Here is a 563,029-nt window from a genome sequence, read left to right on the forward strand (position 1 = left end):
AACAGCTGATATAATCAGGTTGATTGATCTGTATTTCAGTCCTTCCCTGAAGAGATCTGACAAGAAGTCTAGAAAGGGTTGGATTCCACATGAAAGGGGATCCATTTCCCATTCACTGCACCAGCTGGTCCACCTTGACCAACCAGATTGGTGAGCCGTGTTAGTCCCTTTGCTCCATTCAGTCAGCAGCAGTTCAGTAGCCCTTTTTCCAGAAACTCCTGCCATTTCATATTGTCCCCGGATACTCTGCAGCTGGCTAGTTGTAGGAACCCTTGGTGTACTAAGGGGTGAGTTTGGCCCATCAGCAGGTCTCTGCGATTGGGGAGTAGTAGTGGAAGGTCTACTAGGCTCCCTAGCAGAACTGGAAACCATGCTTGGGAGCACCACCATGGTACTACTATTGTTATGGTGCTTCTTTCCAGGTGAATTTTCTGCAGGCATCCTCCTATGAAGCAGAATGGGGGAAAGGCATAGCCTTCCAGCATCTTCCAGTCTAGGTGGAGCGTATCTGTTCCTTGAGCAAACAGGTCTGGTCTCCAACTGATGTAGCTTGACAGTTGGTGTTTCAGTCTGGTTGCTAACAGGTCTGTCTTGCATGGGTCCAGTATTTGTTGCATCTGGTAGAAGACTTCCTTGTGGAGCATCCACTCTGCTGAAGACTCTAGTTGTCTGGACTCCTGATCTGCAGTTGAGTTTTCCTTTCCAGGAAGGTGCTCTGCTGACAGGTAGATGTTCCTCTGCAGGCACCACTGCCACAGTTTGCAAGCTTGGAGGGATAGAGTCAGTGAGTGAGTTCCCCCCATCTTGTTGACATAGGCTACTGCAGATCGGTTGCCATCTGGAGGAGGATCTGAATGTTTCTTTTTCCCTTAGTAAATATCTTGACTGCAAATGTGCCCACTTGAAGCTCCAGACTGTTAATGTGCCAGTGTCTCTCCTCCACTGACCAGTGGCCTCCGGTCCTGGTCCCATTGCACACTGCCCTCCCCCACCCCCAGCCTTGCAGTAGGGTTGGGTGATATTGAATTTTATGACATGCGATTATTGCATGAGTCATTTAATGCAATTTTGCATGTGAAAATTGAAACACAACCACATAGTTTAAAAAGTCCATATTACGACTGCTTGTTTTGACTGAGTACAAACATGACTTCTTTGCTAACAAGTTAACCAATTGACATAGTTTGCAATAGTATGCACAAACTGTATAAAATGTGAGGTCTAGAAGAGATAAAAATTAGATGATAAATGCGATAATTATTGTGAAATGCGATAAATATTGCCTATGCGATAATATTGCAAGGCAAAACGCATGCGATAATGCTATTGCAAGCACTTGCTTATGCAATAGTGGCGATTTATTGAAATATTGCCCAACCCTACCTTGCAGGGATGCATCAGACTGTATTATTAAGTCTGGTGGAGGCGATATCATGTCTCTTCCGGAGATGGTGGATCCACCATTGAAGTTTCCTCTGTGACTCCTTGCTCAACATTATCAGAGTCTGAAATGAGTGTGATGCTCTGAGACTTTGAATTAACTGGTGTTGGAGTTGGGAACATATACAGGAGCTGGAAGGATTGCTGACCATGCTGCTGACAGCTTGCCAATAATTGAGGACAAGGAAACTCTCTTTTCCCTTAGAACCTGGCTGCAGACTTCGCTTATCTTCTCCTCTGTCAGGTGGAAATTCATGGTGGCTGAGTTCTCCATCACTCCCAAATATGTTATTAGGCGGTTAGGCTGCAAAGATGATTTGGGAACATTTATAGTAAACCCAAGGCGCTCTAGCAGGGTGGTCAATTGCAGCACTTTGAGTGATAGTTTTCTCTGGTCCTCTGCCATTAACAGTATGTCGTCTAGGTAGATGACTGTTCTCATGCCCTGAGATCTCAGATGGGCCATCACTGGGTGGAGGGGCACTGCATGGAGAGGCTGAATGTAGGGGGTAGAGGCTGAATGTAGCCATGAATAAAATGGTTAAGTAAGCATTCAGTTGACTAACATACAGTAATGAGTGTACAGTTGACCTTCTAGTTAAAACCTTTGGATTAACCCCTACCTTTATACTAGTAGTGCTAGTACTATGTTAACCCCCTACCTTTATATTAGTAGCGTTAGTACCATGTCAACCCCTACCTTTATATTAGTAGCGTTAGTACCATGTCAACCCCTACTTTTATACTAGTAGTGTTAGTACCATGTTAACCCCCCTACCGTTATACTAGTAATGTTAGTACCATGTTAACCCCCCTACCGTTATACTAGTAGTGTTAGTACCATGTTAACCCCCCTACCGTTATACTAGCAATGTTAGTACCATGTTAACCCCCCTACTGTTATACTAGTAGTGTTAGTACCATGTTAACCCCCCTACCTTTATACTAGTAGTGTTAGTACCATGTTAACCCCCTACCATTATACTAGTAGTGTTAGTACCATGTTAACCCCCCTACCCTTATACTAGTAGTGTTATGTTAGTACCATGTTAACCCCATACCCTTATACTAGTAGTGTTAGTACCATGTTAACCCCCTACCTTTATACTAATAGCAAGAGTTAATAATTGAGAGGTATGCAACACAGAGCCTCTACAAATGATTCACTGTGATTCCTTTGTAAAATTCTGTGATTTTTATATTCCATACGTGAAGATTGTTTTAATCATCACATTTCTTTGTTCTTTCCATGTGCAATTATCACATTTCCTCTGTGCACTTGTTAACACGTCTGAGAGAATCCCTTTGAATCACACTGAATCATTTGTAGAGGCTCTGTATTGGGGGGTTTAGAAAACCCGGACCGGACCGGACCGGGCCGGACCAGGTCAACTTCTTCAAGTAAGCCAATTCACACAATAGCTATAACACACAATAGCTAGTTATAACATACACTCTTCACCTTGTAGCCACTCTGTCAAGAAAACAATTAGCTAGCTACAATGGCTCAGACTGCAGTGCACGAAACTTCATCCACGATAAAACAACCTAACTAAGCTATTAAAATACTTTCTACTACACGTGACAATCGCTACAAAGCTACAAGTTCTTTCTGCTGTACTCAACTGTTACACACACTAGTGACCGCCCGAATTTATTAGAATCGTGATATACAAAGTGAAAGGAACTAAGATAACAGCAAATCTTCGAACTTATGTAAAGGAATGGTCATGGATGACTTGCTAAACTAAGAAAGGTAAGCTAGTGCCCATGCAAGGTAGCTTTATAGAGATTTCTGGAGTAGTAAGGTTTTGTTCTATTTAAAGCTTACCTTGACATGTAGCTGGAACTTCTCAACCAGAGAAGCGGCGTAGACCTAAAGACGATGATAACAATTGTCCCTCCTGTGTGGAGGATGTTTTGGATAACGGAGTGCAGTGTCAGTGGTGTGGTTCCTGGGAGCACTTTAAGTGTGCTAGAATGAGTAAAGGTGAATATGATATGTTGTCCTTAAACTCCCCTCGTATCATGTTTTTTTGTTGTCAATGTCAGCCTAAGGTTAATAGTGCTTTTGAATTTTTTGACAAAATGTTTGCCAGGCAGGACTTGTTTGATAAGAGGCTCCAAAGAATAGAACACAAACTCGATGGATTGTCTGAAGGAGTCTGTGAAGTTCAAGAGGGTAATGAGATGTCCACTGATGCCAATGAGGATAATAGTGTGTTGCCAAAACCTGGCCTTCTACCTAGAGTTGAATCGTTGTCTGTTGGTGGTATTTCATCTGCTGTGGCATCTGTTCTGAATGAAGAAAAAGATAAAGAAAAGAGGAAGTTGAATGTTATTCTTCACAATGTTACCGAACCCACTGCTGATGACGGTCAGTCTAGGAAGAAGGAAGATATTGATCATGTTTCTAGTATTTTTCACAAATCATTGGGTGTGCCTGCTCAAATCACTAATGCTGTAAGGTTGAGTAAAAGAGGCGACAAGCCTCGTTTGCTGAAGATCTCAGTTGACTCATTAAAGTCTAAGGCTTCGATTCTTCGAAATTGTACCAAGTTGAGAGGTAAGGACGTCCCTAAACATCTGTCCAAAGTTTTTATCACTCCTGATATGACCCCCAAAGAGAAGGAATGCAATAAGTCTTTGAGAAACCAGCTTGCTGATCTTAACAAGAATGGAAAGAACTATAGGATAAAAAACGGCAAGATAGTGCGGAAGAACAACTGAGTTGTTCTATCCGCACTGATAATCATGAGAAGATTCAGAATGTGTCTAGCTATACCATGTCTGCTATTACTTGTCTTTTTACCAACACTCAAAGTATTATGAATAAGTTTCCTGAACTACAAGCAGTTGTGTATGATCATTCTCCACTGATTATTGGAATAGCAGAGTCTTGGTGTACCAATTCCATTGGCGATGCTGAACTCTGCTTAAATGGTTACAACCTTTTCCGTGACGATCGACCATCTGGAGTTGGCGGTGGAGTTGTGCTTTATGTACATTCTTCACTGTCAGCTATTCCATGTAAAGTTTTATCTGATGTAGGTTTTGAGAATTCCTTGTGGTGTTTAGTCACACTTTCCTCCGCTGAAGTTCTCCTTGTTGGTGTCGTTTATAGAGCTCCATCTTCATCTAACATAAATAATCAAAAACTATTATCTATCATTGGTAGACTTTACGAGCTAGTCAACTTTACCCACCTTTTAATTATGGGTGACTTTAATTTTCCAACTATCAATTGGGCTGAAAGCTATTGTGCTGGTAGTGATAGTTCTGCAGCATCCACATTTTTTGACACTGTTCAAGACAGTTTTTTAGTCCAGCATGTTGCCAGTAGTACACGTCACAGACAGGGCCAACAGCCTTCACTTTTGGATTTAATATTTACCCTTGACCCAAACTCTATTGATGAAGTCACACATCTATCCCCTCTAGGTAGTAGTGACCATGTTTGTTTACTGTGGAAATTTAAGTGTTTTGATGATTTGCCTTCCAAAAAGAGTGTCCCTATGTACAATTACAGAAAAGGTAATTACGAGGCTATGAATGATTACTTTGGGAGTATCAACTGGTCTGAAGTTCTGTCTGGCAATGTTCATGATGATTGGTATGTGTTTAAGGTGACAGTTCAAGATGCCATAGCTAAATACATCCCGACTTCCATTCCTAAAAATAATAAACCTACTCCTTGGTGGTCCAAAAACCTCTCTAAAGCCATTAAAGCTAAGCAACTTTCCTTTACCAAATATAAACATTCCAAATCAAGATCTGATTATGCCACCTATGCAGCAAAACGCAATGATGTCAAATGTAAGATACGATCTGCTAGAAATTCTTATGAACGGTCCCTGTTAGACAAGCTTCGTTCTAATCCAAAAGCACTGTACAGTTACATTAAGTCTAAACAGAAGATTAGACCTAGTATTGGCCCATTGATAAAGAGTGATGGTTCTCTCACTGCTGATGACCAGGAGGTGACTGAAACCCTAAACCAATTCTTTGAGTCAACATTTACCAAAGAAAATTTATCTAGTATGCCTGTTCCCTCCTTTGTGTCTGAAGATAGTATTTGTGATATTGACATAACAGAGTCAACAGTTCTTCAGAAGCTACTTGAGCTCAAGGTTAACAAAGCTCCTGGCCCAGATGGTATACATTCTTACGTCTTAAAAGCTTGTGCTAACACACTTTATGTACCTTCAACCATTCTGTATTCTCAATCCTTATCTAATGGTGTCCTCCCTGATGAGTGGAAACAGGCACACGTTGTTCCTGTTTTTAAAAAGGGTCAAAGAAACCAAGCTTCCAACTACAGGCCAATTAGTTTGACATCTTTAGTTGTTAAGATCCTGGAATCTATTATACATTCTGAATTGGTAACCTTTCTTGATGGGCAAGGCATACTTAATGGCGAGCAACACGGTTTTGTTAACAGGAAGTCCTGTTTTACTAACTTGTTATCAACTTTTGAAGAGTGGACTTCTGCTTTGGATCAAGGATTTGGCATTGATGTCATATTTCTTGACTACAGTAAGGCATTTGATTCTGTACCTCATCATAGATTGATCTCCAAGTTGGAAGCATTTGGTGTTCGTGGTAATTTGTCTTTGTGGCTATCAAACTTTCTTTCCAACCGCTTCCAGAGAGTTGTGTTGAATGGTCACTTGTCATCTTGGGCTCAGGTGGTGAGTGGAGTCCCCCAGGGGTCTGTTTTAGGGCCCTTGTTGTTTATATTATATGTTAATGACATCCCAGACCTTATTGAAAGTAATGTAAGAATGTTTGCTGATGATACAAAAATTTATTCTGTTATTCAGAGCTTTGATGATCACCTTAGGCTGCAAAGTGATGTTGACCGATTGTTGCAGTGGTCTCACACATGGTTGCTTCGGTTCAATATAGCTAAATGTAAGCTGATGCGGATTGGTAACTCTGCTCCGTTCACCCACTCTATGCTGGACAGTTCCACCAACTTACCCTTTGAAATCACAGAAGTGCAAGAAGAAAAAGATCTTGGTATTTGGTGCACTGAAGACTTGAAACCATCTCTACAGTGTCGTAAGGCTGCAGCAAAAGCTATGCAAGTTCTTGGTTTGCTAAGAAGGTCCTTCAAACTTTTTTCTGTTGACTTGTTGACTTTTTTGTACAAAATGTATGTCAGACCTCACTTGGAGTATTGCATCCAGGTCTGGAGCCCTTACTTGGCGAAAGATATTGATCTCTTAGAGAAAGTACAGAGACGTGCCACCAAGTTATTACCTAGTTTATTTGATTTACCATACGAAACTCGTCTAGAGAGACTTGGTTTATATTCACTGTATTGTAGACGTCAAAGGGGAGATCTAATTGAGACCTACAAGATATTGAATGGTTACTATGACATCAACCCTACCTCATTTTTCACTTTGAGTAATACGGATACCACCAGAGGTCACCACCGTAAACTCTTTAAATTTCGATCTCGGCTGCTAGTGAGGCATAATTTTTTCACCAACAGAGTAGTTAATTTGTGGAATTCTCTTCCAGCAGATGTTATTTCTGCACCAACCGTGGCATTGTTTAAGAAGAATTCTTGATGATTTATGGAGAACAACAAGATATGCGCACTCTCAAAGGCCTGCGGCCTAGCTTGACAGTCTTGTACTGCCAAGCAATTTTTGTCCATTAATAATAATTATACAACCAAGTAGTAAGAATAATACGAAACGCGGTTAAAATTACGTCATAAATAAATAAATAAATAATTAATTAATAATTAATGTTTGAGAAAACTACGAGGCCTAGAGACATGAACTAACCGGGGATAGATTCGCCTGTGAATGAAGGCACAAATGTATAATCGTCGCTCCTGTTCGTGCTGATGACTTGACCATACGTGTAATTCTATATAACGCCCAGTACCACACCCTTGCTTAATTATTTACAGATTGCGCGAAGGAGAAGATTAGTGATGCCCGTGCAGGAGAGCCAGAAGCCACTTGTGTAAACAATAAGATTACAAGTAAGTTTTTATGTTTGCAACATCTCAAGTCTCCATGCCAGCTGCCAGTGGATTCATTCACGTAAATAAACAATACAAGAAAACATTAAAACATATGCCACGCTCTTTACAATACAAGTACATATAAAATACAAGTAAACAATCTTGTCTTGTGCAGCTGGCATGGCGAACTTCCTTTGTGTTGGTGTCAGGCAATTCAATACGTGCTTAATCTTTTTTGCCTTCACCTGGCGTAGCTACTAGGCTCTGGCTGGCTTGGCTGTCTTCCTTTATCTGGTTCATCTGGCTTGCATACTCCTACAGCATTGTGTAGCTATCTCCTGAAAGTTGTGTATGCATAACTATAGTGTGTCACCCATCACTGTGCCATTGCTACATCACTGATGAACCTTACTTAGCTCTAGTTGATGTTGATATACAGTGCTGTATATTGGCTAATAATTTTTATCTGGTGATGTTGCCTATAATGTATTGCTGCATACAATACTGCAATAATGTATAGTTCTCTCCTGTATGTTTTGTATACATATACTTTGTACACATCACTGTGCCATTACCACACCAATAATGTACTGGCACTTAGCTACTGGTGGCCTTTAGTTACGATGCCACTATTGTGTTATATCTGTCACTACTGTGACATATTAAGATGATTTGGGGATCATGCCTTCACCACCTAATAGCCTCACTGGGGGGCTGTCATGTTGGTGTATGTACTTGGTTGTATGTGACGCGGTCCTAGTAATAATAATAATAATAATAATAAGCAAATACTCCATTACTCATTCATCATTACTGAAATAAATTCAGAGGTTTGCTGTTATCTTAGTTCCTTTCACTTTGTATATCACGATTCTAATAAATTCAGGCGGTTACTAGTGTGTGTAACAGTTGAGTACAACAGAAAGAGCTTGTAGCTTTGTAGCGATTGTGTAGTGAAATGTAGTAGAAAGTATTTTAATAGCTTAGTGAGGTTGTTTTATCGTGGATGAAGTTTCGTGTGCGATCGCTGTTGCAGTCTGAGCCATCGTAGCTTGCTAATTATGCGGGCAGAGTGGCTACAAGGTGAAGAGTGTATGTTATAGCTAGCTATTGCGTGAATTGTATGTTACAGCTATTGTGTGAATTGGCTTACTTGAAGAAGTTGACCTGGTACCGTCCGGTCCGGCCCGGTCCGGTCCGGTCCGGGTTTTCTAAACCCCCTCTGTATTGTGTTAGACACTCTCCTCTCCACTATTATTAACTCTTGCTAGTAGTGTTAGTACCATGTTAACCCCCCTACCATTATATTGCAGGTGTGAAAGTGGTTCATGTTGCAGCTCAGATGAATCAGGTTGTTGTAAGATTGGAGCAAGTTTATGGTACACTTGGTGAGTTGATTATGAACTGCTTAGTCAGCTTGTAATATTGCTCCATAAGCAAACCAATAACTGTCAGTGATATTGTATACCATGTATCATACAGTACAGTAGTACTGTATAGTAGGGATCGTGAAGGTTGGGGTTTTCTGGCCACAAGTATTGCCCTAAAACCAGCCAACTTAAACCTGGTATACAGGCAGTGCCTTTACCGGTAATTAATACAAGTTTAACTGCAGGTTATAACTAGAAGGTTATTTTTACATTCATATAGCTAGCACTGTTGATCAGGAAATATGAACAACAGTACAGTCATGTGTATCAACATAGTGTGGGTGGGAATTTTGAATAAGATTGAGGCACCCGCCAACTGGTTACTTAGCAACGTTCAACAGACAAGCCGTAGTGAGCTGAGAAGCTACTTTTCCCACCCACCCTCCCTTTAATTCATCTAAATTTGTCTCCATTGATCATGCCTAGCCTGGTATGGTTAATGTGACATGGGTTCAGGGTGTCAAAATATGGACAGCTGTAAAAGCCACAACGACTGACCAAATTGAAAATACTTAGACATTATACCTGTCAAAACAAAGTGTCTAAAAGGCATTGTGTATGATACTGCTAACTATTATGGACCAATGACCGACCACATTGCATGTTGATCTGTCATTATGACAGATTATTTAAGAGACATTATATTGAACACTATGCTCAGTCAGTGTCACATTAACAACTATTAGTCAGTCAGCAGAAAATGCAGCTAAAAGTATCTAAAATTCCACAGAAACTTGTTGGAGTGTTTAGGATCACTTTGGAGGCATATTAGTATTAGTATTATTAACTAGTTGTGGTTTCCATGACCAACCAATACTATTATATGAATACATATGAGGCTCGTGTGGAGGAATGGGTGTGCCAGGGTGGAATGGATGAATTGTCTTGTATCGTTATTGTGTAGCTAACCATATTCCTGGTTTAGGGCACACGTGAGATACTCACATGATCCAGGAGACAATTCAGCCACTACAAATCTTCATTACAAACTCATATGGTAAACAACCCAACTTAAACAAAACTTCACTATACACTACATTGCGTGTCTTGTGGTCCTCCCTAACCAATAGTGTCAGGCAATCTGGGGAGCCTACTCTAGATAAAGCATTCCATGTGTAAAGCTCTCATCAGTCGTATCTACTCCTACAGCTTTAAAAGTTTGGCCCTGACTTTTGTTGATAGTCATTGCAAAGCACAGAGAAACAGGAAACTGCACACATCTAAATTCAAAAGGTAAAGTGGAGTTGCTTGGAATAAGTGGAATCCAAGGAATGATGATGTCATGACCTGCATGCCTACCATGGGAAATTTGTGACCGGATCTTGGAAAACCTACCTTTTGGGCACAAGCAAACTTTTTGGGAAAACTCAAATGAAAATTTCAACAATATTTTTTAAATTAACTTTTTTTTGCACATTTGGATAAAGCAACTATTAAACCTTCTTGCTGTGAAGTTTCACACCCATAGCTTCTTTTTCCTAGGAGGTATGGATGATTATATCAGACCATGTAGTAATTTTACATGCATGGGACAACAAGTAACTTACAAATTGGGTGATTTGTTCAGGTGCTGGAATGGTTAAAACTTAGTTTTAGACAATGATACATGGCATTTAATTGCAGAAATGTACCAAGAATACTTCATTAAACTATCAGAAATGACTTTTAAAGTATTTTAGATGGTAAGAGTGGAATTATTAGTAAACAAAGTGATTTGTCACCATTTGTCACCCTTAATCACCCACAGAACTCAATACATTGCCATAAAAGTTAGTTTGTAATGTACAGGACAGAAAATCGGCCATATCTCAGGAATGCTTAAAGGTATTAAGCTGAAATTTTAACACAAGATAGATGAGCACCTAGTACCTCATTTAAGCTATAAAACAGAAAATTGACCCATGTGCCAAAAAAGTAGGTTTTCCAAGATCGGGTCACATTTTGGCTTCTATTGTGTTGTCAGAAAGTTTAGTGATAACACACCTAGTACCATTGGTGACTCGTGGGGTGTCCAAGGAACGTAAAATTATAATTGGTGCACCAACCTTCAATGAAATAAGCAAATGTGGGGGCAACCCTGACACTTCTAAAGACTTTAAAAACTATGTTGGAAATTCAACTGCTTGAGATTCATCAGGTACAGAGTCCCAACGACTTGTACTGTACACACTCACCAGATAACTGCTCTACCAAGGTTGTGTTGATGGTGCGAGTGGTTTTGTTAAGAGGAACCAATATGCAATGCTCTGATAACTATGTGATGTTTGTATAGTTTGAGAGCAAGTCTGGGTAAACTCTAGATACCAATTCATCAATGTTACACACAAAGGTACCCATAGTCTCAGGTAGCTGGATAACATCAGGAGAGTCATCGTCAGTGGGAAACTTGCCATCTCATATTGCTAACAACTGGTCAGCAAAGGTGCTTGGTCCCTACAGAGGTACACTCTCATATTAGTGTGTAGATATTTAACAACTTCATTGTCCCACAGATGTGACTTCTTCAAACAGGTGTCCACTATGTTTCCTCTGGTGCCACTTGGAACTACTGGGAGTATTTGTCTAAAGTCACCACACAACAGCATACAAATTCCTCCCATTGGCTGACTGTTACCTGTCAAATCCTTTAGAGTGCGGTTTATAGCTTCAAATGCACGTCTATCAGTCATTGGAGTCTCATCTACAACAATGGCTTTAGCTTCCTGGATGACTTTGCTAAGTGCAGTTCCTCTTTTAATGCTACAGACTGGAATGTCCATAGCATTCAAATCTAGGGGGATTTTGAAGGTGCTATGTAAGGTACGACCTCCAGTTAAAAGTGTGGCAGCTATTCCACTAGATGCAGTGGCCAATGCTATCTTACCTTCAGATCTCATTTTAGCAAGAATAAGGTTGATTAAGAAAGTCTTACCTGTTCCACCTGGAGCATCCAAAAATAGTGCACCTCCCTGATTCCTATCAACCATGGAACAAAAAGAGTCATACATATAATGCTGGTCTACTGTTAATAAAGCAGCATTGTGTTCTACATAGGCTTGCTGTTCACCTCGGTCATAGTTTATTTCCCTGCAGTACTCCATTGCAAACCTATCATCTGTGGCTAAGGTAGGCAATACTCAGACAGCTGTCTACCTCCCATGGAGATGACCTTTTCTTGCAAGTCATCAAGTGCCAAGTTGAAGATGTTATCATTCACCCCCAATTGCTTGTCCCTGTGTAAGGTACGTTGTTGGTATAAGAAATCTTCAGCCATGGCTTCCTTGTGGTTGTCATATATTTCCAATGGGTTGATGGTTCACACGAGGCCAATATAACTGCAAAAAGTGTACAAATACTTGCTGATGAGTTGCTGACTATTGCCTCCTCCATAGCTAAGTGGTACTGATTGTCATCTTCAAGCAGTCCCAACTTGAGGCATGCATCACAGAAGGAACTGCACAGATCACCATTAACAGTCCTCAGAGCAGTAAATGACTGAGGACCTTTAACATTATGTAAAAGTAAGCGGAAATAAAACTACTCTCTTTGACGTGGGCTGATGGTGTAGACCCTACCCAAGGCTTGAGCTTGCTTAACACCAGGGTACCCAACAACCTCTGTTCCTTGTTTCCTCCTCTGCCAAGACTTGTTGCTCCTGGAATATCAGCATACAATAGTGTCTTGGCAAAGTTGTCCACCCGACACAAAGCAAAGAATTCTATCAAGGTAGTCTTTGGAGGGGACCCTGAAGCTTGATCCCTTGCAGTGTCCTCAGTGAAATAAACTCGCTGGCCATTCTCCAAGTGCACAGCTAGTTGTTGAACAGGAGGAAATCTCTCATGGATCGGGAACTCCAGTATCCTCCAGGCTGCTTCATTGCTGCTGATGTATTGGGCATTCTGATACTCAGAGATCTTGTCCACCTGGTCTGAACGTAGTGCAAAGGTTGTCTGATCACAGCCCTTGTGTACGTACTTCAGTACATACTTGATGAAACTGATGGACATGCATAGTTCAACATTGCAGTGGCAGTTTAAAGCTCGCCACAAAAACTTGTTGTAAGGTACTATCCACCTGTTGTCAATTTCCTCAGTTACCTGAGAGCTTCTCACATTAATGGTGATGGTACTCACCTGTCCACCATCTTCAGGGCTTCTCCTCCTGTACAATGGGTAGCTATCAATACCTAGTTGGGTCTCAGATATCAATAGTTTGGGGTACTTCTTACTGCACTGGCCATGTTCCATGCAAGGAGATAATGGATTGATGTTCCCACAGGGTCCATTTACCATGTTGGACATCACAATCTGGTGCAGTTCAGGGTCAAGTGCTGGATCAGGTATTTCAGCACAAACATCATCTATTTTATCTGGTGTGATCTTGTGTTCTAGAATCAACCACACCAAGATGTGAGCATGTGGTAAACCATGCTTTTGTCATTCTACTGAGTAAAGCGAAGCCTGTAGTTTTCCAAAAATCATTTCTGCTTTTAACATCTCTAGCACTTTCTTAAGTTTGAGCCTAAAGACTCGAGCCACTAATTCTGGACTATCCTGGCAATAGATTGTTTTTAATTTCTGGCCAGTTGGGATTGCATGTCATTGTAATAAACAAATCAGGGTGGCCATATTTCCTAACATAAGTCATGGCATCCTGTTGACGTTCATGTATATAACGTGGCCCACCTGTGAATGTTGACGGAAGGATAATCTTATGACCAGGGTTCCCGTTCCCGTCCCCATCAACAATTGCATCTCGGAGATCCTGATAGCAGTCAGCATGAAGTGCTTTTTGCTCGTGTATAAGAAATTGCAACCGTTCTGTTTCAATTTTGCAGTGTGCATCTACCAAGAACTGTTGGAACAGCACTTGGCCCTAAGCAACACAGACACATTTTGCCTTACCATGATGTGGTAGTGGTAATATACCTTAGCTGTCAATTTTTTATCGTTAGCTAGTTTAAGATTGATGTGCCACCCATCAGTACCATGAGAGAAAATCAGTGGGTACTGCAATGGATCATAGCCTCTATGCAATTCTGAAATATGACTCAAGCCACCATCCCTATAATGCAACACTATGTCCCTGTTGTATGCATTTTTATTAGGCATCAACACACCTACCTCATCACACATGGGACTATTGTACCTCCTGGGTGCTCACCTGTGGGCCTCTTTGTTTCATTGATAACAACTCTGATGTTTGTTGGGACATCATGTTGGTAAAATAAGTCCTTAGCCACCGTAAACATAGTGATTGTTAATATGCAATAGCTGGTTGATATTGCTGACAATGTCTGGCCTTAAACCACCAACTATTTGACACCTAGTGGCCACCTGTGACTCCTGATTGTCAATGAAATAAATTTTGGAGACTCACCCATTGATGGAACAATGCTACCAATCCAATAATTACCTGACCCTGTATTTTAAAGGAGGGATTAAATTGTCACCTCATTACAACCAAAGCTGGTCATTTGAAATGCGGAATTATATTTATGTATGTTTGTCAGGAAATGTTTGCTATCACTGTCTGTACCTTCATACAGGTGTTGCAAGAAAGGCTGTGGTTGAGGGAATGGCTCCAGTTGGACGTTACCTTTAGAACAGCAAAATGACTCAGTCTCCCCAGAAAATTTCAATGCCCCACAATGTGAACACTCTACAATAAGTGTGCCTATATCACAGGGGCGGCTATATCAGTTGTGTTGTAGAAGGTGTCTGGCTGATAATTTATGGCCATTATGCTAGGTAGTCTACTGGCACTTACCTGTTGTCGACATGTGTTGTTCATCTGCTGCTCCTGAGCTCTGTACTGTAGATCAGCTCTGGTGAGTTGACGGATAACTGTGTTCTGTTGCTGTTCTTATTCCCTTACGGCTGGATCAGAACACGCCTGCCATCTTGCAACAGTATTCTGCTGCTGTTCTATATGTCTTGTTACTGGGTCTTGTCGAGCCAGACTATGGGTAGTTGTGTCCCTTTGTTGTTCTTTTGATCTTCGTTCAGAATTAAGATGGGCAAGGTGATGGGCTTCAGCATCACGTTGTTGCCTTCTCTCTGCTTCATCTTCTCATGTTTCTGCTGTTACTTTGTGGGAAACACTGGCACTCAGCTTATATAATTCGCACTTTCTATCCCTTTCCTGTTGTTGTTTATCTGGAACTTGTCTTTGAATCTGTTTATGTCGCTTTGCTTGAGAAGCGTGATAAGAAGAAGACCGTCTCTTTAGCATCTTGACACTTTAGCACTGAAAAGATTTGAATTCACGTGCAGGCGTCACATGTAAAATGCTGTAGTAAAAAGGTTCGTGCACTGGACGAAAAAAAGTGCAACACATGCGAGGCTCGATCCCACTACCTCACGATTATGAGGCACACAGCCTACCCGCTAAACTATGGAGTCCTTGCGTGGTAGTTATAAAGGCACGCGTAAGTTGAATAGCTTAGGTGTTTACTTGCGGTTCACCATGCGGTTTGTACAAAAATTCCATTGAGTTTTGCTCTACAGCCCTACATTCAACACGCTGTAGACGGCAAACGGCAGCAGGTATAAACGTCTTTAAACAAACTTGGTGAAGCTAGATGATGAGCGCTTCATGAAGCAAACAAACCGCTTCGATACATGCAGTGGTTGGCGAGATAGCTGACTGACCCGAATGGAATGTAGACAGATCGACGGATGGCTTTTCAGCTTTAAAAAATAGATATTACTTAGTTACCACAAAAGTGTTACCACAAAAGTAATAATATTACATAACTGTTACGTAAGTAATGCATTACCCCCAACACTGAGCTTCGATTACAAACTAATGTGTCAAGTGCAACTCTCATAGTGAAAATGGGTAGTTAGTTTCTTGAAGACAGTTTAGTTAATTATGACAAATTCTTGTGTCAGCACAGCAAATTAATCTGCCAAAGTGACAAATTCAATTGCTAAAACATTACAATGCACAAATAGAGAAAAACCTGAGTTAGCTGTGTCTCACTTTCACAACTATCAATTGCAAAGTGGCCAATTAAGTTCCTGTTTTGTTCCATCTGTAATACAGCATTACAGTACAAGAAATTCCTCTGGGATCAATCCAGTTACACTACAAAAAGGCCTAATCTATTTTGTGGACTTACGGGCTTGACCAAGCTGAAGGATGCTTTTCAAGTGGTTTTTAGGTGTGCGTCCTACTAGGATTTTGATCCCTTTTATGAACCTGCTATCGTGGTTCATGATATAAACCATGGCTACTTCAGTGTATTGCACTTATATACAACCCTCCTCCTCAGTCATCAGAAGTTTACTGTTGATGAATTCGAACTACTACAATGAGAAGTTGCTGTAGTTAGTATGTTATCCATTAAAGTAGCTGACTGTACCCTCATGTCCTTTGAACACTACAGCTAGGCTAAGTAGTTAATCAACAAGTGAACCATTGTTCCCAGATAGCAAAGAATAGATTGATTTTACTATCAGATGCCAAAGCACTGGTACAAATGTTAACAGCACAGTTGATGTAGCCTAATTACTAACCAGTTGTTGATAGGTTTAAAGTACATTCTACACCTTAACTCTCAGCTGCTTCCACCTATCTTCACTCAATTAATACAGGTACAAAAGAAAATTTTTAAATTTCTTTTATTGCAGCATTTGTGAGAGTAATTGTCAATTAAAATAACACAAATCTCTATCGGCTTGAGAATCCCGTAAACTACCGGAATGTTGTTGCTTTAAGTGCTCACTTAATGGCTTCACAGGTGGTGTTCATAATGTTCATACTGAGATGTTGATCAAACATCTAATGGGGCCTCATTTTATGAGACATGTAATATGTGCTTAGCGAATGTTTGATTGTTTGTAGGTTGCTGATCATCGTATTTGCTGTGTTCATGTGTGTGTGCATCGGTTGTTGTCGAAGATGTTACTGTAGACAGCAGAGTTATTCCACCAGAGAAGTGACTGCTGTTAGGTTACCTGACTCTGCTGGTAGCAGTAGTCCTGAGCCAGTGTCACATGCTGAGGAACAGACGACAACTTGTAAAGATCATTTTGACGCTCCTCCATCATACTTCGATATCAACCCTACACCAGAGGAACAAGAAGACCTTCCCCCTCCATACCCTGGACTAAACAACACATAAATTATAATATTTATAGTTTTGTTAATTTTGTTGTTTATTGTTGTTATAAATGTTTTTATTGTCGGACTGTGAAGTAGCTGGGGGCTGCAGTAACACACAATGTCATCATCATGACTAAATTTGTCATGCTTACCTGTGTTGTGTGTAACAAGGGGAGTTGCCCAGCAGCAATCTGTAATGACCATATAAGTAATGTGTTATAAATAGGACAACTCACTAAGGGTAAACTAGGATGTGATGGGAACAATGGGGACTGAGGCGGTGACTTTGATGCCACAAATGGTACTATTCTAGATCCACTAGTTGACTTGCTCAATGGTGGCATGTCATTCCAAGCTGCTGAAGTGGGCAATGACTTTTCCAGGGGAGATTGTCTGATTGCAGGGAGGTATCCACCCTGGCCATCAGGTACTCCAGATAATCTTGACCATCCTGTAATGGCAACTAACACTAATCCTTACAGTTAACCCTTTTACCTCTGGTGAGTTCATTACGAGACGGACTAGCACTAAGTTGTAGTTTGTGCTGGGATAACTCATGGCGGAGTCGCTGGTTCTCTTGCTGCAATGAGAGTACTTCACCCTGGTTGGCATGGTAACAACAACAGAAATATTTCATGAACAATCCATTGTATTTCTTGTAGATGCCAAATAGTAAAATGATCACTGTGGCTACAAACACCAGTAATATTATTATTACTATGACTATGATAATGAGTGTTGATGATGAAGTATTATCAGAGGAAACACTTGGTTGTTCTGATGGTATACACACTAAACCATCAATAGATTCACACACTGTAACACAACATGTCATCATATGACATCATAGCAACATACAAATACTTACTAGAGGCCTCGCACAGGTAATTGTACAATCGAGTGACGCAGTTAGCTAGCAGCCAGCCACTGCCATTGTACACTACACAATTACTCTGTGCACTGTTCACTCCTCCACTAACAGTACTAGGTTGTCCTCGGGCCCAGTTACTATATGAAAAGGCTCTGCCATCCTCCCACAGAAATATTCCTTCCTGGACATCGTCAGACAATCCGATCCAGAATAATTGTCTTGTTACGTTGTAGAACTGTCTCCTAAGTCACAGTGACGACAAGTAAAGATACTCATTGGTCTCACCAGATATACTGATCGTCCGCGGAGTCATCGATGACAGCTAATGTTCCTCCATCGCCCAGGCACATGTTGTTGGCGTCGTGATAAAGTAACCCACTCTGGACCAGTTGATAACAGCTGGATCCCCTAATCTCGTAATGCTCTGGACAAATCACTGGGAAACATTAACAATGTATAATGTGCCGTTAGATCGAGCTAGCTCACAAGTGGGCGTTGCTGCGTCCTGTGCAGCTATTCGCTCCACGAGTAGTAGAATCAGTGACGTCACGAGCCTAATCATTATTATCATTCATCACCTGTAATATTTCTTCTTTCACTCGACCGTCATAGATTTCTATGCATCTGCGCCACGGTCATCTTTGGTTGACATGTTGCCATGGTACCCATACTACCCATTATGAGTAGTCTCGCGAAAAAACCCACCCAATACCAGATTAATACCCGGGATTGAATCTTTCGGTTTTTCGTGCCGGATCATTGTTACCGGAAGTAGCACTATATTGAAAACCAATCTCGTTATGTACAGACTTGCTCAACCATAAAATTGCGTAATACCGGAAACAAAATAATATCACGTGAGGATGGTTGTAACACCGGTAATGCGAGAGACCTTTTATCGATAAGGCGATTCTAATGGATCCGGAGTTCACCCTCAGGCTCAAGCTTACCGTTTCTTCGTATTCCAGCATATGTGTTGTACTGTGGCCGCTACTGAAGGTTGCCACCCGTGGTGCTGATGACCGGTGAGCTCTTGAAGGTACAACTAGTGTTCTGTCAGTTCTGTGTTCAAATAGTCTTTATACCCTTTTCACCTGTTCAACCTATCATGTTAAAATTGCACCCAGAAATAGTGCTATGTTATGGGTGTAACATGACCAAATTTCAGCTTATTCACAAGTCAAGTTAGGCCAGGCAAAAACTTAATTGTTTTGCATCCCCTCCTGCATCCCTTTTACCCACTGCCTCTAATTTCATTATTGCTGTTATCAATCACAAGCAACACTGTTTCCTCTTCTATAACCAGTTGCAATTACACCAGGTGTGTGTACATACTTCAAGTAAGCTGGGCTAATAATGAGCAAAGACAAGTGTGAATTCAACAAGTCAGAAATTAATTTCTAGGCCAACCAGTTAATCATGTACATCCTGATCCTGACAAAATACACGTTATCAGAGACACAAAAGCAAGCACCAACTAATATTCGTCAGTTTTTAGGTATGATCAATCAATTGATCAATCAATTGATCAAATTTTCATACGTACGTCTGTGTATATAATGTGTTTAGGTCTGTACTGCCTGTATAATATTGCACATTTATGAATTACCATTCAGAGTTTGGCTGGAGATGCTACAGAAGAACCTCAAAGGTTGCAAGAAGGAGATTAAGAGTCTCTCATTGATTGAGAATGCTGTTAGTAACTGTGATGTTACTTGTTACTTAGTTACCTGATCACCTAGGTGACACATGTAGCCTTCCTCAAGGCCAACTACAAGTACTCTATTGTAAAATTGTCAAGCTGTTAACCTCAGCTCCAAAGCCACCATCACTAGCTGACGCTGGTCGCTTCAACAGTCTTGGTTGTCTACACAATCGCATGGGCAAGTACAGTTTGGCATCTTACTACTTCAGCTCAATGATGCCCTCAATGACTTCCCACCATATCATTGGAGAAAGGTAGGTGAGTGGGTGGGTGTGTCCTGTGTTGTCATGTGATCTGTGGTTGTAGCAGCACTGTCAGGTCGTCCATTGCCAGTACTGGGGGTAAATGGTCGTCGAGTGTTGTTATATAATCTTGGACTGCAACAACTATATGCTGGTCAACCAACTGTTGCATTCACTTCTTTGTTGGAAGCTGTACAAGTGTTTCAATCCACACTTGTGGCTTCAGCTGGCTGAGACTTCAATAGTGGATTACAATAAGGTTGTTATGGTGACCGTTACCATGGTACGTAATTGTTATAATACTCGCAGGCACAGATGGTCTATGCAAAGCAGCAGTATTACCATAGTCAAACTGTAGTTGGAGCTGGTTTCCATCAAGTTTTGTTGTCATGCCGATGGAGGTAGGTCACTTATCACATGACGGATCATCATCAGCCATATATGCCAACCCCATCATTTTGCTTTGCTAACATCTGTCTGTGTAATGCTCTCTACTTGCTACCTCCACTGCCACAGCAACCAATGAGACTACGTTATATCTGAGTTGCCATGTCCACCACTCCATGGTGATGCTATGATGCCATAAGGGCGTCCATTCTGGCAAACAGTTTTTATATTTTGTTATGTCAAGGTGACCCGGTGTCTTCACTACACTACAGTAAACAACTTCTGACCATTCCTTCACCATCATTTCCACTGATGTAGGTGTCATATTGACAAGAAAGCTATGGGCTATGTAGTTAGTGTTGTTACATGGACGTAACTTTTAACCTCACAGTTGTGAATGTAGCTTAGACAACCACTTCAGTCAACTCACCAATGGTAATGAATATAGATATGAATGTTTCATAAATTTGTTGTACCATGTTGTCTTGAGTTATGGCCCAGGTGTGTTTAACTTTAAGCGGCTTTTCACCCCGGCCAGTAAACAAGTCCGGTGACTATACAAGATTATCATTTCTATACAAGTTCAACATTCTCATATTTCTTTTAATAACTTCAGTGTTTTACTCTAGTCTCCTTGATGTGTTCCTCCATGTAAGGTAGTTTACTGTATGAAATATTCTTTTACTTTATCCTTCAAGATGCTACACAGAATTGTTAGAAATTATAACTACACTAAATGTTCAGTTGAGACCTGATATTTATTCAAACTTCTTTTTATACCCTACTTACTAAGAAGGCTGGCTATCATTTTACAGCACAGCAAATGGCACTTGGACGGTGGCAAAACATAAGTACTAGTTCTTAAAAGGCTTTTATTTGGCTAACCTTTATAGTAATAGATAGCTTGATTTGGAGTATTTCATGACCTCCTGCTCACATGGAAATCCAAATTTTTGTAGATGAGAAACAAGTAATCAAGTTTGCCTTATCTGTACAGTTCTTGTTAAATTGCTACCATGATTTTCATACATTAGCGTTTTACCCTTAATGGGTTTTGCTAATCAATCAATTAATAAGAGTGGGTACCAGGTACATGTAATTGAAAACGTTGTAAGACACCCTTTTGCAGATCCAGTCACATATAACGTCAGGGTTGAATATTTAGTAGCATATCCATCACTTAAGGCAAAGAAATAATTCTTACCCTATGACTTATAAATCCCGGATTTAGAGGGCAGTGAAAACTCACTGGAAATATTCTTTGTAAGACTTCACCACTATTTAGAATATTAACTTACATTGTTTTAAGCTGTTACATACATTGCATCATTTACTACAACATTTTTAAAAAACCTTCTGTTAATATCTTGGGTGATGTATTACATGCTTGGCCCTGTCCATCATCAGGTGTCCCCTATTCAAAGTTTCCATTAGTGCATCACTTGTGGCATCCTAATGCAGGTTTAGACTAGCAATTGATGTTATTATGAAGTATGTTCCTCTCCAAATTAGGTGTTTACAGCAAGCAGGTACTCTTCCACTGGAGTCTACACTACTGAGGTAATAATCCTGTTTAGTATAATGGCATCATCTGTTTGGAACGAGAAGGTACACATACTGGACTGGGCTACTGGAATGGACTATTGGACTGGGATTTTTTGCTTCATGATTCATTTTTCAACACTTTTTGTTAAGCACATTGGCTATTACACCTTCTTCAATACAACTGCCCACTTGTTTTCATTGGCATGTCCCAAAACTGTGGTGTATGGTATGGGCAATATATTTCTTAGAAATGCCAAATGTGCAAACATATAATGATGCTAAGCCAATTAATGCGTACATAAACACAGTAGTTGACTAGTGGCTGTAGTAGTGATACATTACACAGTACACATTATTACAACTTGCTAGTATACTGAACAATGCAGCAGCTACCATGTACGGATGTAATTAGATTATAATACATAGCTAGATCATTTCATCCCAAGCTCCTGAAAATATTTATCTTTGTGCAAATGCAGTTAATCTAGATTATCTAATTTTTGTATGGTTTACACTAGGGAAAGGCATTAAAATGTTTGCTATCAATGTACACATTCAACTTTATAAGCAAGTCATGCTATGCTATGTAAGTGGTCTATAGGGTGCATTGTTGGAGTACATAGGCATTTCTGAGGAATATGTTTTCATTAACACAACAACTAACAGCACATTCCTGTACCCTGACAATTAAGGACAAAAAGTGAATCACCAGTCCAATGAAATTGAAAACCAAAAATCAGTAGTCCATTCCAGTGATCCAGTCCACTGTTTGTACCTTCTCAAGTGGCATGCTAACAGCTGGCCTGTGTGTGGGTGTGCAGTTGGCCGTAGGTTTACGTGAAGTTGGCATGGGAAAATTGTTTACGTATGTGTATTTGTCCACACTCACTTGAGCAAAATATTTTGAAACTGAAAGAATGACGAAAGGCACTGGATAGTTACAGTAGCAATATATTTAAATATGGCCAATCAATTTTATTGATTATGAACACCAGGAGCTTTAAAAAGTTTATGGTGATGTATAAGACTACCAAGAGTGTTTTAGCCTGTATAATAAATGATTATGTGAAGTACGTAACACAGATATTCAAGTAATTTTTATTTTGGGTTGCCTTTACTAGTTGGTGTATTTAGCCTTTTCAGCCAGTATACCAATGAAAATATTTTCATATTACTATTTTCAAAATCAATGAAATATCCATGCTATTTCATACAATCATTCATTAAGGGCCAACGCATCAATCAATAACTCCGCAATACTATTATTTACTCTTGGGTGATATATTCCGGTATAATCACCCACCCATTTGATTATTTCTTACCATTTATTCTGTGTACAGATGTGTGAACACAATGTCAACCATCAAACACATTCCATCCACTTATTCATAATAATGATCACCCACAGGGTAACAGAGTTACTATCTCAAATTGATTACACTAGTACAGTATGGTGAGGCTCCTGCACACGAAACACCAGATGTCATATACTAGCTATGGAGGTTGAGGACAGATGTTATGGAGCAGTGAAGACTGATGAGAACATGTCAGCTACTGACACTTGGATTGGCTGGCTAGCTTTTACTCTAATGTGATTAAATACATGTATGTAAACATTGTTCATGTTTGTATGGTGATGTCTCATCCATAGTTGCATGGTGTACACAGCATAAGAGGACACATCTGTTTCTATTCTGTTTAGTGTTGCACAGATAATCGGATCAGTTATCAGAAAAACCATATATTGGCTATGTTTTTGTACGTATAACGGTATCGGATCGGTGCCAAGATGAAAAAAAGCAGCATACACAGATATGTGTATTTATTTAAAATACATGCTAATAATATGCATCAAATGATGTTTACAAATGCATTAAGTTGCATTTTCAATATTGTTTTTACCGCTTCCATGTACTGTCAGCTGTTTTTGTAGCAATGCTACCACTGTAAATAAATCGGTCCTTCACAATCAAACTTCTAATAAAAATTGCTACAAAATAGACATGTTGTGCAATATCAGATTGGCTACATTCATCAGCTTGAAAATATCCATTATCGGTTATCGGCAAATCTTATATCAGTGCAACACTACTTCTGTTTCTACCGGTCAAGGGATGACATGTTAATGATTGTAACACGCAGGTACAATGTATCTGACCTGTCACAGCACCCATCAGACTCGTACATTTCTGACAAGTACAGTGTAAGCTATTTTTCTCTTCCTCATCCTAAACTGTCTCAAAATACTTGTGTTGTAGCTTTATTATCAAGACAATGACCAGTACAAGCACATTGTTAATATAGTGCTGCCTGACATGAGGTACACCTTAGACTCAAGAAATTTCGTTAGTTATCCTCTGAGTAATGCCTAGCTACAATGAAGTAACGAAGCCTACTGAATGAAGCTTATTCACCAGCTTCTTACTTATAACCAAGATTTGCACATTGTCCAACAACGCAATCATGTCACGTTATAAAGTGGTAGTTTCACATGTGACAGCTTAAGGCTGTGGACACAAAGTAATATAATATGTAATATTATAGTTACTTTATTTTATGAGTAATATGTAACTGTAACTAAATAGTTCAGTTGCATGTAATATGTAACTAGTTACTTTTACTAAGTAACTTGCCCAACACTGGTCATGAAGTATACCTTAACTATGTTAGGGAAACCTACCATATAAGCCTAAATATTTCAAGGACATTTTTCGTGGTTTTGGAGGTTATCAGCGAAATTTTCAACCTTGAAATATTTAGACCTCCATATAGTCCAATACATTTGGGAAGTGTTTGCAAATCTGCAAAATTTTTATTTTTAGCAACATTGTTCAACCTCGAAATATTTGTCCCTCAAAATATTTAGGCTATATATGTACAGTACTTGACATAGTCACTATAATGCGGTGTTCTTATTACTGAGCTCATAAAATACATCTACGCTATGTGTGATATGTATTTAACATGGCTGGAGTCCTAAATGGCCACGTATAGTTAAGGGTTCAACTTTCCAAGGTTTTACCTTCTAATCATCTAATTCTTGCTCATTCTTTCCATTCAACGTATCATCCATGAGCTCCACATCTTAGCACCCACCCTGGCAAACCTTTACTATAATCCTCACCACAACAAAGGAACAAGCAACTGATCCTAACGTTTTGACTAACCAACATTAACAATAATCAGTTCTACTCTATGTAATAATGAATACCACATTGGATGATTTACTGTCTGTCCTAGACTTCATGTTCCACATATTGGTCAGTCTAATAGTTAAGTACATACCCACACACTGTATATACAATCTACTTTAAGATCTGCAAACATTAACCAAACTGGTGCCAGCAATTAAAATGCTCTGTTGACAGTCAGCTTGGATACTACGAGCAGTCCTTGATGAGTTGTGGTACAGTTATCTACCATTGACATCACTGCGGAGATTGAGGCAAACGGCACAAGACTATGACACAGCACACAAGTGCTCCACCTTACAATCAACTGCTAGCATCTCCCACCAGGCCTACACATGCCAGTAATAATCTCAACAATGTCACCATTGGCCTTCACAAGAGCCCCTGGTACACAACACCACTGTAATGTGACTGGTACACCTCACAAGGCCACTGATATACAATCAAAATAGAAAGTCCTTCTTATGAAGAAATAAATTATTTCTAAATGAAAAGTGGCTTATAAGGCCACAAACTTTCTCATCCTCCTGTACTCAAAATAGCAGTGCAGGAGGGTAGATTTTTATTGTATTTTTTACTAACTAGATAGTTTACTTAGCTAGCTAAAATGACTCAAAATGTAAATTTCTTAGACTTCTCTAGCAAGGTACAAACTATAAAAGGTGCTAATTGGCATCCCTTAGCCACCAGTGGTACAAAAAATCCTTGATAAGGTAAGTAAAACGGCAATGCAGGTGGGGATGATAATCTAATATGTGGCCTAATGAATCAATATTTGAACATCCGGCCACTACACTGATCACACAATCCATTTGTGTGAGTGTGGCAGATGGGTGACATCAGTTTATGCCTATCACTGGTTACAGAGCTATACTAGAAGCTTGAAATTATAATCCTATTGGTATACATACCTGTCATTAGGAATAATTCCCACCATATGACTCTGCACTTAGAATATTTTTTAAATTACATACTGAACACCCGGATAAGTGCATAAAAGATTAGCTGGTTAAACTGTTCCAGTGATCATGCCTAAGTGTAATGATAAAGGTGTGCATATACAATGTTAATGTTATTATCTGCTTTACCAGTTAAGCATTGAACACACTGATAGAATACTGAGTCTCCTACTTCCTCAGTTGTTGTAGAATAGCTTACCGGTCATCAGCACCAACCTTCCACAGTACAACACATATGCTGGAACACGAAGAAACGGTAAGCTTGAGCCTGAGGTGAAGCAAACTCCTTTATGACTCAGTCCTGAATCCATTAGAATCGCCTTATCGATAAAGTCAGCTCTCGCATTACCGGTGTTACAATCGTCACGTGATATTATTGTTTCCGGTATTACGTAATTTTGTGGTTGAGCAAGTCTGTACATAACGAGATTGTATCACAACTCACGGTAGAGTCGCGCGGCCAGTAAAGCAGAAACGCGCCGCAGGCAATATAGCGTAGCGACCACTACCGTGAGGATTTTACAGGAACGAACGTTGTCAAATTTGGCTTGTCTATAACTCACTCGTCTTTTACGCTATCGCTCTGAAACTCTAGAGTTAAACTCATCGTGTCACTAGTAACTACCACACAAGCAGTGAAGCAAATCCATGCCGACTGTTTCGTGATCGAGATTGCCGACATGAAAGGGGATGTTTCGTTTTTTTTTCGCATGCGGTTAGACTCAACCGCAGGTGCATGCATTGCGTTCCTTTGTGCATTCCGAACATTGATTGCCCTGCTATCGCTTCAGTACTATCTCGATCGCCTCAAGATTCACATCATTGATTTCACCAGACATCATTACCCTACAGTCGTAATTTCAGCACCAAACGAAGTTTCAGTCGTCTTCAGTCGACCTAGAGGCCCCATATTGTTGTTTTCCGCAATACTCGCTTGGCATGTAGGGCAATGTGTCTTTAAACTGTTCTAAAAATTTCGTTGAGATTGAAACATGTCTTCGAGAATGGCTAGTTTGAAATTTGAATTTAGTCGCCCCCACGTAATCTGCTCTCTGTAAGAATTTAACTCGGAATTTAAAGAATGACGTAGAGCACAACTGCGGTCACTGGTTATTGATGAACTGGCGCTGTGTGTAGTTAATTAATCAGTGCATGTAGCCACAAAGAGAAGTGTGCTGCCATAGATTATAGTCAGAACTAGCTAATCTTAACAAGGAAGGAAAACGTTATAGAATCAAGCATGGTAAGATAATTCTGAGGGAAGCAGCTACTTTCCAAAGCAACAAGTGAAGTCAGCCAACTCCAAACAACATGTACCTGTAAAACCATGTGATGAACAATATTAACGAAATCAAGCTTGATGTTGTGTTTCAACATCCACCACTCTGTAATTATAGAACTCATTTGTACCATTATCTGTGTGATATACTCTCTGTGAGGTTTACACAGTAATAATAATAATAATAATAATAATAATAGTCTATAATCTATGGTGCTGCATACCATCATTCGATTTTGAAATTAGTGACCCCCACGTAATTTGCTCTCTAAGGGCGCGGCTTAAAGAATGGCACAAAGCACAACTGCGGTTACCAGTTGTTGACACAAGCTGTAAGTAATTAGCACATGTAGCTGAAGGAAGTATGCAAAACCACCTGAAAAATTTACAATTGTCACCATGCATTTATAGCACCCCCACACAAAATTACACATGAAATTACAACATACAGAGGACACATGAATACCAAATAGTTTTCACAACAATAATGTAAGAATTGTACAACAATGACTGTGATATAACTGCTATGAAACTCTTCTCCAGTGGCCCGCCATGGTAGCAAGTCTCACACGACGGCATGTATATTCATCCAAACACAGTGGGAGTAACGAGTAATAAGTGCAGTCACAAGTTGGTATGACTCCATTTGTAGAATCCAGATGAGTGGGTGTGGCTCCAGTATGTCTAAACAGTTAACAAACAGTCCTGTTATAAATAAGTGCTAGAGTTGCAATATAATAGTATAGTTTACAACAATACATAGTCTCCATTGTATCACTATCAAATGACACTAAGTGGAGGATATTGTTGCATCTCTAGTATGTCGCATCAGTACAACCTGTCTTAATGGGCCACCAGTATAGAAATACAACCTCTCTTGAAAAGCCAATTCCAAATTGAGAATTTATACACTGCTACCTGCTTATTGAGTGAAGGTGGTAATAAACAAGTTCCACCGTAATTTATGCAGTGATCTGATCTTGTATATTCTGTCAGTGGATGAGATCCACTTGGCCAGGACAAAATGTGACCCAAATGTCCTGGATGATCCATACTCAACCCACTTATGACCCAGTGGCACAATGGAACTGAGTATTTATAGAGAATACAGTTATAATTATTTCTAAGATGTGTGGACACATTACAACACATTACAACATGTGCATACAAGACATGCTACGTACCATTTTAGCATTTCAAGTCACCACATTATGTACAGACCAGTCAACAATGCTTCATAGTGCCCATCAGTAAACCTGAAGAAAAGTTACAAAAAATAAAAATGCACATATATACAGTGAAACCTCATTTATAGGGCCAGCTCTGGGACCAAAAAAATTTGGCCTCAATAACAAGGTGGCCTTATTAATGAGGTCATAAACTACTGTTTATCTATATTTTGAACCTTCCATAGGTGGCCAATATAATGAGGTGGTCTTATTGAAGAGGTGGACACTAAGTGAGGTTTCACTATACATAATATGGTTAACAATGGTGAACAATATTAATGGTTAACAATAATACGCTGAAACCTTACTCAGGTCACTTCTTGTGGCAGATTGCTCTGTACACAAAATGACACATTCAGGGATAGTATTTAGATGGATGATAAAGTAACGTATTATGACTTAAATACTCATGATGTGTCACTGCTAGGCAGTATCTGATATGGCTACCATATACACGGCACTGCCAAAGCACAACATCGCACTCGCTTGCACGCACAATTTTGCTCAAAATTTTAAAAATTTATAATTAAGGGTATGGAAACTGTTTCGCTCGCAAGACTGTGTGGCAGCTGTTCCTCTTCTGTACAGGTGGCCACCAAGACAGGTCCACTGTGGATGAAAGCCAGGCATTAGATAGTTGGTATTTCATGTGTTCAAGGCATTCCAGGGCTTCTGGTAGTCTCAAATCTCACCAGTTTAACTCAGGCAGTGTTGTGGTCACCACTAAACCACTGGAATGCTGTGTTACGTTCATCTTATGCTTGGCTAATATATAGTAGAACTGAAGGGATACTCTGAAAAATATAATATAATATCCTATGGATAATGACTTCATCACTTTCACTTATAAGGACCAAAAGTGAAAATTTTTACACGTTGGGCTGACAGCCAACTGCCTATGTCTGAAGCAGTGCCTTTGGTGCTCTAACAGATTGGCTGCCCCCTTGCTGCCAGTACTCACTGTCTCATACACTGTTCACACTAAATCCATCTCTATAACCAGTTAGAACAGCATGCTTAAGGCTTCTTACCATTTTAAGGCCACAAAATGCAGCCACCTCCTTAATAAGCTAGGTCGGAAAATTTTGTCTGTACCTGAATAATGACCAGTTTTCACTGTACTATTAGTGATTAGTGATCATGGAGGATTATTTATTAAGATACTAAGATATACAATAATACAAATGCTACAACCTCTAAATATAGCAGTAAAATTTTTACCCTGGTCCAATAGGGTGATAACTTTTACATCACAAAATTACGTTAAAATGTGTAACCGCAACTTCCGCAGGGCAGATTCAATGGCGGAGCACCTTCAAGAGGCTGCAATTGGCTTCTGGTGCTCCATTCGGCATGAAACTTACTCAGGACATAGATGAGAAACATGATGAAAAACATCACTTGGGCATCAGGTTGGTTTAAAAGGTAGCTAGTAGCTTTGATAGTAATGTGAATCAATAATAAATGCTCACAGTGGGCACAGAGACAAACTCTGCCGAATCTTGTTGTCAGGTTGGTTTTACCCAGGTTAAAAGGATAAAACGGCTTCCCACACAATTATCAGCCATAACTCGCCCAGCACGGATCAAACTAACCTGCACTACTTAAATATTTGTTATACTACTCTCTTCTTTGTTCCTGACAACGTGGTTTCATTTAGAAAGACAGTCTCAACAAACCTCAGGAAAAGTAAACTCGTGCCCCAATGATATACGTACATTTTCTGCCCCGGGGAAGTGATTATGTAACGACTGTGACGTCAGGTATTACTACTCTATCTCTAATAATTGTGAGAGACTCTAAATACAAACACATGTTTTATCATGCCGGTATGTGCTAATCGCCTTTTTACAATTAAGTTTTACAACACAAATACATGTATAGGTAGACTCACCAATTGTGTCTCAGTAGCACTAAATTCCTTCAACACGAAAAGGCAAGCAATGAGACAACAGTTTCTCAAAGATCACAGCCTATTCTGGTGCGCTTATTTAGTAGTAATATAAATTTCAACAGCGTTTATTTACAACAGGACATAATTACGTGCCCCTCTATTGTCTCTGTACATACTTGCCATTTCTCTACTATTCTTATTTCATTTCACAAGAGTTCCTATTGCAAAGGCGTGGTTTCTCCGCTTGAATTAGTCAATGCGTGAAGTAGATCGAGATACTCTAATAGAGCAGTCAATGACTCCAACAGAACAGTCACGTTTCTACAAGTGCTGTATTTTTATATTGTAAAGTCTGTAAGTAGCTAGTGATTTAAACTATACAATCCAGTGTTAGGCAGAAGTTGTAAGTATGCTGTAATATTGATTGCTGTGTTACAGCTGTTTTGTGACTGCTCTATTAGAGTATCTTGATGCAGTACAAGATGAAAGGCAAAGTGTTACTAAGGGTTTACTAGTGTTAGTTGACTGCAGTTGCATGCCACTAAAATTACAGTTGTATTTTAATATTCTATCACTGTAATCTGGAGTTTCTGTCAAAACCATGGAAACTCACCTATTGTTTTCAACAGTATATGCTTACTCTAACAAAAAGTATTGAAATCCCATCCAAAAACAGCTTGTAGCTGTAAAAACGTGCGCATCCAAGTAAAGCAGAGTTAATTGCGACAAAAAGTAATGATATCATAATGCGGCCATGTGTGAGGTGTGCAAGTTGTAAAATTAATATTAGCTAATCAGATAATACAATATTATTGTTAAAGTGTTAATGAGAACTATGTGATGCTGCTAGTTTTTAAGTGTGTGAGCATCTTCATAAATGCCACATAAATTTGATTCTCAATAAAGCAATGTGTATAGATTCTCTGATAGCAATAAATAGTTTGAGTTTGGCCGCCTTTCCTTTGTTCATATAGCATTGCCGTACACAGGAAAGGCGGCCAAACTCAAACTATTTATTGCTATCAGAGAATCTATACACATTGCTTTATTGAGAATCAAATTTATGTGGCATTTATGAAGATGCTCACACACTTAAAAACTAGCAGCATCACATAGTTCTCATTAACACTTTAACAATAATATTGTATTATCTGATTAGCTAATATTAATTTTACAACTTTCACACCTCACACATGGCCACATTATGATATTATTACTTTTTGTCGCAGTTAACTCTGCTTTACTTGGACGCGCACTTTTTTACAGCTAAAAGCTGTTTTTGGATGGGTTATTATTATACAACCAAGTACTAAGAATAATACGAAATGCGGTTAAAATTACGTCATTAATGAATGAAATAATAAATAATGTTTGAGAAAACTACGATGCCTAGAGACATGAAGTAAGCGGGGATAGATTCGCCTGTGAATGAAGGCACAACCGTATAATAAGTACGCTTGTTCGTACTGATGATTTTGCCGTACGTGTAATTCTATATAACGCCCAGCACCACGCCCTTGTTTAATTACAGATTGCTCGAAGGAGAAGATTAGTAAACGTCCGCGGATGTGCTACAGCAGAGCCAGAGGCCACCTTACACGTAAACAAACATTACAAGTATGTTTAAATGTTTGTAACTTTATTTTGTATGCAGGATATGCACTCCAGGCGTCATGCACAGGGGCGTATCTAGACCAATTGTGACGCCCGGGCAAACCACTAACCTTGCAAGCAACTAAGTGAGCAACCTGTAGGATGTTCATATGTACACTCATTAAAAATTGTTTTTAGTGCAAAGCATGGCTAGCTATTCTGTATGGCTGCTAACTCCATCTGTATGGTGCATTAACATAAGCATTTATACAGCCTATCTAGCTAATCGCTACTGCATGATTGCCACCTAATCAACTGTGGGATGTATATGTAGTAGTAGTAGTAATCACGTGCAGCGCCACAACACACTTAAGCGATCTTGTGTGATAAGTCCTCCTCCAGTCCTCCATTGAAGATGTGACTCACTAAACATGACAATTCATCCAATGAATGGCTCTGCTTCAGTGAACTCAGGTCTACAAAAAATGGCAGAAAAACTGGCAAAAATCCTGGTGATCTCCCACCACTGCAACTAATACAATTGTGTTTTAATAATAGCTCACATCACATATCACACTCCACTCCTAAATCGTACAACACTGACTCCACACCTCGCTCTACACTGTTCCCCTTGTGTCACGTTGCATCTAAATAAATTCGGGCACTATTAGAGGACTCTGTTTAGAGCATTATTACAGACCTCGCACCATCAAACAATAATCAGACAATATCCAACTAACAGCCAACTGTGAACACTCACACATCACGTGGAGAACACATGGCACCATTTTATGATTTTAACTAAACGCACAGCGCTAATTTGTTTCATATCGCGGGGCACCCCTTTTTAGAGAGGGTGCAAGTGTCGATGGCAGGCAGAACCCGAGGCAGAAGCTGTTGGAAAATGGCGTAGAGTTAATGGTAACGGTGATGGGGAGGATTTATTTGCTAAATGCAATATTTTGAGTGGCTGCGTGACCCAACTATTTTAATATAGATTTAATGTACATACCTCCATAAGTGGAGTATAATCGTACATATCTGAATCACAATTATGATTGTGTGTGAATGTATATTAATATTATTTGTTGTCAGTTAATTACAAGTGTGTGCATGTGTGTGTGTGCAAGTTGACTTGAAAATTTTCCACTGAGTTTTGATTGATAACATCTCCTGGCAAAGTATTCCAAAGTTTAATCGATGATGGCATATATGAATATTATATGAATATTTGTATGTGTCCACTCTTGTGTACGGCTGCATGAGGTGACCACGTGTATAGTGACATGTTACTGGTACTTCTGATGCCTGGGAAAAGTGAAGTGATGCCCGGGTATGCCCAGGTGTAGCTACGCCACTGGTCATGCAGCTGATGACTAGTTGGGATACCAGCTGATGCGCTCGTAAACAACCAGCTGGAACAACAAGGTAATGAGTAATGTAATACTTGTACTAGTAGTTGTATTATACATCTTCATCCTTCTTCTGGCTTGCTAGCGGCTGGAATTATTTTCTACTTGGTTAAACTACTACTACTCTACTGTGAGTCTGTAATAGCTAAACAAGAAGCCGATGCAGTGCTGCATATACAACAATGTGTAACTATCTCCTGTATGTTGTGCATGGCTGTATGCATAATATTATAGACTGTGATCACTGTGCCAATGCCACACCGCTGATATACTGGCACATCACCAGTGGCCTTTAGTTACAACAGAGTCTGTTGTGCCATATTGGCTTGATTGGGATCAATTGCTAATTGTGCCTTCACCGTGTCCCTTGTTCTGCATAGCCTCACTTCACTGCTGAGTCATCTTCAGAGACACGTCACACCTACAATATATAGTTACTTTCAATATAGCTAACTTAACTTGGTTTTTGTGTGGGTTGTGTTTTAGTATTGTGGTTTTCTGATGCCAGTTAAACCCCCTTGCCTGTGTACGTATGTATATGTATCATTTCCACCGGTACACACACACTGCTCTGAGTGCTGCCTATGGCACTGTTTATACTTGCCCAATGGGTAGGTTGCAACGTTGGTGTATGTACTTGGTTGTATGTGACGCGGTCCTAGTTATAATTATTATTATAATAAAAATAGTGTGCAAAAACCTCTAAAGAGTGTGAGGCACAACACAAAATTGATGCAGTGCATGGTGAGTGCATATCTTCGGCAGTACGCCCTCTCTTCTGAGGATGACTTGCTTGGATTTTGGTTATTATACAACCAAGTACTAAGAAATGAATAAATCGAGGGGTCACTAACTCAAGAAAAAGGGGTACGGATTTCAAAATCTTGAACAAATTTCTCAAGATTTCACAGATTTCAAAGGATTTCACAAAATCGAATGAGAGCTGCAAAATCTGCTTTTAAATTGTGACCGGATTTCATATAACAAGGCTTCCAATCAAACTTACGATTTTACCAGAAATGGATTGCTGGTCTAATACACTATCATATTTCACACTGTTCTTCCTTCAGCACTGGCAAGTCTGGCCTCTGTAGCAGCTTTCTTCCGACCCTGTCAAAGCCACTAGTGTGAGATTGGCACCATTAAATGGCCATGGCTTTGTGATAATTATGTGTAGTGAGCTGGGACTTCACAGAGAGCTCGCCAATAGTGTTCTCAGTCAATTTGGAGTAATTTGAGGGCCATGGAGGGCCATGGAGAGCCCAAACTTGGCCTCTGGATTCCAATCGTCTTCTTACTTCATTTTATACCCGTATATTAAGACCACCGTCCACCCCCACCCTCACACCCTATTACTACCACCTGTGATATTATTACCCGCTCGAAAAAAGCTGCTCAAAACAGGGCAAATTTTGGGCATCAGAAATGTATACACCCACTCAGTGATAGCTAGTGAACAGATGAACAATTGGTGAAAATTTTGTTTGCACAGCTGTAGGCACTGGGAAGTTATTACACAATGATTCCTTAAAACCGCCATATCTCCTAACAAAGCTTTGTGCGTCGAAGCCTTGTTTTGTCAAATTCAGTCACAATTAAAGGTTGGCGTAGAGTGACAAGTTCTGAAACACCAAAAAATAGTGGGAGAAAGCCATGCAGGAGCAAAGCCTCACAAAATTGAGAAGAATTGCAAAGCCATATAAAACCAGGAGCAAAGCGAAGACATAACTATTAAAGGAAACCATACAAAACCAGGAGTGACTTGCAGCTGAAGCCCTCGGGAAACAAGGCCAATCATTCAGAGGAAATCCCGTGATTAATCCCTCAAACCAGGAGCAACTGTCGAAGCCCTATCTGGTGTGAAACCCCACAAAACCAGGAGCACCTGTATGTTTAAGTTGCTTTTGTAGTTTGTGTATTGCTAAGTTTATGAAGTTTTACTAAGTTTGTGTTACTAAGTTTTTGTAGTTTGCTAAGTAAATCCAAAGCGGAACGGAACATCGGATTCCATTCTTACTCAGCATGGATTATCTCCTGGTTTTATATGGCTTCCTTCCCACAGCTCCTGGTTTTGTTTGGCTTCCACAACTCGCTTACTACAAACCCGAAGTAGGAGTGGAACATCGGATTTCAACGTTTGAGCAATTAGCATGGATTCTCTCCTGGTTTTGTGCGGCTTCTTTCCTACAGCTCCTGCTTCCACAACTCGCTTAACACAAATCCGAAGCAGAACGGAGCATCGGATTCCATTCTTACTCAGCAACGATCATCTCCTGGTTTTGTATGGCTTCTTTCCCACATCTCCTGGTTTTGTTTGGCTTCCACAACTAGCTTAATACAAATCCGAAGGCGAGCGGAACATCGGATTCCATTCTTATTTTTGAGCAGTTTGCAATTATATTCAGTTTTGTATGGCTTCTTTCCCACAGCTCCTGGTTTTGTGCGGCTTCCACAACACGTTTAATACAAATCTGAAGCGGAGTGGAACATTGGATTCCATTCTTAGTTTTGAATTATATCCTGGTTTTGTATGGCTTCTTTCCCACAGCTCCTGGTTTTGTGCAGCTTCCACAACATGCTTAATACAAATCCGAAGCGGAGCAGAACATAGCCGGATTCCATTCTTACTTTTGAGCAGTTTGCAATTATATCTTGGTTTTGCATGGCTTCTTTCCCACAGCTCCTGGTTTTGTGCGGTTTCCACAACACGCTTAATACAAATCCGAAGCGGAGCGGAACATCGGATTTCATTCTTACTTTTGTGCAGGAGCAGTTGAGTGTAAGCTACGGTACCAGAACGAGTATATAATCAGAATCACGATAAGAACATAAGGTTTCATATTGCAGGCAGGATTTCATTGAAGGTGTACGAGATTTCGAGTCAGTTGGTGACCCCTCGGAATAAATAATTAATAAATAATGTTTGAGAAAACTACAAGGCCTAAGGCTTTGCACTCACCGGGAATAGAATATATGTTGTATGAAGAGACAATCGTGTAATGGACGGATGGTTTCGTGGAGGTGATAGAAACGTATGACTATTCTATTTAACACTTATCAAAACAGTTGGCACGTGACGCCCACTAGACAAGTGAATTCACTACTGTTCATTTTGTGTTTGAAAGTGGGCGACAGCGACTATTTGATTGGAAGAGAGTGGTTGCTACGCCTACTTAATAAACAACATGATTGGAAGTTTCTACTAATCGCTGGAGGTTAATTTGTGTTGGTTAAAACACTTTGATTTTTTTGTTTTCATTATTAATGAACACGTTTTAACAACACATAAAAGCAATTGTTCTAATCAGTAAGAATACGGCTCTCCACTAAGCGCAGCTCAGTGGAGACAGCGGGGAGCTCGGTTGACTGCAGCTTTCTGCTCCCACGAATGGCCAGTATAGCGGAATGTAATAGGGAAAATGATAAAGCACAGCGCATCCAGGAGAGTGTCTGGTTGTAAGACGTATGGTGCTTCTGTGATAAAAGATCTGCCAAACGGTTGTAGAAAATAGTAGCCTCCTTGCCCAAACCACCAAAAATTGAAAAAACTAGCGGGGTGAAAGATTCACAGTCAACACTGCGTATACGATCCCCATATTCTCGCTTCTTCTCGAGCTCATGTCGACGAAAAAGGGAAGCAACCCGGGTCTGACGATAACTTGGTGCGTTGGGATGGAAAACCCTGACGTCAAACAATGCACCTTGTCGTCTGCCCCAGAAGCCCCTTGCATGGATGTCAGCTCTTGCGGTATTACTGCAGTTAGCTGAAGATGGTGTAATTAGTTCCCCATTAAGTGGCAGTAAAGGAGGTTCAACAGTAACATCATGACACACTTCTTGTAACCATTCTGCTGTTAAGTCTCGAAGTTCATTATGGCGGATGAAAGTCAAGCCACCATGTCGACAAATCATGGCATGATCAACACTAAATGAAGTTCCACAAACACAGTGACTTGGAATATTTGCTAGTTGCCAGCCATACCTCAGACACAGTGCATCTCTAAATTCTTGTTTGTTCAAATGAAACCTCTGCTCTTGAAGTGGAAAAACACTTTGATAGTCTTGTTTCTTTAGTCTCGCGTAACTAGGCTACCTTCACTCGTGTATGGGATGGGAGAAAGCCTCACCGGCAGGCCATTGTACGAAGAAGGTGCAGTTTCCAGCTGGTAAGTTTGTGTGATGCATAGCTCTCCACTTGAAGCCTTTTAGTGCCAGGAGTGCCCAGACTGATCACTGGTGATAGGCCCTGAGAAAACTACATAAAATTCACTGCCAAATTGCATCCCACGTACTGAACACTGATGGAGAGAACAAACAACAATCCATCCCTCCTGGAGGAGACTGAGTGTGGCCCCGACTAGACATTGGGTGACCTGCAGTTCGAATCCTGGGGTTGGAGGGATTATTTTCCTTACTTTGGCCCCTTTTCCGTTACACCTTTTCAGCTATAAGTCACTAAGTCTAAAGTCCTTCAAATTAGGCTAGGTAATCCTAAGGCTGCAGCACATGTTGTTGTCAGACCTTCAGTGCTGGTCACTGTAAAGCGCTAATAACAATAACAACATAGCCCTTAGGCTGATAATTGCTGTGTGCATGGTTGTGCTTGCTATTAACTGCTATTATTATATGTAGCTACAGTCTGAACTCAGATATCAGTTGTAGGTGATAGACAGTTCAAATACTCTGCTTTTATCCCAATCTTACTGTGGTCTGCTCTTGGCAACTCCAGCCATGTCTTAATCCAGCACTCTAATCCACCCTCATTTACACATAAGGTTATCATGTAACACAAATTGTGTATAATTGCATAAAATTAATGTAATAAGTATTCGTTGGATGTTTAAGCTTTACTGCTTGTAGGCGTCAGATTCAATACCATAATTCTCAAAATTCAAAGTGCAATCTCACATCTCCATGGTCAGATAACCACTGATTGTAATTGCATACTAATACACCCCTTATGTTTATGTGCCAGTCAATTCCTCTAGAATTGTATTACTGTGCATCTTTTCTACCTGCACACACTGTGTTGACCATGCACTGTTTGTACATGCCCCATTAGTAGGTTGTCCCGTTGGTGATTGTACTTGGTTGTGTTTGTCCCGGGCCTAGAGTAATCGTAATAATAATATATTGCTTTACAGAATTGTGGTACAGCTACACATACAGAAAACTTTGTCTTGCAAGGGACATATACAATTCTGAGGGTCTACCAGATACCAGCTCTGCATGGTAGCCTATATATGTAGTTAACTACCTATAGCTATCTAATTACAATTATCTAAAATAACTTACAAATAACTATAATTGCTTGGTGCAGGAGTCTTGGAGCATCGAGAACAAAGGCACAGGTAAAGAAATCTACAGGGAGTATTGTCAAAATTGGTTAGAAAATGATTCCATAGAAATTTCTTCAGCTTTACTTTGATTACTTCTAAAGATTGAGACAAGTCATATTATTGATAGGGAATTCCACAGTCTGGGTATAGCTAGGCAATACAAATATGAATTCATAATAGGGTTATTTATGTATTTATTTATAATGTACAAAACTCAGAATTGAGTATAATGTACATGTAAAGATTAAAACTAAATAAACAAGTGAATTTCTTATTTTAAAGTCTACAATTTCTTCAGGGAGGGAGTTCCAAAAAAGGGTTAGGGTTAGGGTTGGTGTAGACAGCCCACACTAACCCTAAGGGGTAGAGCTTGGAGCCAGCAGATCTTGTAGTACCAGTAGCACTGTCGTATCTGCCCGGTAATAATTGCACGCTTAAGGATAATACTTTTATCTTAGACTACACAACAATAAATACATGGTACAAGACACTATATTTATACTATAAAAAGAAACCTTACATAGCATGTTTATCAAGTACAAGGTGCAATACAAGTCCATAAATAGTGTGTTTACTCTATTACATACAATTAACATAACCATAAGAAAAGCTGCTAATACATGTGTTAATTACTTAGCTAAGTACAAAAACAAATCAAAGTACACAGTACAACTTAGCTAAGGATTCTGATTACTACATTCCTCCCTTCTTAATTCTGAAAACGCTCTGGAGGTCTACGATACCTTTGTGAGCGGCGAAGTTCAGTTGGTGCACTTCCACTAGTAGGTGGCTGCTGAGAAACTGGAACAGGAATGTCATCAGTATCATTGTCTTGATCAGGATACAGTCACCTCGTCTATTGCGAATGTGATCTGCATGTCTTCGGACAATTTTACCATCTGATAATTTGATATTGTAAGAGTGCTCACCACTGGTACTAACAACAGTTCCTGGTAACCAATTGCCTTTTGGTCCCTTATTAAAACCACGAACCATCACCGAGTCATTTTGTTGAAAAGTACGTTGTTGGGTGGTTCTGTCATGTTGTGACTTCTGTCTATGTTGCTGTTGTGAAACTCTGTCTTTTAAGCTAGGTACAATCAGGTCCAGGTGTGAGCAAGGTCTCTGTTTCAAGATTAACTCTGCTGGAGCAACTCCTGTTGTTGCGTGAGTTGAAAGTCTGTAATGAAAAAGAAAGCATAAGAGTTTAGTCTGTATTGTACCAGTCAACTGCTTCTTCATTCCAATTTTGAAGGTCTGAACAACTCTCTCAGCTAAACCATTAGAAGAAGGGTGATAAGGTGCGGTCTTAAAATGGCGGATGTGATTTTTCCTTAGAAATTCAGTAAATTCACTGCTAGTGAAACAAGAGCCATTGTCTGTCACCGACAATCACCTTAGGTAACCCAAATCTGGCAAACATTGTTCTTAAATGTTCAACCGTTGCTTGAGTAGTACCAGAACTGACAACCTCTATTTCCATCTATTTAGAATGGGCATCAACAACAACTAAAAACATTTTTCCCAGAAAGGGTCCAGCATAGTCTAAATGAATTCTCTCCCATGGGTTTTCTGGCCATTCCCATGGATGCATTGGTACAGCTGGGGGAGAAGGCTGATTGACTTGACACTGGTTACACTGTTTTACTTGTGCTTCCAAGTCTGAATCAATGTTAGGCCACCACACATAACTACGAGCCAAACCTTTCATTTTAGAAATTCCTGGATGACCTTCATGAAGCAAAGCCAGCAACTTCTCTCTTCCCTGCCTAGGCACCACGACTCGATTCCCCCAGAGTAAGCAATTGTTTTGAATGCTGAGCTCCAACTGTCTTGATTGATATGGTTTAAGTACTGAATCAACTGCTCGTGGCCAGCCATGTTGTACAAATCTGCGTACTTTGGACAACAAAGGATCTCGATCAGTCCATGATCTAATTTGGTCCACTGTTACTGGAGAAATCTCCAAGCCTTCTAACAAGTACACTAACTCTTGAGGCATTGGTACTTCTTTTGGTTGCACTGATAGTGGCAATCGGCTGAAACCATCAGCATTTGCATTATCCTTACCAGGCACATACTGCACTGTGTAGTTATACGCACTCAGTGTTAAGGCCCATCGTTGTATTCTTCCTGATGCCATCACCGGAATACCTTTTCTCTCTCCTAAGAGGTGCTGTAGGGGTTTGTGATCTGATTTAATTGTAAAATGTCTTCCAAACAAGTACTGGTGAAAATGTCTGACTCCAAAAACAATAGCAAGTGCTTCCTTGTCTATTTGTGCATAATTTTTCTCCGCAGATGCCAGAGAACGTGAAGCAAAAGCAACTGGCAGTTCATTATCTCCAACTTGGTGAGACAAAACTGCACCAATTCCATAAGGGGATGCATCCCAAGACAAAACCAGTGGTTTGGATGAGTCATAGTGTGTCAAGACACTTGAAGATGTCAACAAAGCCTTAGCCTTCTCAAAAGCTTTACGTTGCTTTTCTCCCCATGACCAATGATGCTTCTTCTGTAGCAAGCTGTACAAAGGAGCAAGACATGTAGAAAGGTTAGGTAAGAACTTGCCATAATAGTTCAGCATGCCCAAAAATGACTTCAACTGTGACACATTTCTCGGGGCAGGTGCTTCCACAATAGCTCTAACCTTCTCTGGAATTGGTTCCAGTCCCTTAGCCGATATTTTGTGGCAAGCAAGGAAATGAGGCATGTGCATGGGCACTGAGCTGAATCGCTCGAGCTGATGCCTGAGCTATTAGTCTAAACCCATACTGTATTCAATGGGATACTTGTGGAAGACTAACCACTCACTGCTGTAACAATATTCACTAACTGATGAACAGCATTAGAAAAATGGCGAGTAAAATTTTGGCGAACCATGCATATTCGCCAAAATTTTCCACTATATGGTACCAACAACTAAACAAACACTCACATGTTGACATTTTACAGAAACGTGTTGGGTATTGGTAAAACCGGGAGGGGAGCAGGAGCGGGAGATTTCTTGGTAAAACCGGGAGCTGGGAGATCTCGTGCACGATACTGCAATCAACTGTTATTTTTGCACTAAAGGTGGTTTATTGATGCAGAAGAAGACTCATGTAAGTAGCTAGTCTCCCCTCCTTCCAAACATGTCACTACCTTCTGAATGGCAAATTCACTGTATTACTCCTATCTTTAAATCTGGTGACAAAAACAGTGCCACCAACTACAGACCTATATCTTTGCTTTGTGTTGCATCAAAAGTACTTGAAAGAATAATATACAACAAAGTTATAGCTAGAGGTGTACCGATATGGGTTTTTGGCATGTACCGATATCCAATATTGATGCAACCAAAAGAAGCCGATTACCAATAGTCGATCCGATATTTGCATTAATATTTTAAGCAAACGAAAATGTACATTTACCTAACCTACAACAACATGTGCATGTATTCATTGCCTGTGGTGGTATACAGCTTGGGTTTCTATTGTGCAATCCAGACAATTAGGCACCTACAAACATTTTTATGTATACTCCCATGAAGCCTTAAACGGATATTTCTGCATTACTCCGCATTCTAATGGCTTGTGAGAAAGCTGGTACAGCAAGTTTCCTTGGTTAACCTGTGATCCTTCTTTTATTACAAAGGTACTCTATAACTGCTTCATTTGTAAAGACTGTGATAAGCTTTCCAGCAACAAACACTAGAATCGCGTGTAATTATATGGCTTCTCGTAGCGTAACACTTGTTGCAGAGTGAACAATAAGCTAGAGCCACAAGAAAACCAGTGCATAATCCAAACTTTTGCTACTGTATAAATATCGGTAGCGATATCGGCCCTCCTGCTGTTCTATACCGCTACCGATATTGGTGAAAAAATACCATATCGGTGGCCGATATTGTAGCCGATCCGATTATCGGTACACCTCTAGTTAGGGATAGCCTCCATTTCCAATGCCATCTCTATGTGTCAATTCGGATTTATGAAAGGCTGTTCAACTTTACAACAGCTTCTTATATTTTTAAACAGTATTCATGAACACTGTAAAATTCAAACAGATGTAATATACTTAGACTTTGCAAAAGCATTTGACAGAGTTCCCCACAATGAATTATTTTAAAACTCTGGAAAATCGGTATCACTGGCAACCTTTGGTCGTGGTTTAGATCTTACCTCAACAACAGACAGCAATGCGTTCGCCTTAATGGTTCATATTCCACTTTCTTACCGGTCCTATCAGGTGTGCCTCAAGGGAGTATTCTAGGACCACTTTTATTTCTTATCTACATCAATGACTTATTTTTATCTGTCCGTTCCTCTAATGCTCTCTCCTTTGCAGATGACACAAAATGCTATAAACAAATTCTTGAACATCTAGACTCCATACAACTTCAACAAGACCTTGATTCAATGGCAAACTGGTCTAGAGATTGGAACCAATTTTTTAACACCAGCAAGTTTATACATCTATCATTTAATACAAAATTCCCCACATCCTATTTCATAGACGACACTATAATCAAAACTAGTAGTACTCACGATGACCTCGGTGTCATTTTATCAACTGATTTATCTTGGAAAAATCACTATAACCATATATCAGCTAAAGCCTATAGAACCCTTGGACTACTGAGACGTACCTTCAGCCACTCAGTTGACATTCCAACCAAGAAAACTTTGTATTTAGCATTAGTTCGATCACAACTACTTTACTGTTCTCCTTTATGGCACCCTTACCTTATTTGCGACATCTCTACTTTAGAAAGAATCCAATGCCGGGCAACCAAATTTATTCTAAATGACTATGTAACCGAGTACAAAACACGTCTTATCAAACTTAACATGCTACCACTGATGTACACCCATGATCTTTATGACATACTCTTCTTCGTAAAATCAATCCAGCATCCATCTAATCATTTCAATATCAGTAACTATGTCAACTTTTTCCACAATCCTACCAGATCCTCCACCAGCAACAAGCTTCAACACAATTTTACATCATCCAACAAACAAAGTAACTTCTACTTTAACAGATTACCAAGAACCTACAACAGTCTACCAGTACTTGACTTAAATCAACCTTTTTCCACCATTAAATCACAGTTACTCAAGATCTTCTGGCAGCATTTTACAAACAATTTTGACTCTGACAATCCTCACAGTCTGCACTTTGTTTGCCCTTGTAGTACCTGCTCCAAGTCTCCTCGCCAACCAAACTTCAGCAGTAATTAATAATTTTTTTCTTGCTCTCTCTTAAAATAAGTACTTATGTAAGTAAGTTTATTATTAAATACACATGTAAGTTTTAAAATTATAGGATAGTTCAACTATATATCAAATGTAAATGTGTGTAATAACTTTAGCCAGCTAACTTAATTTTTATACATTCAATTGTAAATGTAAGTTGTACGTATACTTTTTCTGGCTGTGGGCACCAGTTGCCCACAGACCTTTAATGCAGGCCTTGCCTGCATTAAAAAGCAGTTAAAATAAAATAAAATGAGATATTATACAAACTATAAGCTTGGGAATTGCAATACTTTTTACAAAAAATCGAGATACTCTAATAGAGCAGTCAGCCACTCTAATAAAACAGTCTCATATTCTGTCTCTTAACTGCCAGTAGCTTGTTAATTTATTTGTAATAACAAAGTGAAAAGTCTAAAAGTATAGCCTTAGAGCTTTCAAATTAAAGAAATCATGCTGGGTGGGAACCATGCAGAATCGAATGTCACCTATTATTAAATATCATTGTCTCCCTTTTGTAGTTGTATGCTTCATTCCATGTAGCTATGACTTTCATTGCTATAAGTTTACCCAGACACTTTGATCAGCTCTACTTCCACTGGTTTTATTCTACCAAGTTATTGTTGCTCTGGTTGTGTAGACAGTTGTTAAATCCAGAGTACATGCATTTTTTCACAGTTAGCCATTGTCAGTTTATAAATTCAATAAATGTTTGGAGTTTGTACAGCAAGAAATTGCTTTGTCCATTAGCAATAAAAGTTTCTTAAATTATAGACTGATTTGATTGATTGATTTATAAATTACCCTCTGACAATTGGCAACTACCATTCTTCCTTGCCAGAGCAACATACAATACAGACAAAACTAATGAACATAGCTAGCTAACTAGGGACCCGCCGATTATGCTGGCATAATTTTGAGCATAATAGGTACCTAAAAGCATTGAGCATAATGCCAGCATAATAGGTTAAATATTTGTATGATTAGTGGAAATTCTTGCTGGAAAAATGACAATTGCAAAATAAGATCGATATACTCTAATAGAGCAGTCAGTAACTCTAATAGAACAATCATCAAACTGACTGTTCTATTAGAGTATATCGATCTTTTCTCTTACATGCAGGCATGCAGCAAGAATTTATTATTTGTGTTCCAGCCACTCATTTTTTTTCTTTCTATACAGTGTTAAACTAGTAGCAAAGCGTATGAACTAAGGCATGAATATTGAGCATAATCGAGCATAATAGGTAAATATTGAGCATTAATTTAAGCATAATAGGTGAATTTTTGAGCAGTGCAGCATAACATAATAGGTAAAATTATGAGCATAATCGGCGGGTCCCTATAGCTAACAAGTACAAAACTTAACACATGGATACAAAACAAATATACACAAATGCAACAATTAACTTAAGGCAAATTATAAACATAGAGATGGTTGAACAAGTACACGAAAACAAACAGCAAGAACAGACACAACAGAGATTGGTCTGAAGTTTCCAGGATTGTCCAAAGCACCATGCACTTTTATCAGCTGGAGTATATAATAATTATGTGAACATTTCCTGTCTGAATGCAGAATGTATTAACTCCACTCTGCAATGAATGTTAACAGTATAAGGTGCAATGGAGCAGCCTATCTCTTTCAGGAACCTAGCAGACAAGCCATCTGGACGTGTGGACTTCCTAGGATCCAGAGAGTTCAGATGAGACAGGACCAAAGATTCAAAAATCTAATGGATTAGTGTCACATGAAGTAGCAGGTATTCAGCAGATTGATATGAGGAAGTGACTGCTACAGTTTGAAAATGTTTATTAAGAGAGTCTGAAGTAAGTGGATCATTCAATGCTGCTTTTATGGTATTAATTCTACCAATTATGTTATTAACACATGACTACATATAAGAAGCTTTTTGTGGACAATTCTTGCTCTGTAATACCGATGACTGAAAATGATCTATCTTAGCTTGTGTAGCTACCATGACTTTGAGTTCCATTCCTATACTTTTGTAAAGCATTCAATACAGTTCCCCATTGCCGTTTACTACTCAAACTGTCATCTTATGGCATTCAAAATAAGATATATTCTTGGATCAAATCTTGGTTAACACAGAGAATACAAAGAGTTGTTATAAATGGATCATGTTCTACATGGTTATCAGTAAAATCAGGAGTACCTCGAGGGACAGTCTTCAATGGAACCACTTTCATTTCTTGTATATATCAACGATATTGTAAAAGGTTTATCTTCAAGTTTAAGACTGTTTGCTGATGATTGTCTATTGTATCATGTGATCTCATGTGAAGAGGACATTGCTGAACTCCAACGTGATCTTAATACCATGTTCAAATGGTCACAATTGTGGCAAATGAAATTTAATGTTTCAAAATGTGTTACCTTGAAGTGTTACAGGATACAGAATCCAATACTAACAGACTATTTTCATCAACACCTAAAAACTACAAAGTGTCAAGCAGCATCCATATCTGAGTATAGTATTTGACCAAACAATGTCTTTTATTCCACATATTAACATCATCACATCCAAAGCAACCAGAACTTTGAATTTTTTTAAACGGAACTTGTGTAATTGCTCCCAGCAAACTAAATCTAGAGCCTACACTAGCCTCATCAGACCAACACTTGAATATGCTAGTTCTGTGTGGGATCCCCACCATAACAATCACATTGCCTCTATAGAAAAATTCAAAGGAGAGCTCTTAGATGGATATTTAATGACTACAATTTCAGTCACATGCAGTGGTACCACCATGCTACAAAGTCTCAATTGGCCTACATTACAACACCATCGTAAAAGGATGCGTCTTACCTTGCTGTACAAATCTATTAATGGCCTTTTAGCTCTAAAAATTCCCAATTATTTCACTGCGATTTCCACAAATACAAGAATTCATCATCATCAATCCTACCATTTTACACATATCAGAACAGATGCCTACATGAACAGTTTCTTCCCTAGAACAATAAGAGAATGGAATGATCTCCCTCAACATGTTATTGATTCTAACTCGCTAGATTTATTTCAGGAACAATTAGATATTTATCTTAACACTGCTCTTTGTAATTATTGATTTTTTTTGTAATTGTTTGGGACAGTCCTTGTCCCCTGGGCACAATCAGCTGGTGCTGTCTGCCCAGTATAATAAATAATAAAATAAAAATGTACCATCTAGTAATTATAGAAAGAGATTTCTGATATAGTGCTGCTTGCAATAAACGGAGTCAATTTAGTTACAACATACACATGTGAGCTAAAACAATAATTATACTGTCAAGTTGGAAGGGAGACGCCGCACATAGTGGGGAAGGATGAATACAGGGTAAAGGGGAAAAAGTGGGAACTGGTAGGTACTAGTGGATTAAATGAAGAGATGAATGGATGGTAATCATTGGAATAGTGTGTAGCATTAAAGGCATGTACACGTTGTACTTCACTGAAGGCATTATACATATCAATTTTAACTGCGCACATATCAGGGTTGTCTTTGTGGCAGTCCAAATAATAGCAAAAGGAATGAATGGCCCTCCCTTGATTCCAACTCCAACTTGACCCCATGGCAGAAATAAATCTGGCAAATCTTTCCTAACAACACTGAAGGCAACAAACCCTGCTTACCAGACGCCGTATAGTTTCACATACAGCTACAGGGCGGACCCCTCCATTCTTCTTATGTAGAGCTGTTGTAGGGGCACCACACAACCAAGGAGCCACATACTGGTGAGCCGCTCTGGATAATAAAAAGTTAACTAGAACGGTAAGTTGGTGCAAACAATCTTGGGCTATTGGAGCAGTGAAGCCTGATACAGCATCTAGAATATGCTGAGCCCGGAGTTGAAACATGCATCATTTCAGGGACTGTGCATGGGGACAGAACTCAAAATGAAATCTTTCCCAAGAAAAATTTTGATTTAGTAGAATAATTAAGTAGCAAAGCATATGAGGTGGAGCCGGTCAAAGAACCTGGGCAAACTTATAGCAAGAGTTCGTAATATAGAAATAGCATAGATAATATATACCTTACCCGGGATTGGAAAGAGGCAATTAACACCAATCAACAGATTCACTCAGCATTGCAAAGAGCTAACTTAGTGGTATAACGTAACTCCGTGTTATTTAAGATGGAACGAAAAGAACTCACGCTAGAAATGAAGAAAACAACGCGTGGGAATGACAGTGACGGTCCGTTGTCGTTGTTAAATAAATGATAGGGATAAGTACTACAGTACAGGTAGCTTAAAACTCGTTTGTAAACCATCATTAAGTGTTTTGTGTGATATCAGTGGTGATAGATGACTGCCGCAATGAAATACTGTCTCTGGTTCTTTTCATTACAGGTGCCAAGGCAGAAGACACTTTTGAGGATGATGCTTTTATTAAGTCCACAGAGGCAATAGAAACAAAAGGAAGTGACACAGAGCCTGTTTGCTAGACGGCTGGTGTTTTGCTGTTGAAAACAGCTCCAGTTTCAGTTTTGATTTAAAATTTCCAAGCCAGTTATACCACATTGTGAGGGCAATGCTCTTTGTTATGCTGCTGGCTATGTTTATAGACATCTATGTAAGAAAATTAGAATGTGAGAGAGAACGTACATGAAATAGTCTAACCATGCATATCAATTCATGGACTCGGATTTTCATTGCAAGCTTCTGGGTTGAAATCAACCAAAACAGCACTAAAAAGCTTGCATAAGAGACTTTACGATAGCATGTATAATGTAAGAAAATACGAAACATCCATATGTAGTTGTTCACAATGCTATATTACTTTGTGATTACAGCAATACATTGACATAAATACTGGTGCAAATAAAAATTGAAGTCTAGTAACTATATTCACACAAAAGGAATGTTTCTGCAGGAGCAACTCCAGTACAGTTTGCAATTGTCTTCTAATGCTAGCTGAATGTTTCAGAATTTCTGTTTTGCTTATAATGTACATCCACAAAAGTGTTCCTTAATGGTCCATCATCTCAGTTAACTTCAAAAATATAGAAAATTAGTTTTTGGATCATACCAATCCACCCTGTAGGAAACAAAGTATATGCATACACATTATATAATACCTTAAGGGATGACAGTACATCGCTTCACTCTCCACTGCACGCATGCAACCTTTCTAAAGACTCAATATCAGGTGCAGTGTCAGTGAAGGAAGACATAGGTATAGACAACAGCAGCAGAGACACCGTCCTTCAGCATATTGACACACCTCTCAGTGGGATGGACACTGGCAAACCCTTGTGTTTAGGCTGAAAGTGCTTTTACTGCTAAGCCTAAGCTTCTATGAGCTCTCCTAGCTGTCATTTGTAGAGTGGGAATAGTAATCATTGTAAAATGTGTAGTTGTAGCTAAATTGAAATACTTGCATGTGCTTCAAAGAATCGAATATTTCACTACAACAGTACAGAAAAAAATAGCTTTCAAAGGCATTTGTATATGTATGGAAATACGTCAGAAAGTTAGCTAAAAACGTCTATAAAAAGGCCTGTGAACCCCGAACTGTAGTACTGCAAAAATTCTTACTGTCATTTCACCACAGAACGGCGGAACTAAAGGTTTTGGATTACATGAATGGATATGCTAACGTCTTAGCTTTCAATCAGTACCATTTACATGGAAAAAGAACGTTTCTATCGTGCTCTCAGAACCCCGAACCACGAGGGTGCGATCTAATAATCATTTTTGCACAAAACGCGTTCTACGAGATTCGCTCTCGAAATTTAGACGATCATACACCAGTAAAACAACAGTATAACTCTTACCATAATAAGAAATCCTTTTCATCTCCGCTCCTAGAAGGCTTATCTGCCCTTTCTCTTCGTTCTTCTTGTGCCAGATGAATCCATACCAATCAAAGGTAAGGTGTTGATTATTGCAATGCTGACGGCTCGCGCATTTTGTATTGAATTTACTCCGGTTTCCAATCCCGGGTAGCTAAGGTATATATTATCTATGCTTATAGCAATGAAAGTAACACATGGGGTTTGAAGCATACCGCTACAATAGGCAGACAGTGATGGGTGACATTCTGGGAGCATGATTCCTTCCCAGGTTTTTTTTTTTAAATTTGAAAGCTCTATAAGGCTATACTTTAAATACAAAATTCTAACTAGCTTAACTACCAAACTAAGTACTTTAACTACAAAACTAGCTACCTTAACTACAAAACAACCTTAATTAATAACTTAGTTCAACAAGTCTATGCCATCTTCTGGGCATAAGCCATAATGCCTCAGGATCATTTTGGCATTATATCGCCAGAGAGTAACTGACAAGCGCTGAAGCAATTGTTTCCTTGCAAACTGTCTGGGAATACCACTTTTAACAGTGGTACGGTCGGCAATCGTGGATAAGGTTGATAAAGCAAAGGGTGTCCAAACACCAAACGACTCGCAAACCAGGGGAAAAAAATCACCACCATGGTTATTAACAGTTTCCAAATAATGGTCATCCTTAGCCCCCTCACCGGCAGCAGCAGCTACCCCAGCCTTAGATGCAGCAGCGGAAATAAAGGAAGGCTGAGTTGTGCACCTGACAGAGAGGTCAAAGTAAGCAGGACGGCCTAGAGTAAAATCAGGATGGTAAATGTCCCCAGGACGAGATTGATCAGAGGCAATGCTTTGCTCACGGAGAACACCAGGGTGATCTTGCAGTAGAGCATGATGTACTATAGAAACAAGAGCATCATGGCATTGGATACGTAGTGGGCCATGAGAGCAACCAAGAAGATGGTCACCAAACTGATCTATGACAGACAAACATGTACAAAGTGGTAACAATGGGAAAAGAGGAACACCCAGCCATAAACGGACAGCGATAACAAACTCATGTGGAGAAAAGGCCAAACCCAATGTTGGTTGAGGGATGGCCTTCAGCCAGCCACTGCTGACACCAGAGGAGTGAGCAACAGCACGTAAACGAGCCTGGTCACGGATTGTGGAGGTGTTGAAAATGCTTGCAAATAATTGATCATCAAGGGAAGCCTGTAAGTCATTTTGGGAAGATAAGTTAGAAGGCAAGATGGATAGACTTTGGAAATAGGAGATAGCACAATTTTCATCTGGAAAAAAGGAAGTCACATCAAAATTTGGTGCTAAACGGGACACCAAAAACCGGGCTGAGTTACAGGAACCCAAAAAGGCTGGATGTGAAGAGCGTTGGGACTCACGCAAACCCAAGCCTCCTAAATGGAATGGCAACTGAAGTAGCTTGAGACCAAGCATTATCAGAGATGCTACAGCACAAAATTCTACTAAGACAGTTGCGTAGGTTAGAGCCGAACACAGATGGAAAGCAGCCTAATGATGAAGAAGGGACACAGCGCAATATGTGAGTGATCTTACAAACACTGAGACAGCTCCTAAGCAAATTCAATTCAATTTGAGGATCTCCAAGTTCTGCAAGCTTATCCTGAATAGATGCAGTTTTTTCAAGTTTACTAGCCAAAAAAGAATCAAAAAAAGTAGGTGGTCCCCACACAGGAGACCCTAAAAGCTCTAAACCACTGCTTTCAGGATTAATAAGTTTTATTACATGATGAAATTCAGGGAAAGAGCTATCTCCAGAAGGCCAATACAACTCACATTTGGATAGATTGATATGCAAGCCAAAACTTGGCCCAGACTGAGTAAAGCATGATAGTAAAGCAAGGAGAGAAGACCTAGACCCAATAAAAGTGCCATCATCTAAATACCACAAACTTAGGAGACAATTTTCACTAAGAGGATTGGAACCAAGAAACTGAAGCAAAACTGATGAGAATAACAGAGGACCAAGTGGATCACCCTGCTGTACACCAGTGGAAGCAAGAATACAACGGTGGCCAAAACGTAATTCTGCAGGCTGGTTATAACACCAGTACACCCAACGAGATATTTCAGGAAAATCCTTATAAACACGGCTGAGAAAAGCAGTGCGGCTGCATTCATTAAAAGCATTTTTCATATCTATCTTCAGAAGAGCTAGTGATTCATCATCACCCAACTGAGATAGAGCATGACGGACAGCATGAATAGCCCCTTCCAAGCCACCTGGAATGCCAACTCCAACTTGGCCATGAGGAAGGAAGACATCTGGAAGAAACGGACAAACAAAGTGACAGCACAACCGACTGGCAAGGCGACGAAGGACTGAATAGGGCTGGGCGGTGTTGGAGTTTCGCTTCACGATATATCGTGCAGAAATATATCACGATATTACTATTTATCGCGGTTATTAAAGATGACTGCTATATTAGAGTAGCTGACTGCTTTATTAGGGTATCTCGATCCTAGCTGACTGTTCTATTAGAGTATCTCGATCTTTGCACCTTTAGTGCAAAAATAACAGTTTATTGCAGTGTGGTGTGTATTGTGCACGTCATCTCCCGGTTCCCGGTTTTACCGATACCCAACATGTTGTGAATGGCGTATTTCCTTTTTCCAAGGGGGTAACAATGATCCGGCGAGTGTATTGTAGTCAATGGGCTCACATGAGATGATTCCAATCCCGGGTACTTGTCTGTATATGCCAATACACGGAAAAAAGCGGTCTGGCCACGCGAGACTACATTATGAGCGCATGTTTTGTGGGTACTTTAACAGGGAATTACCCTTAGGAAGTCCCTATTTGGTTCAAGGGGGCTTCTCTCACAACTCGGCGAAATCCCCTGAGGCAATGGGCGTAAGAGTGGTTCTGGTAGATGAAGACAAGCGCGAGCGATTTAAGTGTCCATACTGCAATGAAGTATTTGACAAGCCTCACCAAGCCGCGTGTGGTGACCGCTATTGCGAAAAGTGTCTCGCCGAATTGACTAGCAAAGAGTAAGTGTTCTCTTGAGACCAGTTTGTTGACATTACTGTTATAGTGGTGTCATCAAATGTCTATGCTGTCATGAGACACTGAACAACTCGCAGGTATGACTCGCCATATCATTATAGTAGTGGCAATCTGTGTGGTTTAGTCGTTCAAGGACTCTGCTTGTCAACGTGAGTTAAACGCCTTAACAGTTACGTGCGACTGGAGCGGGTGTGAATGGAAGGGAAAGTTCCACGAGTTTAAGGTGGTGATCTGGCACATTACATCATTATAAACACTATTTTTGTAGGTGCACGAGACAACTTGTGGATTTGTGTTGCTGAAATGTGACGACTGTCATGAACCAGTCGCTCGTAATACGATGGAACAGCACAAGAGCAGACATGTTTGGGTAGGCAGTGACCTTTTAGTGTATAATGTTGGGATCTCTTCTACAGTCATCTTCAGTGGAACGTGATGGCCCAGCACCTGGTTCAATGAGGGACCCAGTGACCTTGTTAACATCTTTAAATGATGTGAGTGCTTGTCTGTTACATACAGTCTTATTATTAACCATCAATAGTTGGTATACCATATTAGCATAGCTTTATGACTCATAGTTAGGGATTGGACCACAGTATACTACCTGACAAGATACAAGGCATGGTTCACATGGCACTTTGAAGAGCTTGAAAGGACAATATAATATTGCTTACTGTAGACTATCAAGTTGTAAGTAAGGGAGGGTATCTTCCTTACTATGAACTCTGCTATTATTGTAGGTTTTATATAATAAACTCTCTAAGCTTGAATGATACAAGCTGCTTTGGTGGAGCCCATTGATTGACCTTTCCCACAGAAGAAACATGCCATATCACAAGGGGTACATTTCTGTTAGGGTTCGGAACACATTTCTGTTCTTAAGAGTCTCTGTACTCACCTTCTGGTATCAATGGCTTTTAGAACCCCTTTGGTCATTAGAATTTAACAGAACGGTTTGTAAGTCACACCCTTAGTTTAAACACTATGTTACAACTTTGCTCAGTATTGTTATATCGTCATGTTTGTAACTCAGCATGATTGTTGTCTAGTGAAACTATTGACTAGTGAAACTAGCTATTGCCAGTGTTATTAAGATGATGGCACACTTCACTCACAGGCTCTAATTCCTCTTGCAAAACCCCCCATCAATGGCCAACCTAGTATGCAGTGCAAATTATGGAAACCATATTTGCATTCGAAACACGGTGCATGACGTTATTTCCAATCCTTATTAAGAGTCGTACATCTATAACGTGGGAGGTGTTAACGTGACTCACTCTATAATCTATCTAGTTAGTAACTTTAAAAGTTTCATAATAGCTACATTCAACATGCCTCAAAATCCAATTATTATTATTATTGTTGTGATGGCCAAATTCTCTGTATGGTCCACTATTTGTTTAACTGTCCAAATTTAGTCATTTTAAAATGCAGATCATTTGTTAATTAAAATTGCTCTATAATATGAGGTGTTTGTCAACTTCGTAACTAAATAGTTAGCTTTTTCCTGTTTTTTAAAGTTGCTTCAGATCTCAATGCTATTTTCACAGTTTTTTAGCTTAAAATTGACTTTAATGATGGGGGAACTCCCTTCTCAATGAGCCCGTCCCTATCATTGACACTATGTACTGTCTTCAATCTCTTAATTTACATGAAGCTATTATATTGGAGTCCAGTTGGAATCAAGGAACTTATCAAACAGTACAGTAGTACTATTTAAGTAGGGATTGCCCCTAAAATTTGTGTGCCGCCCAAAATTCTGCCTTTAAAAATCATTCTAGAGACATTTTACGTGATGAAAATCATCTTTGCAAAATAGCACAAGGCCATATAATATAGTACAGCATTAAATATAACAAAACACAAGTGATATAGAATTTTTTTTAATCGCCAAAACTCAAATTTTAGCCTCACTGATCAGTCACAAGGCTAGAGGCCAAACGAAACAGTACACAGCCACAATAACAAACTCACCAGTGGGATGTGCCTTTTGGGGTTCCGATGAGTGTAGGCCCTATGCGCCTTGTCTATTCTTTTATCTTCAATCAGGCTGCTTGTCTTTTTCATCCAAAAACAATATCGAGGCACTAATTTTCCATATCAACACTTTCTTTCAGTAGCATATTTAGACGCCACAGAATTACTTCAGAGCTGGATTTCAGAAGTGCTTCAGTCTGGTGCTACTACAATAGCTAGATATCTGCAACTTTGCGATTGGGATCCCATTTGTGATAGGTTTGCGACCACGCCCGTCAAATAAAGATCTAGTTATAGCAATAGAATACAGAGGCCACATCTCTTAAACAATCTAGCTTTACTTAACAGTAAACAAAATTACCTGGTCTAGCTAGTTGCACACCTCTTTTTTGACTCAAGATACTCTAATACAACAGTCATGTATGATATTCTAATAGAACAGTCACAAGTTACACTGTAGCTAGCTGCATGCTACAACCAAAACTAGTTTTAATTCTATGCAATAAAAGGTAGTGAAACAAGAGATGAATGATGGTATTACAGCATAGCTCGGTGGGAAAATCCCCATTAGCTATAACAATTATTTTTTTCAATGCCAAACAAGGGACTTTCCCACCAAGCTATGCTGTAACACCATCATTCATCTCTTGTTTCACTACTTCTTATTGCACAGATCCCTACTAGTGTAAAGATGACAAAACACAAAATTAATGTCAACCATTTGGCGGTATCTTCTCTGTCTCCCATCCCATTCTTTGAGATGATAAGACTACTTTTTAAAACCTATGACTATTTGAGGTGTGAGTATATGATGCAGAACTTATTTACTAACCACTACATAGTTAGGGAGTCCCTTCAGCAGTGAACTTGTTGAAACCTCAAGACAACCACTATCAACCATGTGAATCATACCGCTTTAATCTGCCAACCTTTTAAGAAAAGAGTGGAACATCCCCACCCCCAGCAGTTCATGTACAATGAGAGTCGTGAAACTGGATAGAATGTCAAAACTGGTTACTGAGCAGACAACAACTTTCAGTTAACAGCAGTGCTCACTCTGTAGTCCATGTGCATCACTACTGTACCACCTCCCTTAGTTATATCATACATGACAGTATAGTCTCAACATTAAGTGCAGTATTAAACTTATTACAGGCAGCAGGATGTAGCATTTTTAAATTGTCAAAACCTGTATTTTGGTCTGCCTTCCTTACTGACCAGTCACAAGGCTAGCTAGAAGCCAAACAAAGCAGCATACAGCCACCATTTTATGCCACGACAACAAACTCATGGGTGGGATGTGCCTTTTATGGTTCTAGCAAAAGTAATGTGCATGTCAAGAAACCATACCAAGGTGTTAATTTTCCATATCAACACTTCCTCTAAAGGGCATATTTAGACTGTAATATATCCTTGGTAGTATCAGGTAGCAGTTAAACTTGGCTTATAAAATGATTGCAATCCCTTAAACAATCAGAACAATCAGTACTGAGGCCATACCACTAGGTAATCTAGCTCCATAGAAAACAAGGTATTGAACCACAACTCCCTATAGCTTAATCTACTGCATAGGGAGACTCTAATACAGCAGTCACGTGTGTATTTATAGCTATGCTCTAACAAAACAGTTAAAACCATAGTTAGCTTTTTTTTTCATCGTAAAACAATTTTTGTAAGCAAAATTTGTACAAAACTTTTTACATAAGATTGAACTACTCTAATAGAGCAATCATTCATGTAAATCTTACAAAAATACTTTTACATGAGAATAAAGCAAATTATGGTAGCTAGTGTAATAAAATAATGAAGTAGGGTTCCATCAATAAAAAGTAGTGAAAGTGTAGGTATGAGGGAAAATTCCTATTTGGCATTGTAGTAGTGTGATAAAATTCCTGCTTTGGCACATTGAAAAAATGGTGAAAAACATGCCAGTTTAGGGATCATCCAACATCACTATTATACTAAGTAGGATTTTCCCTCATAGCTACCATAATTCATCTCTTGTTTCACTACTTTTATTATCACTGGAACCCTCGTACAGACAGTGAAAGATATTATTATGGTTAATAGGCAAACCTCAGTTTAGGGCCATGGCCAGGATCAGCTTTGGTATCTTCATGTGTAAAAAAGAAGTAGGGTAGTGAGTTTGAGGTGAGCTGGCTTCACCGGACAAGTTTTGTGCCTCCAACCTTAGTTTGCCCTGCACCATACACTTACCTTCATACAACTAGTGTGGATGGAGTGCCAGTCAAAATAACTTGTAAAATGGTACCAACACCCAACATGGTACCAATACCCAACATGTAAACTATGTACCGTAAAATTTGTAGTACAATTTGTCATCTTTATAGTGGCCAAAGTAATATATAGGCACCAAGCTAAAGCTGAATTTCTGTAATATCAATGTTAGAGCACAAGTAGAGTACTAAATTATACATTTTGAGTGAATGTCTTAGAAAATGGTTAACTGGTTATGCAAAAAATAACTGATAACTGGTCTGGTGTAGTTCTGTAAATAATGCATGAGAGTATTTGTCTGTAGTTTGTGGGGTATTCCCCTAATATTAAGGTTATTTGGTGTGATTGTTACTATAGGTGCCAATGTGGACAAGTACTGAAACCGTTCGATTGGCAAATTGTGAAGAGGAGGTACAGAAGTTACGACAAACTGTTGAAGAGTTACAAGCAAGCTACTCAGAGTTAATGTTGATTGTACAAAGCCTTCAGGCTACTAGTTACAACGGTCGTTACATCTGGAAGATCCCTGAAGTAGCTCGTCGATCAAGGGAAGCTAGAGAGGGAAAAACCCTGTCACTATACTCTGCACCGTTCTACACATCTCGCCATGGTTACCGGATGTGCCTAAGGCTATATCTTAATGGAGATGGCACAGGTAAAGGCACACATCTCAGTTACTTTCTGACTATCATGAGGGGTGAATTTGATGCTCTGCTACAATGGCCATTTCAGCAAGTAGTTCGTCTTGCCTTGAGGAGCCAAAACCCATCAAAGAGTGACATTCGTCACTGCTTTAAGCCGGATGGTTATTCATCATCTTTTACACTACCCAAGTCAGACATGAATATTGCCTCGGGGTGTCCGAAGTTTGCTCCAGTGACTACACTAAATGACGATGACTTTGTGAGAGACGACACAATGTTTCTACAGTGTGATATTGACCAAACTGGAATTGAAGAAATTAACTGACACACACCATAAACTAATTTTCCTTGTTGATATGTTTTTGATACTTTTCATTTTGTTGATGCCATAACTTCTTTAATTTCTTTAGCTGAGAGGCAGTTAGAGGGTTGCCATCAGCATCATGTGTTGGTATCCCATCGTCATCAAACTGGCTATACTTGTCTGTTTCTTGACGAAATATTTCGTTTGGTGGAATTTTAGCTTTTCTTTCCTTCTCTCTCTGTACAACATATATTATAAACTTATGGCAACAGCTAAGTAACCACCTTGCTCTCTTCGAGCTGTTGTCTGTGTAACTCCTTGCGATATCGTTCCTCTTCCTTCATCTGTAAGCAACACCACATAGTGACCTCATAACAGATGTATGAGAGGTCTAGCCTGACTAATACCACTACTGGTATATTGATAACTTACAGGATGTTTACTACATGTGTGCTACCTTTTGCTCTCGTTCCAATTCCAACTTCAGTTCCTCAGGGCTAACTAGTTTCACTACTGTACGACCTACAAACACACTAAATAATGTCCTAACTTACAATCCTCTAACCTTCCTTGTCTTCTAGCCTCACTCCCAGCTCAGGGAGAGTGTTGTCCCTTAGTTTATCACAAGCTTCAAGTATTGCAGTAGCTACAAAGTACACGAGTAACAATACATACAACACACATCTACTAACATTTCTGTTGAAGAGCTATGGTCCTGACTTCATTTCTGAACTCTGCTAGTGTTTCAATGTATGCCAAACTCTAACCAAGTCACCATGGCAACAAATATTGGTATGACAACATTTACCTGGTCCCCTTGTTTGCTGACATCAGCAGAAACAGGGAAGCCAATCAAATCATCTTCTTTACACACACCAAACACCTGCAACAATCTACCATTATCAGTGGATAACACAATCCTGACAACATTTATCACATGATCCGAGCACTACCGGATCACATGATTCCAGCACCAGTGATAACATGATCCAAATACCACTTGATCACATGATCCACTCACCTTAAACAAATAGGTAAGGTACTTGGTAATCTGACCCAACAACGAAGCATTAGGTGATTTACACTCTGATATGTAGCTGTTACTAAGGGTAACTAAGCCTCTCATGTGATGCAGCACCATGGGTGTGTCCACAGAGTCTAAATAACCATATGGTTACCATGGCAACATAACACTACAGAACCCACCACACATTGCCACATGTATGGCTTCTTTCTTCTCATCAAATCTGCCAAGTGTTAGATTATGTAATACAACAGTGACCACACCCACTTGGCATGCAGCTGAAGTTCAAGATGAGTCCATTTAGTGTAGCCTTCAGGAGAGGCCATATTGTACCTACGAATTATGTCCTGTACGGTTAGGAAGAACTCCTACAGTAATCATTCTAATTAATACACACTCTGAACATCACAAATCACAGTACATTAAACGTCTTCTCCACTTGAATGGCTTCAGCCATAGTATTCTTCCCATAGTCAAGAGTAGCGTACCATGAGTGCATGAGAAATGCTAGTCGTAGTTGTCGAGCAGTGTGCTGCTGTAAGGCTTCCTATGTACAATACATACCCACAACATAATAACATATTGTGAATCAGAAATTAGACGTGAGTGATCATCTATTAATGTGTTGTTCTGTCCATGGGCATTGCTACCTTCCCTACGTGCAGGTCAGTTAGCTGCTCTTTGACCTGCTCTAGTAGAAGTAGGTATAGATACTGTGAAGATACTATGTGAGCAAAAGAGTCAAGCAAAAAAGTAAGCACCAAAAAGGTGTGCTACAACAAACAAACAACAAAAAGTAAGCACTGAAAGGATTTGGACTTGACCACTTCATCAGCTCAACTGTTCAGGCTGCAGCTGAAGTTATTCTATACGTCATTTTGATTAGACTTTTTATCCTCATAGTACTCGGTAGAGTAATTCTTCCCTACATACAAATATAAGCAACCTTAAAGCACTTGAGATCAAACAAATAAGAGTGCTATTATTTCCATACAGCTACATGCGTAATATATTTTAAATCGCCAGAAGTAGCCAAAACGATGTTATCTGTTTGTTTTATGACCAAGCTTGTACTATATAGACACTTACTGATTGTCTGGGGGCTGAAAACTGATGTGGTTCAAAAACACTCCAACAAAGATGACCAGAAAGTACTTTATAAACCATTCAAAGTACCGCTGCAAGTGTAATATGAAAAAAATACTCCGGCATGCTCTCGAGCCGAATACAGTACTCGGCTTCACTTCAAGCTACATTAGTCTCTCGCCCACGTCCTCATGCTATTTTTTCCATATTGCACTCACGGCAATGCTTTAACTAGTAGTATATACAGTACAAAAACACAACACAATTGAAAGGGAATTATAAATGACTTAAGTTACATTGAGGCTTTGACACCTTACAGAGGATTAAAAAACTTGCTAATTAAGGGGCATGGCACCCATTTTGCTCATGAGTATTCATCCATCCCATCCCAAACGAAACAAGATGAATACTCACAAGCAAAACGAGTGCCACACCCTTTAATTAGTTTTATAATCACTTGCACTCTCGCGAGACAATGTTGTGTTATGAGTGGTACCACCAAGAGTACATAATAATGTTATATATTATGTACTCTTGGTACCACCAAGAGTACATAATATATAACATCATTATGTACTCTTGGTGGTACCATACCTGGTATAGAACTGTGGGTCTATCAAAGTGTTCTATAACTGTAGAGAAGTACCAATAAGGTATTGAGGTTCTATTCTATCTGTACTTTACAATGATGTGAATTTCACAACTGTAAATGGTTTTGTTAAGGAGAAACTAGACTTAAAGTAATGACAACGAATGGCAGTCACAGACCATGAAGGATTACAACAATCTTTCAATGACCATATACAATCGTTCATGCCTGATATAACGCTATGAACACATACCAGAAGTGCATTTTTATAAAATACTTTTTGCTAGCTCTCTGGTAGTTTATGTAATTTGATGAGCATTCGCACACTTTTGTCGTACCCCCCCCCCCCCCCCCCCCCCCCCGATTACTCCATATTTTGACTAGTTATCAAAATGGCTAACTGGCTATACAATGGATTGTTTAGTTCGTCTTGTGGTACAGTTCTTTATTCTTAGTGTAACAACTATAGTGCTATAACTGTAGATCTGAATATCAACAATAACAACCACGCTTACACGCATACTTGTATGGCTTCTTGTAGCTTAGTGCTATATAGCATAGGGTTTCTATTTGTTTGTATACTGAGCAAGAAGGGTTTTAAATTAATACTGCAATGCAAATATACAAATTATCAGTAGTAATATGGCTCTTAGAGCGTTTGTGCCAATTACTGATATAGTAAAAATTGCCAAATCAGCAACTGATCAGTGAGCTGATTATGCTACATGTATAACAAAATTAGTACATGTGACCAACATGTGATAATCTCAGCAAAAACCTGACTTGTTTGCACAAACATGCATTTTGAGAAAAACAAAATTATAAAATTCGTAAACATTATGCATGCTACAAAGACAAGACATCGAGTATGAAAAGCCTGAGGAAGCCTGGAATGAAGGATTGTCAGAAAACTCTGGAAACGAGGAAGAATCGTAGGACAAAATGCTGTGTGAGATTGAAGGCAAAATTATGACAGTTCTACATTACTGAAACACAAGCTCACACAAACACACACACACAGACCTTAATGGTGATAAAATTCTTCAGTGATTTAGACATCTTACAACCTTCGATTGTCAGGTGTCCGGAGTGTAGGAAATAGTTCACCCATTGGTCATCTTTGTTACAAGCCTACACAAATGTGTTACCATAGTTACCAAAATATACTATGACTCCATACTTCAGCCTGAGCTATCTCGTTGTCATGGTGAGGAAACTTGAGATCCACACCCCCAGTGTGTATATCCATGTGAGGACCAAGAATAGCACTGTGTGTGACACAGAGTGTGACATGGAGCATTGCACAGAGGGTTACAAACACAGCATCATTACATACATACCTTGCCATTACAGAGCACTCTATATGCCATCCAGGTCTGCCCTGATGTGATGACATGACTCACATGATCCACTAATTACACACTAACCTTTCCCCAAGGGGATTCCCAAAATGGCTCCCCAGGTTTAGAAGCCTTCCACAAAGCAAAGTCATTACGAGACTTCTTCTCTTGAGTATGTGTTGTTGCCACAGTGAGTTCCCCTTCACCTTCATTAATCTTGTCAATGTCTCCGACAGCCTCAGGCACTAGTTTAGCATAGGTATGATCAGGATGTTGTGAGAAGGTGGTTGTGTCAAAATACACAGAACCATTTGACTCATAGCTACACCAAATATGACATCATACCTTAGAAGATGTGTTAGAGGAAAACATTTTGCATTAAATATTGATAAGTATAAAGATACTTACAAATATAAAGAAATATTTGATGGCCATTAAAAACTAGACACTGTTACCCTTACAAGAAAGACTAGGGATCAAAGAAATAAAAATGTAAGGAGGTCACCTACACCTGAAGATACAATAGTGAACATTTAATCCCTAATTCAGTCTATACCCATGACTGAATTAGGGCACTAGTATATCTACAAATGTAGGAGACCTCCCTTGTTCCACTACCCTTTATGATCCCTTAACTTTTCCTTGTTTACACTATTTCTTTGTAACATTATTATGACTGCTGAACCTGCGTATACCACATCAAAAGAAAGAATGGCACCTGAATTGCTTATGTCTGAACATGCTCTGCAACTATTAATAACTGAGTGGCCATCATTCCTCATTTTCAAGCCTGTTACACAGCGCTACAAACAAAGAACAGTACTGGACAGATGTTAACAACATCATGGGGTGAGCCTGAGCGAGTCAACTTGCATACAATTGTATTTGTGCATGGTTGAAGATTAACTGTACACATGCTATGTTGTGAGTTGGTATTTTGTAGGTGGAAAAGTATGAGCAAGATTGTACAAAATTGAAAAAGATAATTTGCTAGCAATGGGCAAGCTATGGGAACACTTCACATTTAATAGCTGAATAAAATAAATTACTTGTTTATCATCCCTTCCCGCCTCAATAAATTGAACTGCCTCGACATATTTTTTTTAAATTATAATTGCTCACGTGCAATATATTAAGCGCATGTGTAAATGTATTTCGTAGTGACAATGCTCTTTGTTTTGATATTGATTCGTTGTGGAGCGAAGATATTGAAAGGATGGTATGGTTGTACTGTACCAGATGAAAGTTCGTTTGTTGACATTTATGTTGAGTACAGCTCCGGGTCAATAGACCATAGTTTCGCTATTCCTGACGAGTATCGCAGCACAGGATATACTACAAGAGTCGGCAAAAGCCAGAAGGAATCGATTGTTGTAGATTCCAGTTGTCCTGTTGCAGAGGTTGTAAGCATTCTTGGACACTACATTCAGTTTGTTTTGAATGATAATGCACTAGTTTCCGTGTCGATGGAACAATTGCCGCACCCAGTCAATGCTTTTTCCGTATGATGGAATCGTCCCGATTGCAAAATAGGCTGCCACAAAAGTATCCAGTTGTGAGACCAAACAGATTTTTGGATTTGAAGTATGGTCTCGTTGATTTCTTGCAAAGCAATTCACTGGGATGGACAGCTGCTTATGTCCAGAGTTGTGGGGTTACATTTGTTAATTCTCTTGCTGTAGTCTTGTGGGATATTGATGGAAACCATCGCACACTTGCTGATCGTGAACACAGAATTCCACAACTCTTGAAAGCTTTTCACGGGTACAACAGGCCTGAACAGTCCAAAAAGAAGAAAATCACTTCAAATAGGCTGAACGAGGCTAGTTTACTAGTTTATTCATCTTCTTTATTTTCTCTATCTGAGAAAGCCAGAAATGGAGTGAATTACGTACAGCTATTTTGCAACTGGGTGAAAATTTACGGAAACATGCCGTATATCTGAGAATGAAGCTGTACAGGCTAGCCAAGCTAAACAGTTCTGCAGTCAGACAGATATTGATGATTTTCAGGTTCTTAACCCTGAATCTTCTATTACTCCCACATTAACTGCCCGCTATCAAAGTCTTCACTTAGCCATGGAACAAGCTGATGAGTACGAACCGATTCTTGTTGAAGATTTCTCTCCTGCAGATAATAGACATCGATACAACTACAACAAAGGTCTAGTTGTTACCAAAAAAATTTTACGATTCAACCAATTTTATTATTGTATACAGATGGAGGCCCAGATCATCAGAGTACATTTCCAAGTGTGCAAATAGCCTTGATTTGCACATTCATTCGACTTGACTTGGACTTTATGTGTGTGATTAGAACACCCCCTTACAACAGCTGGAAGAACCCAGCCAAGCAGTGTATGTTGCTTCTCAACATTGCACTTCAAGGGACTGGTATAGCTCGCTGTGCAACTGTGTATGAAGACAACTTGAGATCTTGCAATAGCATGAAGCAAATTCAAATGTTAGCTGAGGAAATTCCTGGAGTAAAGAGTGCGATTACAGATAGTGTTCAAGCTCCAAAGAGTCTTCTGTACTCTTAATTTTCTCGTCTTAAGCTCAAACAAGAGCCACTTAAATCGTATCATGCAGCAAGTGCAGATGACACAAACAACCTCTGGGATGAAATCAAAAAATTGATGATTCGGTGACACAAGATCACTGCCAAGTCCCTTGCCTCCAAGAAAATACAAGATTTTTTCCAAAGCCATTGCATTCGACGACATTACATGTTCAGCATTAAGAAATGTGTGAATGACGACTGCTTGATATGCAAGTCACCCCACCTTCCTTTGGATGTGTTTGAATTAATACACCACATACCAGACCCAATCCCACAAGGAGATAGGTATCAAGATTTCTCCAGTTTACAGTGGAACCTCAGTTATCCGAACCCCTTGGGAACAGAGATGGTCCATAAGTCTGAAAAGTCCATATCTCTGAAACTCTGTATAAATAACATTAAAATAGCATACCGTAGATTCCCTAAAAATTCGGCAGAAATAAATTAATTCCGTTCGTGTCTGGCCGAACAATTAGGAAAAAAATGTACCAGCCCGTTGTTATTGTCGAATTTTTAGGGATCTATCCCTAATACAGTCTACACGCTTCATGGCTATGTTATTTGCAATCTGCTTACTGGTTACTTCTGGATTTATTTCTACAGGGACCAACAGGAACGCCTTGTGGCGGAACTGACGATACTGGCCGCAACACTCACTTCGCTGCAGCACTATATACCGTGATTGCCTACATTATCCAGGAGAGATCAATGTCATTACTGTATCGCTTTTGTATACAGTCACTCGACACTAATAATAATAGAAACCACAATCAATACTATTAAACTAACTATCTCGTAATAATTAATTAAATCTCGCTAGCTCCCAGTTGCTGCATGAAGTGTTCCATGACTAAACAGAGCATTATATCTGAGGATGTATCATGTTTGTGGGCTCCAGGAAAGATGTTATTCTGTGAACAGAAACGAAGATCGTTTTGTGGTAGCCGTGATGTCACACGATGATATCGTTGGGCACGTTCGTTCCGTGAACAATTTCACACTTTGTGCTCAAGCAGTTCATCCAGCATTGAGGTAGCATAATATGTGAGGTCACTGGGAATCCTCAGTACTAAAGAAACCTTCGTCAATTAGTATTCCAAGTGCCGAAAAATTAGCGCACTTGTAATAGAAACTTTCTTTCCGCTTGCCGAAATTTAGAGCACATTGCGTTCAAAGCACGGGAAGTGCCGAATATTTAGAGATGCCAAAATTTTAGGGAATCTACGGTAATCAAAATTTTTTTAAACATCAGTATTTTTAACTACCCTAATAGAACAGTCACTACTCTAATAGAGCAGTCATTTCCGTAATTCGGTTAACCGAGAATCCAGATAAGTGGGGTCCGGATAACTGAGGTTCCACTGTATTTTGCACAGACACTTCAGAAAAGCACAGGCCTTCACTGAGTAAGGATGATGCTCCGAAATCCCATGGAATGCCTTTCTCTCCTTCTGCCCAATATGCAAAAAATGTCGGCACTGTTTTGCAGTGTGAAGAGTGTTCAAAATGGAGACTATTCTACTCCAAAGCTTCCTTGAAAAAGGATCAAAAGTTGGAACTAGAACGTCTGCTGGACAATTTTTCATACGTGTGTGGAAACTTGCTTCTTGACATTGAGTGTGACGAGGAATCTGTACTGAATTCTGTTTTTGTGAAAGCAAACTTGGCTTGCAGCAATCCCATAGAGATACCATATTATTCTTCTGGAAAGGATCCGATATGCTACTTCTGTGGAACTGAAGATGATATAGTTCAAAAGACTGATTTTCTTCCTGGTTGTACTGCGTGCTGCACATCTGGAAATGTAAACATTATAAACCTAAGTCTTGACTGACATATCTATAGCCATGCAGTACATTGTTATATGATATTTGAAGTTTAATAAATTTAACAGAGTTAACATGGAAGCTACGAGTTTCTCCGGGTACGGAAAAGGCGCGCGCTCTGCACCTCTTAAACCGGTTGAACAGGTCTAACCACTCCAACACGTAATCCCGTAGCAACGGTTTAGTTAAACTACTAACTGCTGGTGAGAACTCGGTCTTTACGCTCAACTGAATTCAGCTCAATGGAGATTTCGTTGCGAGACGAAGATGTTCAGGCAATTATTCTGGGCTTGGCTACGCACAGGGAGTGCATTGAAGGTGTGGCACAACGAGTGGCTCTAGCTACATGACCAAACACTGCTCCAACCCTGGAGGCTACTACCGGTTCTTCTCAGAACCTCTCTCAGCCACCTCTTCCAGCTCAGGACGCTTCTTCACAGTCCGGTTCCTCTCAGCACCAGCCTCAACCATCTCTCGAGGCCAACCAAGGTACGTGTTTCTGGTAACTCAACATGTGTGGCTGGTTACACGACGTTAGCCTCGAGGCGGCTAGCTCACTCGCTCGTAGCTCCTCCCATTCTTTACGGGAGTGACCTCATTTGTAGTAACTCTTCTCTACTTCTTAGTGGATTTTTTTTTGTTATAGCTTCTCCGCATGGTATTGACCCTTTGTGGCTAGGTCCCCTATTCTGTGGTGGCCATCTGTTCTGTAGGTTAATGGACGAATCACGTCCATTCGAAGTGCACCCCGCGGGTGTCGACAAACAACGCAGCTATTCAGTGGAGCCGTGCTCTTATCGTTCGGCCTATCAGCTTGCAGACAAGCGGGGCAATACACGTCGATTCACAATGTGTGCTGGCGTCGCAGACATGCCAATCCGGGCAAGCAGGGCATGCTTGGCTTGCTGACGCGGCTGCTTACCTGTCATTTCTCGACAGGCCGAGCCCCCCCCCCCCCCTTAAGTGGCGCCCAATCTTTGCAAGCGGACCGCATGCGGGGCCAGGGTCGAACTGCTGTGTGAGGCACGTAGGGTTTACCTACGCACACTATAACCGTTCAACTCGAGGTAGCTCGTTGGACCGGGCAAACAACGGCCACAGGTGGCAGGTCGGGCTATGCTAGGTCGTACCCAAGTCACACATGTTATCTTTGTACATGTATGCATGGTGTCGAGTCTGTATGTTAATTGTGCAGGCTTATATCTAGCAATCAATTATCGTCTCCTGTCTACCTCACAGGTAACTGGCTGGGTAACGTCCCTTCAGCACAGGAGCTGGCAGCCAACCAAGTAGGGAAGCTTGGTTCTAGTATGCTTAGAACAGCCCAACACTTGGCTACTGAACCAAGAGCAGTGCTAGAAGCTTGGCAACTGCAGCAACTATCCAACCCTTCAGTACGTGTTGGAGGAACCCTCCCCTCTATCCCAAGGAAGGTGATAGAAAAAATCCAAACAGGCCAGTACGTAGATTTTGCAGATTTCTCCCCAGCTAAAGGGCGGATCCGGACGCCCCTGTGCTCGGATGGGCAGTTACTTCTCGTACAAGTGGACGACGTGGCAGGGGCTAAGAAGCTCATACCTGATTTTCCGACCTGGGCTCAATGCTTTGCCATTTTTACAGCCGTGTTGGGAACATACAACCCTGCTCTACTACCCGATCTGATGGCGTACTTGTCAGACACAGCCACCCATGCCAAACGGTTCAAGTGGCCGAGCTGGGTCATTTATGACCAGAATTTTTGGCAAGATTTGGCCAGCAAACCTGGTTTATCCTGGGCAAGGGTTGACGCTACCATTTATGCTCAATGTTTCATGAACATGGCATCGAACCCTTCTGAGGCATGGTGCCGTTACTGCTATGGCATTGATCATGTGTCGCAATCATGCCCGATTGCCCCCAGGAAGCATCCAGTACAGCGGACTGCCGAGGTCAGAGCAGCTGATGCCCTGCAGGCCGATCAGAGTCAACAAGAAATCTGCCGCAAGTACAATTCACCGAAGGGCTGCAGGTTCCCTTATTGCAGATTCGCCCACAGGTGTATCATTTGTGGCACCCCAGGTCACTCAAGGCTGCATTGCCACACCTCAAACAAGGTGCAAGATGGCGCAATTTCCACCAGAAGTAGCTGACTGAGTCCTGACCTCAGTGGGTGCAGACTTGTGTTATTGTATATGTGTATATTAGGCTATACAGATACTGTATTGATTCATCTAGGCTGCACGTGCGGACACATGCTCAAAACTCATAATATATAGTTGTTTTATTCAGTGTTATATCCTTGTACATGTTGATGCAGTGATATGTTACAGTTCGTCGCCCAGAGCGAACGGAATGTGTGTACACGTTTGGGTGGTCAGTGCAGCTAGACCAATTTGTCACTCGGGTGCGGTAGCTATAATGGTCATTCATGATAGTTACTTGTCACCTCGTGGTATCAGCGGGCACACCATCCGGCCTTTCAGATGTGAAGGCATGATATGCGTGGTTAATGGATCTCTCCTTCCGGTTCTGCAACCACTCTAGCCTTAACGTTAAGTGTGTCCGACGTTGATGAGTACTTAGCTATATCATTGCTATCTCTGTTTGTCTAGAACTGGATCAACCGACGTTACCAGCAGACTCAGAGAGCTGTACCAATGCTGCAACTTACTACCGGATGGCTCACCCAGACTTCCGGAGCACTGCTATGCAGTGGTATCACTCGTCCAAGTATTATTTTGGAGAAAGCAGCTGGAGACACTTCCAGACCAGCAGTTTGCCGAACTGATTCTTAACGGACTTGAGAAAGGCTTTCGCATTGGCTTTAGGCCCAAGGGCTCGCCCCTAGAGTCTGCAAGGTGTAACTTACTCTCTACGATGGATCACCCGAGAGAAGTATCAGCTTACATCAAGAAAGAGGTAGCAGCCCGTTGTGTCGTCAGGCTAGACTCGCCTCGCCAAGCGCGAGAGTGGGGCGTTCACTTCAGCCCACTAGGAGTGATCCCCAAGAAAGGTAGACCAAACCAGTGGCGCCTCATCATGGACCTCTCAGCCCCATCTGGTGCGAGTGTCAATGATGGAATCTCACAGGAACTCTGCTTCTGCAAATACTCCACTGTAGCTGACGCAGCCAGACAAGTACTTGCGCCAGGAAAGGGAGCTCTGTTGGCCAAGATGGACATTAAGCATGCATATCGCAACATCCCAGTAGCACCGGAAGATCGCCATTTACTTGGCTTTCAGTGGAATGGATGTGCGTATATTGAAATGGTGCTTCCATTTGGACTCAGATCAGTAGTGTTGCACCGATATCCAAATTAGCCGATTATTCCGATAACCGATATTAAGCAACAGAATTAGCCGATACCGATAACCGATCCGATATACACTAATAACACTAACACTCATCCTCTTCATTATTAAATGGCTCATATTAGTGACATAACCATTGATATACAGCTCATTCTAGGCTAAAATGTAAAGTTAGATGTATACCACAAGTAAAAGTTACTCATGGTAAACAGGTTTTAAGTACATTTTACTACTGCTATACAGTTGAGACAAGTGGCTGGTACTACATAGAAACCTAAAAACCTCAGTTTATTGTTGGGCATGGCCTAAACCCTGACAGTTTATTATGGGCATGGCTTGTAGTCACTGCTAAACCATTAACACATAACTTAATTAAAATGCCAAATAACTTATGTCTAGCCTCCCCCACATCATTATACTACACAGCGTAGTGGAGATTAACATCGGCCTTGATTTAATCAAAATCGATTAATCGGCTAGTAGCCAATATCGGCCCGATACCGATTATTGAACCGATTATCGTGCAACTCTACAGATCAGCTCCATTCCTATTTACGGAGATAGCAGACGCTCTCCTGTGGATTGAGGCAGAATGGCGTCACATGGGGGCATTCACTATATTGATGATTTCCTCACGATCGGGGCCCTAAACTCGTTACAATGCTTTCATAATGTAGCCATCATGGAGGCAGTGTGTGAGCAGGCAGGGCTCCCAACCGAACCGACCAAGTCCGTAGGCCCTGCGTCCACCATTGTTTTTCTCGGGATTGAGATTGATACAATCCAAGGTGGCTTGAGACTTCCAGTAGTCAAACTTACGGTGCTCAAGGACACTTTGAGGTCTTGGCGCGGAGCAACATCATGTCGAAAAGAGGAACTACAGTCTTTAAATGGGCTTCTGGCTTATGCTAGTAAAGTGGTGAAGGAAAGCCGGATCTTTTTGCGGAGACTCATCGACCTCGCGTCCAAGTTTGATCATCCAGACCACAAGATTCGACTCAACGTAGAGGCACGCTCGGATATAGAATGGTGGTTTCAATTTGCGGAACCCTGGAATGGAGTCTCGATTCTGGACTCTCTAGTTCCTAAGCCCCCAGAGCATACGCTCACCTCGGACGCGTCAGGATCGTGGGGTTGTGGAGCGTTCTGGGAATCCCATTGGTTTCAATTGGAGTGGGCAGGCATACTTACTGACGTTCACATATCTATCAAAGAGCTCATTCCAATTACTGGCCGTGGTACTTTGGGGTCACTTATGGGCAGGAAAATCGATACGTGTGCTCTCGGATAACATGGCAGCTGTAGCGGCAATTAATAACCATTCATCCAAAGACCCAGGCATGGGGCATCTTCTCCGCTCATTAGCATTTATACTGGCTCATTTTCAATGCCAACTCTCTGCTCGTCACATTTCGGGGTCCCACAACACAGTGGCCGACGCCTTGTCACGCAATGAGCTATCGTTATTTCACTGTCTCCACCCGCAGGCAGATCAGGTTCCAATAGCCATCCCATCAGAACTACTGCACCTATTACTATTGGAGGCACCAGACTGGACCTCCTTTCGCTGGACAGTGCTGTGGAACGAGATTTTTCACAGGGGATAGCGTCAGCCACCAGAAGAGTGTACAATACAGGAATTAGGAAGTTTACTCAACTATGTAATCACTTACATATTTCTCCCTTACCCTCCCCGGAACCATTACTCCGTAAGTTTGTATCGTACTTAGCCTTAAATGGCATCTCCTATAATACTATCAAAGTATATTTATCGGCGGTTCGCCAGTTTCATGTTCAGCAAGCTCACTCGCCACCCGACATCAGTCAAATTCCACGACTTCAGCAAGTTCTGCAAGGAATTAAGATTTCTGGTGCATCATCTCCGGCAGTCAACAACCGGCCAGAGCGTCTTTCAATTACACCATCCATCCTTCATGCCATCAAAACTCTCTGGGAGCTACAGCCCCTCACTACGGATAGAATTATGCTGTGGGCTGCTTTCACTACATGCTTCTTTGGGTTTATGCGGTCTGGAGAACTATGCTCAGACTCGCACAACGACGATTCGGCTAGGGCTACGGCCGACCTGGGGTTTGACGACGTAGCAGTGGACAGCTACCAGACACCATCCCTCATTCACATCCATCTAAAGACATCAAAAACCGACCCCTTCTATTCGGGAACAGACATCCTTATTGCAGCCACAAAGGATGATCTTTGTCCGGTTGGTGCACTACTGTCATGGTTGGTAAGACGTGGACAGGGACCAGGCCCCCTATTCCACTTTTCATCAGGGGCACTTCTGACTCGCCCCCAGTTTGTCTCGAAACTCCGACAAGCCCTATCTGAGGCTGGTATCTCACCGGAAGGCTTCTCAGGTCACAGTTTTCGCTCAGGAGCAGACACCACTGCAGCTCAGAAGGGTATCTCTGACACGCACATAAAACAACTGGGTCGCTGGAAGAGTCAAGCATATCAGCGCTACATCAAAACCCCTTGCTCATACTTGGCAACTCTAGCAAGTACCATGTCTACAGATGCTCCCACATCAGGCAACCAGAAACAGTCGTAGGGATGACACTACTCATCGATGTTGATTACGGAACACAGTACTCCCATACATAGTTACAGTCTCATGTGTTTATATATATATCATGTACTGTATGGAGGGAAACTTTGGCGCCGTTAAAATTTTGGCGAATTTGGCGATTGACCATGAATTCGCCAAATTTTCCCCATCCAAATATTTTGGTGGCGAAGAAAATAGCAAACCAAGCCTCGAACTAATCAATTTTCTACTCAACCAAGGGATAGTGGGACAGGCATTACGCTAGAGCCAAGCCTGCCTCGACTACCTCACTAGGTAGCTAGTTACTGTACACGTGGTATCCTCAAACTTCAACTCGAAACGGGCATGACAAGTATAGCGAGTCCTACCATGTTAAGTACAATATTCACTATTCCAGAGGGTGTAGATCTACTGTCTATATAGTATTACCTTTTAGTTGGTAGCTGACTCCAGGCGCCGAATCGCTGAGAGGCATGGCACTCCAGTTCTCACTTCAGGTACAGCAATTAGTGATCTAATTAATTCAATACGTCGTGCGCTTTGCTAACAATTCGCCAAATTTTATTTTGCCAACAGTGATATTTTGCTTGATTCGCCAAATTTTCCCCCCTCCAAAGTTTCCCTCCGTACGGTATGCTAACTATTATTATAATCATGCCTGGTGCTCATTATGAATAGGTATATGAGGGCCAGCCTCGGTGTATGCTTCACTACACGCTCCTGTACGTATGTATTCTCGATATAGGGCCATCAGCTGCCTAGGTATGTGGTCTCGGTGGAGTGGCGACATACTATAGTGCTCCTCATCAAGAGATTACATATCCCTATCTGTAAAGACATGGATTAAGGTTGAGTCAGGTTAGAGTCTTTGGGTAGAAGCTTTGGGGTGGTACAAAAGTTGGTGAACCAGCTCTAGCTGGCCCATATAGTGCTCTGAAGACGCGGCAGGCCATAAACATTACGGCAGAGATGCACTACAGCTATAATCTTGATGCATCCCTGCAACAGGCAGAGACTCAACGATCACGTCTTCAAGCAGCTATATCCAGATTCAGCTATAGCTGGAGAGTACAGCCAAAGCTAAGGGGGAAACGTAGCTATGTGGGCAGAATAGCATTCCCCCTTAGCTATAGCCTACCGTCACCAGAACTGCCCATGCGTGCACTTGACCTTCCTTCCATATGTCCTCTAGTCTTCTCTATAGTACCAGTGGTCTAAGACCGTGCCCCTGTGGGTTTCGATTATGTCGAAAGTAGCGCAACTATGTTAAATATTAGTATAGGTAATCACACACATTTGAGTGCAATTTTGACTGTTACGAGTACAATTATTCCATAATTGCACGAAAATGTGTGTGATGTGTGATTGCCTATTAATCACATAGTGACCACCCTTCATGGTTTGTAGTACACATCTATCCAGTTCTATGTGGCCATTAACTTCTACCAGGTGATTGCATCATTCTTCTTTGTATTACATCATTTGTTGTTGCACTTAAAATGCTTCATATGTCAGTAATTCTGATTGGCTACTCAAAATGTCTACATATGTTGCACTTAAAAGGCTTCTATTGTCAGCTTATTTCATTGGCTATTCATTATATCACTTTCTTGTTACACTTAAAAGGCTTCTGTTATTCTGCTATTTTATTGGCTACTTTACAGTGCAATTACAGAAACAAGGCCATGAGATTTGGGATTAATTGCACTCCTACTATTGAGACTAATGTATGGGAAACTAAATCACATAGAAATTTAGTTTGCCATACATTAGTCTCAATAGTAGGAGTGCAATTAATCCCAAATCACATGGCCTTGTTTCTGTAATTGCACTGTAAAGTAGCCAATAAAATAGCAGAATAACAGTAGCCTTTTAAGTGTAACAAGAAAGTGATATAATGAATAGCCAATGAAATAAGCTGACAATGCTATTCCCAGTTAATACCATACTCCTGCATATAGGCATGCTGCTCTGTGCATTAGCGTATGTACGCAATTTGTCACTATGTACTAAAGACGCGTCATAAATTCTAGCCAATGAAATTGCAATTACAACTTTTTCACTGCTACCAGTGAAATACGGGATAAATTTCACTGCTACTATTGAGACTTTTGTATGGGCAGTGAAACAGGTATGGTATTAGGAAATAAATAATTACAACTGTATTTTCAACCTGAATTATTATAAAAATAAATAGAAATACAGAATTTTTGAATTAAAAAAATAATAAAATCCTCCCTCCCTCCCCAGTTTTTTGATTTGACTTGGATGATAAACAAGTAATTTATTTTATTCAGCCTTAATAGCTGAATCCGCCATAATGATGTGCATGACATTGTAGTAATGGCACTTGGATGATTAATCCATGGAAACTGTGCAGTGATGGTGTCATGATTTACTTTTTAGCACTACTAGTTACTTTGAGCGCAGCGTCACTACAACCTTCAGTGTATAGTTGAGGATTAGCATTGTAAACTGTTTTTCACTATTACAAGAGGATTTGATATTGTCCTGTAGATAAGTGATCTCTCTTGTGCCTGTCATGCTGTTGTCTCGTGACTCTTCTTAATTATGCTTGTTCTGGTATTTCCGAGGGCGTTTCTTTTGTAATTCCATAGATAATATACTTGGAAACTAGTAAGCGCCACTGGTTACAGGCTTGTTTCATGCCTCCCATGCCCTTTCAATAACAAGAAAAAGTTTCTCTGGGCAAAAACAAGACTCACCACTGGTAAAGGATTCTTTCTCAAATGTTTTGGAAGCCAACAGCAAGTTTTGAGGCAAATAACTATAGACTCTTTATTGTGCGAATGGTAGAAACAAAAATGAAGGCGATGTGATGTGATGGTTTGGACACATTCAAGGAAACCACTGAAACCCTGTATGCTACGCCATTCACACCCAGACCAGTCTACTGAGCATTACTTGATGACTTTGTGGTATAAATTGCGTAGCGATACTGTTTAGAATCACTGAGTAAATGTGCTTCCCGTTTTGCCAAAAAATATCATCTGCCAAAGAAGTTATGTGGGAAGGCATATTATTTAGCCAAGGCTATTCTTTATAGCTAAATATCAAGCTAGAAGGCATAAGTAGCTCAAATATCTATGGCAAAAAAAACCCTGACTAAATATATCAGTAAACAAATTAGTAAGATTGGTAATATAAATTTATATGCTTGGCACGCAAGTGCTCCGTATTTGTTTGTACTTGTTTGTGCATGGTTGACTACACAAAATTTGCATTGGTGACCTGCTTATGTGGGGATTGCTCAGGCTTACCCCAACAAGAAGTGCTTCTGATTGTTCCATGGTTCAACATTTATCGGATCCTTCTCGAGCACTGCTACTCTCAGTGATCATGTTATAACTTCTTCACATGTTGCAGTCTCTTCTGTTCGACAAACAGTTGGTGTGAGTGATCACATGATTCAAGTGGTGGACATCGATATGTTGACTGTTCGTCCCTTGACTTTTAGAGTGTCGGTTTGATCATTTCGAAACTGTGATTGGGAGTTTTGTTCCTTGGCCGGTAATGGATACATTTGACGATATCAATGACAAGTGGGAATTCTTTCTGTCTTCTTTGCTCTCTATTCTAGACAGTTTTGCTCCTCAGAAGTCAGTACCCTCCTCTTCATCTAAAAGATCTACACCCTGGATTACCCCTGATATACTTGCAACCATAAAGAATAAACATTGTGCTAAACAGAGGGCTGCAAAATCTCACAATCCACAGGATATTGCTTTACTATAAGTCACTTAAAAATAACCTGAGGGTAACTATTCATGAAGCCATCATACCTGACCATAAATTACCTGCAAGTGAAGGATTGGATTGAGATAGCTTTAGTAGAGAGTTTAAATATGATAATTTGGCTTCAAATGATGTTTTAGTATCAATATGGTTATTGGTAGACAGGAGAAAAGGTAAGGAGGCATCAATTCCGAGCTCTCACTGGATTCTGTAAATAAATTTTTCACGATGTTGCACTGACTTCTGATCATCAATCCTCTTCCAAGTTTGTCCCTGGTGCTACCTGTGAATCGACATCATTTCATTTTAGATCAATACAGGCTGAAACAGTTGAAGTTGCTCTTAAGCACCTTGATATTCGGAAGTATACAGGCTCCAATGGCTTATCCGCTCACTTCTTGAGGGAAATAGCTGCTGACATTGCAGTTCCTCTAACCTTGTCTCTACGTACTGCTACAGTTCCAGATGAGTGGAAGAGAACAAATATTTCTCTTTGTCACTGAGCTTACTGTACATGCTTTAGACCATCATAAAGTTGTGCGTTCAGCTTGCCTTGATCTTAGGAAAGCATTTGACTCGCTTGATCATGCACTACTGTTGCAACGTTTAAATAATATGGCGGTCCATGGAACTAGTTTTCTGATTACTTGACCAACCGTTTGCAGAGAGTAAAGTCCAAGGGTTCTTTTTCATCATGGATACCTGTTCGTGGAGGTATACCACAGGGAAGTGCCTTTGGGCCACTTTTATTCCTAGTATATGTCAACAACACGCCCACGCTGGTACATCATGGTAACCTTTTGCAGTTTGCTGATGACACAACTCTAATTTGTTCTGGAGATACTTGTGAAGAAGTTGAGAAGTTATCTCACGACCTTGAGCTCATTTCTAAGTAGATTTCTCAGAGTAAGATGTTAACAAATCAAGTGTGATGTGGTTCTCTTCCAAGCACAGCAAAAGCAAGTCAGAATATCCATGATTGACGACCAGCCTCTTACAGCCGTCACTCAACAACGCTATCTAGGTACAATTTTTGATTGTTGTCTCCAGTGAAATGCTCAGGTGTCTGATGTGTATCGCAAGTGCTCTTACTATTTATATCTCATTGGGTGCAGTTACAAACAACTATCTGTTTCCCTTCTTAAGGTGCTAATGGAGTCCCTCATTTCATTGCACATCATGTACCCTCTACCAGTGTGGGGACCCCCTCTTCTCAATCACCAAGTTGGTCGTTGACAGCATATACAGTGAGGGCAGTATTCTCCCTTTAGAAGTTTGATCATGTGTCTGTACCACGTGAACAGCTAGGTTGGCCTAACATATCAGAAGAGATTGAGATCTGTAGCTTGGCAGCATTTCACCGTCACTATTTTAGTTGCCAGTGCCTGCAACTGCAGCCTCCAATAACATTTGGCTGCTCTCATACCTATAACACTTGGTGTAAGGCCTATTTGCTAACAGCAATCATCATCTGGCTAGAACACAGCAATATTTTCGACATAGTGCCACTTGCTGGTGGAATAAGTTACCATTTGAAGTGCCCCGCAAGCATGGAGAATTTGTTACTTTAATGAAGACTTACTATATGACTAATAATAGTTAATTTGTGTATTATTTAATTGTGTTGCTTTGTATTTTGTCATGTCTTTTATGTTCTTCAGTTTTGTACTTGTATATCTGTATGTGTCTCAGTGTACTCTGACGTGGAAGAACGAAAAATCCGTTTAAGCAAAGTTTAAACAAAAAATCAATCTGCAATCAATCCAGTCACTACAGAAAATACAAACGATATCCATTACAAGACTATCAGCATGTGGACCACAAATTTACACCTTGCACTGTCAGCAAATAAATGGGACACAGGTAAGCCCATGACACACATACTGTAGTATGCCAAAAAGCACCTGTCGGGCTGAAGTAATGTCTAGCAGTGAAAAAATCCAGTTAGTCAATCAGCAGAAAATTAATTCACTAAATAATATTTTACTACCAACTTAGGCCACATTTTCTCAACCCCGCCCACATCTTCATTCTTCTTACTACTGGTGGCTGGGTGCAACCATCCAACAACATATAAAGTTGGTAAAGTAGTCTAAGAAAACTGTCATTTTAGCAATACTGTATACGTACAAATTTTCGAGGTACGTAATTTTCACGGATGGATAAATTTCAGGATTTTCATGGTTTTATTTTTGAGGATCACTCATGAGGTTATCTATTACAAGACATAGAGCTAACTTGCTCATAGAGCTGACCTGCTCATAGAGCTAACCTGCTCATAGAGCTGACCTGCTCATAGAGCTAACCTGCTCATAGAGCCGACCTGCTCATAAAGCTATAGAGCTAACCTGCTCATAGAGCTGACCTGCTCATAGAGCTGACCTGCTCATAAAGCTAACCTGCTCATAGAGCTGACCTGCTCATAGAGCCGACCTGCTCATAAAGCTATAGAGCTAACCTGCTCATAGAGCTAACCTGCTCATAAAGCTAACCTGCTCATAGAGCTGACCTGCTCATAGAGCCGACCTGCTCATAAAGCTATAGAGCTAACCTGCTCATAGAGCTGACCTGCTCATAGAGCCGACCTGCTCATAAAGCTATAGAGCTAACCTGCTCATAGAGCTGACCTGCTCATAGAGCCGACCTGCTCATAAAGCTATAGAGCTAACTTGCTCATAGAGCTAACCTGCTCATAGAGCTAACCTGCTCATAGAGCCGACCTGCTCATAAAGCTATAGAGCTAACCTGCTCATAGAGCTGACCTGCTCATAGAGCTGACCTGCTCATAGAGCTAACCTGCTCATAGACCTGCTCATAGAGCCGACCTGCTCATAGAGCTAACCTGATAATTGTTAATTTTCAAGGATGAAAATTTCATGAAAAGCCAAGCAACCACAAAATCCATGAAAATTATGTCCCTCAAAAATTTGTACGTATATGGTAATTCAGCTGCTATCTAGTTGATAAAAATAAAAATACACCCTCCCATACTGCTATTTAGGAGGATGAGAAACCAAAAATTAAATCATCTGGCCTTTTTGGAAGCATTTTGGGTCATGTTGAAGGCACTTTTGGGCTAGACTATACCTAACCAATACTGCCATGGAAGTATTGAGGCTGGTTTCTGGTCAATATTTTTTGTGGGAAGTTGGAAACCTTCTAATATACAGTATGGTATATATGAAGGCACATCACATTGTACAATAATTCATCACACTATGCAATATTTCATCATATTGTGCAATAATTCATCACATTGTGCAATAATTCATCACATTGTATAATAATTCATCACATTGTGCAATAATTCATCACATTGTGCAATAATTCATCACATTGTGCAATAATTCATCACATTGTGCAATAATTCATCACATTGTGCAATAATTCATCACACTGTACCACACAACAATATTGCCTAATATTGCATACAAGAAGCCTACTAACAGTACTTATTGACTACTAGTATTGCCCAGTGGGATCATAGGAACACTGTGTGTTTGTTGTTGCACGACATTGTGTACAGAGAACAGAAGACACGTGAATTAAATGTGTACATAAGGCATACAATTTCTCACTAACCCAAATCCATTATCAATGATCTTCTCAACATAACTGATCACTTCTGGGACATACTCACTAACCCTTGTTAGCACATCTGGCACCATCACCTAGCAACAACTCAGTTAACAGTAACTATGGTAACACCACTAACATTTAAGGCAGCCATATCTTGATGAAACTCAGTCTCAAAACGTGAGCTAAGAGCTGCAAAGATGCTATGATCCGTCAGCTCTGCACCATGCTGTAGAACTATTGTGATGATGTCATCATAAAATACCTGTCTTCTCACCTTAGCATCTAACCATTGAGATAACGGCATAGCTGCAGCTGATAATACCCTGTTAACATCACCAGCACTCCTGCACCTCTCTACACCATCCTACAACAGTGTATATCATAAACCATCACTACACACTATACACATACTACACACACACACAAACACACACACACACACACACACACACACACACTATACACATACTACACACACACAAACACACACACACACACTATACACATACTACACACACACACACACACACACACACACTACACTACACACTACACATACTACGCTACACACACACACACACACACACTATACACATACTACACACACACACTATACACATACTACACACACACACACACACACACACACACACACACACACACACACACACACACACACACACACACACACACACACACACACACACACACACACACACACACACACACACACTACACACATACTACACTACACACATACTACACTACACACTACACATACTACGCTACACACTACACATACTACGCTACACACACACACTACACACACACACACACACACACACACACACACACACACACACACACAAGTAATTTAAAAAGGTCTTTATGATTGTTAGTGGGGCAATCACTCTCTGAGACACTTTGTCAGAGTAATAAGTAACCTCATGTACACAAAATTGCATGGTGTAAACGTATGTTGTCATGACAACATACAGCTAGCCTCACAAACACAACTCATCTCGCCAGACCTCATTTCACTGACCAACAATGTCATAAAAGGATTGATCTGGATCATCAGAGCTACTGGACTACAAGTTTGTCTGTAGACCAGCATCCACCGAGAAGCCTCCAAGGACCCAATACGTACATGTACAAATGTTTCTATACTATCTACGTGTCTGTTACAAGGCTCAGCCATGCCTCAGTTAGCAAAACTGCTCATTAACGTATACTAGCAGAATAAAAAGTTACACAAATACTCACAATTATTCCTTGCAACATCGTCTTCTTAGCTGGATCTTTCTCTGTACTACACTTTATTCTAAAAGGCTACCCCCACATATTACATTTAAGACAAAATATCTTATGATAATAATGACATAGCACATTATTATAGCTGAATGCGGACTGGATGGTCAGCATGCAGCTACATGTCATCAGAAATCACTTTCATGGCTTCATCCACATCAGACAACACATTATCCACATGACCCTGGTCAACTTGTTTATGATACCATAACAACAGGTGGTGTCTACGAGCTCCAGCAATAATCTACAAAATGTTGTCATAGCAACTACACAACAACTATGGTAACTACCTTGTCGTCAACATCTGTAATGTTCATAACATAGTACACATCATAGTTAAAGTAGCCAATCAAAACTCTTCGTAGAATATCACAGGTAATATATGACCTACAACATATTGATGGGCACTTATTGGAACATGCACACACCTACCTGGCATGGCCCATGTGAGCAGTATCGTAGACTGTTGGACCACAACTATACCATGTCACTTTTCGTCCATCCAATGGAATGAACTCATCCTATTACCATAGCAACAGTTAGATAACACACGAGATATGCAATCATCACACACGAGATATGCAATCATCACACACAGACACACTCAAACACAGACACACTCAAACACAGACACACTCAAACACAGACACACACACATGGGTACCTTCTGCCTTGTCAGACTATTGACAAATTTCAACTTGCAAGTATCCTTGACAACTGGCTTATGCCATATAGGCCTGCATTCTGCCATATTTACTAAACACAAGTAATAAATCATATTGTTTCACTACTACATCATATTAAGTCACAATAAAATATTGTATACAGAAAAGCAGTAGCAGGGGAAAACATTGGCAAATTTAGTGAGTCTCTAGCAATTCACTAAGTTTTCCACCTCCAAATTCTTTAACTAAGTTGTTCAAAAACTCGATTAGTTGTGATGCATGTTTTTGTTTTGTTTTTGTTTTTTGTAAAAAAGGCAACAGGTAAAAACATGGCCCTCTAAATTGTGAAGTGCCAACTATGTCTATTCTTAAGTTTGCTCGTCCTTTGAAACAAAAGGGTCGGATTTGCCAGAGCCAACTGGGCCTTTGAGTGAAAAGGTTCCTTCTACTGTAATAGCTGCCACTAATGTGAAGGTTGAAAGGACCCTCAAGGAGGACAAAGTGAAAGCCGGCGAGGTCCAAGAGGAGAGCCTTATGTGTTTTGAACAGAAATTCAAGTTTGAATTGGGCAAGCAAGCAGCTGAGCATGATCGTTACTACAACAATTCACCACTATGAGAAAAAAACAGCTGGACCTACCGCAGTTGACAGAAACCAGCATTTGCAGGTTTAAGAACTCCTACAAAGGTGACATGAACCTATACATAGATTGCTTGGATTGCACAGATATAGAATATCTCCGAAGGAATTGCCGAGCAAGAAGACTGGCCATCCTTTGGCTACAGGAGACAAAGTTGATACTATTTATTGGATATGAGGAAGAGGGGCTAGTGTTGCCATTCCTGTCGGAGAGGGCACACTGCTAAGCAAGAATGCAAGTGTTTACAAAAACATGTTGTCTAAAAGAATGGGACTAGTAAAAAGAAGAGGATGTTCCTCCAAGATATCAGAAGTGGTGTCACCATGGATGAGGTACCAGTGGAGTTGGTGATCAATTGAGATCAGACTGGTCTCAGTTATGTTTCAGTCTCAGAGTAGACCATGGAACAAGAAGGTGCTAAGCGGGTCCTGGACATTCTGTCTTGAAATACCAGGCTGTTGATTTTGCAAGTACCCCCAATTGTGGACAGCTTCCTCTGCCACTGATACGAGCAACAACGACAAACAAAGCTACAATAGCAGTCTCACCAGGCCAACCCGTATTTTGGTCCTGACCAAATACAGGCTTAGTCTAGCAGCGCCCGCCCCTTCCCTTTTAGAGTAAGGGTCTGGTAACCATAGCATATGGTACTTGTGCTACGAAAAGGAAAGCATACTCCCCTTGCAGCTGCAAGGATGCAATGTTGGGAACTTGTGCTCAGTGGATACCAATACAATGTTGAGCACACTCCAGGCACCCAGAACCACTGTGCAGATGTTTATCCAGATTATTATGTGATGGGGCTGAGAAAGTACATGTGATTGTTGACACAGAAAGTTACCAGTGTGTGCCCAACAAATTGCCAAGGCGTCACAACAAGACATAGTACTATCTGTTGTGATTAAAGCTGTGCAGCATGGCAGATGGCCAGGTAAAAGGGATGACCTACTACAATAGGTACAACAGTTTCATAGTGATAGATTGCTGTCTTCAGAGCGGTGATTCCAGATGTGTTCCGTGCACAGCTGCTTGAGGAACTCTACAGCAATCATTTGGGAGTGTGTTGCATGAAAGCTTTGGCCAGAAGCTATGTTCGGTGGCCCCAGCTTAACTCAGCTATTGAAGACCTGGCAAGGAAATGTTACCAGTGCTCTCTAACTGCTTCAGTAGCAACGGCACACCCCTGGTCAGTGCCACAAGGCCCTTGGGAGCATGTACACAGAACGTGCTCAATAGAAGAACTGGCTATTATTAGTTGCTGTAGATGCTTACTCAAAATGGCCAGAGGTGTTTGTAGTGGGTTCAACTTCAGCAGCACAAACCACTGTTAATTTAAGACATATATTAACACATGGGCACTGATGTCTGACATTGGTCCACCATTCAGAGTTTCGCCATTTAATGACCAACAATGGTATCACCCATTGTAGAATGCCACCATACCACCCCTCATCCAATGAGTTGACAGAAAACATGGTTAGGTTGGTAAAGCAAGCTTTGAACAAGGCAAACAAGCAAGACACTATTGAAACAAAGCTTGCAAAGGTTTAGCAGGTTATCGCAATACCCCTCACTCAGTAACTGGTTGAACTCCAACAGAGATCTTGCTTGGCCGTACACCTAGGACAAGGATGTCTCTTGTCCATCCATGTCTGTCACAAAGAATGGTTGTTGCCACAGGGCAGCATGTAGGAAGTCATTTACTGCGTACCTGTGAGATAGGAGAAGCAGTCATGGCCCTCAGCATCTAACAAGTGTGTTCCTGATGACATAGTATGGAAGTTCGGTCCGCTAGCATACGAAATTAATGTTGAAGGGTATACCAGACAAGCTCATGTAAATTATTTAAAATCTCGGTCAGTTACTTAGTTATCACAAGAAAGCCTGACACTTAACAGAATATCTAATTCTAATGACCTTATACCCTTGGTGGTGGTTGATGAGGAAGAGCCTGACGAAGTCATCAATACTGCAACAGGCACAAATATTTCTGTACATCCACAAAGAGATCATCAACCATGTCGGCTAATTGAGGAAATGCCGTGACTTTTCCATGCATGCACACACAAAGTATTGTAGCAATTAATATGTGGATCCTCCATTTTTTCCTTAGATTTGTGTTTTTTTCTTAGAGGGGAGGAGTGTTGTATATGTACACATTTTAATGTACGCATATGCGTGTGTACTGTGTATTAATTAGAGTGTGCCACATTGTAGTGAACAGATACAGCTGCTTTAAAGCTTCTCTGTCAAGGACTTTTACTCAAATAAGCTTGTGTAGTATGGTTTATATATATACCACTTTAGCGTGGGAGTTCAAGGGTGCCGCTCGGTGTTTAACTCGCATATTGCCCGGGAAATATCATGGGAAAGTGGTTTGCAAATGACTTTGATACCCAGCCAGTTCAAAGAATCGATGCACTTTGACTCGTTATATTGAGCGACATAGAGTTTTGTATTGTAGGACTCATTTTTGTAGTGGTTGCTAAGCTTAGTACATTTGCTAAGATAGACTAGTTGGTTGTTACTAAAGGATAATGAAGGCACAAAATAATTGTTTGGGCGATCGTGGATACGTATTTCTACCCACCGCGTATCAGCCTTTGAACAGACCACGGAACAGCTACTACTGCTACGCTGAAATAGGTTAGTAACTTACAGTCCTAAGTACTTAACTTAATATACTAACTTACTGTCCCAATAACGAAGTTAGTTGGCTTAACTTAGTACAAAAATGATAACAATATAAATTCCATCCCACAATCACAAGTTTTCTAACATTGCGTGTTGAAGCAAAGTAACGTATTAATGACATTTTAACGTATGGACAAAGTTTTGATGGCTATTAGCCCACGCTACATATTAAAACCACGATTGATCTTCAGATGCTACTGCATAAAACGAATGGGATGAGTTCTCGTTAGTTATTTCACCTATTAGGTGAGTGCGCCCCAAGTGATATATATATCACTTATACCACGGCTGCTTGGGATTTTGCTGACATATACACCCGCAGCCCTCGGGCTTTGGGTGTATATATCAGCAAAATCCCTCGCAGCCATGGTATAACTATTACATATTATTGTATGCGTAACAGTAAATTGTTTAGTGGTTGCGTTTTGTACTGTGTTTAATGTTGTGTGTGTGCTCTGGTAGCTTTTGCCGACTACTATACCGTGAGGTTAAAAGAAAACAACCAATCAATCAAAATCTTGGTACCCCTGCGTCTAGGCCCCTCATTTCATTTGTCGTAAACCATAAGACGTATCATCATCATCTAAACAGAGGTATAGAATCAGGGGTACCAACCACAGTGTAAGGCACGTGATCCACCACGTTGTAGCTTTGACACTTTTATGCTGAACTTAGTAATTGTATTAGGCTATGTTTTTGAAGTCAATATTGTTTGAATTTGATTGCTAAGTAATTAAAACTAGCTGTTAAGAGTGTTTGTGACAGAGATGGGCTTAAGGTGTACCCTAGCACGTAGACTGTTCCAGTCAGAGGTTACACTCAAGAGCGCTCAATCTCAACTAAGTTCATGTGAGAGGCTGCTGCAAGAGAGACAGCAACACCTCGATCGAATGTGTGCTGACCGAGGTGCACTCCAGTTAGAGAATAAAGAACTGCGCTTGTAGTGAGAGGGATGCACTCCAATTAGAGAATAAGTGGTTGGCATCTCAGCTGGAGGAGTCACGTATCGAGGCTGAAAAGTTACGGTCGGATTTGCGGAAGGAGTGGAACGTGGTCACATCTTTAACAACAACCAGCACAGCTGATTCTGTGTTACTGACGCCAAGCATTGTAGGGCCCACAGTAAGCTCGGAGCTATGGTCAGCTGAGCATCCTGTGACATCCAGCAGGCACAAGCTTCCCTCAGTGCCACAACCACTGCATCCCAGCATGTTAGCTTCTGCTTTCACTGCAGACACACAGTCAATTTCACAGAGTGGCTCAAGTGTGGAACTGTACCCCTTCCAGTGATTAGTTCCAGCGTGGCAACTGTACCCCCACCTATAAGGACTGGCAGAAGTGACCTAGTAATTTCAGGAACCAGCACGACCCCTCCTGCTGTTGAGAGCAGAATTACTTTGGACACTGTGGAACCAGTAAGCACGGGAAATGTACAACTGTCAGAGCCACTGACCTTTAAGCAACCTCCTGAGTTCAAGGACTGAGAGAGACACTAAGTTTTCTGATGATGGTAAGGAGGATTTTGAGGTGCAGTTGGCAGCCTACTGTAAGGCAATAGGGTGGGTGGACAGACCAGCTTAGAGCTCATTGGTTTTCCTGGTTCTTGGTTGGGGCAGTGAAACTGACATGGCAGCAAACATTGAGTGGAGAAGATACATAGGCATCTGGCATTGATTGTCATTTGTCCTTCAGATCACCTTTCCAATCATACTGTCTTATTATTGTACCTACCATCCTTGTAATTTTGCTGTGTATCTGTAAAGCAATGAAATATAAATATAAATAAAATATAAAGCTACATGGACCAATATTGTACAGAGCTACAAGGGTCACTATGGTGTACACATGGACCTCTGAACCACGTACTTGCATTGTCATGAGTTGCAGTATAGTGATTTTACTTCAGTGCAAGGGTTACTTGAAGCCATGAAGGATTATCAACGGAAGGCCCCTGACCATCTCTCTAATGACAATTTAATATCAATTCTGTGGAACAAGGTTCCATACAAGTTGCAGAAAGAGGTCGGTGAGATCAAAGATTGATCCTTACAGGAACTGTTACAGAGGCTGTTAAGGGCAGAATCTCGAGTGCACGACAGAGACCGACGTAACCCACCAGTGCAGAAGAGACGATGGCCAGCTGCAGATACCAAGGGCAGAGACTCAGAGGCCTGGCAAACCAGTGGGAAGTCCTCAGGAGATGACAATAAGGACAGGACAGTAGTGGCTAAGGGCAGTTCAGAGATGGAGCTAAAGAACATTAAGTGTTTCGGTTGCCATCAGAAGGGTCATGTTATAAGTGATTGCCCTGAGAAGAAGGCTAAGAAGTCACGCCGAGTGATCCAGACCGAGCAGACAATTGTAAACAGTGCAGAAACCAAGGATGTCGATCCATGGGACCAGTCTGTAGCAACTTCACAGCCAGAGTCAAGTGATAACCAATTGACCAATGGACCAAGGGAATCATGGATGCGTGTACTGACAGCTGCCACAGAAGAAGAGTCTGGAGATAGTCAGTCTGCCAAGCTTGTTGGACCAGCATTCAAGGTCAATGTGGACATTGAAGGGGTGAAGACAAGGGCACTCCTAGACAATGGATCACAAGTAACACTAGTACGAGGTGAACATATGGCAAGGGTCAGGGCACAGAACAATTGGACACTTGAACAGTGTCATGAGAAGAATCGTCCCATGGACACACAACCAATTGGTGCTTCTGGACAAGAGTTAGGGGCAACATCAGATGTTGCTATTGACAAGACTGGATCACACAAAGCAGAGTGTAATAATTCCATGTTTTGTGGTTACATCTGACAAGCCAATATGGTAGGGAGCATTACAAGACTGTGCAGTAGTTCTGAGCACAAATGTGATGGTGAAGTTTGGCATTCAGACAGTCCTTTCAGATGGCAGTGTAGTGACACCTACAGGCGATACACCCACCGGTCGTGTTGCCAATCCACCTGCAAGAGGAGTATTTCTTGTCAGAGCAGGTTACGTGGCTCCCAGACAATCCAGAATGGTTGAGGTGAGTATTCCACAAGTGGATCAGGACAACCTGGATGCTGGTGTGTTGACACCCAGTGAGAATATGGCGAACATGATGTGTGACGTTCCTGAGGTTCTGTGGGCCGGCGCAACCAAAGCCGTGATAGCTATTAACAACTGGGGGCCAGAACCAGTCACGTTAGCCAAGGGACAACAGGTTGGTAGAGTTGAGCCAGCAATGATTGTGCCAGAAGATGACCCATTGTGGGAAGACTCCAGTGTACAGGTACTATTGTGTCAGAATAACAGTGATCCTGCCAGGTTACTAAAGCTCCAAGAACAGTTGCAGTTTGGTGAACAGTTAGCAGCTGCAGAGCAGACACAGTTGGGCCAGATGTTATTAAGCCAGTCAGATGTATTTGCACTATCAGATGAGAAGTTAGGAGAGACTGAGCTGGTGACACATGACATTGACACAGGTGATGCTAGACTAGTAAGGGCCATGCCTTGGAGGCTGTCGTATGCAGTGAGGAAGGAACTGGAGGATGAATTGAAACAACTGCTAGACATTGGTTGTATTGAACCTAGTAACAGCTTGTATGCTTCTCCCCTAGTGTTGGTCCGGAAGAATGGGAACCTGAGGGTATGTGTGGATTACCGGAATGTGAACAAGGATACAGTGCCAGATAGGTATCCAGGATTGATGAGCTGGTAGACATGGTGGGATGGAACCGACCCAAGATCTTCTCCTCGCTTGATCTGATGAGAGGATATCACCAAGTGAGAATGGCTGAAGATGCCAAGCATAAGACTGGAACAACTATGGATAAGGTACAGGCATCCCAGAGAGATAACCCTGAGTTACTAATGTTAATTGAGTACCTGGAGTGACAAGTGTTGCGAAAAGATCAAGTAGCAGCCAAGAAGGTGGTTGCACAGGCAGTGAAAGTATTCTATCTCCTTGATGGAATACTATACTTTGAAGATTCTGTAGTACCAGGTAGACGACGTCTGGTAGTGCCATCCCAGTTACGAAGGAAACTTTTACTGGAGAATCACAGTGCTGTGTTTGCTGGACATTGAAGAAGCTAATGCAGCGAGTCAACCAATATTCCTACTGGCCAGGAATGAAGGCTGAGGCACACCAGGTATGTCAGTCCTGTGTAACTTGTTTGTCCACTCACGGATATGGGCAGAGATTCAAGCCACCACTACAATGCATTGAGGTTGGTGAACCATTTGAGTGCATAGGTATGGACATCAAAGAGTTTGACATGAGTACAAAGGGGAACAGATATGCACAACTAAGTGGCCTGAAGTGTACCCAATACCAAACCATCAAGCAAGTACTGTTGCTGACTGTTTAGCCGACCTAATATGGAGACATGGAGTGCCTTAACGAATCATCCATGATCTGGCTCCGGAGTTCCTATCTGATATCTTGCAAGATACTGCTGCTGTTTTTGGACTAGAGCAATTGCCAACTTCTGGTGGTCATCCACAGACCGATGGCCTGGTGGAGAGACTGAATCGGACTTTGAAACCTGTAGTAGACACATTAGGTTTTTATGGTAATTATGTAATTGGTGTGATGTAACCTCATAATGTATGATGCATCCTTAGAGTAGTTGTTGTGTAGTTTGTGCTCTCTAGTTATTTTATGAGAAACTAGTTATAGTGATAGAGCAAATACTATTACATGGTGTCAGAAATTGAAAACCTTGTTACCAGTTATGGCATCCTACCAGATTAAGCCAAATGAACCATTCAACTTCAAGAGACCTGAAGAATGGCCTCAGTGGATTCGCAGATTTGAGAGATTCCGAGTAGCTTCTGGCCTATCCTCAAAGTCAGCAGTAAACCAAGTAAATACTCTTGTGTACTCTATGGGTGCAAAGGCTGATGATATTTTCCAGTCATTTAACCTCAGTGAAGAGTAGGCAAAAGTCTATAATACAGTAAAAGACAAGTTTGACTCTAACTTTGTTAAGCGTCGCAATGTTATCTTTGAGCGTGCCAAATTTAACAGAAGAGTGCAGCAAGAAGGCGAGTCTGTTTATAACTTCATAATTGATCTCTATTCCTTGGCAGAACATTGTGATTATGGACAGTTAGATGATCAAATGGTCAGAGACAGAATAGTTGTTGGTATCAGAGACAGCCAGCTGTCAGAAAAACTGCAGATGGATAGTAAGCTTACCTATTCATGAAAACAAAAGCAACCCATGGGTGATAGACAGTGTTGGGCAAGTTACTTTGTAAAAGTAACTAGTTACATATTACATATTACTTGCAACTGAACTATTTAGTTACAGTTACATATTACTCATAAAATAAAAGTAACTATAATAATATTACATATTATATTACTTAGTGTCCACAGCCTTAAGCTGTCACATGTGAAACTACCACTTCATCACGTGACATGATTGCGTTGTTGGACAATGTGCAAATCTTGGTTTTAAGTAATAAGCTGGTGAATAAGCTTCATTCAGTAGGCTTCGTTACTTCGTTGTGGCTAGGCGTTACTCAGAGGATAACTAACGAGATTAGTAACTTCGTTACTTGTAGTAATAATATTACGTAATATTAGACTCGTTACAGTAACTATATTATTTAGGTAACGCATTACATTTGTAAGTAAAGTAACTTGAGTTATATTACCTGTTTTTATAGCGTATTTCGTTATATTACTTGGTTACCTCAAAAGTAATAATATTACGTAACGCGTTACTCCCAACACTGGTGATAGAGCTGACATTGAATGGTCAAGCAGTTCAGTTTAAAATTGACACAGGAGCAGATGTGACAGTTATTCCCAACACAAAATACTCTAGAAGCAGAGATGGTCCATTGTCACCAGCAGACAGAACACTCAGTGGTCCAGGCCAACATGTACTGAAAGTCAAAGGGAAGTTTGTGGGCTACCTTGAAAGAAACCACAGATCAATCCAGCAAACAATCTATGTGATAGAAGACTTACACAAAGCTTTGTTAGGGTGTCCTGCCATTAAAGCCCTACAGATTTTGTCATTTGTTGAGCCAGTACAAGCCAGTGACATATTCATGCAGTTCCCACAATTATTTACAGGACTAGGCAAGCTTCAAGACAGTTACAAGATCAAACTCAGAAATGATGCTAAGCCATTTGCTCTAAATGCCCCACGTCGAATAGCAATACCACTGCTACCTAAAGTTAAAGAAGAGCTCCAAAGAATGGAAGCACTTGGGGTGATTTCAAAGATTGAAGAGCCCACAGAATGGTGTTCTCCGATTGTTGTTGTTCCAAAACCCAATGGCAAAGTTCGAATCTGTGTTGACCTGACAAAACTTAACACAAGTGTTTGCCGTGAGCGTCACATCTTGCCATCTGTAGAACAGACATTAGCACAAGTTGGGGATGCAAAGTATTTTTCAAAACTTGACGCTAATTCTGTTTTCTGGCAAATTGAATTAGCACCTGAATCCTCAAAATTGACAACATTTATTACTCCATTTGGGAGATATGCCTTAATCGTCTTCCATTTGGAATAATCTCTGCACCTGAACATTTCCAAAGAAAGATGAGTGGTATTTTGTCAGACCTTGATGGAGTTGTCTGTATAATTGATGATGTTCTAGTTTATGGCAAAACAGAACAGGAACATGATCAGCGTCTCAAAGCAACTCTCAGGAGAATAAGTGAAGCAGGCCTTACACTTAGCAAAGAGAAGTGTGCTTTTGGTGCTACCAGCATCAGTTTCCTAGGCCAAACTGTAAACAGTGAAGGAATTCAGCCTGATCATAACAAGATCCGTGCAATTTGTGACATGAAACCACCAAGTAACCTCACTGAACTTCGTCGATTTCTTGGTATGCTTAATCAACTAAGTAAATTTTCTCCACATTTAACTGACAAGACTCAGCCTTTGAGAGAACTCCTTAGTACTAAGGTATGGGGAGAAGCACAAGACAGAACTTTTGCAAGTCTCAAAGATGCTATCACATCCAGTGAAGTTCTCGCAATGTATGATCCAACTCTAGAAACCATTGTTCCTGCCGATGCTTCAGCATATGGACTGGGAGCCGTTTTACGACAGAAGCAGAAAGATTGCAGCCTTCGTCCAGTTGCATATATTTCTCAAGCATTAAGTGCAGCTGAACAGAACTATGCCCAAACTGAAAAAGAAGCCCTGCTGCAACCTGGGTTTGTGAAAGATTTCAACAGTATTTGTTGGGTATGCACTTCAAATTGGAAACAGACCACAAACCTCTTGTTCCACTGCTATCTACAAAGAGCCTTGACGAAATGCCAATAAGAGTACAACATTTTAGACTACGCCTGATGAGATTCAGTTACTCAATTTATCATGTTCCTGGAAAAGATATTTGCACAGCAGACACTCTTTCCAGAGCACCAGTTCTGACTGAAGACCACACTGCAGAAGCCTTTCATAAAGAGGTAAATGCTTATGTTAATCTCGTTATTGATCATCTTCCAGCTACTACAAAGCGGCTACAGGAGATCAAATGTCTCCAAGAACAGGATGAAATCTGTCAGAAACTTAAACTATACTGTCAAAATGGGTGGCCAGCCAGAAAACACCTGAATGGTATGCTGAAGTACTACATTCCTGTTAAAAATGAGCTGAGTGTTAACAATGGCATTCTCCTAAGAGGCAATCGACTGATTATTCCTTCCTCTCTCCGTCCTGAGATTATTGAAATATTACATTCTGGCCATCAAGGCTTTACAAAATGCCAGCAGCGAGCTAAAGATTCCGTGTGGTGGCCAGGCATAAAGAAGGACATTGAAGAAAAAGTTTCAAAATGTATTGCTTGCTCTAAGCACAGATTGAACCATGTGGAGCCATTGTTGCCATCACCATTTCCAAATAGACCATGGGAGAAAGTAGGGACTGACATTTTTGAATGGAGAAATTCTAGCTATTTACTAGTCATAGATTACTACTCTCGCTACATTGAGGTTGCCAAGTTATCTTCCACGACATCACAAAACATAGTACAACATCTCAAGTCAATATTTGCTCGTCATGGCATTCCTGAAACTGTCATTTCAGATAATGATCCACAATATTCAGCAGCATTGTTCAAGTCATTTTCTGAGCAATACGGTTTTACACATGTTACGAGCAGCCCAAAATACCCTCAAGCCAATGGTGCAGCAGAAAGAGCTGTCAGAACAGTAAAAGGTCTGTTAGACAAAAGTGATGACCCATATTTAGCAATGCTTGCTTACCGCTCTACTCCTTTAGAGAATGGTTATAGCCCAGCTGAACTACTGATGGGGAGACGGCTACGTACTACTATTCCAGCACTCCCAAAGCAGTTAAAGCCAAAGTTACCAGATGCCAACAAACTGAAGAAAAAGGAGAAGTCTATGAGAAAAAGACAAAAAATCAACTTTGATCAGCGACATCGTGCAAAGGATTTAATTCCCTTGCAAAAAGGAGAGTCAGTTTGGATAATTGATATTGAAGCAGAAGGTGTAATCACAGAAGAACTATCCAACAGATCCTATATGGTCCAAACACCTTACCACTATTACAGACGAAACAGAAGAGATTTGATACCTCTAGCCAATCAAGAAACAGCTTCAAGTGTTGACAACCCAATACCAACACCAATAGAAATTCCAGACGAAACTTTTACTACTGTTGCAGATGAAAACCCTTCTGTAGTTCAGACTAGAAGTGGAAGAATTTCTAGACCTCCTATACGGTTTGTTGAGAGTGAACAATGACAAACATTTTGTAGCATGCATCATACTTAAGGAGGGAGATGTAGTAGACACATTAGGTTTCTATGGTAATTATGTAATTGGTGTGATGTAACCACATACCATACGGAGGGAAACTTTGGAGGAGGAAAAATTTGGCGAATTAAGCAAAATGTCACTGTTGGCGAAATAAAATTTGGCGAATTGTTAGTAGAGTGCACGCCCTATTTAATTAATTAGATTACTAATCATTGTCTAAAGCGAGAACTGCATGGGAGTGCCACGCCTCTTCAGCAGGAGTCATCTATAACTAAAAGGTAATACTATATAGACAGATCTACACCCTCTGGAAGAGTGAATATCGTATGGTAGGACTCACTACTTGTCACACCCGTTTCGAGGTGAGGTTTGAGGATACCACGTGTACAGTAGCTAGCTACCTAGTAAGGTAGTCGAGGCAGGCTTGGCTCTTGCGTGATTCCTGGCTCAGTAGCCCTTGGTCGAGTAGAAAATTGATTAGTTCGAGGCTTGGTTTACTATTTTCTTGACCAGCAAAATATTCGGATGGGGAAAATTTGGCGAATCCATGGTCATTCGCCAAATTTTAATGGCGCCAAAGTTTCCCTCCATACAGTAATGTATGATGCATCCTTAGAGTTGTTGTAGTAGGCTTTATGAGTTGTTGTGTAGTTATTTTATGAGAAACTAGTTATAGTGATAGAGCAAATACTATTACAAAAGCCATGTTGACTAAGGTAGTGAACAAGAAGGGGAGTGACTGGGACACAAAATTAGGTCCAGTGTTAATGGCATACAGAACAACTCCAGTCCTCTACAGGAGTTTCACCATTTTACTTATTGAATGGGTGTGATGCCAAGTTATCTTCTGCACTGGACTTTTATGCTAAACCACCAGCAGTGGCAGAAATAGCTCAAGAAGGCAAGAGAGCTGGCAAGACAAAGCATTAAGAATTCACAAGGTTCACAGAGAAGCAGTATGACAAGCATGCCAAGGAGCCAGGAATCAAGGTGTGTGATCTGGTGATGTTGAAGGTTGACCCCAAGTTTAAGCTAGATCAGGCTTTCCGTGGTCCATACAGAGTTCATCAAGTCACTTCAACATGTGCCCAGTCAACCAACCAGAAGATTTTTGTGTCCCTGCAGAGACTGTCGTGTTGTGAAGGAGGAGCCTCACTGGACGAAGTGCAGCCGTGGCTTGGTCATGGGTTGACTAGTTCTAATGATGGAACAGTAAATACAAGTGATGATCGTGAGATTACGACAAGAGGACGACGTGTGGTGAAGCCAGCTCGATACCGGGACCCTAGCAGCTTCCCAGAAGGTTCAGCTTTTCAACAAGGGGGGGGGGGGGGGGGGGGGGGGGGGGGCTGTAAGGCACGTGATCTGAAGAGCAGTGACACGTGATCCACCACGTTGTAGCTTTGACACTTTTATGCTGAACTTAGTAATTGTATTAGGCTATGTTTTTGAAGTCAATATTGTTTGAATTTGATTGTTAAGTAATTAAAACTAACTGTTAAGAGCGTTTGTGACAACAGAGACGGGCTAGAGGCGCGACTGGGAGCAGATATCAGACTTGACACAGGGTGGTCAGCACACATGGTACAGGAGACCTAACACTTTACAGTAATGTATTCTACCACACTACACACACAAATCAACTTACTAGCAAAGCGAGTCGTAACTGAATTTACTGCGTTGCGTGCTGCCCTGATTGACAAAAGACCACCGTTCAGGAAATAAGCGCCCCTAAGCCGCATTAGTTCTAGCTAACGCCTCCTTGGTAGTTCTAACTAGCGCACATTATAGGGAAAGGCGCGTGTGATGGCCACCAACACGGTAAGGTTGTTTGCTGTTTTCTTAGCTCGCTAATGTGTCATATTTGCGTGCACAGCCTATTGTACAGACTGAAGTACGGGACATAACCCGCATTGAGCGAATTGGTGAGTGTTTTGTACTGTTTCTGTGTTGCCATTAGCTACCACCAAACATTAGGTGCCCACTCGCACATCAGAGGATTAGGGCTGGATGATGCACTGGAGCCAAGACCGGTTAGTAATTCATTGGCCATGTTGTTTCATGGCCACCTTTTTCATAGATTGAAAAATTGACATAAAAAATTGCCACTAAAAACTTTGGGCACTAGCTTCATGTTTCTTCTAATGCATTTAACTACTGTTCACCTGTAAATATCTTCTCCAGACCTAGTTCAGAAACACACTTGGCTGCCAACATGTTGCCGTTTTGTCAACCCTACTTGTATTTTGTTATTATGTACTTTTGTTTATATGCCAACCTTCCAATCCTATACTCTGGAGATTTCTCATGTTCTAATTCCTGGACATGATCATTTTAATGTTCAGATTGAAAAGCATGATTACAGCAGATCCTGATGCTGCAAATTAGTTATCAATTTGTTGTTGTAACAAAACAGAATGTGATTTGTGTTTGTACAATTAATCTTTTGATGAAGTAATCAAACAATGTCTCTTATTGTATATGTCACTATCTCAACAAAAACCCGACTTGTTCGCACAACTTCCAAAAAAAAATTAATTCTCAACATTATCTGCAGTATTTAAGGAATGGATTACCAAAGTTTCAGCCTTCTGTGGTGAGTAGTAGTTTTGGAATTATAGTGCTAGACAGTAGGAAAAGCAAAATAATCAATTTGTACAGCAATTATACTGAAAATAAACTTACATAACTTCCTTTTGCATTAGTCTACAATGTTGCAATTTGACTTAAAATGTTCACCATGGATTAGCAAATCAGCCAAGTTATAGTATTAGCCCTAAAAACTTGCATATATTTTTTGCAGCATGTATAAATTTATGATTTTTTTTCAGTTTTCTCAATACGCACGCTTGTGCGAACAAGTCGGATGTTTGCTGAGATGGTCACATAGTTTAAATGGCCTTAATAAACCTATGACTAAAACTTGAGATGGTCACATACTAAACAATATGTGTGGCCCACTATCAGCTCCTGATTTAATGCCTCGTGTTTCTATGGTGACAGGTATCACAAGGTATGGTGGGGCAGACATCAGCCAGACGAGCTGCTGGTATAATATTGGAGATGATTAAGGTGATTAGGGGATTACCCTAGATGTGAGATCACTTGGATGTCATTCTTAGGAAGGTAAAATAGCTGGAAGAGCAGTTCTTATTGCCGGGCAACCTGGAACTGGAAAAACTGCCATTGCCATGGGTAACCATCCCATTATCTTTATGGTAACAGCAACATTTGTATGGTAGGCATGGCACAAGCCCTGGGGGCAGATACACCTTTTACTTCAATATCTGGTAGTGAAGTATTCTCCTCAGAAATGAGCAAGACCGAAGCATTGACACAAGTGTTTCGTCAGTCCATTGGTGTACGGATAAAGTGAGTGCCAGTCAGTGTCGTAATGGTGACTAGGGTAAACACACTGTTACACCTCAGTCTGTGCTCAAAATATAGACTTGATGCAGTGTCATCATATAGAACTTCACTTATGATGAAAAGGTCAACACACAAGTGTAAGGAAATTATTGTCATACAGTAGTACTGTATAGTAGGGATCATGGAGGTTTGGGCTTTCTTGTCCAAATATATCACCCAAAACCAGCCTCAATTTTGGTTTCTTCACTGTTTGATGTTGCTCATACATTTATAGCAGCTACAGTATATGCATCATGGACTTACCTTTGTGACTACCACATAAGTGTTAATCATGGTAGTGCTTGATGGCATCAGTCCAACTGGTTGTCATGAGAGTCGTCTCTAATTTCCATATTGACTGGACTGATTGCAGAGGCACTTCTTGTACAGGCCTTCATCTAGGAAATGACTCGAGGGGGGGGGGGGGTAAATAAAATTTTACAAGAGTAGGGGGGAGCAATAGGGGGGTCTCTGGTTTATTATCAGCTACCTGAGAATAACATGCCGCTCCAAGCGTTATTGGGTTTTAGACTTTCATAGCAAGTACTTAAGCGTAACATGTCACTCCAGAAATATTTGAATTTCAGATTGCTTCTGGTACATTCTCAGTTACAACATTCCCACCTTGTATTTTAGACTCTCTCGGGTTGCTTTTGATGCATTTTGAGTCACTTTCATTTAAACTACAGTACAGTGGCGGAGGAAGTAGTTGATATGAGGGGGGGGCTGGGCTGACCCAGACTTATTTCTATAGTTTGGTAAGGTGAGACCAAAAAAAAAAAAAAAGGTCACAACCAACTAACAAAAGCTTTCCACCTCACCAGCTACCATTTCTAGCTGATAAACTACATAAAAATCCTTACATAGCTCGCTACACACTGACTACTTTATTAAAGTGACTGCTCTATTAGAGTATCTCAATCTTTATCACGGTTTTCAGCCCCACTCCAAGAAAGATAATTTCGGTGTGATATCATCTAAGCCCCCTAGCCCCCCCCTTCCGCCACCTATGCTACAGTATGCATACAAATTTTTGAGGACATAATTTTCGCGGATTTCGGGGTTGCTTGGTATTCTGTGAATTTTTTATCCTTGAAAATTAACAATTGTGACCCAGTCTGGGAAAACCGGTCTTATCGCCCAAGTCAGCAGTTTTGATTTTTCACCCAGAACACAAAGCTACATGAATAAACTATCTAATTTCATAATCAAAATCAGCTAGACTTGAGTGGTCTGGTTTGCTGGCTGCTTTTCCCAAGCCCAGTGGCGATCCGTATGTGCGGTGTGGGGCCTTAATGGGGCTCTAGTCAGCCTGGGAATGAGTGTATGTGGCTGTACAGCTCCGTGGTATTGAATAAGTACCTCTGCTGTGAATTTCCTTTTATTTTAGCCAGTTTTGATACCTGAATGGCCCATAACTTGGCCTAATTCATCCCAAATGTTCCTCTTCAATTTTTAGACAGCATCTTTCCCGCCTTCCAGGTCCCCGCCTTCCACCCCTTTTGGAGCTCGCCTGATACAGCCAACCTCAGTTTAAAAACTATCTAAAATGGCGAGAAACTTAGCTTTTGACTACTTCTTCAGTGGATGATCTGGAAGGTAATAAATTGTTGTGAAACATGTGAAAATTTGGTACGCGTAGCTACCACCATTGGTAAGCTACAACACTCTGAATATTTAAAACCGGCGTTTCTCGATACTTTCAGATGGGCGATAAGACCGGTTTTCCCAGACTGGGTCACAATTGCTCTATGCTTTCTGATAGATAACCTCAGTGAAAAAACAACTGATCATCGAAAATGAAACCGCAAAAATCCTGAAATTTGTCAATCCACGAAAATTACGTACATTGAAAATTTGTATACGGTATTGCTAAAATTTGGGGGTAGGGCCTAATGAAATTTGTAATTTTAGAACATATATGTATGTACGTGCCCCTTGTAGGAATTTTGCAAGCTAGTAGGGTTAGTTGCAATAAATATCACCTGAAGTATAAATTTACTTTCTAACTTATTTATTGCATTACTGCACGGTGTTCTTGTGTTGACACTTGCCTCCCTCCTCTCTCCCCTCCCTTAAATTTTAAGTAATAGTGCATCAGAAGTCTTGAAATTTTTCTATGAAAATTTCTGGAACAGCATGTCTTTCTCAGGATGCACCAGAAACATTCTTCTGAGAGATACAAGCATGCCTCCAGACCCCCTAGATGCCATGTGCATAAAAGTAAGTGGAGTGTGCTTAAACCCCACACTTAAAAGTTATTTTGATAAAACACAAGTGAGAGCAAAGTTGTCATTATAAGTCCATACAATGAGCAACATAACACATGCACAAATTTTATTTGTAGTGGCCACCCTTGCCAGACAACATGGCATGGCATTGCCCATCCATTACATAGGAGCAGGCACAAAATAGTTGCAGCAATTTTGTGCAAATCCAAGTAAAAGCTTTGAAATTGTATCTAATGTGAGTAGTGCACTTGTAAATGGGCAGTTGATTTCAAGACTATTTTCTACATTATGCAGAGCTTAAATATCAGCTCAAGTGTTCTTTCAAGGTGTTCAGAGGTTTGTCATTGTTGTATTTGACATTGTTTTAGACATTTTAATTCTCCCCAGTCCATTTGCAAGTCCGTTTTCCAGTTCCTTACAACACATTTTAGTCATATCTAGACTAGAGTCAAACTGGTGTATAAGAAGTTAAAATTTAATTAGGGGTCATATTATATAGCCTGTCAATGGCTGAAGTAACATATCACAATTATGTTGCTAGGGAGGAGACGGAGATCATAGAAGGGGAGGTCGTCGAGCTACAAATTGACCGACCTGTTACTGGAGCTGTGAGTAGTGCTAGTATTGTCATGGTTACTGTAGTCATGGTTATCACCAGGGTAACAAGGTGGGAAAGTTGACTCTTAAGACAACAGAAATGGAAACAGTGTATGACCTGGGCACCAAAATGATAGAATCATTAACTAAAGAGAAAGTGCAGACTGGGTGAGGGATAAGTGCCCTGTGTTACCATAGTTACTAGTTGTTAATTGTTATAGTGACGTGATCACAATAGATAAGGCTACAGGTAAGATCACTAGACTTGGAAGGTCCTTTACTAGAGCAAGAGATTATGATGCCATGGGACCACAGGTAAACTTTTCTTTTAATTACACCTCAATTACATTGATTATTGCTGCACCATACTTTCGCAGACAAACAAGCCAAAACAGTTACAACAAATAAATGTTTTACCACTGACTGCTGTGTTCAGCACTTTCTTTACTGTCACACGTTTCTTACTGGTAACAAATAAACCATTTGATCACTTTCCATGAACACACTGGAATGCAATTAGATTACATCACAAAATTGTTTTGTGCATAGTAGTGGTGTGCGATATCAGGATTTTCATTTCGATACGATAATAGGGTAAATATCAAAATTTCGATAATTTTTAATTGCGTGGGTGGCTGATATTTATAAATATACAATTTACACTGCAAAACTATTGCATAGAACCAATATTAAGCCTAGAAAACTGGTAGACAAGCTTTTAAAGTGGCTAGATTGTACAGAACCAACCTTCATTTCTAGCGTGATTGCGCGATCACACTAAATACTGTTGATTTATCGAAACATTCTTCGATATTTCGATAATTATCGAAACTTTTAGATAATATCAAAATCTACAAGTGGTATAGAAATCAATACAATACCGATATTGACAAATTATCTCGATATCGATATTTTTTCGATATATCGCACACCACTACATAATAGTGCCAGTCACCTGTGAGCAGGCTGAGGCAAAAATTGTACTATTAACGTTATTTGAAACATTGCTGAAAGCCTATCTTGACAATCCTACCATTTCACAAATCTGTAATGAACCATATTTCTTCCTTTACCAACACTTAAGAGCTCTGTACTAGGGGAACAAGGATCCTCAGCTCATGGAATTGTTAAACTTTTGTAAAACAGTTTGTAATTTAGATTCAGTCCTCTATTACACTAAGAATTTGACTAAATTGGTGTTTGTTTCATCGTTGAGTCCACGAAGCGATCTGAGAACCAATATTCCAGCAGTGGGCATGGAATGTGGGCAAAAGTTTATTTGCCTCCCCCACACAAACCATCTGCACCTCCCTTGTTTCCCTACTTCTAAATATGTGACCTAGCCTGGGAAAACTGTCTATAAGTATAAGGAAAATTAAAGATCATAGAAAAAAAAAGTAGGGAAACAAGGGAGGTGCAGATGGTTTCATTGCTTGAATCATTCAAGCAATGAAACAATGATGGGGTTACAACATAGCTAGGTGGGAGCATCCCTACATTGGTATATTAACACAATTATTTTATTCATAGGGATTTTCCCACCAAGTACATCATCATTCATATCACTGCTGTGAACCATTATGCCAAATACCAGTTATTAACTGGTGTTGTCTAGGTCAGCCAATTACTTTAAACTGGTTTTGCCCACCCACTTGGTAAACAATGGTGTACAGGGTGCGTAGGTGAGAACCACAGCCTACACCCAACCTTCCCTGACTTGACCATTAGGCAGCAATCTTCCTAACTGGTCAGTAAATGGCCAATCACCGACTGTTATAATCACCACCTGAGGTCTAAAGTTATATCTTGCAATGAGATACACCAAATAATCAATCCAGAGGAGGGTGTACACTTTTCCGATATTTCAACACAAAATCATGTCGTGCTGTCCTTCTTCCCAACTAACACATGACATGGTTGTCCAGCATCTCCTGCACGTGACACACCTCTTTGAATTCAGGAAGTGTGGTACTCTCCTTGGTGACTGCTTGATGGGCTGGTGTTCACCTGTGCTAATATGGTGTTCTACCAGCCTAATTCTGCACTACTGAGAGCAAACAAACCACAAAATTCCTTTACCAGCTCCTCCAACTACAACAATTCGTTAACACTCTCCAACTAAGGAGCTCCTCAACTCATGAGGTACCCTATATATATATATGCTAGCAACCATCTGCTTTTCCGTCTCAGCTGTATGGGTTGGTCTTATGATCACAAGGGGCGGTATCAGCATCAGAAGTAGTTTAGCAACTTAAGGTTACGGTATAGTCACGGACAATCATTCAAAATTTTGAATGTCTATTGATACTTTTTGAGAAGGCCATAAAACCAGCCTACTGAGTCTAGCAGCGTGAAAGGTTTAAAGTGAACACAAAGCCCTTCATATTTAATGTTTTTATGTCTCTACAGTGTAGTTTGAGGCAGGTGGAACACTGCAATAGGGTTGGCAATGAAAAAAATCGACCCCCTTTGGATTAACTTGTTACTTAGGAGATGGAGTCTACCAATGGTCTAGTTTTAAACGGTGGGTTCGGTAGAGACCAAATACCTTTTGTATGGGATATAGCCGTGTCGTAAATTTTGACGGATTTCGGCTCATATTCACAAAAATGGGCAGGAACATCTAGAATGTTGTCCAGTACTTGTCTGGGTTATTGAGTGACATGCTCTACAAAATACACTTGGTAATTCGCTGTACTTCAATTTTCACTAAAACGGCGCTTGATGGGTCTGCAATGAAAAATCAACCCACTGAAACTCACATAACAAAGTCCAAGGTTGTTTTACTAACTCCCAGACACCTTTTTGGACCTTATTAAGTGGAGCTTTACAGTGTTTACGTGCCAACACAAGCTGATGCTTTCGCTCATGCTATGATTAGAAACTCGCAGCATCTGTATATGTATCCATTTTCGATAGTATGATGACCACCACGTAATATACCATTCATGGAAACACTGAAGTGTGCTAAACAGCATCATTGATGCTGCTGCCCATTTTTATTTAAAAACCTGAAAAATCTCGAAAATTTAAAATGCGCTACAGAAACAGCAAGGGGAATCACCGTATTATTACCCTACGATATTGATGTAGACTTGGGTAGGATTGATCACCCAGAGTTGGAGAAGAAACTATAGAGGTTGATTTTTTCATTGCCAACCCTAACTACAAGTTGTTGTAGCAAGACAGGTAAGCCAGCCCCGTACATCACTCAGCTCCAGCTGCCACTACCATGTTTTCCATCGCCAAATGCAGCAAAAGTTGTAGGCTCTATGGGCAGTCCTGGGGCATGATGATACTGTACATTAGGTCCTGTGGAAATGTTTTTGGCGTATTTCTTCCCAGTGACAGAGATACAAGCCTTCAAAGAACTTGTTTCACTCGAAGAAACTACTAAAAGTTTAATAAAACATCTTCACAAACAGTAACTTAAAATATCGCTTCCACAGTACCTAGATATTTTAGTTGCTTAGTTAATCGTGTTAAAATTATGGCTGTTGATATTTAGCCAGTCATTGCTTCTTCTTTTTAAAAAAAAACTTAGAAAAATTTGTGACACAAAAAGGTATAAGAAACGAAGAAAAATAGTGTGATGTGACCTAGGCTCGAACCCACACATCCAGGTTTGGAGTACCCACGCTCTACCACTGTACTACCGGTGCTTGCTGGCTACTCATCTTGTTTTTGTACTAGTTAAATGTTACAAATATATAGTCTAACCCATACCAGTGAAAAAGAAACCAAGGTCAAACCCAACCCTAATGCTAACTGGACGTTTGCCTGTTAAACTTTCACTGTCTGTATGAAAATAAGTTATTGGGTGAGTTTGAGGCAAGCTAGGGTTGGCCCAGCTTTGTCGGGACGCTCGCTTTGCTCGCTCCAACCCTAGCTTGCCTCAAACTCACCAAAAAACTTACCTTCATACAATTAGTATGTTTTGATACTAGAGTTATAGGTGACACTTCCTAATGTTTATACAACAAACAACCTGCTAAATAAATATTTGCGCCATGACCGGTGACTGGCTAAATACCCACTTCGTAAAATTATAGGGATTCAGTAATCCATTAGTCTGGTTTTTGGCGGCGCGTTTTTGAAAATCACCGCTCTATCATGGACTTCACACCCAAAAACAGTTGTTGTTCTGCAGTATAAACAAACAAGTACAAATAGTTGTATTACTTCCATAACACAGTTGGTGAAAGTATGTATCCCTTGCTTGGTTTAGAGCACGTTCTGTAATTTGTTCACCCATGCATTAAAAAATATACTTAAGGTGCCCAATTACATATTCTTCTTCTAATTGTACAGGCTTGACCCCCTGGTTATTGTGACCCCCTGGTTATTGTGACCCCCTGGTTATTCATAACTAAAGTAACAGTTCCTTTCATATGCACCAATCCACTGAGGTGTCAAAGTGGTACACAGCATGATTTGACACTGGTTGGTGACTAGTAAGGATGTTGGATTACTGTATATTACATAGAGAAGTCTTGTTTAGCGCAGCAATAGTACTGAAGTGTTATCATCATACAGCACGGTAGTACTGTATATTAGGGATCATGGAGATTTGTGACTGGATCTGCGAAAACCGGTCTTATCACCCAAGACAGGAAGTTTGATTTTTTCACACAAACACAAAGCTTAATGAATGCACTATCAAATTTCACTGTCACAGTCGACCAGAGTAAAGTGGTCTGCTTTTGCTGGCTGCTTTTTTAAAGCACAGTGGCAAGCCATGCAGGTGGTCTGGGGTCTTGATGGAGCCCTGGCCAACCAGGAGATGGCTGTGTGTGGCTGTACAACTCCGTGGTGTTGGACAATGACCTGTGCTGTAAATTTCCTTTCATTTTAGCCAGTTCTGAGCCCTGAATGGCCCATAACTTGGCCTAATTCATCCCAACATGTTCCTTTTCAATTTTTCAACACCATCTTGCCCGCCTTCCAGGGCCCCACCTCCCACCCTGTTGGAAATGACTAAAACACGGAACGGACTGGGAAAACGGACTCACAAATGGACCGGAAAGAACTTCCCTGAAAACGTTTTTTTTTTTTTGCCATAGAAACTCACTAAATCACATAACAACAGCCTTAAACCATAGATATTATATACTACGTACCCAGGATTGCGTACCGACTTCATTAACACTTATCAACACTGCTATCCGCGTTGTACAATATACAGTCTTCTGTTAGTAATCGTAAACGTTTCCCGTAAAACTGGCCACCTCCTGGCGATTTTACTAATACAGAAGATTTAACCTCTTCAATGTTATGTAAACAGTGAAAGGATACACTCGAGCACTTCTCAATAGACTGAATTACCAGGAAAATGCTTGAAATACAGCATAAGCATCGTGCAAGTGATTTTACAAGCCTCAAACTCGCCACCATATTTCATCGAATAACGACTCAAAAAACAACCAAGCTACAATCGTCATGCCTATCTTAAACAATTCGTCTGTGTCCACTCAACCAACAGCATCATAGTAAGTGACATATTTAGCTATTTAACAAGAGCTGAGATCCCCAAACACCTTCCAACAACACGAAGTGGATACCACTATTTTACCACTCAGCTCATGCCGATTTTCTGGCTTTGACACTTAGCCGATCAGGATCTGTTCTCTGGCCATTGGAACTGTAGAGGGTAGCAGATATGATGCTGTTGAGCTCCAGTACTATGCCGCCTAGTACAACACTCACTTGTATTCTTTTGTGTTTTTATGATATGAAAAACACTTGCGCGGTACACTACAAAGGAAAAGTTTTAACGAGTACAACGGTGATCGTTCCTTTGATAACCAGCGGTACGCAATCCCGAGTACATAGTATATACTATCTATGCTTAAACAAACCTCTAAACGTGTGACCATAGATAATAGATACCCCTACCTGGATTGGAAGCACACGTATAGTGTCCATACAAAAGTACGTGACTATCCGCGTTTCGCGCCTGAAGTTTTGAAACACTCTTTCTCACTCGAAGATTCTGTTTTACTGTCTGGATACAGCTCGGTTGTTTTAACCAGTAAGTTTAGTAGATTGTTTCTTGGATGGCGATTAGCCTACTACTGGTATAGGCGCTTTCCGTATAAAAGTATTTGCACATGTTTGTGAAAATGGCAGGTTGAACAAGTCTAGTTTAAGGCTGATGCTTATTAGCTACTAGTGCTACGTGTACTGGTATGGATTTCATGGTTTTTTTCACTGAAATACGGTATATATATATATATAAATACAATAACTATTACAATTACAAACAACTATTACAACTACTTATAGAACTTTACGTGGGCGAGGTCAAAGGAAAAAGTGTACTTTAAATTTCATAAAGTACACTCTCAGCCAGCCAACTGCTTCATCGACCGCAGAGAGTGCTTATTGTGTAGTTACCCCTAAGCTGTAATCCCAGCTTGTCTGTAGAAAACAAGTGACACATTGTGTTACAGTTATTGAGTCTCATCATGTTTCTTCAGTTATAGACCAACCACAAGAATCTTCGTCATTTTAAAACCTCAAGGATCTTTTATCTTTTGAAATTTTGTACTAACAGCAGAATGCGAAATTTTTTACATCTTTTAATATTATGGTAGCATTGTTTCTAAATAATGACACGCATTTAGGATCAATACAGAAGGAAAACAAGATTGTTGGTATGACACCAATGGATGGTCTGTTGTTCTTAATCTAATAAATCATCTTAGCAACTCTAATCTGCGTGGTTAGTTTCACACACACTAGTGGAATAGGCAAAACGATACCACTGCAAAATTACTAAGTCATGAATTTGTTAAAGTGAAGACACAGTGCATTATCACTGATAATATCCCCATCACTGCCAAATTTGTAGAGGCTCCAATCTACTGCTTATAAACTGTTATAACTTATAAACCGTACAATAAAACTATATCAAGACACGCGGTAGTGTGTTGTGCGGCCAAGAAAGCCAGTGTACCACACCATGAGTATATTGACAGGAAAAAGGAAAATAGCATTTTCATGTGTGCATAGCTCCATGGTGTCTTCTCCAAAGCATATCATTTTTGCATTATAGCTGTCCGCCAGGTAGAGTATGCCACACAGCAAATTTGATTAATTCACACCAGCCATTTGTGAGATATGGACATTCAAAGTTTTGATTTTAATTTCTTTGTTTCTCTTCTTAAGCTGCAGGGGGGGCTACGGGGGCTTCGATTTATTTTCACAAAAATTGTTAAATGTGTAACTCAATTGGCTTGATCTTTGGCACAACTGAAGAGCATATAAGGTGAATTCACATACCAATTTTGCTGTGAATCTGATGAATATCCAAGGAGTTATGAGCATTTATTCATGTAAAAATAGATCAAACTTCTGTCATAGCTACAGGATAAAGCGAGTATGAAAATTGTTGTGTACACAGGCTGATCATCATAGCAGTGCCTTTTGATGGTTTGAATAGCAATAAAGCAACAAATATAAAATTGTGGGATCATGATACTCTAATAGAGCAGTCACCACGAGTTAAAAAATGCACAAAATATCGGGAAAAAAACTTATCAGAGTTTGACCTCCATACCTAACACCTGCACCCTTAAACTGCTATCTTGGCTGATCACCTCACTTAATTTCTGCTTTATAAATGAAAATTCTAGTTTATAAATAAGCGTTTGTAATTTCATAGACCTACCAATAGAAGTACTAGATTGTTTTTAAAAATGTGCATTCTATTAGGGTCATTCCATGCACAATCACCAAAGAATTGTAATGACCCCCCTCGGATTTTGATGAAATTTGGTGTGTATGTAGTACTTATGGTACTTATTCACCATACCAATTTTTAGCCCCCTGCACCACATGGTTTCTGATTTATGACCACAAAAATTTTGAATATTTTATGAAAAGTTGGTACGACTTGCATTACAAAATCAACTGTAGCTCACCACTGTATTAATATTTTGAAATAAAATTTTCGGTGAATAAAGATAATTAATTGATCAATTTAAAAATCCATAAATTATGGGATAGCAGCTTAATTAAACTTTTCAAAAGTTGCATAAGAAACTTTGATCCTACATATTTCAAAAAGTGCTGCTTCAAATTCTTTGAATTTTTTACTGAATGATTATTGTGTCATGGTCTATTGTTGATAAAATTTTTGTGGTGGGGTCACAATGGGTTCAGGAGATATAATTAAAAATGTTGTAGCTTATAGTGAAGTATTGTAGTCTATTATTGCTTTAAGGGAGTGTACACCAGTATTAACCATTCCTAATAAGGTCATTTCAGATCTGTCTTACATAATGAAGATTTTGAAATGCAGTGTAACCTGTATTAGTGACCACCTGTATTGAAAAACCATCCTTAGTTTACGAAAGTTTAATGCATATTAATAGTCTTCGGTTAACAACCAGACACATCCTCTAATTATGAAATCAAGACCATTTGAACTCTCTATGGAATTACAAGATAGGTGCTATTATTTAGCAGCATGCACAGAATTATAGCAGATAACATTGGACAACTTATAATGCTGATTTGTACATACACAGAGGACACTTTAATTCACTTCAAGTTAAATGTGTGCATAAGCAACTTGTGAAACAGGCATGTAGCTAGTACTATTTTATAACTGTGATGATATAGTGTGAAGCAATTTTGTAGCAAGAGTCATTTCTTTCTTTGTCAAAGAGTACACACGACCACTTCTCGTCCTTGGGTCTACAAGAGTTAGAATATGATCCATTGGTATAGTGTGGATATTCTGTGGCTCTGAGTACTTGAATGAGTTTGATGGACCATGTGGATGCAGAAACGTCAGTTGTACTTTGTTTGTATCACAGCAAACTTTAAGCACACAAGCGAACCACCAATTCCCTTCATGTAAACATGTGACAAATCCAGCAATTGATTCAGGTGGAATTTCATTCTTTCCTAGAGCCACTCTCTCTTTCCTGGAAGTATGAGATGAAGAGTAAAACTTTACTTCCACTGTACTGTCTGAAACTGGCACAAAACAGTGTAGTTTTCTTGTACCAGGAATTGTCCGTGACAATTGAAAGCGACCTTCCAAACTACTCAATTCTTTCCTGTAATCTTCATTGCTACAATAACCAAAGTGAGCAGCAGAAATGTTGCTACATGCCCAATCAAACAACTGACGTGCTGTCATGAGCTGATCATTGTATGGCCTTTGTAAGCTGGCACGAGCAGCAAGTCGTTTGACTGTTCCACCTAGACCATCACATGCTCCTTTTCCATGTGAAGTGGCTGAAAAATGCCATTCAGCTTCAACTCCAAAATCATCTTTGTGGTGACATAAGTTTAGGAAATTCTTCCTATTTTTGTACTGTGGTGCAGCACCATCAGAGAAATAGATAATTTTACAAGGGTGCAATCTTGCCGGCAGGAACTGTTTCAGAAAGGTGATGAAAGATCTTTGGAATAGGTGGACAGCAACAGTATCATGGTGGAGACAGTCAGAAATCACCACATAACTCAAGTGGCGTAGTTCTTCAGAATCCAGGTAGTAGGCGACAAAGGGATGTAGGGTTGCTGAGGAATTGTTCCAATGAAACCCTTGGGCAGCATCTTGTAAAATAAAAGAATAATTCTCTGAAAAATCTACAGTGACTAGGAACTCTCCCATCTTCAAAGTTGTCTTACAGTTTGCATAGAATGATGCCTGTTCTGAGGCAATAAATGAATGGGGACGCAAGAGCTCTATCTTCTTACAAAAGGTATCAGCAAATTCCTCAATAGGGGAACAAAACGTCTCTAGTGTAGATCGATCGGTGGACACCCACTGCTTATAAACAATCTGTTCAACATCGATCTCATCAAAGTGATTAAGTAGGTCTTCCTTCAAAATTTCAATCTTGGGACAGGCATCACATTCTCCTAAATAGCACCTAGGATGTGGGGGGTTACACATTGTCTTCCCCAAACAGTGGTGATACGTTGGTAGCTCAGGTATCTGCATCTCCTGGACCAATGACATCAACTTCACATTCTGATGTATTGTACACACACAAACTGAGTGAGTACCACTTGCTCCTGCTAATACACAATGTTTTGGTCTCAGCTCAGCAAACTTTGAAAACCCAATTTTGTAATTTGGGAATTTCTCTTTGAACTCACGGTACACCTGTTTTAAATCACTCAGGACCAGTCGCTTTTGAAAATGCTCACATTTTCCCTCCTTCTTCACTGACACGAAATCCTTCTTTCCAGGCATAACACGACTAATCTCATCAGATTCATAGAAATTGCAAACAGTGGTAAATGTTTCTGGTGAAAGTGAAGGTCTGCGTGATGGACCAGGAAGAGAAAGAATGCCTCGTTCCTCTACCAGCTTCTTTGATTGTCGTGCTAAATACTCCGAGACACCAAACTCTTGCTGTATTTTTTTCACTGTCCAACTCTTTGGTAAAACTGTTAGTACTTGAACTTGCTCACTTCTTCTATTTGTTTCCCATAACTTCTCCTTTAGTTGTTGGATCATCTCAGTTCCATCATCCATAGGTGCCATTGGGATAACTGTTCGCTGCAAGGCTTCAGTAGTCTTCTTAACCTTCTGTCCACAGTAAACCTTTGAACGGCTTTTACACTGAGAAAATGGCGTCTCACCAATCTCTGCTAGACATACATTAAGTGAAGATACTGCTTCTGAACTATAAAAGAACAGAGAATCAGATTGTGTTGCTTGTGAGCTAGAAGGATTAAGCTCAGAAGCAGCAGACTCAGTGACATCTAGCCAAGGTGACTCCTTACTTAGTTTCTTTCTGCATGTGTCACAAATCTTCATATCAATAGTAATATTTGGAGCTCTTTCACACATCCAGGCTGAAACAGGTCTGAGATTCTTCTTACGGCTACTCCAAGTATGGCCTGGTATATCAAATGGATTGCAACAGGACTGAGCCATGGAGACAATAGGAGTAGTCACTGCACACTTCCAATATCTAGTTAGCAACTGAATATGTTATACCTGGTAGAAAGTTGTTTGCTCACTGAAGAATCTTTGCAATGCATGTCATTGCAATTTGAACAATGTCTTGTATGACTGGAATTTTATTAGCCAGCTACAAGTATGCAATTAAGGTCTGAGTATGTCCATCTATACAAACTGGGTCCATGAGAACACTGTAGAGTTAAACTTTATTAACTAAGGTGGTTTTCAATACAGGTGGTCACTAATACAGGTTACACTGCATTTCAAAATCTTCATTATGTAAGTCAGATCTGAAATGACCTTATTAGGAATGGTTAATACTGGTGTACACTCCCTTACAGCAATAATAGATTACAATACTTCACTATAAGCTACAACATTTTTAATTATATCTCCTGAACCCATTGTGACCCCACCACAAAAATTTTATCAACAATAGACCATGACACAATAATCATTCAGTAAAAAATTCAAAGAATTTGAAGCAGCACTTTTTGAAATATGTAGGATCAAAGTTTCTTATGCAACTTTTGAAAAGTTTAATTAAGCTGCTATCCCATAATTTATGGATTTTTAAATTGATCAATTAATTATCTTTATTCACCGAAAATTTTATTTCAAAATATTAATACAGTGGTGAGCTACAGTTGATTTTGTAATGCAAGTCGTACCAACTTTTCATAAAATATTCAAAATTTTTGTGGTCATAAATCAGAAACCATGTGGTGCAGGGGGCTAAAAATTGGTATGGTGAATAAGTACCATAAGTACTACATACACACCAAATTTCATCAAAATCCGAGGGGGGTCATTACAATTCTTTGGTGATTGTGCATGGAATGACCCATTAGCAAGAGTTCATTCATAATATTTGTGTGGGGGAGAGTGTCTAACTGCCAGTATGGCCTGTATAACCTTTGATTTCACAACTTTTTCACCCAGGGATTTTAAGGCCACACCATTTTTTCAGAGCTTGGATGTTTTTGTGTGGTATCAAATTACTTGCTATAGAACAAGGAATTCAATTATTGAGTTGTTATTTACACAACGGCAACCAAAAAGCCATTATATCTATATAAAGCTGAAAAGCAGTCTGTCCGTCACGCCGCTTGCTCACCAAACTTGGTGCAAATCGACACAATCTGCGCTGACAATGAAGCACTCATCATCCAACTACTCTTAAGATTGTCATCATGAGTTCACGTGTGCTTCCGTTCATACTCTACAGCAAGTAGAAGGCCAAGGTGTAGAAAAAACTTGAGCAACATTCATCTGAAAACCACACCACATACTGTTCAAGTGGTAGAATACCTGACTAGCGTGTAAGAGATCTTGGGTTCGAATCCATGTGTTGGCAGATTTTTTTTCTTTCTACTCAGTACCTTTTTTGTGTACACCTTTTTAAAACACAACTTTTAGCTCATCGTATCTTGGCATGCAAAGCACATATCGGCGCGGGACTTTAGCGAAATTAAACGCCCATCATCTGGCAATTCAAGTATCAAATCAATGCTTGCTTTTGTTTGTTCTTTATAGGGCGATGAAGGCACTGGTGTAGGGAAGGATTACTGAAAAGTTGAGCTACATTCCTATCAAAACCTTTCAGGGAATTTAACACTTTTGCAATTTCGTAAGTGTGAATCTGTACACTGCATGTTTTTATAAGCGATTTATGTGGTGCCACAATGGTGGTGGATACCCATATCGTGCCTCAGACTGCTGTACACGTGACAAATTTTATTGAACAGGGTGGTAGCATAGGTAATTTCACTTCGAGAATAGCGAAATACTGCAGACACACATGCACAATCACACTACGCATTTTACACCAAATTGCAAGAAGTGCTACTGCTGATTGTATGAATCTTTAAAAATTACGTGGCGCATGCGTGTGTGCACACACAAGATTTAAAAACATTTTTTCACGGAACAGGTTGCTGATGTCAGGGACTAAGATTCCCAACGTAAGCAACTTGTTCCATGAAACAAAACATTTCAATTCTTGTGTGCGCATACACGCATGTGTCATGCGATTCTTGCAATCAGCAGTAAATTCCCTGTACAAAACCACAGATAAAGAACTGTGGTGATTTGCGCACCCCAAGTTATTATAACCAACCTGGCCTCCTAAGTCATAACTTTTTTTTCACTTTTGGGACCTTTTTGATTCACCTTTTTGTTAAGTCTTCATCTACAAACTCTTGTGCTTAGTTTTTCAACACTGGCACTTAACTGCCTCATGTCATAGGGAGGGACTCTTATAACACTTTTGGGGTAGGGCAGGTGAATTGCCAACATATTTGTTCATCTGTGTGTTGGTCCAGTGTGTTGTATTAGAGTAGGTAAAATCATCTTTCACCAGTATCCAGAATATCTACATCTTTGTTTTAAGCACATGGGTGTGCACTGACATGCAAAACTGTTTTTTCAGATTTACCTCATTACTGCTGTAGTAAATAGGAAGTTTGCATGATTGAACAGATACTACTGTGCATCTGAAAAATGATATTACTGGAACCATGCAGATACTGTAGTTTACACTGAGGAACTGCTGGCACAACTGTTTCACTAATCCTGCTTACATCAGGATCATACATTACCTTAATGGTCAATTACACTGTATGTGTTTTAAAACTGGTTTTTTGTATGGCAAGAGGTATATGTGTCACTATATAACACCAGAACTGAAAGTGCATAGCATGGGACAAGTTCTGAACCTTTGTTTGCCATGCAGTAACTATTAATTGCAAATTGTGTTGCTTTAAATTATGCCCAAGCTCAGTTTTCTTTGTTGACAGTAAGGTAAACATCATGTAGAAACTGAAACTGCATGTGTGAAATGGCATAAGGATCATGTACTTTAAAGCACTATCGACATGCAATGCTATACATCTTAGAGTACAACCCTGATAGCGTACGAGAGAGCATAGGTTTAACCTGGTCAACCTTTGCCGTAGAATGCACAGGAAGTAGCTCTACTTCTTGGGTATTGTTTTACTGTTATATATAGAAAGCAACACTATCAAGGTTACAAAACAGGTTGTACTCTCTAATATGGCAGATGTTGCTATGGCAGCAGCTCACCTGCAAAGGGTCTATAAATCATGATACGCAATATAGTTTGATTTCGTATCAATACATCAATAAAATCTCAACACGATATGATACATGATCCATATTCCAGCACTGAAGTTCTCCAATATAGCTAACAGCCAGAAATTATATGTATACTATACAGCTTTGTGCACAGATGGCAGTCACCTGCAAGAATAATTATATCCTGACTGTTTTTCACATATCAGTATTGTCAAGAGTTCATAATATTTTTTCTATATTATGAACTCTTGCTATTGTCACTGTACATGTATGTGGTAATAATGATAATGATAATAGCTACAGACACATTCTTTCGTGCACTACATTCAGATTGCCAGACCTGTCTGCATGCATAAAATGTTTCAGTATTTTGTGATACTATTGCTAATCTTTTACATTTCATTTCCAGTGTAATAATTATAATTGTTGTACAAATGTTGCTTATTGTTGAAAAGGTGAAACTGTGTAACATTGACCTGCACGTGGGAAAGGTATCAATGCTAGTTACTTTATAAACTACAAAATTGACCTGGGCAAAACCACACATAAAATTTCACAACTTAGTACTGTGTATATAATAACACAATAAACATTGCCAACCTGTTGATAGTTGCACATTATCTTCAAGTCTGGTTTTCAGGCGTTTCAGTGAGTGTGCACGAGGCCACTGATTTGAGGTATACATCAAGTTAGTAGTCCCAATATCACTTTGAAGAATCATCTACGATGCTTATTATCGACCATCAAAAAGTTGTGATAACGCCATCTTACCAGCAATCTTGCATGAGGGACTGGTTATCCCTGTTCCCATTCACTTAAGAGCATGACTGTTACAGGTAAACACAGGCATTACTAAGAGCATGACTGTTACAGGTAAGCACAGGCGCTACTAAGAGCATGACTGTTACAGGTAAGCACAGGCGTTACTAAGAGCATGACTGTTACAGGTAAGCACAGGCATTACTAAGAGCATGACTGTTACAGGTAAGCACAGGCGTTTCTAAGAGCGTGACTGTTACAGGTAAGCACAGGCGTTTCTAAGAGCATGACTGTTACAGGTAAGCACAGGCGTTACTAAGAGCATGACTGTTACAGGTAAACACAGGCATTACTAAGAGCATGACTGTTATAGGTAAGCACAGGCGTTACTAAGAGCATGACTGTTACAGGTAAGCACAGGCGCTACTAAGAGCATGACTGTTACAGGTAAGCACAGGCGTTACTAAGAGCATGACTGTTACAGGTAAGCACAGGCGTTACTAAGAGCATGACTGTTACAGGTAAGCACAGGCGTTACTAAGAGCATGGCTGTTACAGGTAAGCACAGGCGTTACTAAGAGCATGACTGTTACAGGTAAGCACAGGCGTTACTAAGAGCATGACTGTTACAGGTAAGCACAGGCGCTACTAAGAGTATGACTGTTACAGGTAAGCACAGGCGCTACTAAGAGTATGACTGTTACAGGTAAGCACAGGCGCTACTAAAACATTTGACAGAAGCTACAGAGTGCTCAGAAAGTGATGCTACATGCATTTATGATTGATTCTTCCATATGGCTGTTGTGGCATTGAGTGGGTTTTAAATAACTTGACAAGTAAACGCCGCACCTCAATAGTGGCCACGCTTGATTGGTGTCACATTTGATTTTGAACATAAGGGCTTCAACATCATTTTTGAGCATCAAGTGGTAGTCAAATTCTAATAATTGCCGAATGATTTTTACAACTAAGGTATTATCTGCCTCAGTGGTATCTGTGGTATGCTCCAGTCAAAAGAGTCAATTAAATGCCTTTATAGCAGAATCCATATAATAGTACAGGGTATTTCCTATAGGCTGGAGTATTCAATGCTGCAACAAAATTCACCAACACTTCAGCACAAGCGAGCTACAAAGGTATGGCACAGGCCAAGTGATTACCATGTATCAATACCACTTCTGCAAACAGGAGTTTAGAATCACTCTGTCGATGATGATTTTAAACAGCAGTTCCACAAAGATTTTATTTATGAGTGCTTATAATCAGTGCTTTAAATTTTAAAGGTGCTTATTTGAGGTATATTTAGTCTATATAACTTCAATTACCATTTTCTCTAGGTATATTAAAAGCGCTATATTGCTCTTTTTTTGACAAGAGCCCTTCATTTTATTTTACTGGCTTCACTGAAAAAGAACAGAAAGAAAAATGCATACTTTTTCAGAACGTGAAAAAGTAAAACTTTCATACAAAAACTACAGGTGTAGGCTAGTATGTACAACAGGTGTAGGCTAGTATGTACAACAGGTGTAGGCTAGTATGTACAACAGGTGTAGGCTAGTATGTACAACAGGTGTAGGCTAGTATGTACAACAGGTTTAGGCTAGTATGTACAACAGGTGTAGGCTAGTATGTACAACAGGTGTAGGCTAGTATGTACAACAGATGTAGGCTAGTATGTACAACAGGTGTAGGCTAGTATGTACAACAGGTGTAGGCTAGTATGTACAACAGGTGTAGGCTAGTATGTACAACAGGTGTAGGCTAGTATGTACAACAGGTGTAGGCTAGTATGTACAACAGGTGTAGGCTAGTATGTACAGCAGGTGTAGGCTAGTATGTACAACAGATATAGGCTAGTATGTACAACAGATGTAGGCTAGTATGTACAACAGATGTAGGCTAGTATGTACAACAGGTTATAATATAACTAAGTTGATAACTCATCAATTTTCGGGTCCTCAGATGGCTTGAAAAGTAATTATTTTCCTTGTACAAATACTGCAAACTGTTTCAAGAGTGCCTACATCATAAGTGCAATGTACATTGGGTCCACAAAAACTGTTTCCAATAAGTTAGTGTTGTACTAATATCAAGAGTACATAATAACCTCTTTATTATGTACTCTTGCTAATATCTATCACTGTATGTACAGTATAATAGTAGGAGTGTTATTGCACTTATTTGAAAGATATAAATTTCAAAAATTGTTTAGCTTAAATTTTAAATTTGAAGTGATTAACAGAAACCATACAAGTGATCATGACTAGTGAAATGTGTCAATCTGTTATGATTTTACCAGACCAAATTTGTTCAATGTCCTGAGGGTGAACTTCAGAAGAGAAAGGAAGTTGTTCACACAGTTAGCCTTCATGAGATTGATGTCATCAACAGTCGAACACAAGGCTTCCTAGCTCTATTTTCTGGTGAGTTGTCATGGTGACTGTTGTATGATGTAATGTTGTATCAGGTGATACTGGAGAGATCAAAGGTGAAGTGAGGGATCAGATTAATGCTAAAGTAGCTGAGTGGAGGGAAGAGGGGAAAGCTGAGATAGTTCCAGGGGTAAGAGTGTCATTACAGGCACTTGACACCTACATAATCCAGACACTTAGTTAAGATCCCTAAACAAAACCCTAACCCTTTGTAGTGGTGTGCGATATCAGGATTTTTATTTCGATATGTGATATTGGGGTAAATATCGAAATTTCGATACGATTTTTGATAATTTTTAATTGTGTGGGTGGTGTAATGCGTGGGCGGCCGATATTTTTAATATGCTTGAAATACAATTTACACACAAACTATTGCATAAAACTAATAATAAGCCTAGAAAACTGGTAGACAGGTTTTTAAAGTGGCTAGATAGTACAGAACCAACCTTCATTTCTAGCATGATTGTGCAATCACACACTAATGCTGTAGATTTATCGAAATATTCTTTGATATTTCGATAATTATCGCAAAATATTATAAATATCGAAATCTGCTAAAGCAGTATCGAAAATTGATACGATAACGATATCAACAAAATTATCGTGAAATCGATATTTTTTCGATATATCACACATCACTAACCCTTTGGCAACACCTTACACATAGAGTAAACCTTTAAATGGTCTTATGACAAAAGTGTTCAGCTGTTGTCTACGATTTGTGTTTCTACAGAGATGTTCATAATAGAACACACAATGAGGACAAATACTCTAATAGAACACACACTGAGTATAGCAAAACATTCTCTAATTGACAGGACGGATAACTGGTACAGATCACCAGGGAGCTCCCATTGGTAAACTAGACCATACACCTAATTTGTGGGTCTGTTAGCAACAGGACTTTTTCTAGGGAGAGGCAAAGTAGGCATTTTACCCTCTAGTAATTGACCTTACATTTTACTGCGTATGAAGTATATCACCAAACTCAATCTCATGAAATACTCTCAGACTCTCCAACTAAACCCTGTTGATAATGGAAAACTATTTTATGGAGAAATCACTGAGTCTGTAGGTTATCACAGCTTTAATGTATTACTATCATTAATCAGGAGGCGTATGTATTGACTACTCACTTATTGTCCACATACAGATACTCATTGTGGCACATTATATTACTACAGGTACTGTTCATTGATGAGGTACACATGTTGGATATTGAGTGTTTCTCATTCATTAACCGAGCCTTGGAGGGTGACACTGCCCCTGTACTAATCATGGCTACCAACCGTGGCATCACTAAGTGAGAGAGCAGCCTCTATGGTTGCCGTGGTGATGTTGTTGCTATAGGATACGAGGCACCAACTACAACAGTCCCCATGGTATCCCCCTAGACCTGTTGGACAGGCTTGTGATCATATCAACCAAACCTTATAGTGACAAGGAGATGAGACAGATACTAGCTATTAGGTACTACTTGGGTGGGCACTATTTGCAGTAAACCTGTTTAACTGGTCTATCAGGTGTGAGGAGGAAGATGTTGAAATGACAGAGGATGCTCAGGCCATTTTGACACATATTGGCATGGAAACATCACTTAGATACGCCATGCAACTAATTACAACTGCTAATTTGGTGTGCAGGAAACGCAAGGTGAGTCAGCTGGTGGTGGGTGTGGCTCAGCTAGTAGTGGGAGTAACTAGACTAGTAGTGGTTGTGACTTGACTAGTGTAGCTCAGCTAATGGTGGGTGTGGCTCAGCTAGTGATAGGTTTAGCTTGGCTAATGGTGGGTTTAGCTGCTGGTGATGTTGCAGGGAACTGAAGTTGAAGTGGATGATATCAAGAAGGTGTACTCTTCATTTTACGATGAATCACGCTCCACACAGTATTTGAGGGAATACCAACAAGAGTTTATGTTCAGTGACAATAGTGAACAAGTTGTCATGGATGCCTCTTAATATGTTGTATATATGCTGTGAACATGATAGTAGTCATGATGTCATCACAACGAGGATCATGTCATCACGAGAGTCATGTCATCACAACAAGGATCATGTCATCACGAGGGTCATGTCATCACAACGAGGCTCATGTCATCACAATGAGGGTTGTCATGTCCTCTAATTTAATTGCTTGACACAAGTACAAGGAAAAATTAGGAATTTTAAGAGATCAATAATATCAAGAGTAAATAATAGAAGATTATTTACTCTTGATAATATAAAGTAGTGATACCAGGGAGGTCAGCTACACCTGAAGATATAATAGAGGGCAATTAATCCCAGAGAGAAAACCATCGTTAGGATGACCAAAACACAATTACCATACCTTGACATATGACTATGTGCACACTACAAACTTGACAACACATTAACAACAACAGCACTAATTATAATTCAAGTATTCTTATCACATACTAAAAATATGCTGGTAGTTTTCTGAGCAGCTTTGCTCAAGGTGAACTTATACCAGTCACTACAGATTGTTCAATTATAGCTTAATTGTAAGACTGTTGGAGGGAGTTTGAAAATGGCCCAAGCAGCGAATTTCAATTGTTGAGTATATTATACCCTAAACAATCCAGTTCTAATTGATGCTCAGGTGACTAGATTTGTGCTCACAAGTAGCTTGTAGATGTTCAGTGTAGTTGAAGACATGTTAGCTCTTACAATTACAATGTTGCTCATCACTCTGGTTGCTCATTGTGAGGACAACAAGATGTGGTGGCATATGCATGGGATAGTAGTCAAAGGGGTGTCACTAGTTCTGTAACATCATAAACTACAGCACCTCCACAGTGTATAATATCTGATAATAAACACATCAGAACTTCATGTCAATATGTATCTGCCTTACAGGACAGCCATTCAGTGCAAAGTTGTGGGAGGATTTATGAATTAGCTATGACTATCAGACAAGTATGTAGCAAATGTTGGCCCATTACTGCAATGTTCTATTGATTGATGGTTTATTACCTCTAAACAGTCGGACAAAGCGTTCTTCCTTGCCAGAGGGGCACACATACATACAACAACATAAAACACAACAAAGATACGTAGAGATACTACAAAGACAATAAACACAGCAACAGTTAGTTACTACAAACCAAACTATAAATTAAAATTTAATAAATCAGTCATTTTCCTTAAGATGCTGTAACGTTCACTTCTTAAAGCCATAATAACTATTTTGCTGCATAAAGACGGTAAATTGTTCCACCAGTAGGTCCCTTTGAACAAAAAAATTTCTGTGTAAATAAAAGTCTAAATCAACATGGGACAGCTAAATGAGGGGCAGTTCTGGTGTCATAGTGTGATAGTTAGCCAAATTGAATTGGTAATATAGTATTTTTCATGTTACTATGATAATGGCAGCATAACATAAGCGAACAATGGTGTTGGATCAGTGATTGGATAGAAAGCCACCCAAGGCTCCTCCGCAAAGGACTAACATAGTCAAACTTCCTCAGTCCATAAACAACCCTAACAGCACGATTAACCATCCTCTCCAATCTGGACTGCAGATCATGACTCAAAGATGGCTCCCAAACAGACACCGCATAGTGTAAGTGAGATAGTACAAGAACTGAGTTTCAGAATAGCCACAGGTAGATTCCTCTGATGGCAAACAATGAAGTATAAATAATCTGACATTTTCTTGCAAAGAGTTGAAACATGAGAAGTCCACTGAAGGTCATTGTCAATTACAAACATCCAAGTACTTCTGAGTAACAGCCTTTGTTATAGTATGTACAAGTTGAGCTGTATCCTGAAAAACAGCTAAAATTTAAAGGTGAGTTTTTTCTCAAGAGAGTTAGCATTTCAGCCAACCAGATGATAAGTGGTGACAAACAAAGGTGTCAACAACAGACACGCCCATTTTGGTTCCATTACAAGTTCAGGAAAGGGCATTGCACTTTTGTGGCTTTCCCATAGCTCAACTTGTACACACTGTAACAAAGGTTGTTACTCAGAAGTACTTGGGTGTTTGTAATTGACAATGACCTTTGGACTTCTCATATTTCAACTCTTTGTAAGATTATTAATTTATACTTCATTGTTTAAATTATCCCTGCCCTCACAACTTCTGCTGCAACTGTACAGTAGGCCTAGGGGTGGAGTGATGCCTTCGTCGGAAATATTGGTTTTCAACACTCACTGTGAGAACTTTAGACAATTGCATACAAAACTGTTTCAAAAATTTTTGCATGGTACGAAGTTATTAGAGTAAAATTTTCCCTAATTGTATATGCACTGCATACGTTACAAACCAAGTCATAACCTGAATGTTGTACAATCTGTACGTCTGTACGTCGGTATTGTAATTGTATAAGTGTGTTTTCACAGTACTCATCCACTTTCCTGAAACATGTTTCACCATCACCGGAATCAATATAATTATGCATGCATGATCACAATGCAACAAAAGACTTGGTACTGAAGCACGTCTGTAGCTGGATCAAGTTTTCCCACTAAATATGTTACAAATTGTTTATAAAGCAGTTTATAAATGATCATTGCCAAATTAATTCCCAGTACAAACCATAAATTCTGACCATGCACAAAATTAATAAAGACACGACCACATCACTCAGTAATCACTTTAAGTGTGTATGTAGTGATAGCTATATAGGGGACAATGGCTGCTAAACCAAATTAAGTGCACCTGGCCAAACTATGGAGTTCACTCACGCATACATGCATTAGCTAGATACATAATTAGATGTATAGTGGACTAAGTGTGTGTAACCCACAACCAACTAGTACATGTCTTTGTCCCCATTCGTACATAGCTAAGTTGGCAATGATACTTTTAATACAAACACAAGTTTTTCATTGTTTAAAGGCTTACACCACAATAACGATAACAAAATTAATGTCAGCATGCAATTTCACTAGCACTGAGTGACTAGTACACCAAAGCAGTAGCTGTGGTTATTGAAATGATGATTATGAAAGCCCTACTCCATCTACATGTTTCAAACAGGATATTTAGCAATGCATAGTAATATGATGCACACACTGATATGCATACACATGTACAGTGTTGGCATATTGGAGTTGGTCAAGAGCCACTTGGCCTGTATAATTGCTCATTTAATAAAGAACCTGAGATGTTAGAGACCGGTATGGGTGAACTCACACCTTTATAATATATCACCATGAACTTCACAAAAATTTCCTGAGGAGTGTTACCATGCAAGAGGAGGTTCAATCATGCTGTATCCTGTAATAATTAAAATTCAAATGCAGTTTTGGTATTTCACAGATTGCCACTTGATGATGCTGTATAACTATACTATTGGTATGCCATTTTAAACCTCCATTACCTGCAAATATAACATAAAAGTAAGCATTCTTACTTAAGACAGAATTATTGGCAAGCTGACTGCAGTTTGTACACCAATCCATATCTTTTTATATGCACATTTTTCATATAAATAGTGAAGCATTAAAAACTGTGTTTCCTTTAAATCCATGGTATTGCAGTGTTAAAAAAATAGATGGCAGTTTAACTAAATAGTTGGTATATTGCTAAGCATTACTTTGCCGTTAGATTTGGTCCTTGATTCTCAATAATAGTCAATTAGGTAAGTGTCACGTGACTGTCAGTCCAATACCCTTTACATGATTTCACCAAATTTCAGTTCATTGTTTACTGCCTTTAATTTGTGATAATACACGTACAGAATATGACCAACTGGTCTGAGCAAAACCAAACTAGTTTGCATTTATCTTGAATTTCTTATAAAAACTTTGTTGTCAATAGGGAAAAGGCAAAGAGTTGCTAAATTTCAGCTTTCCATGTTGAATACTCTTGGGGGGTAGAGATCAGGAACTACGAAAGTTGTACATTTATATGCATACAGTGACTATACCAGGCACTTATTTAAACAATAATTTACGAGTGCAACAGTCAATAAAATGGAGTTGTAACTTGACTTATTTTGTTCACCATGAATTGGCAAATCAGTTGTTATAACTTGTTAACCCAAGCTTACAAGCAAGAAGGCTGTTAAGCTCAGAAATGGCAATGATAAAGTTAAATTTTATCATAAACACACGTAACTCACGTGTACATGATGGTAGCTAATTCTACTTTATATAGAAACTTCCCTGAACAGGCAAGTACAACGACATCATGTGTATTAGTTATATCAGTCTGTTTACTGCTTTGCTGTCTACTGCTAAAACATGCGTTAATTATTATCATTGTACCAGCTCAATGTATTTTGTAAAATAGTGTATGTTAACTAGTCACATTTTCATGGAATGGGTAACATAATACATATATTTGAAATGCAATGTCAAGTACCTCAACTGCACATACAAACATGTTGTGACACCACGTGTATACACTAGTGATGGGCGATACCAGGATTTTCAGAACGATACGATATCGATACGATATTGACTAAAATTGACCGATATTGATACTTTTCGATACGATATTGTAACATTAATTTGCACGTGTAAATTGCTAGTTTTCACATAATTTAGCTATGGCTATACACAATGGGGATTTCCTGTCCACATACACAAGAGTAACAGTAATTAGAAAATTGCTGAAGGTAATGGAAAGCTACAATTAACTATTAAATAAGCTAAAATAGACATTTTAAAATTAAATCAGATCACGTGATGTATCGTATCGAAATATCGAGTTTTGAAAAATATATTGATACTTTTCGATATCAGCAAAAAATCAAACGATACGATATAATATCGATATATCGCCCAACACTAGTATACACCAACCCAAGTACAATGCATGCCATATTCCTGTACAGTACAACTTTCACCCACTGTAAAGCTGGCAATATAATCCACTAAGTGTTCTCACTGTAGTATATGTACTAGTAATAGCATGGGTAGCAGTGAAATTTGGGATAAATACCACGAGTGTTGTATTGGAAATGGGGATAAATTTCACGAGGCGAAGCCGAGTGAAATTTACCATTTTCAATACAACACTCGTGGTATTTATCCCAAAATTTCACTGCTATACCCATGCTATTCCCAGTTAATACCATACTCGCTGCATATACGCATGCTGTGCATTAGCGTTGCTATGTACGCAATTTGTCACTATGTACTAAACACGCGTAAACACTAATTGGCGCTACCAAGAGTTCATAATATATATACTAAGGAGAGTATCCTACTCTCATATACCCCTGTAGAAAGGCGTATCGTGAAGTTATGACGTAACGACAAGATGTTGTGGTTTGTGACGTGCAGGAAGCCGTAAAAGTGCAAGAATCGTTAGCACCGTTTCACACTTGCGACGCTCAGGATAGCCGTATTCGCGAATGGCCTAGTAAGAAACGCCTACGAAGCGGTCTTAACCCATGAAGGAACGATTGTAGTTAGGTGAGAAACGCTTAGAGCTGGAGTTAATTTGGTTGCTAGCTCGGTTGCTAGCGACGTTGGTAGGCACGCGTTCAATCGATACCATGTTCAACTAATGACATCATTAATTATACAAAGAAAAACGGGCGAACTCAGAAGTGTTACGTCATAACTTCACGATACGCCTTTCTACAGGGGTATATGAGAGTAGGATACTCTCCTTAGTATATATATTATGAACTCTTGGCGCTACATTGTTAACATAAATTCTAGCCAATGAAATTGCAATTACAACTTTTTCACTGCTACCAGTGAAATACGGGATAAATTTCACTGCTACTATTGAGACTTTTGTATGGGCAGTGAAACAGGTATGGTATTAGTATATGTAATAGGATGGATGGCTGTGGTATTCGGGATTAATAGTGCGAGCATTGTAAACAGGAAGGAGTAAAATAGTGCGAGGCGAAGCCAAGCACTATTTCCTTCCTGTTTACAATGCAAGAACTATTAATCCCGAATACCACAGCCATTCATCCTATTGCAAATTAATCCGACAACCATAGAAACTGTTGCTAGGCAGCAGAAATTCAAAAATAACCATTGCAAAAGACCAATCACACTTAGCAACCGTTACCATGGTCTCAAAATGATATTTACCTTAGCAATGGTTACCTAGCAACCGTTGCTAAGCAACCATATTGTTGTTATACCTTTGGACATCTAGTAACAACAGTTGTCAAGTCAGACATTTACTTCTAATATAAACACACCACACTATTTTAACCAATCAAATTAGTATTATAAATTTTTGTCAAGGGACCTTGACAAACAAGTGTAATACTAATTCTATTGGCTAATCGCTTGACGTATTTCAATATAATACGTCAAGCTGCTATTGAGAGTATTATACAGTAACATATTCAGTTGTTGGATTACACTTTACATTTTGGTAGTGTTATGATAACTAGTGAAAAAACTGACCAAGAACACAGGAATACTTTACTAGTGTGCATTTCTGTTCTTAAATTTAGCCTTTTCCAAAACTCTTGGTGTTGTCTAGCTACACAGCATAAAGTCCTGGAGTCTCTGAGTAGCTACATGGTCAGACTTCTTCACTAGCAAAGTCCCAACTTTCACTAGTTGCCAACTTTGTAATTCGTTACCATCCGTACGTGGTTCCACCATTGTAGACGGGTTTTTTCCTGAAGAGTATCTGCACGAGTGAAGGAGCCTCAAATCATGTTGTATCCCACAATTAACTACCCGGTAATCGAGTCACTGAGTTGTAAAGTACATAGCTCACGTGATTGATAAAGCAGACTAGATTCATATAGTTGACCATTCCTACTGTTTAATTTGCTGTTTGGCACTACTTGGCCCTTCTCATCGAGCATCTCATAGCCTATTTCGTAAATGTCACGTGACTGTCGGTTCAATAGTCAGTACGGCCCGCAACGCGAAAACTAAATCGATATCCTCTAATCAACTACCTAACTATTGTCATGTGTTAGGCCATAGAAAATATACCTACTATGGTTAGGCTAAGTGTAACTTGAATAACACCAGCGTGGCAGCCAAGTTTGTCACTTTCTTCTGGTAGAAAACGATACAAATGTCTTATCCAGTCAGTTATTGATATTTGCAGATCATCAATGATATAAAGCTCTATCGTACCATCCGTTCTTCTGAAGACTGCCTTGCAATGCAAAATGACATAAATATCTTGCTTGACTGGTCAAAACGTTGGTTATTATCTTTTAATATTTTAACCTGAATGCAAGGTCTTATATATTGGCAATACTCCATACACCGGAAATTATACTGTAGCAGGAATCCAGCTGGAGCTATTGGATAACATTCGAGATCTTGGCATACAAATTGACTCAAAATTAAAATTTCACATTCACACAGATATGGTAGTTAAAAAGGCCTACTGGATTCTAGGTCTCATCTGTAAATCATTTGAGTGTAAGGACTCTGATGTCATGGTAAAACTATATAAAACACTTGTTCGTCCAATTGTTGAATATAACAATGTCATATGGGGACCTTCTTACACACTTGACAATCAAAAAACTTGAAAGAATGCAGCGTAAAGTAACCAGAATGATTCCATCTATCAACCATTTATCATACTACAACAGATTAAGACATCTAAACATACCATCTTTACAACACCGTAGACGAAGGGGTGATTTGATATATTTGTACCAAATTCTCAAAGGCATGCGCAGTTATGATATAGAAAATCATTTATTTACCCCATCCACTTCTACTGTAACAAGAGGTCACACAAGGAAATTATTCAAACATCACATTAATTCGTATACAAGATCTAATTTTTATAGTAACAGAGTAATCAATGACTGGAATTCATTACCCTAATCTATTGTTGATTCTCCCTCTGTCAATGATTTTAAAACACTGCTGGACAGACACTACAGTAATTGCTTATTTGATTTTGTATAGTAATTAGAATAGCTAAGTACATAATAATTATTAATTTTGTTTATGGATGTACAGGCATAAGCCTTTATCCTTAAAATACAAATACAAATGTACTGTAATGTCTTTGTAATGTATTCTTAGTTGTTTGGTTTTGTATTGTATTGTTTTTGTAGGTGGTACTCATATAGGCATATTTGCCTTTTGTATTCACCTTACCTTTTGGTTAAACTAATAAAAATAAATAAATAAAATCACGTGATTTTTCGCTGCAGCGGTTCGTAGGGTATTTCGTATGCCACGATATTCACTCTCAACATTGTTTAAGTAGTCTATCATCAACTCAAAGTATTGGTGGTTTGATTTTATTGGTCAGTTCCTGGTGGCAGCACGATCTGTACAGCTTTTTGACAACAGACAAAATGTTTCTTCCTCTGGAGCACAGGACAAGCAGAGCAACAACTGCGCCGTGGATCAGCAATGACCAGTACTAGGTAAAGTACCTGCATGCGGAGTATGGTTATGATTGAAGCTTGTTAGCCATCTATATGCTGAAATTCGGCCAAGATGACGCGATTTTTGCAAACAAGTACCAAGATAGTTGATACATCAGTGAGACAGTCTCCAACAGCAAGGATACGAAGCTTATAAACACCTAACAATACGGCTATCTCGCCCAGTAAACGCATAGAGCAATCCAATGCATGAAATAGGCACTCACGTGATCGAAATTCAAATCGCGGAAATACCCAGAAAATCGCTTTCATTTCTGAATAGGAACCATGCAGTGTGCTCCTTTTGTAAATATTATTATTATTATTATTATTATTATTGGGGGTACAGGTAAGGAGGCAAAGCCTGTAAAAACCTGATCTAAACAATCAAACTACTACAAAAATAACTATACAATATCATACTGGTAATCATAATAAAATCTATCTAGGTGTGTCTTAAACAAATTGGTTGAATGAACATTAACTGAGTCATATGGGAGTCCATTGCAATCATTTATAATTCTTACTGAATAAAAGTGACGGCGTGGCAAGCAGGTAGCGTGTGGTTTGCAGATCTTTAAATCATGACCTCTTGTTATAGAAGATGATCGAAGGGTAAATAAAGATGAGCTATCCATGTCCAGCATGTTATGAAATAGCCTGTATGTGTAAATTAAGTCCCCTCTACGACGTCGATATCTAAGAGATGGTAAGTTTAGGTTGTTTAATCTGTCAACATATTGCAAGTCTTTAATTTCGCTCGCTAACTTGGTAGCTCTTCTTTGAATTTTTTCAACTGACTGCTGATCAAGTATGAACTGTGGACCCCATATAATATTTCCATATTCTAATATGGGACGAACAAAAGATTTGTACAGTTGGAGTAACACGTTGGTGTTCAAGTACTCAAACGATTTATTAATCACAGCTAGTATACGATTAGCTCTTGCAGTTACTATAGCAGTATGGTTATACGTATGAAACTTCAGAGAAGAGTCAACGATGATTCCCAAATCTTTGACTGACTCAGTAGATGTTATAACATTACCGTCAATACAATAATTTCCATAGGAGTGGGTGAGACCTAAATGCAAAACATAACACTTGCTAATATTAAAATTAAGCAACCAGGTTCTCAACCATTCAAACAATATATCAATATCCCGTTGAAGTTGTAAGTAATCGGCTTCACATCTAATTGATCGAAAGATCTTGGCATCATCAGCAAATAGTAAGATTGGGCTGTCCACAGATAACGGAATATCATTAACATATAACAGAAAGAGCAGGGGGCCAAGGACTGAACCTTGGGGAACCCCGGCCCGCTAGAGACTGTGGACCAACTAGAGTGATCACCATTAAGCACAACTCGTTGCCTTCTACCAGAAAGAAAATTCTGTACCCATCTTAGTAGAGACCCGCCCATGCCATATGCCTTCAATTTCATCAGTAGTCGATTATGAGGGACAGAATCAAACGCCTTTCGGAAATCTAAATATATAATGTCAACAGGATAGCCATCATTAAGTGACTGGGTCCAGTAGTCCATTGCTGTAAGAAGCTGTGTTGTGCACGACCTGCCAGCAATGAAACCATGTTGGCTTGGAGAAAATAAACTGTTAGTGAGCATGTGGTGTGTGATATGACCTTTAATGATTGACTCCAAAATTCGGACAATAGGTGACGTTAAACTTATTGGACAGTAGTTATCAGCAGCAGAACAATTTCCCTTCTTGTGCATGAATTGGTGTGACATGGGCGGCCAACTACTAGGGAGACATGCAGCTACTACTAAGTGACTTTTTAAACAGTATACACAATGGAACACTAAGTTGTAAAGCAGTTTCCTTTAATGAGAGTAGAGGCCAACCGTCAGGTCCTGATGATTTGTTTACATTGATTTTCTCTAACCTGTCAAGTACAATGGATGGTGTTATATCGACATCATTAAGTGTTGGTACTGTGTGATCAAGATGAAATGAAGGTACTGAGGATGTATCCTCTCTAGTATATACACTGGCAAAATGATTGTTGAAAACATTAGCCATCTCAGTGTTGGAGTGTGTCAGGGAGCCATCAGCATGTTGTAGACAATTGATACTAGACTTTGATTTTAATCTGGAGTTTACATATTTCCAAAATACTTTCTGGTTAGTTTAATATTGGAGGCGATTTTCTCTTCATATGACTTGCGAAAAGACCTTGTCAAACTACGCAGCTCATTTCTGGCTTTGCCATATAGTGAATAGTCTGTCTTTGTGCCAGATAGCTTATACTGTTTCCAAAGCTTACATTTTTTCTTCTTCATACGAAATGCTTCACGTGTCATATAAATGTTTTTCTTCTTCATTTTAAGTGCATGGCAGGGTATACATTCCTTAAGAATTGACTCATAATGAGAGGCAAATACATCCCATGCTTGATGAATGTCTAAGGAACTTAATGTATCATCCCAGTCAATAGCCTCCAGCAAAGTCCGCATCCTGTCAAAATCAGCTTGATGAAGGTTGTACCTTGGCTTGTTATCATGGATGTACTTACCATAACATGTTAAAACAAATTTGAGACAAACATGATCACTCAAATCGAGACCAGGGAGATGTTGTATATCAGATATCATTCCTTCTTCATTTGTGAAAACAAGATCAAGTAAACTGGAAGAGGAGCTACGATGTCGTGTTGGTTCCAGTACATGTTGAAAGAGATATATATCTTGAACAGTATCAAGAAATGGCTGTTCACAATGAGCTGGTGCTGATGGTAATGACCAATCTATGTTAGGGTAATTAAGGTGGCGCTGAAGTAATCAAATGAAGCCTTACAAGGCCAATGGGACATCACGTTTGTGGTCATGCACGAAAAAACACGGAAAACTAATAGAACAAAGCGAAGCGCTTCGAAATATTGAAAGAACCAGCTTTATCAGACTGTCAGGCTACTATTGCTGATACAAGTAACGATATTCACGTACTGACTTCATCGCCTTGTCAAAACTCTGGTAACCTCACAGCGAACAACACCAGCTGTCATCGCGTGATTACTGCTTTACGGAGCGCGCCCTGGCCAGTTACACTGTCCCACAATTCGTGAAATAACTCCATATTTACTTACCATAGACTCTCAAAATTTGGCAGAGGCACTGGTGAAGCGTTTCTTTACAGGGCTATGGAAAGATTTTTCGCGATTCGCTGTTGACGGGCGTGATATCACTTGTTGAAAAATGCGGGTTTGCATTTTAACCAGTTTCCACGTTGTTATCGTTAAAAAGGATTCCATAGAGTTGTTCTATAAGGTGAGAAACCATAAGAGCCAAAGCGGCTTAGCGCTAGGTTGTTTCTGGGGTGAGTTATTTTTAAAATCGGCTCGTAAGTTCAGAGTTTAATAGCCACGAAATTAAAGCGGGTGATTTCACGGAACTTGGCATGCTAAGCTACAACATTAAAGACTATCATAAGAACCCTTTAAATGTAGACTACATGGTTCACAAGCAGAGTTCTCCACCACCCTAAAATAGCTAATTAAGCACGTGGGCTAATTTTAATAGTGACAAATGGGCATTGTACGGCTTCACATAATTACTTCAGCGCCACCTTAAAGTCTCCACATATTAGGACATGAGAAAACTTGAGACTAGGAATTGACTTCAGAAGCTCACAGAGGGAATTAGTACTACTTAATAACTCAGAAGATGGGCTTCGATAGATACACCCAATATCTGTGTTAATTGTTCACTCAGGTGTGGTCTGGGCCAGTGTAGGTGTGTTTTGTGCTGTGATGGCATCGTAGGAAGAGTCTTAGACTGCTGGGCTAATCGAGATGCTGAATCTAATGCACACAAAGTGATTGTCACTTGAGTGCTGGTCACTGTAAAGTGCTAATAATAAATAAAAAATTGATTTTAAGGTCATTGGAATAGATTATAGTTGTATTTTCCAAGATTGAATATCGATCACGTGAGTGCTTATTTGATGCATTGGATTGCTCTATGCGTTTACTGGGCGAGATAGCCTCGGAGATAGCTGTATTGTTAGGTGTTTATAAGCTTCGTATCCTTGCTGTTGGAGACTGTCTCACTAATGTATCAACTATCTTGGTACTTGTTTGCAAAAATCGCGTCATCTTGGCCGAATTTCAGCATATAGATGGCTAACAAGCTTCAATCATAACCATACTCCGCATGCAGGTACTTTACCTAGTACTGGTCATGGCTGATCCACGGCGCAGTTGCTGCTCTGCTTGTCCTGTGCTCCAGAGGAAGAAACATTTTGTCTGTTGTCAAAAAGCTGTACAGATCGTGCTGCCACCAGGAACTGACCAATAAAATCAAACCACCAATACTTTGAGTTGATGATAGACTACTTGAACAATGTTGAGAGTGAATATCGTGGCATACGAAGAACCCTACGAACCGCTGCAGCGAAAAATCACGTGATTTTAAGACATTTGTATCGTTTTCTACCAGAAGAAACTAACAAACTTGGCTGCCACGCTGGTGTTATTCAAGTTACACTTAACCTAACACGACAATAGTTAGGTAGTTGATTGGAGGATATCGATTTTTCGCGTTGCGGACCCTACAATAGTGCACCGACTTTCGGTTCAGTAACCACTGCCTAATTGGCAATGTATAACCCTGTGTAATAGTCTTCGCTTGCTGCACGGACGTTAAGATTCGCGAAAATGTTCCCACGCGTAATTTCATTATTTTATTAAAGACCACAATCGAAATATATAAGATGCTGAAGAAGGAGAGTGGCATAAGCGGCTTCTCGCTGGGAAAACGGAAGGCGGACACATCGTTACCTCTACCGACTGGTATGCCGGCCGCTAAGGTGACACCTCTGGACCATCCGCAGTAAGTTGAAACACGTGCTCTTATATAGTGGGCGTTTTAGTTTTATAAAATATGGATTGCCTTATAAATAAGTATGTTAGCATAATAAATAGAATGCTGAAATACAAATTGTAACTGTAATATTTAACCAGGGACTCCCTGGTTAAATATTACTAAATCAGTAAATGTTACAATTTGTTGTATATTATTTTCGGGGTAAACCAGCTTACTCCCTGCAAGGGGGTGACACACAGGCACTCACAGTAGGTAGATCTGTAACTGCGGTCTAAGTCAAAGGTCAAGGCCACGTGCCAATTCAACGGTCAAGGGTAAAAGCTTCCAACTCACAATCGAAAAGTGCTGAAATATTGTCGTTAAGTCACCAGTCAAAGGCACAGGTCAAAGCGAAATTTCAAGACTTTGACCGTGGTCGCAGATCTACCTACAGCGCGTACCTACGTGACACCCCCTTGTCCCTGGCAGGGAGTAAGCTGATTTACCCTGAAAACAATATACAACACATACACAATACATCAGCAAGAAATAATTAAAATATGACAAAGTGGTAGCCTCCATGACAATATTGGGGTTAAGTATCAAAATTTATATGTAATGACCAGCTGTGTGTCATAGCTTTCAACCTGACCCTTGCCAGGAGTGAGACCAACGTGATGGCATAATCCACTGCCATGCATATGCATCCCATGCGCAAAATTTGCAGGTTCCTAGTGGGATATAGTGGCTAATAATAAAAATCTGTTTTTAGGCTGACAATTGTGTACCTATGTTTGCTATTTGTTCATGCTGCTCTTACGTTGTACATTCTACCACTACTAGCTATGCTGGTGTGCAAACTGACATATCCATTAAACTCAGATATCATACAGTGTATAGTAGGGACCACAAAGGTTTGGGTGTGGCCCATGAAAAACATCACCCAAAAACCAGTCTCACTTTTCCCTGACGACAATGAGGCAGTATTGGTTAGGGTAAAACTAAGCCCAAACAAGCTTTCAGATTGACCCGAAACGCTTTCAACAAGTTGCTACAGAATTTTTTTTATAATTATTAACAGAATTTTCTACTGACTGAGTAACTGACCGACTAATTCCTTAGACAAGCGTAACTCGATAACGGCTAAAGCTACAAGCTTGATTTTTTCACTGTTTGACGTTGCTTCAGCTGGACATGTGTCTTTTGGCATACTGCAGTATGTACAACGCATTCTTCATGGACTTACCAGTGTCCTCCTTTGTGTCCCATTCATCTTTGCTGACAGCGAAAGGTGTTGATTTGGCGGTAGTGCGTGTTGGCTTCCCTTCATAACGAAAATCATCATAGTGGCTACTTTGATTTCAGAAGTGCTTTTCGAACAATTCTTGATTCGTACTACTGTGTAACGGGTTGAACATAGCTGACAAGTGACAACGAAGCGTAATGGCAGGAATTCATAAGCGCCACAATGCACCTTTGGCACTTATAAGCTCCTGGTAATGGATACTTCACTTTGGGGCACACAGTGTCATTTCTTTCTTGTGATGCAGTATTATGTGTGGGTTCACCAGTCACAATAATTTTATTTTACAAAAAAAAGTTAACAAGCAAGTACACAAAAAATTTAATTTTCAAAGAGAGTAGGGACCACAGCACATTGAAAAAATACTGGAGTAGTGCTTGATATAAAGTCACAGCAAAACAATATACTGTGATTTAATATCATGGACTACTCCAACTTGTTTTAGTACTTTTTATCAATGAGCTATAGTCCCTACTCTAGTTGAAAATTCCCAAAATTTTGTGTGTACTTGTTGCATTTTATCCTTTGCTAATATCATTCACAGCTGCTTTACCCTCCAAACTTGTGTATCTGGCATCACATGATCATTTTAGGACACAAGGTCCAACTCATATTAAAAATATTTCTAGGTGACAATATTCTGTCCCAAATCTCATTGTGATCAGCTCTTGGCATGTCTTAATCCAATGCTCATTATGACTTTATTGACCATTTGTTGAAAGTGCTTCATTGCTTGCAGGCATGAAGTACTCAATACCTTGGACATGTGATTGCACCTAAAATCATGAGAATTACACCTCCAACATTTGTGAGGTATGGTATGTGGAGTGCAGAAGTCACTACGCAGTATGCAAAACTTTACAAAACTCTACTCTAGGGACATACCTAGACTCATGAACCAAACCCTATTCCTGGTGTGTGTTTATCGATTAGAGATTTAAGCACCCCTCAGAAGGGGTTTGGTTAGTTGTCTTATTTGTCTATATTATTTTGGTCTGTAAAATTAACAACTTTTCTTGTCCTTTGTCACATACTAATTGATGCCAAAGGGCCTTCTCGTTGATATTATCAAGTTGATAGATGCATGGGAAGGGCCTTCTCGTTGATATTATCAAGTTGATAGATGCTCATGGGTTTGGTGCCTTATACCACAGAAGGTTTCTTCTCATGTCTTAGTACTTAGAAAATTATAACATTTTTTCTACAGAATAGAAATGGTATGGGCAGCCAACCAGACTCTCTGAGGAAGGGGACTTATCATCTCTAAACAGCAAGTTTTAAATATAGTAGGCCACGAAAATGCTGTATCACCGGGGGGGGGGGGGGGGAGTAGAAGGCAAGCAAACTTAATCACAGTTAAACTTGTATATATGGCAGCTGCTCAAATCTGTTCTTCTCCACCAAAACACAACATAGCATACCTATAGCTGATTGTAATTTTCAACCATGCACAAATGCAATTCTCAAGTCACTCAGGCTTGCCCCGCAATGTTGTTAACACCTGTCTAGTTTATTACCCATGAATTAGGATAATTTATCTCCCCACAGGTAATTTATACCCCAAGGACAGGTAAACTTCCTTTGCAAGGTGTCAATTCGAGATAACGTGTGATGGTTTCCCTATGTTTGTAAATGAGAATCGTCCGTATTTTCCATGGTGATTGCAGAGGTGCTTCTCCTGCTGTTCTTCATTTGTAACACTGTGTGATAGGCTGAACATAGCTGAAAGCAAAAAGAATGGCCACTTCACTTTCAAGTCAGCAACTTATAGGTGGTTTAGGCAATAAATGTTAACTCTGGCAATATTCTTTCTTCTGATGTGGTATGTGCAGGTTCACCTAGCCATAATAAAGCTACAAAAAAGTTAACACTTGAGTATAAGCCAGATTATACTAGTGGACATTTAATCCCTACTCTTGTCTATACCTTCTTTCCCTACTTTTTTCTGTGATCCCTTAAAAGTCCTTATGTTTGTAAAAGTGATCATAACTTCAAAGTGGAATTACCTATTCACTGAAAACCAAGCTGTTTCATTCTTAGGTACCATGTTTTAAAATGCCTCAGGGAATAAAGGCATAATTATATGATCAAATTTCTGTTCAAAAATGACCATAAAGATCACCACAGGTCAAATCTGTGATGATACTATATCAGAAAATACACGACTGGTCATGAGGTGTGACCGGATCTGCGAAAACCCAGCATAATGGCACATTTTTAAAATTCCTTTATTATTGAAATTTATAATCTACTTAGCCAAGTGTATACTTTAGCCAACCTAACAACTTTTTGAGTTTCAGCCTACGAAGTAGCAAGAGCAGAAAGATCAATTTGTACAAGTATTAGGAAAATAAATTAGTGTTTACAAAATTGTCTATCAAGTACAGAGTTGCAACTTGCACCATTGTGTTTACCATGAATAGGGGAGTCCATTACTGGGTAAATTTTCCTTCTATCACCTTTCTTCACTACATACAGAGACGAAATCAGTGAAGGAAGATCGATTGCTTACAAATGCTTTGATGTGACGTACACAAATGCCACGTATCCTTTAGTTTACTGCAACTAAACAAAGATTTCCAAACTCCCCTTGAGTAGGCAAATAAGATGATATCCAGGGTTATATTATATTATAGTATAGCGGCGTCGCCCCCAAAATTAGCTTTTCATAAAACCATGAAACTTTCCTCATAAATAGTATTCCTCATGACATGTATTTTTGATATAGTGCCATTGCAGATTTGACCTTTGGTGACCTTTATGGCCATTTTTGCCCAGAAATTTGATCATTTCTGTCTTTATTTCCCTGAAGCAGTAATTGGCGTGCTAAAACATGGTACCAAAGTAAAGGTCTAATTGAACGAAACAACTCGGTTTTTATTTAAGTTAATAGGTAATTCTGTTTTGAAGTTATGATTGTTTTTATCATCTCCAAAGTTCTTGGAGTTTACCTGCCCTTGGGGTGTAAACTACTCATATATGGGGAGGTAAATTATCTCAAAATTCATGGGTAATATAAATGATCATAACTTTGGAATAAATCACCCATTAACTTCAAATGAAAACTTAAGTTGCTTCGTTCAAAAACATCTTTATATTGACACCATGTTTTAGCGAGTTAATTACTGCCTCAGGGAGTAAAGACAAAAAATGATCAAATTTCTGGGCAAAAATGGCCATAAAAGTCACCAAAGGTCAAATCTGCAATGGCACTATATCAAAAAAAATTATGTCATGGGGAATACTACTTATGTGGAAAGTTTCATGCTTTTATGAAAAAGTGCACAATTTTTGCATTGTACCGCTATACTATAATAGGAGTGTTTACAAGACAGTCCCTTATAATAGTCCCTTTCTTTACAAAGAACAAAGCGTTTAAAATTTTTATGAATTTTTTTCAATTATGCAAATATTTTACCCATTGCACTCAATGGATTATACTGAAAATTTAGGCTTGCATCATTATGCCGGGTTTTCACAGATCCGGTCACACACCTGTATGTGGAAAGTGTCGTGGAAAATAGTTCACAGTTTGGCTAATGTTTATAGCTATGCCACTATACTACTTAACTTCAAAACATGAACAAACTACTTTCCATTGATATTACCCAGGTAATATGCTACCAAGCAGTACCTTTGAACACCCACGATAAAGTGACTTATTATTTGCTTCAGATAACATAACCAACATGGGCGGGTGGCTCATTACTTTCTTACACACACTAAGTAAGCTGAATGTATTATTAATTACTAACTCAGGCCATGAAAAGTTAATCATATGTTTCTGGTTCCCTTCCTGATCATTTTTTTGCAGAATGAATTGTGCAATCACCATACAATAATTTATTTTATATCTGTTGAAAAGTTCATGTCTTGTAAACACTCTTTTTCTTATATAACTTTATAAGTTGACCTTGTTTTCCCCTATAATTCCATGTACTGCTACGTCAAATGTAGTATATCACATCAAAAAGTTGCAAAAAAAATACAACAAGCCTAGTCACCTGGTAAATTTTGGGGGATTGGTAGGGCCAGAAACATTTGCACGGCCTCATCTAACAACCCCCCTCCCCTGACATTATTGAGGTGTTCATGTAGCCTGCCTTCCTCTATGCCTATATGTGTAAGCGAGTTAGTTCATTTCCAAACAATCATTAAACATTGAGATGAGATAATGGAATGATGTAGATGGTGAGATGCGGGTGGAGGATTTGAACCCAACAATAAGTGAGTATGGAATGGATCATAGGGACGTCATCCAAACCTGTAGTTACACCAGTGGACCTACTTCAGTCATGGCTATACTATTAACAGGCTGTATGATAGTATAGCCATGGCCACTTCAGTCATGGCTAGCCATGGCCACTTCAGTCATGGCTATACTATTAACAGGACCTACTTCAGTCATGACTATACTATTAACAGGCTGTTTGTGACTGGACTAGGAATAAAACGTCAACTAGTATAGCCACAGGTGTAGATGGCCTCCTTTGTGTCATTGCTTTTAACATCTACGATCACTACTCTAATGTAAAATTTCTAATTTTCCCTTATGCTTGTTTGCTTTCAATAACACAATTCATTACTGATGAACCATCGAATACGACATCAAAGGAAAAAATGGCTTTGCGATCATTGTATGATCTATGCGTATAGTAGGTCAGATGTAAAATTTCTCACATTTATTGTCAAGACACATAGTAGTATGTCGTGCAGCCCAAGAAGCCGGCATGCAACATTGACAGGAAGAAAGAAAACATGATTTTCATGCATATGTAGCTCCATGATCCCTTATCCAATTGAATTGCTACAGAAATGCCCACACATTAAGGAAGTCTACATACAAAATTTGAAAAAAAACCCTCCTGCCATTTCCGAGATACGAGTGGCCAAAGTTTCAGGTTTTTTCTTCATTTTTTTTTTCTTTCTTTCTTCCTTTTCACACACTTTGCAAAATCGTCTGTAAAAAATACAAACACGTACTCCGATCAAGCTGATATTTGGCACACTAAAAGGGCTCATTAAAGCGAATCTCAGTGCAAAGTTTGGTGGAAATCCAACAAGAATCACAGAGTTGTAGACAGGGTGACTTAGTATCTCAATCATGCACTTGCTACACGTAGTTGTATTTTGTATTTTAACTCAGTGGCTTTTACTCCAATTCTTCTATACTACTCCATGGACTTTCTATGATGATTATTCCATCTACATACTGGTTTTCAGCTCACTCTTCTTAGCAGTTTGCCTAGTATGTGTGAAAACTAATTTTTTTTTTATCCACGAAACTCAATTGTGTAATTGTGACACAGGTTAGGTTTTGTGTCACATCTCCATGGTATTCCTTTCAAACTACAAAAAGGCACTCCTACGATGGTTATTCCATCTACATAGCAATTTTCAGCTCATTTCTTTAAGGGGTTTACCCTGTGGGCGTGACAGAAGTTCAATCAAATAGTTGGTCATATCTTTATGGCAGATCTCTCTACAGGGTGACTTGTTTGTAGCTGAACTCTCTACTGGGTGACTTTTTTAGCTGAATTGTCTACTGGGTGACTCGTTTGTGACTGAACTCACCACAGAGTGACTTCTTTCTAGCTGATCTCTCAATATGGTGGGGTTTTTTTTGTAGCTGAGCTTTCCGCAGGGTGATTTATTTGTAGCTGTACAGGGTGGCTTTTTGTAGCTGAATACTCCACAGGGTGATTTGTTAGTCACCTGTAGAGTTCAGGTCACCTGTAAAGAATTCAGCTAAAAACAAGTCACCCAGTAGACAGTAGTGAGTTCAGCTGCAAACAAGTCACCCTGTAGAGAGTTCAGCTACAAACAAGCCACCAGATCAGCCAGAAATAAGTCACCTGAAGAGTTCACCTACAAACAGGTCACCCTGTAAGAGAATTCAGCTACAAACAAGTCACCCTGTAGAGAGTTTAGATTTACCTTGTAGGCAGTTCAGCTACATACAGATCACCCTGTAGAGAGTTCAGCTACAAACAAGTCACCCTGTAGAGAGTTCAGCTACTTACAAATCACCCTGTAGAGAATTCAGCTACAAACAAATCACCCGTATAGAGAGTTCAGTCACCCTGTAGAGAGTCAAGTTATAAACAAGCCATCTTGTAACTAGAGTTCAACTCCAACAAATCACCCTATAGAGAGTCTAATTACATTGGAAGTCACTCTGTAAGAGAGTTCAGCTACAAACAAGTTACCTTATAGTTGTAGGGATTGCTGCCACAAGCCAGCCAACCTGTAGATGTAATAATAAAGTTTTTAAAATGCTTCATTATATATAAACAAAATTCTGTTCTTGATCTCTTCCTCCTTTCTGCAGTAAAGAGTAAGCTCCAAAGCTGGCCACAGGCTGGCTTTGAAGTATACAAATACAAGAAGTGATGTGATGTCTATACCAAAACAGCCAAGCTGTGAAAAAAGGGTGCGGCCCCCAAAAAGCCAGGGTGAAGTTGTGAATTCCAAGGTGGCAGCCAAGAAATGGCTGTGATGGTTGGTTAATGGCAAAAATTTTAATAACAACAATTCAGGTGAATTTGGTGCTAAATCCTTGGTGAAGGCAACACAAATTCACCTGAATTGTCATTATTAATCCACCTGAATTAAATTTTTTGCCATTAACCTACCATCACAGCCATTTCTTGGCCACCACCTTGGAATTCACATCTTTTTTCACCTTGGCTTTTTGGGGGCCACACCCTTTTGTCACAGCTTGGTTGTTTTTATATAGGTAATATTTAATGGATCATCCGTCCCTAAATACTCACACATGCACACACTATAATGGCTACGAGGTGTGTTGCACTTATAATCACTTCGGCTCCAATGTCAGGGGAAGTTTACTGTTGATAAACCCCTCACTTCACCTCGGGATTTGTCAACAGTAAACTTCCTCTGACTTTGGAGTTGGGAAAAGTGCAATACACCTCATAGCCATGGTTAATATATTACATGTATTGTGATGTCACACACAATGACATCAATGCACAGGTTGGAAGATGACGGTAACAGTGATAGTGATGATGAGATGAGAAGGAAGAAGATTTCTGAAATGTTTAACTCCTCATACACTGAAGTGCCCTCTCCTGATAATGATAGTGAGGAAGATCCTCTGGATTCCTTTATGGCTCAAATTGAAGTGAGCATTATATTATTGTACTACTTCTACCAGTAAAACTTTCCATTGTTTATTGTACTTAAGGTCCAATATTATTGAATCTTTCAACAAGACCATTACATTTTGGGTGATAGTGTTTTCTTGCCCACAACACGTCTAACATCAGGTTTGGTAGTAAGTGCCTCCAGGACACCCATAAATGGTACTATGTGACACCCATCTCTTCCCAATACCTTCGCTTAGAGAGTATCATGAATAGTCTTATTGCTGAAAAATGTCCAACCATAATACTAGTGCGATGATCTGTCATGATCTGTAGCTGGTGGGGTACTACTACACATCTTCTACTTACAGTCAATGTAGTAAAGAATTTATCTATTGTCATCAAACACCTCTTACAATAATTAACAGTGTAGGATGAGGTCATGTCCGCATGGCAATCTTGTCCCTAATCCGTTGACTTCAGTGAGGTGTGTTCATATACATGTTCAATTTCTGTTGCATCATCTTCCTCAGCTCTTCTTCTATTATCTCAAAACCATCAAGTTCATAAGTATTCTGACCCGACAGAAATCAAAACAAACTATACATGTCCCTAGTCACATCTATACATGTCCCTAGTCACATCTATACATGTCCCTAGTCACATCTATACATGTCCCTAGTCACATCTATACATGTCCCTAGTCACATCTATACATGTCCCTAGTCACATCTATACATGTCCCTAGTCACGTCTATACATGTCCCTAGTCACGTCTATACATGTCCCTAGTCACATCTATACATGTCCCTAGTCACATCTATACATGTCCCTAGTCACCTCTATTTAACATACTGGCAGCCACATTTCATTGTTGACATCAACAATCTTGAATAAGTCCAACGTCATGCTACCAAATATATACTAAACAATTGACAGAGCTCAACTGAGCTCAATCTCTTATGCATGTATCAGTGTGAAATTGTGGACATATAGTTCTTCATTAAGACACACTTTCACCAAATAACTTCATTAGACACTCCTACGTCAACAGGATCCCTCGTTTATGGAATGCGCTTCCAATTATTAACCTAAATCACTCAATGGACCCAATCAACATGTTCAACCATTTCCTATCCAGATTTCTAAATGTACACAAGTCTACCCTTCCTGTGGATTCAGCATATTAATGGTAACGTTGAATCTCTACCGTAACGCAAGTAAAATGGTGTCTCTCCAGTTGACTTCTGTGAGGTTGCTCTTTGTGCTAACAAAACATATGGGAGTTGCATATCCCAATCCTTGCCGGGTATTGGTGTCAGGAGCAAGAATTTGATGGCCTGTTTGTTGTGACACCACAGACCAGACCACATCTTGGCACTACCAAGGTATCCTCCAAACATTCCAGCCCTTCTGTCTTTCAGAGGTAAAGCAATCCACAGTGTTCCACATGGTACAATGTCCCATCAACCATCCCAAATTCTGCTTTCCTCAAGATAACCTCATGAGCTTCTTGTCATCCACAGGGAGTTCCCTGTTCAAGAGATAATGCTTAACTTCCTTCCATTCAGTTTGTTGTTGGTTAAGAAATGAGCCAATGGTCATCTGTTCCTCCTCCCCCATCCACTAACCTGGCTGACTTGACAGTTTTTGTGCATGACGGACAGCTGTGTTAAAGCTGTGATCACACTCTCTACTGATATATCTGTGGGCACTAGGTGACAAGGTAGAGCATCCACTGCTTGATTAACTTGACCTGTGGGTGCAAAGGTCCAGCATCATATAAGTTTACCAGATAGATTGAGCAGAGACTTTAGGGCCTCAGACATCACAGGTAAGTAGTGTTTGATTCCCATACAACACCCAGGGATGCTAGTTCCATAACCCCATACAACACCCAGGGATGTTAGTTCATAACCCCATACAACACCCAGAGATGCTAGTTCATAACCCCATACAACACCCAGGGATGTTAGTTCATAACCCCATACAACACCCAGGGATGTTAGTTCATAACCCCATACAATACCCAGGGATGTTAGTTCATAACCCCATACAACACCCAGGGATGTTAGCTCATAACCCCATACAACACCCAGGGATGTTAGTTCATAACCCCATACAACACCCAGGGATACTAGTTCATAACCCCATACAACACCCAGGGATGTTAGTTCATAACCCCATACAACACCCAGGGATGTTAGTTCATAACCCCATACAACACCCAGAGATGCTAGTTCATAACCCCATACAACACCCAGGGATGTTAGTTCATAACCCCATACAACACCCAGGGATGTTAGTTCATAACCCCATACAATACCCAGGGATGTTAGTTCATAACCCCATACAACACCCAGGGATGTTAGCTCATAACCCCATACAACACCCAGGGATGTTAGTTCATAACCCCATACAACACCCAGGGATGTTAGTTCATAACCCCATACAACACCCAGGGATACTAGTTCATAACCCCATACAACACCCAGGGATGTTAGCTCATAACCCCATACAACACCCAGGGATGTTAGTTCATAACCCCATACAATACCCAGGGATGTTAGTTCATAACCCCATACAACACCCAGGGATGTTAGCTCATAACCCCATACAACACCCAGGGATGTTAGTTCATAACCCCATACAACACCCAGGGATGTTAGTTCATAACCCCATACAACACCCAGGGATACTAGTTCATAACCCCATACAACACCCAGGGATGTTAGTTCATAACCCCATACAACACCCAGAGATGCTAGTTCATAACCCCATACAACACCCAGGGATGTTAGTTCATAACCCCATACAACACCCAGGGATGTTAGTTCATAACCCCATACAACACCCAGGGATGTTAGTTCATAACCCCATACAACACCCAGGGATACTAGTTCATAACCCCATAGCTTTTGTCATGTATTCTAAGTACAGCTATCCCCATAAGGAACAGTCACCAATGATGTTAGCTTCTCTACCTCCATAGTTCCACACTGGTAATTCCATAGTCTGTATAAGCACCTGCTTCAATTCTCTGTTCTTTGTCCTTCACTGCCAGCATCACCTTCAAGAGAAGGTCAATGGACACAATATGAAACAGGATGTCTAACAATGTTGGCATTGTATTTCCATCCTCCACACTAATAGTCATACCAGTCGTTGCCTTTTTGCCTTACCATGCGGGTACTCCTCCCCAGTTATGTGCAATGTGTCTACTTCCCTCACAAACAAAACAATCTGTTAACAGGTCTGGACAGTTTGGTCTTCCCAATGGCATACTCTTTCAACCACCTACAGTGGAACTCTTATTCCCCACCTTTTCAGGGTGTGGTGCTACTTTCTCGTGTGGTGTTGTCTCAGGCTGGGGCCAAATCTCTTAGTTTTGCCTCTTTAAAGCAAGCTTTTTGCCAATAGCTTTTGTTAATAGTTGGTCAAACCTTCCCTCAATGTCAACCACCTTCAGCCATAAGGCTGGGATCAGGCCAGCCACAAACTGATATGCCAGTACTGATTTTCCACACTCCTCTATAGGGGCAGTTTCCTTTAGATAGGCCTTGCAAAACAGCAATTGGCAACTCGTTGCTATAGTGAAAAGTTTTGATAGAAGGAGTAGAGTAATCGTGTTGTAGTCATGCCTGTGGGTCTGTCCGCAAACATCTCAAACTGTTCCACCCATTCCTTAAAATTTGCTTTCATCATCTGGCAGTGGATCTACTTTAGAACTAGTTGATTATGATCACACCAGATCCCCTGAAAACACTGAACGGTAAAAGGGTTAGCAGTCAAGGAAATCATGCTGAACTCAGGCTAGCGCAAGCTCCACTTCAAGGGTCTCATTGGCCAAGTTTGCATTTTCAAGTAGTAATTTCAATACATTAATTGTGGCTTGTACGTAACTTATTGATTTATTTATGTGCCTGAAGGAGCTACTCACTAGCGTTCACCTCATTTCCCCATGTCTTGTGTAATTGCTCCAACATAATTAATATCATTCTCTTGCCTCAATTCCACCACTCCCCTTGCTTACTTCAGTTCACAATCATTAGTTCTCCACCTGGAGTTTGTGGTGAACATTATCCTGCTGTGTATGTAGAGCTCATCCTTCTTGTCTTCTCAGTTTTTCCATCACTCCCCAAGTCCTCACACATTAACACACTAGTAAAGGTTAACATGTGTTACTACAAGTCCTCACACATTAACACACTAGTTAAGGTTAACATGTGTTACTACAAGTCCTCACACATTAACACACTAGTTAAGGTTAACACGTGTTACTACAAGTCCTCACACATTAACACACTAGTAAAGGTTAACACGTGTTACTACAAGTCCTCACACATTAACACACTAGTTAAGGTTAACATGTGTTACTACAAGTCCTCACACATTAACACACTAGTTAAGGTTAACATGTGTTACTACAAGTCCTCACACATTAACACACTAGTTAAGGTTAACACGTGTTACTACAAGTCCTCACACATTAACACACTAGTTAAGGTTAACACGTGTTACTACAAGTCCTCACACATTAACACACTAGTTAAGGTTAACATGTGTTACTACAAGTCCTCACACATTAACACACTAGTTAAGGTTAACATGTGTTACTACAAGTCCTCACACATTAACACACTAGTTAAGGTTAACACGTGTTACTACAAGTCCTCACACATTAACACACTAGTTAAGGTTAACATGTGTTACTACAAGTCCTCACACATTAACACACTAGTTAAGGTTAACACGTGTTACTACAAGTTCTCACACATTAACACACTAGTTAAGGTTAACATGTGTTACTACAAGTCCTCACACATTAACACACTAGTTAAGGTTAACACGTGTTACTACAAGTCCTCACACATTAACACACTAGTAAAGGTTAACACGTGTTACTACAAGTCCTCACACATTAACACACTAGTTAAGGTTAACATGTGTTACTACAAGTCCTTACACATTAACACACTAGTTAAGGTTAACACGTGTTACTACAAGTCCTCACTCATCACATACTGCTTCACAGAATGAGGTGCAACAACAGAAGCAAAGTGGCACTTCAGCCTCTTCATCAAGTGCAAAGCAGAAGGCAATTAGGGATGATATTGAGGAGGAGGATGATCAGGTGATGTCATATGATCTGCAGCTAGTGGTATTGTCATGGTAACAGTTAAACAGGAGACATTCTTTAAGGCTGTGCAACAATCAATCATCATAGAACAAGGAGATGAAGAAGAACTGGAATATGACTCTGATGGTTATCCCATCATTCCTGATAGGGCTAAGGTGTGTTGATCATGTGATCTTTCATAATATTATGTAATATGATGTCATCAGGTGATAAATCCTCTCCCACCAATAGACCACTCTGAGGTAATGTTATACTATCTCTCTCTGCTCTGTTCTGCTTTGCACCAGTAACTACAGTATCATTGTGGATTTATTTATTAGCTTCAATACAAGTCCCAGCTACACTGAACCTATTAATTTGGACACTTGAGGACACCTATATAATCCAGACACTTAGTTTAGGTCCCAAAATATCTTCTCTTAGTACATAAACCGACCTGGAAAATCAGGACAATATTGGTTGGTCCCCAGGTGTCCATTTTACACTGGTCCCAAGGCGACCATATTACAATGGAACCTCAATTATCCAAACTAATTGGGGGGGGGGGGTGTTCGGATAATCAAAAGTACGTAAGATCGAACATCCATACATTTATATACAGAGCTTTGCTCAACTACTCTAATAAAGCATACACTTTTTGACAAAATACCCTAATTGAGCAGTTGATTTGGTGTTTGGATAATCAAGAGTTCGGTTAATCGGTGTTTGGATAATCGAGAGTTCGGTTAATCGGTGTTCGGATAATCGAGGTTCCACTGTACACTGGTCCCCAGGTGTCCATATTACACTGGTTCCCAGGTGTCCATACTACATGGTCCGAGGTACCCATGTATCACTGATTTAGACCCTCTCATACCAGCTGGGGTTTGTAGTAACAATTGCTGAGGCCTGGCAATACTATTACATGTCCCGTGATCACAGATAGACTATCCAAAGTTTCATCGTAACTTTTACCATGAGCATTCAGAAATTGCTGCCATGGCAACAGAGCAGGTGAAGGAGCTCAAGAGGAAACTGGGACTAACGGTAACTAGTTGGCATCATGTGACACCATGAGATCCAGTGATGTAGGTGTCTGGATATCAACCCCCAAGGCCATGTGTGTCATTTGCTCATTTTGGATTTGACAAGTTGTTGATGGGTGCTATTAGAAAATCAGAGTTCACCACACCCACTGGAATACAGAGTCAAGTTGGTGTTGTGTTTGTTGCTATAGTGATGTGATATTAATAATCATGATAGGCAATTCCTGCAGCACTCAGTGGTCGAGATGTAATTGGTATAGCCAAGACTGGATCGGGTAAAACTGTTGCTTATCTGTGGCCCTTATTAGTGCACATCATGGACCAGGTGATGTGTGTATGTTGTGAACATTTAATAGTATCCACTGACAGAAATATTTGCAAGACATAGTGAATTGTATACTTCATAACTAATAGTGAACTGTTAACTCTGTTGGTCTCAGCAGAGGCAGAGGAAACACTTTGGGGAAGTGGGGTACAGCAGCACCTTAGGGGAGTGGGGTGCAGGCAGGACCCTAGGAGAGTGGGGTGCAGCAGAAGGGGAGTGGGGTGCAACATGACCCTAGGGGAATGGGGTGCAGCAGGACCCTAGAGGAGTGGGATGCAGCATGACCCTAGGGGAGTGGGCTACAGCAGGACCCTAGAGGAGTGGGGTGCAGGATGACCCTAGAGGAGTGGGGTGCAGCTGGACCCTAGGGGAGTGGGGTGCAGCATGACCCTAGGGGAGTGGGGTGCAGCATGATCCTAGGGGAGTGGGGTGCAGCATGATCCTAGAGGAGTGGGATGCAGCATGACCCTAGGGGAGTGGGGTGCAGCATGACCCTAGGGGAGTGGGGTGCAGCATGATCCTAGAGGAGTGGGATGCAGCATGACCCTAGGGGAGTGGGGTGCAGCATGATCCTAGAGGAGTGGGGTGCAGGATGACCCTAGAGGAGTAGGATGCAGCATGACCCTAGGGGAGTGGGGTGCAGCATGATCCTAGAGGAGTGGGGTGGGATGCAGCATGACCCTAGGGGAGTGGGGTGCAGCATGACCCTAGGGGAGTGGGGTGCAGCATGATCCTAGAGGAGTGGGATGCAGCATGACCCTAGGGGAGTGGGGTGCAGCATGATCCTAGAGGAGTGGGATGCAGCATGACCCTAGGGGAGTGGGGTGCAGCATGATCCTAGAGGAGTGGGGTGCAGGATGACCCTAGAGGAGTAGGATGCAGGATGACCCTAGAGGAGTGGGGTGGGGTGCAGCAGGACCCTAGGGGAGTGGGGTGGGGTGCAGCAGGACCCTAGGGGAGTGGGGTGCAGCATGATCCTAGGGGAGTGGGATGCAGGATGACCCTAGAGGAGTGGGGTGCAGGATGACCCTAGAGGAGTGGGGTGGGGTGCAGCAGGACCCTAGGGGAGTGGGGTGCAGCATGATCCTAGGGGAGTGGGGTGCAGCATGATCCTAGGGGAGTGGGATGCAGGATGACCCTAGGGGAGTGGGGTGCAGCATGATCCTAGAGGAGTGGGATGCAGCATGACCCTAGGGGAGTGGGGTGCAGCATGATCCTAGAGGAGTGGGATGCAGCATGACCCTAGGGGAGTGGGGTGCAGCATGATCCTAGGGGAGTGGGATGCAGGATGACCCTAGAGGAGTGGGGTGCAGGATGACCCTAGAGGAGTGGGGTGCAGGATGACCCTAGAGGAGTGGGGTGGGGTGCAGCAGGACCCTAGGGGAGTGGGGTGGGGTGCAGCAGGACCCTAGGGGAGTGGGGTGCAGCATGATCCTAGAGGAGTGGGATGCAGGATGACCCTAGAGGAGTGGGGTGCAGGATGACCCTAGAGGAGTGGGGTGGGGTGCAGCAGGACCCTAGGGGAGTGGGGTGCAGCATGATCCTAGGGGAGTGGGATGCAGCATGACCCTAGAGGAGTGGGGTGGGGTGCAGCAGGACCCTAGGGGAGTGGGGTGCAACATGATCCTAGGGGAGTGGGATGCAGGATGACCCTAGAGGAGTGGGGTGCAGGATGACCCTAGAGGAGTGGGGTGCAGGATGACCCTAGAGGAGTGGGGTGGGGTGCAGCAGGACCCTAGGGGAGTGGGGTGCAGCATGACCCTAGAGGAGTGGGGTGCAGCATGACCCTAGAGGAGTGGGGTGGGGTGCAGCAGGACCCTAAGGGAGTGGGGTGCAGCAGGACCCTAGGGGAGTGGGGTGCAGCATGACCCTAGGGGAGTGGGGTGCAGCATGACCCTAGGGGAGTGGGGTGCAGCATGACCCTAGGGGAGTGGGGTGCAGCATGACCCTAGGGGATTGGGGTGCAGCAGGACCCTAGGGGAGTGGGGTGCAGCATGACCCTAGGGGAGTGGGGTGCAGCATGACCCTAGGGGAGTGGGGTGCAGCATGACCCTAGGGGAGTGGGGTGCAGCATGACCCTAGGGGAGTGGGGTGCAGCATGACCCTAGGGGAGTGGGGTGCAGCATGATCCTAGGGGAGTGGGATGCAGGATGACCCTAGAGGAGTGGGGTGCAGGATGACCCTAGAGGAGTGGGGTGGGGTGCAGCAGGACCCTAGGGGAGTGGGGTGCAGCATGATCCTAGGGGAGTGGGGTGCAGCATGATCCTAGGGGAGTGGGATGCAGGATGACCCTAGGGGAGTGGGGTGCAGCATGATCCTAGAGGAGTGGGATGCAGCATGACCCTAGGGGAGTGGGGTGCAGCATGATCCTAGGGGAGTGGGATGCAGGATGACCCTAGAGGAGTGGGGTGCAGGATGACCCTAGAGGAGTGGGGTGCAGGATGACCCTAGAGGAGTGGGGTGGGGTGCAGCAGGACCCTAGGGGAGTGGGGTGGGGTGCAGCAGGACCCTAGGGGAGTGGGGTGCAGCATGATCCTAGAGGAGTGGGATGCAGGATGACCCTAGAGGAGTGGGGTGCAGGATGACCCTAGAGGAGTGGGGTGGGGTGCAGCAGGACCCTAGGGGAGTGGGGTGCAGCATGATCCTAGAGGAGTGGGATGCAGCATGACCCTAGGGGAGTGGGGTGCAGCATGATCCTAGAGGAGTGGGATGCAGCATGACCCTAGGGGAGTGGGGTGCAGCATGATCCTAGGGGAGTGGGATGCAGGATGACCCTAGAGGAGTGGGGTGCAGGATGACCCTAGAGGAGTGGGGTGCAGGATGACCCTAGAGGAGTGGGGTGGGGTGCAGCAGGACCCTAGGGGAGTGGGGTGGGGTGCAGCAGGACCCTAGGGGAGTGGGGTGCAGCATGATCCTAGAGGAGTGGGATGCAGGATGACCCTAGAGGAGTGGGGTGCAGGATGACCCTAGAGGAGTGGGGTGGGGTGCAGCAGGACCCTAGGGGAGTGGGGTGCAGCATGATCCTAGGGGAGTGGGATGCAGCATGACCCTAGAGGAGTGGGGTGGGGTGCAGCAGGACCCTAGGGGAGTGGGGTGCAACATGATCCTAGGGGAGTGGGATGCAGGATGACCCTAGAGGAGTGGGGTGCAGGATGACCCTAGAGGAGTGGGGTGCAGGATGACCCTAGAGGAGTGGGGTGGGGTGCAGCAGGACCCTAGGGGAGTGGGGTGCAGCATGACCCTAGAGGAGTGGGGTGCAGCATGACCCTAGAGGAGTGGGGTGGGGTGCAGCAGGACCCTAAGGGAGTGGGGTGCAGCAGGACCCTAGGGGAGTGGGGTGCAGCATGACCCTAGGGGAGTGGGGTGCAGCATGACCCTAGGGGAGTGGGGTGCAGCATGACCCTAGGGGAGTGGGGTGCAGCATGACCCTAGGGGATTGGGGTGCAGCAGGACCCTAGGGGAGTGGGGTGCAGCATGACCCTAGGGGAGTGGGGTGCAGCATGACCCTAGGGGAGTGGGGTGCAGCATGACCCTAGGGGAGTGGGGTGCAGCATGACCCTAGGGGAGTGGGGTGCAGCATGACCCTAGGGGAGTGGGGTGCAGCATGATCCTAGGGGAGTGGGATGCAGGATGACCCTAGAGGAGTGGGGTGCAGGATGACCCTAGAGGAGTGGGGTGGGGTGCAGCAGGACCCTAGGGGAGTGGGGTGCAGCATGATCCTAGGGGAGTGGGGTGCAGCATGATCCTAGGGGAGTGGGATGCAGGATGACCCTAGGGGAGTGGGGTGCAGCATGATCCTAGAGGAGTGGGATGCAGCATGACCCTAGGGGAGTGGGGTGCAGCATGATCCTAGGGGAGTGGGATGCAGGATGACCCTAGAGGAGTGGGGTGCAGGATGACCCTAGAGGAGTGGGGTGCAGGATGACCCTAGAGGAGTGGGGTGGGGTGCAGCAGGACCCTAGGGGAGTGGGGTGGGGTGCAGCAGGACCCTAGGGGAGTGGGGTGCAGCATGATCCTAGAGGAGTGGGATGCAGGATGACCCTAGAGGAGTGGGGTGCAGGATGACCCTAGAGGAGTGGGGTGGGGTGCAGCAGGACCCTAGGGGAGTGGGGTGCAGCATGATCCTAGGGGAGTGGGATGCAGCATGACCCTAGAGGAGTGGGGTGGGGTGCAGCAGGACCCTAGGGGAGTGGGGTGCAACATGATCCTAGGGGAGTGGGATGCAGGATGACCCTAGAGGAGTGGGGTGCAGGATGACCCTAGAGGAGTGGGGTGGGGTGCAGCAGGACCCTAGGGGAGTGGGGTGCAGCATGACCCTAGAGGAGTGGGGTGCAGCATGACCCTAGAGGAGTGGGGTGGGGTGCAGCAGGACCCTAGGGGAGTGGGGTGCAGCAGGACCCTAGGGGAGTGGGGTGCAGCATGACCCTAGGGGAGTGGGGTGCAGCAGGACCCTAGGGGAGTGGGGTGCAGCATGATCCTAGGGGAGTGGGATGCAGCATGACCCTAGGGGAGTGGGATGCAGCAGGACCCTAGAGGAGTGGGGTGCAGCATGACCGTAGGGGAGTGGGGTGCAGCATGACCCTAGGGGAGTGGGGTGCAGCATGACCCTAGGGGAGTGGGGTGCAGCATGACCCTAGGGGAGTGGGGTGCAGCATGACCCTAGGGGAGTGGGATGCAGCAGGACCCTAGAGGAGTGGGGTGCAGGATGACCCTAGGAGAGTGGGGTGCAGCATGACCCTAGGGGAGTGGGGTGCAGCATGACCCTAGGGGAGTGGGGTGCAGCATGACCCTAGGGGAGTGGGGTGCAGCATGACCCTAGGGGAGTGGGGTGCAGCATGACCCTAGGGGAGTGGGGTGCAGCATGACCCTAGGGGAGTGGGGTGCAGCATGACCCTAGGGGAGTGGGGTGCAGCATGACCCTAGGGGAGTGGGGTGCAGCATGACCCTAGGGGAGTGGGGTGCAGCATGACCCTAGGGGAGTGGGGTGCAGCATGACCCTAGGGGAGTGGGGTGCAGCATGACCCTAGGGGAGTGGGGTGCAGCATGACCCTAGGGGAGTGGGGTGCAGCATGACCCTAGGGGAGTGGGGTGCAGCAGGACCCTAGGGGAGTGGGGTGCAGCATGACCCTAGGGGAGTGGGGTGCAGCATGACCCTAGGGGAGTGGGGTGCAGCAGGACCCTAGGGGAGTGGGGTGCAGCATGACCCTAGGGGAGTGGGGTGCAGCATGACCCTAGGGGAGTGGGGTGCAGCATGACCCTAGGGGAGTGGGGTGCAGCATGACCCTAGGGGAGTGGGGTGCAGCATGACCCTAGGGGAGTGGGGTGCAGCATGACCCTAGGGGAGTGGGGTGCAGCAGGACCCTAGGGGAGTGGGGTGCAGCATGACCCTAGGGGAGTGGGATGCAGCAGGACCCTAGAGGAGTGGGGTGCAGGATGACCCTAGGAGAGTGGGGTGCAGCATGACCCTAGGGGAGTGGGGTGCAGCATGATCCTAGGGGAGTGGGGTGCAGCATGACCCTAGGGGAGTGGGGTGCAGCAGGACCCTAGGGGAGTGGGGTGCAGCATGACCCTAGGGGAGTGGGATGCAGCAGGACCCTAGAGGAGTGGGGTGCAGGATGACCCTAGAGGAGTGGGGTGCAGCATGACCCTAGGGGAGTGGGGTGCAGCATGACCCTAGGCGCCCAACCCTTCGCATATAGTATGGGGCTGGTGAACAGCATAAATGTGACTTGTGTTTTAGAGCCAATCAATATTACTTTAATATGTTTTTAAAGAAAGCCTTTCAATATAACGGTTAGCCTTTGAAGAAGCCACTTCATCTCAGTATGAATACATTTATACTGACCTAATGACATAAACAAATTGAAGAGTTAAAAAGATTCTTCATTCTGATTGGACAGTCGTTTTTCTGACTGGCTGCACAACTTGAGTATGCTATGTTTACCAGACCCTTGAGTCGGGCGCCGCCAAACTAGCAGGGCCCATCCAGGGGATGACATACCTTAGCGCATATCAATTTAGGGGGTCTGGGGGCATGCTCCCCCATGCAGGAAATCAGATCTTGAATCTGAGAGTGAATTTTAACAGTTTATCAGAATACTATTACATTAGCTTGACTGTTGTATTAGGGGGTCTCAATCTTAAACACTAGAATTGCAAGTAACTAAGCATAATAATCAGCAATATTCTTCAGTGGCAAGGGGTTTAGATCACAGGGTTACACCCTTCTTCTCTACTACCCTTGAGTCTCATGCAATGATAAGTGTTTTAATTGTTTGGATGTTCTTTTAAACACTATTGACCCGATACTAATTGATCAGTCAAGGGTGATATTTCATCATATTTCATCATATTTCATCATACAGACGGAGCTCAAAGAAGGTGACGGTCCTGTGGGGCTAGTGTGTGCCCCTACAAGAGAGCTGTGTCAACAAATTTATCATGAGGCCCGCAAGTTTAGTAAAGTATATGGCCTAAGGGTATGTAAGCGTATTCATTTGATAGTTGTGGTCACATGTGTATTTGGTGGCAGGTATGTGCAGCTTATGGAGGGTCAAGCAAGTGGGAACAAACACAAGACCTTAAACAAGGGGCTGAGATTGTCGTGGCTACTCCGGTACATTACTATAGCAACATGTTACTATATCATCAAGCCAATAGGGACGGCTGATAGACTTGGTGAAGAGTAAAGCATTGTCTCTAACCAGGGTCACCTTTCTGGTAATGGATGAAGCTGACCGGATGTTTGATATGGGCTTCGGTAGGTGCACTGGAGCCTGTCTTCAAGGATTATCCTAATTTTAAGTTCAATACAGTCACTTCCAACATGTCTATTATAGAGAGGTGTCCACAGTGTTACCATGATACATGTGGTCAGGATGCCCAGGGGTGTTGCTAAGAGACAGCTTTAGCCTTGAAGTGGTTTCCTATTGGTACATTAATTGTGTGGGGGATGTGCAACCTTGCACCACTTCAAGACAAGCCAGCTTCTTGAAGAATCATTTTAGTAGGAATCCGATGATACTTGGATTCCTTCCTGTAAGCATTCGAGCATTCATTGGATGGCTGCAGGTTCGAGGCTGCCCAGGTCCAGTCATGGATTTTTTCTCCTTTCTCCACCCTATCAAACATACTTTATGTAACAACTTTAAACAGGTTATAGGACCAGGTGTCACCTTCAGCACTTTCAAGCCTTAATAAATTAAAGGGTCAGTTTCAATAACTTGTGGTAGCACTTATTGACACTGATGGTTGGTGTCAATAACCACCATGTTTTTTTAATTTCATTTATATATTATTTTTTCACAACGCCAATAAATTGGAGCACTAGAGACCTGAGAGGGTACAAGGAAGGGGAAGAATGACACACCAGCTCTTTTTTTCTCTTAATCATACAGGGTTGGTGTTTGAATCTGTGGATGAAATATAGATAGCAGAAGGGAGGGGGGGCTAGAGGGCTAAAGCCCTCCTCCAAATAAGATAGTCACAATTACTCTTGTGGCTGAAAATACTCTAATAGAACAGTCACATACCCTAATAGAGCAGTCAAGTATTTCATAAACACATGTTCCTAATAGTAGGCAACAGTTAGTACAGTGGTAAGTAACAGGTGTTATATGAGGTGTGAGGGTTCAATGCCTACAAAAAGCAAAATCCTATTTTTCTCATGTTTAGACTCCAGCATGTGAGAGCTGTTTGTACAATTTTATAATGCCTTAAGAGTTTTTAACCTTACACAGATAACACCGATGACTTTTCCAAAGCAACTTTTCAATGACTAAATTGTTTGTTTCAAACACTTACAGCTAAATGAGTTAGAAATTCTTCAAATTACACCTAAAATTTGATTCAGGTGAACTTTTAGACGTCATAAATTCCAAGTTGAATCTGATTGGTTCAGTAATAATTCTAAATGTTTCCTAATCAGTTTTAAGAGCAGTGACTGCACCATTATCAAACTATCTCTCTATCTTTACACAAAATTCAAACTCTTTTACCCAATTGCTTTGTAGTTGCGTGTGTGTGTGTGTGAGAGAGAGTGAGTGAGTGAGTCCGTACTAGAGGAGAGTATCCTACTCTCATATGCCTCTGTAGAAGAGGTTATGATGTAGCATTTCTCTTTTATAATTATTGATGTCATTAATTGAACATAATAATATCGATTGAAAGTGCTTAACAATGTTGTTAGCAACCAAACTAACTCAAGCTCTCAGCATTTCTCACTAAACTACAATCATACCATCATGGGTTTAGACAACTGCATAGGCATTTCTTGCCAGGCCTTTTCTGAGTGTTGTGAGTGCGGCAAAATGTTACTTTTATAGCTGCTTGTACGTCACAAACCACAACACATTGTCATTACATCTTAAATAATAATAACTTGGTAGGATACTCTCCTCAGTATATTATGTGTTACTGAAGTCTTAATATGATCTCTTAGTAGTATTTGGGTATGGTAAATTAGTAATCAGTGCAATAATGGACAAATTTCATAATAATAAAAATCTACCGTTGCCCCTAGCAACCTAAATTTTACATTATTTGTTGGTGTCAGTGTCTTAAGTTACCTCTCCAAGTTTTAAAAGGATAACATATATAAGTCATGAGATATGACATTTTTGAAGTTGCAATTTTCCCATACATTGTCAATGAGGGGCAACAGTTGCCCCTTCTCAGTAATCACACAAATCGTGGGATTCAAAGAATGTTGTATCTTATAACCTATATACACTATCCATTTATAACTTGGAGAGATTATTGTTGACATTCACACCTACGAATTATGTAAAATTGAGATATATGTACTTTAGAATTTTTGGTTTTTGCATATGTTGAAATACTTCATTTTTGTGATTGCCCAGAAGGGGCAACTGTAGCCCTATTGCATAGATATGTATGGGAAAACCACAAATTTCAAAATGTCATATATATCTTATGACATATATATGTGCTAACCGTTCAAAATTTGAATAAGTTACTTTAAGACGTTATCACCTAAAAATAATGGGAAATTCAGGTTACTAGGGGCAACTATATGCTATAAAGCCTTATTATGGAATTTGTCTATTAGGGTATGTAGTTTGTGGTGAACAATCACTGTCAGACCAGTGGCCAATAATAGTGTTATGGTTGCCACGGTGATGATTTTGTGATTCAAGAAAGTTGTCATTTTTAATTATTGCAATACATGTCTACAGAACCGCAAGTTCATTCAATTGCTAATCATGTGAGACCAGATCGACAGAGTGAGTGTGTTTTCATAGTAACATATTATCATATTGTTATATTTAGCACTACTATTCAGTGCCACTTTTCGTAAGAAGGTGGAGCGTCTTTGCCGTGATATTCAAACTGATCCTATTCGTATTGTAGTTGGATCTCTAGGAGAGGTATATAAATTTATTGTTGCCATGACTACTACCCCACCCTATTCCCACAGGCCAACACTGACATAATGCAAGTTGCCATGGTAATGCCAGATCAGAGTGCAAAATGGGTGTGGCTACTCAACAATTTGGTCCAATTAATTTCTAGTAGGTGACCACATTACATTACTAGTGTTGCTATGACGATGTGCTGACAGCTGGAGGAGTGCTGATGTTTGTAACTCGTAAAGTAGACTCTGAACAAATTGCAGCTAATCTACAAATACAGGGACACTCGGGTTAGTTGACTAATATTGGTAGAGCAATTAATTGAGTGGATGGTAATAGTTGGTCTTCTCCATGGTGACATGACTCAAGGTAGTCGTGACGATATCATTGTTGGATTCAAGCAAAAAAAGTTTCCAATTTTAGTAGCAACAGATGTAGCAGGTGAGTTACTAGTATTGGAGAGGTGTGGCTGGTGTACTACTCCAGGCTATAGCTCGAGGATTGGATATTCCCCTAATAAAGACTGTTATTAATTACGATGTTGCCAAGACAATAGATACCCACACACATCGGATTGGCCGTACTGGTCGTGCAGGTAGTCAATCAAATTTGGGACAAGCACTTCCACAAAACAGGGGTGGGCTCTTTCCTCGGGAGGTGCACCCCCATACCTCAAGAGCACAGGAAGTTATACCTATGTTCTTTGTACAAAAAAGGCGTGGTCTTCAAGATAAGGCAACTTGCACACAAAGAGTCCTTGTTTTATTACCCCTCAAGCTACTAATCTACTTACTAAAGTGCTTGTCCTATGTCTGGTCTTCCTGTCATTGTCATGGTAACCACATGTACACAGGAGAGAAGGGTACTGCTTACACGCTGTTAACTGCTAAAGATGTACAATTTGCTGCTAGCCTTGTCAGAAACCTGGTATATATGTATATGAGTATTCCACCAATCAGATTATATCCATTAGGAACAAGCCAATCAAATTGTTCCAGAGGATTTAATGCAACTAGCAATGCAGGTGAGCCCAAAATAGTCATTGATAATCATAATAATTTAATTGAACTCCACAGAATTCATCATTCAAAAAATCTCGGTCAAAGCAAAGAGGGGAAGCCAGACAACCACAGAAACTGCGGCCAGGACTTGGGGCTGACTTGGTGAGACCATAATTTGGTGGTTATCATTTAGAAAGTCACACAATAGAGTAGAATGGGTGCCCCAAAGGCTAACAAACCATCAGTGTCAGCTGGTGGTAAGGTCAGTGGTCCCAGTGGTGAACGATTGTCATCTCTCAAGGAAGCTTATCAGGTGTAGTACCTAGTGTAGTATAGTAAGGGTGTAGTGTTAACAATTGAATACTCACAAATACTTAGCCATATCTATGTGATGTGTTTTATAACGTACCATACCATAATCAGTGTATAACACAATGTACCCATGTAAATGTTCCTGACATTCAAATTTCACAAATCAAACTCCACAGCCTTCATGACATCACTGATGACAACTGCATCATGTGAGCCAATAAATGGATCATGTTATCTTAATGAGTACTAAGTACCTTAGAGTTAGAGTTTTTACTATAAAATGGTACAGTAGTACCGTTTAAGTAGGGATCACCCTGAAAATTTTGTGAGCCGCCCAAAATTCCGCCTTTAAGAATCATCCTAGAGACATTTTACGTGACCAAAATCATCTTTACGGAATAGTACTAGTCCATATAATATATAAAACAACATTACATGTAACAAAACACTTACTTGTCTTTTCTTTTATCTTCAATCAGGCTGCTTATCCTCTTCATCCAATGAAACCATATCGAGGCATTAAATTTCTGTACCAGCACTTTCTTTCAGCAATATATATATAGATGCCACAGAATTATTTCAGAGCTGGATTTCAGAAGTGCTTCATCCTGGTGCTACTATAAAATTAGATATGTGCAAGTTCGCGACTGGGATCCCGTTTGTGATAGGTTCGTGACCACACCCATCAATTAAATATCTAGGTGGACTAATAGTGATAGAGTACGGAGACCACACCTCTTATCAATCTAGCTGTTTACTTAACAGCAATGACCTCACCCCTTATTGGTCTAGTTAGCTGCATGCCTCTTGGCTGACTCGAGATATACTCTAATACAACAGTCATGTATGATATTCTAATAGAACAGTCACAACTTACATTGTAACTAGCTGTGCTACAACAAAAAACTAAACAAACTAGTATTTTTTTAAATTATATTGTACTTTGCGTGGGAGGATCAAAGCGATTCCACGTATCGTATTGTCCATACAGTACTAATCAACTGCATAACTGTACTGTATGAGTCATACAGAACAGTTATGTAGCTAATTGGGCAAATACAGTACAGTTATGTGGAGAATTTAGTTAAGGAATGTTACTTAAACAACACACTGTAGATCGCTAAAACCAGCCAAACTAATCCTACGGGTTCATTCTACGGCTAAGAATAGACTGTACAAACACTTACTGATCGTCTGATCACGAAGTTTTATAAACACGACTCCACTAAGACAGCACAATCAATAAATGGCTAAGGCCGCCTATGCGGCTGAAAGCTATTTAGGATTGTACGAAGGGAAGTCAACATGTTTCTTTGCATTGCCCTTTCAATGCTCTCCACTAGCTGTTGAATTCTGCGCATGCGTATGAACCCACAATCGAATACCTAGACAGTCCTTGAGACAGCTATATAGATCCAGGAATTACTCACCACTATGATGGTACAAGTGTGTATTAGTTATGCTTACATATTTCCCTCTCAAAGATACATGAAATTCCATTTGTGACTCTAAAATTGATAGACTCAAATACACAGAGCAACATGAATCATACATACTGATAGTATAGTGGCAATCAAATAGTTCAGTTCATGGGTGGGAGTAGGTGGGATAAACATGTTGACTTCCCCTTCGTACAATCCTAAATAAGTTTTCAGCCGCCAAGGCGGCCTTAGCCATTTATTGATTGTACTTCAGGGGTTCCGGTTCAGTCAACATGTTTCTTTGCATGTTTGTAGAATTGTGCCACCATAATCAGCCACCGCCTTTGGTTTATAGTAGAATTTGGTGAAGGTGTGTTCACTTGACCATCCAGCTCTACTCATGATCTCCTTTGTGGAGACACCTGACATAGCTGCTGCTGTGGCTGAAGCAGCCCTTGTAGAGTGAGCTGTAAAACGCTCATCAATGCCTGCCTCACTGAGGGATTTCTTAATCCAACGAGCAATAGAAGATGATGTAAGTGGCTTGTGTGGGGGAAGAACTGCTAGGAGTAACTTCTGCACTCCATCAGTTCTCAGTTTGCTTGTGATGGACTTGTATGCTCTTAAGCAGGCTACTTGGCACAGTTGTTTGTCCTTAAAAGACTTGATCTCCACTGGCTGTAGGCATTGCTCATTATTAGGCTTTGCCTGCTTAGCCATTCCTAGACATGGCAAGACTACACCATCACTTGTGTACGAGTGGCCTGATAAGGAGAGTCTGACCAAGTCAGAACATCTCTGCCCTAATACTAGTGCTAGTAACATGATCAGCTTTTCCTCAGAGTGAGGCTCTCATTGGGACCCATCTCTTTCAGGAGTGTTAGCACCCTGGATACATTCCAGGTATGTGTGTATCTAGGAATTGGTGGTCGTAAGTTAAAAACTCCTTTGAGCAGTCATATGACCAGCGGGTGCTGCCCCACTGGGATTCCCTCAACCAGGAGTAGTGTTGAGGACAATGCTGATCGATAGCAGTTCAGAGATCGGTACTGCCTGCCAGCTTCAAATTCATCTGCCAGAAAGCTCAGTATAGCTGATACATCTGCCGTAAAGGAAGGCAAGTTTCTCTTTGCACACCAGGCATCCCATTTTCACCAGGCAGAGTTATAGTTAATGTTGGTCTTGTCCCTCCAAGAGGAAATGATAAGTCTGGAAGCATTCTCTGGAACTCTCTTTTCCCTGATACCTTCCAGGCGACCAGGCGTGGTTGGCATTCTCGCACTGGGCAGTCTCAATTCGGTGATGGGGAGAGCAGGTCTGGAGTCTGTGGGAGGAGAATTGGCACATCCACTATCATGGTGAGTGGCATCGGAAACCACGGCTGAGACTGCCAGAGGGGAGTAATTAAGACCGTTGTTGAAATGATTGTATCTGATCCACCTGTTTAGTGGTTTCAGATTTATCACTGGTCTGTACTGTCCTCCTTTCTTGGGTACCAGAAACAATCTCGAATAGAAACCGGGGCTGTCCTTGTCCTTGACCAGCTGAATGGCCCCCTTTGCCAGCAACTCCTGTATCTCCAAACGTATTTGCTGTGCCTCTATGGCAAACCGTCATCCGCCATCTTGAGACCTGTTGAAAGGACTGTCTAGGTATTCAATTGTGGGTTCATTGCACAGAATTCAACAGTTGGTGGAGAGCATTGAAAGAGCAATGCAAAGAAACATGTTGACTGAACCGGAACCCCTGAAGTACAATTGATCACGTGCATGACATTGTAAATCACTAAAACTAATCCTATTAGTTTGTTCTATGACTGGAAATAGATTAGTTAAACACTTACTGATATCCTGATCACCAAAAATCGCAGCGGTTTGAGTACTAGAGAAAATTGCTCTGAGCCAGACAACCAGGAAGTACAATATAACAGTTAAAGCACCGTCTATGCTTGTGTGTATGAAAAATACAGCACTTGGAGGTGTCTCGAGGCAAATACAGCACTCGGCTTCACCTCGTGCTGTATTAGCCTCTCGACACGTCCCCTCGTGCTGTATTTTCCATACACACGCGCGGCAGTGCTTTAACTATAATAAATGAAGTAGAGATCTATGCAGTAAAAAGTAGTGAAACAAGAGATGAATGATGGTATTACAGCATAACTTTCCCACTGAGCTATGCTGTAAATTGCCTGTAATATCATCATTCATTACTTGTTTCACTACTTTTTGCTGCATAGATCCCTACTTCATTTTTAAATTTACAATGTTTTAAAATACTATATGGACAAATATCTTGACTATTTACAGTATCCTGGGAAACTTTCACCAAAGAAGAATGACTTTGCCTGTTATTACTAACATTACTCTTGATGCTTTCAAGCATCTATTGTGCCTGTAAAATAGGCTAGGATCTCATCTGCAGCAATACATTGGCCGATTCCAATACCTCATGAAATCGGCAGTATCATCTCAATACCAATATGGATACTAGAATTGGTGCAACCTATTCATGTACTGACGTTCCTTGTTGGTTTTTATGTCATAGAGTTAGTTGTGTTGTTATCTCAGTTACTATGCTGTGTTATCACAAAATGGGTAATTGTCACATATTCCTGGAGTTGTAAGGTCATCCTCATGACACCTTACAAGATCGTAATTTGAGCCACTCTATAATGAGTATCCTGAGTATTTATAGGTAGTGGCATAGTATACAGTGTGGGAGGTTAATATGATCTCTTTTACCCTCAGGCCCGCTACAAGATGTGTTTCCAGTCAGCATCTAACCAATCAATGAAGAGTAACATTGTGTTACCAACACAACCAAGTCAACCTGCTGCCATGGAGAGCACTAAAAAGAAACGCAAAAGCAGATGGGACTAATCAATGATGTAGTAGTATAATAAGAGCATAATTGATGTGATATGTATTGAATATCTCGTTATCAGTCAGTCCGTTAGTCAGTCTGTGATAACTTTGTGACTAGGCCTGTAGCATGAGCATGTTGATAAAACAGTCGAGCCACTACTGTGGCCTAACAATTGTATGCTGAGACATAGCCTGTTTAGCCCACTGCCTAAGCCACAAAACTGTGTATATGCCAATAATTTTTTTTTCTATGAAAGTTTGGAGCGATAAAGTTTGGTGAATTTAGTGAATCAAGAAAATTTGCTAAACTTTATTCACCAATCAGCTATTCATTATATACGTAGTTCCATTCATGGTAAATTTGCCAAACTTGTCTGCCAACCTACTTTGCATGCTGATTTGCCAAACTTTCGTAGCTTACAGTATACTGCACCTTCCATAATATGATCAGATGATCTTTGTATATATGAGTTGTGTGCCTTGAAAATGTGATTTTGTTTACTGACAACTAGGTTAGCAATTTGTTTTATTGATGAGTCATTAAGTTGCAACTGCCAACATAACTACTAGATCCAGCTGTCAAACTTGATTAAGATAATATGTTAGCTGGTTAAGTATATAACCTTTCTGTGGGGAAAAAAAACCAGTTTAATAATTAGCACTTCGCAGTATCCACCAACATAGCGTATGCCAGAAATGAAACCTGAAATTACTTTATGGTTACTTCTGAGCAGTACTCTATAGCTAGCTGAAAAGGTATAAATTACAAGTAGCTATGTTGCATCATTATGCTTAACAGGCGAACCTCATATTACAGGTTTTTGCAATTGAATTCGTCCCGTTTGCAATTGAGTTCGTCGCTTTTGCAATTGAATTCGTCCCGTTTGCAATTGAATTCGTCGGTTTTGCAGTTAAATTCGTCCGTAACAAGAATGGCAGCTGGAGCAAACACGAAAACATGATGTAGCAGCTGCTACAAGAACTTGTTCAAGTACAACAGTAGTAAACAACTCTTTATAAGGCAATAATTCTTCCTCTACAGCCTCTCCAGCAACATTCCAAACTCTACTACGCCATTCGCGATGGGTGTGGTCACTCGCGAGCAAGCTAATTAACTTGTCAGACAGCTATCAACTTCGCGTACTACCAGCTTCAATTACCTTCTAGTGTCTCAAGTGTAACTCTTCAAGGCATAAATAATTCATCTCTTAATGAACGGGTTGGTTTCTTGGAGCCGTTTTGTTTATGACGAATTGTAATGCAAACGCGACGAATTCTATTGCAAAACCGACTAATTCAACTGCAAAACCGACGAATTCAATTGCAATACCGACTAATTCAATTGCAATACCGACTAATTCAATTGCAAAACAGGATGAATTCAATTGCAAAAACCTGTAGTGTTAGAGTCAGGTTCATGCAGCCTTTCAATATAGAGGTCACTTCAGTTACACATTTTATAAGGTAGAAACTAAGGGCTGTCAGCACCATGGTATACAGTGGTTAGGATAATAGGCTGTTGCTTGGGAGCCCTGGGTTTGAGCCTTGCTTTTTTTGTTTGTTTTCTAAGTTTCTTGTCTAAGTTCTTATTCACATGACTGCTGCAATCTATCTACATGCAAATTTTTCATATTCAAATCCACTACCAATTAGATGAGCAAAAAAATAATTTAAATAGGGAAACAGCGATCACTAAAAAAGCCATGAAACAAAAATGCATTTCAGAGGTGCATGGTAATGTAAACCACAAATCTCTATTTGACTCATCTCAAAGTAATGTGTATAGCTAGCAAAAAATCACGAGTGTCAAAATAGAGATTTGTGTTATCTCATGGTTTTTGTTTTTCCAGCAATCCCCTTTATAATTTTCAATTTTTTAAACCAGGCGCACGCCCACAGCCGGCCGAAGGCCGGCTGTGGGCGTGCGCCTGGTTTACTGTAATTGTTTCCGTAAAAGTGTGTGTGTGTACCTATCTACCTATCTACCTATGTTTGTCCGTACGCACCCACGTGAGCAAAATCGTTTAATAACGGTGAAAGCAGCTTTTACGTAAGAAGTAAAAGTGAGATGAAGTCTGTATTAAACTTCTGCACAGGTGAACTTGCTCTGAGGTGGTTTCTTTTCGGCGGACTGAAATACGGGTGTGGTGACTTTCCTCAGACTACCTTCCCCTTGAGGTTTTCAGGCATTTAGCAACTGAAAAACAACGGTGCAGGCCTCGTACACTGCCAGGAATAGCCTATCGCTTCGAGTTGAAAGGGGGCGTATCCCTTACGTACGCGAACGAAAATGAAGAGCAGCTTTGAGGCTTTGTCGAGAGAATTTGTGGGAAAAAACACGTTAGTCACACTATAAAACAGTTTAGAAGATAGTTTTGTGCGTAATATGTTGGTAAAAGCGGTTTATTTAACAAACGCTTCCTTAGCAGTGCATAGCAACGTAATTGAATGAATTACGAATATTTCATGAACTACGAGAAATAGCTAATTATATTATTGCACAACCCAAACTACCCTATTGTAAAGTAGTAATACATAGTTGGTTAATTCATAGTAGTATATACTGTCTATAGTTATTCCAGATGAGTTAGCTAGCTGCATGGCGCCTGGTTTTTAGAAGTAGCACAACATCAACTTGTTATCATATAATGCAATACCAGAAGCTGACCAGTATGGCATCCAGTGTATAGGCAGCAAATGATAGCCATTTTTAGATGCTTAATTCAAATTTCACCATTATTATAGTTGTTGTAGCTGAGCATGAAAACAAGTCTTCAGTATTATTTTAGCAAAATTGCTGTGAAACTTAGCAGGCAAAAATTATACCCAGAAATGTTTACTACATTTTCATTAATTTTGATATAATGATATTGGATGTTTGGCACAATATGGGCAGCCCCAGAAGTCAATTGCTGGTCACTTCACCATATATAGTCACTTCACCATGTATAGTCACTTCACCAGCAGTCAAAGCTACTAATTCAAATGTTGTGACATTATATTGTCACTTCACCATGTATAGCTAGCAGTCAAAGCTACTAATTCAAATGTTGACATTATATTGTCCATGTATTCCAGATGTGATCACTACCCAATGATTCTTGCACTTTAATTGGTTTTCTTTTATATATAGCTTGTTTTTTTTAATAACTTTATATTAGACCTCAGTTGTCTAGTCTCCTCATGAGGTGCAACTCTGAGCAAGCAAGCTAATTAAAATAGAATCTCAGACTTACATGTTTATTAAGGGAAATGTATGAATTTCTAGATCTGTGTGGAGCACAATTACAACATTGAAATTAGTGACCAGCTGCTAACTACTGTAAACCGACCTGCGACTGACAGTTATTCCTACCAATTGGACTATTATATTCCCAAATACCTATCACCTGTGCATAATTATTTCAACCCAAATCTTTCTGAGTGGCTGCAGAAGAATTCACGTTGCTGCTCAATCATGCAGGTACAGTGGAACCTCAGTTATCCGGACTTCACTTATCCGGATTCTTGGTTAACCGAACTACAGAAATGATTGCTCTATTAGAGTAGTGACTAGCTGTTCTATTAGGGTAGTTGATAATACTGATGTTTTTAAAAATTTTCTTGGTGCTATTTTAAGATGATTTATACAGTTTCAGAGATATGGACTTTTCAGACTTATGGGATCACCCCTGGTCCCAAGAGGTTCGGATAACTGAGGTTCCACTGTATATCTTTTCCAAATACATTTAATGAACAGCTATACATGGATCAGTATTTCAATAACAATGATCATTGTTTATTGGTAATCTATCTGTGGACAAGCCTTCATGAGCTCTGTGAGCTAATAACTCACGTAAATAGTACCAACCCTCCAACCCTTCTAAATAATTATAAAGGACAAAAATCTGATCCATCAAATTAACTAACTAATGCATGTCTGATAACCTCAATATACTATATAAGGTTTTTGAATAAATTATTAGGGGTTAAATTAGCAACCTTCTCTCAAATACTCTTTATTATACCGTGTGTCTCACACTTTTAACAGCAGTGGAATTCTGGACAGATGAGATTCACATGCAAAGGTATAATATAATACCAAGAAAGCTTTTGATAAAATACCTCATGTGAGACTTACATTATGAGATAACAGGTAACTACTAATAACATGATACAATGGTTTCTCATGATCAAAGAAAGGAAACAGAAAGTGTCAGTAAAATGGATTGGACTGATGTATTGTCTGGAGTTCCAAGAATTGTTTTTAACAAGTGTGCATAATTAGGTATAAATAGTAATAATATTATGAATTAACTATTTGGTTTTAGGTCATATTATCTTTCTTTACCATAATAATTGCAGTGTTCTGTTAAATCCTAGCTTGTTTACTTTTTGCTGATGACACCATTTTACAGCTATTAATATTACTAGGTGAATGCATAGCTAGCATTGAAGGGACAAGCTGTGTTCAATAAAATAATAGTCTATAGAAGTTGTTGATGTAATACACAAAGTTGTACAGCTACAAGTTCTAGTGAGACAACAATTTTATTCTCAAAGAATTATTAAAGACTGGAATGGACTTCCTTACAGAGTAGTGGAGGCAAGATTGATCACTTAGTGACCTGAACACATTTTGTTGGTCTTTAATACACAGCTAAAAGGTTGTGACTACATGGAGATGCAAAATTCTTTGTGTTATAAAGTAGATCATGATAATATTGTGAAACACAAAGGACAATACATTTGATGACTTATCACTTCATGATCAGGACAGTGGGGAAGTAGCACCCATCAAAAATTTAACCTTATATAGTAACGAACAAAATGTGTATTGTTATGTGCTCAAAACAAAATGACATGGTATCTAAACTATGATCCAACATGTTGGAAATTATGTGTTTAGCAGTTTGCTTATCGGTCATGTTGCTTATCGGTCATGTCAAAAGTTGTTTGTGTAGGAATTGGTCAAATCCAGAGAAGCCCAAAACCATGATTATGTAAACAATTATCACATCATAATTAATTATGACATAATATGATGTAATAATATGATGCAATATGTGAGACTATTTACACATCAGCTATAGTTGCTGTAATGTCATCATCTTCAAATTCCATATTGTCTAATACCGACATGCTGTAACGTTGGTACATCTTGCTACTGTTACCATGGAGATGGGGGCGTAGTTCTACCCTAGCTGGAGGTGTTGGGTCAAATTCCATTTGATTAGTGTCACTAGGCAGCATGATGTCTCCATGGTGATCCAGAGATGATAATCTTTTGTTCTTGCCCTTTCTATTATACACATTACAACATGTTACCATGCCAACCACCACACCTACCTAAACAAGCTTTTGAGAAATCCTTTTCGTTTCACTTTATTTTTAGGGTTCTTGGTGTAACTCATTAATGAGCGATCAAAGGGTCCAATTTCTGTTTTGGTGTGCAGTAAATAAAGTGATCAACAATTAAGTCTTATCCCAAATGATGTCATGGATTGCAATCTATTTGGGGGACTCGTAACATATCCAAGTGTAAATTCAATAATGGCAAGCAGATGGGCGTGGCATCACTAAAGACTCTGATCCATGATTTCTATTGATTTTGATCTCATGCAGGTAGTGTTTCTATCTATAGTCTTTTCATGGTTTAGAATATACCAGTTATAACACTACTCGGGATATGACCTCAAGCACTAGTGTGCTTTCAGGAGTCATGCACATAATTATTTTTGTCACATTTCTCATAACTGCTACAATATACACCTGACAGCATATTTGACATTGCACATGATTATATGTGTATTTTGGCATATAGCCCAAACCACAGGTAAGTATATATCTAGGAACAGGATACACTCACCGGTGGTTTGAGGCATGTGACACTATCTATTAGCAGGCTAATAGCCCATAGTGGGTGCCAGTACGATCAATCGCCAAAGTCAGCTCAGGTTAACAGCCTTTGCCGTAGTGGGTGATCACTCGCCCTAACCAGTAAAAATTCAATCACTGGATTCATTTATAGACATACCTCACAACTTCAGTGATGGGTGGAAGCGGGTAACATTGCTCCTGTTGATATGAACGGACAGGTTCTGGTAATATATGGAGATTACTAAATCTCACAATCGATAGTCACTACCATTTTGAACAAGCTAACTTGTGAGAGGAAGACTACCAGTGTGCCAAACTATGGTGAATTAAGTGTAAATTGTTTAATTATGTTAGTTTGTGAAAGTATTGGTTGCTAGTACAAAGTATTGGTTGCTAGTACAAAGTATTGGTTGCTAGTATAAAGTATTGGTTGCTAGTACAAAGTATTGGTTGCTAGTACAAAGTATTGGTTGCTAGTACAAAGTATTGGTTGCTAGTACATTGTATAGCGTAGACACATGGTATGAACCCCATGGCTCACTTTGGTGTATTGCACTTATATAGACCTCAGTCATTAGAAGTTTACTGTTGATAAATCCCTCAGCTTCACCTCGGGGTTTATTAACAGAAAACTTCCTCTGACTTTGGGATGTATATAAGTGCAATACACCTCATAGCCATGGTTAATATATTACATATGCCTCTAATGCTGGGTTAGAATTTTTTCAAGCACGGTTGTTTCACCTTAATATCTTGTTTGCTAGCCACCATAGCGATGTATGATTGAATCTCAACATGATCACCATTGGTAACAATGTAAGAGTCTCCCCAAATATAAAATCAGTGTGACATCATTTTGAATAAAGCTTATTTATACTACCATGATCAGTTTCATCAGATATCAAATCATCTCGTTTGCTATCATATGTCTTGTCCACTGCCTTACGGAAACTGGATCTTGTTTCTCTACCCCTGAGGGAATAAGATCATGTGATGCTCAATGATGCAATGATTACCTCATCACCAATTCATCCTCGCTCATTCTCTGAGCAGCTAAGATAGTCTGCAGACTCTCCAAACTGCTCGACTTTGCTAGACCAAGTTTTGGTCCCACTTTGACATTGTCTGCAGAGAGAAGGGGAGTGGCTGGGTGATCACATAATCACAACTCACATTGTATAGGACTACGACTGGTTAGTATACTTTCAGCTGATCCTGTACGAATTAGCTCTGTTGCTATAGTAATGATGATGTCACACTACGTAACGTAATCAGCAGTCACACCCACCAATACTGCTGCTATCATCTCCTTCAACTTTTGGCTCCGAATTACGGAAACTGAATTGTGAGAAATCTCTCTGGGGTGCTTGCTTGCCTGTAATGATATTGCCATATTCACAACAACTATGTGGCTATTAACAGGGTAGCACTCCAATATACCTTGTACTAATCTGGTCAAAGTGGTTAAACCCAAACAATAACCCTTGACTTGACTTGCTTGACTCTTGACCAAATACCGGATAACGGGTTATTTTTGAATGAATTTAATCTTTGAATTATTCGAAGAACACGGCTTCTACAAAATTTAACTCTTCGAATATAAAGCTGCCTTGTGCCAGGTCCACTGTGAATTCTGTCTACTGTTAAACAGAACTCCACACCTTGTCATCCCAGGCAGAAGAAATACAGAACGAATACATGATATCTCTTTCCGTACCTAGCAGGCCAACACCTTTGCTTTTGTTGATGCTGCAACAGCCATGCCGACAGCAAATTGACGGTGAAGATTACTCGTTTCCCATTGGCAAAACCACCTTTCCTATAGTGGACCAGTCCCAATACAATAATACTTAATGAATGTCTCAATTTTGATTGTACCAATATGCGTGGTCACCGTCTTCACTTAATTTAACGTGCACTTACAAAAATAATTTTAGTGGCGCTAAGCATGACGATAGAGCATTCGAAAGTTATACTTTCAAAATTTATTTTAGCAGCTGCTCTTCAAAAATTTCCCCTTTGAAATTAACCTGTTATACGGTATATTATTGTGAAGTTATGGTATGTTTTAAATATGCAAGTATTAATTGTGGTATACACTTTACAAATAAAGTTCGTCTTTGACTGACTGCAAATGTCTTGCTTGACTTTTGTCTTTTATTTTTATCAAGGATGAAGATCAGAGTACAGGATATATTGGAGTGCTACCTTCTTACAAGTGTCTAATAGGAATAACACACTACTAACAGCTTGACTTTACCAACACTTCTCTATAACGTACTGATATCACTATTGGTATTGTGCTGATATCACTATTGATATTGTGGTGATACCACCATTGATATTGTGGTGATACCACCACTGATATTGTCAACTTATCAAAAAGCGAGTGGCATAAAAGGGTAGCACCGCTAGACTAGGTCTTGTGTAGGACGTTCAGACTGATCTCCTGTACCCTTCACCCAAACCAGATTCCACTAACTTTACTTCTGCAAGGACAAAATGTGAAATACTGAATTGTGCCTCAAGCATCTTTGACCCATTGGATCTTATCTCTCCAGTGACCATCTCTGTCAAGTTACTTGTACAACAACTTTGGCAACAACGTTACGAATGGGAAGTGTGGAGCTTTGCAAGAATTGGAACACTATTGCTCACAACATACTTCATGCCACAGAAATTTCATTCCCTCGTCAATGTGTGAATGCAACACTCCATGTCTTTGCAGATGCCAGCCCAAGAGTATATGTGACTGGATTTTGGAAAAACGATCCAAATCGCACATTAGAAGTTTCGAGATAGACGGTTTTAAAGAATTGAATCCAGCATAACTCTCTAAGGATAACAAGCACGCGTGTGAAATTTACACAAAAGATGCATCAATCTGTTACCTTTCAGGCCACTTCCAGTACTTGTAGAGTTTTCCGTCAAATAAGATAGAAAATCTGAGCAGTTGGACGAGTGAAGTAGTATCACGAGTGCTCACAAAGGGGTGGAGGGTGGCGGGGAGGGCAAGAGATAGACTTCAAAATGGAGGCAGACCACGATTGGAGTTCAGACACGAGATTACAGGGCTGTGCTGGCTCCTTAGTGGCTGATATGTAGCAAAATCAACATAGAAAACGTCTGGCCAACATTATAAGGCTGTCCACCAGTAAACCACTGATTCCTGCCAAGCCAGGTCCTTCACAAGGTCTGAAACCGCCATTTGAGCACTCCACACCACCCAGAAAAGACGTCTGTTAAAACCAGCCTCGAGTAGTTTGAGTAGTACTGAGGGTCAAAACTAGTAGTACGGTAGTGTAGCTATCCACTGGTGGTGTTAGTTTGATTTTGCCTGATGTGCGATTTGGATCGGTTTTGTAAAATCTGGTCACATATGGTGTGGCCACATACTTCCAGTTTGGGTTGAACTCATTCCTTGTAATGTCGAGGGCCAGAGCAGCACCCATAAAGTAACATTCGCTACCAAAGCTTGAACTAATAACTGCTCATATATCTTGACATCACTTAATGCCACCTTCTCTGTTTGTCTGCGGTCCGACACCCAAATTGTTTTTTTCGTGGATTTACAGTAAGAAGACTTTGAAACTCTTTGTCAGCCACTGCGTAAGGAGATACTTTCTATTTCAAGATACTGCCCATGAGCTGACAATCCTGCTGACCTATTCACAAGAGGTGTAACATTTGATGTTCTGAACTGTTCAACAACAGTGGAAACATGGCCCTACATGGCTTCCCTCACCATCACAATCCGTGCTACAGACGAGGAACTTGCAGTGGTACAAGAAATCATCATTTCCGAGATCAAACCACATGGTATTCTGCAGCTAATCTAAAATGGCTACATAATGTCCAACACACTATGTTTCCCAAATGAAATAACTAACTTACAATCAGGTGGTAATTGTTAACAACTTGTGAGGCAGTTAAGTTTACCTTTGCCTATTCACTTGTACTGTCTCACGTGCAATTCATCTAGAGATAGTGACTGACCTCAGTGTAGAATGTTTCTTACTAGCATTTCGAAGGTTTGCTGGCTGACGATCTGTGTCTAAGTTCCTACTGTCTGACAATGGATCGGGCGGCAGCGGACATCTATTCTCATCTCCTGAACTGACAGAAGCCCTTGCTCACAGAGGTATTCAGTGGCAATTTATACTGAAGCGTGCTCCCTGGTTCGGTGGCTTCTGGGAGCAATTAATAGGCCTCATCTTAAAGAAGACCCTGAGTAGAACCCACGCCACCATGGAGAGTCTACAAACTATAGTCATCGAGCACTTCTGAATGATTGTCGTCTCACTTACTCATCATCAAACATTAATGACCCAGAACCGATCACACCATCTTATCTACTTCATGGTGGGAGGATCACCATTCTGCCACACACTGCAGTGGAGGATGAAGTTAGGTAGCGTAGAGCAAGAGCACATGCCATCGTCATCAAACACTTCTGGAGTAGATGGAGACATGAGTGCTTGAGGGAAGGCCACAGAATAACTGGTAACAGGAAGTGGGCATAGGTGATGCTGTGCTAGTCCATGATAACTCAGCGAGAGTAAACTGTAAACTCGCGGTTATTAAATCAGTGAACAGAGGGGCAGATGGTTTGATTTGTCCTGCGAATATTCCTACAGCCACAGTGAGAACAAATCGTGTTATTGCACACCTATACCCCTAGAGGCAAGAGTATATAATAGTAACCATGAGTACCGAATGGGTGTATTACCCCATGATTAACGATTGCATGAAATAACAAGGATATTTCAGTAATTGTTCACTTATATTGCCATTAAGGGTTGCTGTATTTAGCCCAATTCAGCCACTAAACCAAGTGAAAACATGATAGCGTTAAGGGGAAATGGAGTTCTGGCACTGCCAAGCAAATCCCTGAAGGCATGGCAACACGCTCATTTGTGAAACCATTGTTTTAGTGAGCTGGAGTTATCTTGGGTCCTTACTACACTTTCCTTGTACAATAACTGTTGAATACTTGGTTGAATAACACGGAAAACTGGCAAACAAAGACCCATTGCCACATACACATTTCAAATTACCATTTCACGTAAACGAACAATTACTGAAATATCAGTGTCATTTTATGCAGTCATTAATTAAGGGCTAATACACCATTTAATACCCTTGGTTTCTATTATATACTCTTGCTAGAGGTGAGAACAGCAGCTGAAGTGACAGCTGAACCACCCACCATGCAGAAGCCAGAGAAACAGAGCAAGGATCATCATGTACCCATGAGGGACCACATGTACCCATGAGGAGACCAGTTCATGAAGCGGCCAGGAGAGGACAGGAGTAGGTGAAACCCCTCCCTCGGAGAATGCCATAGACAGTGATTAACTAACTCTATTGTAGACTGACTCAAGTATCACGACATTGTTATATTGTACTGTGGGTTTTTGTATTTTGGCTCACGTTAGTTGAGTAGTTAGTAGTGTGAATGTGTTAGTGTCTTACCCTTTTGGCCTCAATCTTGGTCGACATTACGGTACCTTCCACGCACTAAACCTCACTGTCATTTGATGCTGTAACCAGGATTACCCTAACATCACAATACCATCAATTATAAGGACAGGTCTCTTAAAAGACCTCATTATCTTCCAAAGATCAAAGCATATTATGCATACCATTAATTGACATTATGATGTCTGTACTTACAACCAACTATTAGAATTGTTAATTCTGTAGTCAACATATGAATATCCCATATTGTCACCAATACAGGTATTAATACGATCAAAGGTGAACTTAGCATAGTGCAAGCTATACTGGGGACAATTAGATACTGAAATACACTACAAACTGTTGATTATAATGTTTGTACAGGGTGTACTAGGGATAGCTGCTGACCTTTCTTAATTGAGATTCTGCCCGGAGCATCTCTCCTAAAATATGGCCCAGCTAATTCTGTGTCAGATCCTGCAGAGTCCAGCTGAGATGAAGTGGGGCTCATCACCTGCAAAAGGGGTGTGGCTAGAACACAATATCACCAAGTTGGCTTGTGGACAACCATTAGGTCACCTTCACCAACTGTCAGAAGTGACATTTTCTCCAAACAAAAACGACAAATGTCATATAATATATAAGCCAATTGCTTTGATTGGATAGAACTACAACCACTGCTAACACATTGGCGAAGGTCATCAAATGGATTGTAACACACAAACACTCATGTAGGGCTACACACTTTCTTGCTGGATGACTTTCCCGGACGAGGTAATGAGTAGGATGGGTAATCCACCTGCAATGGGATCACATGACATCAGCAGGATCACATGAGCTAGCTCACATGAGACTTGCCAGACATATGGATTGGTGTACTACTGGTAAACACATCATGGTTACCATGACGATTGACTGATCTATGACCTGTAGCAAACACTAATTAAAGGAGGAAGCCATATAACACACTTCACCTGCTGATTGTGACGACTCATGGTGACCACTTAATGACAAGGTTACCCCAGTAGGACTAACAAGACCAGATCCACCACTGCTGGATGAATTGTGACTAGTGAAGTCAGGTCTGTTGTCATAGTAACACAAATATATCATCATTACCATGGCAACTCACTGGTTATGATGGTAGGACTCATATCGGCTACAAAAGATCGCATGATCACAAATAAACAATCACAAGTGATCATATTACCTTTCTGATGATGACCTTTGTACAGGAGGTTTGTGTCTCTCTAATAAGTTACTGTGAGGAAGTCTGTGGTGTTGATAAGGGGATCCCCCAGGGGGGAGATAAGTCTCTCCATACTTGGTAGGAGGTTCACTTTCATTACGTTTACGTGACGACAAGTGTTCAGAGGTTTCTATGACAATCCCAGCACTGCTTTGGGATCCTTGAGAGTTAGGTGTTGTTATGGCAGCATTGCCAACATCAATGCCAACTTCATGTGATTGACTATTTTCATCACTAACAGTGGGTGTGGCTGAGAATTTGGTTGGAGGGGCAGTTGCTGTCTTACGACTGATTACCTGAAGTCAGATCACATGATGATAATCATAGTAGACTATTTGATAACTTACCAACTGTATGGTACTTGTGCCGGGCACTAATTGGGATAGAGCATTCTTTAGAACTTCCATGGCTTCTGAGTTAGACTTCCCCAGCAAGTTATGACCATTAATACACAGTACCTGATCACCTTGCTGAACTCTTCCATCCTATAACAAGTCATGATTTCACAACTACACTCAACACCACGAGTTACCATGGCAGCAAGGCCTCCAGGTACAATGGATTTAATATAAATGCCAACATCAGCATTCTTTGAACTGTGTGACGGAGAATTGAGCCTTGTTCGTCCCTATGGAGATATAAAAACAACTTATCAGAACAGGACATATCCCTTCGCCCACTATTATATTAGACAATATGGTACGGCTCATTTACAAGTTTACTAAATCACTTAGTCACCTGACATGCTCACTTAGTCAACCGTCCTCAAAAAATTTTGTACATGATAAATAATTATAACACGAAAGGCACACATACTGTAATACTCTTCTTCTCTGTGTTCTGCAAATAATTCTGGACAAATGGTAGACTAAGCGGCGTATCTACTGTAGCTCTAGCTGTTACTCTGGTTACTGGTCGAATAATTAAAATTTGTGGGCACTGTAAGGACTTCCGTTCTGCTGTTCTGCATTGCTCTTTCACCCCACACTCATGCTCTGACTATAAAGGTACGTGCTTTAAACCATAGTCTAAATTTATAAGTTAGACAGTGCAACCAACGGGAACTAAGTAATTTAGTAACCTCTCAGTAGCACCCTCGCTGTGATCGGGACGCTACAGCCTAGGACCATCAGGGTTACTAAATCACTTAGTTCCTTTGGTCTTGGTGTCTAACAATTATCTAGCACAATATGTGACCAGATATGTGAAAACCCAACATAATGGTGCATTAAAAAAATATTTATTATTGAATATTTATAATCTACTTAGCCAAGTGTATGCTCTGGCCACGTTTCAGCCTTGTATGCCAACAACTTCTGGAGTTACAGCCCTACAAAGTAGCAGCAACAGAAAGATCGATTTGTACAGCAAGTATTAGGAAATAAATTACATGTGCTTACAAAAACGACAAACACAATGCAATACAGAGTTGTAACTTGCACCATTGTGTTTGCCATGAATAGGGGAGTCCATTACTGGGTAAGTTGTTTCTTCTATTACCATTCTTCACTACATACAGAGACGAAATCAGTGAAGAAAAATTGATCACGTACAATCGTTTTGATGTGTCGTAAACAAATGCCCATAACTTACATATGCTTTAGTCTACTGCAACGAAACAAAGATTTGTGAACACCTCTTGAGTAGGCAAATAAGATGATATCCAGGCTTTTATCATTGGACCCTTTCTTCACAAAGAACAAAGCGTTTAAAAAGTTTACGATTTTATTTTTTGATTACATGCAAATATTTTACCCATTGCAATCAATGGCTTATACTGAAAATCCATTATGTCAGGTTTTCGCAGATCTGCGCAGATCTGGTCACATATATTGACCAACACACTATGACACATTTATGGGCATTCGTAGCAGTATGTAGCATTACCCTTATAAGCATGATGGAAACATTTAACAGCAGAAACATTTAACAGCGGAACAATGTACAGAGAATATTACTCCAAATCAACAAATACAAGATCTGCTGCTATCAGAACAGTCATTATAATAAATTAATATTGTATGGAGTGACAAACAGCACATGAAGATAGGTCACATGAGGATAGGTCATGTAACATTGTCTAGCTGACAAGATAGTGTTGTATCAGGTGACCAAGGACTGAAATAGTTTGTAATGACAACCTTTGTGCTACTTTATCACATAAAGCAAATCATAAACTTATACAAGTCCTGCAACAATCTAGTAATGATGAGAGATTTTTTTATTATTTTTATTAAGGCTTTCTGCTTGTTTAAAGTTGTTACAGAAAGTGCGTTTGAAAAGGCGGAGAAAGGAGAAAAAATCCATGACTGGACCTAAGCAGCCTTGAACCTGCAGCCATCCGATTAACGCTCGAACGCTTACAGGAATCTGTCAGGCAGTCAGGATGTTTTCTCTTTGTCAATTTCATGTATATGTATCCAAGGAACTCTAGAGAGTGACTTATTATCTCAAAGTACCCCATGTGGAACCAAATGGATATTAGTTAGTAATGTGAAGTTTAGTAACCCTCAGGACGTCGAGGCCTCAGGACGTCGAGGCCTCAGGACGTCGAGGGTTATTGTAGTTGTCTTGTGCGAATTCTGCTACCACTTTATCTGCTGGGTATTCCATTCATAGGATAAACACAAAGTGTCATTAAGTTTCTCTTGATGAGTTTAACAAATGAAATGTGTGGATTGTTTCGCAAGCACTTTATTCAAAAGTTATGGTGATATTTAGTTAGTCTTGGCCTTCCTCACTTCTTGATGAACTCTCAATGTGCAAAAGTGATAGCAATAAATTCTTTTTAACCATAGTAGTGTATTACATCTAGTGATACTCCACTGATTCAGACAAGGGATTGACAAACTTGACAAAACCATGGACGAGATTTTGAAGTCTTAAGATTTCCATGATATCTTAATTATCGTTAGCTTGTCCAGCAATCTTGAGCATTCCACAACATTTCAGGCTTATAGTGGATTCCTTGGATAAATCCAAGGAATCCACTATAAGCGTGGCTATTTAAATTAACAAGCCTTCATGGATCACATGATTGGTAACCCTATATTATGGCAAAAAATAGAGTGCATAATAAGAGGCCAGGACTAAGGTCCACATGTTGTAGCACAATAGACTAAGTGACTATGGTCCACGTGTTGCTATGGTATTTGCTGCTGCTGCTATTGTTTTATGTAAATTGGAGCCAAAGCTACCGTAAGTTGTTCATTAGATACAAATTACATATTTATACAGTACCTGGTTTGTGTGCTAATTGAGGTGATAATCGTGGCCCTGCTATAGACCAGAACAGGACAAAGCAGCAAAGCCGATCCGCATGTTGTCACTTGGCACTACGGATATGGAGATAGTACATCCATATGAATTTCCCGAGGGTTTTGCACAATAGTGCTTCATTGTTAACTGTTCTTTCTCTTGGTATAACGATGACTGCAGACTCTTCAATGTTGGAAACTGCACCTTTAGTAGTTGCTGAGCCAGCAATGTCAATTAGTTCCTGTCCATTTATTATTCTATTTCCAATGGTGAGTCATTCCAAGTCAACTCTAATAGCTTAGCCTCTAAGCTGACAATGCAGCAGTTCTGCAATTGTGTCCGCAGGGGAATCTATTCTATTGTCTGGGGATAAAGTAGTGTCCTTGTTATTTGACTCAACTCAGTGACCAGAAGATGGGATAGTTCCCTTAGTAGTCAGCTACCAGTGATACTGTCAAATGATATTTCATGTGGCATGTATAACAGCCAGCTAGTAACCACTGCCTACCTACCTCACAAATAAGTTCACCTCCCATATATGGGTTTGGCCAAATAGTTTGGTACACATGATAAGATAAAATGCGAGTGTCGCCATATCCATTGCTCCAGAAGGACATGGCCATGATAATGTAGACGTCCACTTGTGTTCATACTGTGCATACAGTTAAACAGGCACGTACGTATGCCTTGCTAACTTTCACCAAATTTTATTTTGCCAACAGTGATTTTACATGATTCGCCAAATTTTCAGTGTAGATTAAGTTACTCTAATAGAGCAGTCAGCCATTGTGTTGGACACTTGAGCAGTGTGTAAAATAACGTCCAGACACTGGAGCATTGGGCTAGGAGGGAGGCCAGACACGATGGAATCAAGTTTGTGACCACAAAGGCATGTGATATTCCTGTACAACCAGTTTAAGCTACAGTAAATTGAACAAGATATCTCTTATGTTCATACACTGTACTAGGGATAGAGCCACTATAAATTCTAAACTATGGCAACAAAAGTGAAGTTTACCCGCATCATACAGTATGATAGTATCATACAGTACAACAGTATCATTCAGTACAATAGTGCTGTATAGTAGGAACCACAAAGGAGTAGGTGTGGCCAACGAAATAATATCATCCAAAAAACAGCCTCAATTCCCCTGATGATGATAGCAGTATTGGTTAGGTAAAACTAAGCCCAAACAAGCTTTCAGATCGACCTGAAACGCTTTCAACAAGTTGCTACGGAATTTTAAAAAAACTACTTAACAGAATTTTCTAGTGACTGACTGACTGATTAAATAACTGATGCCTTCAGACAAGCGTAACTCGATAATGCTAAAGCTATGGGCTTGATTTCTTCACTGTTCCGACGTTGCTTTGGCCCGACATGTGCCTTTTGGCATACCGCAGTACGTACAATGCATTCTCCATGGACTTACCAGTGTCCTCCTTTGTGTCCCATTCACCTTTGCTGACAGCAAAAAGTGTCAATTTGGTGATAGCACGTGATGGCTTCCCTTCGTAACAGAAATCGTCCGTATCTGTCATAGTGACTATTTTGATAGCAGAGGTGCTTTTCGAACAGTTCTTGATTCGAAATGCTGCGTAACGGGTTGAACATAGCTGACAACGAAGCGGAATGGATACTTCACTTTTCAGAAGATAATTGGGGCGCGCTGCGCCATTTCAGATGCGGTATGTGTGCGTTCACCAGTCATAATTATTTACAAAAAAAAGTTAACAAACAAGTACACAGAAAAATTTGGAATTTTCAACTAGAGTAGGGACCATAGGACATCAATAAAAAGTACTGAAACAAGCTGGAGTAGTGCATGATATTAAATCACAGTAAAACAATAAGAAGTGTTATATCCCTACTGTACTCAAGATACCATAATGGAAATGCACAGTAGGGATATAACACTTCTTATTGTTTTACTGTGATTTAATATCATGCACTACTCTCGCTTGTTTTTATATCAATGTGCTATGGTCCCTACTCTAGTTGAAAACTCCAATTTTTTCTGTGTACTTGTAGCTATATAAAAGCCAGTAGAAGGCTTTGACAGAAATCCTTATGACTCCTTTCCTACAAAACCCTTTGTAACAGAATCAATCTATAGAAGCCCTTTGTGTGACCAGTAGCTACCTTTTAAAATGCTGTAGTATTGATCTAGAGGAGGTTGGTCACATGTCATCATTGATCTTGTGATCTCAAAGAAAGTGTTGAACTAATTCAACGTTCACACCTCTTAATATTCTAAAGGACGGATTGTATATTTATACCAGAGTGTCCCAGGGCATTTACACGTCTTCTCAGTACAACGCGCTAGCTGCTAGGCTAGTCTTAACACCTGAACAATGCTTGATTGCATATTTTATGTCATATGGTTAGGACGCGTGACCAACCTCCTCTGGCATTGATCAGTGTCTGTGAGTGGTTGATCAGCTCTATAGTACATAGGTGGCTCCAATGTTTGGCAGAAACAAACAGGAAAGAAGAACAACAAAAGTTAAAATGCCCTGTCAAAATAGTTTGATGTCCACTCAACTTTCACACTGTTCTAACAGTGTGTCAGTACATGTCTGAAAAGTTATTTCGCACACTGCTCGAGATGGATGGCTCCTGTTAGAAAACAACGCAATACAAATCAACTAATTTCTTGTTGCAGTTACTCTATAGCAGTTGAGTGCCTACAATAAACATGGTGTGTAGTTACAATAAGTAATTCAGCTTCACGTAATCATGATAAGCTTGTGATAAGGAAATCTCCATCTGTACACCATACAGTATTGCATGACATGTACCAAGTTGCACTAATAGACTCTACTCTAGGCCATTCCACATGTAATATCTCACACAGATGCGGGTCAGTTTTTTTGCTTTTTTTTTTGCAACTACATGATCCAAAATGGCTGTACACTACTGTATATTGTGCAAGTAGTTATAGTAACAAAGGGATTGGGGGAATTGGAGAACTGTATTTCAGAGGAGCTTAGCCCATACATTTGTATAATAGAAGTCATAGAACAGCGTCAGGTAGAGCTGAAATTACTCCCCTATCAGCTAGCTAGACATTAGTTGCTAATGGCAACACAATCAACATGATCTTGTACTCTTACTGAAGGGGGTGTGATGACTAGATCACATGATACTCACATGTGATGACTAGATCACACGATACTCACATGAGGTGATCACATGATACTCACATGTACAGTCACTCCAAGACTGGCTGGATCACTTTGATGCATAGTGATGTCAAATGTCATCACAGTACGACCACTTGCCACACCCACATTACTGCCAGCTGTTTCATTGGTTGATTCAGTTGGTGGTGCCTGTCAACATTAATGAACATTAATACACAGCAGTAAGGCTATATAGATTAGTTTCTCGTCCTCACTTTCATGTTATCTTTTTGATTTAGTTCCATTATTGATAGCCAATATTTAGGCTTGTGTACACTAACATGTAGTACAAGCCAAGTGCTACCTTTGTACGATGAGTTATTATTGTACATGAAATGAATAGCTTGTTTAATGTACTACAATAATATGTACACACTGTACGGTCTGCCATATAGTAGGTGAGCTGCTGCCATAGCAACATCCGCCATCTTGGAGTACAACCTGTTTTGCAATGATAGCGTCAGTTTCTATAAGAGTAAAACAGTATCAGTAAGTAGAGCCGCTGCTTCTGCATTCTACAGCAAGGTTGACCTACGCTGTTTCTTACGCTATCAAACGGGCTGTACTCCAAGATGGCGGATGTTGCAAAGGGTCTATATAGTGATGATGAGCTAGCTATACTGGAGGAGGCTGGGGGTGTAGCCCCCAGACAGTAACAAATTTTGAACATTAAAAAGGTAACTCATAGTTTCACAGACCCAAAAAAAACTATTTTCATTATATGTGCCCTAAATGCATTATGGATGGGTAATCACTACTTTATTAGAACACAACCGACTGCTCTATTAGAGTATCTTGATATTCATAAAGGTTTTTTCAACACATGTACTTCTCCCTTCATCTTTGAGGAATCAACTAAGGAGAGATATACTCATTCTGTGGTGCCAAAATATGATAGTTCACTGGTATTCTTGCATGCTACAATGCTACGAGTTCACAAGTTAAAATTTCAGAGGGGGTTACAGGAACCCCAGAAAACCCCTAGTACATACTTAGCTGGAGTAGACTAAGAACTTGCATTCTGAATCATGTCAGCCATCTAAACACTATCACATGAAGTCTTTTAGTATTGGAGGATGAGAAACTAACACATAACATGCTATGGTACAGACTGTGTGTCGGACATGTGATCTAACATTTTATGGGTGTACCATGGTACAGTATCAAGAAATATATACCATATTAACCCTCTAACCATCCGTCTATCATGTGACCACTAATCAATGACATCTTTACTTACATCACTTTCACCAGAGGGGTGTGTCTCTTGTCTAGACACTTGTAAAGTTACAGATCCGAGGGGTAGTGACCTCATTAGTTGGACCACTTGTGGTTGGTTCATTCCTTCTGTTGACATGTTATTGACCTTATAAGGTAATATCAGAACAATGTGCTAATAATAGAATACTTTATTACCTTTAATAGTCGGTCTCCTAATTTTAGTTTGCCATCTTTAAATGCAGGTCCGTCTCTAGAAATGCTCTTAATATAGATTGGCTGTGATAAGCTACCACTAGTGGCGCTCACGTCACGAGTTGTTATGCCAAACCCTAAACCTTGAGCTCCTGTGATCACTATAGTAACATGCACTATTTCACCAATAAATGCCCACCTTTTACAACTTTAATCTCATGTATCACTCCGATCTCACGTGTGTTTGTAACGTTATAGCCGGGATCTGAGCCTATGGCATATATAAAGTTGTCATGGTAACTGTCATGTATTATTACCATCAACAGTGCTATCCCCATCGCCATGGTGATGATCTGATACGTCACTACCTTCACCTGATAACAGCTGATTACCACGAGAGATAGCCATCCTTAGCAACGGCTCATCCATCATCTCTTTGAACATGGCTTCTGCCCTAACAACCACATCATAACAAGGTTAGTAAATTGTGAAAGGTGTTAATTAGGAGGACACATCACATGATCTCATAGTTCAACCCCAACACCTCAGTGTCAATACCAAGAATTATATTTCAGAAAGCTCAGTCTCACATATCAATGGTGCTTAATTAGCTTAGTGCTCTGGTTGCTCTAAAGCTTTAGAAGAATGTGTAACATGTACGGCTATACAGATGTGTACTATAAAGAGTGCACAAAAGTACTCTAATGTGTGAATTGGTAGTGTATCCATGTGTGTACAAACCTTCTATCAGCCACCCCAACACAATACATGACTAAGAAGCAAGTACTAAATTATCCATACTTCTTGTGAATGGGACAAAAAGTGTTTACAATATCAACACATCACATCAGACAGTATTGTTGTATATATCATTAAAATTCAATTTTGTATAATTCCAATTGCTGCACACTGTTGAATCACAGTATCACAGTATCTAAGAATTATTGCCTGTGCTACACTTTATGTTGATTAAGTATTGATCATTTACATTGGTGCCAAAACCTGGCAGAAAAGAAAAAAGTAGCATGGCACGACTAACTAGCATAAGACCAGCTCCAGAGAAGCTATATATACACTCTGCAACTTATGAGCCACACCCTTGCAGATCTGCAGGCCTTCCAGATCACCAAGTCTTGTACTACACCCTATGGGAGATGGTTTGTATACTACACCCTATGGGAGACAGCTTGTACTACACCCTATGGGAGATGGTTTGTACTACACCCTATGGGAGACGGCTTGTACTACAACCTATGGGAGATGGCTTGTACTACACCTATGGGAGACGGTTTGTACTACACCCTATGGGAGACGGCTTGTACTACACCCTATGGGAGATGGCTTGTACTACACCTATGGGAGACGGCTTGTACTACACCCTATGGGAGACGGCTTGTACTACACCCTATGGGAGATGGCTTGTACTACACCTATGGGAGACAGCTTGTATACTACACCTATGGGAGACGGCTTGTATACTACACCCTATGGGGGACGGCTTGTACTACACCCTATGGGGGACGGCTTGTACTACACCCTATGGGAGACGGCTTGTACTACACCCTATGGGAGACGGCTTGTACTACACCCTATGGGAGATGGCTTGGTAGATTGAACTTACTTCTCTCCTACACACAAACTGAGGGGGATTGGAAGAACTGCTACTGTTTGCATATTGCACAACAAAACACATCTTAGTGGGAGTTTCAGCTGTAATGTAACTGTTTCTAGAAGAGAGTTCATTAGGCTCTGAGTCTCTCACAGTCCTGGTCAAGCAATCTCTTGAGAACCTTTTCATCTATGCTCTTGCCACCCTTTATAAATCTTCTCTGAGATAGCTGCTTACTGGCAATAAACAGTCTAGCTCTGCATATAATTAATATCTGGGCTTGAGCATTTGAAAAGCACAGCTTGTAGAAGTCTGTATCCATGTTGACCAGGGAATCAATTATCACCCAGGCACATCCATTGAGAAGGATGGGATGTCCCAAACGTTGGCACTTCAAACCTCTCAAACAAGGAGTGAAAGTCTTCATCGAGGCTTGTCACTACATGAGTTGCTCTTTGGATACTAACCCCTCCCTCCATCATTCCAAACCAGGATGTGCTGGAGGCAGCAGAACCTGCTAGTTAGCACTCGGAGAACTGGTGGAAGCCAACACAACAATAGAATGGGTAACACAGTAGTGGAGAAGTCGACAGTGGGATAGATGGTACTTGACCATGTGTATTGATTAGAGCAGCTAGTGTCAGAATGAGAGGTCATTCACATCAACTGGATCTATCCCTTTCTCCAAGAGGATATAACAGCTGTGGAACCATACCCCATGATTCTAACTTGGATGATGACAATGAGAGAATTGTTGAAAATGATCCCATTCTAGCAGATAATTCCCCAGGTGTAAGGACTACCAGAAATAATTAACAGTAGGTTACTATGGTTATTGATTGCTGGGCGTTATTATATATTATATGAAGCTGAAAAGCTGTCTGTCTGTGATCTGCCCGTTACACAGCTGGAGAACAATAGCTGGCCTACAACCAATCTGCTAACTTGAAGGAGAACTGTGGGTCTATAAGGTGTTCTGGTGTAGTGCAAAAGTTACGAATCATTTGCAATGTGATATACAACACAAAGTCATCATGTGTTACTGCTAATCAACACCTTGCACCATTTCCAAAAAGAAACGAGACACAAAGGAGGACAAAGGTAAGCTCATGATGTATGCATAGCAAACATTGGAATTAGTAAAAGGTGGAATACGGAATAACAGAATTGCAGAATAACAGAATAAGCAAAACTCATCTTTTGCAGATTGTACAAATACTTATATACTCTATAGTAATTGTACTTTATTTACCTTGTAACAGCTCTGCATGGCACGCCACAGCGATGAATAAACAGCAGCTGGGCAAGCATTAAATAGGACAAGCACACAACCAATCATCCTAGAACAATCTACATTCGCTAAACTTACTATATATACTTCTTAATTGATATTAATTGCTACAAAGCACTAAAACTTATCTATTCTTAGGTCAAACTAGCTGGCCTTCACATGCATCCGACCGAATTTATTAGAGTCACGCTATCGAGTTAATGGAGTGCAGTGGTTGTGTGTTGTCTTTAAATGGATTTCAAAACTCTTCAGGTTTGAATTAACAGTATATATAAGCAAGTTTAGCGAAGGTAGGATGATTGGTTGTGTGATCGTCCTATTTAATGCATGCCCAGCTGCTGTTTATCCATCGCCGTGGCGTGCCATGCAGAGCTGTTACAAGGTAAATAAAGTACGATTACTATAGAATATATAACTAGTAGAGATATAACTAGTTGTACATTCTGCAAAAGATAAGTTTTGTTTAATTATTCTGTTATTTCACAATTCCGTATTCCGCGTTTTACTAACTCCCCAAGCATTGTGGCATGCCATAAGGCACCTGTCGGGAATTTAACAGTGAAAAAAAACCTAGCCCATAGCCTTAGCTATTATGCTTGTCTGTTTGTTAGCCAGATAAATGATGATATTAAAATTTTGCATTCAAGTTGCAATGAAGACACTTTCAAGTTGCAATGAAGACACTTTTGGGCTTGCCAATACCACCAAGGTGCCATGATGGTATTGTGAGGTTTCTGGTCAATATTTTGTGTAAACCTCCATGATCCAAGACAGAACTGTCCACAGTACACACAACATTGATTAAGACACACTAACTAAACAGTTCACATGAGCATCACCATGACATAAAAACAATACTCACTTCTGATTGGATAGTTTAGTAAAGTCACACCCATTACAAGCTAGGATACGATCGTTGATCTGTAAACATGTCAACAACAAGTGACTATGACAACAACATGTTACTATAGTACCTGTAGTTTCTGTGAGACAGCTGCAAACCCTTCAGCTTCCATGCCATCAACAAAGATGCCTTGATCTCTAGTGATGCAAAATAGTCAATCACAGCAAAATAATGAGCCACACCCACTTGTTATCTGCTGTACATTTCTTTATTTTAATACCAAGATCATGTGATCCTTTGTGTAGCTCTATAATATGAATGTTACCCAGGCTGTAACCATAGCGACAATGGTAAATAATTCTAACCAATCAAAACACTTACTCATCCTCTGATTCACTCTCCGTAGTACTGGCCCGTCCGCGCTCATTATCTTGGTTAGCAGGGGAACTGGTCACCCTGACATGGCGGCCACTTCGCATGCTACTACTGTTGCCACGATAAGATGATAACTCTTCATGGCTACTACTAGGTGACTGATAGGTGGCAATGTGTCGTACACTCTCTGTGTCTCTATCCTCGTCACTCTCCTGGGGGGGGGGGGGGGTGGTTAACAATTACTATGACAACACCATTCAGATAGCTTACCGGTATGCCAACATTCTCACAATACTCAGCCCATCTGGAGAATACCAGTCCATCACGTTGAATACTGAGACGTCTGTTACGCTGGAACGGGTTATACCTGTATGTACCACATAAGATTATTACATCACATGATATTACACCTTGGACAAATAAGGGTGAAGTATAATATGGTAGCAAGGGAAAGCCCCCAGACATTTTTAGCAATGGAACATGTCTTAGTGACCATCTGTATAGAAAGGCCACCTTTTCATAAAAGGCCAAATTTAAATCCCAAGAAGTGAAAACTGTTGACCAACATTATAATTTGTTGAGAACCGCAACAGCTCATGAGGTCACCTCTACTACACACACCAAACAATTCTGTGAATCATATTGCTAACTGATAGCGAGTACTACACTGTGTGGAGCTTATAATATAGTACCACCAACCAGTTGGAATATGACAAGCAAGACAGGAATTGTATCACCCTAAATACTCTACAGATAGACAATAGCAACTACAACCCACCAACAACTAAAGAAACCCCCACAGCAACTCTGATCAGCTACAATAATCACCATGGTAACTAGTGTGATAACAGTGCTCAGTGTTCTTTTAGCTGACTCTTAGCCAAGGATCTTGGTATTCCTAACCGTAAGGCAAGTAAATTTGATGGGGTATCCATTTACACAGATTGCATGGGCAGGCCAAAATTAAATTTTTCTACAGCACGAAGTGGCACTTATGAGCTAGCTCCTGGTTATAGAATTGGGACCACGAAACCCCACACTAAGTTCCCTCTGGCAGACAAACCAACACACAGACTGATACACTGGAACCTGTAGTCACCAGGCCTTCATTTAGGAAATGATAAGCATCTTTCTGCATGACATCTAGGAGCCATGTCCACTAGACTGTCAGATTGCTTCTGGTGCATTATTTTCAGGTACGGTATTAGAGAATAACATGTCACTCCAGAAAAGATTTTAGACTCTCGTAGATTGTTTCTGAGGCTCTTTCATTGCTTAAACTTTAAGGAGGGAGGAGAATTAGTCAAGGAGGTAAGTACCAGTGCCCCTCCAAATGAAACCCTATATTATACTGGTCCCCAGGTGACCATACTACACTGGTTCCAAGGTGTCCATATTACACTGGTCCCCAGGTGTCCATATTACACTGGTCCCAAGGTGTCCATATTACACTGGTCCTCAGGTAACCTGACCATATTACACTAGTCCCCAGGTGTCCATATTACACTGGTCCCCAGGTGTCCATATTACACTGGTCCCCAGGTGTCCATATTACACTGGTCCCCAGGTGTCCATATTACACTGGTCCCCAGGTAACCATATTACACTGGTCCCCAGGTGTCCATATTACACTGGTCCCCAGGTGTCCAAATTAACTAGTCTCAAGGTGTCCATATTACATGTCTTATTACACTGGTCCCCAGGTGCCCATATTACACTGGTCCCAGGTGTCCATATTACACTGGTCCCAGGTGCCCATATTACACTGGTCCCCAGGTGTCCATATTACACTGGTCCCCAGGTGTCCAAATTAACTAGTCTCAAGGTGTCCATATTACACTGGTCCCAGGTGTCCATATTACACTGGTCCCCAGGTGACCATATTACACTGGTCCCCAGGTGTCCAAATTACACTGGTCCCCAGGTAACCATATTACACTGGTCCCCAGGTGTCCAAATTACACTGGTCCCCAGGTAACCATATTACACTGGTCCCCAGGTGTCCATATTACACCGGTCCCCAGGTAACCATATTACACTGGTCCCCAGGTGTCCATATTACACTGGTCCCCAGGTGTCCAAATTAACTAGTCTCAAGGTGTCCATATTACATGTCTTATTACACTGGTCCCCAGGTGTCCATATTACACTGGTCCCCAGGTGTCCATATTACACTAGTCCCCAGGTGTCCATATTACACTGGTCCCCAGGTGACCATATTACACTGGTCCCCAGGTGTCCAAATTACACTGGTCCCCAGGTAACCATATTACACTGGTCCCCAGGTGTCCAAATTAACTAGTCTCAAGGTGTCCATATTACATGTCTTATTACACTGGTCCCCAGGTGTCCATATTACACTGGTCCCCAGGTGTCCATATTACACTAGTCCCCAGGTGTCCATATTACACTGGTCCCCAGGTGTCCATATTACACTGGTCCCCAGGTGTCCATATTACACTGGTCCCCAGGTGTCCATATTACACTGGTCCCCAGGTGTCCATATTACACTGGTCCCCAGGTGACCATATTACACTGGCCCCCAGGTGACCGTATTACACTGGTCCCCAGGTGTCCATATTACACTGGTCCCCAGGTAACCATATTACACTGGTCCCCAGGTGTCCATATTACACTGGTCCCCAGGTGTCCAAATTAACTAGTCTCAAGGTGTCCATATTACATGTCTTATTACACTGGTCCCCAGGTGCCCATATTACACTGGTCCCAGGTGTCCATATTACACTGGTCCCCAGGTATCCATATTACACTGGTCCCAGGTGTCCATATTACACTGGTCCCCAGGTGACCATATTACACTGGTCCCCAGGTGTCCAAATTACACTGGTCCCCAGGTAACCATATTACACTGGTCCCCAGGTGTCCATATTACACTGGTCCCCAGGTGTCCATATTACACTGGTCCCCAGGTGTCCATATTACACTGGTCCCCAGGTGTCCATATTACACTGGTCCCCAGGTGTCCAAATTAACTAGTCTCAAGGTGTCCATATTACATGTCTTATTACACTGGTCCCCAGGTGCCCATATTACACTGGTCCCAGGTGTCTATATTACACTGGTCCCAGGTGTCCATATTACACTGGTCCCCAGGTGCCCATATTACACTGGTCCCAAGGTGTCCATATTACACTGGTCCCCAGGTGTCCAAATTACATTAGAAAGCAGCATGAATAATTCTCTTTGATGTTGACACAGTTAATGAGGTTATTAATACCACTTAGAGACCTGAGGTGAGGGCTCTAAGTTTCATTTAGAGACCTCTTGTCACATGAGACTGTTATGGTAAATTCAGCAACACTTCAAAGAGTTTTCTATGTCACTGATTTAATTAGTGGTTGTATGGTTAGTGAGAGTTGGGTTTTTACCTTCATCAGCCATACCAGCACTTGACCAATCTAGCCATCAACCGAAAAAGCCAGCTGCTCGATGCATATCACAGTTGCCCCAACAATGTTCACATTCACAACTAGCTAGCCATCAAACTACAAGTGTTGCAAGTTTACAGCAAGCACATTTGCGTTCGTCTGCTTGTCAGCACTGTCGCCATTATACCATCAACACATTTCAGCTATGCTATTGCACCTGTTTGTAACATTTGTCACTCTGTGGTCAGTTATAAAGCATGTAGCTTCGTGGCCAGCTGTTATAAAGCTTGTCGCTTCGTGGCCAGCTGCTATAAAGCTTGTCGCTTCGTGGCCAGCTGTTTTAAAGCTTGTCGCTTCGTGGCCAGCTGCTATAAAGCTTGTCCTGTTATAAAGCTTGTCGCTTCGTGGCCAGCTGTTTTAAAGCTTGTCGCTTCGTGGCCAGCTGTTATAAAGCATGTCGCTTCGATCCGTGGCCAGTTGTTATAAAGCTTGTCGCTTCGTGGCCAGTTGTAATAAAGCTTGTCGCTTCATGGCCAGTTGTAATACAGCTTGTCACGTTGTAATAAAGCCTGTCGCTCGATCGCTGTCGCTTAATAAAGCTTGGCGCTTCGTGTCCAGTTGTTATAAAGCTTGTCGCTTCGTGGCCAGCTTGTATCAGCTATTAAACAAGCCTTGGACCTAAATAACAGCTACTAAAACAACACTAACCTGGCCACTAAGCTGGCGGCACAAGCAAACACGCTGTAAAGGACCTTACCTAGCATGACTCTGTGCTTCTTTTGTCAGTGCTGGTAACGAGCTGCTTTCTAAATAGGTTAGATACCCACTGTCGTTTTTTAGTAGGGTTGAAGCCCTCGTACTTGGTTTGGCACCTCGGCGGGCATTAATTAGTAACCTCGGCTGCGCCTCGGTCACTAATTAATGCCACGCCTCGGTGACCAAACCGCGCCCTCGGGTTGTCAACCCTACTAAAAAACCTCCAGTGGGTATCTAACATACACCTAGTCTCAAGGTGTCCATATTACATGTCTATATTACACTGGTCCCCAGGTGTCCATATTACACTGGTCCCCAGGTGTCCATATTACACTGGTCCCCAGGTGCCCATATTACACTGGTCCCCAGGTGTCCATAATACACTGGTCCCAAGGTGTCCATATTACACTGGTCCCAAGGTGTCCATATTACACTGGTCCCGAGGTGTCCATGTTACACTGGTCCCAAGGTGTCCATATTACACTGGTCCCCAGGTGTGTCCATATTACACTGGTCCTATTACACTGGTCTCCAGGTGACCATATTACACTGGTCCCAAGGTGTCCATATTACACTGGTCCCCAGGTGTCCAAATTACACTGGTCTCAAGGTGTTCATATTACATGTCCATATTACACTGGTCCCCAGGTGTCCATATTACACTGGTCCTCAGGTGACCATATTACACTGATCCCCAGGTGCCCATATTACACTGGTCCCCAGGTGTCCAAATTACACTGGTCTTAAGTTACACTGGTCCCCAGGTGTCCATATTACACTGGTCCCCAGGTGCCCATATTACACTGGTCCCCAGGTGTCCAAATTACACTGGTCTTAAGGTGTCCATATTACACTGGTCTCCAGGTGACCATATTACACTGGTCCCCAGGTGTCCAAATTACACTTACACTGGTCCCCAGGTGTCCATATTACACTGGTCCTCAGGTGACCATATTACACTGGTCCCCAGGTGACCATATTACACTGGTCCCCAGGTGCCCATATTACACTGGTCCCCAGGTGCCCATATTACACTGGTCCCCAGGTGTCCAAATTACACTGGTCTTAAGGTGTCCATATTACACTGGTCCCCAGGTAACCATATTACCAAGAGTTAATAATATAGAGAGGAGAGTGTCTAACGCCGTATAGTCCTGTAACAGATGATTGCGCAGAAGTTAAACGGCTTCTTTTCCGTGTAACGACAGACTGGCTAGTATATTTTCGTATTTAACCACAAAGGCTATCCCAGATACAAGGGCGTGCGTTCAACTCGATGTTCAAGTTCACCACGAAGAGCATCGCTCTGTTGCGTAAAGAAGTGTTGCTGTTAACCTCGAAGATAACTCTGGAGGAAAGCGTCTGAGAAACCAATAAACACTGAACCAAAGGCGGAGTATCGCTTCGAATTTTCACTGCGTCGCCATGTTACCCTACCTTTGAGCATTCTTCAATTGAAGGAGCACTGTTCCCTGTACATACAGCTCAGTCTTTAGTTCAGTCTTCGAATATTCTCAAGGATTCATCACGGTGCGGCTAAACTAATTGCGGTAAGGAAACGAACAAGTACTAGAAGCCTGTACGTTACACGGAAAGGAAGCCGTTTAACTTCTGCGCAATCATCTATTACAGGCCTATACAGCGTTAGACACTCTCCTCTCTTATTATTAACTCTTGATATTACCCAGGTGTCCAAATTACACTGGTCTTAAGGTGTCCATATTACACTGGTCCCCAGGTGCCCATATTACACTGGTCCCCAGGTAACCATATTACCCAGGTGTCCAAATTACACTGGTCTTAAGGTGTCCATATTACACTGGTCCCCAGGTGTCCAAATTACACTGGTCTTAAGGTGTCCATATTACACTGGTCCCCAGGTGCCCATATTTACACTGGTCCCCAGGTGTGTCCATATTACACTGGTCCCCAGGTGTCCAAATTACACTGGTCTTAAGGTGTCCATATTACACTGGTCCCCAGGTGCCCATATTACACTGGTCCCCAGTTGCCCATATTACAATGGTCCCCCCAGGTGTCCAAATTACACTGGTCTTAAGGTGTCCATATTACACTGGTACCCAGGTGCCCATATTACACTGGTCCCCAGGTGTCCATATTACACTGGTCCCCAGGTAACCATATTACACTGGTCCCCAGGTGTCCATATTACACTGGTCCCCAGGTGTCCATATTACACTGGTCCCCAGGTAACCATATTACACTGGTCCCCAGGTGCCCATATTACACTGGTCCCCAGGTGTCCATATTACACTGGTCCCCAGGTGCCCATATTACACTGTTCCCCAGGTGTGTCCATATTACTCAAGATCCTACAACAGCTTAGGGTTAGGGCTCATCAGGGAGATCAAGATCGTATACAAAGGTGTCACAGCCAACAAAAAAATAACAAAAATAATAAATTTATAAAAATGAAGTAAAGTTCCAGTGATAAAACAAGAGATGAATAACATGTTATTACAACACGCTTTACAGCCGTGGGAAAATCTCTTACACTGCAGCTAGGGATTTTCCACAAAGCTATATTATAGTAGCTACCATCATTCATATCTGTTGTTTCACTTCATCCATAATTTTAATAGTATCCATACAAATTTTCAAGGGACATAATTTTTGCAGATCAACAAATTTCAGGTTTTATTTTCAAGGATCACTCGTTTTAACTGAGGTACCTATTAGAAAGTATAGAGCTAACCTAATTTTCGAAGATGAAACTTTCGTGGACAGACAAGCAACCGTGAAATCCACAAAAAATTACGTCCATTGAAAATTTGTATGTATATGGTAGTGTAATATAGGTGTCCTCAAGCGTCCACATTAACACAAACAATGGCAAAGTCATGTGAGCCGCAGACATGTGTTGTTGACCAGATCCCGACATAATAGCACTCCTTACAATATTCCATGAACATACCTTTGCTTAGGTCATGATTGTAAGAGCAGAGAAAATGTTTTGCTGACAAGTCAATGAAAGCAGTCACAGCTCAGAATGATGTGAAGTGAATCTAATCCAAAACAGCCAAACTGTAAAAAACGGTGCAGCCCCCAAAAAAGCCATGGTGAAAAAAGATGTGAAATCCAAGTTGGCAGCCAAGAAATGGCTGTGATGGTAGGTTACAGGTAAAAATTTTAACAACAACAATTCAGGTGATTTTGTAGTGCCTCCTCCAAGTTTCACTAGGACTCGGCAACAAATTCACCTGAATTTTGTTATTAAAATTTTTGCCATTTACCTACCATCACAGCCATCTCTTGGCCACCAACTTGGATTTCACATCTTTTTTCACCATGGCTTTTTGTGGGCCACACCGTTTTTTTTACAGTTTGGCTGTTTCGGATTAGATTTGTTTTGTATTTGTATACTCCAAAATTGGCCTATGGCCAGCTTTGGAGCTTGTCTTTCTTCTTTACTACAAGAAGGAGAAACAAGATGCAAAGCAGTTGTAGAGTTGAACATAGTCACATTTTTTTATAATTTTACAATTTTTTATATACTGAACTTTTCTCAACAGGCCATAAACCTCAGTTATACAAACCCCTTGGGACCAGGGATGGTCCATAAGTCTGAAAAGTTCATACCTCTGAAACTCTGTATTAGGGCTGGGAGATAATTTAGATACCTAAATCACCTATCATAAATTAGATAATGATTTTCATTATCATACAGTACGATAGTAATTGTATAGTAGGGACCACAAAAGGAGTAGGCATGGCCCACGGAATAATATCACCCAAAAAAACAGCCTCAATTTTCCCTGATGACAATGAGGTAGTATTGGTTAGGTAATGCTAAGCCCAAAAAAGCTTTCAGATCAACCCGAAATGCTTTCAACAAGTTTCTACAGAATTTTAAAAATCATTTATTTAATGGAATTTTCTACTGACTAAGTAAGTAACTGACTGACTGATGCCTTCAGACAAGCGTAACTCGATAACGGTTAAGACTACGGGCTTGAGTTTTTCACTGTTCGATGTCGCTTCGGCCCAACAGGTGCCTTTTGGCATACTGCAGTATGTGCAATGCATTCTTCATGGACTTACCAGTGTCCTCCTTTGTGTCCCATTCATCTTTGCTGACAGTGAAAAGTGTCGATTTGGTGGTAGCACGTGATGGCTTCCCTTCGTAACGGAAATCATCCGTATTTTTCGTAGTGGCTATTTTGATTGCAGAGGTGCTTTTCGAACAGTTCTTGATTCGTACTACTGTGTAACGGGTTGAACATAGCTGACAACAAAGCGTAATGGATACTTCACTTTTCAGACGATAATTAATATAGCTGGGGCACGCGGCGCCATTCAGATGCGGTATACGTGGGTTCACCAGTCATAATAATTATTTACAAAAAAAAGTTAACAAACAAGTACACACAAAAATTTGGAATTTTCAACTAGAGTAGGGACCATAGCACATCGATAAAAAGTACTGAAACAAGTTGGCATGATATTAAATCCCAGTAAAACAATAAGAAGTGTTATATCCCTACTGTGCATTTCCATTATGGTATCTTGAGCACAGTAGGGATATAACACTTCTTACTGTTTAATATTGTGCACCATATACTCAAACTTGTTTCCCTACTCTAGTTGAAAATTCCAAATTTTTCTGTGTACTTGTCAAGATAATAGTAAATCTCCGTAATCTAGTGTATATCAACCACAGTCAGATGAAAAACCTTTGGAAAGGTATCGGATGTAATGAGGAACAGGTAAAATTTCTGACTTTACAAGTACTTTATGTCAAAAAAAACTGTGCTTACAATATTACATTATTATCAAGAAAATATCAATTATCGAGATAAAATGGTTGTCACTTATCGAGATATAGGTTTTAGTATTATCGCACAGCCCTACTGATAAATAACCTTAAAGAATTATGAGTATTATCAACTACCCTAATAGAACAGTCATTTCCGTAATTCGGTTAACTGAGAATCCGGATAAGTGGGGTCCGGATAACTGAGGTTCCACTGTAACTAGTGATACTACTGTAGTCACTTTAATCTACTCCATAACTTAGTTACAGAAGTAGCTGAACTCTCTCTACTATATCTTTTTACTATATCACTTGTCTGTAACTGAATTCTCTGCCAGATGACTAGCTTATAGCTGAACTTTCTACAGGGTGATTTGTTTGTAGCTGAACTCTTCACAAGGTGATTTGTTCGTAGCCGATCTCTCTACATGATGGTTTGGTTTTTTTTTAGCTGAATTCTCCATATATAGGGTGATTTGTTTGTAGGTGAACTCTCTACAGGGTGATTTGTTGGTAGCTGAACTTTCTACAGGGTGACCTGTTTGTATAGCTGGACTCTCTACAGGTGACTTGTTTTGTAGCTAAATTCTTTACCGGGTGACTAACTTGTAACTGAACTCTCTACAGGGTGACTTGTTAGAAGCTGAACTCTCTACAGATAACATTTTTGTAGCTGAACTCTCTAGAGGGGGATTTGCTTGTAGCTGAATTCCATACAGGGTGACTTATTGGGATAGCTGAACTCTCTACAGTGTGACTTTCTGTAGCCGAGCTCTCTACTGTATGACTTGTTTGTAGCTGAACTCTCTACAGGTAACATATTTCTAGCTAAATTCTCTATATGCAAGATGCATGTGCTGAATTCTCTACTGGTTATATGTAGTTGAATTCTTTACAGGGTGACGGACTGTTTGTAGTTAAACTCTTCACAGGGTGATTTGTTTGTATCTCAACTCTCTACTGGGTGACTTGTTTGTCTAACCAGATAACTGGTATGTAACTGAACTCTCATGGGTTAGATGAACTCCTGACAGTGTGACTTGTTTGTAGCTGAACTCTCCACATCCGGTTTATCTACAGTGTATACAGTTGCTGGTAGCTATGAAGCCTTGTGCTTTTTTCTTCAACAAGAAAAACAGCACCAAATGAATAAAAACTATCATTATTGTAATAATAGATTACAATGTAGTAACTATATAATTTATATAAGTAAGTTGAACTGCATACAAACTGAATGTTCTAATAGGGTGATTGTACTATTAGAGTATCTCGATTGCTTACATGCTGCACATAGGTGGATCTCGCATTATATCTCAGTGGCTTTTACTCTGATTCTTCTATACTACTCCATGGACTTTCTATGATGATTATTCCACTGGTTTTCAGCTCACTCTTCTAAGCGGTTTATCTGGTAGGCATGAAAATTAATAGTTTTTTTTTATACACGAAACTCGATCACATAATTGTGACACAGGTTAGGTTTTGTGTCATATCTCCATGGTCTTTATCTCAATTCCTTTCAAACCACAAAAAGGCACTCCTACAATGGTTACTCCATCTACACAGCGATTTTCGGCTCATTCCTTCAAGGGGTTTATCCTGTGGGCGTGACAGAAATTTGATCTTATTTTATACAAATATTCGGTCATAACTCCATGAATGTTCATTGGATTCCTACCAAACTTGGTACTGAGATCAGCTTTAATGAGCCGTTTCTTTACATGTGCCAAATTTCAGCCAAATTGGAGCATGCGTTGGTGTTTTATGGCAGATTTTGCAAAGTGTGCGAAAAGAAGTAAAAGAAAAAAACAAAGAAATTAAAACAAAACTTCGGCCGCTTGTATCTCAGAAATGGCTGGGGTGATCTTCTTCAAATTTGGTAGGTAGGCTCCCTTTCCTGGCAGGCACTTCTGTAGCAAATTTGGTTCCAATCGGATAAGGAATCACAGAGCTACATATGTGTGAAAATCACATTTTCTTTCTTCCTGTCAATATACTCACGGTGTGGCACGCCAGCTTCTTGGGCCGCACAACACACTACCATGTGTCTTGATTCTATCAGTCACAATGGTAGAGATCACCTCGTAAAACAGAACTCACTAAAGTATAATTCCATTACTATAGTCAAATGATCTGTCTTCTTTGGAACTACAAGTGTATTTATTCATTTCAGATATTTTTTTAAGTAGGGGCCAGGTGGCAGATCTTCTTGTGGTTACTTATTAGAAAACTTTACCGTCCCCCCATCTCAAGAGTTCACAGTATGACTAGAATATTATATGTTAGTAGTAGTGATGTGTGATACACCTGAAAGAATGTATCTGTATCTAACAGTTGTGCAGTCACCAATATGATATGATACATGATATAGTACATCTTTCCAAAAGTGCAATTAGATGCATGGGAAGTTTCATAGCTGAAGTACCAGTTGTACTACATCTGTTATATAACAAGCTTTAAAAAGAATTCAGGAAAGTAGCAACCCAGCCATGTTAATTAAATGGGTGAGTGATTAAAAAATTTTCGTGGTTCAGCAAGCTTAATGAGTCTAGGAAACTGGTAAACTACTAAGCTACACTGTTAAATTGCATTAACTTCTCTGCAGTGTCTCCAAATCACAGGATAGGGAGTAATATACTAGAAGTTGGGAGAATGGGATGACGTGCTGTTGACTTTGGAATGTTAACAATAGGCTATTGGTAATCTGGCTATCACGTGAGATCACGTGACTTCAAGCTAACCAAGGTCATGCATGTCTTAATCCCAAAGTAATGATCACTATTTATAGTGGGGATCTGAACTACACCCCTTTAACTCCCTCTCTCCCACTACGGCACCACCCATTTCACACCAACATGTCACTGATTTGTGACAATTGTCAGTAGAGGAAATGTTGAGGGAGGGATTGGAGGAGGAGGAGGAGGAGGAGGAGCAGCAGCAGCAGCAGCAGCAGCAGCAGTAGCAGCAGCAGCAGCAGCAGCCGCAGCAGCAGCAGCAGCAGCAGCAGCAGCAGCAGCAGCAGCAGCAGCAGCAGCAGCAGCAGCCGCCGCAGCAGCAGCAGCAGCAGCAGCAGCAGCAGCAGCAGCAGCAGCAGCAGCAGCAGCAGCAGCAGCAGCAGCAGCAGCAGCAGCAGCAGCAGCAGCAGCAGCAGCAGCAGCAGCAGCAGCAGCAGCAGCAGCAGCAGCAGCAGCAGCAGCAGCAGCAGCAGCAGCAGCAGCAGCAGCAGCAGCAGCAGCAGCAGCAGCAGCAGCAGCAGCAGCAGCAGCAGCAGCAGCAGCAGCAGCAGCAGCAGCAGCAGCAGCAGCAGCAGCAGCAGCAGCAGCAGCAGCAGCAGCAGCAGCAGCAGCAGCAGCAGCAGCAGCAGCAGCAGCAGCAGCAGCAGCAGCAGCAGCAGCAGCAGCAGCAGCAGCAGCAGCAGCAGCAGCAGCAGCAGTGAAAGTAGCTCTGCTGTGTTTAGCTCCTGTGGTAATATAATGTTGATCAGAAACCAGGGAAAGCAACTAGTAGCAGCAACCCTCAGTCAGGATGACTACAATGGTAGCTATAGTCACGGGGTCCACAGCCCCATCTGGCTATACAGCAACATGCTACTGGTAACCAAGCCGAGGAGGTGAACTGAACAGAACCCTTTATCAGCAGCAACGTGACAAGCCTCTAACTCGTGAGCAGTCACCATAATCTCAAGTAAGGAATTACAGCTAGCTAGTAAGACTAGTTTCACAGTCTACAGTATTATAGGCTGTATATAGGCTGCACTGACGTACAGGTAGTTGTGAGAGCAGCTGCATATTCACACTGAGCCGCCATATATCCAACGCTTGATTGTGGTTTTCAGAGACCGAGCGTGCAAGTTGGCATTGGCTTAGTTAGGCACCCACCATAGAGCCCGTGGGGACAAAAAGGTTTGCTCTTAGAATGGGCAATATTCTGGCACGAAGCCAAATCACTTGCCAGCAACATTTTCTATTGAAAAAATCACCTGTTATTTTCCTTTACACAGTGCACCGATTGCAGTCTCTGGAGTGGTATACAATCCTTTCGAGGTGAGCTTTGCAATAGTTGTGGCTACCCTCTGCTAACTACAAGTACCCTGTCTAAAAGAGTACCCTGTCTAAAAGAAAGAGAAAAGAAAACTATTTCAAGGGGTAGATAACAACCTGAAAGTTGTGCAGGTTAACCCCTGAAATTGCCGTTTTGGAAAGATGAATAGTCTATGGCCCAAAATTTTGTGTATGTTGAAATACAAAAGTTGACTGAAAGATGCAACAGAAGTACATGGAACTTTTATGGATTGACATGTTTTGAAATTGCAGAGTTTTATGGAGATATAGCTGTACAATCCTGAAGGTTGAAATACATGCAGTCAATTTTCTATGTGATATTTCATAGAAGAGTTACCTACCCCATTGGGATTAACTAGTGGTTGCTGTTGGTTGCTAATTGTACTTTTATCTACTATTGTATTGGAGAGAAGGTATTGCATTGGAGAGAAGGTATTGAAAATTGCCGTACTTGTGCTTTACTTGAATGCAACTCCTGGTGCTGGTAAATCAATCTTAGCACACCACGAAGAGACCTCCCTGTGGTATTGCAGGGGCATCCTTCACATTGTATGGGAAGAGAGAGCTGGCCCTCACAGGAGGAATTGTTGATGTGAAAGTAGGCTACATAGTGGTACAGCTCTCGTAAAGACAGATTTGATCTGTTGTCAATCCCTAGTGGTGCAGGGAGTTGCTTTCTTCGTCAAGTATGGAGTGTATCTGCAGCACAGGAGGTTATTCTCTTGGCACAGGCACCTTATGGGCATTGTAGGTGTGTTTCCTACCTGGCACAATGGTAAATGTGTAGTGATGTGTGATACATATCGATCTATCAGAACATCATTGCAATACTCTGGCTGTTTTGCAACATCAATAGCATGCTTGTGTATTGATATTTTATTGCACAATCACAAAAATGTGAAGGTCTGGTTTAGTGCAAGTTAACAGTGTAGCTTGGTTGTTTACCGGTTCCTAGCTAGTTATATAACAGTGCAGAGGGCTAATAGCTGGTATCAAACCATGACAAATCATCGGCCACCCACAAATTTAAATATGAACTGGTTGCTTACCACTTTCCTGAACTCTTTTAAAGCTTGTTATATAACAGTGCAATGAGGTATAGCTGGTACTTAGCTATGAGAACATATTAGCAGCCCACGTATTTTTAGGAAAATGTACCATATCACGTATCATATTGTATCATTGATACACATCTATTAGGTACAGATACGCTCTGTCAGATATATCGCACATCACTATAAATGTGTCCCATAAAAATAGAGCTAGCCCACTAATTAAGGAGTGAAGTATTGTAGGGTACATAGTGGTGGTGCAGCTCTCATATAGTTTATCTGCTGTCAATCCCTAGTGGAGCAGGGAGTGCTTTCTTCGTCAAATACAATAAAGTGTATCATCCTCCTGCCCAGGCAGAGGGATTATCATCCTCCTGCCCAGGCATGGTATGGTATGGCAGGAGTATTTCCTACATGGCACAAAGCGTGCCTGATTTGGAGTCACAGGGTTGATAGTATTTGAAAACATAGTGTAAGGTCAGAGTTATGCAATTCAATGGATATGATCAAAGTCTGAGCAGATCATAATCCAGCTAAACCTAAACATCGAGTTACAAGATAGTTCTGTTATAAATAAGCTGTTGTACAAGACAACTTGTGTGTGAGATAATGTTGCAGAGGGCCGCACTTGAAGCTGGAGTGCCTTAGAAAATTGTCACAACAGAAACTATATTGAAAATGTGATTCATCCACATGGTTGGTGTATGTCTAACCATATTGGACCATAATCAGTGCCCTAAACACATAGAGTACAGTATAGCCAACGTTTTCTCTTATCAACAGCATACTATTAAAAATTCAATCTGAGACAAGTCATTGGTCTCATGTTCCCCTTTGATCTGTGTATTCTTGACAAGCATCTCCTGGGATGGACAAGGAATAAGGACACTAATAGCTGAAGGCCCTTATGTGATCCATATATCTATACCTCCATGCCATTGCAGCCCTGAGATTGATAATAGGGGAAAAGGATCAAAAGTTACACACCACAAAGGTGGAGAGGTAGTCCTTCCCCTTGTAGACCAAACCCCATTGATCTCATGTTCCTTCTAAAGAGAGGATTGAAAGAAAATAATAATTTTGGAAAGAACATGAGAACAATGAGGGATGGCCTTATCTCAAAACACAAGGCCATTAGACAACGACAATAACATTGTGAATTTCACAACAAACTGACATTCTTCCTGAAAAGAAAAACATCAGTTAGACTACTTTATGCGCTTAAAACACTACATTGGTAATTATAACATGTTCAGCTCAGTCTGCTCTAGACTATTTGCGTCAACAATGCTGATGAAACACCTGGTCTAGCTCTCTAGTTTTGCAGGACAAGAGGATGTGCACTTCCCAGAAGACTGTTGGGGGAGGACAAAGGCCAAGGATGCTAACTGTCAAAAGACCTTTGTGTGATCCACACATTCACACCTTCATGCCAACTTGCAGCTCTGAGATTAACAATAGGGTAAAGGACCAAAATTTACACACCATAAAGGTGGAGAGGTAGTCCTTTCCCTTGTAGACCAAACCCCATTGATCCCATGTTCTTTCTAAAGGGGATTATCTAGGGATTAAAATGGTAAACTAAAGAGCTAGCAGGACATCCAGACCAGGGTTTGCTCATTATATACTTTAGAGAATACACAAGGTTCAGCTTTGTTAGGTCCTGTGTTGGACTCATGCCCTAACTGTTACAATCCTCATATCATAATGAGTATTAAGACAGATGTCACTAAAAGAATGGGGAAACTACACCACCAAAGAGAGCAAGACCTATGATACATGTGTGGCTGCTACCAAGTGGGTCTCATTCCTTAGAAAAATAAGCCAGGAAAGCAGTACTTGATAGCCAACATTTTCTCTCCAAGTGAGGATAGTGTAAAATGAAGTACAGAACTGGCTTGCTTGTCCTGGAGTACTTGACTCCCCAGATACATAATAGCAAAGGCAAAGGCTCACTGCTTGTAAGAAGGTCTACAGGGTAGTCCCAGTGTAATCAAATGGACCTCTTTACCTGAGTAATATTCCAGTGAAGGAACTAAGTCAGCATATTGGCGACAGAGATGTTAAGACCACTAAGCTACACACTATTTACAGTGGACAACCACTAGTTTTATCTTTGGCTTTTTGAGCAGTTCATTACAGATCAAGGACATACAAGTTAATCTGGAAAATACTCCTCTGTCTTGTTATTCCTTGCAAGAAGAGGAAACCTTCAAGACGTTTAATTTCAGGGGGAGAATACAACTAACTCTACTGAAACTCTAACAAGCCTTTAATGTAGTGGTGTGCGATATCAGGATTTTTATTTCGATATGATATCGATACGATATTGGGGTAAATATCGAAATTTCGATACAATTTTCGATAATTTTTAATTCTGTGGGTGGTGTAATTGCGTGGGCGGCCGATATTTATAAATATGTTTGAAATACAATTTACATATAAAACTAATAATAAGCCTAGAAAACTGGCAGACGAGTTTTTAAAGTGGCTAGATAGTACAGAACCAACCTTCATTTCTAGCATGATTAGTGCAATCACACACTAAATGCTGTAGATTTATCGAAATATTCTTCGATATTTCGATAATTATCGCAAAATATTACCTTTTCGATAAATATCGAAATCTGCTAAAGCAGTATCAAAAATCGATACGATATCGACAAAATTATCGCGAAATCGATATTTTTTTGATATATCACACATCACTACTTTAATGCAGTTTAATTTTTATTTTATTTATTCATTTTTTATACAGGATATAGCAGTAGAAGAGGGCAGTTAATTAACACAGCTACAACTGGTTAAGGTGAAAACCCTACTACCGTATGGAGGGAAACTTTGGCACCATTAAAATTTGGCGAATTTGGTGAATGACCATGAATTCGCCAAATTTTCCCCATCCAAATATTTTGGTGGCAAAGAAAATAGCAAACCAAGCCTCAAACTAATCAATTTTCTACTCGACCAAGGGATAGTGGGCCAGTCATTACGCTAGAGCCAAGCCTAGCTAGTTACTGTACACGTGGTATCCTCAAACTTCATTCAAGGTGCACCTCAAAACGGGTGTGACAAGTAGCGAGTCCTACCATATTAAGTACGATATTCACTATTCCAGAGGGTGTAGATCTACTGTCTATATAGTATCACCTTTTAGTTGGTAGCTGACTCCAGGTGCCGAACCGCTGAGAGGCGTGGCACTCCGGTTCTCACTTCAGGCACAGCGAATAGTGATCTAATTAATTCAATAGGGCATGCGCTTTGCTAACAATTCGCCAAATTTTGGTTCGCCAACAGTGATTTTTTTGCTTGATTCGCCAAATTTTCCCCCCTCCAAACGGTATTCAGACCTTAAATACTGAGCTGTACACCTGGACTAGGCCTCATCAGCTTGTAGCAGAGTCTCGGACTTTATCAAGGTGCGCTTGGTATAGTAAGTAGATCAGAAAGAAGTATTCATATAGTGTCTAAATGGATCAGAAACGTAAGCAGAACTTAAGCTGTTATGCATGGCGGCACGTATGTTGTAACACCTCAGTCTCTGCAATCAGTTGTTTGAGGTTATCATGTTTAACTACAGGATTGGCTCCTCATGGTTTTATAAACCGAGGCGAATGTTGGTTGTGGCAATGAATGAATATATTGGTAATTGTATTTGGAGGGACATCTAAGTACAATCACCTACAGTGACTGCTTGTGTGGGTGAATGGATGAGTGCCCTTTCTAGTGGGGACAAATGCTAGACCTGTCTAGCTTGTATGGGTGCTTGTATGGGTATGTAGGTCCCTACTAAATACCCTGATCATTACTTTGGGATTAAGACATGCATGACCTTGGTTAGCTCAAAGTCACGTGATCTCATGTGACAGCCAGATTACCAATGGTCTATTGTTAACATTCTAAAGTCAACGGCACGTCATCCCATTCTCCCAACTTCTAGTATATTACTCCCTATTCCTGTGATTTGGAGACACTGCGGAGAGGTTAATGCAAGTTTAACTGAATAGTTTAACTTGTACAAAACCTGAACTTCACATTTCCGTGATTGTGCAATCAAAATATCGATACACGAGCATGATATCGGTATCACAGTACAGTCAGAGTATCGTCATATTCCGATATGTATCACACATCACTACTTAGTAGAAATTGTCAAGTCACTGTCTGACACCCCCCCAGGGACAGTAAACAGTTAATGTGTGTGTGGTGGCAAGTTGTTACAGTGGACATCCACCCATTACACATATACATGAAGGATCCCCTCCACATGATGAGGATATTAGCCTGTTCACAGTAATAAAGTACATGACAACCCCCCCCCCCCCCCCCCCCCGACTCATTAACATACCTCAGCCCCACACACATATACACCTCCATACCATACCATACCCTATTATGTGCACATGGGTTCTCCCAGGGAGTGATTCACCCTGCCCAGTTAGTGATCACCAAGGAGGAGATGGCTACAACCACATCACACCACACACCCAACAAAGCAAACAAACACACACTACATTAATTATACACTGACTGGGTTTCATTTGGGGGGGGGTGGGCTCCCTCTCTTAAAGTTTAAGCATCAGAAGCAACCTGAGAGAGTCCAAAATACAAAAGTTTCTTGAGAACACACTAGTACAGTATGTGAGGCTAAAATTCCCTAGAGTGGCATGTTATTCTCAAGTACCCAAAGCATTCCGAGTGTCTAAGATACAAGATACAGGCATGCCCACAAATGCCGTGTGCACAGTAAGCACACGGATCTTTAAACTATTGCACCCCCCCCTTGTAAAACTTTATTTCATCCCCCTTGAGTCATTTCCTAGATGAAGGCCTCACACACAAACACACACAAAACACACACTACATACACACATGCACGTACGTAGTATGCACGCACGCACGCACACACACACAAAACACACACACACTACATACACATATACACACGACACAGACACGCACACATACTACATACCCACACACACTACACACAAGCACGCACACACACACCCACTTGTTTGGAGATGAAGATGGCAGTTTATTAGAGTCATCTGCAGCAATATCTGATGTTGTTGAACAATTGTCCTCCTCATTATCACTAAATCGCAGCATTCTGTTTCCATGGTAAGTGGCAGCATCCAGTCTCATGCCATGTGGTACAGGACTGGTACGGTAAGTGGGCGTGTCAGAACGACTGGAGTGATCATCCTGAGACAAGTGCCGAAGGTGTGGTGCCTCAGAGTTTGGATCCAGGTCAGCTGCATGCACTACTGAAGGGCGTCCACTACGGAATGTGTGTGCAGGTTGTGATAAAGCATAACCAGATGGCTCATTGGCATGACGTTCATTAAAATACGGAGGTTGAGACAAGAAATTATCCACTCCAGGTTCCTCATAACGTGGCTGGTATGCTGCACTGTCCTCAGCTAGTCTAGATTGTAGCACTGTGCTACTATTATGCCGTGGCATCATGCTCATACGTTGCTGAAAGTTCTCAGTAGACCTACTATTAGCATGGTAACCGCCACTTCGCATACGATACCTTATATAATCTACTGGTGGCATCTGATCCATTGGGTGATATGGCTTTCTCACATGTTGTCGAGAGTATGGCTCCTCATAGCGACGTTCTCTCTCATAAATACCAGGCCCAGCATAACTGTTCCTTGATCGAGCATCATTTAATGGCAGACGGAGTCTCCCTTCACTTAATGCCTCAGTATATGATGAACGGCTGGTACGTAAAGGACCGTCCACTGCCATTTCTCTAGCAGTACTACTACTACTGTTATGTGCTGACTCTGAAGGTACAAATCTCTCAGATTGTGAACTAGAAAATGAAGCAGTTCTACTACTGCGGTCAGCACTATTGGGTACGGCACGTTGATCATGTCTCCACAACATATCATGTATGTCATTCTCAGTTAACATGGCAGCACTAGATGAGGATGGGGTCCATGAAGACAGATCACTTGACAACATGGTTTCATCATGATCCACTAATGATGGGTTACTTGTTGATGACACACTTAACAAGTTACTGTTTCCATCTGATTGGCCAGAATGTGCTGCCGCCATCTGTTGTTGATGCTGTGGCTTCACACGACCTCCAACAGGAGCCATTGATGGTAGCAGAGTGCCTGACTCTTGTGATGATGTGCTCAGCGAGTCACCAATCAGGTCAAAATCAGCCAAAACCTGTTTACAGTCACCATAACAACAAAGTACACTTATGCTAATCATACATACTGCTTCCTTGTCATCTAGAACATCAGCCACTTCATCATCTAGGTCAACAAAACTGCCCCCATCCACCAGCCTCAGACTCCGCACAGTTATTGTGTACTCTTGCAGCTGTAAAATCATCAAATACATTATTAGAATTCCTTCGCGCTATTCCCACCCATCCACCCCCGCAAGGGTCCCAGCTTTTTTGTTTGTCATTAGGCGCCACCCAACCGCTGTTAGGCGCCATTCATGCTAGCTAACTGCACAACAAACACATTACCCTTGAATCCGTCCTCTTATATCGTGTGATCGCCATCTCGATCAACTCCGAGATCTTCATCCTGCCGTCACCCACCGGGACTAGCACGGGTGTATTACGGAACACCACGGACACACGCATCTTGTACGAGTAGTACGCTCAGCAAACCTCTAGCTGCTAACTGTATTTCATGTCTATCTGCCCCATTAGTGGGAGGGGATCACGATCACGTGACTAATATAGTGCAACTTCCGTGTCATCTCCGGACACTTATTAATTACCTACTGTCTAAGATGCGGTTACGGGTGTCTCAGTGTGGCGTAACGAATTAAAACTTTTGTTGTGGAGAGAGTGTGTGAATTGTCGAGTTTGTCTTCTGTTGATAATTAATCACGGGCGATTGATTGAAGGGCTGTAAAGCGTATCATAGGTAAGTGTTCTTGTATACGTCACAACACGTGCGTAAATAGTTAATCTTTTATGATGAATTATGTCTAGTTTAGTGTTGATGATGGCTCGGATGGTACAGATAGTCGATCTGTATTATTTATGATTTTGGCCCTTTATATCTCTGTATTAATTAACTTATAGATGAAGGTGTGGTGATAAAATTGTATGTGGATGTTGCTCACAGGAAATGGTGCGCCAGTGCAGCAGGGAGTCGCGGACTTACCTAGTATTTGCAATAGGGATGGCAGCAGGGTTCATGTTGTCCATATTACTGAGAACGTTTAGTAATGATGTCAGCCATTATATTCCGGAGGCCAATCAGGCACGTGGCAACATCTATCATTACGCAGAGCTAGGAACACGTAACGTTAAGGAGGAGGAACGGCAAACTGATGATGACACGGAGCAGCTATACCAAGTACAATTACTTAATGATGATGATACAAGTGATGCTCCAGCAGCAGTAGTAGTAGATCCTGTAGTTGACAGTGATGGATTAGTGTTAGAACAACTTATATTACCAAAGGTTGAACACCCTCGATTATTGAATGAAGTATTACCAAGTCGTAGGGCATTGTTTGTTGCCATTTTAACCACAGATAAGAACTTACTGTCACAGACTTATGCAGTCCAGTCAACTTGGGCTGGTGAATATGATAACGTGACCTTTTTCGTAGGCAAGAATTCAGACGTATCACGTGCCCCTCATTTTATGAACATCATTAAACTGCATGATGGTGGAGATGACATGAGTGAACGACATAGAAGAAACCTGTTGTTATTTCACGTGATAAAGTATATCGATGATCATTTGCTGCAGAACTTCCGATGGTTTATGATAGTAGGGGACAGCACTTATGTGAGGACAGAACAGGTGGAAGTGTTGGTCAATAACTATGACGATAGTTACAATATTTACCTTGGTAGACCAAACAGACATTTTGACAAGAAGGAGGAAGACATGTTGTATAATGCCAACTCTCACTACTGCTTGCTTGACAGTGGTATACTGATGAGCAGGGGACTGGTACGAAGACTATCCCCTCATCTCAAGGGTTGTATAGAAATAGAAGGAACTGTTTTATCATATGGAGGAGACTGGGAGTTGGGGAATTGTATACAAACACACTTAGATGTGAAGTGTACACAAGCTGCAGAGGTGAGCCCAACCCATTTTTGTGCACTGGTGCTGCTATCTGTTATCATTGCAGACAGCTGACTTGTTCTATGTTGATGCTAGTGGTCAAGTATTTGAGAGCTCCACATTGTTCTCTAATCCTGTGATGCAGCGAGCACTGACATTGACACCGATTAGGTTTCCTAAGTTGATGTATCGACTTCATCTATTCTATCAAGAGTTGTCCTATAATCAAACTATGTCCAAACAGAACTATCATGAGACAGAAATTAGAAAGAGCTTCCCTTTTGTACCCACTAGACTTCGATCTAGTTTTAAAATTTCTCATGACAAAAAGTCAGATCCATCCATCAATGACATAACCAAACACATGCTATTCCAGCCGAGATTTATGCCACATAACAAGTGGGAAATACACACTTGGGATTATTTTAATCAGACCCAATTACTGCAAGCATACCACAACTTGCCCGCCACTGGACTTGTTGGAGTTGACAGACAAGAAGCGAGAAATGTGCTCACTAAAGGTATGTATCTAATCAATAAGAATCGAGCACCGTCAGAGAGATACGGCTTTGAACGATTGGAGAATGGGTATAGAAGAATTGACCCTAGCAGAGGAGCAGATTATGTATTAGACTTTGTGCTCAACCGCCAATATGGTCATGGTGGAAAGATTCACAAACGTATTAACTTGTACCATCCATTTCAAGAAGACTTTTTGATTGTACCAAATGATGCCTCTCCAGACACAACGGTACACTTCATTGTTCCATTGTCTGGTCTGAGCTACCGACTAGTACAGTTCATGAAGACATACGAGACCAATGTGTTAGAGCCTAAAGAAGATGTCACTCTCACTATTGTGTTATCAAATGGCTCAGACACTGAGGCTGTACACAATTTCTTGAAGCAATATCAAGATAACTACCCTGAGGCTAAAATAAACATCTTTGACATATATGGAGAGTTTGCCCGAGGGGTGGCGATACATAAGGGAATACAGCTGTTCAGTAAATATGATTTGTTGTTTCTGTGTGATGTTGATATTGATGTTAGATGGGACTTCTTACGTCGCTGTCGTCTCAATACTGTACGTGGTCGACAGGTGTATTTCCCAATCTTCTTCAAGTTGTACAAGATGGACTTTGTGAAGCAGTATGGTAGGGCCAATGCTAGTTCGACCATAATACGACAAAATGGTCACTGGGCACATTATTCTTATGGCATGGTGTGTCTCTATGCAGAAGATTATCAAGACACTGGAGGGTTTGACCTCACTCTACAAGGCTGGGGGGAGGAAGACGTTAGTTTTCTTCACAGGGTTATCAAGTCTGGTAAAGAAGTTATGAGGAGCCCGGACCCCGGACTGATCCACAGGTGGCATCCCAAACACTGCAGCAGGTCGAGTATAGCTTCAGAAACTGTTTATGAACATTGCCTCAGATCTAAGGCTGAGAATTTGGCAGACCGAATTGAATTGGCAAATTATTATTTTGAAAAAGAAGAACAGCTGTTGTAATGAGATCATGTGTATATATATATATATATATACGTATACAAACCAAACCACATGTGAGGTTTATAACTGAACGTGGCGCTAGACCGAGAGCCCGGTACACTGGTACAATGCAGTTAGGAGAGCTGAAGTCGCCAGTGCCTGCACTGTTACTAGGAGCCATTCTTGGTTGTGTAGTTACTAGTGTAATACACTCACTGACTATCAGTTGTGTTCAGTGCGGGAGTGCAGCCAGTAGGAATCTAGTAGGATTTGACAAGTTCTCGTCACTAACAAGTAATAATCACTTTCGAGTCAGACAGTTAGGACTGGTAGCTAGTGACTCTAGCTGCGCTACTCTCCGCCTGCAACTGGAAACAGTCAAATCCGCTACCTCATCTTCAGCGAGCACCAGTTCTTACAAGAGAAGAAGACGGAGCGATGGTTAGTACATTAATTATAATGACCAGTTGTAAATTGTTGTACTATGCAGAAAACGAGACAATTGGCACATTCAATGCTTCTATACACGCGCTCCTCAACCCGGTATCTCCTGGTGTAGAGCCGCCACAGTTAGGGAAGGTTCGTTATATTCAAGAAGAGTACCGAACACGTAAGGGACTATTAGTTGGTGTGGTAACTGCAGAGAAATATCTTGCAACGCGGGCAAAGACGTTGTATGAGACATGGGGAAAAGAGATGACAAAATTAGTATTCTTCGTGGCCTCTGACTGTAGAGTGCCAGCTGACTTGCAGGCGGAACTCCCAATTATAAAGCTGGAGGGTGTGTCAGACCAAACCTACCCTCCTCAACGCAAAGTCTTCTTGATGGTGAAGTACATGCATGATCACTTCATAGATGATTATGATTGGTTCATGAGAGCTGATGATGACATCTATATACGATCGGCAGTGTTTGAAGAGTTACTGGCAAAACTGGACCCTCAGCAGAAGATCTACCTCGGTCGGGCTGGCATGGGTAAACCAGAAGATCTCAAGCGTCTCCAACTGTTACCACATGAAAAATATTGTATGGGAGGTCCTGGAGTGGTATTCAGTCAGGCTGCTCTGAGGGTACTAGCTCCTCAACTTGTAATGTGCCTCGATGCAATTGTGCTCCACAACAAGCAGTCTGAGTCACCATGGTACAATGAGGACGTTGAGCTAGGAAGATGTGTCAGTAGAGTAGTGGATATACAATGCTCTGTATCCCAAGAGGTATGTGACTTCATATGACATCAAAGTATACAGCATATGTGTGTGTGTGTGTGTGTGTGTGTGTGTGTGTGTGTGTGTGTGTGTGTGTGTGTGTGTGTGTGTGTGTGTGTGTGTGTGTGTGTGTGTGTGTGTGTGTGTGTGTGATCATTCTATGAATGTCTTGCATACATGCTTTAGTAACACTTCCCCAATTTTGTGGTCACTTTAGTGCTTAACTATCCTGACAGCCTGTGTAACATCCTTAGCAACCACCATGCCCATTAGTAACCACAGCTGTGAATATTGTTAACACCTTTGATGTATCTTGTTTTCACCCTTTGATGTGACTTGTTAACATTGTTGATGTCATATCACTCTTTGAATTTGATGATGTCATTAATTAACACTAATATTTCCCCAGCTCAGAGATTACCTACAATTTGACTACAAGGGAGTTGCTCTTGATCCCAATGCATTGTGGAGCAGTAAGCCACTATCTCATGCTATTACTGTTCATCCCATAAAGAACCCTGACAACATGAGGAGCATCCATCATTATTATAAGACCATCCAATTAATGGAAGCTAAGGAGAAACTTCTTCAAGCTGAGAAAGAGGTAAAAGATGCTTGTATAAAGGTGATCCCCAAGCTAAGCCCTCCTGGGATGCTAATTTCCAATGCTTCTTGCCAAGTGCACTCTCACTCATGTCGTCCAATGGCACCAGCCTCATTATGTGAGGGGGCGGTGAGCAGCAATCACCTGCCGATGCTATACAAGCCAAGTGGCAAGTTTGATCTTCCGGTGTGGAAACATTTTGACTACAGATTTGTGCATCAAGAGGACCCCAGCAGTCCAAGGGTGCAAGTAGGCGGAGAATTCCAACAAGAATTGTCAGAAGTGACAGCATTTGCTACTAAAGTAATTTTAGATAAGAGAAAGAATTCAAAGTTAAAATTTGACAAGATTGTAAATGGATTTGTACGTCATGATGGCCCTCAGGGTCGTAACTACATATTAGACTTATTGTTTACTGACACTTCTACTGATCCTTATAAGGCTGTGCATGAACGTCTCACCATGGTGCGACCAATGGCAGCCACTTTTCTAGTGTTACCTGAGAAGAGCAACTCCTATGCTACAATCAACTTCATTGTTCCATTATTCCATGTCAGCGACAGGCTGGGAGAATTTTTAGTACAATATGAACGCACAGTCCTTCAGCGTAAGGAGAATGCTCGACTACTGCTATCAGTTTATGGTAGTGAAGAAGACATTAAAAGTGTACAAGCTGAAGTAAACAAATATACTGACAAGTGGCCAAACGCTCGTATTGTTGTGCTCAAAGGGGACAATAACTTCACAAGAGCTAGAGCTATCCATAAAGGAATGGACTATTTGAAGGATTCAGATCTTGTGTTTATTTGTGATGTTGACTTGACAATTAGAAGTGACTTCTTTACAAGGTGTCGTAAGAACGCTATACAGGGCTCAAGAGTATATTATCCGGAGTTCTTTAAGCTGTACAACTTGGATTATGTCTATCGATACTCTAAGAAGCCTGAATATATTAGAGTTGCTAGAGAGAATGGCCACTGGGCAACCTACTCATTTGGAATGGTGTGCCTGTACAAGTCAGACTACGTAGCATCTGGTGGGTTTAATTTACAGATAGAAGGTTGGGGAGGAGAAGATGTTGATTTGTTCCTTAAAGTGCTCAAGTCCAGCAGAGAAGTATTAAGGGTGCCTGATGTGGGACTAACTCATCGATGGCACCCTAAGATCTGTAATAAATCACTGCCACCTGTACAACTAGAACAATGCCTCAGTTCTCAGGCTGAGAACCTTGCTGATCGAGTTGAACTAGCAAGATATCTGCTGGAACTAGAAGACCAACTTGGAGCATTATCAAAGACAATTTCTGCTAACATTGAAAGTCGGAGTAGAACGCATAATTCAATAAAATAATTTTTGTGTAATAATATTTTATTTATTGTAAATTTTATACAAACCTAATGAAAATTAAAATCCTACACAGTAACTCAAAGCTCATCTTTGTGTTTCTTAGGTAACAAAGAATCTATGAACTTAGTGAGGTCTTCTTCAGTAGAGAAATTCTCTTCCATCTTAATAGCATCACGACTTCCAGCTGGGGACAAGTAAATGGTAGGGAAAGAAGTGATATTAATTGACAATGGAGGATCATTCCGTGACACATCCAGTTCAGTAAACATAAGTTTCTTCTTGTATTTCTTGGCGACTGCTTCATATGGAGCTTGTGTCTTCTCACACTCTGGAGCCTGAGGATAACACAGCTTTACTAAAACACTCTTCTTGGGGTTGAACACCACATGCTCGAAGTTTTTACCAACAAGAGTCTTGATGAGGACACCCTTAGAATTGACGTTGCTACGAGACTCAGCTTCACTTTTAATGTATACTGGTAGGTTGTTGTCAATGAAGTCTTGTACAAACTCTTGTAGTGTTTCTATGGTAACTTCTTCCACCATCCGATACTTGTGTGGGCCACCAGCGTATATCCCCACAGCGACATCCTCTCCCCAATCCTGAAAGCCAAACTCCACCAAGTCATTACGGAATATCTCTTCATCTGCAACAACAAAATGAAGCGATCCCTCTTGAAACTCACTAGCAACTTTAGCAATCATGTGATGCCAGTAACGTGTTGCTATATATGGATGAAAAAAATCACCAAAACATGCAACCAGCTGCACTTACTTGCAAGCCCCTCCCCCCAGTCAATCTGGTAAAATGCAACAAGCATTGGTCGTAGCTGGTAAACTTTACGAGAATTCTCCACAGACAGTTCCCCTACCAGAGGTCGAGAAGCCTTCAACAATTCATCAGCTAACTCCTTGCTGTCATAACCAAACAGGTCAGTTACAATAGTAAAGCCTTGTTCATAAGGAGTCACCAAGTAGTCAGAATGGAATACTATGATGCTGTTAGGCTGTGCTGACTTGTGATAAGACAGATCATAACAATGAGATAATTTGAGGGATTCCCTTGTCAAGTCTCCAGCCTCAATGTACCTTTCTAGTAAGTCAGGGTGCTTCTTGGAGAGAAATAAAACTGCATGTGGCTCTTTGGCTGGTCGTACAAATGACATGTATTCATTTTGATTGGCTAGTTCTTGTGAGCTTGGCCCACTCTGAGCTACCATGTATTGTAACATACCTAACAACAAAACTAACCAATCATATTACAGTGCAATACCACACTCACCTGTATCAGACCGTGGTCCTTGATAATCGTACTCCTTACCCTTTCTATACATCTTCAGTGTGGGGTAGGCTGTAATCCCATGTTCATCTGCCAGATCTGTTTCCACGGTAACATCAACACGTGCCATTATAATGTCTGGAGCTAATGTCCTCAGTTGCCAGGCAACCGATGAGTAGATTGGCTCTAACTTCTTACAGTGACCACACCTACCAACAAGATCACATGAGCTCTATATATGACATCTCACCATGGAGCAAAAAACTCCACTAACACCAACGACGACTCTGTGGTGATCGAGTTGAAGTTGTGTTTTGTTAACTCCATTACTGGGTTCTTCACTTCAATTGGCTTCTTGTACTCCTTTGTGAAATAGTCAACCAAACCTACGAGAACACTAGTTCATATAGCTCTAGTGTCCAGATGAGCTAACTGTTAAGAAATTACCTGACACACCCGCCTTCTCCGCCGGTCCCTCGTAAGGGAACAATTGTCCATTTCTGAATATAGCCACAAACGGGAATTGGCTAATGGCGTATTTCTCCTGCACTTCTGGCTCTGCCTCCACGTCAATTCGCGCCAATTTAATACCCTTAGGGACTAGCTGTTCAGCTACTGCTTCATAAAGTGGCTTTAAACTAGCGCAGTGGCTACACCTGCAGCGAGTAACATGGTTAATCGTAAGCCACGCCTACAATATTTACCATTTCGTGTAGAACTCCACAACGATAAAATCGCTTCTCATGACGACAGTGTCGAAGTTGTCATCCGTTAACTCTATCACATGTCCGGCCAGCAAGCCACACGGCCCCGCCAACACTAACAACAGCCACAACAAGATAGCCATGCTGGAACCCTTAATAATGTATTGTGGTATTGAGTATTTCATAATAATTATGAGTAGTAGTATTTACAAGCAAGGTGAAATACACATTAAAGGTCGGACTCCAAGTGAGTACTATAAGATGAATTCACACTGTGAGCTCTGGGTTCACTGTCCACTTGGTCCAACATTTTCTGTTGTCTTAGTTGGTCCCAACTGTTATCAAAATAGTTTCTGAAGACGTGTTCATCTGAGCTGTTTGTTCCTACAGAATTACTGCTGCTACTGTCAATAGCAACACCGAGGGCATGGTCTAGTAGGACTGTGTCCCCCATTAGTCTGTGATTACGATGACTGTTGCCATGACGATCCTGTTTACTATTACGATTCACTGGAATATCAGCCAAATAATCCGATTGGCTACCACGATCATCAGTGAGAATTGAATGTCTTATTGCTATGGCTTCATCAATGTTTACAACACGCCCTTCAACACTGCTGTCCGACTCTTGTGTTGCCTGGGAACCCTGTGTTGCTATGGAGCTCAGTGTTGTTATGGAGTTCTGTGTTGCTAGGCCACTGGTGTCATCACTTCTGCTAGTTTTGTGTTTCTTCCAAATACTGCCCACTGAAGAGTTGGTATCCGTAGTAACAACCCTAACATCAGTTTGTGATCTTGGAGACAGCACTCGCTGCAAACTACGGTCCACGTTTAACTGTTTATCAGCATTTAACTGTTTAGGTAATAGTCGATCACTGGTTGCTATGGGAACACTAACATATTAACAGCTTGTGATCCCAACATTGTCTCACCTGATTCTATTGGCTCCCTTGTCAAGTGGACATCTTCAAAAAATGAGTCCATCTACAAACAGCATACACACTGTTACCCAATTGTGGGAGGACACATTTCATAAAATTGAGATATTCTAATAGAGCAGTCAAGAAATAGTTTAGGTTCTACAGTTAGTTCACAGCAGTTACTAAAATTCAAAATTCAATATTTCTTTATCCCCAGGCACATCCTGTGACATCCCTCACACTTAACGTGCATGTCCTAGGTTGGCTGAATGAAGTCATTAAAGGTTAGTGACTAGCTAAGAAAGTTAAACCAAATATCGTATAATGGGTATTTTTCGAATGGCTAAATTTTTGAAAAATATCAACTTGCAAACATTTTGAATAAATATTTTCGAAAATGTCACAATGTGTGGCGCACCGCCTTCCTAAATTGAGATGGACCACACCACGTCACTCCAAGCCGGTGTTGTTTGCTATTGCTACTAAGTCTGTAAGTGGAGCTCTCCCTTCACGATGCTTTCTGTGCGATGGATTTGGGCACATCATGTGTAGGTGAGATGATCTGGACCCATGGAGAGAAGCTTTTCATGTCGAAATTAATGATCTCGTCCACTCGCCGCCACAGCCATAATCTGCTGCGCCTACTAGCTAGAAACATACTGTGGGCAGAGAAACATAAAAAGGGCTACTGTTGATTGCAGAATTCTTGAAAAAAGTATGCCGTACCGTGAATGTTTCCATAAAGCTCCTTGTGAGTAAATTTATTGGCCTTGCCACGGATTCAGCAGCAGTTGAACCACACTATTCTTTTTCCTCAGTCCGGCTGATCCAGCGTCACTACAAATAGTTTTCCAGCCCATGGAATGTTTACGGCAAGGGAAGAAAAATTTCAACAATTCTGCAATCGATTGTACTGATTGCAGTGTATACCCGCGTATCCATCCAAAGTGGTGGTACTGGTAGCCTTGCGTGGCCAGACTGCTTTTTCTCAAGCATGGTAGCTACTCGTATTAGTCACATACTACTCAGCTTTAATTTTGTAACTAGCTAGCTATTTTCAAAAGTTTTATTTTCAAAAACAGTTGGCAGTTTTCGAAATTTTCGTAAATAAAGCCATTCAAAAATTACCCATTATATGGTAACACAGAAAAAATCACAGAAAGTTATCTATGCAGGCAAGGATGATATGTGTTCTTACATTCTTCAACAGTAGCTCCATGATGACATAAGATGGTCCCACCTCGTGAACTGGACACCTCATCAGAGTCGGACCAAACACAATGCATAAATTCTTCATTGTCATCTAATTGGTTAAAATAATAACATCAGCCACACCCCCAGTCAGCCACACCCACCTTATTAACACCAACATGTTGGTGTACCGTCCGCAAGTGAGCTAACAGGAACTTCAAAGTGTTTTTATTGCAAGGGGGTAATCGATATATCTGTACAACAGAAAAGTACATGGCTACACAGCAGCTACTAATATGAAAACATTTGCACAAGTTGTACTTTCATCAACCTCATTATGTGATGAGTGATAAAGTTTATTATACTAACTGCAATTATTCATGATATAAAGGACTTGCAGCGTGACGTAAATCATCGTAATTGCTAAGCAACCGTAGCTGTCGGCCATGTTTCGGGACAGTGTTTTGGCTGAAAAGCGCTTTCTCAGTATTTGGTACAGGCTGTAATGAAGTGAATCAGTGTTGAGTTGTGTTGTAAATACCAGCCAGCTCGTTAAAAAAGGCGACGAAGTTAGAATTGGTGAGTAATGTATCGAAATTTAATTAGCCACCTATTTCACGAAGCCAATGATAAGATCTTCTATTTCGAAACCAGCCCCGCTTCCCAGTGCCATTATACCCACCGCTTTGTGAATAAATCTTGTTACCTTCGTTCTGACCCAATATGCGCCATATAAAGTTGTCCCGAAACATGTCTACCTAGCAACCGTTGTTTTACGTGTGCAAGTCCTCTATAGTTCTCTCCTACACATGATCTAGTTCTCTCATACACATGATATAGTTCTCTCATACACATGATCTAGTTCTCTCATACACATGTTTCCAGGCTGATGTTACTCACCAAACCCTTCATGGTATAAAGCCTGTTAAAGTCGTGTTCTTTAGCAGCTGCCACAAACTGGCTGTACATGTTTGACGGGATTATTGGGTCTGGCAGATCATTAAAGAATGCTTTCAGCAATGAAGTAAAGTTGTGTACATCTCCCCATTGTTCTGAGCCAAAGTCATGATGATAATTTCCCCTGTTGATCTCTGCTATTAGTTTGTTAACAGTACTGTGAGTCCCTGACACCCTGAGAGAGAGGGGGCATTATTAAGAGTGCCACAGTAATAACAGAATGGACACTAATATTTGGTCCATTTTGTGCTGCAATAAACAGTTTTGCCTCTTTATAAAGTTGGGACCACCAGACCAGCATACTTTAACTTGTTTGTCACTATACTCAGTGGACTAAACTGCAGGACTGACACATCTCATTATTTAAGGGAACTTACTATACACTGAATACAATCACTGGAATATGTGAAAACTGTCTGTGCTATATATATAATACCAGCTGTGAAGGATTTTGCTGATATACACACCCAAAGTGTGACGGCTGCAGGTGTAAATATCATCTAGCCGTGATATATATATCACTCACTCACTAAGAACTACAGAGCACTCACCCCATTAGTCTTATACACTGGTACCTGATGATCAATCATGATGTGGGCTACAGCCCTTAGAACATTTTCCATGCGTTACTCATTATGTGCAATACATAATGTTAGAACTTACAATTGTGGGTTTGAGTTTGTATTTTTACTCAATAACACTACTAACTTCACTATTGAGCAGCAAGTAAGAGTAAAGTATTTAGGACTACAAGTTACTAACCTATTTTCAATAGTGATCTTGTTCCGTGGTCTACTCAATAGTACCCATTCACGCATCACCTCAAACAATTATTTAGTGATCATTCACCATAGCAATCAACTGGTGACCATACTTGGGGTCAAATACAGTGCATAGTATTTAATTACAAATACAAATACTAGAAAATTTTCCAAATATAAATGTATTGTATTGTACGCTATTGATTGCATCCAATCTTATATCCATTAGCCTGCATCTCTCAGATTACCATATTATCTGTGCTATACTGAAACATGGGTGCATACAAAGCCTGCACACACAAAAATTGGGTTGCTAGTTTAGCCAACAGGGAACATTTAAAACTTAAGTGGATCCTCTTGCGGTAAGTAAATATTCTTCAACCATTGAAGTGATGTCATTGTGAGCAATGATAGTATTAGAAGATACTGTCTCTATATCAAAGCATTGACAATGTCATTTTCTTGGTTGGGGGCTCTGACTCCTGATCATCACTTGTGATCAAAGAATAAGCCTTCTCCATAATGATGTCAGAACAAAAAATGGTGACCTCTATTTGGGGGACTCTAATGTTTTCAAGTACAGGTGATATTGGGTGACAAAATTAATGAAGATTGATCGTTTGTGTAATTCAGGAAGAAGATATCGAGCTAAAACTAACAGGTATGGGTATAATGCAGCGGAATTAAATCATTTACGTGGGTTTTGAAAATTTCAGCTGGTTTTGAAGGTTGAGTAGAAATAACATTCCTTTATACACGTTGTAACCATACCTGGTAACTTGGCTTCAATATCATCCTTTATTAACAACTAAATGGTTCATGAAAAACTTATCATAGGACGCAATACTTCAAAATATAAGAGTACCCCTAATAGAAAACCGATGTGACGTCATTATGGAAAAGGCTTATTTTATGATCTTGTTTTGGTAAAAATATTTGAAGTACTTGTAAGTATTAGGAAAGTATTTAAATACATTAGGAAAGTATTTAAATACATTAGGAAAGTATTTAAATACATTAGGAAAGTATTTAATTACAAATACATCCAGTTTCTAAACTACAAATACAATTACCAATACAATTACTCACAATTTGTATTTAATTGCAATTAAATGCAAATACTCAGGTATTTGACCCCAAGTCTGCTGGTGACTACGCCACACTCAACCTAGCTAAGAGATTAATATTAATACCAAATTCCATAACGAAATGCTCTGTGTTGCTCAATATGACAAGTCAAAGGGTATCATCGTACCTTTGAACTTGTTGGGCATCAAAGCCATGAGCAAATCACATTCCCATAATATTGCCCAAGCAATATGCGAATTAAACTCCAGGTGGCACTATTGAATGTTGATGCTAAAGTGGTATATTGTTTATTGTCACTACACAACACATACTCCTTACTGATCAGCAATAGTTAGGCTAGCAATCAACTTACAAGTCGATGATATCCATTAGTCGGGAAGCGAGATAGGTCAGACCTGTGGTTATTTCAGTGCAGGAGCATAATTATAAGTGCTCTTGCTGAAAAATCTCTAATTGATAAGCCCCCATGCTGAAATAGAAGTCAGATGCCTTGTGAGACTACAGTAGCTAGTTACCAGGGGGGTAGGGACATGATACCATTACATGTATTATATTGTGTTATTTAATTGCATTCCTATGATAATTATATGATGAACAACTTAATGTAGCAGCTACTTGCATTATTGTGGATGTTGAAGTTGGTTGTATTTACTACTAACAGCTAAGATGGTGACACAGGTACCTGAAACTAAGATCAGAATTTATTCTAAATAATGCTCGTTTGCAAAGTTCACTATAACGTCACTGAGGCTTAGCGGGGCTTAGTATTTGAAACGATTTCTTCATTACTGTATTACAATAAAATAAACACTAAACGTCATGGTTTATTAGAACCAAAGCATATGGCAAAATATACAGTACGCATACATCACGTAATTATTGTGACATCATGTCCTACCTCCTCTGGCCAGCTACTACAGTTGGGAAATATTTAAATTTGAGACGTGCAATTATTGCAATATTGCATATGAAAATTGAAACAATATAAGTGCTTGTTTTCACTGAGAATTAGTTTACTAACACAAAATCATTGCTAAGAAATGTTAACTAATTGACACGGTTAGTGATGGTGACATGGTTAGTGATGGTGACACGGTTAGTGATGGTGACACGGCTAGTGATGGTGACCAAGTTAGTGATGGTGACACGGTTAGTGATGGTGACAAGGTTAGTGATGGTGACACGGTTAGTGATGGTGAACGGTTAGTGATGGTGACACGGTTAGTGATGGTGACAGGGTTAGTGATGGTGACAGGGTTAGTGATGGTGACACGGTTAGTGATGGTGACAGGGTTAGTGATGGTGACACGGTTAGTGATGGTGACACGGTTAGTGATGGTGACACGGTTAGTGATGGTGACAAGGTTAGTGATGGTGACACGGTTAGTGATGGTGACAGGGTTAGTGATGGTGATAGGGTTAGTGATGGTGACACGGTTAGTGATGGTGACACGGTTAGTGATGGTGACACGGTTAGTGATGGTGACACGGTTAGTGATGGTGACACGGTTAGTGATGGTGACACGGTTAGTGATGGTGACACGGTTAGTGATGGTGACACGGTTAGTGATGGTGACAGGGTTAGTGATGGTGACATGGTTAGTGATGGTGACAGGGTTAGTGATGGTGACAGGGTTAGTGATGGTGACACGGTTAGTGATGGTGACATGGTTAGTGATGGTGACACGGTTAGTGATGGTGACAGGGTTAGTGATGGTGACACGGTTAGTGATGGTGACACGGTTAGTGATGGTGACATGGTTAGTGATGGTGACAGGGTTAGTGATGGTGACAGGGTTAGTGATGGTGACATGGTTAGTGATGGTGACCAGGTTAGTGATGGTGACATGGTTAATACAAGGCCCAGAATAGACACCAATTAGAGCGATATTGCAAATATTGCCCCTATGAGGTAATATTGAGAAGCCTAAATACACACGATAATTGTATTGCAGACACTTAATTAGTTAATATTGGAGATATATTGAATGAAATATTGCCCAACCCTACTAGCTACTGAGTTCATAGGATGTCATTGCTGGCTGTCACATTCCCTGCAGCATTACTATACATCACAGTAGCTGATTTAGATGAGTTTCTGTAGTTTCAATATAAATCCCCTTTAATTTAGCTTCATTATTGTTGTATTGATAATCTAATCAAAAACAGCCAAGCTGTAAAAAAAGGTGCGGCCCCCATAAAGGCCATGGTGAAAAAAGATATGAAATCCAAGGTGGCGGCCAAGAAATGGCTGTGATGGTAGGTTAATGGTTACATTTTAATAACAACAATTCAGGTGAATTTGGTGCCAAGACCAAGCGGCACAAAATTCACCTGAATTGCCGTTATTAAAATGTAACCATTAACCTACCATCACAGCCATTTCTTGGCCGCCACCTTGGATTTCACATCTTTTTTCACCATGGCCTTTATGGGGGCCGCACCTTTTTTTACAGCTTGGCTGTTTTTGATTAGATATCACTTCTTTTTGTATTTGTATACTGCAAAGCCGGCCTATGGCTGGCTTTGGGGCTTTTTTAACCCATGTGTTTTTTTCTTTACCACAGGAAGAAGAAAAGAACTTAAAGAAGAATTTTAGTACTTCAATTATTTTTGATTTTATTAGTAATTATACAAATTATATACATATATTTATTACATGCTCATTATTCCCCACAGGATTTTTTTTGCAGCTGATCTCTCTACTGGGTGACTTGAAATGTAGCTGAACTATGTACAGGATGGTTTCTTTGTAGCTGAACTCTCTGTAACAGGTGATTTGTTTGCAGCTAAACTCTCTACATGGTGGTGTCTTTATAGCCGAACTCTCTACGTGATGGTTTCTTTGTAGCTGAACTCTCTATAAGGTGACTTCGTCTAGCTGAACTCTCTACAGGGTGATTTTTTTGTAGCTGAACTCTCTGCAGGGTGATTTGTTTGCAGCTGAACTCTCTACATGATGGTTTCTTTGTAGCTGAACTCTCTACAAGGTGACTTCGTCCAGTTGATCTCTCTACAGGGTGATTTTTTTCTAGCTGAACTCTCTACAGGTGAATTGTTTGCAGCTAAACTCTCTACATGGTGGTTTCTTTGTAGCTGAACTCTCTACAAGGTAACTTCTTCTCTACAGGGTGATTTGTTGTAGTTGAATTCTCTACTAGGTGGTTTGTATGAGGCTGAACTCTCTACATGGCGGTTTCTTTGTAGCTGAACTCTCTACAGAGTGATTTGTTTGCAGCTGAACTCTCTACATGATGGTTTCTTTGTAACTGAACACTCTACAAGGTGACTTCTTCTAGCATGATCTTTCTACAGGGTGAATTGTTGTAGCTGAACTATCTACAAGGTAACTTCTTCTAGCTGATCTCTATACAGGGTGATTTGTTTGTAGTTGAATTCTGTACAGGTGGTTTCTTTGTAGCTGAACTCTGTTCATGATGGTTTCTTTGTAGCTAAACTCTTTACAAGGTGACTTCTTCTAGCTGAACTCTCTCCGGGGTAATTTCTTTGTAGCTGAACTCTCTATATGATGGTTTCTTTGTAAATGAACTCTCTACAAGGTGAATTCTTCTACCTGATCTCTCTACAGGGTGATTTGTTTGTAACTGAACTCTGTACAAGTGCGTTTTTGTGGGTGATCTCACTGCAGGTTGATTTGTTTGTAGCTGAACTCACTAAAGGGTGATTTTGCTTGTAGCTGAACTCCTTGCACTGTATCTAGTTTCTAGCTGATCTCTCTACAGGGTGATTTGTTTGTAGCTGATCTCTCTACAAGTTGATTTGTGTGTAGCTGATCTCTCTGCAGGTTGATTAATTTGCAGCCGATCTCTCTACAAGGTAATTTGTTTGTAGCTGAACTGTCTATAAAGTGATTTATTTGTAGCTGATCTCTCTACAGGTTGATTTGTGTGTAGCTGATCTTTCTACTGGTTGATTTGTTTGTAGCCGATCTCTCTACAGGGTAATTTGTTTGTAGCTGAACTCTGTACAAGGTGCTTTTTTGTAGGTGATCTCACTGCAGGTTGATTTGTTTGTAGCTGAACTCACTAAAGGGTGATTTATTTGTAGCTGAACTCCTTACATTGTGTGTAGTTTCTAGCTGATCTCTCTACAGGGTGATTTGTTTGTAATTGATCTCTCTATAACGTGATTTGTTTGTAGTTGATCTCTCTGCAGGTTGATTTGTGTGTAGCTGATCTCTCTGCAGGTTGATTTGTTTGTAGCCGATCTCTCTACAGGGCAATTTGTTTGTAGCTGATCTCTCTACAGGGTGATTTTTTTTGTAGTTGACCTCTCTTCAGGGTGATTTGTTTCTAGCTGATCTCTCTACAGGGTGATTTTTTTTGTAGCTGACCTCTCTTCAGGGTGATTTGTTTCTAGCTGATTGCTCTACAGGTTGATTTGTTTGTAGATGAACTCTCTACAGGGTAATTTGCTTGTAGCTGAACTCCTTACTTTGTGTCTAGTTTGTAGCTGATCTCTCTACACGGTGATTTGTTTGTAGCTGAACTCCTTACATTGTGTGTAGTTTCTAGCTGATCTCTCTACAGGGTGATTTGTTTGTAGCTGATCTCTCTACAAGTTGATTTGTGTGTATATAGCTGATCTCTCTGCAGGTTGATTTGTTTGTAGCCGATCTCTCTACAGGTAATCTGTTTGTAGCTGAACTCTCTATAAGGTGATTTGTTTGTAGCTGATCTCTCTGCAGGTTGATTTGTTTTAGCTGAACTCTCTACAGGGTGATTGCTTGTAGCTGAACTCCTTACATTGTGTCTAGTTTCTAGCTGATGTCTCTACAGGGTGATTTTTTGTAGCTGAACTCTCTTCAGGGTGGTTTGTTTCTAGCTGATCTCTCTACAGGTAGATTTGTGTTGATTTGTTCATTGCTGATTGCTCTAAAGGTAACTGATTTGTTGCAGTTGAACACCCTGCAAAGTGTTTTGTTTGTAGCTGATCACTCTAAAGGGTAATTTGTTTGTAGCTGAACTCTCTCCACAGTGACTTGTGTGTAGAAGAATTCTGTGTAACTGAATTCTCTAGAGAGTGACTTAATTGTAGCTGAATTCTCTACACAGTGCATGACTTGTTTATAGCTGAACTTTCTTCAGTGTGACTTGTAATGTTCTGAATCTCTATAGTGGTATATTTGCTTAACTCTCCACATGGTGACTGTCTTCTTGCTGAACTGTCTATAAGATTAACTGTTTGCAGCTGAACTCCCTACAGAATAACTTGTGATGTAATAAAATTCTATAATGGAGTAAATAAATTAGCCGAATGCTCTATTAGGGTGACTGTTCTATTAGAGTATCTCGATCTCGCATTTGCTACACGGAGTTGGCTTTCGAATCATAACTCAGTGGTTTGTAATCCGATTCTTCTGTACTACTGCAAGGACTTTCTATGAAGATTATTCCAGCTATACACCGATTTTCAGCTCATTGCTCTAAGCGGTTTGCCTAGTAGGCGTGAAAACTAATACTTTTTTATTCATAAAAATCGATCGCGTAATTGTGACACAGGTTGGGTTTTGTGTCATATCTCCGTGGTCTTTATCTCGATTCCTTTCAAACCACCAAAAGGCACTCCTACGATGGTTACTCCATCTACATAACAATTTTCAACTCATTCCATGAAGCGGTTTACCCTATAGGCGTGACAACAAATCGATCTTGTTTTACGCGAATAATCGGTCATAACTCCTGAACCATTCATCGGATTTGTACCAAATCTGATGCTAGGATTCACCTTTGGACTCCCTTTCTGTGTGCCAAATTTCAAGGCGATCGGAGTACGCGTTTGCTTGTTATAGCAATTTTTGCAAGTGTGCGAAAAGACGAAGAAGAAAAAAAAAAAACGAAGAAAAAAAAACGAAACTTTGGCAGCTCATATCTCGGAAATGGCTTGAGCGATTTCCTTCAAATTTGGAACGTAGACTCCCTTGGCTGGCGGGCAACTGTGTAGCAAATTTGGTTCCAATCAGATAAGTGATCACCGAGATACAAAGGTGTGAAAATGACGTTTTCGTTCTTCCTGTCAATATACTCACGGTGTGGCGCGCCGGCTTCTTGGGCCGCACGACACACTACCGTGTGTCTTGATATGTCATAGCAAACAGCTATACCACTATATTACTGTATTTAAGTATCATGCATGCAAATTGTACTAAACTAACACCATTTATAGCTATTACGCCCTCACTACAACACTTTACTTTTACAATAAAACGATTGAGATACTCTAATAGAATAGTCAAGTAACTACTCTAATAGAGTAGTCAAGTAACTACTCTAATAGAGCAATCAAAGCTACAGCGTAGTCACAACTTTTCATTGGTAATTGTTGACTAAAAGTAAACTAAAATCCAATCTCAGAGCTTCTAAAATCTCAAACACTTCTGGAGAAATGTCCTCAGATGTCTTATTTTTCAGCTATACCAACTTTCAGAAACCCCTTTTAAAAATCATTAGATTCTCCACTGTACCAGGTAAGGAGTAAGTGATGTGTAGCGGCAAAGCAAAAGGTAGTGAAATTAGAGACAGTTCCTCGTGTTTAGTAGTGGCTGCAGTTTCCCTAAAGACCCTAAACTAGGTAAATCCAATCATAGAAAGTGCAAAAACTAAAAATATGTTACTCCAGTAGTCCAGTACACAGAATAGTGACAGCCCTTTAACTTGGCAGTTAGCTTTGGTACTCAACTATTGATGAAATTGACAACACTTGCTAAGCATTGACATGGTTCTTTATAGACTTACAAATCCCTGCTAATAGCAGTTACAATACACTATACAATGCTCACCTGTACAACCCCTCAGAGTCCAGCCCATGGTCCTCAATGTGATGTATGATAAACTCAACTACTAGTGGCACTAACTATAATCAACAATGTAGTGACCACACCCACAACACACCTAGTACACACCCACCTTATTCTCAATTGAAGCAGGACACTGCTCAAGGTCTACACCAAATGTGATGTAACTACTGGAGTCTGGCTCATCTGGGTGATAACGATCCTTTTAATTTACTGCAGCTACAATGGACACATTACCACTATTCCTTGAGCGATGAAGACGTAACGAGTTCTTGATTAGATCCAGGAATGCCAGTCGACCTCCCCCCTCCCCCGGAGATTTTGAGCTGGAGACCTTCTTCCTACCGGTAGTGGGGGATGCCAATGTCGCCTTACGGGTAGGTGGTGGGGAAGATGGGCTGAATGACACAGCATAAACATTGTGACACACACACACGCACGCACGCACACGCACTACACACACACACACAATGTGCTTACCTTTTCATTTGTTTCTTTTTCTTAATAATTAGTGCTGTACGGGCATCTCTACCTCCCTGGTGATTTGCAGCAGGTTAGCCACACTTATTTTAGGTAGCCACACCCACCTTTTGGACCAATCCCTCTTCACTGCAGGTCTGTATGGCTTTAACCCAACTAAGAAGTGATGCCTGGTCTTCAGCCTATCATGGGTAACTATAGTAACAGTGACCTAATTGACTGGGCTGTTGTTACCTGTAGCAACATTTCTGCTCCGGATTGTGTGGTAAGTCTGAAAACAAATTTCCTCTTTGTATAGTTGTGTGCGATATCAGCAAGTGCTGATGCCACATCAATGGGCGTGTCATCAGGTAGTTTATTCTGTAGGAGGTGGGGCTTGTTGCCTGCAGGATGCACAATAGCTCACCTGATCTATATCAGACCTGTCCTTGTAAAAGAATAGATGGTTATCCTTCACCACGCAGTAGAAACATTTCCACGACCGATCATGTGCTCGCTACAAACATGACAAGAGCTTATCTTCCTTGTTAGACATTATCAGTACAGCAAGAAATGGTGATGGAATTCAAACATTGATAAACCCTACATCTAAACAATCTACTTTTGATCACAATAATTGATGTCATCCCTTAACACTCCACGCCATACACACAGAATAACTAAAAAAGAACAATAAAGGCTACTCAACAAATCTTTGTGATAATTTTAGGCTTTCCCACAGTGACCATATGTGGCCTCCTTGTCAAGTAACATGTCTCAGGAATTGGTAAAAGTGTTTAGACCATATAGTATATTTATACATCTAGAAGGAAAATTAAATACACTAGTTTTACAAAATGCTGTTTGCTTGAAAATCCTTAATTCACACAAAGCCACCAAATATTGGAAGGTGACAACCTATGAAGCCAGCAGCAGATATAGGGGGTGCTTTGATGTTTTACTACACCCTAGCTACAAGAGGAGTTGTATTATTGTGCCTTTAGCATATGATAGAAGCAACAAGGAGAAGGTTTAAACATCAGTCAAATTTATGGAGTAGTAACCAGTTAAATCAAAGCTGAAATACTCTAATAGATACTTCACTGGGAACTGTTACGACATTAACAACTTCAGTGGAGCTCTATAGTAGATGGCAGAGTGACCAAACATTTAATGATGACCATTGTGAATGATACTACATAATTTATTAGTACTTCTGAAAAGCTGCTGCAAAAATTACTCAATAATTCAGAACTGCGGCTAAGCTCAGTTCAGGTAAAGAAGTAGAACACAAATAGACTACACCTCACCATAACATACTTACTGAACAATATACAAATAACGACCACTTATGTTTACAACACTACAGGAGGCACTTCTACTTTGCACCTTAGTAACAACATGGCAGACATTTCACATGATCAATACCTTTCCTGACTCCTCCTTCTCCAACTTCCTGTACAGTAACCCATGACAACAGGCCTGGATCATGTAAGCAGTAATACATTATTAGACAGACACACATACACAGACACACACAGACACAGACACACAGACACACACTAACCTGTTTTAGCATAAGGCTATCTGATGACTTAGTCTGTAGGAAAATGGGATAATGAGTGACATACACTGAGGAACACAATGACACACACTAGGGACACAGTAACACACACTGAGGGACATGGTGACACACTGAGGAACACACAAAAGGACATAGTGATACACACACTCACACACAGAGTGACACACCTCATGTAGTGACAACAATTGATCATCAACAGATGATTGTTTACTAGCATGTCTCTACAAGCACACAGTAAACAAGTAAGCAACTCATCAACATACACACCTTATTGGCAAATAGGGAGCCACTAGATTTGTGTCTACGCTCTAGTCCATCGCTGAACACTCGGTCCAGTTCAATAGTATGACTCTTTGTTCTTTCCATCGGTCTCTGTAATGAGCTATCACTGTCATAGTTATATGCTACAATACGATGTGGCTTCATAGGGGAAGTCCCTGGGGAATGCCCTGCTGCCTTTGACAACTGGTTGACAACATGGTCATGTCCTGGGGGAAACTTGGGGTACCCCCCTCGATCATCTTGCTGTACAGTCTTCACCTCCAGAGAGGTTGGTTCTTCATCATCATCATCCAGTGAAGGGAATGCTTCATGTAAAGAATTTTCCAAATATTTCTTGAACGAGTTAGCTCTTTGTCTGGTGAACTCTTGGGATGATCCCATGCTATAATCTGTCTGACTGGTATCCATGGCAGCAGTAGGGGATTTCCCAGCAATGTGGTCAGATGACAAGGAACAGTCAAGAGAGTAGCTACCTTGTGAGCTTGTGCTCTGACTGGCACCTGTTAGTGGCTTAGACAAAGATCGATGGAGTCTTTCTCGCTGCGAAGAATACGACTTTGTTTTGTTCGTACGACGATAATTAAACTCGCCACTGATTGAGGTGTCTTGACTATGAGCAAGAGAAGAGAGACTATCTTCAATTGGTGATAATGTTTGTTGTCTTTCAACATGTTCGTCTGCCATGTCACCATTGGATAACATTGACTGCTCTTCTCGTGAACGCCTCTTAGCTGTTACCTCACGACTTGGCTCAATTCTTGTCAGGTCTTCTAAGGACAGTTTAATACCACGACGATTAGCAGCTGTGGTGCGGCCTACAGCATCGTGACTACTCCCACAACTACTGGAACTTGTTTTCTGTGTTGGCAACGTCACTTGTGAAGACACCATGTCCCTGGTATAGTCATTACTATGATCCAAGCTAGGAGAGGATGCTGCTCTATACTGTAATGAAGTCTTCATATAGTAACTAGCTTGCTGGTCCAGTATTGTATAGGAGGAGGATTTATTGCAGTCCAAGGGGAAGGGCTCATGGGAGGGGACGTGGTCTGTGACATCACTGCTGTCACCATGTGATGAATAGGGATCAGGTGATCTTCTATATACTGTAGCAATCTCTGGTGGGTGGGGAGAAATAGTTTTTGTTGCTCCAGTAGAAAGTGTTGTCCCCACCCCACTAGGATGGGGATCATTTGTCACTCCAGACAATTGGCGTAACAATGGCGATGCTGTTCTCACATGAGCAGATACTGGGGACTGAGAGTCTTCCCTATCTAATGCCCACTCACTAAGTGAAGTGGTTGGACTGACAGGTATTTGTGACAACGAACCCGTGATGTAGACATCATCTAATAACCGACTACCACTGCTGCCATGGCTACCACCAATCACAGGAGAGTTGGCCATCGGTGAAGCATACCTACAAGTACAGTTGACATTGTAACAACATGTGTGTCCTAGGAGAAGTGATATACTGAACCAATTATACACATGTTAAGTATTACTACATGCACGCACCCACACTGGAATATACAAGTACTCCACAATAATTTCATAATACTGTTTAGCAAATTTGCACCAAACTTTTGTCATTTATAACTACAGAAACTAAAATGTGCACAAATCTTCAACATGTTCACACTGTATATTATGTATCATGAACCACGATGGTGGGCTCATAATAGGAATCAAATTCTAATAGAATGCACACCTAAAAAATCAGCCTCTTTCAACCCTCTAGTGGTTCTTTGTAATGAGTATTGGTCCACTAGTAAGTATCAAGTGAAAAGGAAACAGCAAGTGTATTTCAGACAAAACTGACATTTTGCTCATCATACAGTACGATAGTAAGTACTATCGTACTGTATAGTAGGGACCACAAAGGTATAGGTATGGCCCACGAAAAAACACCACCCAAAAACCATTCTCTGACGATGATGAAGCAGTATTGGTTGGGTAAAACTAAGCCCAAACAAGCTTTCAGATCAACTTGAAACACTTTCAACAAGTTGCTACGGAATTAAATATATATACATACATATTAAATGGAATTTTCTACTGACTGACTGACTGACTGATGCCTTCAGACAAGCGTAACTTGATAACGGCTAAGTCTGCGGGCTTGATTTTTTCACTGTTTGACGTCGCTTCGGTCCGAGAGATGCTTTTTGGCATACCGCAGTACGTACAATGCATTCTTCATGGACTTACTAGTATCCTCCTTTGTGTCCCATTCATCTTTGCTGACAGCGAAAGGTGTTGATTTGGCGGAAGCATGTGATGGCTTCCCGAAATCGTCCGTATTTTTCATAGTGGCTACTTTGATCGCAGAGGTGCTTTTCAAACAGTTCTTGATTCATAATGCTGTGTAATGGGTTGAACACATAGCTGACAATAAAGCGTAATGGATATCACTTTTTCAGACGATAATTGGTAGATGGGGTGTGCAGTGCCATTTCTTTTGATGCGGTATGTGTGGGTTCAAGTCATAATAATTTTATTTTACAAAAAAAAGTTAACAAACAAGTACACACAAAAAAAATTGAATTTTCAACTAGAGTAGGAACCATAGCACATCAATAAAAAGTACTGAAACAAGTTGGAGTAGTCCATGATATTAAATCACAGTAAAACAATAAGAAGTGTTATATCCCTACTGTGCATTTCCGTTATGGTATCTTGAGCACAGTAGGGATATAACACTTCTTATTGTTTTACTGTTTAATATCATGGACTACTCCAACTTGTTTCGGTACTTATTTTATCGATGTGTGGTCCCTACTCTAGTTGAAAAAAATTTGTTTTGTGCACTTGTTATTCTTAGTACTTGGTTGTATAATCATTACTAGGACCATGTCACATACAAGCAAGTACCGTATATGACCGTATTAAAGCCGGGCTCAAATACACGCAGGGGCTCAAATATACGCCGGGTACAGCTAGGGGACTGTCATAATAAACGCCGGGGCTCATTTAAACGCCGGGGCTCATTTAAACGCCGGGGTGCTAATGATATGCACTGAAAGAGGTTCTAAACTCGTGTCAGCTGCTAACTGTCTCGTCACCAGTCTTACGATGTCTTGTCTTGTTTGACTATGCCTTCTCTTCTGGTGATGGCCATAGCGTATTTATCGTGGTCATTGTCATCTTTCCACCCGACTTCCAAAGTTTCACCCAGCAGAGGAGTCCAAATACGTGATGGGCTATGGATTTCGTATTTCGTAGGTACTTGTACTGGCACCTGTCATTCTCATCGAGTGGCTAGTAAGAAATAAACGCCCGGGTCCAAATTAACGCCGGTCTCGTTTAAACGCCGGGTCAAAAATGATTTATAGGAAATAAACGCCCGGGCTTCTATACGGTTATTTACGGTACATGTGTACAGGTTGTGACACACACAAACACACACACACACACACACTACAAACACAAGCATGCACGCAGACACGCGCTACACACACACACAGAGGCACACACACTAGTCTCATACCCAGACTCTACCCACTGCATAAGGTAGGCTTGTACTACATTTTGGGCCCTCTTCCGTATTGTTTATGTGTATGTGTATCCATAGTTTTAGCCAACCAATGTTGTTGTTTGTAGCTGAATTGGAGCATCTGATTGGTCAGAAATGTAAGGCCTAAACTTTCAGCATTGTAACCAGACCTAATGCAGTGGGTGGGGTCTAGGAAGTAGGCACAAGACTACACACACACTCCAATTGTAGCACACTCAAGAACAGTATCACTTGTACAATTCATGTTACAGCTGCTTGGTATCTTCCATAAATTACCCACTGTAGTTGGTTAAACTAACCGACTAGAGTTCTCAGAGGAGCTAAGGTGTGTTGCTGGGGGTGTGACCATGTCATGTGAGCTAGTAGAGCCTGAGGGTGTGACCATGTGATCATGTGCACTACTCCAGCTGCCATGATTTGATACGTCATCATCTTTTAGCCAATCACTGCATTGGAATGCATTGACATCATATACCCATGCTCTTCCTAGTTTAGTCATGTGCTCTCCTGAAGGTCCGTATGCCAATGGAGCATAACGCTGGACACAACATACATTAACAATAACACAATGATTACAGTAGAACCTCTCTTAACAAACTCTCCAAATTAAGGACACGGTAGGAAAAAACTTCTATAATTTTTGGTCCTAGCTCTGTATAGACCTTTGAAAATAGGAAAACCTTTCCATTGCTATTATAGAAAGGTTCCATGAGTTACTATAGCAACTCACAAACAGCTGCAGAACATCATCAGCTTTTGGTGACACTTGTAGTACAACTCCTTGGTGACTATGGGGATCATGTGATCCAGTGTGAACACATGATACTAACTTACTTGACACGTAACAACTGCTCCACCTGATCCAACGAGCAACGAGTAACTAAGTGTCCATTAATAGAGTAGACCTTGTCTCCTACAACAGGTCGTCATGGTGATTATGATCACATTAACATATGTCATGGTTGTAAACAGATACAGAATTTTTATGGTTTCAATTTCATGGATAAACAGTGTCAGATCATTTACTACAAACTATCACAATTTACTATCACAATTTACTATCACAAACTAATTTCATGCAATAAATTTTCCCAGTAAACAATGGGGAGCCCGAAATTTAAATTTTACATGCAGTCACTACAGGCAACCATACAAGTAACATATTAGATATGATTGTGGGTTTTTACTTATTTGGGAAGGTCAAAGGTCATACTAGTACATGAGTTGTACAGTATTGCCACGAGTACTATACAAAAAATAATTACATAAAAGAGTCGGCAAGAGAGAAAAATACACAAAGCCAAGTGCTAACAAGACCACTCCCTTAATTGCTATATAACATCAGCAAGCCAATGCTTTAACTGATTAAAGAACTTACAGTTCAAGCTCAAGCTGCCTGAGTTGAACCACTATTTTGAAACAGTCGGCTATTGTCATAACGATTGGATAAGACATGGAGATTCTCTAAAGTGATTTCTTCTCTGGCTTTTGAGAGCTTTCAGGCAATCAGCGTTTCACCCATGCAGAGTTCTATACTTGCCTCCATATAGCAACATAAGTAAGTTTTTATGTTTGTAACATCTCAAGTCTCCATGCCAGCTGCCAGTGGATTCATTCACGTAAATAAACAATACAAGAAAACATTAAGGCTGTGCCTAGAGTCACAGCAATCATGTGAATAAAAAAAAACTTAGACAAAAAACCTAAGAAAACGAAAAAAAAAAATTTGGCTAAAGCGAGGATTGAACCCAGGACGTCCCATGCTCTAGCCCAGCGCTCTACCAATGTATCACTGTGGTTCCAGCTACCCTACTCCCTTAGTTTGTACCTTATATATGTCATTCATGAAGAAGCCTATATAAATAACACCAATAAAGAAGAAACTAAACCTGAACCCTTACCCTAACCCTAAAGTACAAGACGCATCCCCTAAAGTCGAATGCTCGGGGCATACTACCAGGCGCATCCCCTAAAGTCGAATGCTCGGGGAATACTACTAGGCGCGTGCCCTAAAGTCGAATGCTCGGCGAATACTAGACTCTGCCAACCCTAGCTCGCCTCAAACTCAACAAAAACTTACCTTCATACAACTACTGTGTGAATTCTGGTTGACTGCGCCGTGACTTTAGCACCAGTCACGGTGCCGTGACTCTAGGCACAGCGAAACATTAAACTGACATAGCTATGCCACGCTCTTTACAATAAGCTTACAGTTACATATAAAATACAAGTAAACAATTTTGTCTTGTGCAGCTGGCATGGCGAACTTTCTTTGTGTTGGTGTCAGGCAATTCAATACGTGCTTAATCTTTTTTGCCTTCACCTGGCGTAGCTATACTAGGCTCTAGTGGCTTGGCTGTCTTCCTTTATCTGGTTCATCTGGCTTGCATACGCCTACAGCGTGTAGCTATCTCCTGAAAGTTGTGTATGCATAACTATAGTGTGTCACCCATCACTGTGCCATTGCTACATCACTGATGAACCTTACTTAGCTCTAGTTGATGTTGATATGCATTGCTGTATATTGGCTAATAATTTTTATCTGCATGGTGATGTTGCCTATAATGTATTGCTGCATACAATACTGCAATAATGTATAGTTCTCTCCTGTATGTTTTGTATACATATACTTTGTACACATCACTGTGCCATTACCACACCAATGATGTACTGGCACTTAGCTACTGGTGGCCTTTAGTTACGATGCCACTATTGTGTTATATCTGTCACTACTGTGACATATTGAGTTGATTTGGGGATAATGCATTCACCACCTAATAGCCTCACCGGGGGGCTGTCACGTTGGTGTATGTACTTGGTTGTATGTGACACGGTCCTAGTAATAATAATAATAATAATTATCGAATTAAAGTAAGCGGCACACATGCATGTCCTACCTTCTCTAATTTATTGGGGGAATACCCACACTTTTTTGAATAACAGCTACACCCACACCATACATTGTGCAACCAAACAAGATGCCGTCCCCATGATCGTATTCCATCATAACCTTGTCAGGCTCTTAATAACCTCACCAAGCAAATGCTCTGAATCAGTTAAAGATCATGACAACATGTGATCATCCTTAATTTTGAGTTTCAACATTTGACACCTCAATCATTGAAATTGTGTATTCATGTCATAGTGTCCCAGAGCCCCTCAACACGGTGCAGTACTTTCCTAACTAATACACAAGACTTAACAGATGGTGACATATTAGGAGGGTGATGGTTGGACAACAGTTTAGGTACAGCTAGTAATATCCAAGAGTTAGACCCTCAAAAGAAAACTAAAAACAAACAAGTTAGCTCTATGTTACGATGAACTCCATCATTACCTGATGCTCACATGATCTCAATGATGAGGTCATATTAACACCGAGACAATGAAATACTATGATCATAAAACAAACAGCCTTTTTTATTATTATTTGAATAGTTGTGAACAAAGTAACCATTTGAGGATTGAGGAGCCCTGAAATCTTTGTAAGGAGTAAGGCAAAGCTTGGGTATTATTTTTAACTCTTCTAGACTAGAATTATTACGTTATGAGTGTTCTACTTCTAAAGCTCCAATGTTGCATCATAGCACAGCTTAAAAAATTGCTTCAAATAGTGGGTTAATGACGGAATAGTCAAATACTTGTTCAGCACTAATAGTAACACTCTTCACTTGTGTTGATAACTGTTTACAAGTAGCAACAGATAATTTGATCATGTGACCAGCACCCAAACACCAATGGCAGGTTTGGGGTCAAGTACATTGGTACTTGTACTTATGTACACTTCAGTACACATTCTTGAGTACTTGTACTTCAGTACTTTTGTTTCTTAGCCATTGTACTTGTACTTGTACTTAAGTTCAAAGTGATGTACTTGTTAGTACTCGAAGTACTTAATTATATGTTAAAGCATAGCCTTGCTCGTGCTATACCACACGCCTCGTACTTTATTTTTCATATAGCACGAGCAAGGCTATGCTTTAAATGATTTATGGAACTTTCTACTCGTGCAGCTTCACCATACACTAGAACTCGTAATTAACATGCATTGCACGAACTATTAGCAGCCTGAACACACACAAACCAGTTTAACAAAGTAATCACGCGTAGTTCACCATAATTTGGCATGGAAGACGTTCATCGCGTATTTTGGCAGGTTTTGCTCGCAACCCACAATCGATTCTATTGTGAGCCACATGGCGACATATTTCCATGATATCTCCAGGACTTGTCCGTTTACATTAACAAACGTAACAGCAACGTTACCTTCTCCCACCCATCATTGAAGAATTTAGGTGTGTCTATAAACGTAATCCGGTGGTAGAAATCGTATTGGCTGGGGTGATTGATCACTCAGCGCGGTGAGGCTATCAGCCTTCACCGGCTTGGGCGATTAGTCGTACTGGCGCGAGCCCCGTAGGCTATTAGCCTACACTAAGGCACGTGGGCAACCGTGCTTTATTGCCCACAAAGAGTGCTTTATTGAACAAATAAAGCACTCTTTGCGGTGCAATAAAGCACTCTTTGTGGTCGATGAAACAGTTGGCCGGCTGAGAGTGTACTTTATGAGATTTATAGTACACTTTTCCCTTTGATCTCGCCCACGTAAAGTTCTATAAAGTACTTGTACATTAAAGTACTTTGAAGTACACACATGACTTGACACATGCAGGCTTTCAACAGGTCACCATATAAAATGTAGCAGCAAGAGTTCATAATATTATAATATTATGAACTCTTAGCAGTCAGAGTGGTTTGGTTTTTAATGAGCTATGGCAGGAATTGTACAATTCAAGAAAGTAAAGAAACAGAAGACTCCTGCTGTACTTAAGCATTATGAAGTTCCAGAAGTATTACCAGATGGCGATTTCAAGCCAAAATGCAAGTACTGTGGTAAAGAAATAACAGGGTCTACTGGGGTCACAACAAATTGGTGGTAAGTAATTTCTTAAGTATGTATTAAAAGTTCAAAACATCATTTTCTTTTCAACCAAGCAATGAACCTGAACCTTGCTAGCTGGGCTCTAACCACACTTTACTTCACTTCACTACACACACACACACCTTCATTCAATCCTGCTTGCTGGGCTGGTCCATTTGGTTGTAGTTTATACACAAATACAGTTGACATTCTTTCCGAGTCTGGTGAAGTAGCCCTCAGCTCAGTCTCTTGAGATGGCTACAGAGCAGTAATAATAATAATATGAGTCACATTAGACAATCACATTCTAGAGATCCACTCCTTACACAGAAGCCCCTCATTGTATGGAACAAAATGGCTTCACCAGTGTGTGCACACACACTACAATACACTAGTGTAGTATATGTGTGTGTGTGTGTGTGTGTGTGTGTGTGTGTGTGTGTGTGTGTGTGTGTGTGTGTGTGTGTGTGTGTGTGTGTGTGTGTGTGTGTGTGTGTGTGTGTGTGTGTGTGTGTGTGTGTGTGTGTGTGTGTAGTATGTGTGGTGTGTGTGTGTAATGTTGGATTATCAAGATGGTATAGTCTTAGTATAGTAAACAGCTCTGGATTATATGAGGTGGTCTGGGTCAATTAGGTGTTGAATCAGATAGGTTTTATTGTATACTTCAACCTTCATTATCAAAATCAACAGTAAACAAAACTTGTTTACACTATTTGAGAATATAATGAAACCTCATCAAAAGGACACCTCGCTAATAAGGATACCTCGATAATCATGACACTTGTCCATAGTCTCGCTGGTCTCCATAAAGTTTCAAACTGCCTGCATTGTTGACCGAAAGCCTACAGTAGCCTTTGTGTTGAGATACAATTTGCTACACATCTTTATTTTACTAAGTTTTACAATTTGAGTTTAGTGAACCTTGGAAATGAACGTGAAGGTCTTCATTATACAGGTGTTTTAGTGACACAGGACGAAGCATGCTCTTGGTAAGGGTATTCCCCATAGTTATGAATTACCTCATGACTCTCTCTGATCGAGAAGTGACGCAGTAGGAAGCCATATGACCCATTCTCGCTAATGATGTAAACATTTTTACCCATGTCAACTGGGAACGTCATTTGATTGCCACCAAACGGGTCCGACCGGGTTGAACTGAGTATCTCATGTGACATCATGTGATGCCTAGCAGGATGATAACTTGTCCGAGTGGGAAGTACTTCAGAAGAATGTCCGTGAAGGGGTGGGTATAACTATGAACAGACACGATGACATACAACACAGAGAAACCATAACACAATAGTGGCATAACACACAGGGGCACCTTAACACAGTAGTGACATAACACACAGGGGCACCTTAACACAGTAATGACATAACACACAGGGACACCTTAACACAGTAGTGACATAACACACAGGGACACCTTAACACAGTAGTGACATAATACACAGGGACACCTTAACACAGTAGTGGCATAACACACAGGGACACCTTAACACAGTAGTGACATAACACACAGGGGCACCTTAACACAGTAGTGACATAATACACAGGGGCACCATAACACAATAGTGACATAATACACAGGGGCACCTTAACACAGTAGTGACACAACACACAGGGGCACCTTAACACAGTAGTGACACAACACACAGGGGCACCTTAACACAGTAGTGACACAACACACAGGGACACCTTAACACAGTAGTGACACAACACACAGGGACACTTTCACACAGTAGTGACACAACACACAGGGACATCTTAACACAGTAGTGACGTAACACAATAGTGACACAACACACTGGGACACTTAACACAGTAGTGACAAAACACACAAGGACACCTTAACACAGTAGTAACATAACACACAGGGATACCTTAACACAGTAGTGACACAACACACAGCAACACCTTAACACAGTAGTGACATAACACACAGGGGCACCTTAACACAGTAATGACATAACACACAGGGACACCTTAACACAGTAGTGACATAACACACAGGGACACCTTAACACAGTAGTGACATGACACACAGGGACACCTTAACACAGTAGTGACATAACACACAGGGATACCTTAACACAGTAGTGACATAACACACAGGGGCACCTTAACACAGTAGTGACATAACACACAGGGATACCTTAACACAGTAATGACATAACACACAGGGACACCTTAACACAGTAGTGACATAACACACAGGGACACCTTAACACAGTAGTGACATAACACACAGGGACACCTTAACACAGTAGTGACATAACACACAGGGACACCTTAACACAGTAGTGACATAACACACAGGGACACCTTAACACAGTAGTGACATAACACACAGGGATACCTTAACATATGGAATGAACTAATTGATGTACAACACAAATAGCCTCAATTGGGTAGGAAGCCAACTCTGGTTTGAAATACAGAAGCTTGTTAGCTGTTTGGCATGCCTTCCCTACTAACCCTGACAATGCGTGTCCCCTTACCACTCCTCCGTGTTTAATCATGGCGTCGTTTGCTTCGCACTTGTCATAAACAACGTTCCACTTCAAAGGAAAATGTTCTTGCCGAAATGAGTTCTTATTTAACTTGCTATAAGAATGCGAGTCGCGTAGAGTAAACCCCCGGCTATCAGTTATCTTGAATATTTGTTGAACTAATCTAGTCAGACTGTCGAAGGCTAACTCAAGCTGCACGTCGCTGAGCTGAGGTGACGGCTGTACGACTAACGGGATCTTCTTCTCTTTACCATTAAAACAAATTGTGACCTTCACCACATCCACATCCTGCGCGCCCCGTCTGTCTCCCATTTAGTAAGCACCAGTATTTATAACACTACACAAATGTGTATTTGATTAACCATTCATGACCGAACCCCACCACTCGATGGCTTCCACTACAAGTAGTTACAAGGTAGACGAGATTGGTCCTTAATTATTCGTACACCATTTTGTGACGTAATCTGTTGACATCACGTGGTAAGGGGATGGAGCGGTCACTGAACTCTTTGCCTACCTACTCGCCAGCTTATCAGCCACTACCCGGTAGTATTAATGATGTTCAAACGAAACCTTCTCGTAAACAAATCGATTTCAGAACGGAGGGAGACGTGTGTCCCACATGCGGCGGTGCTGGCAGGATCCCAAAAGGTACCTTATCAAAAAGTAGAGGTAGTTACATATACGGGTGATTAATAGGTCAACAGGAGGAATTAGTGGCGCTAATCCCTTATGGCGACAAGAGGCTTAAGCCGAGAAGAACGTATGCTTTATGTTGTTTATGTGTTGTGTCACGTGACCGTTCTGTGTCATTAGATGTTTAATCATTGCAACATTTCTGATCATCATAATTGTTATGGTGATAACAGCCACATTATTGGCAGTATTTTTATCACCAAGAGATGTCACACTAATCTGTAGTAATGTTTTTGTCACTAATTGGAGCAATATTATACCCCCTGAACAAGGCGACCTCTCAGCACTCCAGAAACACCACATGACACTACAAGTAACTAATCAGTTTTAAGACTTCTATAATATATCTTGGTCTAGGTACATGGATTAGTAAAGAATGACAATTATGCGTCCATTGAAATGAAACAGGTTAATATTACATTGACCAGAGATGAAGCCAGTATTGGACATTCCACATACTCTCAATTTAGTGTTAGACCTCGGAATACTAAAGAGGTTAGTTAATTGGGAGATAATGACATTATATCACTCTCCTTCAGATTGTTATTGAAGTAAATGCTACTTATACTGGCATAGAAGCAAAGAGAGTAACGTGAGTGAAAGTATTAGGGTGTACACACATACTGACACTACCACATTTAGCCTAACTTGTCAGACATGGGGTAAAGTGTCAATGGAGATCACGTAAGTTTATTGTTTCTCATGTGACCATGTTACATAGTGTTGTAGGTTAATGTCACAGTACAAGTATTTGACACAAAACAGTGGAACTAATGAACTGTCACACCATTATATTCCCTGTAACAACCTTAATGGTACCATCACATGACACACACACACACACACACACACAAACTATGCACAATTATTATAATTATTGTCATTTTTTTATTCAACATGGACTTTGTCACTGCTGTCAGTAAGGTATCTCTTTGATCGTTGACTGGGGGGCTATGTGACAAGGGGAGACACGTACAGTGGTATACACGCACACAACTTACCATAGCTAATATCCTTCCTATACTACCAAATGTGATTGAAGCTGAGTAGCCAATACACCAATCACTGACATAACCAAATAAGTTGGCCTCATTTCTGCACATGAGAATACAACTGGTGAATTTTCAGACCACACAACTTAATGGCACATATTTATTGCATCACATGACCCCACACTACACCTGGCCCTCCAGGTCAGGTACAAGTTCCCATCCCTTGGGACCTCAATTATAACAACAGTGTCACATGTATTGTTGGGTGGTCTGCCTAAACAAACAGCTAGATATGCTGTGAACAGCTAGCTACATTCAGGGATTTTGTATTGACAGTGGGCTCTGAACCTAGCAAGGTTGTGAGGGCTATACGGTAAATTTGAAATCGCACTAAGGATTCACCTCAAGACCTCTGAAATGGCAGGCTGTGGGCATAGGGACATTTGTAATATGAGCATATAAAGTTTTCATTAAGTCTATGCTAAAAACAAAATTAATGAAAAACTTCCCATAAAAAAATATGCTCATATTACAAATGTCCCTACGCCCACAGCCTGACCTGGACAGCATATTATAGCCTCATGCTATTTCCTCAGGGGTGGCACCCCCTCAGAAAGAGTCTGGTCATTTGCCAAAATGTGAACCCACAATCATTTTCCACATTGTTACCTATAAAAGACAGCTCACTGATCTGCTGTGCCTCTGAGGGAGGCATTGATCACTAGTAAGATCTACAATGCACATCAGTCATTATTGTGAGGTGTGCTAACTCCCTGTAGAGGTTTCACCCTCAGTGATAATGTGCCATTCCGAAGGTCTCTAAAATAGCGAAGATATGGTGGATTTGTGCAATAACTTACACTATATACGGCTCGTGAGGCTCTGGTCACTGCCAGTAATGGCGGCTTCCTGACTAAAATAACTCACTGGTAGGTTTCCTAAATGAATACAATCATCTTTATGATCCAGCGATGCTTTCTTTACACTCTAGCAATGATTTCTGGTGGCTGTTGTGAGTGGAATCCAGCAAAGCACGTGACAAAAAAAATTGTCATGGGTATCTAACCAGTTTAAATAACTACCCACGGTATCTATTGGATTTTAAATACCTCATTAACGACTAAATTTCAAAGCATACTATGCACGCCATAGTCTAAATGCAGATATCTGATACATATGAGGTCTCTAATCATTTTAGAGAACCTCTCCATGGCCAGAGATCTCTAAATACCATATTTACTAGGTTAAACACCATACTGTCAATAGTAGCTGCACTTAAGTGGTGTCACGATTAATGTTGAAAAGGCTTCAACATCACTAAGTCACCACATGGATTTCAAGAACTAAAGGTAATAAATTTAAATACGGTACTTCATTATCTCCCAAAAATTGAAGGATTTTATGCATTCCATTTTCTAAGCAGTCAGGAAAGCCTTCTACAAGTTTTTATATTACAAAATCGAAAAATGCATTAGTTCAGTACCCCATGCCATAAAGGGCTTTTTTTTTCTTACCTGGAACACCCTTGCCACCACCCCCAGCACTGGCTGTCAAGTGCTGGACAACTGGATAACACCAGCGACTTCTAGGGACAAAGCTATTTGAGGGCATCGGAATTAAGCCTGCCCTCAGAATAGGCCAGATCAATACTGAGGACGACATGCAGAAGAACAATGACCCCTCAAACACATAATGGCTGATCTTAATAGAGAGAAGCAAAGTCTACATCTCATCCGGTACAAACACCAACTATAATTCATTTCTCGCTTGTCAGTCAACACGGAAGCTAGTTTCATATACTGTGGTTGCAATCGGTCCCATACCTCCACTAGCAGAAAAAACTGGAGGAGAGGCAAGCTCTCTCAACCTCTCTTATCCTCCCATCATAAGCACATCTCTTCTCTTGCCCATTAGTTACACAGAACCAGGACAGTGGAGAATGTGAAGAGCTTTTTCGTACCTCTCAGAGGTCGGTTAATAATAATAATGACCATGCAACAAAAGTTGTTGAGATTTCAGAGCAAAAATGGTATGGGCAGACAACCAGACCCTTTCAGAGGGGGGAGCTTACAATCTCTAATCAATAAGAGTCATCCCTGAGGCAATTGGGACAGGGCATGAAACTAATGCACCTATCAATGTAATCCCCGACTACCACTAATACGGGCTGAGGTGGGGGAAGGTGGGGATTTGCATTTCTGAAAATTACAATTCCCCACCTACTGGGGGAGTACTGGCGATACAAACCCTGACCAAGTCTCGGCCTGCAGACCCCAGGAATACTGGGGCTAGGAGGGTATTTGTACGGTCGTGTGGTGTTGGTCTATAGTGATGAGTTAGTTCGAGTGGATAGTATGAAGTAATAGCTAGCACCCGAGACACTCTTTCCTAAACTGAAAGCACACATCTTCGCTGTCTGGGTGAATTTCTTTAGCGAAGACAAATCCCCACTATGTCGGGGAAATTTAGCGATCAATTCCCCCACCATCCCTGACCTTTCCCCACCCTCAGCCCGTATCAGTGGTAGTCGGGCATTACATTGATAGGTGCATAATACAGGCACACACACCATAAACTAGTCATACTACTGTTCACTTACTGAACTGAAGCATAGCCGACGTATTTAGCACCAGCACCGATCACTGCTCCAAACACTGAGAACAGCAGTGCAAGGATGAAGCCACACTTTGACCTGTCAGACATCCACCACAGCCCTAGTGCTAGGAATATTAGTGTTCCAACTAACTCATACACATTGGAGAAGGGGATTTTCTGCAATAAACAACAACAATAATAATTAGGTTGATAATTGCTGCTGTACCGTGCTGGCCTGGTGGATGCCCACCAAAATGGCTACACTGCGAATAGCATTAGACCAGTCTTGTTTGAAGTCGTGTATCTTCCCATCATAAAACCACTTGTCAGCTAAGGGATATATACTACCTATTAGCGCAGCGGCTAACATCCAGGCTATGAACACGAGCGCTACGGTGGTGTAATCTTGCTCCAGTCCACTTCGTTGTGTCTGCAGTAGAGTCAATATCGCAGCCACCACGAGCCCGAACACGCACAAAACTGCAGTTCGTCTCAACGAGTTGGGTGGGACATCTATTGGAGCGATGACAATAACATCATGCCACATTGTTCACCTGAACTAGTACCATCACCAGTTGATGCCAGGTCTCCCTCCATGCAGCGATTGTACCCCCAATACTATAATAACATCTAATAGGAAAGAGCATAAAACACACAATTGCCTAAAACCAATTCCCACAATCAAAATATTTTCAAGTTACAATTCCTCTTTTGGTTGATTTCCTAAAGAGTATATAGCACGCTCATTCAAAAATTTCTCCATCCCTTCAATATCACGCGATCCCTCAAACAGTATTGGCTTGTCTCCTTCAGCAGGCGACAGATAGATCGTGGGGAATCCCGTGTAGTCAAAGCCAACTCCAACATCATTAGCTGTGGCATCCATTTTAGCTATTACTAACTTGTCATTTCCCTTGAACTTCTTAGCTAGCTGTTTATAAACCGGTTCCAACTTCTTACAGTGGCCACACCATGGTGCATATAGCTCTATCAACACATCTTTATTGGGATCATTGACGACTTGATCAAATGTTGATCCTACGACAACTTTGACTGGTCCTTTATCCTTCTTAGGCACTGATTGTGACTTGATCACAGGCTTTAGCTTGCCAGCAAAATAATCCTCAACAAAGTCTTGTAAGGTTTCTGTAGTGACCTCATCCCTCATGGCATATCGTCGATTCTTTGTCTCCCAAATGGCAACCGCTACCTCTTCTCCCCAATCATCAAGTGACAGCTCCTCTAGCTCGTTAGAATATTGTTCCTCATTACTCATAGCAACAGTGATCCTTCCCTCATACTCCTTGGCAATCATTAACAACTTATCCCTCCAATAAGAGAACTCTGTAATACACAACACACTATAAAGTGGTTTCATAGGGTTACACCCATTACCTAATTTACATCTTGTAGCTTCAGGAACACATAAGTGCTACAAGGTTCGTGGCACTTATGGGCTCCTTTTAATATTGATACACCTTCACATGCGTTAACTGTTAACTACCTAATTTAAGTGCACAAACACATCTCTGCATGATAACACAGTGAAATGGTAGCGATGAGCCAACTAGATAAATAGAAATCAACTGCCCAACAATTACCTTTTTTGCCATCCTCAAACAAGTCAAATTCAAGGTATGCCACTAATAGTGGATACTGAGAGTACATCTTCTCAGTGTTCATATGACTCCTTACACCAACCAATGGCCTCAGGCTACTCCTGATCACCTCCAGCAGAACATCTGGTGATTCCTCCAGGAAACCCTTCATCTGCACTGACGGCTTGTCATATTGGGACACTTGTATTGGCGGTAGGAACACTGCTAAGGTATCCCTACCATACTTGTTGAGCAGGGCCTCATCCATTGTGTAGTAGAAACTGAACAGCTCATCCCTCCCAATATTAGCCACATTATTTAATTTGTTATAAGCATCACCGCTATCTGACTGTAGGAACCCAACCACCATACCATCTGGATTAGACTTGATCATCTTATCAAGTTCTTTACCACTAGCCACTAACATAGCTGGAGGTGATGATTGCTCCATCATGTAGTTAACAATACCTGAGGGAGTGCATATTATATGAATTATTAGAGCACGTAACTGGTTACCATGGTGATCTCGAGGTCCCTTGTATCCATAGCGGTCTCCATGACGATACATGATGAGGGTAGGGTACCCAGTGACACCATATTGTTGTGCTAATTCAGTCTCTACAGTAGCATCAACTTTAGCTAACTTCACCTCCAAGCCTTGTTCCTTAAGTGTTGCTGCGGCCTTTGAATATTGTGGGGCAAGTTTCTTACAGTGACCACACCTGGTATACATGACCAAGTATGACACCATCACTGTCGTTGGATAGCATTCATCAAACGAAGCTACTCACATTAAGGCACCTCACAACACACATGTAAGCTAATATGTGTACACTTCGGATAGAGCTAAACAGTGTTGGGGCAATTATTTTTAAAAAGTAACTCGTTACATATTATTTGCAACTGAACTATTTAGTTACAGTTACATATTACCCATATAATATAATTATTGATTGGGTGCAGTTACAAACATCTATCTGTTTTCTTCTTAAAGTGCTAATGGAGTCCTTCATTTCATTGCGCATCATGTATGCTCTACCAGTGTGGGGAACCCCCTCTTCTCGATCACCAAGTTGGCCGTTGACAACATATACAGTGAGGGTAGTATTCTCCCTTAAGAAGTTTGATCATGTGTCTGTACCACGTGAACAGCTAGGTTGGCCTAACATATCAGAAGAGATTGAGATCCGTAGCTTGGTAGCATTTCACTGTCACTATTTTAGTTGCCAGTGCCTGCAACTGCAGCCTCCAATAACATTTGGCCGCTCTCATACCTATAACACTTGGTGTAAGGCCTATTTGCTAACAGCAATCACCATCATCTGGCTAGAACACAGCAATATTTTCGACATAGTGCCACTTGCTGGTGGAATAAGTTACCATTTGCAGTGCCCCGTAAGCATGGAGAATATATTACTTTTACAAAGACTCACTATATGACTAATAATAGTTAATTTGTGTATTATTTAATTGTGTTGCTTTGTATTTGTCATGTCTTGTAAGTTCTTCAGTTTTGTACTTGTATATCTGTATGCGTCTCAGTGTACTCTGACATGGAAGAACGACTATGCCGAATGTTGAGTTTAAACAACAAAAAACAAATCAATCAAATCAAATATATTACTTTGTGTCCACAGCCTTAAGCTGTCACATGTGAAACTACCACCTTATCATGTGACATGATTACGTTGGTGGACAACGTGTAAATCTTGGTTATAAGTAAGAAGCTGGTGAATAAGCTTCATTCAGTAGGCTTCGTTACTTCATTGTGGCTAGGTGGTACTCAGTGGATTACTAACGAGATTAGTAACTTCGTTACTTGTAGTAATAATATTACGTAATATTAGAGTAGTTACAGTAACTTCATTACTTAGGTAACCCGTTATATTTGTAAGTAAAGTAACTTGAGTTATATTACCAGTTTTTATAGCGTATTTCGTTACATTACTTTGTTACCACAAAAGTAATAATTATTACGTAACGGGTTACATTACCCCCAACACTGGAGCTCAATATCATATGATGCAAAAGTATAACATGGGAAATTTTTTTGGACAATTTGCATTGCAATTCATCAAAATTTTGCCTCAAATTTTTGCACCTAGTATGTTCTCTTATACAATCTATATTTCATTTGCCATTTCTACCACACACACACACACACACACACACACACACACACACACACACACACACACACACACACACACACACACACACACACACACACACACACACACACACACACACACACACACACACACACACACACACACACACACACACACACACACACACACTACACATGTTATACACTACTCTACACACATACCATGGAGCATAAAACTCAACCAATAATAATTCAGTTGATGCAGCAAAATCTGTGAAATTATCTTGTGATAATACAATCACCTCGTCCGGGGGTGGCTCCCAATTGGGATCAGCTCTTTGTCTAGCAAAGTTCACCAGTCCTATACTCTTACTGATGAACTATATTCCCAGCTACATCACTGGCCTACCATCTGCTGTCCTCTCTCCTTCATAATCATAAGCTATTCCCTTCCTAAACCACTTGATAGTAGGGTATCCTGACACGTCATATCTTCTACCCAGTTCTGTCTCTACTGTAGCATCCACCTGTGCACGGGCACGTGATTTACAATGCATACGGATTAAGCGGAACCTTGGCTAAAGGAATCCCGTCCTCTTTAAGCGTTGTGGCTGCCTTTTCGTATTCTGGCTCTAACGCTTTACAGTGACCGCACCTAACCTGTAAATATAGATAGCCACACCACTATAACACAGCTCACCATGGCGCGTAGAATTCTACCATCACACCCGTATCATGGGTATTGACCGTCTCGTCGAAGTTTTCGCTGGTTAATACTAACACAGACGAATCGTCATCAGCTGAACAAGCCGCTATTAGCAGTAACAAGTACAGTAATGGCAACATTGTATACCTCCTTATATTCGATTGTGGATTTGATATTACACGTGAGTATAATGAAGCTCATCTAAACTGTATTCCAACTAGCGCCCACATGCCGATAATAGGAGTGAAGCGGTCTAGTAATAGCCAGGAACATCAGGTAACTTTGTATATATTAATGTTATGCACGTGATAGCATTTATAGACGCTAAACAAGCGGCCCACGCCTACGCCTGGACTGTGGGGCAGATTTGTGAACCTATTGTCATCGGTGATGTCACGTGACGAGACAGTAAGTGTGTTATTATGATCACCTGTTGAAAGTGACCACACAGGCCACTGGTAGCCATGGTGATGGTACAAAGGGTACCATAGCAACAAGACGTGACATACTCATTAGTGTACCACAAGCACGAGTACTTCATACCCCGGTGTTGTCAGAGGTAATTAAAAAGGTTGTCATGGTAAGGTTAGTATAAATTTAAATAGTTGGAGAGAGGCAGCAACAGGAAGTTTGACATTCTCAGTGTGACCACACCCACTTTACGTCCATCTCGGACTCCACTATTCACCCCAGTGTTACTAAACAACAAGTCGAGGTAACAACCCATACAAGTAGCCCCACGAGTCACCTAGTAATCACAGGCAACATGTAGCAAAGACTCCTAGAAGCCATAAGATTGCTGTCATGTCCAGCAACAGTTCATCATTACGTAGTGACATACTGAGTGGATCTCCTCCATCAATAATGCCAACTAGCTTGCAAAGATCAAAAGATCATCAAGGTGTTATATCAAAGCCATCAGGACCTGTATCAAGAGTGATTTCTTCAAGATCCATATCAACAGAATCAAGGATGGAAGCAAAACCCATGTTAACCAAAAGGGTATCATCAAGTACAGCTTCAAAGGATCAAGTGATCCTAACATCAATGAGTGAAGTATCACTGCCAGTCAGACAATTATGGAATTCATCAACAAGTCAAAGATCAGACAGTAAACACTTGATCTCATCAGTACCTTTATCAATAACCAATGTGCAATCAACATTGCCAACTACTGATCACGAATCTAATGTAGACCAAGTTAGTAAAAAGAGAAGCCATACTAATCATAATGGTATGACACATCACCTCGGTAACAAGTCAAGTGACAAGTTGGAAGAGTGGCAAAAATGGTTCACTGAATTGTGAGTGTTGTTGGGTCACGTTATCTCATGTGATCCCTTGTGTTTACAGCAAGTACAGTTACCATAGTAACAGACGAGACATCACAGCTCAGATTGAGGCAGCAGAGAAATATGCTAAGCTACAAAACAATCAGGTAACCTCCATCAAGAGTTCATAATGTATAGTGCCTCTACAAATGCTGTACACACACATGATGTTTATACAGAGACAACAGTTGTGTAATCAAAGAGTAGATCAGTTACGACGACGATTTGATAGTGGCCTTAGCCTTGATGAACTGTTAGCATCCCCTGACCAGGAAGAGCAGACAGTAGAGGTGTGTTGTATACCATATAAGGTGTATTGTATAGTACATTATCAGATAAGGCTACAACATGATGATGCTGAGGAGCTGCAGGTGATGGCATCATATGATGTCATTGAGCTTATATGATGATGATTATTAATAGATACGACAAGCGTTGGGTTCTGGAGCTCCAGATGAGGAATTATCTCATGCCTTCCGTATCAGGCTGAAAAGACGAGATATATCTACATTAAATCATTTACAATGGTTAAATGATGAGGTAATCACTTTTAACTATACTCACCTCTCTAATAATTGTAATAGGTGGTCAACTTCTATATGAGTATGATAGCTGAGTGTTGTCCTGATGTGCACACTTATAGCTCCTTCTTCTACTCCAAGCTGATGAGTGCGGGTTACAGTGGCGTCCGTCGGTGGACTAAAAAGGTAACGTTAACATGGTATAATAACCTTGCTACACCAATGAATGTTGCTGCTGTAGGTGGACGTGTTTAGTAAACGATTGTTATTAGTTCCCGTGCATCTTGGAATGCATTGGTGTCTAGCTGTGAGTTGTTGATCATATTAGATAGTGTGATTGGGGGCTCTAATTTAGGCCATTGACTTCACGAGTAAACAAATATCTTATTATGACTCCATGATGGGGCGTAATCCAACTTGTTTGGATGGCTTAAGGTGCGTTGTTATCACCCACACAGCAGTGTCATGTCATTTTGACAGGCAATACTTGACACAAGAAGCGCAAGATAAGAAAAGTGTCAGTTTTGACCTCACTGGGTGGAAGTACACATGCCATCAGGTGAGGACTGTCTCCACACACACTACACTATACTCTCCTGTAGGATATTCCAGAGCAGCTAAACTCTTCTGATTGTGGAGTGTTCATGTGCATGGTAAGGCATATGTTATGATGGTTAATAGAATAAGTTTGTTTTGTGGAATGCTAATTTACAATACCATCATAATTATAGTGGCATCATTGTTACACTATAGTATGCTAGACACTTGGCTAAAATGAAACCATTCAGTTTTAGTCAGGTGAGTTGCTGCAAATGATAAGTGGGTGTGGCTGTTAAGTGTGATATTGCAGAGTGACATGCCAGCAATCAGGAGGCATATGGTGCTAGAATTACTAGAGAAGAAATTGATTTAATATAATATCATTTTATAACATCTCGTCTGCTACATTGTATTACACATACACTAAATATACAAATAGTTAGCACCACTACTATCCAATGGAATGGCTGCAGTTTATCCCAGTGTTTAGCTGTGGTGGGTGTGGCTGCTACTCCTGCAGACATCTTACAGATGTAGGGTAGTTGAGCACTTGCACAGCCAGATATCACCATGTGCCATCCCATTTTATCAGAGGCTACACAGTCCAAATGATTCTTATTGTTTGGTTCTCCTTCCTTCCAACTCTGGTATTCCACAGGATCAGGAGAATTACCCCATTTGAACACACCCTCCACATGCCACTGTTCCGGTCCCTCTGCATCATTTAATCCAGTCCAGAAGGGGACACCCCCAGATAGGTTAACTACAAATTGCTGTTCCATGGAGTTATAAATGGTGACCAGGTGAGCTGAATAGCTCCTGCAGTGAAGTTCTGCCGGGTGGAAGGCCTTATTGGCGGCGAAGAAGTGATAACAATTGTTATTTAGTCTAGTAAAGTTGTATGTGCAGCCTGTAGTCACGGTAATGTTAATTAGCACAAAGATTACGAAACCTTACTAGTCATCTGTTGAAGGCCGGGAACAGCAGATAATAGAGATGCCGATAATAGTAATACGCTAATCATCACTTGAAAATGTCGCCACATCTTGCCAGGGACCTGCAAGCCACTAGTTGTTGTTGTTTATATACATCACCATGGTGATTGTTGTAGTGCGCATGTCCAATTTTGTCCACTGTGGCGCGCCGCCGCAAATGCCATCAACAAAGACGAAGAAGCTATATCGTGTAGTAGCCGCCCTGTACTCGTGTGTGTGTGTAGTCCCGTAATAGTTATTTAGTTGATAGATAGTTTATAGTTGAAACTTATTAACCAGTAAATTATAACTAATCATCTTCAACTAATCGTCGGTACGAGCAGCTGTGGCTGAAGAAGATTATATAGACAATCGATCGGTATTTTATTGTCGCGCCGTAGATCATACAATAACGGCGTCTTATCGTATCCTTATGTTGGTGTAATGCAACAAGAAGAGAACATACAACCGACAAGTATAGCTCCCGTGAAGGAGGATAGTAATGGATCAAGGAATGGCGTAGCGGTTGAGAATGAACTACGTGGTGAACTAGATAGTGAAACTAGCGCACTGGCAGTTGGTGGGAGTCAGCCAATGATGAATGGGAACTCTGAGACGCCACTCGAGTGCGCTGCTAACGAGGATGAATATTTGGGAAAAGAATTGGACCCTTTAGAAGAGAATAAAACTGGCTCGGACATATCTAAACAGTCTTCAAAGGTGACCAGTACTGTTAAAAAGCCGATATCTTCGTCAGTAAAGGTAACGCAGTGGTGTGATGTGGTTTGCGCATATTATGTAAAATGATGTGGTTTTTATTAGGCGCCCTCGACTACTCGTCCCGCGCTGTTTAACAGTGTCAGGACGGCTCCCCGTGCCCCACTACCCATGACCTGGCCCGCACAATACCCATATTACCAAGGATACCCTCCCCAACGACTCTACACTGCACCAGCTTCAACTAACAAACCTTATGTATGTCAATATGGTCCCATGAGAATCCAGGTGCTGTGATATGTTAATGATTTGTTTACAGCAACAACAACAACAATTTACCCCTGCTGTTGCTGCTGGTGGCGGGACAACCTCTAACAACACAAGGTCAAATTCATCTTCAGGTTCAGAAAACCTGAGCTCAACCAACTTGTATATTAGAGGCTTACCATCAAATTTTACTGATGATGACTTGATCAATATATGTCAACAGTGAGTCGAGATCAAGATAGGATCATTATGATCATATCCCTTATTAGATATGGCAACATCACTTCTACTAAAGCTATCCTGGATAAGCAAACTAACTTGTGTAAAGGTACAGTGAAGAAGGTGTGTGACACACAAGCACCTATCATATGAGATAGGTTATGGATTTGTTGATTTTGAAGATCCGTCTGATGCAGCCCGAGCTGTAGCCAAACTACAAGCTAATGGCATCCTAGCTCAGTTTGCTAAGGTAAAGGTCACATCTGTGGTTTACTGAGTAAACAAGTTGGCCTAATAGCTATATGTGGTATCTCCCATAGCAACAAGAACAGGACCCTACAAATCTGTATATTTCCAATCTTCCCAGGAGTTATGATGAATCTGTAAGTGTATAGGATAACAACAGTTGCTAACCACCCATATTATACCTCTGTATAGAGCATAGAACAGTTATTAGCACCATTTGGGGACATCATATCCACCAGGGTGTTAAGGGATTGTAATGGAATGAGCAAAACTGTTGGGTTTGCCAGGTGTGTAGTCTTGTACTGCAGTTAATGGCTTCATTATGGGATACCTTACAGGCTGGAGCATAAAGAAGATTGTGAGAAAGCTATTAGAACTTTGAATGGAAAAATGTTGCCAGGTGAGTGACCTGGCCATCTCCTGATGATCATGTGACCACCAAGACACACCCCCAGGTTCTTCAGACCCATTATTAGTGAAATTTGCTGATGGAGGGAATAAGAAAAGGAGTCAAAACAAATGGAGAGATGTGAGTACTGGCTCTGATATTTTGTTATTACCATTCTTGTTCATTACAGTTCATGTACGACCCCATGCAAAATGGGTAAGTCATTTGTTGTAACTAGGCAATGGTAACTAACCACCATTTTATAGGTTGTTGACGCCCAGTAGAGGACTATTACAGCCTGGCCTATTTACAGGACATGTGAGTTGTACTCTAACAGTTTGGGTCAATTGATATATTATGACACCCTCAGCAGTACATTGCTGCTCATCCAATGTCACCATACCAGGTCGCTGTGACATCAGCAACTGGGACCACACCTCCTTGGGGATCATACATTATGACACCTACTGTAAGTATCATATGTGGTCTGTGTCACATACCACAAGGCGTGTGATGTAACAAAGCTTTAGTTCTGTCCAGTATGAGAAAGTTAACTAACTACACAACGTAACTGTGTTTACTCATGAGTGATTATGAGGTCGATCATCTCTGATTCGACGTTGACACTGATGTGTAATAATATTGACAGTGTGATAATCGTAATGCAGTAATCCATTATCTCTGCATATCCTGGTGTTTGAATGGAAAATTGTATATCCATATGTCTCAGATCCCTCTCATTACTTTCCTAGCTAATAAACAACCCTCAACACCTGATGCCATATTTGGTAGTGTAATTGCAGTTTGTGTGGTTATGACACAACCACCTCCACTGCCTTACACGAGTGTCCATGTTTCTTCTGACGGGTCAGAAGGTGCCTGTTGCCACACCACCCAACATTAAGTGATAGCAGTTGACAAGTATGGTCCGGGATAGGATTACTGTATACCAGTATTGATACTGAGCTCTTTTGTGTCATCAATATCCATATAGCCATGTTGAAGAAATTGATAGCATTATGTATGTAGTTCATGTGATGAGTCAACAGTCAGCTGAAGGGAACCTCAATTGGTAGACTTCTTGTGACACCAGTAATATACCTCCTCACTGAAGTATCGCACTTTAGCTAATGTGTTGAGACGTGCATAGGACAGCTGTCCTACATGTATAATAGAGAAGTCCTACAAGGCACAAACACCTCACTACTCCCCTCATATATGCTGGCAAAGTCTTTATTTAGTCAATCCTATGTGCAATAGTAAAGCTATACTACTACACAATCCCCTCCCAATTTTCCATTCTGTTGTGAATTGCTGTTTCCTCTTTGCCAGTCATTAGCATGCTAAAGTTCCAGTGGATGAGTTGTGCATCATCACGATAGTATCTTTAAACCTTGATAATAGTATATTTCATTACCAACAACAAGTACACAGAAAAATTTGGAATTTCAACTAGAGTAGGGACCATAGCACATCGATAAAAAGTACTGAAACAAGTTGAAGTAATCCATGATATTAAATCACAGTAAAACAATAAATCATAGTTATACGGGCACAATGTGGAGTCTATGAAATTTATAAACCTGAAGGGCCAGGCTGTAGCGCACGAGCAAAGTGAGGCGCTACAGCCCGGACCTTCAGGTTTATAAATTTCATAAACTCCACATTATGCCCATGTAACTGCTTTAGACTCTATTTCACATTACACTCAGATTACTTACCTCATCCACGGCTGTTTCTGCTGTAGGCTTGGCAAAACCGGCTGGTTTTCTTGCTATAATACTAGTGCCATGGCAACTACACGTCTCACGTGACAAAATAATCACGCTCGTTAAATCACTACACGTGAACAATGCATAGCGATTGGATGAACCTAGATTTTGAGCATATGTTGTATTGTGCCTGAAGGTGTGGAGTATATTAGAAAACAAGGTGGAGTATATGAGATTTATTACCCACCCAAAACAGCCTAAGGGGTCATCCATAATTTTCAGCATTTTCGCAAGCGTACAGAGCGTACGCTGGGGGGGAGGGGGTAAATCCAATGCGTACGCTTTTTAATAATGTTGATATTAGTAGCGCTATATAAAAATAATTCTAAATAATTTAGCATGCGCATACAATTTCAGTATCAAGATGGCGAAATGTGAGTTACAGCTCGAGGCAAGGCAGTTTCTTCTTGAACTCGCTAGGCATCCAGATAGTGTACACAAGTCACCAACTAATCATTACCAGCATTTCGTGAACGCCTTTGTTGTGACGAACGATACGAAATAAAGAGGGCAGATGCTGTGAAGCGTGCAAGTAGAGTGGAAGGAGGGAGTTGTTTACAGCAAAGAGCACTATATGGCAGCACTGAAAAAAGCTGCGCAACACTTGAAGTGGAGCAGGACAAGGCGTATTGATTCATTTTTCAAGGTACAATATATAAACAGGCTATAAAACCACGTAGCTAGCTGTACATTAGGTATGCAGGTAGCTATGACTAGGCCATGTTAGGTAATAGCCAGGATCACTTTCAGTAAAAAACTGTTTTCACTGTACTAAAAGCACGTAGCTGTACAGTACTAAATGGCTAGATTGATAGGTTTAGCACTATTTCATACATGCAGGATTGTAGCTTGCCAGATAGCCGGTTTAATTTATAGTAGTAGTGTTTACAAATAGGTGACTTGCACAATGTATTGAACGACAGCTACCTATAACTTGTTTTCTTTGCAGACAAGCACAGTGAATGAAGAAACTGTAGCAGTAGAAGACAACGTCAGTAGTGGTGCTGAAGCTCATGATAATGTACAAAGTGTTGTAACTCAGCAAGTTAGTACAGGTGTTTCAAGCTGTAGTACTGATGATAATTTGATGCATTATATTGAAGACAGCCAATAGATAGCCATTTCTGTGATGTGCACATTTCCGTTATGTTTTTACCAGTGAAGCTGACAAGGAGCGCCACACATGCCTGATACACAGTGGAACTAGGTCACGAGAGGAATCAGAATCTACTTCACAGTCAAAGAAGTCCAAAGTTGAGATAAAATGTCTTGTTTATGGTGAAATTTATCCCACCAAATACCAGCTTCAGAAACACCAGACTGAGCAAAATTACAAAATGGGAAGGGGAAGACCTAAAAAGAATTAAGTATAATGACTGTCACACAAATTCACACATGTAAATAACTTCTTGTGTGATTGATCTGTCTGCATTTCCTACAGTGTAAAAACAGCAACATTAACTCTTAAAAACAATTTCATGTGACATACACACATACATACATACAACAATTCATGATCGATATCAACATTTTTAATAGTACGCTTTTAGGTGGGGGGGAGGGGGTTATGGAAAAGAGTACTCTCTGTACTCTTGTGAAAATGCTGAAAATTATGGATGACCCCTAAATAGAGTCTAAGAAGTGTTATATCCCTACTGTGCATTTTTATTATGGTATCTTGAGCACAGTAGGGATCACACTTCTTATTGTTTTACTGTGATTTAATATCATGCACTACTCCAGCTTGTTTCAGTAATTTTTATCGATGTGCTATGGTCCCTACTCTAGTTGATTTTTCTGTGTACTTGTTTGTTGACTTTTTTTGTAAATAATTATTATGACTGATGAACCCACGCATACCGCATCTGAAATGGCGCCATGCGCCCTAGCTATATCAATTATTGTCTGAAAAATGAAGTATCCATTAAGCTTCGTTGTTGGCTATGTTCAACCCATTGCACAGCAGTACGAATCAAGAATTCTTCAAAAAGCACCTCTGTAATCAGAATAGCTACTATGGAAAATACGGACGATTTCCGTTACGAAGGGTAGCCATCACGTGCTACCGCCAAATCAACACTTTTCACTGTCAGCAAAGATGAATGGGACACAAAGGAGGACACTAGTAAGTCCATGAAAAATGCATTGTATGTACTGTGGTATGCCAAAAGGCACCAGTCGGGCCGAAGAGACGTCGAACAGTGAAAAAATCAAGCCCGTAGCCTTAGCCGTTATCGAGTTACGCTTGTCTGAAAGCATCAGTCAGTCAGTGGAAAATTCCATTAAATAAGTTTTTTTTTTAATTCTGTAGGAACTTGTTGAAAGCGTTTCGGGTCGATCTGAAGGCTTGTTTGGGCTTAGTTTTACCCAACCAATACTTCCTCATCATTGTTACGGAAAATTGAGGCTGGTTTTTGGGTGATGTTATTTTGTGGACCACGCCTACTCCTTTGTGGTCCCTAGTATACAGTACTATTGTATTGTATGATATCGGGTATCAGTAAATGCCAAAAATCGGTACACCTCTAACTGCAATGGCTGGTATGGTGAAGTGTGAGACTCTATCCCATCATTCCTTTGTTTAACTTTCCTGGCAGCCAGCTCTTTGTAGCCACCATGATTGTATATTAAAACATTTGAAATATGCAGGTAAATGGTTTAAAAAAGAAATTAGACATTTTGATGGCTTTAGCAATGTATACCATATTAAGTAATGTGACCAATCATTTACTGATTCAAAAGTGAAGTGGTCATTACACTTCACTTTCAGCTATGTTCAGCCTGTTGTTACACAGCTATGTTCAGCCTGTTGTTACACAGCTATGTTCAGCCTGTTGTTACACAGCGTTACAAACGAAGAACAGCCTCTGCAATCAATCCAGTCACCATGGATAATACAAACTTAGTAAAGCCATCAAGTTGCTGCAAATTGACATCTTGGGCTGTCAGCAAAAAGAAATTCGACACAAAGGAGGACAAAGGTAAGTCCATGATGTGTGCATTGCAGTATGTCAAAAGACAGCTGTCAGGCTGAAGCGACATTGGAGGTTATTACCATCATACAGTACTGTAGGGGGATCATGGGAGGTTTAGGTTTCTCTGGCCAAAATATCACCCGCTTTATTGTGCCTTGTTAGGTATATCCAAGCCTCCCCCCCCTAATTGCTGGTTTCTCACACATCTAACTTGCACCATCATGTTCCCATAATGAACAAATCCACTACTGGGTAAGTTGTGTCTTGCAGCTCCTTCAAGGTAAAGTGTGAGAACAGACTAGAGTGAACTCCATGTCTTGCAGCTCCTTCAGGGTGAAGTGTGAGAACAGACTAGAGTGAACTCCATGTCTTACAGCTCCTTCAAGGTGAAGTGTGAGAACAGACTAGAGTGAACTCCATGTCTTACAGCTCCTTCAAGGTGAAGTGTGAGAACAGACTAGAGTGAACTCCATGTCTTGCAGCTCCTTCAGGGTGAAGTGTGACTAGATTGAACTCCATGTCAAACACAAAGTAAACTAATTATTGAATCTCTTTGAAAGCGCTAGCTGACATGAAACAGATTTTTGAATTCCTCAAGGAACACTATTGATACCAAATTAGCACTTTCATTGTGCTAAAAAACTTTACAGAAAGTTTTTAAAGATTTGTTTATTATATTCTACTGTTAGGCCTGTAGAAACACGTGGTTAGGCTTATACAAACATGTGGGGTTCTTGCATATCCCCAAAACAATTCTCCAAACAATTTCTACCAGTAGTAATCATTACAATGATTATGATTGATTATATTCATTGATATAATTGATTTTTACCGCTCTCTGTGTGTAGTGTCCATCTCCCGCACCATACTAATACCCTTACCACCCACAACGCACATACAATGGGTTGTGCACCACCAAGTGTGGGCTATTGTTATTGATTTCCACCATACACACAACAACCATACAAGAAATTTTGCACATAATCAGCCACTCAAGTGAATACAATTTGGGGTGAGTGGGGGCTTAGTAATAATGAGGGAAAACATAACCCCTGGAATAAAACCTGATAGGCTTTTTTTTCTTTTTTGCCTACCATAAGGTAGCTCCACTCATGTTGTGCTTATCTTAATGCCTAAAATTACAACAATTATAATTGTCCATGTCCTGTCATTCTCTTGATCCGGCAACACTGCCTACAGAGAATTAAGGAAAATCAAAAAAAAGTGGGAGGATGGGTGGGTAGCCCTTGTACAAAACATGTGACGTAGAATGAATTACCACACCTCACTTAACCTTATATAAACCCTCTGTCATGTGAGAAAGGCTCACGTGACCTCAATAGTATTCAGGTGGGAGCTTATTTCATTACATTCAAATGACAGAAAATACACATGTCGTGCCATTCAATCACCACAAATCATATGATGTACAGGTGCCATGTGAACATGCTTGTCATATAAATATGATCACATATGTGAAAACCCGACATAATCACACAAGCATAATTTTACAGTACTAGTACAATTAAAAATGAAATAGGGTTCTAGTAATAAAAAGTTCAACATAACTATGTGGGAAAACCCCTACCTTGGCATATTACCACTATCTACTCAATGCCAAAGTAGGGATTTTCCCATAATGACTATCCTCATTCATATCTCATTTCACTACTTTTTGTTGCTGGACCTTCATTTTTAAATGAATGGTTTTAATTGTACTTATTGTAATACGATGACCTATAAACAATAAAGGTACCCCTTCACTGTAGCTGCTGTGTCTATTGTTGACAGCTATAATGCCACATGTTTATGTGTTTTGAATGTAAACATCAATGGTAGCTCTCTCTCTCTCTTGATCATAAAGCTTGATATATTGACCACATTTATTTCCAGTTTGACCCTTGCCTTCCGGCTGAGTGGAGCTCAAGATTGTTTTCAGCTCAGTCTCTAGTAGTTGACTGCAGTACACTGCTTGGCAACCTGTTTAATTGGCTTGGCTGTCTTAAAGTAAAGAGTTGTATCTCATAGTCAATTTTTGTGCAACACAAGCTCGAACACTCAAGACAGCTCTTCAACTATAGAAACCGTAAAAACCTTGTATATAATTATGTGATCTGTGAAAATTAAATAACCGTGAAAAAATGTTTTGGCATGAACCATGAAAATTAATCTTAGTTTAGTGTGCAACCGTGAAAATTTTCTCGCGTACAGTTACAGTACACAATTTATTTTTCAGTGCACGTAAACATGTGGAGTAGATACTATTTATCCTATATGATGTGGTGTAGGCCTGTTGGGGGATAATGTTAATCATTACCAACTGCTTATACACCAGTATACCGCAGGTTGATTAGGTGGTTGTTACAATATACCAGTTATCATAGCTGTATCAACAAGTTGTGAACTCAATTAGCTGTGTACTTTGACCCTACTATTGGGAAGATATGAGGGATGAAATTTTTGTTTGGATTCACATAAATTAGGTAGTTGTTACAATATACCGAGAAGTTATTGTAATTGTAATAACTGCAGCTAATATTTTATCTGCAAACAATTCAGTACACAAGTTGTCCACAAAACAGCAAAGCTTTTCTCCCCTAATAATTATCCATACATTGTTCCCTTACAGAGTCCAGGAGCAGCAGCAGCTGGTCAGACTGTAGACAGCCTACCACATCTCACAGCTCAGATGCAACAAATGCAGTTAGCAGCTACAGCATACCCCAACTCACACCCAGCAGCACAGCAGCAGTTTCAGCTACCAGCACATACTCAGTACCATGGTAATCTTGCCACAGCTGCAGGGAACCAAGTGACACACCCCCAGTGGGCGTTAGCTCAGGTGATCCATACTGATGGTGTACTAAAGCATTAGCATATATGTTAGGATGGAGATCAACGTTTAGACAAGAAATCAGCAGTGTCATCCCAGCAGCAGCAAACACAGGTTCAAATTATTTATGATAACAGTGTTAGTCTTGAAGAGCAACATTCCTTACCGATAGCATACTATCATAACAAGTGAGCATTAATTAGAGTTTTCTAAAATGACATCACTCTTTAAAATGGTCACCCAAAGGAGGAAGGACATTTAATTTCATTTTGCTATTTGGAATTTCATACAAATTAGCAAACAATGACATTAACTAGGGCTCACTTGTAAGCTTCAAGAAAAATGCACTTAAGTGAATTCTACCATTTCATAAAGAAATCCAGGGGCTCTTGCAAAACTAAAGTATACAGCCTTGAAGTTTATATGTAATCCACGGATTTTGCTGATGTGTACACCCAAAGCACGAGGGCTAAGGGTATATATATCAGCCAAACCGACACAGTTGTGATATAAGTGATATATATCACTCTAGGCCTGATAGGTGAAAGAACTACAGAGCATTCACCCTGTTTCTTTTATACATCAGTATTTGTGACCGAATTTGACAAATCAAGGCTTCCACACACATCCACTTTTATGACTTTGAAGTACCATAACTCAGTGTAGGAGTATGCCATTAGTTTCAAATTTTGACCTGTTATTGTACTATGCTATGGAGGGACTCTGTGAAAATTTTAGACCAATATCTTGCTGAGTAGTCAAGGGTGGTTAAAGTCAGAAAATTGGATGTGTGTGGAAGCCTTGTTTTGTCAAATTCGGTCACATTTCATGATCGATAGCAGTTTTAATAGCGTGGGCTAATGGCCGTTACAACGTTGTTCATACATGCTTTACACACAGTGCCAGAAAAATGTGGGATCCAGTTTTAGTATTTTGTACTACAATAAGCCTAATAACTTTGGGACAGTAAGTTATTAGTTAAGTAGTTAGGACTATAAGTTACTCACCTGTTTAAATCTAGTTGTCGTCTTGTGTTGTTCCATGGTCCGCTCAATGGCTGACACATGGTGGGTAGAAATACGCATCCACGCTATGCCCAAACAATTATTTAACTGATCATTCGTCATTTAATAACTATCAACTAGTCAAGTTCTGTTGGTGTTGCGAGTACGTTAGAATAGTACTCCTCGACTTGCTGGTTGCTTATACAATACACAACAATGATTTGTTAACTTGTTATAGGAAAATTACTAGTTTTGTCCAAATAGAGGTCATTGTGATGTGATGTCATTTTTGAAAAATGGTTTATAGCCAGTAAACAGCATTACCTGCACCTCTTGATTACAGCATTGCTACAGACATGAACACAGCATCTGGTTGGACCAGTAAATAGCAGGATTCAGCTCACTTGCAGGCATACCACATTTCTACTCTTTTCTACATTCTGTCGATCACTTTTAGCTAACATCAACAGTCAGAGTATAAACCACAAGACAGTCAGTGAACTAGTATAACATACACTACACTGTTACACGCACACACACACACTTGGTGTATACACCATAAAATATTGTTACTGTTCATGTGATGAGTATTGAGTCTCTTGTAAAACATTGTCCAACAATCTCTGCAGGGAGGGTGGGGCTTTCACGTCACGTTATCATTAGGGTGGGGCTACTAACCTGTAACTGTTGGTAGGTGATGACATCATTATTGTCATGGTGACCACATTCAATGAGGGCCTTCTTTACTAATAACACTTCAGTTGGTTGTGCTAGCATTTCAATGACTTGTTGTGAACCTGTGGATAACTACAGCCACACCTCCTGTACAGCAGCCACACCCACTATACCTTGTGTAGCTCATACTTCAACATGACATGGTCACATTTTTGTGAAAACAATTTCTTCACATACAATTTCACAAGTGTTCTTCGACTACTCGGTACTGTGGATGGTGTTAACTATTAGGAGGAGTGGTCTTATTAGCCATAAATCTCACCAGCCACACCCACCTGAGTTATGAAGATTAGTTTGTGTACTTGACCTAACAAGCTTGTCACCGGGTCTATAATCTGTCGTAGCCTGTCTGGTGATATGCTCACCCCTGTGGTGATGGCTCATGTGAGATCATGTGATGTAATGTGGTCACCTCGAGATGACTTCCTCTTCTCACCAGATGATAACCTGTTGGGGATCATAGCAACACTGGACCAGTTATGCTATACAATTATGATCAGTAGAGGTGTCTCGTTAATGATCGAGTGAGGTGTCCTGATTTCAGGGGTCTAAATGTGTGTACACTAATACAAATGGGACCATGGACAAGTGTCCTGTGTCCTTATTGGTGAGGTGTCCTGATTATCATGGTCAAGGGGACCACTCAAGGCTTGAGATATGATAGCTACAAGTTTTTTTTATGAAAAGTTGCCAGACTAGTCGGTTGTGTCATGAGTGTTGATATCGTGATCCTATGGTTACCAGTGTTAGTAATAATAGCAATCAATATGTAATATCTAGGACAACCACGTACACACTGAGTTATTGTATTAGTAGTACAACCATGTACACACTGAGTTATTGTATTAGTAGTACAACCACGTACACACTGAGTTATTGTATTAGTAGTACAACCACGTACACACTGAGTTATTGTATTAGTAGTACAACCACGTACACACTGAGTTATTGTATTAGTAGTACAACCATGTACACACTGAGTTATTGTATTAGTAGTACAACCACGTACACACTGAGTTATTGTATTAGTAGTACAACCACGTACACACTGAGTTATTGTATTAGTAGTACAACCACGTACACACTGAGTTATTGTATTAGTAGTACAACCACGTACACACTGAGTTATTGTATTAGTAGTACAACCATGTACACACTGAGTTATTGTATTAGTAGTACAACCACGTACACACTGAGTTATTGTATTAGTAGTACAACCACGTACACACTGAGTTATTGTATTAGTAGTACACCATGTATGTTGAATTTGTTGATTTGTGTAAGACATTGCATTGGCCAAAATTATAGGCACTAGCAAACTAAATGATCTCAGTGAATGTCTTCCAAGAAATGGTTTAGCTATTAGGAAATCATTTGAATCTGAGGGTATTTTTGCTGCTATTTTGAAAGTAAACTGCTTAGAAACTTTTAAAAACTAAACTTTCTGGAGATTGTATTTAAGGACAATTTAGAGAGTTAAGTAAAACAACTGCATGGGTAAACTTTGGGTCTCAGATATTGTATGTACTGTGGGAAAATTTTAAAAATTAAACCATTGGATACTAATTACTCAATCTGAGAGCATTTAAGGTTGTGTTTTGCAAATTTTTACCCAGACATATTAAACACTTTGAGATTGAAATCTCAAGACAGTTTTGTGTGTCATTTTAACAAGAAGCTTAAGTGTAGTAGTCACTAGTCACTCACAATTTTATGGGATAACCTGTCCTAGGATAAGTAATGCTAAAACTGTTGTCAACAAGCAAAATGATCTATGGAATTTTACAAATATATTAGTAGGGTCAAAAACTGTGGTTTTGTGACCAACCTCTGGCTAACAAAGTTTGATGGTTTAATATTGTACTTTAGGGTATTTTAAACAAAATGAGCTCCCACGCCGCTTTTTAAAGTCCGGGGAAAGTTCAGTAGAACCAAAAGTCTAAAATGGCTACTAGCTGACATGTGCAAAAATAAAATTATGATAAAAATTCAAATAAAGGTTCTTTTAAGGCTAATTTGGGGTCAAGGAATCCATTTTTGATGTTATTTTTGTGATTGGATGTTCTTATAACCAAGAAATTTAAGTTTGGTAGCTACCAGAATGAACAACTAGCTAGCTGTTTAGCACGTATGCACAGAGATGGGCAAGCTGTACAAGATCTAACATCATGCTTTCCATTTGATCTAGCACCACCTGCTCTAAGACCCTTACAATTAGCTATTCCAGCTACACTTGAGCTCATTTTAGACTTCAAGAAGGCCAAGCAAGATGGGGAGACCCAGCCAATAAAAATTTTATGGATGAGTGCATCTATTCTAAAGAAAAATCCATCCATGATCGCATAAAACATAATTTGCATCTCACCTTTGCAGGGATTCCATCAAGAAAAGTCTCTGAAAAGACACTAAAAATAAAACGAGGAAAAATGGATGGCAGGACACTAGCATCCGTGTTGATTTCAGTGGTCTACTGTCTCTACCTGAGCTCATGAAACATCATATATCTGAAGAATACCTAACACCGTTTAAACCCAATGGTACTTTCAAAAGAGCAAACTTCTGCAGAAGTTAGCATTACAGCCATTTGATGTCAACTCCTACACAGAATTAGTGGACGTGATGTAGTGCCTAGCATCACCTATGGGTCAAGAGTGATCTCCATACACTTGGGGTGACTACACCAACAAAATAGTGTCTGTGATCCTGGCACAGCATGTCAGTGTTACCACCATCATCTGCATCAATGATCCCCATGGTTATGCTGAGTACACCAGAGATGATGAGCGTGAAATGCGCATTCAGGGTCAAGGTTCCATACCCAATGTGTATACGAAGCCAGCTGATCTGTTTCCCATGGCCTACAAATTCAAGACAATTCTCTGCACTGCTGGCAATAAGAAACGCCTCCAGGCTCTAATCAAAACTCATCAGCTCTCAGAACTGTCTAAGTCTATCAGTCAGGAACTAGTCTACTCGGTGGGTGAGGACTGTGTGAGTCTGTCAACTGGTGACACCAAAGAAAGCCTGGGCTTTAGTCAGGATGAGGCTGACACAATTATGCTATCTGTTTATGCAGCTCTAAAATCGATATCACCTGGCTATAACAATCTCATAGTAATTGATGCAGAAGACACAGATGTGTACATTCAGGCTGCAGCCATTTCACATGACATTCCAGGTATTATAATACCTCTAAAAAGCAGGGTTTTTTTTTTTTTTGCAGAAGCATGTGTATGTACTGATGATTTTGCCAAATCTTTTATACCTTTTCATGTCTTGACTGGCTGTGATGCCAACAGCTGTTTTTCTGGGCACAGCAAGATATCCCTCTATGAAAAATTGTCAAAACGTACCGAGGCCCATAGCCTCATCTCAAAGTGTATAGAGAAGACCTTCTGCTGAGTGACAATGTCTTGAATGACCTAAAGTCCTTTGTTATCTGCTACATGTACGGAGACACACTAAATTCCTCTCTGAATCTAGCCCATGCAACCAAGTGGAAAAGACTAGAGAAAAAAATCTTCAATGCGTTTGCCTCCTGATGATGACAATCTTGAGCAGCATATCAAATGTTCCAACTTTTTAGCCTATGTTCAGTGCCACCATGACTTGAGAAGACATCCCTCTCCTATAGGTCATGGTTAGGAATTGGTGAATGGTTGTTGCAGACCAGTGTGCCACACAAACCTGCCCTTCCAATTTCACTTTCAGTCCCATCAGTGCAACAGGATGGCTGTGACTCTGCCAATTCAGAGCTGAATCTGAAGCTGCATCTAAATCTGATTTTGATACTGAACCTGAATCATCAAATGAGTTGGAGTCATTGGATGAACCTTGAATTAGACTTAACAAGCTATTTATATGCATTACATCTTATTGAGCAAAATTGTTAACATTTTACATTAACAGAACATCCAATCACAAAACTAACATCAGAAATGGATTCCTTGACCCCAAATTAGTCTAAAAAGAACCTTTATTTGACTTTTTATCATTGTTGTATTTTTGCACATGTCAGCTAGTAGCCATTTTGGACTTTTGGCTGTACCGAACTTTCCCCGGATTTTAAAAAGCGGCGTGAGAGCTCATTTTGTTTAAAATACCCTAAAGTACAATATTAAACCATCAAACTTTGTTAGCCAGAGGTTGGTCACGAAACCACTATTTTTGACCCTACTATATTGTCAATACTTGAGAAATTTATGGATAGTTGCTGTCCCAAGATGGTATAATTGTGTACCATCTATGCCACAGAGGGGTACTAGTCATATGCCATTTACACCATGGAGGGGTATATTATATTGGTGTAAACACTTACACCATAGAAGGGTTTCCATCACTTGTGAAGGAGCTGTTGTGTGGGGTAACAAATACACTATCACTGCTAGCATTGAGATCACATAATCTCAGCTGAGGTGGCTGATCAGCAGTCCAACAGTTAGTTGGTGGATCATGTGAGCTCACATGTCGGTCATGTGAGCTCACATGTCGGTCATGTGAGCTGGTGTGTCTACTATAATAACATGTGGTCACATGTGACACACACCGAGACACACCAACCTGGTGAGACGTTCTTTTTCTCGTTCCAGTTTCTTACTGAGTGTCATTTGTAGTTGCATCACATGATCCATTTGTTTCATAATGACATCAGTGATGTCACTGGCTACCTACAGCAGGAGAGGTGGGCGTAGCTGGTGCTGTAGCAGCAAGCTAGTACACACCTGTACAATATCCGGCCTCTGGTTAGCATCCACAGTGAGACACCTACAGACTCCATCAAATGATAACACATCAGTTATGTGTTGAGCTGATAACACAAGTCATCTATACGACCCACTAAATACCACCTGAACAATTCAGTTTTGGCTCAATAAAGCTGTCATCACATGGTGATATACCAGTGTGAAATACACACTCCTTCACCAAACTTTAGTTGGGACCAATCCACACATCACCTTTATCAGCTTAACAACACTTACCTGGCTATGAGAGAGGATAACCTGTCTGTGTACTTGTTAGATGGTAATGGCTGATAGTCACACTCTACTATCTGAGAGAGGAGCAAGATTAACCTGTCTGCAGCATACTTGTCTAACCTGTTTAGCCAGTACTAGCAGATTAGGGGAATGGAATGGATAACACAAGGTAGCCATTTGGTACAGTAGACAACCTGCAGCCCACACATCTGCCTTCTCAGTGTATGGCTGGTTCTGCACCAGCTCAGGACTACACATAACACATGACAAGCTATTGAGATGATAACACTCACCACCAGTACACCATAGTACCCACTACAGACTCCATCATACTCAATTCTCTCTGCTTCTGTTTAGCTAACCCAAAATCCACTATCCAATAATAAGAGCAGTGTGACTAATACTCAAGATGCAGCTAATATTTGGGGTATGACTAATATCATACAGTACAATAGTACTGTATAGTAGGGACATCGAAGGTGTGGGGGTGATCCGTGATATAATATAACCCAAAAACCTGCCGTGGTTTTTCCTCACAACGACATGACAGTGTTGGTTAGGTAAAACCAAGCCCAAAAGTGTCTTCAGATCGACCCGAAACGTTTCCATCAAGTTGCTACAGAATTTTTTTTTTAATTATTCAACAGAATTTTCTACTGCCTGCCTGCCTGACGCCTTCAGTCAAGCGTAGCAGAAAACTGGCTACAGCTACAGCCCTAATTCTTTCGCAGAAACGCTTCTAGTTCGCTTAAGAAAAAACCTTTGGTATATTGATAAACATATAATGCTTGTGCTATTGTTTTACCTTTTATCCTTCTTTACCATGGCCATCAGTCAAGGTTCTACCGCTGAGTGTTAATAGACTACAGTACAGCTTCCATCTACTGTATCAAACTATTCGAATACACGTGGTCGCTGGTTGCACCAAACTATTTGAACACATGCGTACGTGACTCGCTGTTGATATCGATCAGAGAGAGTAACTCACGGCAAACTATATAGCAATGTTTAAGTCAATAAATATACTTTATTTAGTAACAATGTTAAACCGAGTCAGGTCTGCTTTACAGATTATTCGGGTCTGACCCCACGTGCTAAATTAAAAGTGGACGTGTTACTACATGTCATAACATAGCCCTGCTTCTTCGTGAGCCATGTAATTTACACTTATGTAAATTACTGTCTGTAGACATATGATAGCCATACCCATTCATCACTCCGTAGGTATGCACGGATCCACGTCCATTATTGTCTGCAGGCTTATGTAGAGCCACGCCCACTGATCAGTTGTTATTGTATGAGTCATAATCTAGTATATAGTGCTGTGATTGACTCTATATAATATTGTGACTGGTTTTGTGAAAAGCAGGCTATTTAGTGGTCATGAGCTTGCAAAAAAACTTCACAAACAAGTATAAGAAAAAATTAGGAATTTTAAATTAGAGTAGGGACAATGTATATGCTGCAATAAAAAGTACTGAAACAAGCTGGATCGGATTAATACGTATATAATGTCCAAATACTGTAAAACAATAAGAAGTGAATATCCCTCCTGTGCATTGAGTTTTATACTTGTTTAACTGAGTACAATACATGGTCAACACTCACTCAACATAAGATGATCATTGTTAGTTAACATGACATTAGAGGCAGTCAGGTCACGATGAATGATATGACGATCCTTGTGTATATACCGTAATGCCAACACCAACTGTAACAGCACATAACATAACATAGCGAGTGTTGTATGTGTGTGTTGTGTATGCGTGTGTTGTTGTGTGTGTGTGTGTTGTATGTGTGTGTGTTGTATGTGTGTGTGTTGTGTGTGTGTGTGTGTGCACGCGCACGCACACGCACGTATGTGTGTGTGAGTGTCTGGTGTCAACTGGGGAAGCAAATGCCCAACTATCCTTGTCTTACTTAACGGTGTTGGAGTCGTTGTAGAATTTCGGGTTCTGTGACCTCTCTCTATCTCCTACAGGTTACTAGTCCAAGGATTCACCTACACAAGACTCAAGTGCATGAGTGGCATATGCACAGCTGCCGGAGGCTTTACTTTTGCTTTGTGTGTGCATTATCCTAGTTGCCAGTTTTGACTTACTGTTCAATGGCAAACAGAGCAAGCAAGCGTGTGTATGTAGTTTGTATGTGTACCTGTTAACATGGACACTGACAGCACATATCCCCTAGTATGGCAATATTATTAGACCTCAAGTGTCCATATTACACTGGTCTCCAGGTGTCCTGGTCCCCAGGCGTCCACATTACACTGGTCCCAAGGCATCCATATTACACTGGTCCCCAGGCATCCATATTACACTGGTCCCCAGGTGTCCAAATTACACTGGTCCCCAGGCATCCATATTACACTGGTCCCCAGGTGTCCATATTACACTGGTCCCAAGGCATCCATATTACACTGGTCCCAAGGTGTCCATATTACACTGGTCCCAAGGCGTCCATATTACACTGGTCCCAAGGTGTCCATGTTACACTGGTCTCCAGGCATCCATATTACACTGGTCCCAAGGTGTCCATATTACACTGATCCCAAGGCGTCCATATTACACTGGTCCCAAGGCGTCCATATTACACTGGTCCCAAGGCGTCCATATTACACTGGTCCCAAGGCGTCCATATTACACTGGTCCCAAGGCGTCCATATTACACTGGTCCCAAGGTGTCCATATTACACTGGTTATTACTGTGGTACAAACTCCCTAATTACCTGTGTGAAGATCTTCCATATTCTATCTTCACTAAATGATTTGTTCTTCTCCTTCAGAGAGTTACAATATTGTAACAAGGATGCTCCATCAATCAACTCCATTATGATGTATAGGTTACTGGCTGCAGTGTATTACCATAGCTACCAGCTTACAGAAGTAGCAGCCACACCCACCTTCTCGGAACACTTTATAATAGTTGATGATGTTGGGATGATATAACTATAGCAACAATGAGATCACACGACTATCGAGTGTAGCCAGCCATAATTTATGGACAAACTTTCTGCATTGATCAATTTTAGTAAATTCTGATTAATATCAATATGATGTGATCCTGATCATCAATATTAATATGGTGTGATCAATATCAATATGATGTGATACTGATCATCAATATTAATATGGTGTGATCAATATCAATATGATGTGATACTGATCATCAATATTAATATGGTGTGATCAATATGATGTGATAATGATCAAATATGATCCTGATCATGAATATTGATCAATATCAATATGGTGCGATACTGATCATCAATATGAAGTGATCAATATCATTATGATGTGATATTGATAAAAGGTGACTTGTTAGCTGATGCGTACCCAATAGACAAATCACTTTGATTATAATTTGAATGGTAATACTGAGATTTTATTTACTAAGTGCCTGGATTCAAATTCTCAGTTGTTCATAATAATATAAGTCTGCTTCTTCAATTCTGTTACTATATATAGGTAATAACAAGAGTTCATAATATATATACTAAGGAGAGTATCCTACTCTCATATACCCCTGTAGAAGGGCGTATTGTGAAGTTATGACGTAGCACTTCTGAGTTCGCCCGTTTTTCTTTGTATAATTAATGATGTCATTAGTTGAACACGGTATCGATTGAGCGCGTGCCTAACAACGTCGCTAGCAACGAAATCATCTCCAGCTCTAAGCGTTTCTCACCGAACTACAATCGTTCCTTCATGGGTTAAGACCGCTTAGTAGGTGTTTCTTGCTAGGCCATTCGCGAATACGGCTATTCTGAGCGTCACGAGTGTGAAACGGTGCTAACGATACTTGCACTTTTACAGCTGCCCGTACGTCAGAAACCACAACATCTTGTCGTTACGTTATAACTTCACGATATTCCCTTCTACAGGGGTATATGAGAGTAGGATACTCTCCTTAGTATATATATTATGGACTCTTGGTAATGGGTAATTTCCATATTGGTACACTATAAAAACTAGCAGACTTATATTGTTGCAGCCCTTTAATAATATTATGGACTCAATCCTTGCCCCTAAAAATTGAATAGCAATATAATGTTACTGATGGAATTCCCTCAACCATTCAAAACACTCTACTACTACAGTGACAGGTCACCTATCTAATTGAAATGTATCATTTGTATACAAAGTGACCTGTCTAATGTGGCCACCTGTCTAATGTGGTCACAGCTGAGCACAAGGTCTGTACCATTACCAGTAATTACTAACCTGTTCCTTAATAATATTAACTTCATTCAATAACCTCCCAAGGCTTCTCTCTCGTTCCTCTACTGTCTGGCCAAGTATCGAGTGTGTCGACTTGATCTGTGGATCATGTGATGTGAGAGGACACTCCTTTACTGATTACCTCTTTCATGGCATAACAATAGTCCGAGTCTGTTCTCCTTACCTATGTGTGTAATATGAAGACATGTCAAACCCGGGGGCTGTAATGACCACCCTCAGGCTATGTGTAACAAGGTGTATAATGATCTCTCCTGTGTTACTAAGAACAGCACAAATCCTCACTTGATACTAAGACCACCTCATTACAGTAAGTAGTTACAATGTATTTCAGTCTCATCTCCAGCTACCCATGAACTTGATCACATGAAGATCAAATGTATGGATGGCTTGAGATGAGACTACAATAAGATCACTAACACAGTGGAAATGCCAGGCCAGGGCATCAATAATTGTATACTATAATAAACATCAAGATCGAGATACTCTAATAGAACAGTCACCCTAATATTGCAGTCAAGCAAACACGAGCAGTAGTAATATTACTCTAACAAACAGTTAAAACTATTCAACTTCAGAGGGTTACGTATAATGTTTAAATTTTTCTAGGAGGTATGTAGTTAGCAAGACAAATTGAGATACCCTAATAGCTAATACAGCATATTAATTATTATTATTATTATTATACTGCTGAAATCAATCTCAGATTCATCGAAATTTCAAAAATTTCCTGGAGAGCATGCCCCCATACCCCCCCCCCCCCGGTTGTTAAGGTATGTCTTTCCTGCTACAAATATACAGCTAGGCCCTGGCATCACCAAAGGTTTGGGTACACCCCTGCATAGTGACCAACTACAGTCTTGTATGCTTCATTGTATCCCTCCCACCACCACCAGTCACACAAACCTTGTAGACAGTACCAAAGGCGCCTTGTCCAAGATGCTCCACCACAAGGTACCCTCCTATACTGGCTAGTGGTTCACTGCTCCTGTCTACTGATTGGATGTTCTGAGCCATTTCCTCCAATTCTACACTCTGATTGGACAATCACTATAACCCCTCCCCCACTAGCCACACCTACTCACTGATAATGAGTTGATCAGTTGCACAAGTGTAGTATACGCTGATAACTCTTTGACGTAGTGACCGACATCAATAAAAGATTCTAATACTTTAGCTGGAAACATCCTGTATATAAGAATCATGATTTTATCCCATTAATCATTATGCTATTAGTAATCACAAACTAGAGCATGACTAAGTAAAAGAGATCTTCCTGGCTGCATTGTTATGTAATAACTCTACTGTATACCACATGACCCTATACCACATGACCCTATACCACATGACCCTATACTGTACTCACTACACACACACACACACACACACACACACACACACACACACACACACACACACACTACACCAGGGACAGGTCTGGGCTATGGGGGCTCTTCACTATTAGACTCTGCTTGATCAATATGCTGAAGATTATAATGAACTTGTGTCTTAAGGTTACAGGATAGTGAGCAACTGTCAAACAAAAATTTTATTACGTAATTAAAGCGGGCTTGGTGTTGTTATGTTGTGTATCAGCTGGTAACAGGCTTAAACAATATTATAGTTGGGAGAATAATAGCGTGCTGACTGGACAGTTACAAGGTACAAGAAAACACAACAGTACAAGATAACATAGAAACAACACACTTAGCAACTGGCACACTTGTAATTTTGCTGACTCATGGAAATATTTTCCTGAACCAAAACTCAGGACTGTCAAACTAGTTATTAACATTTTGTATAAACAGACTACTAGCTTGGCTTCTTGTCTAGGGCTTGACGGAACCATTTGTTAGAAATAATGTTTCTAGTGCTTGTGATATTAATTTAAAAATTAATTTTGTGACCACAGTGTCTTGCTTTAGGCCATATTGTAGTCATATTTCAGCAACTATACACAATATTCACAAATCCTCTTTTCAGTCCCCCACAAGTGATGTTCTTCAAACCTTAGAATTATTAGTAAGTTCTCATGGTTCTTCATTGGTCTGATTTTTGGTTCAGTTTTCACTAAATGACATGGGGACAACTCATGTTTCCTAACAACATTTGAATTCCATGTCGATTAATGAGAAGTTAAGAATGCATAAATATTCGATAACAATGCATTAAAAAAAATCAAACCCCTAATCATGAAAAATGATTGATAGTGTACATGTGGGGTTTACAGTATCCTGTAACCTTAATGTAGTTTTATTATGATCACTAAAATACACCTTTCCAAGGTATATTGTCAAAGGTTATGCAACATTGGACCTGGATCAGAATTGGAGGCAAAATACTCTAATAGAGCAGTCACCCAACTACTCTAATAGAACATTCAGTGTAAACACACACTACACTGTACACAAGTGCACGCACACACACGCACACTTAACTTATACAGTGCTCCCTCGATTCAAATCTCTATTATCCAAACACTTGGTTATCTGAACAGTAGAAATGACTGCTCTATTAGAGTATTTTGTCTAAGATGTACAGCACTTGAACAGGGCTCTGTATATAAATGAATGGGCTTTGATTATCTTTTTTGATTGTCTGAACATATCTTAGTCCCAAGGGGGTCATATAGTCAAGGGAGCACTGTACACTCAATCACCTTTTAAACTGTTTCCTGTTACGTTCCATACTGTACAGATAACGTAAAGCCCTACAAACATGTTTCTGCAGCACAACATGGTGGGTGGAGCTGACTGGCATCACATGACAAGCAATAACGTAAACACCATTCGACTGCACCAAACTATTAGCATTGATATCATTAAGTGATGACTGTGCAAGCAGAGAGCAACAGCCTAGTGGGTGGGGCTCATGTGATCCTTGCACATAATACAGGTACATACCACATAACAAAGCCAGTTTCTTATCCTTGTGTTGTCCATCAGAGATGTTGACCTAGTGACATGATTATTAATGACACATCAACTGAATATGTGTAGGATATTATGGGTCATTATTAGTAGAGACAGTTACTCTTTAGTGGCCAAACCATTTTTTTGTAATAAAATCACCCAAGGTGTATTTAGAGTGGTTTTCTGTGGTTCCCTCCCTGTATTGATTCCTCAGCTTAAATTAACTGCAATGACTACTGTAATAGAGCAGTCAGATGTATTCTAATAGAGCAGTCAAAACTACACACTAGTAGAACATTCATAGTAGTGCTGAAATGATTCTTCAATTATTTGACTGTTTGGTCAGCATGACACTATTTGATTCATTAACACACAATTCAAATAATCGTTAGCACTTTGTACACTGTATTCAGATGGAAAAGCCAGTCTTGAAATTTAAGATTGTGAATGAAGTGATGTATCTATGACAATGTCATAACTTGAATGCCTGCTGCATCAATAATATGATTATTGTTAAAGTCAGTGAGATAAATGGATCACAGACATGCACACTATAATGTATTTTGATTCTACAGCAGTACATGTGTGGTTAAGTATAACAATACAATATTCAAAGGGCTAGCACAATATTATATCAATCATCCAGTTCAACCTGCACGAAGGGCAGGTACTGCAGAAAATAGAAGTATAAGCTTAAAGAATAATTGAATATTCGGTCGTTTTGTTAACAACTATTCAAATAGTAAATATTGCTATTCGTTTCAGCACTAATTTATAGCACAAAAAATGGGTAATAACAAAAGTTTACAGATTTAGTAGTTAAATTTTGAATTTTCAGTTCAATTGCAGAATTTGGACATGTAATTGAATCACTTCCCAGTCCTACATAACTGATATTAAAGAGTTGGTGATCCAGCAGATGTGGTCTGCACTCCCAGATCCCTCAACTTGACTCACTAGCAAATCTGCAAAACCACCCTGAAATATGCCAATCCAGTACTTCCAAACATGCCAAGGGCCTCTATAAGTAATTTACCATTTTGGTAGTGGCAGTACTGTGATTTAACACAGTGGCCTGGAATGGTAAGATTGAGAGATGTTGTGGGGTTAATAGTGTGTGTACCATGCTTATGACCTTCCTTTGGAGTTTTACTTTGGAGTTGGACAGTGAGCAAATCAACCCCAACACCTCACTAACAATACCAAGTATTCTAATGAGTGAATTGGTAGTGTATCCTTGTGTGTCCCAGAACCCTCACAAACCTTCTTTCAGCCAATACTACAGTAGCCCATACTTTCTTAAAGTGTGGCACTGATAAATAAGAGCCTTCATGGTATACAAACCTTCCATTGTGTACACACACATACTAACCTTGTCATTAGTGACATCACTGAGCCCCTCCTTCCTGCAACAGCAAATTGTGGGTGCGGCTAATATACTGATCACTGACCTCAACAAGTTAAGCACAATGGGGATTCCCCCTAGTTGTCTAAATTGGTCCCCTTCCTCCACCAGCCACTCCAATATCCCTACCTATGTGTTATAATGTCATATGATGTGACATCAAGCTATACTCCATACCACTCTGAATAACAAGTGGAGATCTTTGCACTGTAGAACACTAGATCAAGGTGGATCAACATATCACAGCAATCAAGAGACTGACTCACCTCAAGAATACAGAAAGACAGTTTATGGTGATTAATTGATCTCTACAATGACTTTCCTTCACTAGTAGTGAGATCAGATCAACTGCTAACCTGCAACAGCTAGGTGGGTGGGGCTGTTATACAATGCTACCCCACCTCTGACATGACACATCATATTCTGCTAGTATGTGTAACAACTTCTCCAAACAATTAGCTGAGATCACAGCCCCTCTACACCTCTCACTATATACCCACCAATATAATTAGTGTGTGTGTGTGTGTGTGTGTGTGTGTGTGTGTGTGTGTGTGTGTGTGTGTGTGTGTGTGTGTGTGTGTGTGTGTGTGTGTGTGTGTGTGTGTGTGTGTAGTGAGTGTACCTCTTAGCTAGGTTGATCAATACACACAGACATGGTTGTAGTAACGCTAGACTACTGGCTGATAGTAATCGACATGTCTCCTATGAATGAGGGATCTAACAATTAACATTGTGGTTATATCCTTACAATATGTACACCTTGTTGTACTAGAGTATCTTTCAACCTGTCAGTACCTGATAACTTCTGAACTATGTCTAATAGTATACTAGTGAACATATACACACAAAGACGGACACTTACTGGCCAGTTCAATAACATTATCACTTGATTCATCTTCAGTCATGTGTTGGAACAACTATTACATTATAACTAGATTACATGAACTGACCCACCACACCCACCTCCACTATCACAGATATAACACGTTGGTTACCAAGGAGACCCTATGTTGTAAACAATAAATAGTCATACAAACACAATCATTGCTCACCCTCAGTGTACCATCACGAGATAATATCCTCACACATCTTACTACGGCTAGCACATGAACTTCACTGGCTTCACTTAACCAACCTGTTACACACAGTCGCTGATCCAGCAGAGCTGCCAGTAACTATAGCAACAGTGACAACACTACTACACTGGATTACATGATCTACTTTGGAGTAGTTGTCACTAGGGAAGTCTCTGTCATTGTAATGTTGATCACTACAGAGTGTAACTTGCCACATTACACACACAGGGGTAACAGTGACATACCAGAATGTCTTCAGTAGTGCTGCCTCGGACTCATCTTCAGATGGTGTCTGTTACCATAACAATCATGTCAACACCAACCCATTGGGCTATTGTACTGTTATATGGTTAAGTCTGTGTAATAACTATAGCAAGTCACTGGACAGTGTCACAGTAGTACAGTGTTGGGGTAATGACACACACTTACTGGAGCAGAGTTGACCCCACCCAACTATAAATTTTGCTCTTGGCTAAATATCTAGACTGTTGGAACCTTTGGTTTCTCCAGTTTGAATGACCTACCATATACATATAATCTTCTGCTTTTCATTTTACTATGAGGTGGTGGTCTTTTTAGATCTAGTTTGTACAAACTGCACGGTGAATAATAATTGGCAACTAATTTTATCACTTGGCAAACCTAATATCAGTTGGACAAACTAGCTGTACACTATCAACAGCAACTTATCACTGCATTCAAAATAGCAACCAATTTCTATCCAACATAGTGAGCACACAGTCAGACTTGTTCACTGACCACACAGTGTACAGATCAAGTCACCACTTGGTCTGACTTCACTTAATGTTTCTGATTTCCTAATGTGACCATGTAGTAGTGTAACTAACTTGTACTGGCTACTTCCTTACCATAACTACTTGTCCCCCTCCCCAAGTTCATACAGGTCAGCAAGACTAACTATATCTCTAAAGCAACTGTGTCAAGGAAGACTATTAACATACTCATGGTGTGGCATTGGCCTGTTAATTAAGTAAAAGTTTCACAGCTCAACACCCTTGGGGGGTGAATGCCATTGTTGTTTCCTTGAGCAAGTAACCTTATTTCCAAATGCAGCCAGCCTATGTACCCAGTTTTAAACTAGCAAATAATTGCGGTAGAGCCAAGAACAGCCGACTGATGCTCAATAGATCAGTGATCATTAGTGAGGTGTGGTGACTCCCTCAACTGGAGATAAGCAGGGGGTCTCTAATCATTTTAGAGAACCTCTCCAGAGGTCCCTTAAACTCCCATCATTTTCTAAATGATGTTCTAACGCTACAGCACTAGCCAGTGTCATAGATAATATACCTACTGTCAATAGGTATATTATCTATGCCGGTGTAAGGCTACTCCAAGAAAATTCATTGTTTCCCATTTCATTGATCTCAAAACTGCATGCGGGCGGGCAGTTCATTAGCTATGTTACTAATTTTTAAATCCTGACCCACACAACAGCTATTAGAGCTAAACTAAGGGCATGAAATAGCTCCATGAGTTATGACTCTGAATAAGGTTATTGCTAGAAATAGTGCCTGTGTACAACTGCTACACATTCACGTGATAAATAATGAATAAATGTTCAGTTTACAGCATAGCATGCGGGCGGGAAATGGGAAACAATGAATTTTCTTGGAGTGGCCTATTAAATACCGGCGAGGGAGGGACCAAATATGCCAAACAAGGGACTAAATGTTCTCGTACCACCTGCAACATGTCATGTACTATATCTATCATATTTATTCCAATACCTTTAGTAGCTTCCGAACAATGAGGTTTATATTCTTATTATCGCCCATCAGTTGTTATAACAACAGTTGTGTCACGTGATGCTTTAGCTGTGACGTACCATGACTGATTATATAAAGCCTACTTCCTACTTAAGGCGAAGTAGTTGTAAAATAATTCCTAAACTAATTTGTATCATACCGCGTTATCTCTAGTTGAGCAGAGAAGATGTATAGCTATACATTGTTGTTTGGGCTGCTTAATACGTTCCTTGTATCTCGTCTCGTGTCAGCAGGTACTAAAGTAGCACTAGTCAATAAGTTGTTACTTGTCTGTACTGTATTGTTAATGGTGCACTGTATGTTAATGTACTGAATATGTCTATAAGCACTGGGGGCCAGAATCTTAAAAAACACCTTACAGCTCTTGTTCTCAATTTGCAAGAACGACTAGCTAGACGTGTTATAGTAATTTGACTGTAGCTGGGATGCCACTCTATTCACTAACAACTTCACATATGAAGAATATAATCAATGACAGCTAGTTTAGAGACGTGGTAATCATCAACTCTGGTACGTACATGAATAACCTTGTAACCTGATACTGTGTGTGTGTGGCTTCTCCTGAGATCCTCATTTGTAACTGCCATATCATGTGTATTGCATCATATCAATGATGACTAGATCAGCACCCACATGTACAAAACAATTTTTGCTGAAAGAATGATAGTCAACCTTCAAACAATAGATTGCTTGAAACAAGAGCTCATATTATATAATAGAAAACTTGAAACGATTAGCTCTAAATATCCTCATGCCTGTTGTCCTATTATTATGACTTTAATTTCTATGATCTTTAAGTGTTAATTGCTCTATAGCTAGTATAAGATGATTATAAAGTGACTATATACTCACAAGAATGTACTTGCCAGCTGTCATCAGCCAGACTTGACTGTGGTTAAATATTATATCCTTTTAGTGTTTGATTTCTTATGATGGGCAATTAAATTGTAATTCCTCTGATATTCTGGTCAGTATGGCACCATAGTATTACCATATATGGCATAGAGTCATGTTGAGTATGAAATAATCACATATAGTATAAACAAACAGAATTTATTAGACCACAATTGCCATCCTATGTAGACTTGTTGCTTGCCAACCAGACAGTGAAACTGGACCTGACTGGACGTCTTTCTGGTGCAAATTGCAGTGACAATGATGTGATAGATTCGTTAGAGGATCGGTTAATCAGCTACCTTAACCTCTATGCTACTAGTGTTGTTGATATGCATTGTACATTCATAGCAACCAGTGACAGGCAATGTAACAGGGCTTCTGTTGAAATGTGTGTATTGTTAACATGTGTTGCAAATATGCTGAGCGATGATCTGGTCACCAGTGTTAGACAGCAACAGGCAGCTATCAAAAAGATTATGGACAGGAAAACTAGTGAACGCTTTACAGCTGATGGTGTTACCATGACCGTGAGACTGTTCAGTAATTCTGAACAGCGTAAAACAGCATCACCGACTTGTGCTGAGGACTGCAGCCAAGTGGAGCAGGGTCCAGTCTACCTGTGCAATTGTACATGTAAGTTGATCAATATTAACAGTTAAGTGGCCCATTAAATGCTGTTCAATGTATCTATTCAATATTTAACCCAAACAATCCATATACATGATATTCTTGCAGCCAAACAGATGTCAAGATCATCCTGTCTTCCTAATGTCTTATTGGACATCACAAACATTTATACAGTCAACAATACCAGCTGTGCTCAACAGAGCTGGGCTGACATACCTTCTCTCCACCAGTATCCAGTTAGTCCTATCTTATTTGAAGGATTGAGGTTCTCAGTAACTACTGGCTCTGCAGACACTTCATCTGTTTGTAATGACACCATCACAGGATTGCAGTTACATGTTACGACATCTTTACTTGTTGAGGTTGAGAGGCCACAGTGTGGAGCAGATAACTCTTGTGTTATGAAGTTCAACACTAAACAACTGGCAACTGTCAAGCGCTTCTTTCAGTGTATTCTATCAAGTGTGCCTCAAGCAACCATTTCTGGACAGGTAGCTACATCACTCAAGGTTGACACTAGTCTGATGTGTGAGAATGGATCAGTTCTGGCTGCTAATGGAAAGTGTTGCTCTGAAGGTGAGTACTATTATAGGGAAATATCCTATTGTAAATTTTCCATATTAGGTTGTGATTGTGGCAGCCGACCTCCAGTGGATATTACTATAGTACTACACTTTACTGTTGAACAATTATCATCTACTCAATGTTCTCAACTCAACTATACTAAACTCATCAGTACTATAGTGTCATGGATGAGTATCGGCGGTGAACTGGTACGACAATTTGGTGGACACTTGGAACTGTGTGCTAACCCAACCGCTGACTGTGATGAAATGGTAAGATTATTACTTGCATCACATGATCCCATGGTTACCATACCCTAGGATGGAGCAGTAACCAGTCTGATAGCTGATGTGCCACTAAAACTAATTCTAGCACCATACGTGTCTGTATCCTCTCAAGATGAGCTAAGGGTCTTCATCGCTAGCAGCATCAGAGGATTTATTGAAGGATCTGGTGATGTCTTGTTAGGTGATGGGAAGTATGTGTCTGCTAAAAACTTTACTGTTGAGTTTGGAAATGGTTAGTGATGTAATGATCATGGTATGGTGATCACATACAACATGTTTTATATGTCTTATAGAAAGTAACGTGTTTTAAACCAGGCGCACACCCACAGCCAGCCGAAAGCCAGCTGTGGGCACACACCTGGTTTACTGAAATTGTTTTCGTAAAAGTGTATGTGTGTGTGTTCATTTCGCTTTTACCTAGCTATGTTTGTCTGTACGCACCCATGTGAGCAAAATTGTTAAATAATGGTAAAAGTAGCTTTTACATAAGAGTAAGAGCGAAAAGAAGTCTGTATTAAGCTTCTGCACAGGTAAACTTTGCTCTGAGGTGATTTCTTTTCGGCGGTCTGAAATATGGGTATGGCAACTCTCCTCAGACTTTGTGAATTACCTTCCCTTCAGGCATTTAACAACTGAAAAACAACAGTGCAGGCCTCGTAGAATAGCCTATCAAGTTGAAAGGGGGCATATCCCTTACGTATGCGATGAGGCTTTGTCAAGAGAATTTGTTGGAAAAAACATGATAGTCAAACTATAAAACAGTTTAGAAGATACTTCTGTGCATAATATGTTGGTAAAAGCGGTTTGTTTAACAAGCGCTTCCTTAGCAGTGCATAGCAACGTAATTAAAAGAATTACGAAAATTTCATAAATTATGAAATACGAGAATTACACACTAGTAATAAATGTATTATTGAACAAATAACCCTATTTGTTATAATACATAGTTGGTTAATTCCAGATGAGTTAGCTAGCTGCATGGCGCCTGGTTTTTAGAAGTAGCACACACAACATCAACTTGTTATATATGTTGCAATAAGACGGTTTGGTTATTTTACTATCTGTGAAGGTACCAACCGTTAACTGGTTAACACATAGTCTGCACATGTTGTTGTGCTGTTCATGTCATAACAGGATGTACAGCAACTACTTTGACTACAACAACTACTATTACTCCGGAATCACCAACTCGTAAGAATTGTTGTAATTCTCATATAGTTATATCAGTTCCTAACAGCTACCTGTCTTCCTGGGTCATATGTTAAGGGTAGAAATTGTAGACTATGTCCCACTGGCCACTACACAGATCAACCTAACCAAGATGCTTGTGTCCAGTGTCCACAGGGTAGGACAACTGTAGGGAAGGGATCGACCAGTGTGGACCAGTGTGTAGGTATGTGTTTTGTGTAATGTGTGATGTCATGCGATGTAATATGATGTCACATGCAATATAATTTATGATGTTATGTGAGGTAATATGATGTCATGTAATGTAATACAGTGAAAACTCTATAATCCAACAAGTATATTCACTATATGATGTAATATGACCACAGCACCTTGCCAACCTGGTCACTTCTCTGGCGATGGTCATCTCCCATGTGATCCTTGTCCTATTGGATCTTATCAACCGTACATTGGCCAGACTTCTTGTAGGAAATGTCTCTCAGGATATACCACTATCATTAGTGGTGCTACAGAACCGCTGGAATGTAGTTCTGTAACAGTAGCTCCACCCACTACTACAGCTCCACCCACTACCACAGCTCCACCCACTACCACAGCTCCACCATGCAATATCATAACTTGTAGGTGTATACCATACTAGTGTGTTACAAGTGACATATATACTAATGTATAGATCCCATGGTGAATGTGGCTGACAACTTCTTCACTTCCCCGAACTATCCTAACAATTATCCTGTTTTGCAGCGGAGGAGCTACAATTTGCAGTGTGCTAGTAACCAGCAAATACTAGTATTTATTATCGACCAATCTATGGGCTCTGGTGACTCCTTATCAGTTGGTACCAATCAATACACTGGTAGTATTAGTGTTCCCTTATCAGTAACCCCTCTTACCAGCAGTACCACCATCACATTTGTATCTGACTGTCAAGGAACCAGCAAAGGTTTTAAGATAGCATATGGATGTTATGGTAAGTTGTGTTAATACTCAGAGGGAGCTATATGTCATGAACTCCACAGCTTTTGTCCTATACAACTTATTTTGCTGAAAATAGTTTCACTGAATATTTTTAGGATCACAATGTTGTTACAAAGTTTCCTCCTGTAAAACTTATTTACTATGCAGTAGTTTGTGCCATCTGTGTTACAGGTAGTGATCTTGCTGAAAGTGTGAATAGGATAGCATTTGACTGTGAAGTTCGGAAATATCTCGAGGTAAATAGACAAGTAATTATACATGATCCATATAGTTACCCAACAATAGACTAGAGATGATGTGATTAGGAAGTTACTGAAAGTGTTAGATGGAACAATCGACATTTTATCAGTTGCTGCTGACCCTGATTTTGCTCCATTGACAAAGGCCTTTATCAGTGGAGGAAGTCTTTGCTGACTTGTATAATAGACATCCGCACAAACTGTATAGTATTAATCATATGTGTCAATACTACGTCTAATTCAGTATATTCATGATACATTGTACACTCAACATGCATATAATAGACAAATTCCATAATAAGACTTTATAACATAGAAATAACTGTTGCCCCTAGCAACCTGAATTTCCCATTATTTTTAGGTGATAACATCTAAAGTGACTTCTCCAAATTTTGAGGATAGCATATATATGTCATAAGATATGACATTTTGAAATTTGTGGTTTTCCCATACATATCTATGTGAGAGGGCTACAGTGGCCCCTTCTGGGAAATCACAAAAATGAGGTATTTCAACATATGCAAAAACTAAAAATTCAAAAGTACATGTACTCAATTTTACATAATTTGTAGGTGTGATTGTCAACAATAATCTCTCCAAGTTATAAATGGATAGTGTATATAGGTCATAAGATATGACCATAGATAACTACACCTTGAATCCCATGATTTGTGTGATTACTGAGAAGGGGCAACTGTTGTCCCTCTCATTAACAATGTATGGGAAAATTGCAACTTCAAAATGTCATATCTCATGACTTATTTATGCTGTCCTTTTAAAACTTGGAGAGGTGACTTTAGACATTGACACCTACAAATAATGTAAAATTTAGGTTGCTAGGGGCAACAGTTGAATTTTTCATTATGAAATTTGTCTATTGCAAGAAGGGATTTGTAGCCTTTATTGACTAAAGCAACCACCAATGAGCTGTTCCAGCTGCATGGTGTACAATATAGTTATTCCAAGGTGATGGGTGTGTGACTCATTACTGTTGTTATACTCACCAGAGGAATAGAAGTACCAATTTATAAAAAAGTTGTACAATGAATATGATCTGTCAAACCTTCTTCTGTGCAGTGTAGCTGATTATAGTGAATTCTACCATAACCTTAACAGCATACGTAACTACATGACAAACTCAACTTGACAGCTACCATTGTTTGTATACAGTAAATTCACAAGTTTACTGTTACAAGAGTCAGTAATTGTTTCATCAATTAGCTGATGCAGTAACTATAGACGAATGCCTATAACTATTTATGAAAAGTTTACAATCATATAGACATGGTAACTCCATATATAGACATGGTAACTCTATATATAGACATGGTAACTCCAGTTTAAATTGCATGGCTGTTTTCCATGGGCTATGAATAACTGTTTTACATTAGTTTTATAAATTTATTCATTTTTAAAAAAATTTGCAGACAGCATTATAATTTATTTATTCATTTTAAACACTTTGAATGCGATGCAGTTTGACAAGTCTGCATTAACTGCAGGTCTGTGGGAAACTGAGCTGTTTATATATATAGTATACGTGTAACAGTGCATAGCTACTGACATGGCATACAATCTGTATCAAAGTTGTGGGGAGTAGATCGGGATTGGTATCTTGAACATTAGCATAGTATAAAACATCTACTTTACAGCACATGCGAGGGAATATATAGATATCATGAATTATTAAATGATTCAGCTGTCTTTTGATGATGCATGTACATTGATTGATTGAGATTGATAATTGGTAGGGTGTTCATATAGGTAAGAAATTCTACTGAAATAAGAACATCTTGTGGCAATGTTCGAATGAAGATAGTACGTGTTTCAATTTCTGAGCTTTAACGAGTTGAGTAGTTCCTGAGAAAAAGATAATGTAACCAAAATAATGAAGCGCAGTGGCCACTTCACTTTCAGGTCAACAACTGATAGCTGAGGCGTGCGTTCAGATGACTCTGGCGCCATCCTTTCATTTGATGCGGTATGTGTGGGTTCACCATTCATAATATCCCTTGTGGGTTCACCATTCATAATATCCCTCCATTATCCCTCCATTACTTGTTTCCCTATACATTTTCCCATGATCCCTAATCAAACTTAAAATTTCTAATTAATTTGTTTACTTTTTATAACATGGAGGTCACCTACACCTAACATTTAATCCCTGTAATTCATTCATGGGTATAAACTACATGATAAATGTACACTAGTATATCTGCAGGTGTATACTGAGGCGACCTCCCTTGTTTCCCTACTTTTTTCTATGATCCCTATAGCTAATCGAACTTAAAATTCCTAATTTTTCCTTATACTTGTACAATTATATATATGTGCATGTCACATGCATGAACGCATGGTCATTAATTTGTTAGTGAATTTTGAACCATTTAAATGTTCAAGGTCCATAGCTCTTAATCCTTAATTGATTATTATAGCTCCTTAATTGTTGTACCCCATCATATACAATTACAACAATTATTATTATTACTGCATGGACATATAGTGTTTACTGATTATGCCCAGGGGGAAGAAAATTACAAGGGTGGGGGGATTTATAAGAGGGGGGGGGGGGGGGGGGGAACATAATGTACAATTAGCAATTAGCTATTTACAAATGATTAGTTATAGCTACAGATGTTATCTAGAAATAATTTCTTATCAGTCATTTCAATTAATGAGGTTAATATTGGGTTCCACTGAATCAATGATAGTTCTTGGGAAGTATAGCTGTTTCAATATGCTGTGGTGTTTGCACTTGGGTGGATAAAATGAAGTGGATGGTGGTGGCAAGTGTGTATAGTTGTCCTCAAAAAATGTTGTGCACACTACACATGCAGCATAGCTAATTCATATACTGACTGTATTTATTCCAGGCATCTATGTTTTGGTGTTGGAACCAACAGTCCAAAAATTCTACCTTGGCTCAAACAAAAATAGACCACAGCCCTCAATAGCGAATAACATTAGAGTCATTTATAGATTTGAGGTTCATTTTGTCTCATTATAGGGAGAGTTTTTTAAAGGCAGTGGTTACTGAACCGAAAGTCGGTTCCGAATAAGCCGGACTCACTATTGAACCGACAGTAAAACTTAGATAAAAAGGGTAACTAAATGAAAAAAAACCCACAAAACTCAACCTGGGCTCAAACCCTGGACTACTGCAACTGTAGGCAGTGTGCTAACCACTATGCTACCGCTGCTAGCTACCCACTACCCCTACTTTTCTACCTTATAAATGCTACTCACGTAGTAGTCTCACTATATAGTAAGAAGAACGAACCTAAAGGTGAAGAAGAAACCAAAGCTGAACCTGAACCTATCCCTAAACTAAATAATGCTACTTTTCACGTCCCCTAAAGTTGAATGCTCGGCAAAACTACTAGATGCGAAAATAAAAAACCTTTCGGTTCAGTAACCACTTCCTTATATAAAATAGTTGTTCCAATACTGAAGACGGGGTTAGAATATAGGTACTTGAACACTTTAGTAGAATCATAGACACAGTATACCATAGGGATTGGAAACGGAGACTCGCGCACAAACATATCCGTGTCTCGCATGACGTAAAGAACGCACCGTCACTAGGGCTTTCATCCGTAGCTAGTAATCATAGATAATAGAGGGCGTAAACGGGATTGGAAACGCGCTCGTATTTACCTAGCAACCGCTTTCTATCCGTGTTATCAGTGCGTAGTGACTAAATTCAGCGAAGTTTTGGTTCTTCTAGTTATCGGTTTAACAGCTAAAGAAAGTGTATGGCAGGTGCAGGTACTTAACTCGGTTCTTGTTGTCTGCTAACTAATTATTTGACGTTGTAAAGGGTGTGGCTTACAGCGTGCGGTTTACCGCATTAGCAGTGACAAACTATAGGACTAATTGCCAGCTTCGCCTACATTTTGGTTACAAATTGAACCATATTTCCATAGCTGATAACTTTATACCAAAAGCTAATGTTCAAATAGTCCATTCTCCTGAGAATTATATCCATGCCATATATTATTGTTTTTTACTCTCTATCTACAGCTAATGGATCCGGATATGTGAAAAGTGGAATTGAGTCCATTTTGAAAGAAGAATCTTTTACAGTGCCATCACATACAGCAAGAAATGTAATTAATATAGCAAAAGAAATGAAGAAATGGATTGAACAGCCTGAGAACAATGCGGAAACGAAAAGATTTGAAGAAAACCTAATGAAATCCATCGAATCATGCTTCACATACAAGGGAAAAATTCCAAAGAAACAGAGGGAGAAAATGTGGAGCGCATACCACACACTGCGTACATCAGCTAACTATCTGAGCTTATGGAAGAACTTTTGTAAAACAGTGGGCACTGAAGGGTCACCAATTTTTTACCAGTACATTGGAGATCATGTGCTGAAGGAACTAGCTAAACTAAAATACCCAATTTCCACTAATATTACCATCGAAACTGAAGAGGCTGCACTTACATATGAAGAAAGGAATGGACTTCACTATGCTACAGGGTACGTGCCAAGGTCATTAAAGAAGAAGCTATATCGGTCAAGCCATCAGCATAAAGAGGTATTAATTTCTCTTTTGAGAAATCTGCTCGATGAAAGAAATGATGATTTTGATGACTCAACAGATTGGATCAGTTTGATAGACAGAGGTGGACTGAAAAGAGTCAACAATGATACATACCAGTTGTTTGTGGCCTTTGAAACACAATTACGAAAGCAGATCAATTCACAACATATTCCACTACTAGGGGCAGAGAGCAAACAAATTCTGCTGAACAATGACAATGTCTAGTTCTTTTGGAGCATAGTTTGTACAGAATGGGAAGAAGAGATTGGCAATGTCCTACTTGAGATGATTGTAAATGAATGGGTCACAATACGTGGATTTTCATATGCTAATAATTGGATAGAGAAGTATAAGCAGGATACCCAGACAACAACTGGGAAGTCTAAAGGATTACGAAAACAACTATTGGCAACTAAAAGTGAATAAAAAGCAGCATGTACAATACTCACTTCACACACATGTACACATGCACGCACGCACACAAACCCACACACTACTAATCTGCTACCAATACTGCTATACATATGCACATTTCATGTAGCTAATGAAATAAAGATATAAATCTAGTCAACATTTCTTTGATATGCGTGCTCGCTTTGGTAGTGGCTCATTAATATCTTCATTACTTAGTGAAGTGTCTTGTTTTCCTTTGCGACAGTTTCCTCCCCTTGGAGCCCTGGCTACTGAGTTCACAACTCTCAGTGCTTGAGTGTTGTTGCGAAATTCTTTAGCATTTGGATTATCATGTACACCACCACGTTGTCTCTGTATTCCAAAAAAATCGTTCTAAAGGATCCTGACACAGCCGCTGACTTAAGAAAGATTTTACCCCAGGAATAGTGAAAATGTATTGAACCAGCTCTTTGAATGACATACCTATTAACAAAATAATTTATTTTAATATAACTTATGTACCCTTACAATCCATTCTAAGTCCAAGACGTGTTTCTCTGCTTAGTAGCATAAATGCTTTCTCTTCTTTACAGTAGCCAGATCGTTGGTCAACTGCTTCTTCCCAGTCTGTGAGGTACTGTTGGAATTCATCCATGAACTGCATGTATGTCATAGAAACAATAGCTTATTATGTTATGTTCACATTTCAATTAACATACCACTAATCGGTCATCCTTTGCTGATTCATAAGGCTTTTGAAAATCTTTGCGAGTGTGTATACCTTCATAGTAGTTGTGTACATTCATTGCATCAAACCACTTATCGCACATCTCCACAAATCTAGCTGTTTCATCTGCCTCTTCTCCAATACTTAATTTCATACCACTGGCAACACTTTGGCTCAATACCTAAATATAACATTGACTAGAAGAATAAAACATTGGCTGTACAATTTTGTACTTGTGCAGCCAAGTCAACACGCATCTTAGAGAAAGATGTAAGCTTGATATGTTCCATCTTGATTTTGGGAATCAGTCTGACTCCCATACCTGGATCAGTATCTCTGCTATATAGCGTTGTTAGGTGTGACCATAAAATGCTTTTCCCATTATTCTACAGGAAGATTAGTCAACTTGTAAATGGCCTTGCAGAGTAATACTTACCCAAAGGTGGCGAGATTTTGACTCCCAGCAGTTCCGAATGGTTTTCATCAAATGAGGAGGATCGGAAAAAAAGTAAATGTAACGGTCTTCTTCAGTAAACGGATTTTTTGTCTTGTGCACAATCTCTTGGAATGGATTATGCATTTTCATAAACTTTCGGTTGATGGAGTTGCCATCCAGTGTTGCAGCAAGAACCTACATGCATAATGCATTACATGCTAATCAACAATACTTTAAATATCACCTTAAACCCACAAGTTTCTACCCTCCTCACTGCTTCCCAAAAAGGATCATAAAGTTGGTCTCCAGACAAGTTTGCACAAGGAAATTGTGCATATGGAAACTGCAGCTTGGTAAACAATCCTCGTACCATGATTACCAGCATTGACTTGGCAAGTTGGGGCTTAGGTGGACTATCTGCCTTCAGTCTCCCTTCATATTGTAGCAAATGTGTATTGATATCCCCCAAATCTACAAAGCCAATCAGTTCTCCTGAGTGTTTGTCAAAGACCAAGTCTTCCTTGATGTGCATCTCATCCAACAGGAGTAAGACATGCTTATCTCTTGTTGGACAAGATTCTATGTTGGCAGCTTTCATCAGCATTCTGTCTACATCACTGGAAAATCCATTGCTGGCTTTTACATAATAAGTGTAATCCCTGAGTGTTCGTTGGGATGGAAGATGTATACATCCTGTGTTCCTCATTGATTCATATGCACCCCCAGACCTATTAGAACAAGTACTCTTGTAGCAAAGATAACTTGTAGATTTACCTGTGCCTAATGTAAAGACACCAGCGTATTATCAAGGGATGCCAACGCATGGTACGAGCATCTGTTTTGCTGGCTGCTTCAAGTTGTTGCTTCCAAAATATATGCTTAAAGGAGTCCTCAGGCTCATTCTCAAGGAATTTTAGTCCTTCACTTGCAATAGTCTGTGAACACAATATGCATTTATTTGTGATATATATATACATTTAAACATACCTTGATATCTTCATGGGTTTCTTCATCAAGGGTAATGCCATCAACCTCCACACTTGCAGCTATCTGTTCTTTAAGTTGTTTAATTCTGACTTTGGCTGCATGATATTGTTTCTCCACTTCACCAAGTCGACTTACAAGAGTAGGTAAGGTCTGATGCCTGTTCAATTGTGAGTAGATGCTGAATTGAAATACTGCTATGTACTTGTTACCTGTAGTTAGTATGGCTACTGGTACTTGCTTCAAGGTCAATGTTTCTGAAGCGATGCACTTGTGTTCTTAGATTCTTACGAAGTGTACTACATTGAGTACAACGGTCATACCGGTTGGTGCTTGTAAGCAAGTAGTGGCAATCATTGTGATGAACAGAAGGCTCTATTGTATCTTCCAAATGCCCAGAACCTGGATCTTAAAAAAGTAAGTGATGGTGTACATGTAGTCAGTAATGCAATTTAGATTATTTAATTCTGTGGCACTGAGCTTGATGCTCAGCTTTGATGCAGGATACCAAAATATCAACAAACTTTTAATTTTCATGCTAATATACTCTAATAGAGGGGTCATGTATACCTCTTTAAAAGTTATATATAATAATAATTATTATTATGTTGCTCCTTTGATTACAAGGTATGTAGAAACTGACAACCATACAGTCACCTAATTTCTAGAGTTATACTGGATTGAGTCACTTACTGGCAATTCCATGTAGTGTTGATAGCCGATACTGCCGACACTCAACAAAATCTTGATCAGGGTTGCCTACACAATACTTAGCAGCATCCAGAGTTTCAATTATTTCCATTACTTTTGCTACATTGCTAATGGTATCTGGTAAAGAACTAAGTAAGGGACAATTTGCTGCTGTGAGTTGATGATGCAGGTAGTGCACTGTCCACTTCAGTTCTGAATTGATACTTAAGCTCATCATTACACAGCCACACAATGCTTCACTTGTAGACAACTGTTGAACCTCCAACTTACAAAGAGTCAGTGGATCTGCAGTGGCTATCTTCCAAGATGGGTGTAAGTGTGTGAAGAAAGGAGAACTCATCAGTGTAGTTATTCGAGAATGCAAAACATCACTAGACGCAACTGGTCTGGTAGCATATATGTCAAGGGGAAGTGGTACTGGTGCTTCATGAATCACCACTTCTGAAGGCTGGCTATTACATTCTCTCTTCTTCTTCATAGCCTTCTTCCTTTCTTCATTCTTACGGTGTGCACTAAGTCGAAACCTTCTGCCACCCATTCTTCTGCAAGAGTCATTCAACAAGTTAGCCTGAATGATAGCTATATATGCCAGTGGTGACAATAAAAATCCACATTGTTTATGCTTTACATACTATACCTAGCCTAACACGTGATGTAGTTTACAAACGCTATGCAAAAGTAGAGCATTTAAGCAGCCCAACACATTCAAGTATTGGTCTCTACGAAGTTTAGAATAAGAGAATCCCCCCCCACAAAATCAGGTGGTGAGACAACCCGAATTTTAAGATGTCTTACTGAATAACTTGTAAACCTCTATATTTACAGCAGCATTTTATGCAGCATGCAAAATAACACTCAGAGAGTAGTTAAATGCGTTAATTACCGTCTATGTAGAGTGTGTAGTAGAGCGACGCTACCCCCACAAAAAGTTTGTCTCGAAGCCATAAACATTACGTTAACATTTTCGACGTAACTAACCACACACTGTGCGGTTTTGTGACATAAGTATCTAACATACCAGCTATACAGTTCCTGCGGTAGCAATAGAGCGACACGAGATACGACACAAGACGAAGCCTGTTACACCAGCGTAGCAACAAAGTTCTCTTTCCAAAAAGGAGGGAAACTAACCGCGAAAACTTCGCATTACACGGATAGAAAGTGGTAGAAAGTATTAGACTATTGGGTGCACGTGAGCCGTTTCCAATCCCGTTTACGCCCTCTATTATCTCTGGTAATGGCGAGTGGAATTGTCCGTAGCTTTATAAGTGGGTTTTGTGACGAAGCGGAAGAATCTTCCCGGATGGAGAGTGGTAGAAAGTTTGTTGAAGCATTTTTGGGTTACCATTATTCCACGGAACGGCACGGAACGGAATGGCATATTCCGTGGCATTATTCTCCGGAACGGAACGCCTAAAGTGCCTAGATATATCCTCTAAATCACTTTCAAACACTATACTATGTTACTTTTGTGACAAACAAAACGAGCCGGCTGTTTCTTGTAGCCGATAACTAGCCTTTCGGCTATAGTTATGCCTCGAATTATGCTAATGTGAAATTTTATCACGTGACCTGCAACTGTCACAGAGGTGACAACACGAGGAAACACAAGATGAAGAAGGTGAGTTGGTGACGAATGCAAATAAGTCCTTTTGTGGTGAATTCAGTCTTTGCTGTAGTTATAGAAAGTGCTTATAGCAGAAAGAACCAGAATGGAAGGCAATTCTGACGGCAGAACCAGAGTGGAAGACGGCGACCTGGATGACAGAACCAGAGTAGAAAACAATCTGGACTGCAGAACCAGGGTGGTAGACCAGAGCTAAGAAGGACTGAGAATTACATTTTAGGTATACTAGAGCAGATCTCTGTGATTTTGATAAGAGATTCAGAGTTTTATAAACAAAGGCCACTCAGTTGAAAACTGAATTTTTGACTTGGTTTATGAAAGAGAAATTTAGTACTGCTGTATGTTGCAATACGTATGGCCCTAACACAGAATTTGAAAACTTGCGTGAGTGGACAAGAATCAGTAAAAGAGGTGAGTGTGTGTTTGTTTGACATATTGTCTATCAGCGGAACAGCCTGACTGCTCCAAACCTAGCTACAATTTATAATCTTCTTAAATGCAACAACTTTGTAAAGATCAGGCTTTACAGGCTCCTTGAGCCTCCTTATCTGTAAACCTAATGCTAACTTGAGAATGGATTTACCATCAATTGAACAAAATGAACACTAGTGGTGATAATTTTAATGGCTGAAAGTTAAGCTAAAATTTTATCAAATCTCTTTCTTTGATATCTGCATGGGTTTGCTAAGCCTGTGGTGGAGTTACCGAAGTGTTGGTAGCCTGTGGTTGTTTACTAGATAGGGAAAAAATGGCAAGGCCAACAACCAAATATCATTGCTTACTTTCTGGACAAGAATAGCATTGATAGTAGTTTTTTGATGCACTGCAGTGTCACATTGTGGTGGTGATATACAAACATCTAATGGTAGCACTCATTTTGCCACTTTCTCTCTCAATACTTTTCTTTGACTGCTTGGTTCACACCAATGAAATTATATAGAACATGCTGACCAGGTTTCTACTCTATTTAGAGCTAATTTTAATATGGGCTCTGCTACTAACAATTAACCATACATGTTTATTTTTTAGTGGGAAAAAAAGGATTAATATTTCCTTACTTTTTTTGTAGTTAATATCATTATGTTAACAGTTAATATGTTTGCTCCAACATGCAGATCATCTAGTGTGCAGTGAGGAAGACTCATCACACAGTGGATCACTCCTTTTGGACAGCTCTCCATCGAGTCAACCTGTCAATGAAGCTTCCAAAAACTTGTTCAAAAGTATACGACTCAGTGAAAAGAAGCAGCATCCTCCTACAAAATAAAAGACTGCTGATACATACAGAGAATTGTCCAAAGATGAAGACACCCATTCCTGGATTGATGAATTACACTTCATGGATGGGGACAAAGCTGTGCATGGTATTGTCGGGTGATTGGATTAATGTTGCAATTATCAATGCTAACCAATATAATATTGAACAAGTAGTTCAAACAAAATTTCAAGATGTTGGCTATTGAGTTGTTTGATTGTTGAAAGTGCTTTCTTTCAAGTTATACTTGACAGCAACAGAAATCACTGGGTGACAATTAGTAACTCAACCAGAAAAAGATGCGTTGGTTTTTGATAGTATGTTTTCTTATGACAACTAATGCAAGTGGCCTGTTTACTGCACACCAACAAAATCAGAAATTACCCTGAACTTTGTAGATGTTCATAAACAGACTAGATGTAATGATTGTGGTTTGTTCAGCATTGCATATGCAGTGCTCCTGTGTTTAGGTGAAAACCCTGGCACACTAGTATTTGGCTACCCTATAAGATGTGTAGCCATCTCTCATCTTGTATTGAACAACAATGTTTTTCTATGTTACCAATCAGAGGCAAAAGAAGAAAAATCTGAAAATAAAATAAACTGAACAAGCAAAGGCTTACTGGATGCCTGGCATGCCACGTTGACCTCCAATGATATGCTGTTTGGAGTGTTCAGAATGGTACCATGCATGGGGATGTATGCATTTCTCCAGTTTCTGTTGAAGCACCTTAGACAAAGAATGTACACTGGAGTTGTCAAGACTGTATTGAAACTAACTAGTGTTTAGTAATTGTTACAGTGTAGTATATCATTGTACCATTTATTTGCTGTACTGCTTTTAATTTAATTGTGTTAATTTACTGTATATGCTAATACTTTGTCACTTATTTTACTCGATAATGTTGGTGTTATCACCATAGTTAATTGTATTCAATTTTTGCTGTTCAACTGTATTCTTGCTTCCTGTAAGAATTTTTTTCACTGTGGCATCAACCTATGTAGCAAGGTTAAATTAGACATGCTGTATAGCTACATACACAGTTGAGGCTTGGGGACTGGTCCAAGTTGAGAGACAACCTTTAAGTTTATTAGTACTGTAATAAAACAGACATAATACTGCGACTACTAGTTTTTATGCTATAGCTTTGCAGACCTGATAGCTATAGATTTAGAGTTGAATGTAGTCTATAAAACTTCCTTTATAGATCTAGCCGTTCCAGGACTCCCATGGCCACCAAGAAATACTATAGTTGATGCGTTGGGGGGAACGTGTGTCTGCTCTGTTCCGTTCCGGAGAATAATGCCACGGAATATGCCATTCCGTTCCGTGCCGTTCCGTGGAATAATGGTAACCCATTTTTGCACCATATTACGAACGGAGACGCTTCAATGGACGCTTTTGACGAATTCAGCGAAGAGCTAGTGATGTCACTTAAGGAAATATTCGACAATTTGAGGGAGTACAAGTCCATCTCCACAAAGAAAGAGAAACTCTGGTGTGAATTCCACCGTAAAAGACTCCGGACATGACTAAAACACGGAACGGACTGGGAAAACGGACTAGCAAACGGACTGGAAAGAACTTGCCTGAAAACGTTTTTTGGCCATAGAAATTCACTGTATAGGTGCTAGAAAGAATATAACACGCAACAACGACCTGAAACAAACCTCTGAACTGCTCTGAACACGATGTCGAAGTTTGCTCAAGCCGATATTAAGCCCTGCGCTTAAAGATAGTCTGAAATTAAATTCATTTTGTGTTTAATTAAAAGCGCACTTTCGTTTCTAATGTGTAAACAAGACAAGACACAAGCTTTAAGCCTTATGTTACTTGGTCTGGTTAATTGCTGCAATTAGTTTGACGGCTGATCTTCAGTTTTACAGGTGACAGCTCGTGACAGGTAGGCTTCGTGGCGGCCACGTTGTATTTAATCAGCTGGCAAGAAACTGGCTACTACAAATCTTTGTTTGCTTAAACTGTTAGTAGCTAACCGACAACTTCGCTGTCACAGGCGCTCAAACTGGCAGACTGGCGCTTTGTAAATTATCTCAGGGTAGTAATGGTGGCTCGAGCACACGTTTAGAGGTTTGTTTAAGGCTGTTGTTACGTGTTATATTCTTTGTAGCAGTGATTTAGTGAGTTTCTATGGCAAAAAAAAACGTTTTCAGGGGAGTTCCTTCCAGTCCGTTTGTGAGTCCGTTTTCCCAGTCCGTTCCGTGTTTTAGTCATCTCCAAAGACTCCACACGTTTCCTGATATTTGGAAGCGTTTTTGCAGGGGTTTAGACATCCCATGCAACCTGAGCTGGTGGCACAAACAGTCAACCTGAAGCTATTTGAAAGCCTATTAACAACCTTTTTTGCCAAAAATTCGGAAACAGTGGCTGCACCAACATCTAGTAGAACTACTTCTTTCTCTTTTTCTGATGACGAGTTGAATGCACTAAGATATGTTGCAGGATATGTCCCATATTCCATACTAAAGAGATATGAAAGAAACCACCAGACAAAACCAGCAGTATTGGAGTGCCTTGGAAATATGGCGGTAGCCGGGGATGACAGTGACATCCACAACTATACAACAAAGTGGATTGAGACAGTGAACCGAGGAGGATTATTTCCCATCAACGATAAATCATTTCAATTATTCATTGCCATTGAGAGCATAGTTATACAGACACTATCTACCAGTTATATGAACACTGTACAACATGACAACATCAAAACACATACAATAAATACATGCATAAAAAATACACAAGTTCAGGAAAAATGGACTGTGTTGACCAAATACATTGATTTTGAGAAGCCAGATGATGAGATAAAGTTATTAGAAGAAATTGTAAATCTTTGGGTTACTATACGTGGATTTTCTGTAGCAGCAACATGGTTGGAAACATTCAAACAGCAAGTTAAAGTGAACACAAAGAAGAAAAAAAGCTTACGCCAGTCTCTTTTATCAGAGTAGCTAATGCATGCAGTTCCTTCAATATATATAGCTACAGTTAACAAACATGATCACATTCCTATATATATATCTATATAGTTAGTTGTTTGGCTGTTGTATAATATTCCTGTTATTAATATACATTAATGCATTATATACAATCAATGTAGACATTCGGATCGCCTTTTTGGCAGAGGAATCATTGCTGCAGCTGTTAAATCAGACCGCTCCAAATTCCTCTTCCGTGAGCAGTTGCCTCTCACAGGATCCAGGGCCATGGATTTTTGGATACGAAGAGCCCCTGCATTTGTCAAACATTGTTGTAGTGTTGGATTGGTGTTTCTACCCCCTCTTGCCCTTTGTTTTCCATAATATACACTGTTAAAAATGAAGTTTGAAGGTTATACCATGGAGTATGACGGTTATCCCTACCTTGTTGGTATAAAAAACGCTCGGTATGAAGGTTATACTATATGGGATGAAGGTTATCCCTACACGTTGGTATAAAACTTCACAGGTATAACGTTTATACCTTCGTAATGTCCTTATTCCGTTTTCTTCCGTGCATTTACTACGTATTTCAATCTAAAGCGTAGCGCGTCATTTTTATGCGGCGCTTGAACCATAGATTATATGATTCGTTACTATGCTGCCACATGGGTGCTTTGGCGGACCAGTGTCACGATTTATCTACTTAATGGATTCAAGCACAGAGAGATAAAAGTGGAACACCAGTAAATACGGGACACCTAAGGGGTTTGTCAGCTGCCCGGGTACCAGCTGCCCTTGGATCGCCTTGGATCACTGGAACAGATGTAAGAGGATTAAAAGCGGTAGAAATATGATACAACCAGTCCTTTAAAATTGTACATTTCATTGCTCCTGTTGATATGCATCCGTGAAATTTTGTGGCAGCCGCTATAAAATGGAGTAATATTTTGATTCATGTAAAGTGAGTGGGACAACTATTAAAACTTTGTATGCATGTACATACACATTGCACAAGGAGGTGCCACAGGGACTAGTCTGGCACCGCCGCAAAAAGTTAAGTACAGATACTAAATGATTTCTACCACTCAGATTTAGTAGTGCGTGTCAATCACTTTTGCACACAAATCACCTTGGCAACGCAATGCTTTTGAAGGGTAATCATCTGACATAACTAGTAGATACATACACTGTCTAATTGAATTCCTTTTGAAATTATTTAGTATCTGTATTTCACCAGCTGCAGACCCTTATTTTTGCGAAGGGATGGATGACATGAAACTAACTTGCTGCACAGTCTACCAAAGTCGATATACAATCAAGACAAGACTTGAGACTACACAATATTGCTACTAGTAACAATGAGTCAAAATCTCAAGGCATATACGAAGGGTTCATATGTAGTGTGCAACACAGGCCAGCATGATACTCCCTTGCATATACATGCATGATCGGTTTAGAAGTGAAATAAAGCTAAGCAGTTCAGAGTGACTAGTGCAGGGTACACAGAATCCCTTATGACATCATATTTACTTCCTCGGCCATGTCTTTTAAATTAAAACTTCGTCGATTCTTATTTTCTATGTAATTGTACTGGTTTGTCTTGTTTTTGTATTTATGTTTATTGTACGGTTTCTGGTGTATTTGTGTTTATTGTACGGTTTCTTTTTGTTTTGTTGGGGACCACTTTATACAGGCACTTAGCCTTTTGTGTACCCTGTCATTGACGAAATTGATAATAATAATAATTATACAACCAAGTACTAAGAATAATACGAAATGCGGTTAACATTACGTCATTAATAATGAATGAATAAATAATAAATAAATAATGTTTGAAAAAACTACGAGGCCTAGAGACATGAACTAAGTGGGGATAGATTCGCCTGTGAATGAAGGCACAATCGTATAATAAGTATGCCTGTTCGTGCTGATGACTTTACCGTACATGTAATTCTATATAACGCCCGGCATCACACCCTTGTTTAATTACAGATTGCTCAAAGGAGAAGATTAGTAAAAGTCCTAGGAGAGGCCAGACACCACTTTACTGGTAAACAACAACATTACAAGTATGTTTAAATGTTTGTAACTGTGTATTTTGTGTGCAGGGTATGGGTCGTGCAGTGAACAACCAGCTGATGACCAGTTGGGTTACCAGCTGATGTGCTCATAAACAACCAGCTGGAACAACAAGGTAATGAGTAATGTAATACTTGTACTGGTAGTTGTATTATACATCTTCATCCTTCATCTGGCTTGCTAGCGGCTAGAATTATTTTCCACTGGACTTATCTACTACTCTACTGTGAGTCTGTATAATAGCTAAACTAGCAGCCGATGCAGTGCTGCATATACAACAATGTGTAACTATCTCCTGTATGTTGTGCATGGCTGTATGCATAATATTATAGACTGTGATCACTGTGCCAATGCCACACCGCTGATATACTGGCACATCACCAGTGGCCTCTAGTTACAACAGAGTCTGTTGTGCCATATTGGCTTGATTGGGATCAATTGTTAATTGTACCTTCACCATGTCCCTTGTTCTACATAGCCTCACTTCACTGCTGAGTCATCTTGAGAGACACATCACACCTACAATATATAGCTACTTTCAATATAGTTAGGGTTTTGTTGTAGGTTGTGTTTTAGTATTGTGGTTTTCTGATGCCAGTTAAACTCCCTTGTCTGTGTACATATGCCCATGTATCATTTCCACCGGTACACGCACACTGCTCTGAGTGCTGCCTATGGCACTGTTTATACTTTCCCAATGGGTAGGTTGCAACGTTGGTGTATGTACTTGGTTGTATGTGACACGGTCCTAGAAAATAATAATAATACTTTTAATTTCTTACACACAATCTTGTATGCAACAGAGAATATCTACTAGGTACATGAGTTTTGTACTTCCAAGGCAGGGGCAAGTTTTAGGAAACCCCTTTACATAAATTCAAACCACAGGTATACAGAAATCATGGGATCTTTCATGAAATAGGAGCCTTCGCCTTGTATTAATAGTGTTTGTCATGCAATAGCAATGCTTGTTCTGAAGAATATTATTATTATTATTATCAATTTACCACAGACCGGGAAGGACAAGTACAAAAGGTGTAAGCCTGTACAAGGTACTGTCCAGAATACAAAAATAACTACAAAATACAACATTACAAAACAAAGACAACATTACACAACAAAATACCAATACACGAAAGCAATACAATATTAACAATAAATTACTTAGAAAATGCCACAGAAGTGTTTATATGCAGCATGGCGAAAGGCAGTACGGGTTGCAATTCCCAAGATATCAATAGGCACTTGATTCCAGACAAAACATACCCATACAAAGTAAGAATATATACCTCCTAGCATTAATTGTTGACAGGGGTGGTACAAGAGAAAGAGAATGACTACGTGTAGCCAACGTGTTGTAAGTACAGTACTTCAGAAAAGGAATGGAACCATTGTGACGAATGTCCTGAAGAGTACAAACTGATAAATAGTCACGCCTGGAACACAAGGGAGGTAAATGCAACTTTTGATAACAGGTTTCATGGGGAAGAGACCAAGAACATGTGGTTGGGTTCCAACGACTACCACAAGCCCACTGTGCAGCACGTCTCTGGACAGCCTCCAACAAATTCACATCTTTAGCAGTATGTGGTGACCACACTACACAAGCATACTCCAACAATGCCCTTAATATAGCCTTGTATGCTCTACATCTAGCCTCCGAATCACACCCAAACATGGTACGTCTTAAAACATTCCAAACCCTAGTAGCCTTAGTAGCAGCAGCCTGACATTGAGTAGACCATTGTAATTTGCTATTAATTTGAATCCCCAGATACTTCACAAGATTAGTCCATTGTAGTGGTTGATCTCCAATAAAATAAGTAAAAGTAATAGGCTTCCTTTTGTTGGTAATAGATAAAGCCTCACACTTAAGAGGATTCAAATTAAGCTGCCACAGTTTAGACCATGAGACTATAGCAGAAAGATCATTCTGTAATAGCTGGCAATCTTTTACTGATTTCACACTAAAATAAAGGAGTACATCATCGGCAAACAGCTTTAATTTGCACACATTAGGTATTGAAGACAGCTCATCTATGTAAAGTAAAAACAACAGAGGGCCCAGAACAGACCCTTGTGGCACTCCAGAAGTGACTGGTGCCCAATCTGAGTAAGAACCATTTACAACCACCCTCTGAAATCTCTTAGTAAGGAAGGAGCGCATCCATTCTAACAGATTACCACTTATCCCAAGGGATTCTAATTTCAGAAGTAGCCGTTCATGTGGAACCGAGTCAAAAGCTTTGGCATAGTCCAAAAACAAGCAGTGAACAGACTCACGGTGCTCCAGTGAGAGTGTCCAGCCATCTAAAGCTTGAAGCAGAAGTTTAGTTGTAGAATGATTCGGTTGAAAGCCATACTGGTGCTGACTCAAAAGGTCATTTTTTCTCAATACTGAATATAAATGTTTGTGAATTATACGTTCCAAAACTTTCACAATGATTGAGGTCAAACTAATAAGATATAATTTGGTGAGATACTCTAATAAAGCAGTCAGGCAATTATAATACTCTAATATAACAGTCACTTAGCTGTAGAGAAAACTCTTTTCAAAATTACTGCATGTGTATGCCCTGCAAGATGACATGATAAAAGGAAGCGTTGCTTGTAATATTTGTGTACTTGTACATATTAATAGTGTTGCAGGGTGAACTGTTTATAATTGTTGCAGGGTAAAAGAGGCATGAATCCCAATGAGCAGCTTGTTACTACCAACTGGATTGAACATAGCTGACTCTAGAGTCTGATCAAAGTTTGTAACTCATCACCTATGTGTCAAGCAGTTGTAAAAACTATTCACAAGCAAGGAACTCAACTGAAATATTATTGCATAATTCAATGAACAGCATTACTTGTGATCACAATGTTATAGCATAACTAGTGTTTGTGTTATTTGTACTTGATTTGTTATTTCAATGACCAAGGGCTATTTGGTATACTAGCAATACCTTTCGTAAATATAATTCCTAAAGGGAACTAGTGGTTACCTACAAACAACTTGAGAGTTCCACACTGTGTATGTAAATAATTCATCATAAGGCTGCTTGACAATGTACTGTAATATAACATGTTCGGTCAGTTATAGTCTACACATCCATGTTCCTTGCAGATGATAAGCACATACATTATCACAACTTCAAACCACAAACACATTATGGAGCATTACTATCATCTAGTGACAGTTGGATATTTAAATGTTCTCTTCCTTTACAGTTCTTATGCACCCCTCAGCCCTTGGCCCAATATCTTTTACGCTATGATTTCAGTTTCTCAGAATGCCTGTGAATTAAGAAAATATACATTTTAATTCAACGAAATAGTCCACATACCTCTCTCAGTGCTATTACATTGGCTGAACATAATTTGACACTAAACAAACAAGAAAGTAAATCATGAAATTTAATGATAAAATAAGACTCATATCTTTCCTATTAATGCACTACAGCCAGTCCCATATAATTATATCATAAACACTGTAGTTGCTAGATATGGTGTAGAGCCGTACGACAGAAATAAATTCCAGGTTTCACAGGAACTCCTAGTACAAAACAGTGAAGCAAAAGCATTTTACAGCATTTCTTTAAACTTGAAATCTATGTGGAATATATCAAGAAAAGAATATCTCAAGTTGATCCCAAGGAATATGATTTTTGATCTTGTAAGTTATAGTCACCAGTCTTGTGGCTAGGGTAAACACTTGCCTGAAAGTAATAAGTGCCTGGGCCATAATTGACAATACAGTACTTGAAATCAGGACATGTACCTTAGCGCCATTAATGGTCTCATTTGTAGTTGTTTAGACCTCTCAAATTAGGACACTTTGGGTATACTAGCATCACTAACGTGCTAGTTTCGTCCCTGATTAGGAACAATGTATGACACATAATCAACAAATGTTTAAGAAATTACTGGCTCAGTTCTACATACTACACACATGCACACACGCGTGCACAGCACACACACACACACACACACACACACACACACACACACACACACATGGTTGAAACAGGTCATTTGCGTCACATTTGTCTGGGGCTCAGTGGGTTACTTGGGTAGGTAATCCAGATATGACCCGTTTTATGGACTAACCTGTATTGAGGCCTGGGTAAAATTTCATGAAGTTTTTGCCTATTATGCTCTTCAGTGTTCTCAATGTGCTCAAAAACATTTCTTACAATTATATTTGAAATTTTTAATCAGTGAATGCTCAAATAGAGTAATTGACTACAAAGTGACTGTTGTATTAGAGAGTATCGATCTAAGGAGCTATGGACAATGCATTGGAGTGCTCTATTGCAGTTTCCACTAACTGCTCTATTAGAGAGTATCAGTAGTATTCATAACATCCACCTAATATGCTAGCATTGTGCTGGTGTAGCACTCCAGCCTATCAGTAGTGAGCCACACACACGCACGTACGCACACAGTTTAATAGTTACCAATGTGTTTAATGAACATGCAGTATAGCTACAGTTTAATAGGAAACTTACAATTAGTCCTCAAACATGGATTAAGGCTATGTATTGAAAAGCCTTTACAGAAGATCGAGATACTCTAATAAAAAAGTCTGACGTACTCTAATAGAGCAGTCAAAAGTACGTACTCTTATACAACATTCATAACAGAATACAATTTTAAAAATGGGTGTTAAAATGTTTACATTTAAAATACCTATATCATTTTAATTGGAAATGTACTTGGTCACTACAATATATACCTGACCAGCCACAAATCATGAGGAACCAAGTACAAATTAAAATAGTTACTATTTATGAAATCAAAAATCTAGTAAATTTGAAGCACTTTCTAAATCTGTCAGTGGCTGGGAGCACAGCCCCAGATCTCTGTACCTCACTGCTAAATCTGGAAGCCACTTTGGAAATATCTTGGATACGCCCATGGAATTGATGAACTTAAAATAAGCAACTATTGTAATTACTTTGTTTGTGGTTACAAATTGCAGCAAGCACTGTGACAACACTGTCAGAACAGACTCCAGTACACACTCAGGTAGTACTAGCACAGTTGATTTCAGATTGCTTTTGAACAGTTCACACACATGGCTTGCAAACGTGCTCTACTTGCAGTATTTATATATACTCCTGGCATTGCTTGACGATAAAGGGGTGAGTATTTATTGTGCTAGTATTTAGTTTTACAAGTAAAGGAGCTAGGTTGCAAACAATTAGCTCATATGTTCGAACAGTCATAATTATTGCAAATTATTCAATTGCATGCAGAAAGTAATCTGAAATCGACTGTACATGATCACAAAACACTAATATAGTATTTATGTCTCACTTTAGTTTTACTGCATTAGTCACAGTAGATTACTAATGGAGTTAGACTAGGAGAAGAAGTTGAGGAACGGTGGCTTGCCTACCCATATACTCAACTGAACATTTTGGATGATTCTGATCTACAAAAGTACATAATGCTCTAGAGTATTTATAATCTTACTTTACTTAGAGTCTCCCGCTGGCAGCATACAACCACTGATGCAACGAGATAATCTCAATTTTCCATTTAATACTCACTCCCCGTGACGTAGCGTTTACGTACGTTACTTAACGACGAAAGTTACCGTGGTAACGAATATACTGAAAATTCCTCTGAAAGTTCGTTCAGTTTGTTCATAAAATAAACTGGTTTTGGCAAAGAAGATATTTGAAATTTTGTGAGTTATTATGTCTACAAGAACAGGAAGGATGCAGGGATCACTCCGCCATCCAAATACTATATCTATGCAAAGCATAAAACTTTAGCGCTTGGCGCGCGCAGCGCGCCAAGCGCTAAAGTTTTATGCTTTGCATAGATATAGTATTTGGAAGTTGGAATTAATGAATTCCAATTTGCAAAGTTTATATTTTTAAGTGCTTCCAGCTTTTAATGCGATGGTTACGGTGGTTGCTGTGGCTTATAGGCGATAATTGAAGCCATTGTATACAGACCTTACTGTAAGATTTTCTAGGTTTTCTGTGTGGGTATTGTTTAAAGGAAGCATGCTAAATGCATTATCTACATTACACAGCTACAAGATACAGGCTTTGAGCTGCAGCACTAGCTCCTGCTAAACGTCGAACTATCCTAATAGAACAGTCAGTACAATTATTCATAAAAATGAAGTCATTGTGATTAATGATTTGGCTATAGCTATAACCACAAAATAATATGTTTGGAAGCATGATCATGAAGGCTTGCAATTGCAAGATGTGAAGACAGAGACTAGTCATCTAATCAGCGCTACATTGCTTGCAGTAGCCCAACACTTGCAGCTTCCTGTCAGGATAACTATGCAATTTAAGCGAGGTGGTTTTCAGTGTACATGTAGGACTGTTCAATTTATTGGACCATGTCTTCTCACTGACCAAAGATATATACTGCTGCTCCTGTGTCAAGTTCCATCACTAGGTGATTGCCATTCAGTTATTAAACAGGCACTTTGTAGCTTTCAGGAACTGTTGATGAGACTGAATGTACGTGGATTATGTCGGCAGTGGAATCTTCATCTGAAGGCTCAGTGTTCAGCGGTCGGAGGTCATCATTGTTAATGTGATCCACTCCATCCATTGCATTTGCCAGACTTTGTTTCTGAGGACTCTTTCTTATGACTGTTGTGACTCTGCTGTGTCCTCCTCTTTCCAGGAGCTTTGCTTCTGCCAGCTTTAGCAATGTGGTCTGTGCGAAAGCGCTTGCAATTGTTGCAAACCAACTAAACTACTCCTCGCCATTTGTTACATTTTAAGTTAACGAACAAGATGTATGAATAGATAGTTAACACAGAGCCATAACATGTACAAATTCTAAATATTATATTACAAGCACACATACAGAATATATTGTAAATCAGTTACACACACTTACATCAATAGAAGATTACATCATATGCAATTACAACATTTAAATGTATACAATCACATTGACTATCCTAATGTGTGTGTTACTTTAATTTTAGTTGTCAGTGAAAATCTGGTTTTCCATCTTTTAAACCTAAACGTTAAGATCAGAATACACATAAAACTTGTTTTATGTTGCTTACCCACATACCAGTTGGTCAGATGTAAGGCATAACTACTTGTGGTGTCTCCTCTTCATTGACCTCTCCTTCTCTTATTGACCCCTGCCTCGCACTTGCCTTTTATTTGTCACTTGACATACTAGCAGAGAGTTGATGACGAATAGCGGGCATGTCATCCTACAAATGTTTCAGCAGAGTGACTTTGACTGTTCGTCTAGAGTATTTATGATAGCAAGTGTTTCACAAAATTAATAGTCACTGTATGTGTTACCTCCTTTTTATCCATACTGCTGTCCTGAGATCGACACCATAACCATGAAAATCTTGTTTGAACTTTCTTTGGGCATAAGGTTCTTGTACAAACTAAATGCAGTAAAGACATTACCACAAAGTGCATACTGACACAATGCTATAACATACCGATGGAAGTGGTTGTTGAAATAGTAAAATAGATTGGTGTAGCCAAATGCCAACTGTAATACCTAACACGAAACAGAATTTTTCATACTGTATGTGGCAAGATGTTATACATACATAATATAAAGAACTTCGTGTGGGAGGATCATGCTCATGCACATTACGGGATACTAAGTATTGCAAGATCTAGAGGCTCCCTGCTATCAGACACCCTGCTATCAGACATCCAGAATGTACCCAGGTATCTTGGGATACTAAGTATTATAGGATCTAGAAGCTTCCCACTATCAGACATCCTGGGATGTACTCAGGTATCTCGGCATACTTAGTATTGTAGGATCTAGTGGATCCATGCTATGAGACGTCCTGGGATATACTCAGGTATCTCGGGATACTAAGTATAATGACTTCAGACACACTGATATGAATATTTAAAGTATCCTTTTAGAACTTCATGAGGTGACAAAGTTGCACTAGTTCAAAAGCAGCTCTCAAGATGCATGCTCAACCTCCTCTGGTCCCAGGTCATTGACCATCCCTTCATATTCCCATGCTCACCTGAGCGGTGACCTTCAACTCCTTCACTTTAGTTTAAAAGTATTAGTGTAACTCCTTCACAAAAGTGCACTCTTGTAAGATAGGGTATAGCTACTGTAGATAATGTATATAGGTTTCATCACTTTTGCAGGATTTTATCACTAAAAGCTTGATATATCGGTCATTATGTGATGTATAAGGGTCATTTGTCAATTTAAATATAATGTACCTTGAATAACACCTTCTATGAAATTTTTTAGCCTGGTGGGTGGGTCCTCGCGAAAATAGGTTTTACGTCAATTTTTACAGTAATTCCCCTTTGAAGCATTGTTTTCATGTTTAAATGGTGTGAGATGTCGTAAATGTCACAAAGGAGCTTTAAAATGTGTAACAGAACATGTGGGTGTGTCTTGTGGTCAGAATATGGACTTGAAATTGGGAGCAGATTTCACAGCTATTATTTCCGACTGGATATCAGTTCTGATGTTTGAAACTTATTTAATGGGTAAAGGTACTGTGTGTCTACGCATGCGTGAAAAATTGTGGTCAAGGAGGAGTTTCATTTTGAGATATCGATTTCCGTAAAAATTGCTAGATCTTCCATTCTATCAAGTTACCTTTCAATAGAACACTCCCACAACACATCAAATATGTACACCATACACCGACCAACTACCTGACAACATGTTACTATGTGGTTCTGGTCACAAAACATAACCATCGGCATTTCCAAGTACTGCAAGTACTGATGTTCTATTTGGTTATGAGCAGAGCAGAACTTGGTCTCCTGTCCACCTTATTTGGATGCTATGGGAAGCCATATGAGGCAACTACACAATTTTTTTACAACTTTCACATATATATACAGAAACGAATGTTGTGTGGTGCACTTAATGATAGCTTAATTTACCCAAGCATATTGTATGTTACAAAGGTATGTTTCTTATGTGAAGTCATATAGTTTCATTTGATTAACCATCGTGATTATTATATATACAAGTAGATCGATCACTATTAAGTATTATAATGCACATCGTACTGTTTTTTTTTTAATCACTTAATATTATAAGAAGTACGTACGAATGTATTATGCATCACTACACTATTATGTCACAATATTGATAATGAACAGATCTGGTGATGACAAACTTGGCACGACCACTGCATCAATACACCTCCATCGAAGAGACACTACTTCAAAGTTATTTAGTGTGCAACGGATTAGGTAAAACAAGTAAGTGTAAAAGAGGGACTCACTATGTACGATAGCACATCCACTCAATAGCACACTCAATCATTGTGTCATGGAGAAGTGGTAGATACAAAAAAGGCTTGGTTGATACCAACATTTCGTTGCTACGTATATGGAATACGTTCAGAAGCAACGACATGCTTGTAACAAGCAACCCTAAGTGATGAATCTCATCTGTAAGTAAAAGAGATATAAATAATATAGTCCACTGGAGTGTATGCATGTGTGTGTTGTGTGTGTGTAGATATGTGTGCGCATGTGTGTAGTGTGTGTGTGCATGCGTGAATGTAGTGTGGTATGTGTAGTGCATGTGTGTGTGTGTGTGTGTGTGTGTGTGTGTGTGTGTGTGTGTGTGTGTGTGTGTGTGTGTAGTGTGTATGTGTACATGTACATGTATAGTGTGCGTGTGTGTAATATGTGTGTCTTTCTAGTTGGGTGTGTGTTATGTGCGTGTGATGTGGTGTGGTGTGTGTTGGGTCATGTAAGTGTGTATACAGTATGTATGCATGAATTTGTGTCTGTAGTATGTGTACATGCAAGTGTCTCTAGATATTAATGTGTACCAAAAATTAAATTTTACAATAGCTCATACACTGTATTCTAACATGTATGTTATATGTTACAATAATATATGTACCTTTCAATATAGTTGCTGCTTGAAATCATTGTAGCACTGTCAGACATACACATATTTATCAGATAATTTTTTTTACAGCAATGAATCTGTAATAAGGAGTGACAAAGCCACGTGAAATCCTGACACACAATAACACAATAGTGTGATATAGTGAGGGGAAGGGCATCACGACACACAATAACATAGTGAGGGTAGGGGCATCACAACACACAATATTACAATAGTGTAACATAGTGAGGGGAAGGGCATCACGACACACAATAATACAATAGTGTAACATAGTGAGGGTAGGGGCATCACAACACACAATAATACAATAGTGTAACATAGTGAGGGTAGGGGCATCACAACACACAATAATACAATAGTGTAACATAGTGAGGGTAGGGGCATCACAACACACAATAATACAATAGTGTAACATAGTGAGGGTAGGGGCATCACAACACACAATAATACAATAGAGTAACATAGTGAGGGGAGGGGCATCACAAAACACAATAATACAATAGTGTAACATAGTGAGGGCAGGGGCATCACAAAACACAATAATACAATAGTGTAACATAGTGAGGGTAGGGGCATCACGACACACAATAATACAATAGAGTAACATAGTGAGGGTAGGGGCATCACAAAACACAATAATACAATAGTGTAACATAGTGAGGGTAGGGGCATCACAAAACACAATAATACAATAGTGTAACATAGTGAGGGTAGGGGCATCACGACACACAATAATACAATAGAGTAACATAGTGAGGGGAGGGGCATCACAAAACACAATAATACAATAGTGTAACATAGTGAGGGTAGGGGCATCACAACACACAATAATACAATAGAGTAACATAGTGAGGGGAGGGGCATCACAAAACACAATAATACAATAGTGTAACATAGTGAGGGTAGGGGCATCACAAAACACAATAATACAATAGTGTAACATAGTGAGGGTAGGGGCATCACAAAACACAATAATACAATAGAGTAACATAGTGAGGGTAGGGGCATCACAAAACACAATAATACAATAGTGTAACATAGTGAGGGTAGGGGCATCACAACACAAAATAATACAATAGTGTAACATAGTGAGGGTAGGGGCATCACGACACACAATAATACAATATTGTAACATAGTGAGGGTAGGGGCATCACAACACACAATAATACAATAGTGTAACATAGTGAGGGTAGGGGCATCACGACACACAATAATACAATATTGTAACATAGTGAGGGTAGGGGCATCACAACACACAATAATACAATAGTGTAACATAGTGAGGGTAGGGGCATCACAACACATAATAATACAATATTGTAACATAGTGAGGGTAGGGGCATCACGACACACAATAATACAATAGTGTAACATAGTGAGGGTAGGGGCATCACAAAACACAATAATACAATATTGTAACATAGTGAGGGTAGGGGCATCACGACACACAATAATACAATAGTGTAACATAGTGAGGGTAGGGGCATCACAAAACACAATAATACAATAGTGTAACATAGTGAGGGTAGGGGCATCACAAAACACAATAATACAATAGTGTAACATAGTGAGGGTAGGGGCATCACGACACACAATAATACAATAGTGTAACATAGTGAGGGCAGGGGCATCACGACACACAATAATACAATAGTGTAACATAGTGAGGGTAGGGGCATCACAACACACAATAATACAATAGTGTAACATAGTGAGGGTAGGGGCATCACAAAACACAATAATACAATAGTGTAACATAGTGAGGGTAGGGGCATCACAAAACACAATAATACAATAGTGTAACATAGTGAGGGTAGGGGCATCACAAAACACAATAATACAATAGAGTAACATAGTGAGGGTAGGGGCATCACAAAACACAATAATACAATAGTGTAACATAGTGAGGGGAGGGGCATCACAACACAAAATAATACAATAGTGTAACATAGTGAGGGTAGGGGCATCACGACACACAATAATACAATAGTGTAACATAGTGAGGGTAGGGGCATCACAACACAAAATAATACAATAGTGTAACATAGTGAGGGTAGGGGCATCACGACAGACAATAATACAATAGAGTAACATAGTGAGGGTAGGGGCATCACAAAACACAATAATACAATAGTGTAACATAGTGAGGGGAGGGGCATCACGACAGACAATAATACAATAGTGTAACATAGTGAGGGTAGGGGCATCACAACACACAATAATACAATAGAGTAACATAGTGAGGGTAGGGGCATTACGACAGACAATAATACAATAGTGTAACATAGTGAGGGCAGGGGCATTACGACAGACAATAATACAATAGAGTAACATAGTGAGGGTAGGGGCATCACAAAACACAATAATACAATAGTGTAACATAGTGAGGGTAGGGGCATTACGACAGACAATAATACAATAGTGTAACATAGTGAGGGGAGGGGCATCACAACACAAAATAATACAATAGTGTAACATAGTGAGGGCAGGGGCATCACGACACACAATAATACAATAGTGTAACATAGTGAGGGTAGGGGCATCACAACACACAATAATACAATAGTGTAACATAGTGAGGGTAGGGGCATCACAAAACACAATAATACAATAGTGTAACATAGTGAGGGTAGGGGCATTACGACAGACAATAATACAATAGTGTAACATAGTGAGGGCAGGGGCATTACGACAGACAATAATACAATAGAGTAACATAGTGAGGGTAGGGGCATCACAAAACACAATAATACAATAGTGTAACATAGTGAGGGTAGGGGCATTACGACAGACAATAATACAATAGTGTAACATAGTGAGGGGAGGGGCATCACAACACAAAATAATACAATAGTGTAACATAGTGAGGGCAGGGGCATCACGACACACAATAATACAATAGTGTAACATAGTGAGGGTAGGGGCATCACAAAACACAATAATACAATAGTGTAACATAGTGAGGGTAGGGGCATTACGACACACAATAATACAATAGTGTAACATAGTGAGGGTAGGGGCATCACAACACAAAATAATACAATAGTGTAACATAGTGAGGGTAGGGGCATCACGACAGACAATAATACAATAGAGTAACATAGTGAGGGTAGGGGCATCACAAAACACAATAATACAATAGTGTAACATAGTGAGGGGAGGGGCATCATGACAGACAATAATACAATAGTGTAACATAGTGAGGGTAGGGGCATCACAAAACACAATAATACAATAGAGTAACATAGTGAGGGTAGGGGCATCACAAAACACAATAATACAATAGTGTAACATAGTGAGGGTAGGGGCATCACAAAACACAATAATACAATAGTGTAACATAGTGAGGGTAGGGGCATCACGACAGACAATAATACAATAGAGTAACATAGTGAGGGTAGGGGCATCACAAAACACAATAATACAATAGTGTAACATAGTGAGGGTAGGGGCATCACAACACACAATAATACAATAGAGTAACATAGTGAGGGTAGGGGCATCACAAAACACAATAATACAATAGTGTAACATAGTGAGGGTAGGGGCATTACGACAGACAATAATACAATAATGTAACATAGTGAGGGTAGGGGCATCACAACACAAAATAATACAATAGTGTAACATAGTGAGGGCAGGGGCATCACGACACACAATAATACAATAGTGTAACATAGTGAGGGTAGGGGCATCACAAAACACAATAATACAATAGTGTAACATAGTGAGGGTAGGGGCATTACGACAGACAATAATACAATAGAGTAACATAGTGAGGGTAGGGGCATCACAAAACACAATAATACAATAGTGTAACATAGTGAGGGTAGGGGCATCACAACACAAAATAATACAATAGTGTAACATAGTGAGGGTAGGGGCATCACGACAGACAATAATACAATAGTGTAACATAGTGAGGGTAGGGGCATCACGACACACAATAATACAATAGTGTAACATAGTGAGGGTAGGGGCATCACAAAACACAATAATACAATAGTGTAACATAGTGAGGGTAGGGGCATCACAAAACACAATAATACAATAGTGTAACATAGTGAGGGTAGGGGCATCACGACAGACAATAATACAATAGAGTAACATAGTGAGGGTAGGGGCATCACAAAACACAATAATACAATAGTGTAACATAGTGAGGGTAGGGGCATCACAACACAAAATAATACAATAGTGTAACATAGTGAGGGTAGGGGCATTACGACACACAATAATACAATAGTGTAACATAGTGAGGGTAGGGGCATCACAACACAAAATAATACAATAGTGTAACATAGTGAGGGCAGGGGCATCACGACACACAATAATACAATAGTGTAACATAGTGAGGGTAGGGGCATCACAAAACACAATAATACAATAGTGTAACATAGTGAGGGTAGGGGCATCACAAAACACAATAATACAATAGTGTAACATAGTGAGGGGAGGGGCATCACAAAACACAATAATACAATAGTGTAACATAGTGAGGGTAGGGGCATCACAAAACACAATAATACAATAGTGTAACATAGTGAGGGTAGGGGCATCACGACAGACAATAATACAATAGAGTAACATAGTGAGGGTAGGGGCATCACAAAACACAATAATACAATAGTGTAACATAGTGAGGGTAGGGGCATTACGACAGACAATAATACAATAGTGTAACATAGTGAGGGTAGGGGCATTACGACACACAAAAGTACAATAGCGTAACATAGTGAGGGTAGGGGCATCACGACAGACAATAATACAATAGTGTAACATAGTGAGGGTAGGGGCATCACAAAACACAATAATACAATAGTGTAACATAGTGAGGGGAGGGGCATCACGACAGACAATAATACAATAGTGTAACATAGTGAGGGTAGGGGCATCACGACAGACAATAATACAATAGTGTAACATAGTGAGGGCAGGGGCATCACAACACACAGTAATACAATAGACAATAATACAATAGTGTATCACAACACAAAATAATACAATAGTGTAACATAGTGAGGGTAGGGGCATTACGACAGACAATAATACAATAGTGTAACATAGTGAGGGTAGGGGCATTACGACACACAAAAGTACAATAGCGTAACATAGTGAGGGTAGGGGCATCACGACGCACAATAATACAATAGCGTAACATAGTGAGGGGAGGGGCATCACGACGCACAATAATACAATAGCGTAACATAGTGAGGGGAGGGGTATCATAGCTTCACAACTTAGGGGTGGGAGACATATACACAAAATCATATGGTACTACTGTGTTTTATTGAGTACTTTATGGTTGCATGCATGTCCACTAGGCCAAGCCGTAGAAAATTTCTATGATGTATTATGTGGCCATTGCAAAGTGGCATTAATTTAGTGCAGTGTGAAACGTGTCTATTTTAACAAGTAGTGTTACATAAAAAATCTGACTGGTTATTGGCAAACCATATATCGTCCGCATTTTTGCATATCGCTATCAGATCGTCACCAAAACAGACATGTTTAAGTGCAACAAATAATGTTTGCAAATGCATTTTCTGCAATGCAATTATCTTTGGCTGATTGCAAAATTCTAGCTTCACTTTGATTTTCGCCTTGACCAAGGATGAACACTAGAGTACAGGATATATTGGAGTGCCACCTTGATATAGGCCTGTCAAGGCTAAAATTAATTTATTGCTAAAGCTATAGAACTTTGTTACGATCAAGGGTGTAGGCAGTGGGGGGTTCGGATGAACCCCCCTTTCAGAAGCAGAATTTCTTAAAAATTAAAAATCACACCAAATCTTACAGCCCTGTAGCTCTCCGGTAGCTATTTGCCCACTGGTGCTCCTTTGTACTACTCTTGAGGGTCACATCACATTAATGCTGAACCATATCTATTGCATCACATGATCAATTGTGTACGTGATGCATGGTTGAAATGGCGTTAGTGAAATGGCGAAGGACTGTTCTATGGTTTATTACAAGGCAGAACTTGAGTGGTCGTGTTATACATGTGTCAGGTTAGCACAAACTGTGAATTGTTGATGTATATTTACCTGATGAATGATTTGTTTATTTGGTAAATGTTGTGGGCACATGATGTCTCCAACATACTGGAGTACAAGCCATGTCTGAAGTTATTGACCATCAACAGCTGGATCAGCTGAGAGCTGAGAATAATGTTTAGCTGGAAAAAAGTATTGCCAACTAAGGGACTCGAGTGTGGAGGGCTTCCGTGCACTAGGAAATTGAAGTTGGCTGTCAGTATGCTGTCTGGAAGTAAAGATAAGTTAGTTTTACAATAGGCTTATAGTTTCTATAGCTGCATAAACAGCAGTGTGTAGGTTTTAGCTAGTTAGATGCACAAACAGCACCTTTTAATCTTACTGCCTAAGGGCATATTTTGTGTATGCACTATTTTAGTAACATGGTCTAGGGGAAGCACCCAGGCCTTCCTCTTAAGACATTCCACTTTAAATCCGAACCTCCTTCAAAAAAAATCCTGGCTACGCCCCTGATGATGCTTACAATAAAACCTAACAGTACACATTTAAACAGTATGCTTAGTAAGGACAAGCTCTCAGCTCAAAAGTTATATACAATTATTGATACATTTAGAACAATTTAAATGTACTTTACAAAAATGTACTAAATTTAAGAGTCAAGTGCAACTTTTAGTGAAAGTCAGAAGTCAAAGCATATTTTTTGAGGTTGACCACTTTGACTGAGGATGAACATAGGAGTACAGGATATGTTGGTGTGGCACCCCCTCACTGTTTATATATATATAACTAGGCACTAAGGTGTTTTAGTGTTACGAAAACACTCTCCAACAAATCTGTGTGACACTATCTTTCAAGTTAAGCGCAAGAGTGCTGTCTTAAAACATCATATTGCATCTTAGCTACCTGTCACTTGATGCAGTGATTATTCAAACATTTATAAGTATTCTCCACTAATTTGCAGTGGTGTTTTAGTAGATCAAAATATCAAGGTAGTGTTACTTGTAATATTGTAGAATGAATAGACCGTATTCCAAATGATGTCACACGGATTTTCTATTTGGGGGATTCTTATATTTTCGAGTATTATCACCAATGGCGATCGAGATTTCAAAGATTGATATAGAAGCTAACAAACTAGATATCGAGGCGAAATTACCAGGTTTGGTTATTACAGCAAAGAAACAATAGTTTTTCTTCTAAACTTTGAAAACCAGCTGAAAATTTTTAACCTGGCATTAGAGAATAGATTTTATACCCTTATAATTGTACCTGTTAGTTTTAGGTCAATATCTTCTTCCAGGGTTGAACAGCGATTTGAATATTATTAAGCCCCATTGGAACTCTCACTCGAAATTGTTAGAATACCCCAAATAGCTACAGCCATTTTATTTTGTGACGTCATTTGGAATACGGTCTATTGTGGCACTGTTCAAGTGTGATGGTACAGCATTTAATCAAGAAAAAATTTCCTGACCTTATACTTTATGTATAATTGACACATTTAATTCAGCAGGTGGCTACATTAGGCAGGTCACAATTGACATTCTTCATAAGAATGGTCAGCTAGACATATTCTGGGACCATCACATAGTGTTATGTGCCATCCCTCCCCATTGTTAAATAGACTACCGACTACCCAGCTTGCCAGTGCTAGGACAGCCGTGTATCATCCCCATACCTTTCGCGTTCCAGTCAAAATGTAGCACGCGCTTCTTTTCTCCCGTTAGCATACGCAAATACATGTCTTATCACCATTCGCCACTATATACTCCTCTGACAGCAACCTCTCGTCCACTGTTGTCACAAAGTACACCCCAATGTAAGCGCCTGGCATGAAAAAAGGGCGGATTGTCGTTTGATAAAACATTTTAAATCGATCGATGGAACAAAAATAAGATGGCGTTGAGAGAATGCTGAAACTTTACTAAGGAAAAGCCAGTCGTGTTTCATTGTCAGCTGAAAGTAAATCACCGATAAACACCTCTGCTGTGATAATGATTTGTTTAAACCCAGACTCGAATAGATTTGACGTCACCAGGTGGATCTACCAGCAACTTCAAGCCAAAATGGTATGTTTTTTTTAAAATTCATAGCCAGGTGTTAACCCCTCGTAATCGCTACACTTTATGTAGAAGTATGGTATATACGGTGTGCTTTAGGTCCTACACCCAGACCCAAAGGTGTAACCCTCGCGTATGGAAAGTTCCCCAATGGGTGCCTATACTTTGGCCATCGATTTTTTTAAATAGCTCATGACCTAGGATTTCCGGTAGCGCCCTCTGCAGGGTAATTCGATCGGATTCAGTAGCCCTATCAGCCATATGGTTAAGCAAATGCAGTTTATCTGATGCCTGTCACAGCACGTAGGCTATTTATACCTTGTGTGCAGTAGCTAATAGACCTCTACTAGACCTCAAACCATACTCATATCAAAACTCGTGTCAAATTAACCCATACATTACAATTTTCCGTAAAATATTATTATGCGTAAAATCAATGTACAGCAGCCTATGGAGATAAGTTAGTTTTAAGTTACATTATTCATCATAACTCTGGTTCTGAAGGCGGTATCAAAATTGTTCGGCCGCCATTACACACGCATAACACTCCTCTATCCGATGATAACAAAATTTATTCGAAGCTAAAGTGTTTACAGCTTGCAAATTTACAACAAATGATGGTAAGTAGCAACTTACGCAATACAAAATCCATTGGAGAGCAAATCACGAATTTCGCGTTCTAATTAAATAGCGGCATAACGCCATCACCATGGCGATTACGAATTTTGTTCGGCCGGAATCGGATAGAGCAATTCATAAGGAAATGAATGATATCAAGTTTTATGGTATTCGATCGTGTCTAGTGCTTGCAATTATTGAATATACAAAATGATGTAAAATGTATGGAGTTTGTATTGGAGAAATTGAAAAAGTGATCCATCCATCCTGAGACCTTTGAAAAAATCAGTGTTTAATCAGTCCATTTCATGATCTAAGGGCAGAAAACAAACAAAGGACACTGTTAATGTACAATATTGCTGATAAAATGATTATTGGCTGTAAATTTGATTTAGTCATTTTTGCCATTCTGACTTTACAAATCCCAATAGCATGTTTTGATATGTTTCAAATACAATACACATTATGCTCCTTCTTTGTTCAACCTGTAACATTCTTTGTTAGTTACTGGATTTGACACTTAAGTATGCTTAGCTATATATTCCGGCACAGTATAGAAACTTGTGGTTAGTGGGTACTAGAAGAAAGAACTAAACTGGCAAGCAGCCATATAGTTCTTAATTACCTAGCTAAACCTCTATGTCAGAGTAGCTAGCTAACTACGTGTCAAATCTAGTATCTAATAAAGAATGCTACAGGTCGAACAAAGAAGGAGCATAATGTGTATTGTATTTGAAAGTATGGTTTGAGGTCTAGTAGAGGTAGCTAGTAGCTACTGCACATGCACAAGGTATAAATAGCCTACGTGCTGTGACAGGCATCAGATAAACTGCATTTGCGTAACCATATGGCTGATAGGGCTACTCAATCTGATCGAATTACCCTGCAGAAGGGAGAACAGCAAGCTGATGTGTTCATGCATCAAGTGACTACTGAAAATCTCCGCCGCTTGTTTCAGGTTAGCTATAGCTAGCTAACAGAGGGACGTGGATCTACCTTGCAGGATTGCTATGGCTAGCTATATCATAGCTATACGTACAGTGTATAATGGTGTTTTTTATTTTTTATATATATTTTTTGTTTTAAACTAGCTATAGCTAAGTACTTCATAGATTGCATTTTTTTCCTTTCACATACAGGTTGACCCTTCAGTCGTCTTCTTGAAGGACAGTATTGACGAATCGATGTATTTTCCAAGTGAGAATGGGACCTTTAACCTGTCTCAAGAAGGTGTGATGCCCTTTTCAACTCTACTGGTGGAAGGCAGGAACTTGACAGAGGGCCGTACCAGGACCCCAACTGGGACCCCATCTTCCCATGTCCAGTCTTTAAACAGCAGCAACAGCAGTATACCCGGGACCAATCCACCTGTACATGTACTTGCATCGTCCACTCCCTACCAGGGGTCATCTAACTCTATGTTCAGATCGGTGGTGGCAAGGCGTCCTCCACCATCTTCCACTGTGAAACTGGTGCAAGCCAAGCTAACAAAGAACGGCAGGACAATAAGGTTTCATGATAAAGCCCAGATATTTGTGAATATCACAGAATCTACAGCTCACACTGAGTTTATATTGGCTGCGATACAACAAAAGTGGGGATCGGATCACGTTATTGTGACAAATAATGGCCTAAAAATTGAAAATTCATCTGCCACTCAAGGTAGCTAGCTGTATGTAAAAGCAATGTGCATATACTGTACACAGTAACAATACAGGACTTGTGGTTTACCGTATGTATAACTTTATCATTTTCAGGGTTAGCTTTCTGGACGGCACCCAGAAGGAAATTATATGCCATGACACAGAGGGATCTCAATATGATTCAAGATGATGCTGACGATGACATTGACGAAGAGCTGGCACCTCGTGCTGCCAAAAGGATCAAAAATGAACTGAGGGATATGAGGGATGAGTTTAGAGGCTTAAGATCAATCATTGAAAGGACATTGCCAATCTCATTAAGGGACAAATTGAAAGATATATTAAAATGTTGTATATGTCAGGTGGTCCCGATAAGGCCACCGATGGTTGTATCAATGTGCTGCAAGTCAATCGTAGGATGTGAACAATGTGTTCAGCAGTTGCTGGCAACCAGTCGTTCAGCAAATTGCCCGCTGTGCAGGGACACGGACTTTGAGACTGTCAAAGTTCTCGGTCTTGATGGCTTGATTACTGCTGTAAGCAGTTACTTAGAAGATGAGACTGACACTGCTGGAGATGAGAGTTGACCAAAGTTAAACTGTATAGCTAGCTAGTAGTTTGTTGTAACCTTCTTCATTATTATAATTACAGGTATATTTCACTTGAATTAATATTTGTTATTGTAGTCATTGTAGCTATCTAGCTACATTGCTCATATTATTTATTATTTGTATTGTAAGTGATCACATGCAATCTTTAAATTGACATTAAATTTAAAACAAACAAGTTGAAAGTCAAGGAGAGGATGGGGATGGGGTTTAGAGAAACTAAAATAAAACTAGATGATATCTGGCTGTATATGTCTGTTGACATGAAAGTGCTTATAATACAGGTTACGTAGCAACGCGCATGATCAACCAAGTCTCACGATCACGTGACAAATTCAAAATTATAGCGGTTTTCACGAGTGATCCGGCATGACTGGAGAAGAAGCAGTGAAGATTTGCAACAGACATGGACCATGGGCTATGAAATACACTAGTAAGTGTTCCGTATTCTACAGTATATGCATATACATACACGCATGTTCCCAAGCTACGTAGCTAGCTAACCAACCAGGACTGAAGGCTGCAGAGCTCAGTTGCCGTGTCATGTGTATCTATAGCTAGCTAGCTAAGTACAAATGTGAATTTATTTGTCAAATCCCCTAGTGTCAAGGGAGAAAGGCTACGTAAAGTAAAAAACAAGTGGAAAAAAAATTTTAGATGGAAGACATTCAAAACAATTAGACCAGACCTCAAACAATGGAAGTGACCAGTGCTAATTATAACCAGTGCTACCACATTGGCTTCTAAAATAAATTGCCAGAACAACAACAACAACAACAAAAAACCACTCCTTTTTCTATTATGCAATCCATGTGGTACATAAATATAACTTCTATTGTTCAACCAACCATTGTACCATTTAACCAGTGTGGTTTTGTTTCATTTGGGATTACCATATGTGTGCATCGAACCACTGGACTGAACTATACTATGACCACCCTTCTATTTCCATTCTGCAATCCATGTGGTACATATATATTTTATTTAATTTCGATTGTTTAACAATTGCAGTGTGATTGTGCCATGTATCGTGTGTGTGTGTGTGTGTGTGTGTGTGTGTGTGTGTGTGTGTGTGTGCGTGCAAGTACGGCAAACATGTGGAGAGTGTGTGAAAAAGGGGGGGGGGGAATCATGACCAGCACAAGTAAAGTACCGGTGGAGGAGAGGGATATATAGTTTGTGCAGTACATCAAAAGGTGCATACAACCACTTTATGGCTATAATTATATGATCGTTTTACAATCATATCGCTTCATACGTCCAAACAATTTCAAATCTAGCCAGGCTTGTAGTCAGTGTAGCTATACGGCCAGACCATATGACAATTATATGATATTTTTATTAATTAATTTAAAAATAATTTTCCTTTGTCTTCCCCAGCATATCATCTGCTATATAGTTATTAGCCAGTTGATTTATTTTTGTTTATTCATTTTTTTGTTTAAAAAAAAAAATTATCGATTTGACAGTTATGGTACAGCTACAAGCTAACAATACATGCAGTTGATATATAGATGGCTAGATTGTGGTGTAGATGAAATGTACAAGTCGTGCATGTTGTCTCAGTCGAAATTAAAGCAGGCAGGATACTTTTTTTTTTTAGATGGAAGACATGCAAAACAATTAGACCAAGCCTCAAACAATGGAAGTGACCAGTGCTAATTATAACCATTGCTACCACATTGGCTTCTAAATTAAACAGCCAGACACACACACAAAAAAAACCACTCCTTTTTCTATTATGCAATCCATGTGGTACATAAATATAACTTCTATTGTTCAACCAACCATTGTACCATTTAACCAGTGTGGTTTTGTTTCATTTGGGATTACCATATGTGTGCATCGAACCACTGGACTGAACTATACTATGACCACCCTTCTATTTCCATTCTGCAATCCATGTGGTACATATATATTTTATTTAATTTCGATTGTTTAACAATTGCAGTGTGATTGTGCCATGTATCATGTGTGTGTGTGTGTGTGTGTGTGTGTGTGTGTGTGTGTGTGTGTGTGTGTGTGTGTGTGTGTGTGTGCATGCGTGCGTGTGTGTGTATGTGTGTGTGTGTGTGTGTGCATGTGTGTGTGTGTGTGTGTGTGTGTGTGTGTGTGTGTGTGTGTGTGTGTGTGTGTGTGTGTGTGTATCATGATCATGTAGCTGCTAGACAAATAATAGGGGCACATGACACCTCACTAGCCAATATGACTATAACCCTGGGCATTGGGGAGGAGGCATTGGTAGTTTATGTAACATGACCCAGGCACTCAGTATTCCCAGAGTGCCTTTGCACTGATACTCTATAGCACCATGTAACTATAGATTCCCTGTAGACATAATTAAACATTACATTATATTTGTTTTATTCTTCTAGATGAATTAACAATATTACTTTATTTTTTTTATAGATAGCTAATTAACCATAAGATTACAACCTGCTCATGGATTGCTTTACATTGTATCAAGAGAAAATTAAAGTGTAGCTGTACAGAAGGAGACCAAAGTGAGTAGTAGTGATTAGCATACGGGCTGTGTTTTATTTGCTTATGCTTGCTGTTGTTACAGGCTACTGGCCTAAAACACATGGATACAATTAACTCACATGGATGCAATTAACTGTAGTTATAATTATATATAGCTAATGATGTTAAAAATATTACCATTTTTTTGTTGTGTGTGTATGTGTACATATGTGTGTGTACAGATGTATACAGTTTCACTGTAGCTACATAAGAAGCTAATTGAAGTGTATTTTTTTGTTGCACCTATAAATGTCAAGCCCCACCCCCAGTAGGGTGGATATAGTGGGGATTTGATGAAGTAGAAAGTCAAATTCCCCTACCTAGCTGGGACGAATTATATAATTATTAGATCAAATCCCACATATAGTCCCATGCACCATGTGACGAAGGGGATTTGACACAAAAAAGTACTTGTGCTGCCCAACCCCCACATATCCCGTACTGGCTTGGTGGGAGTGGGGTTGACATTGATAGGTCAGTGCATGATTACGTGATTCAGTACTGATGTAGCAAGTATTGAAATGCTCAGTGCAGGCCTCCAGTAGCAATATAATTATACTAACTGCAATTAGCTACTTAGCTCTATTGTTATGTGAAGATTAGATCTTATCTAGCTAGCTATCATTGCTTGTTAATTAATCTCAACTAGAGGGGATGCGCTAATTATAATGTACAGATAGTTAGGCCAATGAAACTTGATTACTATAGTTTCTCGCTCAGATTTTTGAAATTTTGATGCGGGCGGGCGGTTTTTATTCATTATTCATTATTGCCTACTCAGGGTGTGCTGAGATCAGAAACCTTCATATTGTCACTAAAGTGTTGTAAAATTGCATGGATAACACTTCTCATTTGAATAAAAAGAATATTAGTACTCCTGGCATGCCTATAATAAAGTGACTTCTTTATTAGAGTAAAAGTGACTGCTCTATTAGAGTATTTCGATCTAAATTGCCAATAATGAAATTCCATGCGGGTGCTAGTGAAGGGATGTGGGCGGTGACGCGAAACTGCTAATCAAGTTTCATTGGCCTTAGTTAGCCTCAGGGCCAGCCGCTTACATTTATTGTATAGACGCGAGAGGCGCAGTTCAACAATAGCTAATTGGTTGGCACCATGCAAATAAGTAGCTACAGGTATATAGCCTCGAATATATAGCCATGGCTGGGATACGCTTGCTGGATGAGTTGGAAGAGTTCATAAGGGAGAAAATAGAGAAGGAGCGATGGACCCACAAACGTATGAGTCTTCACCTGCAATACAAATATCCTAGCAGGAAAGGACTGAGTGTTCGCTCATTGGAGAGGTTTGTATACATATAGCTAGCTAAGTAGCTTGGTACATGAACCTACTGTATATAGCTACAAACAGCTGCAAGCCCGTTGCAGAGTCAGAACTGTATTATATATATAGTTACTTACAGTTGCAAAAAGAGCTCACTAGTGCTGCATACGTAGGTAATAGCTATGGGTATATAACTATAGATAATATAACTAGCTATATAAAGGGTCCGTGCTGCTGCATTCAGTTTTCAACAATAATTAATTGCATCATGTTTGATTGAGACGGGCTAACAAGCTAGATTACCGCGTAAGTAGCTAGTAATTTTTTTTCACCTACTTGTCCACATGTGTTTGTGTAGCTTGTATGTATACATGCATGCATGCTCTACAGTGAATATCACCAGTCTAGCCCCACATTGAAGCGCAAACATTAGGTACTATATTGTATACCAGACCAGACGATCACCATTATTATGATCATGAATAGTCTAACTAATACATGCACTGATTCCAATTATTACTGGCTAAGTAATTTAAGACTGAGAATCATATATGTGTAGTAATTCACTACCAGTTTATTTAATAGTATAGCTACATTGCTATATAATGCATGGCAAAATTTTAGAGACTCAAATGTAGGCTTCATTCAATGTACACTGTAGCTATATATAGGGTTTGCATATATGTTTATGAATAATCAGCATACAAAAGTAATATAGTCCTTAGATTGGTTCATCCTATATATAGGTTCTGCCGTGAAAGGAACATTCACAAAACAAGCCGGCTGACAAAACCTGAGTTAGATGAGGTCGTAGCCGCTGCTGTCAGTGAGGTACAACATGATATAACCATTTATTTAAAACCATACTATGTGTTATATACATATAGGTGGGTCCTGTGTATGGACGCAGAACATTTACAGGGGTATTGGCATCAAGGGGAATCAGAACAGGAGAAAAGAGAGTTGGCGAATCATTGAGATATGTCTCACCTGTGTACTGCCATGCCCGTACAAACTCCACTGCCAGGATGACAAATCCTACAACATACAGGGCAGATTATTTTGGTCACAAACTACACATCAACCAAAATGAAAAAAATGTTATGTTTGGTGTGACCCACATATGTGCAGTGGATGGTTTTAGCCGGAAAATTGTGGCATTTAGCACTATGCCTATTAAAAACAACAGTGTGATTTATGATACAGTGTACAGGTACTTCATTACTTGTAGCAACTACACTAGCACTGCATTACTACCCACACATTCATCCATAACGTTAACAGTGATTATTAAAATTCTATGAAGTATTGTTAGAATCACATTTCTTTTAATTATTAGCATTTGAATTGTTTAGGCAAACCATATGCCAGTATGGTATGTGGGATCAGATCAGGGTTGACCATGGAAGGGAGTGGTATCTTATGTTGTACATCCAAGAACACCTGGCAGGATATAGACGAAACCCTTCTGGACCACCTCACCTGCAGACATCCTCTACTCAAGTGAGATTGTATTTGTCACATTATCATGATGTAACAAGAATAACCTATAGTGGACTACTGATGTTTAGCAGCAGCTATTGTAGTTGGATAAGCAGGGTAAACCCCCAAATTAAAAAAAAAACAATATATTAATGCTGACTAGATGACATTCTAAAACAATGATATAAGAGTGGGACACACATACAATAACTGTTGTTTCATTTCATGTGATGTTCATACTGATTTGCTTTGGTGTCTTGTAATAGAATCATGTGATCGAAAGGATATGGGTAGAGGTCAACGGAAGGGTCAACTACCCCATAAAGGCCGCTCTAATAGAAATGCAAGAAAATGGCGATTTCAACCTGGAAGACAATCACATTAAACATTGCGTCTCCTGGTACACTTTACACGTCAGCCAAGTTGGGACTACAATGTTTGTGACAGCCTGGAACGAGCATCGCATATCAGGTATATTTCACTATAGATAGCTAGCTACTTTATGAAATTTTTATCACCGTTACTTTAGGTACAAACAAAGGCATCCCGAATGTGATGATGGCACGAAATAATCAGACCAAGCAAATTGATAACACTCTGGTTCCAGCAGCAGATGAAGCTGTTAGAATGTACGAAGAAAACGGAGGACATATAACTATATTCAATGAGTTTGGACAAGACCCTTTAAGAGGAAGACAAGAGTTAATAACCATTAGAAAGGAACGATTTGCTGAGCAATGGCCAAGCTTTGGCAATATTTTTCATTCACTTGTAAATGGTGACAATACAATGTTCCATGATGGACTGCTATGTTTTATTAATATAAGCATGCAACTAACAGCACAGCTGTGAGAGAGTTTTACATGCAATTGTATTTTATTGTTAACTTTATTTACTTCATTTCTATTTATCTGTTGCTAAGATATATCATGTTATGGTTATTGACACTTGTATTTTGCATGTTTGATGCTTGCATAAATGGTTTCTTCTCTGTATAGTAGGCTAGTTATCAGTTTTTTTTTGCATAAAAACAACACTTGAAGTGATATACCAATATTCTGTTGTAGGGATTAAACCTCAAAATAATGTTGGTGAAGAGCATAACAAAGTTTCCACAATAAATCCTATTACTTCTGGGTTCCCAACTATACAACATTATGGTGTATAATTTCATTTATATAATGAGAAGTTACTGTACAAGACTTAGAATTGAGCATAAAAGTACAAATTTAATTTAATTATCGCTTAAACTGTTCTTATAAATGGGAGGGATGTTTATGATACTGTATTGCCGCTTGATTTGGTAACTGGCTATTCCACGTAAGAATGGTTGAAAGAGAGAATCAATATTAATATTTGTATCAGTCTATAGCCTGGTAGCTGGCTAAATGAATCTGCATGAATGGCGTCGAGAGATGTTATTATGGTTTAATGGTAAATTGTGCTGACTATATGCAAGTATATGGATGATTCTGTACAACATTATCAGTTTCATCTTATCTCTTCTTCAATATAAAATGGGCCAAATGCAATCTAGCTGTTGTAAGATGCTTGTAACACACTCGTATATCTAGTAGCAGTTAACAGTAAACCTAGCTGATCTTCTCTGGATATTATTTAGATAGTCTGGTGACCAGACAGTGCTGGTGTACTCTAAAGTCTGTTGTGGGAGTGGGTGGAGGGTGTGTACTGATTTTAAGCAATATGAGATGAGCTATTGTCACAGTTACATTTAAATGTGTTGTGAATTGATTGACGGTTGATAGCTAACTGCTAAAGCATAACCCCTGCTGTGAACTCACCAACATTGACAAAATAACAAATTGTATATACAGTGTAGAACGCGACAAAATAAATATTGTATTGGAATGATTTTATTGGAGTGGTTGGGGGCATATTAAATAAAGGTATAGGCACATATATATGGGATATTTTGTTATAGTGTGCGCCCCCTTTTTTTATTACGTGAACATCAGACCATCCATCTGTGCATGTCTGTCACTCTGTTATGTAATGTGTTTATCTTCACTATTAAGGGGGAGGCTATAGCTAGTGATTTGAAATGACAAATCCTTGGATATCAAACTCTAGTTTAGATCTAGAAGAGCTAAAGTGAAAACTACCTTCGTGAATGTGAGAATATGTATTTACGCATAATATTGCCTATACACTATAGGGAATATTGTTGCTAATGGGGTATGCAAAACTTGTCCAACATTAACGTACAGTAGTATGTTAAAGCAGCATGCCATGACTATACATGGATTTTAAAGAACAGTATACACAGGCATATAATTAATTTTTTTTTGGAAAGTTTGGGGTTTTAACAGCTTGACCACAAACCACACCAACATAACATACATAAAGTGGAATGCAGAGGGTAATGATGATACACTCAATAACACATGCAGCTAATGGATTTGCCAGTAAAGTGTGGGAATTAATTCAGCTAGGGTGACACGAGTGATGTGATTCATAATCTGATCAACAAGCCTCCATGCAATTCCTCACTGCATGCAGTCTGCAGTTACAAGGACGTATTAAGACACTTGGTACTTGGTAGCTGCCCGCTGTACAGTGCACTGCTATAGCAGAGTTCTATGATTCCTCCTGAAGCAGTGACAAATTGGTAGTTCCACAAAAGTTGCGATGTCTACTCTTCCTCCACAAACTGCGACCACAAGGACGTATTAAGACACACTCACACACACACACACACATGCACATACTGATTGTTACCGAACAAATGTCACAGAAATTAACATCTAGTGATAATTGTATTAAAAGTGACATCATCTGTAAGAATGTTGTATTAGAGAGTATATACCTGTATTTACCTTAATGGAGTATACGTATATGTGGAGTACCAAACTAACGTATGTATATAACGTATAGTGAACATAACGTATAGTGAACATAACGTATAGTGAAATACTATAATTGTGATGGTGACAACCCACAGCCTTAATAGTAATGCCTGCAGGAGTGATCTTAATTGAAACTGTACGTGTGCTTTATAATGACATGAATATGGTTATGCAGGGCTGTGTGATTAATACATACATATGTACAATACAATAGTGATATTGACGTTATTCACACCTTTAAAAACTTTAGATAAATATTGACCCCCTGTACATGTGATTTAATAAATTTGACGTCCGCCATATATGGGGTTTTAAGGAGGGAATCATGAACTGCCAACATCCAACTGCAAGGTGTACATGCATAATTCAAAGACGATTGCTGGTCCAATATCACAACAATGTCATTTTATTAAGTTCTGTGATTACAAGTGTATGAACGACATTACCCTGCTTGCAGCATCATGTAAGAACGACACAGAGCATATCAATGAATCATGTGAAAGTACATACAATATGAATACGTTTACAAATGTGTGTGCATCTATGATTTTCATTGTTCATGTTCTAATTACAGAGTTCCTACAACTAGTATTGCAAATGTTGAGTGTAGTTTGGTTACATTGTGCATACTATTACATGGAGCTTGTAAAGTTTAACACGGTTTGTATATACATGGTGGGCCGGGAAAAAAATTACATAAAAGTGCTGATATCTACATTCTTGTAAACATTAAATGGCATTCTAAATTATCACCTGTTGTTAGAACTATTTAGGAATCAATGCTTCTTATCAAACTGCATGCATGGTTCCATTCATACTTAAACAACACACCCCAGTGTGTTTCTATGGACTATACGCGTCTGCCTTTAATTCTGGTGTACTATATATATGGAAGCATATAATGGACGGTAATGATTTACCATCTGTCATTACCTTACAATTGCATCTAATTGCAGAAGATACAGAGTACTTCAGACAAATTAATTCTCTGGGTGCATGGTGTGGAGATTTGGTTGGTTTTTTTACACCCCTTCTGAGATATTTGTCCCTTTTCACTTAAAGTGATTTAGCTCTAAGATTTTCACTTAGGCGCCTGGGCTATGGGTAAATACTTCGTACAGGCTCTACCTTCTGTGTACTCCCTCCAGAAAACAAAATTTGTTTGTTAGTATACTTTACATTGGCCAGCACTGAAGGTCTGACTGCAAAATATTCTACATCCTTAGCTACATAACGTAACCTAAACTGTACTTGGGACACTGAACTACTTTTAGACCGAAAATAACTGGGAAAACAATGGACGATTGGTATTATAAAAATAACAATAGAACACTGTGCACTTGGGGCCCACTACTCAGGGGATTAGGTTATAAAAAAAGAATAATTATAGAAATGCATTTAATCTTTGCATCTTTATTAGAATTTAGTAGGCCTAACAGGCTTCGAATCCATATCTCATCATCTCAAAAGTAGCCGTGACCCATACTTATACAGAGCCTAGTTCAATTATTGTAGACAAAATAATAGAATAGAGAGAGTTGGATTAGCAAGTATTTGTCATCATCAGCACTTCGGCAGGGGTTCTGTACTGTCCATTCAGCTATCTCTTCAAGTCCTCTTATCATTGCCACATTCATAGATACAATTTTGCCTTCTATAGTGATTTAAGGATGTTCAGGATGTTCGTATGGTCCATGGATTATACCAACAGTTGGTCATACAATGTGATAATTACATCCGTGAATAGTTTATAAAAAGTCATAGTCCCTAACTTATACATGTAGCTACTTTAATATAATAATATATGTGACTGGATTTGACAAAACCAGGCTTCCACACACATCCAATTCTTCGACTTTAATCACTTGTAACTTGATCACTCAGTATGCTATTGACCTACAATTTTCACAAAATTCTTTCATTGCATTATGTAATAACAGGTAAAAATGTGAAAGTGATAGCTTACTCCTACAGTGAGTTATGGTCCTTCAAAGTCACACATCTGGATGTGTGTGGAAGCCTGGTTTTGTCAAATCCGGTCACATATGTTAAAAAATGAATGACCTGTTGGATTGTTCTTGGTCTCCATTGTACGATATGGAAATCAAGCTGGTCTTCATCCCAGAATTCGGAATGAATAAGTTACTGTGTTCAAATGAGGTGACGGACTTGTCTTGGTCCAAGGAATGTCCCAAGAATATCACTTGCTTTTACTAGAAACTTTTATCACTTGTATCCTACATACTACCAAAATACTACTTCAATTTCTTTACTTTCTTTATATAGCTATATGGTGAGTGTTCTATTAGGATACTATGCATGCTTGACTGTTGCAATTGGGTAAATAGGGTGACTGATTGTCAGTGTATTTCAAGTGGACCTTACACAACTGATCTGTACATCATTACATGGAGTGGGGTTTCTCTGTGTCTCTTTATTCTTACCAGTCACCAATGCCAAGGAGATGAGGTCAACTTGTGATTGTGCTGCGTAAGCATTAATTGATTATCAAAAGATGTGGTCATCTTGCTCCTAGCTGGTTGATACAAGATTCACAAGTTCTGAGGCATACTGCGTGTGCATAAATAATGTAGTGGCAATCTTAATATTGAACACAGTAAGGCTTTGTTACCGAAGCTAAATATTCAGCATTATAAATATATATATGCAGGGCTGGAAGGTATATCCCACAGGCAGAATACGGTGACCATATACTGTGTTGTTTAAATTCTAGCCTTGTTGTGATCATATAGAGGCTTGTAGATAAAAATTTTGTAAGATGCTTCTATGGTGTAGTTTTAAGGGGATGTCCATTTGGAAGGGGGGTGGTGGGGTGTTACTTTAGGGAGTCACTACTATACAGTACACTGAGACCTCATTTAGTGACCACTTCTGCAATTAGATCATGCAAGTTATAGTTAAATCATTAAACTCAGTGACTGGTCATTTACGAATATACCGACTGTTCTATTAGGGTAGTTCGATCTTTAGCAAGGGCTACCTGTATAATATAGATATATAATGTAGATAATACATTTAGCATGCTTCCTTAAAGCAATAGCCACAAGGAAACCATATCGTAGAGAGTAAATCTTACAGTAATGTCTGTATACAATGGCTTCAATTATCGCCTATAAGCCACAGCAACCACCGTAACCATCGCATTAAAAGCTGGAAGCACTTAAAAATATAAACTTTGCAAATTGGAATTCATTAATTCCAACTTCCAAGTTTTATGCTTTGCATAGATATAGTATTTGGATGGCGGAAAGATCCCTGCATCAGGAAGCTTGACTAAGCGGGAGGGTTTTGCAATGCGTTTAACAGGAAGGCCGTTCGCAACTGACTGAAACAGCTGACCTACTGAAGAATACGAAGGTGACGTTTCTACTAGCAGTGTTCTATACCATATGCGTATTTTGTACCATACGCGTATGGTACATACCATATGCGTATACGCGTATGCATACGGTACAACCATACGCGTATGGTACGGAAAATCACTTGCTCCTGTCGACTACGTATACGGCTCTTTCTATATGAGGTGAATTTCGTTATAAAAAACTTACCACAAAATACTGACTACTGTGGCCAGCTGTTCCATACACGCCGGGCGCCGGCACTCACAACTCTACAAAAAAAAAAGTCCGCCCCTCTTCAATAGAACACTCAGCAGATACTGAACTACGAGTAACTAGCTAGTCAATGTCAACGTAGAGCACGAAAAGTATCTCGGTATGAAAGTTTCTATAGTGACGGTCGCTCGCGCACTGCCGACTTTCAAGACTGACCAGACTGGCGGGGGTCCGATGGAACTAGCCAACCGGTTGTGACTGCTACACCCACAGTAGAAACATTCAAGCAGCGATTTAGATGAGTACTGGAAGCAATCTAGATATGGGCACTCTCACGTCAGTGGCCTAGCCCTGGCATCAGTTGGATTAGATTGATTTATTAGTTAGTCACTTACCCTCTGGAACTAAGTCGGAAACTATATTGCCTGTTGTTCCTTTCCAGCCATTGCTGGGTGGCAGTCATTAATGTGTATACATGTTTACTCTGTCAGACCATGTGGTGGTGGGACTGGTATGAGCTGGTTAATGCCTGGCAGTGTAACTGATAGACGCAAGACCATGATTTCGTGTTACTAGCAAGCACAACTCCGGTTTCATACAACCCACATGCACCCTTCATGCCAGCTTGTCTACACTACACATTCAACAGAGCTAGTACCTTCTATATACAACACAATTTAAAGCTCAGTATATTAGTGACCAACTGATAATGCGCATGCTCATTGCTATAATAGTACAACACAATAGCTAACATTAATTTTGCAACACTACACAAGCAAAACGTAAAGGAAGGTAAAAAAACAAAAACAAATATAACCAGTTACCACCAAGTGCACTGATGTGAGAAGCACAGCTCAAGATTCACTATCAATATCTTCTGGTAAATGATACTTCCGTGTTAATGTATTGACAACATGGCTTCAAGTTCACTATCTGACCACTTGATTGTTCTGCACATACATATACTGGAATATATTTTGTTGCTGAATGTGTGTTCTTCATCCTTATGGTAAACAACTCTCAGATTCTTCAGTGTTAACAGTGGTTATTCAGCAATATTGTGTGTAGGTATGGATTCCATCATTGCACCTCCCATTTCCTGTAGGATTGATTTCAGAACAATCTAATATTTACGTTACACTCTACTAATGTACTAGTAACTAATGACATGGTATATTGGTACATTGTGTTGAAATTATAAGGATTCAGTAATCTGTTAGTCTGGTTTTTGGCGGCGCGTTTTTATAAAACATCGCTCTATTGTAGACCACACACCCAAGAACAGTCGTTGTTCTGTAGTAAAAACAAACAAGCACAATTAGTTGTATTGCTAACACAACACAGTTGTTGAAATTATTTATCCCTGCTTGGTTTAAAGCAGGTTTGGTAATTTGTTCTGCCCACGCATTTCAAACCTGCTTTAAAATGCGTGGGCAGAACAAATTACCAAACCTGCTTTAAACCAAGCAGGGATAAATAATTTCAACAACTGTGTTGTGTTAGCAATACAACTAATTGTGCTTGTTTGTTTTTACTACAGAACAACGACTGTTCTTGGGTGTGTGGTCTACAATAGAGCGATGTTTTATAAAAACGCGCCGCCAAAAACCAGACTAACAGATTACTGAATCCTTATAATTTCAACACAAGTGGCTAAACAACTAAAATATCTAGGTCCTGTGGAAGCGATTTATTAAGTTACTGGTAGTATAGACGTTTTATTGAACTTTTAATAGTTTTTTTAGATGAAACAAGCTCTTTGAAGGCTTGTATCCGAGTCACTGGGGAGAAACACGCCAAAAACGCTTCCACAGGACCTAACAAATTTAAAATACAGCATCACTATGCCCTAGAAATGCCAATACAACCTACAGCTTTTGCTGTATTTGGCGGCGGAAAAACACGGTAGTGACAGCTGGAACTGAGCTTGTGTTACTACAACAATTGTAGTGTTCCACCTGCCTCATACTACACTGTAGCTACATAAAAACATTAAATATGAAGGGCTTCACCTTCATTTGAAACTTTTCACGCTGCTAGACTGGTTTTATGGTCTTCTCAAAAAGAATCGATAGGCATTCAAAATTTTGAATGATTGCCCGTGACTATACCGTAACCTTAAAGGGATAGGAAACGCAATAACGTGACGTCACAAAATACGTACACTTCTATTGGAATTTCGTGTATTACGTCACGAACATACTCGTTACGCTTGCTGCGCTTGTATCAAAGAGAAACAAATTGTAACGACAGAATTTTGTAACCAACGACTGTGAAACTTCGCTACAGTGAACTCAAGTAAGTAATCGAGGGAAATAGGATGGTACCAACCCTCAAGGAAGTTATACGCAAAATTAAGGCCACTCCAAGTCATACCTTAGTTTCTGGTCACTGGCCCAAGCCTACAAATGGATGCGGGCGGGCGGATGATCAGGACTTCAGGCTCTACTGTGACAATATACTGTATGGTATTATTATTTGCTCAATTTAGCAAATTCATGTTGATTTTATACTTAACCAACAACATAAGTAGTTGTGCTTCGGCAAAAAATGCACTAGGAAAGTTGTTGATGGATCATGGCTAGCTATACACTGATGTATAGCATTTAAGTATATATTTATTTATTTATTTAGAATATACTATAGGAAATGTTTTGCTCATGTAGCTACTTATGCTTTCCAAGTGAAATAAATGTCTCATTAGCTATGTCAGGAAAGTATTACTATGACTTATAGCTAAGTTGTTCAAATGATCATGATACACAATGAAATTTAACTTCTATTTTCACATCAGAAATTCTTCATTCAAATGTAAAGTCTTAGCCCACTAGCTATGAGTTTCCAGCCTTTTATTCAGTAACCTTGAGAAAAGTAACTGTCAAAGTTTTGAGTCATTGAGTGCTCCAGACTACTGTTTTTTAGTGATCATCTGGGAATGTTTAAACTATAAGGGTTTCTACTTGCCAATCTAATTTTAGTTATGGAAAAGTTAAGTTTAAGCTCACCGAATGTTGCCGGCTTTCCATACCCCTGTAATGTTCAGTGATAAGGAATTAGACTAATCATTAGAGGACTACATTTGAATTATAAAGTTAAAGCTATACGGCCCATCTGCATGGACTAGTAGTTAATGCTACTGAAATTACTTTGGTTACAGAAACATTAGTAACAGTTATAATCTGAACAGCTATATAATCAAGGACAAAACTAGCTATAGTTAGAAACATTTTATTAGTGTGGCATATATACCTAATATTAGAATTAAGAGTAGTGTGACTGCTCTATTGGAATCCCTGAATGCTCTATTAGAGTATATCGATCTTTCGCAGTAAAAAATAAGTGTCTTGCTGGGTCACGTGCACTTAAGCACCTGTAATATTAATAATAGTCCTCATAAACTAGGGTTTCAGGTTTACCATGCGGGCGGGTGACCAGAAACTAAGGTTTGACTTGGTGTGGCCTAAAGGAGATTGAAAGTGAAAAAAACGGCCCAAAAATTACTTTAAACCACTTTATTTTCTTCGTAAATATATTCTATCCTTTTAACTGTGATAAACCTATTCCTTACCATTTAACAGAGGGAACCAGAGGAAATATCGGAGCAAAACAGGAACTGTTGCTTGAAGAAACGACTAAGTATCTTCCATTTTTAACCAAAAGTTTAAACCACCTTGCAGTACAACGCAACGGTAAAAGACTGTGTTGGTGACACGCCTAGCTTACCACAAGATTCGAAAGTGGAACCGGCTATAAAAGAAGCGGTATGGACGAGGCATGAAGGTACTATGAGCGAAAGTGTGACAGCGTGTAACAACCACGGTTAATGCGATACGCTTTGTTACAAAATCTACGGTCTGAATTCTCTCGCCAAAATCTCTCACATAGGCCTAAATACTTGCTGTAGTCCGTTGGATTACTATTTACACTGCTTAGAACACTAATTCTCATGCTTGAGCACAAAACTGTCTTGTCCTATCAAGTCACGCGTAACGGAAATCAAACCGGAAATTGCTTGCGTTTCCTATCCCTTTACTCTATTATCTACGGTATACTGTATCTATGGTGGAACCACAAGCCTTCTATTGTATCCATGCGCACACGTGATTAGTTTCATATCCAGGGGGAGTGTATTATTTATGTTATGACGTAGCCTCGTGGCGTATCAAGACGATTGTGGGATTCGAACTGTTCCAGACCCTTTTTTCTCCCTACCCAATGACAAAGAGAAAAAAGCGGTCTGGCCACGAGACTACTCATGTAGATCAATGAAAACTAGGATTTTGCATGTGAAGCTATAGACGTTTTTCCAGTGTAACGGACTAACTTAGTAAAATCCGGAAATGCGTTACATTGGTAGGCAACTATGCCAACCACTTGTGTGGTTGTAGGTTGTAATAACCGCAAGTCTAAGCAAAGCCTTATCAGTTTTTATCGGTTTCCAAAAAGAAAAGAAGAGGAAGAGCGTCGTCGAAAGTGGATTGCCTTTGTTTCAAGGAAGAACAGCGATGGTTCGACTTGGAAACCGGGCAAAGGAGCCCGGGTTTGTTCAGAACATTTCATAACGGGCAAAAAGTCTAACGTGTATACTAACCCTGACTACGTACCATCTATTAAAGCCAAGAAGCCGCGAACTGCTGAATGTAATGCCACCCTGTCTCGTTTTGAACGTGCTAGCCGTCGAGCCAAATCACAGACGGAGAGGAGAAGGAAAGAAGAGAGAGACGCGCTGGAGCTTAGAAGAGTGGAGGAGGAGAAGAATCGTCGAAGCATTCGTGGTTTTAACAACGACCACATGTACACTGGCCCATACACTCGTCAAGTAGAGAACGGTGAAGAATCAAGGGAAGAACCACCGATGGAAGACTGTATCATTGGGGCAGAACTCGAGGTAGCGGAACTTGTAGACGACACGAGTTTACTGATAGATTTGCAGCCAGAATTGTTACAACCAAAGCACGATATTGCCACAGATTGTTGTATCCCAGCAGAAATAGGTATGGTAGTTGTTAGTTCAGTACAGTAATTCCTAGCTAACTGGGTAATTTCAACTCATCTGCACCCAATAGTGTTTTCTGCCTAATTCAGCCCGGCACCAGCCAGGAAATATTTAGTTCCAAGTTGACTAGAGTAGACAGATTTCACTGTAATAATGATTGCACGCTTGCACCTAAATACTCTTATGTACTTATGTGTTTGAACTTGGAACTTAGTCTCACGTAGCCAGACCTTTTCCACACAGGGGCTTATTGATTCCAATAAGCTGCTGCTCGTAAAAGATTCTGGAATAAAAAACTTGTTTTAGCACCCTACAAGTCTGTAGGGTGTTACATGGTTAAATGGTTATATTCTTCATGTCGCAATGCAATGTCACAATAATTATATGCAGACTCTAATTAGTTTTGAATCGAACTCAACGGAGACTGCATATATATATACCACACCTGTGGTTGAGATCAAAAGCGCCGCACTGTGGTATATAACTGATATACCAGGCAAACTGTGGTATATAACTGATATCCCACGCTTTGTGCATGACTACGCTTACCATATATAGTACACACATTCCGCGAAATTCTTATCTAATAACAAGCACCTAAATCAACCAACAATTATTCACCTGAGCAATTTTCGATGAACTCTTGTCTCCTTCACTAACTTCAATAATCGCGAGTGGGTAGGCGTGGCACCGCCATAGAGTCTATAATATAAAACGCCTGATCCATCAAGGATTTCAAGTCTCTAATACTGACAAGAACCTAGAATCACTCACCTGAGTAAGGAGGATTTTCAATGAACTTTTGTCTCCTTCACTGATCATGAGTAAATGGGCGTGGCACTGTTGAATCTAAAATGTCTGATCCATCAAGGATGTCTACTCAACAGGTGCTGTTTCACTATACTTTGCCATCTATAATCGTTTCATCTACTGGGCTGTAGAATATAACAGTTATAACACGATTACTCGGGATATGACAAAAATATAAGCACTAGCGCCTGCAGTGCTTGTGCATATATATTTGTCATATCCCTTGTAGGCGTGTTATAGCTATAAAATATATATTGTGACATTGCATCATGCACTGCAACCACTTGTTTCATTAACACCCTACAGATTTGCTACTCCAAATCTCCCAGGCCCTTTTGCAAGCTGGCACTTTAAATGGAATCGATAAGCCCCTGCACGGAAAAAAGGTCTGGCTACGTGAGACTACTTGAAACTATTAACAGCTTTGGACAATCCTTAGTTTTTTGAACTTGAATTGTAAATAATGCTTTGTTTTATTTATTGTTATATTACTTCTTATAGAGTGCCAGACAGACGTAACTTGGAACACAGTTGAACAGCGGATCAACCTGCTAGAAACATTGTTACATCAAAGGCCTGAATTCAGTGTATCAACAATACTGAAGGGAAATGATAAACTGACTCGATTTTATACGGGAATGCCAACTTACAACAGTTTTGTAGCTTTTGTAAACTACATTGAACCCAAAGCTCTACATTTACAACCTTGGCGAGGAAGTGAAACCACCAAGCTGGATGAAGCTGTTTCAGCGGAAGTGTCGAGTTCACGAAGAAAAGGGTTTTCGTCATTGCCAGTGGCCGAGCAGCTGTTTGCAGTATTGATCAAGTTACGACGAGGGCTAGAATCTCTTGATGTTAGCATCAGGTTTAAGATCAGTGAGACTACTTACAGTAGAATGTTCACAACTTGGATAACATTTTTATCGAAAGAACTTAGATTACTTTTTCCATTTCCATCAAGGCACCTAGTGCAACAGTGGCTACCCGATCGTTTTAAGAAGTTCAGTAACATCCGTGTAATCATCGACTGTTATGAGATTGAATGCCAGAGGCCATCTGGCTTGCTCAATTCCTCAAAGACCTATTCACAGTATAAAAGTCGTAATACCTGGAAAATTCTTGTAGGATGTACACCCACAGGACTGATAAGCTTTGTGTCAGAAGCATGGGGTGGAAGGATATCTGACAAAGAGCTAACTGAAAGGTCAGGTCTGTTGGACATGCTAGAACCAGGGGACATGATAATGGCAGATAAGGGATTTGACATTCAAGAAATGGTAGCAGCTAGAGGAATCCTAGTAAATGTTCCTCCTCGGTTAGAATCTAAGCAAAAACAAATGCCAGCCTCAGATGTCGAGAAGACCCGGAGAATAGCTAAACTACACATCCATGTGGAAAGGGCAATTGGAAGGGGACGTCGTTTTAAAGTCTTGAATGAAAAGTTCCCTAGCACAATGTATGATTTGGTTAGTGATGTTAACTCAGTATGTATGTATATTACTAACTTTGATAATCCCCTGGTCGTTTAATTAATGACTTTAATGTTGTAATATTTGAAATATTGTAAAACAGTGTAGTGATACACATACAAAGAAAATACACAAGTACAAATAAGATAAAATCACTTATCACTTGGCATTTTCCTTGTAGCACCAATGGACCGGACTTTGTCAATATATTGCATTGGTCTTTGGCTTATCTTAGTTTGTTAGCAACAATAATAATGCTAGGAATGCTTCTAATCACTAATGAAGAGAGCCTGGGTGTGAGAATACAAAGTTTTATGCAGTCACCCCAAACTTCTCTAGGAACATGCACCTCGACAACAGTTCTGGTACAACATGGTAGAGGTAAAACTGTTCTAGTTTCTCTTCTAGGTTCTTCCAGTAGTCTGCATCAGCCAAAATCCTGTCTACCACCACAACGCCATTGCTGTACACAATGAAGTCACACCACTCAACACCTAATATTGCCATTTCTCCCTGTACTTGTGCATAATATCCATGGTTGGTAGGAAGGTGTAAGAGGCCATCAGATCCTTTCTTCATGAAAAAGGCAGGAAACTGTTCTGCTATCTCAGTGGGAGTGAGTTCAATTGTGATGGTACTCTTAATACTATATGGACACTTTATTTCAAGACAGCCATAACAACAAGTGTCAGTACTCCTACATAATATCTTCCCATCTGATGATGCTCCTAGGAAACTTTTGTCAGGTAGAAGATGTAACCCCGTCGGTTGCACTATCATGTCTTCACCAATTGATTGCCTGTTTTCTAAATAACATTGCCTGGCCTTTGCTTCGTTTTCTTTTCCCCCACCGCATTGCAGGAGGTATGTGCTCCATGGGTCCATTATATCCCATAATGTCTATAACTAGTCTAGTTGGATCTGTTGCATCTCGTCTCTTCAATATCTCACCAAACCGAGAACTAGTGAGCCTTCCATTATGTAGCACTATCCACAGTTCACTATCAGACTGCGTACGAGTAGCAGCTTCTATTGCTTCCACTTGACTGTTAGAAAGCTGCATGCTACTAATGAAGCGATGACAATCAACTACAGATGGATCAACTTGTACAGCATGTGTTTCACTGTTCCATGTTTTGTGTGAGAATAAAACATGATTCCAAAGACTAGGGTTATTGATCTCTGCAGCAGGCTGCAAACATCTAGGGTTTGGCGAGTCACGCCAAAACTGCTGTAGGCCTGTATTGGGTACAGAATTCTGCAAATCTGTCAATAACAAATGTAAATGGTTTCGATCAATTTCAACGCGATGTTCTGGTAAACGTGGATCAAATGAGCTTCTCTTGATTTCACTAACTCCTTGTGTTTCAGATCTAGGGGTGTCACCATGACTAGGTTTCACAAATTTCATATTCCGTGCACATTCTGGAGAAACGATTTTTTTTGGCGGTTGATGCCAAGCCATAGGTTGCGAAGTCTTTGATAATTCTGATGGCAATTCCTCATCATTAGCATGATAATCAATAAAAAACAAAAGAGCTGCAATGTGATTGCATGCCTGACCTAACCTATAAAGTACATAGTGTACATAATACATAAATTTTGCACCTATCATTGTATTGCCTTTAAACTATTATATATATATATGGGACTATGGTGGGGATTTGACATAGCATAAGGCCCAGTTTCAACATGGGGATTATTTGATGCTGTATAGAAAGTACAAAAACAAAAAATACTTGGGCACTTAATGAATAGATGTCCAATACTTTTCCCCTGTAAAGCTCCACCTATGCCCAAGGGAGTGGGGCGATACAATTATAGGTGCATTACACCCACTGGTCACTTACCCTGATACACAAGAACATTTCCCAGCATACACGTCACCATTGACTGCAACATACACCTCAAGTGGAGTCTCACAAGACAGGGAATGATATACATAGGCTCTGAAGTACAGGACTCTCAAATTCAAATCATTGCTGACAGGACATTGATACAGCCATACATTCTTTACAAAGCCGTCATAAAAGAACTTAAAGGCTTTCAACTGCCTGTACGCATTCATGCTTTGCATATCAAACGTCTTGTCCCTTCCATACACAAGATATACTACCAAATTCATTAAGGTGAACTCCATCAGTATTCCAGACAACTTCTTTTCCCACCAAGTCACACTCGCAAAAGATGGCAGGCTGCGAAGGACGCACTTTGTTTCTTCAGTCAAGTAAGATATGGTGGTGATATCATCTGACTCGGGATTTCCACACTGCAAAGCCCCAATACGAGCCATCCCCATAATTCGATCGATAATGTCATCCTTTCTAATGGAACCGGTTAAACGAACGTGAACTTCCTTAGCGAGCGTCTTCAATTCTTGCACCTTCAGCTTCTGCAACAATGTAGCAAGCAACTCTACTTCTTCATCAACCAGCTCCTGGCCTCGGAAAAGTAATTCCTTGGCTTCACAGAGCGCCGCCATTGTTGCGTTGCCTACCAACGTGACTAATTCCGGATTTTACGGACAACTTCGTTATACTGGAAAAACGTCTATAGGAATTAGTAGCGTGCCCCCTTAATTGTGTATGCGTGCAGGCATGGGTTTACTATCATAACTGAGCCAACCACCACATGCTCCACCAGCCCCACCCGCGGCCGTGACCTCAGACCACTTTTAGTCTTTTAGTAATAAGGTCGTCGCCGACAAAATGAAGTCATTTCGTGCAGTTGCTGTAATAGGTTTCCTTGTCATCTGTTGCAATGGTAAGTGCCCGCACAATATATTATATATGCATGAATTTATTCATTCGTACGCAGCTAAGTCAATCGTCCGCAGAACGGCTGATTGTAAGCCTCCGCATGCTCAGCTAACCTTTACCTCTAGTACGGTGTTCGTGGGGATTACATGTAAGAACATCACCAACAGCAACGTGCAGCAGCCATTCTCTGGCACAAACGTTCGCGACGAAATTAGCGTCACCTTCGATAACATGCAGTTTGAAATTGATATATCTGGTGGTTCCAGCTCGGTCAAGTGCTTCGGCTGCACCTTGGGGGCGGAGTTGGTTGCACAGGTGACGATGCTAGTCGGAAGCAATTCTTGTTACGATTCTCACAATGAGTGGGCGTTGGCAGTTCGAAAGTTCTTTGATCTAGTAGTAAACCTTACACCCCACGTGATGTCAGTGGACATTGGTGATAACATTGAAATACGCACCATGGTGCCTCTACTAGAGGTGCGCCTATCTGACGGTAACTTGGTGGCCAGCACACTACCACCTACAGTGGACAGGATCCCTCATACCGAGGCCCCTCTACCAGCTACCAACTCCACAGCACCAGCCGCTATCACTGAACGTACCACCACCAAACCCACTACCTCTCCTACTACTGAGAGTCCTCCAACAACACCAGGTAGATACATTTGCTATAATTTATGCAGTGGCTATTTGTGATATCTCCAGCTCCATGTCCTGCTGGGTACCATCTTAGCAGCCATACCTGTAGATTGTGTCCAGTTGGACAGTATACTGATCAGGCTGGCCAATCAAAATGTCTGAAGTGTCCACAGGGTAGGACAACTGCAGGAAAAGGATCAACCAGCAAAGACCAGTGTGTAGGTACGCCATAGCTAGGATTGTGTGTAGTCACATCTCTATAGTGTATCTGTATGATTGTGCCAGGATATGTCAGTTTTGACTTGCGTGTGTGGCACATAGTCAGGATGTGTAGTATAATCAGTATTAGTCTTGCATGACCGTTTGTGGGGTGCAAATATGCTCCCCCCCCCACACACACACACACACACATAAACTACATATTTGCACAATAGACTAACATTGATGATGACCATATAAGGATATGTTATTATTGTAATGTGTAACTGTGTTTGAGATTGTTTCTACAAGTTTTGATGTTAAGTTTCTAACTCCAGCCCTAATGTGTCCTTATTATAGCAAGGAGCATACTACATGTAGTTATTTACACATTGTTACTAGATACAGTTTACTGATAGCTATGATGGACCTATAGGGAAATGTTATCCAGTTGATTTGTAATTGGTTACAATACAGGACCATGTCCAAGAGGTCACTATTCTGACGATGGTAATCTCCCATGTGATCCTTGCCCTCTGGGGTTCTATCAACCATTTACTGGTCAGACATCTTGTAGGAAATGTCTCCCTGGATACACCACTACTAACATTGGAATGTACTCAACGTTGAGCTGTAAACGTATCACAACAACACAGCCTCCACCTACTACTACAAAGACGACGGTGCCTCCCTCAACTGCAAAGACTACAGCCCCTCCCACTACAACAAAGACTATAGCTCCATCCACAATCCAAAAGACGACTGCTCCCCCTACTACTGCAGCAACCACAGGTCCACCCACCACACCTCCAACACCAAAAGGTACTCAACTAAAAACAAGTTGTATTTCAACCTAACAAACTATTCCAACAGTTAACACAGTTCGTATTAGTGATGATGTTGGATATATTACAAGTACCAACTATCCCAGTGACTACAACTCTTTGGAGACTACCAGCTGGATAATAACATGTAATGGAAATGCTAAGAGCTTAGTAGTGATGGTACTGGATGTTGTGTTGGCTACTGGAGATCATCTCTTATTGAATGGAAATAGTATCACTGGTCCAGTAGGTCTCCCTGAGCCCAACTTTTATACTCCTGGTAGAGTAAACATTACCATGGTGTCTGATGCTACTAGTGTTGCTAAGGGATTCAATATGGCTTATGCCTGTCATGGTTAGTACAAATAATGTGATGACCATATATGGTAACTTGTTCTAATAATAGACAACTCTGTTAAGGGAATAGTGAAAGCTGCAACTGATGACTGTAGTGTTAGAAGATTCCTTAAGGTTACATTTGCTCCCATAATATTAGTTAATATGGCTGTCTCCCCTACAGGGTAACAGTGTAGCTATTGATAAACTACTACAACTGGCTCAAGACCCTGCTGTGGGGTTCATCAGATACGCTAGTGACCCAGACATTGCTCCAATACTTGCAATCATTAACAGTCAAAGTAGTAATCCATGTTAGTAATGTAACAATTTTATTATTAGACACATCAGATATTTCAATAACTAGTTCTCAAGTGTATAATCAGCTGTTTTTGAAATATTCATCATTAATGTTGTAACTTACTATATAAGGTAGCACAAATTGTTAATATTTACCCTACCCCAGCCTCATCTCATGGACTAAGGTGGATCCCCTACAGGTATGCTAGGGTGGATCCCCTACAGGTGTGCTAGGGTGGATCCCCTACAGGTGTGCTAGGGTGGATCCCCTACAGGTTTACTAGGGTGAATCTCCTACAGGTATGTTTATATACAGTGGACCCTCGGTTATCCAAACCCCAATTTGTCTCAGCAAGAATTCATAATATAAAAAGAGAGAAGAGTGTCCACTGCAGTATAGCCTGTACAAACACGAAGTTATGATGCAAAGTAGGACACTCTCCTCTCTTATATTATGAACTCTTGGTCTCAGGCAATAGTAAAAGTGTTCAGGTAACTGAAGACCACACATTTATATACAGAGTTCTGTTGAAATACTCTAATAGAACAGTCATTTCCAAGTTTGGATAAATGAGGGTCTACTGTATAAGGTGAATCCAGGAGTTGGCAAGAGGAGGAGCACACCCAGACAAAGCATAGGTGTTAAACTCCTCAAGCTAGTGCTAAAAGGCACTCAATTCAATTGTCACTAATACTATATATATATTTTTTTTTTTTTTTTTTTAATGTAAATTTAAAACTGAAGTAGGGATCTATGCAATAAAAAGTAGTGAAACAAGAGATGAATGATGGTATTACAGTATAGCTCAATCATGCTGTAATACCATCATTCATCTCTTGTTTCACTACTTTTTATTGCATAGATCCCTACTTCATTTTTTTTAAATTAACATTTAAAAAAAATATTGTTTAGTTTTAAGTTGTGGCACAGCTAGCTACAATGTAACTTGTATTAGTCCACTTGTATTTTCCATATCTGTAGGTATGGCAGATACCATCACTTATAAACATCTTGCCCATTTGTTCAGTGAGAAGTGGAGTTCCCCATATTCTGTGGTTATGGGCTGGCTTCGCTGTAGTTTGAGGTTCTCCTTGCTGCACTCTTCAGTAATGTGTATCAGGGGATCTTGTTTTAGATCCAAGTGTCCTGTGTGCCTCCAGCTGTCGACCTTGCTGTTGCTGAGGGGCACCTGTCTCCTTTAGAACAATAATGCAATTATACTATTGCGGTTGTATATATTAGAGTATATGTCGAGTCAGCCAAAGGGTATGCAGCTAGCTAGACCAATAAGGAGTGAGGTGATCTTGTTTACTGTTAAGTAAATAGCTAGATTATTAAGAGGTGTGGTCTCCATACTTGCTTTTAGTCCACCTAGATCTTTAATTGATGGGCGTGGTCGCAAACCTATTGCAAACAGGATCCCAATCATGAAGTTGCATATATCTAGCTAGTGTACCTCTTATAGTAGCACCGGGACTGAAGCGCTTCTGAAATCCAGCTCTGAAATAATTCTGTGGCATCTAAATATGCTGCTGAAAGAAAGTTTTGATACGGAAAATTAATGCCTTGATATGGTTTCGTTGGATGTAGAAGAAGACAAGCAGCCTGATTGAAGATAAAAGAAAAGACAAGGCGCAGAGGGCCTACACTTGTCAGAACCCCAAGAGGCACATCCCACTGGTGAGTTTGGTATTGTAACGTAAAATGGTGACTGTGTGCTGTTTGTTTGGCCTCTAGCCTTGTGACTGTGGTCAGGCAGTGAGGCAGTGAGACTATAAAATTCAAGTTTTGGTGATTTAAAAAATTCTATATCCAGCCACCTGTGTTTTGTTATATTTAATGCTGTATTATGTATTACCTGTAAATGGACTAGTACTATTCTGTAAAGGTGATTTTCATCTCGTAAAATATCTTTAGGGGGGGGGGGGGGGGGTTGGGTGGCGCGTGAAATTTTCAGTGCGATCCCTAGGTGTACCGTTTGATTATTACATCTGAGTCGTCTAAAAATTCTATAATATAAGGCTTGAGCTGAGCAGGTAATTATTTGTTCTTATCAACATTTTAATACTTGTACAGCAGCTACTACCAAGAGTTTGTTATGAGCTGCCCACTGTGTAGGCCATAACAAAGTTAACCTCACAAGGGGCCTGCAAGATGTATTAAACCTTTACCAGAACAAACCATTCATATTCATACCCAACCTATAGAGTACGCAATTTTTTTTTGTAATTTTCAACTAGAGTAGGGACCATAGTGCATTGATAAAAAGTACTGAAACAAGCTGGAGTAGTCCATGATATTAAATCACAGTAAAACAATAAGAAGTGTCATGTCCCTACTGTGCATTTCCATTATGGTACCTTGAGCACAGTAGAGAAATAACACTTCTTATTGTTTTACTGTGATTTAATATCATGCACTACTCCAGCTTGTTTCATCAAACAGTACGGTAGTACTGTTTAAGTAGGGTTTGCATCAAAAGTGACGCGCGCCGCCAAAAATACTGCCTTTAAAAAACCAGCTTAGAAACTTCTTACGAGGCAAAAATCAAATAATATTAGTCCATCTAACATCAAATGTAACGTTAAAAACAAGAAAACGCTTACTGGCAGCCGGATATAGAATTTTTTTAAAAACCGTCAATTTCGTCTCACTCACTGCCTGACCACAGTCACAAGCCTAGAGCCCAAATGAAGTAGCACACAGTCACCATTTTATGCCACAACAACAAACCCATGCCACCACCAGTGGGATGTGCCTTTTGGGGTTCCGATGAGTGTACGCCCTGTGCGCCTTGTCTTTTCTTTTATCTTCAATCAGGCTGCTTGTCTTCTTCATCCAACGAAACCATATCAAGGCATTAATTTTCCATATCAACACTTATTATCACTATTATTGATTGTTGTGCAGACCTCAAAAGAGTATGGTGCACAAAAAGGGTACAATTACTACTGTCAATTACAAAAAAAGAAAAAAACAAACTTACTTAATTGTACAATATTTACTACATATACACATGTATTAAACAGTTACTAGACCAGCTAGGCTGTGCTTGAATTGGTCAATCTCTGTTAAATCAATCACGTGTTGGGGGTAAGGAATTCCAAATATTAATTGCAGAGGGAAAAAAAGAAAATTTATGACAGTCAATTCTAGTCATTGGGGTTAAAAATCTCTTATCATGGCCTCTGGTGTGATGTAGGTTAGGATTAGGAATAAGGAAATCATCAGCATTAATATCAATTTGGTGAGATATAATTTTAAATAACATTGTAGCCCTTCTGTTCCTTTCTGCATCTGGCTAAGGTGGACCAGTTAAGGTTAGATAGCATTTCAGTGACGCTGGCATATCTAGAATAGTTGTTAAATACAAACCGTGCTGCTCGTCTTTAAACATTTTCTATGGCATCAATGTCTCTTTGTGTGTGGGGTGACCAGACTGTGGCTGAATATTCTAAGATAGGTTTAATCAGGGCCTTGTAACAGTTACTTTTGACTTGGAGAGGACACTTGCTCAAGTTACGTTACAAGAAGCATTTGGTGCTATTGGCCTTTTTAGTAATTTAATGTGTTCTGACCAGGATAAGTTTTTATCGATAGTTACACCTAGATACTTAGCATGTGTTACCTCCTTTATAGTTTTACTTTGCAGTGTATATTGAGCTAATATTGGGTGTTTCTTGTTAGTGATTCTAAGAAATTCACATTTTTGTAAGTTGAACAACTTTTTCCAGTCAGCTACCCATTGTTCTAAAGTGTTTAGATCCTGTTGTAATCTGTGACAGTCTTCTTGTGAACGAATCGTAGTATACAATAACACATCATCAGTGTAAAGTTTTATCTTGGATGTAATTCTGTTAGGCAGGCATTAATGAAGCAAAGGAACAATAGGGGAGCGAGGACTGTCCCCTGAGGAATACCAGATGATACTCAAGTCAGGTCACTTTGTTGACTGTCAACTACTACACATTGAGATCTGTTTAACATAAAGTTCTTTAGCATATCTCCTCGAATGCCATACTGATGGAGCTTGATGAAATAGATGGTAATGGGACACTTTGTCAAATGCTTTTGAAAAATCTAAAAATATTACATCAGACTGCTCTCCATTGTTCAAGGTTTCAGCAAAATCATTAACAGTTAATATCAGTTGGGACTCGCATGATCTTAAGCGATGAAAGCCATATTGTTGGTCACATAAAATGTTATGGTGAGATAAATGAGCAACTACGTGTGAATAAACTATGCGTTCCAGAATTTTTGAACAAATGCAAGTCAAGGAAACAGGTCTGTAGTTATTAGGGATAGCACGGTTGCCCTTCTTAAAAATGGGTACAATATATGCCCTTTTCCAATCAGACGGTAAAGAGCACTGGTTTAACGATGCTTGAAAAACAACAGTAAGTGAGGGAGCAAGAAGTTCACTAAATTCCTTCAAAAATTGTGCTGTTATTTCATCAGGTCCAGCAGCTTTGCATGTCTAAGGAATTTAATAGCTCAACAACACCATTAATGTCAATCTGAATAGGATCAATATCTGTGGTGGTGGCTCATTCATCGGTGGGTGTGGAGGTGTATCTGTTGTGATTCGTGTAAACACTGAAGTGAAATAATGATTAAGGATCTTAGCCTTATCTAGACTGTCATTGTAGACAACTCCATCCACTTTCAAAGGTGCTACACCACAATGATCCTTTCTTTGGTTCTTTATATAAGACCACAGTTTCTTTGTAACAGAACCTTTCTCACCAATTAGCCCTCCAATGTAGTTGTTATATGCTTTGCAGCATTCTTCTTGAACTTTTCTTTTAAAGGTTTGGTAGACTTCCCAGTTATGCCTACTGTTAGAAAATTTGGCCAGGTTATAGAGGCGTTGTTTCTTACATGATAGTCGCCTTATATAAGCATTTATCCAAGTTGCTTTGATCTATTAGAACGAAGTTTGGTGGGAACAAGATCCAAACAATCAAAACACATCACCTTAAACTCTTCCCACAAGATGTCAACTGGAGTAGAGGGTGAAAACTTATTTAAAAAGGAACTAGTAAATTATGATTAAAGTACCTGGTAAAGGCAGAGCCTGTTTACCAGAAGGCCTTATAAAGGCCTAAGATGTTATATTTTTATTAACTGCACTAAGTATCTAGGAGAAGAAAAAATCCCTCAAACCTGTAGCCATCCGATTAACGCTCAAACGCTCTGTCAGGCAGTCAGGATATTTTCTTCTTACTATTTTTCATGCATTTGTATCCATAGGAACCTTAGAGAGCGACTTATTATCTCTAAGTACCCCAAGTGGAACCAAATGGACATAGCTTTATTATGATTAAATTGGATTATAATTTCATTAATAGAAGATGTATCTGCCTTGTGCCAAAGATATAATTTTGTAACACAGCACCGTTTTCAAGTGAGCACTATGTGTTGAAGCTACCAACAAATCACTCTTCACACCACAACTGACTGTACAAAGAAAACCAAACCTATATATACCTATTCGTGTTAACAGTTTTACAAAAGGTGTTGATTATACAAAAATATAAAATAAACTATAGTAGTTAGTGAGTTACATTCAATCTATTACAGTCTGTTACATTATCCCCCTCCACTAAGAAGATGTCCCATCTTCACGATCTTACATAATCTTGTAGTCTTGCTGGGGGTCTGTGGTGGCGAGTTGGGTATCGTCTTGTCTCAGTGACAGGCTGGCTATGTACAGTGTGAGTAATATCTCCTGTAGTATCACCAGTGTGATGATCATTCACTAAATAGTCTTCATCATCATCCACTAACTCTAGGTGAGTTCCTATAGGCGGTGGTGGTGTCTGCTCGTTGTTCTTTGGTGAAGTCTCTTTTGTGCTAGGGTGGTGCACTGGGGATGCCTGGTCACTATGATCTAGTCGAATATCTTTTGGACATGGCTTCAGTCGATTGAAGTGTACTACTTGTCTCTGCCTTCGGCCACCTTGTCTTTGCACTCTATATGTACACTCTGAGAGCTTCTTAATGACTCTGAAAGGTCCACTCCATGGGTGGAATAGCTTCTTGCTACTGTTCTTGGGTACCCTTGGGTTCAGCACCCAGACCAAATCACCTACTGCATGTGGATCATCGATAGCCTTCCTATCATAGTACTCCTTCTGTCGCTCATGCTGCACCCCAGCTGTTTTTCGAGCTAGTTCAAAAGCAGATGAGAGTCGTTGATTCAGTTCAGCAACATATTCAGTTTGTGAGACTATCTGGTGTGACTGAGCAGTGCCATACTGAATGTCAATGGGTAAGGTTGCTTGACGGCCATACATTAAATAGAACGGTGTGTAACCTGTTGAAGCATGGACACGTGTGCGGATGTGTTCTTCCCAATTCCATGGGTTCTCCTTGCAGTGAGTAGCTAACATACTTAACAATGTTCTGTTGAATCGTTCCACCATACCATCACATTGGGGATGATATGGTGTAGTCCTACTCTTCTGAATACCCAACAGTTTGCAAACTTCTGACATTAGTTGTGACTCAAACTGGGGACCTTGGTCAGAATGTAATTGCTTGGGAATAGCATAACGCATGAATACTTCATCCACAAGGACATTGGCAACAGTACTAGCCTCCTGGTTTGGAATGGAAAATGCCTCCATCCATCGAGTGAACAAATCTGCAACAACCAATATATAGGAGTTCCCTCTTTCGCTCTCTGGGAATGGTCCCAAAATATCCATGGCCATAATTTCTGCTGGTTGACTAGCTGTGATGGTTCCAAGTGGTGCTCTCCTAGCTGTTGGGGGTTGTTTTCTAGTTGCACAACTGGCACAGGTTTGGCACCATCTGCGGGTATCGTCATAATACCCAGGCCAGTAAAATCATTCTTTGACTCGATTAAATGTCTTTTCCTGCCCTAGGTGGCCACCAGCTACCCCTTCATGTAGTGCTGCTAAAACTTCAGAACGGCGTTTCTGGGAAACTACCAAGATCGATCCTGACTTTGGTCTTTAAACATTCTATACAACAGTCCATTACTTACTGTTAGCTGGTCCCACAGCTGCCACAGTCCATTATTTGGTATGGTGTCAGGGTAGTGATTATCCTTCTTAGAAGTCAGGACCAATCCAATACTTGGATCTTCTAGTTGGGCGGCTCGTAACTCTTCTGGAGAGTATGCCATTGTTGAAGCCAAATCTGTAGTTGTTACTGTTGCTAAGGTAGTAAGCTCATCCATAGGAATCATTCCACACTGTCTACATGGCACCCTTGATAATGCATCAGCATTGTTATGACGATTACCAGGGCGGTGAATGATAGTAAATTGGTATTCCTGTAGTTTCTGCACCCACCGAGCAATCTGGCCTTCTGGTTCCTTAAACTTTTGTATCCATGCAAGTGCACCATGGTCTGTTCTTATCGTGAAGGGTGCTCCTAAAAGATAGGGCCGAAACTGTTGTAGAAATGTGACAACAGCTAGTAACTCCCTCCTTGTTACACAATAATTGCGTTCAGCTTTTGTAAGACTCCTACTTGCATATGCAATAACACACTCTCTACCATCTTGGACTTGGGAGAGGACACCTCCAATTCCTGTATCGCTGGCATCAGTATCTAAGAGGAATGGCTGAGACCAGTCAGGCAATGCAAGGATAGGGGCAGAAATTAAACAATTCTTCAAGCAGTCAAAGGAATCTTGACATTGGCTGGTCCACTGAAAATTAGCTTTCTTTTCAGTGAGCTTGTGCAGTGGCGATGCTATAGAAGCAAAATTCTTAATAAATCGTCTATAATAGCTAGCTAACCCAAGAAACTGTTGGGTTTCCTTGACTGATGTAGGTATTGGCCACTCTCTCACTTGACTTGTCTTGGATGGGTCCGGTGAAATTCCCTCCGCACTCACCACATGTCCACGGAATTGTACTTTTGGTTGCAGAAATTGGCATTTGTGGGGTTGCAGCTTTAGCCCAGCATTATCCAATCGTTTAAAAACTTCTTTCAGATTCTGGAGGTGCTCGTCAAAGGTTCTGCCAACCACGATGATGTCGTCAATGTAGACTATGCAACTACTCCACTGAAGTCCTGTCAGCACCATGTCCATAAGTCTTTGAAATGTAGCAGGAGCATTGCATAGCCCAAATGGCATTACATTAAACTGGAAAAGGCCTTCGTGGGTGCAGAATGCCATCTTCTCCCTGTGTTGTTCTTCCACTTCCACCTGCCAGTATCCGCTTTTCAGGTCTAGGGTAGAGAAGCACTTGGAACCTGCAAGTGTGTCAAGAGTGTCATCTATTCTTGGAATGGGGTATGCATCCTTGTGTGTAACATTGTTTACCTTACGGTAGTCAACACAAAAACATACAGATCCATCTTTCTTTGGTACTAGTACGATGGGGGATGCCCAAGGACTTTTGGAGGGAGTAATGATTTCTTTCTGCTGCATCTCACTTAACAGTTTCTTAACTTCATCTCTCTTGGGTAGGGGTAATCGTCTCACACCTTGCCGAATAGGGGTGCCACTAGTCTCAATTCTGTGCTTTAAAACATCAGTTCTGCCAAGGTCATCAGGCTTGAGAGCAAATATGTGGGCAAAAGACATAAGCAATGCACAAAATTGCTTAAGCTGATAGCCATTAAGGGGTTCAGGCATTGCACTAAGAATATTGTTCAACACCTCCTCCTGTTCCTGCTCTGTACAAGTAGGATTTTTTGTCCCACCTATTGTGGATATCTCCCTAATGTTGTCAATGGCTTCTGCACAAGCAATCTTGGTGCCCTTATAAATAGTGACTGGTTGGCAATCCATGTTCAACAAGCGAATGGGGATATGTCCATCCTTAGGCGTAACAATGGCCCTGGCCACCATGACCTGTGGCTTTTTGAGTGGCTTGGTCTCCACCATCCAAACACCCTTACATGATACAGGCATCATGCTCATAACTTCCACTTCACTAGTGGCAGCGATAGTAAAATTCTCTGGTAGGACAACGTCCACTTGGGCTGTAGTCTGTCCTTGTAAGCCTTTTGCATGCAAACATATCTTGGCCCCACGAGAGCACATTTCACCATGATATAAGTCTAAAACACACTCATTAGTTTCAAGGAAGTTTAATCCAAGAATTCCTTCTGAAGTCAGAGCATTTGCTACAATGAGTTCTTGAGAGAAAATGTGTCCTGACATTTCTAATTCAACAGTCACCGATCCTTGTACTTGCAAGCAAGCACCATCAACACCTACCAATTTCATACTCACAGGGTTCAATTTTGGGGCATTTGCTGGCTTAATGCGGTCCCATACCTCATTGGACACAAGTGATACAGCTGCCCCTGTATCTACTAAGAACGATACCTGACTACCAAATACATGTGCACACACAGAATAATTTGACACGCTATTAATAGCAATTGTGGGTACATCATTATTTGGCATTGCATCATCACTATCACATACCTGGTCCACTGGTGGTAACACTTTCACCATTGTCTGTGAACTTGTAGAAATAGCACTAGCACAACCACGAGCATAGTGTCCAGGCTGGTTACATTTGTGGCAAATTATTTCTTGAGGTCGTTGTTGATAGTGCTGTTGTCGTTTCTGTTCATGGCTCCTCTCACTCTCGGTAACTTTTCGTGTTTGACTTTGTTTTCCAGTTTCTCTAGCTTCTCCATCAATACTTCCAACATTGTTTTAATATGTTCTGTAATTTCACTACTGTTCTCCTGGATTGGGTGCCCTGATACTTCAATGTTGTCATGGCTTACAACAGGTGGTGTTCCAAGTAAATAGGACTCAAGTTCAAGGGCGGCTGTAACTGCTTCTGACACAGTTTTTGGGCGGCGTTGTCTTACTTCAAAAGCTATGCGAGGGTCTCTCAGTTGCTCTAGATAACAGTTCAACGCGATGTATTCCCTCGATTTCTCTTGTAGTTCCGGGTAAGCTTTGTCTGCGAGCACACAAAGTTCATCAGCGAAATCACTCCAACTTTCTGTTAGTTTCTTTATCCGATTTTGAATTCTAATCTTGTACAATTCCTTCTTGGTGGATGGTTCGAAACCATCCACCAAACGTTCTTGAAGAACCTCCTTCGCCCGTTTGTAAGACTCAGCTTTGGCTCGACTAAGCGCCACACGTGCCTTTCCAGTTACACGCACGTGCATCCACTACAATCTTGTGATGTCATCCCACCCGTTGACAACTGCCACGCTTTCGAAGTGCTGGATCCACTCAGTAAAATCTTCGTCGCCAGTGAACACCTCAGGAAAAATAAATGGCCTTCCAAGTGGTTGAGTACTCTCATTTCCATGAGTAGAGTCGTTATTTTGCTGGCGGTCACGTTGCTCGCTCATCCCTCACCACTGAATCGTGTGAAAGCTGTCTCTGAAAGAAGAAAACAAAAACAGCAAGCCACAGCGATCTATGACTCGACCTTTCGGGGTACCGTTAAAAGACGATCGATGCCACGGTACCACAGCTTTTCCACTTCTGGTTAAGCCGCTGCTAAAGGCAGGAGTCTCAGTCTGGCGTGGCCCCGGCGATCCTGCCGACTACGCCAATGTAACACAGCACGTTTTCAAGCGAGCACTATGTGTTGAAGCTACCAACAAATCACTCTTCACACCACAACTGACTGTACAAAGAAAACCAAACCTATATATACCTATTCGTGTTAACAGTTTTACAAAAGGTGTTGATTATACAAAAATATAAAATAAACTTAGTGAGTTACATTCAATCTATTACAATTTTCTCTCAGTGCACTTTATTAAGCAGCATAATAGACGCCACAAAATTATTTAAGACGCTTAGACTACGCTGCTGTACAGAGGTACCAGTACTCCACGATAGGTCACAAGATCACGTCCATTCTTCATTCTATATATCGATCTATCGATCGAGACCACAATGACCATGCCCCTTTTACGCTAGCTCAAGTTGGTAGGCTGATTCAAGATACTCTAGTCTAACAATCGATCGAACTATATGACCTAGCCACCCGTCTTAACTCTGGAGAACAGGTCGATGTTCTTTTTCTAGACTTCTCAAGGGCCTTTGATAAAGTGCCTCACAATCGACTACTCCATAAACTGGACTACTATGGTATCCGTGGAACCTACCTAGAGTGGATTAAGCAATTTCTAGTTGGTAGAACTCAACAAGTTGTTATTGAGAATAAGCTTAGTGACTTGACCCCAGTAACTTCTGGCATTCCTCACAAGGGTCGGTTCTAGGCCCTTTACTTTTCCTACTATTCATTAACGATCTACCTCGCAGCATTGACTCTGTAGTCAAGCTTTATGTTGATGATGTCCTGATGTATAGGAGCATCAAGGATCCTAGTGATCATCAAGCCCTGCAAAATGATCTAAACAAGCTAGCTCACTGGTCCACAATCTGGCAAATGCCTTTTAACTTAACTAAAATGTGAATATCTCATAGTTACTAACAAGTCTTCCCCTCTCATATATCACTATAAGTTGAATGACTATGAAATACAGAGAGTATACAATCAGCAAAGTACCTTGGTCTAACAATCTCAGGTAACCTATCTTGGTCCACACATATATCAGGAATCATTGGCCAAGCATTCTGCCCTGTCATTTTTTCGAAGGAACTTTGGTCAGTGTACACAAACCATGGCCATCAAAACTAAATGCTATCAAACATATATCCGCCCCATCTGTGAATATGCCGCAGTCATCTGGTCACCCCACTTACAGACTAACATCCACCAATTAGAGATGATTCAAAGGAAGGCTGCTAGGTTTGTGTTCAATGATTATTCTCGATATTCTAGTGTTACAACAATGTTAAATGAACTTGATTGGAAGTCATTAGAAAAACGAAGAGATGACTTATTCTTAGTTATGTATCATTAATCAGTATGTAGATATCCCTTATGATCATATCCTTCATAAAGTCCCAAGCACCACCCGTAGTAGTAGCAGGAAATACCTACATTTACCCTCAAGAATTGATTCCTACATGCAATCATTCTTCCCTAGAGCAATTAGACTATGGAATCACCTACCTGATCACCTCATGGAAACTGATAATGTTGTTACTTTTAAATCTTTACTATTATAGATACATGTAATTAAGTTTATTAACGTTTAGTTTGTTAACTAATCATGTACATTATACTCGTGATTGAGGTTTGTACATTATACAATAATAATAATAATAACCATGATCAGGGCCGCCCACAGGGGGGGGCAACTGGGGCATTTTGCCCCGGGCCCCAGCCTGAAAGGGGCCCCAGGAGGCCCCACGAAGGGCCCCCTGAATACCTGTTTAAAAGATCGATATACTCTAATAGAGCAGTCAGATCTAAATACTCTAATAGAGCAGTCACAGTATTCTTCAGAGGAGCAGTGTAGCAAGCTTATAGATAAGGAGATATGGTTGGTGATGGGTAGTTATTGTCATTGCCAGCAGGTTGTGACCTTTTTTTTTTTTTTTTTTTTTTTTGGTCTTCACCTTACAACTTGGGTCAAGGGCCCCACTTTAACTCTTTGCATTGAGCTTCTCTTTGTTGAGGTCTGCAATTATGTGCATTCGCGGTGCCAGGTCCAGTTTGCGCTGTCCCATTGCTGAGGAACCGATTGCAGTGCAGGTCGCTGAGGCCCATATGTAAGATAATTTGTTTTTGTTTATTATAATTTGTTTTTGTTTATTATGTACTGTAAAAAAGATACCTTATTGTGATGCGAAAAAAAAAAAAAAAAAAAAAAAAAAAAAAAAAAAACTAACTCTTTGCCCTGGGCCCCTTAATTTCTCTGGGCGGCCCTGACCATGATGACCACACCCCCTTTTGGGCGCGCACACACGACTCGAGATATTCTAATACAGCAGTCACCCTAATAGAACAGTCACCCTAATAGAACAGTCACATGTTTATAGCTGTATGCCTCAACAAAAAGACTAAACAAACTAGTATATTAAAATTTATAAAAGTGAAGTAGGGTTCCAAGCAATAAAAAGTAGTGAAACAAGAGAAGATTAATGGTAGCTATTACAGCATAGCTCAGTGGGAAATCCCTACTTTGACATTGAACACAAAATAATTGTTATACCATGCCAAAGTAGGGATTTAACACTGAGCTATGCTATAATAGCTACCATTGTTCATCTCTTGTTTCACTAATTTTTATTGCTTGGAACCCTAGGCCTACTTCATTTTTTTAATTTATAATTTTTAATATACTAGTTACTTTTTATAATGTGTTATGGTAGTTGAAAATTACATTATTTTTGTGTATTTGTTTGTTAACTTCTTTTTTGTAAAATAATATTATTATGACTGGTGACCCCACGCATACCGCATCAAAAGGAAGAAATGGTGCCGTGCGCCCCAGCTACCAATTATCACCTGAAAAGTGAAGTATCCATTACGCTTCGCTGTCAGCTATGTTCAACCCGTTACACAGCATTACGAATTCGAAAAGTACCTCTGCAATCAAAGTAGTCACTATGAAAAAATACAGATGATTTCTGTTACGAAGGGAAACCATCATTTGCTACCACCAAATCAACACTTTTCACATGAATGGGACACAAAGGAGGACACTGCTAAGTCCATGAAGAATGCATTGTACATACTGCGGTATGCCAAAAGGCACATGTCCAGCTGAAGCGACATTGAACAGTGAAAAAAATTAAGCCCATAGCCTTAGCCATTATAGAGTTACGCTTATCTGAAGGCATCAGTCAGTCAGTCAGGTACTCAGCAGAAAATTCCATTTAATAATTTTTTTAAAATTCCATAAAAACTTGAAGCGTTTCGGGTCAATATGAAGGCTTGTTTGGGCTTAGTTTTACCTAACCAATACTGTCTCATCGTTGTCGTCAGGGAAATGTAATGCTGGTTTTTAGGGTGATGGTTTCATGGGCCACACCCATACCTTTGTGGTCCCAACTATACAGCACTATCGTACTGTATGCAAGTATAAGGAATTTTAGAAAATGGTATGCATTAAATCCTTTGATCTTTGAGATCTTTAAAATCTCTAAGATACCTCTGGAGAGGTTCTTCAAAATGAGACCTCCTTGAGGGAGTCGCCACCAAGCACACCTCACTGATGTGCTATGATGGGCAACACGATCCCAAAAGTATTGATACCACCGATATGATACAATTCAAAATGAGTATCAATACTTGATACCAAAAGGGTCAATACTGATACAGGCAGCTCACATAATCAATCATTAAGTGACTGTTATTAGGAACATCTTTAGATGGCACTGAGGGCGGAAGGGAATGCTATTGGGGCCAGATAGATGCTCGATCAAGCTACACTGTTTATAGTTATAACTAGCAATAACTTGTGTTGTATACCAAGATATTTCATTTCAGCAGCTTTGAACCTCATTGGTATTGTATTGTATCGTATCAATACTTTACAAGAAAGTATCAAATATCGGATCGAATCAAAAAAAAATCCTAGTATCGCCCACTCTTACTGCTCTGCCTCCCTCTAGGAGGCAGAGCAGATCAGTGAGCTGCTTCCTTTATATATATAAATAACAAAATGAAATGCAATTGTGGATTTACATTTCAGTCTGTACCCATGACTGAATTAGGGTTTAAATGCCGACTGGTATACCTTCAGGTTTCTGTTGTTTTGGTTTTAACGTATTAGAACTAAAATACTTTTATAGTCTTTTATAGTATAGTAATTTATTTTTAGTTCTAGTATACCAAAGCTAAATCAAAATTATGAGGTGTTCTGGTAAACTAAACTAAAACTAACAGAGTTTTTGGTTTTAAAAAATCAGAACCTTGAGAATTTTTGTTTCAACAACTAAAAAATTTCTTGAACTTTTTTGGTTCTATTACTAGTACTATATCAAAAGGTTTTAGACAAAAGGAAACCTGACAGTGCATTCTAAAAGGCAAAGACTACTGCCAATTATCACAAGTTCCTTATATTATGTCTGTAAGTGAAGTCATAAAAAATCTATACCTTATGTACTCATTGTAAGCTGTCAACAATACAAAATAAAACTCCTGGGTACTAAAATTAATAACTAAAACACGTGCAAACTGGATATTAGAACTATAAATTGAGTATCAAAACTAGAACTAAACCAAAATGATTTTGCAATACTAAAACAATACTACTGCAGGTGTATCCCTTAAAATTCATAATTCTCTATATCAATTACTGAATCGAAAGATAAGTGGCAATTACACTCACTTTTAGTTGAAGTTCAGTTGTTACACAGCATTACTAACAAAGTACAGTAGGAGAAACACCTCCACAGTCACCACAAAAAATATGGATGATTCCTGTTTACAAATGTAGGGATCCATCGAGCTACTGCAAATGGGACACAAAAGAGGACAAAGGTAAGTCCATGATGCGTGCACTGGACATACCCTGAAGGCACCTGTCAGGTCGAACAGTGAAAAATCAAGCCCGTAGCCGTTGCTGTAATCTTGTCTGAAGGCATTTGTCTAGAAAATTCCACTGAATAAAAATTTTAAAAATTTCTGTAGCAACTTGACTTTTGGGCTTGACTCTATCTAACCAATAATGCCAAGGTGCCGTGAAGCTATTATGAGATTCAATACTTTTGTGAAAAGGTGCTACATAACCCTAATAATTCATACAGCTACAGTACTGTATGATGTAGATGAGATGGTTGAGCATAATACTTTGTGTGTACAGAAAAATTGACCGAAAGGAGTAAACAAAAAAAAAGGTTACTTCTCAAAATCGCAGTAAAGTGGCAGCCATACTTCAACAGGCACTGCTTGACAACAGACAACAATGCCATACAGTCAAAGAAAACAAAAAGTATCAATTACATTAGTGATATATAGGCCAGTCTTATATTTACACTACTTCATCTCAGACTCTTGAAATGTAGCTCATATATAGATGATAGTAATGATCAATAATATTTTGAACTATCTAACAATTAAAGAATTAGATGCACTGTCACCATCCACAAATGAGTTCCTCCTGCCTTGTGGTGCAGCCTGCTGCAATATAATTGTTCTTCTCCTGTTGTTATCACAAGGTAATGTCGCTGATGTATCAGCCATCTAGCAGAATACCAATTAGCAATAAGCCACAAGTCACTTAGCCACACCCACCTTGCAGCAGCAATCTAACTGGTTAGTTAAGTTAGTGCGCACAGCATTCAACTGGTGATGGTGGTAACCTGTTGACACCGTTGCACGTTTCCTGCAGCCATACAAATGATTAACACTTCGTAACATCGTCTCTGATGCTTCTTGCATCACTTTCTACAACACATCACATCATCATGACATCACATGATCTAGAAATACTTACTGTGTAGCCAGGAGAGGCAGGTGTTTGGCACACATTTCTACGACGCTGAGAGTAGGCTGCCTTTTCCACCAGTCGTCTGAAGTCATCCTCCTTGACAGCAAAACATAACGTATTTCCTGTACCTATCAGCTCCTATCCCACCCCAGTATAAGGATTAAGTGGTAATAACAACTATAAGCCCCACTAATGTAACACAAATATCACTGTGCTCCTTTTTTGAGTTGTGTGGTCAGTCAGGAGACTTTAGAGAGGCTTGGAGGGTATGCCTGTAGTGGTATCATGGGCTGGTCCTAAGCAATTAGCCTGATATGTACAGTCAGGCCCGAGGGGAGGGTGTATGAACACATCAGGCAAGCATGAGGTCACGTGAATGATGTCATACAAATGGCGTATTGCACAAGGTGACCAGCAGTCTATTTTTTTGTGCAGGTGTACTTGCCTGTTGATTATGGTTAGGATCACCGACAGGGGGCAACTGGGGCATTTTGCCCTGGGCCCCATGTTGTAAGGGACCCCAAGGGGGCCTCCAGGGGCCCCACAGCTACATTATCCACACATACAATAAAACGAATGTACAACAGTATAAATATTTTTAATTATAGGGGCCCTACATTCCAAGCCCCATAAATTCTCTCGGCTGTCCTGGTTATGGTCTAGGGATATCACAGAAAAGTTCAGTTCAGCTGTTTCAAGACTTTTACTAAACACATACTAGGGATAAGTTTTATCGTAGAGTGGTTATTTTTGTGTTATCTGTAATGTGGGTGTGGTCTGTATTAAAACTGTGCCCGAAACACTAGTGAATACACTCTAGTGCTAGTATTTACCTTAAACTAACATTTCCCAACTTATATACAAGCATAACTGACTGGGTGTCCCCCCCCCCCCCCCCCCCCCCCCCCACACACACGCACTACACTACACTACACACACACTACACTACACACACACACACACTACACAAGCACGCACACTACACACATGCTACACACACACACACACTACACACGCATGCACACTACACACACTTTAAAAAAAATGCCTATGGCAGCCGTACGAAGCACAACTATTGCCACCCAGTGAACCAGCACTGGGATGCCTGTGCACCACTCAGGCACTTGAGCCTTGTGCAGGCAAATCCTCTTGGGGCAGGGCTAGTAACTCGCAGGAGGACTGTCCAGGTCTCACGGAGAGAGGTCGTGGAACCCAAGGTTCCACAACTACCTCAACACCGCTAAGCAAGACAAGGACAGTTGGGAATTTGCTTTCCCAGTTAATAACAGGTACCTAGCTGTAACCCCCCCCCCCCCCCCACACACACACACACACTAGTGATGTGCGATATGTGATTAATTTTTTTTATATCATGATATGATATAGAATCTTTATATTGTGATATAAGCCGAAGTATAGATTTTAGCTATAATTAGAGAAAAATGTACCCAAGATGTCATTGTACACTGTACCTTTTGATAAAAGAACTTGCAATGTTGTATGCTAGTCATGTACCATGTTGTATTGTACTTCTAGTACATCACTGCTACAAGTGTCATCGATGTAAATATATTGTGATATGTTGTGTGCAATAATCGTGATAGGAAAATAACCTATACCGCACACAGTACACACACAACATACACACACGCGCACACACACACACAGAGGAGGGGGGGGAAGGTGAGTATTTGATGTTTTCAAATTCTCCACTTGACAAGTGGTCAAACCTTCACACAGGAAACTCTTGCAGGAGGTGCATAAGGTCAAGCAAGTGCTAAAATTTTTAAACAGTTAAATGCTGAACAATTTTTAAGGCTCAAAATCAAATCAAACTATCTGGAAGGGTATAGTGGGGTATACCCTGGTAGTTATTGATGTGTACAAATTTGAAGTGATGAGTAACTAGCATGATATAAGTGGCAGGTCTGCAATATCACTCTTTGTATTAAGTGACCAAGGATTTGCTGCAATAAAGAAATTGATAGATCACATGGCCTCACCTGATCTGATGTTATGGAGTTATTAGTTGTCGGCTTGTTTACTAGTAGCAATGGTCGTCGATGATGACCAATTTTCTTTAGTTGGTCACATATCTCCTGAAATCTCACCATATTTGCTCCCTATGCCAAGTATAAGTGCTGATTACAACAGAGTGTTAACTAATACACTATCATCCCCACAACTGTGCATTTGTGTGTAGTGTGTGTGTGTGTGTGTGTAATGTGTAGTGTGTGTGTGTGGTGTGTGTGTGTAATGTGTAGTGTGTGTGTGGTGTGTGTGTGTAATGTGTAGTGTGTGTGTGTGTAATGTATGTGCGTGTGTGTGGTGTGTGTGTGTGGTGTGTGTGGTGTGTGTGTGTGTGGTGTGTGTGTGTGTGTGTGTGTGGTATGTGTGTGTGTGTGTCTGTGTGCTTTTAGGGCATAGTAGAATAAGTATCATCACAGTTGTCAAAACAAAATAATCACTTTACTAGTGAGAAAAGATTTAATACTTGCAGCACTAAATGACTAAGGTATGTAAAACAAGTCTATATATCATCAGCTTTTCTCTTGATGGAGTCTGTATATAACGCATCATAGTCCAGTCTCTTTCATGAGCCACACCCACTTATGTGTACTGCCTGGTGAATGTGTCCTTGCCTATTTATCAGTGGGTGTACTTCAGTCTGTAGGTATGTACAAATCCATGTCTGTTGCTATCTGCAGGCTTACATAGAGTCACGTATGAATTATAGTCTAGTTTTGAAGCAGGCCAGCTTCTTTTGCGAGCCACACCCACTTATTGAGAACATGTGATACTGTCTGCACACATATATGGGGCCAGGTTACTTTATCAGTAAGGTGCATTGAAGTTTGCATGAAGCCACACCCACTTATATAAAACGTGTTTTGCTGTCTTTACATGTAGTGGAATCATAATTACTATTAACTTTCACATAACCACCCATTTACTCAACTCTCAAACGTATGGTAGTACTGGCTTAGTAGGCTTCCCCCCTGAAATGAATAGTGCCAGCGTTGTCGAACATCATCATAGTCACCTTTACGGAGTAGTCATAGTACGTCTAATACCATAGTCCAGCATTAAAAACAAGAAAACACGGTCAGATAAGGATTTTTTTTTTTAATTGCGAAAACCCAATTTTTAGCCTGCCTGCCTGCCCACCCGCCCGCCTGTCCACAGTCACAAGGCTGGAGGCCAAATGAAGAGCACAAACCACCATTTTAAGCCACAACAAACTCATTGGTGGTATGTGCCTTTTTGAGTGTCTGTATTCTGTGCTGTGCTTATCTTCAATTGTAACCTTGCACAGATACAGTTATATACAATAACTTTTCCAAAACAGCTTTTTATTTACTTCAAATAGCCTGTTTCAAGTTATTGGTATTTAGTAGTTAAAATGCTCCACTATACTGTACCTGTAATGCTGTAATGCTGTAGTGTCTGTATAATTTGATCTGTGTACAACATTTCTTGATGTAACAGATAAAATGCCAGAAATCTCCAGAGGGGAACAACACAAGAAAGTAGCATTGCATTGCCATCACAGATCTTGTAGCCATTAGGTACAGTATAGATTGTCCGTGAGATCAAAACTTCTATATATTTTATTCTGTACATCAGCATGAGTGTCTAAAATATGTACTTCACCAGTAATTACCACTTAGAAGCTGCACCACTGGAAACTATAGAGGCATCGACATAGTCAAACTTCACTGCATACATACTTCAAAACCAAACAATAAGAATACTTTTATTGTCTGAAACTGAAGCATTCTTAGTATTGTTGTATGGCTGTAATGTAAAGTAGAATTTCAGGGGGTCTGGAAGTGCAACCCCCAGAAGCTGCAGGATTTTTGCAACTTGAAAATAGCCTAAAATTTATGTTTAAAATGTTCAAAACTTATTTTTCGGCAGGGGGATGCCCCCCCCCCCCTTAGAATCATCTATGCATGTACTGTAAAGTGTTGTACAGTTGATAAGGATTAATCAGAATACAGTGTCTGGTGGTGAACTACTGCACATATGTCCAGGAATCCACTGATATAGAATGTTTGGTTTCTTTGTGAAGCTTTTTGTCTATGTCGATGTCTCTATAGTATTCCAGTGGTGAAGCTTCTAAGTGTTACTGGTGAAATATAATTTGCTGATGTACAATGTGGTCTATATCTCATACTGTACCACCTAAACAGCTACAATATCTGTGGTGGAAAGGCAAGATTCTGGCACTTGTGATTTGATGAAGAATTACATTATTTAGTTACGGGATACTGTAAACCCCACATGTACACTATCAATCATTTTTCATGATTAGGGGTTTGATTTTTCTTAATGCATTGTTATCAAATATTTATGCATTCTTAACTTCTCATTAATCGACATGGAATTCAAATGTTGTTATGGAAACATGAGTTGTCCCCATGTCATTTAGTGAAAACTGTGAACCAAAAATCAGACCAATGAAGAACCATGAGAACTTACTAACAATTCTAAGGTTTGAAGAACATCACTTGTGAGGGACTGACAAGAGGATTTGTGAATAATGTGTATAGTTGCTGAAATATGACTACAATATGGCCTAAAGCAAGACACTGGCACAAAATTAATTTTTTAATTGATATCACAAGCACTAGAAACATTATTTCTAACAAATGGCTCCGTCAAGCCCTAGACAAGAAGCCAAGCTAGTAGTCTGTTATACAAAATGTTAACAACTAGTTTGACAGTCCTGATTTTTGTTCAGGAAAAATTCGTCATTAGTCAGCAAAACTACGCATGCGTTAACAGGTGCACCAGTTGCTAAGTGTGTTGTATCATAGATACTATACTAATAACACGGGATTGGAAGCTCCATTTGCAGACTCAATATAGCGTGTAAATTCCAAATAAGCACTCCTCGTAGTTTTGCGGACTTGCCTTTCAGTTGGCGAAGGCTACAAAAGTCTGGTTATTTCAATACCAACTTCAGCTAACTGCGTGTTTATACTGCAGATCGCTCTGGATGAGATCGCTTCAGTGCAATCCAGATCAATTTTTGAGCCCAGTTTATACTACGAAGACGAGCCCGCTCCAATCTGTAAAAAACATAAACCCACAATCATAATTTGCATCGAAGTAAAGGTTGTTGATGGAGTTAAAAAGGATTTGTGCTCTCTGAATTGCCAGGTTAGTAGGCATGATAAAGTCTTAAGTGTTGGCCTCGGTGTTGGCGACTACTCTCAACTCCATGTAGCTAGTGAACTATTTGATTCGCATGCATACATGTTTGCTTTGAGCCCTTGTGTTGTTCTTGAAGCTGTCTTTCCATATTGTCACCTAAATACTTCACTGTTGCTTCATTTCATCATTACAGTTGCCATTTTAGCTGTAACTGTCCGTACTTTTATTCCGTTTGTTAGAGTTAAATCAAACTGCAAGGGCACGACTGTTTACACGCAGATGTGAGTCGCATTGAATCGAACTGGACCACCTCAGGTAGGTAGCCCCATTCGAATTTGCATGGCTCGATTCGGCATGTGTTTACACTGAAGCGTTAATCGCTCCAGATCAAATTACGCCACAATAGCTCGAATTCTGCATCTAGTGTAAACACGCTCTAAGAACAGTGAAGAACCAAGGTAAGTGTATAGGATGATAGCTAGTATTTATGCGCAATTAAGCTCAAATTGTCTTGTAGCACAACGTAAATTGGGAACACTACGAAACCGTATTTTGTACTCTTTGCCAAATCTTTGAAGACATACAGTGAAAACCAATGGAATTGTATTAAAGTACAAATAGCTTGTGCCGCACGTTGGTACAGTTCAACGCTTTTTCTAGAAGGTTTTTAGTATTAACCAAACGAGAAGTCACATAGTTTGTGTACCTGTTTTGGGCATTTCTAAGCGTCCTCCAGACAATTGCTGGAATTATGGCAAAGCAAAGTGATTCAAGTGTGGCTTAGTGTAACAACTACAGTTCTTTGTTTTATACAGACAAACTTACAGCTCATGGAACAAGAGCCAAATCCCGTCCTGTGATAATAGAACATAGCAAGGAAGATAGCAACATAACTAATGACGCAACTGTCAAATTAATTATTTCCAGTACATCCCGTGGTATTAGTATAGTATCTATGGTTGTATCTATGTTATCTTGTACTGTTGTGTTTTCTTGTACCTTGTAACTGTCCAGTCAGCACGCTATTATTCTCCCAACAATTTAAGCCTGTTACCAGCTGATACACAACACTAGTCTCGCTTGGCCAGACCGCTTTTTTCTCTTTGTCATTGGGTAGGGAGAAAAAAGGGTCTGGTCCGGTTCGAATCCCACACTCGTCTTGACACTACCCGGATAATTGGGTAGTGTTAACCAAAGAAACGTGCTACATTAAAGACGCGAGCGGCTACTATTTAAAGATGCATCACGTTTCTTTGGTTAACACTACCCAATTATCCAGGTAGTGTCAAGACGAGTGTGGGATTCGAACTGTTCCAGACCCTTTTTTCTCCCTACCCAATGACAAAGAGAAAAAAAGCGGTCTGGCCACACGAGACTAACACAACGCAACAACACCAAGCCCACCTTAATTACATAATAAAATTTTTGTTTGACAGTCGCTCAATATCCTGTAACCTCAATCAAAAATTTTTGCATACAGATCAAACTTACAGTACCATAAGCAAATTTGTCACCAAACCAACCCACTATCAAAGAGTTCTATTGTGGACTCTTGATGGTATTTGCACCAAAAATCATGTTGTTATCATAATAACTGCATCGATATACATAACATGGGGATATTGGTGTGCCTTCAGAAATGGATACTTCTGTTAAATCTCATCATGATACTAGTGTACTATGCCTCCAACCGTATGTGTATTACAACTCGACCACATTCTGATGAGATTCCATACTACTACCAAGAGTTGCTACTACTAGACAACATCAGTATGCGGGCTATGTGGTATTACACAAGTAATGTACTGTAAAATGGATTACTATAAGCTGATACACACTTGCAAAAAAATATTGCATCTAGAGTTGACATCTTTGTGAACTATATTGTGATAACCAGAACTGTTTGCATTATGTCCTTATATGGCATATATACAGTACTTACAATAAGTTCTGGTGGAACTGAACCAGGATCCATATTGTTAGCAGTAGAACATAGCTTAGGTATGTGTTGATGTGAATATCATTGTGACATCGTGTACAGCAATTTGCATCATTTAAAGAGACGGTTAGGAATCATTCAAGGCGTGTTGAGCACCTCAGTTGCTGCAGTGATGCTAAGTCATTATGAAATTTCTGATATTCACAATAACTGTTGGGTCACCAGTTGCTGTAGGTCTGTGATGATGTTTGATCAACACTGAGTGGCTCCTGCTTATTCCACCATGATTATTTAGTGGGTGAGTGACTTCTGCTTGTTCTGGCATTTTCCCTTTGCCTTCTTCTTCATTCATTGCTTTGTTCTGACGTCTCATTGCCCCTGCTTATTCTATACAGTTCTCTCCTCCTCCTTAGACTTTGCTCTCTGTCCATTTACCATGGAGCTATCAGTTTATGTATTTTTCATATTTGCTTGTACTTTTCGCCATGATATGGTCAACAAAACTTGTAAGGTTTTTTTTTTTTCTCGATGTGACATGGTCTACAACAAATCTGACTCGCTAGTGTGGGCACACTCAGGCTCGCTCCAATAATTTAATTTTATATTGTTGCTGTAGTTTTCATAGCAATAGCTCATAATACCAGTAAGTGGCTTATATTATGAACACTTGTTCATAGTAGGGCTGAGCGATACTGCCATTTTAGTATCACGATCGATACTAAAGCCACTATTCACGATACTGAATAGTTCACGATACTTACAAATAAGTCAATCATAGCTGGTGCTACATAGCATATTGCTCAGCATTCCTGCAGGAAGTCCTTATAGGTGATAGCAAACTAGCCACTATCATCCTTGTTTACAGTAACAGTTATTGTTACACATGCTTTGAGGTTGTTATGGTGTTCACACCTCTCTGCAGGGGAAACCAGATGGGTGGACTTTATCTTTTCGAAGGATTCTTAGCCTAATACAGCATAGCAAATGGATTTTTAATGACAGTAATGTACAGGCATGGTATCACGATAGTTAATAACAAAATATCGCGATATCGATACTTTCAAAATATCGCGATATATCGCTAAAATGGTAGTATCACTCAGCCCTAGTTCATAGTATAACCTGTAGCATGTAAACAAGAGTTATGAACTCTTGATGTAAACATCATGATCTACTTGTCATCCCAACTTCAAACTTACTGTCATGAAAGAAGGGTATTAGAATATTTGAATTTAAAAAATAGATGCCTTATATATACCCTTTTTGAAAAAACTAAGATGAAAGGAAAAAGTTACATTTTTTGTGGTTTGACTATTTCCTTTGAGTAATTATAAAAAAAATTATATATCACTTGAAAGAGAATTTAATAAACATTCCAAAAATCTATACAGAACGGTTTGTGACAATCACTAACAAAGTTATGGCCATTTTAATAAAACTGTGGAAGCTGAAGTAATACCAAGAGTCTGTATTTAGTGGTCATATCTTTAAAGGAAGATAAATAAAATGAGCCAAATGTTTGGTGTGACCGTTTATGCCAAATTTCACACATGTATATCATAGCTACCAGGCGTTTATTATCTTAACTAAAAAATTAATGTGGCAACTCAACCACAACTTGATGCTACGATGTTTAAGGCCCTTATTTTCAAAATCAATTGTGGCACCACTCAAATGCTACTATTAAAGGTGAGGCATTTAACCAAGGAATTACTGTATGATATACCCAAGGAATTACTGTATGATATACCCAAGGAATTACTGCTAAAGCCCAAGAAATTACTGTATGATATGTTCCAGCAAAAAAAAGTAGTGAAACAATCTATGAGGGAAAATCCCTACTTAGACATTGAATAGATGGTGGTGGTAACATGTCAATGTAGGGATTTCCCCACATAGCTACCATCATTGATATTTTGTTTCACTACCTTCATTTAATTTTCATGTATGCTAGCAAGTGGACTCTTGATAATAGTGGACCGCCCAAAATGTAGTTCTTGGCACACACCTTGCTTTTAATTACTCCGGGTTACATCCAAACTTGACTAGTCTAACTGCAGCTAAGAACCTTGTTAATCAGGACAAGCGATAATGTGTCGTGCGGCCAAGTAGAGCCAGTGTTGGAACACGACAGACAATTGTGTATTTTACAGGAACCAAAGAAAATGTTGTTTTCACACATTCATAGCTTGATAGTGCCGGAACGGAAATTAATCATTTTTGCTGTGGAAACTTCCTCACCTCCTATTTCAAATTTGAGTTAAATCCACCTATCCATCAGTGAGTTATGTGCCTTCAAAGTCCACTGTAATATCTTCTTACGTACATATTCTTCTTCTTTTTTTTTTTCATACACTTCAGAAAAATCACAGTAACTAACACATCCTTTACTTCAAATTTGGAGGGTAGTATGAGCATAATTCAGCACAATTACAGTCCTATTTTTTTCACACAGATTGAATTAAGAACAAGAAGCTACACACAAATTTTTGAAAAGATGTAAAGCAATTTGTTGTCGTACCTACAGGGTAAGGTCTGGTACAAGAAGTAACTATCGCAGTGTAAACCTTTTATTGCAACAAAGTATGGAGAGTATTAGCTAAGGAGATGTAAAGCAACACGTGAAACAAGCATGATCAAGATACTCTAATAGAACAGTCACTAGTAGTAATGTACACAAAAAATGTTGAAAAAAAAGTCTGAGTCAGTTCCATATGCCTAAACGCTTTACCGAGAGTTCGTAATATTTGTATGGGGGAAACTGGAGTACATTCAGCAAAGGCACTGCTGCAAGTAACACCTCAGGCTTCTCTTAGAAGAAAGGCTTGACCTTATCAATGCCAATCATCTCCTATCAACAGCTCTTTGTCATCAGTAGAATCAGGCTAGAGATGTACATATGATCAAAAGTGTGTTTGTACAAGCCATACTGGTAGTTAGACACTCTCCCTCATACAAATATTATGAACTCTTGCCTTTACCATTCCACCACTGCTGTCAGTTGCTAACCTCATTTATTTCTATCTTATAAATGGGAGTTCTAGTTTAGTTAGAAAATTCTATGAGTATTTAAGTCCTCAGAAAAAATGTGTCTTATAAAAATGTGCGCTCTATTAGAATTACAATTTTTAAAACAAAATTAAATAGACAGGCAATGTACACCAAACATACATACAATTAAATTTGTTGTCATATTTACCAGATAAACCACTACACATGTCAGGTAACTAAAGGTACAACCTTCAGTAAATCTGTTTAAGGTTAGGGTATAGTCACGGGCAATCATTCAAAATTTTGAATGCCTATCGATACTTTTTGAGAAGCCCATAAAACCAGTCTAGCAGCGTGAAAAGTTTTAAATGAAGATGAACCCCTTCATATTTAATGTTTTTATGTAGCTACAGTGTAGTTTGAGGCAGGTGGAACACTACAATTGTTGTAGTAACACAAGTAAGCCAGCCTGCACATCGCTCAGCTCCAGCTGTCACTACCATGTTTTTCCGCTGCCAAATACAGCAAAAGCTGTAGGCTCTATTGGCTTTTCTGGGGTATAGTGATACTGTATATTAAATTTGTTAGGTCCTGTGGAAGCGTTTTTGGCATGTTTCTCCCAAGTGACTCGGATACAAGCCTTCAAAGAGCTTGTTTCACCCAAAAAAACTACTAAAAGTTCAATAAAACGTCTATAGAGTAGTAACATAAAAAATCGCTTCCACAGGACCTAGATATTTTAGTTGTTTAGCCACTTGTGTTGAAATTATAAGGATTCAGTAATCTGTTAGTCTGGTTTTTGGTGGCACACCCAAGAACAGTCGTTGTTCTGTAGTAAAAACAAACAAGCACAATTAGTTGTATTGCTAACACAACACAGTTGTTGAAATTATTTATCCCTGTTTGGTTTAAAGCAAGTTTTGTAATTTGTTCCGCCCACGCATTTTAAACTATTCCGTAACCTTAATTATCATCAATGAGTTATAATGTGAAAACCAACCATATACCAAGTGTGTTTAGAGGTCCCTTTATAGAGCAGTCATATACATGTAACATTCAACAATCCAAAAATTAATTTTAAAAGTTTACCAACTAGTGAGACAAGATTATATGAATAATGGTATAGTATTACAGTATAGCTCTGTGGAAAAATTCCTACATTGGCATGTCACAACAATTATGTCAATGTAGAGCTTTTCCCACAGAGTTATGTTGTTATATATACCATAATCCTGTCTCTAAGATCCTTGATTCATAAACACTAGTTTTGGTATAGCTACAGCTATGATATGCACACGAGACTGGACTATTTAACCTTATAAGCCGCAAATACTCATGGCTGTAAACAAAGTGCTATAACTTTCGAAGCATACCTCCTATGGCTACGCAATTTACTTCATTCTACTCGTAATGTAATAAGCGTTACAATGATACCTAGGGCTTTCCCCTTTGTGCTAAAGCATGATGCCAGAAGTCGCCATGTAATCAACTTTTCATTAAACAAACATGCAAAACCTTTGCATACCTTTATAAAATGATCCATAACTTGATGGTGGTTGCTCCAATCGACTTCCAATAAAGTTTGTTTGTTTTGCCGTTAAATTTCACATTAGGCCGTACAAAGCTCACGTGATTAAACCCACAATCGAAGTTAAACATGCTTGGTTGATCGATAACACTGATTGCCGTTGTTCTTCGCTTCATAACAAGTAAGTCTCTACTGTTACAGTGTTTATTTAACCTTCCCCAAGTAGCCCAGTGAATTGAATTTTGATCAGTGTGTAGTTTTAGGCTATAGGAGTTGAGCTACCCCACCTAATGTCGCCATGTATGCGTGAAATGCGTAAAAGCGCATTCCCCAAAAGTTTCATGCACGTTTAAGGGTTAATTAGGGTGACCGCTTTATTAGAGTATCTCAGCCAACTGGACTATAAGTGATGTTTAAGAGGTGTGGTCTTGTCATGCTTTGTTTTCTTGTTTCACGAATAAGACGACCAGCTTGATTGAAAGATTAAAGGCACAGAGGGCAGACACTCGTCGGAACCCCAAAAGAGTTTTGTGGCAAAAAAAATAGTGGCTGTATGATGCATCATTTAGCCTCTATCCTTGTGACTGTGTGGCATGACATGTACATATAATTATGGTCACATGTGGCAAATTAATTAGAGTCTTAACTGCGTGTCTAGTGAAACGGTCTGCCATAATTGAAGCTGCCACCGTACAGCATGTGTGTATGGGGTTTTAACACTATTAAAATAAGTGGGCCAGGTTATTGGCCACTTGGGATTAATCTGTCAAGCTGAGTAGTGAAGTAATAATGCTAACATTATTTTTTACATTAGATATGCTGAGATTATTCTGTTAAGGTACTTTATGCCACTTGAGATATTTCTAGGGTGGTTTTAGAGGCACTGTTTTGGCAGGCGTTGACCATTGTTGGGGCAATCCCAGTTAACTATCATACTGTTTGATGAACATACAACCAGTGAATGGTGTCAGCTTTTGTTGTATATTTACAGCTTTGATATAATTGTCTTTCTACTGTTTAAAACCCTTTTATTATGGCTTTAGTGGGATAGAAGCTCAACCCCAACTGTCATGTAGTGCCACTTATTCTGATCAACACGGCTCACTTTATCAAATGTCTCGTCTTTCAATATTGACTTGATCATTGTTGATTTTCTTGATAATATTGCTTCATTTGTTGATTGTACAATTTTAGTTCTTGACCTTATAACTTCACTTGCTGACTTTATTGATGGTATATCTTCAGTTACTGACTTTCTTGATGGCACAATATCAGGTCTTGATTTTGTTGACATAGGTCTTGATGATACATCTAATTGTCTCTATATAACACACATCACGTGATATCCCTCAAGATTGGTTCAAAAATACTCACGTGGGGACCATATTTATCACGATTCCTTTTAAACGTGTCGACTTTGTTAACTGAACGCAGGTGACTAGTAGCAATAGGTTGACTGGCAGCCGGTCGTGTCTTTATATCTTGTGTCACGTCACTCCTCACTCGACGACTAATCGCTATCGGGATTTTACTACAAGTCGACTAGGGAAAACACTGTCCCCTAGCCCCGTAAATTACTCACCTTGGTCTGGGGGCGAGGGTGGGTTGATCAGGTCTCTTGTTCATCTCGGGATTTGAATTTCGCATACAGATTTCCGGCACGTGATAATGTAAAGTATCCTAGCAACGGAATGCGCGATGACATAATAATGCGCGAATCCGAGCATAGTTGAAGATGATAGCTAGTAACGTGTTGAGTGTGTTACTGGCGATCCTGGCCAGTGCGTGCAGTCATAAGTGCGTACACGATGAAGTTGTGAGTATAAATGGCGAGTAGCTGTAGTGATGTTGTTACGTGCCTTGCTGCAGGCTTCGCGGTCTCCTCTACACGTGGTCAGTTTGAAGCAGGAGCGAAAACCTCGCGACCTCAGCTTTCATCGCGGTCCTATTCGCATCACCACGCACCTTATTAATAAGTACATTAGTAGGAGACATCGTGCCCGCCTACAGCAGGATGATCCACTGCAGAAGGCTGTGAAGCAGCTCGAGTTAATGTTACAAGTAGAACAGCTAACAATGCTACATTTCCCGCCACAGGTTAGCCAAGTGAATATTATATAAATGTTATTATATAATGTAAAGTGTTCCCAGGTGTTGCCCAGTAGTTCATGTTTGTTAGGTCACGTGAGCTCACTGCAGTGTGGCTCCTCCCCAATAATTGATATCCCACTGGATCACATGAGCCAAATGAGGGTGTGTACCAACCAGACTGAGACTAACTGCACACTGATTGGTGGAGGTGTTCCATCTACTGATGTGATTGTATATGTCACCGCCATTAATCATAGAGGTGAGGAGGCCGGTATGACATACTGCCATTATATGGCGGTATCTGTTACATACAGCATGTGGCAAGTACACATTAGCATATTCCAGTCACTGTGTCCTGGATAACAGCAGTAACAACAGGCCTGTTGCTGGGGTGATTAATATTTGTGCTAAGGTGAACAAGCTATTGATCTAGTGGTGTGACATGTTATCTTAATTAATAAGAATTTCTGGAGGTCATCAAACAATGAGAAGTATCAGTACAAGGTTCTACTTCATGAACTAACACACATTCTAGTATTCTCAGATCAATTATACTCCTAGTGAGTGATCTTGTCATATTATATATCATCTCATATCACTAATACAGCTTCCCTAATATTAAGGATAATGTGGCTATTAGAAGCTTCTTCAGTGGAAGGGAGATATCTAAAATGATAACACCTATGGTAACCCAAATCTCATGAGAGGGAGGTAGTTATTATGTCAGAATAGGTCATTAATTGGGGTAGACTCTACTTCAACTGTGACAAACTAGAGGGTGTGCCATTGCAGTCGTCAGATATCATCGGACTATTGGGGTGTGTGCAGCTTGTCATATGGTTACTATGGCTTCATGTCTCAGGTCTCACTGGAGTCATCTACACTTGGAGGATGAATATATGAGTCCTGTGATCAGCCAGTTAACTGGGGAGTATGTTACACTGTGTAGTTGTAGACTCCATAACATTTCAAATGTTCATTGCTTGTATAAATATGGACACCTCTCTCTACACTTCTTGTTGTAGTAGTTGTCCTCTTTCAGAGGTAAAATATGACCTCAGCTTTGGGACTAAATATCTTTGGCCTTAACTATTGGAGAGGTGTTGGCACTGTATAATGGCCACAGGGTAAAGGCAGTCAGCAACTTTACATTGTCACTGTTTGAAGACAGTGGTTGGTATCATATCAATTACAAGAATACTGTGACACTATGGCCTCAGCCTAACAAGTATAAAGGTATGTAGCCATCCCATGTTCTCACCATATAGTAGCAGCCTATGCAGGTAGAGGGTGTGGTGCTGTGATTGATCAATGTCCTGATTCATGCAAGAAGAAACGATCGCATTTTGGGTGTGCCCATAATGGATTGGCTTCGGTAATCTTAACTACTATTGGCTGTATCACTTGTATGGGTTCTATAGGCATCATGTGATCATCATACACTATCACTGGGTTGTGCTAGCTACCAAGCTGTCACACAGTATGCTTGTACTGATGTCACCCGCAAGACTTTAGCCAATCATAACAGTCAGTGTACTGCCACACCCTCATGTTCACATTGTCATTATTGTCTGTATATAGGGCAGCACGAGATGCTTGGTAATCAATCCAGATGTTTTGTGTTCCACCCAGGACGTTCATCTGTTGATCGAGCACAATATGGCTACTGTCTTAAGTTTCAATGTTATCAAACAAGCCACACCCACTTGTATGCTCTGCAAATCTTTGTTCCTAGTGTGTGTTTGCTGTAATAACTTGTGATTGTGTTACCATGGTGATTATCACTGCAGCCAGTAGCACTCCATGTTGCTATGGTGACAATGGTGGGCAGTGTTCTCATGATTATGAGTGGGTGTGGTGCAGAAAAGGGGTGGAGCTCAAATTGCCTTATCTGTTTGGACACATCCTATGTCCAGACACTGATGATTACTGTAGTCATAGCAACAATGTCATTAGTACTGATGCCACACCTCCACCATGTGAGGATCATGTGATCTCATGTGATCCCTTTTCACAAACTTGTGTAGTGTGTGATGATTCTTGTGCCACATGTTTCAATCCATTTGACCCTGCACAGTGTACCAGCTGTCACTATGGTTACAAGCTAAATGGGGCTTCCCCTACCACTTGTTTACCTTGGTCAACAACCTGCTGGGGGTCTAGTTACTATGACAACACTACAAATAGTTGTGAAGGTGAGTTGTTAAGTGACACTACTAAACTTGTAATGAATCTGATAGGCTGTCCTAGGGGGTGTGACCTATGCAGCAGCCTGGCACATTGCCACAGATGCTCAGATTCCACCCACTATCTAACCAATGGGATGCAAGTGCCAGCCTCATGTGTGGATTCTTGTAAGGAGGCAGGGCTGCACTCCAGCATCAATCCCACCAATCAGAGGAGACATTGCTATGGTGTGGAGTGTGCAAACCTGATTGGCTATAACCCATGTCCCACCCTGTAGCTTGCTCTGACAAGAATTGTGTCCAGTGCACCATTGACAGATGTGTGAAGTGTCAAGTTCCCTACAGCCTGCTCCATGGTCATTGTGTACCTCACTGTCCTAATGGTAGTGTACTAGCGGGAAATGTGTGTGAACGTGAGTAGTTCTTAATGTCTGTACAAAGGTTAACATAGTTCACCAGGCTGATAGTAGCAAACATGGCCTACATACCAAGTAACACCATTTAAATACTGGTATTGTTTAAAAACAATCAATTAGATATAAATATCAGGGATAAACATGAAGTAATAGATTGTTCCAGTACAAAGTTATTGGGAGGACACCTCTTTGATCATAGCAGGGGCTTAGGTGAAAGCTAACAGACCAGATATGGAGGCCCTTTGTGTTTAGCATGTTGTAACATACATACCCACTACACACACTTAATTTTGGCAAGCAGGATTCCAAACATGCTTTGGGTGGAGCAAAGTTCTATGTTAAGTTTCACCTCTATAATGAGAATCCCAGAGAGATCAAGTTACAATTAGCAAAGTGGAATTTGAGCAAATATTATAATTAAATAGTCAAATGATGTCATGCTATTGTTTCCATGACAGCATGTCCCAACTACTGTATCAAGTGTACTACTCCGACTACCTGTGTGTCATGTGAGCATGGCTTCAAGTTGGCCACTGGCTATTGTGTCAAGAAGTGTCCATCTACTTTTTATCATGTCAACTCTACTCATTGTGACCGTAAGTACTGCCACCTCACTCATTGCTGGAATAAGAATTAGATATTTGTCAATGATTATGTAGGACATGAATTGAGTAAATGTGCTAAAAATTGTCTGACTTGGTTGATCAGATGCTAGCAATTCATGTTACCATGGCATCATCCTCTCATTGCAGGATGTAGTAGAGGGTGTGTCACTTGTAACAAGCCATCCAACTGCAAGTTGTGCATCATTGGTTACCATAGCTACCAGCGTCATTGTGTTAAGAAGTGTCCTAGTGGTTACATTAGTGCCAGTGATCCAATAAGAAGACAATTGTATTGTAGACGTTATCAAGGTGTGTGAATTGTATAGAATACAACCCAGTGTAGTGAGTGATAATATTGAATATCAAATAATGAGCATGCAGTTTGTTGTGGTGAACCCTCATAACACTTCAACCTTAACAGTTCCTGACCGCAAGGGAGGGAGGCATATTGAAGACTCCACTTACCCTTACAACCAAAAGGCATTTGATAAAAAGTACACCTACAAACGCACCACTTTTATCTCAAGTATTTGTGGGCAGCTTCTCACCAAGTCAGCATTTTTTTTGCTGTAGTTTGTTATACATGCCAGTAAAACCAGCTGTCATTCCTTCTTACTTTAAAATGGAGAGCTTCACAGATCGCCTGCTTCTGCAAGGCTCCCAAGGTTCTATTACACCTCCCTGTTGCACTATATTTTGAGACACTCTAAATTACACATTGTCAGAGGAGGCTGGTCACAACACAGTTGTCAGTTGCAATTTATTTTGCCAATCAGACTTTTTAAGAATTTGAAAATGTCTACTTTCCTATCATTGGTTGGTTTTCGTGCTAGTCCATGTGAACTAGTAAAGCAATGTGTTGTATTGTGTGGGACACATCATAACATCCTTGGTATTAATTTGAAGTGTTAAGGTTGACATTTCTGAGATCACATGACACCTGATCAGCCTGCTCTGGTAACAGTAGTTGATATTGTATCATGTGATCCTACAGGTTGTCACCCACTAGACAGGCTACTACAACGCTGCACCTAAACACTGACTGATCATCCCCTTGTAAAAATTTCATGTTTTAACATGTAAACAGTAAAAACTTATATGTAATGTTATAATGAAGTGATATCATTAATCATTGTCATGGTTACCATAGTCATCGTCATCATCATCATCAAATTGTAACATCGGCCTATAATCCACCAGACGTTTTTTCTTTTTATAGCACACAACAACCATTAAAAAGATCACCAATAGCAACACTAGGACTCCGGCCCCTCCCCCTGCTCCAGCAATAATGATCAGCACCTTGTGATCTTCTGAGGGTGTGGCTGTAGGTTGCACTACTTTAGTGGGTGTGGCTACTGTAGATAGTATAGTTTTGGTAGGCAGGTTTGTAGACTTCACTGCTACAGATGTGGACTGCATTGAAATTGTGGGTGTGGCTGTAGGTAGTACTGATCTTGTGGCTGTAGGTTGTACTGATCTTGTGGCTGTAGGTTGTACTGATCTTGTGGCTGTGGACTGCATTGCTGTGGAGGATTTGGCTACAGTTTAGAACTGTCCTAACACTCACATCAATGAGATCACATGATCTTACCAAGAGCACACACATTGTCATCTATAATGAAATCTTCTTGACACTCCAAACACCATAACGATGAGATGCAGTAGTTACAGTGGTCACTACAAGCTATGTATAACAGTGATTACATCATATTACATCACACCCTCAATGGTGTCAGTCTAAAATATGCTCAATATCAAAATGAAGTTTTTTCTAGGGCTAAAACAAACCATTCAAATAGTTTGTTATTCATTGTAAATCAATCAAGTATTTAAATGCTGTTGGAGCAGATTTGACATTCTATAGACTAACGGTAAAGCAATAGATTTTAAAACTTTATGAAATGTTTTGCCTTTTTCTTATAAAATAATGACACTTATAAGAGTTGCACCAACAGATAAGCATGGATGTAACAATTCCTTTTTGTATGGAAACTATGGAAACATAATTGTGAGCTCAATGCATACATTAGAATATTCGTTATAGCCCTAGTTTTCAATACGCCCTACTACACACACACAACACACCTTCACAGAAATCGCTGGACTGATTATAGAAGGAGCCATTATTGCAAGGCAGCACACACACTTGTCGGCTGCTAGTATTCAACAAGGTGTAGTTCTCAGAGCACATACCACACTGGTTGAGACCGGTACAGTTAACACAGTTCAGAGGACAAGCTACAAACACATTTAGCTGTTACTATTGGTTACACAGACACACTCACCTACCAAAACACTTGGTTGAATAGGGAGAATAGTAGTGTGCAGGTGGACACACACCCTGACACACCCCTGCTTTAGGAACAAACCCATTGTCACATTGCACACAATTGTCAGATGATGAGCAGTTGATACAGTGGCTCTGACAGGCTAACAGAGATCATGTAATCAATGGTTACCATGGTGATACCATAATACTTTTACATCACAAAACTCATTAATAAGACCACCTCACTATAGTGACCATGTCAAGGAGGTCCCAAACATAGCTTTATTTGTCCCACTTTCCGTTTCACCTTATTGTTAGTTACTGTAGGTTAAGTAATGTTCCTATTAGGTTAGGTAATGTTTAATCCGTAAACCCACATAGTCCAGAAAACTGGCCCAAATACATATGCCTTGCACAAAGTGTTGTAACTATCAAGGCATCTGGACAACAAAGTGAAACAGAAAATGGGAAAAAGAAAGGGGAAAAAAAATCCCTCCGGAACCCCAGGATTTGAACTGCAGGCCACCCAATGTCTAGTCAGGCACCACACTCACCCTCCTCCAGGACGGACGGATTTTCTTCCTTTAAACCTAAGGTCTGACAGCAACATGTGCTGCAGCCTTTGGATTGACTCACGTAAGTAAACCCATAATCAAAATTAAACATGTTGTAAGAATTTCATAACATGGAGACTTGCTGTTGCTCATCGCCTCATAACAAGTAAGCCACTGTAGTTAAAGTGTTAAGTTAACCTTCTTCAAGTAGCCCAGTCAGCAGGGTATTTGATAAGGCAATATGGCGCTCCATTGGCCCAATGTGAACACAAAATGACCCACACAACTCATGGCTTCTGCTCCAATTTTTCTCAACACTAGTTCAGCTTTGTGACTAATACACATCAAACATAAGCTGATTGGCCCAGTGGTGTACTACTGGTGGAGCATGGCCTGATAGAAAATTTAATAGCGGAGCAAACGGAACTTGTTGTAAGTTGATAGGAGCAACTACCATCGGGTTATGGATGATTTTACAAAGGTATGTAAAGGGTTTGCGTGCTTCCTTATCAAGAAGTTATTTACATGGCCTCACTATTTAGTGTTAAGGTAAAATATCCTCGGTATAAGAATTAAATTACCACACCTACTGTCGTTATGCATGCCCATATTGTGTAAACATACATTCCCCAAAACTTCTTAGCGGGTTTAAGGGTTAAGTCTCTAGTTACTGTTTATTAGGTTAAGGTTGCAGCACATGTTGTTGTCAGACCTTCAGTGCTGGCCGCTGTACAGCTCTAATAATAACAAGCACACAACTAGAGTCTACAGAAGAGCACAGTAGGGATATAACACTTCTTATTGTTTTACTGTGATTTAATATCATGGACTACTCCAACTTGTTTCAGTACTTTTTATCGATGTGCTATGGTCCCTACTCTAGTTGAAAATTCCAATCTTTTTGTGTATTTATTTGTTAACTTTTTTTGTAAAATAAGATTATTATGACTGGTGAACCCATGCATACTGCATCAAAAGAAAGAAACGGCTCTGCGCACCCCAGCTACCAATTATCATCTGAAAAGTGAAGTATCCATTACGCTTCATTGTCAGCTATGTTCACCCCGTTACACAGCATTACGAATCAAGAACTGTTCGAAAAGTACCTCTGCAATCAAAGTAGCCACTATGAAAAACACGAAGATTTCAAAGGGAAGCCATCACGTGCTAACACTAAATCGACACCTTTCACTGTCAGCAAAGATGAATGGGACACAAAGGAGGATACTGGTAAGTCCATGAAGAATGCATTTTTACCTAACCAATACTGCCACATCGTCGACAGGGAAAATTGAGGCTGGTTTTTGGGTGATGTTTTTCGTGGGCCACGCCTACACCTTTGTGGTCCCTACTATACAGTACTATTGTACTGTATGATAATAACTGGTTTATGTACACAACTGCCTTGTCATCTCTCCATTTTTGTACTGACAATATTCATTTTACTTTGTGAGATCTCAAATTTCTTCTAAATTTCTTCTATCTCCTTCTTCAAGTAGTCTAGTCTCGTGTGCCCGACTCATTACGAGTTGAGTGCATGAGACTATCAAGGAGCCTTGTTAATTTTACAATATGGGCACTTATAAACTCTATGAGGAAAGGTCTGTACCACTCTCTACTCACCTACACATCTCATGAAGTACTCATCACAGTAGTAACCCACTGGACAACACATACTACTGTTATCAAACTGTTGGCATGGTGATGAACAGTTTACCATCCCATACTCAACCTGTAAGGATAACAATGGGGGTGACTAACAACTGGAGGCTAAACACATTAGCTCACCAAATCATCACGCGCTTCTTGTACACTTTGATAAGTTAGTTTAACGGAAAGTAGCAACACTACCACGAACACCAAACTGTTGACTAACCTACGGCACGTCATTCTTTGTTAATATCGCGGGAATTACCCCTGAACTGATCACGTGATAGCATGATAAAATGGAGACCGTTTTCGCGACCACATGTACCCAGGTGTACCCGTCATCATGTGGACTATGTTTTAAGCCATGCTGTTATAGCGAGTGCAAGAAGTGGATAATTCATCCGTGTAGAATCTGTTTGAGGGCGGTATGTGAATTTAGTTCCGTTATTTTCAGCGTCGTTGCGGCTTATTTTTTTCGTAGTTGCTATTCGTCCGGTCCCGGAGCAACAGTTATTCTTCCGGCACTCATCACGTGATCTATAATTTACTCACGTGATCTATTATTTACCGCGTGGTGGCTGTCAAGGATTTCCCAGGCAGGTGATGACCAACACAAGCTTCGATATACAAGTAGGAAGTCAATTTGGGTCATTTTCAGCCTTAGAACAGGAGATAAAAAAATTATCAGAAGCGGCATTTTGTTCAGTTTTCTACTAGAGACAGCAGAACGATTAAAGCAGCCAAGCAGAGAGCACCCAATAGAACCTTTAACCCCAGCTTGGTCTATTCTGAAATCACCTATTGTTGTGTTGAAGGAGGAAAGAAGTACAAAAGTGAAAGCAAAGGAGAGCGCCCTAACCAACTGTAGGGTCCGCAATCCGAAAAATCATCTACAAATCAATCCCCCTAACCATTGTGGGATGTTCATTGTAGTATCCCATTGCTTGATCCACCATGAAACCGGAGCCGGAGGGACGATTGTTGTCTTCACAGAAATATCGTTTTCAGTATCTCCCAAGATGCAAAATTTATTTTTTAAATTTCGTTCTCTACCCAAAGGACCGGATGAAACTTGCTACTTAGCCAAATCGTATCCAGAGTTGTTGTAGTTGAAAAGTACGTACAGAAATAAGTAAATGATCTGCTGGGTGCCCGGCACAGGGTTGTTTTCTTTGAAAAAACAGACAAAGAGATACGAAGTTTCGAATTCAAACTGCCCTACCACCCAGGGTAAGAGAAGCCAACTCTTCCTCATAGTGTTTCGATACGGTTGGGTGCATAGTCTGTCTATGCTGTTAGTTTGGAAAAGATCTGAGACTTCTCACCATCTGGGTGACGAGCGTCAAATTTTTCTGCAGCATCAAAGAATTGTGTCGCGCTTTCTAGCCATTTCCAGCGCTTCTGCAGCCACAACAATCATCAATTATAAACTAAAACTATGGCAAAAGATGTCCCTGAACATTTGGTAACAGCGGTTGTCAATTATTATTTCATCCACAGCTTCCACGCCTCGCTCTAAGCTATGGATCCAGGGAGGCAGCAAAATCATCCAAATTTGACTTCACCCCTCACGCTCCACAGCAGCTTCAAGTTTTCACTAGATCACCCTACATCACCATTATGCTGCAAAACATCCAAAAACAAATCGAAAAAAGTACAAAATCTTTCATTTTTGATTCAAGCTGGGTGGAGCTCCTGGTGAGCTGCTGGTATACTGCATCATATGAAATCACAGAAACACCAACTACTACTACCAAACGTTTTGATCCATCCTTTATCATCATTCTAAACAAAATTAAGTGACCAGTGTGTTATCAGAAGTACTGGAAAGCACTTTGGTACCATTGAGAGAATCCCTTGAAATGACGCACGAAAATTTTTGACGTTTTCACCCAGATGGTGAGAAGTCTCAGATCCTTTCCAAACTAACAGCATAGACAGACTATGCATCCAACCTTATCACATCACTATGAGGAAGAGTTGGCTTTTCTTGTCTTGGCTGGTAGGGCAGTTTGAATTCGAAAATTCGTGTTTCATTTTCTGCTTTTTGTGAGAAAGCAACCCTGTGCTGGGAACCCAGTGAACCATTTGCTTATTACTGTGCGTACTTTTTAACTACATTAACTCTAGATAATACCTAGCTAAGTAACAAGTTCTATCCTGTTCTTTGTGTGGAGCACGAAATTTTTAAAATAATTTTTGCATCTCACGAAATACTAAAGTCGATATTTCTGTGAAGACAACAATCGTGTCTCCGGTTTCATGGTGGATCTAGCAATGGGATACTGCAATGAACAAAGTTGTAAAAGTTGATTTTTTGGATTGCGGACCCTACCAACTGTAAGTTGCCATCATGGCTCTCGGTGGCTATTCACTATGCACATCATTTTTGCTACTGCAAGTAGCTATCATAGTTTGCGTGTGAGTGAGAGTGAGAGAAAGAGACACACAGCTGTATTGTGTATGACATAATCATGATAGAATAACTAGTTTCTGCTGGGGAAATTAGTTTGCATCTGAGTGAAAAATGCTGTAAATTACAGGCCACCTTTATTTCTTTCTGTCCACATCAGTGTTTATACACCTGTCCCCCCTCCCAGGCATACATGGGAGAATAGTGGGGGTTTGATCTAATTTGAACTTAAAATTTACCCCACTAGTGACTTCAAAAATGTCAAGTGGTTGCCTCCTTTAGAATTTATTTGCAGAAGGAAGAAAAAGTAGCTAGTCTTGAGTAGTGAACTCTACTTTAGAGTTCTTAAAGCGAATTCAGGTTTATTTGATTTGTACTTGCAAAGTACAATAATGCAGATCGTTTGTGGAATTTGTGTAAGCACATAAAATTTGAAGAGTGATTGAAAATCTTTTAATAGTCAAGTGCTGTTATCCTTCTTCCATAGATATCTATCTTGATTTGGACTAGGGCTGAAATAAATGTCCAAATGCACTCTCCGAAGCTTCTTTTGGAAATGCTACCGAAGCTTCAAAGATGTAGTGTCAGCAATTAATGAACACAATTGATGGTTATTAGTTTGTATACTGTAGTACAAGCTCTCACTTTGTTACAGCTCTAGCAGAACCACTTTTAAACTCTATAATTATACCAACATGTAATACAAGTTGCCCACTAAAGTTTTATACTCAAGGAACTACGTAGTTTAACATGCTAGTATCCATGGTAACAAAGCTTTGGAAGGTTAAAGCAGTAGTCGAATGTTGTGAAACCGAACAAAGGTTCAAAGTTTTGAACCATTTGTCTCAGCCCTAATTTGGACTATACAGTAAATAAATATGTTTTATCGTAAGGCAAGAAATTTAATTGCAAAATTAGTTAGACAAAGTTAATTGTTAGTCTCTCATTCCCATTCACATTGCTATTTCCCACCTCATCACAGAAAGTTTACCGAAATGGTGTCTCAGTGCAGCCTCTTGGCATCTTTAAAGTTTGTAACTAGCTATATAGAACAGACAAGAATTTTGCATTCTGAGTCATGTGAGATATCCAACTAGACTACAAAAATATAGCTCAATCTGTCCACTTGTAATGTTGCAAAGAGGATGACAAACTAAATAACTTTATGGTGCCTTATTTATTATTTAAATGCATTTTTGTTTTAGCACTATTAAAAAGGATTTCCCAGCTGAGATCAAGATACGGGCATCACAGGATGGAAGGCACCTGGTAGTGACTTCAATCAACTCCAACCATAATTATAAACTTAGCAAGGTCAGTCATTTTACTTTGGCTTGTTATCTTATTTGCAAAAGGGTATATAGTGATCCGGGTATGACCAGATTAATTTGGAAGAGTAGTAGATCCTAAGCAAAATTTGAAGTTAAATTTCCCATCTTCCCAGGATTATGATGCATTTATTCCATACATTATTCAGAATATCATTCATAACAACCAAAACATAACTAGATTAGTACTCGAATAATTGGGTGTGGCTCCATGTTAGCATAACTTACAACAAACTTGATGGCACACTATAGTTATGTACAAACAACAACACGATAAGTGGGGGTAGTTCCATGCATATACCTGTAGAGCAGCACATTTTTCAATAAGTGGGTGTGGCTGTACATATCTCCAAGAATAACAAAATGCATTCTTGAATCGTAAGGTGGCGGGTGGCTCCTAATTTGTCATTGCATGTGATTTCATTCATGTATTCTATGAAGCATGAGAGACCCACTTGACCCAAGCAAAATATGACCCGAATGTCCCAGATAATCTGAATGACTCAACCCACTTACAATGCTGATGGATAGTGTTTTGACGCTGCAGTTTGTATGAGAAAGCTCTAGATTGCATTTTTACTGTGATCATCTTGTTTCATGCTTTAGGTGTTATTTGGACATTATCCCCAGCAGAGGCGACTAGATGTTACTTTACAAGATGAGGCTACCACCATGGTAGTAGAATTAAAAGCGGATAAGAAACTAGTGCAACAACATATGTCCGCGAAGAGTGGAAATGTGGTGATACTGAAGGATATACATAATTTAGCCACTCGTGCGCAAACAGCAACAGACAAAAGCAAAGCCTTAGAAGACGCTATACAGGAATTAAAGAAGTCCCCAGGTTGGTAATAGTATTGATTTAAAATAACTTATTAACTTTTTCTAGGTGCAATAGTTGAAGTCACGGTAAATGATGATAACGTGTTATCTGGAATTTATTTTCAAGATGCTTATATGATTGAAAACTATAAGCGATTCCCAGAGATGTTGTTCATCGATGCAACACACAAACTGAATGAACTCAGAATGCCCTTATATGTTTTACTAGTTGAAGATGGAAATGGAGAAAGTCAGATTGTATCACTGTGGTTGGTTGCAAATGAAGATGCAGTTACCATTACAGCAATGGCATTGATATTCAAGAACCACAATAAAGATTGGGTAAGAACACTAACCATCATGTCCGACAAAGATTTTATGGAAAGAAATGTGCTTCTGCAAGAGTTCCCCGGTGCTAAATTGTTGATATGCTTGTATCATGTTTTAAGGACCTTTCGGAGAGAGATCACCAGTAACAAAATGGGCATTACAGCAGCAGAGAGGTCACATGTGCTAGACATCTTGCAAAGAATGTCATATGATACTAACGAAGAAGCCTATTTTAGTGCTTACAAAGAATTAAAACAAACTAAGCTCAAAATAGTGCTGGATTATTTCAATGACAATTGGCATGAAATAAGAGATGAGTGGGTGTGTGGCTTAAAAGATGAGAACTTGATGTTTCAAAACCATACCAACAATCGTGTGGAGAGCATTAACCAGAAGTTGAAGTCTGTTATGTCAAAGTTTGCACGTCTCCCTCAGTTTTGCCGTGAATTGTTGAAGGTTCTGTCAAGTCTTCATGTAGAACGAGACCACAGAGCCATTACACTATTTCAGAAGACTCCTTCCCAGCCATTTCCTAAAGGTTCTGTCAAGAGTCAGTACATGCAGGTGGCCACTCCCTTTGCCCTCTCTTACATAGTAAAGCAGATTGATTTGGTTAGTAAGGTTAAGTTGAAACCAGAGGAAGGTGATACATACGAGTGTGAATCATCAAGCAAAATTCACATTTCTGCATCTTCAGAAGATTGTAATTGTTCTTTTAGAAAAGCAATGCAGCTGCCATGTAAGCATATATTAGCCGTTTGCCAAAAGTCTAATTTGCCACTGTTCCAGCCTGCATTGTGTGCGGAGCGTTGGACACTAGAGTACTACAGATCAAGCCAGCTTATTTTACAGGATCAGAATGAACACTATGTGTTTACGGATGGAGATTCTATCCCTGTTAGCATGGTTACACAGCCAAAGCGTGCAGTGCTTTCTCAGCATGAGAAGTTTAGGAAAGCGAATAGGATTACTCAGAGATTGGCTACGTTGGCATCGGAAGTATCCATGAAGGACTTCAATTCAACTCAAGGCTTGCTTGTTTAGAAGAGATTGCAAAAATTTGGGAGCGAGAGGATCATGTGTCAGTGGAATGTTGTGATAGAGTAGAAAGTATAGCTAATGATGGTTAGTTATAAAAATTTTGTGGAAGTTAGTTACCTGGCTAAGGCACTGATAATTATATACCTTGAAAATTTGTATGTCTACAGTACAATCGTGCTCAAGTTGTAGAACACCGTGAAGGTATATACTGTTGTAGGAAAAAAAATGTCTCACTAATTTTAGAGCTGGTGGCACCCCCATAAAGCTCTGTTTGTGATTGATTAGTAACCTAATAATTAAAGATGAGAACTTGAATATTCATTGTGATGAATACTCTGTTAGAGTGAATATTTTTCAATTTGAGCTTTGGTGTACTAATTCTATATTAACACTTGAAATTGCCACCAAGTCACGTGTAATTACTCACATGATCACTCATAAAATTTACTGTACTGTATTTAGGGATCGTGGATGTTCGAGGCTCATCTGATCTATTAGAACATTTTGCAGAATTGTTTATGGATAATTAACACAGAAACATCTTTAAGGCAATTATAACCCTCAACCCATTTCTAACAATTTTATTAATCACTCTATGCTAGGTGCTACCTGATTAATTACTTCTAATTTTCATACTCAAAAAGTCAATATTATGTACATTGAACTTATAATTTGTGTGATATTTTAGATGATTTGAGCACTGTTGATGCTTTAGATGAGATAGCTAATGTGGAGGATCATGGTGCGAATGAACACCACGACAGTGACCATGACGACACACCTGATGATATATCCATTGCAGAAGAAAATGAAAGAAGTGCTGCAAAACAAGATTCTACAAACGAACAAAGTTATGAGATTTCCCTTCATGACTATCCAGAAGTGTCTCAAAGTGTTACTATGAAACAGCATATTCAAACAGATCCATCTGATGCTACTACTGTTGTTGAGTCTCTCGATTGTTCTGGAGGTACATGCATACCTTATTTAATTCATCAGTGCATGCATACTACTTTTTTCATAGCCATAGACATATCTACCGTACAGCTACCTAGTGCCATGAAGAAAAGGGGAAGACCGAAAGGTGGAGATTTGACGGTTGTTGGCTTACCAAAGAAGAAGAAAGCATTTAACAAGCCTGTTGCATTCCTTAAGATGCATCCTAGAGATCAAGAGAGAGGTATAATGTTATGTAAAATGTTAATGTAGGTTCCCCAACAACTCAACATAATGGAAATGACCAGCACGTATTAAATCCTTTTTTTATGTTTGAGTGAATGAGTACAAAGAAAATCTAAATTCGTCTTCTTGGTTTTTGCCTTTTAATTTATTTTAGTGCTATAGAACACCCACCGCCATCTCTACCACGTGTTATTTTACTACCAGCATAAAACAATTACCCAAAGCATGTAATTAAGCATATACTCAAAGCTTTGTGTGTCAATGCCAGGTTTGTCAGTTATAGTCAAATTATACAGGTGGCAGAGTGAAGGTGATGGAGAGTACGTGTTGATATTTGAAGTAAACTCATCAGTCTCCACCCAGATATTGAAAAGTCCATAGTATGTCAAGGATAATGAAGCCACTGGATATCTGTTTTGATTTAACATCCAACACTTTATACGTAATTTATGTTAGGAGTTGTGATCAAATATAGCATGCTGGCATGTATTATAGGAGAAGACGTCTCACTTTGAAGTCTCACTTTGCTCACTCAAAATAAACTTTGTGACTGATGTCTTGTAAAATTTTTTTTTTCAGCCAATAATGGTTAAAGCAAGTTGAGTACTATTAAGCAAGTTGAGTACTATTAATGATGTAATATTACAAGTTAATTTTCCACATGCATGCCTTCTGTTATATTACAGTTTGTTTGGTACATATGCAGGTGTATTGTGAGTTCTTCACCACTGTACACAACATAAGGCACACATTTTCTCTAAACACGTGTACACTCCTTGTGTTAAAATTTAAGCATTTGTGAGTTATTCGTATTTATTCTATGGTTTATGAGACATGTGAGATGTGACTTAAAACATACAGACTTCTTTCTTGTAAATATTCAGGGGGCAGAGTTCAACAAATTATAATTCCACCCAAAGTATAGCTGAGTAATAAAATCCCTGAAATTTGTTTATTACGTAATTGAACTTTTTAAGATAACCTGATTTCCATGCACACAAAATCAAACTGACGTTTTTAGGATAGCTAATCTACTAGACTATCATTTCCCACTGTGTCCTTGTCTGAGTTGTGACGAGTCTGGTTTTTTCATCAGACCCCGTAGAAGCCACAAGTAGTTGTTTGGTGTCATTCAATGGCCATGGCTCTGCTGGAACAGTGTTATGTGTGACTTGTCAGTCTTGTCCTTTATCATTTGGAAGTACAAGGAGAGTCCGTAGAGTCAAACGTGGACCTCAGTAGTACAATCATCTTTGACACTTCATTTGCCCCTATATAAAGCCCTCCCAAGCCCACCACACCTGTGATATAAATGCCTCTTGAAAAACAGTCTGTAAAAAACTTATACACCCACAGCTTATAAATGGTGTAAATTCTTTTGCTTGCATACCACAATACTAACAAATCTTTGTACATGGAAGCTGGGTTTTGTCAAATGCATGCATGCAGTTACATAATTTATTGTTACTGTATGCTTGCAGTGTATAGACCTATATTTCTGCTTGAAATTTTTCATGGAAACATGATCTGTGTATTCTAAATTTGTGTATTTTAAATTGCTAAACATGGATGCATGACTGTATTTTCATTTTCCTTTGTTTAGCAATGCTGGAATGGTTTGTCTCCAAGTCTTCTGTTGTCAAGGCCATGAATGAAGGCTTACCCTTAAGTGAAGACGAGATTGAATTTAGACCCATGATGTTACCAAGCACATGTATTGATGAGAATATTAACATATCTAGAATTAGAAAGTACTTCACCGATCTTTCATGGAGCAAGGTATTACAAGCCATTGAATCAAAAAGAAGTATGAAGTATTATTGCCTTGTGTGCGAATGTGATTTGGAGGAAGAGGATGGATCACTGTCCATTTGCTGCGATGGATGTTTACAATGGGCACACTTGTGTTGTGCTGGATTAAAAGCAGTCCCAAAACAGAAGGAGTGGTTTTGCTATCTGTGCAGAAGTTCTGTGCATGCAGAACACCAATGCAGCAGAGGTGGAGTGTCAATACATAAACGTTTCTCAAAGCAAGACAACAAGAAATCCAAATTGAATAGATCACCAGCTGTTGCAACAGACAGCTGTATCACAGTTAGTTCAGATGAAGGTTCTCAAAGTTACAAAGAAGAAGCATTTAATGTCACCTCAGGGTCAAGGGTATTGTATTCTGATTTTGATATTCTTAAAAATCCCAATGGTTGGCTTAATAGACGATTAGTTAATGCTGGACAGGATTTGCTTAAAAAGAAATTCCCTCAATTTGGTGGTTCTCGAGATGTTGGGAAAATGCAAACAAACACTTTTGAGCAAGAAGATGGAGAGTTCATACAGGTATTACATTGTTATGAATCTCACTGGGTGTTGGTGACAAATAAGGATTGCAAAGAAAAGCAAGTCATGGTTTATGATAGCAATCGTAGTGGAGATGTTTCCTTGGACACGAAAAGAGCGATAGCTTCCATGATTAGGACACCACACTCATATTTCTTCTTGACATTTCAAGATGTTCAACAGCAGGATGGTGGCTCTTGTTGCGGTCTTTTTTCTTTGGCATTTGCCTATTCACTGTGCAGTGGAATTGATCCTGCCAAAATAGTATACAAGCAAACTGAGTTTCGCAATCATTTTTTACAATGTCTAAAGAATAGAGCAATCGATAAATTTCCACAGGAAGATATAATGAAGGTTCCAGGCAAGGCAATACTGCGGAGAGTAAATGTTTTTTGTTTGTGTCGTTTACCTGATGGTGGAGATCCCATGATCAGGTGTTCTAAGTGTTCCAAGCCATTTCATCGTTCTTGCGTTACTTTTGATGATACTACATCCTCTGTGTGGTTTTGCTCTATTTGTACATGTGCTAGTGGTATTCGTTAGTGACTCAGCAAACATAACAAACATCTTTGGAACATGTTTTTGTAACGAAGGCTTTAGGATTTTTCTACAATAGTAATTTGAACTAGCTATGGGATTCAGGCACCTTATTATGAATACAATATACATGTATCCTGGATGAGTTTCACTGCAATCAAAATCATACTGTAGCCAGAATGTGCATGGTCAGCTAATTACATAACTACATGAAGGGTAGTAACTAGCATCTTTGCATGGTCCATGCAGCAGCTGAGATTCACCCCTAGCAGCCTATATAGCCAGAATCTACCCTAATATTCAACCTAAATTTCATGTCAGTCCATTTATCATTCAATAAATCACATCTGAATGTGAAAAGCTCTTGGAGGGGAGTGCCATTATGGCCTGAATTAAAAAAATATCCCTTGACTGTTCTATTAGAGTATTTCAATCTTCCATGCAGGGTCCCATTCTTACGCTCGTGAATAAACGATAATCTACAATAAGTCCATCTCGGAGTTAATAGCACACATGATCCTCGAGGGCCACGTAATTCAGTGTAATTAATACCCCAACAGATCACGTGATGAGTGCCGGAAGAATAACTGTTGCTCCGGGACCGGACGAATAGCAACTACGTTTTTTTTTTTTGTCACCCATATGATTGATTATAAAATAACAACTAGCTACCAAATTAAACTTATAACTACTCTAAAATTTAATTACAAAACTGACTAGACATTGAGAGCAGGGAAATCAGTGTTTACAACTACGGCAATCGGCGAGTCAGCCTGCCTTTCTTCCTTGTCAGAGCAGTACAAATACACTATAGCTAGCTAACAAGTACAAAACTAAATACACAGATACAAAACAAAAGACATGGACAAACTCTAAGGCTAATTACAAAGATAAGTTGTTTTTTTTTTTTAAATCACATCAGAACAATCGAAATCAGCCATCAATCACATATGACTCAGTCCACAGAAAACAATATTTGTGATCCATACCATTACATGGCTCCCCGCCAAGCACAGCTCAACAGAGGTGATGGGGTGCCCTAAGAAAGTAGATCTGCTCCCACGGACGGCCAGAATGGCAGAGTGCAGCAAAGAAAAAGACAGGAAACAGCTCATCCAAGATAGCATCTTGCTGTAGGGAAGAGCGATGGTCTGCAATTGCAAGCAGTAAAATTAAGAAGCTTTATCGCACGTTCCATAGATTCTGCTATGGTAGAGCTAGTCTCGTACCCAGACTGCTTTTTACCCTTTGTATTTGTGTGTGGGAAAAAAGGGCCTGGTGTAACTCCAATAGCCATTTCATTCAGAGCAGCTGACACCAGCTTTTTCCCCCACCCAAATACAAAAGGGATCTGGGTACAAGGCTGTGGTAGACCAGTTGACACCAGCTGAGTATACATAGCTGTGGTTACACTGAGGCTAATCAAATTTTGTAATTGTAATTTTTAAACAGGGGGTCCACTCAGTAACCAAATACTGATTTTCAGTGGAGCTCTGTGAAAAGAAGAAGAGTACAAAATACAACTACAGATACAACACCAAAAAGAAACATGCACACGCACAAAGCCAATACAAGAAATAATATTTAATATTAATGCCAATAAATTTTTTGAAAGATGAAACAGTAGTAGCCTCCGCAACAGTTGATTGCAGATTGTTCCACAGAATAAAGCCATAATAATAAAAGGACAAAATTGGTACACTGGTATTACAGCCAACATGACCAGTCACATCTTTAGAATATCTTGTAAATATGATGGAGAAAATTTGTGTATGGACTTGAAAACTTGAAGAACAGTATGATAACGTCGACGCTCTGGTAAAGCAAAGGAGCTAATAGATAATGGAATTTTCTTAATGATCTTAGAATGCACTCTTTCAGTCACACTGGTAAATTTAACAGTAGTAGGACACCAAACAACATCACAATAATCAAGCAAAAGCATTACAAAAGCATAAAAAGTACACAGAGTACAGCTGGTGGCAATGACCCATAGCGAAGAATGGAGATAATTTGAGACCTTACTCTAGAGACCATATTAGAGATGTGTAAGGTCTAGGACAGTGCAGGGTCAATTATAACTTCTAGGTATCGAACAGGATCTACTTGAGCAAGTAAAATACTTATAACTAAAACATTTAAGTGATCAACTTCCTATGAGCATTGAACTGGATTTGACAACATTTAAACTCAATTGAGCCAACAAGCACAGCAGATTGAAAGAATGTCTACTATATGCTCAAATCCGAATGGCTACAGTGCAATTCAGCATCATCAGCACACAAATCCAATGGATGACAATCGGTAGGTCATTAATGTACAAAGCTAGCAAGATAGACTATCCCTTGGGGCACATCAAGAAGCATAATAAACCCAGACAATAGCTGCGACATGGTGGGAAATTGACAAAGTGCTGAATGGAAACATACTTCATAAGTAGCCTCGACAGGAGCACAACGGCATGCAGTCAATTACTACAAACATTTATCGTAGCTACCTCTATTCACTGTCAATACCATCTTCATCATGAATTTAGTTACTGTGACAAATCAATAAGGCAGTATCCACTTGCACTTGTTGAGAGCACAGATAATAATTATTACTCTTATTAATTATCTATGTCGAGAGTGGACAGAAAAGACAATATCCGATTTTGTACAGATTTAAGTATTTCTAAATATTTAATTAGTTTTCTCAGATAGTCTACAAGAGCCCCATGTCGTTGGTGACCCCCCTGGGTCAAGTATATTCAAAGGATATTGCATTAATTTGTGAAGGCATTCTAATAGAGCAGTCAACTACCCTAATAGAACAGTCACATTTTTGTTAGTATGTATAAACACAGTAAAAGATGTTTACTGAAGACCTGAAAATTTTTTAGATGGTATATATCCATGCTTGTTTTTGCTTCAAATTTCACATAACTCCACCTCTTAACTCTTTAACCTGCTCCTGATACTATATGTCAACAGAAGCAAGCCTATATTAACCAGTTCCTAATAATGTGTGTTTGAAATGTTGAAATGTCAGCTTTAAGGATTCTTTTGGTGAAAATTATTACCAGATTCAATCTTGAAATACATAATTTTCAAAAATTTCCTGGGGAGCATGCCCCCATACCCCCCCTCCCCCAGTATGTATGCAACAGAAAATTTGGAGCTTATTTATAGTGCTATATATATTGCTTTAGGGCAAAAAGCCAAAGGTCTGCAAACAACCAGTACCTGCAGCCCCGTACATGCATATACAGAAACACAGTACAATTATAACTTATAGCAGGGGGTTAAAAGGGGCCGGGGCTATAGTTGTGTCCAAAACACTATACTAGGCAATAGTTGTAAAACATAGCCAGCTGCACCATGCATAGAATAGTATAAACTCAAAGTTATATATACAGCTTACGTGTTTTATACATCTTAACACTTTTTTACAATTTACTACAGGGATTTGACTAAAATTTTCTTTCTTATACAATCCATTAAATTGCCTTAAAATCCAATAAAACAATGTACGTAATTATATGCATAGTTCTTATTTTTAAATTTTGTCCCTTCAGCTTGCTAATTACTCCCAGATATCAATTATTTCTCTTCCAGATTCAATCTTGGTACACTTACGTATGTTTCAAAATTTTCCCTAGCTGGGGGACCATATGTGTGCCTCACTAGTTAGTCCAGAGATCCCTAGAATTTTCCTCTGTACTGGCACACAAGCCTCTCTTTACTGTTTGGACAATCATGCCAAAATAGTATACAGCACTAAAAGTAATTACTTCAAACACCATGTGTACCCCCCTCCCAGTCTATAGTAGTTTATAGCCACTGACTTATATAGTGTCTGAAAGTTAGTTGGTGGAAATTCAGTTCATGATATAACATGAAGAAATGAAACTATGTCATACCGCCTGTCTCATTGCTTGGAGTATTGTATGAATATACTTGTAGCTATAAGCCTGAATAACTATATGATCACTAAAGATGGTAGTATAGAGCAACTGAATTTATTACAAATGTTGTTAGTATACGATAACACTAACTAGCTCTCTAATAAGGCAGTCAACCATGCAGGTTTGAATTTTTTTTTTACAGTGAACAGTAATTGCTTGAAACTGACTAAGAATTGAAGGGTTTGTATGAGATAATGAATCCCTTCAATGTTAAAGAAAATCATAGTAACATAGAAAGGGTTTTGTTTAGTCACCATGCACAGATATTGGCATATCGTTGACCATATGAATAATTATAATTTGCAGAATTTCAGTGGTTAGATCAGCAACTGTTTGAATCAAAAACTAAAGATGCCTGCATACCTCAGTAAAGCCATTGGTAGAAAGATTGTAAAGCAGTGTTTCAAGTTTTTGCAATATCCGGAGGAATGCGCATGACGTAAACCGGAGATCCCCTTCGTAACTCACGTGATCCTAGCAATGGAGAGAGATAGCGATGTGATGTTAGATGACATTAACATCGATCACGATGATCAGCAGTCGGGTGACACACGCAGGGGGCGCATAAATTCGCTGGACTTTGAAACTATAGAGGTGAGATATGGCTGCTTTGAGAGAAGGTGATCATGCTATCGAACTGTAGCGAGACGAGACAGGCTATGCTATTAACCAGTGTAACAAATGGATCATAAAACCGTACAGAGCGTGTTTGAGAGTGGTATGTGCAACTTGTTATTGTAGGGTCTCTCATGGAATGGTTTATACTATTAGATGGGGTGGTACGACCTAGTCAACAACCCTTCACCTGTAATGAAGCTCCTCCGGTGGATTTGGGTGTTTTTCGTTTCCATGGTGATAACTACTGCCCTAGTCACCCAGATATTATCATGTTTCCGACGTGATCAAGTCAGTGAGTGTGTTACTTGCAGGAGAAGTAATGATATTTGTGTTCATAGTTTGAATTGATGCCAGTTACTAGCAGCAACAAAACAATTGAAGTGATTCGTTGTAATGTTAGTGTTGTCAGTATCTTTGTCATTCCTGATCTGTTGCTATTGACAACCTATTTTTATGGTATTTACCTGTTTTGGTCAGGACAAGAGTATCTGCAGAACCTTGCTGGACAGGTGGGTGTGGCTATGCTGGGTTGTAATGATTGGCTGAATCACTGATAGGTATTTGTACAATGTTACAAGTTTACTACCTGGCCAGAGCCAACTTCTCGTCGTCTCATCAATACAATATTGTAAGTTGATAATTGTAGGGTTAAAGGGGTGTAAAATTTTCAATGTTCAAAAGATAGCAACGATAGACACCTTATAAGCAAACATGTAATGAGGGATGCATGCATATTGTACTATTGACTAACAGCTATTTCAGACTAGCTGTGTAGCCATGCCTGCGTATTCTACATGTTAGTTATTGTCCAATAGTAATTTTAGCCATCACCAAATAGTGTGTAGAACTGCGGGCAGCGTCAACTAGCATAAAACCTTCTCAGTCCGCCCTTCTGGTTCTCGCCACCCACAAATAGTCTGTACCTAGTTGATATTCTTATCAATATTTCTTAACAAATACTCAAAACAACAACTAAGCCTAGCCTACGTTGAGTTTTGTCAATAGTGGCAACGTGGCCTATCACGTGCGCCCTCCAGCTCTGCTCGATCGCGTGATCCTGCCTTTACAACCTCCCCCCACTTCAGAAGCTGACCCATCAGGGAAGCTGTTATCATCAAGAAAACGCTGAGGTCTCCTCACAGTTCTTCCAGCTCTGGTCTTAGTGTGACCATTATTCTGTTGTTCAGATCCACTAACTTGATCAGAAATACTATCATTATTGTCATCATGTTCACTTGGTAATCTCGTTGTCTGCCTTACTTGACGCCTTCTTCTGGTCTTGCCATGACCCAACCACGGTTGAGCTGATTTCAACCCCTGTCCTGTGCAACGTGACAACCGTTGCAATGACACACAAATCATGTCTGAATTAGGCATGTTAATCGGTTGTATGTAGGCACAAGTTGCAGTCACATTATGTACACGGTATGGACCCCGAAATTGTCTGTCAAGCTTGAACTTAGGGTCTACTTTCAACATTACCAATTCTCCAGTACTGATTTTTCACTTCCTTGTCGTATTGCTGTTTCTGAACATTCTGTGCCTTGGCAATACTCTGCTTAGCCAATGATCTCACTTGCTTGAGCTCCTTGAACAGTTCCCTGCCATAATCTGACTCCAATGTAACAGCCTTGGGTTTGGGTACATAGAAATCCAAACTAGATGGCAAACTGGCATCCCGCCCATACAACAAATAGAACGGGGATTCTCCTGATGAAGCTTGTGGTGTTGTCTTGTATGCCATCAGAACTGGGCCAAGCAGTTCATCCCAGTTTCGTCCCTTCTTCACCACCAGCTTAGATAACATTGACTTGAGGGTTCTGTTCAACCTCTCTACAAGTCCATCAGTTTGGGGATGACCCCCAGATGTTGGTAATTGTTTCACTCCCAAAATGGCTGCAGTGTCTTGCAAAACATCTGACAAAAATTCTGCCGCTCTGTCATGTATAATACGAGCTGGTACTCCGTGCCTCCACACTAATTCAGCTAAACAGCTTGCTACAGTCTTAGCTGTTCTGTCTGCAACTGGGAATACCTCAGGCCATTTGGTGAGGTAATCTTGGAACACTAAAGCGTACCTGTTTCCCTTGTTACTCACATCAAATTCCTTAAAGTCCATGCCCACACACTCAAAGGGCTCCCCCACCGGAATACTCTTCAGTGGCGGTCGTGGCCGTCTGTCCTGTCCCTGAGTAGACAAACAAACTACACATGATCGACAAACTTCATGTACATCAGCACTCATCTTTGGCCAATAATAATACTGGCTTACTCTCTGTAACATCTTCTTGGGTGCAAAATGCCCCACAAAGATAGCATCATGATTGTCCAACAACAGTTGCTTTCTCAACAAAGTAGGTACCACTAGTCTCTGGCGTCCTGAAACTGATGAGTCTTCATAGTAAAGAACACTATCCACAATATAATAGCCCTTCTGAGCCTGAGTGGCAACTCTCTTGGCCAATACTGTCTCATCAGGCAGGATATTCTGTTCCAAATAGTCCATCAGTTGTGATAGCTCAGGGTCTTCTCGTTGGTTGTCTCTGACCTTCTGCATCATAGACCCAAATGCTTCTACCTCAATGTGTAACACCTGTTCCCTCCTGACTGGAGCACGAGATAGAGCATCAGCTGCTTGGTTGACAGTACCAGGCTTGTGCTGCAAATTTATGTTTGGCAGGAATGGTGAAAGGCGCAAGTACCATCTTGCCAGTAGCCCTTTTGTTTGGCTCTTAAGATATGGTATAAATGATGACACCAAGGCTTGGTGGTCAGTGTACACTGTTACTCTGTTACCAAGAAGGTAAACTTGGAAATGTTCTAACGAATAGACTAGGGCAGCAACTTCTAATTCAGTAGGAGCGTACTTCATTTCGGCACTGTTAGTTGGTCTGCTAGCGTATGCCACCGGGTGTCTAATACCATTCTCATCTTCCTGTTCCAAGACAGCACCAAAACCCTGCTCACTGGCATCAGTCCATAAAAAGAAGTCTTTCTCCAGATTAGGTGGATGTAGTAACGGAGCTGACACAAGCAGTTGTTTAACTTTCGCAAATGCTTCTTCACATTCAGGGGACCAAGTGAACTGTTGTCTATCCTTTCTAGTTAAAGCTGTTAATGGTCGACAAATGATGGCCATATTCTTTACATGTTTTCTGTAAAAGTTGACTAATCCCAGGAAAGTGCGGACCTCCTTTACTGACTGGGGTCGTGGAAATTCCTTCACCGCTATGATATTTGTTTCATTGGGCTTAACACCTTCTGGAATAAGGGTATGTCCCAAATATTCTATCTTCTGGGTTGCAAAATTACACTTCTCTGGCTTGAGCCTCAGGCCTGCTTCTCTAATCTGCTGTAACACCTTTCTCACATGGAGTACATGTTCCTCTACACTACTGGAAGCCACCAGTATGTCATCCAGGTACACAAACACAAAGGTCCATTCTGATCCAGAAAAGAGCTGAAACATCAATCGTTGAAAGGTTGCCGGGGCATTGGTTAACCCAAACGGCATTCTTCGGTACTGATAAAGCCCAAGATGGCAAGTGAACGCCATCTTGTGCTTGGAATCCTCTGCCATTCTAACCTGGTGGTAGCCTCGCATCAAGTCCAGGGATGAGAACACCCTGGGTTTGGTGCGTCCAACCATTTCTACTAATTCGTCAATTCTCGGCATCGGAAAGCAATCAGGTACTGTGTCCTTGTTCGCACTACGATAGTCAACGCATACGTGGAGCCCTCCACCCTTCTTCCTTACTAACACTAATGCAGAAGCATATGGACTATTGCTTGCTTCAATACACCCTAGATCAATTAACTTCCTCATCTCTTCTTCTAGTTCCTGGTGTAAGGCATAGGGTAGTCTCCGAGGCAGGGTCTTCACTGGTTTTGCATCTCCAGTATTGATACTATGAGTCACCAAATCAGTTTCTCCCAGTTCCTCATCGGTGAGAGCAAACACATCACTGTAAGCTAAAAGGAGCTCTTCCAGGCTTGTCTTCTCCTGGTTGGATAGTTGTTCTCCAATCTGCAACTGCATCTGCAGTTCTGTCTTCCTTGTCTCCAGATCTGTGCTACTGGTCTCACACAACCGAACTTGCATATCTGATGTGTCTTCCCAAACAGGGTCAACCTGTGGAACTATAACACCTGACTCAATAGTACCAACCTGTTGATCTCTTGTAACTGTCAGTGGCTCAGTCCCCCAATTGTTCATCACCACTTTGAATTCTGTCTCTCCTCTCTAAAGACACTCCTGAAAATCACAGTACCTACCAGCCAACACTTCCTCTGTTGGCACAACAATACCTACCTCAGACTTGCAAGGTTGTTCTTCAACTGAACTATCTGATGCCACTCTAACTCGCACTTGTCGTGCTGCACCTGGTGCCAGATGGATTGTCTGCCCCAAACACACCCTTCTCACACTGTGCTCTGTTGCATCCTCCCTTCCTCTGGTTGGACTAAAGGGTTTCACTGGGGTCCCATCAGCCTGTACCGTCTCTATGCCGTATTCTATCATGGCATTAGTACCTAGTACTATTGCACAATCGTGGACTACTCCCTGCCAGATAGGTTTCGATGATTGTAATACAAAACAAGGAATCATCAACTCTTGTCCTGTTTGCTCCATGGTGGTACATAGATTCACAACTGAAGTAGCTCCAAGCTCCTTCCCAGAAGCCCCAATTGGCTGCGTTGTCAAGTTGGAGTCTTGTTCTGATTGATGTTCAAGTTTCCATCCTTTAATCTTTGGAAGCAGTTCAGCTCTGACCAAGGTCACCTGAGAGCCACTGTCTGGTAGAGCTCGGGTTTTAACCCCTTCCACCACTACATTAACCTTAAAGGTTGGCCCAGACAGCTTAGCTCCAGACTTCTGAGATATGTTCTCTTTTCCATGTACAGTCAGAATTCTCATCCAAGGCTCTGACTCAGCTAGCTCTACCACAGATTCACTACTAGACTCCAAACTTATCATATTGTTAGCAGGCTTCGTACCTTGTGTGTTAGGACATGACTTGGCTATATGACCATTCTTGTGGCACTTATAGCATCTCACATGCTTTAATTCCATCTCTGTGGTGCCCTTAGCATCAGCAGATTCACTCTTGCCCTTACCACTCTCATCCGGTACTCTATGTTGAGGACCTGTAGTCCTACCACTATGAAGGACTGTGACATCACTTCCACCCTGATTCTTTCTCTTCCTAGTAGTAATGATCTGATTATTGGTATGCCGGTCTCGCTCACCCACTCTAGCTTCTGCCCTCAACAACCGGTGCAAAAGTTCCTGCAATGACCAATCCTTAATATCTCCCACTTCCTTCTGCAATTTGAAGGGAACTTTATTCCACAAGATAGAGGTAAGGTTGTCATTGGACAAATGATCAGGTGCCATCCTCTGATAATCCTTCATTGCTTCCAACAGTCCCTGCACAGATGAAAAGTCATTGTACTGTAATTCATGACAGCGGAGGTATGCTGTCCGAGGATCCATATGTACCCCATAATGGCCCTTGTAGCTTCTCACAATGCTGTCCCATTGTGCCTTGTCCTCTTTGCTCAGCGTTCGTTGCCACGTATGCTTAGCTGCACCTGAAAGAAACCATGAGAACCACCTTGTCCTCAACTCATCTGACCATCCACAGTCTTCTGTGGCTTCACAATAGTCAGCCAGCCACACCTCAAAGTCCTCCTTGGACTCTCCAGAGAATTTGTTAACTCTCTCACGTAATTCTTTAAATGCTGGTGGCTGCTTAAATTCAGTGGTTCTACCAGTAGTGGGGGTTGTGGATAAGTTTCTTGAAGCTGGTACCAGGGTGCCTACTGACACTGGTAATGGCATGTGTACTCCAGGGTGAGCAGGAGGAGGGGCCGGCACAGTGGTAGTAATGCTACCCAACACTGGATAAGTGGCAGCAAATGAGGCACGCTCAGTTGACCCTACAGTGTGAGCAACTGTTCTACTTAGCACAGGTGTGGTGAACATGGGTACTGAAGACACTGCTGTAGGAAGTGACTCTGTAGTCAGATGGTTGGCTGCATCTACTAGCAAAGTGGTCACATCACTTCTCTGCACTGTCCCTGCAGTTGAACTGACACTAAGCACTGGCTGCAAACTAACATTCATTCCCTCAGAGACGGAAGGTGTCACTGCTGAGACACGGGTGCTCTCTTCTGACGATGGCACCACAGTACTCTGCTGCACAGCCGTTAACACTGGAATCTGTGGGAGCTTACGTCTACCGACAGACGAGAGAGGGGGACATGACCATGGCCCTGACGAATACGGCGTGGACACCAGTGGAGGTGTGTGAACCCGCTTCATCTCTACTTCACTGCTTGTAGCTGCAGTGCCTATACGGAGTACGCACAGTTCATGATGTTCTTCCTCTAGCTGGCTCCGTACGTCCTCCAACCTGTCCTCCAAACACTTCCTCTCCAGTTGCAGTGCCTCACGTTCATAACTCAGACGCTCTGCTTCTTTCGTCTTATCAGCCAGTAACTGTTCGTACAGACCCTTCTGGACTTGTGCACTATCGAACGTCAACTGCGCATGCATAAGGCACCGTGCTAGGGTACCCTTGCGCTTACACCGAGAGCACGTGAACAAAAGTGATTTGCACGGTGTCTGTGTTAATGCATCATAACATGCTTGTGATGGTCGATCACACATTCTAATACAATTTATATGCTCCCATCCCTCACATAGGTCACACTGGAGAGCTTGGTCTTCATCCTTCACACCAACTCCGCACATGATACACTGGTCGGTGAGCTTGAAATCAGATTCTTTATCCATCACTCAAGATCCTCTTCACTGGGACTCTTCTTGGCCGTAGTAACCTCTTAGACTATCTCGGTAGGACCTCCAAGTTGTAGAACTGCGGGCAGCATCAACTAGCATAAAACCTTCTCAGTCCGCCCTTCTGGTTCTCGCCACCCACAAATAGTGTGTACCTAGTTGATATTCTTATCAATATTTCTTAACAAATACTCAAAACAACAACTAAGCCTAGCCTACGTCGAGTTCTGTCAATAGTGGCAACATGGCCTATCACTTGCATCCTCCAGCTCTGCTCGATCGCGTGATCCTGCCTTTACAGTGGTACTACCCTCAACCCTGTACTATAACAATGGACATGATCAGTTGTATGGCACTGAGGGGGAACAAAGAATGTATAAGTGTTTGTATGTTACCAGTGTAGCATTTGTGTGTTACCAGTGTAGTGTTTGTGTGTTACCAGTGTAGCATTTGTGTGTTACCAGTGTAGAATTTGTGTGTTACCAGTGTAGCATTTGTGTGTTACCAGTGTAGCATTTGTGTGTTACCAGTGTAGCATTTGTGTGTTACCAGTGCAGTGTTTGTGTGTTACCAGCGTAGTGCTAGTATAGTAGAGTTTTCCTTTGTATAAGACCACAAATCAGCAATGGACGATATTTGCAATGCCAAAATTAATGTGATGTATAATAGCCATCTTGGTATGGATAATTGTCACACAAAAATCAAATGAATATTCTTCTTGGATTTTTTTATACAGAAGGAACTGAGAAGGTAGTAAACGAATTTTAGTGATGCAAAATGGGCCCATCAGGCAAAAGCAGACCAATTTCCATTTTAATGTGTGCACAAACATGCACATTGCAATAAGGTATATGTGTCTCCCTCTTGTTTATAAGCATTATCAAGAGTATATAATAAAAGCCAAGAGTGTCGAACGGTGTATTAGCCCATGATTAATGATTGAGTAAAATAACACAGATATTTCAGTAATTGTTTGTTTACATGAAATGGTAATTTGAAATACGTACATGACAACGAATCTTTGCCAGTTTTCTATGTTATTCAACTAAGTATTCAACAGTTATTGTACAAGGAAAGTGTAGTAAGGACCCAAGATAACTCCAGCTTGCTAAAACAACGGTTGCACAAATGAGCATGTTGCCACGCCTTCACAGATTTGCTTGGCACTGCCAGAACTTTAACATTAGCCATAACGCTATTATGTTTTCACTTGGTATAGTGGCCGAATACGGCAACCCTTAATGGCAATATAAATGAACAATTACTGAAATATCCTCATGCAATCATTAATCATGGGCTGTTCAATATTCTTAGTTACTATTGTATACTCTTGGCATTACCATAGCAAAATGCTACCTTGCCCACTATTTTGTGACATCAAGAAACATAATCACAATATCAATGGGGGATATTGTTGATACCTTTATACTGCATTAGTAATCAAGCCCAAAGTGTGTTTAACTGCCTGAGTGATACCAGCTAGTAATCAAGGATAAACTGAACAAGTGGAGCTCCCAACCTAATTTACAATCTGTGTTCACCTGTAGTTAAACCAATTGTGTGTATTATACAGCCATGGGCTGGTCTGTACAAGTGATTAGTTACAAAGTAAATAGTAAGCAGTTCAGTGGTGGTTCTAGAGCTGACGTACAATGTTGTAGTGTACAGTGGGGGTGTGGGGTTCAACCCCAGAAGCTGTACTCTGCTATTTGCATGTCATAAAATGATAAAAGGGCTTAAAATTGACACTACAAGGTTGAAGCTTTGGGGCCCAGGGAAAAGTGCCTCAGTAACCTCCTTCTTGGCAGCACTGAGCTCAAAGGCTGCTACAGGTTTGAATGTTAGATGTTGCTTCAGACAGGTGCATATACAGTAAATGTTACAAGTAGTGTAAGAATCTTAAACAGGGGAGATCCTAACAAGGTACTAATATCCCTTGTTTAAGTGTAATGATCCTACCTACTAGTTAATGAAAGATGTGCTCTATTAGTTGTTACTTTGTTGTAGCTTTTATCTCATGTTGGGTGTGGCTTACATTGTGGTGTCACTAGCTGTGCGTATTGCACATGCTATAGTATTTGACTTTTTTGATGGTGATGTCACAGTCAGCTGGCCTGATGGTGGACCACAGTAAGGGGATATCCCTGTTGTTGTACATCATGTGATACATTATCAACAGGTTTAGTGGGGGCGGTAAACTGGTTTTGGTCATATTCTCATTGTTTGGTTTCATCTTCTTTGATGCTGTCTACATTATGGCCATCATCAATTACGCTATTCAGAGTGAGCTCAACATTTACTTGTTGCATGCTCTACGTATTAAGGTGGAACGACGTGAGCACAAGTCCCTTGATGCTGCTATTAAGGTAAGCAATCACACATAAATATGTAATCTCCCAGCCCCACCCCCATTTCAGGACATAAACAAAGCCAATGCTTATCTTAAGGTGTTGAATGGTAAAACTGCCACAGCAGTGGCTCTGATAATGTTCAATCTAGCAACAGCTGCTTTAGATGGTAAGTTCATCGTGTGCCCTTATAACCCCACCCACCTAATCATTGCAGGAGTGATCATACTGGGGGACAACACTAACACTACAGAGCACACTGTGGTTGCTACATTTACAGCTATTCTGTGGTCACTACTTGTGGTTTTCCCTTTTGTACAGGTAATGTCAATCATTTTGTTATAATCATGCTAGATATGCTACTTGCAGGCAGCCCGGGTTACTGCTGCATGTAACGGATTGTTAGCTGCTGGTCCAATTATTAGAGGGAGGCCATTACAGTACATGGAGTCTCCTCAATTAGAACTTGACTCTTTCTCCATCTTCACCGTATCCATTACTATGAGGGTAACTAGTTGTAATATTAGATCACATGAGCTCATTTGCCTCACATAGGCTGAGATATTTGCGATACCTGTCTACCCATGGATGGCATATCTGTTTGCTGTTTCTTTCTCATTCACTTTGTTGTTACTGTGCCAGACTGGGGACTACTGGTACACTGAATGGTTCTGACCATATTTCATGAAATACATTAAATGACTGTAATTATGTGCTCACTATATTAAATATACTTATTGGTTAGTTCAGTGGTGACACAAATGCAAGTGTTTTTCTTTGATGAGTTTTACAACATCTTCAGCACTGTCGTGTTCACAAATTTCCAAGGCTGACATCACTTTAGGCCAGGGATCCATATTGTTTAGTTCATACCACTCCTCAAGAATATCAGTCCATGAGGGATTGTCATCTAAATCTTCTTTAGGTATAATCTTTTTAAATTTTCTTTGTAGACGCTTTTTAATGTCTGCATTAATCAGCTTATCTAACTCATTTTTAAAATCTTTGAATTTAATTTTATAGGCCTATTAATATAGAGACATGTAATTAACTTGCTGGTCAAAACATGTACTCACTTTTGACATGATCACTTTGTTGCTATGATCAATGACATTATCATATCCACAACCAGTACAAGTACACTGCTGGTAATCAGACCCCTTATCACTACTATAAGTGATGTAGGTTAACAGCTCCTCTTTTTTACATTCTGAACAGGCAGCAACTGGTCCCAAGTGATAATCTATTTTGTTTAGCTCTTTCAGGACACTTTTCAGCTGTTCATGTAAGTACTGTATAGCAGGAAGGATGGTACGAACACTTGGCCTGGTCCTGCGAGAGATAGGAGGAATGTGACAAAACATGTACTGTAAAAACTGAAGTGTCCTCTGGACACCAAAATGTCCCAATACGGACACCATTATCACCAGTGGTGTCCATATTGGGATATTTTGGTACTTGTGTTTTTACAGTGTGTGTATGATTGCTGAGGTTAAACATACTCTCCTCAACTCCATTACATACAGGATACAGTAAAGCCTCACTTAGTGGCCACCTCATTAATAAGGCCACCTTGTGATGTATTTGCCATACTATTACATATGCCTCAAGAAATCCTAATTTTCACTGTATATAGAAACTCTATAATAATAATAATAATAGGATATTTATAATAATAGTGAATTGCTGTTACAACAACTAGCCAGGTGTTGGTAGGGACCCACCGATTATGCTGGCATAATAATGAGCATAATCGGCGGGTCCCTAGCGTGTTGGTCTGTGCCAGAAAACCTCAATGTCAAGGCCATGCACTTTGTTAGGTTTTGCTGTAGTTCTATACACATTTTATTGATGCACTATAGCATTGGTACCTGCTCTTCATGCAGGACCATTTCACAATCCACATCAGGGGCGGATCCAGAGTCTGGAAAGAGGGGGGGCACCTTGCTGAAAAAGTTGAAGAGCAAAAAAAAAAAAAAAAAAAAAGGTCACAACAATAATAGCTAGTTATCCTTTACCAAATATATTATATCACGTATGTTATGTAAAATAAAATCCTATTTATAGCTTCATAAGTAAGCTGCACTGCCTCATGAACATTGTGACTGCTTTATTAGAGTAACTGACTGCTCTATTAGAGTATCTCGATCTTTTATGCAATTTCTTGAAGGAGGGGGCATTTGCCCCAAATGCCCCATCCTGGATCCGCCATTGCACATTAACCACAATGCCAATGCATTGAGAAAGAAACATTAAAAGATTCTTTACGAACCTTATTCCATCATACAAGCTTAATAGTGAAATTATGTGAACACACAGGTTACCTAAACAATAGAACAGTTTGTAAGCTAAACCAATAATTATAATCAAGACATGTGTAGCCTATGGCATGTGGTGCTAATAGTATACCTGTCCTATCATGCTAGAACTGTAAGAGTACAAAAAGTACTTAAAACAGCACTATTCGCCATAGCTATACTGCAAGCAAAGGTTTAAGCAAAATGAAGTTTAAGTTATCACAGAATCTCTGTGTTAACTGAGAGGTGCACACTTCCAAGCAGTTAACATCTTAAGTTACAAAAATTGCTGTCTGTTAGGTTAGGATAATCCTAAGGCTGCAGCACATGTTGCTGTCAGACCTTCAGGCCACAGTAAAACTAATAAGGAACACACGGACAAACAAACATGCACCCAATTGGCTTATCTTATCAGGGGCGGTTTTAAGGGGGTTTCTGGGTTTGAAACCCCATCTGAACTAATGCGTGCCCCTATGATTCGTCTGTGTGATAATTACAAAGAGTTATACATACTGTATTATATTATGGCTTTTTTTTCTATTGGCAAAACTTCATACTTTTGCCTTTGAAATCACCTTCACAGCGTTCAAAACCACGTAGTGACTTTTTTTATGGTCTTCCACTTGCAGCTAGGCTGAATTTGTTGGAGAACCTGAAACCCCCTCTAAAAATTTCTAGATCCGCCCCTGAATTATACCTATCAAATGTGCTACTGTATGACTTTTCCAACAGTCCATATGCTGTGAAGCAATACCAGAACTTACTACCGTCTATAATCTATGCTACCATATAGCGCGCGGACAAATTTACTTGCGAACATAAAATCATGCGACACTTAATCTCGCGAGGTGACAAATTCGCGACATTAAATTCCTCGTGAGAATTTTTTTACTTGTAATAAATGTTCGCGTAGGTAAGGTCCTCAACTTGAAAAATGAAGTTGCAAGAAACAAATCCCTGACTATCGTAGTATGTTACCCTTAGTGCCCCGATACTAATACCACCCTTGGTTTGGAACTGAGTTCCCTTGTTGGAGCAACACGTGGATTTTAGTACTTATATTGCATGATTGATCTTAATATTCCGTGCACTCCAAAGAAGACGTCCAGAGCTCCCAGATTCTGAGTGTGATATCAAGTGTTGTTCACCTACCAAACCATGCATAGAAATGAGTAAAACTTTGCCTGTGTTTTCCACGGAGACTGATTTTCTGCGGATGTGTCGAGAAAGTTTTTCGTTCGATGTGCTCTACCAGCCAAAAGAAGAGAAGCCAATCCTATCACATAAGATAGTAATGAAGTTGGATGTATAAGTATTCTACACACCAAGTTTGAAAGAGCTGCGACCTTTCTAACCATCTGGCTGGCAGAGATGAAATTTTCAGCGCAATGATCTTCAATGATTTTGGTGGGTTGCCTCCTTCCTACTGTTACAAACTGTCTTCCTAGGAACTTTAAATCAGGGGAAGATCCAGAAGAACACCTGAGGTTTCTAAGAAGTGGTGAAATCCTTGGCTTAAAATTCAAAGGTCATTGGAAGCTACTACTCTAATAGAACATTCAGTATTCTATTAGAACAACCATGTAGTCAATACATTTACCATCTGCTTCTGGTTGTGTCAATTGAACAGCTGTATAGATTGCTTGGAAAGTGGACATTTAAATCTTGATATTTTAATATGCAAGCAATGCAGATGCTGGAGAGTCTAATAGTATTAGAAATCCATTCATTTGCTATGAAGTAATCATTTTGTGCACTCTATTGCAGGACCAGCTCAGGTAACCTCACATTTTACATACCTGGTTTTCTAACAATAATAATTATGTATCTTGTGCAACTGCCTAAGCAAATAACAACTCAGTAATGTAGGTATAGCCATAATACCCTAATGCTGCTGTGTATATGGCCTATGAGTTTGTGAAATTATTGATTCATGACAGATAGAGGTAGGTAAAGCTTCAACAATTTTATCTGTCACTGTGATCATTCTATTAGAGTAGTTTATTACTTTATAGGTGTAGTAGACCAATAGATTACACACGTTTTTACAGTGTCATTTTATCATGTTTTGCTCAGGTAGTGAAAATAGGGCAGGGAACCACAAGGTCATGAAAGATCAATGTGCTCTTAATCATTCTAATAGATCAATCACAACTGTTAGTAGCTGCTTAATTTTTAAAGTGAAAATGGCCACCCAAAGTATTGTCTCAGAGCCCTGGGGCATGCATCCAGATGGAATCTGTGTCTGTATGGGCTAATTAAAGTGGAACTTTTTACATTCAATTGCAAGTACTTTGATAATTAAATGTAAGGAGATATACGTGGTTGAATAATTCTTTGAACACATTAGTGAATTTTATTGTCCAAAGAATACATTTAACCTGTTGTATTGATTTCTGCTTGTCACAGGTCCATATGCATTGGACTGCTCTGTGTAGCAACACCCATTCAAAATAACAAACTTATCTTGAAAATACTCATCAATCTGCAATGTTATCTGCTTTAATAAAGCCAAATTTCTGTTCATCTAGATCTATTAATTTTGCATCTCTGCCTATGTCATTGTTTCCCTTACTGTATCAATGATTGTTTGTTCCATTGATTGTTGAGTGCAGCTGTAAGAAGCTGTCATCAAAGTTAATAAATGCATGGCTAGAGCAGACTAAAAAGCATTACAAATCATTTGGGGTATCAATTCAGCTAACTATTTTGTAAAGAAGTAATTGGCTATAAGCTTGCACAATATTTTGAGTATTGATGGATGAAAAACTGATGATTGAGTTTATGTGACCTAATTTATTTAAGCGTATGGTCATGCACATTGTTTGCCATGGGTATTGTAAGCTACATGTGCGTAATGTAATAGAGTAATCACACAATTTGTTCTTGAAGTGACCTAGCATGTGGGTAGGTTAATATATGGTACGCCTCACTATATAGCTCAATAGGATGTGGAAAATGGATGCAGGAACTGGAATAAGAAATGAAAGACCTGGCAGTTTGTCTACTTCTTGAGTACAATGCAACTACTGATGAAAGAGTCATTGCAGTGATAAACATGCATACTTATGCTCATAATTATAAATTTAGTATGTGCTTATTGTGCTACACTTGAAAGTTGTTAACACAACTTTATGGTAAAACAGTCTATTCGTCGGGGGGGGGGCTGTAACCCCTGTGAAAAAATATGGGGGGCCTAGCCCCCCTAAAATTATCTATAGCTGTGATGGAGAGCCTAGCTCAATAGCTTCAATAATTTGAGATACTCTAATAGAGCAGTCACAGTATTCTTAGAGGAGCAGTGCATGTAGCAAGCTACATATGTATAGTTCTAAATAAGTAGATATATATAACTTAGTCTAGTTGGTGGAGGGCAGCTATTACCAGCAGGTAATAATCTTTTTTTTTGGTCTTCAACTTACAGCGGCTAGACCATGGCATCATCAATCTAGACCCCAACCCCCCCCCCCCCCCTTAAATAAAGGTGTCTCGTCTGCCCTTGCTATTCCTGCATTAAAATCATACTGCCAATCATTCCATGAACTATCATTAGATTCAGTTTTGGTAACTGCCTTCTAAAGTAATGTGAGTAAGATGATGAGTGTGTAACATAGAACACAGGGAAGTGCAACACTTAGAGTGCCCTGGTCCTAGCATGTACATGCCAGAGGTCTGGGATTCCATCCTAGAAGACTTGTGCTTTAACACCTTGATTGAGAGTACTAATGACAAAATGGAAATTGTAATGCTATAAATAACACTGTGAAACTTTTTAAAGGAGCTATATACCACATTGTTTCAAATGAAACTATATAGCTAGATGCACTCTTACAATTATAACTAAGTACGTGTGGATAAAAATGTAACTACACATGTCAACAATTAATAAAAACTATAGCAGCGATTCTATCATGTATACATTGCAGGATGTCTGGGATGCCATCCCTGGAAGACTATTTTACTTGTACAAAAATCACCCAACCACACTGCATGAGGATGTCAAAGTTCACCTCAAACACTGCAGATTATACATAGTTGTGTTCTTCAATGTATAGCTTTTGCCCTAAACATTGAAAAAGTTGCTAGCTAGCTAGGTTATGCAGGATTATTGACATACATACATAAAGGCCTTTGATCTGTATCTATATTATTTATACAATAATATTATAATGACTGTACAACTTTTATTAACTAAGCAACTTGTCTACAGCTGTTCAATTGACACAACCAATAGTATATAACTATGGGAAGTAACAGTAACTATGGGGAGTAAAATATTTTGCTCTGAAAGGGGAGTTCGGACTACTAGGAGAGTAACAGTAACCCACTAAGGGTAAAGAGAACTCCAAGTAAGTGAATGCACCAAACTGAAGAGTTCCCATTACCAGCTAGCTAGTAGCTAAGGTGAACTCAGTGAGCCAGTATAGCTACTTAGTGTGGCCACATAGCCAGCTGAATGAGCCACATGCAGGTTATAGCTGTCTCACTTTGATATTTTCTCCATTAACTAGCCAGTTCAATTCTAGCCACTCAATGTAAAAAGGAAATTAATTATTTAGGCTTTCTTTTCAATGGCAGCCATTTACTCATGTTTTATTTTACAGGCTAACCAAAGGAAACAGAGTGTACAAAAGCAGGAGGACGAATTGTTACCTCAAGAGTCAAGAATATTTTGAAATACGTATGTATAATTATTAAATACCATTTCTATTACAAGCGCATTATTTAGAGTGAAGAGTATTACCATAGAAACGGCTTCTTTAACAACAGATCCGTGTTGAGTAGTTGAAAGCGGTTTGCTTCTCTGAGGAATTGTAGTGCTTAAAAAGTGATACTAAAGTGTTTACTTGTTCGTGAATAATGACTGGACGTTCACTATCTCGTTCATTGTTTCTTCAGGTACATTTGAGCTCACATCTGAGTTGTCTCGTGTGAAACGCCGGGTTTGTTCCAACGAAAGTCACCACTGCTCATGAGGGTTTAGGCGCCTTATCGTGACACAGCAGAAATAGTTCAAGACTCAGGGAAAGAGAATAAAATTCGGCAGACTCACTCAGCTGCCGTATCACTGACTAGTACTTACAGTATTCAGCCCATTCAAGCTCACAGCTAGCTACTAGTATTCAGTGTGTAAGAAGTTGAAGACTTGAGGGAGGAGAGGAAAGCCACCTAGCTTAAACATGGCGTACATATCATGTCCGTCTGCTTTCAGTTGATATTAGCAGTCCGACACAATGATATTGCCTGGTAAGGTCAGTAGCCTGTATCATTGTCTGTGTCTTTACATAATTACATGCAGATTCACTGGAATTAACTAGTTAGATGTATCATCTACAGTTAACAAGAATCTTTATAATACAATGTACATTGTGTGTCTTCGACTTCATCAACTTTCCAAGTTATTCTTGACCTGTACGGAGATAATGTTTATAGTTATGTAAGGACATTTTTTTTAGCACAGATGTCTCAATGTCACTGAGAACATAGAATTTAAACAACATCCAGTAAGTGTGTTAACATACAGTGACTGTACATCAATTTGTAAACATATGTTACAGGTGCCACAAGAAATCAGTGAACAAATAGACAAACAAAATGATGAACTCCAGGTAGCAAAAAAGTGCTGTTTTGCATGATAGCAACTGTAGTTTACACTACCAATGCTACTGGTCTGGCAGAATTGTTTTTACAACTTTGTTGGCAAGTGCGTATGACATACCTTCAGCCATACAGGTAACAAGTATGTGATTGTCGAATATTTCTTTACTATACTGCTATTTACTACAGCTGATAACATGTCATGTGGCAGGCAGTAACTCCAGTGAAGTGGCAGTGAAGTGTCATTTGCTGATGATGAAGCCCTGCTACTGATTTCTTTTTTCAGTGACTTTCCAATATTATAAAGCTGGAGATTGTAAACATTTTGTTACAGTTTTGCTGTATGTCTTGAGATTTTAAATGGAGCTATTTGCAGAATTTCATAGAGTAAAGGAATCTCCTGGCATGCTTATGTGAACTCTCCTAGAGTAACTAAAACTCCCTACAATAGATTTTTCAAAGGGTTCCTGTTACTCCTTTGCAGGGTGTTAGTTACTCCCCACAAAAATATAGGGGTGTTAAATCCTCCCTACACTGGGAACTCCCCTAGGGGAGTAACAGTTACTCCTTATTTTTAATAGTGTAGATGGCAAATGTAGTGACTACATGGTTGCTCTAATAGAGCGAATAGTAGCTTCCAATGACTTTTTAACTTTAAAAGTCAAGGATTTCACCAGAAACCTCAGGTGTTCTTCTGGATCTTCCCCTGATTTAACGCTCCTATGGAAGACAGTTTGTAACAGTAGGAAGGAGGCAACCCACCAAAATCATTGAAGATCATTGCACTGAAAATTTCATCCCTGCAGCCAGATGGTTAGAAAGGTCGCAGCTCTTTCAAACTTGGCGTGTACAATACTTATACATTCAACTTCATTACCATCTTATGTGATAGGATTGGCTTCTCTTCTCTTGGCTAGTAGAGCGCCGTGAACGAAAATATTTCTCTCCGGTCCCATCAGCAGAAAATCAGCCTTTGTGGAAAACACAGGCAAATTTTTACCCACTTCTATACATGGTTTGGTAGGCCAGCAACACTTGTAATCACACTCAGAATCTGGGAGCTCTGGGCATCTTCTTTGGAGTGCAGGAAATAAAGATCAATCACGTGAGATATTAAAATCCGCGTGTCTCTCCAACAAGGGAATGCAGTTTCAAACCAAGAGTGGTATTAGTGATGGGGCAGGCCTGTACGCAGGAATTTCAAAAGGGGGGTTCTAAATTGAAGCGGTAGGCAATCCCAGACGCGGGGGTGAGAAAGCTTTAATATTCAATGTCCTGAGAATAGCCTCAAATTGCTTAAATGCAAAAATGCATGCACTGATTAAATAAACTTCTCACACATCATTGTGTTGACACAAATTCCACTCAACATGAGCCCATCACACACTAATACAAACAATATGGTTGTAGTGCATGTACACTCCATCACTTCTAAGACTGCTCAGGGTCATTCATTTGAGCTATAAGCTAAACCTTACATTTCACCATTGTTCAAACATGGATGATAACCATAATAAGAAAACAACTGACAGACTCACACACTTGACACTTTAGAATTCATATCATTGGATGCAACAAGCCAGGCTTACTGTTGTTGTTGAGCACAGTGTCCATCAAGTCTGGTGCTCATCATTGGCATTGCTATTCCGGGCTCTTATTAGAAAATATTTAACAAATTACGATTGGAATTAATCGAAATAATATTAATAGTAGCTCTCTGTGCAGTATGGTCAAGGATGGCTCGATGGTTAAGATACTGTAAGTAGAATAATAGAAGCCTTAGTGATAGAGAGAAAACCACTGTCTGCATTCATGCATCAGTACAGTGATTTCTATGTACACAGATAACCTTGAAGCGCTATGGTTAATAGATACTTTGCAAAACCACGCCCTCTTCATAAAAACCATGGAGACCACTTGGCCGCCATTTTGATTGGGGCCTACGAGTGAGTAATAATTATTGTGAATAATTGCAGTTATGGATTCCGAGTTGACGAAAGTGGATATTCCTGGTGCTTCCTTAGAAGGACGAGCCCCAGAAGCTCTTAAGATAGCTGAGTTGAAGTTTTGGTTGCGTTGTTGCGGGGCTATGGGGCTGTCCAAGTTGAAGACAAAGAGTGATTACGTGCAACGGTTAGTGGTAGAGATAGCTTACAGCTACCGAACTGCATCATTAGCTACTGCATGTTGCCGTGTAAAATGCAAGTTGTGGTCTTGTCCTTGTACTATGTCTTGTATTGAATGTAGTTGTCGATGTACTTAGCTAGCTACGGGCTATCTAATCAATTTTCTAGCTATATAACTAGCTATCATAATCTACACTGATGGAACAGTTTTTACTTATGTCTGTAGGGTCAAAGCTTTTATTGATAATGGGTGGGACAAGAAAATAGTAGATCCTGATCCTAATAAGAAATACACACAGGCTCATCAAGCTGCTGTCACCACTGATTCTTCACACTCTGACCTGTCTGCAGCACAATCCAGTGCTGATCATTCATGCTCATGGCCAAAAGGTCCCTACACACAGCAGATACAAGGAGTACTACCTCCAATGCTTGCTGATGACATTATCCTTACACATCTACAGGCCTCCGGGAAGCAATTCAGGCTTAAGAAGAAGGCAGGTAGTCAACCAGCAAATATAGATTATTCCACTTTGCAGAGAGGCTATCAGTATTTTAAGGGGGGCTATATTCCAGGAAAATATGTCATGTTTTGTTTGAAAGATGAAGTTGTGTGGATAAAAGCTCGGTGTTACCATAGTCAGAAGAAACATGCTACAATGCATGATGTTAAAGTTGCTATTACAACTCAGCATCTGTGTCATGTGATCAGGGCTTTTTGTACGTGTGTGGCTGGGAAAGCTGGCATGTGTAGCCATGTTATTGGCTTGTTAAAGCAAATTATTCATTATGTAATGATGAAGTGCAAGTCTGTCCCAGAAGATCTGTGCTGCACACAAATGCAGCAGACATGGCACAAACCTCGGCCCATCCACATTGAAGCAGAGCCTGTGATGAATGTCACATTTTGTAAGGCAAAGCAAGGTGTGGCGATGGATAGCAAGCAGAATCCAGCTGTTTGTAGCCTGTGTGAGGCAAGGGCCTCTGCAGTGCAAGAATATAGTCATGCACAACAACTGAGACTCAAAGAAGGCTTAATCAAATACAAGCCAACCAGTCAGATTCTTTCACAAAATTCTGCTGAGCGTATGATAGCAACATTTTTTGGAGCTGCTCCAAAAGGGAGTATTCTCTCATACCAGAGTTTGGAGTATGAGACAGAAAAGGAAGACAGACAAACACACAGCTACACCTTCACTGCCATCTCTACCAACAGGTATGTTGGATGATGTACCATGTGTATTTGAGATTAGCGATGATCAACAAAAGCTAGTATTGGACAAACTGAGGGTCACACTGGAAGAAGCTCATAGTTTAGAGCAAAGTACCCAACAACAATCTTCGTCAACTAGGTGGCAAGCTGCTAGAAGAGGAAGAGTGACAGCATCCCGTTTTGGTGATGTGTTGCTGAGGCACTCACTTCCTACAGAATCATTTATAAAGTCATTTTTTGAAGTTAAGATTATGCCTCTCTGCCTACTCAGCTGAGCCATGGATGCCACAATGAAGGGAAGGCTCGTAACATTTATGCCACACAGACAGGGTTCACTACACAAATTTGTGGATTAGTTGTTAATCCTTCACTTCCATGGCTTGGTGCTTCACCAGATGCTGTAGTAATTGATCCACCAGAATATTCAGTTGGACTGCTGAAAATCAAGTGCCCATACACCCACAGTAGAGGAAGCCACTAGTGATCCAAAATTTTTTGCAGAGATGCATAATGGTGAAGTAACTCTGAAACATAGTCATAAGCATTTTTATCAAGTACAAGGACAAATGGCTTTGGCCAAAGTTCAGTGGTGTGATTTCATGATATACACATTTAAAAACCACATAGTGGAAAGAATACAGTTTGATTATGAATTTTGGGACACAGCCCAGACCAAGTTGACTGAATTTTACTTCAGCTATATCCTACCTAAGGCATGTAATAGTGTGGATTCAACTGATACTGTGTAACTATTATATTATTAGTAGTAGTCCATTATTTACTCTTGGTAGTAGTAATTCACATTAGTTAATTTAAAATCAATTATTTGTAACAAATTATTAATCAACTACTGAACAGTCTGTACCATTTGTAGTTCTCACAGATTCAATAAGCATACAAATAATTTAATACCTAACAAGATATCAAAGGGTTTTGAAAATTAGTCAGAAGGCAACACACTGTCCAAATTTGAGGAGGCAACTAAGGCAGGCATTACACTAGAGAGAATATCAAACTCTTTGACTCGACGGATTGCTCTTTCGATGTGAATACGAAGAGATGCAATTTACTGAGTTTCGACCATCTCACCTGCTTCCATTTGGTCTCTTTCACTCAATAGTGAAACCACGATCTGTCATCACTTCATCACCTTTTTGCAGCAAACTCAGAAATCCAGATCGCTCAACTAACTGAGCATCAGAGATACATCTAGTGTAGAGTGAAGAAACAAAGATGACATGTCCAGCTGGGCTAATAGCAATGAGTGCTTTTAATGTATTAGCAGATTTGTAATTGCTGTAGGTTTGGGATTGCAATAGCAATGAGGAAGGAATGTTCACTCTAATTTCTGTTGCATCCAATATTGCTGTTGTGTGAGGATACAGCTTTTTAAATGAAGCTGGCATTGTGCTTTGAATTGTAGATCGGTCTGGCCAACAAGGTAGTAAACCCAAACAAAGATAACAAAAATTTATCCAGGTTATAAACACTCGAGAAACTGTTGATGCTGAAATTTCAAAGCGATTTGCCAAATCTTGTTCCTTTAGATTTAATCGTAAGCAGACAAACATTAAAAATAATTCATCAACTTGGTTTAAAGCACTCGGACACCCTATAGCTGCTGAGTCTGCATGGTCCCTCCACTTTGCTTGACTAGGTTCCATTTCTTTCTGTTCATCATTTGTCCATTGCTGAGCAGTACCACGGTAGACAATATTTGATTGTTTTCTTCCTGGCTTAAATAATCCAACAGCTCATACAATACACTGGCTGATGGTAATCCTGTGTAAAAATGAACATCCTTGTCAGACTTCTCAAACAAAATTTTCGCTTCTCAGCTAGCTGCTGGTATTTGGTGGATTCTGCTCTTGCTTCATTCAGGCACTGATTCAACTTAGTTATATTATCTTGCGCTTCTTTAACGTGCTTTTGTGCTTCCTCAAGTTGCTCTATTAACTTTCTAATTTCTTCATTAGCTTCAGTAACTTCTCTTTTTAGGTACTGGACTTGTACATGCTGATTGCAATTGCACACTTCATATACATCATCCTGCTGTATGCCACTGCCTGCAGCTTCATTGCTTGTGCACTGAACTCTCATCCCTTCACTACTAGAATCAGACTCTGAGTCAGTTGCCTCTGCATCAGGATTATGGTGACCAACTTCTCCACTGGAAACTCTTGTTGTTCTTCCTTGCTTGGTTTTGACTGCCGTGACTGGCTCAAATGGGAAAATGGATGGCACAGCATCTTCCCTCAAAGTTCTGTATTGGCTCCAAAAGTTATAAAAATCTTTGGGCTCAAAATGCAGAGAACATATCTTGGTCCACTGTCCTGGCTGAAAATCCTTACCTATCCAGGACAAATAGCTATATAATAACTAGCTGGAACAAGCAACAACAATGTGCAGATTAGCTCTAAGCAGACTGGACTTAGCCAGCTACCCGCTACGTATGTACTAACCAATGTCACGGCGAATAGCTACAATCTAGCGTTTTCTTAGATCAGTCTTTGTGGCGTCCGGTAAGTTGTGAAATGATACCTTTGTTTCTTTACAATCAACTATACATCTTCTGTAACCTTTCTTATGAAAGAGAGGAACACAGCAGTTATGAGGCATTGGAGTAAAGCACAATCGCTAGCTGCGTTGCACTGTTGTCAATTCGTAGCTACCTGTACTTTTAACTTTTGCATAAGCCCCAATCAAAATGGCGGATAAGTGGTTTCCATGGTTTTTTACGAAGAGGGCGTGGTTTTGCAAAGCGTCTATACCTGGAAGCCACATGCGGTTCAGCTGGTAGAAGCCATGGAAAGCGTGTAGTGAATGCTAGAACACAGATTGTAGTTGAAAAGATCGTTTTACAGTAAAAATTCCAATTTAAAATAGGAGGTTCAACCGAAACCCCCTGGGTACGGGCCTGAGGGGTACTAAGGGTAACATACTACGATAGTTGGGAATTTGTTTCCTGTAACTTTATTTTTCACGTTGCGGACCCTAGCGTAGGAGATGGAAAGCAGTGAAATTTGTTCTCTTTACAGTGTTTCTTTGTATCTATGCTTGTATCCACGATGAATTGATGCAGGCGCCTGAAGTTCGCCAGGAAACAGGGAAGGCAGCCGCATTCAGCGATGTTTGGTGAAGAAACATGTTGTGTAAGGGAATGAGTAACTGATCAAACTGTATAAATGATCAAATAAATGATCAGTTAGCTGTTATGTACAAACAAGCACCTGGTTTGTTGTTGAATGTTCCAATACGAGTTTTACAGGCGCTAAAAATCTCACGATAAACAAAACTCCCATTGTCCATTACCTTCAGCAAATCATTTATTACTGGAACCTTACCACATGACTGGAAAAATGCCCAAGTGACACCCATTCACAAGAAAGGTGCTAGAAAACAATGTTAGTAACTACCGTCCAGTCAGTTTTACGTCCATTTTTGGTAAGTTAGTGGAGACTATAGTTAAAGATAATTCAATAAGTCATTTAATATCGAACAATTTGCTCTCAGCTTACCAATTTGGATTTGTACCTGGCAGATCGTGTACTACTCAATTACTTCATGTACTTGATTATTTCACTAAACACTTAGACGAAGGTTACTCTGTTGATGTGATATATTTAGATTTTCAAAAAGCGTTTGACACAGTTCCCCACCAACGCTTGATTCAAAATTGTCTTCTTTTGGGATACATGGTAAGATGCTACAGTGGATAAAAGATTTTCTTACGGACAGAACACAAGAAGTAGTGCTTAATGGAAAGAAATCTAATACCATTCCTGTTAAAAGTGGAGTCCCACAGGGTTCAGTGTTGGGTCCCATCTTATTCACGATGTTTGTCAATGACTTACCTTTGGTTGTATCAAGTCCCGTGTATATGTTTGCTGACGACACTAAGATTTTCTGTGTTGTACGAACTAGTGAGGATTATTCAGTACTACAACATGATTTGGACTTACTTTATGAATGGTCAATTTGTTGGCAACTTAAGTTCAATATCTTGAAGTGCAAGCATATGCACCTTGGACCGATGCATCACTATGGGTCATATTATTTGGATGGAACAGTTATTGACAATATTGATTCTTACAAAGACTTGGGCATTATCTTGGACCACCAACTTAAGTTCCACCTGCATACCACAGAGGTTGTTGTAAAAGCTAATCGATTACTAGGATTAATTAAGAAATCTTTTGATTATTTAGATTCTGATATGTTGACTAAATTATTTACAGCTTTCGTACGTCCAACACTTGAATATAGTAACGCAGTATGGGGCCTTTCTTTGTTCTTGATCAAAGGAAAGTGGAGAAAGTCCAACGTAGGGCTACACGTTTATTGCCATCATTAAGAGATAAACTATACGAAGAGAGACTAGCAGCGCTACAGCTACCATCCGGCATCATAGAAGTGATATGATACTACTTTACAAGATTATCAATCACTATTTCCATTCAGATTTTTCCACTCTATATACCTACTCCGATACTACCATTACAAGGGGGCATCAGTTTAAGCTTTTCAAATGTCACTCAAGATTAAACTGTTGATCAAAATATTTTTTTAATAGGTTAATTAATGATTGGAACGCTTTGCCAGCAGTTGTAGTTAACGTAAATTCTGTAAATAATTTTAAATCCTTATTAGATAATCACTTATTTAATTCGAGATTTACTTTTGTATAATGGTTTAATAATTGTACTATTGTGTGCAGATCAGTATACAGGCTGTGCCTTTACCGGTACTTTAATCATAATCATAAACTCCACGTATAACATGTCGCGAATTTTAATATTGCGAAGTGCCCAAAACGCGAGATTAAAGTCCTCGCGATAAAAACCCGCTATACGGTAAGGTAGGGGCGGGCGTTTCCGGACAAAGTTTGTATATGTCTTAGAAAATTGTTTATTTCTCCTTAAGAGAAGAACAGATTCTAACATGCTTGGTGCTGAATTGTAGCCAATGGACTAGGCTAGCAGTGGTATAAATTGTGAGTGGTAAAGTATAGGGTGCTAGGAGAAAGAACGGCCTAAACTTGCAATTTGAGAAAATGCTAAAAATTTATGTGGTTGGGGTTTCCGGACACCAGTAAAAGTAGGCGTACCTGCATTGCTATGGGAATTGCTGCACTCCACTGAGTGCCGTGGCCCAGCAGAGACTGGTAGCATTCTGTTTGGCTGATTACTTCGGTTATGGCAGCGATTTTTTTTAGCAGCAGAATTGCGTTATGCTTGCAGTTGTCTTGCAACGCTTTCGAAGATGCGACGTCTTGATCTACTGTCTGGAAATCTGTACCAGCCCTTACCTGAACACACAAACAGCATACTTTAGCAATGTGGCCCAGAGGATCCTTGCTGCGGGCTTCTCCGGGCTGCTGGTTGTGTAATCTGATTGCACATTCAAGTTGACACGACGCAAGTAATGGGCTTGAAATCCAGTTGTACTATCTCTAAACCGTAATTTGTGGTGCATACGGTCGTTTAGAATTACGAAAGATGCCCTCAATCTACTGTTAACATGCGTATAGAAAGTTTTTTACACAAAAATATTCTACATGCACAAGCAAATCGTGACGAATATCAGTATTAAACCCTTGAAGCTATCGAGATAAAACTTAGGTATTTTATAGCACACAAGTGGGGTGCTTAGATACTCAAACCATAGCCTGATTGGTTTCCATTCCATCCTTCAGTAGCAGATTATAAACGAAGTGTCCGGAATATGCAGCTGTCCAGAAACCCCCTTACTTACCTTATATGGGCAAAGAAGTCAAGTTAGAAAAGTATGCACCAAAAAGGTAGATAAAACGGAAAAAAAAAAGTTGTGCCTGTGACTGGGGGGCAGCCTACACTGGCACTGACCGCAACAACGCATGAGCTGTGTGTGTATGTAGTCTTCCTTTACATCATGGCCTTCAATGTGCTATAGTGGACGAAGGAAAGCGTGTAGAAACTTGCAATAAACTTTGTGAAGTAGTCAGATGATGAGCATTTTATTTTACATGGGAATTATATCACAGATTGGTGAGTAAGCATTGTCAGTAGCTGACATGAAAAAGTATGTCACAAAAAGGTGGCTCTGAGAAGAAAAATGTCCAGGCATGAATCAAACCCTGGACTTTTGCATTCAACAGTTCTATGTACTAATGCTGGCACGGGCTGGTTGTTTGTGGTTTTGATGTAGCTCAAGTTTTCTCCTACACCACTGCCTTCAACACCCATGAACGAAATCACGTATCGAATTGTAACAGCAAATTTGGAGTTGCCAGATAATTTCTCCAAAGTCCTATTTCAATACATGCAGTGGTTAACAAGATAGCTGACTGACCCGAATGGAATGTAGACAGACAGTTTTCAGCTTTATAATATTATATAGATAGATACATAGCACAACTAGCTGTGCTACTTGATATATTGAAATGTATGTGATGCTTTGTTAGCATGACCTCATGCAAGTGCTGATATTCCAGGGGGAAAGGATAAAGAAATTGCTTAAGGAGAGAGAGACGGCATTGCTGAAGTGGTTGTTGTCATTGCAGAGCTAAGGCCAAACTTGACCTTAGCATTTTCTAACTACATGCAGTTATTTATTCCTACTCGAGAATCTGTACGCAGCACTGACCAAACTATATTAGATGCAAATAATACAGCTGCTATTAGCAGTGCTAATACAGCTTGTTTCACCAAACAAGGAAAAGGCAGACCAATACGCTCAGAAACCAATAAAATTATTTTCCTAAAAGTGACAACTCCTGTACCAGAGTCAGTACTACCCTACCAGATTGTAGTAGGGTTCATATATGTTCCACTTAAAGAAAAAAAAACGGAAGGAAATGGTGGATTTACTTTCATCCACTTTTGGATCTATCTTTACTCTGTGACATTTTCTTCCAATTTTGGATGGAAATGGCTCATTTTCCCTGTATAGTGACGAAAATGTACAATAAAGTTCCAAAATTGGTCATCCAATTTTGATATCCATCCAAAGCTGAATGGCTCTTGTCATCCAATTTGGAATGATCACTAAATCCAAAATTATGACCCAATTTTAGAAAACCATCCTTTTTGGCACATTGGTTATAATAATTTTCTCCTTTGTAGCTAAAATGAGGCACTAGGTGTTTATCTATCTTGTGTCAAAATTTCAGCTTGACATCTTGAAGCATTCCAGAGATATGGTCAATATACTGTCCACTACATTGTGGTGATATTATTAGGCAGGAAAGTCTAAACCTATTAATTTAGTCAAAAATTAGATGACCAGAACCATCCAATTTTGGAACCTTACTGTTAGTATTTGTTGGAGTAGCGGCATCAGCTCTACCTGGTTTTATGGTTAATATTCCAAGGCATCTAATGACGTCTTGAGAGAATGACTGCGAAGATTTTGGTGTTTGTTTTAGTTTAACTGGAATGATTTGGTGGATACATCTAAGAGGCTAGATGCATCCACATCTTCTAATTTGCTACTTGTAGGAGAGATAAAAACAGATATCAGCTTAGATTTGTATCATATGTATGTATGTTGTCAGAGAGTGGAGAAGGAGTAAAGAAAGAGGGATCTCTGAAGTTCAAAGTTCCAGTAGACTCTGACAGTGGTATTGTCAATAGTCAGGTAACCATGAACTTCATTATTATCAACGGACTATCATGGTTGTGTTTCGATTGTTACGGTACACTTTCATCGCTGTATAGGAAAATGAGCTATTTCGATCCAAAATTGGAAGAAAAATGTCACAGAGTAAAGATAGAACCACAAAAAATAAGTCCACCATTTCCTTCTGTTTCTTGAAGTGGAACGTACCTCCAGGGTGAGGTAGGGCTTTATGAACTAGCCTACTAGTAAAGGCTCATTTAAAAGAAGCATTAAGGGATGTAGCTCTATCTTGAGATGATAGCTGTAACACCCTTGTGAAATCTTAGATCAGTTTCTGAGGCACCCCAACCTCCTGGCAGGCATGCAAGATAGATATTAGTTTGTCAAGGAACACGTTCACCACTGCAACAGATACTTTGTCACAGCCATGACACTATACAGCTTGTTCCACTATGTATATTGCATGGTCTCATTCCTATGCATCATGATGAATAGCATATTCCACTGATGCTGATACCAGTGTCAGGTCTAATTGACAGATTGAATGTATCAAAGTAATCAAGTGTTTCTGAAAGGGGCTGAACTAGCAAGCGAAAAGCTTGGAGGAGACTGAGTGTGGCACTCAACTAGACATTGGGTGGCCTGCAGTTCGAATCCTGGGGTTGGAGGAGGATTGCTTTTGTTTCACCATTAAAGTTGTTTTAAAGTCTCCGACATCTGTTTATTAAGTTAGGTAATTCAAAGTCTGCAACACTGCTGTAGGCCTTTAGAGCTGGTCACTGTAATTATTGTTCAACTATCCCTCTAGGGATCTGCAGGGAGGCAACAAATTAGCCTGTGGCACAGGAAGTCAGAAACATGAACCTGAAAACTATGTTGAATGCAGAACAAAATACAGACTAGGTGGTGACTTGCAGAGTCGGCTTGTAGTCTAGGCAAGTGCCCGAGGAGCCACACAGCCTGGGATCCAGGATCTTCTCTGCATTTTCAGCCAGTATTTAACAATTGTGACTTCCTGTATTTCATTAAAGCTCTAATAACAATAATAGTGGAGTTAGCTAACAGTCAGAACAAGATGGTCTGGAGGTAGTGATATTGAAGATGACATAAGTCCAGTTGGTCCTTACCGAAGTCAAAGGACAAGACTGTCATGCAGACATGAGTGTATAGCACTAGCAAACTATTTTAGTTATTTGGTTGAAAAACACGTGATGTGTTAATAAGAGTGAGTTTATATGGTAGTAGTATGTAGTCTCCTTGTAGTACTGATGTCATTCCATTACAAACCATGTAGCTATAAATTAAATATGAAATGAGGTGAAATGCAAAAATACACTGGTATATATCACTGTAGATACTATCTATCATATAGTATGCTTGTTACTAACTAACCTGACTGTGACATGAATGACATCATTATTTTGCTTGAGCCACCACTGACAGTCATTCACCCATTCTATGAAGCAATGTGTCTTTAGGAAACAACACTTGTCCATTTGTCCATCACTTTTAGCAGACGAATACATCAAGAACATCAAATGGTGTAGGGTGAATGGTGGTAGAATATGATCCTCAAAACTGACACAAAATTTACTACAATTATTAGTTGGCTTCACTACTGAGTTGTCTTTGAATGAAGCTGGTAACTTGCAGGGGATGTAATAGAGTGGGGACATGATCTCTTGATTCATAGGAATGATCAACCCAAAAGCTTGCAGAAGGATACAGATTTGGTCAAGCAAATCTGACTTTCCACCATGATATTTCTCCCATAGTGGAACAAGAATTTTTTTTCTGTCAACTATTCCTTTGTGTTCTAGCTGATACAGAGCTTCTCCACTGTATTCAGTATTCCTTCCTAGCTGCATTAACTCCTTCATCACATCAGCTAGCCACTGAGGACTGATTAATATCACATCTTGTAGTACAGTCATTTCTTCCTTAGTAACAAACAGTGTGGGCAGCTTGCCTAATAAATATGCTTGCATACTAACTGCTTACAGTATATATTAAGTTATTGCCAAGGAAATTTAAATTTCACAAATGACAAGAATTATATAAAATAATGTTTGTGATAGATAGCTGGACCAATAATTCACCAAAATTTGATTTTATGCATCAACAATTTGTGATATACTGTGTCACATATAATCATCAATGTACACTTGACCTCTTCCACTATAGAAGTCATTCTTGTAATTATGCATTTACCTATACCCAATTGTTAAGTTTGTAATGCCATTAAAACACTAGTACACTACACACACTGGTACACCACACACACTAGTACACCACACACGCTAGTACACCACACACGCGAGTACACCACACACACTAGTACACCACACACACTAGTACACTACACACACTAGTACACTACACACTAGTACTAGTACATTAACCTGAGCTATAGAAGACACAGGGTCACTATAATTAATTTCACAAATGTCTGGCAGGCACATTTTTTGCCTTATTGTTGACGACCACTTAAAGTACATAAATACAGAGAAGTCATATAGTCATGTTAAAATCCTAATGAAAAATGTGTAGTGTAGTAGTGTGTGTAGTAGTGTGTGTAGTGTACTAGTGTGTGTAGTGTACTAGTGTGCTATTGTGTGTAGTGTACTAGTGTGTGTAGTGTACTAGTGTGTGTAGTGTACTAGTGTGTGTAGTGTACTAGTGTGCTATTGTGTGTAGTGTACTAGTGTGTGTAGTGTACTAGTGTGTGTAGTGTACTAGTGTGCTATAGTGTGTAGTGTACTAGTGTGCTATTGTGTGTAGTGTACTAGTGTGTTTAGCGTACTAGTGTGTGTAGTGTACTAGTGTGCTATAGTGTGTAGTCACTGTAGTGTACTAGTGTGTGTAGTGTACTAGTGTGCTATTGTGTGTAGTGTACTAGTGTGTTTAGTGTACTAGTGTGTGTAGTGTACTAGTGTGTGTGGTGTACTAGTGTGTGTGGTGTACTAGTGTGTGTAGTGTACTAGTGTGTGTAGTGTACTAGTGTGTGTAGTGTACTAGTGTGTTTAGTGTACTAGTGTGTGTAGTGTACTAGTGTGCTATAGTGTGTAGTGTACTAGTGTGTGTAGTGTACTAGTGTGTTTAGTGTACTAGTGTGTGTAGTGTGCTATTGTGTGTAGTACTAGTGTGTTTAGTGTACTAGTGTGTGTAGTGTACTAGTGTGCTATTGTGTGTGGTGTACTAGTGTGTGTAGTGTACTAGTGTGCTATTGTGTATAGTGTACTAATGTGTGTAGTGTACTAGTGAGACAGAGTGCCATATACAGGCCATGACACTCAGTTGTAACAATAACTAAGATATTGGGGAGTCCAGGATTTGCTGAGTTTAGGTTGATGTGATTCTATAATGGTGATTCTGAGATTCCAAAGATTCCTTTGATTCCACAAGATTCTTCAATTCCACATGATTTTGAAGAAGATTATTGATTCCATGAGTGATTCCGCATACCGTACCAGGTTTTGCACACTTTCACTATTGAATTCAGCAAAAATAACTGGAGCACAAAGGAGGACAAAGACAAGTCCATGATGCATATATTGTACATTGTGGTTAGTGAAAGGCACATTTCGGGACAAAGTGACATCAAACAGTGAAGAAATCAAGCCTGTAGTCTTATCCATTGCTGAGCTATGCTTAGCTGGAGGAATCAGTTAGTTAGTTAGTCAGTCAGACAGCATAAAATTCTGGTAAATAGAAAAATTTTAAAATTTCAAAGAAACTTATTGGAAGGGTTTGGGGTTGGTCTGAAGACATTTTTGGGTTTGGCTGTGCCTAACCAAGCTGTCATGAAGGCAAATTAAGGTTGGTATATATTTTTGGCTGGAAAGCCCAGTTCTTCATGATATCTAATATACAGTACTACTGCACTGTATGATATTCCAAAACTATATTTTTATTGAACTTATTTAATTTTAAGACCCAAACATTCACTCCTTAACAGCATAAATGGCAATCAACTACACTACAGTACATAGAAACAAAATCAAACTTTATAAAAATTGTATATTGACTTACTAGGATCAATGATTGTACCAATATCATGGAAGAATGTCAATGGTACTGAAGGATCATCAATCCCATATATTTTAGCCCAGCTTTCTACTTCTTTACGAGAAACTAGGCTTTGCATTCCATCACGGTGCTGGCGACGTTCCCTAAAAATGTGAAGTTCCAACTGAAGGTAAGAAATAGGGAGGTCCTCTTTGTTACTAGGATGTTTATCACCAAGATTGGACAGTTTTTTTCTGATAACTTCAGCCCCACTGCCCCTCTTACTGTCATCTCCTCTGATTGAGTTCTCCACCATAGCTACAAGGCTATTATCATCAAAAAACTGTAACTGCTTCACATAATCCTCTTTATCAAAATGCTCCTCCATGATCTTCTTGATTAAATTATCATCTTCTGGTATAAGAACATTAAGACGCTCTGGGCCAGGGACAATGTATGGTCCTCGGTGGGTCCCCACCAACACCACTTTAGCATTAGTGTAAACATGTATACTATTGATCCAAAACTTTAGCTGCTCAATACATTGGCTCCTCTGGTGCTTATCAAGGAGATGACGAATGTTAAAGGCAACAACATAAACAGCTCTGGAAGAGATGAAACAATGATGCATCGGTTTGTAATGATCTTGACCAGCAAAATCAAAGGATGAAAATTTCAGTGGAAAATTAAGAGTTACTGCAAGATTCTGTTTCTTCAACTTGACTGCACGTTTGAAGATATTCTTTTGGGTAGAGTCAGGATCACTGGGTACATTTTGTGCTGGCTCTACAAGTGGAAGAAATGACACTGGTCTTTGTTTCTCAGGATGATGCACAATTGATGGAGAATTTTGTCGCAGAGGCTTAGGTGCAGGACGTACATCTTCCTTCCTTGATACTGGAGGAAGTGGAGTAGGGGTAGCTGCAGGTTGAGATGGAGGGATGGTGACTGGTACTGGCTGGCGAGGAGGTGGTTGATTCATGATGGTAGAATTAGGTTGTACATAATAAGATGGTGAACTCATTGTAGTTGTATATTGTGGAATTTCAACTCTTGGTCTTGGTAAAAAAGTTGTTTGTTTTGGTTTGGAAGGCACAGATTGTGATTGTTGTTGTGTGCACTTTTTCATCAAGGCATCAAACTGCTGTTTGAGGTAACTATGGGCAATAGGTTGTCGTTTGCTAGATTTGACAGTAGGAGATTTGAAATCTGGCAGGACCTTTGCTAATATTGTAGCTGCTATTTCCTTGTACTCTTCGTCAAGGAGATAGTACTTCATTGCCCTCTTCTCCCAAGTGTCAGTGCAGATAGTAAATGTATTGACAAAGTCAGTGGCGACTCCTTCTGTTTTATTGTGCTCTGGGTTGAAGTCTTCTCCAGTAAGTAAACTGAGCAAACTGGTTTTGCCCACACCAGCTTCTCCAAGGATCATTAGTTTACAACGAGGCATCTTAGCTTTTCCCCTCCTAAGTTCTGTCAAATATTTTTTAATAGCTTCTTGTCCTTGCCTCTTGATCTCAGCAGGAACTACAACATTCAAAAGTCATAAACTAGTACTACAAATGACATGTAACTAAACTGTTAAAGTTTGGTGCTAATCAACACTCTAGTGTTTTAACACCACGCTTTAAAGAGTGCCCCAAAATACAATGAGTATTTGGTGTTGATGCTACATTGCACATAACCAGTGTTGGGAGTAACGCGTTACATAAGTAACGTGTTACGTAATATTATTACTTTTCTGGTAACTAAGTAATATAACGAAATACGCTATAAAAACAGGTAATATAACTCAAACTACTTTGCTTTAAAATGTAACATGTTACCTAAGTAATATAGTTACTGTAACGAGTCTAATATTACGTAATATTATTACTACAAGTAACGAAGTTACTAATCTCATTAGTTACCCTCTGAGTAACGCCTAGCCACAACAAAGTAACGAAGCCTACTGAATGAAGCTTATTCACCAGCTTCTTACTTATAACTAAGATTTGCACATTGTCCAACAACGCAATCATGTTACGTGATAAGGTGGTAGTTTCACATGTGACAGCTTAAGGCTGTGGACACAAAGTAATATAATATGTAATATTATTATAGTTACTTTATTATATGGGTAATATGTAACTGTAACTAAATAGTTCAGTTGCAAGTAATATGTAATATGTAACTAGTTACTTTTACAAAGTAACTTGCCCAACACCGCACATAACTAGGTGAGATAAAGTATGACAGTTGTGATAGCTAGGCAAAATCTTTAAGGCAATAATGTAATTTTCTTCACTTCATAACCCACAATCACACAATCAAAAATTTGTCGGTTAGTTAAAAAAAACTTTTAAGGGCCACACAGCTAAGTGGCCATTCTATTAGAGCAGTTAAATTACCTGACTGTTTTATTAGAGCATCTTCTCAAATTGTGATCCTAACAAACTAACCTAATATTACTATCCTGTGCGAACCCATTAATTGTTCAATTAAGACTAGTATTTTAAAAATTGTTAATTTAAAAATGAAGTAGGGATCTATGCAATAAAAAGTAGTGAAACCAGAGATGAATGATGGTATTACAGCATAGCTCAGTGGGAAGTCCCTACTTTGACATTAAACAAAATAATAACAGCTAATGTGCCAAAGTAGGGACTTTCTCACTGAGCTATGCTGTAATACCACCATCATTCTTCTCTTGTTTCACTACTTTTTATTGCATAGATCCCTGCTTCATTTTTAAATTAACAATTTTTAAAATACTAGTTTGTTCAGTTTTTTGTTGTGGCACAGCTAGCTACAATATAACTTGTATTAGTCCACTTGTATTTTCCACATCTGTAGGTATGGGAAGGCAGATACCATCACTTATAAACATCTTGCCCATTTGCTCAGTGAGAAGTGGAGTTCCCCATATTATGTGGTTATGGGCTGGCTTTGCAGTAGTTTGTAGTTCTCCTTGCTGCGCTCTTCAATAATGTGCATCAGGGGATTGCGTTCTAGATCCCTGTGTGCCTCCAACTGTCAACCTTGCTATTGCTGAGGGGCACCTGTCTCCTTAAGAACAATAATGTTTTTACATTGTGCTTGCTTCTTTTTCTTATAAAAATATATCTAGCAGAACAATGTAACATGTAACTGTTCTATCATACATGACTGTTGTATTAGAGTATATCTCGAGTCAGCCAAGGGGTGTGCAGCTAGCTAGACCAATAAGGGGTGAGGTGATCTTGTTACTGTTAAGTATAGCTAGATTGCTAAGAGGTGGGGTCTCCGTAATCTATCACTATTAGTCCACCTACATCTTTATTTGAGGGGCGTGGTCTGAACCTATTGCAAACGAGATCCCAATCATGAAGATGCAGATGTCTAGCTAGTGGTGTACCTCTTATAGTAGCACCGGGACTTAAGCGCTTCTGAAATCCAGCTCTGAAATAATTCTATGGCATCTAAATATGCTGCTGAAAGAAAGTGTTGATATGGAAAATTAATGGCTTGATATGGTTTCGTTGGATGAAGAAGAAGACAAGTAGCCTGATTGAAGTACCTCAGTGAAAACACCAGATGCCAGCTAGGCTATGTGATAATGAAAACATATCAGTTTTGATAGCAAAAATCATTTTATCATAATAAATGATATTATGAAATATTGTCATAGAGTACTTTTATGAGTACAGCTTTATGTAAAAATTAGTATCTCTTGGAAAAATCGTTTTCAGCATTACCACAGCTGATTGTGGCCTTACCCACAAGAGTACCATCTGCCTGCTATATATATATATACGTACAATAGTATACAAACTATTATCTTGAGATATTTCAATAATAGAAAATTCGTTATCATTAGGTATCATGATAATTGTGTTATCGTTGTTATTACACAGCCCTAATTCCAAACAATTTCCATCATGAATACATTACACTGTAGTACATTATTTTGTGAGATATCAGTCATCATGTATGTAGCCAATTTAATAACTGACTATATAAGTATAACAAGTATAAGGAAAATTAAGTAGAGGTGGACCGATACCACTTTTTACCGATACTTCCGATACAAGTATTAGGACTGAAATTATCTGCCGATACCGATACAAAGTATTGAAGCCTAGACAAGTTTATTATAGAAATTTCACTGTTGTGATTGAATTTAAGTGTATGGAAGCATATACAGTATTTGTAAAAGTATACAGTACACATTTCCCGCAAACTTATCTCTACTTAATCAAATTTCCGTAGCATTTGCTGTCAAAAAATATATTTTAAATGACTAAACTAAAAAAACATGTTTAGCTGTTTATAAAATGAATATTTTGAAACTTTACTGAAGTGAGATCATGTGCAAATATCTTAGTGAACATTTTAATCCCTATACCCATAACTGAATTAGGGATTCTGCAGGTGTAGGGACCTCCCTAGCTGATCGAACTCAAAATTCCCAATGTTTTCTTATACTTGTTTGTTTACTTTTTGCAACATAATTATGAATGGCGAACCTGCCCATACCACATCAAAAGAAAGAATGTCACCAGAGTTAATGTTTCTGTCTAAACATGCACCCCAATATTAATTACTCAAAAGTGAAGTGGTCATTACACTTCACTTTCAGCTTTGTTCAGCCCATTACACAGCATTACAAACAAAACACAGTAGGAGAAGTGCCTCTGCAATCAATTCAGCCACCATGGAAAATACTCAGCAAAAAAGAAATGGGATTGACACAAAGGAGAACAAAGGTAAGTCCATGATGTGTGCATTGCACATACTGTGGTATGCCAAAAGGCACCTGAAGTGACATCAAACAGTGAAAATTCAAGCTTGTAGCCTTAGCTGTTAATTGAATTACACTCATCTGAAGGCATTCGTAAGTCAGTCAGTCAGTCAGTCAGTCAGTCAGTCAGTCAGTCAGTCAGTCAGTCAGTCAGCTGAAAATTCCACTAAACAAAAGTTTAAAAATTTTGTAGCAGCTTATTGGAAGCATTTATGGTCGCACTGAAGGCACTTTTGGGCTTGGTTATACCTCACCAATACTGCCAAGGTGCCAGGATGGTATTGTAAGGCTGGTTTTAGGGTGATATTTCTGGCCACAAAAACCCAACCCTAATATACAGTACTACTGTACTGTATTATCATGGTAGCAACAACTGTTTGGCAAATTGTTGTGACTTCACAATGCACAAAATATTCATGGATGGTATTTACTGATATGCTGCAACTCACTTTCAATGGTTTTAACCTGCACGTCTTTGGGACACTGTCCTGCCTATTGGACCAACTAACACTCATTATACTAACATATAATACAATAACCTTGTTCTTTATTGTTTGATTAGCATCTTCAGATATCAATAACTCCTGCACTTTGTAACTCTCTTTCTTGTAGGCTATATGGAGTGCAGTTTCTCCATACTGTGAGGATGTGTGGTAATTTAGTTTTACAGCTATAAAATTTACCTTATCCTCAAGGTCAATGGGAATCTCTCCCTTAGCCAATACAAATTCAGCAATTTGGTCAGCATCATGTAACGATGCTAAATGTAGCACATACTTCTTATCCTGTAACAATCCAATATTACAACCCAGTACACATTGTAGTGATCATGTAGCACCTCTGTGAACATCATCACCTCACTACACTTGTCATATAATAGCTTAAACATTTCTGTCTTCTGATATTCACAGGCAATCAAAAGAGGTGTGGCTCCTTTCTGCAGTTACAACAAATTATAATATTACACATTACTACAGCCACACCCACCTTATTAGGCTGGTTAACATCAGCTCCATATAAGGACATGTTATCAATTAACCACTCCATTACTTTAGTGTTGTCTTGAGCACTGGCATGACATGCAATATTCCATCCTTTCTGTGGGAGGGGCTCATCATAGCAACATGAAGATGGTATGGTCTCCAGCAAGTTACCTTGTCCATTTTAGGTAAGGAGGGCAGAGAGTGACTAGCCTCAGCTGCAGCAAATAACAACTTGAGACATGACAAGTGACCTTTCCGAGCTGCCAAGTGAAAAGCTGTGTGTCCTTGCTGTAAATCAACAATATATTTCAAAATTTCAAATATCCCAGAAACTGAGAAGATGGTCTCTTACATGTAATATAGATCAAGTGTATTGTGATCTCAGATGGTTGCCCGGGTATGTATATCCCAAACCTAACCAGATTTGTACTTCATGTATTGCTAACCAGAATAGCTCTTATATAGCTGGATTGTACTTTTATACTCGTTAATTGACATAGGAACAAATACCAACCAACCAACTTAGCTTCTTTGAAAAGGCCTTTTGGCCAAACCAAGGCAGTATATTGATCATTGAAACCATTGTGGTTTCAACAATGGCCATTTTCTCCAAAACCATACAATGACACTGTGTACTGCCATACATGTGTCACAGAAAAGAAAATGAAAAGTCCTCATGCTAATTCTGCATTTGCATGTAAGTTGATAAAAGTCGTTTCTGAATGGTTGAACTATGTGTGGATGATAGACACTAGCTACATCAATGTGATGTGTGATATATACAACTACTACAGCATCCTTTGATATCTCAGTGGATGCAGAGGTAGTTTTCACAATTCCAAGATGACGTTTAGAGTTGATGGCAATAGACACCTTGAGCAACATTTCATCTCATTTGCAGCAATCCAAATTTGCTACATTAATGATAGATGAAACAACTGATGTGTCAAATGCTTCTACCCTGCAGGCTAAATTAGCTGAATTACAGGACTCTGCCCATGCCAATATAACACAGGCAGCCACAAACCAAAAATCCTTGTATGACCAGAAAACAAGTTCACCTTCAACAGCTGGCAAGTTGGAGCCCCGATGAGAGGGGGGATGGGTTGTCAATTCAATAAAAAGTCCAGAGATTTATGATGACAAGCGAACCAAGACTAACAGACTGCAACTTCATTGTATTCCAGGACACTGCCACTCAGGGTATGATGCCAATGATGGTGCTAAGGACGATTGGCTCCACCAGATGCATGATATACGACGCTAAGCAAATTTTATACTAAAAGTTTGGTACTTTTAAAAGTATTCAATGAAAAGAGACGCCTTTCGTGAGGCCAGTTAATTCTATTTGTGACCAGATTTTACAAAACCGTTCCAAATTGCACATCGGGCAAAATAAAACTAACACCACCAGTAGATAGCTACACTATCGTACTCTACTAGTTTTGACCCTCAGTACTACTCAAGGCTGGTTTTAATAGACACCTTTTCTGGGTGGTGTGGAGTGCTCAAATTGTGGTTTCTGGGGACCTGGCTTGGCAAGAATTACTGGTGGATGGCCAAACAATTTTTCTGTTGATTTTGCTTCGTATCACCAGCACAGCACAGCCCTATAATCTTGTATCTGTACTTCAATTGTTCCATTTTGAAGTCTATCTCTTGCCCACCCCACCCCTTTGTGAGCACTTGTGATACTACTTCACTCGTACAACTCAAAGTTTCTATCTTATTTGGCGGGAACTCTCTACAAGCAGCTACAAGTACTGGCAGTGGTCTGATAGATAATAGATTGATGCACATTTAGTGTAAATTTCATACGCTTGCTTACCATCCTTGGCGAGTTAAGCTGACTTGAATTCTTTAAACCGTTTATCTCGAAACTTCTAATGTGCGATTTGGAACGCTTTCCCACATTTATTGACTTGGCTTACATGTTGTTCAGATGTCTAGATGTCCTTAAGTCATGATGTACATGTGGACGAGACATAAAATTGAGTTACTTTACGCCTTGTGTATGCACATGGGGTAATAAAGTAATGCAGTGACTATCGGCACCAATTGTCGGCACCAATCGTTGGTGCCAATAAGTGCCACTAAAAGCTATTGACACCGACCAAAAAAAAAGCATCAAACACACTAGTTGCATGAAGGTAGGTCTTTGGTGAGTTTGAGGCAAGCTAGGATTGGAGGGTGCAAAGCAGCCATCCTGGCGAAGCTGTACCCTAGTTCGCCTCAAACTCACCAAAAACTTACCCTCAGTGAAAGACAGCATCATTATGCTTAATAGGCAAACTTCAGTGTAAGTACTATGGCTGAGTTAGGATTGGGTTCAGCCTTGGTTTCTTCTTCACTGAATATAGCATCCTTTTCGACATTTATAAAGTAGAAAAGAAGAGAAGCTAGCACTGGTAGTTGAATGGTTAGCATGGTGGACTAGAGCACAGGTAGTGGCCAAGGGTCAGGGATCTGCTTCAGTGATATTTTTGTTATCTTTTTTTTCTATGCTATTTTGTCCTGGTCAGTGCCAATTGCCTTTGGGGCACTTATTCACACCAACAATCAGTGCCAATAGCCTCAGCCATAAAGTAAAAATCATGCAATCCACAGATAAGGCCATGAAAAATAAATCTTGTGCTTCACAGATGCGGCGGGCCAGTGTTTTGGCAAACTTAAAATAAATGTAAATCACGTGATCTCTTAAAAAAAGTGCTAATATGGCTGTAGACTCTTTAATATTGTGCAAGCAGTAACAGGTGTAGCAGCAAAGGGAAAGGAAATGGAGCTCCATAACTTTAAGACTTTAGCTTTTGCACCTGTCAAGATCGAGATACTCTAATAGAGCAGTCATATAAACTGTAACAAAACAGTCAGTTGCAATTGAAATGATTTACCTGCCAGGTCACTACTAGAGGGCAAACAATCTGTGAAACATATGATTAATTTGGTATGGCCTAATTAAAATAATTTATCCCTTAAATGTGCTACTTCTCTTGTACCATCACACACCACAATACACTAACCCTAGTCACAGTGGCCACATCACATTCTCTCTCCATCACTAACACGTGAAGGATATCAGTGTATCCATAATCAGCAGCATAGTGTAGTGGACTCCAACCATGCTGTGTGTAGACAGCTAATTACCAGCCCCACCCCTCAATTGGTGCAAACCTTGTTCTTCCTATTGATGATGTCATAATTTGAATCACTTGGCTGAGAACGCTGTGATTTGATTTGTTGTTCTCGATTATCTTGATTAGGGCTAGGTAGTTTTGATTGTTCTACTCGGACAATATTGATCATGTATAACACTAGTTCACACTTGTCCTTGATGACAGCTTGATGGAGTGGAGATAGCCCTGTTGGCTGTAAACAGGATGACATCCCAGCACTTGTAACATCTTATTATACCTTGTATTTGATCCCAACTTGTTCTGGTGTCATTACTGATGTAATCATATCCATTGTACAGTCTAAATCAACTGCCAACCAAAGGGGAGTGGCTCCATCCTGCAATTTTAACACAGCATGACACATATTATGGGACTAACCTATATATACCTCATTCTTAATGCTGTTGATGTCCACACCAGTCTGAAGTATCTTCCTTAACAAGTCAAGATAGTCACTGTGGATGGTGCTAAACAATATTGTGTGTAACTTCTCTTGATCTTGCTTTGATAATAGCAAGAAAGGCGTGTCTTTATCTGTGGGCGTGGCTTGTCACATAAACACACATACGAACACACTATTATAGTATACCTTTACTAGTAGGGGGTCTAGCCCGCGTACTCCGTGTTGTCTGTGATCTAGGGAGTACGTGTGCTGAACTGTTTGTCTTCAATTTCTTACTGGCCACCGCCACATAATCCTCTCCGTCTCCACTGTCCTCGTCCATCTCATCTTCTGACCACCTCAGGGTCGAGCTGACACCTTCAAAAGAACAAGACGGAACATACAGATGGGTAATACTTCTTGTTTTTTTCTTACTTTTCTCCTCGCCTCTCTCCGCCATACCCAGGCGCGAGACTACTGTTTCAGGGGAAACCCTATATATAGCGTGTTAATTTATAAGGGGCGTTTTATGACGTTGAGGTGGAACACATCGACTAGTACCACAGATGTTGTTATGGACAAGATGATCATCAGTGATGTATAGGAGTGTACGTCGTGTAAGTTGGTAGTTCGTCTATTACCCTAGGCATTGTTAATGAAACCTCGTGGGTGCACCGCCCACACACAACACACGCTGTAGTGCCATCACCTTTATAAATGAGAGGAATTTGGTTCCAGTAATTTCCACAATTAAGTCTGTGACAACTTCGATGCAACTGTATGATGGTAGTCTCGCGTAGCCAGACCGCTTTTGTGTGTGTGGGCGGGCACATACTAGGGCGTGGGCGATACTAGAAAATTTTGCTCCGATACGATTCCAAGTACTTTTGTCATGATATTGATACCGATATTGAGTACTTGTGATTTTTGTGCTTAGTAGCCAATTAGTGAATCTCACAGTGCTAGGGTCCGCAATCCGAAAAATCAACTTTTACAAATCGATCCCCCTACAATTGTGGGTTGTTCATTGTAGTATCCCATTGCTGGATCCACCATGAAACCGGAGGCACGATTGTTGTCTTCACAGAAATATCGACTTTAGTATTTCGTGAGATGCAAAAGTTATTTTTAAAATTTCGTGCTCCACACAAAGAACAGGATAGAACTTGCTACTTAGCTAGGTATTATCTAGAGTTAATGTAGTTAAAAAGTACGCACAGTAATAAGCAAATGGTTCACTGGGTTCCCGGCACAGGGTTGCTTTCTCTCAAAAAGCAGAAAACGAAACACAAATTTTCGAATTCAAACTGCCCTACCAGCCAAGACAAGAAAAGCCAACTCTTCCTCATAGTGATGTGATAAGGTTGGATGCATAGTCTGTCTATGCTGTTAGTCTGGAAAGGATCTGAGACTTCTCACCATCTGGGTGAAGAACGTCAAAAATTTCGTGCGTCATTTCAAGGGATTTTCTCAATGGTACCAAAGTGCTTTCCAGTACTTCTGATGACACACTGGTCACTTAATTTTGTTTAGAATGATGATAAAGGATGGATCAAAACGTTTGGTAGTAGTAGTAGTTGGTGTTTCTGTGATTTCATATGGTGCAATATACCAGCAGCTCACCAGGAGCTCCACCCAGCTCGAATCAAAAATGAAAGATTTTGTGCTTTTTTCGGTTTGTTTTTGGATGTTTTGCAGCATAATGGTGATGTAAGGTAATCTAGTGAAAACTTGAAGCTGCTGTGGAGCGTGATGGGTGAAGTAAAATTTGGACGATTTTGCTGCCTACCTGGATGCATAGCTTAGAGCGAGGCGTGGAAGCCGTGGATGAAATAATAATTGACAACCGCTACTACCAAACGTTCAGGGACATCTTTTGCCATAGTTTTAGTTTATAATTGATGATTGTTGTGGCTGCAGAAACGCTGGAAATGGCTAGAAAACGCGACACAATTCTTTGATGCTGCAGAAAAATTTGACGCTCGTCACCCAGATGGTGAGAAGTCTCAGATCTTTTCCAAACTAACAGCATAGACAGACTATGCACCCAACCGTATCGAAACACTATGAGGAAGAGTTAGCTTCTCTTACCCTGGGTGGTAGGGCAGTTTGAATTCGAAACTTCGTATCTCTTTGTCTGTTTTTTCAAAGAAAACAACCCTGTGCCGGGCACCCAGCAGATCATTTACTTATTTCTGTGCGTACTTTTCAACTACAACAACTCTGGATACGATTTGGCTAAGTAGCAAGTTTCATCCGGTCCTTTGTGTGGAGAACGAAATTTTAAAAATAAATTTTGCATCTTGCAAGATACTGAAAACGATATTTCTGTGAAGACAACAATCGTCCCTCCGGTTTCATGGTGGATCAAGCAATGGGATACTACAATGAACATCCCACAATGGTAGGGGGATTGATTTGTAGAAGTTGATTTTTCGGATTGCGGACCCTAACAGTGCTGAGAATTTCTCAGTGGGTTGCATTATAGTACAGTAATGGCTGAAACATTCCATTTTTTTAGTGTTTGCATCTGTAACACATAAGTTTTGCATGTACAATGTATGCAAAATATCACGTGATCACCAAGTATCAAAATTTCTAAAAAATACTCAATACCAAAGTATCAGACATTCTGGTATCAATATTTTATTACTTGTATTGCCCACCCCTAGCACATACTTTAAAAGGAAAAGAAGCGGTCTGGCTATGCAAGACTAGCGTGATGTGTATGTTTGTAAGTTATGCATTTATAGAGAGTGTGTGCCCATACCATTGACCTTATGTGTCAGAGCTGAGCAAAATATACTCTGGACAATCATGGGTCGTAAGGCCACTCCAAATAAATTCTGTTTCCCGTGCACCGTCCGCATCTGGTGACTGTTAGCTCTAAATATTCCATTGTTCCGTATTCTTCCATTATTATTCTTGCATTCTGCACAGGCTCAGTAAAAGCCATCTTAATTGTAACAGTGTCAGCAGCGAGGTCAGCAGTGCTATCAAGTCAGCACAAATTCAAATTTGTGTGTATTTTGAAGGAACAAGCTTAAGCAGCTTTTATGGTTGTTCCAGGCAAATAAAAGCTGCCAATTACAATCTTATAATGGAATAATAAAAATGAACCGCCCACCCGCATGCAAATATGCCTGAGTCCAGGGCAGGAAACAGAATTTATTTGGAGTGGCCTAATAGAACTAATTACCAGATGATTTTCTGCTCGGTTGAAGTGTATAAGTGTATACAGTCTGTAGTGTAATAATTACTTGTCTGTCTGTGCAGTTCAAAGGATTTATTAGTGGAGCATTTGTAGCCTCCCTAATATGGTCATTGGCACTAATCTACATTACCTACTCCAGTACTGATACTAGTCATGCTAATTACATGACAATGGATCACATGACAGTGGATCACATGATGATGGATCAGAAGAAGTATCCACATTTACATCATGATGTTATGAGGAAGGCAGCAGCCATTGTGACAGACTTGAGTGAGGAGACAATAAAGACGACAACCACTGCTCCCAAACACAATAAACTTCCACAATTAAAAATGAAAAAGCCCAAGTTTAACTTTGGTGGGGTTGTCAAGGAAAGTAATAGACTAGTTACAACAACAGATGATTCTAGTGATATTAATGTAGTGAAACAGTCAACCAATCAGGCACCATTGTTCATCAGTGATAAACCAATTGATGTTAAGGGTGTGTTATCTTGGAAAGAAGCCATGAAGACTCACAATGCCCAAGAGGAGCGGGAAGACAAAGATGGTTTTAACAGACATGCCTTTAACCAGTATGCTAGTGATAAGCTTGGATATTTCAGGGAGATCCCAGACACAAGACACACCCTGTAAGTAAAGTGCCATTGTGTCACTATTGTATACATTACTCACAATATTAGATGTTATGGACAAGCGTATCCTGCTGTTACCAGTATGCCTAATACTAGTATTGTTATTTGTTTCCACAATGAAGCACTGTCAGCATTACTGAGGACGGTCCATAGTGTGCTACAGCGATCACCTGCTAGATTGATCCATGAGATAATCCTTGTTGATGACTTCAGCACATTTGGTGTGTATATTCCCCTTTTCTTCATCTCACACTATCTTGTTAACAGATGACCTCAAGGCACCATTAGACAGCTATGTTGCTGATCACCTACCTGTGGTAAAAGTGGTCAGAACATTAAAGCGTGAGGGACTGATCAGAGCCCGGTTGATCGGTGCTCATCATGCTAAAGGCAAAGTGTTGACATTTCTGGACAGTCATTGTGAGGTGAATCGTGATTGGCTAGTTCCTCTGTTAGCAAGACTGAAGCAGCGACCACAAGAGGCTGTTGTTCCGGTAATTGATATCATTAATCAGAAGAACTTGGAGTATACCTGGGTGGGACTTAATAAAGGGGGCTTTAATTGGGGACTTGCATTCAAGTGGGATCCCCTCAATGAACATGCCTGGGCTGATAATCATCGCAAAATAGAACCCTTCAGGTATGACATCATATGACATCACTTGTGATCATGTGATGTGTCGTAGATCACCAACAATGGCTGGAGGACTGTTCAGCATCTATCGAGAGTACTTCTTTGCTATTGGCTCCTATGATGAGGGAATGGATGTTTGGGGTGGAGAGAACATTGAAATCTCTTTAAGGGTATTGTGTGGGTGTAGCCCTTGTGGGTGTGACTGTGATTATTGTGGATGTGTCCATGTAGTTATGGATGTGTGGTGGAGGTATAGAGATCATCCCTTGTTCAAGAGTTGGTCACATCTTCAGAGGTCACAGACCGTACACTAGCCCTGGAGGGGATGCCATGGGCCGTAACACCCTGAGGGTAGCAGAGGTGTGGCTGGATAACTACAAAGAGTTTGTGTACAAGGTAACATGCAGGTAGTGGGTGGGGCTGCTATGTATATCATGTAATCTGTAGAATAATCCTGCATACCGGTCATACCAGTATGGTGACATCAGTGATAGGAAGGCACTGAGGCAGAAGTTAGGGTGTCGTTCGTTTGCTTGGTACCTTGAGAATGTATACCCTGAGCTGGAAATACCTGCTAGTAATGGAGCAACCACCTCAACTAAATCTTCACAGTCTTGGAAGAGTGGCTTTATACACAAAGGATTGGTGAGCACTATAAAGTGTTGTTGTAACATCATGTGTGATAATTCTGTAGTTACGTAACCTTGGCACTAAACGATGTGCATCTCTTGGTCGTTACCTTGACAACAAACATGAAGTTGACATGAAGCCATGTGACCTTACTTCCAGAGATCAGGTGAGGTCACATGATCAACACCACACCCTACACATCCCCAGCAGGTATGGCGGTACACAGAGAGCAAACAACTGAGACAGTTCAACTGGTGCATGGAACCATCCATTGATGGAGGATTAATGGCTGTTAATTGTGTTGATGCAGCAGATGAAAATGACAAGAGACACTTCCCTCAATTGTGGATACAAGATGAGGTATATTATAATATCGGACTATAATGGTAGTAATTATGCTGAGATTTTTGAGGCACAATTTTCTTTGGGATTGATATCCTATTTATTTACAAATCACTCTAAAAAAAATTACCCATTATAAAGGAGGTTGGTCATTAGTACACGTGGGTAGTGTCAAACCAGCAGTGGCGGATCTAGTTTATGGTTTCTGCCCAATAGCAGTCTAACTAGCTCAGTAGCTATATTGTATAGCAAGCAACCCAATTTTTCAGTAGCATGGATGGTATACCTCCACAGTCCTTTACTCCATGCATCCAGACACACACACACTCATTTTAGCCATTAATTCCTTTTTCAGAACTCCATTTTAAAAATCCTATAATCTGCCACTGTCTAGGTTTCTGGCCATGGCCTATTTGTCCTGCAGTGAGCTGACCTGTTGGGTGTGCTCACTGTAAGCTCAACACTTAAAACTGTATGGGACCTAATCCTTGTTTTTTTTTTCTACAAGTTATTGACTTGAAGCTAAGAAATGTCACTGCACAGCAAGACTCACTGTAAACAGCTTGACTGACACCATCACTACCAGGTTGTACTCATGACCATCCTCCTATCCCATTTACAGTTTAACTAATGTCATTATACAGTCCACAGGTAGATTATTACATGCTGTCACTGCTCAGTGCTTGTACACGGACCGTGATCACAAACTAACTATTAACTCATGCAAGAATACTGACAAAGAGGCAATCTCATGGAGTTTCATCACTTCTTAATAATAATATTGTAATAAGACTAGATATTATAACTATTGATTGTCAGCTAGCTTCTCAGCCTTGGCGTACACCTGGTCGATATTGCCAACCATGTAGAAAGCTACTTCTGGTATTAGGTCCATCTCTCCATTCAAAATCATCTTGAATCCTTTAATGGTGTCCTGTCCAACGTGCACTCACACAAAGATTACAATGTTATTATACTGACCTCTAACTTCACTAATTCACCTTTAGACCCAGTGAACACTTCTGCTACTTGGAATGGTTGGGATAAAAACTTCTGCATCTTACGAGCTCTGGTAACAGTGAGCTTGTCGTCTTCTGACAATTCATCCATTCCAAGGATGGCTATGATGTCTTGAAGTGATTTGTAATCCTGTAGAGCAGCCCAGATCTATATAGTGCCCATCACACCCATATCCTACCTGTAACACTTTTTGTACCCCTCTAGCAATATTGTAGTGTTCTTGTCCAACTACATTAGGGTCCATGATACGCGATGTTGAGTCAAGAGGATCCACAGCTGGATAGATTCCTAATTCTGAGATGGCTCGTGATAGAACTGTCATGGCGTCCAAATGAGCAAAAGTGGTAGCAGGAGCTGGATCAGTAAGATCATCAGCAGGTACAAAGATGGCCTGTGGGTGGTCACATAAACAGGGTAGGGAGTTACTAACAAGAGTGGTCACCTGTACAGAGGTGATTGAACCCTTCTTGGTGGTAGTAATACGTTCCTGCATGGTACCCATATCAGTAGCTAGGGTTGGTTGGTAACCCACAGCTGATGGAATACGTCCCAGCAAGGCAGATACCTATAACACAACAAGGGTAAGTGTTTGTAACAATAACCCCTTCTCCCTTCCAATTAACAGTACAGTGTGGATCAGAGAGTGTGTAACATGTCAATCATAGGACAGTCAGGTGAAACACGGATCATTAGTTAGCATCATATCCACACACCACTGTACACTTGCAATAACGGCCATTAAAATATGGTAGGGTTCTTTATTTTTATGACAATACAATATGTGCAATGACACTATAAACCACAGACTTTAGCAAAAAATAGTGATCTATACAGTTATACTGCCCACTCTACACATAAAGTACCTCTGACCCAGCTTGTGTAAATCTGAAAATGTTATCGATGAACAACAATACATCCTGCCCCTCCTGGTCTCTGAAGTACTCTGCTACAGTTAGTCCAGTAAGAGCTACTCTAGCCCTAGCTCCTGGGGGTTCATTCATTTGCCCATATACCAGTGCTACCTACAACGCAAACTGTTACAACTATTATATATGCAAGTGACAAACCTTGGAGGTGTCATCTTTAAGACTAATAACTCCCGACGTAATCATCTCGTGATATAAATCATTACCTTCTCTAGTCCTCTCTCCCACACCAGCAAACACAGAGTATCCTCCATGAGCCAGAGCAACGTTGTTGATCAACTCCATAATCAACACTGTCTTCCCTACACCAGCTCCTCCAAACAAACCTGTACATGAGTCACTAATCCACATTCTCTAATTACTGCTCTCCTTACCAATCTTTCCACCTTTAGTGTATGGTGCTAGCAAATCTACCACTTTAATACCTGTCTCCAAAATCTCTTGGTCTACATTCATGTCAGCAAACTCTGGAGCTTCTTGATGGATTGGTGACATGCTAGACACACAGTAATGAGGGGTATACCATCACATTATAATCACCTCTCAGTCTCTACTGGTCCCCTCTCATCAATAGGTTCTCCTATTACATTTATAATTCTCCCCAATGTCTTGGGACCAACTGGTACTTTGATGGATGTCATTGTATCAACAACTTCTTGTCCACGTACGAGACCTTCGGTCCCATCCATAGCAATTGTACGAACTGTGTTCTCTCCTGCATTGAAACATTATTATTGGTTATCATATACTTGTATAAATCACCATCTGACTCACCTAAATGTTGGGCTACTTCCAATACTAACTTGGGACTACGTCCCTTCACTTCGAGGGCATTCAAAATAGGCGGTAATTCCTCGTCAAACTGCACGTCCACCACAGCTCCAATTACAGACACTACTCGACCGTTTCCAGTCGCCGCCGCTGTTGCTGATTTAGCGGCAGCTTGCGAGTTTGCCCATCGCCTGGTACCTGCATAGCGTACCAAGCAGTCAGTGACAACTTCGGACCATACAAAAATGGCGGAACACACGAAATGAAAATTACCGAAAGCAATTGTCTTCGAGGAGTTGCTCCATTGTACTGGCCTCAAAGAAGACAGCAACCTAGCTGAAGTGTTTCGCGTTACCAGTCTTCTCCACATCTCCCTTTCACCGGAACACTTCACCTATGCGCATGCGCAATTCTCACGTGAGGGACAGTCAAGCAGCATGTCTTCGCCTGATCATAGAGTAAGGATTATCGGTAATGGCCTGAGTAATGTTTCATTCTATGTGTTTTTTAGTATTCGAGATCGCCAGAGAGGAGGTCTAGGTCGAGGTAAGTTGTAATCGTATGGTTGTTTATATTTTACGCCTGTCTTTATCAGGTCGCGTTCTCATTCTAGAGGAAGGTAAAGTGATGTTACTGTGATTGTCAAGCATTCTAAATCATGTGGCGTTAAAAAGTTATTTATTTGTGGTGTAGATCTAGGAGCCGATCTGGTTCATCCCGGAGATATTCGCGTTCAGGCTCGCGCAAAAGATATTCTCGTTCAGGTTCCCGCAGAAGATACTCCCACTCTCGATCACACAGCAGATCTCCGCGTCGTAATCACAGAAGGTATAGTAATGGTGCGCTGTAATTAGAGACATGGCGCGATTTCTTATAGCCGTTCATATTCACGTTCACCACCGAGAAGACGCCACCGGAGACGTAGTCGTTCTCCAATGTCCAATAGGAAAAGGCACATTGGCAATAGGGTGGGTATTATTAGTAGTGGTGAAGTAAATTATTAGAGGTTTGTATTAGTATGACCCTGATCCATCAAGAGTGTTGGGTGTGTTTGGACTGAGCTTGTATACTGGAGAAAATGAGATAAGAGATGTGTTTAGTAAATATGGACCAATTGAACATGTGTCAGTTGTGTATGACCACCAAGTGAGTTGGGTTGTGTACATACTGTGTGTTATTACTGCATTATTGTAGTCAGGAAGATCTCGTGGTTTTGGATTTGTTTATTTTGAAGATCCAGAGGACTCACGAGATGTAAGTGCTTGTTACACAATAAGTTTACTAGTCATTTGTCACTGAAGTGTATAGTAAACTGGGTTTAGTCACCTTATAGTTGGTACAATGTGGACATTAAACTTGCCACTGTGTATGATCAACTAAAAGTACTATATCAGTGGTGTGAATCATCAAGATATCTGTAGCTAAGGACCAGTGGGGCTTTACTCAGTCTTTTCTTCACAGGCTAAAGAAAGTTTAAATGGTCAAGAATTAGATGGTCGCAGGATGCGTGTAGACTACTCTATCACAAAGAGACCACACACACCTACTCCGGGAATATACATGGGTAAACCAACTAGGTTAGTGCGTGTGTGTGTCGTACAGGTTTGTAAACTTTGTTTTCAAAGTAAAGTATTGAGTCATTGTGTTATTTTCCAAGTTTGTGTGTTAGTATACATTTCGCACCTGCCCCACAAAGACTTACATTGCCATCATTGAGATAATGCGTATGTAAGGTTATTGGCCATTTCACAAGTGGTACAAAAACCAGGGTGCAGGTAGCACTTGTAGTTTCATAGTTCTATCGTTCTTTTTTTTTTTACAGTAAACCACGGCGGAGCTATGATGATGACTATCGACGACATGACGCACCACGACGTTCCCCATCCTATTCACCACGTAAGCCATGTGGCGTGCATTAATTAGAGTTCATTAATCTTGCTTAGGTGGTCATTATCGCTACTGAGACAAGTAGATGATAGATAAGGTGTCCATCACAAACTAGCTTGTTAATGTTAATAATTACTGACTGCAATAGTAGACACTTGTTGACATGTGTATCTCTTACCTTAAGGCATGAAGTAATTTGAAGATAGAAGAATACTGAAGAGGGTAGCATACAAGTTAATGCTTAAGAAATGAAGAATGTTATCAAGCTTGTCAAGAGGGTAGAATTTGTCAAGATAGTTGAAGACGTATAAGAAATTTCAAGTAGCCTGAATATTAAGAAGTGAAGACGGTATAAACAGATGATTTAATTTGAAGAGGCTTGGATAATAAGAACACTGTCCTGAGAAGAGTAGAATAGAAAGAAGATAGAAGAGGCTTTACCAACTTGTTACCAAGTATTATTGCATGTAACAATAATCGGTAACTAATTAATATTACAAAATAATTTATTTAATTGGTTGTGGGTGTGATGAATGTCAGCCATTCCTTAGAGTTCTGTGTGAGGATATTCATGACAGCTTCTCTCTCAATGCCCCTGTCTACCATTTTAGGTACAATATTTCTTAAGATGTGACCGTATCCATGGCCACCATAATGGACCTAAACAAACAATGATGTGGTCCACCATGACAATAGCATAGTAACAACTAACCAGTCGATGCTTAGTATGGATATCGTGTGCCATCATAACTCTCTGTTGATAACCTTGATCAATTAGGAATTTGATCATTTGAATACGTTGAGCATCACTTGGCATGTCCACATCTGCAAACTACACACAACATGGTGGTATAGGTGTGGTTAAATTTGCTAAAAATAAAAAAAAACTTTAATAATTGAATTTTTTGACCAAGGCCATTTATTGAGGGGCCTTTGAAGCAAAATAACACCAAACACTTTCATCCCATAGGATAACGCTATATTTAGGTTTACCAAAATTGTGACTTGTGCTTCACCTTTGATCAAATTACACCTTTACTGGAGACATAGCCACTGTACCTACTGAACAGGGTCAGCTTTAGGGACATGTTGATTTCAGCTGCAAAATTCTTGGCATGGAGGGGAGCAATGAGCAAAACAGATTGAGATACCCTAATAGAACAGTCTCTATATTTGGCTCAAGTATAAAACTTAGCTAATTGATCATTTCTAAGTGCAAAGCTACAATTACACCTAAAGTGATAATAGGTGGAAAAAATTGCTGGAAGGAAAAATAGGTGAGAATAGGTCTATTTTACATGGTGAGTTCCCTTCCACTAACCTGGTAATGTGAGCACTCCATACCAAACAAATCATATTCCAGGTAAGTGCCTCTCTTGGCAAACTGAAGTAGTTGCTCCTTGTCAAAGATGGTACGGTCTAAATGTGACATGACAGTGTGAGAGATATCTGCTCCAGCTGCTTCAAGCACCTTCAATATTTGAAAAGGTGACTCTGGACTCCTTCCAGGGTGAATGATCAAAGGGGCACCTGTATAACAGCTAATGTGTAATGTTCACAACAAAAAAGCTGAATGACTATATATACAGTGAATGGGCCACCCTAAACTGCCTTGACTAATTTTAGGTGACTTCAAATAATCCTTACAGTGCTGTCACTGACAACAAACTGTGTAGATAGTAATAATGGGACTATAACATTACTCCTGAGAAAAATAACAGCAGGGAGAGATTGTACCCTCACGACACACTACCCATGGTAACACAGATTAGCCTCTCAGTCCCCACTCACTGATCTCATTTACTAGTCAGTTTATGTACTAATGTGAAGCATGCTGTTATTACCAGTAACACGTTGAGCAATGGCTGCGGCTTGTAAGCTTCTTGTCTCTGTGTCAGTGAGAGGTGAGGAACAACCAATTTCTCCAATAACTCCACTACGGAACGTGGTCCCTTTAATTCCTTCTTGTACCTCCTGTATAATGGCTGCTGCCATTTCTTCTTTTGTCATCATCTTTGTCTCTTCTGACATGAATGCATCCACGTAGTAACCACATCCACAAATAATATTCACATCAGAACGTTGAGAAATGTCCACAAGCAAATCTGGTCTGTATCGTAGGCTAGTTGGGCTACAGTCAACTATTGTACTACCACCAGCAATCTTGTACAACTGTAGTTCTGAACACACAAGGTCTGGGGAGGTGATCGTGAGGTTACTCTTCACTGAATACCTATTGTGAAGGGTCACAAACAAGTCAAATCAACAAGAACACTGGAGTGGCAGCATCCCTCTTGAGAAACTACCACGAAATACCATTGGTGAGTTTCTCACATACATATATATATATATATACGTTACATGTTTCTAATCAATGAGAAAACAATGTTTCATGATCTGGAGCACTGTACACGACTGATCATCTCTGAGCCAAGTACATCTGAGACTAGCGTCACCCAATTCAGCAGTTTAAAACAGGGGGTTCAACTGAACCTCCTCGAACCCCCCTCCCTCCCCTCCCCCAGGTATGGGCCTGATTAAAACATTTTCTACATTAACAACCACAAAATTGTTCTTTTACTATACCCAGAAGTGCTTGTTTAGACCAGCCAATTATGTTGGGTACCATTACACAAGGGCTGGTTTTGTGGAATAATCTGTTGACTGTCTATAAACAAGTTTACTCCTCTGACCAATCATTTCCACACTTCAGTACACTTAAAGGTGTTAATGTGTGCAAAACTGCTTGGATCTTGGAGAACTTTCTTTGCTGAATTGGGTGATGTTGGTCTCAGCCAGATGGTCAACAAACTTCAATCCACACCATATTTGTGCATACTTGTTGTATGGTACTCCAGATCATGGAACTTGGTTTTTATGCAACATACATGACAAACTCACCAACTACTTCTACTCATCATAAGAGAGGCCAACCTCTCAATGCTTGTGAGATATAAGATGGCAAAATACGACAGCTAAACAATCATTATGTATGAAGGTATTTCACACTGTTTTCACTAGAAGGGATGGATGAAATGTGCTACCAGTTACCCCTACACATGACAATAGCTTCAATTGAAGATAACTTAGTTGATTGTTTAGTGGACCCTAACTTGTGTGAAAAAACAAGGCCACATCTTTCGTCCTGCCTCAGCTGATATAGAAGTATGACAGAAACAAGTATAGTATGTCCTTCACAACCAATCCTCCTGGGTGACATTTACCGTTTAGAGATTATAAGCGCCCAAGAAAGGGTCTGGTATACCTTTTTTTGTCCAAGAAATCGCCAACTCTGGCGAGTGATATACTACACAAGATATTACAAGACATGAATAAGCGTCATCATTTATGGCTTTGCAGTACAAACTTTACTAAAAGCTCACCTCAAATCATCACCTCTTGTGTAGTTGTTAAAAACACCATCATCACTTGCCAGAGTTGGCGATTTCAATTTCTTGACAAAAAAGGTATAGGCATTTCACCAGACCCTTTCAGGGGGCACCTCCCTCACCATACTATTACCCTTACCACCCACAACACACTAACACTGGGTTGTGCGCCACCAAACGTGGGCTACTGTTTTTCAAACTGTTAACCAACTCTAGGGTGACAAATATAGGACTGTACTACAAACTGAGCTTTACATTATAAACCAAGCTGTTTGGTTACGGATAATCTGTGCTCCAATGAATCCTCTATGTATCCATCTTTTACATTTTCTGATTTCCATCTACCATGGCACTTGAATAACCTCGTTAGCTGCCTTGGTAGCTCCACCAACTCTCATACTGTGTAGCCCAAAATCTTTTGGATCATAGCCCAGATTTCTAAGTTTATTTTTAAAAAGCCTGTGAAGGCAGGTGTAACTTATGCTGCCCGACTCAAGCAACCTGTCCCCCAGCTTGGTATTACATATTGGGCGGAGCAAAAACCTTTGATCCCTCCATGAGATCTGCGTTCTCCTTATGTATTCTTCCAGCTTGTGACTGGACAGGTGGCTGAGCCACAACTGGCAATCACTACTTCCTCTCCTTTTCTCAACTGGTCTCCCTTACTATGTGGAATATGTAGCACCATGTACTCTTCATAGACAGAGATATCACAGGGCTGAATATTCACCAGTTCGCTGAACCTCAAAAACCCTGCAAACGATAACAGGCATGCAGTGGTAAGCCTTAAATCAATTAGGGTGCCACTCATCTTTGCATCTTCCACCATCCGCTACAGCATAGCTACCGCCATGGGAGCTTTCTTGACAACAGGTTTAGCCAAAGATCTCTGAAGACCCTCTAGGATAGCTTTAACAAAGGGGGAGGCTGATGGAGAGACTAAGCCTGCAGTAGAGTGTACTCATGCCAGGGAATTGCATGCTTCCTCCACTGCCGATTTTGAGCCAACTGTATCAGCAAGATGTTGCAAGTAAAGGCCAACATGGTGCTCTTTGGCTGGGATTGCTGGCATTCCATACCTCTTAGCCCAGCTCTTCCACCGTTTGTATGCTGCAAGGTATTTCTTCACTGTGGAGTTTGCTCTACTATGCAGGATAGTGTTTGGGAGCTTGTCCACCAGTTCCCGTGGTCAACCGTCCTACTGATATAGTCAGCTATTTGGTTCTTTTCCCTGGGGATCCACTCAGGCTCCACATGGATTCTTGCCTTTACTGAGGTGTCAAAGATTGCCAGGGCCTCTTGTTGGAGGGCAGGCTTCTTGTTCCCATTTAATACGATTCTCACTACATTTTGGTTATCGGTAAACCAACGCACCCTTTTGTTCTGTAATTTAGATTCAAAGGACTCTAGGACCATTCTGACTGCCCTCAATTCCCTCCATGCTGAACTTTGCGCTGCCTCCTCTTTTGACCACTGGCCATTTGCAATTTGACCACCATGTTCCATAGTGTAGCCACCATACCCCGTATTACTGGCATCTGAGTATACCACCCTTATTGCTGATGGTTTTGGCCATAGGTCCTGTCCATTGAACAGGTTGATTTTGTTCTGCCAGAACAGCATTTCAGATTTTGCCTCTGCAGACAATGCCAACTGTTGACACCATGACACCCTTGTATTCAGGACAGCATACATGCCACGAGTCATCAGACGGGTAATTGGCCCAAGGGCCAGGGACATTGAAACTATTTTACCAATCACGCTAGCCAAAAGCCTTGCTGGTATAACTTGTTTGTGACATAATGATTTTAGTAATTCACAGGTATCTGTCAACTTTGTCTGAGGGATGAAAAGTTGACCTTCACGCAGGTTAATCTCAAAACCCAGCTATATTAACCTCTGCTCGGGCTCCTACTGAGATTTTTGCTCATTAGCTATTAGACAAGCACTGGCCAGGTCTACCTTTACCTTCTTGCTAGCTTCGATAGCTTTGTCTAGACCTTCGATGGCCACTATTCCATCATCCAGGTACAGGACTACTCTTAACCAATGGCCCCTCCAGTATCCTACTAATGGCCTTAATAACTTTGTAAAAGCATAGCAGGCTGTGGATAACCCAAAAGGCAAGACAATAAATACAAAATAGGACTGTGTATTATTCCACTCCCAAGTAAACCCAAGGTAGGACTGGTAAGGCTCAAATATATCCAGTTGGTGGTATCCAGATTTTAGGTCAAACTTGAATAGGAAATCATTTTGTTTAACATTAGCATGGCAATCCTTAGGTCCTCGTACTTGAACCAGTCCTTACGTAAGTATTGGTTTAAATATCTAAGGTTGAGCACCAGTCTACCTTTTACCTCCTGGTTAGTTACTACCGATATGGGACTACAAACAAAGGGCTTCTCCTTGACTTCTCTTATGCACCTATTGCTAGGAGTTCCTTGACACTATCAGTGACAAACTCTTGATGGTTAAAAGCTGAGGCATGGTTACGCTGCTCGAATGGAGCTGGTGCGTACATCAGGGGAAGCTTATAACCGTTTTGTATCCAACCCAGCACTGTAGCTGGGGCCTGCAGGACTTCTGTCCAAAACCCAATACATTCCTTAAGCCGTCCCTGGACATCAACTATCTGTTGAATAGTGACCCCTTGTTCCTCAGCCTCCCAGGATCTGCTGAATTCTAAATCCCAAATTTCATATGGGTCAGGCTCGGGAGAGGTCGAGTATGCCTCACTTGAGCATGTTACACCTTTCCCTTGGCTAGGATATTTATTTGGGCTACCTGGTTTGGTTGGGATGACCCTCCTGGTCACCAGTGGGCTTCTCTGCCTTTGTATTATCAACACCTGGTGCACCCTTATCAGGAGCATAGTCTGATGCTCCGTTAACAGGTTTTTCTTGTCTGTAAGCCTTGTCAACACCATGTAGGTGACTATTCAGACCATCACCACTAGCCCCTTGCTCGATACTGAGCACACTTGACCCTATTGCACTACCAGGGCACCTTACCCCATTGTGACACACATCATACGACTTATTCATAAAAGGATACGGTCGCTGGGATTTGTTGCAGGATCTTGCAAGGTGGCCATACTCTCCACAAGTGTAACGAGGGCCCAGTGGTCTTGTCTTCAGGGGTGGCAGTCTGGGCTGTACATCCACAGGTCTATTGGCCGGTTCTGCCTTACCCCGCTTTCTAACTGGCCCATTGCCTAACGTGGCTCTCCTCTTTTTGCTGTACCGCTCCTTTTTTAGCCTTGTACAGCTTCTTTTCATCTTCAGAGTTGTCTGCCAGTTCGTCGGCTTCGTATTCCGCCACCACCCCCCAGTCCGTACAACTTTCAGTTTCTTTATGGACGAACAATGCCCGTATGATTTTACGGTACTGGGTTTTGCAGTGTGAGGACTCTGATTTTCCTTTCCCCAAACCGCTGTTGTAATTAATTGTGTTTGTAGTTTAGTTGTAGAGTAGTTTGTATTGTAGCTGTATTTTGTGCTTTTTCCCTTAAAAAAAAAAAAGTCTGAATGGTCCGCGATGCGGATGTGTTTCTGCCGGACCCTGATGGCCTCTGATCGAGCTCTGTGGTCGCTTTTTCTAGGGCAGCCTTATCTGCGTCACTGTTAGGGGCCACCTTCCCCAGGATCTTCTTCGCCGCATCGATGTGATCCTCCACTGTTGAATTAAAAATGAACTGTGCCTCATTGCCCTTCTTCTTGAAGTGATAGGCCTTCTTGTTCATCTTCACCATTACTTCTTGCGATGTGCTGCCCGGCTTGCTTCTACCTTGCACTGGAGTTTGTCCAGTTTGGCCGTCAAATTCGCTCGCCTCAATGCAAGGGGGTGTTACGTCGGCTCACGTTGTAGGTAGATCTGCGACCACGGTCAAAGTCTTGACTGGGAAAAATTTCACCTTGACCCTTGACTTGCAGCGTTTATCGTCTTTGACCTGTGACTTAAGTGTTTCTTGTTGAACTATTGACTTGCACTTATTTCTCTATTTTCCTATACGCACTTGCGCTTGTAATCTAGTATAATATTTTCTTAGTGCGTGCTACCAGCAGCTGGGAGAGAAAAATCATTATAATTACGGCAAAATGCCTGTTGGAGCTTTAAAACATCCTCTTAGAGATCCTTACTTCTTGTGAGTTACTTATAATCCCGTAAACTTGATAATAGCTATGTAGACTTTTCGATTGTGGGTTTTGAACCTTCCGTATTGTCTTGACCGTTGACCCTCTGTAGGAGCTATTTAGTGGCCTTGACCGTTGACTTAGAGTTTGACCGCGGTCGCAGATCAACCTACAGCAAGAGCCTGACTGACACCCCCTTGCAATGCCATCCTTCGTGGCGGTGATGGCGTTCATCAGTTGTGTAAATTGATCAGCTTCTAGAGACATCGCTACGGTTCGTAGGAAACTCGAAGAACAGTACAGTGAAACCTGTCTATTCCGGTCACCTTTGAACCAAAATTTACTGACCTTATTAAGCAGGTCGCTGCACTAGGCAGGTCACTTTGTACACAAATGACAGTTAAGGACTTTTATAATGGCCAGTTTAGACAGGTGACCTTATTATACAGTGACCTGATTAGACAGGTTTCACTGTACCCCACTAGCCTTAACACGTGGCGTAGAATGAATAATCATACCTAACTTAGCCTTATAAACCTTTATGTCACGTGAGAGAGGCTCATGTGACCACCAATAGTATTCATGCGGGAGCTTATTTTCTGTCTAATTCATTACATTCAACCAACAGAAAATACGCTTATTGATAGGCGCAGCATTTAGCCCTAGGCCCAACTTTGTAAGGGGCCCCAAGGGGGCCTTATTCAGTAGTAGCTTCCCCATAGCTACATTATCCACACAATAAAACAAATGTGACCGTGCAAAGTCTTTCCTGTAGACTCAAAGATACAGGGGAAGCCTCAGCAAGCTCAATAAGATTCATAGCAATGCAGTGCAGCAGTGGCAGCATAGACACTCGAAGCAAAGGGTGCTCAGTCTATTATCTATGGTAGCAACAAACCATTATACTCGTAACATACCTTATAAAGTAATTATATAGATACTGTGACCTTACATAAGCTAATAGAACAGTCACTGTTAATATCGGTCTGGCATACGGTATTAAAACTTCCTAGGTGGTACGTATTTGGCAGAAAGTTTGCAATAAAATTCAAGTTTGAGATATCCTAATACAGTGAACCTGTCTAATCAGGTCACTGTATAATAAGGTCACCTGTCTAAACTGGCCATTATAAAAGTCCTTAACTGTGTCATTTGTGTACAAAGTGACCTGCCTAGTGCAGCCACCTGCTTAATAAGGCCATTAAATTTTGGCCCAAAGGTGACCGGAATAGACAGGTTTCACTGTAGTCTAATACAATAAACATTTTAGTTATACTGTGATAAATTATCTTATATTCAATTTCAGAGGGTCTAATGCCCCCCTAGCTTGGCATGCTAAAATGTTAATATAATTATATAAGCAAGAGTTCATAATATATATACTGAGGAGAGTATCCTACTCTCATATACCCTGTGTATCGTGAAGTTGTGATGTAACAACAAGATGTTGTGGTTTGTGACATATGGGAAGTCATAAAAGTGCAAGAATCGTTAGCACCGTTTCGCACTTGCAACGCTCAGGATAGCCGTATTTGCGGATGGCCTAGCAAGAAACACCTACGAAATGGTCTTAACCCATGATGATTGTAGTTCGGTGAGAAACGCTTAGAGCTGGAGTTAATTTGGTTGCTAGCGATGTTGTTAGGCACACGTTCAATCGATACCATGTTCAACTAATGACATCATTAATTATACAAAGAAAAACAGGCAAACTCAGAAGTGCTACGTCATAACTTCACGATACGCCCTTCTACAGGGGTATATGAGAGTAGGATACTCTTCTCAGTATATATATATATAATGAACTCTTGATATAAGCTTATCAATAAGGCCAACGTTTATTAATGAATGAATTTCATAACAAAAGTTGCCTCTAGCAACCTGAATTTTACAATAGTTGTAGGAGTAAATGTCTATAGTAACATCTCCAAATTTTAAAAGGATAGCATATATAGGTCATGAGATATGACATTTTAAAGTTTGTCATTTTTCCATACATTACCTATGAGAGGGGAAACAGTTGCCCCTTCTGGGCAATCACATAAATAATGTGTGGGAAACAACAAATTCAATTAATGTCATTTCTCAATTTACATTATTGTTGGTGTGAATCTCACAATTAACCTCTCCAAATTTTAAAATGATAGAGTATATAGATCATGAGATATGACACTTTGAAATTTGTGGTTTTTCCATATGCTATCCATGCGATTGCCCAGAAGGGGCAACTTTACCACTTCCCATAATGTATGGGAAAACTGCAAACTTTATAATGTCATATCTCATCACCTATATATGCTATCCTTTTAAAAAATTGGATACTTTTCTTTTGACATTCACACCTGCAAAATAATGTAAAATTCAGGTTGCTAGGGGCAACGGTTTAAAATTTCTTATTATGAAATTTATCTATTCCTTGTCTTCCTGCCCCAAAAGAACATTCAACTAGTGCAGGTGGGTGGTTATTATTATTAACTAAAATTTCATTATTTTTGAAATCATCAAAATACTGCAAAAACAAGCATCAGATAGTCAGCTGGCTGCCTCAGTGAAGAGAAATGAACCATATCTGTAGGGAGTAATAAACAATCATATTATTTGTGTGCTAAGACTTCATAGACAAACGCTGGAGACACACAAATTATGACTGAATAATTTTTCTTGAAATGCTGTATTTTACAAATAATTTCCATATTTCTAATTATTTATAAATGCCAATTACAATAATAATTACCAATGCAGGTGACAAAATTGGATGCTGGTGGGTGACAGGAAACATAGTATTTACAAATGTTGGCCTTAGTTTGCTTTTAGTAATAGTCTAGTAGCTATTGTTCTTATAATGCACTTTTTCCTTATTGAAAATAGGGCCCCCACATTTTAAAGTTTCCCTGGACCCCTAAATCCGCTCTCTTAAAGGATCTATGATACTATTTATCGTGCTATCTGTGGTACTACTAGGTTAACTAAACAATCTATTACTGAATGAATTTTATACTTTATTTCATAAACATTACCAGGAAAGTCACATCAACCTCAGTCTTCAGGTACCTTCCTTGTAGAATATTTTCACGTAACTTTGAACATATAATTCCTCTTACTTTTCATTACATGATCAGATTTCTGCACACCGTAATTTACTAATTAGCAAAACACCAGTACCTATTACTGAGACCAATTATTGAATGATTTGTATATACTTTTTTACTCTGGTGACCTCAGTCATAGATAATATAGTACATTATCTATGCCTCAGTACAATTTGTACAAACTTCATTATTATACCAGCATGACTGAGGTATCATGATATTGCAACTGAAGTATGGTGGTTGTGATACAAACATGCACTCACGAGTTACAACGGCAAATATTTAGTCTTACACGTGTACAGTAGTCTCGCATGGCCAGACCCTTTTTTTTCGTCACGGCGCTTATAATCTCTAGTCGATAAGCGCCGTGATGGAGAAAAAGCGGTCTGGCCACGCGAGACTATACAGCACAGTACAGTACGAGCATAGTCTCGCGGCGCCCGACCCTAAAAAGAGGGTCTGGTGAAACTCTGTACAAAAAGTTTGAGCTCTGGAATGTTTATTGGATGACGTTTTACATGTTACGTAAGTACACTGTTTACGTCACAACATCCATTCAACCAGATCCGCTTACAGCATCACCAAACTAAGGCCAATGAAACTTGATTACCAGTTTCTCGCTCAGATTTTTGAAAAATTGATGCGGGCGGGCGGTTATTATTCATTATTCATTATTTTCTAAAAGCACAACACCCACCCCAAACATGAAGATTTCTGCCAAAAAAACAGGGAGATCTACATTGCATTAAATTGCTAAAGTACGTTACTAATCCATATAAGAATATTCAGCTATCTAAACAAGTGATTTTCCCATTAGAGCTGATTGCTCTATTAAAGTAAAGTGACTGCTCTATTAGAGTATTTCGATCAAAATTACCAATAATGAAATTCCATGCGGGTAAATAAACAGTATGCGGGCGATGACGCGAAACTACTAATCAAGTTTCGTTGGCCTAATAGTGCTACTTTATTTATTCAACATTAAAACGAACCCAACAGAATTGTATGGCTGTTTTCTCGATGAGTTTATGCGGCAGAGTCACCGGATGTAATTAACCGTAAGCCGCGAATCTTTTGAAATGTACGCGTTACATAATCAATTTGAAATGGAGTGATCTGATTGGAGCTTCCAACATTCCGGCAGCGCCAAACTTTTTGTACACAGTTTTACCAGGAGCTCGATGAGCTCCTGGTTTTACCAGACCCTCTTTTTAGGGTCGGGCGCCGCGAGACTAGTACGAGCAGTAAGACCATTCATCACTCAAGATAAAGGCCAAACTTTTAGATTATCTGTGGAATCATTTCACTGCCAATTTCACCTCCAACAACACCTGCTCTTTTTCATTTCTATGTCCATGCTCAAAGTGTTCAAAGATCCCTCACCAACCTAACTTCAACTCCCTTTAACTGTTAACTTCCCCCCCTTTTAAGTAATCTTAGACTAGTAAGTAAACTTTGTAGCTAATCACTGCTACAATTTAGCTTCCGGCCACTGACACAGGATGTCAGTGGACCATCAGTGTGCTGCCATATGTCCCAATTGTATCATACCAACATCTGCAACTTGTATGTATGTAGGTATATGTACACTGCAAAGTTTATTATTATTATTATTATCAAGTCCTCCTTATAAACTCACGGGTATTGCCGGATGACTCCCTGATTTTCTAGCTTGAGCTGCACATCAGTTACATCACGGTCCAGGTAGCGAGTTGGCTGTAGTGCTGCTTCAAAATGTACAAGCAAGTGTTCGTGCGTTAGGGTAATTCCCAACTGAGCGGGATCAATGGCTCCCTTAACTATAAGGAATGATCTGGCCATTATAGTAGAACCATTACTATCTATCTTACCTGTGATTATCTTGCCTGTATCGGTACTCATTTCAGTTGGGCTTTTGTTGCATGAAATAATTAGCGTACGGCTCATCTTTTAGCACCTTTGCGCATTAGCGCGAGCCCGGGTGGGTAAGAGACTGAATAATAATTTTTATTATTAAATTTTACTACCGTCCATCATGGAAATAAACATACATGGTACTAAGTGCAGGCCACTCAGGCAGCAGAGAGTAACAGTAGCTGTGGCTACACACTGCTGGAGAATAAATTCATATTCATACCGGCCATTCCGAGGGGTAGGTAACGATCTGAAATTTACTTCTGAAATTGTTTCTGAAAGATGAAATATGGGAGTGTCACCCGTAACTCGAGTATCAAACACACTAGTACAACTACATAAACTACAGCTAGCTACAGGGGGAAAACTATTATTGCCTGAAGTTTGTGTAGTTCGACAGATGAAATTTGACGATCGAAAAGATGCAACGAAAATTTACGGAATTTAACTTTTATGAATTGCTGTACCTGCAGCTGCTTTTATAGGTTCTTGCGTGATTTAGCTTCTAAATTTCTGGTTTTTTTAGGGTTTCCAACTCAAAATGGGAAGGCCAGTGCTTCCTTTTGTTGTTTCTAGTGGTTTTCACACAGACTGACCTTTAAGATAAAGCGGCAAACAAGTGCTAATTTATTATTCGATTGCTTGTAGTATTGGGTATCAACATAAGTTTATCACAAAAACTTACAGAAGTGGTCACGTGACCAGAAATATCATAATAGTTGAATTGGGCAGCTTATTAGAAAATCACTATATTATAGGCTGGCCGAAGTGACAATGTATTTTCTTGCCTTACAATGAAGACTCTACATCTTGTAGTGTTATAGCACATACTTTATAGCTGTAATGGGATTGTGGGCCATGTGACCACTTTTTGGGTATTTACAGTTAAAACTGCACTGATATTGAAAGTAATAAACAGTTCAATAATATTAGCACTTGTTTGTTTTATCTTAAGATCAGCCTGCATGAAAATCATCTGAAACAATGAAAAAGGCTGAGGCATCATCTTATTTTGTAGTGGAAATCCTATTTGAAGGGGTTTTTGGTCACGTGACCACTTTTTGGATATTTACATATGTTAAAATGGTGCTGATAGCAACTACTGCAAACATTCTAATAACAAATAAGCACTTGTTTGCTGTATCCGGCTTAAAGGTGAATCTGTGTGAAAATCTCCAGAAACAACAAAATGAAACATCTTCCTTTTTTGAGTGAAAACCCTAGTTTATTGCTTCGATCAGCTTCATTTCCCTGATGAAGATGCTGTTGCTGCAATGTTCTCTAACATTCCCATTTCTTCAGCTTTGCAGCATGGTAAGAAATTGATTGACCAGTATTCATCTAACACTATGTATGTATTTAATCTACTTGTACTTTTTTACCTGTTGATCAGGTGTAACAGGCTGTTTAGCCGGCTTATGTAATAAATAATAATAATAATCTGCAAGCCTTTTTAGATCAGCATCAGTTCAATCGTCATTTTGCTTCTTGCAGTATTCGGGACCATGCTCGGTTGACTGCCCTTTCTCACTCTTCTGGCACAGTACCAATGTGCTATAGCTTTGACAATTTAAGCAGGTTTAGCTATCCCAGGTCCAGAGTTTATTGTTGGTTTGCATCTATGGCTTGGAGTTTCTCTGTTTCCCATTTCCCCATTGTGTACATGCCTCTCTTCCATAGATTGCTTTGGTGACCATCTGTTAGGCTGTTCCCATGGTCCTATGAGAACAAGGAAAATGATCTGCCGCCATGATGCCTTAGTTAACATTGTTCACCATGCCTTATTACAAGACCATCCAAGAGTTCTTAAAGAGCAACGTGCCTCTTTTGATGACAGTTCACGTCCAGGAGACATTTTCCATCCTGACTATCAGCTTGGTCGTCCTGCCTATTTGATGTCTCTGTCCGCAGCACTACTCAGCCTGCTCATATTTCTTCCTCCGCTTCCTGTGCTGGGGTGGCTGCTGCAGCTGGAGAGGTGGCTAAGGACACGAAGCACCTTGTTATTGTGGAGAAGGCAGGAGGTGATTTCATTCCACTAGTTGTGGAAAGTTTTGGGGTATGGACACATTTTGCTTTGTCAGTTCTTAATTCTGTTGCTGATTGTACCACCACCCATAGTGGCATTTCACCTAAAGTGTCCAGAAGAAATCTGCCTCAACAACTCTCTGTTTCTTTATGGGTGAATAATGCTCGAATGATTTTAAGGTATTGGGCTCTGCAAGGTAGTGATGATGACTTTCCACTTTCCCTTTAGTTGTATTTTATTCATTGTGATTATACAGTTTGTTTTGTAGATTCTAATTGTAGCATTTGTTGTCATGAAAAAACAAACAAAAAAAACTTCTATGAATTTACTAATTTTAAAATTACTTCTTTTTTCACAGAAACAAAAATTGTAATAACAGCACAAACACCCCCCCCCCCCAAGGTGCAAAGCAAACAGATTACAAAATTAGATTAAGAATTGAGTTTCTGATTGGATCAGGTCCACCAGAGCTCACTTGATGTAATGGCCTTGAGAAGACCAGGCCCCTCTGATACATTGTATAGCTGATTGAAGCAAGCAAAACAATAAACAACACCTAACCATCCCAACACTGAAGTGTAAGGCTCCTTCCATTTTTCAGACAACAGACTAGCCAATCTCTTGTAAAATATCATGGCCTCATTACTCATACCTCTGGTTGCAGAGAACACTAATGGGGTGAAGGTACTGTGGTCCACTTCACGGATGCGTGACTAATAAGCCTTCTTCTTAATAGCCTCGTGTTTCCTGTAGCAGGATTGGATGCTGGATTCACTGTTTGAAGGGGCAAGTGGGTTGAAGACTCTTATATCTGTGTATTTAATATGTGTATCTAGGGTTTCATTATGGTAATGATATAAATTTATTCTCCAGTAGTGACAGCTTGCTGCAAGAGAACTTCGACTGGGCTGTAGCAGAAAGCAGCAACAAAAAAGGGTCCCCAAATGGAAAAAAAAGCACAAAAGTCTTGATTGGGAATTGAACCCGGGACCTCCAGTATGTAAGTCCAGAGTCTTAGCGATTGTGCTATGTGGCTTCCAGCTACCCTTGCAACTGCCTTAGTTTCTACCTTACGTGTCTCCAAGTGGAGAAACTTCTATTATATTGAAGAAGACAAAAGTGAAGAAGAAACCAAAGCTGAACCCTACCCTAAACTACTTTTCACATCCCCTAAAGTTGAATGCTCTGGGCAACCTATTAGACATGTTCCCTAAAGTTGAATGCTTGGGGCAACCTACTAGACATGTACCCTATTAAAGTCGAGCCAGGAACACTTGATTAATTGTTTCTCATCCCCTCCCGCATCCCTTTTAACCCCACCGCCTCTAATGATCATATTTCATTATTGCTGTTATCAATCATGAGCACACATATTTTGATGCTAAAAAGGCTGGTATCATTTTACAGCACAGTAAATGTCACAAGGTTTAATTTTACTATGTGAATGAAACTTACTGTTTATAACCAATCTATTATAACTCACTACATAACTATTGGTGAAAACATGACATATTTTAAATCCTAAGTAGATCAGAATGAAACTCTCAGAAGTAGGTGGTCTACTGAATCTTTATGATTACCTTCAGCTAGCTTTCTAACCTTAACCCTAAGTCATGATCAACTCTGTGCTTCTTCATAGCTACTTGGCATATCTGTTTCATTATCACTATTACCAAGAGTCCATAATTATTATGGACTCTTGCTATTACCATCACCTATATCCTCTCCTGTTTACTCTGTAGTCTTGGAAGGTTTACTGCTATGTCAATAACAGGAGTGGTCTACCTTAACAGAACAGTACTCTAGCTAAGTTTGGGGGAGGGAGCAAGGTCGGATTTAGGGGGGTGCTTGGGGTGCTGAAGCGCCCCCCCTCCAAAATTTTACAATGAGCAAGCTAGGAAGCTTTTAGAAGCTGTACTACAGGTGCAGCTGCATTTTATACACATGTATGGGCAATGAAAAGATGGAAAAAGCAAGGGGAATAGCTAATCTTATCCAAGAATTACTAAAAGGGGTTCAAAATTATACTATTGGAGTAAGTCTTACCTTAGAAGTTGCTAAATCCGAAATACTCTAATAGAACAGTCAACTACTCTAATAAAACATCCAACATTAAAACTATAATTTTCAAGAAGTTACCAGATTGTAAGCTGAAATTAAACCTATTCTTCTAGACTTGTGCACTGCTACCCTCACCATTGTACCAAACATCCTGCCATATACCAATCACTTCAGGTAAAAGATTTATACCTTTAACATACTAAATTGTCATTAATCTGAAAATAACCTTTTCTGTCAAATATTTTAAGTTTTTTAGGCTCTGCTACAAACTTGATTCTTGGGTTGAAATGCTTCTCTTGCAAGTGAAACAGTAGTCTTATATAATAGTGAATTTCTTAGCTTTTATAAAGTTCACAAGAGAACTGAGATCTGAGAACTGTTCATTCTTGTTTCCCTTGCTTGATCAAATCCCATCCTACATTTGTATAAATCTAGCAGCTTTGGAGTTTGCACTATCAAATCCCTTGAAGCTCAACTTTAAGCTTAAATAATACTGCAGTTGTCATGATCGTTGTGCGCTAAAAAGCGGTTAGTTGTGGCCAAAAACTAGTTGTATTTGTAGACTATAGTTGTAAAACAATTATGATGATGGATGGATCCATCATTTTAAATGTTAGATTGAAATAGCAACTACACTTCAGAACAGTGGCTACATATGAATTATATAGATCCAATCCTGTGTTTTAAATATTCTCCTTGACCTTACATTCAATTAACTTTACTGTCTATACACTCTTTATTCTCTTTGACAAGCCACTAATTATTATACATTTTCAAATCCAATAACAAGAAACAGTGTATAGTTCCGTTTTTTAATTAAAATTACTTCCAACTGAACTCATTCATCTTGTACCCACATTTGGTTAAAAATAGCTTCTAGATTCAATCTTGTGATAGCCATTTTCCAAAAATTTCCAGGAGGTCTGGGAGTATATATGCCACCAGATCTAGAGCCCCTCTAGCTGGAGAATTATATACAGCTGAGTGCACATGCACTCCATACAATAGTGAGTCAGTCTACTTGCCCTGTCCAATCCCACTTACCCTCTCTACTGTTTGGACAGCTAGTGTAGTTTGAGCCATGAGACTGTAAATTATGCTATTCTTCAAAACACTAAATTTGATCATGTGCAGCTGCTGATACCATATGTTTCCACTACTAGTTCTTTAAGATTGAATTTAGCTACATGGCTGCATCCTTAGTAATATTGACAAACTCTAATGGTATCACATAAACAAAGTGACATCATTTTTCACTCAAAATCACTACCAAATTCAATCTCAGTAGGCCAAATTTGAAATATTTCCTGTGGGGGTATGCCCCCAGACCCCCTAGATAGAGCATGCTCTGCATGCTGAGTGTGCTTCTCACACTAGTTGTATCAACTATCTCGCTACAGATATAATTATATAAATGTCCATGCTGCCCCCCCTTCTGAAATCATATGATGTGGCTAATATGATATGACTTTGCTGCATCATATGATATGATGATGTGGCTAACATTCAGGAAATATCTAAGAATCATTAACTGCACTTCAGTGTATAAATCACAATATTAGGGCATATATGTCTCACAGGAAAATTTTGAAGGTTGAATTTGAAAACAATTTCAATGATGCGTATGTACATGAATACAGTATTCCTCATGACTGTCATTACAAGTAGATGAAAGGCCTTTGAACTACACACATAAATTTGTAAAGATACATCTCTAATTGCAGATAGGTTTGGATAAATTGCATCCTAAAAACATGTAACTAGCATATTGTTTAATGTTTCAACTGAACATTCTATTAGAGTAGATGACTGTTCTGTTAGAGTATCTCGATCTTATGTTCTCAAAAATACTTGTAATCCTTGAGTTTTACTGCAACAATACTTATGGTGAAAGTGTTCATTTAGCAGATGGGCATTGGTGAGTATGATTCGTGTGTTATGTCCTATGAGTTATAGTTAAGGAAGAATCAGTATAATACTAATTGCCTAAGGGCTGGACAGCTGTTCTGAAGTAAGTCCAGCCCCAAAGGAATTTCTGGAAATCCCAGACACCCCCTAAATCTTTTTTTCCCACATCCAGTCCTGGCTGGGACTTTCTTCTACATATTATAGCTTATAACATCAAGTCTATAACTGAGACCACATAAACTTAATCATTAGTTTCTCATCATAGTCCTCCTGTATAGTGCATAATAGCAGTACAGGAGGGTGGATTTTTATTTTATTTTCTTACTGACTAGATATTGAGACTGCTCTAGCAAGGCACCATCTTTAGAAGGTGCTGAATAGCTGCACTCACAGCTACCAGTGGTGTAAAATATCCTTGATGAGAAAACAACCATGCAGGCAGGGATGAGAAACTAGTAATTAAGTCATGTGGCCTAACTGTTGATTAACTGCATGACCAGTGCTGGTTACCAGTAGCAGTAGGCATTAACTTTTCTCTAAATATAACAAATTCCAGAATAAAGTACTGTCTCATGTACCACTCAATGTTCACAGGCTTTAGCATATACTAACTAGCATTGATACCTGCTCTGCAGGTCCTACAGTTTCTCCTGGCAATCCTACCAAAGTCTACATCATAATAATATAATGATTCCCCTTACTGCACATTCAAGAGTTTTAATGAAATGGGCAGCAGCATCAGCGATGATGTTTACGTGCTTCAATGTTTCCGTGAATGGTACCTTATATGGTGATCATTATACTTTTGAAAATAGATGCACATTGTTGAGGGTATCGGATGCTGTGAGTTTCTATATCGTGGGCAAGTTGAATGACATATATAGGTGTTTACTTGCGGCCATGTATGAGGTTTACAAAAAGAATTTCACTGAGCTTTGGCTTGACACTCCTGTCTTTACAGCACAATAGAGAACGTAGCAATTTGCAACAACAAACTTGGAGATGTTAGATGATGTGCACTTGATTTCAAAGTGTCGTGTCAATACGTGTTTAAGTTGTTGAGTTAGCAGCGTTACGAGACAGAGATAAATTACACAAACTCACAAAATGTTCATGAAGAACATATCAATGTTGGAAATGAGCTACTGGCAACACTGCACATCATAATCCATTTACTAATACAACTAGGCCATGTGTATGTGCACTATTCGACACCACTGCATATCTCTGCAGCTACAGCTCACCCTATGATGTTACTGTCTAATATATTTACAATAGAAATTACAAGGTCTACCTCTAGTTATTACACCCCCTGTACCATCCTTTGATCAGTGCATGGCCTGTGTACAGTAGATAGACAGATGCCAACGACATCATAGGGTGAGCTTGAGTATAGCATTGCAATTCTATATTGTTACTTCTACAGACATGGATTGATGACTCTACTGGTCCTATCAAAGATCACAAGTGATTTCAAGTGTCACAGTGAGTGCATGTACTGAAAATGTTTACTGAGACAATATTTAATAGCTATATTGCAGACATTTTTATTAGGTGTAGAACACATTTGTGATTATAAATTACATGTTAATAATTTCAACGTGATGTTTGATGGTTCGTATTTATTTGTACTCGTTATAGTCAGCCGTACAGGAATATTATTGTACTCGTAGTGTGGGACTTGCTCAAGCTCACCCCAATCAAGATATTAGTATAGTTACCTCATCAGCAATAACTTTATCTATTTACAAATTAACTAGATATAACACATAACTACAATATAATTAACATTTTTAAATTACATTTTTAAAAACATAATAATTGAGGTGATACAAGAGGAGAATTAAAAACTCTGTACAAGTGAATGATGCTCTTGTGATAAAGGTGGGAGGAGGGTCATCTTCTAGTTCTAATCTGTGTTCCTATCCATTCTAGTCCTTGATATAAACTATGGGAAGAAATTGATAAGTATGATTCTGTGTGTGTGTGTGTGTGTGTGTGTGTGTGTGTGTGTGTGTGTGTGTGTGTGTGTGTGTGTGTGTGTGTGTGTGTGTGTGTGTGTGTGTGTGTGTGTGTGTGTGTGTGTATGCCCATGCTACCAACCAGGCCTGGTAACATGCCACTCTGGTGGTGTGGCTAATGGTAGCAACCCTGATCGTGTAATAACGTGGTGGAGGTGAGGGTGCCCTTGAGCTGGTCTTACAAGCCAACAGCAAGATTAACACCATGAGTCCATGATAACAACAGGTTACCATCATGCACACAGTTCATACCTTGCATCTAGGGTAGACTGAGAAGGGACTCAGGTTCCTGCTGTCATGCATACTACTTTTTAATGATCTGATGTGATATCTAAATTATATCTGCATTCATGTGACACTTAATTGCATGTGCTACACTCATGCAGCACAGCATGCCAAGCTAAGGGAGTCCCGAGAGCCTACAAAGTCTCTTTCTGCCTTTTGTATCAAAGATATATCCTGATAACTTTGTGTATTAGAGCAAGAGTATATAACGGTGTAGGGAGAGTGTCAAACTGCACTATACGCTATGAAAAATGAGCTCGTAAAGTCCTATAGCATCGTTCAAATGACTCAGTGATTTGTGTTCATTGGTGACTAATTATAAGCACACAGGGCACCCTTTGTGTACATGACTTCTCACTGAAAGAACAGTGTACTCAAGAAAAGTATAGCACATCACACAGAGGGACTCGCCGTATAAAGAGAAAGACACAAGCAGCTAACCTGAAAAACAAACATCGAGGTTTCATCACGCAAAAGTGACATGTGTAGGTGGAATGTCAGCCATTGCGATTCCATGTCAACCACCCAGTCAAAATGTTTAAGGTGCTAAATCTGAGCAATCAAGTGGAAAAGAAACGAAGGTATGTTGGTTACTTTACGGGCTCATTTTTCACATCCTATAGTGTAGTTCAACACTCTCCTTCCCCAGTATATACTCTTACATCCAGCTAGTAGTCTAGCTTGATGATTTTACTTTCATGATACAAAAATGTTCTTTGAAATGCAGAAGCAATTTTGATTGTAATAATGCTAATTCATGGCATGCATGATCAATTAGCCCAATCCATAGCCATGTAACATAGATGCAATAGCTTAGACTAAGGAGTATAAGTAGAACGGTGGCTATATTCAATACTATATAGTATCACGATGACCGTTCTATTGCAATGACTGCTCTATTAGAGTATCTCAATTAGCAAATTCAACTAGCTAAAAAGTGGTCCGGCCAATGTCAGACCGGCCGGACCGTGGGCTCTGGCTCTGCTGACCCACCAATCCTTCTTGAAAGTCCATTTAATCATTCTGGCCCAAATAAATCACTTGTAATTAAGTTTAGAGCTGAGCGATAGTAGCGATCAATCTATTATTGTGATAGCTATTAACAATCATGAACTTGATAGTATACTATCATGATTACTTATCCATATCTGTGCTTAATCAAAAGTAGGATAACAAAAGCAAACATGATAGTGTTGAAGTTCAGAAAACTGTAAAAGACCAGTAGCTTGAGGATGGACAACAAAGATAACAACTGTAATACTGACACATAACAACTTTTAGTGGAATGTTAGAAAGCATATGTGTGGTGTGTGTGTGTGCGTAATTGGAGTATTCATGTGTTGTTTACGTGAAGTTGAGTGTCTTTAATAACTGCTACTAACTATCGTGGTACTATCACTATCATGATTATGATAGTTGTACTATTGCTCAGCTGTAAAATTTAAGTTACCCAGCGTATCTTGGCTAGGTGGGTGGATGTCTCGCATGGAGGGTGGGGAACCGAATCAAATAATCCAGGGCACTTAAGTGTGTGTGTGTGCAGTGTGTGTGTGTGTGTGTGCAGTGTGTGTGTGCGTGTGGTGTGTGTGTGTGTGTGGTGTGTGTGTGTGTGTGGTGTGTGTGTGTGTGTGGTGTGTGTAGTGTATGTAGTGTGTGTGTGTGTGTGTCCCTTGGCTAGGTGGATGGGTGTCTCGCATGGAGGGTGGGGGACCGGATCAAATAATCCAGGGCACTTAAGTGTGTGTGTGTGTGTGTGTGGTGTGTGTAGTGTGTGTGTGTAGTGTGTGTGGTGTGTGTGCGTGTGGTGTGTGTGCGTGTGGTGTGTGTGCGTGTGGTGTGTGTGTGTGTGTGTGTGTGTGTGTGTGTGTGTGTGTGTGTGTGTGTAGTGTGTACCATGCCATATTAGGTTTGGTTACACAGACAAATTTGGATACTGGATACTATAAAAACGTAACTCAACACATGCCTCATTTCATTGCTTATAAGCAATATAATATCAGAATGTATTTGTTAACATATGTGACCGGATCTGTAAAAACCCGGCACAATCACACATTTTTCAAATTCAGTTAATTAAATATTTATAACCTACTACTTATCCAAGTGTACCCTCTGACAAGTTTCACTTCATTTGCCAATACCTTTTGGAGTTACAGTCCTATAAAGTAGCACCAACAAAAAGATCGATTTGTACAGCAAGCATAGGGAAAATAAATTACAGGAACTGGTTGTAAATTATAATATATAGAGTTGAAATTTGCACCATCGTGTTTGTCATGAATAGGGGAATCGATTACTGGGTAAGTTTTTCCTTGTGCTATCTTTCTTCACTGCATACAAAGGCAAAATTTGTGAAGGAAGATTGATTGTGTACGATTGCTTCGATATGACACAAACAAATTCCCATAACTTGCGTGTCCTTGGGTCTACTGCAACAAAACGAAGACTTTCCAACTCCTCTTGAGTAGGCAAATAAGATGATGTTCTTTCGCTAAGAAAAAGGTGTTCAAATATTTACAGAATTTTTCAATAATACGCAAAATATTTCACCCATTGTATTCAAAGCTTTATACTGCAAATTTAGGCTTGTGCTATTGTGTCAGGTTTTCGCAGATCCAGTCACACATACATTTAGCCTCAAGAGCTGCATTTACCCACACAAGTGTAAACTGCTCAAAAAAGATCCTATGAAATCAGAACACCTTACTAATTGAGATCTCACTGTTGTAAATGCCATTCGACAGAATCTACACTTTATAAACACTCTACAACTTCTGAACATTGTAGTAGGGCCTGTACTTATCCTGTAGCTGCCACGCCCTTAATAAACAACAGTTGATAATAAGTATTGTAGACCATTCTCTGAGTTAGCAGTGCAGGATACAACAATTGTTAGATGTATCTGATTCACTACTAATATCCGGCCGAAAATCGTGTGAGAGTAGTGCCATCAGTAGCAATCACTTCTCTACCAGGAAGAATGTTCCCATAAAATTAATAATAACCAAGGAACAAACTATGGCTCAATATTAACACTGTACCATTGATGTATAGTCCCTTTTACAAGTATTCTCGAGCATTCTTCATCATCACACACACCAGCCTACATCAACTAACTCTCTTCCATAGGTTTGTAATTAGCCACAGTACAAGTTTGTATTTCAAGTAATGACTCAAAATTGATGTTGGTTGAACATGGACACTTTTGTGTATCGCAGTTTCTTGGTGTGATGCATTATGACATAATTTAATGACTAACCACAACCACTATATCCTAATAATGTATCATATTACACTAAACCGCATGTCTATCCCACTAGTAGGACTGAAGTGTATTTTACCATTTCAGTGGACCATTAACTGCATCTATATCCTCAAGTGGTCACATTATAACAGTTTCCAGTGTAATATGGTCCAACCAATAGTGTCCTGATTATCAAGGTGTCCTGTTTATCAAGGTGTCCTGATTATATCAAGGTATCAAGGTTCCTGGTTTTCCAGGTCAGTTTATGTACTTTTTGGGACCTAAACTAAGTGTCTGGATTATGTAGGTGTCCTCAAGTGTCCACATTAACAGGTTCAGTGTGGATAGTCAGTCACCTTCTAAATATCACCCATTGCTCAATATTGGACACTACTGAGTTTTATGAACAATTTTTTGTAGACAGATTATTTTTATATACTAGTTAAAGCACCGCCGAGTGCTGTATTAGGTTCGAGACCATGCCCGAGTGCTATTTTTTCCATATTGCACGAGCAATGGCGGTGCTTTAACTGGTTTATTGTACTAAAGTAGTGGCTGCGAAGAGTGGGGGTGACGCCAAGTAGCAGGAGGTGAGTGCCTATCCGCGTAAGCTCGAGATCGTGTGTATTCACTGCAGTGATTCATACTCGTTCATACTGCCTCCAGCGTCAGAGCACCAGCGTGATGAAGCTAGCTAGCTACGTAGTTTTAATTGATTTGAGCTGCCGAGAGCGACAGTAAGTGGTCAACTGCTTCTTTCTCGGTTGAGGCCTGGCTTAAAGCCCATGAGTAAGTCTGTGACTTTGTTATAGAGAGGCTTGCTATTGTGTTTGGTGGGTGAGTGCATTTATAGAAGCCATGGTGTGGCACTGGGAACGATACCACGAAGGCAACTGGAGCGAATTAACTTATCGTGTTACAACGTGGACAGGAGTCATTTTGTAGTGTTGATAACACCATGTGCTCTGTTCCTTTTTGCTAAGAATGGATTTCAGGGTAATTCGCCCACTTGTGTTTAGGTCATGGCATTGTTCTATGTGTTTATGATACGTCATAATTGTTGAATGGCTTCATAACATTGCAGTGGTTTGGTGAAAAGAATGCGATAATGTGTCTGGCATTGGTCAACTTGTTTACTGTTTCAACAGTGCTGTATTGGGATCAAAGGGAAAATACAGCACACTTGGGCAAATACAGCACAGTTGAAATAAATACAGCACCCTGCCAGCTTTGAAGTGTGCAGCCAAGTGCACAATATGGAAATAAAAGTACACTTTTCACTTTGATCTTTTCACCCAAAGTACAATAAAGCACAATTAAATGTTCAAGAATATCTGTAAAGACACTTCGTACTATGTTCAAAGGTTTATAGAACTTTGCGTGGGTGAGATCAAAGGAAAAGTGCACATAAAGTACACTTTAGGACAAACTGTGCTTTATTGACCACAAAGAGTGCTATAAAACACTCTTTGTGGTCAATAAAGTACAGTTGCCCATGTGCTTGCTTTAGTGCAGGCTAATGAGCCGCTGCAGCACTCATGCCAGTACTACTAATCATGAAGACGATAGCCCTTGGCGCACTGAATGGTCAAATCAGCCAATACAAGTTCTACCAATGGATTGCTTTTATAGACATGCCTAAATACTTTGATGATGGATGAGAGAAGGTAACGTTGCTGTTACATTTGTTAATCCTTAAACCCGCATAATCCAGAAAACTGGATTTAATAAAAAACAAATTGAAAATGCACAATATTTTTGCCAATTTACTTAGGTGGTTACAAACAGGCATATAATATTATCATGAAGCATTGCTTAGAGAAACACAGATTTTAATAATTGGCAAAGAGTAAGCTATCTAACTGTGTATAAACTTTCAACAAAGAACTCACCCACTATGACGTGTTGAATCATTGTGTCCTTTTGTCTTCGTATCGCCATTGTGCTCGTCCGACAATGACTTAATCATGTGGTAACTATATATCAACTGAATTGCCATCATGTAAGGACCAATATGACACCACCAACAAGTCAATACGATGAAGTACAACTGGGTTATGACCATTTGTACATCGCTATGTGAAGAAGGAAGACACAGAGGGATTGTTCATTTGCTCTTTCAAAGTGAAGCAGAAAGCTATGGGCTGGATGAACACGACGAAGTATGCGACCATTTAAACCAAAATTTAACGATGAATAAGATGGTGTTTGTTGTTTTTAGATAGCTTTAACAGTTTCTGTGTTACGGAATTTAGTGTTACAAGGGAAGCATGCAATCCAGTTTACTGGATTATGCATTTTCAGTGCTTGCATTTTATAAAACAGCTGCGGGTTTAAGGGTTAATGTAAGCAGACAAGTCCTGGAGATATCACGGAAATACTTAATCATGTGTCACAATAGAATCGATTCTGGGTTGTGACAAAAACCTGCCAAAATATGCAATGAACGTCTACTGTGCCAAACTACGCACGAGTTACTTTGTTAAACTAGTTTGTGTGCATTCAGGCTGATAATAATCCGTGCAACGCGTGTTAATTATGAGTCCTAGTGTATGGTGAAGCTACACAACTAGAAAGTTCCATAAATCATTTAAAGCTTTGCTACGAATGCTATATAAAAAATAAAGCATGAGGCATGTGGCAGAGATGCTAATAATGCATGAGGCAAACATATACTTATGGTATGTATGAAGTATGAAGCATGATCCAGTGAACCTCATACCGTATTTCTATAAATATAAGCTGCAAGAAATTTTCACGAGATAAATTTTCGTGTTAAAAAATTTTCACTGGTGTCCTCAAGCGATGAAAATTTTTTAACAATGAATTACATGTACATAATTCTATACGGCCATTTTTTGAGAACCAGAACGACAAGCAGCGAAGGCATCTCCGTTCCATGGAGGCTGCGCCCCAGATTTAGAAGTTGTCCGTCACAAACCAAGCAATGGACTGGAGTGGTAGAAGCTCATTCCATGCAACTTGCACATATATACTTTATTTAATGTGTCCTGTAGTAGCTGTCTATCACGGAATGGCATCATTACCAATGTGCAGCGAAATAGACGAAGCGAGACGAACCCTTCTCTCCTAGGATCAGGGAGAACTTGTTTTTAAAAGACTGCAGCAAAGACATATGCTTGACACGCCAATGGCCAAGCCTCGATCCAGGTGGCCAGAAAGTAGTTTACCGAATTCATTCAACTTCTTGAATATTACGTTGGTAAAAATTTTTTCGCGTAATTAATTTTCGTCGGATGCTACCTTCAATGAAATATTTTTAACGGTTTATAATTATAGAAATACGGTATATCAGTAGTGCTCATAGTTCCTCCAGTGAACAATATTACGTTAATTTAATAAACCTCTTTCATGGCTTAACATAGCCTGGCACAGCCAACCCTCTTTAAGGTGCCTATAACCTCCCCTAAAAAAAGGGTCTGATAAAGCGCTTGTGCCCCTATCACCGAAATTGGTATGCCCAATGTAATCGCGGTATTTTTACTATAACAATGTTGGTATCTAGGACCACTTGGTTGAAACGGAAGTTGCACAAATTTGTTTTGCATCAGCGTAGGGCTGATTTTCTGTTTGAAATCCAGCTGCTTCCCTGGGGAAGTAGAGATATTGTCTCCACAGTGTAAATGTCAGTGAAATCACCAAAGCATCACATGATCTGATTCTTCTTGTGATATTATTTTGCAAGCAAAAGTGTCCCTATGCACAAGTGCTTGATAGAGATCTTTGACCAGGTCGAACAGTAACAAGCCATACAGTGTATGTGTTATACCAGCTGCTAGTTGTTTAGTAACACTTACCCTTCTCCAGTTAATGCACAGCATCCTTGTATGTGCCAGCCATGGTCCTTAATAGATGTCAAGTTTAATTGTTGTGATATCTCTGCTGATGACATTGAACCCTTCAAGTCTTGTTTGTTAGCAAATACTAGTACTCCTGCCTGCTTTAAATCCTGCAGAAGTATTGAAGATAACTTTATAAATATAAGCAACCACATATATACAACTGTGCATACACACGCACACACACATATTACCTCATGATCTAGCATGCGATATAATTCTTCTTTAGTTATAGATAATCTCTCTCTGTCTGTACTATCCACAACAACAATAAGAAACTCAGTGCTGGCATAGTAAGTGTTCCACACAGATCTCAGTGACTCTTGCCCACCAATATCCCACATGAGAAATCTAAAGTTTCTCCATTGCACCTAATAATAATAATGATTTCAGGCTATTTTAGGGAGGCACTAACACAATATTATGGCTTCTACTAAGTAATCTTGTGAGCATGTAAACAAACTATTGAGCCAATGAGAATGATGAATTCTATCAATTATAGGATGTGTAAGGAATCCTATTAACACCAAACCTAATAATAACCACACTATTGGACCAGCTAATCATTACAAACTCTTACCCAGCTGGCTCCATTTTGTGACAACCCTATTATACATACTGCTATTGATTAGACAGTGTGAGAGGTGTCTGATCTGACAGTTCAAACCATTCACAAGTAATAATAAAACACCTGGTGAAGTTATGCTGTCGACACAAGCCAACTATAGCATGACTCAACCTGACAGTAGTCACAAGTATTTATCATGTACTGACCTCTTCTACATTACTGCCAATAGTTGGTGAGGTGTGTACAACTTCATTCATTAAACTATTAACAAGACAAGATCATTATAATCACACTACACGTTGACCCACTCACAATTGATACAATATTGTGGTCTTTCCAGCATTGTCTAGTCCAACTATAATCACTTTATATTCTGCGAGTAGATATTTATGACCACGTGACCATATGGAGTAATCTTACCAGCTTTACTGAACAACAAGCTCCAGAACTTAGTAAACAACAAACCCATGATATCGCCACTATCCTGAACTATTTATCGGCCGGTATACATCACTTAATGGTTGTGATGGTGTAACAACACGTACTGGTCTCTTCGTACTAGAACTGACCGGGGAAGACTCGTAATATTACCTGATCCAGGGAGAACTAATTCTAATCGGAGAACATCTTATTTGAACCATATAAATGACGTCATGCAAATATGCCGGAAGTACGGTTACATACGGATATTAATAAACAATCTAGAGAATTTTAATCATTTATCGTCTGTTGTTTTGTCTTCAGTTTGCTGTTTATCAGTTTGCTTGTTAAGTACAGTACCCACTCTGCTAAGAAAACTGTGGATAAGGTGGGCATTAAAAGAGAACACGTGATATACAGATTACCTTATACCAAGTTTTTTCCAATTTGCATAAGTCTGTAAATAGTATCCAATCAATGCAGAGATAAAAGTTGGGCAGAGCTCACTCACCAGGACTAATCCGGTTACATTTCCAGCAGTACGTAATGATTTATCAGTCACCTCTCCAGCTTGATCCCCATACCTGTCATCCATTAAGATATCATACACTATTCTATATAATGCCTCACTTGTGTGCTACAGTGTGTGAGGTTTGGTCAGCAGAAGTCTTTAATAGTGTTGTAGCATTGTGTTGTAGGACTGAGAATACCCTTGCTAACCCTACGGAGTGGGGCTTGAGCATCATGTGACATCATGTGATCACTTGTGCACCTGTCACACTAGCCTTTGTCACTTTCCATGCCTCCTTGAGGTCAGGGTTGACATGAGTTGTGTCCACCATCTGTACAATTAGGGAATAGTAAGGTAATAATGGAGGTAACTTCATGAATTTCACTGGCTATAACTTGTAAACCATCATTAATATTTGTGTTGAAGATACACCAGGGTATGCAGACAACACAGTTTACATTTGAAGTAGTGTAGTGTGATTTTGCTTGAGAAACTAGTTCTATACCAAAACCTTTGCTATAGCCAAGTCTTGAGTAATTTCTTTCAAGTGCAACACTTGTGCTTGCTTAGTTCTCGTAGTTGACGGCCAACAAGTGCTTAAATGTAACCTGCTTTGAGGCCCAACCAGTGTGATTGATTGTGCATTGAAATCGCCCTGAATCAGCGCTACAAAATAGTTGCAGCTAAGTTAAGGACTGATCTAACAAGTTTTCTCCAACATTGTTGGTCTTCCTGGCTTACTGTACATATCATATGTGTCCCAGAACCCTCACGAACCTTTCAGCCACCTCAACACAATACATGGCTTTCCTAGCTAAGAAGCAATTATTCATACACCAATTATCAGTACTAATTACATGAATTATACAATCACAGATGTTAAGACAATTAATTGACTGGCCTCAACCAATCTTTGGGATGGACTCTGATTGTTACATGACGTACCTTAGAGTCACCGACTGCTTGTCCAATGGTTTTGCCAACTTGTACTGTCATTTTAGCCAATGACATCAATAGTAGCTCACTGACATTGACCACAACTCCTACAGGAAGTGATGTCATGATAACAGGAAGCAGTTTCTTACTCTGGAAGTAATTTCCCTTAACATGAAATTGACAAGGAGAAAACATCCTGACCACCTGGCAGACTCCTGTAAGCGTTTGAGCATTAATCAGATGGCTGCAGGTTCGAGGCTGCCTAGGTCCAGTCATGGATTTTTTCTCCTTTCTCTACCTTTTCAAACACATTTTCTGTAACAACTTTAAACAGGATGTAGGACCAGGTGTCCTACAGCCTACAGACCTTCAGCACTTGTGCTGTAAAGCCTTAATAAATAAATAAATAAATAAAATATAAAACATGGGAACAGCAGTAGTTTCACTTCCTGTACGATATGCTATTTTTAGCAATATCTGCACTATATCGTTATTTAGTGTGAGGGATATCCCATATTTACATAGTTGCCCATGTGCAACATACACACAACCTTATTACTCAACTGCTTGACACAAAGCTGCTTTGAAGTACTTTTAAACATTTTTTAAAACTTGGCCCTAAATGATACATAGAAATGACCACAGCTACATAAAATTACTTATTCTACCAGCCACAAAAAGTTAATACCAGAGGCCCCTCAATACAACTAGATTGCATAGCTGACCTACATAATGATCTATCTAGTAACTTGCCTGTTACATGATCTGCTACCACGACCCCCTTTTGGACAGACAACGGGATCTCGGCCGGTTGTTCTGATGGCTTCATTCTCTCTCGTAATTTACTGGCTCCCTGTAGTCATGGCAACACACTGGTATACATGTCACATGTACATACTCACCATTACAATGGCCTTGTTAGCGAGCACTGCCCCTTTCTCCACTGTACGACTAACCACTTCCACACCAGTAGTAATACCAGCTGCTACTGTTGTACCCCAATTACTAGGGAGCTCATCTCTCTTAGCAACAGTGGTTGTAGTGGGTGTGGTCTCCTTCACAGAGGATGTGGTCTCCTTCACAGAGGATGTGGTCTCCTCAGGAGTGACCACACCCACTTCCATTCTCTCCTCCTCGGTAACAGTTGCTACTACTTCATTACTGTCTTTGAGTAGTGCCAGTGAAGTCAGTATCTGTGTACAATGTTACCATGACCCCTCACCATCTGTGCAACAATCCCCCCCACACACACCATGTCAAGTTTTCTGATTGCCTCTTCGGTAGCTCCTTCAAGCATGAGACCTACTGAACAACCGTCTGGGGAGAACAGGACACGTGACACAATCAGTGTATAGTGATGGGTACATCATAGATAATAGACACCCCATACTGGATTGGAAACTTCTAAGCGCCACCTAATCTATCTGTGCTTTGCGCCCCTTATACTGTACACAGTACTGGGAGTATATTTTATAATCACATGTTCTGTTTACTGGTGAGTAGTAGACAATGGAATATAAGGTTTGGTCTATCAATAGTGGTTGTACTGATGTGTGTTAGCTAGAAGTTTGACAAGCGCGAAAGGTTGATATGAGAGGCGGGAATTGTGAACTTGACTAAACTGAGCGAATATACCATGAAACACATACCAGTACATGTAGTGTTAGTAAGCATCAACCTTACATTAGACTGAAGTTCACCCTGCCATTTTCACAAACATGTCCATTGCCAACCAAGAGACAATCTACTAAACTTACTGTCTAAAGCAATTGAGCTGTATCCAGGCAGTAAAACAGAATCTTCAAATGAAAAGAGTGTTCCAATACACTTCAGGTGCGAAACACAGATAGTCAAGTAGTTTTGTATGGGCACTATACATGTGCTTCCAATCCAGGTAGGAGTGTCTATTATCTATGGGTACATGTTGAACATGTGTTAGCTCACCATCCTCCTGTAGTTCTGGAAACATGTAAGTGCAGTCACTTGCTTTCAGCACTGGGGATTTCCCTGGTAGCAGGGGAAATATCCACTTTCCACATTGCAGAAATGCAGGGGGGTTGCCTAATAAGGACATAACAACTACACCAATACAAACATGTTGAACACCTTTCACTCTCTCTTTAAAGCAGAACACATTTAATCCATCCACATCTTCAAACTTCACTACATTACCACGACTATTGACTCGGAACAATCCGACGCCTACAACAAAACACAACATTACCCCTGAACAATGAAATGAACAATTAGCTAGTACTCGATCATTAATGCTCCTTATTCACCCCACAACTGCTTAGCTTGCAGTAGACATGTAACCAGTCAGGTGAAGTAATGTCATTTGACATGATATTAGACATACACACCAACAGACAAACTGTACTTGTATTTTTAGTTGTCCAGTCAATATTACTGTTAAGCAGGGACACCTCAAAAGTGATGGATGCCACCTTCAAAAACCATCTAGAGACATCTTACATGATGAAAATCATCTTTACCGAATAATACCATCTCATATCAAATACAGCATTAAAAACAACAAAACATTACAGATGACTGGATATAGAGTTTTTAAAAAATCAACTTTGGTCTGCCACCCTGCCTGGCCACAGTCACAAGACTGGAGATCAAACGAAGCAGCACACAGCCACCATTTTATTCCACAATAACAAACTCACCAGTGGCATGTGCCTTGTGGGGGTTCCGACGAGTGTGTGCCCTCTGCGTATTGTCTTTACTTTTATCTTCAATCAGGCTGGTTGTCATCTTCTTCATGCAACGAAACCAAATCAAAGCATTAATTTTCTGTATTAACACTTCCTTGAGGAGTGTACCATGATGACACAAAATCATTTATTGGTAGACCACGCCCATTAATGATCTAGGTTGACTAATAACTATTGAGTGTGGAGACCACACCTCCAGCAATCTATTTACACCCCTTATTATTGGTCTAGATATAATATGATATATCTATAATGATAGCATATGGTGACAACAAGGAATAGTGACCACGCCCCTTGGCTGACTCAAGATACTCTAATACAGCAGTCACTCTAATAGAACAGTCACACGTGTATAGCTATATGCAAGTGATAAGAAGTAGTGACGATGGTATTACAGCATACCTCAGTGAAAAAATCCTTACTTTGGCATTGAACAAAGTAGTAACATGCCAAAGTAGGGATTTTCTCACAGAGCTATGCTGTAATACCATCATTCATCTCTACTATACTAATGGAAACTTAAGTGTAGTACAGATTTAGAAGAACCTTCCTTTATACTCAGTCCATTACCACAAATATTAGCCTTCCCGTAAACCATAAGCAGTTTACAACTATTCAGTAATGCTATAACACAAATCAAACTACACAGTATCATTTCTTGATGACAAATGCATCGTGTGAGCTGATAAATAGATCCTGATGAGTACTTTTACTATCGAAGTACTAAAATCTGGCATAATGTATTTCATGGACTGGACTCATGGACTGAGTTGCAAACAGGCTCTTAACAAAAATCCACCAGCTCTTGCAAGGCTTGGGGCACTAATATTGAGCAACAACTGCTGGTACTCCTGTTCCTTACAAGTCACAAAGGTTGCATTCATTATCATTAGAGCATTACACATGCAATTGTACGTATTAGTAGTGAGAAGCTATTGTAACTAGGGATGGGCAATTATTCAAATTTTCATGATAAGTGATCATTTTATTGCCAGTAATCGACATCATGTGCTTTTCATTGACTAGCGATAATCGAAATCAGCAATTATATATATATTGAGCAATTATCATGATAGCTAGAGAAATATTTGTAAATTTTTCAATGTAAATTAGACCATTTAATTGACGATTCATTACAAGAGTTGAGTGGACAATAATCATGATATTTGCTTATGACAATAATCACATAGCAAAATATCAATATTGTCCATCACTATAGTTCCGCAGTACTAGCAGTTGGAGCTCAATAATGGTATCTCTAGCATTAGAAGAACTAGTATACTTTATATAACAACTTTACAACAGACCTTCAGGACACACACACACACACACTACACACCTTCACTGATCTGATACAACAGTTCTGCCTTAGTATCAACCACTTGTTTGTTACTCTGTTCAGTAGTTGCATCCTTGACAACCACCTTGCTGGTTGGCTGAGGTGGTCTCACAGGTGGCGGTCTCACAGAAGAGGTGGTGGTCACTGAAGTGAGTTCCTTGAGTCGGTCTGAGATCTGAGTGTGAGACCTGTGTATCACATGATGTCTGGTGATCCCACTGATGGGGAAGGGACGCACCTCTCCATCTTTTGTTTCATTTCCTTTACCCGTGGCTCACTCCCCTTGCTGGCTGAAATCCCATTGGATAATTTCTGGAGTGCCTTCCGATAGGTCAGAATTGCTGTTTGCTTGTCACCACATTCGTCGGTAGTCAGTGCTTCATTGATTAGTCTGGGGGAGGGGGTAAAACCTGATACCATAGTTATGTTAATGTGGACAACTACATAATCCAGACACTAGTTGAGGTCCCAAAGTATCCCTTAGTACATAAACTGACCTGGAACATCAGGACACCTTCAACCAACCAATAGTGTCCTGATTATCAAGGTGTCCTGATTATCAAGGTGTCCTGATTATCAAGGTGTCCTGATTATCAAGGTGTCCTGATTATCAAGGTGTCCTGATTATCAAGGTAATGGTCGCAAGACAGAGAGAGACATTATACACTCAGCAGTACAAACTACTCAACAAAGATGATGTGATGACACATGACCTGTGACCATGCTGTGACTAAAGTCTTCCAACTGTTTGACTTGCAAGTTACAACAAAACATTGATCGTGTGCTTTGATTTTACATCAATTTAACAGATATTTTGCCATTGACCAGTCACAGATCAACCCATAGCTGTGGCAATGTGTCATCCCCTTGAATTTAGCCCTATGGAGGACCTCCTGTTTGAGCAGGCTGCTTGCATTGCTTTCAGTTCCAGAGCCTCCCCGGACTGGGATCTATTGGTTTGCCTAAACCGAACTCTTCTGCATGCTATAATTATTATTTTTGTATTGTAATTTAACACCTATCAATATTAAGCCCCCTCTCCCAGGCGTAATAGAGGGGGAATTGATGTTAAAATTGCCCCACTAGTGGGGAATTTGATCATCCAAATTTTTTTGCTGCTTGCTCGACTTTAACCTGCTGCAAGAATAACCTGTTTCCCTAGGTACACTGGGAGAGACACTGGGTGGGGATTTGATGCTCATCGTGTCCCCACGGGTCAGGAATTTGAGTTTTGAAAAAGTCAAATCCCTTGCCTGGGAGGGGGGAGGTTGGGGATAAATAAGTGTATAAGCATTGCCAGGGCACCCTGTGGGTATCAGTACATGGTACCCCTGAGTCTAGACCCCTGTAACTACTTATGTTGTATGTTGTCTTAACAAAATAAGACGTCTCTCCAGTCTCATCATGAAAGAGGATAAAATGATGTTTCTTATCACCATGTCATAAAGGCCTGAGGATGGTTATTATTATTATAAAGTGCTATCCCATTTAATAGGTAGGTCAGGCCTGTAGTTACTTAGAACTAAAACTAAACGCTTCGCTGAATGCAATAATCCCAGATCCCTGGTCTGGTATAGTCAGTGATGACGAAACAATAACACAACGAGGAGTTACTTGTACGCATCTTCGTAATGTCTTTTCACATCCTGGTAAATCCCGGCTGGTTGACGCTCTTTACTGCTTGTCACAACTGTGCTCATCGCTCTGCCTTTTTGCTAACGTCACATTGTGGAATTATTGAATTACTATCATTACATATAAATATCAATAAATATAAATATCATGCTCGATCACGTGATGCCATGTATCTAATCTCTGTTGTGTTTTATTTAATTTTTTTTTTTTGAAGTTGAGAGATCTGCTTTTAATTACACATACAAGCTAATCACTATAGTGATTCAGTCAAATGAACAGATACCTCGACAGATACCTCAACAGATACCTTCTAACAATGTGCTCCGGCAATTACTCACTCGAGAAGGAGGCTTGGGTTGCTGACTATCATCATTTAAATTCTGTTAAAATTACTACCCCTTTGGTGTCCATCTTGACTTGTAAATCTTCAGTCTCAGTTTTGGAAGCTCGTGATGACATGTTGGCGGATGTACATAATGTAAATTTGATGATACTTATAAATAATTGACTATACCTCCTTGAAGAAATATGCAGACATAGCTCGTGGAAAAGGTGCCTTTCCCTGGCTCTCTGCTCTCCCCATCCAGAAACATCAGGGGTGGATCCAGGAAGGGGGGGGCTGTGCCCCCCCTTCAGATTTTTTAATACACAGGTTCTAATAGTTCTTGCGCATCGACAAATTTAAAGCGGAAGTCACGTGTGGTAATTATAGTTTGAAGTTCAAAAATAAATTGATTTGATTGGTCGAAATCCTATGCACGTGATTTCGCTTGTTTTTGTTGTTGCGCAAGGTCTCTTAGAGCCGCTGTAGTGTTGCTCATTGACATAGCTAGGCACTTTAGACATATTTCAAACATTTTTTATGACTGTGTAACATAATAAATGTGTCTGTAGCGAATTATTACCCATATTGACATAGCACAAGGGAACTAGGTGGGATAGAGCACCATCTATAGTATGTTCACGTTGAGCTGAACCCTGAAAAACAGCTAAAAATTAAAAGTGGATTTTTTCTCAACAGAGTTAACATTTTTGCCAACCAGATGATTATTGGTAACAGCAAAGGTGTCAACAACAGACATGTACAGTTTGGCTCCATTACAAGTTCAGGAAAGGGCTCTAATGGACACTGTACTTATATGGCTTCTCCATAGGAAATGTATTGTGAAAATTTTGATTGGCCGTAAGTATTATGTCAAACATTTGAACAACAAGATTTTGAAATATTTTTAGTGGGTCAAGTAGTACTACAAATGAGCCAAATTTCAAGATTGTGTGTAATTGCATCCATGAGTTATTAAATGTTTTTGAGGATTCAGCTCAACGCGAACGTACTATACATTAATGAGATACTCTAATAAAACAGTCAAGAGTAATATATTTATAAAACACTGTTTATCATTTTGAACAAATAAAAACCTGTTCTAAGTTGAGTTAATGACTCTATCCACACACTAGTGACTATATTTAGAAATTCTCTGGAGATGCAGCTGCACATCAAATGCCAGGATTATCTATATCCTTAAAGTTTTAGTGATGCTTGTGCAGGGGACCTCATGCTAATTCTAAAATTTCAACTTAATTTCAGCCAAAATTAGCACCGAAATCATTCTCAAAAAGTCAATTTTTCAAAATTTCTTTATAGACTTTATAGCTACTAACAGCTCAGTAGCTTCCAGCATTGAATTTTCATAAGCATTTACAAATTTAGTAGTCAAAATTGCCACCAAATTCAATCTCAGAATGTTAGCTAATTTTTCAAAATTTCTTAGGGAGCAACCTAGGCCTTTACACTAATTCCGGTTTTTAATTCAGTATATTCCAGTGTTTGAATTATTAATCACTGCTCATGTTTTGGGTGGCTGTCCTAGTTCCTTGAAACAGGGTCGCTTCACATATCGCCATAACCAAGTTCTACACTGTTTGACTGTTGAACTCACTGCCTTAATAGTAACAGACAGGCTTGCTTGGAGTATTGTCTTTAATAATGAATAATGACTCCTGCCTGCATGGAAATCCAAATTTTTGTGGATGAGAAACAAGTAATCAAGTTTGCCTGGCCTATCATGAAAACCAATATTGATCATGATGATAAGTTGATGTGCTGAGGTAGTTAATCGGCAGTAGCCGAGATGATTATAATTGTATGGTATGGTCATCAACATCATGGTGGGTGTTATGATCAACTTTAGATGGACAACACTGTGACTGTTCTATCAGAGTATTATACCATTACAATAACAGTAGGGTAGGGTGGTAACACACTTATACACTGAAGATTTGGTACAGTCAACAATTGATACACAACTGATAGTTCAATAATCCAATAGATACAATCAGGCAAGGTAATGATACTCATTAAGTGTTCCGTCACTTCGGCTGATGTATTGCTTGTCAATTAGAGCTTCTATTACACTCTGTTGGAGTGGATTGAACAGATTAAAATGCTTCATAAAACACATCTAACCTTGATCATAGCAATACTAGGACTAAAGTGCAGTGCAGTCATTTTTATAACCTATGAAATCATGCAGCAGCTATGATGTCATAAATGGGTGTGGCTGAGGACACACCTCCTGGACTAGAAGATTGTGTTGTAGTACTTTCCTAGCTTTCATCACTCGGACAATTGATGCCTGCAAAATAACCAATCATAGCAGGTCTAACAGTGGGAGGGGCTACCTGCAAGAACAACTTCCTGTCTGCATCCACAATATTCTGTGTCTGCTCCAACTCCTAATACAATATGACATCATTACTGTACAGCCACACCCACTGAGAAGGGGTTCCTAATAGAACACTCACACACTGACTTGCTGGATAAAAAGTCAGTTAACTACATCCCACTATATGGACCCATTAGGCCCAGTATAGCTGCAGGTAGTGACAATATTGACATGTATGTGGTCCCAGGCCACTTGTTAGCCATCTTGACAAGGAAGGAAGATGATGAGGTCAGTATAGCAAGACCTGCAGATGGTCTAAAAGGCAAAGTCTAAGCTAGGGAGAGAGATGTGAAATCAAAGGTGGTAGCCTGCAATGATGTTAATGCCAATCATTTTTAATAATCACAATTGGTATTAATATCATTGCAGGCATTTCACCCTTTTCACCCTGGCTTTTTGGGGTACACCTTTTTTCACAGCTTGGCTGTTCTGGTTAGATAATCACTTTTTTTGTAATTGCATATACCAAAGCTGAAAGGCCAGCTTTAATTATCTTTTTCTTTACTACAGGAAGAAAATAAAGATGTACATTTGACTATGTGCATATATTTAAACAGTGTTTTGTATGTATATAATTATGTACATGCTATTATTCAACTGTCTACAACTTGTAATGTAACTGAACTCTTTACGGATGATTTATTTGAAGCTAAACTCTTTACAGGGTATCTTGTTTTGTAGTTGAATTCTTTACAGGGAAACTTACTTGTGGCCAAACTCTCTACACGATGATTTTCTACATACTGAATGTTCTAATAGGGTGACTGCACTATTGAACTAGCTTGATCATTTGTTAGTTGGTTTCTATATCTTACAAAATCTTCTTCTAAACCACGTACCGAAAGGTTATTCTCTATTCACTGATTTTCAGTTCATTTCTATAAGCAGTTTGCCTAGTAGGCATGGCAACTTTCTACTAACAAAACTCTATCTCATGATTGTTACACACTGTTGGTTTTTGTATTGTATCTTCGTGGTCTTAATCGTGATTTCTTTCAAACAACAAAAGGTACTTCTACGATAGTTACCCTAACTACAAACCAAATTTCAACTAATTCCTTAAAGTATTATACCCTGTAAGCGTGACAGATCTTATTGTATGCAAATAATTGATTAAGGGATCAACGGGCTACATGTGTGAAAAATGTGCTTTCTTCCTGGCTTCTTGGGCTGCATAACACACTACCATATGTCTTGATAATGAAGCCAGTTACAGCAATGACATCATCATTATTATTATTATACTTTCTGATATATGAAGTGTTGCCAGCAGTGACATCAGCCCCTTCTTTTGCTATATCTGTCAACAGACCAACTTGTAAAAATGGCTAGTTTGCAGTCAGCCAGTTGTATGCCTCTTATAGAGCAGTGCTTATAAGTGTGGGGTGTGCCTTAGTGTGGGGGTGTGTGCCTTAGTGTGGGGGTCTACCTCAGTGTTCATATGTGATATTACAGAATGGAGCCACACCTCCTTACCTGGCAGGTTTCATGACTATCAAAAGTTGTGATCTTGAATTTTGTCCTCTTGTTGGAGTAGTTCATGTTGAGGTTGAGTTGTGAAGAGGAGGACAATGACTGAGGGAACACCAAGTTAACATACAACATGATACATGGACACCTCTCTGACCAACTCGTCAATAATGAGGTTTTCCTCTGTCAGAGGTTGACAAAGTCAAACCCTATATGGAGGTTTCCTCTATTGTGTCAAGTGAAGAGTTGTTAGGTTTAACTGTGCATACTAAATGCTATATACACAGACACACACCTCTCCGTCAATCAGACTCAACAGTTTGTTATCAACCAATAACTGGACTATTCTGATCAGCTCCGCCTCTTCAAGGTTGGTGTGCTCCATTAGGAAACTAGTAGGTGTGGCTAACAACACTTTATAATGACATACGGTGGGCACCTTATAGAATGACAGGTGGAGGTGTTGAATGCCAATAGGATGGACATGTGATGAGCTGATACACACAACGTGTATGGTTTCTCTAGATATGTTATCCTCAGCTCACCTGATGCCATTATGTCACATTACATAACATGATGTCACATTACATAACATGATGTCACATTACACTCATATATAACAGGGTATATTGATTGATTCACTGAAATTATATAGGTAGCTGCAAAGTGCTATTAGATGTAATATAGTCAGTGACAGCTAGAGGATATATATTTTGGCAGGGGCTATAGCCTCCTCTCCACTGCCCTGCACATTGTACAGTATCAATGTCAGCAAGAGTAAATAATTATTTACTCTTGATGTCAGCAATTGATGTAAATCAGGGACACTTCATTTATGCCTCTTTAAGATCTGCTTGCAGATAGACCATTAGTACAGCTAGTATATCATTGATAGCATAGGTGGTGGTGGCCCCCCACTTTTATGGGACAATGTTTGCAAGAAAAGATCTAATAGAACAATCAATTCTAGATACTCTAATAGAGCAGTCACAGTACTCAGAGAAGCAGTGTAGCAAGCTACTTAGCTACGTATGTGTAGTTATAAATAAGGAGATATAATTGGTGGAGGGTAGCTATTGTCAGCAGGCTGTTACCTTTTTTTTTTGGTCTTCAACTTACAGCTGGCCTGGCCCCCTCACTCTTTGGCCTGCTCCACCACCGGACTGATAGTGAGGGATACAGGATTTGGTGGTGGATCACTATCACATGAGGAGATAAGGGAACACAGAAAGGTAGGAAATCTTCATTAGAAGCTGTGTTTACTTTATACTCAAGTTTGGCAAAACTAATGAAGCAACTGGTCTGATCAATTACTCTAATACAACACACACCAGCTATCACTCTGTGTCAGATGTGTGGGTAACTGATAGGTTGGTTATTTCCTTATGATGAGGTTGGGTGCAACAATCTCTTGTATCATCAACAATCATTGGAGAGGTAACTATACCTGCTAAGTGTTGATATCCAGTACTCACTGATGATACAAGAGATTGTTATAGTATTCTTCTAGTTTGCTATTAATACTGTACTACAAAGGATAGCAAACAACGTGCCTTATTTGGTCATGGATTGCTTACCTGATGACACTCCCATGACCCATGTGAGACTCTTACCACTAAACTGTCCCTCGTAGAACTTCTCAAACTAGACGACACACACACACAGACATACTAACATCTTAAAGACACTATACGACTTACAATCTGTAGTGGCATGGTCAACTCGGTTGCCATAGGGATGGGTTGATTAGCTGATGTTAGTGGCCATGAGCCTGACTATAAGTGATCAACTGTCAGAGCCTCTAGTAATTATTATCACTCTTACTTGAAGTACTAATGCTGAAAATGCAATGTCTAGTTTAGAGTCGGTGCTCTTAAGATGTGTATTAAATTTCTCCATAATATCAGCACTGAGGCTTATATCCAGTATCATCCGCTGTAGTCTGCAAATATACTGACACCCACACACTGACTACAGGAAGTAGGAAGTGATGTCACACAGGAAGTAATAATATAGCCACACCCTTAATCGTTGGATCATGTTTTCTTCAGCTTCATTGGAATGAGACAAGCCATAGACAAGTCGTTTAGCTAGGGCTTTACTGTAACACTGCAAAAGAAACTAAGAACTACCTGAATGCTAGCCACAGTGATTACCTTTTGAAACATATCCTTATCATCAATAAATTTAAATACAAAAATCTAGAAACAGAAAATTAATGACTGTTGTTACTATGGAAACCTTTATTACTAACAGCATCATTCAGCCAATTCCCATCTGGATCATGTGAGCTCCGTACACCCTTTCTGAAGGCGTGGTCACAATACCTCGATAACTACATTAAGTGGATCACATGGGCAGTAGTGTTTTTCTAGTACAGGTACAATGTTCTAGTACAGTTCTAGTTTAGTTGCCAGAAATATTTCAAGTTTGTATTAGTTCTAGTATTCATGGCTGAAACAATTTTATAGTAGCTAGTGTTAGTTATAGTACAGTACTGATGCTAAGAATATATACTTTGTCATAAATTATTGCTTTTACAAAAAAATTGATCACTAGCTAAATAGGTGTAATGAATTATCATCCTAAACCACTTTGAGAAGTAGAACTTAATCAAAGATTTAAAAAACATCCTACCTAAACAATATATCTCTTATTTCTACATAAGAAGATTTCTTTTTCAAAGTTTTGTCTGTTGCACAATTTTGTTTCTCCCTTGTCACCTCTCCCTTGTCACCTCTCCCTTGTCACCTCTCCACTAGAAGAAATTATTGTTTACACCAGAGTAGTGGTTGCTACAATGTCACAAGCCACTCGAGATAGTATTGGAAACTTGTTTGTTCTTAACAAAAGGTTATATCATGCATCTCAAAGTCAGGCTTTAATATGCCAGATAGCAAGCTCAATAATCAGGCTCCTGCTAAATCTCACACAACAGTTGCAGTACTAAAAGTATTAGTTTAGGTCTTAGTATTGGTACTATAAAGCTACTAATTTTAGTTTAGTTCTTGTTCAAAACCTTAAAACAATACTTATCTAGTATAGTTCGAGTTTTTAAAATAGATTGTAATGGAATTATAGTTTAGTTCTAGTTCCTAGAACTAAAAAGAAAAGGCTGTACTAAAACTACTTTAGTTCTAATTCTAGTATACTAGAAAACACTAATGAGCAGTCACACAATAACATACAATCATGAGACAATGTCAAGTCATTTAGTTGTGGATCAGTTATATAACCTACTGCAGAAAATTTGTGAGTTATAAATTATGATTTTTTTCTAATTTACTTTTCAAAAATGTACATTGGCCATGATTTGTGAATACATTTAGGGCCCCTTAGTAATAAATAACACTGTAGAGAGAAGAAAACCAAGCTAGTACGGATTACAGCAGTGTTTGAGGAATAAATTTTCTTTAAAGGATCACACTTCTAAACAGCTATTGAGCCATGGCAATGATTTGATTACACTTACTTCAGTAACCCCACCCCCATTAATCCTATTCATATTTCTGGTACTAGAAATAAATTGTATGGACACTTACTAATGGTGTGGTGACTGAGAACTGAAGGGAATTGCTGGTATTGCATCATGGATAGTTATATTCCCAATGGATTTAGTTAAGTCACGTATTCAAGATGATGGAATTGATGGCAAGAAATTGTATTTTTTTAAAGTATTAATTTAACAACTGAAGCAGGAAGAATTCAAGTGATGAAAAGTTGAATGATGGTATTACAGCATAGCTCCGTGGGGAAATCCTTACATTGGCATGTTACTGGTGTAACAATTATTTCCAGTAAGGTTTTCCCACCAAGCCATGCTGTAATACCATCATTCATTGCTTGTTTCACTACTTTTTATCACTCAGATCCCTTAAATTAATAATCTTTAAATATACTAGTTTGTTCTATTAGGGTGACTGCTGTATTAGAGTATCAAGTCAGCCTCTATATAAAGCCCACCAAGTTCAAGACACTATTCCTTAAAGGGGTGTGGTCATCATGTTCGAGTAAATAAACTGATAAGAGGTGAGGTCAATTGTTGTTAATCAACCAAGATTGTTAGTTTGGGCAATTTTTTTACATTCTATATCCAGGTGTTTTCTTGTTTAAGATGTAATATTATTCCATAAAGGTGATTTCATCGTGCAAGATGTTTCTAAGATGATTTTTAAACATTTGTTTTATGGACAATCCCTAGTACTACTGTACTGTTTTCACTACTGGAAATCATGCTGTTATCACGGCATCCCTATGATCTCCTTGAACGTACCCATGAAAGTTGCAATTAGTGTGTTTCATGGGTATAATTATATGATATACATGGAGTAATGTCACATGAACCAGTAACTTTTCATGAGTTTGCAAGCATGAAAAACTTGTGAGGTCACAACTTGGTATATAATTCACACAGGTTGATGTGACATCACAGGTTTGATAGATGTGACATCACAGGTTTGATAGATGTGACATCACAGGTATATCATGGGTGCATACATTACTTCATTACCCATGAAAACACCAATTACAACTTTCATTCAGGGCCGGGATATGCATCTAACCCTAACTCTCTACTTGAAATGTTGTATGAGTATAATATGGTATATGTAAGTTGTACAATTCACAAGAATTAGATTTCAGACTATACCGTGATTATACCTTAAGTAGTGGCAGGTCAGACAACAATGACTTAATCGTTTATTGTGTGACTGCACTATTGGTCTACCCCTTCACTGTAACGTACAGTGTACCCCTTCACTGTAACCTACAGTGTACCCCTTCACTGTAACCTACAGTGTACCCCTTCAATGTAACCTACAGTGTACCCCTTCAATGTAACCTACAGTGTACCCCTTCAATGTAACCTACAGTGTACCCCTTCAATGTAACCTACAGTGTACCCCTTCAACGTAACCTACAGTGTACCCCTTCAATGTAACCTATACTCTTTCACTGTAGCCTACCCTTCACCTGCTCCTGCACTACTACAATAAATACCACTAGATTAACAGTTAATGGATCATGTGATGGTTCTAAACCTGCTAGGACCATGAAACACAAGTGATATAACACTCACAATGAAGGGAGCTCGAGGTGGTTGAGTGGGAGATAACCTTAAGTTGACAAACGCTCGACATGCCTAGAGAAAAATTACAACCAATGAAAAGTTGCCAATTATCAGCCACACCCACCCGATCAAGAGCTGTTTGGAAGAAGCAATGTCCCCCAAACTCCTTATTCACCATAACAAGATAATGACTGTGTATGGTGAGAACACTGGACACAAAGTTAGCACTGACATCTTGTGACTGTGTAGGGAGGTGTGTCCATGGTGAGCATTATCAGGAACTTGTTACCTTGTTGTCTAGACAACTGATCACAGCCGCTATGCCTAAAGAAAAAAGTGCACTAAATAAGGTGTGGAAGGAGACAAACAACTGGTAATAGAACAAATTTAAATTGTGAACTTTTGAGTTGGCATGCAGGGTAAGGCAGACTACAAGGAATATGTATAGGGTCATGATGATCTACTGCTACTAGTTGTCAGAGGTGTGTACGGAACAAGTATTAAACATGCTGATAACTCTAATACATACACACCATACCTTTGCTTTTCACATGTTCTTCAAATGCAGTCACGAGAGGATCAAGAGCTCTCTGATCATGATGTAACAGTTGATACAGGTTGGTGAGGTCTGTTAGCATAACATAAGGTTGGTGAGGTCTGCTAGCATAACATACCCTAATACCATATATAGTAATATAGTTTATAATGAGATTAAATGGATAAACGTTTTGGTAAATACAGCTAATAATTACCAAACTGTCATCATGGACATTTTATAACAGAGATATCATTTTTACAATCTTAATGCAAATTGTTCTATAATTCCAATATGTTTATAGGATACATTAAAATTACATGAACATTGCTAATTTACAGAATAATATTTTTTTGTGAATCTAGAAAAGTGGAACAATTTTTTTTGTTTTTAATTCAAAATTTTTCCCAGAGATTTTGGTTGAAACACAATTACCTTGTAAATTAATTAATTATTTCATCCTCCTACCATACCTCTTACCACACCAACAAACACTACTAGTGGCTGGATGTAGTAACATGTTGTAGTAACATGTTGATCATAGCAATAAATGTCAGCAGTATGCAAACTGCATGTAACTACCAACCCTCAGCAACACTTTACCTTTCAGAGATACTCTAATAGAGCAGTCAAAGCTGTTGTCCTACAGTTTGCTTGATTTATTTCACACATTATAATTGTTAATCTCAGAGCTGGTACATGCTACCAGATTCCTTAATCTTAGTTTAATTATGTAGTGCAATTAAAAATAAATAAATAAGTGGCCGGTGGTGACTAACTGAATTATATTCCAGACAAGTGCTACATAATTTGTGCAAATATTCTGACTCCTTGTAGCTTCTTTTCTTGGGTCCTTCCCCCCCCCCCCCCCCCCCCCACACACACACACACAACTTTGGACAGTCCTCCTGCAGTCACTGCTCCTGCTCCAGGAGGACTTGACTAGCATCCCAGTGCTGGTTCACTGGGTGGCAGTAGCTGTTTTTGCTTGGCTGCTGGAGGCTGTGTGTGCATGTATGTGCACCACTACCACCTGTCCTTGCTAATGACAGTATAAAGAGTGATTACATCCTTTAGACTGCATCTTCTCAGGATGGCTGGCTTCAAGTTCAAGTGTGTGTGTGTGTGTGTGTGTGCATATGTGAGTGCGAGATGACTCCAATGCTGCTAAGCAAAACAAGTAATGTTGGGCCTTTGTAGAGGCCTTTGCTTAATAACCACCAGGCACCCATTGATGAAGTTGATGTTACAGCTGAGCGGGCTGCTTCCCCAGTTGACACAAGGTCTCGAAGCAATGTGAGTAAAGTTTCTTACTCAAGGAAACAATAACAACACCAATTTTGCATAACCAAGCATCAATCCTGGAACTTTTTGATTACCAGGTAGCGACTTGGCTATGCTGCCTCACACACACGTACGCTCACACACACTACACTACACACACTACACTACACACACCAGAGGAGGTCGGCAGCGATTAAGCACCTTTAGAAATTAATTACGCAAAAGTCAATATTTTGGGATGAAATAAAATGTGTGGAATATGTAACGAAGTGTGGTATCATTGTGCTGTTCACAAGAATATACCCGGTTAGTGCTAGAAGAGACATGTCAAATAGAGTTATATAATTTTCACCTCAAAATCTAGGATCTTTTACAAAACAAACTACATTACCTTAGTGCTTATACAAAGCGCAATCCACATATCGAACAACCCCCTGTCACCCCCACCGTTTGCTAGTTTTTGCACTGCAACTATTAATGCTCCTGTGAAATTTCAAGCCAAAATATGTATTTAAAGTAAATCGCTGTCAACTTCCTCTGCACACGCACACAGGCACGCACGCACTCACACTCACACACTACACACACCACACACACTACACACACACACTACACACACTACACACACTACACACACACACACACACACACACACACACACACACACACACACACACACACACACACACACACACACACACACACACACACACACTACAACACACACACACACACACACAACAACACACTACAACACACACACACACACAACAACACACACACACACAGAGGGTAGCTCACCACTGCTCATTTCATTACACACAATGTTATTAATGCCGGAGTGTAGGTACTCAAGTTGATCAGCTACCAGTCGTTGCTCACACATGGCAGCTAGTTTAGTTCTTGTTGATGAATGGAACACATGATTGTATCGCTCCGTCATCTCATTGAGCTTGATGGCAGCCTAGTGGGCCACACTATCACTATGGTGATGACACAAGAGAGGAATTACCTTCAGTAAATAGCTAGAGTAATTATCTTGTGCAAGAAGATTTGCAGCATATTGTTGACAGTGGGCACTAATTAGATGTAGTAATGGAACTTCCATGTTGTCTTGATAGAGCTACACCTATTTGTTATAATATGTTCTAATATATTAGAATATACCTGTAATGGTGATGACTGCTTTTGTGCTTCTTCCATCTTAACTATGGTATGGAATTTGTGAGAGTTATAGCAACAGCCAATCATATTTATACCTAATGAATTCTGTAGTTTCATCACCAGATGCAGGCTACTGTCATGTTCGTTGTTGCTCCATTGTCTGTCAGGGGGTGGAGGATACATCAAATTATTTTCTACCCTTGATCAACTGAAACATATTGTCCAATGAAGTCATGATGTTTTACAATAGGATAAATGTAGCAATATTCCTGGATTAATTCCCAGGCTATATAGCTCTTCAGACACAACATTCTCACTACAAGTTGTAGTGGGTCTATTCAGATAACCAGTAATTGTTACAAAAAAGACACAGAGGCCATTCAGGCCAGGCCTTGGGACCAAGAAAAGTTTTGACTGCAGATGAGGGTCCAGTTAACCAATCAATAGTGTGCGATGTGGCCAAGTGTTCAGGTGTGTGACAGACAAGTGTGTATTTTACAGGAAACAATTAATGCTATTTTCACACCTTTGTACCTCAGTAGTGGCTAAACAAAAAATTTTCTGTGAAAAATCTCTCAGGGTGGGATATCTTCTGGTTCCTAAATTGAGCTACATCGATCCAGTGAACAATGAGATACAAAGTTCATCTTATTAATTGTCTTCATCTGCTGTTAATTTTCTTTTCACACTACTTATAAAAATTGACATAACTCATTCAAATTTGGAGAGCATAAACAGCATATAAACAACATAATATAGCACATTTGTGTACAAATTGGTAGAAGTGGAGCAAAGTTGTGAGTGATTTCCAAAATTGCGATTTTTTTGTTACGCCTGCAGGGTAAACTACAGATAGAAACATCAGTGTGCAGATAGGACCTTTGGTGCATGGTTTGAAAGGGGCAATGTTGGGCAAGTTACTTTTTAAAGTAACCAGTGACATATTACTTGCAACTGAACTATTTAGTTACAGTTACATATTACCCATAAAATAAAGTAACTATAATAATATTACATATTATATTACTTTGTGTCCACAGCCTTAAGTTGTCATGTGTGAAACTACCACTTTATCACGTGACATGATTGCGTTGTTGGACAATGTGCAAATCTTGGTTATAAGTATGAAGCTGGTGAATAAGCTTCATTCAGTAGGCTTCATTACTTTGTTGCGGTTAGGCGTTACTCAGTGGATTATTAACGGGATTAGTAACTTCGTTACTTGTAGTAATAATATTACATAATATTAGATTCACCTTACAGTAACTATATTACTTAGGTAACGAGTTACATTTGTAAGTAAAGTAACTTGAGTTATATTACCTGTTTTTATAGTGTATTTCGTTATATTACTTAGTTACCACAAAAGTAACGTAATGTGTTACTCCCAACACTGAAAAGGATATATATATATATATAATCAAACACGTGAAACCAAGTTACTCTAATAGAATAGTCACTGAGAAGTTAAAAAAACCACCATGCATGAAAAACGTCAAAAAAATTCTTAAAAGTTGTTCAGGGTTCACACAAGAGACTGCCACACCCAAACCCTTTACCACTCTGCCACTGTTGTTAGTTGTTCATCTCACTTAATTTTTACCTTATAAAAATGGAAGTTCTAGTTTAGTTCACCAGAATGTAATTTCATAGATCTATCCATGGAAATTCTAGTGGGTTGTTCTAGAGTATTCTACGTGCACTGTACTAGAAGTGCTCAGAAAATGTGCACTCTTATTAGAGTACTACCACTACCACTACCACTAGCTACCACTACCACTACTACTACTTTGGTTTCATTTAAGAATTACACATGTACATTTGTACAGACACAAATTGTATAACAGGTAAAAATACCTAAGTTACACAAGAAAAATTAATATATCTCATTACAGCAATAGTTCCCAATAATGCTGCCTTCTGAAGATTATCAAAACCCAAGTAATTAAAGAATGGGATCTTCTTCAAATGCTGCCATTGATGTTTTGAAATGACACCTGTGTGGCCGAAAACAATTGGAACAATATCAACTGGTTGTTCATAACAACAGTTCAGTTCTCTAACCAGAGCCTGGTACTTTCTTATCTTCTCTCTCTCTTTCTCCACAACATTAACATCTGCTGGACATGAAACTTCCAGGAGCAGGATATGCTGATCCTGCTTAAGAAATACCACAAAATCAGGTCAGTTACAGGATACTTTAACATCAGTCACCATATCAAAATCCCACAAGATCTTGATCTTATTATTTTCGACCACAGGAAGTGGATGGTGTGTAAACGAGCTATTACTTAATACAGGGAAGTGAAATGACTTACATAAATGAAAGTGAAGCACCTTGGCCACCAAATTGTGTTAGTTAAGATAGCAAGTAGGGGCCAGTATTGAACATCCAGCTAAGACATGCTGAATTGTTTCCTCTTGGTCACCACAGAAGCGACACAACACAGATGGTATGTGAGACCTTATTATTCTAGCTTGGTAAACACGAGTACTAATCACTTGATCTTGAATAGCGAATATTGTACTTTCCAACTCACTGTGCAAAGATCTGTTCAGCCATCTAAAACTCCAATCAATATTCATATCCACAGAGCGGATCCAATTAAAAAACTTTCCATGTAATGGTTTAGCAGACAAACAATCCAACAGTTTCTTCTGCTGAGCAGCAAATATGGCAGCTTTCAGTTGCCCACAGGAGTAACTCAACATATCATCCAGGCCCAGGCTGGAGACAAGCAATGCAGCTCTGGACATGCTAGAGACACGAGATGGCAATTGAGTATCAAGAGTACAACACATCTTCACTAGTACATCTCCAGATGTATTTAGATGGTGGGAGAGCATAATTAGACATAAATTTTCAACACACAGTAAACCTTTTCCACCCAACTTACGAGGGAGGAACAATCGCTCCACAGATGAACGAGGGTGATGACAGTTAGCATTTGTTATCACCTGACGTACCAACCGGTCAAACTGTAAAACTTCAAATTTAGTCCAGCCAACCACTCCAAATCCATACGAGAGTAGAGGTATACAGAAACTATTGGTAGCTTGCACTTTAAATCTTCCATACAACAATGATTTCCACACAATCTTGAGACGTCTACTAAATTCTTCAGTAAGAGATGTCTTAGCTTGTCCACCACCACATTCTTGAAATCCTAGGTACTTGTATGTTTCCCCATAAGACAACTCATGAATTTCATCACTCAAAGTCAGTCACTACAGGGCCTGTAGACACAGGTTTGCCTCTCTTGATAGTCAATTTAGCACACTTCTGAATTCCAAGTCATTCCAATATATCAGATGAATATGTCTCCTGAAATGGTAACTTGCAGTGAATCATCAGTATCATGTATATCATCAACAGTCACATCATCATGTACCAAAGGAGGTATTATTGCTACATCATCATGTAGGTGTTATTGCTACATCATCTTGTATAACAGGAGGTGTTATTGTTATACAATCCTGTATCAATGTTTTGTAAAAAAGTCAGAACGACCAGTACTGGATGTTGTACCACTATTTCCATCACAGTTATATGGCGCTGCATCCACACTTATTGAAGTACATGGCTGAGCTTCACACAACTCAAATTCAGATAATAACTTTGAATGAAGTATAGCACGAGCCTGACAACTTAAGTTATTGCTAGATCGAAAAGTTTTGTCAGGGTTTCTCGAATCCCACAGATTCTTTAAACGTTTCTGGTAGCTTTTTCTAGCAGCCTTAGCTGAGTAGTAGCATTTCATCAACTCTAGGTTCTCCTCACGAGACCAACTGCGCCTCCCACGAACCATAGTGGCAGAAGAACGTTCAGCGTCCAACAGTTTGATGGAAGGGCTTCCACAGGGAAGGGGTAGCAAACCTGCGTTGTCTTTCGCGCTAGACATCCGACAATAAGCAGAGTTTCAATCCAAGTGGGCATCAATTGGAGAACACTACCTCGAAAACTAGGCTAGGTGGCCCAACCACAACGAGATCAGCGAGTAGGAGCTTTCACAAAACAATAGCATCTTAAATCAAGCGGCGAACAAGCCAAAATCACGGAGCGAAAAATCGTCTGATCACGTGACCTACTACCACTGCTACTACTACTACTACCACTACTACTACAAAAATTTTAATAAATAGTCAGGCTTACCAAGCATATGTACATAAGAGTCATGCGATTGAGATACTCTAATAGAACAGTCGTCCTCACTGCGTCTTGTTGTCATGCCTACCAGGTAAACTACTTATGGCTAGTTGAATTTCTTGGTAACTGTCAAGTTCAGTGGAAATCTGTTTAATTATCATCAAATTAATAATTACAGTACCATACATGTATGTACATGTGAAGTTCCGCCACTATAATAATACAAAATTCCAAAATAGTCTTTAAAATCCAGTTCCTGTAAAAAAGGTAGACAAAAGCCAGCAAAGCTAATATCTAATCCAAAACAGCCCAGCTGTAAAAAGGGTGCAGCCTTCCAACAATAAGCCAGTACTGTATGATAGATTTGTTCTCTATAGCAGCAAAAATTATAACTGATTTCACTAAGTAGAAGCCTTCCTTTGATTGTTATGGATGTGGCAGCGTGTTCTGATTTTGTTTAAGGGAGGGGTCATGTCATGTGACCAGTTTATAAGTGCAGCTACAGGTGGCGGCCAAGAAATGGCTACAATTATACTGTCAATTAAAATTATACTGCCAATTAATTCATTACAAATTAAAGTTATATTAAACCCCACCATGAGTAGGATAATACATAGTTATCAATCAAGGCTGAGGTGTTGATAACAGATATCCTATGAGCGCAGGTGTGGTTTAACTGGCTTCTATCCCACATTTTGAAGCACTTGACTTCATAAGAACTACAGTAGTGTATGGTTTCAATTTTGCTGTGCTTGCAGTTTTATGAGATGGCTTCGCGTTCCTAATGAATGTGTAAATCAACTTGTCCTTCATATTTAAGGATCCCAGGGGTTTAACTAGTATATCCTCCTACTTTGATGTAGGGCTTCAATGGGATAGAATGGACATTATCATTGCAGCCAATTCTTGGCTGACACCTTTGATGTCATAACTATATAGATAGATAGTAACACTACAACTAGTTACTCACTTTTTCACCTCATGCAGAGCGGCCTGTACCACACTGGAGATCACATGATCCACCATCTCATCCCTCCACACCTTCATTGCTAACTGTAATGATAAAGTCATCACGTGATGTCATACGACATCATCACCTGGTTTATTTCCATTAGGTGCACACCATCATTTAGCTCCACTGGCTGGATTAGTTCAGTTGCTACTGGCAACAACAAGTGTTCGTGATTGTGTGACTCTCTATTGTAATAACTATAGGGGAGTGAGTTGCTATAGTAATACTATCACCATGACTACCTGTACAAGAAGTTTAGGTACAATGCTCCAATGTCATAATTGTCCCACAGGTTGCCATAGTGATGTAATAGGGACTGTCCCTCACACTGCAGTATCTGCTACAGGACACAGCAAGTAACAACAATCCCTTCCCACAGAGAGGAGAGGCCACACAAGTGACACAATCCCCACCCAATAGTGGATATGGGTCCAAGTAACTTCAATACAAGTATTATTAAGTTACATATCCACTCTAGTTGAATACTCAAGTCTACCTATTAACAATTCACAGAACCACAAGCTGCTTGTTCAACTCTAACAAGAAAATAATTAGTTGTTGAATGAGTTATACCCCAGCAACAAATGTGGTATATATGCTCATGAAATTGTTCTTTTGTTATGTACGTCCAAACTATACAATAATTGAAATACTTATAAAGTACTCTAAAGTACAAGTACATGTAAAGTACAAACTGTACTACTTAGCTCATGTAATTGGACCCATGTCTGGGGTACACATAACAACACAAATGTTATACAATTGGAATTACCATACCGTCCTCAAACTCCTCACGTGATCAGTCAACAGATCACATGTATTGTGGTAGAGCCTCTCGAGATGACAGTCAGGGTAGGAGACACACAATGAATAAATATCTCTGAACAGGTCAAGAAACTCTAGCAGCATAATAGGGGGACCTCGTGATGGGACCACTGTTCTGGACAGGGCTACTCTCCCCCCACAAATTTATTCACCAACAACAACTGGAATGAGTGTATTATGACATGTACAGTAGCTGTGAATATAACCCCCTGAGGCATTTCCTAGATGAATGCATGAACGTTATTGTTATTAGTGCTTTACAGTGACCAGCACTGAAGGTCTGACAGCAACATGTGCTGCAGCCTTAGGATTACCTAACTTAATAAACTGAGGTGTCCTGATTATCAAGGTGTCCAGGTCAGTTTCCTTAGTCAAAATTTCCCGACAGACTGGTAAGCAGTATGCTTCTATATTTCCTCACCAATAATTCAGTAAGGATTTTGGTGTACGGAATCGATCACATAAGTATTCTAAAACACTTTGTCATGTCACTCTCTTCTCCTAAATAGGGTAACCCTAACCCTAACGTGACCAATTTTGATGATGTTTGGTTCCCCTCAGACCAAATTTGGCAATATGGCCACTGATGGTGCACCTTACAAATTGAATCCCACAATAGGACCAATCAACAATAGACTCACCAAATGAGTGTTATGTGTCTAGTTTACACACAAACAAATTATGTTTCATACTAGAACAATGATGGCTGAAGTGTTCAAGTAGTGTTCCAACTAAATAAATGAACAACTTAACACACTAAAATATGTTGTGTGGCAAAAATACTTGTTTCCAATAATTTATATCTAACTAGCTGTAAATCCTGCCTATAACAAGTTACGTTCAAGTGGAGTAAAGTGTGACATCTGTTTTAAAAGTTGTGCTCTATACCTCTGGAATAATTAATAAATCAAAATTTGGTCCACTTGTATTAACTGTACTTAGTAATATTTAAGATATTGACAGTTTAGCCATGCAGGAAACTTGTAAGTAACAATGACCATATTCATATGTGTATACACCTCCACTTTTGTTTTACGGGAGGCTCTTAGCCCCATTCTCTTCTAAGGCCAGATATTCTAATAGAGCAGTCAGTTACTCTAATTTATTTCCAAATTCAATTTCAAAAGGCTAATTATCATGTGGAGGAATACCCCCTAGATATACATGCCAACTATTCACCTATTTGAAAAGTCGTTGCTTCGATCTTATTACAAGAACAGGTTAGTCGGGTAATAAAACGAAGAAAAAAAAACATTTCATACAGCAGGCATGTTAAATTACAAGCCATACACGAGGGGTATAAAGTAAATACATTCATAGCACACTAAAAGTTTTGGCATAGCATTGATTTCCTTCGCTAGGAGGGTGGTGATAAATAGGATTATATAATGTGCTGAGAAGCCTCAAATTTTAGCGTTATGAGATCAAAATTAGAGCAACTAACTGTTTTATTAGTGTCATCGCAATGATTATAGAAATTAAATTCTACAAGTCATATATATTTTTTCTATTTTAATTAAAATTTGCATAAATGTTGAGTCAGTTGGGTCGAACAACTTTTCAAGTAGGGTGTGGCCTAACACACTGTGTAACTTTGCATCAACCAATTCACCACCTTTCTTCTTCTTCACATATTTTTGTTGCTATGTCCTTGGCCATCTTTCAAGTTGATAATAAAACCAAACAAAGAAGTCTGCTCTTCACATACAATCATCACCATTTATCTAAAGATGAAGAAATGTATTGTTATCCCAGGTGATAAGCTCATGATCAGTTCAACGTGAACAGTATAACTCACAGCTCCTTTCAGCCACAAAACTTTTCCACTGAATCCAGCCATTATGCAAATAATTAGCAACTATTTTATTTATTTATTATTACTGGGCAGGCAGTGTTTACTGATTATGCCCAGGGGGGAAAATTACAAGGGGGGAACATATGTACAACTATGGTAACTACCTAGCTATGAAATTTTTCCTCCCAATCCGGCCAGTTGCTCATCTACAAAAATTTTATACCTCAAAAACTGGTACCCACAATCTTCAACACTAACTGGTTTACAAGTGAAGAAGTTCTCCCTGGTGGATGTATTCCTTCATGTTGACTTGAAAGACAAGTCTACAGTTAACATATGGTCAGTTGTGTAGCTAAATATTATATGGTCTACATTGTTAATACAAACACAAGGGTCTCTGAGGGCAAGTTGTCTGAGGGGTCCAGCCCTTCCCTTAAAGGATACGAGAAACAATCGTTCCAATCTTTGTTGGTAACCGGTTGTACAGATACTACATTGTTCACCGTCACTCGTATACGTTGCCAGGTCTCCTCGAAGTCAATCTGTTTAGGCCTAAGAGACATAACTTTCCCTGCTCAGTTAAAGACGCATGAACCACCAGAAAATAGAGGCGCTTAAGGTGGCGCTGAAGTAATCAAATGAAGCCTTACAAGGCTAATAGGACATCATGTTTGTGGCCATGCGCGAAAAAACACGGAAAACTAGTAGAACAAAGCAAAGCGCTTCGAAATATTGAAAGAACCAACTCTATTAGACTGTCAGGCTACTATTGCTGATGCAAGTAACGATATTCACGTACTAACTTCATCACCTTGTCAAAACTCTGGTAACTTAACGGTGAACAACACCAGCTGTCATCGCGTGATTACTGCTTTACGGAGCGCGCCCTGGCCAGTTACACTGTCTTACAATTCGTGAAATAACTCCATTTTTATGTACCATAGATCCTCAAAATATGGCAGAGGCACTGGTGAAGCGTTTCTTTACAGGGCTATGGAAAGATTTTTCGCGATTCGCTGTTGACGGGCGTGATATCACTTGTTGAAAAATGCGGGTTTGCATTTTAACCAGTTTCCACGTTGTACTGTTAAAAAGGATTCCATAGAGTTGTTCTACAAGGTGAGAAACCATAAGAGCCAAGGCGGCTTAGTGCTAGGTTGTTTCTGGGATGAGTTATTTTTAAAATAGGCTCGTAAGTTCAGAGTTTGATAGCCACGACATTAAAGCGGGTGATTTCACGGAACTTGGCATGCTAAGCTACAACATTACAGGCTATCATAAGAACCCTTTAAACGTAGACTACATGGTTCACAAGCGGAGTTCTCCACCACCCTAAAATAGCTAATTAAGCGCGTGGGCTAATATTAATCGTGACAAATGGGCATTGTACGGCTTCACATAATTACTTCAGCGCCACCTGGATGAATTTCATAACTATAGTTGCCCCTAGCAACCTGAATTTTACAATATTTGTAGGGATAAATGTCTAGTAACATCTCCAAATTTTTATAAAGATAACATAAAAAGGTCATGAGATATAACATTTTAAAGTTTGTCATTTTCCCATACATTATCTATGTGATTTCCCAGAAGGGGCAACTGTTACCCCCTCCCATAGATAATGTATGGGAAAACTGCAAACTTTAAAATGTCACATCTCATGACCTATATATGGTATCTTTTTAAAAATTGGAGATGTTACTTTTGACATTCACACCTACAAAATAATGCAAAATTTAGGTTGCTAGGGTCAACAGTTTAAAATTTCTTATTATGAAATTCATCTATTATATGTGCGTTCATAGATAAGACACCCCATAAGGGTGTCTATTATCTATGTTTGCACCATAAACATACTGGTCTCTACTCATCATGTGATAGAATGTCTGATGTGGCCACTCCCTTCGCAAAAGGGACAATGCAACGTATACCATAGATACAGTATACCAACGGTCTCAGACCGTTTTCTGTGTGCGAGTGGGGGAAAGTCCAAGGGCAGCAAGGTCCTTTCCCCCCACCCACACACAAAAGGGAAAAAAGCGGTCTGGCCTTAAAAGACTAGGTGCTAGACTTCTGATTGATTAAAATGGAACTGGTAGCAGTTTGAATTTACAAATTTGATTAATTCCATGTCATCAATAGCATGACTCCATTACTACCTGTTTACTGCAAGCCATATATTTAATAGGTAATGGTCTTCTAAGGTTATGGTAAAATTCATATTGAACTTTGTCAGTGCACACCACAACCAGACTATGGAGCACATGGAATAGACACAATACACACACACAGACACATCTTATTATGGTTCACTCATTATATAAACATTATAAAAATTTGGTGGTATTTAATTAAGTCAGCTTAGCAGTAACTATGCCATGTTGTTGCAAGTATCTTGGTGGGAGGGGCTGGATCATGTGATGCGGTGTAGGTAATAGAGGGGCATAACCCCCCGGACCGCCCATGACTTGGTGGCCTGTTGGATGGAATGGAGTATTAGGTTGGAAGAAGTGGGGTGGCTTGCGTAATCTTGGTAGTCGTCTACTTCTCTTCACCATCACATGATCTTGTTTGTCATTGTCCAAGTCTTCCCTCAGACTGAGTTGTTGTGTTTGAGCCTCCAGCTCAGCGATGTCATTGTCTTGTTCTTCACTGTCTTCCCCCGATGTGAGTGACTCGCTGAAGTGATCCTGTAATCATATCACCATGGTAACAAGCTTGATAGACTAACACCTATACACATAGGCGGATCTGAGGGGGCCAAGGGAAGTTTTGCCCCTCTTGGCCCTTCTCTTTGGACTTACAGAACTATATTGACACCAGATACTGGAATCATGCATTCGCACTATATTCAGAGCCAATGGGCAAACGGAAGACAACAGTTATAAACGTACTTTATTCTATACTGTGAAGAAAGTGAGGGAAAAAGTTTGAATTTTTGTGCTAAGATCGAGAAACTCTAATAGAGCAGTCACAATTCTAATTTTTTTGTACAGATTACAATACGTACTATCTTGTTTTGATTTAGTACACTTTACCCCATCGAACAGGTTTTATCTCAGACAAGCAAACTAATTTATATATCCCTTGCAAAGAATACTATGTTAGCTAAATATTTACAAAAAATACTCTACCTTAGGAGATTTATAAAAAAAAGATATCCAACTAGAGTCTTAGAAAGTGTATGTCCTTCATTCATCCAGCTGTACTAAACAAAGATAATATAACTTGCGTGCTAGAGTTCCATTCTCCTATTATAAACATCTAAAACTTCTCGTCCCCCTCTAACAGTGCGTCCTAGCCTGTACTGTATACTAGATTGTTTACTTTTTGTAATAAAAACTGGTGAACCTGTGCATACCACATCAAAAAAAGCAGACTTAATGTTTTTGTTCAAACACGTGTCCCAACTATCAATTTCAGCTGTTCAGCCTGCTATACAGTGAACATGTTCAGCCTGCTATACAGGGAACATGTTCAGCCTGCTATACAGGGAACATGTTCAGCCTGCTATACAGGGAACATGTTCAGCCTGCTAAACAGGGAACATGTTCAGCCTGCTATACAGGGAACATGTTCAGCCTGCTAAACAGTGAACATTTTGCAATCATTTTTCAAACGATTGCAAAATGTCACAATCATTTCAGTTTGAAATGAGATGAAATGTGTGAGAGGAATTGCTGGAAGTAGCAAGCTAGGGTGACAAAGCATAGCTTGGTAACACATAGCAACAAGAAGCAACTTGTGTAAAGCACACTCAGCTTATTATCAGGAGTATATAATAGTAACAGAGTATCAATCAGTACCCCATGATTAATGATTATGGAGAGTAACACAGACTGGTCATTATGTTGCTATTAATGGTTGCTGTATTTAGACCAATTTGGCCACTAAACCAGTGAAAATGTGATAATACTGAAGTAAAATGACCAATGTTCTGACACTGCCAAGCACATCTCGAAGGTAAGGCAACACACTCATTTGTGTCAATGTTTTAAAGAACAAGCTGGAGTTATCTTGTGTCCTTGCTATACTTTCTTTGCACAACAAATAACACGAAAAACTTGTGAACACAGGCCCAATTGTCTTGATGCATTTCAAATTACATTTCACATAAACAAGAAATATCTGTATTGTTGTTTGGTACTAGTATAAGGTCTGGGAACATGCTTCCCTGGGTAACTTTATATTTTACTAATATGAAGATGCAACCTAGGCTAGTTGTCCATCATACTGCTCAGAGTGTATGCAAAGTCAGACACAATGTATATGTGACTGGATCTGCGAAAACCCTACACAACGTGCAAGCTAAATTAGCAGTATAGCCAAATGCATGTTCTGGCAAAGTCTCTTATCATATGCCAATAACCCTTGGGAGTTACAGTCCTACAAAGTAGAAAGATCAAGTTGAACAGTTACAGGCACATACTAAAATGGTTGTAACTTATAAGCAGAGAGGCATCATCAACCTTGTGCTGTCTTTCTTCACTACATACAAAGGCAAAACTAGTAAAGAAAGATCAATTGTGTACTATTGTTCCGACATAAAAATAATTTTTAAAAATGTTTTGTTCGTAGTGAAGAAAGGGCCTAACAATAAAAACCTTGATTGGTCTACTCAAGAGGAATTTAAAATCTTTGTTTTATTGCAGTAAACTTAAGGATAAAGAAGTTATGGCCGTTTGTTCATGTCACGTATTATCACCCATTGTATTCAATGCTTTAATTATATGGCATAGAAATGCAACTTACACTGTTGAATCATAGGATTAACACCATCAGCTGGTGTGTCATCAACATGTTATCTCATTTCAGTAATCCATGGAAGTATATTTTCTTGTAAGAGTTACTAATAATTGAAATCATTACAGCTGCTTATAATTTAACTGTAACTATAGTGATAATGAGAAACTACCACGTTAGGACCAGTCACACACAGGAAGGCTGTTAGCATACTATCTGTGAACTACAATTTGTTGGTGGTACCATCTTCAAGTTGACTAAGTGCTAAGCAATAATATCGATAGTTCAATGATTACGATCATTATCACAATATGATAATTACCAGGAGATTGCTGCAGGATTACTAAAAACGTTGCTACCAAATTTATTGTAACTCTTTAGACTTCCTTTTCCACTAAATGTTTGGTCGTAGGCTATAACAAGCTGTGTGTATATGTGCCCAAAGAAATAGTCAATCACTTCGTGAAGGGTCCAAATGCTGCTTGAGAAGCTAACTTAGCTTTCATAAAAAGCTCGGTTGACAGGCTATAACATCAAAAATTGTAGAATTATATTGGTCACCCACACAATCAATTAATTAATTACAAGAAAATCAATCAAGAAGTAATCAATGTGTGAAGGTGCTGATCAAAGTGTTACATTGTGAATACTACTTTAATATCTGTTGTGATGGTGAGTGTTATAACATCACTCAGCACTCCTCATATCTTACACAACAGTTACATTTATATTACAGACGATGACACTCTCTCTGGTAACTATGGTAACATCATGCAATACCTTAGTTGGTTGATGTGACGATGATCGGTAGTTATGCTGTAGGTAGGAGGGGTAGAATCCATTGAATATCGGAGGAATATGGTAATAATGAGCAGGGGAGAAGAGCGGTGGCTGTAGGGAGAAAACAATATAACAGACTACTGCTACATTGTCCATAAATGTAACAAAAGGATTTTGTAATTTGGGTAGCAAACATGTTTGGTTATTATCAAAGAGTTATGACGCATAACTATACTTGAAGAATGGACCACACCCTTATTAATGTGGAGTCATTACAGCAGTCCTTAAGGTGTTAGGAAAGAAGGTTTGTGAGGGTCTTGGGAGTCAATCATCTCAGCAAAAACCAACCTTCACACAAGCATGCACTTTGAGAAAAAACATCTTAAAAAATGTAAATTAAAATTACACATGCTACAAAGAAAAACTATACATATTATGTGACTGGATCTGCAAAAACCTGACACAATTGCACATTTTTCGAATTTCTATTAATAATGTATGTACCACTCTGCGTGGGCAGTTCAAAGGCACCGCCAGTGCTATAATTTGTATATTGCACTGCTGCAGACCGCAGCGAGTGCATTATAACTTATAACGCACTGGTTGCGGTTTTGTAGACCACAACGAGTGCATTATAAGTTATAATGCACCGACCGCAGTGCAATATACAGATATTGCACTGGCTGCGGTTTTGTGCAGCATAGCACAAGTGCCGGTGGCGAAGACCACTACGACACCTCACCTAATAGGTGGAAAGACACTTCACAGATCACTCGAATTCTTTTATAGCCTGACATGTAAAAGTCGATTGTGTGCCATAACGTCACCAATACGTATAATGTTTACAAGCAGCCAATGGCGATCAAAAAAGCCAACGCGGGTGGCCACAACTCTAGTCTACATATATACAAACGTACTTATACACCTTACTAGTCTGGTGCCATCTTAGCCCAGATTAAACTGTAGTCCACTTTGACAATGACTCAATAAAACAAATATATTCTAAACAATACTAACCTTTACATTCAATTGTGGTAACCAGTTTTGTCATGCCACCAGATTTGAGTTTAGCCAGTGTGAATAGTAAGAATTAGACTAGTATCGTTTAATAGTTAGGTATTGTTTACTTAAACCGTCTATTTAGCTGCTTTTTTTCGCTCGAGAGAATCACTATGGCGATTAGTCTGGTGCTTAGTCTATATGGCACACTGGCATGCTGAGCACTACATGATGAGAGTCGAACAGCGAATGCAGGTTAGTGATATAACCCATAGCGTACTAGCTTTCAATATCTCAGGTGGCTGCAGTACTGCAGGGGGAACGTCATCGCAACGTCCGGCTTGGTTACCCACAATCGATGTTAGAAACCTGGCCTTTATAAGTGTTACAGCTGTCTTGTGAGACTCTCCCCACCTATTAGGTGAGTGGTACATAACAGTTATACAACGTGCACTCGTGCTCTGCCTGTATAAACGCACTTGCCTTCGGGCCTGACGGCCCTCGGGCTCGTGTGTTTATATCAGGCAGAGCACTCGTGGCCATTGTATAACTATATAATAATCTACTTAGCCGAGTGTATCCTCTGGCAAAGTTTCAGCCTCATATGCCAATAACTTTCAGAGTTACAGCCCTACAAAGTAGCAACAGAAAAATTGATTTGTACAGCAAGTATAGGGAAAATAAATTACAGGCACTTACAAAAAGCGGCTGTTACTTACCAACAGATTGAGGTACAGAGCTGAAATTTACCTTTCTTCACTGTATACAAAGGTGAAATCCGTGAAGAAAAATCAATCGCGTACGATTGCTTCGACGTAACATAAACAAATGCTCATAACTTGTGTATCCTTAGGTCTACTGCAATGAAACAAAGATTTCCAACTCCTCTTGAGCAAGCGAATAAGATGATATCCAGGGTTTTATTGTTAGTCCCTTCCTTCACTAAGAAAGAGGCGTTCTACAAATTTACAGATTTTTTCCCAATAATACGCAAGTATTTCACCCATTGTATTCAATGCTTTACACTGTTAACTTAGACTTGCGAGATTGTCAGGTATTCACAGATCTGGTCACATAATTTAATCAAGCAGAGAATGAAGACACAAATTGATTAAAACTATACACCATCTTATTTGCCTGCTCATGGACAGCTCAAAGTCTTTGTTTACACATAAAAAAGATCGTCATCATTTCTTCAATACAACTGCCTTCATATGTATAAGTGCAAGCAACTACAGAACCATATCTTGATAATCCACGGCAAACATTTTAAGCCAAATTCAAACAATGTACACTAACACAAACAGATCTAGAACTTATGGTTGTAAATGTAAGCACTTGTAGTTGTTTTGTTCATTTGCTGTACAAATCGATTTCCTTCTAGCCTAGTACTACAATTCCAAAACTACTCACCACAAAAAGGCAAAATTTTGGTCACCATTCCTTGGACACTGTAGATTATAGTGAGAAAATTTCGAAAGCTGTGTAAAGTAGGATTTTGCCAAGACGGTCACATACGACATACAAGCTTTGTGTAATCTTAGTCTTAGTGGCCAAATAATGCTAGATATTGTCACAGACTTCATCAGTTTATTTCAAAGTATTAACTTACATTGCCATGGTATCCGGTATGTGAAGTGGAGGGCTGGTACATGGAGAACATGACTGGTGCAAATGGTTGCTTTGGGCAACAATGACACATAAGAGTTAAGGCATACATATGGCTAGAACACACACCTTGTTTGATTGTTGTTCCACAAGCCATGCCCCTTCTTGATCAGACATCAATGTATCATTGAACCAATGGCTTTGACCATTAATATACTCTACTAGTAGGATATCACCATCACCATGGTAACAAACTTTGCACCTCACCTTGGTTAAGGCTGGAATACTGACCACCCTAAAGGAATGATGGTATTGGTTAAATAAACTGACAAGTGTGTATTGTTTTGATATTACATCAGTTGAAATAATAATTAGCTAGACCACATCCAGGGTACATTCCAACTGATTGGATTACACTGTCTCTATGAATCCATAGATCATTGAGGTCACCCATGACGTCACACCCTCAGGGGTCATACAACACACTCACACAAACCTGTTTTCTTATCGCCTTGGATACATTGAGCTTCTTCTCATTGTAATAAAGGTAACCCTACAGTGGACAACACAAGACCAGTACAAGGGGTCAGAGGAAGTAGAGGGGGACTAGTTTATTTTGTGGTTTACTTAAAGCATTCCTTCAAAAAAGAATTTTAGTGTTCACAGTTGCATAACATAATAGGTGTGGCTATTAACATCTGCTATTCAACCAATCAACAAGTACTAGTGGTAAATACAACCAATCAAGATGTGTTAGATAACCAATCAACACCTGGCAGTGTTAATTGTTATGTGCTAACCTGTTCTTGTACTTTGACAGCTTCTTCAACAGTACTAAATGTCACAAACCCGTACCTGTGTGAGTAATGAACATGACATGTACCCTACATTGAGACACTCGTTACACACAGACATACCCTCTTGACACTCCCTGCCTATCAGTTATAATCTTGCTGTCTTTTACGTGTCCAAATTGATTAAAGAAATTTTTCAACTCCAGTTCAGTAGTCTAAACAAGCAGCTACACGTGATCACAACAATTTGCTAGCTACTAGCTTACATTGTAGGCCAGTCCACCCACAAATACACGATTAGGGATTTCCACACCTTGAGGAAGGGGAGAGTAGACCATGGACGGCTCCTGGTTGGCAGAGGACGCATAATAGGAGATCAACGAGCATCTATCACTAACCGTTACTGGATAGGAGCTGGGAGTTGGTAACATAGTTACGTTACACGAAGCACGCTAGATTACAAGCAGAGAACAAATTAGCGCGCCACCACTTCAAACAATCTCAACTAGTTCTGTACAAATCAGCACACAAAGCAATTAATATCACCAGCAAGTGAGCACTACAGATACTTCACGGTGTCGCGCACCGCATCACTTTCAAAACTCAGCTTGTTAGCACTCCAGGTGTTCCTCTTATTGTACTCGCCAATCAACACTTATCCCTGCATCTTCTGCCTGAATCTGTCCGCGCGTATTACAGTGCGCAGGCGTCAAATATTAATTACCCATACGTACTGTACTATTATTAAACGGCAAGTTTTATCGCCTTATTTGGCAATATGATTGAATTATTCAATGATTTACAAAGTAAGTAATTTACTGTCAACAAAACTGGCTAACTGTTGGTAGTAATATTGTCTGATTTGGGCACCAGAGTTGTGCGGTCCATCCAGCTGTAATATCACTATTATTGATATGAAATGTGTGACCAGATTGTGTACAAGTCTAACCTGATGATATCTGGTGTTCTAGTTGCTGTACTAACTCCTTTTTATCTGTCAACTGGCTCCTAAGGGCTGTCACCATGGTAATGATATGCTGATGACAAGATAGATTACTTACCTACAACCTCGGATGACAAATTTGATGTCACCACACTTCTCAACCTGTTATTGACAGTAAGTGATGAGAGTGTACTTGTGATAGTGTCCTTATTTGTGAGGTGTACTTATTAGTGAGGGGTTATCACCACAAACTAGTCTGAAGTTAGACTACTCCCAGAGAAGGTTGGTCACACTTCATCAACATCTCATATGGTCTCAAAGAAAGTTCAACCCCTAATAACTCAGTATTGATGTGAATTGTAACTAGGGTTGGGTGATATTTAATTTGTGATAAAGTCTGTAATGTCTGTTTTCACTGTGGATTCTTTTTAAATTTATTTTTTAACTAAAAAGTTAACCAATTGACACGGCTAGTGATAGTATGCACAAACTGTATCAAATACGAGGCCCAGAAGACACAAATTAGACAATGAGTGCAATAATTATTTTAAAATGTGGTAAATATTGCCTATGTGATAATATTGCTAAGGCTAAATACCTGATTTGACGATTTATTGAAACATTGCCTAACCTGAACTGTTGGGCTTAACATTCAAATGTAAATATTAACATTCGAACATTCGTTATCTCACCAATGCTCATTTATTATGGTTGTAAATGGTTTTTACTTTTAAAATGTTAACATCAGTTAATTCAGTTTTATTGAGGAAAAAAGTTTCACAATGTATGCAAACCTATCCTTGATGTAGTACATGACCTATCCTTCATGTTAGCAATGCAAAAGCATCATTATTGTTGATAAACTGAGTGGGTGTAACAACATTCAAATTAAAGAATGTTCAAATAAATGTAACATTCAATTTCAAGAGACATGTTTGTATGTGCAATCATATGTGGCAATACATGACATGCTAACCCCCTCCTCCCCTTTTGGTCGGTCTAAATCATGAGACAATGAATTGGTCCCACCATGTTCAGGAGATGCTCACTGTTCTAGTTGTGTCTCTAGTGTGGCCACTTGTTTTCTTCTCTCCATAATCTGATCACTCATTTTCCTGCTTTCATCCACCAACACGCCCACCTGTGTAACCGATAGCAACCAACAACAAAGAAGTCACACTAACCTCATCATGATAACAATGAGACTGGTTGTCATGGCAACAATGAGACATGAGGTCATTAAGTGTAGTCTGCCTACACATGATGTCATTTTAGGATCATGTGATCCAGCTAACCCACTTGTTGGTATATTGTTCCTGTAGAGATGGTAACTGTTGTTGAAGGTTGTTGAGTTGTGTTGTCAGCTGTTCCACCTCTCTAGTGAGACCATCAACTAGTTCCTGAGGAAAATATCACCTGCTCTAATAAGGTCACTGATACCTCTCCCTGACCCTACCTACCATACGTATAAGAACATTGACAAGTCAAAAGTTGACAAATTCACACTGACTTGGTAAAGCCTGTAAATCCTTATCTATCACTATTACACCTCAGAACAAAGGAGCCACCCTGAGCTACATTCACATTGTAGTCCAGTTTGTGACTCTGTCCGGGCTACTTTTATACTTTATTTGTTTATTAAGACTTTACAGCACAAGTGCTGAAGGTCTGTAGGACTCCTGGTCCTACATCCTGTTTAAAGTTGTTACAGCTATATCTGAATGCAATTATATAGACATTAAGGTCAAAATCGATTGTGGGGATCAATTAATACTCACGTGATTAGTATGCATGACTTGGATTTGGCTAAGAAAACGACTAACATACAGTACCTAATGGCATTTATAAACAACAGGTACACCATGACCGACTAAGTCATGAGATGCTTGCAAATGTGCACTTAGGAATGTTGTAAATATAGCAAAAAAAATCCTACATTACGGGCCTGTAAATATAGCCACTTCCATTGATGTACTCCTAATCAGTATGTTAGCAGCCTTTTACTAATCTTGTGTGGCTGTTAGATGTGCCATTCTTGCTGCCATTATTATGACATCATTGTTTAATTATATTCCATTGTTACATCTCCGTAATGCTAGAGTGACCAGTGACCAGACCCTTCATCTCTAATCGAAGGGGTGGCTGCTCCAGACCAGGGTTTCAACACAGAAGGAGAAGTAAAAAGATGGAAGTAAAGAAGAATACCACTAATGTGATGAGACCAATAATCCATTGTATACTGTAGTGTATAGGATAATTAATGTTGTAATATTATGTAATGTATGCCTGCCCTGCACTTATGCGCATGCTTGTAGTTTTGAAATCACGTGATTAGTACAGGGGTTTACGAAGTTTTTGCAAGTTCCGTAATTCAAACGTTCGCACATGCGCATTATTGTTCTTTCATTTATCTCGAGACGAATGTCGTCTACTACAACTGTACATAATGATAGTGTTCAAATATGATACGGTAGCTACAGTAGTTCACGTTGACATGGTCTTATTCACTTTTGTGCCTAGGAATTTAAACTGCATTGTATGCGCATGTGCAAAAGTTTGAATTACGTACAAAGCCGTGTCTACGTACGTCTACACTACATATCGTGTTTGAATATCTACCAGTAGATATGAGTAGGCAGTTCTAGTAGATGACACTCGTGTTTAAAGCGATAAATCTCAAGATAAATGAGGAATAGTGACACACATGTGCGAATATTTGAATTACGAAATTACGGACTTTGCAAACCCTTGTACAGAGGCTTTGAGGTTGTAATATTGGCACGATCATATTACGCATGTGCAACAGATATAGCCAATGAAATTACTCTTTGTGAAATTCAAATATGCTGTGTAGATTTCATTGGCTAGTTACTGCACATGTGCGACGTATTCGTGTATCAAGCAACCTCAAAACCTCTGTAAATATATTCCAGCGTGGTCGTCCTTTTTAATTCTTAGGCATGAAGACATGACAACTGAAGATGAGGATGGCGGACAGTAAACCAGCATTTGGTAATTTAGAAACTTTCGATACAGACAGTGAAACAATAGCTGCTTACTTAGAGCAAGTGGAACTATTTCTTCAAGCCAATGCTGTCGCAGATGAGAAGAAAGTAGCTAGTCTCACATAGCCAGACACACAAAAGAAAAGTAGTGGTCTGACTATGTGAGACTAGAAAGTAGCAGTATTCCTGAGTGTGATTGGACAGAAAATGTATTCTCTTTTACGTAATTTTAGTGTCTCCTACATTGCCAAAGGATAGCACTTTCAAGATATGTTTCAGCCGTTACTGTACTATATGTAATGCAAGCTTTATTCAACCCACCAGTCATCACTGAGAAATTTTTAACACTGTGAGGTTCACTAATTGGCTACCAATCACAAGTACTCAATATCGGTATCGATACTCATCAATACCATGACAAAAGTACTTGGAATCATATCAAAGCAAAATTTTCTGGTATCGCCCACCCTAGAAGCAAGAGTGCATAATAATAGAAGAAGAGGGAGGCTAGAAGTGAGTCAATTCAAAGACGAATAGCCGAGAAGGATCTAGGCTTCAACAAGGTTGTTGAAATAGCACAAGGTAAGGAAGCTGCAGCGAGGGACACTCAGTTGTTGAAGAGTAGCCAATCCTATTAATCAATCAGGGGCAAGGCTACCAATGGCAAGCAGTCGGCATTGACGACTCTCAGTTGGTGACAGTGCAACTGGAATCAGGAAACTATTTTCGTTTTCAAGTGTACATTGGAGCTCAGTGCAACGTGGTGCCAGTGGCATTGTACAAAAAAGCAGTAATGGATACCAGACTAGAAAAAATCTCAGCAACTGAGTCAAACTTTACTGCATATGGTGGGACCATATTACCAGTGGTTGGAACAGTAGCATTGCTAGTGGCAAGAGGTGGTAAGAGGTACAAGCTGCACTGCAAGTTGGTGAACTGCAGGAACATACATCCATTGCTCGGAAGAAAGGCTTGTTTGAAAATGAACATCACCTCATATTAAGACAATGATGAATTACGTAGACTAGCTCACCAGTATACACAATTGAAGTTAACAGTGCTATAAGCAAAGAAGAATTGATCAAGCAGTATCCAACAGTGTCTGGACCCAGTATTGGTATGTTGCCTGGTGAGTACCACATCCGCATCAATGAACAGTGTCACCCAACTCAGCAAGCACCTAGGTGAATTCCTGTTGCAATTCGAGACCAACTGAAGGAGACTCAACTAACACGGCAAGGTGTATTGAAACCAGTGACGGAGCCTACAGTTTGGATTAGCTCAATGATACTGTGGCTGTGAAAAAGAAGAATGGCAACCTACATATCTGTTTAGATCCAAAAGACCTAAACTGTGCAATCCAACGTGAGCATTACCAATTGCCTACCATTGAAGATCTTGCAACTCGATTACACAGAGCCAAACTGTTTACCATCCTTGATGTCCACAATGGGTTCTGGCATGTCTCTCTGGATGAGCAGTCCTCACTACTAACCACTTTCCACACACCATTTGGACGATATCAATGGACACGAATGTCATTTGGCATATGCTCAGCCCCAGAAGTGTTCCAGCGCAAAATGCATGAATTGATAGAGGGCCTCTTGTGAAAGATCTACCACTGATTCATCCAGGTGACTTACGTTTACCAGGGCAAGTGAGATGGACAGTGGGAGTGTGCCCTAGAAGGTCCTAAAAGTTATGAGGTCAATGTGGGAAACACTACATACAGGAGAAATCGACAACAGCTGATTCTTTTGAAGACAAAACAACAAAGATGGTTACCATATCAGGCAGAGGAGGTCCCACAACCTATACGTCAACCAGAAAATGTCAGTCCATCCAATACTATGGACCATAGTCCAGAGTATCCTGATACACCCAGCAGTAGGGATAACAATTCAGCAAGCAACACAATGCCTGAGGATAACACCATGATGCCAAGAAGGTCAGAGCAAACTACTAGAAAGCCAACTTGGATGGCTGACTACATACCTAGCTAAGCAAAAATAAAAACTTCCCCCCTTCCATTATTTACTCTTGCTTGTAGTAATAAATTTTTTTTGATTAACTACAATTTTTTTGTTGTTGTAGAAAATCATTATGTAGCTGCATGTCGTTTTTATCTGTCACATTTTTTTTTTTTGTTAGAGGGGAGATATGATAACAATTGTTGCATACACATTATTGATTGTGGTATTTGCCCATGTGCATGTGATCTCAATAAACCAAGTCTAATCATCAGCGAGTTGGCACAAGCTACCAAGTGACATTCATTACACTTACAAGAAACTGTTTTCCAATGTAGTTCTACCTTAAGGCTAAGAACCTGGTGAGCTGCCAGTAGTAGAAGTAGAGGTGAAATATGGTTTACAGAGATGTGTGCTTTCACTTGTTGTGGTAGAAGGTGACGGCCCAAGCTTGTTTGGTTGTGATTGGTTGGGACAAGTTTCCTTGGACTGGAAAACAATTGGTTTGTCTACACTAGATTCAGGTCTCACACAAGTAGAGGCACTGAAAGGAAAGTACAAGGAACTATTTCACCAGGGATAGGGACTCACCACCCCCCAAAAATCAACAAGAATTAAGGTCATTCCCAACTTGGTTTATTACATTATTATGGGAAGTTCATCCCCAACTTAGCTACACTGCTACATCCATTGAACCAATTACTAAAGTCCAATAGTTCATGGAAATGGTCATCTGAGTGTGAGAAAACTTTTTAGGTGGCAAAGAACCAGTTAACTCCTGCCAAAGTATTAGCCCATTACAATCCATCTTTGCCACTGCAACTAGCTGCTGATGTTTCAGCATACAGAATTGGGGTAGTGATCTCCCATGCTTACCCAGATGGTACCGAGAGGCCTATAGCATATGCTACCGAGAGGCCTATAGCATATGCTACCGAGAGGCCTATAGCATATGCTACCGAGAGGCCTATAGCATATGCTACCGAGAGGCCTATAGCATATGCTACCGAGAGGCCTATAGCATATGCTACCGAGAGGCCTATAGCATATGCTTCACGAACATTATCCAGTAGTGAGAAAAACTATGCCAAACTAGAAAAAGAAACACTGTCACTAGTTCTTGGTAATCAGAAATTTCATTCATTTCTGTATGGCCATGAGTTTACACTGTACACGGATCATAAACCCTTGACCACTATATTTTGAGCCCAAAGAAAGGAATTCCTCCTTTATCTGCGGCCAGATTATAAAGATGGGCACTGCTGTTATCAGCATACACTTACAAGATAGTACCTACCAAGGCTCATGTCAATGCAGACGGATTGTCACGCTTACCCTTATCTGAAGAATCTACAGATTCAGTATCTTCAACATTTGTCAGATTAAATCGCTACCAATTACATCACAACAACTCAAAGCTGCCACACACCATGACCCTGTGTTGAGTAAGGTACTATTGTACAACAAGAGTGGTTGGCCAGTGGTAGTTCCAGAAATTTTGAAATCATACTGGAAGCGACGGTTGGAGATAAGTCTCGAAGATGAGTGCTTGATGTGGGGTATCCGTGTCATCGTTCCGCACAAGTGGAGGAAATCAGTCTTACAAGAACTTCACCAGAGTCACTGGAGTAGTACACGTAAAGGCTTTAGCTCGAAGCTACATGTGATGGCCAGGCCTAGACCAAGAGATTGAAGGGTTGGTTAAGAGTTGCAAGCAGTTAAGAATGCACCAGCTGTAGCACCTCTTAATCATTGGCTGTGGCCACCCAAACCCTAGCAGAGACTTCATGTGGACTTTGCTGGTCCCTTCCGTGGACATACATTCCTCATCGTGGTGGATGCTCACTCAAAGTGGCCTGAGGTTGTGAAAATGAAGACCACCACTGCCGCCACAACTATTCAAGAACTTAGAAAACTATTTTCTACTTTCAGACTACCTGAACAATCGGTTTCCGATAACGGACCTCAGTTTGTCTCATCAGAGGTTGCTCAATTCCTCAAGAGCAATGGTGTGAAATACATTAAGTCTGCTCCATACCACCCTTTGACTAATGAACGTTTTGTGCAGAGCCTTAAGAGAGCCATGCTGTCAAGTGATTCACTCACAACCATTCCCATTTGAGCAGAGATTAGCAACACATTTGTTACAGTACAACACCACTGTCCACCTACTACTAATGCTACACCTTGTATGTTCCTTATGAATCATCCATTATGTACTAGATTAGATTTACTTCATCCTGATGTTGAAGGAAGAGTGGTAGATCAACAAGCTAAACACAAGGTAAGCCATGATAGTGGTAGTCGGGAGAGATGATTTTTTGTTGGACAGAGAGTGATGGCACATAATTTGCTACCAGGACCAAACTGGATCCCTGGTACTGTGATTGAACATCACAGTACCATATCTGGTCCAAGTGAGAGTAGAGGAGGACAAGTGTGGAAACGCCATGTGGACATGTTGCATGAAGTTGGTGATATACCAATGGAAGAGCCAGTTGATTAGTAACCAGACTAATCCTGTGGAAGATACAATTTTACCACAATTATTTCAACAGAATGAGAGCTAGTTGCTGATAGCCAGAACCAACCTGTTGAGAGTCAAAATCAACCACTAACACAGGATCAGCTAACTGTTGATGCAAACTCAACTGCTGCTCCCCAAGTACAAATGAGAGGACCAATGACCATTCTACAGCTACTCGTAGATATCCATGTAGAGAACATAGACTACCCAAACGTTACCGTACTGATGTAAGTAATTAACTTTTTTGTTTTACAGTATTGCACTTATGCTTTGGGGAGGAGTGTAGTGTATTGTGATAATTAATGTTGTAATATTATGTAATGTATGCCTGCACTTATGCGCATGCTTGTAGTTTGAAATCACTTGATTAGTAAATATATTCTGGCGTGGTCGTCCTTTTTATTAATCCTTTGGCATCACCAGTAGGACATGACATATACTTGTTAACACTTTCATTGAGTTCTTATCAATTTCTTCAAGTTTCATGAAGTAGTATATTACAAGCAAGTTGGTGTGACAGATGCTGGATTTATGTTCGAAAAAAAAATCTGCCTACCAACCTGACCACAGTTGCAAGGCTAGAGGTAACCATACTAAGTTACTAAGGAAACATACTAAGTCATTAATTTTTCAAATCAACACTTTCCTTAGAGGAGCATGTATAGATGACACAAAGCTAATTATTTAAGGAGCAGATAAGCTGTACCATAGATGATATACCTACTGACATGTCAATATTATCTATGGCTGTACTTATAAGATGATTACATGGTCTGAACATACTGCCACGTCCTCAATAATCAGTGACCGCACCCCTAAATGATCTAGCTGTCATCAACTGTGGTTTTGCAGCAAAAACTAGACATGACAAACCACGCCCCTTAATTTGTTGTGAAGCTCACTCTAGACAAGCATTGAGATTAAGACACTCTAATAGTCACAGTCACAGCCACAAGACACTCTAATAGTCACAGTCACAGCCTGTATATCATAGCTATGTGCTAACAAAACATTTAATATACCAAAACAATTTTAGATGATATATAATTCTATTGAGGATATCGTCATTGATGAAATATGACAAGTATATGACAACGACCCCCTGTCCCCACTTGAGAAAATAGTATGAATAAACACACAAGAAGTCATCAATACTACTTCACAAAGACTGTAGTGGCATGCGTCCTAGTCAGGGATCACATGAGACTAGAAAGATGAAGAAGCCTCCAGACGAACAATAGCAACAATTGGCCGCCATGAAGAAATGAGTATTAAATCCACCATTCAACATCTCCTTCGCCATTTGTGAAATGGTGGAATTACCGTATTTGACTGGTTAATAGCCGCGGCTACTATAACGTTCAACAAGCAAAACCCTGCGGCTACTATCTGAGAGTGGCTACTATGAGCTTGTGTGGCAGCAGCCCGTGGTGTTTATATGGATTCACGAGTGACTGACCTTGTTTAATTATCTGTCAATACTGTCATTCATTTTAACTTCTCTCAAAAATGCTATTTCCTGGCTTAAAACAACTCCTTTACCTGGTTTCTGCTTCAGATGTGTCTAGTCAACACTTGCAACAGTACATTCAGATACAAACCGCGGCTCTTATCCGAGGGCAGCTCTTATGACAATAATTCTAGGCTATGGAACAGTTACTACCCGGGGGTGGCTATTATACAAGCTGCTACTATTAACCAGTCAAATACGGTATTAAGGAAGATCTTTAGCAATGTTTCAAATACATTATCAAGACATTATCAAGACATTACCAGTACAATTTTCGCTGACTGGCATAGTTATTACATCATCCTTGGCACAAAACAATATTGCGATGTAATCTAAAGTGTGCAACAGTGATCAGATGATTTATTTGCCGTCCCCACACAAACTTCCTGGCATGCGAGACTATGATGTGTAAACAAGAGTTCATAGGAGAGTATCCTACTCTCATATTTCTCTGTAGAACATGAAGCTACGATTTAATGATAGGGTGTTGTGGTTTGTGATGCATGAGCAGCCGTAAAAGTGCAAGAATTGTTAGTGTTTTGCTACACTCGCGACGTTCAGGAAAGCCATATTCATGAATGGCCAAGCAAGAAATGCCTACGCAGTAGTGGTGCTATGATATGAAATTTTTCATATCATGATATCATGGCACTTATATTACGATAATCATGATATTAAATGAATTGAATTTGTGAATATTTTCACAGGACAAGTTTTATTCAGTCTATCTATTATTAAGCATCACCACATGTTGTCAGAGAAAAATATCCTCATATTTTGCAAATATCAAGTCACTTTTCACTAAATAATTTGTGTTTTTTATATATCACAATATGGCATTTTCTCTATCATGATTATCATGAAATGTTACTATCACAATGATCATGATAATCATTATCATGGTATCACTACTATGCAGTTGTCTAAATCTATGAAAGTACACTTGTAGTTCAGTGACAAACGCTGGTTGCTAGCAACGTTGTTAGGCACGAGTTCAATCGATATCATGTTCACTTAATGACACATCATTAATTAGACAAAGAGAAATGGACGAACTCAAAAATGATACATCATAACTTCACAATACACCCTTCTACAGGGGTATATGAGTATAATTATATTGTGAACTCTTGGTGTAAATTAATAACAATGCCTAAGTTACTGCTAGGCGAGTCTGCATACTAAAGTAGAATATATCAGTTATACCACGGGCACTCGTGCTTTGCCTGTATATACGCACTCACTCTCGGGCTTGTGTGTATATACCAGGCAAAGCACTCATGCACCTAACACCGAGCGCCTAACACACATTACACTAACAACATTAATTGGCGTGGACAATATCTCAACTATTTTTCACACACCCATACCTACTGTGTTACCTGAGACAGCGTCTAAGTATCTACCAATATCCTTCAGATTACCAACACAAACCCCTTCCGTGTAGCCCTCAGACACTTTCTCTTGTGATTCCATTGACTTGTACTTACATGTTGTTTTATTTTGTATTGCTTTTGTAATAGTGTATAGTCACTGTATTGCTTGTTTGTTTTTGTGGGAGCACGTTTGCAGGCTCAGCCTTTTGTGCAACCATGACCAACCTATTCCATCTAAATTAGTAGTTCGTTACTTGGGGATGTACATCAATTCTCATCTTAAATGGAGTGATCATGTCAAATATATAACAGCTAAAGCCTCCCGTTCACTCAACTATTTAAGACACACTCTTTTTGCAAGTCCATCTACTGTTAAATCTGCTGCCTACAATTGCCTTGTTAGACCATTACTAGAATATGCCTCACCTGTATGGTATTTACACACTGCCAGAGACATTGATAGACTAGAAGCAATTCAGAGACGAGCTGCACGCTGGGTGTGTGGTAGCAGATGGAATCCTCATTCACATAACTGGTCCAAATCTTCTACTTCTTGTTTGCAGGACCTAAGATGGCCTGCGCTCCATACTCGTCAGTCCTATTTTACTATAACTCAAGTACACGATATTTTACATGACAGAGTTTCTATCCCCATTCAACTCACATTTCAAGTTTTCAAGCACCAATACTAGATCCCATTCACTTTCACTTACCACATCATCATCTACCATTAACGCATACCGTTTTTCTTTTTTATAAATTCTCCATTTCTTTGGAACTCAGTACCTGTAGAAATTTTACAAATTTCCAAAGCAATTCCTTTTCGGATGGCACTTCGTCGATTTCTGCTCAGCTAACCTGATTTTGTAATTTTCTCTTTGTTTTCTTTTTGTATAGGTGTGTAGTTGTCGTGTGTCATGTTTTTGCTGTATGTTTTATTTTGTACTTGTAACTGTATGTATGTATGTATGTCTTTGTAAGGGGAGCACGTTTGCAGGCTTTGCCTTTTGTGTGACCCTTGTCTTTTGACAAAAATCGATAATCTAATTTAACCCTTGTCTTTTGACAGAAATTGATAATTATTATTATACCTCCCACGTACCCTTACCAGTTCAGAAGCGTCTAGGGGACAGGAAACAACGTATTGATAAACGTTGCCTTAAGCACGAGTGTAGGCCTACGTAATAACCTGAACTGCTGAAAAATCGAAGTGTTGGTCCATAGATATTAGAGTACTCTAATATCTATGGTTGGTCCCTCCAGTCCACCCTCCGAAACCTATTAAACTTCACCTTAATTTCAAAGTCTTGTAGGCGAGAAAGGTTACTGTCCTGATCCGCTTGTAGTCCAGTGGTTGTCTTCTCCATTTTTAAACAATTCCCGCTTACAATTTAATTATTCTAAATAATGGCCACCCCTACAACGAATCAGGACAAGTTACGGGAACGCTACCCGCCCATCGAACCCTATCAGTTCTCGTGGCTGAACGTGTCCCAGCTACATACGATCTACTACGAGCAATGTGGCAACCCTAACGGCGTCCCGGTGGTGGTTCTGTGAGTGTATTCGTATAATTTCGAACAGTATCACGAGTACGCATGTATTGAGGGGTGGCATGATTGTAGATTCTACTGGTTTACCTTGGGAGTTCAGTGTGTTCTGTAGTGGGAAAATATGGTCAGTGTCTGTCTGTCTGTCTGTCTGACCACAACCTAAAGTGTAACTAGTTGGGAAGTGACATCAAAGAATAAAACTGAGTGAGGTTTATGTACAAAAACAAGAGGAGGGAATTTTATTACAAGCCTGCCAGGTACTATATAGTACTCCCTTCCTAGCTAGATCATTTGAGTAGATCGTTTGATCACTTGATAGTAGATTTTTTTTTGTTGTGAGAAAGATTTTCACAAAGTGCCGCCATTCAAATTTCATTAAACAATGATTGAATTTTAATCGGGAAAATTTCACAGATATATAGCTGCCAATCCATCCTCCCCCACTCTATAAATAGCATACGTAAATATTTTGAGGGGAAAATTTTTTGCGGTTTGGGGGGTTACCAGCGAGAATTTTATCCTTGAAATATACATTTTGGAAGTGTTTGTAAATCCACAAAAAAATATTTTATTAGGTAACATAGCACAACTTTAAAAAATTTGCCCTTCAAAATATAGGCTATGCAATATAATGGTATTTATCTTATAGCAATAATGGTGTGTACTTTAACTCAATTTCTGTTTGACTTATTACAGACATGGTGGGCCAGGTGGTGGATGCTCAATGACTGACCGGCAATATTTTGATCCTAATTTGTACCGGATCATACTGTATGATCAAAGGGGAGCTGGCCGATCAAGACCACAGGCTGAAATCAAAGTGAGTATTGTAGTTAACACCATTGACAAGCACATTAAAAAAAATAGTTGATAGTGAACACTGAGAATTTATGCAATGACAACTTTTCACTACAATACAATAGTGATGGATGATAGTACCTTTGAAGTTAGATGGCTTCATGGGTACACAAGATAATAGGATGCAACATGTTCACAACAATTAATATTCATGAACAAGAGTGGATGTTATCATTTTGCATGTGAAGCCATGAGAATTCCCAGCCAACTAACTACAATTTGTAACAGGTTGAGTGACTAAGGTGATTGACTGCTCTATTAGAGTATCTTGTTTGGAAGAAATCATCTTGTATTTTACCACCAAATAGTATTCAGAAGAATGACACAATGTGGTACATTAGGTAATGTGTGAGTGTTAGTATTGACTTGTTACAGGAGAACACAACATGGCATCTCATTGAAGATATGGAGACTCTCAGGAAACATTTAAGTATGTCCCTTGTAGCTAGCCACTTTCTTTGTTGTTGCACAGGTCAGAAAAAAAGACTACCTTTTCTCAGTCAGTGAGTAGTTGAACATCTGAGAGATGGTATCTATTTGAAAAGTTTTGCTTGACCATTTTAAAGGCAAAAACATAAAAATTAATGAAACAAAGATAAAAGATCAACTGAATAAAAAGGAGACTAGCATGATTTTTTCCTGACATGATTAACTGCATAATATGCCTGCCCCCTCACTGATAGTCATCGCCTCTTTGTGTGCAGATATTGACCAGTGGATGTTGTTTGGCGGTAGTTGGGGTGCTACCCTATCCTTGCTCTATGCTCAGACTCATCCGGACCATGTGCTAGCCCTGATTATCAGGGGTGTGTTTGCTATTAGAAGGTGAGGTCGCCACACCCACCTGTGATCCAAGTGGATGTGTCGGTGATCACCAGGTCTGAGGTGGAGTGGTTGTACCAATCAGGTGCCTCCCACATCTTTCCTGACTACTGGGAGGAGTTCATTGGCCCGATCCCTGAAGTAAGTGGGTGTGGCTGTATTAGTTGAGCCACACCCATTCATCACAGGTGGAGAGACACAATCTGGTGGAGGCATACTACCGACGTCTCACTGGTGATAATGAAGAGGTAGGTGTGGCTGTTGATCAGCCACTGCAGCATGGGGTGTGGCTGTGTTTGCAGGTGCAGATGAAGTGTGCTCGTGCTTGGAGCTGCTGGGAGTGCCGTTTACTGAAGATGGTCCCAGATCTTGCCATGGTATCTGCACGGGTGTTCAATGAGCAGTCAAAATGGCCTCTGGCATTTGCCAAGATTGAATGGTAATGCATACAGAGGAGGCTGGTCAATTGATGGTATATGCAGTGCATTATCTGATGTACTGTAACAAGACCTAGCTTGATACACACACAACTACTGTCACCACATGACCTGTAGGTTATGGGATATCCAGATGGACCTGACCATCCTCTGATGTCATTTTATGTCATCTATTAATCATTTTGTTTCCTTCAGTCATTATTTTGTACATGGAGGCTGGCTTGAGACGGATGATCACATCTTTAGAAGAATTGACAAGATCCGTCATATTCCAGGAGTGATAGTTCAGGGTCGTTATGATATGGTCTGTCCTTCACAAACAGCTTGGCAATTACACAAGGTTAGACACAGGTTTGTGTGGTTGTGTAATACTTTAAACACTGTTTGTTTTGTTAGTTATGGCCTGAGGCAGAACTACACATGGTCTTATTGGCTGGCCACTCATCCACAGAACTGGGGATCACTTCTAAACTAATAGAAACTACTGACAAATTTGGTCTTTCTTTTAAAAAATTACCACATGAAAGTTAAAATTCAGTGAATTCATGATGTACAGTGTATAACATATGATACTATTTATAGTAAAAAAAAAAAACAAATTGTGCTATTTATAGGCTGCAGAAAATTATTGTTATACCATTGAGTAGAGTGTGTGTCCATGCTCAGTTGCTTTGTACTTTGTAGTGTAAGGTTGCTGTCTCTGTGGGGGAGGTCTGCTTGGGTAGTTATTCAACATGGCTGCTGCTGCTGCTGTATTCTTGTTGCTGCTACGAGGAGTTTGTTGTTGATCTTGAAGGTGTGGATCATCTAATAATTTATTATGGTGCACCTGTGTAGGTGGTGTGGGGTGTACCACTGCTGATGCTCGGTATCCCATTGTGTGTGCCTTTCTAACATTATCTAGTGCAGTAAACTGACTTGTCTGTTGTCGTGATGAATGTGATATTTGTGGTGCTTGATGGTTAGGTGGGGAAGGGTATCCCCCCACGGGACCCTCCCTCTGATGATGTGAACTACGATGAGGTGTTGATGGGTTGAGCATGTCCATAGATTTGGGGCGTGGCTGAGCTCCTCCCCTCCACTGCTGCTCTGCAGGCACATTGGAGGGAACATGAACTGAGTTTCTATTGGGGACACCTGAAGAATTGTATCGTTGGTTCATGGGGACTCTATGAGGTGTAAGTGATGACGGTAAGCCATCCAGGGCCACACTCCTTCTGTTACCAGGTGCACCACTTCTTAAAGGAGTTCTACTACTAAATGTGGAGTCAGTTCTTCTTTGCTTCTCTTCCGCCATTTGCTGCTGTTGTTCCTTACGCCATTCTTCCAACTTCTTAGCATTTTCTAATTTCTTCTTTTCTACCGCTCTACGTTGATCTTCCCTTCTTTGCTCTTCTTCTCTCTGCTTCTCCAATTCTCTTCTTCTAGCAAGTGCTCGTTGTGCTAATTCTTTGTCAGTTATTTGTTGCTGGTCTTTCTCAGATTTCTCATCAAGATAAAGTTTCTTCAGTTTGGATTGCTGTCTTCTCTCCAGTTCAATGATTGGTATAACAGTCTTCAGCAGTAGCTTGCCATTACGCAGCTCTCTAGCTAACACTTTCACTTCATCAACAAATAATAATTCCTTTTTCTTTCTGTGAGCCTCCTCAGCAATCTACAATAATAAAATGAGTTTCCAAATGCATTGGACGTTTAATGTAGACCACTTATTATAATCCAGACACTTAGGTAAGGTCCCAAAGTACCCTTAGTATATACGAATACCTAAGGTGTCCTTCAGGTCTACACACACACACACTCACTGCTATGCTGTTCATCCTGGCCTCATGGTTTGGTGTAATAGCCTGTATGTTATCCAGGAGTGCTTGCCTGTCTGGTTCCTATGGTAATAACATGTTGTTCAGAAGAAGCCATAAAGACCACTTACAATAGCAGGACAGATAACTGGTATACTAAAACTTCTATTAGACTGAGATGATATCAACCTAAAACATGACCATTACTGGATCACATGAGCAGTCACTATTAATAGAATGAACACACTTTCTCAATGACAACAGAGTCTCAGTCATGTCTTTACACTTCACAATGGCTTCCTCAAGATTCTGCCCCTCTTCTTTGATCATTCTACAAGTGATGATGTCATTGTAGTAGGCATTACTTGGAGTACTCACCTTTCTTCTAATACAATCACTTCTAGTTCTCGTTCCATCACATTCTTAATGGAGTCCTCCAGCGGTAAGTATCGATCTGTTGAATAAAAGAACCACCAGGTGAGCCACTAGACATGTGCTAAAATTATGATTAAACAATGGGATAGGAAAATGAAATATGGGATGAACCCGCAAGTTAAATTAGATCATAAAATTTATAACTATACAATATAGGAGTTCAGAGAAGAGAAGAAAATTATCTCTAATTTTTCACTTGTTACCTAGCTACCAACCATAGAAAAATAGCTAGCTAGAAGATCACACAAAAATTCTTGTCACAACTTTATTACTCCAGTAGTGTACCAGTAGTGTACCAGTAGTGTACCACTTTGTATCTGAATGCTCATCCATACAATCAATTACTGAAAAGTTAAGTAGCCATTACGCTACATTTTCAGTTATGTCCCACAGCGTTACAAACAAAGAACATACAAGAAGTGTCTCTGCAATTAATTCACTCGCTATGGAACAGTGTTTAGTCTGATAGTCAGCATAGCCACAGGGAAGACATATTGTGCTATTGCAAATTGGCACCTAGCATTGTCAGCAAAAGGAATTCGAAAATCCATGATACGTGTATTGTACATACTGCATTCGGCAAAAAGGTATGTCTTGGGACAAAACGACATTGAACAGTGAAGAAACCAAGCCAGTAGTCAAATCCATTGTTGAGTTATGCTTGGTTGGAGGCATCAGTCAGGCAGGCAGTCATCAGTAGAAAAGTCAGCTAAATTGGGGTTTAGGGTTGGTCTGAAGACATTTTTTGGGCTTGGTCATGCCTAACCCTGTTACTGCCAAGCTGTCATGAAGGAAAAGTGAGACTGGTTTAATTTTTGGGTGATATTTTTTGGGCAAGAAAGCCTAAACCTCCATGATCCCTAATATACAGTACGGTAACAGTACTACCATACCTTATGATGTGTAAGGGTCATTGTGATAATGAGGTGATTATAAAACATTTTATCATAACACATTACAAGAGACTTCTCTTTTTCAGCGATGAAATGGGATGTTTGGGACCAAATTATTTCTTCTTATTACAGAGTTTACTCAGAGAGTTTTATAAGAATCACTTAAATTCCAAGCTACATTTTCCTACTAAGTAAACTACTCATGGGGCATAGGTTGTTAGCTAGTGTAATGAGTGGTTGAAATAGTGTTGAGAATAACAGCATCGTAATTGATGAGTGATGTGAGTATGAAGTATGTGTGCCCACACTCCCACCCAGATATGTACACAATTAATACACTAAACCAGAAGGCATCGTGGTCCTGATTTGTACTAGTTTGTGACAAATTAGTTTATGTTCAGTGGTAAGAGAGCACTCATACCTCTCAGGTACATAGCTACTTCCAGGGGCAGATACAGGAGGGAAGAGGCACAAACAGGCTAACTTGTACATGGTTGGGAAGAGCAATTTCTCTTGATTTTTGAAGCAGCAAATAATCACCTCTTAGTAGTATGTATCTCACTGTTGACTTTTGCCATTTTGACCTTTACAAATGGAAAGCTGGTCCTAATGTCACAGTAATGTTTATCAGATCTGGTGATCTTGTACAGTAAACAGTGACACATACTAACAACTAGTAGATATTGCCAATTGTTTGACATCAAAAAGTTAACAAGTGCAGTTCATCACCTGTTGTTAACAACCTGTTGTAATGAGATCACTACAATATAAATTATTTATGACTACGTTGAGTTTACTATATAGACCCTGACCAAGGAGGAGCAATACACAGGTGGAAGGTATTGTTACAAGGATCTGGTACCACATCACAATTCTTTCAAGTAGACAGTCCACACAAATTCACAGCAAATATTTGGCAATTGAAGACAAAATTGTCATAGTTTAGTTTTGAACATTAATTCCCAAACTCAATCATAGTCAATCAATTAAGTAGTGTTGACTTGTTGAGACCAAATCCTTTTGTATGGAGACTTTTCTATTGTGTCCTTATGAGAAGTGTATATATACACTGGCCAGTAGAGCATATCACTGGCTCCACTGTATGTAATGATGTAAGACATGTACACAACAGTAAGCAAGTGTATCTTTAGAAGAAAAACATGTTGTCTTAGGACATGAAAAGTTAACTATATGTTTCTGGTTCCCTTCCATTACAATTTAACCAAAACTTGTTAATTTAGCAGTTAAGCAGTTCAATGGAAACCAAACAGGTACAATTACAGCAATTTAATAGGAATATAGAGTAGTTAGAGGATCAAAATGTTGTTGTAAGATACCTTATCTTAAATTTATTTATTTACAAACAAACAAACAAACAAACAAAATGGAGTTCACATGCGTAAGCTGTTTATTCAACAGATTCACTTGGTGAATTATCTGATACAGTTTGAGATACAATGTAACATCACTTGGTTGTACAAGTGAAACTAATACAGCACTCCACTTTGCCTTACTTTGTAACAGTGCTAAAAATCCTCAAAACATAGCTAGAATGGACACTTTCTCTTACAAACTCTCCAAATAAGGCTTGATAGCAATAATAGTAACATATATAACTTACAAATATACCATATAGCCGGAAAGTTTGGTGAATTTGCCACAATAGGATTTTGGCGAGAACAAAGTTTGGCGAATTTGTAGATATAATACAGATTTGTATTGGACAAACAATTTGGCGGATCTTAGTTTGGCGAAACATCATTCACTCGTCAAATTTTCCAAACTTTCCAGCCATACGGTATTTGATTTGTACCACTACCATATATGTGTGTCTGCTAAAAAACCCTCTATTGTAGCAATATGGACCAAAACTTCAATAGTTAGCAGTAATAGTACTCACTCTGTAACTCGATCAAGCCCCTAGCACTGGATGCCACAGCTGACGCAAGCCTCTCAATCTCAACACCTTGGACTCTGCACTGTCGCTGCATCACATCCACCGCAATCTCATCCACTGCCGCCTCTAGTAACCTAAAATTGTGGACACCACTTCATTAACTACATTAAGTTATAAGGGTTCCTTGTTCATGTGACTTTACCAAATTGGGCACTTTGCTATGAAGGTGATATTTGTTTCAGTAATGGCTCCATTTCAACATGGACATATCATATATCCCTTAGGCTCCTTATAAGGATTCCTGATCCATATACAATAATCACTATATACCAGGGAGTAGACAAATATACTGTATGACTTGATCACCGCAATACTTGTAGTCTAGACTACAGTGCCACATTGTATAAGAAAATGTTTTGCCGGGACCATAGTTTCACTATGAATACACATTTAGTGGATTATTTGCTAGCTCTAATATCATAGATATCACGGGTGGTTCTCTGTCCGCATATAACTACTCACCGGAACTCATTGAATGTTTCTTCAGATTGCACATGGTAGGCTTCCTCCTCGGGCTCTAGTTCCATCCTCTGTAACCGTAGTGATGAACCGGGATGATCTGTGTGTACGATCATTCACTGATGAACATCATATAGAGCAGTAAAGACTTACAAGTGTTGAGGACGGCACTTCTGATCCGAGACATGATTTGGCCACAAGAGTATTTCATGAAATGTTCAAATGTCTGCAACTGACGAGAGTGCTGGGCCCTTAGCAGCTGAAATTCCGATCGTACTTGTCGTACTGAGCGACGTGCCTCCTTCACAGAACGTACAAGGTGATCAGGAGTTCCACCTACCAAAGAATGCAATACAACAAATGGACAATTAAGCAAAATAGATGGCACAGCTAACCACACTATGGCCCACATTAATGAGTGAAGACCACATGTTAACAGTTTAGGGTTGGGCCAGCTGTCACAAGTATTAGCTCACCACTGGCTAGGCTGCTCATTGAATGTGTGAGATGCTTGCCACCAGACACAATGTGGGTCTGAAGTTCATTAATCTTCTGCTCAGCCTGCACACTGCTAGTACTATATAATGATAACATGTCATATTGTGTCATCCGATGTCATCACAGCATGCTCACCTCATCCTCCTGTGAGGTAGACGAGTTGATGATGTCACTGGTTGTCGGGGGAGACTAGATATTGGGGGAGTGGCATCTCGGGATGGACAACTACTGCTACCTTCACGATGAGCCCTACTGTGATTACCAAAGTCATCAATTGACTCGTACATGTGAGCCTTTTTGGTATGTCCAACTTTGTCACGACGAGTGATTGGTGACTGTGTTGTACTAGCATCCGTGCTGTCAGTGTCCACTGAATTGTGTGTTGGTTGCTGAAGTAATGGCAGATTAGTTTGATTGAGATCTCGCAGTAACAATATCCCAGTATCACCAGCATGGCTGCAATGAACACCAATATTACAATGAGATAACTGGTGGGAACAATACTAGGTGTATTGATCACTGATATGTATAGAACAGAAGACTAGCAAGTGAAACACATACCACACTCATTACTACAATAAACCTATAAGGATTGACTAAGCCATACAAAGTCACAGGAAACATGTCATTCAATAAGTATGTCCATAAAGTGTCACTATAAGTGAATTCATCATTCCACCAATGCCAGTAATCATCACTGACAATACCTGGTCATTTACTCACTTTGGCTCCTGTAGTTCACTCCACTGGTCAGTGTGTCTGTCTTGTGTGTATAGAACATTATCTGGCCAGCTGGCTACTGCTGGGTCAAGATGAAAAGCATCCACAAATAATTTTTTGAGCCCAGCCATAGTTAGGACTTTTGGCATTGGTTTTCTCTTCATCTCACCATGGTAACGAAGGAACAAGTGGTCTAACAAGACACAGCATATGTTAACAAGACCCCCACACAAGAACATAAAACTCACCATTAGATTTCTTAGATAAGGAATTGGCTCTCTTAACGCTGGTGACACCAGGGCTGAGCACACGATTACTGGATGGCATACGCCCATCATCATCTTGTTCTTCTCCAGATGACAAGTTCCCATTGGTCTGTTGTGTGTGAGAATAAAATATGTTGGCAACTTAATAAGACTAGAACACATGTACTGAAACAAATAAGGTCAGCAATGTTTTGTCAATAACAGATGCCAACCCAGCTACATGTTAGCACAATGTGTACCTCATAACACTGATAATCTAGTCAACTAACACATGTACAGTGTTACAGGCAGTATAATAACAATGTCAACATTTTGACATAAGACAGCATCAGAAGCTGACATAGAACTGAACTAACATTCCAGGACATCATACAACATCACAACTTACATGTTGTCCACTATTTATTCCTGAGTCTCTTGAGTCATCAATACTAAGGTTGACATCCTTTGCATGATCAGGATATTTCGACTTAAACAACTCCAAAAATTTCTCTTTCTCCTTTTTCTTTTGCGCTTGTTCAACAGCAGCTGCTTCAATATCTTTAGCATTTTGTTCTAAGTTATCAACAGTGTGCCGGCGTGCAGCTCGCTTCTTGAAGCGTAGACCTGGCATATCCTGCAATAATGAGCCAACTTAACACCACATGTTAAAATAGCAGAAATTAAACACAATCAGTTGATGGTTAATTCCTATGGGAACTCTTATTGTGAAGCGAAGCCTTCACGATGATAGAACACTGCCCACCTATGATGGCTACACGCAACATTCATCGGGTCAAGAACTGGGGACTGCGGCTGACAACACCCCCGTAGCCGCAAACTTACCTCCAAGTTGGAAGTGATACAGGCGACAATAACCTGATATAGGTCACACTTGTTATAGCCTAGGTGTGAATAAAATTATCGCTTCAACACGAGCCGCCACGGGCAATGTTTGTGATAGATAAACAAGCTGCTTGTAGCTGAACAACACACGACCACTATGTTTACCCCCAAACAAGTGTACTGCTTACATAAACAGAACACCGTAGTATCGATCCATCGCTGTACCCCCTGAACATCATGAGCGATATTTCATAAAAGGGAACAGTTTAAATGTTGAACAATTACATGCATCGCTGCAGTCTGACCCAATACAACTACAGGTATACAAATACAACTACAAGTACACAAATACAACAGTACTTAAGGCAGTACTCACCTTTGCAAGCGTGTGTGTACCTCGTGCGAAGCTCTATTAACATATAAAATACAATACCCGATCACAAGTACGATCACTTTGCAATCAGGTCGCTCCTACATACGCTCGTATTTATTAACCGTAAATAAACCTGCCCACCTTTATAAGTGGTGAAAACTTTGGTGGCACACGTGACTCCCTAAAGCCCTACACCGGATGTTATTTAGGCGCTGTTTCCGTAGGCGCTCCTTGAAATAAAGCCGCGTGATTATTGAATACTGAAACCCCATGTCATAATATGTATTAAAAAATATACATTTCATTAAATAAATATATTACAAAACAGTTATAAGACATTTTTAACATTGTCCCCTAAACGATGCCAATCAACTTTCCTTGTAAAATGACTACCATTCCAAGACTCTTGTTCCAAAGCCTTTAACAGTGATGGATAAAATGGCTTATTATAGCAAGCCTCCAGGGTGTTCCTCACGAGGGTCATGTAAGGAGCATCTATTAATACAGTTTGCTCTGGTGAAGGCGTGGGGGGTGGCATCATACACAAATCTATTAGCTGCTGCAAATGGGCCCCTACCTCTCCACCATCAGTTTGTATAGCAACCACTGGTTTAACAGTTTTCTGCATGTCATTCTTAAGTTCAGGTAACTGTACTTTTCTTTTGTTCAACAAGTTGTTAGAGGCTGCAGTCATCGGTTTCAACTGGAACCCTGACTCCTTACGGCGCATGGCAGATACTATGCTAGAATGAGCCATCTTAGTTTCTTCAAGGCCACTGCTCAGCATGATCTGTGGAGAGGGTAGGACAACATCTGATACGAGAGATGTTTGTAGCCATTTGTGTTCCAACAGTTCTTCAATACTCATCCTCTCTGCAGGGTCAACATGTAATAGGGCTTTGATCAAATTCTTAGCCTCTTGTGAAATGGCTGACCACTCACTGGGAGGAAACTCGTATTGTCCAGCCATGATCTTAGTGGTCATATTTTGTGATAGTGGCTTGTGTGGTATCTCTGAGTAGAAAGGTGGATAACCACACAACATTATATAGATGATCACCCCCAGGCTCCACATGTCACAACTCTTGTCATAATGATAGGGACTACCTGGGGGTACACGTCCCGACTGTCGCTGCTCACGTTGTCTCCGTTGAGCCTCCAACACTTGTGGAGCAACATAGTATGGAGTGAACTGGGGTGTACGAAGGTCTCCATTGTCCACCTTAGCAAAACCAAAGTCACCAAGTTTGAGCTGTACTCTTTCGGGGTCACTGGTACTCTCAGCTAGCAGCAAGTTCTCTGGCTTCAAGTCCCTGTGTGCAATGTTAAATGAGTGGCAATGTTTAATGGCACGTGCTATCTGATAAGTGAGGTTACTAGCTTCCCGCTCTGTAAAGCGTTGATTGCGAGTGATGTACTCAAACAGTTCACCTCCCTTCATAATCTCCATCACAACTAACAGCCTCGCCTTGGGGATCGACTCGTTGGGTAACTTGACGCTATTAGCGTACACATCGACTATTCTTACAATAAAGTTGCTGCCGCTGCACCTCCAGTGTAAGCTAACTTCTTTGCGGGATTTCTCCTTGTCCAGAAGAATTTTTAATGCAAATTCCTGTCCGGTTTCCCTGTGGATGCAGAGCCGCACAGGACCACTGACTCCAGCTCCAAGTTTGTGACTCCATCTGATATCGTATTCGTTGTGTATGGAGTGAGGCTTGATGTCGGGCTCGCCACTATACTTTAACATGTTGCAACGAGTTAGCCCTCGGGTTTGCCGCCTTGAATTATGACTATAATGACCTGTATTTAGCGCATAAATGGAATCTTATATCCAAAAGAATTAACCATATAAGAGCATTGCCTAAAAATAGATTGAGATGACATAAATTTAGTAACGTAATGATGTTGCAATACATTGAAAATAGTAACAGACGATTAATCATTGATGCAATAGTTCTGCCACATCATAGTGTCCTAGTACGAACATGGTAAACACCTCCATCATGTGGCCACAAGCTGTACTTACCAAAGCTGCTAGCAAGATTAGCAGGCAATGTACCATTATTATCAGGTATTGAAGGGTCCCCACCTGTGTTGTGACCAGTTACAACTAGTCTACTAAATGTCTCACTGACCATAGTGCATCAAGGTGGTCACCAGTGGCATGTTACCATTAGCTGCTGCAATGGATAAGGCAGAATAACCTTTCTTGTTTACATGGTTCATGTTGACACCTATTAACAGAAAAACGTGATAAGGGGTGTGGAATGGGTATATCGCACATGCACACACACACACACTACACAAACACCCACCTGTGTTAGCTAACATTTCAATTATTTCATTATTGGAACATTTCTGATGACAACTAGCAAATGTTGCCAGTATCAGTGTACTATCCTTATCTCTACTGAGTGCCTGAGGGTTAGCCCCTAATAATAGTGCTAGTAGTTAGTGCATGGCATATCATCCTAACCATTAGCTAGTAGTAGCTTTACCATGTCAGTCCTACCACTCAGACAAGCCTTCTACAAGGAGTGGTCAGTTATGAGGTAGCAATAACAAACCATGGTGATATTACCAGTAGCCATGTAAGTCCTGTGTCTGAATCAGTCAACTCTAACCTCTTCTTGTGTTCTGCAATATTCTGTGGGAAGTGTTTTGTGATTAAATGATTAATACTATGGGTTCAACAACTCAGCATTGAGTGATGGAAGCAACATTAGTGAGATGACTTACTTCAGCTAGAAGGTTCCAACTGGGCTTTCTACCTGCAAGCCATGGAATCACTCCTCCCTTATTACATGGTGGCTCACTTATTTTACTGGCCGTCTTGAGCAGTGCAATTATAGCAGCACTGGAGACTAACAGCATCACGTGAACAGCAACAGAAGAACGACCTTGACAGTTTAAAAGCATTTTAATATATTCAAACAACGTCTATATCAACTTACACAACTGCTCCGTCACTGTCTCAGCGACAGACTGGTTCATATCCATGGGTAAACCCTAGTCATTAGCAACTAATTGAGGGACAGTCCCTGTTAACTGAGCGCGCCTTGTTGAAATATTCTAATACATTAGTTTGGTCATGATTGAAGTGAGCACGGTGTCCGACTATTTCAACTTCAACGCGATCTCAGCTAGTTTAGTAGGTTGTGTTACTTTTCCGACATGTTTGGGACTGATACAAAAGTACATCTGTGCTCCTCTTCGCGTGACATCCTCAATGAAATTGTTTGCTCCAGTGGTCGGATCAGCTGCGGTCTTCGTATCAGCTAGTACTGCCTCCCTAGCTACCGCCGCCAGTTATGCTTATCTTAATGGTAGCGAGATGACCTTTAGTAAAGAGGAGCTCTGCGTGTCTGGTGTGCTAGGAATGGCGGTGTTCAAGATGTTGGGGGGAAGGTTTAATGTTGTGCTACCAAGTAACCTTTATAAACCAGGTGCATTCGCTCACCAGTGGATACCAGCTAGATGGGAACAATATGCTGCTCATTATGAGAGACATTTTATGCAGCAGTTTGGTGCCAAACATGGTTGTCACTCTTGTGGAACAAGACAAGGAAGGTTTATTGCTGACCATCAACCTCCGATAAAATTGTCTGGACCAGGAGAATTATTAAGGTTCTACCCTCATTGTAGAAAGTGTGCATCTCTTCAAGGATCTGCTCTGTCGCCATTGAAACATGCTCGTGTTGCAGTAAGGACTCATGCAGTGACATCACTACGACTATATCACTTGTTTCTACCAGTTCCATTTCTTGTGGAACAATTTAGGAGATCTTACCAGCCAGCTAGTAACACTGTAATCACTGATGTTCAACCAGAGCCTGCTCCCACAACTACTGTAATCAGAGAGGTGATAAAAATTGAAGTGCCTTGTAAACAACCAGCATTAGGAAACTATTTAGCTACAATTTTGCAGTATTTCAATGAATTACCAATATTGGGACAATTTCACATATTTGTATACTTTTGCATTGCAATTGCAGCAATTAGTTCAATTTAACAAAATAGTTCAGAACACAATCAATACTTCTCACAGTTATGAGAAGAGTACTGTGTACACACATCATCACTTGTATGTTCAGTGAAACCATATGTAGCAGTAGTGATCCCAGCACCGTCAGCAAGGTTACGCAGGTTACAATAGTTGGTTCCATAGTCTAGGTAGGCATACCATATCTCAGAAGTGGAGAACGCCTAACAATAATAATAATACACAATATTATACTATTACATAGCTCTTACATCTACTGTACAGAGTGTAGTTGATGAAGAGAGCTTAAAGGAAAGATCATCAACATAAAGGTGAACTGGGGTGGTGTGAGTTCCTTTGATTTCAGTTGCACTCTGGCTAAGGAGCTGTAATTCATGATCTTTACAACACAACAATAATTAACACCGCTTTAATAATACTTTGTAGCGACATTTCTCTCCAGTACCACAGTCCGTACCACTCAATGTTTTGAAGGCATCCACCAAACTGGAGCCGATAAACGTGCAGTTCGCTTGAGTGAAGTTCCTACAATATAGATACTGTCACTATCATTGCAATTGATCATAGATCCTGTAAGGATCTATGAATTGAACAAAGCTCACCAAGTGATCTTACACGACGCGTGCAGAGGATAACTGTTCACTAACGATACGCACACGAGCAGGCACACACAAACTAGCTTGCTGGACATTTCGCTTTGAAAGGTCACATGACAGGAGCAAATATTACACAACGTTGCCATAACGATTATTGGGCGGGCATTAAATAAAATGACGAACGAGGAAGAAAAGTTATCGGGGTTCTTACCATGGGAACAAGACCTCCAGATGGTGTCACAATATCTTGACAGGAAGGTGAGCTACTCTAGTCGCCTATAAATTGTCATATTATTATTAGGAGGAACTGGAAGTTAATCACAAACAGTACATGTCAGAACATCCCGAACTAAGGGCCATTCTGGCTGACTTTGTTCAGTCACTGTTAATTCATAAACCTGAAGATGTGCTTCAGTTTGCACGTGACACATTCACACCATTTGCACCAACAAGATGACTGCAGATACAAAATATTAAGTGATACAATTTCATGAATTACTGGGGGAGTCTTTTAGTGTAATAGTCTGAGGTGATTTGGGTAAGTGTTGTTCAAACACCATAATCTGAGGGGGTAACAACAATTATATAGTGCTTTATAATATACTTACTATCTTACTGTATTGGGACCTCTCCTGAGTAAAGGAGCAGGTATATAGAGGGAATACTGTGGACCAACACTCCAATATCTACCGATGTTCACTCCATTGATAAACACCACTCCTTTACTCCATCCCTATGATAACATTGTCACCATGGTAACATGTACAATGTAGTACTTACGCTCATATCAGCAAAGGTGTCCAGAGGCTGTGACTTGATATTGAATGATGCCTTGTAGAGGGCAGGGCCAGGGCTTCCTGAGGGTGGGGTACGCTTCCACAACCCCCCACCCTCAATACTACACGGTTACCATAACAACACATAACACAAACAACACACACACCTCGTTGTGAAGGAATATTTGAACTCCAGAGAATATGCTTTCCATGACGAGTGCTTCACACCATCAACCAATACATCACCAAGGATACCTTTATGTAACATGTAATCATTACCCATGATTGTCAACACCCCCACCTTTACGGAACTCCAACTGTTTAGCAAAGTTTGTTCTTCCACAGTTCTCTACCAGAATGTCAAGAACTTTCTGACCACCTGTATTCTATAAGAAGCTCACCATCTATTCATTTCAGAGCAGGTTGGTCACACCACAACATTATTTTATTAGTATCCGAAGAAAGGTTTTGGGGTAGACATGACAGATGGATGTATGATTCATGCATTAAAGTATTGGGAATGAACTATTTTGTATGTTGTGATCAACCTCCCCTGACTACTCACTACTAACATCTTCAGGTAACAAGAAGGTTTGTTCTGCAAACCATGTCAACTTTTTCACAGGGACACTGTTTACCATGGCCACCCCATGATCTCTTAACTTGCTAATAGTCACCTTCCTAGCTCCGGCGTCGATCACTGTACGATATAGGATGAAACCATAGGACTGCCCGCTGCCTTTATTGACCGACAGCATCTCCATGGAAACTGGGTACTTTATATTGACTGGTTCCTATGGTAACAACTTAAGTAATGCACTTTAATAAGAACTGGCTTACAGGGAAGTAATTTAGTGTGTCCACAATTGGAATGTAGAGTGTGAATTGTAATTCTCCTGTTTGGCATGAAATAGAAATAAAACAATTCAACTAGAACACTACCCTAACACAACACACTTACCATATCTAGCCTTTGGCAAATCAACGGGTATGTCAGGTAAGGGGTGTGGCACTACAAGAGGGTGTGGTCAGTACTTCATGGTCATTTATGGTCAGAACTTACAAGATGATGGTGGTGCATTACTTAAAATAACTTCTCTCATCATTTTGTACTTCTCAGTAATGTCACCAGCTTCACTGAGTGGAGCATCATAATCTGCAACATCAGCAACACTTGTGTCAGAAATATTCATGTAATCATGTTATTCAAATATTCTAGAATTGTTACGTGATTAATTATCATAGAAAGGTATTTCAGTGGTATAGAACAATCAGATAAAATCAAGTTATAATGTGAAAACTAAGCAAGTATGTGTGTTATGAGATACTCAAGACCACCCCCTGTTTCCTGTCCTGGCCAATCAAACTTTGCCATGCAGGTAGGTGGCAAGTTCCATTAGGCTATGATAATGCTGCAGGAAGACTGTTCTTAGTTAAAAGTTAATGACAAGGACACAGCCAAGGATATAAAGCAATTTAAATAATATGCAGCCTCAGTTTGAGGATAACACGTACATACACTAAAGTAACCATTCATGTATTACATGATTGAAAGAGTTAAATGCTGCAGGTGTTGCCAAAGAGGTAGTTAACATGGACTATCCACCTTGTAGCTGTGTAATAGACATGTATAAAACATGTGTTCATGTGTAGCAAGCACATTTTGCCTGTGTCTAATTAAGAATCCGGACTAAAATACTTACAATACCATATAGAGGGAAACTTTGGTGAATAGCCAGCTAAATTGCATTTGGCAAATTGAAGGTAAATATTTAGCTATAAAGAAGCTAATCTCAGTTGCTACAAGTAATTGACGGGTTAAACTTTGGCGAATTTGTAGCAAGTCCCCAAATTTGCCTAAATTCTCCCCCGGCCAAAGTTTCTCTCTATACGGTATGCCAGTTTACAGAATAACGGCTTGACAAAAAAACACATGTGGGAGGTGTACGGGAAAGAGGAAATCAAGTACCTAATAGTACAGTCACTGGAGCATTTAGTTACACAACAAATCATCTGAAGAGTTTGTAAGCATGACAATCCTATACATTCAGAAAATGACCCATAACTCTTTGCCAGTTTATCCCATTTACTCCAGAAAACCGTTGGCTGTTTGCCATTCAGTTGTGAGTAAAGCCGTATACAGCTCACATGACTCAAACATCAATTAAGATGGCAGACGGGGCATGGAAAGTGGTGTTGCAATAAAAGCAGTTGCTGCTCTTCATCACTTCATGACAAGTAAACCTGTTACAGTAGCCTTCTCCTTGTAGCTCAAATTCTTCACAATAACAGTTAATAGTGCATGAATTCACAGTAAAACAACCACAAGTGTTATATTCCTACTGTGCTCTGCTTATGGTATCTTGAGCACAGTGGGGATATAACACTTCTTATTGTTTTACTGTTACTTACTATCGTGTACTACTCCAGCTTGTTTCAGTACTTTTTATCAATGTGTTGAAAATTCCAATTTTTTGTGTGCTTGAACCCACACATATCACATCAAAAGAAAGATACGGCACCACGTGCCCCAGCAACCAATTATCATCTCGTATCCATTACGCTTCATTGTCAGCTATGTTCAACCCATTACACAGCATTATGAATCAAGAACTGTTTGAAAAGCACCTCTGCAATCAAAGTAGTCACTATGAACAATATGGACGATTCTGTTACGAAGGGAAGCCATTGTGTGCTACCGCCAAATTGACACCTTTCGCTGTCAGCCAAGACAAATGGGACAGAAAGAAGAATACTGGTAAGTCCATGAAGAATGCATTGTACATACTGAGGTATGTCAAAAGGCACCTCTCAGACCGAAGCAATGTCGAACAGTGAAAGGATCAAGACCGTAGTTATCGAGTTGCACTTGTATGAAGGCATCAGTCAGTCAGTCAGTAGAAAATTCCGTAAAATAATTTTTTTAGCATAAATTCCTTGTTAAAAGCATTTTGGGTTGATGTGAAAGCTTGTTTGGGCTTAGTTTTACCACACCAATACTTTGAGGCTGGTTTTTGGGTGATGTTTTTTGTGGGCCATGCCTACACCTTTGTCATCCCTGCTATACAATACTCAGTGTTGGGTAAGTTACTTTTTAAAAGTAACTAGTTACATATTACATATTACTTGCAGTTGAACTATTTAGTTACAGTTACATATTAACCATAAAATAAAGTAACTGTAATAATATTACGTATTATATTACTTTGTGTCCACAGCCTTAAGCTATACATATGACCTCATCACATGACATGATTGCGTTGTTGGACAATGTGTAAATCTTGGTTACATGTAAGAAGCTGGTGAATAAGCTTCATTCAGTAGGCTTCATTACTTTGTTGTGGCTAGGCGTTACTCAGAGGATAACTAACGAGATTAGAACTTCGTTACTTGTAGTAATAATATTACGTAATATTAGACTCGTTACAGTAACTATATTACTTAGGTAGCACGTTACATTTGTAAGTAAAATAACTTGAGTTATATTACCTGTTTTTATAGCGTATTTCGTTATATTACTTAGGTACCACAAAAGTAATAATATTACGTAACACGTTACATAAGTAACACGTTACTCCCAACACTGACAATACTGTATGATATGTATTTTCAAACACGTATCAAATAGAGATCCCTCCAAAAATGACGTGCGCCGCCTAAAATGCTGCCTTTAAAAATCGTCCTAGAAACATCTTGCACAGTGAAAATCGCCTTTATGGATATTGGGAATAATATTACAGGGCCTGAAATTATGTTTTGGAAATGATCTGACAAATCCTGTTATGTGGTCGGACATACTCAATAGTACTGTACAAAAACTTTCTATTAATGTTCAGAAATATGGTCAGAAAATGGCAGATGTCTGACCATAATTTCAGGCTCTGATCAGAGAAGGTTGGACATGCACACATGAGCACATACATTTTGGATTGAAAGTTTAACCAAGCGTTCACAAAAGTTTTCACAAATACCATTTGAGAGTGCACTTCAAGTTTAGTCTATTCAGTCGGTCAACCCCATTCAACCCCACTACTCCAGGCACATAAATCACTCTTGAAATCTACAGGGATCACGTGTGTAAGCGTTTGCTGGGTGGAATCCATGTGCAATACTATAGGGACGCCTTATATACGTGTATTTTAACACAATAATTGTCGAAGAAAGCATTGTGCATGCTAACAAAGCCTCCCAGGGTAATGAAAAAGAAGAGCGGAAGCCGCTAGCTTGGTCTTACAGAGAACCGAAAAGAATTAGATAATCGCACACCCGCCTTGCAATAAGAATTTGCTGTTCATCTTAAGAAGCACAAGATAACGTGGTGTGGATATTGCTAAACATTTATTCTATCACTTACTCCTCGTCACATATTAGAAATATGTAATTAACAGTAATAAATTTCAGAAGCTCTTGTATCGTGTCCAACCTCCTCTGGGCTCTGATGTTAGTCCACCTAATATCAAACACAACATCAAAAACAAGAAAACACTTCAGATATAGAATTTTTTAAATCACCAAAATTTGAATTTTTGTCTGTCTGCCTGTCAGCCTGCCTGACCACAATTGCAAGGCTGGAGGCAAAACAACACAGCACATGGCCATTATTTTACGCCACAATAACAAACTCACCAATGGGATGTGCCTTTTGGGGTTCCAACGAGTGTGTGCCCTCTGCACCTTGTCTTTCCTTTTATCTTCAATGAGGCTGGTCTTCGTCCTTCTTCATATAATGAAACCATATTGAGGCATTAATTTTCTTATCACCACTTTCCTTGAGCAGCATATTCAAACATATTTAAACACTAATACTCTGTAGATACCTGTAATTTCAGGATAGGTTCAATACCACACCTATTAACGCGATCTTGGTTGATTAATCGTAATGATTGAGCACCAAGACCGCACCTCTTAAGGATCTATTTACTTGATCACGATCACCTGTATTCATAATGCTAGCACAAAGATAATATGAAAGTGACACACCCCTGTTAGGTAGATACTCTAATACAGCAGTCACCCTAATAGAACAGTCACAAGTGTATAGCTGTATGCTATAATAGTATATTAAAAATTATTAATTTGAAATTGAAGTAGGGATCCAAGCAATAAAAAGTAAGATGAATGATGATATTACAGCATAGCTCAGTGGGAAATGGAAAGGTCATTGTTCAATACCAAAGTAGGGATTTTCCCACTGAGCTATGCTGTAATATCATCATTCATCTTATTTCACTACTTTTTATTGCTTGGATCCCTATGTCATTAATAATTGATTTGTAGCATCACACAGACAGGGTTAGGCCTGAGCCTATTATGCTTTTGAGCAATGCTCCAAAATTTCTCCCTGATATGCTCCAATTATGCCTAATTGTGTCCTCCAAATATACTCGTATTAAATTGTGCCTTGACTGCTCTATTAGAGTATCTAATGTATCTGTGAACGTTCTATTAGAATGTGACTGGATCTGTGAAAACCTGACATAATGGTGCAAGCCTAAATTTTCAGTATAGGCTATTAATTGCAATGGGTAAAATATTTACATATATGAAATAAAAAATTGTAAAAATTTTTAACGCTTTGTTCTTTGCGAAGCAAGGGTGTAATGATAAAAACATGGATACCGTCTTATTCGCCTACTCAAGGGAAGTTAAAAATCTTTGTTTCGTAGCAGTAGTCTAAAGGATAAGTGAGTTATGGGCGTTTGTTTACGTCATGTCAAAGCAGTCGTACGTGATCAATTTTTCTTCACTGATTTCATCTCTGTATGTAGTGAAGAAAGGTGGTAGGAGAAAAAACCTATATACCACGTAGTGGACCTCCTATTCATGGCGAACATGATGGTGCAAGTTGCAACTCTGTAGTGCATTGCATTTGTAAGTTATAGCCATTTTTGTAAGCACTTTTAATTTATTTTCCCAATATTTGCTGTACAAATTGATCTTTCAGTTGCTGCTACTTTGTAGGGCTGTAACTCCAGAAGTTGCTGGCATACAAGGCTGAAACTTGGCCAGCATACACTCGGCTAAGTAGATTATAAATATTCAATAATAAAGAATTTGAAAAATGCACCATTATGTCAGCATTCGCAGATCCAGTCACATATTTCAACATGCAGTGACTGTTCTATTAGAGTATATCGATCTTCCAACTAATCTTTTCTTCACAACATAACTGTAAAAATGATTTTACCATGTTTGCACACTACCTCATTCTGCATCATGCAAAATAGGCAGAGTTTCAGCTTGTCTGATAACCAATACACAAAAGTTATGCTGGCATTATGTTCAATGCTTTTGGCTACCTATTATGCCCCAAATTATGCTGGCATAATCAGTGCAGGCCTACACAGGGTTGTGCCCTCAATGGCCACTCTAATGAAAATTTATAGCCACCAGTACCACTCAGTTACAGGTTCACTTCTGACACATACATAAGTTAAGGACCTATACAATACCACTTTCTTTCCACATAGGGTTTGTCCAATTTTAAGCATATGGCTAAGATGTGAGAACTAAGCTGGAAGAGTGAGATACAGAGGGTTAGGCATGAGATCACTATATCATAAGTCACGCCTAATGCATGCGAGTCAGCATGGTGTCTGGAATTGGTACGGACATTTTAAAATTTGTTCTGTCCCATTCACAACAAGTATGGATAATGTAGTACTTGCTTCTTAGCTAGTAAAGTGATGTATTGTGTTGGGGTGGCTGAAAGGTTTGTGAGGGTTCTGGGACACATGAATACACTACCATTTTACACATAAGAACGAACACTTGGTATTGATGTGTTGGGGTTGACTATGAGATCATGTGATGTGATGACCAGCTCTATTACACACACTAAGGAAGTACTCACCATAACTTGTTACTGTTGGCTGGTAACTACTATAATCTCCTTCATTTGCTCCATTCATAAAACCAAAATTGGTGCCACCTGGACACAAATGATTGTGATGACATGAGTGTACACATATTAAGCTGTATAGCAAAAATGTTTGTCAAGGATAATTCGGAAGAATTGGACAATCAAACATTTCGATGAGTAAAATTTTGACAAACTACTTTCAATATTGTATGAGAACACACTAAATGCAAAATTTTGATGAATTGCTATGCGAATTGTCAAATTTGTCGAAACTTCTCTCATTAAAGTTTTGCGCTATACACGATAATGGAACTACACATGTTACACTACACACACTATACTGTACCTTGCACCATACTTTGTATCAAATAGTGTATTTTCAATAGTCAGTGTACAGTGGCCTAATTACTAGCTAATTATATTTCAGAAAGCTCAGCCTCACGTAGTTTACCAGCTGTTGGTAATAACTCTGATAGGGAAGAATGGCTGTGTCAAGAGCTTTGATAAATTAATCAATCTGGTAGTTACTAATACATGCTTATAAATACCCAAAATGATTTGGCAATTTTCTAGCTCACCACTGTTTCATCTGCTACACTATGACTTACAACAGTCTATCGGTGCTTTTGTATTCTGACACCATCAGCCTTGAATTTCAGCAACAAATGATTTACACCACAATGAGACTGAACAATGACAACATATTTCTCCCCACTGGAACACCTCCCCCCAACCCACCCCACATCCAGGGAGTCAACTGATTGAGATACAGTATCCCTACAGAGAGGGTGACCTCTATGAGAGTGTGCGAGAGTAAAGAACCTCGTGTTATGTTCATTGTGAAAGTTACTACAACAACAGTTGAATTGCATCTCTCAAGAACAACAATTAGATCAACCTACGGAACAACTTATCATGTGACAAAGGTGTTTACACAGTACTTGAAAGTAAATGAAGATGGATCCTCTCCAGGATTAGAGCCCCAACTCTGGGTGCTGTAACATCTCAGCTGACATCCTGGAACTGTTCCACTATACTCTCAGAGGGAAAGCCGTCGAGGCAGCTGTGACCCTCCTGGGGAATAAGTCTTGCATATATCCGAGGACAACAGTATTCATATAATGGGTTTACTAATTACTGCTATTTGGGCTGTAGTTTCCCAAAGATGGTACTACTCACCTGGAACAGGTGACAGCACAGATACACTTCCTCATCCTCATCAGTTTTTCTGAGAGGCCAGCCATCCAGATCGTCAGGACAATTCCACTACTGGTATTGTATACAAACACTGTACTACCCACCAATGAAATGGCAACAAGCAACACATAGAGATCACTCAGCAGGAATGGCTAATGATAATAACTGTGAACCCATTACTGGAACGGTTCAAATGTAAACATAAAAATAATAATAAACCTAAAGTAGTTAACCTATTCTCGTTGAAGAACGCAACAGAAATATAATGGGGTTCGGGGTTCCCCTGGCAAAGGCCCTTTGAAGGAAAAGTGGTTTCCTTTGTAGGCACCTGAAAGATGTTGACCAGAACGCTGAATGCCTATTACCTTTTGTAAAAAGACCTTGTCAACCTCAAGAAGATAATCTCATAGATACAGGAGACTTCCTGCTACAGAAGGGATCAATATTTTCTTGCCCTGAGGCCAGTGATCAATCTGAAACAGTTGAAAGGTAGAAACTCCATACTTCAAAATAGAGGGTATCCAGACCCTGGTAGATCTGTACACTTGGTGGTGACTTCTTGAAGGATGTCTACTTCACCAATATCATTCACAGAGATCACCGAGTAGTGTGGGAGCATGCTCCCCCAGGTAATTTGAAAATGATGTATTCTGAGAATCTGATTCAGCAAAAATTCTTTAAAGCTGTCATTTTAGACATAATTATTATGCCAGGAATTGAATGATAAAGGCTGCTTGTGCTGACACAGTATCAGGGACAGGCTAAAGGGAGTTACTGTATGTGAAGTTTGAAACACTTCATCGGACATCATCCAACCCTCTCCACTATAGACTGACAATTTCATCACTCTGGGAATGTGCTAGGCTGATGAGAGCATTATGTCCCTCTCTAGAGCCAAAGTGACCTGGAGGATTGGGAATGCCTATCCCCGTCCCAGAATGTTGACAGCTGTTGAGCTCGGGAGCAGATCCAGGGGAGTTTCTGAGGAGAGGTTTCCAGAAACTGGTTGAGAGTATTCAGGACAAATGATTTGCAAAGGCACTTCAAAGGTTCAGATTGAAATATTCTAATAGAGCAGTCATGTTAAATTGAAAGTTAAGATTAACACACCAAAAATAGCGTATCTTAAAGTGTCGAGACCTGAATTTGTAGTGGCATCCATGTCTGCTGTATGCTTCAGAAAATCACTCAGACTGTGTGGGCCCTCTGGGGGGGTTGATCTACAGTTGACTCTTCACCAGCTGAAAAGACTGACCCTCAGGCAGAAGCAATGAACGGCTACCAACATGACTGAAGCTGGTTGAAGGATTTACACCAGCCCTCTATGATGCCTGGAGGGATGACTAGTGAACAAGGTTGTTTGACCTGTCTACAAGAGAAATTCTTCCAACATAGGCTACCTCATTTTGGCATTTAAGTCCTCAAAGACCTGTGACTCCTTGTTCAACAGATGAGCCTGGTGGTGTCGTGATCCCTTATCTGGCCTATAGCTGATGTGGCCTGTTCACCTGAGGGTTATAAATCCTGCCCCCTCGATTACTTCAGATCAGTCATTTCTTCAGTCATTTCTTCAGTCAATGACCAGTAGATGGAGTGAAGGTGGGCAAACATCCCGGGCTCTTGAAACTTTCCATGCACACAAGATACACCACCACATGAAGTGTAGGAAATGCTGTTGCAGTATCTGTTGAGTTGGGCCCTTGTCTCGTATTCACAGGCTGACTATACAAGCAGTTCAGCAAATTGGTTTATTGATAACATTATAGATTAGTATAGCGGCACAACCAAAAAATTGTGCACTTTTTCATAAAGTCATGAAACTTGCCACATAAATAGTAGTCCTCAATACATGTATTTTCAGATAGTGCCATCACTGATTTGACCTTTGGTGACCTTTACAGCCATTTTTGTACAGAAAATTGATCATTTTTGCCTTTAATTCCCTGAGGCAGTAATTAACTTGTTATAACATGGTACCAAACAAAAGATCTTGTTGATATAAACAACTTGGTTTTTATTTGAAGTCAATAAGTGATTTCATTCTTAAGTTATGAGTATTTTTATTAGCTGCAAAATTTGATAAATTTATGTATAATTATCTGCCTACAGGTAATTCACACATCGAGGGTAGGTAAATTTATCAAATTTTGCAGCTAATAAAAATGATCATAATTTTGTAATGAAATCACCTATTGACTTCAAATAAAAACAAATTGTTTCTATCAGCAAGATCTTTATTTTGGTACAATGTTTTAACAAGTTAATTACTGCCTCAGGGAGTTAAAGACTAGGGGGGGTAGGACATGATGTCATAACACGTACAATTTTGCATAATTTAATTGAATTCCAATGATAATTACGAGATGAAAAACTTAATCTGTCAGCTAGTTGCATCATTGTAGACGCCGAAGTCGATTGCATTTACTACTAACAACTAAGAATACAGCGAACATATACACAGGTACCTGAAACTAAGATCAGAATTTATTCTAAATAATGCTCTATTACAAAATTCACCATAATATCGCTGGGGCTTAGCGGGGCTTAGTAGATAAAACGATTTCTTCACTATTGAATTACTATTTTTGACTATAAATACAACGCTAATCTTCACGGTTTACTAGAACTCAACCCTATGGCAAAATGTACAGTACATATACGTCACGCAATTATTGTGACGTCATGTCCTACCCCCCCTGGTTAAAGACCAGAATGATCAATTTTCTGTACAAAAATGGCAGTAAAGGTCACCAAGGGTCAACTCAGCAATGGCACTATATCTAAAATTACATGTATTGAGAAGTACCATTTATGTGGAAAGTTTCATGGTTTTATGAAAAAGTGCACAATATTGTGGGGCTACGCCGCTATACTAGATGCTGTTACAAACCAGAAGGGGGTAGAATTCTTCCCTATAGCAGAACAGTCTTTTGGGAAATTATTTTGCCACATAATACCAATTTGTGCACAGTGGAACTACTCCAACAAATATGACACTTCACCAGCTGGCTTAAGACCTAAGGATAATACTTTTGTGAAGCCACACAAGCCAGTTGCATCTTGTACTATAGCCTGCTGGCTGTGGAAGTCTCTCAAGTTACCTGGTAAAGACTATTTCTCAGGCCCAAGGGTGTAGCATGCTGTCTTCAACTTCATCTTTGGGTGAGATGTAAACAATGAGTTAGTCTTTGAATAAATATTAGATTTGTAAAGCTGAGCCTTCTGAAATCACTTTGTGAGCCATATATGGAAATACTGTTTATATACTAACAACTATAAATACACAGTGGCGGATCTAGATGGGTTTCTGGGATTTCGACAGAAACCCCCTTTTAAATTTAGCTCAGTGGAATTCTAAATACATAAACATTGTTGTACTGACAATTTGTCATACCAAACAACTATATACCGTGCAGTGTATTTCAGTATAGCATGCATGCAGCTGCACTTAATGACACCATTTACCAATGGCGGATCCAGGATGGGAAATTTGGGGCAAATTCCCCTCCCCCCTTCTGTAAGTGGAAGAGTCATGCTTCTTTTGATATAGAAATGGTCTATATACACCTTGTCATAGTTGTCAGACCAAAATTAAAACTGCATATTATCACCAATTATTGCAAAGCCACCTGAAACTAAAGTTAAAACATGTGTACTAAACACCTTTAAAAACAATTACTGTGTGGCTGGTGTTAAGACTTACACATCCTTTTACCAGCTTTTAAGACTTCACAACATCTGCAAAGGACGTAATGACAGAAATCAACCTACTAAGGAGTGATTATTGCTACTTCAAAAATACAGTAACTAACAAGAGAATCTGCTCTCCCCAACCACCTACAACTTAGCCCGTTTGTGCCCCTCCCCTTGCCAGCTCCTGGATCCACCCCTGTTTAAAGCTATTAAACCCTCAGCAACACTTCACTTTTCATCCCCCACTGCATTAAGACGATCGAGATACTCTAATAGAGCAGTCAAGTAACTACTCTAATAGAGTACAGCTTGTAGTCACCATCTTTGCCCATGCCCATGTTAACTATAGTATTTACAGCATTGGATTTATAATTGCCAACTAAAAGTAGCCTAAAATCCAACTTCAGAGTTCTAAAATCTCAAAAATTTCCAGAGAAATGTCATCAGATGCCTTATTCAGCTATACCAACTTTCAGAAACCTCCTTTTAAAAACCCTAGATCTGCCACTATTTGAACCCTAGACATATCCATACTACAACACTAGATATATCCATACTACAACACTAGATATATCCATACTACAACATTAGACATATCCATACTACAACCTAGATATATCTTCAATACCACAAATTCCATACCATGAAACATATACAAGTTGACTGATGATTTCATTGATAGAATAGTCTTCAGTCCATCAGCAGCTTCTTGTGGTGATAGAGACCTCTCTGGTCGTGGCTCATTCCAATGTCTAAACCATCCAGTCCAGTATTCCATCACCATCATTGGTCTACCAGGCTGTGTGCTTAACATGATCACTGCATAGCACTAGCCACACCCACCTGGAATTTCTGCAGAGCAGCTAGAGACTTGTCAGGATTTGACTGGAAATTGATCATCAGTATAACTGTGTAAACAAGTTGTTATGGTAACCAGTAGTCATGACAAGTAACCACGGTAACCAGTAGTTATTACAAGGCATGTCCTGGAGACATCAGAGTAAACACAGTCGTCATGGCAACATTCAGTACAGGTCTGTGTTTGGTGCTCATCATATGGAGTATCCAGGACATCAATACAGTGGAACCTCTATATAATGGACATTTTGGGACCCAAATTTTTGCTGTAATAAAGAGGTTTAACCAGACCAGTTGGAACCAAAATTTTTGTCCTTATTTTCTATTGTGTCCTTAATTCGGGGAGTTGTTCAAGAGAAGTTCTAGTATATATTAGTATTTGTTCAAGGAAGTATTTCACAAACACCTACTTGTATTGCAATCCTCAGCATAGTTCACAGCACATGCATGGAACTTCTACATAACAGACACTGTGGGACCAACTGGTTTTGACAAAATTTAATGAGGTAAAATTAGATTGATAGAGGTCTATAGGTACTTCAGAAACTGCTCTTTATAGAGAAGTTAAATATACAATGTTCTGTATATGAAGGACCATTAAACTATTGGTTACATCTATTGAAGCTATTGCAATGAGTTAACCCTAAAAATTTCACCATTAATTAAAGCACACCTTCAGGGGGAAGGAAGGTCATGGCATTTTTCAGTCCCTTAACACCATCTGAAGTGAACAGCAGCTCAACCACTCCTCTCTTACGCATCATCTAAATAATAAACACCAATTATTCCCCCGTCCACCCCTAGCTCCACTCACCTACATCATGCACAGCTCTCATATAGTTAGAATCATTGCCATAATACGTGTACTCGTTCTCCACTTGGAATCCTATCACTGGTCCACCATACGATACCTGTAATATAGCAGGTTTTATTGTAACGATTTTAATCTCACTGTAAAATGCACTTCAGTTTGTCTAACATGAGGTTTGTAGCACATACTCTTGTCAGAACATGAGTACAGAATGATCTCTCTATAGTGGGAATATTAGCTAACAAACCAGTCTTGCCTTTTATATTAGCTGAACATCACTGGTTGAATAGCAAAACAGTTGACAAGTTTCTCACCCTTTTGTTGTGGATAGGGCTAGGTGGTATTTTAGTGCTCCAGTAAAAATTGTATTGGAAAATATCACAATATTTTCACCACAGTAGTACTGTTGAAGTAGGGATCACACCAAAAGTGATGTGCGTTGCCTTAAATTCTGCCTTTAAAAATCATCCTAGAAACTTATGAGACAAAAATCACCTTTACGGAATAATATTAGTCCATCTAACATCAAATACAGTGTTAAAAGCAAGAAAACACTTACAGGCAGTCGGATATAGATTTTTTGAAAATCACCTAAACTAAAATTTTCGTCTACCCACCCACCCACCCGCCCGATATAGTTTTTTTATTAGCTTCATCTGCTACAAAGTTATGGATGCTTTTTTTCAACTGTGTAAAATAGACGATATGCACTGCCGTATTTTTCTAATACTCTCGTGATATCCGTGACGTCATGACGGTGAATGAGTATTGAGACTTTCAATGGCGGAAGGTGTTGAAGTGTATCGTACGTGGACAGTGGAACAGCTAAAGGATTTTCTACGCCACCGACGGATTCCTTTAACCGGAAACAAAGAAGAACTGGTTGAAAAAGTGCATGACATTGTTCAAACGGACAGTTTGGAAGCTGAACTCGAAGCTGTATCATTCCAACGTGTCGATTTTCCTGCTCCTCCCGGGTTCACTGAGCTACCAAATGAAAGCTGGATCGAAGATGACTTTCCACTAGTCACAGAGAGCCGAGTAACAAGCTATCTGAAGGCGAAACAGGGATACACCAAGAATTTTAGAACTGGCATCCGTTTGTGTCAATGTGGCCATGTTTTCAGCCTAGAAATGGCAAGTTCTGGCAACTTTAACTATGTAAAGGCTAAGTGTAGACCCACAATGCGTAAAGTGCCACAATTTTACTCGTTGTTTATAAAGCTAGACAGTAGTAGTGGCACACTTATTGGTGGTAACTGTGAATGTCCTGCTGGGGAGTCACAGAGCTGTGTACATGTTGCTGCACTGCTTATAACACTCTCAGAGGTTACTCCTCAGGCATGTACAAGTATGAGATGTGCTTGGTCTAGGCCTGCACAAGGAGGGAAAGCATGCTTGGCTGCAACTCTGGATTTTGGGAGGTCATCATCAAGTGGATATTTTGCTTATGATGGACCAGTTTTACCAGTGGATGACCTCCTGCAGAAGCTAGATGATGCTGGTTGTGATTCAGGAGTGAAGCAGTACTTTGACCAAGAAAGAGAGAGAGGCCAGCATACACATCCTCCGTCTAGTGCCAACCCTGTATTGATCGATCCACTAGACAAATTGTGTGAGATATCCGCTTCACGAGATGTTACTGTGCAAGACCTAGTGGAAGCATTAAGGCCAACAAAAGAAGACGTGGAGTTGATACAAAGCATGAGCATAGGTCAACGCAATAATCCTATTTGGATGGATGCAAGGCAGTGGCATGTTACTTCAAGCAACTTTGGCAAAGTCTGCAATAGAAGTTTTAAGCAGCTGTATCCAATCTCTCTTATTAAATCCATTCTAGGGGATTATGGAGCTTTTAATACAGCTGCATTACAGTGGGGATGTGACCACGAGTCAGAAGCAATTCAACTCTATATGAATTTGACTGGAATTCACGTTGACGATTGTGGAGTCTTCCTTAGTGAGGAATATCCACATCTAGCCACATCTCCAGATGGCGTTATTCGTCTCACAAATGAAGAGTTTGCTGTCATAGAAGTCGAGTTTGCTGTCATAGAAGTCAAGTGTCCCTATAAGCATCGTGACCACAGCATTGCAGATTCGTGTGAGGATGCAGCATTTTGTTTATATGAAAGTGGTCTGCATCAGCTTAAGCGGACACACGATTATTATTATCAAATAACTGGCCAGCTTGCATTAACTGGAGCACAATTTTGTGATCTTGTTGTATGGACCAATCTCGAAATACATGTCGAAAGAATCTTTCTGGACAATGAGTTGTGGACAGAAATGGTTGGAAAACTAAATCACTTTTATTATACTTCTTTAGGTATAGAAATATTAGATAGGCTTTGTAACATGTAATTTTTATTAAAACCATCTTCTGTTAAAAACTATTGTGAATTATTTCTTCCTTACATACATTTATTATATCACTGTTTGTCCATAATAGATTAATGTCTGGCATGCATAGTACCTCCACCAACAATTGCAGGATCTTGGCAACTACTCTATGCTGCTCTGCAATGTTCAATAGTGGAAAAACATGGCAGGGAAAAATTTGGTGAATTTCTAAGTTATCTTATAAGCTTTTGCTTAAGATTACACAGTGCACACACAATTACAATCATGTCATCTATAATTTGTTTATTGGTACGATTGCACAGTGTCTCAGTGAATACTTTGTATTCCTTCATTTTTTTTATAGCGTTCTCTACCCTAATCCTTACACTGGCAATTGTGCGAGACTGCATTGCATCTTCTGTTGAAAGTCTGCCGCCATCACTTAAAAAACTTGGAATGGTAAGGAAGCATCTCTTATGGGCAAACAAGTCTCGGGCATTATAGCCTTTATCGGCCAAAATTCTTTGTCCTGGTTTCAATTCATCAAGTATACCACTATGCTGAATGGTGAACCTATCACTGCTGCTACCAGAAAAGCCAGGAGAAACAAAGATGAAAACACCAGTAAATGTGTCTATGGCTACCAAGTATTTCACAGTAGTGTGACTCTTATAGTCACTGTACGAGGATTTCTGAGTGGTCAGGTTACTGGGACGCTGAATAAAAATTTCTGTGCCATCAATGATGCCAACGGAATTTGGCAAAACATTGTAAGGTGGATCTGTCGGACCTAATGTGGTTTGCGGCCATTTAATAAGTCCCTTTAACTGAGCACTTAATAACGGTACCCAGTTGTTCAATAGTCGAGACACTGAGCTTTGTTCTATACTAAATCTGTACGCCAGGTCATTTTGAGTGAGATTATGTCGGAGCCGCATCAATATTAACAACAACTTCTGTGAGGGTGAAAGTTCAATAACTGTTCCCTTCTTTCTCGATACAGGCTCCAACCAGTCAATTAGACAATCAAATGTCTTCCTTGATATTCCAGTATACATTTGTACTTGGAAGTCACTTAGAATTCTTAAACTTAGTCGCTGGACAGAAGTGTTAAAAGTTTCTATTGTTTCTTTTAGTCTCATATTTTCTTGACGTAACTTGTAATTCTCTTGTTGTAGTTTAATAATCTCAGCATCTTTGGTAAATCCTTCATTTGTCACAACTGTGACATCAGTATCTAACATTTGTACACTACCACCATCCGTGTCTTGTTCTCCATTGGATGAATCACCTTGAGGGATAAATGGACCATGGCCTTGGTCATCAGGGGATAACTCCTCATGGGCAGGTCGAATGTCAACCAGGTCATCCCTGGACAAATCACATGGAAGAACAGAGCCTTCCTCTACATTGGATTGTTGCTGTTCCTCACACTCAATACCTGTTTCAGTATGTAGGGCGGCAACATCAATATCACAAGATGGTAAAGGAGCAACTGGCTTATGGCTATGGGTCACCTTCCTCCTTTTTGGTGCTGGAGCACTTGAAGGGTAGTGCCCTGGCCTCTTGAAATTGATTGGAAAAACATCTTTGTTATCCTTGGTTGGTCCTTTAAAGTCTGGATAATGTACATTGCAAATTACACTCCCCTTAGTAGGCTGCCACTTAGTTCCCCTAGGTCCTTGCCTCGTGAGATTGATCTTCTGGACTACTGCTTGCTTTACACGCTGTGGCATGCAGGCAATAGTGTGTAACGACAAAATATCCTGCTTTGGGCAATTCTTGTGTTGAAGGGTAGGGCACTCACAGAGCCGATTTTCATCTATATCTTCAGCACACCTTCCCTTCCTATTGTGACAACCCCAAACACAACACTGGCGCCTCGACATGTTGCCTTAGTAGAGCGTTAGTAGGGCGATATCAACTTCCTTCTCACAAGCGTTCACCGTCAGGATTTCTAGAAATATCAAAATCACAAAATATCGTAATTTTTTCATCTGATAATAAGACCACGCATATCGTCTATTCAAAAATTGTCATGGTGGACTGCTGGCAGTGCTCAGGTGTCCGGACGAGGGTGACAGTTTTAAAGAGGTTTACCAACGAATGAGGATCAATTCTATCTAAGAAACTCAAAATACAAACCAAAAACATTTTTCAGGGGCCAAATAGCTAATACCAAAATACCACCCAGACCAACTGTGTGGACTCAAGAAAATACATCTCTTTGATACTATACATCTTGTAGGTGAACAAGTAATAAATTTGTACAAAGAATTTAAACGCGGCAAGATCGTCACTTCACGAGACCAAGCATAACATGGCGTTATTTTCACACACATTATACAGTATGTGTTGTTATTTATAACTGTAGTTTGTGAGAACCACCTAGACCAATGTTGGTGGATATGAACAGACCAGAAGGTCACTTGCCTATTAATTGTACATTTTCATAACGTAACAAATAACATTCCAATAGAGAACAAAATTGGCAGCAGCTCAGCTGTACAGCAAGTGATTATACCTGAAGTGGGGCTATGATCGGGAACAAGTGGTCAAAATATCTCTCAACAGCTGCTAGGAATGGTGGATGTGTTGATCGGAGTTTCATATTCGGATCATGAAGTAGCCACCTACAAGTATTGATCATACCATGATCACATCTTAACCACTATGATTATATCAACCTCATCCTTTGATCACATGTTGACTATGTACTCAGGATCAATGTGATGGACACAAAATTTTGATCACGGTGGATCAGAGCGACCCAAAGTGTCCGATCATCATCGTACAACAACATGTGATTTATTGCAGGGGACCATATATGGTGCTTACTATAAACTGATCCTAATGGTCAGTGGTATGAGCAAACCCTAGTGGGAGCTTTTCACAGTACTTTTAGGGATTAATGTAGAAGAGTATTTACTTTAATACATTGTGAGTAGGTGACACTTCCACACAAAACATAACAAAATTCATTTATATTTTTTGAAATTTCATAGAAACTTGTCGAAAAGGTTAGGAATCACTCTAAAGTCTTAACCCCCCCTCGATAAAGTGTTGGCAATTCTTTTGTGCACTACACACTTTAGGTTTGTCACAAGCTTAACCCTTTAAGGACCGCTGCCGTAATATTACGTCCAAAGTAGGTATTGCTCGAAAGACCAGCGCCGTAATATTACGTCCAAGATTGTTGGCAGTAAACAAAGAGCTATAACTCCGCAACAAATGAAGCTATTAGATCGAAACAGGGGCCATTGTATTCGCCATTCATAGGCGATTCTTTTGATATATAAGGCCAACTTATCACGCAAAACTAAGCCTGTGTAAAATTCCTAACAAAGTACAAACATTTAATATTTACACAACAATACAACTAACCTTGTAGAAATCGCTCCATAACTTCGGCTGTGCTCATCGTATTAACTTCAAATAAAGCTCAGAGTGCTCACTATTTAGAGGCGAATAATTTGATATACAAGATCACGTGATGCGGTTTTAAAAAACTAAAATGGCAGACTGTTTTTATTGATTGTGTCACGAAGAAATCAATCGCGTGTAGGTGTTTGAAACTCACCTTAGTGCTTTTAAGACATTGGTTCTACACTTTGGTAAGTTAGATAATGTTGTTTATTATTGTCAGGCGAGTCTTTTAGTATAATTTGTTATACAATCGAGCACTTGCAGGGGCTTTGTCAATGCTACAAACTTATATTTTTTAAAAACACTAAATGCACAATAATCATAAAACGTGTGGGCTTTCAGGGTATACTATGCACACAATTTTTGGTCCTTAAAGGGTTAATTAGTTCCATGTTTAGCAACCCCGGCCTTCATTTAGGGCCCAGAGCTTATCAAGTAACACGTGAGCACTCACCCTGGCAGGCCACCAAGTTCCCACTCAGCACAGATGTAAGGTCCAGGACGAATTATGACGTGTAGTCCTAACTTTTGTGCTGTCCTGATGAACCTCCTGCCCCACACCACAGCTGGTAATCACTTAGGCCGTATACAAAACACTCACCTCACATCTAATATACCACTGAAGTCATATTCTCCAGGAATTGGTTCATGCATGTTCCACGGGATGTAACTATGGAAACAGTGAAATGGTTACACATGTGACATAGCTGGAACTAACGTTTCCACAGTATTCAGTCCCATGGCTTTTAACTTGATCAATCTGTCATACCAATAATCTGGTACTACTCTGAAGTAGTGGATAGCACCACTCAGAATCGTCATGTGCTCGCCTTTAATCAGGAAGTCTTCTTTAGACGTCCTTACCACACCCAGCGGTCCAAAACTGGCCTCGTAGCTTCTCTCTCCTAAGAAGCGCGGTAACAGGAACCAGCCAAGGAGAAAGCCAGTAACTACGGCCACTGCACCTAATCGCCTGTTCATCCTAATCCCAAGGTACTCGTAGAACGTCCGACGAGGATGGAACACGAGGGAGCCGATGAACCTAGTACGCGTCAATAAGGTGATGTTATTCTTGCACAATAACTTATTCTCGACCTGTACAGACAGCTAAACGCGACGATTACGCCAGAGGTACCACTCGCGCGCTGTTCCCATCGACTGTAGATCATCCGTACATGAAAATACCACGTGCACCTGTTATTCTGCGTAATGCGCATCTGTTAAATTCCTGCGCATTAAATAGAGCACTATGATAAAATGTTGCAGGCGATCGTGTCCGAATGGACAGCATACACGATCGTAGCGCTAACAGCAATTGGTTGTTACCTCAACTCGTTACAGGCGGGGTTAGTTCACGATGATGTGTTTGCGATCAAAGATAACGGCGATGTCACTACGGGCACGCCCCTTCGTCAGCTGTTCCTAAA

At 40.0% G+C, this 563,029-nt stretch overlaps 46 protein-coding genes, 12 long non-coding RNA genes and 1 pseudogene across 90 annotated transcripts in view; 30 read left to right on the forward strand and 29 right to left on the reverse strand.

Annotated features, from left to right (window-relative positions):
* Positions 1-16,966: 16,966 nt before the first annotated feature.
* LOC136248633 (uncharacterized) lies at positions 16,967-18,617 on the reverse strand. The gene is made up of 7 exons (XM_066040397.1): positions 18,308-18,617; positions 18,107-18,257; positions 17,819-18,063; positions 17,446-17,766; positions 17,187-17,401; positions 17,103-17,141; positions 16,967-17,053 (listed from the first exon to the last, which is right to left on the reverse strand). The coding sequence occupies exons 1-7, from the start codon at positions 18,390-18,392 to the stop codon at positions 16,991-16,993; spliced, it is 1,119 nt and encodes a 372-aa protein (XP_065896469.1). The 5' UTR covers positions 18,393-18,617; the 3' UTR covers positions 16,967-16,990.
* Positions 18,618-19,450: 833 nt separating this feature from the next.
* LOC136251628 (CCR4-NOT transcription complex subunit 10-like) lies at positions 19,451-23,392 on the forward strand (annotated as a pseudogene).
* Positions 23,393-27,394: 4,002 nt separating this feature from the next.
* LOC136248639 (uncharacterized) lies at positions 27,395-51,408 on the reverse strand. 3 transcript variants are annotated; one of them, XM_066040405.1, is made up of 3 exons: positions 49,621-51,408; positions 28,314-28,385; positions 27,395-27,813 (listed from the first exon to the last, which is right to left on the reverse strand). In XM_066040405.1, exon 1 carries the CDS (start codon positions 51,079-51,081, stop codon positions 50,044-50,046), a length of 1,038 nt encoding a protein of 345 aa, XP_065896477.1. In that variant the 5' UTR covers positions 51,082-51,408; the 3' UTR covers positions 27,395-27,813; positions 28,314-28,385; positions 49,621-50,043. The 3 variants fall into 3 exon arrangements, with proteins under 3 accessions (XP_065896477.1, XP_065896478.1, XP_065896476.1); XM_066040406.1 differs by lacking the exons at positions 27,395-27,813; positions 28,314-28,385 and adding an exon at positions 48,550-48,836; XM_066040404.1 differs by lacking the exons at positions 27,395-27,813; positions 28,314-28,385 and adding an exon at positions 48,550-48,881.
* Positions 31,754-32,482, forward strand: LOC136248640 (uncharacterized). The gene is made up of 3 exons (XR_010697789.1): positions 31,754-31,852; positions 31,907-31,991; positions 32,044-32,482. It is a non-coding gene; the product is annotated as an uncharacterized lncRNA (long non-coding RNA).
* Positions 51,409-52,303: 895 nt separating the features above from the next.
* LOC136248638 (TNF receptor-associated factor 2-like) lies at positions 52,304-57,926 on the forward strand. The gene is made up of 6 exons (XM_066040403.1): positions 52,304-52,659; positions 52,704-52,752; positions 52,800-52,898; positions 52,944-53,045; positions 53,092-53,169; positions 57,248-57,926. Exons 1-6 carry the CDS (start codon positions 52,319-52,321, stop codon positions 57,857-57,859), a joined length of 1,281 nt encoding a protein of 426 aa, XP_065896475.1. The 5' UTR covers positions 52,304-52,318; the 3' UTR covers positions 57,860-57,926.
* On the reverse strand, positions 57,823-95,311 carry LOC136248636 (cysteine--tRNA ligase, cytoplasmic-like). Of its 2 annotated transcripts, none has more exons than XM_066040400.1 (23): positions 95,165-95,310; positions 81,436-81,527; positions 81,204-81,292; positions 81,062-81,158; positions 80,911-81,015; positions 80,727-80,792; positions 79,735-79,824; positions 79,597-79,686; positions 79,464-79,552; positions 61,965-62,199; positions 61,878-61,918; positions 61,718-61,805; positions 61,561-61,668; positions 59,284-59,409; positions 59,130-59,230; positions 59,045-59,085; positions 58,860-58,996; positions 58,647-58,721; positions 58,531-58,600; positions 58,404-58,484; positions 58,296-58,360; positions 58,123-58,182; positions 57,823-58,076 (listed from the first exon to the last, which is right to left on the reverse strand). In XM_066040400.1, exons 1-23 carry the CDS (start codon positions 95,256-95,258, stop codon positions 57,873-57,875), a joined length of 2,244 nt encoding a protein of 747 aa, XP_065896472.1. In that variant the 5' UTR covers positions 95,259-95,310; the 3' UTR covers positions 57,823-57,872. The 2 variants fall into 2 exon arrangements, 1 of the variants encoding a protein (XP_065896472.1); XR_010697788.1 differs by having other exon boundaries at positions 57,996-58,076; positions 58,271-58,360; positions 95,165-95,311.
* Positions 95,237-118,988, forward strand: LOC136248637 (ruvB-like 2). The gene is made up of 15 exons (XM_066040401.1): positions 95,237-95,337; positions 95,393-95,441; positions 95,494-95,549; positions 96,520-96,588; positions 96,639-96,711; positions 96,759-96,888; positions 99,697-99,763; positions 99,814-99,920; positions 99,974-100,067; positions 116,843-116,966; positions 117,011-117,105; positions 118,160-118,278; positions 118,326-118,445; positions 118,499-118,628; positions 118,791-118,988. The coding sequence occupies exons 1-15, from the start codon at positions 95,323-95,325 to the stop codon at positions 118,932-118,934; spliced, it is 1,392 nt and encodes a 463-aa protein (XP_065896473.1). The 5' UTR covers positions 95,237-95,322; the 3' UTR covers positions 118,935-118,988.
* LOC136248641 (uncharacterized) lies at positions 97,414-99,690 on the forward strand. Its single transcript, XR_010697790.1, has 3 exons — positions 97,414-99,390; positions 99,450-99,491; positions 99,543-99,690. It is a non-coding gene; the product is annotated as an uncharacterized lncRNA (long non-coding RNA).
* A 12,989-nt stretch (positions 118,989-131,977) lies between the features above and the next one.
* On the forward strand, positions 131,978-162,063 carry LOC136248642 (ATP-dependent RNA helicase DDX42-like). Its single transcript, XM_066040407.1, has 22 exons — positions 131,978-132,125; positions 140,401-140,548; positions 145,546-145,644; positions 145,698-145,805; positions 145,857-145,892; positions 146,572-146,676; positions 146,722-146,841; positions 146,893-147,000; positions 153,366-153,479; positions 153,533-153,616; positions 153,661-153,760; positions 156,198-156,245; positions 156,292-156,389; positions 156,440-156,533; positions 156,584-156,664; positions 156,714-156,815; positions 156,868-156,969; positions 157,228-157,301; positions 157,348-157,398; positions 157,451-157,537; positions 157,584-157,688; positions 161,856-162,063. Exons 1-22 carry the CDS (start codon positions 132,007-132,009, stop codon positions 161,985-161,987), a joined length of 2,115 nt encoding a protein of 704 aa, XP_065896479.1. The 5' UTR covers positions 131,978-132,006; the 3' UTR covers positions 161,988-162,063.
* LOC136251773 (uncharacterized) lies at positions 141,416-144,759 on the reverse strand. The gene is made up of 3 exons (XR_010699194.1): positions 144,544-144,759; positions 143,495-143,580; positions 141,416-142,266 (listed from the first exon to the last, which is right to left on the reverse strand). It is a non-coding gene; the product is annotated as an uncharacterized lncRNA (long non-coding RNA).
* A 4,886-nt stretch (positions 162,064-166,949) lies between the features above and the next one.
* On the reverse strand, positions 166,950-207,287 carry LOC136248646 (partitioning defective 3 homolog). The gene is made up of 27 exons (XM_066040411.1): positions 207,057-207,287; positions 206,798-206,902; positions 205,563-206,746; positions 186,787-186,883; positions 186,523-186,728; positions 186,388-186,471; positions 186,272-186,338; positions 186,160-186,218; positions 182,715-182,851; positions 182,597-182,668; positions 182,401-182,549; positions 182,225-182,350; positions 181,006-181,134; positions 175,073-175,168; positions 174,888-175,025; positions 174,502-174,836; positions 174,424-174,450; positions 174,266-174,375; positions 174,139-174,218; positions 174,037-174,090; positions 173,700-173,805; positions 169,120-169,206; positions 169,005-169,067; positions 168,848-168,956; positions 168,712-168,803; positions 167,301-167,391; positions 166,950-167,253 (listed from the first exon to the last, which is right to left on the reverse strand). Exons 1-27 carry the CDS (start codon positions 207,174-207,176, stop codon positions 167,028-167,030), a joined length of 4,149 nt encoding a protein of 1,382 aa, XP_065896483.1. The 5' UTR covers positions 207,177-207,287; the 3' UTR covers positions 166,950-167,027.
* A 5-nt stretch (positions 207,288-207,292) lies between these two features.
* Positions 207,293-210,195, forward strand: LOC136248655 (chondroitin sulfate synthase 1-like). Its single transcript, XM_066040425.1, has 3 exons — positions 207,293-207,465; positions 207,670-208,644; positions 208,697-210,195. The coding sequence occupies exons 2-3, from the start codon at positions 207,673-207,675 to the stop codon at positions 210,143-210,145; spliced, it is 2,421 nt and encodes an 806-aa protein (XP_065896497.1). The 5' UTR covers positions 207,293-207,465; positions 207,670-207,672; the 3' UTR covers positions 210,146-210,195.
* A 57-nt stretch (positions 210,196-210,252) lies between these two features.
* Positions 210,253-213,349, forward strand: LOC136248653 (chondroitin sulfate synthase 1-like). Its single transcript, XM_066040421.1, has 3 exons — positions 210,253-210,565; positions 210,615-211,339; positions 211,740-213,349. The coding sequence occupies exons 1-3, from the start codon at positions 210,253-210,255 to the stop codon at positions 213,282-213,284; spliced, it is 2,583 nt and encodes an 860-aa protein (XP_065896493.1). The 3' UTR covers positions 213,285-213,349.
* On the reverse strand, positions 213,285-215,450 carry LOC136248665 (protein disulfide-isomerase A4-like). Its single transcript, XM_066040441.1, has 6 exons — positions 215,264-215,450; positions 215,007-215,215; positions 214,810-214,945; positions 214,563-214,768; positions 214,056-214,514; positions 213,285-214,005 (listed from the first exon to the last, which is right to left on the reverse strand). Exons 1-6 carry the CDS (start codon positions 215,446-215,448, stop codon positions 213,359-213,361), a joined length of 1,842 nt encoding a protein of 613 aa, XP_065896513.1. The 5' UTR covers positions 215,449-215,450; the 3' UTR covers positions 213,285-213,358.
* LOC136248645 (rho GTPase-activating protein 21-like) lies at positions 215,428-240,738 on the reverse strand. Its single transcript, XM_066040410.1, has 22 exons — positions 240,261-240,738; positions 238,779-239,012; positions 237,903-238,017; positions 233,673-233,751; positions 233,569-233,626; positions 233,138-233,376; positions 229,307-230,741; positions 229,207-229,260; positions 229,022-229,054; positions 228,883-228,936; positions 227,882-227,971; positions 227,710-227,835; positions 227,583-227,657; positions 227,476-227,531; positions 227,233-227,393; positions 227,108-227,181; positions 226,981-227,054; positions 218,275-218,506; positions 217,539-217,628; positions 217,382-217,486; positions 216,196-216,247; positions 215,428-216,145 (listed from the first exon to the last, which is right to left on the reverse strand). Exons 1-22 carry the CDS (start codon positions 240,582-240,584, stop codon positions 215,493-215,495), a joined length of 4,413 nt encoding a protein of 1,470 aa, XP_065896482.1. The 5' UTR covers positions 240,585-240,738; the 3' UTR covers positions 215,428-215,492.
* Positions 240,711-241,895, forward strand: LOC136248690 (transmembrane protein 106B-like). Of its 2 annotated transcripts, none has more exons than XM_066040478.1 (7): positions 240,711-240,923; positions 240,972-241,035; positions 241,089-241,281; positions 241,326-241,463; positions 241,508-241,560; positions 241,611-241,652; positions 241,711-241,895. In XM_066040478.1, exons 1-7 carry the CDS (start codon positions 240,761-240,763, stop codon positions 241,721-241,723), a joined length of 666 nt encoding a protein of 221 aa, XP_065896550.1. In that variant the 5' UTR covers positions 240,711-240,760; the 3' UTR covers positions 241,724-241,895. The 2 variants fall into 2 exon arrangements, with proteins under 2 accessions (XP_065896550.1, XP_065896549.1); XM_066040477.1 differs by having other exon boundaries at positions 240,712-240,923; positions 241,698-241,895.
* Positions 241,677-245,263, reverse strand: LOC136248695 (insulin-induced gene 1 protein-like). Its single transcript, XM_066040483.1, has 5 exons — positions 245,122-245,263; positions 244,782-245,068; positions 244,560-244,732; positions 241,970-242,063; positions 241,677-241,919 (listed from the first exon to the last, which is right to left on the reverse strand). Exons 1-5 carry the CDS (start codon positions 245,150-245,152, stop codon positions 241,857-241,859), a joined length of 648 nt encoding a protein of 215 aa, XP_065896555.1. The 5' UTR covers positions 245,153-245,263; the 3' UTR covers positions 241,677-241,856.
* Positions 245,172-249,209, reverse strand: LOC136248667 (protein disulfide-isomerase A4-like). The gene is made up of 7 exons (XM_066040445.1): positions 248,964-249,209; positions 248,837-248,918; positions 248,673-248,790; positions 248,486-248,624; positions 246,670-246,875; positions 246,157-246,621; positions 245,172-245,899 (listed from the first exon to the last, which is right to left on the reverse strand). The coding sequence occupies exons 1-7, from the start codon at positions 249,107-249,109 to the stop codon at positions 245,253-245,255; spliced, it is 1,803 nt and encodes a 600-aa protein (XP_065896517.1). The 5' UTR covers positions 249,110-249,209; the 3' UTR covers positions 245,172-245,252.
* LOC136248668 (sentrin-specific protease 1-like) lies at positions 249,101-251,825 on the forward strand. 2 transcript variants are annotated; one of them, XM_066040447.1, is made up of 16 exons: positions 249,101-249,245; positions 249,291-249,377; positions 249,421-249,528; positions 249,575-249,684; positions 249,731-250,273; positions 250,323-250,407; positions 250,480-250,590; positions 250,636-250,671; positions 250,724-250,840; positions 250,885-251,007; positions 251,063-251,128; positions 251,177-251,256; positions 251,302-251,380; positions 251,424-251,474; positions 251,553-251,619; positions 251,672-251,825. In XM_066040447.1, the coding sequence occupies exons 1-15, from the start codon at positions 249,198-249,200 to the stop codon at positions 251,580-251,582; spliced, it is 1,674 nt and encodes a 557-aa protein (XP_065896519.1). In that variant the 5' UTR covers positions 249,101-249,197; the 3' UTR covers positions 251,583-251,619; positions 251,672-251,825. The 2 variants fall into 2 exon arrangements, with proteins under 2 accessions (XP_065896519.1, XP_065896518.1); XM_066040446.1 differs by having other exon boundaries at positions 251,575-251,619.
* Positions 251,742-252,406, reverse strand: LOC136251629 (perlucin-like protein). The gene is made up of 2 exons (XM_066044085.1): positions 252,319-252,406; positions 251,742-252,271 (listed from the first exon to the last, which is right to left on the reverse strand). Exons 1-2 carry the CDS (start codon positions 252,404-252,406, stop codon positions 251,742-251,744), a joined length of 618 nt encoding a protein of 205 aa, XP_065900157.1.
* An 86-nt stretch (positions 252,407-252,492) lies between these two features.
* LOC136248672 (RNA-binding motif, single-stranded-interacting protein 3-like) lies at positions 252,493-263,363 on the forward strand. Of its 2 annotated transcripts, none has more exons than XM_066040452.1 (15): positions 252,493-253,097; positions 253,158-253,310; positions 253,372-253,541; positions 253,589-253,647; positions 253,697-253,788; positions 253,859-253,921; positions 253,977-254,071; positions 254,123-254,184; positions 254,240-254,313; positions 254,363-254,388; positions 254,439-254,490; positions 254,546-254,641; positions 261,549-261,761; positions 261,807-261,940; positions 263,100-263,363. In XM_066040452.1, exons 1-15 carry the CDS (start codon positions 252,780-252,782, stop codon positions 263,143-263,145), a joined length of 1,653 nt encoding a protein of 550 aa, XP_065896524.1. In that variant the 5' UTR covers positions 252,493-252,779; the 3' UTR covers positions 263,146-263,363. The 2 variants fall into 2 exon arrangements, with proteins under 2 accessions (XP_065896524.1, XP_065896523.1); XM_066040451.1 differs by having other exon boundaries at positions 252,495-253,097; positions 254,543-254,641.
* On the reverse strand, positions 263,227-279,917 carry LOC136248649 (serine/threonine-protein kinase Nek10-like). 3 transcript variants are annotated; one of them, XM_066040415.1, is made up of 34 exons: positions 279,847-279,917; positions 278,344-278,390; positions 278,235-278,292; positions 278,169-278,187; positions 278,075-278,115; positions 277,986-278,027; positions 277,885-277,939; positions 277,771-277,838; positions 277,645-277,724; positions 277,424-277,510; positions 277,289-277,378; positions 277,200-277,239; positions 277,069-277,151; positions 276,990-277,023; positions 275,609-275,660; positions 275,365-275,560; positions 273,791-273,893; positions 273,612-273,740; positions 272,830-272,871; positions 272,691-272,786; positions 271,370-271,415; positions 271,196-271,317; positions 270,076-270,178; positions 268,761-268,839; positions 268,588-268,717; positions 268,471-268,541; positions 268,213-268,255; positions 268,052-268,158; positions 267,810-268,004; positions 263,904-263,938; positions 263,767-263,858; positions 263,605-263,715; positions 263,435-263,563; positions 263,227-263,379 (listed from the first exon to the last, which is right to left on the reverse strand). In XM_066040415.1, exons 1-34 carry the CDS (start codon positions 279,892-279,894, stop codon positions 263,326-263,328), a joined length of 2,727 nt encoding a protein of 908 aa, XP_065896487.1. In that variant the 5' UTR covers positions 279,895-279,917; the 3' UTR covers positions 263,227-263,325. The 3 variants fall into 3 exon arrangements, with proteins under 3 accessions (XP_065896487.1, XP_065896488.1, XP_065896486.1); XM_066040416.1 differs by having other exon boundaries at positions 278,169-278,197; positions 278,244-278,292; positions 279,847-279,908; XM_066040414.1 differs by having other exon boundaries at positions 278,075-278,197; positions 278,244-278,292.
* A 42-nt stretch (positions 279,918-279,959) lies between these two features.
* LOC136248656 (uncharacterized) lies at positions 279,960-284,922 on the forward strand. Its single transcript, XM_066040426.1, has 11 exons — positions 279,960-280,118; positions 280,969-281,415; positions 281,518-281,985; positions 282,034-282,245; positions 282,294-282,492; positions 283,395-283,451; positions 283,498-283,653; positions 283,817-284,068; positions 284,122-284,418; positions 284,598-284,662; positions 284,712-284,922. Exons 1-11 carry the CDS (start codon positions 280,052-280,054, stop codon positions 284,838-284,840), a joined length of 2,349 nt encoding a protein of 782 aa, XP_065896498.1. The 5' UTR covers positions 279,960-280,051; the 3' UTR covers positions 284,841-284,922.
* Positions 284,923-293,335: 8,413 nt separating this feature from the next.
* Positions 293,336-296,343, forward strand: LOC136248707 (uncharacterized). The gene is made up of 3 exons (XR_010697810.1): positions 293,336-294,090; positions 294,149-294,507; positions 295,212-296,343. It is a non-coding gene; the product is annotated as an uncharacterized lncRNA (long non-coding RNA).
* Positions 296,344-298,680: 2,337 nt separating this feature from the next.
* On the forward strand, positions 298,681-303,318 carry LOC136248705 (uncharacterized). 2 transcript variants are annotated; one of them, XR_010697807.1, is made up of 5 exons: positions 298,681-299,252; positions 300,284-300,341; positions 300,400-300,485; positions 300,555-300,596; positions 303,045-303,318. It is a non-coding gene; the product is annotated as an uncharacterized lncRNA (long non-coding RNA). The 2 variants fall into 2 exon arrangements; XR_010697808.1 differs by lacking the exon at positions 300,555-300,596.
* Positions 303,319-303,476: 158 nt separating this feature from the next.
* Positions 303,477-305,956, reverse strand: LOC136248702 (uncharacterized). Of its 2 annotated transcripts, XR_010697805.1 has the most exons (4): positions 305,842-305,952; positions 305,678-305,795; positions 303,703-303,742; positions 303,477-303,652 (listed from the first exon to the last, which is right to left on the reverse strand). It is a non-coding gene; the product is annotated as an uncharacterized lncRNA (long non-coding RNA). The 2 variants fall into 2 exon arrangements; XR_010697804.1 differs by lacking the exon at positions 305,678-305,795 and having other exon boundaries at positions 305,837-305,956.
* A 1,159-nt stretch (positions 305,957-307,115) lies between these two features.
* LOC136248701 (uncharacterized) lies at positions 307,116-308,406 on the reverse strand. Of its 2 annotated transcripts, none has more exons than XR_010697803.1 (5): positions 308,370-308,406; positions 307,815-307,876; positions 307,666-307,757; positions 307,424-307,608; positions 307,116-307,366 (listed from the first exon to the last, which is right to left on the reverse strand). It is a non-coding gene; the product is annotated as an uncharacterized lncRNA (long non-coding RNA). The 2 variants fall into 2 exon arrangements; XR_010697802.1 differs by having other exon boundaries at positions 307,416-307,608.
* Positions 308,407-309,390: 984 nt separating this feature from the next.
* Positions 309,391-318,086, reverse strand: LOC136248708 (uncharacterized). The gene is made up of 3 exons (XR_010697811.1): positions 317,925-318,086; positions 310,238-310,273; positions 309,391-309,774 (listed from the first exon to the last, which is right to left on the reverse strand). It is a non-coding gene; the product is annotated as an uncharacterized lncRNA (long non-coding RNA).
* On the forward strand, positions 309,464-321,228 carry LOC136248684 (uncharacterized). 4 transcript variants are annotated; one of them, XM_066040466.1, is made up of 4 exons: positions 309,464-309,582; positions 309,634-309,776; positions 320,064-320,586; positions 320,682-321,228. In XM_066040466.1, exons 3-4 carry the CDS (start codon positions 320,109-320,111, stop codon positions 321,152-321,154), a joined length of 951 nt encoding a protein of 316 aa, XP_065896538.1. In that variant the 5' UTR covers positions 309,464-309,582; positions 309,634-309,776; positions 320,064-320,108; the 3' UTR covers positions 321,155-321,228. The 4 variants fall into 4 exon arrangements, with proteins under 4 accessions (XP_065896538.1, XP_065896539.1, XP_065896537.1 ...); XM_066040467.1 differs by having other exon boundaries at positions 309,479-309,573; XM_066040465.1 differs by lacking the exons at positions 309,464-309,582; positions 309,634-309,776 and adding an exon at positions 315,446-316,530.
* A 275-nt stretch (positions 321,229-321,503) lies between these two features.
* Positions 321,504-323,871, forward strand: LOC136248706 (uncharacterized). Its single transcript, XR_010697809.1, has 3 exons — positions 321,504-321,608; positions 323,585-323,679; positions 323,742-323,871. It is a non-coding gene; the product is annotated as an uncharacterized lncRNA (long non-coding RNA).
* Positions 323,872-324,858: 987 nt separating this feature from the next.
* On the forward strand, positions 324,859-327,402 carry LOC136249268 (uncharacterized). The gene is made up of 6 exons (XM_066041228.1): positions 324,859-325,004; positions 325,729-325,813; positions 325,870-326,195; positions 326,338-326,485; positions 326,731-326,935; positions 326,994-327,402. Exons 1-6 carry the CDS (start codon positions 324,859-324,861, stop codon positions 327,314-327,316), a joined length of 1,233 nt encoding a protein of 410 aa, XP_065897300.1. The 3' UTR covers positions 327,317-327,402.
* Positions 327,403-337,204: 9,802 nt separating this feature from the next.
* Positions 337,205-341,023, forward strand: LOC136248671 (uncharacterized). The gene is made up of 2 exons (XM_066040449.1): positions 337,205-337,900; positions 339,214-341,023. Exons 1-2 carry the CDS (start codon positions 337,270-337,272, stop codon positions 340,239-340,241), a joined length of 1,659 nt encoding a protein of 552 aa, XP_065896521.1. The 5' UTR covers positions 337,205-337,269; the 3' UTR covers positions 340,242-341,023.
* Positions 340,237-342,730, reverse strand: LOC136248679 (uncharacterized). The gene is made up of 2 exons (XM_066040459.1): positions 342,032-342,730; positions 340,237-341,749 (listed from the first exon to the last, which is right to left on the reverse strand). Exons 1-2 carry the CDS (start codon positions 342,661-342,663, stop codon positions 340,966-340,968), a joined length of 1,416 nt encoding a protein of 471 aa, XP_065896531.1. The 5' UTR covers positions 342,664-342,730; the 3' UTR covers positions 340,237-340,965.
* Positions 341,122-345,358, forward strand: LOC136248670 (signal peptide, CUB and EGF-like domain-containing protein 3). The gene is made up of 7 exons (XM_066040448.1): positions 341,122-342,944; positions 342,999-343,595; positions 343,646-343,801; positions 344,255-344,599; positions 344,651-344,956; positions 345,008-345,072; positions 345,122-345,358. Exons 1-7 carry the CDS (start codon positions 342,890-342,892, stop codon positions 345,254-345,256), a joined length of 1,659 nt encoding a protein of 552 aa, XP_065896520.1. The 5' UTR covers positions 341,122-342,889; the 3' UTR covers positions 345,257-345,358.
* Positions 345,359-361,048: 15,690 nt separating this feature from the next.
* On the reverse strand, positions 361,049-374,809 carry LOC136248688 (uncharacterized). Its single transcript, XM_066040475.1, has 7 exons — positions 374,717-374,809; positions 374,509-374,665; positions 374,240-374,455; positions 363,517-363,636; positions 361,520-361,609; positions 361,318-361,470; positions 361,049-361,266 (listed from the first exon to the last, which is right to left on the reverse strand). Exons 1-7 carry the CDS (start codon positions 374,779-374,781, stop codon positions 361,129-361,131), a joined length of 939 nt encoding a protein of 312 aa, XP_065896547.1. The 5' UTR covers positions 374,782-374,809; the 3' UTR covers positions 361,049-361,128.
* On the forward strand, positions 374,768-380,314 carry LOC136248654 (leishmanolysin-like peptidase). 2 transcript variants are annotated; one of them, XM_066040424.1, is made up of 19 exons: positions 374,768-374,950; positions 375,004-375,231; positions 375,277-375,484; positions 375,540-375,637; positions 375,688-375,785; positions 375,833-375,911; positions 375,958-376,043; positions 376,088-376,156; positions 376,352-376,461; positions 376,509-376,600; positions 376,647-376,752; positions 376,807-376,959; positions 377,016-377,204; positions 377,253-377,420; positions 377,466-377,639; positions 377,690-377,824; positions 378,286-378,423; positions 378,580-378,741; positions 379,427-380,313. In XM_066040424.1, the coding sequence occupies exons 1-19, from the start codon at positions 374,870-374,872 to the stop codon at positions 379,465-379,467; spliced, it is 2,415 nt and encodes an 804-aa protein (XP_065896496.1). In that variant the 5' UTR covers positions 374,768-374,869; the 3' UTR covers positions 379,468-380,313. The 2 variants fall into 2 exon arrangements, with proteins under 2 accessions (XP_065896496.1, XP_065896494.1); XM_066040422.1 differs by having other exon boundaries at positions 377,016-377,420; positions 379,427-380,314.
* Positions 379,482-383,205, reverse strand: LOC136248686 (proprotein convertase subtilisin/kexin type 5-like). Of its 2 annotated transcripts, none has more exons than XM_066040472.1 (6): positions 383,047-383,205; positions 382,882-382,990; positions 380,725-380,865; positions 380,521-380,673; positions 380,027-380,119; positions 379,482-379,958 (listed from the first exon to the last, which is right to left on the reverse strand). In XM_066040472.1, the coding sequence occupies exons 1-6, from the start codon at positions 383,146-383,148 to the stop codon at positions 379,558-379,560; spliced, it is 999 nt and encodes a 332-aa protein (XP_065896544.1). In that variant the 5' UTR covers positions 383,149-383,205; the 3' UTR covers positions 379,482-379,557. The 2 variants fall into 2 exon arrangements, with proteins under 2 accessions (XP_065896544.1, XP_065896543.1); XM_066040471.1 differs by having other exon boundaries at positions 379,482-379,973.
* Positions 383,206-387,166: 3,961 nt separating this feature from the next.
* On the forward strand, positions 387,167-393,063 carry LOC136251630 (uncharacterized). The gene is made up of 6 exons (XM_066044086.1): positions 387,167-387,199; positions 387,256-387,493; positions 387,539-388,540; positions 389,531-389,812; positions 389,867-390,022; positions 391,628-393,063. The coding sequence occupies exons 1-6, from the start codon at positions 387,167-387,169 to the stop codon at positions 392,899-392,901; spliced, it is 2,985 nt and encodes a 994-aa protein (XP_065900158.1). The 3' UTR covers positions 392,902-393,063.
* A 4,234-nt stretch (positions 393,064-397,297) lies between these two features.
* On the forward strand, positions 397,298-407,393 carry LOC136248680 (uncharacterized). Its single transcript, XM_066040460.1, has 11 exons — positions 397,298-397,435; positions 397,485-397,559; positions 397,613-397,747; positions 397,798-397,968; positions 398,017-398,087; positions 406,272-406,394; positions 406,444-406,630; positions 406,682-406,781; positions 406,830-406,933; positions 406,982-407,119; positions 407,168-407,393. Exons 1-11 carry the CDS (start codon positions 397,322-397,324, stop codon positions 407,285-407,287), a joined length of 1,338 nt encoding a protein of 445 aa, XP_065896532.1. The 5' UTR covers positions 397,298-397,321; the 3' UTR covers positions 407,288-407,393.
* On the reverse strand, positions 407,270-439,292 carry LOC136248648 (uncharacterized). The gene is made up of 16 exons (XM_066040413.1): positions 439,189-439,292; positions 438,961-439,131; positions 438,760-438,905; positions 438,610-438,708; positions 438,370-438,564; positions 438,219-438,320; positions 435,370-435,486; positions 435,203-435,313; positions 435,054-435,152; positions 434,899-435,000; positions 434,755-434,853; positions 434,665-434,707; positions 429,478-430,980; positions 426,838-427,414; positions 407,689-407,944; positions 407,270-407,637 (listed from the first exon to the last, which is right to left on the reverse strand). Exons 1-16 carry the CDS (start codon positions 439,211-439,213, stop codon positions 407,359-407,361), a joined length of 3,924 nt encoding a protein of 1,307 aa, XP_065896485.1. The 5' UTR covers positions 439,214-439,292; the 3' UTR covers positions 407,270-407,358.
* LOC136248703 (uncharacterized) lies at positions 413,924-414,577 on the forward strand. The gene is made up of 3 exons (XR_010697806.1): positions 413,924-414,321; positions 414,366-414,413; positions 414,468-414,577. It is a non-coding gene; the product is annotated as an uncharacterized lncRNA (long non-coding RNA).
* LOC136248664 (polypeptide N-acetylgalactosaminyltransferase 11-like) lies at positions 439,222-445,007 on the forward strand. Its single transcript, XM_066040440.1, has 10 exons — positions 439,222-439,370; positions 442,030-442,601; positions 442,653-442,825; positions 442,872-443,244; positions 443,291-443,408; positions 443,470-443,634; positions 443,686-443,883; positions 443,933-444,034; positions 444,079-444,228; positions 444,855-445,007. Exons 1-10 carry the CDS (start codon positions 439,350-439,352, stop codon positions 444,981-444,983), a joined length of 2,001 nt encoding a protein of 666 aa, XP_065896512.1. The 5' UTR covers positions 439,222-439,349; the 3' UTR covers positions 444,984-445,007.
* LOC136248673 (ATP synthase subunit beta, mitochondrial-like) lies at positions 444,960-447,368 on the reverse strand. 2 transcript variants are annotated; one of them, XM_066040454.1, is made up of 10 exons: positions 447,201-447,367; positions 446,931-447,125; positions 446,697-446,871; positions 446,531-446,652; positions 446,298-446,482; positions 446,094-446,252; positions 445,673-445,795; positions 445,409-445,621; positions 445,192-445,359; positions 444,960-445,144 (listed from the first exon to the last, which is right to left on the reverse strand). In XM_066040454.1, exons 1-10 carry the CDS (start codon positions 447,295-447,297, stop codon positions 445,016-445,018), a joined length of 1,566 nt encoding a protein of 521 aa, XP_065896526.1. In that variant the 5' UTR covers positions 447,298-447,367; the 3' UTR covers positions 444,960-445,015. The 2 variants fall into 2 exon arrangements, with proteins under 2 accessions (XP_065896526.1, XP_065896525.1); XM_066040453.1 differs by having other exon boundaries at positions 445,409-445,795; positions 447,201-447,368.
* Positions 447,298-449,025, forward strand: LOC136248692 (transformer-2 protein homolog beta-like). 2 transcript variants are annotated; one of them, XM_066040480.1, is made up of 11 exons: positions 447,298-447,385; positions 447,439-447,473; positions 447,523-447,546; positions 447,621-447,755; positions 447,805-447,895; positions 447,945-448,073; positions 448,122-448,181; positions 448,389-448,504; positions 448,750-448,823; positions 448,871-448,911; positions 448,999-449,025. In XM_066040480.1, exons 1-10 carry the CDS (start codon positions 447,365-447,367, stop codon positions 448,888-448,890), a joined length of 705 nt encoding a protein of 234 aa, XP_065896552.1. In that variant the 5' UTR covers positions 447,298-447,364; the 3' UTR covers positions 448,891-448,911; positions 448,999-449,025. The 2 variants fall into 2 exon arrangements, with proteins under 2 accessions (XP_065896552.1, XP_065896551.1); XM_066040479.1 differs by having other exon boundaries at positions 448,871-449,025.
* LOC136248683 (phosphotriesterase-related protein-like) lies at positions 448,389-461,393 on the reverse strand. Its single transcript, XM_066040463.1, has 6 exons — positions 461,279-461,393; positions 461,068-461,227; positions 450,659-451,047; positions 450,136-450,344; positions 449,527-449,646; positions 448,389-449,474 (listed from the first exon to the last, which is right to left on the reverse strand). The coding sequence occupies exons 1-6, from the start codon at positions 461,352-461,354 to the stop codon at positions 449,325-449,327; spliced, it is 1,104 nt and encodes a 367-aa protein (XP_065896535.1). The 5' UTR covers positions 461,355-461,393; the 3' UTR covers positions 448,389-449,324.
* Positions 461,394-469,082: 7,689 nt separating this feature from the next.
* On the reverse strand, positions 469,083-477,937 carry LOC136248700 (ADP-ribosylation factor-like protein 5A). The gene is made up of 6 exons (XM_066040489.1): positions 477,718-477,937; positions 477,610-477,670; positions 477,504-477,558; positions 476,924-477,100; positions 476,688-476,839; positions 469,083-469,267 (listed from the first exon to the last, which is right to left on the reverse strand). Exons 1-6 carry the CDS (start codon positions 477,764-477,766, stop codon positions 469,216-469,218), a joined length of 546 nt encoding a protein of 181 aa, XP_065896561.1. The 5' UTR covers positions 477,767-477,937; the 3' UTR covers positions 469,083-469,215.
* A 31-nt stretch (positions 477,938-477,968) lies between these two features.
* Positions 477,969-484,999, reverse strand: LOC136248674 (spartin-like). Its single transcript, XM_066040455.1, has 14 exons — positions 484,841-484,999; positions 483,465-483,617; positions 483,227-483,414; positions 481,271-481,366; positions 481,109-481,225; positions 480,417-480,481; positions 480,067-480,357; positions 479,918-480,017; positions 479,174-479,271; positions 478,490-478,559; positions 478,348-478,438; positions 478,229-478,301; positions 478,143-478,174; positions 477,969-478,094 (listed from the first exon to the last, which is right to left on the reverse strand). Exons 1-14 carry the CDS (start codon positions 484,924-484,926, stop codon positions 478,013-478,015), a joined length of 1,542 nt encoding a protein of 513 aa, XP_065896527.1. The 5' UTR covers positions 484,927-484,999; the 3' UTR covers positions 477,969-478,012.
* Positions 485,000-487,150: 2,151 nt separating this feature from the next.
* On the reverse strand, positions 487,151-505,747 carry LOC136248658 (cullin-2-like). 5 transcript variants are annotated; one of them, XM_066040430.1, is made up of 26 exons: positions 505,332-505,600; positions 503,045-503,147; positions 502,510-502,604; positions 502,353-502,464; positions 502,226-502,308; positions 497,204-497,268; positions 497,112-497,152; positions 496,957-497,067; positions 496,746-496,908; positions 494,664-494,753; positions 494,415-494,449; positions 494,250-494,366; positions 494,135-494,197; positions 491,312-491,392; positions 491,214-491,258; positions 491,080-491,166; positions 490,882-491,028; positions 490,758-490,832; positions 490,635-490,701; positions 489,497-489,602; positions 489,353-489,449; positions 489,064-489,162; positions 487,544-487,597; positions 487,435-487,497; positions 487,329-487,379; positions 487,151-487,278 (listed from the first exon to the last, which is right to left on the reverse strand). In XM_066040430.1, the coding sequence occupies exons 1-26, from the start codon at positions 505,448-505,450 to the stop codon at positions 487,198-487,200; spliced, it is 2,250 nt and encodes a 749-aa protein (XP_065896502.1). In that variant the 5' UTR covers positions 505,451-505,600; the 3' UTR covers positions 487,151-487,197. The 5 variants fall into 5 exon arrangements, with proteins under 5 accessions (XP_065896502.1, XP_065896501.1, XP_065896505.1 ...); XM_066040429.1 differs by having other exon boundaries at positions 502,510-502,607; positions 505,332-505,599; XM_066040433.1 differs by lacking the exons at positions 503,045-503,147; positions 505,332-505,600 and adding an exon at positions 505,699-505,747.
* Positions 493,053-494,784, forward strand: LOC136248709 (uncharacterized). The gene is made up of 3 exons (XR_010697813.1): positions 493,053-493,192; positions 494,017-494,498; positions 494,544-494,784. It is a non-coding gene; the product is annotated as an uncharacterized lncRNA (long non-coding RNA).
* Positions 505,748-507,184: 1,437 nt separating the features above from the next.
* Positions 507,185-514,500, reverse strand: LOC136248687 (protein boule-like). Of its 2 annotated transcripts, none has more exons than XM_066040474.1 (10): positions 514,210-514,500; positions 514,078-514,158; positions 513,935-514,026; positions 513,818-513,872; positions 513,514-513,570; positions 513,285-513,312; positions 513,147-513,235; positions 513,022-513,090; positions 510,411-510,521; positions 507,185-507,577 (listed from the first exon to the last, which is right to left on the reverse strand). In XM_066040474.1, exons 1-10 carry the CDS (start codon positions 514,240-514,242, stop codon positions 507,239-507,241), a joined length of 954 nt encoding a protein of 317 aa, XP_065896546.1. In that variant the 5' UTR covers positions 514,243-514,500; the 3' UTR covers positions 507,185-507,238. The 2 variants fall into 2 exon arrangements, with proteins under 2 accessions (XP_065896546.1, XP_065896545.1); XM_066040473.1 differs by having other exon boundaries at positions 513,147-513,238.
* On the forward strand, positions 511,435-511,782 carry LOC136248710 (uncharacterized). The gene is made up of 2 exons (XR_010697814.1): positions 511,435-511,493; positions 511,555-511,782. It is a non-coding gene; the product is annotated as an uncharacterized lncRNA (long non-coding RNA).
* Positions 514,501-514,561: 61 nt separating the features above from the next.
* LOC136248699 (paramyosin-like) lies at positions 514,562-526,579 on the reverse strand. 2 transcript variants are annotated; one of them, XM_066040488.1, is made up of 7 exons: positions 526,435-526,579; positions 516,054-516,154; positions 515,939-516,008; positions 515,804-515,895; positions 514,873-514,916; positions 514,761-514,826; positions 514,562-514,703 (listed from the first exon to the last, which is right to left on the reverse strand). In XM_066040488.1, exons 1-7 carry the CDS (start codon positions 526,507-526,509, stop codon positions 514,633-514,635), a joined length of 519 nt encoding a protein of 172 aa, XP_065896560.1. In that variant the 5' UTR covers positions 526,510-526,579; the 3' UTR covers positions 514,562-514,632. The 2 variants fall into 2 exon arrangements, with proteins under 2 accessions (XP_065896560.1, XP_065896559.1); XM_066040487.1 differs by having other exon boundaries at positions 514,562-514,714.
* LOC136248685 (probable proline iminopeptidase) lies at positions 526,521-529,423 on the forward strand. 3 transcript variants are annotated; one of them, XM_066040469.1, is made up of 9 exons: positions 526,522-526,698; positions 527,392-527,515; positions 527,929-527,983; positions 528,258-528,378; positions 528,432-528,516; positions 528,564-528,623; positions 528,678-528,814; positions 529,008-529,152; positions 529,209-529,354. In XM_066040469.1, the coding sequence occupies exons 1-9, from the start codon at positions 526,550-526,552 to the stop codon at positions 529,341-529,343; spliced, it is 1,011 nt and encodes a 336-aa protein (XP_065896541.1). In that variant the 5' UTR covers positions 526,522-526,549; the 3' UTR covers positions 529,344-529,354. The 3 variants fall into 3 exon arrangements, with proteins under 3 accessions (XP_065896540.1, XP_065896541.1, XP_065896542.1); XM_066040468.1 differs by having other exon boundaries at positions 526,521-526,698; positions 528,564-528,814; XM_066040470.1 differs by having other exon boundaries at positions 526,680-526,819; positions 528,564-528,814; positions 529,209-529,423.
* On the reverse strand, positions 529,295-537,193 carry LOC136248650 (uncharacterized). Its single transcript, XM_066040417.1, has 14 exons — positions 537,038-537,193; positions 536,225-536,452; positions 535,819-535,945; positions 535,574-535,763; positions 534,986-535,306; positions 534,829-534,929; positions 534,506-534,688; positions 534,356-534,452; positions 533,837-533,967; positions 530,987-531,062; positions 530,856-530,939; positions 530,740-530,797; positions 530,615-530,692; positions 529,295-530,466 (listed from the first exon to the last, which is right to left on the reverse strand). Exons 2-14 carry the CDS (start codon positions 536,447-536,449, stop codon positions 529,444-529,446), a joined length of 2,694 nt encoding a protein of 897 aa, XP_065896489.1. The 5' UTR covers positions 536,450-536,452; positions 537,038-537,193; the 3' UTR covers positions 529,295-529,443.
* Positions 537,194-537,283: 90 nt separating this feature from the next.
* On the reverse strand, positions 537,284-538,870 carry LOC136248677 (MAP kinase-activated protein kinase 5-like). Its single transcript, XM_066040458.1, has one exon. The coding sequence runs from the start codon at positions 538,782-538,784 to the stop codon at positions 537,363-537,365; it is 1,422 nt and encodes a 473-aa protein (XP_065896530.1). The 5' UTR covers positions 538,785-538,870; the 3' UTR covers positions 537,284-537,362.
* LOC136248696 (ankyrin repeat family A protein 2-like) lies at positions 538,851-540,847 on the reverse strand. 2 transcript variants are annotated; one of them, XM_066040485.1, is made up of 9 exons: positions 539,992-540,847; positions 539,854-539,937; positions 539,777-539,808; positions 539,619-539,684; positions 539,514-539,565; positions 539,353-539,469; positions 539,173-539,271; positions 539,064-539,126; positions 538,851-539,011 (listed from the first exon to the last, which is right to left on the reverse strand). In XM_066040485.1, exons 1-9 carry the CDS (start codon positions 540,035-540,037, stop codon positions 538,977-538,979), a joined length of 594 nt encoding a protein of 197 aa, XP_065896557.1. In that variant the 5' UTR covers positions 540,038-540,847; the 3' UTR covers positions 538,851-538,976. The 2 variants fall into 2 exon arrangements, with proteins under 2 accessions (XP_065896557.1, XP_065896556.1); XM_066040484.1 differs by having other exon boundaries at positions 539,777-539,937.
* LOC136248689 (uncharacterized) lies at positions 540,089-541,054 on the forward strand. Its single transcript, XM_066040476.1, has one exon. It carries the CDS (start codon positions 540,129-540,131, stop codon positions 541,047-541,049), a length of 921 nt encoding a protein of 306 aa, XP_065896548.1. The 5' UTR covers positions 540,089-540,128; the 3' UTR covers positions 541,050-541,054.
* LOC136248660 (beta-galactosidase-1-like protein 2) lies at positions 540,968-562,845 on the reverse strand. Of its 5 annotated transcripts, XM_066040435.1 has the most exons (20): positions 562,698-562,845; positions 562,568-562,644; positions 562,321-562,507; positions 562,204-562,272; positions 562,057-562,152; positions 560,701-560,809; positions 555,841-555,933; positions 555,696-555,786; positions 555,008-555,072; positions 554,807-554,963; positions 549,266-549,343; positions 543,476-543,568; positions 543,374-543,424; positions 543,253-543,308; positions 542,985-543,206; positions 542,714-542,798; positions 542,580-542,667; positions 542,417-542,534; positions 542,253-542,369; positions 540,968-541,243 (listed from the first exon to the last, which is right to left on the reverse strand). In XM_066040435.1, exons 1-20 carry the CDS (start codon positions 562,817-562,819, stop codon positions 541,070-541,072), a joined length of 2,148 nt encoding a protein of 715 aa, XP_065896507.1. In that variant the 5' UTR covers positions 562,820-562,845; the 3' UTR covers positions 540,968-541,069. The 5 variants fall into 5 exon arrangements, with proteins under 5 accessions (XP_065896507.1, XP_065896506.1, XP_065896508.1 ...); XM_066040434.1 differs by having other exon boundaries at positions 562,321-562,644; XM_066040437.1 differs by lacking the exon at positions 540,968-541,243 and adding an exon at positions 541,971-542,199 and having other exon boundaries at positions 562,321-562,644.
* Positions 562,811-563,029, forward strand: part of LOC136248651 (protein O-mannosyl-transferase TMTC1-like) — an 8,807-nt gene continuing 8,588 nt past the window's right edge. The window contains exon 1 of one of the 2 annotated variants that reach the window (XM_066040418.1): positions 562,811-563,029. This exon is cut by the window's right edge and continues 256 nt beyond it. In XM_066040418.1, coding sequence (XP_065896490.1) covers positions 562,860-563,029 — 170 coding nt within the window. In that variant the 5' untranslated portion in view covers positions 562,811-562,859. The other variant, XM_066040419.1, reaches the window with a different exon arrangement.

Source organism: Dysidea avara, chromosome 3 (genome assembly GCF_963678975.1).
Source record: "Dysidea avara chromosome 3, odDysAvar1.4, whole genome shotgun sequence".
NCBI lineage: Eukaryota > Metazoa > Porifera > Demospongiae > Dictyoceratida > Dysideidae > Dysidea > Dysidea avara.

Bases quoted from the DNA above. Each gene is read 5' to 3' on its own strand.
- LOC136248633 (XM_066040397.1), bottom strand. From the start codon at position 18,392: ATGATAATAATGATTAGGCTCGTGACGTCACTGATTCTACTACTCGTG. The intron at 18,258-18,307 runs GTGAGCTAGCTC...AATGTTTCCCAG, and splicing joins GGACGCAGCAACGCCCACTT to TGATTTGTCCAGAGCATTAC. The intron at 17,402-17,445 runs GTAAAAGGGTTA...TTGCCATTACAG, and splicing joins TCGTAATGAACTCACCAGAG to GATGGTCAAGATTATCTGGA.
- LOC136248650 (XM_066040417.1), bottom strand. From the start codon at position 536,449: ATGCCAGGTCTACGCTTCAAGAAGCGAGCTGCACGCCGGCACACTGTT. The intron at 534,930-534,985 runs GTGAGCATGCTG...ATCATTATATAG, and splicing joins CTACCTCACAGGAGGATGAG to TACTAGCAGTGTGCAGGCTG. The intron at 534,453-534,505 runs GTAAGTCTTTAC...TCGTACACACAG, and splicing joins AAGTGCCGTCCTCAACACTT to ATCATCCCGGTTCATCACTA.
- LOC136248660 (XM_066040434.1), bottom strand. From the start codon at position 562,819: ATGCGCATTACGCAGAATAACAGGTGCACGTGGTATTTTCATGTACGG. The intron at 555,787-555,840 runs GTAGGTGAGTGG...TTTATTATTTAG, and splicing joins ATATGAGAGCTGTGCATGAT to ATGATGCGTAAGAGAGGAGT. The intron at 549,344-554,806 runs GTATGGAATTTG...ATTTGTGTCCAG, and splicing joins CAACTTGTATATGTTTCATG to GTGGCACCAATTTTGGTTTT.
- LOC136248677 (XM_066040458.1), bottom strand. From the start codon at position 538,784: ATGTTAAAGTATAGTGGCGAGCCCGACATCAAGCCTCACTCCATACAC.
- LOC136248684 (XM_066040464.1), top strand. From the start codon at position 318,241: ATGATTTGTTTAAACCCAGACTCGAATAGATTTGACGTCACCAGGTGG. The intron at 318,316-320,063 runs GTATGTTTTTTT...TTTCACATACAG, and splicing joins AGCAACTTCAAGCCAAAATG to GTTGACCCTTCAGTCGTCTT. The intron at 320,587-320,681 runs GTAGCTAGCTGT...TATCATTTTCAG, and splicing joins AAATTCATCTGCCACTCAAG to GGTTAGCTTTCTGGACGGCA.
- LOC136248648 (XM_066040413.1), bottom strand. From the start codon at position 439,213: ATGGCGGAGAGAGGCGAGGAGAAAA. The intron at 435,314-435,369 runs GTAACTTGCTGG...CCCCTCCCACAG, and splicing joins CCTTACCTAAAATGGACAAG to AAAGGATGGAATATTGCATG. The intron at 430,981-434,664 runs GTGAGTTGCAGC...TGAATGTTGTAG, and splicing joins GCAGGTTAAAACCATTGAAA to TTCCTGCTGAGATCAAGAGG.
- LOC136248668 (XM_066040446.1), top strand. From the start codon at position 249,198: ATGCCGATAATAGGAGTGAAGCGGTCTAGTAATAGCCAGGAACATCAG. The intron at 249,529-249,574 runs GTAATTAAAAAG...AAATTTAAATAG, and splicing joins ATACCCCGGTGTTGTCAGAG to TTGGAGAGAGGCAGCAACAG. The intron at 250,841-250,884 runs GTAATCACTTTT...TAATTGTAATAG, and splicing joins TACAATGGTTAAATGATGAG to GTGGTCAACTTCTATATGAG.
- LOC136248638 (XM_066040403.1), top strand. From the start codon at position 52,319: ATGGGCTCACATGAGATGATTCCAATCCCGGGTACTTGTCTGTATATG. The intron at 52,753-52,799 runs GTATGACTCGCC...TGTGTGGTTTAG, and splicing joins AGACACTGAACAACTCGCAG to TCGTTCAAGGACTCTGCTTG. The intron at 52,899-52,943 runs GTGGTGATCTGG...CTATTTTTGTAG, and splicing joins GAAAGTTCCACGAGTTTAAG to GTGCACGAGACAACTTGTGG.
- LOC136248688 (XM_066040475.1), bottom strand. From the start codon at position 374,781: ATGCGAAATTCAAATCCCGAGATGAACAAGAGACCTGATCAACCCACC. The intron at 374,456-374,508 runs GTGAGTATTTTT...TGTGTTATATAG, and splicing joins GTGATAAATATGGTCCCCAC to AGACAATTAGATGTATCATC. The intron at 361,610-363,516 runs GTGAGGCCATGT...TTTGCTGTCAAG, and splicing joins ACTCCATAACATCAGATCAG to GAGGATGACTTCAGACGACT.
- LOC136248700 (XM_066040489.1), bottom strand. From the start codon at position 477,766: ATGGGTTTGTTGTTTACTAAGTTCTGGAGCTTGTTGTTCAGTAAAGCT. The intron at 477,671-477,717 runs GTAAGATTACTC...ATCTACTCGCAG, and splicing joins CTTGTTGTTCAGTAAAGCTG to AATATAAAGTGATTATAGTT. The intron at 476,840-476,923 runs GTAATATGTGTG...ATACTTCTGCAG, and splicing joins ATCGCATGCTAGATCATGAG to GATTTAAAGCAGGCAGGAGT.
- LOC136248685 (XM_066040468.1), top strand. From the start codon at position 526,550: ATGGCCACCCCTACAACGAATCAGGACAAGTTACGGGAACGCTACCCG. The intron at 528,815-529,007 runs GTAATGCATACA...TGTTTCCTTCAG, and splicing joins GCATTTGCCAAGATTGAATG to TCATTATTTTGTACATGGAG. The intron at 529,153-529,208 runs GTTAGACACAGG...TTGTTTTGTTAG, and splicing joins CAGCTTGGCAATTACACAAG to TTATGGCCTGAGGCAGAACT.
- LOC136248696 (XM_066040484.1), bottom strand. From the start codon at position 540,037: ATGGATATGAACCAGTCTGTCGCTGAGACAGTGACGGAGCAGTTGT. The intron at 539,470-539,513 runs GTTAGGATGATA...CACTATTATTAG, and splicing joins AAAGCTACTACTAGCTAATG to GGGCTAACCCTCAGGCACTC. The intron at 539,272-539,352 runs GTGGGTGTTTGT...TTCTGTTAATAG, and splicing joins TGAAATGTTAGCTAACACAG to GTGTCAACATGAACCATGTA.
- LOC136248667 (XM_066040445.1), bottom strand. From the start codon at position 249,109: ATGTTGCCATTACTGTACTTGTTACTGCTAATAGCGGCTTGTTCAGCT. The intron at 248,791-248,836 runs GTTCCGCTTAAT...GCCCGTGCACAG, and splicing joins ACGGGATTCCTTTAGCCAAG to GTGGATGCTACAGTAGAGAC. The intron at 246,622-246,669 runs GTAACCAGTTAC...GCACTCCCTCAG, and splicing joins GGGACCTCGAGATCACCATG to GTATTGTTAACTACATGATG.
- LOC136248689 (XM_066040476.1), top strand. From the start codon at position 540,129: ATGATTGAAGTGAGCACGGTGTCCGACTATTTCAACTTCAACGCGATC.
- LOC136248664 (XM_066040440.1), top strand. From the start codon at position 439,350: ATGTATAGGAGTGTACGTCGT. The intron at 439,371-442,029 runs GTAAGTTGGTAG...CTGTCTGTGCAG, and splicing joins TGTATAGGAGTGTACGTCGT to TTCAAAGGATTTATTAGTGG. The intron at 442,826-442,871 runs GTGTGTATATTC...TCTTGTTAACAG, and splicing joins TGATGACTTCAGCACATTTG to ATGACCTCAAGGCACCATTA.
- LOC136251630 (XM_066044086.1), top strand. From the start codon at position 387,167: ATGCTGATGGATAGTGTTTTGACGCTGCAGTTT. The intron at 387,200-387,255 runs GTATGAGAAAGC...TTCATGCTTTAG, and splicing joins GTGTTTTGACGCTGCAGTTT to GTGTTATTTGGACATTATCC. The intron at 390,023-391,627 runs GTATAATGTTAT...TCCTTTGTTTAG, and splicing joins TCCTAGAGATCAAGAGAGAG to CAATGCTGGAATGGTTTGTC.
- LOC136248672 (XM_066040451.1), top strand. From the start codon at position 252,780: ATGCAACAAGAAGAGAACATACAACCGACAAGTATAGCTCCCGTGAAG. The intron at 253,789-253,858 runs GTAAAGGTCACA...TATCTCCCATAG, and splicing joins TCCTAGCTCAGTTTGCTAAG to CAACAAGAACAGGACCCTAC. The intron at 254,314-254,362 runs GTGAGTACTGGC...TGTTCATTACAG, and splicing joins GTCAAAACAAATGGAGAGAT to TTCATGTACGACCCCATGCA.
- LOC136251629 (XM_066044085.1), bottom strand. From the start codon at position 252,406: ATGTGGCGACATTTTCAAGTGATGATTAGCGTATTACTATTATCGGCA. The intron at 252,272-252,318 runs GTAAGGTTTCGT...CCGTGACTACAG, and splicing joins CGGCCTTCAACAGATGACTA to GCTGCACATACAACTTTACT.
- LOC136248670 (XM_066040448.1), top strand. From the start codon at position 342,890: ATGAAGTCATTTCGTGCAGTTGCTGTAATAGGTTTCCTTGTCATCTGT. The intron at 343,802-344,254 runs GTACGCCATAGC...GTTACAATACAG, and splicing joins CAGCAAAGACCAGTGTGTAG to GACCATGTCCAAGAGGTCAC. The intron at 345,073-345,121 runs GTTACATTTGCT...TCTCCCCTACAG, and splicing joins GTGTTAGAAGATTCCTTAAG to GGTAACAGTGTAGCTATTGA.
- LOC136248642 (XM_066040407.1), top strand. From the start codon at position 132,007: ATGCTGAAGAAGGAGAGTGGCATAAGCGGCTTCTCGCTGGGAAAACGG. The intron at 153,761-156,197 runs GTAGGTGCACTG...ACATGTCTACAG, and splicing joins GATGTTTGATATGGGCTTCG to AACCGCAAGTTCATTCAATT. The intron at 156,665-156,713 runs GTTAGTTGACTA...GGATGGTAATAG, and splicing joins ACAAATACAGGGACACTCGG to TTGGTCTTCTCCATGGTGAC.
- LOC136249268 (XM_066041228.1), top strand. From the start codon at position 324,859: ATGGCTGGGATACGCTTGCTGGATGAGTTGGAAGAGTTCATAAGGGAG. The intron at 326,486-326,730 runs GTGAGATTGTAT...GTCTTGTAATAG, and splicing joins TGCAGACATCCTCTACTCAA to AATCATGTGATCGAAAGGAT. The intron at 326,936-326,993 runs GTATATTTCACT...CCGTTACTTTAG, and splicing joins GAACGAGCATCGCATATCAG to GTACAAACAAAGGCATCCCG.
- LOC136248655 (XM_066040425.1), top strand. From the start codon at position 207,673: ATGGTGCGCCAGTGCAGCAGGGAGTCGCGGACTTACCTAGTATTTGCA. The intron at 208,645-208,696 runs GTGAGCCCAACC...TTATCATTGCAG, and splicing joins AGTGTACACAAGCTGCAGAG to ACAGCTGACTTGTTCTATGT.
- LOC136248683 (XM_066040463.1), bottom strand. From the start codon at position 461,354: ATGAGCCGTACGCTAATTATTTCATGCAACAAAAGCCCAACTGAAATG. The intron at 461,228-461,278 runs GTAAGATAGATA...CATTCCTTATAG, and splicing joins TACAGGCAAGATAATCACAG to TTAAGGGAGCCATTGATCCC. The intron at 450,345-450,658 runs GTAATAACAGCA...GCTGTTATACAG, and splicing joins CATTGCTCAACGTGTTACTG to GTGCCCCTTTGATCATTCAC.
- LOC136248699 (XM_066040487.1), bottom strand. From the start codon at position 526,509: ATGGAGAAGACAACCACTGGACTACAAGCGGATCAGGACAGTAACCTT. The intron at 514,917-515,803 runs GTGAGCATCTCC...TGTCAATAACAG, and splicing joins CTAGAGACACAACTAGAACA to GTTGAGAAGTGTGGTGACAT. The intron at 514,827-514,872 runs GTAAGTAATCTA...CCATGGTGACAG, and splicing joins TTTGTCATCCGAGGTTGTAG to CCCTTAGGAGCCAGTTGACA.
- LOC136248690 (XM_066040477.1), top strand. From the start codon at position 240,761: ATGGAGCGGTCACTGAACTCTTTGCCTACCTACTCGCCAGCTTATCAG. The intron at 241,282-241,325 runs GTAACTAATCAG...ATCTTGGTCTAG, and splicing joins AACACCACATGACACTACAA to GTACATGGATTAGTAAAGAA. The intron at 241,653-241,697 runs GTAAGTTTATTG...ATAGTGTTGTAG, and splicing joins AAAGTGTCAATGGAGATCAC to GTTAATGTCACAGTACAAGT.
- LOC136248686 (XM_066040471.1), bottom strand. From the start codon at position 383,148: ATGACGTGCCGTAGGTTAGTCAACAGTTTGGTGTTCGTGGTAGTGTTG. The intron at 382,991-383,046 runs GTGAGCTAATGT...TTATCCTTACAG, and splicing joins AAGAAGCGCGTGATGATTTG to GTTGAGTATGGGATGGTAAA. The intron at 380,674-380,724 runs GTAGGTGAGTGT...ATGTGTTTGTAG, and splicing joins CTATTCAACCAAGTGTTTTG to CTTGTCCTCTGAACTGTGTT.
- LOC136248654 (XM_066040422.1), top strand. From the start codon at position 374,870: ATGATAGCTAGTAACGTGTTGAGTGTGTTACTGGCGATCCTGGCCAGT. The intron at 376,601-376,646 runs GTAATCTTAACT...TGGGTTCTATAG, and splicing joins CCCATAATGGATTGGCTTCG to GCATCATGTGATCATCATAC. The intron at 377,640-377,689 runs GTGTGGAGTGTG...CCCACCCTGTAG, and splicing joins TCAGAGGAGACATTGCTATG to CTTGCTCTGACAAGAATTGT.
- LOC136248674 (XM_066040455.1), bottom strand. From the start codon at position 484,926: ATGAGCACAGTTGTGACAAGCAGTAAAGAGCGTCAACCAGCCGGGATT. The intron at 481,367-483,226 runs GTGTGTAGTGTG...GTTTTGTTGTAG, and splicing joins GTTGTATCAGATCAGTGAAG to GCGTCGGATTGTTCCGAGTC. The intron at 478,095-478,142 runs GTAATCTGTATA...CCTTATCCACAG, and splicing joins TGGAAAAAACTTGGTATAAG to TTTTCTTAGCAGAGTGGGTA.
- LOC136248671 (XM_066040449.1), top strand. From the start codon at position 337,270: ATGCCAACCACTTGTGTGGTTGTAGGTTGTAATAACCGCAAGTCTAAG. The intron at 337,901-339,213 runs GTATGGTAGTTG...TACTTCTTATAG, and splicing joins TTGTATCCCAGCAGAAATAG to AGTGCCAGACAGACGTAACT.
- LOC136248656 (XM_066040426.1), top strand. From the start codon at position 280,052: ATGTATAGCTATACATTGTTGTTTGGGCTGCTTAATACGTTCCTTGTA. The intron at 283,654-283,816 runs GTATGTGTTTTG...ATATGACCACAG, and splicing joins CAGTGTGGACCAGTGTGTAG to CACCTTGCCAACCTGGTCAC. The intron at 284,069-284,121 runs GTAGGTGTATAC...ACTAATGTATAG, and splicing joins ACCATGCAATATCATAACTT to ATCCCATGGTGAATGTGGCT.
- LOC136248639 (XM_066040405.1), bottom strand. From the start codon at position 51,081: ATGCTTGGTCTCAAGCTACTTCAGTTGCCATTCCATTTAGGAGGCTTG.
- LOC136248695 (XM_066040483.1), bottom strand. From the start codon at position 245,152: ATGGAGGGAGACCTGGCATCAACTGGTGATG. The intron at 244,733-244,781 runs GTACAGCAGCAA...TGTTTATTGCAG, and splicing joins GCATCCACCAGGCCAGCACG to AAAATCCCCTTCTCCAATGT. The intron at 241,920-241,969 runs GTAAGTTGTGTG...CTTGTCACATAG, and splicing joins TAGGAAGGATATTAGCTATG to CCCCCCAGTCAACGATCAAA.
- LOC136248687 (XM_066040473.1), bottom strand. From the start codon at position 514,242: ATGTTACCAACTCCCAGCTCCTATCCAGTAACG. The intron at 514,159-514,209 runs GTTAGTGATAGA...TCTGCCAACCAG, and splicing joins CCAGCTCCTATCCAGTAACG to GAGCCGTCCATGGTCTACTC. The intron at 513,571-513,817 runs GTTAGCACATAA...TGTCCACTGTAG, and splicing joins CTGTCAAAGTACAAGAACAG to GGTTACCTTTATTACAATGA.
- LOC136248665 (XM_066040441.1), bottom strand. From the start codon at position 215,448: ATGAAATACTCAATACCACAATACATTATTAAGGGTTCCAGCATGGCT. The intron at 215,216-215,263 runs GTAAATATTGTA...TACTCGCTGCAG, and splicing joins GTGGAGTTCTACACGAAATG to GTGTAGCCACTGCGCTAGTT. The intron at 214,769-214,809 runs GTGAGATGTCAT...TCTTGTTGGTAG, and splicing joins GTGGAGTTTTTTGCTCCATG to GTGTGGTCACTGTAAGAAGT.
- LOC136248649 (XM_066040414.1), bottom strand. From the start codon at position 279,894: ATGGGCGATAATAAGAATATAAACCTCATTGTTCGGAAGCTACTAAAG. The intron at 275,661-276,989 runs GTTAGTATGTGT...TCATGTCACTAG, and splicing joins GTGATGTCACTAATGACAAG to GTCAACATCTCTGATGGACA. The intron at 263,859-263,903 runs GTGACCACATTA...CCATCACCACAG, and splicing joins GAAGAGGAAGTCATCTCGAG to GGGTGAGCATATCACCAGAC.
- LOC136248646 (XM_066040411.1), bottom strand. From the start codon at position 207,176: ATGCGTGTGTCCGTGGTGTTCCGTAATACACCCGTGCTAGTCCCGGTG. The intron at 186,339-186,387 runs GTGGGTGTGGCT...TTGCATCACTAG, and splicing joins AAATGTACAGCAGATAACAA to AGATCAAGGCATCTTTGTTG. The intron at 182,669-182,714 runs GTAATAATACAT...TATATGCCATAG, and splicing joins TGGGGATAGCACTGTTGATG to GCTCAGATCCCGGCTATAAC.
- LOC136248680 (XM_066040460.1), top strand. From the start codon at position 397,322: ATGGAGAGAGATAGCGATGTGATGTTAGATGACATTAACATCGATCAC. The intron at 397,748-397,797 runs GTCAGTGAGTGT...TTGTGTTCATAG, and splicing joins CATGTTTCCGACGTGATCAA to TTTGAATTGATGCCAGTTAC. The intron at 398,088-406,271 runs GTAAGTTGATAA...ACTTTGTTGTAG, and splicing joins CGTCTCATCAATACAATATT to CTTTTATCTCATGTTGGGTG.
- LOC136248645 (XM_066040410.1), bottom strand. From the start codon at position 240,584: ATGGGAGACAGACGGGGCGCGCAGGATGTGGATGTGGTGAAGGTCACA. The intron at 233,627-233,672 runs GTAAGTTAGTAT...TGATCCCCATAG, and splicing joins GAGCAGTTGTTACGTGTCAA to TCACCAAGGAGTTGTACTAC. The intron at 228,937-229,021 runs GTTAGTGTGTGT...TACATGATCCAG, and splicing joins ATAGCCTTATGCTAAAACAG to GCCTGTTGTCATGGGTTACT.
- LOC136248637 (XM_066040401.1), top strand. The intron at 96,589-96,638 runs GTGATTAGGGGA...TGTCATTCTTAG, and splicing joins TAATATTGGAGATGATTAAG to GAAGGTAAAATAGCTGGAAG. The intron at 118,446-118,498 runs GTACTACTTGGG...CTGGTCTATCAG, and splicing joins AGACAGATACTAGCTATTAG to GTGTGAGGAGGAAGATGTTG.
- LOC136248679 (XM_066040459.1), bottom strand. From the start codon at position 342,663: ATGGCGGCGCTCTGTGAAGCCAAGGAATTACTTTTCCGAGGCCAGGAG. The intron at 341,750-342,031 runs GTAAGTGACCAG...TGTACTTTATAG, and splicing joins AAATGTTCTTGTGTATCAGG to GTTAGGTCAGGCATGCAATC.
- LOC136248653 (XM_066040421.1), top strand. From the start codon at position 210,253: ATGCAGTTAGGAGAGCTGAAGTCGCCAGTGCCTGCACTGTTACTAGGA. The intron at 210,566-210,614 runs GTTAGTACATTA...TGTACTATGCAG, and splicing joins GAGAAGAAGACGGAGCGATG to AAAACGAGACAATTGGCACA. The intron at 211,340-211,739 runs GTATGTGACTTC...ATATTTCCCCAG, and splicing joins AATGCTCTGTATCCCAAGAG to CTCAGAGATTACCTACAATT.
- LOC136248673 (XM_066040453.1), bottom strand. From the start codon at position 447,297: ATGTGGAGAAGACTGGTAACGCGAAACACTTCAGCTAGGTTGCTGTCT. The intron at 446,872-446,930 runs GTGAGTCAGATG...GTTTCAATGCAG, and splicing joins GGAAGTAGCCCAACATTTAG to GAGAGAACACAGTTCGTACA. The intron at 445,360-445,408 runs GTAGGATATGGG...GCTGCTCTACAG, and splicing joins GGGTACAAAAAGTGTTACAG to GATTACAAATCACTTCAAGA.
- LOC136248636 (XM_066040400.1), bottom strand. From the start codon at position 95,258: ATGCGGCTTAGGGGCGCTTATTTCCTGAACGGTGGTCTTTTGTCAATC. The intron at 62,200-79,463 runs GTTAGTGAGAAA...TATTTGGTGTAG, and splicing joins ATCATTGATAATGGATTTGG to CTATGAGTCAAATGGTTCTG. The intron at 58,361-58,403 runs GTTAGAGGATTG...GTGTGTTTGTAG, and splicing joins GAGGCTAGAAGACAAGGAAG to GTCGTACAGTAGTGAAACTA.
- LOC136248658 (XM_066040429.1), bottom strand. From the start codon at position 505,450: ATGTCTCTTAGGCCTAAACAGATTGACTTCGAGGAGACCTGGCAACGT. The intron at 497,153-497,203 runs GTATAAATATGA...TCCATACCATAG, and splicing joins GAAACTACAGAATTCATTAG to TTAAGATGGAAGAAGCACAA. The intron at 487,380-487,434 runs GTGTGTCCTCAG...ATGATTTCATAG, and splicing joins ACAATCTTCTAGTCCAGGAG to GTTATAAAAATGACTGCACT.
- LOC136248692 (XM_066040479.1), top strand. From the start codon at position 447,365: ATGTCTTCGCCTGATCATAGA. The intron at 447,386-447,438 runs GTAAGGATTATC...TGTGTTTTTTAG, and splicing joins TGTCTTCGCCTGATCATAGA to TATTCGAGATCGCCAGAGAG. The intron at 447,474-447,522 runs GTAAGTTGTAAT...TGTCTTTATCAG, and splicing joins GAGAGGAGGTCTAGGTCGAG to GTCGCGTTCTCATTCTAGAG.